The sequence below is a fragment of the Schistocerca piceifrons genome, chromosome X (assembly GCF_021461385.2).
Source record: "Schistocerca piceifrons isolate TAMUIC-IGC-003096 chromosome X, iqSchPice1.1, whole genome shotgun sequence".
Taxonomy (NCBI): domain Eukaryota; kingdom Metazoa; phylum Arthropoda; class Insecta; order Orthoptera; family Acrididae; genus Schistocerca; species Schistocerca piceifrons.
This window is the reverse complement of record NC_060149.1, coordinates 93644470-94200405: the sequence shown is the minus strand read 5'-3', so window position 1 is coordinate 94200405 and position 555936 is coordinate 93644470. Positions and strand designations below refer to the sequence as shown.

At 40.3% G+C, this 555936-nt stretch overlaps 2 protein-coding genes and 1 non-coding gene across 3 annotated transcripts; 2 read left to right on the top strand and 1 right to left on the bottom strand.

The window, feature by feature from the left end:
- Positions 1–68848: 68848 nt before the first annotated feature.
- Positions 68849–294648, bottom strand: LOC124721796 (RNA exonuclease 1 homolog). The gene is made up of 14 exons (XM_047246918.1): positions 294433–294648; positions 264379–266262; positions 221837–222003; positions 180103–180219; positions 162415–162517; positions 125755–125921; positions 116724–116858; positions 112653–112767; positions 103345–103479; positions 101322–101585; positions 84373–84679; positions 76086–76224; positions 70753–70873; positions 68849–70539 (listed from the first exon to the last, which is right to left on the bottom strand). Exons 1-14 carry the CDS (start codon positions 294530–294532, stop codon positions 70451–70453), a joined length of 3843 nt encoding a protein of 1280 aa, XP_047102874.1. The 5' UTR covers positions 294533–294648; the 3' UTR covers positions 68849–70450.
- A 101239-nt stretch (positions 294649–395887) lies between these two features.
- LOC124723138 (peptidyl-prolyl cis-trans isomerase NIMA-interacting 1-like) lies at positions 395888–403609 on the top strand. The gene is made up of 2 exons (XM_047248326.1): positions 395888–395904; positions 403123–403609. Exons 1-2 carry the CDS (start codon positions 395888–395890, stop codon positions 403607–403609), a joined length of 504 nt encoding a protein of 167 aa, XP_047104282.1.
- Positions 403610–458141: 54532 nt separating this feature from the next.
- Positions 458142–458248, top strand: LOC124723904. Its single transcript, XR_007006566.1, has one exon. It is a non-coding gene; the product is annotated as a U6 spliceosomal RNA (small nuclear RNA).
- The last annotated feature ends 97688 nt before the right edge of the window (positions 458249–555936 follow it).

Genomic DNA, 555936 nt, shown 5'->3' with positions numbered 1-555936 from the left:
TGGCCACGTCTCCCTGCCAGTAGTAGGGAGATGGCGGCACCACCCGAAATTTGATATCAAATTGATATGCAAATTAATTAAATTGATTAATTAATCACCCCCAACACCGACCACCGCGCCCCGACCACCCCCACCCCCACCTCCAGATGACGTCACATGTTTTTCTCAGCCTGCAAGTGGGTCAACGTCACCTCCCCTCCCCACCCACCCTCAACCCAACTTACCCTATTGGCGGGAATTTTGGTGGGAATTTCATTGGGGGGTTGGGTTGTTTTCGGGAAGGAGACCAGACAGCGAGGTCATCGGTCTCATCCGATTAGGGAAGGACGGGGAAGGAAGTCGGCCGTGCCCTTTGAAAGGAACCATCCCGGCATTTGCCTGGAGCGATTTAGGGAAATCACGGAAAACCTAAATCAGGACGGCCGGACGCAGGATTGAACCGTCGTCCTCCCGAAGGCGAGTCCAGTGTTTAACCACTGCGCCACCTCGCTCTGTGGGAATTTCATTGTCCCAGGGTTGTGCTGATGTGCCCCCCCCCCCCCCCCAAAAAAAAAAAAAAAAAAAAATTGGTGGGAAATTAAAATTGCCCGTGCCCTTTCTGGGACTTGAACGCTGGTCCCTCTGGATGGAAAGCCCAAGTGCAACACCACCCCCTAATACAATTATACCACCAGAGGCGCTTGGAATTGACGGGAAATAAAAAATGCCGGTGCCCTTTCCAGGACTCAAACACTGGTTTTTCTGGATGGAAAGCCCATTTGCATCCCCAACACACAGAACCGCTCCAGATGCAGGAGAGGAAGGTTAGGTTAGTGTTAATTATTTATTTTGGTCAGAAAAATGAAGTAAAAATACGTCCAAATTACGTAATTAGTCATAAAGCTCGTGCCTAATTACACAACAATATGTGTAGCGCTACACAAGGATGCTCTAAAATCACAATACAGCTCAGAAACTGATGATACCATGCAACTGGTGTTATCTTGCTGGGAAAAAAATTTCGCAAAACCACTCGAAACTAGTGACAGACACACTCAAACTTTACCCTTCACCTGCCGGCCGAGGTGGCCGAGCGGTTTTAGGCGCTACAGTCTGGAACCGCGCGACCGCTACGGTCGCAGGTTCGAATCCTGCCTCGGGCATGGATGCGTGTGATGTCCTTAGGTTCGTTAGGTTTAAGTAGTTCTAAGTTCTAGGGGACTGATGACCTCAGAAGTTAAGGCCCATAGTGCTCAGAGCCATTTGAACCATTTACCCTTCACCTACAAGCTGGAGGGAAAAAAAGGCAGGGGTGTAAGTTACTATCTTTATTCTTTTTGGCTGGAAATATGTTCAACTGATGAGCTGCTGGTGTTGGACAGAAAGGAGTTTAAAAAGTGTATTACCTGCAAGCATAGAGCTGAGGACAGTATCTATCGTTATTTGACATCAGAGAAGATCGAGGCCCTCTCACCTCCCCTCACGCCTCCGCCTCCCTCCATCCATCCATGTACAGGGAGGGCACAGGCTTTTTCAAACGGCCAACTGCTCCGCCTAGGGCCTCATAATTTTTCTGCGACCAACAGCCATCCCCCTATGGTTGTTGGCAGCACCCGGCCTTCCACTATACCCCCACAGATGCAGAACACCTTGAAGCGACGCTCCTTAGTCAACACAATAGCACGTATAGTCAACAAAAAAATAAGAGATAAAGGGATGGCCGCCTCAAATGCAACTTGTTCGTCTAAAATATAGCAACATAGTCACCACATGCCACCTCGCTGGTCAGGGGGTGATCACCCACAGACTAGGATCGCTCCCAATGCCTCCAATAGGCCTGTGGTTCTGCAATGGAGAATACTTTCTTTCATTTAATGTCAACGCAACTCCTTCTTGTAATCTATTAAACGTGTTTATCAGAAAGACTACACCACTCTGGGGCAATGACGAAATTCTGGAGAATGCTCCCAGATGGCTTTTACAAAAGTCAGCTGCCTGGAAAACAGGAAGCCTTCTGCCTAAAGCGACCACAGCCTCACACCACTGCGCTCCCGCAAGCACGCTGCTGGATGGTCAATTTTATTGACACCGACAAAAGCTACACATAAAACAGAGCACGGCGCAAAATCGCTATAGTTTTTTACGCTCGACTACAAGATACAATTCGTATCTCATTACTTTGAGACGTCCAACGAAGTGCACCGCCACCGATCAAAACTGATGAGCAGAGATATGTCCACCCTGCGTAATATCAGGAAAAAAAAGTTTCGACTATTTTGCTGCAAAAATTACCAATCACCACAGAATGTCCTCGTTATCTTGAAACCGTCATCATAGTAAAGAAAAAGCGAGAATTTAAACTGCAAAGAAAAAAGATCTGTATCAAGCAATTCGTTTCATCTCGACGGACAAATTACATGACCTGAGAACGTCTCTGACAGTCAGTGTCTGTAAATAAACTGCCATACACAGGTATATTGCAAACATTTCCAATGTGTGAAATAGCATTAGAGAATACAATCTTTCACGCAATTGGCTCACATATCGGAAAAAAAAACAAATTCATTTTACGTTCGACAACAAGAAGCGATAATTCAAGAGCACATAGCTGCTTTGCACACTATGGCAGGTCCCGTCTTACCAATGCGATGCTATATCATACTAACATTTACGAAACAAATCGTGAGAGCCTGTCTTGCCTTGTGTAGGTAGGAGGCAGAAATTTCGTTGAAAGATATCGCCGCACCGAAAACAAAGAAAACAGAAACGCCTGTCAAGAATCATTCCATGCTGCCCTAGCCATCTCCTCCACCCACCAGGCACGTTCAAATGGTTCAAAAGGCTCTGAGCACTATGGGACTCAACTGCTGAGGTCATTAGTCCCCTAGAACTTAGAACTAGTTAAACCTAACTAACCTAAGGACATCACAAACATCCATGTCCGAGGCAGGATTCGAACCTGCGACCGTAGCGGTCTTGCGGTTCCAGACTGAAGCGCCTTTAACCGCACGACCACTTCGGCCGGCACCAGGCACGTCATTGATATCAGTTTGAAAGGCTAAGTAATTAAACTGATCATGAGAGTCAGTTTGCATGCTGCGTAATTTAATTTTTCAGTAGTCGGATTACACTTACCAGTTAGGTCAAATGGGAAATCGTAGAGGGAAGACGATGTTCTTTTCGAGGAACAGTACTGAGTACGACATTTGAAGCTGACCACAGAGGGATTCTACAGCCCGCACCATACATTTCGCGTAAGGACCGCACTATTAAAAACATAATCGTAGCGACTAAGTTACTGTCACCCTGCATAAAAAGCGGTCTTGAGTCTAAGGCACACACGAAACGCTGATAGCATTACGCTTTCTGGTACAAATGCTGTCTGCGATTTGGAATCAAGTCTAACCATTCTACCACATACTTACATTGGATCCTATAGATACGCTTTGAATGATTACAACCACTGGTGAATCATATTTCTACCGCTCTAATATCTCGAAACGAGTCACCTTTTTCGAACCTATCTGCTAAGGATCCAATACAGCAAAAACTCCAGTGCTGTTTTTTAGACAGTCCCTCTGCAGCTTGCAACTGCTCCTCAGTCTTTGCCCCGACATCCCTGCAGCTTCATCCGTGTGATCATCCCAATTTAAGTCAGACCTGAACAGAAGTCGAAGAGCGCTATATCTAAGACCTGCATCTCATGGAGAAACAAGACAAGCTGAGTTAATGCGACAGGAGCGCGTTTTGACCACACGGTGGAAAGGGAACATGTCGTAGCACTGCCAACCGTGCACAATGTGCAGTCCGTAAGGCCAGGGCCATACGAAGCTTACCTCTGCAACACGAGGTAGTAGAAAAGATAGTACAAGCAGTTACGGTGGTGTTTCACGTTGGGAAAATTAGAAAGACTCTACGTCATACAGGGCATGGAGGAAGGACGAGAATTTTGCTACCGCATTGTGACACATCTCCAAACTACATACAGGTACTTCAGTCTGGAGGAGATCTGCATCTCTCAGGGTGCATTCATGTCTATCACCCAAACATTCTCTCCCACCTCGGTATTTTGCACCATCCAACAGAGAAAACCTAAGAACTATAATAACTCTGCTAACGTCACCCCTTAGAGAACTCAATAAGATATTACCACGTTCCTGTCTTCTGATATATCAGAAACAAATACAGTTTGCTTTCCGGCATTGACTACATGTGGCGATCCTATTAAATATACAATGTCGGTTAGACTGTCAGTGAGAGAGCACGTGAGTTCCTGCTGCTAATAAGGCGAATACACCGATTGTTTGTTTATTACATATCTTTACGAACTTCAAATAGGAGTGGCTTCTTTCCAGTTACCTTTGTAGTTACTAGTATATTCTTGTAGTTTCTTGGGTGTTTGAGTGCTTACTAAAGGCAGCCTTTCATTTCATTTTAAAAACAGTGTAGCGTACAGTACCGCCGTTGCTATCGACCATTGTAACGGCCCTCATATCATACAGGCTTTCATTTGTTTTGTTTAGAACAGCTCAGTGTCAGTTAGACCATCAGTGAGAGAGCATCGTGAGTTCCTGCTGCTAATAAGGCGAGTACACCATTTTTTTATTACATATCTTTACGAGTTTCAACAGGAGCGAGTTCAGAAATGGATAGGCACTGTGATTGCTCACTTGGTGACCCTTCGCTCACAGCTCCAGGCTGTGTTGGCTTCTGTCACACAGTTTGAGGCTGCTGCCAAGGGGCATCACTGTGGGGGGTCAGACGCGGGGATGCGAGGGACATCGAACACGACCCTGTGTCCCCCGATCGATCCACTGCTGTGGCCGCCCCAGGTACTACCTGCACTGAGGTTGATCCCTCACCTGTGGTCGAGTGGGAGATCACTTCAAAGTCTGGCAGGCAGCGAAAGACTTTCTGTGGGGCCGATCGTAAGGCCTCCCTGGTTCGTTTGGCGAACAGGTTTACGGTGTTATCTGTGGCTGATGAAGTCTCTGAGCCGGATGCAGTCGTCCACCCTGTTCCAGAGGAAGCTTCTCGCACCACAAGGTCTGGGCATTCACAGAGGGTGGGTTTGCTGGTAATTGGGAGCTCCAACGCTAGGCGCGTAATGGAGCCCCTTAGGAACATGGCTGGATGCCATGAAGAGTACAGGGTGCAGCCAACTGTAAGTGGTAACCCATGTCGGTACCAATGACGTGTGTCGCTTTGGATCGAGGAGATTCTCTCTGGTTTAGGACGGCTAGCGGAAATGGTAAAGACTGCCAGTCTTGCTTCCGAGATTAAGGCGGAGCTTACCATCCGCAGCATCGTCAACAGAACCTACTGTGGTCCTTTGCTGCAGAGCCGAGTGGAGGGTCTGAGTCAGAGACTCAGGCGGTTCTGTGACTGTGTAGGCTGCAGATTCCTTGACTTGCCCCATCGGGTGGTGGGTTTCCGGGTTCCGCTTAATAGGTCAGAAGTTCACTACACTCAGGAAGCGGCTACACGGGTAGCGGGGGCGATGAGGAAGGGGCTGGGCGGTTTTTTCGGTTAGAGGGTCTCCGGAAAACACAGAAAGGGCGTCCATCTAAAAGGGGACAAGTAAAACACAGTAAGGTGGTTGTAGAAACGATCGGTATTGTAGTTGTAAATTGTCGTAACTGTGTTGGGAGAGAACCGGAGCTCCAAGCCCCATAAGAAAGCACTGAAGTTCAAGTAGCTGTAGGTACAGAAAGCTTGCTAAAGCCGGAAATAAGTTCAGCTGAAATTTTTTTCAAATGATCTCACAGTGTTCAGAAAGGATAGATTAAATACAGTTGGTGGTAGAGGACTTATTGCTGTCAGAAGTAGTTTGCTTATAGTGAAATTTAAGTAGATAGTTCTTATGAAATAGTATGGGTAGAGGTTATGGTTCAAATGGCTCTGAGCACTATGGGACTTAACATCTAAGGTCATCAGTCCCCCAGAACTTAGAACTACTTAAACCTAACTAACCTAAGGACATCACACACACCCACGCCCGAGGCAGGATTCGAACCTGCGACCGTAGCAGTCTCGCGGTTCCAGACTGTAGCGCCTAGAACCGCTCGGCCACCACGGCCGGCTGGTAGAGGTTATACCTGACTTAACTATTAATAGGATCGTTTTACTGACCCCCCCGACTCAGAATATATAGTTGCTGAAAACTCGAGTATCATTTCGAATAGGTACTCCACTCACACAATTATAGTTAGGGCGACTTCAATCTACCCTCGATATGCTGGAAAAATTATACGTTTAAAGGCGGCGGCAGACATGAAACGCAATCCGAAATTGTACTGAATGCTTTCTCATAAAATTATTTTGAACAATTAGTTCATGAGCCTACTCGAAGCATAAATGTCTGCTAAAGAATACTTGACCTCTTAGAAACAAATAATCCTGGACAAATAGGGAGTATCATGACGAATACAGGGATTAGCGACCACAAGCCAGTTCCTGCTGGGCTGGATACCGTAACACCCACAACCATCAAAAAGGAAGGCAAAGTACATCTATTTAAAAAAAGCTGATAAAAATCCTCTTAACGCCTTGTGAAGAGACAGAATCCACTCCTTCCGATCTGATCACGTAAGGGTAGAAAAGATGTGGTATGATTTCAAAGAGATAGTATCGATGGCATTTGAGAGATATATACCATATAAATTAATAAGTGATGGTAATGATCCCCCATGGTACACAAAACGGGTCAGATCGCTGTTGCAGAAGCAACGAAAAAAGCATGCCAAATTTAAAAGAAGGCAAAATCCCGAAGACTGGCAGAGTTTTGCAGAAGTTCGAAATATAGCGCGTGCTTCAATGCGAGATGCTTTTAATAATTTTCATAACGAAACTCTGTCTCGGAATCTGGCAGAAGCCCCAAAGAGATTCTGGTTATATATAAAGCACACCAGTAGCAAGACGCAATCAATATCTTCACTGTGCGATAACAACGGTGAAGTCACCGATGACAGTGCTACTAGAGCAGTGTTATTAAACACGGTTTTCCGAAACTCCTTCACCAAAGAAGACGAAGTAAATATTCCCGAATTCCAATCAAGATTAACTGCTAAGATGAGAAACATTGAAGTAGATATCCTCGGTGTAGCAAAGCAGCTTAAATCACTTAATAAAGGCAAGGCTTCTGGTCCAGATGGTACACCAGTCAGGTTCCTATCAGAGTATGCAGATGCAATAGCTCCATATTTAGCAATTATATGCAACCGCTCGCTCACAGAAAGATCCGTACCTAAAGACTGGAACGTTGCTCAAGACACACCAATACCCAAAAAGGGAAATAGGAGTAATCCGCTGAATTACAGGCCCATATCACTAACGTCGATTTGCAGTAGTGTTTTGGAACATATACTGTACTCGAACATTACGAAGTACCTCGAAGAAAACGATTTACTGACACATAGTCAGCACGGCTTCAGAAAATATCGTTCTTGCGGAACACAACTAGCTCTTTATACTCATGAAGTAATGAGTGCAATCGACAGGGGATGTCAAATTGACTCCATACTTTTAGATTTTCAGAAGGCTTTCGACACCGTTCCTCACAAGTGTCTTCTAACCAAACTGTGTGTCTATGGAATATCGCCTCAGCTGTGCGACTGGATTCGTGATTTCCTGTCAGAAACATCACAGTTCGTAGTTATAGACTGAAAGTCATCGAGTAAAACAGAAGTAATATCCGGCGTTCCCCAAGGAAGTGTAATAGGCCCTCTGCTGTTTCTGATCTATATTAACGACAAAGGAGGCAATCTGAGTAGCTCTCTTATATTATTTGCAAATGATGTCATTTACCGTCTTGTAAAGTCATCATATGACCAAAATGAATTGCAAAATGATTTAGGTAAGATATGTGTGTGGTGCGAAAAGTGACATTTGACCCTGAATAAAGAAAAGTGTGAAGTTATTCACAAGTACTAAAAAAACCGCTAAATTTACGCGATAAGTCACACGAATCTGTAGGCTGTAAATTCAACTAAATACTTAGGGATTACAATTACAAATAACCTAAATTGGAACGATCACATAGATAATGTTGTGGGTAGAGCAAACCAAAGACTGCGATTCATTGGCAGAACACTTAGAAGGTGCAACAGATCTACTAAAGAGACTGCTTACACTACACTTGTGCGCCCTATTCTGGAGTATTGCTGTGCGGTGTGGCATCCGTATCAGGTGGGACTGACGGATGACATCAAAAAGAAGGGCGGCTCGTTTTGTATTATCGCGAAATAGGGGTGATAGTACCACAGACATTATACATGAATTAGAGTAGTAATCATTAAAACAAAGGCGTTTTTCGTTGCGACGGGATCTTCTCATGAAACTTTAATCACCAGTTTTAGCCTCCGATTGCGAAAACATTCTGTTGGCACTCACCCACACAGGGAGAAATGATCATCACAATAAAATAAGAGAAATTAGGGTTCGCACAGAAAAATTTAAGTGCTCATTATTCCCGCGCGCCGTTCGAGAGTGGAACGTTAGAGAGTCAGCTTGAGGGTGGTTCATTGAACCCTCTGACAGGCACTTAACTGTGAATAGCAGAGTAACCACGTAGACGTAGACGTAGACGTATTGGTTCATTGGAGCAGGTGGCTCACGATCGAAGTCGCCTCCACAGACGAGTGTAAAGTTTCGGCATCTGTACTAGAGGAGGACCATATCCAACAGCCTATGAATCACACACGAGAGTTCCTGTCTTGTTCCTTCATAAGCAGATTAATACATTGTTTTTTCGGTTGTAACACACCAAGTCAGTGTTCACTGCCATACACTTTGTTTTTTCTACCATGACTTAGAGGTCTGTGTCAGCTGCTGCTAAACCGACATTAACACGTTTCAATCCTTTGGCTCTGACAGGAAGCTGAACATCGCATGGCGTAAACTATACAGCTACCACAACACAGACTGGTAGAAATAAAGCACAGAGGCGCTGTTTCTCATTGACAAAAATGTGGAAGACATTGTAACGTACGGAAACGAAGAGTTTGCGGTATTGTAGAGCGCTTCCAACAGCCATTCGAAGGAGGACCTGTACAGTTAATCTCATCTTCCCCATCGACAGCGTAGTGGATGTCTCAGTGTTCCACTTCGAAAAGCATTGTTCCTTCATTTTGTAGTCATGTACATCATCATTATTCCGGTGTTGACCATCACCGGAAGCTGCAGCTCACAACACGTATGAGGTAGTACAAATAAAAAGACGTACTGTTATCTTATTGGTGAAAAAAATAAAACATGAAAATAAAAACATTTGAAAGGCTTCGCAGCATATGGAAATAGGACGACTCTGCATCATGGAGGAACGCTTCTAAACAACTGTATGAAGGTAATGGCTTCTACATTTAATCCCATGCTAAACAGCGACAAGTAGCAGGTATGCAGTGTTCCACCAAGGCTCCTTCCATCTCATCGGAGTGGTGTCAGGCAATCATTATGCGGTAATCAACAGTGTACCCAGAGGACGGTCGGAATGGTAAAGGCACCGTTGATATGGGACGATGTACAGTAATACACACCACAGCTGATAGCGAGATCATTTTTTGCAGTTTTACCTCTTGGTCCGTAGTTTCAATGCCAGTCAATGACATGGTACAACATTTCCCAATTTCTGTATCATCGCTAAATCACCCCTCCACTACTTACAAGAAACACATACTAGATTGCGAATGCAGCTAGATGACTGGTCAGTACATTCAGTCGACCTTATAGACCAAAGTATACCAGACAGCGTCCTATACCGATGCAAAGAGGTTATCTACATATTTCCATCATATCGACCATAGTGGAGAATTTACAATTACGACTGGCTATCTTTCCCTTTGTGGATTGGCACCACAGAGTATTGTCGCATTCGTAGGATAAAGTCGGATATTGACAGATCCCTCCCACATTCTTCTTGACCAATCCTTCCTGCAACACTAATCTCATCCACGGCACCTCTCCAAAACCACAAGATCTCCCCAGATGTGTGCGTGTCAAGGAGAGTCGCAACTCTTATCGGCGTATAGTTGACATGAAAGTGTTTCGTTGCTGTAACAGATGGTTTATACATGATGGAGGTCAAGACGAATGGAGTTTGAAACATTTCACGCAAATCAACCGTGCAATCAATTCTGAAGCATTATTCCACTGTCTGATGTCAGTACCAGGAAGGTACCGCCATGAGAGAAATGTCATAGAGCATAAACGCACTGTCCAATGATTACACGGTTCTGCACCTAAAAATGCTATACTTTTAAAGCCATACGGTTTCTGAAGTATTAGTCGTACAGAATGATACTCTTAATACTCTAATAGAGAATATATTTGTACAACATCAGACACACAACCACACCGCAATTATGTTACGCCATTCGCTATGGTGACAAATTTTAAAACTATAAAACTATTTCCTTCTACACTATTCCAGTATCCCAGGAAGGCATCGTCAGTGTGTATCCACAGCTCGAGCTGCTTTTAAGCAACTAGAACGACGTCTGGAGACTTGTTCTGTCTCTTAGGAAATTAGTGGGTTTTATACGTCTTTTTAAGTCGGAAATGCACGTACCTTCAATTACACTTCCCCTGTCAGTCGTGCATATCATTAGTAATAGAAGTAATATCGGTTCTGATGGATGCAACTATATCTCACTACGAAATAAGGCGAAGAAAAACCGACTTCAATATTTTCGATAGCTAATACATTGAGGTACCACGTACATGCTTGATCCTTTTACGGGCCTCACAACTCAGATGAAACAGTTGCTGAAAGGTTCTAAGAAAATTTGAGTTTAATTTCAAACACGTACCCGACTCATACAATTATATAGCTGGTGGTGCCTTTAGTTTATCCTCGATACGTTGGCGAAAATACATGTTCAAATTTGAAGACACACACAAAACATCATCGGAAATTGTGCTAAATGCATTCTCTGAAAATTATTTCGAGCAGTTAGTTCATGAGCCCACTCGAATAGTAAACCGTTGTGAAAACACACTTGAACTCTTAGCAACAAATAATCTTGAGCTAACCACGAGCATCAAAACGGGTACAGGGATTAGTGAACACAGGGTTGCCGTAGCGAGATTGAATATTCTGACCCCCAAGTCGTATGCCTACTCAAAAAAGCAGAAAAAAAATCACTTAACGCCTTCCTGAGAGAAAATCTCTATTCCATCCAAAGTAACAACGTACGTATAGACCAGATGTGGCATGAATTCAAAGAAATAGTATCGACAGCAATTGAGAGATTTATACCAAATAAATTAACAAAAGACGGAGCTGATCCCCTTGATACACAAAACGTGTCAGAACACTGTTGCAGAAACAACGAAAAAAGCATGCAAAATTTAAACGAACGCAAAATCTCCGGGACTGGCGATCTTTTACAGAAGCTCGAAATTTACCGCGGACATCAATGTGGGATGCTTATAATAGTTTCCACAACAAAACTTTGTCTCGAAATCTGGCAGAAAATCGAAAGAGATTCTGGTTGTATGTAAAGTATGCTAGCGGCAAAACGCAGTCAATGCCTTCTGTGCGCGATAGCAATGGAAATACCATCGGCGAAAGTGCTGCGTAAGCAGAGTTACTAAACGCAGTCTTTCGGAATTCCTTCACGAAAGAAGACGAAGTAAATACTCTAGAATTCGAATCAAGAACAACTGCTAACATGAGTAACTTAGAAGTAGATATCCCCGGAGTAATGAAGCAACTTAAATCACTCAAGAAAAGCAGGTCTTCCGGTCCAGACTATACCAATTGCGTTCCTTTCAGAGTATGTTGATGCAATAGCTCCATACTTAACAATCACATACAACCTCTCGTTCGACGAAAGATCCGTACCCACAGACTGGAAAGTTGCACAGGTCACACCAATATTCAAGAGAGCTAATATGAGTAACCGACTAAATCATAGGCCAATTTCATTAACGTCGATATGCAGCAGGATTTTGGAACGTATATTATGTTCGAACTTTATGAATTGCCTCAAAGAGAACGGTCTGTTGTCACACAACTAACTCTTTACACATACGAAGTGTTGAGTGTTATTGACGAGGGATTTCAAATTGAATTTGTATTTCTAGATTTCCAAAAGGGGTTTGACACTGTACCACACAAGCGACATGTAGTGAAATTGCGTGCTTATGGAATATCGTCTTACCTATGTGACTGGATTCGTGATTTCCTGTCAGACAGTTGACAGTTCGTAGTAATGGACGGAAAGTCATCGATTAATACAGAAGTGATTCCTGGCGTTTCCAAAGATAGTGTTATAGGGCCTCTGCTATTCTTTATCTATATAAACGATTTAGGAGTCAATCTGAGCAGCCGTCTTAGGTTGTTTGTAGATGATGCTGTCATTTATCGTCTAGTAAACTCATCTGAAGATCAAAAAAATTGCTAAAAAATTTAGAAAAGATATCTGTATGGTGCTAAAATCTGTAATTGATCCTAAAAAATGAAAACTGTGGGTCATTCATGTGAGTGCTAAAAGGGATCCTTTAAACTTCAGTTATACAATAAATCAGTCAACTCTTAAGACCGTAAATTCAACTTAACACCTAGGAATTACACTTACGGACAATTTAACTTGGAAAGAACACATAGAAAATGTTGTGAGGAAGACAAACCAAAGCCTGCGTTTTACTGGAAGAACACTTAGGAAATGTAACAGATCTACTAAAGAGACTGCCTACACTATGCTTGTCCGTCATTTTTTGAAGTACTGCTGCGCGATGTGGAGGCTTTACCACATCGGATTAACGTAGTACATCGATAAAGTTCAAAGAAGATCAGCACGTTTTGTATTATCGCGAAATAGCGGAGAGAGTGTCACGGACATGATACAGGACTTGGCGTGGACACCATTAAAACAACGGTGTTTCTCATTGCGGCGAGATCTTCTCACAAAATTTCAATCACCAACTTTCTCCTTCGAATGTGAAAATATTCTCTTGACGCCGACCTACATAGGAAGAAACGATCATCATAATAAAATAAGAGAAATCAGAGCTCGCTGGGAAAGATACAAGAGTTCGTTTTTCCGGTGCGCTCTTCGAGATTGGAGTAATAGAGAATTATTTATGAAGGTAGTTCAATGAACCCTCTGCCAGGCACTTAAGTATGATTTGCACAGTATCCATGTAGATGTAGACCTTGACGATGCGGCCCACCATGAAGTCCTCTCCTGTGCCAGCCTCTTCATCTCAGAGAAGCACTTGCAACCTAGTTCTCAATTGTTTGCCGGATTCAAATCTCTTGTCTCCCTCTACAATTTTTGCCGTCTGCAGCTCCCTATAGCACCATGGAAGTCATTCCCTGATGCCTTAATACATGTTCTACCATTCTCTCCCTTTTCCTTGTCAGTGTTTCCACATATTCCTTTCCTCTCCGATTCTGCACAGAACCTCCACATTCCTTATTTATCAGTCTACCTAATTTTCAACATTCGTCTGTAGCACCACATCTCAAATGCTTCGATTCTCTTCTGTTGCAGTTTTCCCACAGTCCATATTTCACTACCATACAATATTGTGCTCCAAACGTGCGTACTTAGAAATTTCTTCCCCAAATTAAGGCCCATGTTTGATACTAGTAGACTTCTCTTGGCCCAAAATGCCCTTTTTGCCAGTGCTCGACTGCTTTTGATGTCCTTGTTCCGTCCTTCATTGGTTATTTTGCTGCCTAGGTAGCAGAATTCCTTAACTTCATCTACTTCGCAGCCATCAATCCTGACGTTAAGCTTCTCACTGTTCTCATTTCTGCTACTTCTCATTACTTTCGTCTTTCTTCGATTTACTCTCAATCCATATTCTGTAATCATTAAACAGTTCATTCCATTCCGCAGATCATGTAATTCTTCTTCCCTTTTACTCAGGATAGCAATGTCATCAGCGAATCGTATCATTGATATCCTTTCTCTTTGAGTTTTAGTCCCACTCCTGAACCTTTCTTTCATTTCCATCATTGTTTCTTTGATGTACAGATTGAAAAGTAGGGGCGAAATACTACATTCCTCTCTCACGCCCTTTTTAATCCGTGCACTTCGTTCTTGACCGTACTCTTACTATTCCCTCTTGGCTCCCCTATAGCTTTGCCCCATTTTTCTGAGAATTTCGAACATCTTGCATCATTTTACACTGTGGAATGCATTTTCCAGGTCGACAAATCCTATTAACGTGTCTTGATATTTCTTTTGTCTTGCTTCCATTATCAACTGCAACTTCAGATTTGCCTCTCTTGTGTCTTGACCTTTCCTAAAGCCAAACTGATCGTCATCAAACACATACGTAACATTTCTTCTTTCATTCTTCTGTATATTATTCTAGTCAGCAAACTTGGATGCATGAACTGTTATGCATATTGTGTGACAATTCTCGCACTTGTCAGCTCTCGCAGTCTTCGAAATTATGTGAATGATATTTTTCCGAAAATCAGATGGTATGTTGCCAGACTCATACATCCTATGCACCAACCTGAATAGTCGTTTTGTTGCCACTTCCCCCAATGATTTTAGAAATCCTGATGAAATGTTATTATCCCTTCTGCTTTATTGTGTCTTTAAGTCCTCCAAAATTCATTTAAATTCTGAATCTAATACTGGGTCCTCTATCTCTTCTAAATCGATTCCTTTTTCTTCTCTTACTGGCAACAAATCTGCAGCCCGCCTATGAGTTGCTTCGTTATCTTTCTTTAATCTGACCTGATGCAGGTCCCAACCACTCGAACAGTACTAGACAATGGGTCACACTAGTGTCCTAATTGCGGTCTCATTTACAGATGAACAGCAATTTCCTATAATTCTCCCAATAAACCACAGTTGACTATTCGCCTTCCGTACTACAGCTGTTATATGTTCATTCCACTGCATAGTGCTTTGCACTGTAAAGTACAGATAGTGGTTAACTTACATGTATACTATGTGGAAATTGATTACACAGGTTTCACCACCATTTATGATTCTAAAGCCAATGAATTTATAAAGTGCCTGACTAACAAAGGAGATGGCAAGCAGTATATGTACACCAGGTCTTACGCAAAGAGCATATTGTTTCTTAGTTTCTCGATTTATAACCAAGATTTTACTTCTCTTGTTCCCCTATTTAAAAATTTATCGATATGAAACCAAGACTTTAGTTTTGTGGTTGTTCCCATTTAAAATTTATACACTCACAAAAGTAATTTTCATTTAATTAAAGAATAACATTATTCAATGAAAATTTAATATTCAAAAAACTAAATTCAAAGAACAAAAATTCTAAATTTGATGCAGATTCAACAACATGAATTGAACACTCTTTATTTTCTCTTTCACCTCGATAGATAAATTTTAATCCAACAATTTTTTTCTAATTTATAATGATCTTCTAAAAAGATTTTAGTATAACGATATGTAAGAGTAATTTTAAATCTGTTATCTAAAAGTAATAAGAGATTTTGTCCATACTTAACTATCGAAATTTCTGCTTTTGAAATATTGTAATATTTAGTTTTTATCAGCTCTGATAATTTAGTGAACACTCCCAACATCCATTACAGTAACTGTTAAGTTCATTTGATAGATTATTGGCAAAGTATTTCATGCTGATTTTGTTGTGCTTTTATTTTTATAGAAAAAAATTTGGATTTCAAATTTTTAAAATAAAATATTTAAATTTTTGTAATTGAAAATTTTAAAAATTTAAAAATGTAGGTTATCAAAAATTAAAATGTTTGACCAAACACTTTAATTTTTTAAAAACCTAAATTTGCTACTTTTTTATACAATTATACAATTAAAAATTTCCAGTTAAAATTCTGTATTGTGAATCATAAGTTAAATTCTTTTTTCGATACATAATTATATATGCAATTGTATCATTTGGTATATTTTCATTAAAAAGTGCACATGATTTCATTATTGTTTTATATGTAGTGGCAAAATTCATTCTTCGAGGCGAATTTATGACACTGATAGGATAATTTTGAATACACTTGAATGGATTTACATTTACATCCTTATTTTATTGCGTTATTATTTAAAATCCCTATAAGCATCATAAGGCTTTAAAAAGTTATTTGGGGATCAAGATTCCATAATTTTTTAAATAAATATTTTGTAATTTAGCATGAACAAATAAAGAAGAAACATTTAACTGACTATTTTTTCGATTCGTTTGGAAAACAACGAAAATAAAGTAAGGAATATCAGATTTAGCAGAATTATAACAACTAGTAATATTTACTTCAAAATTTTTCCATTTAATCCAGCAAATTCAATTCTTTGACATTCAATGGAAGAAATTAGAAATTTTGAATTTTTCATTCTTTCTTGTTCTACTTTAAGCTAATATTCTGGTTCATGTGTAACAACAGGAGCACGAATTTCCACACTTTTTATAATAATTTTACCTTCTTTTGGAAATGTACTATTATCATTATTAGTAGTCCATCAAAGAACAGACTCTTCATCATCTTTTCTTGACTCAATGTAAAAATTACAGTTAAATCTAATTCCCAAAGTATTTCTTTAAAATCATTAGAAAATCGACCAGATAATTCTAATGGATAAAGTACTTCATATTATTTGTTTTTAATTTGATCATTGCTAAGAATACGTCCTTCCATAGTTAATTCATTTGATAGCGATGAAGTTAATTGAATAAGACTTGATGAAGAAATTAGTGGATGGTTTATTCTATATATAATATAGTTTCCTTTTTTAATTGTAATGACACTGAATAATTGTAACACATATTATCAATTAGTTTATTATTCGATTTACCATTGTATGCTGAAAAATCCGTTCCATCTGTGTGAATAACACCAAATGTCATACACAGTTGAGAATAATTAGGATGAATCCAAGCACCACCAATATTAATATTAATATCTGTTTCCTTGTTAGGAAGATGCAAATTATTTTTTGGTTGCTCATTAACAGGAAATGAGTAAAATTGATAACTCTCAATACTTCTCAGGATTTATGAAGGAAAATACTTATTAATTTATTTTTAAAATTACTGTTACATAATGCAATTAAAGTCAATCAAATTATCATTTTCATCAGTGATAGTCATTACTAAATTCTGAATATCATAAAATATTGGAATATTTATAGAATATTTTGGTTCAGATATTATTGGCACCCCAAATTCAGCATTTGGTTTAAATGAAGAAATAATAATAGTTTGACTGTTAAAACGATCATTATTTTTAACAGATATTCCATCAGCTAGGTTAAAACTAATATTTATTAATTCAAATTGAATAATTTTAAGAACACTATTAACAATTGCTTTTTCATTACCTACAATATTTTGATTATAAAATCCTAAGGTTTCACCAATACAGTCTTCTTTATCCATAAATAATTTAATATCATTAGCAATAACAACTCTATTTAATATATAACCCTCTTTAATGTATATATTAGGTTTTTATGGTTGAACAAATTTTTCTAAGTTTTTCAATCTATATTGACAACAGGAATCTCTATCGTTTCTTCATTAGTATATAATTTATTATTTCTCATTGTAATATAGGAGTTAAAAAACTTCAGTAAAACCAACTAGTGAAATATTTTTATAAGTATTATTTATTGGAACAGCAATCTTTGTTTCAGAACAGATGAATTATCACTCAATTGATATATTCTGCACTATAAATTAACAAAATTTGTAAATAAAAGACAGATTCAGAACAAAACTTAGAATTCCTGAAAAAAAAAATATGGTAAACTTTTAGCAAATCTTATTCGATGTCTAGTAACAGGACCAGTGGTTGCACAAAAACAACATTAATGAGTCATGATTATTTTCTAGCTCCAAGATGGTTAAATCGGAAAAAATTCATCATTTGTGCATTTATTCTAAAAGTTCAGAGCAAGAAAGATATCAAGAATCTATAAAAATATGTGACAAAATTGAAGATAAGATTAATGAAAGAGTTGCTACACAACATTGACAATAATGATGAAATTATTTTGTTAAATGAATTCAGTTGTAGTTTTTGATGACTTCATTCTTAAGAATTAAGATATAGTTTGCAATTATTTTAGTAGAGGTAGACATAAAGGAACAGATTGTTTTTAATAGCTCAAATTTATTCAAAAGTGCCAAAACAATTAGTTAGGGATGTCTCATTTTTTTAAACATTTTCAGACAAGATGATACAAATTTAAATCCCATTTATCATGAATTCATTGGTGCAGATATAAAATTTGACGATTTAAGAGAATTGTGTGGTAGATGTTGGAATAAAGATGAAATTGATTTTATAACATTACATAAGACAAGAAAAATTAATAATGGCAAATATGGAGAAAAGATTAAGAATTTTTTAAACATTAATCATAAAAACGTGAAACACAATCGTGAGACATAAAAACGTTCAATGTAAATGTTAAACGTAATAGCACTGAATGTAAAATAAAAATTATTGTATTTTATCCTTAATAAATATTTTTAAAATATGATCCAGAAGTGGTTAAAAAAGCTAAAGGAAAGGGAAGACAAAAGCAAAATTAAAAGAAAAGTTTAAAAAATGGAAAAACAACCAAGAACAGAAGACGAAAAATTTGAAAAACAAGATCAGCCTGTTATTGATGCAATTCGATAAGTTAAACAAGAAATCGAAGGATAAGGTAATAATCTATTAAAGACTATTGAAGAAAACGGAGAGGATGAAAAACAAATAATTCCCTATTGTCATTATACAGAAAATTTTGGAGGTACACCAGAAATTAAATCTCATGAACGTCCACAATGCGATTATGCATTAAGTAAATCAGAAACACAGAAGGTATTGGAGAAGTATGAAGAAGAGATTAAAAGTAAAAAGAAGATAGGTATTGTTAAAAAATAATGGATAGGGATGATAAAAAACATATGTTAGTGAAAGAATGTTGAAGTATATTAATCAACGTGAAAGTAAAGTTTTCATTTTAAGTCCTAAAGGCTTACCGAAATATGTTCATAAATTACCATTTGGATTCAATTAGATTAATTAATTATCGCTGGAAATGAGTATGAAGGACTATACGAATTAATGGATCTCTGAACTGAGAAACAGATTATATTCACTGATATGAAAAAAATTTGATGTTGTTAATTTAGCTAATTATGCAGATATATTATACCAATCAGGAGTGTGCTCCCTGCCACCGTTGGATAAGCAGCTGCCAGCAGCAAGTTGTATACTCCTAGCTCACTTATTTGTTACATAGTTTAACTCTTAATTTCTTTGCGTGTTTTTGGTACTTGCATTGCTTAATTCATAAATTTCTGGCGTATTATAGTATTTGAGAGTTTTAGCATCGCGTTTGAGTACCTGAATAGTGTAAAATCGCGTAGTCGTCTGTCTTCTGTTTTTGTTTTGAACGGCCAGTGTCGGTTGGTCACAGCCAGTGTGCTCCCTGCCGCCGTTGGATAAGCAGCTGCCAGCAGCAAGTCGTATACTCCTAGCTCACTTATTTGCCACATAGTTTAATTTTTAATTTCTTTGCGTGTTTTTGGTACTTGCACTGTTTAATTCATAAATTTCGGGCGTATTATAGTATTTGAGAGTGAAGCATCGCGTTCTAGTACCTGAATAGTGTAAAATCGCGTAGTCTCCTTCCGCCGCAGAGCAGCAGTAGCAGCATTACTACATCTACTAGGCAATCTTGTATTTTAATAACCGTTTAAATTTTGTGTCGAATTGTTTGTGCTCTCTGTAGATTAGTTCAGCCGTTCTTTGCACAACAGTTTTTAGCATGGATAGGGACTGCAACTGCTGTGTTCGGATGCAGGCTGAGTTGGCATCCCTTCGCTCCCAGTTTCAGGCATTGTTGGCTTCAGTCACACAGCTTGAGGCTGTTGCCAATGGGCATCACTGTGGGGGTCCGGATGGGGGTTTGTCAGGGACGGCCAGCTCGTCCCACGCATCCCCCGATCGGACTACGACTGTGGCTGCCCAGGATACTGCCCACATTGACGCTGATCCCTCACATGTGGTAGAGTGGGAGGTCGTCTCGAAGTGTGGCAGGGGGCGAAAGACATTCCGGAGGGCTGAACGGAAGGCCTCTCCAGTTTGTCTGACGAACTGGTTTCAGGCTCTGTCTCAGGCTGATACTGATCTTCAGCCGGACATGGCTGCTTGTCCTGTTCCAGAGGTTGCCCCTCAGTCTGCAAGATCCGGGTGGTCGCAGAGGGTGGGCTTACTGGTAGTTGGGAGCTCCAACGTCAGGCGCGTAATGGGGCCCCTTAGGGATATGGCAGCAAGAGAGGGGAAGAAAATCAATGGCACTCCGTGTGCATACCGGGGGGAGTCATTCCAGATGTGGAAAGGGTCCTTCCGGATGCCATGAAGGGTACAGGGTGCACCCATCTGCAGGTGGTCGCTCTTGTCGGCACCAAAGATGTGTGTCGCTATGGATCGGAGGGAATCCTCTCTGGCTTCCGGCGGCTGTCTGATTTGGTGAAGACTGCCAGTCTCGCTTGCGGGATGAAAGCAGAGCTCACCATCTGCAACATCGCCGACAGGACTGAGTGCGGACCTTTGGTACAGAGCCGAGTGGAGGGTGTGACTCAGAGGCTAAGACGGTTCTGCAACCGTGTGGGCTGCACATTCCTCGAGTTGCGCCATAGGGTGGTGGGGTTTCGGGTTCCGCTGGATAGGTCAGGAGTCCACTACACGCAGCAAGCGGCTACACGGGTAGCAGGGGTTGTGTGGCGTGGGCTGGGCGGTTTTTTAGGTTAGATGGCCTCGGGCAAGTACAGAAAGGGCAACAGCCTCAAAAGGTGCGTGGCAAAGTCAGGACATGCGGGGACCAAGCAGCAATCGGTATTGTAACTGTAAACTGTCGAAGCTGCATTGGTAAAGTACCGGAACTTCGAGAGCTGATAGAAAGCACCGAAGCTGAAATCGTTATAGGTACAGAAAGCTGGCTGAAGCCAGAGATAAATTCTGCCAAAATTTTTACAAAGGCACAGATGGTGTTTAGAAAGGATAGATTGCATGCAATCGGTGGTGGCGTGTTTGTCGCTGTTAGTAGTAGTTTATCCTGTAATGAAGTAGAAGTGGATAGTTCCTGTGAATTATTATGGGTGGAGGTTACACTCAACAACCGAGCTAGGTTAATAGTTGGCTCGTTTTACCGACCTCCCGACTCAGCAGCATTAGTGGCAGAACAACTGAGAGAAAATTTGGAATACATTTCACATAAATTTTCTCAGCATGTTATAGTCTTAGGTGGAGATTTCAAATTACCAGATATAGACTGGGACACTCAGATGTTTAGGACGGGAGGTAGAGACAGAGCATCGAGTGGCATTATACTGAGAGCACTATTCGAAAATTACCTCGAGCAATTAAACAAAGAACCGACTCGTGGAGACAACATCTTGGACCTACTGATGACAAACAGACCCGAACTTTTAGACTCTGTAAGTGCAGAACAGGGAATCAGTGATCATAAGGCCGTTGCAGCATCCCTGAATATGCAAGTTAATAGGAATATTAAAAAAAGGGGAAGGTTTATCTGTTTAGCAAGAGCAATAGAAGGCAGATTTCAGACTACCTAACAGATTAAAACGAAAATTTCTGTTCCGACACTGACAATGTTCAGTGCTTATGGAAAAAGTTCAAGGCAATCGTAAAATGCGTTTTAGACAGGTACGTGCCGAGTAAAACTGTGAACCCACCGTGGTTCAACAACAAAGTTAGGAAACTACTGCAAAAGCAAAGAGAGCTTCACTCCAAGTTTAAACGCAGCCAAAATCTCTCAGACAAACAGAAGCTAAACTATGTCAAAATTAGCGTAAGGAGGGCTATGCTTGAAGCGTTCAGTGAATTCGAAAGTAAAATTCTATGTACCGACTTGACAGAAAATCCTAGGAAGTTCTGGTCTTACGTTAAATCAACAAGAGGCTCGAAAGAGCTTATCCAGACACTTCGGGATGATGATGGCATTGAAACAGAGGATGACACGCGTAAAGCTGAAATACTAAACACCTTTTTCCAAAGCTGTTTCACAGAGGAAGACCGCACTGCAGTTCCTACTCTAAATCCTCGCACAAACGAAAAAATGGCTGACATCGAAAGAAGTGCCCAAGGAATAGAAAAGTAACTGGAGTCACTCAACAGAGGAAAGTCCACTAGACCTGACGGGATACCAATTCGATTCTACACAGAGTACGCGAAAGAACTTGCCCCTCTTCTAACAGCCTTGTACCGCAAATCTCTAGAGGAACGGAAGGTTCCAAATGATTGGAAAAGAGCCCAGGTAGTCCCAGTCTTCAAGAAGGGTCGTCGAGCAGATGCGCAAAACTATAGACCTATATCTCTGACGTCGATCTGTTGTAGAATTTTAGAACATGTTTTTTGCTCACGTATCATACTGTTTTTGGAAACCCAGAATCCACTCCGTAGGAATCAGCATGGATTCCGGAAACCGAGATCGTGTGAGACCCAACTCGCTTTATTTGTTCATGAGACCCAGAAAATATTAGATACAGGCTCCCAGGTAGATGCTATTTTCCTTTACTTCCGGAAGGCGTTCGATACAGTTCCGCACTGTCGCCTGATAAACAAAGTAAGAGGCTACGGAATATCAGACCAGCTGTGTGGCTGGATTGAAGAGTTTTTAGCAAACAGAACACAGCATGTTGTTATCAATGGAGAGACGTCTACAGACGTTAAGGTAACCTCTGGCGTGCTACAGGGGAGTGCTATGGGACCATTGCTTTTCACAATATATATAAATGACCTAGTAGATAGTGTCGGAAGTTCCATGCGGAATTTCGCGGATGATGCTGTAGTATACAGAGAAGTTGCAGCACTAGAAAATTGTAGCGAAATGCAGGAAGATCTGCAGCGGATAGGCACTTGGTGCAGGGAGTGGCAACTGACCCTTAACATTGATAAATGTGATGTTTTGCGAATACATAGAAAGAAGGATCCTTTATTGTACGATTATATGATTGTGGAACAAACACTGGTAGCAGTTACTTCTGTAAAATATCTGGGAGTATGCGTACGGAACGATTTGAAGTGGATTATCATATAAAATTAATTGTTGGTAAGGCGGGTGCCAGGTTGAGATTCATTGGGAGAGTCCTTAGGAAATGTAGTCCATCAACAAAGGAGGTGGCTTACAAAACACTCGTTCGACCTATACTTGAGTAATGCTCATCAATGTGGGATCCGTACCAGATCAGGTTGACGGAGGTGGTAGAGAAGATTCAAAGAAGAGCGGCGCGTTTCGTCACAGGATTATTTGGTAAGCGTGATAGCATTATGGAAATGTTTAGCAAACTCAAGTGGCAGACTCTGTAAGAGTATCGCGGTGTAGCTTGCTCGCCAGGTTTCGAGAGGGTGTGTTTCTGTTGAGGTATCGAATATATTGTTTCCCCCTACTTATACCTCCCGAGGAGATCACGAATGTAAAATTAGAGAGATTCGAGCGCGCACGGAGGCTTTCAGACAGTCGTTCTTCCCGCAAACCATACGCGACTAGAACAGAAAAGGGAGGTAATGACAGTGGGACGCAAAGTGCCCTCCGCCACACACCGTTGGGTGGCTTGCGGGGTATAAATGTAGACGTAGATGTAGATGTAGCATTGTATTCTGATAAAACTTCAATTTACATAAAATAAAGTGCAGATAAAAAATGTAATCATTTGATAAAAAAATTGTTGATGACAAATTCCCAAACTTAAGAATACCAGCTATATATTCTTCTGATTATTGAGATTATCAAAAATAAGTTCACCTGAGAAAAAGGCTAAATGCCTAATAAAGAAATATACAGAAAAACAAATCAAATATATTTGGATGGATGATGTATGTCAATTTACTGACAGATTATTATTTATCCACATTGAACAATTAAGAGGAAATGAAAAGTATTACAATGAAAAACTTGGAGTAAAAATTGTTTGCTAATTAATTTATTGATTTTGTAATTAACAATCGAATATAAAGTTCATATTTTATTACAATTTGAACAATATACCAGATACATTCTGGGAAAGTGAATAAGTAAAAGGCTTTTTTCACCATTTGAAATGCTTTTAGCTGTTTATAATTTGTATGGCCTTGGAACCAATGTAAATGAAAGACTAGCATGTGATGATCCAGGAATAAGTAAATTAAATGAATTATGCAAACAACATGACATTTTCTATTGTATCCTAAGGATTTACAACATACTCTTCAAGTTGATAAAGAACTTCAATTAGCTGCAAAAGAAAGAGTGTATGATTCAGATGCTTCAATTGGTGAAAAGTTAGCTACAACTGCAGTTAGAGGAATAATGTATAGAAACCGAAAATTAGTACTTTGATTAATTGTACCTGTATACGAATAGTGATTATAAAAAAATTCTTTATTAATTTTTAATCTATATAAATGAATAACCTTAGAACTAATTATACTAAACTTCCAAACCATAAAATAGAACGAAAAGGTGAAAGGGTACAGTACCACCTGACATTGAAAATAGGTACAACATTCTTCATTATTCTTGTCAGTACAACATATTTTTTCTAATAATAACTAAATTTCAATTAATACAGCGAAGCCGGATACTAGTGTGGGAAAGAATGACAACTTATTTATTTAATTGATCACATGTGCACTCCCACAAAATAAATCCCTACATCCAGTTTGGTGAGATCTGTGAAATGAATGAATGTATGGTCGTCTGCTAACCGTAGATAGTGAATGTGAATATATGATCATCTTTGAGACGATCTTTTGGTCACCTTTGGCGGAACCAAAGAGATGAAATTTACCGGAGCTTTGAGCGCCTGAAATGTGGCTGACCAATGGGTAGCATGGTCTTCGCCTACCTCGACGGAGGTGCGAGATGACTTGAAGAATGGCCATGTTTCAGCACTCTGCTGCTGGATCTTGTGTTGGTAAGACCTGTCTGAGGTGTGCTCCATAAAGACAAAAGAGTGGAGACATGGTATGCATGTGAAATACTTAAGAGTAGTTTGGAATAATAATTTCTCTATTTCAGGAACTTTTGTGGGGAGAATTAAATGTCAGGCAGGTAATATTAAATGGATCGTAGTTATCTTCGGAAGTGACCAATGGTCACAATGAAACCATGCGTAGCAAGAAGTTGAAATACTTCCGAGTGCTTAAGTTAAGCTGAATTACTAGCGTGTGTACTATAAGTTGGAAATATTTAAGAAATGGAGTGTGCAGGACTTGAAATTAGAGACGAGTACTTCCACGTGGTGAGTACTGTGTCTCAATCTGTGTATGAGACAAAGGATAAAGAGAAGTACTCGTCCATGGTATCAGTTGAGGACTCGCGTGTGTGATGAATATGTTCTTAATATTACTTTGCGTGTTATGTTTCCGTGTGACGCTTGATTCAAACTATAATACTCTGAGAGTGAATCAAGGTGAGTCAGCCGTCTATCCAGCAACTCCACTTGGCTTGCATTGCACAGGAAGATGTGCATATATCCTCCAGAGTTCGTAGTAGGAAAGAAAAGTTACGAAGTTGGGCAGTGTCGTGTGGAACTGGGATGAATTTTAATTGAAGTGGGAAAGCTGAAAGTGATGTGATTATAACACTGTGACTATTCCTTGTTTTGTATTGTATGTTGCCAGTGTGATGTATTTCATGAAATTTATGTATGTGTGGTTGGCATGGGAGAGTAACAAGATAGTTTCAGAAGCAGTGGGTTATGCATGTTCCCTTTTGTACCACTCGGTCTGGAGAAAAGTTTCGTGATGATGGGTGTGAGAGTCGAAGTGTGAGATATAGCAAAAGATCCACCATCGTATCCAGAAAGTGCACTGTAGCGTTAAATAATTACGAGACCATAAGATAGAGAATCACCAATGTAAAACCATGCCCACTGGGCGGAATTTCTCGTGTGTTATTGTTGTAGGTTATAGAATTTATCGGAGTAAATAAGATAGTGAAATGAAAAAGATTGGTGGCCTTTTCCTTCGAATAGTATGTTGTCATGATACCCAGAATTTATAATGCGTGCACCATTCATATTCAGTGTGATGGCCACATGTTGATCAAAGCCATTGAATGAGATAGAAAATGTGGTATTGCCAGTGCGTAGTGAACAATCAGAGTTGTGTAAATTTTTAATAGTCAGATGTGTGTTATCCATTTCCGTTGGTTAATATTCAATTAAGAGAATAATTTGTAACTTAATTGTGAGTACTAGAGCTCATGTCACAAGATAAATAAAAAATGAATCCACTCGCCTGGCAGACCACTCATCTTGCAGGCCTGACTGCTTGATGCCACAGTATGAGCAAGGCATGTGGGTATCTCTCAAAGGAATTAAAGTTAAATTGAATAATGAAGAATAAAATAGCATTGATCAATTTTCACTGATTCACAAAAAAGGAAAACAGATAAAACATGGAGGAAATTTAATAATTACATTACATATTATTGTTGTAAAATTGTTTTTGAATATTTAATGAACAAAAAAGAGACAAAAGACAAAGGTGAAATGTTACTGTTATTATTAGCTGCATTAACATATCTAGCAACATCTTGGTCTGCTGGACGGTGTGGTCCAGGAGTTCTAGGTGCTTCAGTCTGGAACCACGCGACTGCTACAATCTTGGTTCGAATCCTGCCTCAGGCATGGATGTGTGTGATGTCCTTAGGTTAGTTAGGTTTCAGTAGTTCTAAGTTCTAGGGAACTGATGACCTCAGATGTTAAGTCCGATAGTGCTCAGAGCCATTTGAACTGTTGGAACAGTAGGTTCACTTTCGGTGGATCTGCAGCAATTGCAGCAAATGCAGTTATAAACAAGAAAAAAGCTGATAAAGAATTGGAAGAACAAAAAACACTTAATTTAGTAATGGAAAACAAGGAAGTGGACACAGTTCTAAGCCTGTTTGAGAGGGCAATGGATGTAGAAAAAGAATTTCAAAGAAATGAAATAAAAATTTAATAATCGTTCATCAAGTTTTGACATAGAAGAAATAGTGAAACAATTAAAAATTAAATATTTTCGTGGTGTTTTTATCATTGATGAATTAAATATTTGTTGCTCAAGCAGCATATGCAAATACTATAACGCAACTGAATAACTGTCAATAAAACGGATTTTAATCAGACGAATAAAACTAATCTAACTAATTACTTTACAAAAAATCAATATGTATGATTTTATTCCTAAAAATGCTGTTGTTTTTGGTAAAAATATAAACAGAGATTTAACAATTAATTATTTTCATCGTTCGCTGAGTGTTGTTGACAAATTTACAAAATAACTCCTGACATAGAATCAAAAAAATAGTGCAAAAAATCGAATTTTCTAACTATAAGGTTAAAAGTATCTGTTAAAACTGTTCCAGTTGATGCAAAGTTTAATATATTTGGTGAAATAATATTATTCTTTTTATTCTGTGTAAGTGCAGAATCATAATCACATCTACTGTTTGAAATGTAAGAAGCTTACAGAAACAGATAATCCTCATAGAGTAACTACTAAAAATAAAAAGCAAAGAATTGAAGGTCTTTGTGTAATTTTGAAAACTAAAAAAGCAAACTTGTTAAAATGCGAAGGTAATGGATTAATATTCGTGAAAAAACCTTAATAAATCACATAAATCAAAGAGAGAAATTTTTGAAAGGTAAAATGTAATTTCTTTTAGAATATACGATTTATGGCAAGCTGATTTAGTCGTGATGGAATCTGGAAAGTTAAAAGGAATTTCAAAAATTATGTAAATTGTTCTTTTGTAAGATTAGAAGATAATTTATCAATATGTAAGATCATAAGCTTAAACATATCTAAAAATCTTAATGTTAATCTATCTTCAACATTTTAACCAATAGCAATACATTTTTGTTCATTATTTGGAATAGCATCAGTATCTCGATTACCTATTGCTAATTCTTTAATAAACAAATGACATTGCAATTTGCTAAATTATGAATATAAAATGGAATAAAAGAAGGGTTTTGTGAGACTTCCTCGATGTCTTCCTGTTACATGACATGACCTCTTACTTTTTTCACCGACAGTAAATTCTTATTCACAAATTAAACAAGTATTTGAATTTTTAAAATTTATTTTATCTTCATTTGTCATTATCACTGGAATATTTCCTTTATATATTTTAGCAATTCCTCTAGGTTCTTTTTTCAACATTTCAACGAATTTTGTTGATGCATTTTTACCAGAATATGTAATAGGTTTTTTATAATACCTACAGAAAATTTATATGTAACTGAAATGAAATAAGTAAATAATTTTGATATTTATTAATATCATCTTTTTCTGGATTTGCTTGACAAGTGTTAATATCTTTTAATAAACGTTTGACATCTGCATAAATTACAAGAGGTATTCATAATGGATGATAATAATTACCAAATTCAATTTTTTACCTTCTATAGACATATATATTTTTACTTCCTTATATGCTCTACAATCGTCTTTGTGATTGTTTAATTTTTCTTTTAGAATAAAAATGGTGCAAAACCGCCTAGAGATAGGAGAGATAAAAATATTATGAATTTAATTTCAGTTTTTATATTTCTGGCTGAATAAATCTGGTTCATGAAGAATAAATTTAATTGGTTGAACAATAAAACCATGATTATTCTTAGTAGTGAATAAATAATAAAGTATAGTTCTCAGATGTTTTCTCTGACTGTTAGGAATCTAATTATTCACCCTAAATGTCTAACTGAAGAATATGCTACAACTTAGCGTAGAGATGTTTGATTTAAACCTCCTGTTGCGCCAATAATTATTCTTAAAATGATAATGGTTCAAATGAAAGTTCTTAGTTGAATACAATATTATAGTACCATTATTGGGGCAATTTTTGTCATGTTATTAATGTTAGACAGTTGTTTCATCTCAAAGCTCCTATTACTCCTGGAAATCAGAAATGAAAAGGTGCAGATCCAATCTTTAATAATAATCTAGATCTGATTATTGATGGGATAAATTCTATATCCCATCCTACTGGATACTTTATTTGAATCAACAAAATTGAAAATAATAGTATTGTCGATGCTATTGCTTGGACAATAAAATATTTAATTGATGATTCATTTATCATTATATTTTTATTTCTCGTTAGAAGCAGAATAAATGAAAGTAAGTTGATCTCAAGTCCTATTCAAACTCCAAATCAGGAATTTGATGAAATGTTAATAGGAAGAGAAGCTTTGTAGAGTTCTTGGTCATTAAAAAGGGCAGGATTGATACCTCTATAAATGGGGTATGAACCCATTAGCTTGTTTAGTTTACCTTTTTACATTAAGGTGTATGATGCACGTTAGTTTTTTATACTAAAGGAGGTAGTTTAATTCTATCTTATGTAATTCCTTTAACGAAGGTAATTTTTATTAACTTCATTTACCCTATCAAGGAAACCCTTTAATCAGAACTTCATTTATTTAATATACAAATTAAAATTCTTTTTAAAATTTAGGTTGTGTATTATTTTGGTTATTTTGAATTAATTGGTCTCTATTTAGTTTATTTTGGTTTTTTATATGTATATAATAAATAATTTATATTAAACTGTTACATTTAATTAAAATTAAATACTTATAAGTTTATTTTATTATTATTAAGTGATTATTTTAATACATATATTTACCAAGGATTATAGCTACTTATGATTTTAGCTTAAAATAGGTTATTATATTATAATATATATAATAATATGTAAATTAATGTTAAATATTATTATAATTGGTTATAATAAATAAAATTCATAACTTTAAGTATAAAATATTATAGTAATATAAATAATTATTTTAATAATAATAATATAATTGATAAATTATCTATAATTAGATTATTTAACTATTAGATATTTAAATTAACTTAATAGAAGGTTAATTTTATATTAATAACATATTACATTAATTTACATAATTGTATAAAACGTCTTTTGTTATATTATTTAATCTTTCATTAATATTAGTGAAAAGAAAGATTAAAAAAGAAAGAATATAATACATTTATTGGTATACATGTTCCATATTTATCTTTATTTATATATGATAGAAAAGTTGTTGTGGTCACACAGGGGTGCACTTTTTTATCTTAATATTTGTGAATTTTTCTTTCTTTTTCTTTAAATATTTGTATCCTTCGCTTTTTCTTGATTTGGTTAATTTTTAAATTTCTTATTTTTTGTTCCTAAAGTTTTATTCTTGCTTGTTAATTAACTTTTTCTTTCTATTATATGTAACTTTTGTTAAACTAAATGTTCTTTTTGCAGTAATTCGATTTAATTATCAAGTGATTTTAATTTGGCAATTGATGTAGTATCGGCAGAATCCGTGCCAGCAGCCGCGGTTATATGATTGATACAATTGAATATTATGCTTAAAACAGTTGTTTATATTACTAGCATTAAAATATAAGTTTGTAAGGTGAAATGTTAAAATTTATTTGTAGCTCTTTTTATGAATCTGTGAAATTTAAATAATAAACTAGCATTAGATTCCCTATAATTTTAAATGTTAATTATATTTACCAGGGTACTATTAGTTAAGGTCTTTAAACCCAAAGAATTTGGCAGTATCTAATTCCATTCAGAGGAACATACCCCATGATTGATAATACACGATTTAGTCTACTTAATGTATTTGTTTGTAAATCTCCATTACCAGAGAATCTTTTTAGAGTTATAATTATCAAGATTTATAATTGTAAAATATAACAGGTCAAGGTGCAACTTAGAGTTAAGAGGAGGTGGGTTACAATAGATTTTTGTTCATAACGGATTTGATGGTGAAATACTGTTAATGAAGGTGGATTTGATAGTAACTTAATTTATTTAATTTAACTGATGTTGGCTCTGAGGAGTGTACACATCCCCCATTGCTCTCATTATTGATTATTCTGATTCGATTATTTTAGAAAAACTTCAATTTAGGTGAGATAAGTCATAACATAGTAGATGTACTGGAAAGTGTATCTAGGAAGAGGTTCAAGATATAACTTATTAGTAAAGTGTTTCATTTACACTGAAAATTTTTCTGTGCAAATGAGGATATCTTGATTATTTAATTATATTTATTTTTTGTTTATTTATAATTTTCTTGGATTTTGTCTTAGTACATTTTATGGAATTGATTTTTCAAATTATAGTGTACTTGTAATGTAAATGTTTTATGAAATATTATTTTAAATTGTTTAAACTAGATTTTATTTATTGTACCTTTTGTATCAGGGTTTATCAAAATTTTAGTATTTATTTTACTTGTCTCGATTTGGGTTGATTTACAAATAATTTATAGTTGATGAATCATAATTATTATTAAATTATTTATAGAAATGAGATGTTAATCGTTTCCTAAGATATCTAGTTCTTAAGAAAAAATTTAATTTTTTAAAGTTAGTTGTTTTTATTTAATTTTTTAAGTATAAATATTAACTTATTTATTCTTTAAGGGATAAGCTTTGAAGTTAATAACCTATAATATGTTTTTAAAAATATAATAGTAAGCTTTAAACCAGCTATCTTCGAGATTACGTTTTAGTTCATTATTACATATTTTTATTTTATAAATATTTTAGGTTTTTATTAAGATTATTGAATTAATTTTAAAATTTTTGTAATAATGATAGAATTAGTATATTTATTTATATAAAATTTTTACCTTGTAAACTTATTATAAGGAACTAGGCAAAATTGATTTCTGCCTCTTTATCAAAAACATGTCCTCTTGAAAATATTTTGAGGTCTGGTATGCTCACTGAGCGGATTTTTAAAGAGCCGCGGGATTTTGACCGTGTAAAGGTAGCATAATCATTAGTCTCTTAATTAGTGGCTGGAATGAATGGCTTGACGAGAAATCAACTGTCTCTTAATAAATTTTTGAATTTAACTTTTCAGTCAAAGGCCTTAAATTCTTCTTTAGGATGAGAAGACCCTATAGAGCTCAACATTTTATTTTTTATAGTTTTTTGCTTGTCTTTCTATATTTAATGATGATGTTTCGTTGGGGTGACATGAAGAATACATAAACTATTCATTATTATATCATTGATTTATGTTTGAGTTTTGTTCCATAATTTATGATCATAAGGTTAAGTTACCTTAGTGATAACAGCGTAATTGTTTTTGAGAGCTCATATCGACAAAGCAGATTGCGACCTCGATGTTGTGTTATGAAAAATTTTGGGTGCAGGAGCCCAGTGATAACGTCTGTTCAACTTTTAAATTCTTACATGATCTGAGTTCAGACTGGCGTGAGCCAGGTCGGTTTCTATACTAATCCATATTGGTACGAAAGGATTATATGGTTAAAATATTTTTTATTATATCGACTAATATTAATTAATTTACTATTTTGACAGATTAATGAGTTGAATTTTATTTTCATTTATGTAGATTTTTACTACAAATAGTATTGATACTTTATGATTTATTTATGTTTATTTTAAATTTTCTTTTATTAATTATTTGTGTTACATTTAGTGTTGTTTTTCTAACTTTATTGGAGCATAAGGTTTTAGGTTATATTCAGATTCGTAAGGGTCCAAATAAAGTAGGATTTGTAGGAATCCCACAACCCTTTAGTGATGCTATTAAGTTGATTTGTAAGGAGCAGCCAGTTCCTATTATTTTATTTACTTTATTATTTTTCTCCTGCTTTTAATTTAATGATTTCTTTGGTTGTTTGAGCAATTTCCCTTACTTAACTTATAGATGTTTTTTTCTTATGGGTTTCTGTTTTTTTATGTTGCACTAGGTTAGGTGTTTATACCGTTATAATCTTCTAATTCAAATTATTCTTTATTAGGTTCCCTTCATTCTGTTGCTCAAACAATTTGGCTTTGATTTTATTATCTATAATTATTTTAATTGGTAGTTTTAACATGATTGATTTTATAAATTATCAGCTTTGATGTTGATTTGTTATTATTTCTTTTCCTTTAGCCCTAGCTTCTTTTGCTTCTTGTTTGGCCAAAACTAACCATACTCCTTTTGATTTTGCTTAAGGTGAATCTGAGTTAGTTTCAGGCTTTAATATTGAGAATGGTGCAGGTGGATCTACTTTAGTTTTTTTAGCTGACTATACTAGAATTGTTTTTATAAGAATAGTATTAACTTTAATTTTTTAGGTGGTGGTTTTTATTCTTTTATACTTTTTATTAAGCTTACTATTATATCCATTGGCTTTATTTGAGTTCAGGGTACTATACCATGTTTCCGTTATGATAAATTGATATACTTGGCTTGAAAAAGTTTTTTACCTTTATCTTTGATTTTTTTTAATTTTCTTTGTTGGTTTAAAGATTTTATTTATCTCATTTACTTGGTGAAATTTTTTAAGGAAAGTTAATAGAAGAGTTAAACTTCTAGTTTTATGTTTTAAAAACATATGCTTTCCCTAAGCTAATTAACTTATTATTCCTTAATTAGCTTATCTCATGTGTTTGCAACATGGACGTTAATTAAGAAGTATGTAAAGTAGATAATTGTTAAGATTTGCCCTGATATAATGTAAGACTCTTCAACTGGTCGTTTACCGATTCATGTTAATAAACATACAACAACTAGTATGATTCAGAATAAAACCTGATTAATAGGATAGAATTGGATACCTCGGAATGGTGTTTTATTATAAAATGGTAAAATTATTAAGATTCTAATTGGTAAGAATAGTGCAATAACACCTTCTAACTTGCTAGGAATTGACTGTAGAATTGCATATGCAAATAAGAAATATCATTCTGGTTGAATATGAACTGTTGTTACTAATTGATTAGCTGGTACAAAATTGTCTGGGTTTCCTAGGAGATAAGGATTAATTAAACATAGTATAACTAATAACGATGTTATTAATACAAATTTAATAGAATCCTTGAAAGTAAAGTATGGGTGAAATGGAATTTTTTCGATATCTCTGTTTAGCCCTAATGGGTTATTAGATCCTGTTTGATGAAGAAAGAATAAATGAATTGCTGCCATAGCTGCAATAATAAATGGTAACACAAAATGAAATGTAATAAATCGATTTAATGTTTCGTTATCAACAGCAAATCCTCCCCACACTCATTGAACTAAATCTATTCCTAAGTATGGATTTTCCGATAATAAATTAGTAATTACTGTCACACCTCAAAATGATATTTGACCTCAAGGTAAAATGTATCCTATAAATGCAGTTGCTATAATTAAGAATAGAAGTACTCTACCAATTATTCAGGTGTGTAAAGATCCATAGTAAATTCCTCATCCTACATGAAAATAAAAACAAATAAAGAATATAGATGCTCCATTTGCATGTAAAGTTCGAATAATTCAACCATTATTTACGTCTCGGCAGATGTGTACTACACTACTAAATGCTATTTCAATATCTGATGTATAATGTATAGCTAAAAATAGTCCAGTTACGATTTGAATTACCAAGCATAACCCTAGCAGCGACCCAAAATTTCATCAAAATGAAATATTTTTTGGTGCAGGTAAATCAACTAAAGAGTTGTTAATAATTTTAATTAAAGGATGTCTTAATTGTAAAGGTTTATTCATTAGTAAGTTACCTTATTTTATGAAGAGGCCCCTGGTTAATATTTGCGATTTTAACTTCTGCTAATAGTGCTAAAAATAAATAAATTGTTATTATTATTGTAATAATGAATGTTGGTCTGTTATATAATTTTTCTAAAGATATTGTTATTTCTTGGTAATTGATTGAATTAGCAATATTTAAAGTTTCAGTATTTTTGAAGAAGTCTATAAATATTGTTATGTCTAGGATAATTAATGTTGATATTATAAATACCCATATCGTTAAGGATATAATTATGGTAATTGATTTAGGTTGAAATATTTCGTTTGATGCAATTCTTGTAATATAAATAAATACAACTGAAATACCACCAAGAAACATTAAAAATAAAATATATGCTGATCAATATCTTTCCATTATTGTTCCTGGTATTAATCCAGCTAAAAAAGTTTGTAGGATTATGAAAAGCATTATTGATATTGGGTGTCTTAATTTAATAAAATTGATATTCATTACATTTCATAGTGATATTATTATTATTTTAATCATTTGAGGGGTTAGTTTATTTGAAATATCGGTTTTGGGGACCGATGATGGAAGCTTTTCCACCTCTGAAGTTTTAAAAGTGGGGGCTAGACTTAATTCCGGTTTACAAGACCGGTGTTCTTTTTAACTATTAAAACTAATGTTTATATTCTCTGTTTTTACTTCTTTGTTGGTTTATTCTGCTGGTGTTTACGTTTTTTCTTTTAAACGTAAACATTTATTAATGGTTCTTCTGAGACATGGAATATATTGTTCTTTCTTTATTTATATTAATTACTGTTTTTCTTATTGAGTTTGATTATGATTATTTCTTTATTGTTATTTTTTTTAGTCTTTTCTGTTCGTGCTGGTGCTTTAGGTCTTTCTGTTTTGGTTCCAATAATTCGGTCTCATGGTAATGATTTTTTTAATTCTTTTGGCTTGTCTTTATGCTAAAGTATTAATTTAGAACTATTTTTTATCCCTGTTTGTTTGCTAAATAATTGTTGGTGGTTGGTTCATTCCGTAAGGTTTCTGTTGAGTTTTAGTTTTTACGATTTGTGTTTATTCATATGCTCACTTGAATATAATAGGATATTATTTTGGTATTGATTATTTTGCTTAAATTTAATTTTGTTAAGGTTTTGAATTTGTTCTGTAATAATTAGTGCTAAAGGTTCAGTTTATTTGAGTTCTCATCATTCTATTTTTTTGTTTTTAATGATTATGCATTATTGTTCATTTGCGAGATTGATTTTTCTTTCTTTTTATATTTTTCTAGGCTAGATTAGTTCCTACTTTACTTTTGATTTTGGGTTGGGATTGCCAGCCTGAACGTTTACAGGCTGGTGTTTATTTAATTTTTTATACTTTCCTTGCTAGATTATCTTTATTGTTGGTTTTATTTAGGGTTTATGATTTTTCTAGCACTTTATATTTCCCTTTATTGGTATATTTTGGTTATTAGTATTTTATATTTTATGTATTTATAATTTGGGCTTTTTTAGTTAAGATGCCTATATTTTTGGTTCATTTATGACTTCCTAAGGCTCATGTAGAGGCCCCTATTTCAGGTAGAATAATTCTTGCTGGTGTTTTATTGAAGTTAGGTGGTTATGGTATTTTTCATGTTATAAAGGATGTTTCTTATTTGGGTTTAAAGTTTAATTATTTTCGATTATCTTTAGATTTATCTGGTGGGGTTACTGTTAGATTTACTTGTTTTTGTTAGGTTGATTTAAGGTCTTTAATTGCATATCCTTCTGTTGCTCATATAAGAATGGTTATTGGTGGATTGATAACCATAAATTGATGGGGTTATATGAGTTTTCTTTCTTTAATGGTTGGTCATGGTTTATGTTCTTCTGGATTGTTTTCTTTGTCTAATATTATTTATGAGCGTCTTGGTAGACGAAGATTATTAATTAACAAGGGTATAATTAATTTGATATCTAAAATGGCTTTATGGTAATTCCTTTTAAGATTATCAAAAATAGCTGCATCTCCATCATTAAATTTTGTAGGTGAACTTAGATTATTAAATAGAATTATATCTTGGTCTTCTTTTAGATATTTTGCTTTAATTTTTTTATCTTTTTTTAGAGGTGTTTATACTTTATAAATATATTCTTATTCTCAGCACGGGAATTATTACTCTGGGATTTATACTTGTTCTCTGGGTTATTTTCGTGAATATCATCTTTTACTTTTACATTGATTGCCTTTAAATATTCTTTGTTTAAAGGGCGAGTATTTCTTTGTTTAAATTGCTTAAGTATTTTAATTTAAAATATTGTTTTGTGGAATCACTGATATGAAGTTTCTCATTTTAGGCCATGTATTTATTTTCTATTTGTTCTTTGAGTTTTTTCCTTATTCTTTTCTAGAACTATAATTTTTATTTTAGGTATTTATTATTTAATAATTGATTACAGACTTTTTGTTGAATGAGAACTTTTTAATTTGAATGGTTCTATGGTTGTTATAACTTTAATTTTGGATTGAATGTCTCTTATTTTTGCTATATATATTTCTTCATTGGTGATTTATTATAGAGAGGATTATAGATCAGGAGAAAAGAATATAAATCGTTTTATTATTATTGTTTTAATATTTATACTGTCTACAGGTTTTTTAATTATTAGTCCTAATTTGATTAGAATTTGGTAGGATGAGATGGTTTGGGTTTGGTTTCTTATTGTTTAGTTATTTATTATCAAAATGTAAAATCTTATAGTGCTGGTATATTAACTGCACTTTCTAATCGTATTGGTGCTGTCGCTATTTTAATTTCTATTGCTTGAATGTTAAATTTTGGTGGCTGAAATTATAGTTATTATTATGATTTCATTTCTAATTTTTTTGAAATAAAGCTTAATACTATAATAATTGTTTTGGCACCTATAACTAAGAGAGCTCAAATTCCCTTTTCTTCTTGACTTCCTGCTGCTATGGCTGCTCCTACTCCTGTTCCTGCATTAGTTCATTCTTCTACTCTTGTTACTGCTGGGGTTTATTTATTAATACGTTACAGACCAATATTAGATACTTATAATTGTGGTTGTTTTTACTTTTAATTGGCTGTTAACTATAGTTATGGCTGGATTGGGCGCTAATTTTGAATTTGATTTTAAGAAGATTATTGCTCTTTCTACTTTAAAACAACTTGGTTTAATAAAAAGAATTTTGGCTATAGTTTATCAAAAGCTTGCATTTTTTCACTTATTAGCTCATGTTTTATTATGGCATTATTATTTATGTGTGCAGATTCAATATTTCAAAATTATAGGATCCTCAGGATATTCGTTTTATAGGCTCAATTGTTAATTTTATACCTTTAACTTCTGTTGGTTTTAATGTTTCTAGTTTATCTTTGTGTGGTATGACTTTTCTGACAGGGTTTTATTCAAAGGACTTGATTCTTGAAATGGTTTGTTTCAGATGGATTAATTCTTTAATTTTTTCTTATTTTTTTTTCTACTGGTTTAACTGCTTCTTATTCTTTTCGTTAATTTTATTATTCAATATATAGGGATAATAATTTTTTTTCTAGATTTTCTTTTGCTGATAGGGGTTATTATATTTCATTTGGTATGATTGGTTTATTATTTGTTGCTGTTTTTGGTGGTAGTTTTTTATCTTGGTTGATTTTTCCTATTCCTCATATGATTGCTTTACCTTATTATTTAAAGTTTTTGACTATTACAGTTGTGGTTTTAGGTGCTTATTTGGGTTATCTTAGTTCTAAGTTTGATTTTTCTCACAATTTGTTTTCTTTAAGTATGCTTTCTTTTGTTAGATTTGCTGGTTCTATATGATTTATACCTTTTCTTTTAACTAAGTTTGTTGGATATGCTCCTTTAAAATTAGGTCATTATTCATTAAAATCATTTGAATATGGTAGAGGTGAGTTATTTGGTGGCCAAAGTTTATATAGATTATTTATTTATTTAATTGGATATATTCATGGTTGATATGATTCTAATTTCAAGATTTATCTTTTAACTTTTATTTTTTGAATGTCTATTTTAGTAATGTTGATTTTCGTATACTTAAATATCTTATAGTTAGAGCGTGACACTGAAGATGTTAAGGAAGTATTTTTTCTTTTAGGTATTTATAAATATAGATATATTATTTTTACAGTGAAAACGTATTGTTTTATTTGAACTACATAAATTTTAGAAATGTTCACAGAGTTTAACTGCTAATATAAAAAGTTAGCAGCTTTCATATTGGCTTCACATTTCCTTAATTGGAACTTTATAGTTCAATTATATTATTAACAGTAATACGCTTCTTTTTGGCTTCAGTTAATAAGAATAAAGGTATTTATTTACCAATCTTCCAGGTGGAAACTGATTGCAATATTTCGCTTCTTATTCTATTTAAGGTTGATTGATTATATCAATACTTTTTGAATGCAACCCAAATGTTATAGTTAACTACAACCCTCTATTCTGCTCATTGTAAGGCTCCTTGATTTCATTCATGTTATAGTCCGCCTAATAGGACTAGAATAAAAAGTATTGTTGATACTGTCCAGATTATAATGTCTGAAGTTTTGAAAATAATTACAATTGGAAGAATTTGTGCAATTTCTACATCAGAGATTAGAAAAATTACAGCGATTAGAAAGAATCGTAGTGAGAATGATATTCGTACTGATCTTTTTGGATCAAACCCACACTCAAATGGGGATCTTTTTACCCGATCAGTGCTTAATTTCTTTTATTATGTTGTTGCAAGGATTATAGCAGTTATTGGAATAATAAATCTAATAAAATCTCTTGTAGATAGTATTAGGATTGTTTTTCTTGATTTATATCAAGCTTTCTGATTGGAAGTCAAATGTACTATTTATACCAGAAAAACAATTATCTACCTCATCAATAAATAGAAATGTATAAGAATAATCATACTACATCTACGAAGTTTCAGTATCATGTTGCTGCTTCAAATCCAAAGTGGTGTCTTGGTGAGAATTGATTTATTGAGTGTCGAAGTATACATGTTGTTAAGAAAATTGTTCCAATAATCACGTGGAGACCATGTAACCCTGTTGCAACAAAGAATGTTGATCCATATACTGTGTCTGCAATACTGAAAGGTGCTTCTCAATATTCATATGCTTGAAGTATGGTGAAATATAATCCTAATAATACTGTAAAAAATAATCCTTGTAATGCCTGAGTATGATTAGATTCTATTAAATTATGATGTTTCATGTTACAGTTACTCCTAAGGCTAAAAGAATAGCTGTATTAAGCAATGCAATTTGTATAGGATTAAAAGGTTGAATTCCTATTGGAAGTCATAATATTCCTAGCTCAATTGTTGGTGCTAATCTTCTTCTAAAGAAGGCCCAGAAGAATGAAACAAAGAATAGTACTTCTGATGCAATAAATAGGATTATTCCTCATTGTAATTCAATTGATACAAATCCTGTAGGTAGTCCATCATATGTTCCTTTTCATACTACATCTTGTCATCATTGAATTATAGTTAAATAGTTAATAAGGTAATTCCGAATCCAATTATAAATAAGTTAATGTTAAATAGGTGGAATCATTTTGCTAATCCTGATACTAGGACTATTGCTCCAATTGCTCCTGTTAGTGGTCAAGGTCTATAGTCTACTAAGTGGAATGGGTGATTTGAGTGAGTTGTTAACATGGGTTTAATATACTTATCTAGAATATAAAGTTCTTAAAATTGAGAAAACATAAGCTTGAATTATGGCCACTGCTGATTCTCGAATTAATAGAAGTATTTGTCCAATAATAGTAGTGAGATTAAGTTTATTGCTATAGATGGGCCTGTGTTTCCTAATAAGGTTAATAGTAAGTGTCCTGCAATTATATTTGCTGCTAGTTGTACTGATAGTGTACCTGGTCGAATGACATTTCTAATTGTTTCAATTAATACTATAAATGATATTAATGCAGGTGGTGTTCCTTGTGCAACAAGATGTGTAAATATATGATTAGTATAGTTAATTCATCCAAATAATATGAATCTTAATCATATAGGTAGGGCGATTGCAAATGTTAATGCTAAATGTCTTGTTCTAGTAAAAATGTAAGGGAAAAATCCTATAAAATTATTAAATAGTATTATAATAAAAATTGAGATAAAGATGAATGTTGTTGCATTAAATGAATTTGGTTCTAGTAGTGTCTCAAATTCGTTGTGTAACGTTAAGTTTAGTTTATTTCAGGTAATATTAATTCGTGATGGTGTAAGTCAGAACATTGATGGGATTAATAATAGTCCTAAGAATGTTTTAGTTCAATTTAATGATAAATTGAAGATGTTACTTGATGGATCAAATGTTGAGAATAAATTTGTTATCATTTTCAATTTAAGTTTTTTATCTCAATTGTTCTTTTTTCTGCTCTTTTAATAAGATTAGGTTTAAATGAGAAAAAATTTATTTGATTGAATAGGATTAAAGTAGCTGAAAATATAATGAATAGGGAGAATCATATGAGAGGAGATATTTGAGGGATGTAGATTTAATTTCCCCATCAGAAGTAGTCGTTAATTTACTATTGTTTGATTTAAGAGACCATTACTAGATGCCTATTTTTAGCTGATTGTAAACTAATAAATGCAGAAAGATTGTTTTTCAAAAATAATGAGAATTATTTTTATCTCAAATGAAAAGAAGATTAATATGTTTTTCTTGTTTATTTTTTGTATAGTAACGACGATATACAATAACTTTTTCATCATATGCATAAACATAAATTGAAATATTTGACTGCTTATCAAATTTTGGAATTTGTGTTAATTGAATAGCAATATTAATTTTTTCTGTTTCAAAAATTTCATCTAATTCTTTTCCAATATTTTTATGTTTACCAATTCTTTCTCCATCATGATCTGCTGAATATCAGTCTTTTTTTATTGAATAAAGGAAACATTGTTGATCTGTATTTTTTACATTAATTACAACTTTCTTATCTTTAATTTCTTTTGGTAAATCGACATAAGAAGACCCAAAAATTGGATTGTGATTATTAACATCTGATCCTCAACTATTTAAATATAATAAAGACCATATCTTTTCTTTGTATTTCTTCCATTTCAGTAAACAGTTTATTTGTTGATTTTTTATAATAATCCTGTAAATTAGTTCCTCATAGTAGAACTTCATTGTTTGTTTCAAAATTAAATTTTTGTGTTTCCTCTTTATTTTTGTAAATTATGATAAAATTACGTATTAACTTTAATTGCTCTTCTTTGTATTAAAATCTTTTTTCATTTGGTGATTACTTATTTTTTATTTTGACTAGGGGAAAATTCTTGTAGTTTAACAATATTATCATTATTATGAATTCCGTAAGTTATTATTCTCGATATAAAAGCAGCTTTTCTGTAAATCCGTTCACCATCATCTAGAAAACTGAAATCAGGTAGATTTTCCTGATTTTTTCTTTAATTTCTTTACATTTATCTACTAGAAGCATGTGTTAAAATAATTCTCGTTATCGATATTATTAATATTACCTTCATATCTACTGATAAGATCAACAATTGCTTATTAAACCTAGAATAATTGTTTAACCTTCTCGTTTTATATATTTTATGAAGTACATTCACAGATCTTTTATTCAATTCGTTTTTATTGTTAATACTGTTCTCAAATTTTTTGATGAAAGTGATTAATTGTTGTTTATTTTTTCATTATGCAGATTTCACAAAGTTTCTTCAATTTTTTTTTTCAATTCGTTTTCATTACTATATTGTCAACGAGATTTAGAATAAGACTGATTAATTTATATTAATTCATATTTAATTAAGTTTAGTATAATTTTTCGATTTTCTCAGTTTTACAAAATTGTTCGAAGTTCATTTATATTTTTATATCTTAGTTCTATCTTCTTCATTTCTTTCATATTAAAATAGTCAATAAATTCCCATAGATCTCGGCAATGTATATTTGCATAACCTTCTTCTTTACAATAATTTTCTAAATTTTTATAACTCAACATTTCACGATTTTGCTTACAGTAGTTTTCTAAGCTTTTAAATAGCTCACCTTAGGAATATTTTTTGTTTTTGTTTTTTTATTTATATAGAAAAATTTTGTTTTAATTATTAAAAATGTTTACAGCTGAAATCTGCATTTGAATATTTCAAGCAATGATATAGTTAGACGAGTTTTGACAGAGCTTATTTATAAAGAGAAAATTTACTATATTTTTATTTTTTAAAAGAGTGCTAATTTGTTCTGTGGATGTACATAAAAACAACGTTAGAGAGCTTCATTATGAAGAAAAAATTATTAGATATTAATTTTTTAAATAAAAATGTAAATTTGGTTTGTGGATATAGATAAACACAATCCTGGAGAACTTACTGATAAAGAAAAAGTTTAGTAGAGTTTTATTTTTTAATTAAATGAAAAATTAGTTTGCGGATATATACATTTTTAAATGTGGGAGACCACTAAACTAATGTCTTGGTTTCATGTCGAGAAATTTTTAACTGGGGGAACCAACAAAACTAAAATCTCGGTTTTAAATAGAGAACTTTTAAAACATATGCTTTGCGCCAGAAATGGCATACATAGACTACTATGGCACTAGGGTACAATTTAGTGCTACACTGTTTGCCTCTGCACACGCAAATATTAACAGAGTCATAAGAAATGATGAGTGACAGATACAAAACTACAACTGATTGATGAGGAATCAAATACCAAGACTTTCTGATTCATGGAGTGGTACATTCTAGCACAGTTGTTGTATGTTGGAGCTGTCTCCACTACTGTGGCCATGGAGGATGAGGGGTGGGGGTGAAGAAGGCTATTAATTGTCCCATATATGTGAAATAGGCTTTCCAACACTATAGGCTTATTGGGATGTGACCACAGTCTGCTTGCAAGGAAAGCCTTACGGGAAAAATTGTATCAAACTCCTGTATAGGATGAATGACCAGAGTTTTGTGTTCCCTGGATGCCTGAGTTTACTTTAACTTACGAACATAATGACTGCTGGATGGCGTTAAATAATCATCATCGACATATTCACGTCCACGAATCTGCATTCGCCATATATGTTGAATGTCCTAGGCACACATAAAACACTTCTAATTTTGGTGAGGTTCTGCCAGCTCTGTACACACGTTTCTCTAGCCTTTCGCTTAACAGTTATTGTATGTAGGAGAGAGAGATTGTAGTGATAGTGTTCCATTCTGCTCTTGTTCTCGACATGAGTCCAGTATACTGTAAGTTCGGATGTCAAACGGTAGTATCCTGAACACTTATATTTCTGTCATGGATTTCGCCTATAGCTTTTTTTGAAAGATAGTAACGGCACTGGACTGTGACTACACTACATGTTTCATTCAGTAGATGGTGCAAAAGTATCTGATGCAATGAATGATGTCTGCTGGTGCCTCGTGTACTAGAAGTTGGGGTGTAGCGAGCAGGGTTGTCACTCCAAGCTATCACACACACACTCACACACACACACACACACACACACACACACACACACACACACACATGACGAAACAGTTTTTGCTATGATACTGGGCTTTGTGGTTGTCGGCGTGCACAGCATAGCGATCTTCAATGTGGTGTTTGTTTAGTTGCATAAATGTTTCTGTCCTATTCTATCCTACAACATTAGATTTGTCACTAGTAGGCTTGAACAACATGCAGGTATTATGGAGGTGCTTCGCAAACTCAGGAAAAGCAATATTCTTGAGTAACACTATTGAGAAAATTTAGAGAACCGGCATTTGAAGCTGGCTCCAGAAGGATTATACTACCGCCAACATACAGGACCATGTAGATAAGACACAAGAAATTAGGCTCATGCAGAGGCATTTAGACACTCGTTCTTCCCTCGTCTATTTGCGAGTGGAACAGGAGTGGAAATGATTAGTAGTGGTACAGGGCATCCTCCTCCATGCACCATCGGTGGCTTGCAGAGCATGTATGTAGATGTAGGTATAAATGTACAACATACTGGCTGATGGTCTTGGGTCTCATAACTCCTCCAAGTCACTCGGTTTAACACAGCTGTGTCATTACACTTTGCGTAAAAACATGTCAAACCATCAAGAAAGGTGCTTTAGCAATGGAAAGGGTTGTATGCCTTCATACAAGCCATGATTTCTCCTATCTTCGAGGTTCTTACGTGAGATGTGATTCGTTCTGATGCCTGTCTAAACTTTGCCACCATTGCGTATGAAATGTGCTGGCTGAATATATTCTAAATAGGCACAGATTTCCTACTTTGGAATGTCAATGGCGCTGTATCCTAAACTACTAGTGTAGCACATCTGGGCGTCTTAGAGGAGGGGGGTGCCTACAGGAGAAGCAGACGGGAGGCTTAGATTTCTTGGAAACATTAACAAGCCGTTATATCACTAGCACCATTATTCGTCGAAAATGTGTGTGGAACTCTCGGTTTCCTAATTGTTGTTGTGGTTTTGGATCTGTAGCAGAAATGGAAATTGTGGCTGTTTCGGCTCTGTAGCTGATATGGGAATGGTGGACAAATCTTAAACTGTCCTTCGATTGTATTATCTACGTGTGTTGGAACTATGTGTATCGAAACTTCCAACTGGTGTTAAATGTAGTTCCAAGACGTCATCTGGACTGGGGGTTAACACTTCTGTTCAAAAATTGCGCCGTTGGCGTTGTGTTGGAACTTCCACCGGTGTTAAATATAGTTCCCAGACGTCATCTGGAATGGGGGTTAACACTTCTGTTCAAAAATTGCTCCGTTGGCGTTGTGTTGGAACTTCCAGCCGGTGTTAAATATAGTTCCCAGACGTCATCTGGAATGGGGGTTAACACTTCTGTTCAAAAATTGCGCCGCTCGTCAGAAATGTGTACGGAAGGTTCCGCTTCCAAATTTTTGTGGTTTCGGGTCTGCCATAGACATGCGAATACCTTAACGTTGCAATTCCATAGGTAGTACTCCTATATGTCAGAACAACACCTTTTGGGGGTCGGTTATAATAGAAATGTAAAATGTATTATGCGAAGTATCATCGAGTTACTGCACTCAACCAAAGGTCTATGTCGCTAGTCGGCTGCTCAGTTTTGGAAAACGGCCTATACCCTTTCTGGAGACTGAATAACAACAAAATGTATTGCATACCTTCCAGCCTATCAAGACCTTGTCGTATCCATGTAACACTGAATCATTTCACTGTATTGGGTACAAAATGGGTGGACCAAAACGTAAAATTCGATGTTCTCGGTGCAATGTTCGTAAGACTAAAAGCGTAAGACTACACCTGGAGATGGGGGTTAACACTAATTTACATAGAAACTTCATTGATTTCAATAAGTTATTCGTTGAAGTCACCATAAAACTGACGTGAAAAATCAGTGACTTGCTATATGTATGTGATCTGCTGGAATTTAGAAATCCTATGCAGACATCTTGTGTTACTCTGTCAATTCACGACCCTCGTTAGATACATCAGGCTACATTGATACATCTTTGATACAGTTCTGCACTGTCATCACATGAAGAGAATATGGAATATCCAACTAGACTGCTGATTGGGTTGGAGAGTTAAAAGCAAATAGCGTCTTTTTTTTAAAAAAAACTAGTTACATGCACACCTTTATCTAGTATTAATACAGCTTCTAAGATTCGTACAGTGTACGCAGCAGTGACAGCTCATGTTTCAACGCTTAGTTTGGACATCTGCCTACGCACTACTAAGCCCCAGTGCAGTTTCGAAACTGAGACCTGATTAAGACCTTAAGAAGGTCTCCATGAAACGCCTGCTAAGTGATGTCCTCTACTGGAGAATACTGCACGCCACAAAAAGACCAAGAGCTCAATACATAGTGACGCTACTATTCTTGGTGAATGTGAGCAGAGACGAGGACACAGAGGAATGAAGACAATCGCAGCCTGAAGCAGTCGTGAAGCAGTGGACTTTTCCAGCTATGTGATGTGATAACTGATGGTTAGTGTCTGGCTGCCTCCCTACCTATATGACGTGGCGCCGGCTAGTTCACATATCTACCTACTATAGTTGAGAGCAGCCTCTTTTTAGTGGTAAATTTGGGGTCCATGTGATATCATGCAGTGTGCTCTAAGCAATACTGGTGCTGAGTTACATGCAGTCTGTTAGCCTACGAGAATGCATCCAGCATGTGACCCGGTCCAGCACACCACAGCACAGTGACATGTGGCAGGGGTAGACGCTTGGCACAGCCTGCGAATCGACCACTTATCAGCGCAGTGCCGTATGGGAACAGTGGTGTTTAAAAAAAGATGTAAGCGAATGCCTCCTCTATATTTTCTCCCCACAGCTACATACGAGAGTGAGGAGTGTTTGATAATCAAACAGACTGCATCAGTGGGCTATTCAGTTTTTAAAGTTAGGACGAGTGCTCTATAGTTTGACAGCCAGCTTACTTCGCATTATTTCAAACTTGGACTAAGGCGATTTTCTCAGCATTTTGAAATAATGGTAACTGGTATGGAGGGGTTAATTGTTTAAACTCTAATGCCAGACGGCGTAACGGAGATGTTTTAGCGTAGCACAAGGGGATGACCCAAATTGGTGGGGACTAGTGTAGACACTCGTCAACAGAAGGGCGGGGACGGCGGTGCATGGCAGTGGGAGCGGCACAGAAGATCGTACAGGAAAGGTAAAGAGGTGGAGAGACCTTTCCGTTCCTTCCCCATTGTTTGTTTAAATAAAGACGCAAGTGCAGAGACTCAGAGTTAGCAGAAGCAGTGCACACACACATCCGAGTGAATCGTAGCTTGGATTGGGAAAAAATGCTAAGTAGGCCTGCAGACGGCCTGGACCTGCATGACCATCCTTTGTCTCTGATGTCACAGCACCAGTATTCCAGAACTTGGATCCTGACCTCATGGACCCTGACCCAGTATCTCAAGTCTGGGCCAGTATGACAGAATTATATGCTGTTGCAGAGCATAGCCCAAAAGGTCTGAACCATATTGCGATGTCATAGTTAAAGCGTCATCATATTCCAGCTCTGGAGTAGGATACCAGAACTCTAAACTGTTATATATAGCCCAACAGGTCTGAGTTAGATTGTGATGTCCTACAGCCAGTGCCATTGTCCAACTCTTCGATTCTGACATCACCTTGCATTTTTGGATTTCCCTCTAGTTTATACATAGGACAAAATCCTTGCTTCCTTAGGACACACACTGTCGCAACTGGACTAGTTTTGAATTTCCATCCAAAATCTGAATTTCTCACCGTTTGATACGTAGGGTAATTGTCTATTGTCAGAGAGGGGAAGGGGTGGGGATGGGGAAATCTCATGACCTGTCGATTGTATCATTGATGATGTCATGGCTGGCGTCAACATGCCAGAAAATCACGTCATAACCGGCCCAGAATACCTACTGACGGATAAGTGGAATTATACAAGGTGGTCAGAAACAGTCTGAAAAGCTTGTTAGAATGTTGCAGGGGAGGTTGTGCTGAGAAATAATTGTTAAGAGAAAATCGGTACATTGCGTCGTCAGTCGTAATATTCTTCTTGAAAACAGGAATAACACTTCACTCTTCCACCGACCTACAGTGCACTATTGCTAGAAGACGATCAAATTATTTTCAGAGGGCCTATGAAAGCATCTCATGACCATGTTTGACCCATCTTTAAGACTTATCGTCTCCCAAATTATTTTGCATTAGTAATTTGTATTAACCTAACTAGATCTAATAGAATTTGTTACAACTATAAAAACGGCTCTACCACTGGCACTGAACCTATGTTTGCTATATGCATGTTAATCGGAAATTAGGGTTTCATTGCTGTGAATACTTGATTACAGTCACGTGGGCATTGTTGCCATTAACAAGTGAGACTAGATCCGGAACTTTCATAGACACTCCTGCAGTTAACTAGTACTATATCAACGTTTTCTTTCTCCAATGATACTCTTTAATTAATGGGGATAGTATTCCTTCTTGTCTGAAAGTAGATCGAATCTTATCGGGCCTGTGCAGGGATTTCTCTAGCCTAAAAAACCCATATGTATACACCACTACTACCCTAATAGCCACTTTACTGCACACCTGGTCTATTCACGGAGTTCTGGTGGGAGGGGGGGGGGGGGGGGTGGCGGGGGTCCTGCAATTCTCCACCCGATAATGGACGACGAGATATCCACATCCAAGATCGTCACAGAATCGTCTGAACCTCGCAGCCAACGAGGCTAGCTGCATTCACGGAGGCAGACAGACGCCTATAGGAACTGCAGATGGCCTCTGAATCCACATAGCAGGCATTGCTTGTGCCAACATGATCCATGATTTGCATCTGGGTGCACCCAGTGCACCCAGTCGTTGATGGTAGAGTCTCCTCCACATCTCGGATGTGACCTCCTGGCAAGCAAACTACGAGTGGACACTAACCTTCTTTCCTAACCTGTCCACTATGTCCTTAAGAGGCTCTACCATCTGTCTAACAATGGAGTTCCCAATGACAAGTAATTCCAACCTCCGCACTTGCTACGACTGTTCATGAAGTTCAACCCCAGTCCCAAAAGATGAGGCATCCTGTTTTAGCTCAGATATACTTTCAGCAGGAGGCACTACCTCAGACTTGTTTTGAAGGTGTAGGGGGGCCACTGTGTGGCCAGTACCCACATTAACTTTCTGCCCAGACAGTCGCGACCCTGCCGCCATACGCCATTCACTGTCAGATAAGTGTCGATTGGCCAGGAAGAGCCAATCGGGAGGCACTGTGAGATCAGAAATCCTAGGCGACCCTTAGGCTCCCAAGGTGCCAAAGCATTCGTCTCAGGTGCTCCAACGCCACTGCAGCGCAGGGCAGCAGCCAGAAGCCTGTGGCCAACATAGCTTCCAGTTGTTTATGGACTGTAGCTAACTTCCTCAGCATCTGTACACAACAAGAGCAGCCATTATCCACCGTTAATCAGTTTTCGTCTATACCACAACAAACGAAACATTAACCCAAGCAATCACTGGGTGCAATCTCCGTTCTCCTGCTACGCAACTTCTGGTTTTTACTACAGGGCTATTACAAATGATTGAAGCGATTTCATAAATTCACTGTAGCTCCATTCATTGACATTTGGTCACGACACACTACAGATACGTAGAAAAACTCATAAAGTTTTGTTCGGCTGAAGCCGCACTTTAGGTTTCTGCCGCCAGAGCGCTCGAGAGCGCAGTGAGACAAAATGGCAACAGGAGCTTGAAATGCACTCACATCAGTCAGTCATAACAGTGAAACGACACTTCAGGACGAAGTTCAACAAAGATCCACCGACTGCTAACTCCATTCGGCGATGGTATGCGCAGTTTAAAGCTTCTGGATGTTTCTGACAGTTTTTTTTCAGTAGAAAAGTGGAAGCCATTGTCCGTACTCCACGGGTAAAGACGATCAAGACAACTTTCGAGTCGCTGCTTGAGTAAACAGGTCCGCCGAAAGCTGAGAAATCATCGACGAAGGGAGAGCCTGAGACGCCTCATCTGTGAACAGTAGCTTTGTTGTGAAAAGCGGGTTTCCTCCACATCTTTGTAACAGCCATTGACAGAACTGCATTGTAGCAGGCCGATTTTGTGGCTGAAGGGCTTGAACACAGTTTACATGATAAGGATATAGCAGTTGCTCAACCAGGATAGCCCAAGCCGTATGAATAATCCCGGTAGGTACAGAAATGCTATATACACTGGTTCCTGGATCTCATTCCATTCAATGCAGTACTCAAATTCAAATGGCTTTAAGCACTATGGGACTTTATATCTGAGGTCATCAGTCCCCTTGACTTAGAACTACTTAAACCCAAATAACCTAAGGATATCACACACATGCATGCCCGAGGCAGGATTCGAACTTGCGACCGTAGCAGCAGCGCGGTTCCGGACTGAAGCGCCTAGAACCGCTCAGCCACAACGGCCGGCATTGCAGTGCTCGCTCTCTACAACAGGAGTACAAGTGGACCTACGTCTGCCACGATTTACCGTTGTGGGAGCTAATGGTTGAATAATTGTGCAGATCATACCCTGTGTTCTGGATATTTTTCAGCGTACAGAACATGGGGTGAATGGTGCTTCAATTTGCCAGACCATAACAAATAATTATGAGTCTGCCATTTCCCGTGTGAAATAATAGGCTTCCATTATCCTGGTAAGTGCAAAGATAAAACAACAACTTAAAAGCATTTCACAAACTTATCAAAACACAGACTTGTTCTATTAGAACTGATGTATTTGTTGCACTTACCCAGAGCTGCACGATGTATTCGTACACAATAACAGAGTGATGTTCCTCATTTGTATGCTCCATTCTTTGGACTGGCAGAGGATATCGAAAACGTTCAAAGAAGGGAATCTCGTATTGTATTATCGCGAAATAGGGGATAAACAGCTACAGTAATGATAAGTGGATTCAGGTGGGAATTATTAAAACAAAGGCGTTTTTCGTTGTGGCAGGATCTTCTCGTGAAATTTCAATCGCCAACTTTCTCCTCCGATTGCGAAAATATTCTGTAGGCGCCCACCTACACAGGGTAAAATGATCATCATCATAAAACAAATCAAAAAACGCATCGAAAGATTTCAGTATTCATTTTTCCCACGCTCTGTTTGAGAGTGGATGGTAGGTAAATAACCTGAAGGTGGTTCAATGAACTCTCTGCCAGGCACTTAATTGTTTGCAGAGTAATCATGTGGATGTAGATGAGGAAATACAGAAGCCAATGGTGGTTACAAATCTTTCCCAACACTGCTTCTTGTATTGTTCAATTGGATAGCAGGCCCAGGCTTGGAGCCTTTTGAAGGTGATGAATATATCCCTCAATGGTTATCTTATGTTTCTGGAGTGCTTTTCTGCACTTTTAATGGCTGCACTTACTTCATGCTTTCACCATAGTGCATGTTTCTGGCAGTCAGTCCTGAGGAGAAAAGGACTGCTACTTGTACTATTACAGTATTGACCTGTCAGATGATAGCTTCACTTCCTCCCTGGAAAGGAAAAAGAAAAAGAGTGATTGGATACAGTTGTGCCACATAAATGACCTACCAGTAGATGGAGGGGAGAAAGTTGGGTTCGCAGATAGATCAATAGATAGAATGCATGCAGAATAATTTGATCGATAGATGCACAATCGGCAGGACACGCGTGGGGAAAGTGTTGGTCATTGGGGTTGTGGGCAGGCGCTGTAAGGGGAATGACAAGCAATGGAGGGGAAGTATCATTCTAAACCGAAATCTACATTTACATAGTTTGTAGATATTAAGCTGACTTGCTTCGTAACGATTCATAAAGTTCTACTGCCTCCTTTGCTTTGGTTGGTATCTAGAAAGAATTCCACTTTATCACTGGAGCACACGATCGAAAATCAGTGTGCTACATCAGATAACGTTTCTCGAGATTTGTGACCAATAGAGACCTCTACCCAAGCCAATATCTTAGCTAAATATCATATGCAACAACATATTATGTGTCTAAGGCGCGGAAGTCATGGACTGTGCGGCTGGTCCCGGAGGAGGTTCGAGTCCTCCCTCGGGCATGGGTGTGTGTGTTTGTCCTTAGGTTAATTTAGGTTAAGCAGTGTGTAAGCTTAGGGACTGATGACCTTAGCAGTTAAGTCCCATAAGATTTCACATACATTTGAACATATTATGTAAAACACACCAAACGCAAAATCATAATGACCCCTATTTTTCATTGCAAACTTTTTCGAATTTCACACAGTGTCTTACTTAATTGCAATATCATAATGACTATGACCATTAACGAAATGATGAGCATGTCATTTAAAGCTGACACATAAAGCTATAAGTAAAGCAATTTTTTTTACCGAATAGTTTCTGTAAAATCGTTTGAGAAAGATTGCGGGACGTGTGTCTCGATTCTGTCATTGCAGCGTGTTACCGACTGGCCTAAAGGGAGCAAACAGAGCCTGCCTTCCCTTCCGAACAAACAAATTAACTCGCCCAGTGCGTTGGACGAAACTTGGTCACTGTGCATCACCCACAGTATCCTGTGTGGATTCTAAAATGGTACCATACGCCGGGCTAAAATGAAGGGAAGCCCCAGAGATTAAAACTGAAAAATGCTTAGGCTAGTATATTGCCTTGCTGAGAGATGTTTAAATTGCCTCACAAAGTGTTGGGGGTATTCAAATCTCCAAAAATGAATAAGGGTGCAGGTTGTTACAAGATAAAATCAATGATCAGCTGGAAGTGCTCCCCATCTTCCAGGCTGATACATGTTACAGAGTGTAAGATCGATGTGTGGCCGTGTGTATCCAAATACATACTGCAATGAATTATTGAATAGAGTCTGTTCACTATACTCCAGTTAAAATTACTTTGTGATCGACAGATGGCAGTGGTGGGGAGCAGAGTTGCTGGCTGATACACAGCATACCCGATGCTCATGCAATCGATAGTTGCATGTGCATCGGAAAAGGAACAAGACGTCTACCTATAGACTAGTACCACTGTCCTAGCTGCCTTGGCCGACGTCTTTGTAAGTAGTGGCGAGGGCAATGGTATGGACCACTGCTGCTGTACATAAGGCAATGCGTTAAGATACCGTAATCACATTTTATGGGTGAATAAGAGCAATAAGACGAGCATTCAATCACACTCATGCTGCAAAGTAACAAATTATCTAAAGAAGCAGAGAAAATGATATTAGTTATATCTGGATCGTTTTTACTAGTGTCTGTGTGGTCAGTAGAACTGCTGTCAGAATTTAATGAAATAATAAGTTGTTCTATGTTACTTTCCAGTACACATTCATTCTCTCATGCTTCCATTATTTATTTATTCGTGTGTTTCACCACATTATGCCAATCAGACGGTGAAGGGTGGGTCATAAGTCGTTCGTCAGTCCTTTCACTTCTGACAGCGTACATCTTTTTATTGTTCCTTGCCGCATAACCCTTCTACATCTACATCCATACTCCGGAAGTCACCTGACGGTGTGTGGCGGAGGGTACTTTGAGTACCTCTTTCGGTTCTCCCTTCTATTCCAGTCTCGTATTGTTCGTGGAAAGAAAGATTGTCGGTATGCCTCTATGTGGGTTCTAATCTCTCTGATTTTATCCTCATGGTCTCTTCGCGAGATATACGTAGGAGAGAGCAATATACTGCTTGACTCCTCGGTGAACGTATGTTCTCGAAACTTCAAAAAAAGCCCGTACCGAGCTAATGAGCGTCTCTCCTGCAAAGTCTTCCACTGGAGTTTGTCTATAATCTCCGTAACACTTTCGCAATTACTAAATGATCCTGTAACGAAGCGCGCTGCTCTCCATTGGATCTTCTCTATCTCTTCTATTAACCCTATCTGGTACGAATCCCACACTGGTGAGCAATATTGAAGCAGTGGGCGAACTAGTGTACTGCAACCTACTTCCTTTGTTTTCGGATTGCATTTCCTTAGGATTCTTCCAATGAATCTCAGTCTGGCATCTGCTTTACCGACGATCAACTTTATATGATCATGCCATTTTGAGCCGGCCGCGGTGGTCTAGCGGTTCTAGGCGCTCAGTCCGGAACCGCGCGAATGCTACGGTCGCACGTTCGAATCCTGCCTCGGGCATGGATGTGTGTGATGTCCTTAGGTTAGTTAGGTTTAAGTAGTTCTAAGTTCTAGGGGAGTGATGACCACAGATGTTAAGTCCTATAGTGCTCAGAGCCATTTGAACCATTTCGAACCATTCCATTTTGAATCACTCCTAATGCCTACTCCCACGTAATTTATGGAATTAACTGCTTCCAGTTGCTGACGAGCTATACTGTAGCTAAATGATAAAGGATCTTTCTTTCTATCTATTCACAGCACATTACACTTGTCTACATTGAGATTCAACAGCCATTCCCTGCACCATGCGTCAATTCGTTGCAGATCCTCCTGCATTTCAGTACAGTTTTCCATTGTTACAACCTCTCGATATACCACAGCATCATCTGCAAAAAGCCTCAGTGAACTTCCGATGTCATCCAAAAGGTCATTTATGTATATTGTGAATAGCAACGGTCCCACGACACTCCCCTGCGGCACACCTGAAATCACTCTTACTTCGGAAGACTTGTCTCCATTGAGAATGATATGCTGCGTTCTGTTATCTATGAACTCTTCAATCCAATCACACAATTGGTCTGATAGTCCACATGCTCTTACTTTGTTCATTAAACGACTGTGGGGAACTGTATCAAACGCCTTGCGGAAGTCAAGAAACACGGCACCTGCCTGGGAACCCGTGTCTATGGCCCTCTGAGTCTCGTGGACGAATATCGCGAGCTGGGTTTCACACGATCGTCTTTTTCGAAATCCATGCTGATTCCTACAGAGTAGATTTCTAGTCTCCAGAAAAGTCATTATACTCGAACATAATACATGTTCCAAAATTCTACAACTGATCGACGTTAGAGATATAGGTCTATAGTTCTGCACATCTGTTCGACGTCCCTTCTTGAAAACGGGGATGACCTGTGCCCTTTTCCAATCCTTTGGAACGCTACGCTCTTCTAGAGACCTACGGTACACCGCTGCAAGAAGGGGGGCAAGTTCCTTCGCGTACTCTGTGTAAAATCGAACTAGTATCCCATCAGGTCCAGCGGACTTTCTTCTTTTGAGCGATTTTCATTGTTTCTCTATACCTCTGTCGTCTATTTCGGTATCTACCATTTTGTCATCTGTGCGACAATCTAGAGAGGGAACTACAGTGCAGTCTTCTTCTGTGAAACAACTTTGGAAAAAGACATTTAGTATTTCGGCCTTTAGTCTGTCATCCTCTGTTTCAGTACCATTTTAGTCACAGAGTGTCTGGGCATTTTGTTTTGATCCACCTACCGCTTTGACATAAGACCAAAATTTCTTAGGATTTTCTGCCAAGTCAGTACATAGAACTTTACTTTCGAATTCATTGAACGCCTCTCGCATAGCCCTCCTCACACTACATTTCGCTTCGCGTAATTTTTGTTTGTCTGCAAGGATTTGGCTATGTTTATGTTTGCTGTGAAGTTACCTTTGCTTCCGCAGCAGTTTTCTAACTCGGTTGTTGTACCACGGTGGCTCTTTTCCATCTCTTACGATCTTGCTTGGCACATACTCATCTAATGCATATTGTACGATGGTTTTGAACTTTGTCCACTGATCCTCAACACTATCTGTACTTGAGACAAAACTTTTGTGTTGAGCCGTCAAGTACCCTGAAATCTGCTTTTTGTCACTTTTGCTAATCGGAAAAATCTTCCTACCTTTTTTAATATTTCTATTTACGGCTGAAATCATCGATGCAGTAACCGCTTCATGATCGCTGATTCCCTGTTCTGCGTTAACTGTTTCAAATAGTTCGGGTCTGTTTGTCACCAGAAGGTCTAATATGTTATCGCCACGAGTCGGTTCTCTGTTTAACTGCTCGAGGAAGTTTACAGATAATGCACTTAAAAAAATTTCACTGGATTCTTTGTCCTTGCCACCCTTTGTAAACGTTTGAGTCTCCCAGACTATATCCGGAAAATTAAAATCTCTACCCAGAACTATAAAATGGTCGGGAAATCTACTCGAAATATTTTCCAGATTTTCTTTCAGGTGCTCAGCTACAACGGCTGCTGAGCCAAAGGGCCTATAGAGACATCCAGTTACCATGTTTGAGCCTGCTTTAACCGTGACCTTCACCCAAATTATTTCACATTTCGGATCTCCGTCAATTTCCTTCGATACCATTGTACTTTTTATCGCTATAAACACGCCTCCCCCTTCATTGTCCAGCCTGTCTCTGCGGTATACATTCCAATCTGAGTTTAGAATTTCATTACTGTTTACATCTGGTTTCAGCCAACTTTCTGTCCTTAGTACTATGTGGGCGTTGTGGCCGTTTATTAATGAGAGCAGTTCTGGGACCTTTCTATAGACACTCCTGCAGTTTACTATTAGCACATTAATACTGTTATTCTCTGTTGCGTTTTGCCTACTACTACCTTCTCGCGTCTCAGGAGGCGTCTTGTCGGGCCTAGGGAGGGAATCCTCTAACCTAAAAAACCCACATGTGCACTCCACACGTACTCCGCTACCCTTGTAGCCGCTTCCTGCGTGTAGTGCACGCCTGACCTATTCAAGGGGACCCTACATTTCTCCACCCGATAGCGAAGGCCGAGAAGTTTGCACCCCAGATCTCCGCAGAATCGTCTGAGCCTCTGGTTTAAGTCTTCCATTCGGCTCCAAACCAGAGGACCGCGATCGGTTCTGGGAACGATACTACAAATGGTTAGCTCAGATTCCACCCCGCGAGCGAGGCTTTCCGACTTCACCAACTCCGCCAACCGCCTGTATGAACTGAGGATGACCTCTGAACTCAGAGGGCAGGAGTCATTGGTGCCGACATAAGCAACAATTTGCAGTCGGGTGCACCCAGTGCTCTCTATCGCCGCCGGCAGTGGCTCCTCCACATCTCGGATGAGACCCCCCCGGCAAGCAGACAGAGAGAACACTGGCCTTCTTCCACGACCTTCCTGCTATCTCCCTAAGGGGCTCCATCACCCGCCTAACGTTGGAGCTCCCAACCACTAATAAACCCCTCCCTCCGTGTGCCTGCTCGGACCTTGCTGAAGGAGCAGCCTCATGTCCACTCACAGGCAGAGCGGGCGATGCCACGCGGCCAGCCTCCACATTGACCCTCCGCCTCGTGCGCCGCGAACGCCGCAGAACCCGCCACTCCCCTAGGGGAGAGGGTGGCCCATCCGCGCCTGGTACCCGCGATGTCTCGACAGAAGGGACCTTGGGCTAACCATGTAACCCCTGGGGTGTACCATGCGACGCACGAGACTCCCCACAGCCGCTACACTCCGAGACAGCAGCCTGAAGACGGCTGACCGCGGCCATCAACACGTTCAGCTGTTCACGAACAGTGGCCAGCTCCTCCTGCGTCCGTACACAGCAGTCACACATCCTATTCATCCTAAGAAATCAGTTTACTGTAGAGAGTTAATCAACTTTTAAGTAGGCTGCTAATTCACTAAAGGCGGCTGATAGCTGACTAAACTGTGGTTACTAGATACTTCTTGTTGAAAACAATGAAAATAAGCGCTACCTGTCTCTGGACTGTATTCAAAACAAACGCTAGCACTACTGGCACTACAGCTGACTAAAGGGACTCTCCCTGACCGTATTCAAAACAAACGCGAAATCTATGGAACACTATTACTAGTACTCGACAATTAAAGTTTCCTAAAAGCAAAAACACACGGAAGAAGAAGTGAAAAGTAAGAAAAATACAGTTAATACTTAAATTAACGTAGCTCGCTGCACAGCAGATGTGAAGCAGACGGCAGTTACGACGACCCTTAACTTGAAACCACATTAGTTCAAATGGTTCAAATGGCTCTGAGCACTATGGGACTTAACATCTATGGTCATCAGTCCCCTAGAACTTAGAACTACTTAAACCTAACTAACCTAAGGACATCACACAACACCCAGCCATCACGAGGCAGAGAAAATCCCTGACCCCGCCGGGAATCGAACCCGGGAACCCGGGCGTGGGAAGCGAGAACGCTACCGCACGACCACGAGATGCGGGCCCACATTATTTCAATGGAATTGAAATGGCATTGATATGATGGCTAGTTCACTTAAAACATATAGAGATAAATGTGCCTTATTCTGAGACACGAGATCCAGTGATTCGCCCTTTTTAGTCGTCTGATGTGCGAATGTTTTGCTGTTGTAACCAGTCGACGAAGTCTTGTTTTGTGGAAGTGATTGTAGGCGCCTAGTCGAATGATATCAGGCGTTGTCCATAACCATTACTGAAGGCTCAAATAATTTTTTGATGGCTCTTTGATATCAGCAAGAGCTACAGAACGATTCACACATTTCAATTCTGCATGCCTCTAGCCGAGTCAAATCCCCATTGCACTTTAATACATTGATCATCAATTAAAACCAAAGTAGAGCCAGTTATATAGATTCTCAAATTTTTACGTTCATAGACGTAGAAATAAAACAACAAAACAGGTTAAGTGTAACATTAACTAAAATGTGAGCTAATAATTTTATGACGGCATAACTACGTAAATATAGCTTCCTTAGAGAAAAATAATTGTAAGCTTTGAAAAAGGTTGATTATGTATTTGAACTCACATTTCCATTATAGTCCACTGCTTTGCATATACTGTGTCCGACAGATAATTCAGTTTCATTTTATATTGTTACAGTACGCTGAACTGTAATGCCAACTTAGACTGCTGATGTGATAAATTCTGATAGCCAGTAACACGAAACACGAATTCGGCATTGTCAACCGACATCAACTTTGGATGCGATGCACAGGGGCGCACAGCTTGTATGTACATTATACAGGGTGATTCAAAAAGAATACCACAACTTTAAAAATGTGTATTTAATGAAAGAAACATAATATAACTTTCTGTTATACATCATTACAAAGAGTATTTAAAAAGGTTTTTTTTCACTCAAAAACAAGTTCAGAGATGTTCAATATGGCCCCCTCCAGACACTCGAGCAATATCAACCCGATACTCCAACTCGTTCCACACTCTCTGTAGCATATCAGGCGTAACAGTTTGGATAGCTGCTGTTATTTCTCGTTTCAAATCATCAATGGTGGCTGGGAGAGGTGGCCGAAACACAATATATCCTTAACATACCCCCATAAGAAAAAATCTGGATGCGTGCTACATTTTCATCACTCGTTCTCGCCCGTCCAGAACTTTTCCCTTTGCACAAACACCTACTCTCTGTAAACTGTTTATACCAACGTTTAATACACCACCCATCAGGAGGTTTAACACCATACTTCGTTCGAAATGCACGCTGAACAACTGTCGTCGATTCACTTCTGCCGTACTCAATAACACAAAAAGCTTTCTGTTGAGCGGTCACCATCTTAGCATCAACTGACGCTGACGCCTAGTCAACAGCGCCTCAAGCAAACAAATGTAGAACTAAATGATACTTTATAGCTCCCTTAATTTGCCGACAGATAGTGCTTAGCTCTGCCTTTTGTCGTTGCAGAGTTTTAAATTCCTAAAGTTGTGGTATTCTTTTTGAATCACCCTGTATTTATACCACATTGCAGTGAGATATGGCTCTCCTTCCACCCTCAAAAATTATTTTGGCGTGATGGTCGCAGTTAAGTTACAGTAACGTATGACCTTTTCTTAAATTTCAAAATATCATAATAAGTACGACTACCAAAGGCAAGCCACAATGCGAGACAAAGCTGCGAAATGATAGACACTTTTAACAAAGTAGTTCATTTATTATTGTGTGATAATGGCTGAGAATTTTCTTTTCAATATTATTGTGCAGAAACCAAATCGTGCCCGCAGACAAGACAACACAGCGAACACGTGGAGCTCAAGAAACAGCTGCGATTGGCTGACGCTCAACCAACAGGAACGTCAGTTACAAAGTTATTTTAACTGGAATACAAAATTGGTCTCCCACGGTCAGCTAAACTTCAGCAGTACGGAATGCAATGTAATGTCTGAGAGTAGTCTCCTGGGAATGGGGTTCCCCATAGACTTTACCAACAACTGGGTGGTGTGCTAGAAACGGTTTAAGTTTAGTAGAGTGGTGGACGTTGCCATTGCAGTTCAATTGTGTTAGTTAGTTGGTTGCGTGTTCCATTGATCAATCGCACAGTACGTTAGCCGTTATGATGTGGAAGGTGTCAGGTGCACAAGAAACGCGCACACACACACACACACATATATATATATATATATATATATATATATATATATATATATTACAGCACAGTGTTAAACATTAATATTTCTATTATTTACCCCATTCCCTTAAATGGCACAACATGCATATACTATATTAATAGATTTATTTACTCCTGTTCAAGAATTCATCTGTGGTATAGAAGGAGTTGTCAAGAAGATATGATTTCAATTTATTTTTGATGCTATTACTGCTGTCTTTCAGGCATCTTATTTCATCTGGTAATTTCTCAAAAAATTTTATAGCAGCATATTTTATCCCTTTCTGTGCCAAGGATAGGTTGAGTAAATGATAGTGTAAGTCTTTCTTTCTTCTGGTATTATCATCATGAATGTCACTGTTGTTTTTAAACTGGTTCATATTGTTAAGAACAAATTTCATTAGTGAGTAAACGTACTGTGAGGCTGTTGAAACCATTTCCAATCTTTTAAAAAGATACCTACAAGACATGCGACTATGAAGCTCACGCATTATTCTAACCACTTTCTTTTGAGCAGTGAATACTTTTTGTCGAAGTGTTGAGTTGCCCCAACATATTATTCTGTATAGCATCAGAGAGTGAAAGTATGAAAAGTATATTAGATTACTAGTTTCTATATCCTCAAAATTGACAATTACCCTAATTGCAAAAGTTGCTGAAAAATAGTCGCTTTCGAAGATCCAAAATATGAATTTTCCAATTAAGATTCGTATCTATATGTACTCCCAAAAACTTTGTATGCTCTACCCTGTCTACTGACTTCTGTTGATGTGTTATATTTATTGAAGGAACTGTACTTTTTGCAGCAGAAAATTGGATGTACCGTACTGTGTTTTTCAAAGTTTAGAGCAAGCCCATTTGCAGAAAACCAATTAATGACTTTTCCAAAGACCTTATTTGTATCATTTTCAATTGGAGTTTCTTTTACTGGATTAATAATGATGCTTGTATCATCAGCAAGCAGTGTCAGTTCAGATTCTTGTTTCAGATAAGAAGGGAGGTCGTTCACATATATCAAGAACAGAAGGGGACCCATGATTGAACCCTGTGGAACACCTAATGTAATTTCACCCCAGTTAGATGAAGTGGCAAACTTATTTAAATCACTTGACCCCTATAAAGAAACATTTTGTTTCCTGTTCTGTAGGTATGACCACTCATATTTATACCATAGAATTGTAATTTCTGTAACATAATGTCATGTTTCACACAATCAAATGCTTTGGACAAGTCACAGAAAATTCTTATTGGTGACATTTTACTATTTAAAGACCCTGTTATGTTGGCAGTGAAATTGTATATTGCTGTCTCAGTGGAACAGCATTTTTGAAATCCGAACTGTGTTTTACTAAGTATCCCATTACTGTTGAGATGGCTAACCACTCTTGAGTACATTATTTTCTTGAAGATTTTTGAAAATGCTGTAAGCAAGCATACTGGCCAATAATTATTGACATCTGTGGTGTCCCCCTTTTTGTAGAGAGGCCTGACAATGGCATATTTTAACCTGTTTGGGAAAATACCTTGAGTTAGCGATGCATTACAAATGTGACTCAGAACATCAGCTGTAATTGCTCCACATTCTTTTAATATCTTATTAGAGATGTCATTTACTCCAACACAACATTTATTTTTCAAAGATTTAATAATTTTACTTACTTGAAAAGAGGTTGTTAGGTTAAACTTAATCTGACTTAAATTTTTCAAAGTTGACTCTTCCATATACTGCCTGTCCTTTTCTTTTGAACTAATCTCACCAGTTTCTTCTCTTACACTTAAGAAATGGTTGTTAAATACATTAGCTACTTGTGTACTGTTGGTTAGCACGGTCTTGTTCTCTTTAATAGTAATACTACCTACCCCTGAGGTTACTTTTCCTGTCTCCCTTCTAACAACATTCCATATTGATTTGATTTTATTGCCGGAGTTGGTAATTTCTTCTCTAACATACATATTTCTTAATTTTCTTACAACTTTTCTCAGTGTGTTACAATAATTTTTATAGTGTAAAACAACTTCTGGATCTTTACTAGTTCTTGCTGTCTCAAGCAGCTTTGTTTTTCTTTCTGAAGACACTTTAATACCTGTAGTAATCCAAGGTTTCTTTGAATAATTACAGCAGTGAAAATTTGTTTCAAATATCAGTGTGTGTTGGGGATCATTTGCAATCTGCATAATTGTTGTAGGTGGAATGAGGTTGTTAATGTTACCAGAGCGTGTTTTCTCTTCTTTTTCTTTTGGGTTTTTCGTTTCATCTTGGAAATGTCAGGGCAGGTTTCCGGAACTGAACATGAATAGCCCATCCTCCAATCCATTTCGTGCACCTCTTTCAGCCACTGACCATTGTGGTTCATAGGCCGATGCTAGGGGTGCCTTTGCGACGGTGTACTTATCAATAAGAATCACTGGTGACTAGTTTCCTACACCATTTAACTGAAGAACAGCAGACAGAAAATATTCTAGAAATTTTGATGAAACGACAACAAATTTTGGCAAACAACACCAGACTTTTTAGCTGGATGCTCCAACTCAAAATCTCAGCAATATGGATTGGAGAGCTTTATTTTTTTAAGTGTCCAAATAAAATATTTTCAGTACGTAAACTGTACACAGGAAACCCTTTCATGGGGTGTGGGGGATGTACTTCCCACTAAATGTATTTCTTTACAGCTTTTAAGGGAATGTGTTACCACTTCTGTACGCTCCTGGCATCTAGTGGCAGTCTGCTACACCAGCCTTCAGGACTGTGGGAAGTATATATCCCACCGAACAATGGTGTTTTAATGGTTCTTGGGAAGCATGGTTACCACCAAACTAGTTTCTGGAAGGGGCTTGGGAAATATACTTACCTCAAAATTAATCTGTCGTTTGTGATCCTTGGGAAGCATACTTACCCCCAACTTAGGGGTATCCCAAAGCTTTTGAGAATATGTCTTACCATCTCTGTCTATGTCTGGTATCTTGTGGTACTACACTGCACAAGGTGAACGAAAACTGCTACAACAATCAGTTTCTGTTTGTCATGGGAGCAGCTGTTGTTGGAACACATTGCTTTGCTTCTGCAATAAACATAATTGTGACCTGTATCAGCTCATACTTTTATTAAGTGATAAAGTTTCTAGGATTGTTTTCTCATTGTGATAAGTAAAATTTAATACTGGTAACAAATATTTTTTAACTAAAGTTAATAAAACATAAAATAAAAACAGAAAACACTGTTCATTACTTTTTTACGTATAATGGCAACATACAACAGCTCACAAAGGGGCATGGGAAATCCATTTAGCACCATAGTTTTAATAACTCACAAAGATGCCTTAGTGATATATGACATAAATCGCAAAAATAAAATTATCAAAAACTGCACTCATGCTCATAAATTAAGGATAATGCTGATACATGGTGAAACAACGTTCTGGTGGATGGTTTGCGGGTTTAAATCGCCTCGGGGTGTAACCATGCGGTGCATTTGACCTGCGGTCATCACATAGTGGCGCTGGCAGCAGTCCACATATGCAGAGGTGTACTGGTGCATGTTAGAGTACGGTGCAGCGAGTAAGTGTGCAGACGTTTTCAAACTTGCTAATGGTGACTGTGTGTTGAAAATGGCTCAAAGAACACATATTGATGACGTTATGAGGGGTAGACTACTAGTGTGACTGGAGGTTGGTCAAGCACAGGTCATAGCACGGGCCCTGCGTGTGCCACAAAGTATGATCTCAATATTATGGCAACGATTCCCGCAGACAGTAAACGTGTCCAGGCGCTACACTACGGGACGTCCAAAGTGTACAACACCACAAGACCAATATCTCACAATCAGTGACTGCAGACGGCCACGGAGTACCGCAGGTAGCCTTGCTCAGGACCTTACCGCAGCCACCGAACAGTTGTCTCCTGAAAAACAGTCTACAGACGACTGAACAGACATGGTTTATTCACCCGGAGACCTGCAAGGTGCATTCCACTGGAGAGCCCGTAAAGCCTGGTGTCAAGAACACAGTACATGGTCATTGGAACAGTAGTCCCAGGTTATGTTCACGGACGAGTCCAGGTATAGTCTGAACAGTGATTCTCGCTGGGTTTTCATGTGGCATGAACCAGGAACCAGATACCAACCCCTTAACGTCCTTGAAAGGGACCGTGGTTTAGTGGTGTGGGGTGGGATTATGATTGGTGCACGTACACCGCTGCATGTCTTTGACAGAGGAACTGTAACACGTCAGGTGTATCAGGATGTCATTTTGCACCAGTATGTCCACCTTTTCAGGGATGCAGTTGATCCCACCTTCCTCCTGATGGATAATAACGCACGGCCCCACCAGGCTGCCATCGTGGAGGAGTACCTTGGAACATAAGATATCAGACGAATGGAGTGGCCTGGCTGTTCTACAGACCTAAACCTTATCGTGCACATCTGGGATGCTCTCAGTTGACGTATCGCTGCACGTCTTCAAACCCTTACGACACTTCTGGAGCTCCGACAGGCACTGGTGCAAGAATGGGAGGCTATACCCCAGCAGCTGCTCGACCACCTAATCCAGTGTATGCCGACCCGTTGTGAAGCCTGTGTACGTGTGCATGGTGATCATATCCCGTATTGATTTCGGGGTACATGCGCAGGAAACAGTGGCATTTTGTATCACATGTGTTTCGGGACGGTTTTCTCAACTATCACCAATACCGTGGACTTGCAGATTTTTCTCATGAGTGTTCCCTATGTGCCTATGCTATTAGCGCCAGTATATATAGTCGGTTGATCACAATTCTGATAGGACAGCAAAAAAATTATCTTCACCAAGTTCCTGCAAAAAATGTGCTTGCGAAAGGGTTAAACATACAGTATATTATGCAAAACTTACTTGTATAATTACCAGGTCAATTTTTGAAGCTGCAGACACGGGGTTCTGTGAGCTAGGACAGAAAAAGTTTTGTAGCATGTCGGGTCTCATTGAGCCTTTTTTTAAAACAATTCTATGTGATTGTGTTAGGTATTAAACAGTTTTGTCTCTGAATACTATATACTTAATTCGTACTCAAGATGCTGTTGTAACGGCTACCCATAATATACTTTTCACGACATGTACTACTACTTAAAGCACATACATGCCAGAGGTAAGTTTTAATACTATTAAAAAGTTTTGCTTGATTTTCAGCAACTTGAATTTCACTTTTTTGTGTCCCAGAACGTTCTTGACGGGCATTTCCCTGGAAAATGATGCCATGCCTAAGGAAAGAAAGTACAGAGCCATAAATGGTTCAGCAAACTTTATTACAAAGGATTTTTACATCACAAGCCATTCATGAAAGTTTGGAGAAAAGCTGGTGTTGGTGCAGATAATGTAAATGGAACAGGTAATGAAGCAGCCTATGCAGTGAGCCACATTATGTTGTACAGCATGCACTGCAGCTATAAGACCCAGTTGGCCTTTGCACACTATATGGCAGTGGCCATTCATAAGAGTGCATAGTCCTATTGGGCTAGGATGTTACACAATAGTTGCAGTGTAGTTAATATGATACTACTTCCACAAGTAGCTTGTGTTTGGTGAAACAAGAAAAGCCAGTGTGAAGTGTGAAATAGAAGAATGTGAACAGATGTATAGTAAAAGTCTCCAACCTGGACCTTCCACAGAAAAGTGAATCATTGAGAAGGGACAGCTAAAATTGTTATTTTTCGACTAATTATGGTTTTTAGTGCTGACTTGTGTATATTTTCTGAGAGCTTATATTTCATGTGCCATATGTTCTTTTTTAATTTTTTTCAGAGATAGGTTCGAAATGAAAATGTACCCATGAGTTATATTTATTGCCATCACACAGCCTAATATGTTACTGAAAAAAGAAATATTTATTTTCACCCTGTTCAGTTTAATAATTTAAAGAAATAAGTCTGAAACTATAAACTGTTTGAAGGTTTTGAAAAGAAAACACTGTCATATTTTCAAAGTTTTCTTCAGAGACTTTATTCTGCCCAGCCATCAATATTTCACTGTAGTGCTAAAACAGCTGCTCAGAGTATATTTGAACACTGAAACCAAACTGCGTTTGGTGCAACAGCAGGCATTTGACAATGTCCAAATTTCTTGCTGGCTTGGGAAGTTAGTTTTCTATTAAGTTCCAAAGGGATTTTTATATCTTCAGAATATCTATACGGCTGAGACCTGCCTTTCCAGGTATACATACCAGACTCTTTGCACGTCAGTTTTAATCAATGAATGAAGCCATCTCCAATCTTTTAACTTGGAGCAGAGATAACAGTTTTATCAGCTGACATTTTATATGTTGATACTTCTGCGCAACAAATCATACCAAAAATGATATATTTTGGAGAGGGCTTTAATGCGATGTATTATTAATCATATTGTAGTTTCTTATGTTCGTTGTTGCTCTGTGACCTATTAACTGTTATGCTGTTGCTCCGTGATCTGATAAACTGTGGGCTTATTGTAACTGCGGTTTTCATTCTGAAAACCACCAAACACTTAGTTCCACAAAAATGTAAATCAGCGTGGCACCTGCTCAGTTTGCTTCTGCCAGAAATTCACAGCATGGGACATGATATGCAGACATGTTTCTGGTGGTGCCAACAATCACTGAGAATTACTTCTTTATATAGTTCTTTAGTATTATTTCTATTATTTTGTGAATGAAGTCAGTTGTGACAGACTGATCTGGTGTAGCTTGAGGCATACGACAGGCTGAAAAACAATAATTTGGTGGTGAGTTGATCAAGGCATTGAACATTATTTCATAAAAAGCTATCAAACTGCAGCATCATTCAAGTCCTTCTATGTCTGATATGACAAGAGAGATGTTTATGTGACATTGCATACTACAGAAATATGCCCTTTAACTGATGCATCACATTAAAGATCTCTCCTTGATATGTTGTTTTTGGTACAATTCTCTGTGCAAAAGTGTTAGAAAATGTGATGTCAGTGAATGAAACTGTTATGGGAACAGTATTCTTTGGGAGAAGTCTATTTTTGTTTTATGTTAAATCTAGAGCATCAGTCCACTATACCAAAAGTGAAAAGTCATCTTTTTTTAATTTTAAATTCTGCCTTCTGCAAAACACAATGTGCTTCGTTTTTCCATTTTCCCAAACATGTTTCAACACTGGTGCATCATCTTCTGTGGGTCTCAATTCATTTCTGCAAAAATATTGTACAAAGTTCACAGTTGTTTTCCTATGTCAAGCCTAAAAACTATAACGTGCATTTTGTTTTGCTTTGATTACTCACCTGAAATTACATTAGTTTTAAAAGTGGATTTGTACAGGCTGGTTCACATTTATGCCTTTTTATGGTTTTATGGCATGTCATCAACAAAGTAGTTGCAATAATTTTTTAAAAGTGTTATTGATTTTGAGAGACATTTCAAGAATAGCAGCAATGTATGTCCTATACCTACATGTTCTACCCTGTTGTGCATAAATGATGTGATTTGTTGTTTCAGTTATAATTACATACATTTTCCTCACACCTTTTACACTTCATTCACTCTCATGTGTGAAAAAAGTGTGTGTAAGTACACACAACTAGCAAAACACACAAATGATGAACAACAGGACAGAAAATGTTAAGTGTCACAATATTGTGTGCAGGGGTGGGGTGGGGGGCATAATACTGGTTACATGATAGTAAGAATTTCTCAGCCTGGCACAGATATCCATTTGAGATTTGTTTAAGTTATATTAATTACATAGCATGGAAGTGTAAGTCAAGTGTCTACCCAATATGTGGATCCTCAAGTGGTGTTTCAGGTGGATGAAATTAAATATGGAACCAATAAAAGATTCTTTGTTTTAGATGTTTTGGTTATGGTTAAAACTGGTGAAGATTTATGAGTCTGCTCCTACATCTTCAGATTATTAAATGAGTATCTAAATTCCAATAGGCCATATTTCTCTCAAAGATGAGATATGTGTAAGGCAATCCTAACTGCTACCATAAACATGTACATGATTAAAGAGCACAGTATGATACTGGAAGATCAATAATAAAACATTTACAAAACATTTGCATTGTACTAATGTAAGATGAATTTTTCTGACACATTTCACAAGACTGGTCATCTATGAGAAAACTTCGAGTGAAATTGAATGTTTGGACAGTTGTAAAGATTCCTAATAATGAGCTGCATCACTCAGTTACTTATTTGTATGTTCCACAGATTTTAATTGTGATCTCTCGCAATGATGTGAAACAAGTCAATCTTACAATTATGGTACACTTTCTCAGTGAAAAATGTGGTAACACGCTGCCAATTTACATGATTGTGTTAAGCTACTATTGCCCCTTTTTTTCAAGCCTGATTTATGATTAAATATGTTCAATACAGAGAGGGTGGGGGCGTGAAAAAGAATAAACATAGTTAAGGCCATAACAGGGCTATGCCAAATTATATGTGCTTTCTTTATCTAAAAAAAAAAAAAAAAAATCTTACCCTGACAGGCTGAATAATTTTTTCCTTGATTTCACATAGCTTTTCCTGAATGATTTGTGATACGTAACCGGTGAGCTTATTGTTTCATACCTGTGAGGATGTTCACTGACACTGTAAAATAAGCAGTACTTACAGTTTTAGATGCCATTTCCAAAATCTCTCTCTCTCTCAGAAGGAAAAGTCTTCACAAAGGTATTGAAATGACAGAATGAAAACTACACAAAAATTTTATGAAAAATTTAATACTGCTTTGAAAAGTAACAAAAAGGCAGTTATGCTTTTGATGATTAAGTGATTCGGATGAATTTTTGATAATTATGAATATGAAAAATGTGGTTTCAGCTATTTGACAGCTGTTATAAGGCAAAATTCCTTACAATCAGTGTTTTATAGTTGAGACAGACATTACCTAGATAGACTTTATGATATGCTTCAGCTCTCAGTTTTTCAGTCTTGTGAACATATACAGATCAGTTTTCTTCAAAGACCATAACTGAAAAGAAATGAAGTTCTTGTGGCCTGTGTCTGCCTGAGAAGTGCTGTTATTATCCTTAAACCTGCTCCCTTCTTACCAAGTGTCACATTCTGTTCCTATCTGGCACTATACGAGTGCACCTTTCAAGATGGCATGTTACGTAATTATTTAGACCTTCTTTCCTAACTCAAAAACATTCTTACATTTGTGGCTCTACATTTCTCTATAGAAAATTATTAATTTGGGAAAATCTGTACAATATCAAAAAGGTATTTTTTTTCTTAACTAGTCTTAAAACCATGGGCACTGCCCATGTTCTCAGTAAATTATAAATAAATGACAATGGAACTAACGCAGTACTTGCAAGTGATAAATAAATCAATCAAAAGTTTCATGTTCACCATATTTCATAATCAATGGGGAAATAACCATATTTCATAATCAATGGGGAAATAAGCAGCAAAAGAAATATAACTAATATAAGGTTTGATAACATCAGTGTCATACAAAAGGTGTGCATGATGAAGATGTGGATACTCAATCTGTCATGGTCAAAGATGCACTCACTGTTGCAAAGAGGAATAAGGAAATAATACTACTCTGTATTACAAAACATGAATCCTGGGACTAACAGACAAATATGGCACCTACATTCAAAACAAGTATCTCCAAAAACTAATTCCCAGGTAACACGGGGAAACTACCAGTTACTTTAAAACACCTGAAGTTGTTTTTTTGCAGTACACTGGAACAAACATAGGCCACATGCGGCATATCACTATGCAGTTAATTCATCAATAATATCAGTAAAGAAAGATACATGTCACTCATACTGATGATATATCATACCATCATCATATGTAGCGACTACCTGTTTATTCAGTACCATACCTGCTGGGAATTTTGTCTATGGCTACAACAAAAGCCAGAATTGAATAATGATATACAGTTAAGATAAAGCCAATAGAGAGCATTCAGCTCCTTGGTAAAACATGTCGACCTGAAACACTGACTGTTAGGAACTCTGGTAACAACGGCCAGATGTGTCTACACGATGTGATTAAATGTCCGTCAAATGAAGTGGGCACATACAGCTTCACAAATCACTGAATGTGGTAAAAGTCCAACTATATCATGGCTATTAGTCTGATGGCAGTTAACTATATGAAGACACTGAGGCATTGAAACACCACAATCAACAACTGCACGATCCATGATATGTTATCAGCTGAAAGTTTGGTGAGACACTAAAAACATAGTCACGGTGAAGTCTTCAAATGGCGTTGCACAGAACCAACCACTTGTGCTGCCATTTTCTAGTGGCTGGAGCCTGACTGTTCTGCAGCCCTAGCTATGTAGATGATGACCCTTCGTGTTTGATCTTCCACAGCATTAGTTCCATACAAGCTTTCGCATCTTCTGCACTGTCATGTCCAGATTCTAAGAGAAACAGCAAACAAATAAAATTAAATAGTTTCTTCATCTAGAAGCACTTAAGACTTATTTTGTTTTTATATATGTGCTTTATTTCAAGACAAAGACTTCAGAGACACCAGTCACAGTGTAACTGAATGGCACAATTAATTCACACTGTCATCTACTACGATGGAGTTTAAAGTAAAATTGTATATCAACTAAATTTTTAACACTTACCACTATTTTGAATATTCTTCGATAAGTATTCATTACAAAGAGTTTTCAAAGCTCTCTTGTATGGAGGGCCTTTCCTATGAGGAAACACAACACTCGTGTCCACTACTGTATCATGAATCAACTGCAACATGAAACCATATTTGTTAAAAGTGTTTCCAAATATATGTGAGCAGTAGTAGTATTTACATGCCATCCATTTTAAAGTAGAGAAATTTCTTTTAAGGTAGAGAAAAAAACTACCATTACCATAACAAATTGGAATATATCTGCTTAGACAGAAGCAAAATAACTATTTAATGAAATTACAAATTTATGTAAGCAACTACATTGTTGTTTTGTTAGCGACTGATGTTACAAGCATATTAATCAAGTGCCCCTACCCAACCAGAAGAGAGACATAGCACAAATCATACCTGAAGAGGCTCACACACTAAGGGAGAATGGGGGGGAGGGGGGAAACTGCAACAGCAAGGAGGAGTTTTGAAACAAACAAAAGTTGGCAGGCATGGTTGCTAGATGATGTCTATTAAAATGTTATGCCATTTGCACAAGATTGGCACTAGTAGTGCCACTATGGAGACACAAATCAGGTTTGCTGTAAATAAACACTGAAACGGTCGTGAGTGTTAGCTACCTCGAAGATTGGGCGTGGTGAGGTGATATCATTCAAGAATGTCATTATCAACACTTTACTGAGTTTGAACGAGGTCAAGTAATAGGGCTACGAGAACCTGAATGTTCCTTCTGCAATATTGCAGAAAGACTTAGCAGGAATGTAGCCACTGTACATGGATGTTGGCATGGTGGTCACAGAATGTACAGTTGCAAGAGGACTGGGCTTCAAATGGCTACATGACACTACCAAGAGAGAGAAGACCATCACGTTTGGCGTATAACTCTGGTGCATCATACACCATTTGCAGCAGCAATTTGACCAGCACTTGGCACCACAATGAAATGTTACAACTTGGTTATTTCAAAGACAGCTCCGAGCTAGACACCCTGTAGTGTGCATTCCACTGACCCGAAACCACCACACCATTTGTGACTTCAGTGGTGTCAAGCAAAAGCTCTTTGGAGCGCAGGGTGGAGGTCTGCCGTGTTTTCAGTTGAATGCTGGTTCTGCCTCCGTGCCAGTGATGGTTGTGTGTTGTTTTGAAGGAGGCCAGTTGAGAGCCTCCAACTGTACTGTGTGCTAAACACACTGGACCTACACATGTAGTTATGGCCTGGGGGGTGATTTTGTACCACAGCAGGAGCCCTCTCATGGTTATCCCACACACACTGACAGTAAATCTGTATATCAAGCTGGCGATTCGAGTAGTTGTGCTGCTATTCATGAACAGTATTCCAGGGGGTGTTTTCCAACAGTGTCGACGTGTTGATTTGGCCTGCTCCATCACCAAATCTGTCTCCAATCAAGCACATATGGGACATCATCGGATGGCAACTCCCACGTCATTCACAAACAGCATTAATCATCCCTACATTGATCGACCAAGTACAACAGACATGGAACTCCATCCCACAAACCGACATCTGGCACCTGTATAACACAATGCATGCACATATGCATGCTTGCTTTCCATTTCACATTTGCAATGGCTTATCTCACATTTAAATAAAGCTGTGATCTTGCAATATTAATCACTTAAATTTGTTACCTAGACAAATGTATTCCCAAAATTTCATTATTCTACATTAATTATTTTTTACTGTTTGATTTTTTCCCATCAGTCTGCAATTTCAAACCAGCAAAAGTAGTCTGATGGTAACAATAATACACATTAATCACAATACACTAAATGAAACTCGAAGTGTAAGATTCATTGAGGTACAGATTGATAACAAACTCAAATGAACTTAGGGCATAGATAAGTTAATGAATAAGCTCAGTTCAACATGTTTTGTGCTTGGCAGTATCTCCCAATATGTTTATTTGACCAATGTCTTACCTTGTTTTGTACCCTGTCACTGCCAGTTGTTTCATGGAATTATCTTCTGCACAATGCATCTAAAGTAAATATAATATTTATTCTGGAAGAACAAGCAGTTAGAATGCTGTGTAAAGTACAAGGGGAGCAGGGCATAAGTAACTACTATAAATACGTAATCACTTTAACAAATATTAATATATTTGTTTAAAACAACTGTTTTTTTTTCTTGCAGTGGTTGAAATTGAACTTTATGGATAGACTTCTTGCAGTGGTTGAAATTGATCTTTATGGATAGACATATGCCAGAGAATGAATGGGCTCAGGTGGACTGTCGATCTGAAGTGTGTCATTCTTCAATACTCGTTTGGGTTTGGCATTATTGACGGGAACTGTCTGCAGAAGATTGTGACCATCGGAGAACAGAGAAATCATGCTAGGCTGGTTCGCAGACATCCCCTTGTTGTTTCCAAACAAAATTTGGAGTAAGGGTGTGTTTCATGTGAGAGGATTTGTAAACCATCATAATTCCTATGACTGGATAAAGGTTTCTCCACATGCCACCAATGAGTAAATGCAATATCAGTCCCATGTAACAGCATGGTGTGGTATGACATCAAATCAACACATCAGTCTGTTCCTTCTTCAAAGAGCAGTTAACACGGACTAGCCATTTGGGAAACCAGGCTTGGCTTTATCCAAGATGGTGCCCTGCCACATTTTGTAATCAGTGTAAGCAAACGGCTGGATGATTATTTTCTGGGGCATTGATCAAGTTGCTGTGGGCCTCATCAACACAGGGTTCTATTCTGACACTTTACAACTTCTTGTGCCAAAGGGCAGAGGAGGAAGTTATCAGACCAGACCGTGTAGTATGCTGGATGATTTGGATGCTTGTATCACGCACGTTGCCAGCAGAGTACCAAAAAAGTTGCTGTTGAAGTTGGTTGAGAACATTCCCAAATGATTGAAGAAACTGGTCAAAAATGCTGGCAACTATGTGGTATTCACCTGTAAAAACAATCTGTACTGTTGTGCTGATCATGATAAAACTTGATTCAGTAAAATAAGAACAATTATTTTGATATATAGTTGCAGTTTCCTGTACGCACTCACTTTCTACCCACCCTGATAGGTAATACCACATTCTGAAGAAAATGATCTAGATCATGTTGAGCACTACAGCTCGTTGACATTAATATAATGAAAGCCACCACATACATACATACATACATTAATCCTGGTTCCATAGATCATGAATACAACATTTTGTAATGATGTGGAACATGTCACTTTAACATAGGTTTTCTTTACACAAAGTAATTATTATTATTATTATTATTATTATTATTATTATTCATTTACTACTTCATGTCTAAGAATTCATCTATTGAGTAGAAGGAGAGTTGTCATTCAGAAATTCTTTTAATTTGCTTTTAAATGTTGGTAGGCTATTTGCCAGACTTTTAATACTTTGGCAAATGACAAGACTTTTGTGGCAGCATAATTCACCCCTTTCTGTGCCAAAGTGAGGTTTAATCCAGAATAGCGAATATCATCCTTTCTTCTAGTGTTGTAGCTATGCACTTCGCTGTTATTTTTGAATTGGGATGGGTTATTAATGACAAATTTCATAAAGTGAATATATGTATTGTGAAGGTACTGTGAATATCCCAAGTTCCTTAAATAAATGTCTGCAAGGTGGTCTTAGGTGGGCTCCAGCTATTATTCTGATTACACGCTTTTGTGCAATGAATACTTCCTCTCTTAATGACGAATTGCCCCAAAATATGTCGTCATATGAAAGCAGCGAATAAAAATAGGCATAGTAGGCTAATTTACTGATATGTTTATCGCCAAAATTTGCAATAACCCCAATAGCATGAGTAGCTGAACCTAACCATTTCAGCAGATCATCGATGTGTTTCTTCCAATTCAATTTCTCATCAATGCACACACCCATAAATTTTGAGTCTTCTACCTTAGCAACAGACTTCCGTTCATAGTCTATATTTATCAATGGTGTTATGCCATTTACTGTACAGAATTGTATAAACTGTGCTTTCTCAAAATTTAGTGAGAGTCCATGTGCACAGAACCACTTAATAATTTTCTGAAAGACATTATTTGCAATTTCCTCTGCTGATTCTTGCTTCTTGGGTGTGATTACTATACTTGTATCATCAGCAAAAAGAACTAATTTTGCATCTTCATGAATATAGAGTGGCAAGTCGTTAATATATATTAAGAACAATAAGGGACCCAAGACTAAACCCTGTGGGACACCATTCTTGATACCTCCTCAGTTACAGGACTCTGCTGGTTTTTGTAGACTATCTGTACTTTTACTTTCAACTTTCTGCATTCTTCCAGTTAAGTATGAATTAAACCATTTGTGCACTGCCCCACTCATGCCACAATACTTAAGTTAAGCAGTTAGTTGACTCTGCACCACAAAAACTGTCTGCGAAGAAAGCTTAACATAGCAAAAAAAAAATGTTGACTGAGGTAATGTCTAAGGGGTTTACTATGTTTCAGAAAAAAATATGGACCTAAAAAAACCCACTGTATATAATATTTCAACATTTAAGGTTGGTTGCATAGACCTTAATGAAAATGAAAATATAAACTTAAGGCAAACATTTTCTTGATTCAGAATATGAGGAAAATGAAAAGAAAAAGAAGAATCTCACCATTACTGCCTGCACAGGAGACCAACACAGAAACAAACTGTGGATATGTCACTAATAATTTGATGCACATGAGTACAGCCTGAGTTTTGACAGGCATAATACAAAATATGAGCTAAAACATAATAAAACATAACCAGAAACTGACAAAGTAACTTACTGTGTTCTCTAAGGGAATGGAAGAATGAAAACAACAAACTGCAATAAAGCAGCAAATACTTCAACTACTGTCGTTATTGGTGGCCAAGATCAAGAGGAAACACATTTTTCACCTCCTTCACCATGCCCACTAGCATAGAGAAGGTAATACTCAGTATGGTTCTCCAAATCACTGCATGTGAATACTAGAATGATTATAAGCAAGGCCGATAGCACAACACTGCCCTTTTAATTCTCTAAGTGAAGTAGCAATATTTTGGCTCTAATTTCACTGACACTATGTCCTTTTCTTTCTATGTTCTCCAAACCTTCCTCCTTTCTATTCTCCGACTTTCAGTTATCTATCATTGTCAATGTGAGGCAAACTGCTTTGAAATTTCCTATGTATTGTTGTTCAAATTTTCATTATCTATGTTTTTCTTAGCACACTCTCAATATTTGAAACAACAAATGTATTAAATATTTAAGAGCTTAATTTATTTTTAGCTATGATGTTACCATTACTCTGGTACACGACAGAGAAAGTGATTTAATATGAAATACACAATACCTTCAGTGCCCTGAAGTCACTGTCCAGACTATGCCCAATTAAAATTGTCTGGGAGTTAATGAAACTCAATAATGCAGACTGTACATCATATATTGAAGTTGTAACATCCCGTAACTGCTCCTCTGTTATACCACTAAAGCTGAAATTAAAAACAAAAAAATGTATAAGAATCCTTTCTCCTCATGTAACAATGGCAATAATAAACAATTTGATTATTCTATCATTCTGTGGAGCTGCCACACAGGTTGCCAACTGAGAGATGTCAGCTCTCCTGCCTGTTGTGTTCTCTTCTTACTGTATTGCTATTGACACATTATCCACTATACATGTTACAGGAAGTGCTCACTGTTTTCACAGTTATCACTTGCATTGCACCTGCCATAGCATCATACCAGAACAACAATTACTACACATGTATCTACCATTGACATGACTTATGAGGCAACACTGCAGTTGTTCCAGATATCTGCTGTAACATGACTCATTCATGTTCTTCATAATCTTTTCCACTTTTTTTCCACAGATAATTTTATTTTGGAACCATAGCTGATTTTTTCCCCTTGAAATAACTCTCCCACAGCTACACAAGTACAATAGTGGAGGTATTGCTGCCAGTTGTCTACAGTATTGTTTGGTTGAAAAGATTTTACAGCAGGTGCTGAAACTTGAATGCTTCCACTTGATTTTCCCCCACTGACTGAAAACTAGGGCAAGTATGAAACAGTGGATAAAAGATGGAATGGATCCCTTTCTTACTTGCCAGTCAAAACATCACTTTTACTGCTCCCAAGTATAACAAAACATCCATTTTTTCTGATGATATAAGAAATTAAACACCTTTCTGACACTGGACACTGAAATGATTATAAATACCATAATAAATTACTCTATATGTAAAATGATTAGAAATATGAAGAAATTACTCTATATGCACCATGTGTACCCAAAGAAATGTTGCAAATAAAGCTTACTACTTTTTTTCTCAGTTACTAAGAGAATGGCTGACCGAACTTGCACACAGACTTTTCTCCGATCACAGAACTCCAACTTCTGGATAAACGGTGGTCCATCAATTTAAAGTAATACTTACAATCCACAGGATTTTCCACTGCAAATACTGTCTCTAGAAAAAATTATATTCTTAAAATTTACATAACATATGAGGTAATAATGAGTAGTTCGAGACGTCAGTCATAAAGCCATATGCCCATCATGAGCTTCTAATTGGAAAGCCAAAAAATAATTTAATTAATTTATCTCACATGTGTAACATCATGATGTGTGAAAAGGGTAAGACAACATAACAGACACAACACTAAAAAAACTGAAATGCAGAATCTACAACAGATATTTATGAAGGGGAAAAAAAACTACACTTAAGAACAAACAATCGTTTCACACATGTTACTTGAATACATCTCACAAAAAGTAAAAGTTAAATTAGTGACACACACATGACTCAAATAGATGAGGGGAGTGACATTGACAAAATAAACTGGTATCACACTCAAGAGTCCAAAATAATACCAATTTCTCAGTATATAAATCAGAACAATATCAACATTTTCCAGGGTTGGAATTACCTCATGCTACAAAAGTGTGAAATGTCTTATGGATTAAAAGGCTTTCCTGCTCAACAGTATTGTGTTTACCAAGACTGAATGTTAATAGAAATAGTGGTGTAAATCAGTTTACTTTAGATTTTGAGTACCACCTTGCATATACAATAGGAATCTACCCTCTTAAATGTGCAACAGTGGCATATGTCATATTGCTGGTGCTTACATGTAGATAGCAACAATAAACAGAGACATACAAGTTTCATTTAGAGACTGAGCAACACTGACACAAAGATCAGAAAGTGAATCCTCTGCCCAAATGTCTATATACTTGGACGAGAATACCAAAGTGATTGATAGCCAAACAGTTGCACACAGAAAAGAGTGATATTGGAAGTTCAGCATTAACATAATTTCACACTTCCTCTTAACATGCAGTGTTGAGCTCACTTAGAAGGATCAAACTAGTTTCATCACTTTTCTGTGCATTTTCATTGCTAGTTTCCACCAGTCCATTGCGTAAAATGAATACGCTGTACGGAGAAATAAAATATGCAATGAAACTGAATCAGAACAGTTACATATAGAGTCACGACTGCTATCTGCAGCTGATAGTTGTAACCAACACCTGAAATCCCAGAGTCATACGACAATGGTAAACACAACAGAAGTTGTAGCCAAGGGCATTCTCTAATTGCTTCTTGGTGTGTGTGTGTGTGTGTGTGTGTGTGTGTGTGTGTGTGTGCGCTGATGCAGGCTGTGGCTGAAAGCTATATGCGAGTGTAGTGTCTTTTAATCGTGAATGTCTGCAACTTGACATGTCTTCTTTCCAGTAAATAGCAGTCTACCTTCTTCTACATTGTTGATATTACTACCTGGAGTTTCCAATGTTTGGTACTAGTGTGATTTATAATAATGATAGTAACTATTCCAGTATCAAAAACTCTTCTGCAATATCTGATGCAACCTACAACAAAGGTGAATTGATGTATTTTACTCGTTAACACCAACTGTGGCCAATCCATCAAATTTCAAGAGTTCTTGTGCTTGTTCAGCTACCATGGATGCAGGAGTGCAAAGTAAGAGAGGTTATCAAGACAATTCAATTCTCCAACAATATGAACAGGTAGGATGGCTACAAGCTTGTTAATGTCCCTGCTGTCACAGATTCCAGTCCATGCATGTGTTTATCAGCCAGCATCTCCTGAAGACCCAGGTTCAACAGGTTAAACAAATGACCATAAAGAACTGCCATACAAAACTGACGTATTGCTGCAGGATAATGCTGCTAATTTACTGTTGCCTGACAAATACCTGCCGATGTAGTAAAGGAAACGGCCTTCTGTACGACCTTGTCTACAGTCATGTCCAATGATGTTCCAGAACAGGGACTTCGGTTGATGCATGACAATCATAATAGCATCATATATAGAGAAGACTGTCATCAGAATCCAGCAGTTTCATTACCCTGAAGAGGAACATTGGAAGGATGTATGTCGAATAAAACTGCTGCTCATCTTATAAATCCCTTGTTAACGGGACGACTGTTTCATAATTTTAATTTAGATCATCAGAAACAGACCATGAACAATATTACGCAAAGACCATATGACACACATAGAAAGCATCCAGAAAACCGAATACTTACATTATGCAGTCAGGCCACTTGTACAGTCCAATCCCAAGCCTCTTTTTAAAATTCGGAAAATTATGCAAAAAGCAATAGTTATGGATCGAAAAAAGGCGGGTGTGTGAAACTAGGACTTATGAATGAACAGGATGAGAGGAAAGACTATAAAACACCACCAGGAATGGGGAGGGACAAAGTATAGAATAAACAGTGCCTCGGCTGAAGCTGCACTGGCATGGAATGCTGCGACTGCCATACACAGACTGGACATCAAAACAAACTCCACAGGAAGTGGCGCATGCACAGAAGCATGAATAACCTCTGTTAACTTTAAGGAACTGGGTGTATGAAAATAAGCATACTAATAAAAGTAGCAACTGTCCAAGTGAATAACTTATAGACATAAAGATAAAAGCCTGGAACCTGTTGGTAGCCATTCACAAACATAACATTTAGAATTAAATAATCTTGAAAACTGTTACAATTTCCTTAAAACTTCCAAAAAAAATAATTTAAAAAGACGTTTAAAAAGGGCGAATAGCCATAGTAAAGGCACCAAGTAAGAGGAGGTGAGGGGGAGAGAACGAATGAACCAGGCTATTTATTTAAGTAATCAAAGCTGGCCAAATGGCTTTATGCCTTAACTCAGTTTGAGAATGTTGTGTTTAGTTTGAAGGTTTTCTTAATGTATGAAACAGCTTCAACTCTTCCAACATATTAAGAACATTATTCTTGCATTCTGTATGCAAAATTGTGAGACCAGATGTAATGCAAGAAACTGAGTGACCCATTTCAGATACATGTAAACTCAAGGCAGAAGTGGGACCCAAATCAGAAATATGTTCCCTGATCATAACTTCATAGGACCTTCCAGTTTGGCCTATGTACTTAGACTGGCAATCATCACAGGCAATGCTGCAAACACCTGACAACATGTAGAGCTCCCGTTTCATCCTCTCCCTGTGTTTAAACCACAGCCCATTATTCTTAGGAAAGAAATATGTTGGGAAGATATCTGAAACCCTCCATAGCATGGAATCCTATGATAAGAAACATTCCTAAGCCCCCTGTCCCACACAGGGAATAATGTTGATGAAATATCCTGTTGACCCTGAGTCAGAGCAATCATTTGACTCTTTTCCTTTCTATTTTTTAAAATGTTCTTGTTAATACTGCTAATACTAATGGGTACCAAATAGATTTTGTCCAGAATATTAACAAGAGCATATTAAAAAAGAAAAAGGAAACAAGCCACATGACTGCACTGACCCAGGGTCAACAGGATATTTTGTCTACATTATTCCTTCTGCAGGAGAATGGCCCTGGGAACATTTATCATAGGATGCTGTACTATGGAAGGGTTTCAGATAGAGTGGGTATACAGTTGGCTACAAAAGATATCGTTCCATCAGATTTCATTCCCAATAATAACAGGCTGTTGTTTAAACATAGGAAGAGTGTGAAACAGTAGTCCCACAAGTCGTCAGGTGTTTACATCATCACCGGTGAAGATTGCCAGTCTAAGTATATAGGCCAAAGTGGAAGATCTTTGCAATTAGGTTTAAAGAACATATTTCTGGTTCGGGTTCCAGTTCTGCCCTGCGTTTGCATTTATTTGAAATTGGTCACTCAATTTCTCGTATTACACCTGCTCTCTCAATTTTACATATGAAACGCAGTGATGGCGTTCTTAATGTCTTGGAAGGGTCGGAGATCTTTTGTGCATTAAGCCAACCTGCAAACCAAACAACGAATTCTAAAATGAATTAAAGCATAAAGCTGTTTTGGAAAACTTTGATTACTTATAGAGCCTTGTTCATAATCACCCTCTGTCCCTTTTCTTCTGTTCTTGGGTGCTTTACTAGGGCTATTCCCCCCTTTTTAAAGATTATTTAAGTGTAAATGTTATACATGTAAATGACCCTCATCAGGTTCTACGCTTTTATTCTTATGCTTATAAGTTATTCACTTGGCAATTGCTATTTTTATTGTATGTTTATTATTGTACGCCTGGTTCCCAACCACTTCCTTAAACTTATCAGAGCTTATTCATGCTTCCATGCATGCGGTGTTCCCTGTGGGGCCTATGCTTTGATATTCAATCAGCCAGTGTATGGCAGTTGCAGTGTTCCATGCTAGGACAGCTTCAGTTGAAGTACTGTTGCTCTATACTTTGTCCCCCCCATTTCTGGTGAATTTTATAGTCTTTTCTCTCATCCCATTTGTTCATAGGTTCCAGTGTCATGCCTGCCCCCCCCCCCCTCCACTCCCCTCCCCCCCCCCCTCTCCCTCTCTCTCTCTCTCTCTCTCTCTCTCTCTCTCTCTCTCTCTCTCTCTCTCTCTCTCAAATACATGACTACCACTTTTTGTGAAATTTTTCAAATTTGAAACAGAAGGTTAGGATCAGACTGTAAAAGTGGCCTGATCACATAATGTAAATATTTGGCCTCTATCTTCTTTTTATTCACATTTGCATCTGATGATGTAGTTTAAAATTACAGAAACCAGTCACATCTTTAACAAAGAATTTATAACAACTGCAGCTGTTTTTATTCAACATGCAGAAGTTTGGCTGTGGATGCCCATCCAGTAATTTGTTATGCTGTGTTACAAAATGGCATGACCAAATAAAAAAAAAAATTGAACTGACACTGGCCTTGCAAGCCTGAGCTGGTATCAAATGTAACAACACGATTTTCCTTCAGCAGCTATCCTGGCAGAATCCAGAACCTGTATGAGAGTGAAATCTGTTCAGTCATTCAGTAACCGTTCATTAGTAGGGCCATCTAGAATGGCTACAGCATGACCAAATGGATTTTACGTTCAGATTATAAAACATGCTTATACGTAAACTTAATTTCTTTGTTGTACATTGTAAGATCTTGATGTATTTTGAATGACAACTTCATTTCTTTGTTGGCTGTAAATTAACTGTTTCATAATATACAGGGTGTTACAAAAAGGTATGGTCAAACTTTCAGGAAACATTCCTCACACACAAAGAAAGAAAATATGTTACGTGGACATGTGTCCGGAAACACTTACTTTTCATGTTAGAGCTCATTTTACTACTTCTCTTCAAATCACATTAATCATGGAATGGAAACACACAGCAACAGAACGTACCAGCGTGACTTTCAAACACTTTGTTACATTACAGGAAATGTTCAAAATGCCCTCTGTTAGCGAGGATACATGCAGCCACCCTCCGTCGCATGGAATCCCTGATGCGCTGATGCAGCCCTGGAGAATGGCGTATTGTATCACAGCCATCCACAAAACGAGCACAAAGAGTCTCTACATTTGGTACCGGGGTTGGGTAGACAAGAGCTTTCAAATGCCCCCATAAATGAAAGTCAAGAGGGTTGAGGTCAGTAGAGCGTGGAGGCCATGGAATTGGTCCGCCTCTACCAATCCATCGGTCACTGAATCTGTTGTTGAGAAGCATACGAACACTTCGATTGAAATGTGCAGGAGCTCCATCGTGCATGAACCACATGTTGTGTCGTACTTGTAAAGGCACATGTTCTAGCAGCACAGGTAGAGTATCCCATATGAAATCATGATAACGTGCTCCATTGAGCGTAGGCGGAAGAACATGGGGACCAATCAAGACATCACCAACAATGCCTGCCCAAACATTCACAGAAAATTTGTGTTGATGACGTGATTGCACAATTGCGTGCGGATTCTCATCAGCCCACACATGTTGATTGTGAAAATTTACAATTTGATCATGTTGGAATGAAGCATCATCTGTAAAGAGAACATTTGCACTGAAATGAGGATTGACACATTGCTGGATGAACCATTCCCAGAAATGTACCCGTGGAGACCAATCAGCTGCTGATAGTGCCTGCACACGCTGTACATGGTACGGAAACAACTGGTTCTCCCATAGCACTCTCCATACAGTGACGTGGTCAATGTTACCTTGTACAGCAGCAACTTCTCTGATGCTGACATTAGGGTTATCGTCAACTGCACAAAGAATTGCCTCGTCCATTGCAGGTGTCCTTGTCGTTCTAGGTCTTCTCTTGTTGCAAGTCATAGGCTGGAATGTTCCGTCCTCCCTAAGACGCTGATCAATTGCTTCGAACGTCTTCCTGTTGGGACACCTTTGTTCTGGATATCTGTCTCGATACAAATGTACCGCGCCACGGCTATTGCCCCGCGCTAATCCATACATCAAATGGGCATCTGCCAACTCCGCATTTGTAAAAATTGCACTGACTGCAAAACCACGTTCGTGATGAACACTAACCTGTTGATGCTACGTACTGATGTGCTTGATGCTAGTACTGTAGAGCAATGAGTCGCATGTCAACACAAGCACTAAAGTCAACATTACCTTCCTTCAACTGGGTCAACTGGTGGTGAATCGAGGAAGTACAGTACATACTGATGAAACTAAAATGAGCTCTAACATGGAAATTAAGCGTTTCCGGACACATGTCCACATAACATCTTTTCTTTATTTGTGTGTGAGGAATGTTTCCTGAAAGTTTGGCCGTACCTTTTTGTAACACCCTGTAGATGTAATGTCTTTGAAGCAGAAACACTAGATAATGGGCTTGAAACCTGAAATGCAACACACATAAAATAAAATTTTGTGAAACATAGGCAACAAAGTGTGTTTTCTTGTGAAACTATTTACAAGGTTTCACCATGAATCCACAATCAAGCCACATAAAACTGGAGGTTATTCCTGTTACAGTTACTTCAACTGGCATCATCAATTGTGTGTGGTACATATTTAGGCATATAAATTACAATATATGCCACAAGACATCTTGTAACAAAATCATATTTATACACAAAAAGAAACATGAGTACCAAAATGTAAAACATTAAAGTAATGCTGGAAAAACATAGTACATTTTACTTTAGTTGTTATTTGTCAAACATTTTTGATGGAAAGACTATACAATAGGTTGACGACAGCGATTTGCATATATTAAAAATAAGTTTACATGTTTCACTTAAAAATTGATCAATATCGGAAAGATACGCTACAACATATGTCAAAACTCGTAAACTGTTTTTCAGTATACTAGCAAGTGCTAAAAAATGGAAAAAAAGACTAAGATTGATTTACCGTGTATTATAATCAATTATTGGATTTTTTGGTTTCACTAGAGTTTCATAAACAGTTTTGTACTTTCGATCAATGACAGTGACTCTGGTTAATTCCAGTCCCATTGTTGTGTAACACATCTCACAGTCCAGTGCATACACTCCATAGTCACCATCTGCAACCTCTGTTTCCCTTGGTAGAGTCCTCACAAATCCTCGGAGGTTACTTGGATTGAAATTTGATGACACATGGCAATCACTATGATTACATCCTGCTGCACCAATGCCTTCACTGCAACAGAGGTACCTCTCTTGCCACGAGCCATTAACTAGAAAAATAAAAGACAACTGGAACAATTATTGCAATTCTGGCCTTTTCTTTAATTTACTTGCAACTTAAGCCAAAAAAAGCATGAATCAGATACTGTTGTAAAGGACTGAAAATAGATTTACAGTTAAATTACACCACCTGAGGAAAAAAGGTTGCAGGAAACGAAATGGAACTTCATACGTTGAGAGTGTGTGTGTGTGTGTGTGTGTGTGTGTGTGTTATTGCAGTGATCACAAAATCGAGCCAAATCTATAAAAACCTTGGCAGTATGAGGCAAGTTATTGGGATAATTTCGCACCCCTTCTGGCCTGGCTGTACGCACTGAACCAGTTGGGAAGGGTGTATAAAGCCATTGTATCCTCTCCCAAGGAAATCTGTCCCACAACTGTTGTAACTGGTTCCTGGTATCCTGGATACAAGCATTAGCATGAATTTGAAGTTCGAGCTGGTTCTACATTTTCAACTGGGGACAGATCTGGGGATTGTGCTAGCCACAGAAGTACCTCAACATCATGCAGATAGTTTATAAAGGCACATGCCATGGGTGGACATGCACTGACCTGTTGAAAAGTGGCAGTACCATATTGCCACATGACACGTATCACATAAGGATGCCAGTGGCATACCGTTGTGCCATAAGAGATCACTACCAACCATTATTACCTGAAGTCATACCAACTGCCTCCCCTCATCAACATGCCAGGAATAACAAACACCACTGTGCCTCTTGAAAACATTGGAAGAATAGTACCTCTCACCAGGTCACAACCATAGTCACCGATGGTGAGAGTCAGAGGTAATGCAGAACTGCGATTGTTCACTGAACACTATGTGACGTCACATCAGCAGTCCAAGCTTCTCAGTCATGGTACCATCCCAAATGCAGTGGTTGTGCTGTGGTGTTAATGGCAGCCTACGCATGGGATCATAATTCCCTATTCCAGCTGCTGCTAGTCTCTGATCAACAATGCAGGATGACTCAGAATGTTGCATGGAGTCCATTGTCTATTATTGTTCTGGCATAGACATGAACGGGTTGTGATGTGGTCGGGGCACAATGCAGTGATCCTCCCTTGTGGCAGTCAGCCATGGTCAATGAGTATTCCTGCCCCAACATTCCCATGCCGTTCACCAGCAGGCCGCTGTCACATTTTTATGACCTGCAAATATGGATACTGCACGATTTGACCTGCAGGCCAAATGGAGACCTAAAATGAGTTCCCTTTCAAACCATGTCAGATGCTAATAACACAGCCTCACACAGCATATCCATGCCCTTCACAGTGATCACTGAACATCTGATGCTGTTGACACCCATTTTACATCCTGCCAGGCCTGGCAACAACACTAACCTCAAGCAGTACTAATGCACTCTAGTGGCTTGTCTACCTGTCACAGACAATTGCAAATCTGATCATTTACATACCCACTGATGGTGTGTACATGTACTAAGTTACGTTTCCATCTGACCATGTTTTCTGGGTGCTTCACTTTTTTCATCACATAGTGGGCAAGAAAAATTATGGACAGGCAAAATAGCAAAACAGTTGGACAAAAATTTCATGAAATGTATGAATATAAAAAACAATGTGCAGTGAAAGAAAATTGTGAGTCTATGTGCTGCATTCCTTGTTTGTCTGAATTTTACAGCACAGAGTAGTACAAAAATTTAACAAATTTGACAAACAGTATCCTATTGCCTGTACACCAATCACCACTTAGAGAAGATGAGAGGTAGGAGAACTGGTTCTTAATAACGTGGCATTAATAGGTCAACATGAGACTTCCAATGGTTGCATTAGAAGAGCCTTGAGTTTTATTTTAGTACTCAACTTCATTAAATACATCATGACTAGATACACTGGCCAGTCATTTCAGTAACATTGTTGTCTTATTCACATTTGAAAGTCAAGGTAATCATTTTACAATGGAAATGGCAGGATAGAAGTATTAGCCAATTTATTTCATTGTCACTTTTTAGTATATGCACTTATGCACTATGTGGTATTTTTGCGTGAATTATATTTTCTTTTTGTCTAAAATGAGATAGAGCACCTACAGGATTTTTGTGTCACCAACAGCTGGTTGCTGTCCCTCACTTTCATAACTTATCTTGCCTATGACACATGCCCCTGTACTTCAACAACAACGTCACAGTACATAAAGTAAGAACTATTTTGCTGTACTATGACCTATACAAGCCTCCATGACTGCTCTATCTTTGACACACTTTATCTGAGTTTCTGCATTCTCTGATACCTTGTAAATGACACCACATTCATTGCCTTTGAAGGTGTAAAAGGTAGTTTTATAAATAACGGACCTGTCTCACTTTAGGTTGTATAATTAATGGTGTATATGTTGCTCAGAGAATCAGCCAGAGGAATTTCAGTTCATGATCATATTTTGTCTGTTCCAGTGCTTAATTCTGAATCAAATAGAGCAAATATGTTCAGCAAAAGGATCTCTTAGATACAGAAAAGGAAAATTGTGGAGCAGCCAAGCCTGTTATCCTGCTTACCCCTTCCTGTCTATTGTTGAAAAATTACAGAGCTCATTAAAATAATAACAAAGATTAATTTTAAAAATACTGCTTTTTAGTTGCTAAATGTAATAGGAAACTGACAGTGAGGGGCGGAAGTGGACTCCAGGCATGATTAAAGACAGCCTCCTACTTTACACCAGGTGTCATTAAGTTACACTTTGCAAGGTTCACAGAAGGCCTCACAGCTTACTGACAATAAATAAATATCTATTTCAGTGATAAGTGAATAATTATATAACCTACCAGCAACTGTGGAACAGACAAGATCCTGTTTGCTTAAAACACTACAATGGCCAGAAAACTTTGTATGCTGCTACTCCTGTAGGCAGCTGTAACCATCTAAATCCTCTTCAAATATATGTATTTAAGTGGGTAGATCTCACTTATTGATATATTGCACACCAACAATCAAGATCATTTTGTAAAGAAAAGAGGCATGTTCTGCCTGGTTCTTGTGAAATGTGCCCTAAGACATTTAAAGGTGTCTAGTGTGTTAGCTGCTTGCTTCAGATATTTCAAGTGTAGTAACCAAAACATTTTATAAACAAATAATGGGTCCATTTACAGTACTGAATTTTTAAAACTCAGAAGAGTGTCCTTTGTAAATTAATCATATCAACTAAAACATAGCAGTGTGTTTGATCTTCTTCGATGTATGAATTCGGTAAAGGTGAATAAGGAATAAAAAATGAAAAATTATACAAAAACAGGAACAGTAAACACAGGTTTATACTGTGAACATTATAATGTTAATAACTACAGTAATATAGCTTCACTTCAGAGTATTAACTGTCATTGTTCTCTTGCTAATAATGGGAAGATAAAATACAACCAACACAGTATCTGAAATATCAATGAGAAAGAATAAGCCATATAAAAATGAGAAAATATACACAATATCAGTATTCAGGGAGCAGTTTGAGGCTATTGCACCTCTAACAAGCCAAGTACTCCAAGTCAAATGGCCTAATCAAGTAAAAATAATTTTAAAATACTGAGATGTGTGCATCATGTAGCCCATTAATGGCACTTACTTCAAAAACTCTGCATTTGGCTGAAATTGATATTTGATGATAATGAATTTGAAGACAGCAGAAGCAAATGTCACTGAAGAAACAATATCTTGTACAAGACAATTATGAACAGCAGATTCACAACAGTTGCAAATGAGGTATTATTTGGCCCAAAGTTAATATTTATTTGAAACAATGTACACTCCTGGAAATTGAAATAAGAACACCGTGAATTCATTGTCCCAGGAAGGGGAAACTTTATTGACACATTCCTGGGGTCAGATACATCACATGATCACACTGACAGAACCACAGGCACATAGGCACAGGCAACAGAGCATGCACAATGTCGGCACTAGTACAGTGTATATCCACCTTTCGCAGCAATGCAGGCTGCTATTCTCCCATGGAGACGATCGTAGAGATGCTGGATGTAGTCCTGTGGAACGGCTTGCCATGCCATTTCCACCTGGCGCCTCAGTTGGACCAGCATTCGTGCTGGACGTGCAGACTGCGTGAGACAACGCTTCATCCAGTCCCAAACATGCTCAATGGGGGACAGATCCGGAGATCTTGCTGGCCAGGGTAGTTGACTTACACCTTCTAGAGCACGTTGGTGGCATGGGATACATGCGGACGTGCATTGTCCTGTTGGAACAGCAAGTTCCCTTGCCGGTCTAGGAATGGTAGAACGATGGGTTCGATGACGGTTTGGATGTACCGTGCACTATTCAGTGTCCCCTCGACGATCACCAGTGGTGTACGGCCAGTGTAGGAGATCGCTCCCCACACCATGATGCCGGGTGTTGGCCCTGTGTGCCTCGGTCGTATGCAGTCCTGATTGTGGCGCTCACCTGCACGGTGCCAAACACGCATACGACCATCATTGGCACCAAGGCAGAAGCGACTCTCATCGCTGAAGATGATACGTCTCCATTCGTCCCTCCATTCACGCCTGTCGCGACACCACTGGAGGCGGGCTGCACGATGTTGGGGCGTGAGCGGAAGACGGCCTAACGGTGTGCGGGACCGTAGCCCAGCTTCATGGAGACGGTTGTGAATGGTCCTCGCCGATACCCCAGGAGCAACAGTGTCCCTAATTTGCTGGGAAGTGGCGGTGCGGTCCCCTACGGCACTGCGTAGGATCCTATGGTCTTGGCGTGCATCCGTGCGTCGCTGCGGTCCGGTCCCAGGTCAACGGGCACGTGCACCTTCCGCCGACCACTGGCGACAACATCGATGTACTGTGGAGACCTCACGCCCCACGTGTTGAGCAATTCGGCGGTACGTCCACCCGGCCTCCCGCATGCCCACTATACGCCCTCGCTCAAAGTCCGTCAACTGCACATACGGTTCACGTCCACGCTGTCGCGGCATGCTACCAGTGTTAAAGACTGCGATGGAGCTCCGTATGCCACGGCAAACTGGCTGACACTGACGGCGGCGGTGCACAAATGCTGCGCAGCTAGCGCCATTCGACGGCCAACACCGCGGTTCCTGGTGTGTCCGCTGTGCCGTGCGTGTGATCATTGCTTGTACAGCCCTCTCGCAGTTTCCGGAGCAAGTATGGTGGGTCTGACACACCGGTGTCAATGTGTTCTTTTTTCCATTTCCAGGAGTGTATGTTCACACATGCAGTACTTACAGAGACATATCTCCCAAAATTGAAGTTGTGACAACATTGTAAGTTCTTCTCTTATTTGTCATCAAAGTGTAAATGTGAAGTTTTAATGAAGTGATTAAAACACAGTGGAATGGAACACTACGCACACTTGACAAGGGAAACATGTAGACACATTAAATCTTTTTCGGTGAATCTGCAGTAGTCCAGTGCCAAAAGCAACAGTCATCACATTAGCAAATGCTGCAACAGTAATACCAACTTTTAACCAGATCTATGACACACATTTGTTAACAAATCTCTGTATCTTCATGAAGAAAGTTGGTTGTAGATAACAGAGTGAATGCGGATGACGAAATATGACTCACGTAATGTGACCTGTGGTTTGTCAGTTTGCAAGTATAATAATCAACAAGATGTATGGCACAGAGATTTTGTACTGACTGCACAAAGATAAAGCTTGTTCACTAATATACCATGTGTGGAAACAGCCATATTTATCGCGTAACAGTGTGTGGACCTATAAACAGACTGCACCACACCAGCTGTTTATTCATTTCTTATTTTCAATATTCTGGCTGCAGTCTAGGTAGAAAGTAAATGTAACAACACAGTTTGTAGCAACTGAAGATGACAACTGGGTTGGCTGTCAAAACATTGTACAGAAAAATGCAATCAACAATTCCTCTAGCCACCCAAAAGCACATCATTACTGTAGCTGCAATTATTCTCATAAAGGTTATTCAGTGTTCAGCCACCAGTACTCTGCAGCAGTATTATTTTTAGGAGTGAAGGTGTGCACTGACTTTGACTGACTTACAGTTCCTTCAGTTGCTGGATATGACAGTTCAGTGCTGTTGGAACTCTTAACATTCACATACTGTTTTGTCTCTGTCATCAGACACACAGTCAGAATTCCTCTCAATTGTGTTCACATGTGTTTCACCTATGTGCCCAGAAACTTTTTTCAATTATGATATCATATAACTTGCATGCAAACAGCATATCCTCCAATCCAATTAATATCAAAAATAAATTGTCTGTCCCTATCTTAGGGGAAGAATTTCATATGGCACACTCAGTGGACATGTCAGAATAGCTACGGGGTGATGCTTACTTTCCATTATCCAATATGTAAATTTCATGGGCCTTTTCACACAGCAACTTAATGTGGTTAACAGGATTAATTGGCTTCCACATACTCATGTTGTTCTATTCACTATCAAACACAGCAACAGCCTCACTTGTATGATGTGTACACCTACAATGCAGCAAGGCTAATACACTAACCTACAGATGGGTACTGCACAATGTGTAGTTTATAACTGTATGGCATCGACAGCTATTCATACTGGTACAATGTCAGGTCTTAACCACACTGCCAGTTGGTTTTAGCCATTCAAGTTAGGGTACTTCTCATGTGGGTTGTACTGTATGCAGCCATGAGCATAATTTAATAAAACTGGTTTTGGTTATCCACAGCTTTATCGGGAATACTTTCAGCGGGTTTATTACTTCTATTTGAGTCTCAGAGCAGTTTACCATTTATATTACGCATTGTGGTAATGTTTCAGGCACAAATTACTTTGGTAGGTGGATGCAAATGGGCATTTTGCTTGTCTGCCTTAGTGAAAGGCTATGTTTTTTTAGTAGCTTGCTTCTGTGTTTTTAACAGATTTGGTAGGGCAAATCCTTCTCTAAAAGGCAGGAGGGCTCATTTTTATCTACATTTTCCTATTCTTTCATTCGAATTTTAGTAATAGGCTGGAAAGAGTGTGCATGCTATGTGTGGTCACAGGAGGAGCTCATTGCAGTTCACAAATGGCTGAGGATGCTGTTGGCCAAGGTCTGCTACCTGCAGACTCATGCCTTAGACTGTAGCAGCATCAGAGAAACTGGCGTGTCACATAAGACACATCAAGGGGCACTTCTTTCACCCATGAGCTCTGCTACCAATGCACATTCCAGTGTATCTGTTGTGGGAAAACATGCTCACTGCAGAGTAAGTGCCAGGTTGTAAAATATTCACTTCACTCTAGGCAGAGGGCAAATGTGGGCACCGCCCATCTGGCCCTCCCCATTTGACCTGAGAGTGAACAAACTGCCACTCCTGCAGCAGGATCCATGCAGTCACATGAGGGAGGGGTTTGCTAGGTATCAGGAGCTCCATTTTAGGCTTGTTATAGAGCTCCTAAGGGAAGTACTGTCCAGGGTTGGAAAGAAGTCCAACATGCACTCAGTATGTCTGCCAGATGGCCTCATTCTAGATTTGGAGGCAGTCCTACCTGCCACTATCGGGAGAGCAAGTACAGTCACGTCTTCAAGTCGAGGCTTACGTAGGTGCCAGTGACGCATGTTGTTTCAGTTCTGAGGTCCAGAACTTTCAATTTACAGTATTGCACCTGGAATTGATCAGAGTCCTTTTGTTTGAGCCAAGTCGAGGGTCTCAACCAGAGGCTACATTGATTCTGTGATGAACTTGGTTGCAGATTTCTGGACCTGCGTTATGGGGTGGAGAATTGTAGGATGGCTCTTGATACATCATGGGTGCACTAAAAATACAAAGCAGCTACTAAGATGGCAGAGTGCTTGCGGAGTGCACATGGGAGTTTTTTAGCCTATGTAATAGTTCTAGGTTCTCTGATTAGTGGTTGTGAATCAATACACAGAGAGCAAAATCAGATCACATGCAAAGTACAGACGCTTCAAATGTCATAATGTTAACAATATAGTGCTGAAGCATTTCTAAGAAAGTCCCCAAATTTACTGCCCTTCAGGAAAGTTGGCACATTGAAATTATACTCAGAACTCAAGAGCTGCACGAAACACGAAGAAGAAAGCCCTGAAATATTTAATGAGGCATGGAACGTATACTGAAAAGGCAGGTTAGGTGCCATAGGGAGCGTGAGTCTTCAATGAAGTTGACAAAAATATTGTTGATCAAGGTTGAAATTGAATCTGACTGCTAAGTTATGTGGGTGTGACAACTCCAGTCTAGGTGAACTTAAGTTAATTTTCTGACGTTTCTACTGGCCACCCGATTCCTCCATAACAGTCATATAGTCATTCAAAGAAATTCTACAGTCAGTAGTGCAGAAGTATCCCAATCGTGCAATATTAATTGACGGTGGCTTTAACATAGCAAGTATAGACTGGGACATCTATGGATTCATTGCAGGTTGTTTTGTGAAGTAGTTCTGAACACATTTTTCGAAACTCAAACAGACTTGACCTTACTGACAGTGTCAGTACAGAGAAAGGGATCTGTGATCATCATCATGTAATCACAGCAATGATGGTCATTTAAATGAATGAAGTTATCCAGAAGTGTACGAAAGTTTTTGTGGTGGAAGAGAGGATTAGCAGTTGTTAGCATCCTACTTGCACAATGAATAGAAAATTGGGAATTTGTGGTAAGGTCTTATGGGACCAAACTGCAGAGGTCACTGGTCCCTAAGCTTACACACTATTTAATCTAACTTAAACTAACTTATGCCTGAGGACAAAAAACACACACACACACACACACACACACACACACACACACACACACACACACACACACACACACGCCCAAGGGAGGACTCTAACCACTGACGGGGGCAATGAATAGACATCAATAACTTTCAATATTGTGGATGAAGATGACTTATGGGCAACATTTTAACTGTTCCTAAATCATGCTCTGGAGAAGTATTTGCGGAGTAAGTAGATTGAGGATGTATGTACCAACCATTGTTTAAAAACAAAATTATGTACCGGGTGATCAAAAAATCAGTATAAATTTGAAAACTGAATAAATCATGGAATAATGTAGATAGAGAGGTACAAATTGACACACATGCTTAGAATGACATGGGGTTTTACTAGAACCAAAAAAATACAAAAGTTCAAAAAATGTCCGACAGATGGTGTTTCATCTGATCAGAATAGCAATAATTAGCATAACAAAGTAAGACAAAGCAAAGATGATGTTCTTTACAGGAAATGCTCAATATGTCCACCATCATTCCTCAACAATAGCTGTAGTCGAGAAATAATGTTGTGAACAGCACTGTAAAGCATGTCCGGAGTTATGGTGAGGCATTGGTGTCGGATGTTGTCTTTCAGCATCCCTAGAGATGTAGGTCAATCGCGATACACTTGCGACTTCAGATAACCCAAAAGCCAATAATCACACGGACTGAGGTCTGGGGACCTGGGAGGCCAAGCATGACGAAAGTGGTGGCTGAGCACACGATCATCACCAAACGACGCACGCAAGAGATCTTTCATGCATCTAGCAATATGGGGTGGAGCGCCATCCTGCATAAACATCGTACGTTCCAGCAGGTGTTTATCAGCCAGGCTGGGGATGATGCGATTCTGTAACATATCGGCGTACCTCTCACCCGTCACGGTAGCAGTTACAAAACCAGAATCACGCATTTCCTCAAAGAAAAAAGGTCCGATAACGGTAGATGTGGTAAATCCAATCCATACCGTGACTTTCTCGTCGTGCAATGGAGTTTCCATGACAGTTCTAGGATTTTCGGTAGGCCAAACTCTGCAGCTGTGGGCATTGACAGACCCTCGGAGCGTGAAATGAGCTTCGTCGGTCTACAACATGTTACTCAACCAATCGTCATCTTGCCATCTTTATGAAATGCCCACACCGCAAATGCCCTCTGCTTCACTAAATCGCCAGGTAACAGTTCATGATGCCGATGGATTTTGTACGGATAGCAACCAAACAGTAGTGTATGGAATGCCGGTGCGACGTGCGACTGCACGAGCGCTGACTTCCCCGTGCATAGACGAACCCGGTACAGTCTCCATTTCTTCCTGAACTGCCTCAGCAGTGTTACACCTTGTGCTTGGTTGGCCACTAGGGGGTCTAATTGTCTAAACAACCCGTGGCTTCAAACTTCGAAATCATTCTCGCCACAGCTGAGGTGCATTTGTCGATGGACCTTTACCCGTTTGAATCCCCTTCCTATGGCGATAGGATCGTAATGCTGATCTAGCACATTCCCCATTCTGATAATACAGCTTCACTAAAAGCACCTTTTCAGGTAACATCAACATGATGCGACTGCTGGCACATCTGTTTCTCTCTCATTACAGCTCCTTTTATACACGATTGTCATGCGCAGTCACTGACGTTTTGCTGTCCAGCGCCATCTGTCGGACATTTAATGAACTGTCCCCCCCCCCCCCCCCCCCACCCGTCCAATAAAACCCCATGTCATTCCAAGCATTCGTGTCAATTTTTACATCTCTATCTACATTATTCCGTGGTTTATTCAGTTTTCAAATTTATACTGACTTTTTGATCACCCGGTATATACTGAGGAAAGACTGTTGCACTCTCAGTTCAAAAAAGAACAGGCAAAAGTTATTAGAAATTCCTGCATCTCTAAATATATCGATGTACAAAGCATGCAAAAACCTTCACCATCATACATTACTGAAAGATCTTGCTGATCACTCAAGCAAATTCTCGTCTTATTTAAAATAATCAAGTGGGCTGAAAGCTTCTAGTCTGTCACTTGCCAACCTGTCTCAGGTGAATAGAAGACAACAAAAGGAAAGCTGAAGTTACAAATTTTGTGTTTCAGAAAATCATTCACGCAAGAGGATAGTACAGACATACAATAATTTGACCATCACACAGACTCCCCTATGGAGAACATAGAAATAGGCGACCCTGATGTTGATGAAAGAGTTGAAACCAAATGAAAGAGTTGGAACCAAATGAAAGAGTTGGAACCAAATGAAAGAGTTGGAACCAAATGAAAGAGTTGGAACCAAATGAAAGAGTTGGAACCAAATGAAAGAGTTGGAACCAAATAAAAGAGTTGGAACCAAATGGAAGAGTTGAAACCAAATAAATCGCCAGGTCCAGAGTACTCTTCAACATTTGTCCCTTACTTAGCTGGCATTTACAGCAAATCCCTCACTCAGCAAGAAGTCGCATGCAAATGGCAAAATGTGCAGGCGACTCCTGTTTATAAGAACAGTAAAAAATGGACCCACAAAATTACAGGTATCTGCAAAAGTCTTGAGCGTATGCTAAGTTTGAATATAATAAATTTCCAAAAGACAGAAAGGCTGCTGTCCACAAATTAATGCTGAGTTAGAAAGCACCACTCATGAGAAATTCAGATTGCTCTTTTTTTTGCATGATAACTTGTGAACCACAGATGGAGGGCAACAGGCAGATTCCATATTCCAAGATTTCTTAAAAGCATTTTACACAGTGCCTCACAACAAATTGTTGACAGAGGGATGATTATACAGAATAGGTTCACAGATACACGAGTGGCTCGCAGACTTCATAAGTAATAGAACCCAGTACGTTGTCCTGAATAGTGTAAGTTCACAAGAGAAAAGGGTATCACCAGGAGTGCTCAGGGGAAGTGTGATAGGACTGCTCTTGTTCTCTATATGCGTAAATGATCAAATGATCTGGCGGATAAAGTGAGCAGCAGTCTACGACGGTTTCTTGATGATACTGTAGTGTACGCAAAAGTGCTGTCATTGTATGACTGTAGGAGGATACAGGATGATTTAAACAGAATTTTTATTTGGTATGCTGAATGGCAGCTTTATCTAAACGTAGAAAAATGTAAATTAGTGCAGATGAGTAGGAAACACCCAGTAATGTTCAAAACAGTATTAGTGGTGTTTGACGCAGTGACACTGATTAAATAGTGAGATATAGTTTTGAAAAGTGATATGAAATGAAAGGAGCATGTTAGGTTGGTAGCAGGGAAGTCAAATGTTTGACTTTGAGGAAACTGTAGCTCACATATAACAGAGACCATACATAGAACACTTGTGTGACTCATTCTTGAGTACTGTTTGAGTGTTTGGGATCCCCATAAGGTTGGATTAAAGGAAGACATTGAAACAATTCAGAGCCATGCTGCTAGATTTGTTACTGGTAGGTTCAGTCAACATGCAAGTATCATGGAACTACCCCATGAAGACAAATGGGAATTAAAAATGAACATGAATGGTCACAACCGCAAGAAACTTCTTTTTTTATGAGCTTACCGGTTTTTGACTGTTTTAGACCATCTTCATACCTACCACCATGATGGTAGATGGTGACAGTGAATCGTGCAAGAGCTACAACTCTCCGAACACTAACTGCCAAACTGTAGTAGTTAGCGTTCAGGGAGTCGTAGTTCTTGTTCCATTCATAACCACTGTCTACCATCATGGTGGTAGATCTGAAGATGGTAATCTCATAAAAAAGAAGTTTCTTGTGGTTGTGACAGCTCATGTTCATTTTTAAGTAATAAAAAAAACATCTGTTCTCCAATTAAATATTCTCAAAAATTATCAAATGGAAGTACCTGCAGGGACTGTTGCGAACATATTTTGATTATGATCCACGAAAACAAGATAAAAGAAATCAGAGTCCATCCATATGGGCCATGATTTCTTTTGTAGATGTTTTCTTAGTTTTTGCTCACTGGGAAATACTGTAATAATGACCACTCAATGACTACATTTATGTATACACTCCACAGGCCACCTTACAGTGCATGACAGAAGGTACCTTGTACTACTATTAGTTATTCCCTTTCCTGTTCCTTTCGCAAATGGAGTGAAGGGAAAACCATTGTCTCTATTCCTCTGTATGAGCTCTAATTTCTCGTATCAGTCCTCATGTGAAATGTACATTGGCGGCAGTATAATCCTTCTGCAATCAGCCGCAAATACCAGTTCACGGAATTTTCTTAACACTGTTTCATGGAATGAATGTCATCTCCCCTCCGGGTTTCTCATCTGAAGGTTTAACAACCCACTGAGCACATAGTCATTAGAGATGGAGCATAAGCTCAGAGTGTGGAAGGATAGGGAATGAGACTGGCTTTCTCCTTTACAAAAGAACAACCAGAGTATTTGCATTAACTTATGTAGCGGAATCACTGAAAACATAAACCTGGAGGGCTGAACAAGAATTTGAACCACTGCCTTCCGGATGTGAGTAACTGCACCACCTCGTTTGGTAAGACTTGTAGCAGTGTTGACGTGCCCCTTATGGTTGGTATCAGGGTATAATGAGGTACTTGACAGATAATTTCTTACAAAACAGAAAGGGAGAGACTCACAGTGCAGTGAATGCATTAAATTACTCAAGTAGAACAAATGGATGAGAGAGCTATGTAACAAGGTGAGCAATACTCTCACTATTTAAAACTTCTTACAGTGGTAAATAATCGGAACATATTGTCCTCTTAAAACGGAAACACATACTGCAAGAGCTAGTGTTTTAATATCTGTTATAGACAGGATATGTATGACTTGTCATTTACAAATACAGGTTCTCTTACTTTACCAGTGCCTCCAGTGCAGTTCTGCTTGTACTCAAGGCTAGCACACCACAGAATAAAGTCATTATAATATTTAAAACAAGTTACAAAGAAATGCATATACTAAATGTGTAATCATCATAACACTCCATTAGAGTATGGGAATCCATTTAACAGTGAGATTTTCTCATTTTTCATTTCTTTATGCTGCAGTAATCCGACCAGCTACAAAAGGTTTGTAATGACATTATAAATATGAATGCAAGTCCACTGTGTCAATGAATTTCTTTATTGTAATAGGCTTATTTCAGCTACAATTACCACTGTCAAGCTATCTGCAAATAATACACAGAATTTTATCATTATTTGCCACATTATGGCTATATCAAGTGTGTGTGTGTGTGTGTGTGTGTGTGTGTGTGTGTGTGTGTGTGTGTGTGTGTGTGTGTGTACACACACACATAGGTACATACGTCTGATTATTCTTAACTTCCATTTCACATTGGTGGGTACTGCCACTTATTAAACTGCGGTCTATGAGTATGTTTGTATTTTAGCAAATTTGTGACAGCTTGCTGGTCCTTTGTCCCATCACTGGATGCTGTCCAAAGTATTTTAGTTTATATTTATCTGGTAACGAATTTCTGACTAAACATTTGACAGCTGCACCAACAGTGCAAATAATGATAAAATTCTATGTATTATTTGCAAATAGCTTTACAACAGCAATTATAGCCAAAATACGCCTATTGCAATAAAGAAATTCAATTTAAGTAGCAGACTTGGACTCACATTTAAAATATCATTGCAAGACTCACATCATGCTGCTGGCTCAGAACAACATAAATCAGGCAGACCTCAACATAACCGGATTTTGCAAGAGATTTATCACTGAACTCATCACAGAAGACTGGAGAAGGGGATACAACTTTAAATTTGACATCGATTTGCTTCTCTACTAAGATGACTTTGTTGGCTAACATATTCTGAGAGTACATGTTGCAATTCTACAGGCATCATTAGTTTTGTAACTGTGAGCCTTTGCAAGCATATGCAAAATTTCTGGTCCTGACGACTGTACTATTTCCGCGTGTCTGTAATGTGGGCTTGATTCTGTGGCGGCTTTTTGACTACTGATGAGAGTAAGGCCAAGAGATATAGTAGCTACAATACTTTTAGGTATTTCTGGATCAATGAGAGGACCTAAACTTCAACACCTTAATTTAATTTTTTCTACACTAAAAAAGTGGGCACTCCCAACTTCAAACAGCAGTACTACCATAGTGGTTATTAAGAATGTGGAGACGAATGTTTTTCCTGTTTCTTTGACAACTTTGACACATTTTCTGCCCTATATGACCAAAATGCTTGAATTTGCATAAGATCTCTGGTGTCTAGGGTAACATTATGAAATAAATGAACCCTGCCATAATATATAAGGGAAGTAACAGAATTGTGAATGGCAGCACAAAAGTTGCAGTCTTCTGTAGCTCACCATTGTGCCCTTCATGTTTTATGACATCTGATTTGCCATTTCTTCCTTAGTTACACTCCTTCTACACCTATAGAGCATTCCTCCTAAGAGTTGTCAGGCACATTTTCTCTGGTATTTTGGCATGTACTTGCAATTTCACATATTGAATGTGTAGCGAGAGTCAGCCCAAATAAATCCCACTGCTCACCACGTCAGTGTTGACTGAAAGCATCGGTTTGTTTCCCATTACAAACAAACGGATTTTTATGGAATTTTGTGTGCCAACTGTTCCCATTAATACACAATGCTTAAAAAATTTCTCATTAGACTAATCTGGGGCCACTAAGTTGTTGTTGTGGTCTTCAGTCCAATGACTGGTTTGGTGCAGCTCTCCAAAATTCAATCTTAAAAATAATTTTGTTTCTAATTGGAAACAAACCACTGCTTCCCATCCACAATGGGCATTGCATGAAAAACATGATGAGCAATATTTGTTTGGGCTGAATCCAGCTACATACTGCAAAAATGAAATTGCAAACTTCTGCTGAAACATCAGAGAAAATTCACCTAATGACTCTTATAAGGGACACCCATCATATACTTATGTCACGTTTTTACATTGTAGCACCTTTGGTCTAATTAAGCATATTGGCATTATTGTAACTGGATATCCTCACATATTTTTACACATCTACAAGAAAGCATTATCATAACAGGATACCGTCCCATATTTTTACACATCTACAAGAACAGTGGTATGACAGAAGTTAGTTATCAGTATTAGGAAAGTTCCATTTCATTACCTTTTTACTCACTAATGAGTACCACTAACTCGGTATAATGTTTCTGAATATAGCAACATAATACTTCTTTGACAGGTAATACTTTTTTTTTCAACATTGCCACCTTTATGCAATCAGACACACAATGGTAAACACATGCATTTCATTATGGGAAATCTGACTGATCTCAGAAAAATTATATCGAAGGAGAATGAAATCTTGAATTCTTTTGTTAGGTTAGATGTTAATGCTACTTAATGAATTATCTGGGGCACTGGGAGAATCACTGGTGGAATTTATACGTTCCATTTTCTTTCTTCAAGCAAAGCTTTGGATGCCTGAAGTGTTTACTGTGAAACTAAATTATCTAGTCTCTCTAACACACAATTTTCCATTTTTTGCCTACAACTTTTACTAATAAGTAGCTGACCTGTGCTTAACAGATATCACTGGAGGAATCTCAACATTTGTCAAGCTAGAGCCTTGACAGATGCAACAGAGTTTCATGAGGTATCTACTGTATAGTGCCATGCAGTGGAAATGTTAGTGTGGTTTCAGGAATTGTAAAGATTCGATGAACATCGCGCTCCACTCATCCTCAAAAACAAGTGAGAAATGCTGATACTTCAATGGTTACAATTTCTCATTTCATCTAGTCTTATTGATTATTATTATTACTCCTTTTACAGATAAAATGGATCTTATAATTTTTGCAAATTTAAATGTAGTTAAGCCATCAGTGTCAGCTGAGCTGGTAATTGCATTCATTGAGGTGTTGCCGGTGTATGAAGTTAAGTAAACCGCAGCAGCAGAGGTGACACTGTCAAAAATAATTATAGCAGCAGCAGCAGCAGCAGCAGCAGCACTGTCAGCAAATATTGATGATAAACACATACTCCTCATGTTGTACAGCCTCCCCGAGTGATTTATACATTCCTCAGCCTTTACAGGAAATCCCTGAGAATTTACAGAATATTCTTTGCCACAACGATCACATATCCTTTTTAAAGGATTGCTTGCCACAACAAATTGTTTATAAGATGAATAAACAATGGCTACACCCTTTTCTTCAGGATGTGGTCTTGGGAATCCATTGTTCCTCAGATCCTCTTCTGTCATAAGATGCCTCAAAAAGCAGCTGTAAGTATCTAATGGTACTTCTGAAATAAAAAAGATAATAATATATTAATGCTAAAGACTTTTATTACATTACTTTCATGCTTATAAAAACTACTTCTCAACTTTAATATTTCTAGTATTATCATTCAAGAGCAACAGGATGTACTTAAAAATAGTGGACCCCAAAGTATTGCAACATTTATGTTGAATTTTAAACTGAATACACACTACAACAAAAGCTTTCTCAGATGTAAGTTATTAAATTTGTTTTTAAAACAGAGAATTGCAGCTGAACATAAAAGCTGAAATTCACAATGCATCCATAATAGGAGAACAAAGAGGAAAAAGTACAACTGAAACCCACTCAATAAGATTGAAATTTCCTTCGGGAGGAAGATCTTTCCTGAAAGAATCAGTGGTGATTAAAATATATTTATCACATGGCTTTCTCTTGTGACAAATATTTCTGAGAGCAGCAGATACAGCTCTGCAAGTATTCTTTATAGCTATAAGCTTCAAAAACAACTAACAGTAGAACTGGAACTTCAAAAATAGCTAACAGTAGAATTGGCTCCGAGGTGCGATGAAAACAAATGAAATATGCGGTCAATCTGAAAAACAAACCGAATATCTCCAAAAGTGAATTCAGAATTATTACATCATCAGTTAATGATCTAGGACTGCTGCATTAAACACAGTGACAAGCAATGAATACCCAAAGCAAATAAAGAGGTAGACTATTGCTGCCTGTAACAATTATACGAAAATGTAATAAAACAGAAAAAAGCAAACAAACCACAACACAATTCAATCAAACTCATGGACTTTGTCATTGTCTGGATGATGTCTCCCAATGTTATTTAGAGACACGTGCTTCAGAGCAGCATTTCTTCACAATCTACCGTGTTTGTCACAAATCTCACAACCTACCATGTTTGTCACAAATCATCCTTATGACTTTCCATACCACTGCAGAGCTACATGAAAGATTTATTGAGCTCAGAAAAACTTGCTATAACACCTTCTGGTTCTTGCAACCCGAAAGTTTGTGAGATTCTCTCTGTACGGTTAGCAAAGAAAGAACTTAACTCCATACACCTCACCCAAATTGTAGACCAGCACTAGTAACTACACTACTCTATGCACAGCCTCTGAATTTTGACTCAGAAATTTCAGCTACAGCCATCAGTAGCAAGACAGATCATGCTCACAACAGATCCACTCCATGTAAGATGCTGTCAAAAATACTTATTTGAACATCCAACATGGTGGCTTTTTTTGGAAACTGTGGACCCAAGAGCTGGATTCGGACAAGGAAGAGATCACTTGAATGTAAGTCATCAACCATTTCCCACTGAGCACCATTTGAGAGGGCAGGAGAGCAGAAAGTGAGGTCAGTGGCAAACTGGTTTTTATGTCAATTAATAGAGTGCCCGAGTTTCTGGCACTTGAAACACCACACGGGATTTGAGATGTCATTTTCAGTCAGTTCCTACAATCCTATGCATAAAATAATAGGATCATTCCACATACTTCTCAAACATTCTATTAAGTAAATAAACATGACTCATATTTCAACAATACTCAAATGTTTCACAACAGAGTATGCTATTACTCTACATATTATAAAATTAGGTTCAATCAGTTCTCAGTGCAGGGGGGAAAAGTGGAAGGAAAAGAGGAAACATTAAGAAAGCAACACAGCTAAAGCCACAAACATTTGTATCTGGAAAATTACACAAATTTAACATTCAGGAGTGACAGTACAATAAACAATTAGTGTAGACAGATGTCTCTCACCTGGTTGCTTCTTTGGTTTTTCAATACTCCAGCTGACCTTGTTTCGATTTTTTCCAGCTAACACTGCATTGTGCGAGACCGTTCTGTTCCCAAATGGACGCATAGTGGGTTTTGCTGATGCAGCCTTACTGGTACCTGTCATTTAACCAGATAGTGAATAACGACAAAAACACAGAAAATCCTAAATACTAGGATAGTATGTATACAAAATTATAGAGATAAAGATTATATCAAAATACTCACAAAATAGTTGAGCAAAATGTTGTGGATTTTTACAGAATTAATGAAGACAGAGGTTTGAAACATTACATCACCACATAATTTCCTTCACTAAAAATTTCCTCAACTAAAAAGTAGCAAATATACCACAGAGCATGACATCTTGCATCGTAAAGATAGATCACCATTAACAATGATGCCCTCACTTCATAAGACACTATGGAGAAGCTTGGAATTTAATCAAACATACTGGCACACAATCTACTGAGTAACAGAATGTTACCCTCTGACCTTCATTTTTTTGGTCAAATTCTTGGGCAAATATTTCTTCAGCCATTGTCACAAGTGGCAGAATATCAATGTAAATTATCAGTCTCAGCCATGGAACTGGAATCTTTAAAACTATAGAAGTCATCAAATGCAAATGAGAATAACCATGAAAAAAAAATCATGAGAAAAATTCATTCGGAGGTAAAAGCTCTAGTCTTTGTGTATAAAGAAATTAAATTGAAATATTTTCGTAATGCCAATATATATATATAACTGTCAAATAAAAAAATATGTATTGATGTTAATTCATTTTTGTGGAATAAATGATCTTTCCCCCTTTTTGTTCCTTTTTTTCTGGCAAATAATTCATCATCATGTAACTTCCAACTTGTTAACTTCAGGCCAGAATCTGATTTAACAGTTATATTCAGTCAAATTATAAGTAAGTTTTGACACCATTACAGTGCCACAAATTCACATTTCCTGGATTATTTAAATGTATTTTCTACACACTTTCACCATGCACTTGTAAATATGGTGAACGAGTTGATCATTTCTTTATTCTTTGGCTCTCAGGCTTGCTTTAATTAACTAATGTACAGCAACATCTGCAGAATGGTGCCAAAAAATGTACAATGACTGTCTCCACTATTAGTATCTGAATCAGTAGCAAAAATGGCTGGCATGCTGCAAGTCACCAGTTCAAACCCGGCCACCAGCAATTATCTGTTATTGGGTAATTATCATTTCTGGAAGATTCTTGAAATATCTTATGTCTGCAATGTTCATATTTTCTGGAACATTTGACATTTGCATAAATAACTCCAACTTCCACCCAGAAGTTCAGTTCTGTTCTGGCATTCATAATAAACGTGCTTCTACATCTACATCTACATAAATACTCCACAAGCCACCATGGAGTTCGTGGTGGAGGGTGCCCTCTACCACTACTAGTCACTTCCTTTCCTGTTCCACTCGCAAATACAGCAAGGGAAAAATGACTGTGATATGCCTCCATATGAGCCCTAATCTCTCTAATCTTATCTTCATTATCCTTATGTGAAATGTACGTTGGTGGCAGTAGAATCGTTCTGCAGTCACCCTCAAATGGAAGTTCTCTAAATTATCTCAATAGTGCTCCTTGAAAAGAACATCACATTACCTCCAATGACTCCCATTTGCGTTCCCGAAGCATTTCCATAATACTTGTACATTGTTGGATCCTAGCGGTAACAATCCTAGCAGCCTAACTCTCAATTGCTTTGATGTCTTCCTTTAATCCTGATCTGGTGCAGAATCCAAACACTCTAACAGTACTCAACAAGGGGTCGAACCAGAATAATATATATGACCTCCTTTACAGATGAACCACACTTTCTTAATATTCTCTCAATAAATTGAAGTCAACCTTTCTCCTTCCCTATCACAATCCTCACATGGTCATTAAATTTCATACTGGTTTGCAACGTTACACCTAGATATTTAATTGACATGACTGTGCCAAACAGCACACTACTAATGCTGTACTCAAACATTATGGGTTTGTTTTTCCTACTCATCTGCATCAACTTACATTTTTCTACATTAAGAGCTAGCTGCCATTCATCACACCAACTAGAAATATTGTCCAAGTCATCTTGTATTCTCCTACAGTCACTTGAGAATGACACCTTCCTATACACCACATCATCAGCAAACAGCGGTAGACTGCTGCTTATCCTGTACACAAAATCATTTATGTATATAGAAAATAATTGCAGTCCTGTAACCCCTGGGAAACTCCTGATGATGCCCTTGTCTCTGATGAACACTCACTGTTGAGGACAACATACTGGGTACTGTTACGTTAGTAGTCTTTGAGCCACTCACTTATCTGGGAAACTATTCTGTATGCTTGTACCTTCATTAACAATCAGCAGTGTATCACCGTACCAAATGCTTTACAGAAAATTAAGAATATGGAACCCACTTGCTGCTCTTCATTCATCATTTATGGGATCTCAAGCAAAAAAAGGGAAAACCGAGTTTTGCAGGAGTGATGCTTTCTAAGACCATGTTGATTTCTGGACAGGAGCTTTTTCCCTCTCAAGGAAATTTATTATATTTGAACTGAGAATATGTTCAAAGATTCTGCAGCAAACCAATGTTACAGATATTTGTCTTTCATTTTGTGGGTTCGTTCTTTTACCCTTCTTATATACAGGAGTCACCCACACTTTTTTCCAGTTATCTGAGACTTGGCACAGGGTGAGAGATTCGCGATAAATGCAAGCTAAGTAAGATGAAATTGCTGTAAAGTACTCATTGAAAAACCAAATTTGGATTCCATTGAGGCCTGGTGACTTACTTGCCATCAACTCTTTCAGTTGTTTGTCTACACCAGAGATGCTTATTACTATGTCCTCCATAAGGCAGTCTGCGTGATGGTCAAATGATGGAATGTTTGTACAATTCTGCTAGATTAATGATCTCTCAAATGCAAAATTTAAAGTTTTGGCTTTACTTTTGCTATCTTCTACTGCACATCAGACTGGTCGGCAAGTGACTGGACAGAAGCCTTAGACCCACTTCACGATTTTAAGTAGGACCAGAATTTTCTCGAGTTCTCTGCAAGATCTATTGCTAAGGTATGATGGTGGTAGCTTTCCGTTCTAAGTGATGTATTGCACTCGTGACACTGCATCTGGATTTGGACTAGGGTGACATTATGATGAGACATTGTTTCGTTGAGACACTGGTTACTTCAAAACATCTATATCTCTGTCACTCCAATTAGACAATGTAATAGGCATCGTCTACATGGACACGAGCCAGAATACGAGCACTACAATTGCTCGCACAGTTCATATATTCAGGAGCCAATGGATTCCAGGCCAGCAGTGAGTCAGCTGCACATCAGGCACCCATCAATTTTCTCCGGAGATGCTGGTTAGTACCCAAAAAAATGACTGAAAGGATTCGACCAACTTCCAAATACAACATATGGCATGAAATGATGTGTTTTGCAAATGTGTAGAAGCTCAACATCTGGAATAAATTCTAGCTTGAACTGAAGGAAATGTTTGGCAAGAATCAGCATCAAGTCCACTAAGTGGAAGAATAACTGAAGAAGAGGGCCCAATGTCATGAGGACATGAACCAGTCCTAGATACAGCACGTTTTGGCCTATGCCCCATTGCTGATCCAAATATGAAAGCTGACAAAACTTCACATTTGGTGAAAGGAGTTGCAGGAGACATGTACCAAGCTCTTCTGATAAAAGATGTCACACAACCGAGGAATTCATCAAGTGGTGCCAGCACATCACGGAAATGTAACAGCAATGAATCAGGTGAAAGAAGTATGACGGACTCCCAAATGTGGTTGCTATGGCAATTTTGGAAGATCAGCATGACTTTCCCTCTCTCAAATGTTAAGTAGTGAAAAGAGATACAGCATTTTATGGCAACCAGAAATGTTTGACCAAGTAAGCAAGAGACAGCAGTTATGAATGTCAAAGCAATACATCAAGAAGTAACAGAGAATGCTGAAGAACAGGTCTGCCAATCCTTAGCACCTGTCTCTGCCACCAGCCAAACATGCCAGGAAGAATGGACTTGGCAAACTCAGACTTGGGCTGCAACCATCAAACGACAACCCAGCACTGACCAACACAGATATAACCTACTCCTACACCGACTATATCATCCCGTTGACGAACAGACACTGCTGGCCACTGTGGCCGAGTGGTTCAAGGCACTTCAATCTGGAACCGCACGACTGCTACGGTCGCAGGTTCAAATCCTGCCTCAGGCATGGATGTGTGTCATGTCCTTAGGTTAGTTAGGTTTAAGTAGTTCTAAGTTCTAGATGTTAAGTCCCATAGTGCTCAGAGCCATTTGAACAGACACTTGGAAGACAGACGACAGCCTACAAGTGTATTTCAACTGTGGACATCCCCTGTACATGTTGTATGCTACTGCAGAGAAGATGGCGGGTTTTCAACAATTACTATACTGCCAGATGTCAACCATCACAATAGTTCTATTCACGCCAGTCAACTGCAGACGACTGTAATCGGCCTACAGGACAAAGCCCACTGCCATAACCTGAATGAGGTTGCTTCTCAACATGCCATAGCCATTCCCCATCACCGTACAGAGGTGCCAGCTTCTCATCCAGCTGCTGACTTCCGTTGGATGCTTATCGCCGTCAGTTAAAGAAGACTATGTTCCGTGGTATGAAAGCAATAGTGCTGAAAGTTGAAAATGGGAAACATTCCAGCTGAAGGGAACACATATTGCAAGCATAACCACCAATGACAGAACACAGCCCCTCGAATTTGTCATTGTAACAGAATGTAGTCATAATGTTGTCAATCAAGATGCTAAGTTAAACTGTGAAGCTTTCCTTGACTGCAAAAAGCTACTCAGGCTCATGAAAGAAATCGACATGCCAGCGACAATAGTAAGCAATATGGGTGGTCAAGAAAGCTTGAGATCATTGTCACTAGCAGCCACAACTCATCCCTAAAGGCACGTGTGTAAGGACAGCCAAACCTATCCAGGGAGAGCAGCTTACTGGCATCAACGAAGAAGCATGCTCCGCTACTACTACAGACAACACAGAGCAGAAAGCTACTACTGAAATGCCAATAGGATCTGGCCTGACTGAGGAACAATTTTAGTCTATGATAGACATTCTGCATAGATTTTCAAATGCGTTCAAATCTGGAGTGGAAGCAGGACATGGTTAAATACAGCATCAACACTGGGGTCATCCACCAACTAGCCAGCATTTATATAGTGTGTTGCCAGTTGAATGATGAATAAGTGGAGGAGTTACTGCAAGAATATCATTGAACCTTCAGACAGTCTTTGATCATCTCCTGTCATCCTTGTCAAGAAGAAGACTGGCACATGGTGTTTCTGCATTGGCTACTGACAACTAAACAAAAACATGAAAAAAGACATCTACCCAATGTCACAGAATAATGACACCCTAGACCGCTTGAAACAAAGAAACAAAGTATTCCTCAACTATGGACATGCAAACAGGCTACTGACTACTGGCAAATCGAGGTTGATAAAGCTGATTGGGAAAAAAGACTCTCTTCAGAACTTCTGATGGTCTCTATGAGTTCAAAGTTACGCCACTTGGACTGTGTAATGCTCCAGCCACTTTTGAACATGTGATGCACAACCTGCTTGTCATTATCTCAAAGACATTTGAAGAACATCGAAGCTGTATGAGAACCATGCTGAAGTGTGTTTGGACATCAGGCCTCCAGCTGAATCCAAAACATGCCTCTTCACCACTCATGAAATAAAAATCTTAGGGCATCTAGTGAATTACAGCGGAGTCCATCCTGATCCACAGAAAATAAGAGCAGTCACAGAATTTCCAACTCCTCAGCACATTCGTGATGTGAGAAGTTTTCTCAGAATATGCTTGTACAACCAGCAATTTATAAAGGACTTGTCAATCAAAGCATGTCCTTTGCAAGAACTACTGCAGAGAGACCAAATTTTCTACCATCATCTCCAGTTCACGCATTGTGTGATGAGAATGCTGAGACAAAACTTCACATTGACATTACCGGTTGTGGGGTAGGTACAGTTCTAGCGCAAATTCAGGAAGGTGCTGAATGGTGATAGCTTAAACTTCCAGAGTGCTCTCCAAACCTGAGAGGATCTACACAACCGAGAAAGAATACCTCACTTAGCAAAACATTTACCGCTGTGCTGGATCAGCATTCCCTACACTGGCTGCCTAGCTTGAAGGATCCACTGGATTGAATGTCAAGATAGGCACTGATGCTTCAGGAATATGACATCACAGTGGTGTACAAAATCAGATGCAAACCCAAGGATGCTGCATACCTTTCAAGGAATCCTTCGGTGGAACACAGCTGCATGAATGAAATCTCAGTCATCGCTGCATTAAATGACATTGTTGCTAAACAGAGGGAAGCTAGAGCACTTCTGAAAACCATAGGAGTCTTGAAGGAAGAGGAACAAACCAAATGAGAATTCCAACAAATTAACAGACCACTTGTATAATAGGAACTATGATCCAGTGGGCAGAAATAGTTGCTCGTCATTCCAGCTCAACTATGGCCAGCTATCCAGAAGTACTTCTACAGTGCTCCAACATCTGATCACCAGCAATTCGTATAGACTCTAGACTGAATCAGATGCAGTTATCACTGGACACATCTCTACCGATCTGTTAGATACTGTGTAAGCCACTGTAAGGAATGACAATGACAGAAGCATGTGCTGCAATTACTTCCGGGGTATCTGATACCAATCTTGCCTGCAGCACCGCCACTCCACTGAACTGAAACTGTCCTCTTAGGGGTAGGTTCCTGAAGTCTACAAATGGGAATCAATGGATAATAATAGCCTGCACTGACTACATCACCCACTATGCTGTCACTAAAACCTGTGCTGACTGCTGAAGCTTCAGAAATTGGTAAGTTCCTTGCAGAAGACATCATTTTTAAGCAATGAGCACCCCATGTGAGATGACATGTGATCATGGAAAACTTTTCCAGTCAAGATTAATACCAGAGGTGTTTTAAATTGTGACATCACCCACAGGATCACAACTTCCTACAATCCACAGATGAATGGCATCAGAAAACACTTTAATAAAATGTTGGCAGATTACACTCTCAATGTACACTGATATCAAACATAGAGATCAATATACAATCCTGCCGCCAAGACATTCACATATAACACACTGAAGCAAGACACTATAGGCATCACACCATTCTTTCTGTCCACAGTCGTGAGGCTGAAAAGACATTGAGTACGCTGATACTGTTTCAACCAGACGATACTCAGCATTACTATGTGAAACACCTCATCACCAGCACAAACGAGGTGAGGCAGATGGCTTGCATATGGATCTTTGACACCCAGGAGGAAGACTGAGAGCACTATAATGCCAAGCACAAGAAGTGAGATACAGCCTAGGACACTTGGTAAGGATTTGTAAGCACGTGCGGAAAGGAGGACTACTACTACTACTACTACTACTACTACTACTACTACTAATAATAATAATAATAATAATAATAATAATAATGGCGTGTGACGAGGGCCTCCCGTCGGGTAGACCGCTCGCCTGGTGCAAGTCTTTCGATTTGACGCCACTTCGGCGACTTGCGTGTCGATGGGGATGAAATGATGATGATTAGGACAATACAACACCCAGTCCCTGAGCAGAGAAAATCTCCGACCCAGCCGGGAATCGAACACGGGCCCTTAGGATTGACAGTCTCTCGCGCTGACCACTCAGCTACCGGGGGCAGACAGGAGGACTACTGAAAATGTCACTAAAATGCTACTTTGGCCTGTATCATATCCTTCATTGCTTGTCAGATGTCATATATGAAACTGAGGATGGTGATCCTTATAATGAAAACAAAAGTGGAGAGACAGTCCACATCCTCCACATGAAGACCTACTAGAATCCAGATATACAGATCAACAACAGGAGGTTCGAGGAAACTGAAGACTCACTCGATGATGACCAGAATTCGAGGATATGCCACGAGTGCTATATAGAGGGCCACTGACAAGATCTAAATCCAAGGTGCTGTAGTTGGCTCAAGTGAGGAGTTCTGCAACAGTAGGTCACTGTTCCTCCAGGAAAGGGTGCATGTTGTGGTGCATGCAGTGTGGCATAGTGGCTAGTGCTTGCTGCAGACTGCCAGTTCAAACCCAGCCACCAGAAATCATTTGTGTTTATTAGTATTTATCATTTGTGGCATGTTCTTGAAATATCTTATGTTTATATATTTTGGAATACTGAATGTTTGTATAGGACCATAGGAACAGGGTGCAATAATTCATTTGTGAAGTATGAAACCAGATTATCAAATTAGTAAGACATGCAGTGATGATGTAATGGGTGTGACAGTTCAAAGGCGACTTAGTCTTGTGTGTAGACAAGCCAAACTAAAGCGTCCACAAACCAAGTGGACTGTGCAAGTGGGGCAAATTATTATGGAATTTGTTGGTGCAGATCATACTGCTTGAAGAAATGTAAATACTGAGTGCCGTCAAGGTGAGTACCTCAAATGCTAATTAACCAACACAAGCCTGCACAGGTGGCAGTTTACTGAGTGATGTTAACAAATGATTATGGTATGCATAAACTGTGTTTCCTTTCCACCATCTATCACAGTAGATGATACATGTTTGCAGTTTTTCAGTTCTCAAACAAAACTGCTCTTGGCAAAGGAAAAACAGATCTTGCCCACCACAGGTGAAATTTTAGGTTACTGTCAGTGTATAGCAAGTTATGGTGATTTTGTTTTGGGAAAGTGAAGATGTCCACCCAACTTAATTCTAAAGAGCACTCTCTTAATGGCTGCATCCTATGAACTTATTATGAGGATGAAGATTCTGCAAACATCAAACAAAAGCAATCAGAAAAGCTGCTCATCTATTTTTGTCATCAAGACAATGCTCCTGCTCGTCAGAGCTTCCTGACTCGGGAATTTCTTGTAACAATAATATTTACGTAGTGTCTCATGCTCCTTCATCGTCTCACGTAGCTCCCAGCAATGTTGTGCTTTCCAGTCAAACCAAAACTGCATAAGCAATTTGTCAGTGGTCAAAACAAACACCTATCAAAGCATTTGCAACTGCCATGGAGCCACAGTACCTACATTGTGAAAAAAATACATAAATGTGCAGTGAGTTTATATTGAAAAGGAGCAACATTTAAACTTTCTGATGTAAGCAGTTTGTCAGAAAAGATAAGGAGACTTTAGATCCTGAATCTCCTAAAATTGATAAACAGTAGATTCAAAGACTTACTCGGTGCATTTTGTGCTGCTTCACGGCGTATTTGTTGGATTCTATTCAACATTAGATTTGTGTACACCTGCCGTGATGAACTGCGATTGTATATATTTTTTTCTTCTTCCACTGCCTGAAATGATAAACTACATGAAATATTGAAGTAGTACAAAAATGGGATAATGGCATTATTATTATTATTATTATTATTATTATTATTATTATTATTATTATTATTTGACAAAAATAGGATACTATTATTATTATTATTATTATTATTATTATTATTATTATTGTTATTACTAATTACCTCAGGACACAGAAACATATTAATTTAAAAGAATTCCTGCTATCAATACAGTGACAAATTGTACTGTGATGTTCTTAAAATGCTGAGTGTATGCATTATACTGAAGTCTACAGAAAAACACATTAACATTTCAAGTTTGCCAAAGAGTACAAAAAATGGACACTATAGATTAGCTACAACTGGCTATTATCCTCACTAGCACACAGAAGTGGGTAAAACTTTCAAAAAATGCTGAAGCCAATGGGTAGCAAGAGTTCCAAAAATGTCACAGCTTCTCCCGTGCATCCAAAGCAGACAATTCAGATGCTGTAGATTCTGATGATGTTCTCTCCAAATGTACATAAACTACCAGGGAACAATATGATTCATTCACCGTAATCACCATAGATGAAACATGTTTTGTTCTCTGTAGAAATGAACCTTATACTTAAGTTTCATTGGATGAACTGCATATAATATACAACATTCTCATTACTACATGCAGAAATTTATTGTATGTTTCACCTTCCTCCTGTTAGGATTATACATCCCATAACAGATAGCCCAACAGTGATGAAATAGTATAATTAAACAGAAAACATATTGAGAGTTGTTTGTAATGTTGTTTATGCACAATCTGAGCCTGACGTAATATATCTGAATGGCCATGGAAGTAAAGTGAGAGAAATTAGGGCTCACACAAAGGATTATAGACAGTCATTTTCCCCTCACTCTATTTGCGAGCAGAACAGGGAAGAAAATTTGACCATGATTTATTTCCTGTGTTGTTTCATCTTTAATACATCTGTATTATTACAACAAACTGCTGCACAAAAACACTGGGCACATCAGCTGTCTGCTTCCAAATACTCTCTCTAACCTACAGTTATACCACATTACAAAACAAAATTGTTATTATAGGCTTTACATTTTTCTTATATATAAAATTAATGTTGTGCATTACTAATGAACCAAAAGAATGAAACTTCTTAGCAAGTGGATGAATGAGTGATTTGACAAAAATTGTGACAAATAAATTTTAGAAAGAACAAAAGCAGATAATGTAATAATGAAACATGAACTCTACTGAAAATGGATTTCTTTAAATCAAATTTTCTTAAAAGTATTCCTGTACTTTTTTCTTCAGGATATTAAGTAAACAGAACTATTGGGTTGGTGCATACATTTGCAGCATTTTTCCATAAGTTTAATATACACATAACAGAGACTTTAGTCATCAATAACATATTCTCCTTTACTGTTTACAACAGGCTGTCAACTTTGCGATTCCATCACTGTAGAAATCACATGGTTTTGAGATGAAGAACTCACTGAGCCATGTTCGGAGTGCCTTTTCATCTGGAAAGGAAGTTCCTTAAAGGTTGTTCAACAGAGTACCGAAAAGGTGAAAATCTGAGGGTGCAAGAACAGGTGAATAAGGTGGGTGCAGAATAACTTCCCAATCCAACTCCCATACAGTGTTTTTTGTCAGTCTACCAGAATGTGGACGAACATTATCGGGGAGTAGCATCACTTCACCCAGTCTTCCTGGTCATTGTTCTTGGACTGCACCTGCACGATGTCTCAGTTGATGACAACAAATGTCGACAGTGATGGTTACACCTCGTGGAAGCGATATGTAGTACACCACACTGTCACTGTTCCACCATGCACACAGGTCTTTGTATGAGGAGTTTCTGCTTTGTTTGGGCTCAACTCTTCCTTTCTTTCCCTTATGTTAGCATAAAGACATAATTTCTCACCACTAGTAATGATACAGAATAGGAATGGTCAGTGTTGCTCACGAGCTAATTGATTACAAGCAAGCAGAGATGCTCATATGGCCACCCGCTGATTTTTGTGATTTTGGCTTAGAGCATGTGGTACCCATACACCCAAATTTTGAATCTTCCCCATTGTATGCAAATGTCAGATGATTCTGGAATGATCACAGTACATCACATCTGTCAGTTCTCAAATACAACGACGTGGATCATTGTGGATTAACACATTTAAAGGATTTTCATCAAACCCCGAAGGTCTTCCTGAATGTGAAGTCATTAATGTCAAAACGATCCTATTTAACAGGAGAAAACAGTTTTCTTCCCATGCTCTGTCCAATGGTATTATCCCCATACATGACAAAAATATTTCTGAATGCCACCACTTTTGTCACCCCTCAATTGAACTCAAACAAAAGAATATGTTGGAAATGTTCCGATTTCTCCACTTGGCACTCCATTTTCTAGCATCCACTGCTCCACTCACTCTCTCAAAACAACAATATGTACACTCAAACAGCAACAGTGAGATACAAATAAAAAATGACAGTTGATAAATAAATCCATATAAAATGTAATACCAAAATGTAAAACAAAAATCCTACTAACTTATGCACCAACCTAATACTTGCTCAAAATAGCGCATACAAAATAAGATTCCTCTAAAACAAAAGTTTAATAAAAAAATTACACATTTTCTAAATCCACTGAAAGTATAGGCAGATAAATGTCAGTTTGAAATTTCTTGACAGTATTTAACAAGAAGCAACAAATGTTTTAAACATTTCAACACAAACATCAGTTTCCAGACAAAAAAATTAACTGCCACTGTAACTTCTACATAAATCAAGTAACACTAACTAGAGCAATTTGGGGTTTATAAAACCTTCTTCTAAAATTGTCATAATTTCTTTACTGAGTAAAGTGGCAGACATTTCAAACTTAGGTTAAATAAAAACCTTGCAGTTTTTCGTCTGCAACAGCCAAACAAATGTACAGGAGCTGACCTTTTGCTTGATATTGAGTACACCAATGACAATACTAAAAATGACAAACATTCTGCATGTACAATATAAAATAAAAAACTGGAAATTCAACAAAAAAAAACACAAATTTTAAGACAAAAACTGCATGGCCTAATTACATTCTAAATCAAATCAAAATTTTATGAAAATATTGTTTGAAGACATTTGTCTACTGTAATTCTGGTGTTTATCTCAATATCACCTTCCATTGTCTTCTGAAATAAGTTTGTCAACATTTCTGCAAAGTCATTAATTCAACAACTTACAGATAACCTTAACTCTTTTGATTCATTTTCAAGATACATTACTAATGATTTATGAGAACAGTAAATTCTTTAACAGCATTTCTTTCTCGTAAGATGATCCTCTCTCTCTCACTCTGTGTGTGTGTGTGTGTGTGTGTGTGTGTGTGTGTGTGTGTGTGTGTGTCGAATAAAATTAATTTAAATAAACATGTTTTGATGCAAATAGCTTATGTGGCCAATGTTTGTGTGTGTCAGTTTGTTGGAAGTGATTGTGTATTAAAAGATGAAACATAGTGGGAATTCATCATAGGCAAGAAGTGAAGCAGACTTTTCGTAAAACACAGATAGTCAATAGCGTTGTGGTCCATTTTACATTAATATTCACATATTCTTCCCATATATATATCATTCTAACCCCTCTCACTTGAAATAGATTCATCAGGCCAAATCAATTACCAATGTAAATTTGTGAACTGTAAGATGAAGATTTTCAATCTGAAATGCGTATGGGTTCAGTAAAAAAACGAAACTACTATAGTTACTAATACAATATGCATTTGAGGGTAATACTGAGATCCCAATTAATATAAAAACTACAAATGAAACACATTTTTCAACAGTTCTGTAAAATCCCTGCACTGTATTTCTTTGTATTAAAACATGATGATATTTTAACTGCATAAAAGTTTACATTTACACTGGTTCTGGGTTGATGCAAGAAAAGAACAAAGTAAGTTAAATAAAATTACCTTCTCTTGTGCTTCACCTTCACTGTGATAAAAGTTAACATATTCACTAGACAGCAAGTTGAAATAATTCTGTCGAATATGTGCTGGGATTTTACCACCAACTTCAGCTGTTATGGTGGCCCTTATTTTTACGTCCTGGAATCAGGAAATAATATAACAGAAACTGACATCATTAATAAAACCAACTGAAAACACCAAAAGATACAAAAGATCACATACATAATCCTGTTTCATAAATTGTTTAATTATTTACCTCATTATGATATGGAATATTTCAAACTGGTTTGTAAATTAAACATATTTTCTCAGTGAAACTATGGATAGATTTTGACCACTTACGTGACAGACTTCTACGTTAATCTTAATCTACATTTAAATATAGTAACTGGGCCAACCAGAAATTTATCTATGTAGTAGGAGTAGCTGACAAGCAGAAATAACTTTAGTTTGTTTGCAAAGCTGTTTTCATTGTCTATCACTACCTTTAATTTACAATGTACATAGTAAAATATTTTTATGGTTGCATAATTGCCATTAATGAATACTATTTTTCAGATATTAATTGGTTCTTAGTAACACACTTTATAAGAAAGTAAATGTACAGGGTGTTTAAAAAAAAATTCCATATATTCCTACAGGGGGTAGTATGGATCAAAACTAAAGGAAAGTTTGTATACTTATACGTCCAGGAACTTGTTGAGATAGGAGTTGTTTTACTTGTGATGAGTAATGTGTAGTATTTAGTGATGTAGGCCGCCTTATTATTCACGACAGATGGCACAGTAAACTACCACAACACATGTGTTAGCACACGTAAATCCTCATGCAATTGTGAATGTCAGGCATCGATATCACTTCAGTACCAATGTATGGGCAGGACTTTTTGGTAACAGATTAATAGGGCCATAAATTTCACCAAAAGATTAACAGGTGCTGTGTATCACCAGTTTCTGTGCAATGAATTGTCAGCTCTATTGAAGAAGGTCACCCTTGTAAAAAGGCAACTGTGGTTGAGGCATCGCGCAGCACCACACTATGCTACAGTGAATCATATGACAGCAAGGGCGATGGATTGGTCAAGGTAATGGGGTAGGACCACTTTCCCATTCACTGGACTTGAATTTGTTGGATTTCTGCCTGTGAGGACATTTAAATGCATTGGTGTATGCCTAAACCACTGACAATGTGCAGACTTTACATGAGCATGTTTTCAGTGCATGTGACATAATCCAAATGGAGCCGGGTGTATTTGAAAGAGTGCAAAGAAGGGTTGAAGGATGTGTTAGGTTGTGTGGTAATTACATACAGCAATAGCCAAAGCATTTACTACTATGTAATAGACAGATGGCAACGAGAGGACAGATTGACCCATATCTCAACAGGTATTGGTTTCCAGACATATCATAATATGAACTTTTCTTCTAGTTTTGACCAATTCTCCCTCCTTTAAGAATATGCGTTACTTGGTTTTAAACACCTTGTTTTGTAAGACAGTATTTAGTTTCCCCACATTCTTTTTAAAAGATGAGCAAACTTACACATTCAAGAAACAAAAAGTGTGTTCACATGCGAGGAAAAGTCATTTTAACAAAAAGGCCACCTGGAAATACAGGAACTGATTCAAAAGTTTAGGTCTCTTAATCTTTATATCTCTGTACATATGTAACACAACAATATTTATAACAAAATACCGTTCACAGCAGATAACAAATGCAAGTATTCACAACCACAATGTATGGAGGGAGAACCAGTTAAGAAGTGTATCCTACTAACTGGTTATCCTTGGGAAAGGAGCACTGTACTCGGTTATTATATCAAAGAGAAATTCGCCCCAAAACATAGATGGTAGAGTACATCACAATAACTTTTCAAAGAAACTCACATCTGCATATAATGATCCATGTGATCATTAATGTTAAAATGACTAACAACACTGTTGCTTTTTAAGAAGTATGTGATACTGAATGTTTAATATATTGGTGTGTCCTATATTACACACTCACTGTGTACAGTATAATCTTACATGACTACATGAAAATCAAATGCATATCATATCCCTCTAAAATTTCAGTTCAGCTCATTTGAAATGATACTTATCCTCCCGATTTATCTACTCTCTCTGTTCCAGTTATATTTCTGGAGAGCATGTAATTTTTTTATTATTCAGATAATGTGATTCCTTGTGTGTAATGCTAGATGATCATGCATATTACTACACTGATGTTATTCCATCCATACATTGTAAATATGAGACTCTGAAGATGACAGCTAGTTAGTGTCGAAACTGGTCATGAAATAAACTGTTTCACTTAAAGCGATCTTGGCTTCTAATATCACATATCTTGAAATTTCTTATTTATTCTTTTTGATGGGTGTTGCTCTCAGTTAAACTCATGGATAAATCATTCAACAAGATTTTCTCACAGAATATATTGTCAACTTAATGAGGTTACGGTATGAAACACAAATTTTCATTTAACTCTCTATTGCTTGCCACAAAGAAATTATAATCTAAATTACACTTTTCACTGAGCAGTTAGCCATTTTTCAGTTTACAGGAATAAACTTTAAAAAAGGTATTAGAAAAGAAAACTTATTTCTGATACTCCCTGTAATGAAAAACTGTCTTGCTGTGAAGATCTCCCACGATGAATGGTGATTGGATTCTATATTCAGAATCCTGTGCAGAAAGTGACTGCTGCTACCTTTCCCTACATGAATTGTGTCTACTATCAATTGAACTATAATGTTGTGTGATGTTCTGTTCTGAGAATAATCAGACATATTACACAGTATATGTCTGCCTCAAAAGTGAGACATGAGAACAGTATATGGAATTGACCCACATGCACTATGTACATCATTATTTAAATTCATGGAATTTCTTGACAACAGGTTGAATTTGCTAAGAAGAATTTTCAGTACACTCAGAGATATGAGACAAAGAATATGTATTTTACCTTTAAGACTATTTTTGGGAATCATCTGCATTGATAATTGGTCCCTTCCTTTTTATATGTTATGACTTTCCAAAGGTAGTAAAAATGATACCTTCATTACAATGAACGCAGATACACTTCAGGTTTTTGTTGGGAAAATTATATTCTTAATCTCGGCATAGAGGTAACAATATTTATAGATATTGTAAAGGAAAAGTTTGAAAATGACAATCTAAAAGTCAACTTACAAAAAACAAATAGAATACCCTTCAAAGTTGGTGATTTGCAAACTTGTATTGATTCTCTAGATAGTAATATTTTTGGGGAAATCTGCTGTGAGTGTAAATTCCTAGGTATATGCATAGATAGCAAACTATTATGGACACAACAAATTGACAATGTATGTCAGGGCTATCATCTAGCCTATATGTTTTAAGAAGAATAGCTCTATACATGAATACCCAAACAATGAGGATGATGTATTTTGGTTTAATACATCCATTTCAAGCATATGGTCTTGCATTGTGGGGTGGGGCTTCCAAAACTCATGTAGACTGAGTATTTAAACTCCAGAAAAGATCATTGAGAATATTAGGCAAAAAAGATGCTAGAACATCATGTAAGGGATTGTTTATAGAATTTAAAATTCTGACTATCTATTCTATGTATATGTTTGAAACAATAGTATTATCTGTAGAAGATAAGAAATATACATGTCGTAATGCAGAAATTCATGATCACAATACAAGACAAGTACACAATTACCATATGATACACAGAACACTGAAAAAACAAAACAAAACAGCAAACAGTCCATATATTAATGGAGCAAAATACTTCAATGCACTGCCAAATGAACTGAAGGTAATAACTGGAGAGACAATCAAAAAACATCTACAATCATGGCTCACTGAGCAGTGCTTCTATAGCCTACTGTAGAAACTAAAATCTAAAGTATTATTATGTCAAATAATTTGGACTGCATACATAAGTTCCTATTATAAAGTAAAATTAGATTGCATACTGTTGCTATGCATGTAATTAGATTTTCACACAAATAAATTACAAATTATTGTCTCCAAATTAGCTGACAACAGAAAAGTAAAATGTAATGACAATTTTATCACATACAGATTTACAATGAAAACATCATCTTCTTCAGGTGCAACTGGCTGTGTTATTACGCATACTTGCTGCTTCGACATCAACCAGACTGTGAACTATTGTTGGTGTTGTGCTGCTACTTATAGCACAGTTCAACTCCAGGCTCCCACTACATGCTTTAAGGCTCATTTGGTTTTCAGGGCTAACATTGTTATTCTGTGAAACAACTAAGCACTAAAGGATGTCATTCTCCTGTAGCTATGGGGAACTGAGTAAGGTACCAACTCGAGACATTTGAGCTGTTGCACATAAAAATCAGTAAGATAGCTCAGAGACCCCCAGCTGTGGAGCACATGAAGATGTCGGGCAATATTGTATGCCTTAGGCAAAAAGCCTGCCAATGCCAATTACTACCTGACAGGTGGTCAATTGCAGACGTACTCTCTCTGCTTCAACACAATTAATGGGTCACAATCCTTTCAATCAATTTGCACATCTCACTGGTGAGATTGACTGGTCCGTACCTATCAATGGAAGCTAGGTTTTTGTCTGATTTCAAAATTGGAATGATGGGACTTTCTCTCTACTGTGATGGGCAGTCACATCTATGCCAAACATCCATATCCAGATGTTGAATAATTCAGTTGTGTATGAAGTCAGAGCCTGGAGCTGTGTTGCATGACAAGTTGAGGGCTCTAAGCAATTCTCACTCATTAAAAGGCTTCTTATGTTGTTACGAGTGGAAAATGGTAAAAGAAATGCAACCATCTTCCACCCATCATTGGAAGGTAGGAGGGTAAAGAAGCAAATGCCGACACCATTACAAAGTGGACTACAATTAATTCAGCAAGGACAGATGGTTCAGTAGAGATACTAACCATTAAGGAGGAAACCTGGAACAGTTGTTGGGCACTAATGGCCTAGATGACCATGCAGCATTGTCCACATCTCGGAGAAAGATTACTGCATTCCCAATGAGAATTCACAGCACTGTCAGCGCTCTTTCTTTCTTTGAATTATTAAAAAGACAGCCTTGTATGCAGCCACTTAAAGGTTCTAAGGTCAACCATAAAGAGGTGTTGTTTATATTGTTGGATAAGTTCTTTGATGATCCTGGACTGTTGCTAAAATTTCATCACACCACCACACGACTGGCCATTGTTTGTGAGTGCCCTTGGAAAGGAGGACCAATGTTTCAGCAGTGTGGATTATAATACTACTGCTTCCCAAAATTTCAAGTCAGCATTACGATACCAGTCCAATATTATATACTGTCTGTATAGTTAAGTGGGTATTGTATAGTTCTATATGTCCTAAACTCTAAGCAAATATAACATTCCAGATTCATCACAAAGTACAGTCCTCATTGGTAATTGACTGACACCATTAATCAGAACCTGTGCCTAAGCCAAATTAGTCATCATTTTGTAAAATTTTAGTGATCATTTTGTAGCAGTAAATAATTAGAGACTGCAGAAATGTTAGCATGAAAAATCAATACTTCTAATTAATAAAATGGTAATTTAACAATCTGATAACAGAAAACTTCATTACCTTGTGAAATAGCTCAGAAGGAATTGCAAAGCAAGGTATTTGTATTCTTAATTAATTTTTATGTCCACTTTTGATGCTAATATTCTTTGTAATTAGGTTTCTAATTAACTTACCATTGTTTACACCACCCAACATTCCAATTTCTAGAATTTGAGGCCATATTTGTGAATTTTAATTATGTAATCAGATAAAGCACGAGTTCTGTACTGTCATTAAGTGTCAGTAACAAAATCCATACTGTAACTAGTTACAAAACTAAAATAATACAAAAGACATTATTGTAATTAAAGTTCAGATTGATTCCCATATTTAAAACTACAGATGATACTACAAAAATTATGTCATTTGATTTTGTATTTTATACCTTATTTGGCTATAATATCAGTTTATTTAAGTTTTGTAAATTTTAGTTGTAACATCGAAATTGTAACAAAATTAATAATGGATTATTTTGAAATTCATTGTTAAAATTCTATATAAAGGAATGCAGCAGGGCTGCTTTGTCTCAGCCTTTTGCCTCAGTTTCGGTGTTTATCTCAGTTTGTGTTTTGGACAGTCAGTCTTTTGGAACTGCAGTTTATATCATGTGGAGAGCAAATATACGACAATAAAACACATAATACACCTGAATCTTTTATTTACTTAGTTTCCACATACAAATCAAGATCCAGGCAAAATTCAAAAGAAGAATTCGACAAGGTGAAAGCAGCAACAAAAACAACAGGTTATGTATTATTTTAGTGTAACTTCCACTCATCTATTGTACCAGTTTGTCTTTTGGATAATTATTCTTAAAGAGAGGGTGGTACAGTTACAGGGTATCAGATCAGGGACGTCTTTAAGGACATCAACACTGAATCCGAATGAGAATGATGCAAAGGTGCCGAGTACTGCTCATCAAACTTGGAGGCTTACCAGGTAATACTGATAGAAGAGAGAGAGAAGATCCAATAAACAGTGGTGCGTTTCATGATGGGATCATTTAGCTGGAAAGAGAATGTTACAGAGATGCTCGAATAACTCCAGGAGCAGATGCCACAAGACAGGTGTTGTGCATCACAAAGAGGTTTATCATTGAAATTCTGAGAGAGCACTTCCTGGGAAGAGTTGTAAAACATTACTTCCTCACACATACATTTTGCCAAAGACCACAATGAGAAAATTTGAGGAATTAAAGCCAATCCAGAGGCTTACCAACAATAATTCTTCCCATGCAACATTTGCGTGGGGAACAGGGAAAGGACGGAGGGGAGGGGGGGGGGGGGGGGAAGAGAGATAATTTAGTGGTACCAGAAGTGCGCTCCACCACACACTGACAGTTGGCTTATGGAATATTGATGTAGATGTAAAGGAGAGACTGGAGGCATAGTTCCCATCAGTTTGTCTTCTGAAGTGTGTAGTATGGTGATCTGTCTAATGAACCATGACATGGAAGTAACAGTCACACTAGAAAGTGGTCATCATCACAAAATTTTGGTCACAGACCATTCCAACAAGGTAACAAGACAAAGAGCAAAGTGTGAGGTTAATGTCTGAGAATGAGCCATGAGCTACACTAAAAATGGGTTGGCATTAACCTCTCAATAATCAGAATAGTTACCAGCAGCTGCTGACCATACTAGTTGTACCCCAGCAATTGGCTCAGTATAAGAATGAACACACTGTGGATCATCCAGGTCCAATACCATCTTACAATTTCTTTTCTTTAAGATCCCTGTTTATATAGCTACTGACGAGCACATAGTGGTGACTCAGCAAATTTCTTCATTTTTGTTTGTTTGTTTTTTTTTCTCTTTTCTTTCTTATCTTTGAACTAGCAAGAAAAATTTCTTCATTAATTTTAGCTCCAATTTCAACTCATAAAATGGCAGTTAACGGCAAATACCTATACAGTCTTATGGCAATCATTTCTTAACACCTAACATTGTTGCTCTGTTGTGCTTATTATCTTTTTATATCTGGTGTGCTGCTTCCAGTGCACTTTCATTTTATGCTATGAATGTCATAAGTACATACATGAGAGCAGCAGGCATTTAAAAACTATAATTATTACTTTACCACATGCCTAAATATAGTGTAATACTTCTACTTTTATTACATTAACTCAAATTATATTTAATTAAGTAGAATTCTTCTATCCCTGTCAATGTTTTTGTTGTACACAACTGTAAACTGTGAAACCATGTAGAAACACCTAGTGACCAAGCCAGCTACAGCAACAGTATGATGATGTGACCCTACACTACTGATTATTTGTTTGTTTACCATATAGTCTTAATATGCTTTACATTTGACAGTGCCTATTTGGGCTACAAGTTTTTTGTGCTTTTTATACTAGTTTATCAAGACAAGTATGTTGCTGCAAGACCAATTTTAGCTGCTTCTCACATCACTTATGTAAATGCTACTTCCAATACTGTCTTATATTAATGTAATACTCCCAATGATAATTATGCATCTATTTTGTCTTTTCTAGACATATCTAATGATGATCACATAGACCCAAACCAGTTATAAAACTAAACAAAAAATAAACTCTTCTTCTTCTTTTTTTTTCATTTAAAGGTATAAACAAACTGATTCACTTCTTCAATGCTACCTTGAGATCTGCCCTTTCATCATCTCTGGATTCTTTCCTCATAGTTAATTTATCACTAGTTTTGTTTTACTTCACAATTTTCATCTTTTCCCATTACAAGCATTCTCTGTTTTTTCCTTAATGTTTTCTCCACTTCTTTCATCACTTTGTTTTCTTGCCTTAACTTTGATAATAGGAATTTTTCCAAGAAAAACTTTTTCTTATTTCTTCCATATTCCTAATCTGCAATGTGTCTTTACCTATTCTCATATTGTGCTTTCTCACAGACATACTTCACTAAACGCCTCAATAACTTTACATCATCATCTACGCATCTTCCGTATGTTTAGGCCATCCCTTAACTCATACATTTTCTAAAACTTTTTTCATACCTTACCATTAATCTTTACCTTTTGTTCCACAGTTCTCTCTCTCTCTCTCTCTCTCTCTCTCTCTCTCTCTCTCTCTCTCTCTCTCTCTTTTGCTTCCTTCCTGACATTTTCATATCTTTCGCCTATGTGAAGGACTTACTTGTAGCACACTACGAAAAGCCACTGAAAGTGCAGCCTTTATTATATTTGTTTCAAATTTTCATGAGAACTAATGATACATTCATACAAATTTGCATTTCAGCCTCATTAAAATTTATTTGGTTTACTATTATACCGTATAACACTGTGTAAATTCTCAGAAAGGGACTGAAAATAACTGCAGGTGCTTTTTTTGTGTGTGTTCATAAAATTAGTCTATTTCCATCTCCTTGTGTTCATATTTTTATGTATTTGTTTTCACAAATGTGATAACACAAGTAAACAGGCTACCACAAACATAGATAATATTGAACGTTAAGACATACTTGTGCTGCTGTATGAGCAATACGCTGACCACCTTTAGGCAGTGTGTGCACTACAGTTAATGATGTCACAGGTCTTTTATTCGGCTCATGTGTCTTCAATGCTTCCATTCTCTTTTTGGCATTTAGAAGCAACTGGACATTCTGAACATGGGCAACACGTACGCGACCTGTAACACATGCCAAATTATAGCTGATTTAGTTATTTTTACTTTTGAAGCTTATGTGCATTTCATAATGTTGAGAAAACACATTGATATGCAAGTGCCTTTCTTGTTAACCACCACATTAAACAGAGAAATGAAACTGTTTCTATGCATCTTATAAAAATCTCTTCTATATTTTAGACAACTGCATGTAACAAAATATAGTACCACTTAATCCATAGTAAAAATATGGTGATTAATATTTCTTTTCCATTTAGTACTTCAGCAATAGAAAAATTTGTAGTCAAAAGTAGCAGGGTAAAGGTAGGGTCAAAGTAAATTGGAAGGATATAATGACAATTAGATCAATTTATTATAAAACTCTGAAATAAATATGCATCCCCAACATATCAGCATGTCACTTCATTACACTGATCTTGAATGATGGTGTGTGGAAGGTAAATTATACGTGTTGCAACTAAGCAGATAGGTGAAAGGAATCTTCAAAACACAGCAGAAAGTGTTGTTGCTAATATAATGTGGAGTCCACAAGACTTCCTACATAACTAGATAGAACTGAAAGAAATTGGAGAATGCTTCAGAAGAACCGACATATGTATCAAAATGAGAGTCACGGGGTGGTGGTGACAATGGATCGAAAAGAAATTCAAGGGAGAAACTTCATATACTCCAAATTCTTAGGCAGGATGCTACATAAGACCAAGGTGCTAATTTATTGGGTTGGCAGTAGAAGACTTTTTCTTATCTATAAAATTCACTAATTTTTTAACATACACTATATTTTAGGTCAATGTGCTTTGGCCAAAGTTTTCCAGTGAGCAGATTCCATTCCTGAACTCCAATCCTGGAAGGTCTGTACAACAGCCATCTATGGCTGTTTTAACTCCCTCTTATGATTCAATATGTTTTGCTGACAAAACGTTCTTTACAGATAGGGTGACTGTTCCAACAATATATACCTCATTAAAATTTATTTGACTTCAGTACAGTAGTCAAGCCATAGTCAAAGTAAATTACAGAAAGTTTACTTGACTAGTTTTGGTGAAGCTCAGTCACCATTATCAAATGTAACAAGTATGAAATAAGTCTGCTGTTAATTATGAGAACATCCAACCACAACACCTTTCTCACAGGAAACAATACTGTGAGTTCATCATGTTAAATTAAACCTCGTTCTGCAGTAATGGCAATGAAGTGGCATCTGCACACAGAAAATTTAAATTGGAATGTCATAAATGTTGGATTAGGATTGGTGTTGTCTAACTACTTGCATAATGAACCTGACAAGTGAAAAATTTTGTCTTACTAATCTTAGCAATTCTGCTGTTATTTTGAAACATACATTGTGTCCAAACCAATAGGTCAACTCTAGAGACAAAAATCTCCACATCTCAATGTCTTAAAGTTGAAAATACATAGCTTGTAATCTTGAACACAGTACTCAATAGCACTGTGTCCAAGAAACAATTCTTTGCTTGCGTGATACATTTAAAGCCAAGGTTAACACATAATTGATCAACATGGTGGACACAGCTCTAGCTTCCAAAGAACCTTTGTTGGCACATTCGCTGTTCTGTAGAAACATCATTTTCTTTTATTTTTATAATTCATTCCATTTCTTGGGAATTTCTTTTTCCCCTGTTGGTCCCAAATACTTGCACAGTTATTGTTTTACCCTCTGAAAATTAATCAATAAGAATAATTCACTTTACAGCTGAGAAAACATTTGCCATTAAATATTTCCAACAATGAAATCAACTTCACCTGGTCCAGAACCACCAGCTTCCAAGCACTATTTTGACAATCATTCCATTTCTGGCATTAAGTGATGATTCACATCTCATCCCCAGAAACAAATTGGCGCAAAAAAAATTTTGATTCATTTATTCTTATTTCTCTTGTACCCATTACCTTCTGGCTAGTATTCAACAAATGCAGCACCACACTTGCAAAATACTCATATTTCTTAAAGTAAGTTGTACCATACACTTTCTTCTGATATGACTATGACATCAGTGATTTGAACTACCTTTGACTACTTATAGTCTCATGCAATATTCATATACTTGCTGTGGAAAATGGCCACACAGAAAAATTTGTAATATCAGTATTGTCAATGACACAGTGCTGGTTTTATACCACAGATGAAGAGGTTTTAGAGCTTCTTGCACCATTCAACTCTTTCCACAAAAATGTAAAATTCTTAGTACAGCATGAGGAAAATCAAGGCTTAAATTTCCTTGAACTTAAAATCATTAACATAAAAAATGCCTAAGTTCAACATACAACGAGGAACACACATATACTGACATAACAACAGACAGCTCATCATTTCATCCCACTATACAGAAGCATGCAGCATTTAGGACAGTGATACAGAAAGCACACTCACTAATTAGAACAACAGTCTTAGGCAAGAATTAGACACAATCGAATCATAGCTACAAACAATGACTACACTCTCAAAATAAATGATAACTTGACATATAAAATACACAAAAACAATAGAAAGGAGAAAATAATGTGTAACAAAGATAATGACAAGAAATATATGAGGTGTGTCTGGCAAGTACTGCAATTTTTCCCAACCAATAGATGTATTGCAGATATTGTTACAAGTGTTTAATATTCTCTGTAGTAGTTCTCTTGGACATCTACACACTTTTTCCAGCAGCTTTGCTACACATGGTACATGTCCTGGAAAGCTTCAACGGGACCCTAGCAAGAGCCCTCATCATGGCACCTTGGACAGCTTCAATCGACCCAAAACACATTCCTTTCAGTGTGGTCTTGATTCTCAGGAAGAGAAAGAAGTCAGCCAGAGCCATTACTGGTCTGTAGGGGGATTGCAGCAGCATTGCCAAGTTGTACTTCCCCAGTTACTCGTGGATGCCCAGCGCCATGTGGCTTGGAGATCTGTCATGGTGGAGCTCTCAGATAGTGGCACTCACCATTCTCACTGACATAATACTTTTTCACAGGTTTTCCAGCACGTCAAAATAGTAGACAGGATTCACAGTTTAGCCTTGAGGAACAATCTCTCTGTGGATCACACCTTTGGCACCGACAAAGACAATCAATAATGTTTTCACTCTCAACTTGCTCTTTTCAATTTTGGGGATTCCGGGGTGTTTTGTTTCTGCGACATACTCGAAACACAATGTTTCATCCCTGGTAATGACATTTTCAAGGGAAGAAGGTTTAGTCTCCATGCCTTCGAGAAGCTCAATCGTGACCATCACCTGCTGATTCTTCTGATGGTCCATCAAAATCTTGTTTTGGCACACACCTTCCTCATGTGCAATTTATCAGTTACCAGTTTGTGTACAATTGTTTTGGGAATGTTGAGAGGTTCTGCAATCATCTAGACATTCAACCGAGGTCAGAATTTAACAGATTGCACTCATGGGCCAACTTGTCGTCAGTTGTGCTGGTTGATGGGTGTCCAGCATGCGGTTCGTCAACCACCCCTTTCCAGTCTTTCTTAAACACTTTCAATCACTGCAAAACTTGCAAATATGGTAGAGCACTGTCCCAAAAAGCTTGCACAATCAATTTTTGGGTCTCTGCATGAGATTTGTTGAGTTTCAAACAAAACTGTGACGCATAACGTTGCTCAAGTGATGATTCAAGCGTGTTTCCATAACACAGGCACTAAACAGGCAGACACAATGATCCTGACACCCCAACTGCTTGAGCAGACTGGTGAAGGCATTGCTTTGAAGCTGAGAGCCTCCCCCCCCCCCCTCCACCTCAGCCCCACCTAACCCAACCAGCTGGATTGGAACACTCTGTGGCCACTTAAGCACTAGCACAACGAAAAATGGTATACTTTCCAGACACACCTCATATGCTGGCATTCCATACGAAGGGCCCATTTTACAAAGAAAAAAAATTGCTCAACTGATAACAAAAAAATGTAAAAATTGCATTCTTCACTCACTCATAAAAAGTTCGAGTACTTATCAGCCTGCAACATAAAAGCAAAAAACCAATTCATCAGCAACAGTGGAGTATATAAAATATCATGTCCTAGTTGTCCTTCTAACTATGACAGAAAGAGAGTCAAAGGCTTTATAACATCATTCCAAGAGAATATGAATGCCTTCAGATTAAATCTGTCACAACACAGCAGAAGCATGACACAAATACATTGTTTAAAGTTCACAAAAAATTTGACCATACTACAAATTCAACCCAATTTTAAGAACCTATATCTGCTGTACAAAATTGAAAGGCCTGAATCTATGCTAAAAAAGCAGGCAGGTTTTTGCTGCCGACAGATATTACCGCTTTTAAAAACTTGTAATACCTGTAATTTTATGCAATGATAGGATCTAATGAATCTGTAACATATATGTCAATATATGGTCTGTTAACTCTTTCCACATCATAATTGTGAATCGTTTTTTGTATACACAAACATTTCTGTCTTGAGCCAAGTGAGGTACTTTTCTGAAGTGCAGTAGTTCACATTAAACACTGATACAATGTCAAGTTATGTTCCTCCTAGCTTCTCTGGCAAGTTTCTCATTCTCTCCCAACTCATTCTCCTTCAGTGTTTTTCATTTTCTTTAACACACAATTTTCAAAATTTAACACATTAACCTCTCGCCACTATTACTCTCTATACACACAAATAATTTGGAGGCAGGGTGGGCAGAAATCTGTGGTTCTTTGCTGATGATGCTATGGTGTATGGTAAGGTGTCAAAATTTAGTGACTGTAGGAAGACATAAGATGGCTTGGACAAAATTCCCAGTTGGTGTGACGAGTGCCAGCTAGCTTTAATGTAGAAAAGTGTAAGTTAATGAGGATGAGTAGGAAAAACAAACCCATAATTTTCAGATACAGCATTAGTAATGTACTGCTTGGCACAGTCACGGCGTTTAAATATCTGTGCATATGGTAGCAATATAAAATGGAATAAGCATGTCAGGATTGTGGTAGGGAAGGCCGATTGTTGACTTCGGTTTACTGGGAGAATTTTAGGAAAATGTGGTTCACCTGTAAAGCAGACCATGTATAGGGTGCTAGTGCTGCAAACTGCTCTCGAGTTCTGCTTGACTGTTTGCAATCCACACCAGGTTGGCTTAAAGGAAAACATCGAAGCAATTCAGAGGCAAGCTGCTAGATTTGTTACTGGTAGGTCTGAACAACACACAAGTGTTACGCTTCAGGAACTCAAATGGGAATTCCTCGAGGGAAGGCGATTTTCTTTTCGAGGAACACTATTAAGAACATTTAGAGAATCAACATTTGAAGCTGACTGTAAAATGATTCTATTGCCTGCAACATACACTGCATGCATGGTCCACGAAGAAAAAAATATGAGGAATTAGGGCTCATACAGAGGTATATGAGCAATCATTTTTCCATCCTCCTATGTGTGAATGGAACAGAAAGGAAATGTCTAGCAGTGGTACACGCGCTGTACGGTGGCTTGCGGAGTATCTATGTAGACGTAGATGTAGATATAGATTTAGGAATACACGTTTATATTAATCTCACATCATCAAAAGTAAGGGTACTGAAGTAAGAAGCTTGGGAGGCTGACTAGTGGGATAAGGATATAGTGAAGTACAAAGTGGGAGTTATATCTAAATGTTAGAAGTAGTCACAATCTAGCTACAGTAGTCCATTACAAACAGTATTGTAGGGTGTTTAAAAATGTTATTAGGGAGGCAAAGAGGATGTGGTACACAAATAGAATAGCTAATTCACAGGATGAAATTAAAACTGTGTGGTCAGTCACAAAGGAAATGTCTGGTCAGCAGCACAAGGTCAACGATATAGTCAGAGCGTAGTAAAAATATTTCTGTTACTGATAAGTCAGATACATGTACAGTATTTAACAATCTCTTTCTGAGGATCACTGGTGAATTGAACAAAAACTTAGTTCCTACAAGGATTCATATAACTCTCTTGGAAAATGTCTTTCCGAGATTGATGTCTGAAATACTCCTCTGCGATACTGACAAGGGGGAAGATTGAGTCAATAATTAAATCACTGAAGACTTGAGGGCTCTCATTGATATGATGGAATGCCTAGCAGAATATTAAAGTACTGTGCTGCATATGTTAGCCCTGTACTTAACCATATTTGCAATTTCTCCTTTAAGAATGGTCAGTTTCCTGAACGATTAAAGTACTCACTCGTAAAACCACTTTATAAAAAGGGAGAAAGGGATAATGTAAGCAATTTTAGACCTATTTCTATGCCATCAGTGTTTGCTAGTTGTTGAAAGGGCTGTGTATGTAAAGATAATTGATCATTTTATTTCACATAATTTGCTATCAAATGTACTGTTAGGTTTTAGAAGTGGTTTAACAACTGAAAATGCTATATTCTCTTTTCTCTGTGAGGTACTGGATGGATTAAACAAAAGGTTTCGGATGCTAGTCATCTTTTCTGATTTAACTAAGGAATTTGATTGTGTTGATCATCAAGTATTGCTCTATAAGTTGGACCATTATGCAATACGGGGAGCAGCTCACAGTTAGCTCACCTCTTACTTTAACAATAGACAGGAAAAGGTCATCCACAGTGTTGAGAATGGCTATGACGTGGGGTCTGAGTGGGGCACGATCAAATTGGTGGTGCCTCAAGGATCAGTGCTGGGGCCACTTCTTTTCCTTATTTACATAAATAATATGCCCTCTAGTATTACATGTGATTCTAAAATATTTCTGTTTGCTGATGACACTCGCTTGGTAGTAAAGCACATTGTGTGAAACACTGGCACTGTTTCAAATAGCACAATTCATAACATAAGTTCATGGCTTATAGAAAATAAACTAATGCTTAATCATGGTAAGACTCAGTTTTTGCAGTCTCCAACACAAAATTCAACAAAACATTTTAATTTCACAGGATGGGCATATGATTAGTGCAATGGAACAGTTCAAATTTCTAGGTGTTCAGATAGATATTAAACTGTCGTGGAAAGCCTACGTACAGGATCTTGTTCAAAGACTTAATGCTGCCATTTTTACAATTTGAATGGTATCAGAAGTTAGTGATAGTTCGACACAAAAAGTAGTCTACCTTGTTTATTTTCATTCGCTTATGACATATGGTGGTACATTTTGGGGTAACTCTTCCCATTCTCAAAGGATCTTTTTGGCTCAGAAATGGGCAGTTCGGGCAATAAAGGGTGTAAGTTTACGAACCTCTTGACGACCTGTTGATCACCAATCTGGGTATTTTGATACTGGCCTCTCGATATGTATTACTGTCATTTCTTGCTAACTCTATCAGCCTATTCCCAAGAATTAGCAGCTTTCACTCAGTTAATACTAGACAGAAATCCAATCTGCATTTGGATCGCACTTCCTTGACTCTTGTGCAGAAAGGTGTGCAGTATACTGCTGCACCCATTTTCAATAAACTACCACAAGAATTGAAAGATTTTAGCAGTAATCCACATGCTTTTGAATTGAAACTGAAGAATGCCCTCATGTGTCACTCCTTCTATTCTGTTGAAGAGTTCATTGAAAAATTAGGCCGATTCCTGTGTTATATTGTTGATTGAGTTTACATGAACTTATGGTTTGTCTTTTTTTGGATTCATAAACATTTTATTTTATCTGTTATTACTTTACTGTTATAATTTCATGTATTGATACATTCCATGACCTTGGAGATTTGCTCATCAATTTGGTCCTACAGAACTAGACATGTAAAATAAAAATAAATAATCAAATGGCGTCTGACAATGGACCAACAGGGACCAAACTGCATTATGTGATATAACTGAGTATCAATACGAGGCATGTTTTTTTTTTTTTTGTTTTTTTTTATTTTTTTTTTAAGTAAGCACTATTTTGAAATAAAAATAAAACAAGTAGCCTTTTCTTAGCTTCTCTCTCTCTCTCTCTCTCTCTCTCTCTCTCTCTCTCTCTCTCTCTCTCTCTCTCTCTCTCTTCCCCCCCCCCCCTCCCTCCATTAGAAGTCTCTCGGGGATACAGCTGGACTGACTGACCTTTGTAGAACAAATTTTTGATGGTGCATCATCATCATCATCATCATCATCATCATCATCATCATCTTTCTCCTGCTGACTTACAGCCTGAACCAGTGGGTGCAATATATATACCTGTCGCCTCCCTCCTCCACTGATCCCCTGTAAGGACTGTGAGATGTGCCAGCTGTGGTGGTGGGGGTAGCTCACGCTTGGGAGTTGAAATACAGTCCTCAATCTGTGTTCTGCCTTCACTGGGCAGTGAATTCAATTTCTGCTGTGTATGGAGAATTTTCAGCACCAGAGCTCATGTGTCACTAAGTTGAAACACATTGTCCTTGTTTATGAGGTTCTCATGTACCCAGATTTCAATAGCCTCCTTGTATACATAAACCCATCAGTGGGGTGTGTTGTGCAAAATGTCCATATCTTCATATTTAATTCTGTGGTTGGTTACGACACAATGTTCACAAACTGCTGATTTTGTGTGTTGGTGGAGGTTGGTGTGCCATTTGTGTCCCGTGCAGCTTTCTTCAATTGTGCAAACATGTTGTTCCACATGCATTCCCACATCCACATGACATGTAATAGACTCCAGATTTCTGGAGTCCCAGGTCATCTCTTACTGTTCCTAAAAGGGACTTAGTCTTTGCCAATAGGCAGTACACACATCTGATTTTTTTGTTGTGAAATTTTACCTATTTTACCTGATATGTTCCCTTGTATGAAATGTAGGCTATCTTTTTCGGTTCGTCTCCATGAGATGTCAGCCGTGATGTGGTCTTTAGCTTGAAGGCATGTCAAATCTGTTGGTCGCTATAACCGATTTACTGAAACACATCCCTGAGGTGGTCCAGTTATGGTTTTTTAGGCTGTTTTCATTGGATATCACACAAGCTCTGTGGACCTGTGTGCTTAGCACTCTTTTCCTTTGTGATTGTTGATGACAGCTAGAGGCATGAAGGTACTGGTCCATGCAGGTTTTCTTCTTACAGACACAGTATCCCAGTGTTCCGTCCAGTTTTCTCCATACCAGAACATCCAAAAATGACTGCTGACTGTTTTGCTCCACCTCCATGATGAAATGAAATTGGTTGTGGATGGAGTTCAGTTGCTGCAAGAAAACTTTAAGCTCATTTTCCCCATGAAGACCAAAGATGAATTCATCTGTAAAAGACTGTCAGTTTTAATGGTGATGAGTCTACAGCCTTGTCCTCTGTGACTTCCGTGGACATACAGTGTTGGCCATCACAGGTTACAGAAGACAATCCATACACATACCACTGGACTGTTCCTAGAAATGTCCGTCAAAAAGAAAATATGTCGATGTAAGAACAAAATTGAAAATTTTGGTGAATGAGGGCCCAAATTTCCTTTCAATAAGTTCCAGCGACTTGAGTGGGACTCTGTTGAAATGTGAAACAATGTCAAAACTAACCGTGAGGTCAGACTGGTGTCATGTGTTTCACAAGTTGATACATTGGCGTTCCTACTGTACTCACTACTGGTCTCAGAGGTGTGCCCTCTTTGTACAGTTTTGGAACACCATAGAGCCTACATAGTTTGGCAAATGCGGCCAAAGTTTCTTCACTGTCTCTTCTGTAAAAGTACTCCAGAGAAGTTCAGTCATCTTGGGCTGCATATGGCTGGTTGGATCAATCGTAATAATCTTGCAAGCTGTGTGGTCTTGGAGTTTATACATTTACTCTTTGTATTCTGCAACTGTTAGTACGACGGTTATGTTCCCATTATTTGCTGGGAGGATGCAATGTCAGGTTTGTCGCACGGAGAATGTAGCACGGCTCTTTCCTCCTAGCAGCTGTTAGCCTCAGTGGTGCAGACCAGGCAACAGTACAGAATTTTCCCGCTGTATCTCCTGTGCCATATCGGATGGCAGAGTGGAGCCAACTTGTTCCACTTTTTTTATGATTTCTGGGACAGATAGTGCTGCTGGTGTTGGGGTAATGTTTAAGCATTTCTCAAGGACAGACAATGAAGTGTCATCGACGGTTTTCTCTCTAAGATTCATGATGGTTCATCTAGTCTCTTGTGTTGACTGTTTTAACGCTAGGTGCCTGAATTTTGAAGACTGCTTCATTAACGTATTTCGTTGTGGCCGCTCTGCTTATGCTCAGCATAAAATTCAACCCACTCCCAGGTATTGGGGGGTGGGCAAGGATGCCAGTTCCAGATGTAGGACAAAGAGTTAGTGTCCTATGGAGTTAAGCTGGTGGCGTATGTCTCTGATCTGTTCTTACACTAGAACCAGGCTGGCTGTTCTGGTAAATCAGTTTGCTGCTGGTGTCTGGATATGATGTACGATCTTGGCAAATGTTGGCACAATGCCGAAGTCTCGACACCTTTTCAAAAAGGCAAGTGCACTCAGAAGGTGATGTTTCTTGTTTTGGAGCTCATCGAGCTTCTTGACTTGCTGTAGCATTCCCTCTCCATAGAAGAAACTAATTTGTATTCGTAGATCTTTTCAGGCACTCATTTTACCTTTACGTGAAACGCTGTACTTTAATCTACTTTTCTGCATAATTCCCACCAATATTTAGCATGTTTACATTTGTTTGTTAGTATTTGAAATCTCTACTCCTATGGAGAATCCAGCTGGCTGTGAAATACACACTGTGATTAACTTCTTAGTGCTAAAGTTGTGAAAGTGGCTGAAATTTATCATCAGATCAGTGAAGTGTGTCAAGAAAACATTATGAGTGATTGGATAGTATGGAAATGGGTGACAGCTTTTGAAGATGGCCGTACAAACATGCATGATAATGAATGAAATGGGCGACCTTCAGACATAACTGATTATTTGGTGCAAAAAGTTGATGAAAAAGTGAGAGAGGACAGACGTTTCGTGATTTCGACATTATGTGACGAGTTTCCTCAAGTGCACAAAGTGTGCTCTATGCAATTGTTGCCTAGACAGGAAGCATATTTCTACGAGGATGGTATTCAAAAGTTGGTTGTATGATACAATAAGTGCAGCAGTATTCTGAATCGGAGGAGGCATTTAAAATATTCACAAACAAATGTAAACACGCCAAATATTGGTGGACATGATGTAGGAAAGTAGATTAAAGAACATGCTTCCACATAAAAATAAAATTCCTATGCAAAGTCTAGTTGTTTTATTTTCATTTCAAACCAGTACTTACTTATAAAACATGCCTTGTATTTGTTACTGAAGGGATTGGTTATTACACTTCGCATGCATTGTGCATAGTCATATCCACAACTACAACTTATGGATGGAAAGCATTTATCTCCTGCTTCTAGTAGCCCTCTTCAGTGTCCCCTTTTGTAAACAGTGCACTTTAAAATATACTACCGTTATAAGCTGGTTCAGGAACCAAAATAAGTTATAAATGCTGCAAAATGAATGCTCAAAGTTTGCTGTGTAATTTCATTTAATATTAAATTCAACAAGGAGCTGATAGAAGCAATACCCATAAGTTTTAATAAAATAAAAAAGTAAAGTAGTGTAATTAATTTTTTTGTTTGCACATATACACTCCTGGAAATTGAAATAAGAACACCGTGAATTCATTGTCCCAGGAAGGGGAAACTTTATTGACACATTCCTGGGGTCAGATACATCACATGATCACACTGACAGAACCACAGGCACATAGACACAGGCAACAGAGCATGCACAATGTCGGCACTAGTACAGTGTATATCCACCTTTCGCAGCAATGCAGGCTGCTATTCTCCCATGGAGACGATCGTAGAGATGCTGGATGTAGTCCTGTGGAACGGCTTGCCATGCCATTTCCACCTGGCGCCTCAGTTGGACCAGCGTTCGTGCTGGACGTGCAGACCGCGTGAGACGACGCTTCATCCAGTCCCAAACATGCTCAATGGGGGACAGATCCGGAAATCTTGCTGGCCAGGGTAGTTGACTTACACCTTCTAGAGCACATTGGGTGGCACGGGATACATGCGGACGTGCATTGTCCTGTTGGAACAGCAAGTTCCCTTGCCGGTCTAGGAATGGTAGAACAATGGGTTCGATGACGGTTTGGATGTACCGTGCACTATTCAGTGTCCCCTCGACGATCACCAGTGGTGTACGGCCAGTGTAGGAGATCGCTCCCCACACCATGATGCCAGGTGTTGGCCCTGTGTGCCTCGGTCGTATGCAGTCCTGATTGTGGCGCTCACCTGCACGGCGCCAAACACGCATACGACCATCATTGGCACCAAGGCAGAAGCGACTCTCATCGCTGAAGACGACACGTCTCCATTCGTCCCTCCATTCACGCCTGTCGCGACACCACTGGAGGCGGGCTGCACGATGTTGGGGCGTGAGCGGAAGACAGCCTAACGGTGTGCGGGACCGTAGCCCAGCTTCATGGAGACGGTTGCGAATGGTCCTCGCCGATACCCCAGGAGCAACAGTGTCCCTAATTTGCTGGGAAGTGGCGGTGCGGTCCCCTACGGCACTGCGTAGGATCCTACGGTCTTGGCGTGCATCCGTGCGTCGCTGCGGTCCGGTCCCAGGTCGACGGGCACGTGCACCTTCCGCCGACCACTGGCGACAACATCAATGTACTGTGGAGACCTCACGCCCCACGTGTTGAGCAATTCGGCGGTACGTCCACCCGGCCTCCCGCATGCCCACTATACGCCCTCGCTCAAAGTCCGTCAAATGCACATACGGTTCACGTCCACGCTGTCGCGGCATGCTACCAGTGTTAAAGACTGCGATGGAGCTCCGTATGCCACGGCAAACTGGCGGACACTGACGGCGGCGGTGCACAAATGCTGCGCAGCTAGCGCCATTCGACGGCCAACACCGCGGTTCCTGGTGTGTCCGCTGTGCCGTGCGTGTGATCATTGCTTGTACAGCCCTCTCGCAGTGTCCGGAGCAAGTATGGTGGGTCTGACACACCGGTGTCAATCTGTTCTTTTTTCCATTTCCAGGAGTGTATGTCTGCATTCCTGATACAGAAATTCTTGCGCAAACTATGAAAGAATGCTGTCCAAGAGGAGGGGGAGGGGAGAAGTGGGGTGCACTGTGGGGGTGGAGGGACATAGCATACACATAAAGCCGAGTATTGGGCAGTAACTGCTGTGTTTAAAGGGAAACGACATTGTAGCAATCTATGCTGGGTTTGTGGAAGAGTACATCAACAACAGTTCTTCCTGTGACAGTTAGTAAGTGACACAGATCCCCCAGTGTGGTCAAACAAGTCCGAATGAGGAAGACCAAAGTAGCAGGCCATCTCTCTGTGAAGGATCAAGGATCACAAGAGAAGTGGAGACCCTCTTGCTCGAAGTGGTGAGTGCAGAAAAAGTGAAAATCTGTCATGTCAGTTTTCATCATCTTCTACATTTTGAACTTGAGAAAGGTCGCCACCAGCTAAATTCCACAACAGCTTACATCCATTTATGAAAAACCATCAAACAGATGCAGCACTGGAAATGTTCCAGCTGTGTCAGCCCATTCGGACAACTTCTTTAACCATCTAATCCATCTGACTTTCATAGGTGCCTAATAAACATTGACAAATACTATAAGCCCGAGACAAAGGAGCAAAGGAAACGGTGGAAACGTGTGGATTTAGCACTGTCGAAAAAGGCGAGGAGCTGATCATCATCAACAGAGATGAAAATGTGTGCGTGTTGGGACTGACATAGTGTCATGTTAGCAGATTATGCTTGTAAGGGACAAATCCATCACAGAAGCTTATTATCAAAAATCACCTGATGTGGTTCTTGCAAGGCTGTCGAGACAAAGTGATGTGGAAAGCTATTTGAGGGGGCGTTTTTGCTCCACAATTATTCCCTGGCTTATTCTGCACAAGCTACAGTCATAAAAATGAAAATCAGTCATGGATCAGTTTTCAACATCTTGCATGACATTTTTAAAATGACAAAGGACGCCACACTCATTTAAAAAGTCTGCCAAACTGAGTCAGCAACTGCTTCTTTAGGCCATAAAATTCTGCCTCATCCCATATTCCCCCAACATGGCATCCAGTGCCTACTTCCTCTTTCCTTGGATGAAGAACTCATTGCATATTTCCAGACTGACAAGGTGATTTTTGAGGTGGAATATTCCCCAAGCAGACAAAATGTAGACTTATAAATCTAGGTCAGCACAAAGTCATCTATCATTGAGAAAATGTTTCGCACTGCATTATCAGTTTTTAAAGGACTAACACCATCACCAAGTTTGATAGCTGCAGCCGGATTTTTAAGGTGTTAATTAAAACTTTAAGAGTGCCCCTCATATTTATTTGTTCCTTATAGAGTGGATCATTCCAATGAGAAATACTGTAAGAAAATTAATATTTTATGTTGTGTAACACAATATCAACACACACACACACACACACACACACACACACACACACACACACACACACAAACTCCCTCAATGATCAACATTCCCACACTCTTACTGTAAAAGCTCTCATATTTATCGATTAGTAAAAAAAATGGTTCAAATGGCTCTGAGCACTATGCGACTTAACTTCTGAGGTCATCAGTCGCCTAGAACTTAGAACTAATTAAACCTAACTAACCTAAGGACAGCACACACATCCATGCCCGAGGCAGGATTCGAACCTGCAACCGTAGCGGGCGCTCGGCTCCAGACAGCAGCGCCCAGAACCGCACGGCCACTCCGGCCGGCTATCGATTAGTACCTTATAACCAATTTTGATTTAAGCTCGAAACACATTAAAATCTCTATCTTATGTCTATGACTGAAGTTTTTGAATATAAAGAAACCTGTGGTATTTGAAATAAAAGTAGCATGTCAAAAGCTATCAATGAAAGAAGTTTGTTTCTTACTGAATTTGGCTATGTATATGATGTCATACAGTTCCTGAGCATCCCACTGGGCACCAGTATCCAGGACTTAGTCCACACTTCTCTTCAGTATCTTGAGTGAGAGCTTAAGACATTGTTAATGGTAATTATTCATTGTACAGGGACATTATGTTCTTGGTGCATGCTCACTCCCTCCACCCCTCTCCCTTCCTCCCTCCCTCCCCCAAGGTAGAACCTGAACGAATTTTTAATGCCCACCGGGAATACTATCCTGGGACATAAAATCTTCCTTTTCCTTTTCCTTTTCAGAAAATTAGTCTTGAAATTTTCAATTTGGAGTATCCATAATAACATCATCCTATATATTTTGCACCAGTAGTTACACATTATACAACTTCAGTTATTCTTTCGTTACCATACAGCTAATTTACAAGATTTTCAATGGTTGATATATCGAAGTGATAATGTAAGTCTTTGCAGCTGTCATTTCTCACATCCTAACACAATTATTCATATACTTATAGGTTTATTTATAAGTTTACACATGATTCCCTTACTATGTCTGAGCTTTATTTACAAACCAGTCAATGGGTATTTGAAGCAAAGGTAAATCTGAGTGGTGTGCTGATTTTTGGTTAAAAGCAAAGTAGATTACACAAATCACAATCAGAACCATTACAGTGCTGGTAGATGTCACGTTTATAGTTGTGACACTGGTGGTGGTGGTTGTTGGGATGTTTAAGGGGGACTAAACAGCGAAGGTCATCAGTCCCCCATTCCAAACACAGGCGAGCCGAAAATCGGCGAAGCAGGTAAAAACCAAAGGGGGGAGGAGACGCCCCCCAGGCACTAAAAGAACACAAATGCAGCAATAAACACTACAGACAAGAAGAGTACAGAGGAACACCAGACAGAAAGGAACAGAAGAAAATAAGATGGCCGGAGACTGGTTGACTGACCACAAGAACAAAAAAAAGGGAAGGAGTCAACCATCCGACGACACACCAAAACAGCAACAAATATTGAGAGACGTGAGCACAAAAGACACAGAAAGGGAAAGGTGCAGGACCACCCTAAATGGAACCATAAAAAGGACTGCCACGGAAAAAATTTAAAACGTTGTCAGCCACAGAGGCATCGACACATAAAACCAAAGGCAAAGTGCCCGGGAGATTAAAAGACTGCCGGAGGGTGCGCAGTTGGGGACACTCCAGCAAAATGTGGGCGACCGTCAGCCGGAACCCACACCGACACAGGGGGGGGATCCTCCTGACGCAAAAGATGACCGTGCGTCACGTAGGTATGGCCTATGTGCAGCCGACACAGGATGACAGAGTCTCTGCGAGAAGCCCGCAGGGAGGAGCACCACACATCGGTCGTCGCCTTGACAGCCCGCAGTTTATTCGGGGATGTCATGCCACGCCACTCAGAAGTCCACATCCCAAGCACCTTACGACGCAACACCAGCTGCTGATCGCAAGCCGTGAGGTCGATTCCCAAAGCTGATGCGTCGATCACCCCTTTGGCCAGCCTGTCGACACGTTCGTTCCCCGAGATGCCAACGTGACCTGGCGTCCAAATAAAGACCACCGAACGACCAGAGCGGGTAATGGCGAAAACACTCCTGAATAGAGGACACCAGAGGAGAAGAGGTATATCAGCGGTCGATGGCCTGGAGGCTGCTCAGGAAGTCACTGCAGATGACGATGGACGTACCTGAGCAGGAATGCATATGCTCAAGAGCGCGCAATATGGCCACCAGCTCTGCAGTAAAAATACTGCAGCCAGCCGGCAAGGAGCGCTGTTCAACATGGGCAGCGTGAGCAAAAGCGTAGGCAGTGCGACAATCAACCAGGAAACCATCAGTGTAGATAGTCTCGCAGCCTGAAAAGGAGGCGAGGAGTGCAAGAAAATGGCGACGGAGGGCCACAGGCGGAACCGAGTCCTTGGGTCCCTGTGCCAAGTCCAGATGGACGGACGGCCGGGGCAAACACCTGCGAGGCGTAGGTGCACGGACCCAGAAGGGAGGCAGAAGAGGGAATGATCCCAGTTCCGACAGCAGGGACTGGACGCGGACAGCTACGGAAAGCCCAGACCTAGGTCACTGTTCGGGCAGATTGACGACCATGGCAGGGAAAAAGCAGGCGACGATTGGGATGGCCCGGCGAGCAATGCACGTGGACAGCATAGTCGGCGAGCAGTCGATGGCGGCGAATCCACAGTGGGGGAACCCCAGCCTCCACCAGTAGACTATCCACGGGGCTCGTACAAAAAGCGCCAGTTGCAAGCCGAACCCCACAGTGGTGTATGGGGTCTAACAACTTCAACACTGAGGGTGATGCAGACCCATAGGCCAGGCTCCCATAATCAAGCCTGGACTGCACAAGGGCTCTGTATAATCGCAACAGCGTGCAGCTATCCGCACCCCCAAGAGATGTGGCTCAGGCAGTGGAGTGCGTTGAGGTGCCGCCAGCACTTTTGCTTCAGCTGAGTAATATGAGGAACCCATGTGAGCCGGGCATCAAAGACGAGTCCTAAGAAGCGGCAAGTGTCCACCACGTCAAGCAGGTGGCCGTCGAGGTAAAGGTCAGGATGAGGGTGGACCGTCCGACGCCTGCAGAAGTGCATAACTCGAGTCTTGGCTGCAGAGAACTGAAACCCATAAGTCAGAGCCCATGATGCTGCCTTGCGAACGGCTACTTGCAGCCTGCGTTCGGCGACTCCCGTAGTCGTGGAGCTAAATGAGATGCAGAAGTCATCGGCATACAAAGAAGGAGACACCGACGACCCCACGGCTGCAGCCAGACCATTAATGGCCAGTAGAAATAAGGAGACGCTCAACACCGAGCCCTGCGGGACCCCATTTTCCTGTATATAAGATGAACTAGAGGCGGAACCCACTTGCACCCGGAAAGAGCGGCGCAATAAAAAGGTTTGAAGAAAAGCCGGGAGCTGACCACGAAGACCCCACTCATGCAACGTAGCAAGGATGTGATGCCTCCATGTGGTGTCATACGCCTTCCGCAGATCAAAAAAGACAGCAACGAGATGCTGACGTCGGGCAAAGGCCGTACGGATAGCAGATTCCAGCCGCACCAAATTGTCCGCAGCAGACCGGCCCCGACGGAAGCCACCCTGGGATGGAGAGAGGAGACCGTGCGACTCAAGGACCCAACACAAACGCCGCCCCACCATACGTTCGAGCAATTTGCACAAAACGTTGGTTAGGGTAATGGGACGATAGCTGTCCACCGCCAGTGGGTCCGCACCGGGCTTCAAGATGGGGACAATAACACCCTCTCGCCATTGCGACAGGAACACGCCCTCGCTCCAAATGCGGTTAAAGATGGTGTGGATGTGTCTCTGGCAGTCCCTGGAGAGATGCTTCAGCATCTGTGCGTGGACGCAGTCTGGTCCTGGTGCCGTATCAGGGCAGTCGGCGAGGGCAGCGAAGAATTCCCTCTCGCTGAAAGGAGCATTGTATTTTTCAGAATGACGCGTGTGGAATGATAACGGCGTCTGCTCGGCTCGCTCCTTTAGAGAGCGAAGGGCGGGGGGATAAGTTGCAGTCACAGAGCTCTGAGCAAAGTGCGCAGCAAGGTGTTCAGCAATGGCGCCAGCGTCTGTGCAGACAGCGCCGTCCAAGGAGATCCCAGGGATACCCATAGGGGTCTGGTATCCATAAATCCGCCGGATCCTGGACCACACGAGCGAGGGGGAGACACGAGAGTCCCAGGATGAGACATACCTCTCCCAGCACTCCTGCTTACGCCGTGCGATAAGGCGACGGGCCAAGGCACGGAGCCTCTTAAAGGCGATGAGGGTCTCTAGAGACGGGTGCCGCCTATGACGCTGGAGAGCCCACCTACGCTCGCGAATAGCCTCAGCAATCTCCGGCGGCCACCAGGGGACAGCCTTCCTCCAAGGGAGTCCAGAAGAGCGGGGGATGGCAGCCTCGGCTGCCGAAATGATTGACGTGGTTAAGACACGGACCACCTCGTACCACACAGGTCAGGATGCACTCTCCAGTGGAGGGATGGGACAAGTCCAGGGCTGCAAAGAGAGAGATCGATGGCCGAGAACGAGCCGTGGGCCACACTGAAATGCGTGGGAGCACCGGTGTTCAAGAGGCTAAGGTCGAACTGAGCCAACAAATGCTCCACGGTACGACCGCGGCCATCAGAGACAGTCCCACCCCATAGAGGATTGTGGGCATTGAAATCGCCCAGCAACAAGAAAGGTGGCGGCAATTGGGTTATCAGTGCAGCCAGGACAGGCAGCGCGACATCACCATCCGGTGGAAGGTAAAGACTGCAGACGGTAATAGCCCGCGGCGTCCACACCCTAACAGCGACAGCCTCTAAAGCTGTTTGTAGAGGGACAGACTCACTGTGAAGAGATTTAAGAACATAGATGCAGACGCCACCAGACACCCTTTCATAAGCTGCTCGGTTCCTATAATAACCCCGATAGCCACGGAGGGCGGGGGTTCGCATTGCTGGAAACCAAGTTTCCTGCGGAGAAATGCAAAGGAAAGGATGAAGGCTGATAAGTTGGCGGAGCTCAGCTAGATGGTGGAAGAAACTGCTGCAGTTCCACTGGAGGAAGGTATTGGCCATGGATGGGAAAGGCGTGAAGGGACTGGGGAGGCAGATTATGCCTCCAGGGCCCCTGCTGCTACTGAGTCACCACCTGTACAACAGCCATCCATTGCGTCCGAGGGACTGGCTAAATCCAGGTCCTCAGCGGACGCCAGAATCTCCACCTCATCTTCGGACGCAGAGTGAGAAGGTTGCGGTGGGACAGGTGCCACCGCAATGTCAGTATGCTTGGGAGCCTTTTTCTTGGTCTGCTTTGCGCGCTGTGCCTTAGGTGGTTCTGGCTGGGAGGGCCGCACCGGGTCAGTCTCAGGGACTGAAGACGACCGCGGCGCCCTACGACCAGCGACCGGTGGTTGTTTCAGATACTTGCGGGTGTCTGCTGTGCCGCTGGTCGGAACTTGCAATTGGAGGTCCCCAAGGGACCCCTTCCTTGCGAGAGTAGCCGAAGAAGTCTTACGCTTCTCCGGCTGGGAAGGGGGAACTGATGTCCCCGATTGTTGGGGGGGGTGTTGCTCCTGAAGTAGGTTGTGAAGTGCCCCCCACAAGCAAGGGGGCTGGTGGATGCTGACCGATCTTAGAGCCGAGTCGGGATGATGGAAGAACCGTCGTTGCAGCAGCGGCGTAGGTTGACGTCATTGCCAGAGGATGTAGCCGCTCGTATTTCCGTCTAGCCTCGGGGTAGGTCAGGTGGTCCAGGGTCTTATATTCCATTATCTTCCTTTCTTTCTGGAATATCCTACAGTCCAGCGAGCAGGGGGAATGGTGTTCTCCGCAGTTAACACAGATAGGAGGCGGGGCACATGGAGTATCAGGATGCGAAGGACGTCCACAATCCCGACACGTGATGCTGGAAGTACAGCGAGATGACATGTGCCCAAACTTCCAGCATTTAAAACACCGCATCGGAGGAGGGATATATGGCTTCACATCACAACGATAAACCATCACCTTAACCTTTTCGGGTAAGACATCACCCTCAAAGGCCAAGATGAAGGCTCCGGTGGCTACCTGATTATCCCTCGGACCCCGATGGACGCGCCGGACAAAGTGAACACCTCGTCGTTCGAGGTTGGTGCGTAATTCATCGTCGGACTGCAGAAGAAGATCCCTGTGGAATATAATACCCTGGACCATGTTGAGACTCTTATGCGGCGTGATGCTAACTGAAACATCCCCCAACTTGTCACAATTGAGCAACATCCGGGACTGGGCAGAGGATGCCGTTTTGATGAGCACAGAACCAGAGCGCATCTTGGACAAGCCCTCCACCTCCCCAAACTTGTCCTCTAAATGCTCCACAAAAAACTGGGGCTTGGTTGACATAAACGATTCCCCATCAACTAGCGTACACACAAGGAACCGGGGTGAATATTCTCCACTGCCTTCTTTTGCCATACGTTCCTCCCATGGAGTGGCCAGGGAGGGAAATGATCGTGGTTCATATTTCCTGCCGTTGAGGTTAGACCTCGATCACTTAGAGACTGCTGGTGGAGGCCCACCAGCGAGAGATGATGTACCACACTTCATTGCGGGTCATCCGCCCTGATGCCACCTACTCCGACCAAGGGCCCTCCCCACGGGCGCCACCCAGCCGCAGCAATAGCCACCTGGCAGGATGGCCATTGCCGGGAGTCCTGATGCCCCAGAGAGATGGGCATCTACTCCTTGGCATTCGTGGGGAGTTAACGGCGCAGGCATCAGAAGAGCGATCCCTGTGTTGTCAGGGGGCTACAACCAACAGGGTACATGGCAGCCCCACCACAACGGACTGGCTACCGTGCTGGATCTTAGGTGCAATGAAGTCCAAGGTCGTCGTCGCAGTTAAATGCAACACTGCAGAGTGCAGCGTGGTAATCGTACCCAAGAGATGGAAAACGAGCGGGACACCAATGCAACGACGAAAAAGCCGGCTAAAGGTCTCAATGCACGACGGATACAGTGCACCATGTAAGGCGCCCTTCCCCAATTGACTCGCTCTTCGGAATAATTTAGAAAGATGGAGGTCAAACCGAGAGGGGACCATCACATAAGGCCGAAACATTTGAGACTCCTTTTAGTCGCCTCTTACGACAGGCAGGAATACCGCGGGCCTATTCTTACCCCCGAACCCGCAGGGGGCAGTTGTGACACAATGATGTTATCTGTTGTGGTATTTATGTAGGTGCTGAACATCTGTTTGGCTGTAATTCTCCCTTTTGGCATTGCTACTAGTTCGGTTAGTGAGCATGTAATTTCTGGATTTAGGGTATTATTTAGGAAGGTTAAGTTTTGGGTAGACAGCACTTAAGTGTCATCATACTGGTGTTTGTAGCTGGTGGACAAAACATTGCACCTGCTAAGTCACTAGTCAAACCGTCTATTACTATTCCGCTATCCCATAAATCTACTCTACTCATACCTGTTGGTTTCCCATGTTTCCCCAGTTTACTATGACTACTTCTGGCGTAAAAGCTGAGTAGACCCAGGGGGTGTCCACTCTCTGGAAATGGGGATACAGCATTAACACTTCCCTTTGATATTCGCTTGATCCAGTTTTTCCCGGGAATTTATTTGAACTCATATAGCTGTAAGCCAGACTGTATTATCCTACTTGAACTGATTGTAACACATCAACATTATAGCATAGCCATCTCTTTGTTCTGAAATTATTAATACATATTTGGTCCACACCTGTATCCATTTTGGTATGCAATATGAGAGAAAGAAAATTTTATCATTGTCTCTCCCTCCCTTCAGATGCAAGATTACTTTGACAAAACTATACCCCCATAATACAAGGATAGCATTGTATCAATCCCTTGACTAAAAAGAAAACTAGAAGTAGAACAAAATAAAACTGGATGACTTCCTAATAATCTACACAAGAACACAAAGTGCAACATAAGCAAACAACAATCTTAAATCTCATCTATCGACATGGTCTAAGGACAAAGGCATTTTAGATGTACTCTGGTCGTCAGTCATCTGTTTCTTCTTTGTTCCATAAGACTCCACATTTTGTACTACAGATGCTGCTGGTATCTGTGGCAATGCATAGACAGCTCCCTTAAGAGGCTTAATATGTTCCACGTGAATAATCATAGTCTTCATTGGCATCTGTATTTTTAACATTGACAGGTGCCGTCATTTCCACTACCTGGTATGGCCCATAGTATCAGGTCAGGAATTTGTCTGCTTTGCCTTTTGGTGTCTGAGTTCATTACTATCACCCATTGGCCAATCCGGTATTGCAGTAACTTCCCGTTGTGTTGTACTATCTGCTCTTGTCATTTTAAATCTTTCGTATTTGTGCATTTTACTTGTCGTCAAATGTCACCCAACTTCTTACCAACCCTTTTACTGATTGAATGTCGGATCCAATCTTCGGCTTGTGGGCATGGGTACATATATCACTACTGACACCAGATACACGAGTTCACTCCCTGACTCCTACAGTGGTCTGGAGAGAACCGGATTGGGTGTGGTAGTGAGGACCTAGTTATGCTCGAGAGCACCAAGAAAACTTCACTGACAATAACACAGTTATTGGGTAGTAATACAGGTTTGTCTTCCAAAGCACTGCACAACAGCCGGGCTGGCACAGCAGTGCCTCATCAGCAGGGAGAGGCCAGCATGTACTCAATTTGCAGTACCACCGTGTCAGCAAAGTGTCATGTGGCGGCTGTTGCATCACGGGATGGCTATCAACCGGGGGACTTGGGCAGCCTATATCTCTATGTATCGCACTCCAAAGTGGACTCACTGATGTCGAATATTTGCAATCAGGAGGCAGGCCCCAGGTCCGCATGAAGTACTCGCTGGCTCGTAGGGGTCAACTTTCAGCCTCCATTTAGGAGACAGAAGTCAGCGGCATCAGTATCTGCCACAAGAACCAGATCAGCAGCAGCAGTGCATCCCCCCCCCCCCTCCCTCCGCCCTCTTCCAACCTCTCACAGACGGACAGCATCCAGGTGTCACAGGTCAAGCCTCCAGCAGGCCTGCAGCATGACGGTGACCTCCAAGCCCCGTAAGTGTTGCAGCTTACACAAGGGCTGTGACTACACACTGGGCAGTCAGCACTCTGTGGTCAGAAATTTGTTAAGAAGGGTGAGTATTTATGTTGGCACTTCCCATGTGCTCTGTGGCAGATGGGATGGCTATGACATCATGTGTCCTGGTTTTCCCTCACTATCAGCTCTCCTACTCACTTCAGACTTTCGCTACTGAGGCTCTTTTCTGCTGGCTCAACACCTAAATACTTATTGTTGCATTTTACTTAGCCTTCTTTATGAAACCTTTTGCTACTACCAATTTAGAAATATTGGTAGTAGCTAGTAGCTCTGTTACTAGCAGTTTCAAATTATAGGTAACCTCATCACCAAGGCACCATGCCCAATTGCAACCTTAGTGCAGAAATAGGACCTCTCCATATTCCTTTAATGTGTCGATAATCGCAAAGGCAGCAGCACTATTGCCGTTATTTCGATGAAACAGCTTCACAAGTAAAGCTCTGCTCACCTTGTCCAGACCCATGTTGATTGTCTGCAACTGTAATGCACACTTATGCTTGTGTTTCAACCTTATGTCACTGTATCAGTACTGGCATTTGACAGCAAGTCATGAAACTAACACCACCTACAATACAAATTCTGCAGTTCATAGTCTGAACATCATTACTATAAAGTTGGGTACTCATATGGTAAACAGTTATCCATCTACACTGGCTCAAGTAGTGAAAGTTTAGTCATAACCACCCTGTACATTTTGCACTTTTCTAGGAGTAGAGGAATCAGTGGAAGTCAGATAACCAATGGGCTCGTACAGATTGTTTCCACCTGTTGCCAGATTTAACTATGAAACAAGGCAGCATGCAGCATGCACCAGTCAGCGTAGGTCTGGACAAGGTCAGCAACGCTTTACTCGTAAAGCTGTTTTATCGAAACAACAGCAACAGTGCTGCTGACCTTTGTGAGTATCGACACATGTCAGGTGGAATCAAATTTGTGACTAAAACTGGCTTTCACAAATGCCTTTTTAGTGGAACAGACCCAGATTTTTAATGCAGTTGGTGCTCCGATACTGGAAGGATTAGCTTACACTGTCATTTCCGCGGGATGTTCCTGAAGAATCTGAAATAAAGTCTGCAAGGAGGCTCCTCCCTAATCCCCCCGATTCATACTAGCAGCACGCTTCTGTATTGCTATGATGCCTTCCTTCAATCTGACCTGTTATGGATCCCAAACACTCGAGCAGTACTCAAGAATAGGTCACACCAGCACCCTATATGCGGTCTCCTTTATGGATGACCCACAGTTTCCAAAAATTCTCCCAATAAACTGAAGTTCACCATCTGGCTTGCTCCCAGGAGCAATTTCCAAATTGCCAATTAATTCAAGCTTTCAAATCATGTTTTTCAATCCCAGCATAGAAAGAGGACCTCTCCATATTCCTTTTGTGTGTCGATACCCACAAAGAAAGAAGGTGTACGACATAAATATTAGGCTAGTGTCTGGCTTGTGTTGCATAGAAAAGGGCAGTGCTGCAGGAACAATGTTATGTGGAATTATGAACTTGCCAGAAATGCCAACCAAGTTTGGATTTTATAATGAATTGGTGGGATCTTCTGCTGAAGATTTTGCACAAGCAACAATGAAGAAAGCAGTTGAAGAGGGCTGTGACTGATAATGGAAATCGTAGAGATTTAACTGTTGCTTTAAATGGATCATGGCAACGTAGAGGTCATAAATCTCTAAATGGAGTCGTGACAGCTACCAGTGGAGACAGTTGCAAAGTTACTGATGATGCTATTCTCTCCAAACATTGTGGATGTAAGGCCAATACCAAGGAGGAACATAATGAAGGTTGTGAAGCAAATTTTCATGGCACAAGTGGAGCAATGGAAGTAGAGGGAGTGAAAAGAATTTTTCCAGATCAGAAGAGTGGTATAATGTACGATATACGAACTATCTAGGGATGGTGATCCTAAGGGATATAAAATTGTAGAGCAACACAAATCTTATGGCAATGAAATTCACATAAAAAAACAGGAATGCATTGGACATATGCAGAAGCGCATGTGGGCTCGCTTGCACAAACTGAAACAGACATTAGGATCCCAGGAATTTGATGGTAACACTCTTGGAATAAGAGGGAGACTGACAGATTAATAATTGACAGGTTGCAGAGGTGTTATGGTTGTGAAATTAGGCAAAATACAGGAAGCACTGAGCATATGAGGAAAGAAGTATGGACATTATTTTTTCATACTGCATCAACAAATGAGCACCCACAACATGCACTATGTCCCACAGATGAAGACTCATGATGTAAGTACCAATTAGGAAAGGAATATGACCATAAAAACAGTTTGCCAAATGCTGCATTTGATGTAATTAAGCCCATATTCAGAGACTTGTCACAACCAAATTTATTGGGAAAGTGTCTACATGGGAAAACATAAAATCCCAATGAAAGCGTGAACAATTTAATTTGGATCAGAATTCCAAAAAAAGTTTTTGTACAGATAAAAACAGCGCACTTTGGAGTGTATGATGCAGTTGCAACATACAATACTGGAAACATTATAAAATGTGATGTGCTGAAAGGTTTAGGTTTCCAACCAGGGCACAACACCATTTCCACAATGCCCATAATTGATGAAGAAAGACTAAGAGGTGCAGCAAGAAGAGACAAAGTCTACAACATGCAGCAAAAGGGAAGAAGAAACCTGTGAAAAGGAAACGAACACTAAAAAAAAGCAGAGGATACTGATTCTCCATCATATGGAGCGGGAATGTATTAAAAAACATTGGAAGCCACTTCCCGCAAGTTTCAAATTTTCGTATTTAAGGAACATTTTCTCAAAAACCACTGATGAATCAAAATTATACACAATATTATTTATTTAATTTCCTTCATTGTTATAACAAATTGTAAAAAAAATATTGTATAATTAAGGAGTTGTAGAAGAAACGATGAAAAATTTTAGAGGAAAAATTGACAACACTAAAAAAAATTGCAAAACAAAAAACAATAAATATTTCTGAACATGGCATTGTAACTTCGTGGAGAAATACTCATTGAAAATATTCTCCAAATTTCAGAGCCATATGTTTAATAGTCTAAGAAAAAATGTTCCTTATATTTGCCAAAATTAACATGGAGCAGATAGAATGTTCCAACTCCCCTTAAGAGAGAAGTATGATGTGCAAGGATTAATATCACCTGAAAACTCATTAGCATGAAATGGAGAGCTCAACCTCAGATTCTGAGAACACTGACTCTCGCACTACATTTCTCTGCACCACAATATGCAGCACCTGCCTGGTACAACTCTGCACATGCCAAATATGTTGATGCAAGAATTAATGAGACAGAGTGCATAACATTTGGCTGCCTAAAACCAACAGCAGCACAACAAATTTAACCCACTGTTGTCATAATTCCACTCACAATCAGAAGACAAGTTGCAACTGAGTCCGAAAGGAGAAGCAGTCTGATGCTCACAGGCACCTGTTACATGATGACCAAATACGGCACAGCTGACTAAATTCCCAGCAAAGTTTTTATGTAAATGAGCAACACTTAAGACGAGCTGCTTGAAATATGGAAAGAAAATTTATGGCAAAAGTGTATTAATCAAATGCTGATAAAGCTTAAAGAAGAACAGGCTGATGAGAATAATTTACCATTTCCACCATGGAGGACACTCAACCATTTAAGAACTTGCATTACACACCGAATTATCAACACAAAAATATGGGGATATAAAGAGAGCAACTCCTGTGACTGAGGAGCAACACAAGATCATCAGCATCTAATGATATGTCCAAAAATAGGCGAAACTTGCACAATGGCAGTCCTCATCACAGTAAATGACAAAGCCATCCATGTAGCTAATTATTAGAAATGTGCAACATACTTGGTGACCCAGATATGTAAAAGGAAGTAAGTATGTGCTAGGTGGCAATTGCACACACTGCTCCCAGCACCACCCACAAAAAGTGAAAAGTAGTTGTAACTGCAATGCCTGCTGAATATGAAGAACATAAGCTACAATTATCAATTTCTTGTTAACACACTAAGTGCCAAACCTGTAGGATTCACCGGCCTGGAGTTGTGAAAAAAATCAGGGCCCCTACATTTAAGTTTGCGCAAAACACTACAACATTACTTTACCATGTTTGGTCAGCATTAACCATTTTACACATGTTTAGTAACAATTGTCCATAGACGGCACAGCAGCATTGTTTATAGTGTCATGATTTGTGTTAAAACTTATCTTTACGTTCTCAGTATTCCTTACAGATTAGATCATATTAGATTAGATTAGATTAATACTAGTTCCATGGATCCTGAATACGATATTTCGTAATGATGTGGAACGAGTCAAATTTTCCAATACATGACATAATTAAGTTAATTTAACAACACACTTAAGTTAATATAACAACTTTTTTATTTTTTTGTGTTTTTCTTTATTTTTTTTATATAATTTCTTTGTTCGTTTTTTTTCTTTTTTTCTTAATTTATATCTAGAAGTTCCTCTATGGAGTAGAAGGTGTTGTCATTCAGAAATTCATTTAATTTCTTCTTAAATACTTGTTGGTTATCTGTCAGACTTTTGATACTATTTGGTAAGTGATCAAAGACTTTAGTGGCAGTATAATTCACCCCTTTCTGTGCCAAAGTTAGATTTAATCTTGAATAGTGAAGATCATCCTTTCTCCTAGTATTGTAGTTATGCACACTGCTATTACTTTTGAATGGGGTTTGGTTGTTAATAACAAATTTCATAAGAGAGTATATATACTGAGAAGCTACTGTGAATATCCCTAGATCCTTAAATAAATGTCTGCAGGATGATCTTGGGTGGACTCCAGCTATTATTCTGATTACACGCTTTTGTGTAATAAATACTTTATCCATCAGTGATGAATTACCCCAAAATATGATGCCATATGAAAGCAATGAGTGAAAATAGGCGTAGTAAGCTAATTTACTAAGATGTTTATCACCAAAATTTGCAATGACCCTTATTGCATAAGTAGCTGAACTCAAACGTTTCAGCAGATCATCAATGTGTTTCTTCCAATATAATCTCTCATCAATGGACACACCTAAAAATTTGGAATATTCTACCTTAGCTATATGCTTCTGATTAAGGTCTATATTTATTAATGGCATCATACCATTCACTGTACGGAACTGTATGTACTGTGTCTTATAAAAATTCAGTGAGAGTCCGTTTACAAGGAACCACTTAGCAATTTTCTGAAAGACAGTATTGACAATTTCATCAGTTAATTCTTGTTTGTCAGGTGTGATTACTATACTTGTATCATCAGCAATGAGAACTAACTTTGCCTCTTCAAGAATATAGAATGGCAAGTCATTAATATACGAGGGCTATCCACAAACTACATTACGTTTTGGAATTAAAAATAAATAAAGTATTGGAAAATTTTTTTATTATATAGAGATGAAAGCCACACTTAAATGCTACTTTTCTACATAGTTGCCATTTAAATTAAGGCACTTATCGTAGCGATGGATGAGCTTGGAAATTCCTTCGTCGTAAAATTTGGCCGCCTGCGCCTTCAACCACGTGGTTACCTCTTCTTGAAGCTGTGCGTCGTCATCAAAACGCTGCATAGCCAACCACTTCTTCATTGCTGAGAATAAGTGTAAGTCGCTCGGTGCCAGGTCGGGACTGTACGGTGGATGAGGAAACAACTCCCACTTAAAAGATTCAAGAACTTCACGAGTGGCATTTGCCGTGTGGGCCCGGGCGTTGTCGTGAATCAGCAAGATCTTTGAGCCCAACTTTCCCCTGCGCTTGTTTCGTATTGCTCTTCTGAGGTTGTGCAGAGTTTGGCAATACCTTTGAGAGTTTATTGTAGTCCCTCTTTCCAGGAAATCCACAAAAATCACATCTTTTCTGTCCCAAAAGGAGAGGTAACCACGTGGTTGAAGGCGCAGGCGGCCGAATTTTACGACAAAGGAATTTCCAAGCTCGTCCATCGCTACGATAAGTGCCTTAATTTAAATGGCAACTATGTAGAAAAGTAGTATTTAAGTGTGGCTTTCATCTGTATATAATAAAAAAAATTCCCAATACTTTATTTATTTTTAATTCCAAAATGTAATGTACTTTGTGGATAGCCCTCGTATATTAAGAACAACAAAGGACCCAAGACTGACCCTTGTGGAACCCCATTCTTGATAGTTCCCCAGTTTGAGGAATGTGCTGATCTTTGAATATTATGAGAGCTCCTTATTTCAACTTTCTGCACTCTTCCAGTTAGGTACGAATTAAACCATTTGTGCACTGTCCCACTCATGCCACAATACTTGAGCTTGTCTAGCAGAATTTCATGATTTACATAATCAAAAGCCTTTCAGAGATCACAAAAAATCCCAATGGGTGGTGTTCGGTTATTCAGATCATTCAAAATTTGATTGGTGAAAGCATATATGGCATTTTCTGTTGAAAAACCTTTCTGGAAACCAAACTGACATTTTGTTAGTACTTCATTTTTACAGATATTTGAAGCTACTCTTGAATACATTACTTTCTCAAAAATTTTGTTGTTTCATTTGCAACCATGTTTCAGCAAGATTTGTCAGATGCAGAAATCGTGGATTTGATTAAAATAGCAACACTCCACACAACATACAGAGGGATTCAGGGGATTCTGAATACAGTGATGTGTTTGAAGATAAGTACTCACTAATTTGCAACAATATATCACTCCATTACATACATTTCTGCTGAACATGTTTGTTCAGTAAGTGATGTACGTAGTATCATATAATGTGGTACTCTTTTTAGTTAATGAGATCGATGACAGTTTGTCTTCAGGTGCAGTTGAGAATGATGTCGAAGGTGTTGGGTCAAATCCAATGGCTGTGTCTTACCCAAAAGTCAGAGAGTGGACTGAATTTGACACTTACTGACCTCTGCCAGTGAATCCAACACCCAGGCAGATACTGATGACTTTTCTAAATTCTTAAAACACCTAAGTGATTTCTATAACTGTAACTCAAAGCTGTGCATTTCAAGAATGTTTCTTTCACACCATATTGAGACAGAAAAGTGCAGATCCAAAATCGTACTAAATTTGTCACAATCCAATCAGCAGATTTGATGGAGTTATTTTTTAAATACTGGAAAAATTGCCTGGTTTCTATGGATGGGTACATAAAATAGACCTGGTACTGGCAGTGTTAACATGCCTATACACTGCCTAGCACCATTGCTACATACTGAGAAGCTACCTTAAGCCAATTCATTCTTTTCATTGCTGTTTTTTAGTTTAGCACAGTAAAATTGGTCAAAGTCTATCTATTCCTCTCATTTAAAGCTACCTATTTTATGCAATTATTTTAGGGAAATATTTCACAACCTCATATGAACTATATACAGAGTGATTCACGAAGATATGCAAATATTTTAATATGTTATTCTACAAGTAAAACTAAAGAAAAAATTTCATATAAACATAGGTCCACAAATGTTTAGTTACAGAGTTATGGCTAATAAAAGATTTTGCCTGAAATTTAGCAACTTCACAACTATGAAACCACCACAAAACTGTATGAGGTTAAAGTAAAGCACAATTTCCATTTATTTTATTGTTACTGATCTGGTGAATCAAATAAAACGTGTCCCAGACGTGTATCTGCAGTAGTTTTCCAGAACATCCAGAGAAGCAAAGAAGTAATTTCATAAAATTTATAATTCATAAATTACTTGGCCCAATTTGTTTTTTAAATTCCAGACAATTGCATAAAGTTTTCAACAGAAGTTGTTGAGAGTGTAATTTTGGAAAAATGATGGTAATAACGTTAACTGAAACTGTATGAATGTGCCAGATAATCTACTTTTATTAATGCCATAGCACACGTGAATTCATGTTAAACCAGAAAAAAACCAAGCACAGTATTAAGGAAGTTGTACAGTGTACATACAATTTCACAATACATTCACAATAAATGTTCAAAAATGTCTCCACTGAGTTCAATGCATTTAGCTGCACGTGTATTGACAGATTTTGTTGCTCGTTTCAGTTTCACAGGGTTGTTCTTAATTTTGTCTATTGCATTAATAATGTGAGCAAGTAATGCCTCATGTGTATTACTTTGTCCTCATAAACTATGCCTTTCATCCATCCATCCCATACACAAAAATCCATTAACATTAAATCGGGTGATCTGAGTGGCCACAGACGGGTAGCATCACGACCAATCCATTTCTGGGGAAAATGTTCATTTAAATGTGTGGTAATGGCATTGGTGAAATGTGGAGGCATGCTGTCATGTTGAAAATACATTTGCAATTGTGTGGCAAACAGAACATCTTTGAACAAGCAGGGCATTTCTTCTTGAAGGAATTATGTCTCACCAGTTAGACATCCTGGGTAAATGAATGGTCCAATAAAGTGTGTGTTGATTATGCCACACCACACATTTATGCTAAATTGCTGCTGGAAATTGCACTGCACTGTTGCATGTGGGTTTGCTTCAGACCATATGTGCTCATTATGTAAATTGTTTATATCAGCTCGAGTAAATGTGCCTCATCGGTAAATAAAATGTATTTGTGTAACTGCTGATTAGTATTTAACCAGTTGCACAACTCCAAGCAAAAGACAGGACCTCCCGGATGTAAATGATACATTTTTTGTTCATGGTAACGATACAGATTATTGTACTTCAGTGTACGCCATACCCTGGATCGTGAAATGCCTAATCGTCGAGAGATACATCGTGTACTGGTACCCAGGCTACGTTGAACAGCATCCATAATATCCTCATCATCGTCTTCACATATTGAGCGCTTGTACTGATTATGAACACTAGGTAGAGAAACTGTCTCCCATAAAATTCGAAATACTCCACTAATGGTTTATACATTTGGAATCCTCCAAGTTGGATAACATACATGATATTCATTAACTGCAGCCACAGCATTACTATCACATTTTCCATAAATAAACACCATATCGGCATCTTCCTCTGTCATAAATTTGATGGCATCCCTATTTCACAAATAATCTACAAACAACAACAGTTACTATGTAGTTTCACTTAAATACATTGTTGTTGTTATATTCTTTCACTAAACAACACAGAAAACTAACTTGTTTCAAGGTTAGGAAATGACAAACAACTCACTCATGGTTGCCAACAATGACATAAGCGTTTCTTCATTCTTAATGGAAAGTAAACAAATTTACTTGTATAATAATCTTTGCTTCTCTGGATGTTCTGGAAAACTATTGTAAATACATGTCTGAGACATATTTTATTAGATTCACCAGACCAGTAACAACAAAATACACTCCTGGAAATTGAAATAAGAACACCGTGAATTCATTGTCCCAGGAAGGGGAAACTTTATTGACACATTCCTGGGGTCAAATACATCACATGATCACACTGACAGAACCACAGGCACATAGACACAGGCAACAGAGCATGCACAATGTCGGCACTAGTACAGTGTATATCCACCTTTTGCAGCAATGCAGGCTGCTATTCTCCCATGGAGACGATCGTAGAGATGCTGGATGTAGTCCTGTGGAAAGGCTTGCCATGCCATTTCCACCTGGCGCCTCAGTTGGACCAGCGTTCGTGCTGGACGTGCAGACCGCGTGAGACGACGCTTCATCCAGTCCCAAACATGCTCAATGGGGGACAGATTCGGAGATCTTGCTGGCCAGGGTAGTTGACTTACACCTTCTAGAGCACATAGGGTGGCACGGGATACATGCGGACGTGCATTGTCCTGTTGGAACAGCAAGTTCCCTTGCCGGTCTAGGAATGGTAGAACAATGGGTTCGATGACGGTTTGGATGTACCGTGCACTATTCAGTGTCCCCTCGACGATCACCAGTGGTGTACGGCCAGTGTAGGAGATCGCTCCCCACACCATGATGCCGGGTGTTGGCCCTGTGTGCCTCGGTCGTATGCAGTCCTGATTGTGGCGCTCACCTGCACGGCGCCAAACACGCATACGACCATCATTGGCACCAAGGCAGAAGCGACTCTCATCGCTGAAGACGACACGTCTCCATTCGTCCCTCCATTCACGCCTGTCGCAACACCACTGGAGGCGGGCTGCACGATGTTGGGGCGTGAGCGGAAGACGGCCTAACGGTGTGCGAGACCGTAGCCCAGCTTCATGGAGACGGTTGCGAATGGTCCTCGTCAATACCCCAGGAGCAACAGTGTCCCTAATTTGCTGGGAAGTGGCGGTGCGGTCCCCTACGGCACTGCGTAGGACCCTACGGTCTTGGCGTGCATCCGTGCGTGGCTGCGGTCCGGTCCCAGGTCGACGGGCACGTGCACCTTCCGCCGACCACTGGCGACAACATCGATGTACTGTGGAGACCTCACGCCCCACGTGTTGAGCAATTCGGCGGTACGTCCACCCGGCCTCCCGCATGCCCACTATACGCCCTCGCTCAGAATCCGTCAACTGCACATACGGTTCACGTCCACACTGTCGCGGCATGCTACCAGTGTTAAAGACTGCGATGGAGCTCCGTATGCCACGGCAAACTGGCTGACACTGACGGCGGCGGTGCACAAATGCTGCGCAGCTAGCACCATTCGACGGCCAACACCGCGGTTCCTGGTGTGTCCGCTGTGCCGTGCGTGTGATCATTGCTTGTACAGCCCTCTCACAGTGTCCGGAGCAAGTATGGTGGGTCTGACACACGGGTTCAATGTGTTCTTTTTTCCATTTCCAGGAGTGTATATGGAAATAGTGCTTTGCATTATGCTCATACAGTTTTGCAATGGCTTTATATTAGTGATGTTGCTAAATTTCAAGCAAAATCTTTTTATTAACCGTAACTCCATAACTAAACATTTGTGGACTTATGTTTACATGAACTTTTTTCTTTAGTTTTACTAGTAGAATAACATATTAAAATATTTGCATATCTTCGTGAATCACCCAGTATAATAGTATCAAGCTGAATGTACAAAATCAGGCCCGGAATTTACTGTTTGTTTAGACTGAGCACCCAGTACTAACACACAACACTCATATCATATCAACATTGTAACCGATATTTTTGTCGCAAGAACTGGAATACCATTTTATCTGATGACCTGCTACTACTGGTTAAATTGTTCCTGTCTCGTACTATTTTTGGTACCATTGTCGAACCACAAAATAATTTGTTGCTGCACACAATGTGGTAAGTGTAATCATTATGTGCAACACACCAAATGTTCTTGTAATGAGCAAAACACACACAAAAGCATCTGAATAAATGAAGGAAACAAAGTTAACATTTGTGAGTGGATGGGCAAAAGGATAATCAACATAAGGGATTGACGGACAGTGAGTGCCATTATATGTTGAGAAGAAATGGTCAAACTCTTGAAAAACTTCCACCTGGTGGTGTGAGTGGAACAACATTGTAATTGCTATTTGAAATGAGAAAAGTCATCCATAACTTGCATAGGCAAAAAGTAGTGTGTGTTGAATATTTGCAGGGTTCTAATACAGCAGTGCAAATGTCAAAACTGGAATATTTTGAACATTATTTCGATTTTTTGTGCGATTTTTCATTCAGGTGTAAGCCTAAATGTCACATATTTTGTTAAACATTAGGAATATAACTTTGTTCTTTTCAAGGAAAGTTTTTCCACTGTCAGTTCTCACATGAAAATTTAACAGCAAACGATAAGGTGCAACTCTTTCAGAGATTTTGGGTACTTCATTATGACATATAGATACAACTGTTGGCTTTCTAGTGCACTGAGATGGGTGATGTGAAGAGACAAAGAAGGAAGTGCATCCCGTTGCCATCGTTCACTTGAATATCGATTGTCTTTAGAGATTGTTAAGGTATGCGTTTGTTGAAAGAGTGTAATGTTTAGCATATTACACATCAGACATGCAAAATTTGGATCAACAGATTAATGAGTAATTCATCCCACAAACGTAAAAGAGGAAAGCACTCCAAAAGAACCTGCCGACTGCCAGATCATGACAGACTTAATGCTATTAAAATTCAGATATGAATGTGCACAAAATGTCTGCTCTTCTCCAGGAGAGGTACCTCGAACTACATATCAGTGAAAATATATAGAGTGATATTTTCAGAACTTATTTTAATATAAAATTTGGTGTTCCACAGTTAGATGCGTTGGTAGCCTTGGGAGACAGAAATTGGATCTTGATGAATTGAAATTCTTCAGGGTGGTGGTCTTTCAGGCCTGGAGAATGAGCAGTAGTGCTGTCCATAACAAGCATTACATGGATTGGCAGATTCATCTCAAGCCAATATTTTTTCACCGAAGGACCAAACAGTTCACTGAACCAATCACAAAAAAGATCATGTGTCACGGGCCTCCACATCACATTTAACCCACTCTTCTAGACTTTACACTTCTTGAAGGCTTGTGGAGTTCCTGAATGGTAAACAAGCAGCCGTTTAATTTACAAATCACCACTTGCAATGGCACAGAACAGCAATGCGAGACAGTCTTTCATTGGCTTCTGACCAGGCAATGCACTCTCCTCTTCTATTATTAAGGTACGCTTTGGCATATTTTTCCATAGACCCATCTCATCACAATTAAAAACCTGCTGTGGTACAAAACCCTCAGAATCAATGAGCAACTTGAAGTTGCTGGTAAAGTTCTCTGCTGCCTTCATGTCGGAGCTGGCTGCTTCGCCATGCCTCACAATGCTGTGGCTGCCGGGTCTTCTCTTAAACTTCTCAAACCAACCAGAACCTCCCTTAAACTCTTCTTCATCTGCTGATTATCCTAGTGTCTTCTTAACAAAGCCAACAAAAATTACTCTCACTTTCTCACAAATGAAGTTCTTGTTAATACTGTTGCCTTTCAATCACTTCTCATTTATCCTTGTAAGCAGCAACTTCTCAACATCATACAGAATACGAAGGCATTCTTTAGTGTGCAAGCATGTCATTTCCATTTAGTTAAGGACACCTGTGGCGAGAGGTTTGCTTCCTGCTACCTTTGTGTTGGACACCTATCTTTCATGAACAAACAGCAATGATGTGGAATTTTTATAAGTAGAAGTACTTGCCATGTCATGTATTATTTGCATAACAAAAGCACACCATGAATAATTTACAAATTAAAAGAATATGATGATGCACATACCACCCGTATTTGCAGATGACTGAAGTGCAGATGGTGTGCAAGTTGTAGACGAGTTATCTGAGAGAGGTGTTGCACGAACCTTCATATACCGTTCAGCCAGTACCTAAGAAAGAAGAGAACTACAATATACATATTCTGAATGACAATTTGTTTTTTAATACAAGTACCATTAAAGAACATTGATAAATATTAGGCTCCATAAATATTAATCACAATGGAAAATGGTTCTACAGCTATGTCAGTACAAACACCAAACTGGCAGCGACCAAGAGTTTTCTTTATTTCTAGCCATCAGTTTTGTTGGTGGCATGAGTGCCGAGAAGTCAGTTTCAGTGGAGATAGCTACCCAAATAATTTTTCTAGCCTGATTATCACACAATAACACAAGCACTGTCAGTGGCAACTACGCAGTATACAGTGTGCCAAGGCTCCTGCAAATCAGGAAGTGTTATAATTATGAACCAACCCAAATTGATAGGTACTATCTGATTTGTCTTCCTTGAAATATCTGCACTAGACAAGGTCACAATTGCATGTCGTCAATCGAATGTGCAGCAGAGTCCCAACAGTAACGGAGGTGAATTTTGTTGGTCAAGAAACTCTAATCTCTATTTTTACTACCGCAACCCCTCTGTCTCCATTTCCTTCGTCATCAGCTTTTTTCATTCATATCTGTCACATTTCCTTTACCATAACTTCTATTTGTCATTTACACTTCTTAATCCCTGTCTTCATTTTCTAATTTATTACATTTTCTGTTTAACACATCATCAAAATCTGAATTTATCTGTCACATTGTTATACCTACTACACTCATTACTTTGCACATCATCTCTTACGAGCTTCATATTACATTTGCCTCATCCTTTCTACAAAAATAGTACAACTTTTTGTAAGATGTACATTTGACTGGTTTCAAAAACTATTTCAATAGATTTCAGATTTGGTGTACCTGCAGGCACCATTCCATGAGGTTTTGCCGAATACCCAGGCACTATTCATTACTGCACTAAACTTCATTGCAGTTCGAAGAACAACAGTCACTTGCCATTATCTGATCAAACATATTGCAGCATACTTTCAGAGAGAGAGAAAGAGAGAGAGAGAGAGGAAATAATTGCTTATAAATTGTTGCCTGTAAAAAAGAAGTATTTTATGGTAACCATATAAATAGTCGGCATGATGCCATATTTTTTGCTGAGAAACTGTACTGAAATACAAAACTGACTTGTTCCACATCAGAGTGAGACATCACAATTATGATCCAGTGAATGTTACGATAAGTAACTAACTAACTTGTTATTTACAGCATGCTAATCAGACATCTCTGCTTGTTTTACACTGTGAAAAGTCATATCTATTTACACCATTACATAGTTCCTCGTGGATTGTAAGCTCACTATTTTACATTTTGAAAAATAAATAAACTATCTCAAAAATAATGTATAGCTCCTGATATATGAAAATTATGAAAATACACTCCTGGAAATTGAAATAAGAACACCGTGAATCCATTGTCCCAGGAAGGGGAAACTTTATTGACACATTCCTGGGGTCAGATACATCACATGATCACACTGACAGAACCACAGGCACATAGACACAGGCAACAGAGCATGCACAATATCGGCACTAGTACAGTTTATATCCGCCTTTCGCAGCAATGCAGGCTGCTATTCTCCCATGGAGACGATCGTAGAGATGCTGGATGTAGTCCTGTGGAACGGCTTGCCATGCCATTTCCACCTGGCGCCTCAGTTGGACCAGCGTTCGTGCTGGACGTGCAGACCGCGTGAGACGACGCTTCATCCAGTCCCAAACATGCTCAATGGGGGACAGATCCGGAGATCTTGCTGGCCAGGGTAGTTGACTTACACCTTCTAGAGCACGTTGGGTGGCACGGGATACATGCGGACGTGCATTGTCCGGTTGGAACAGCAAGTTCCCTTGCCGGTCTAGAAATGGTAGAACGATGGGTTCGATGACGGTTTGGATGTACCGTGCACTATTCAGTGTCCCCTCGACGATCACCAGTGGTGTACGGCCAGTGTAGGAGATCGCTCCCCACACCATGATGCCGGGTGTTGGCCCTGTGTGCCTCGGTCGTATGCAGTCCTGATTGTGGCGCTCACCTGCACGGCGCCAAACACGCATACGACCATCATTGGCACCAAGGCAGAAGCGACTCTCGTCGCTGAAGACGACACGTCTCCATTCGTCCCTCCATTCACGCCTGTCGCGACACCACTGGAGGCGGGTTGCACGATGTTGGGGCGTGAGCGGAAGACGGCCTAACGGTGTGCGGGACCGTAGCCCAGCTTCATGGAGACGGTTGCGAATGGTCCTCGCCGATACCCCAGGAGCAACAGTGTCCCTAATTTGCTGGGAAGTGGCGGTGCGGTCCCCTACGGCACTGCGTAGGATCCTACGGTCTTGGCGTGCATCCGTGCGTCGCTGCGGTCCGGTCCCAGGTCGACGGGCACGTGCACCTTCCGCCGACCACTGGCGACAACATCGATGTACTGTGGAGACCTCACGCCCCACGTGTTGAGCAATTCGGCGGTACGTCCACCCGGCCTCCCGCATGCCCACTATACGCCCTCGCTCAAAGTCCGATAACTGCACATACGGTTCACGTCCACGCTGTCACGGCATGCTACCAGTGTTAAAGGCTGCGATGGAGCTCCGTATGCCACGGCAAACTGGCTGACACTGACGGCGGCGGTGCACAAATGCTGCGCAGCTAGCGCCATTCGACGGCCAACACCGCGGTTCCTGGTGTGTCCGCTGTGCCGTGTGTGTGATCATTGCTTGTACAGCCCTCTCGCAGTGTCCGGAGCAAGTATGGTGGGTCTGACACACCGGTGTCAATGTGTTCTATTTTCCATTTCCAGGAGTGTAGTTCGCTTAGCTTTTTGCATGTACCATGGGTCACATTTGTGATGACTTGCCATATTTTAGAATGTCTCGGTAGTTTCACAAATAAGATACAACTTCTCTGTGAAAACAGGATTATATGCTCCCTGTTTACATTGTTGATTATTTTTGTTTTCCACAACAAAATTTGATAAATGTAGTAACAACCACATACATACTACCTACTCAGAAATTCACCACTGGAGTAGAATGAGTTGTCAAGAGGCAATGTTTTCAATGTATTTATAAAACTTTCATTATATGCCAGCAACTTTTAATTTGCAAGAGTTGCTGTCAAATATTTTTATGGCTACATACTTTCCCCTTTTTGTGCAACAGTAAGGTTAAGAGTGTGTGTGTGTGTGTGTGTGTGTGTGTGTGTGTGTGTGTGTGTGTGTGTTAAAGCAAGCACAGTCTGCCAAAATGTGGCACACAGTGATATGTACACCACAAGCACCACACACTGGAGATGTCTCTTGTCAGAGCAAGAAGCCGTGCATCATAGGGTTGTGGCCTATTTGAAGAGGAGTATGGAGAGCCTCATCCCACCTGTGTGGTTGGAAGGAGATATGTAACAGCAGTATTGTGGACTTTACTAGACGCAGTTTGACCCATGGTAAAAATTGCTGTTTTGAAGAGCGTGCCACAGCGCGTAGTGTGAAGCAGTCGCCCTCCGTTTCTGGCAGTGGTGCCGCTGTGACAATTGCAGCTTTGGTGTCTCCCTCTGGTGGGAAAGGGGAAAGGTTGCCCGTTCACGTGCATTTAAGGGGCGCTATGAGCTCGCCAGTCAGTCAGTCGCGAACGCAGCAGCGGGCAGTCGGTCGGTTGGTGCGGACCCGGAAAGACGGGAGATCGGCGCGCCTTCCTACATCCATTGAAGCGGCTGACAGCGGACGGTTTGGGAGATTGATTTGGAGGTGCTGCGCCAGGTCTTCTCGAGAAATCACAGTTTATTAGAAGTTAAGTGATTGGTGATATGTTGTGTGATTTACTCCTGTTAAATTCTACTTGTTTTCTTGGTCAGTCTCTCGTCCGCAGCTTGCTCATCTGTCTCTCATCCGCATTTGTTAGGCTGTTATTGTCTGTCTGTCGTTCAGAGCTGCCTCTGTCATGTTTGTCGGATTCGGCATGTTAACGAATTTATTGCTTTGAGTGTAATGGCCCAATACCTGAAATATGTTTTGATTTTGCCTATGATCTTGAGAGGCGGTTTCTGTGTACTGTAGAGCATCTAAACTTGTTTGGCCAGCCTTGTAGGATTTTATATACGACTGCATTTCATTGGCTTTTATTTAAATGGTCGTTTTGGTATATAAAGTTGCTACCCTTTCACCGTAAGACTTTTCTTAGAAGTTAAAATCAAGTTGCACCTTCGGTGGCAAGGTCAATATTTTAGTTCTTAGTGTTTTTGTACCATTTCCATCCCTCCTACGGGGTTGCGTAGTTGGTGTGCTTGTGTAAATTGTTAAAACTTTTAGTTTAAAGTAATCTGGTGTGTTGCAGATTTGCACCAGTGTAGTCTTTCAGAGCTGTTGCGAGCAGTCGTAACTACGGCCGTGTCAAAAGGGAGCGGCAGGGTTCTCTGCCAGAAAGCTCATACAGTTAAAACTTATTTCCTTCTGCTGGTTGTTCGGGGGAGGAGACCAGACAGCGAGGTCATCGGTCTCATCGGATTAGGGAAGGACGGGGAAGGAAGTCGGCCATGCCCTTTCAAAGGAACCATCCCGGCATTTGCCTGGAGTGATTTAGGGAAATCACGGAAAACCTAAATCAGGACGGCCGGACGCGGGATTGAACCGTCGTGCTCCCGAATGCGAGTCCAGTGTGCTATATTTCCTTCTGCCTCTGAATAAATTGTAACTTGATAACTAGAGGGTGCTTTTGCTTATAATTTTAAATCTGTTTCTTTATATTTAAAAAAAAAAGCTTTTAGGAATAAAATTCCCATTTCTTAAACACAATTTGGTTATGATTTCATCAATTACTACCTGGCAACTACTTCCACGCCCATATAGTGTGATTAAATGTGTTAATGTTCTTGATGAATCACTAGTAAATAAAATAAATGTTTGAGAATATTCTTTGAATTTAAATCCATGGTTCACAGTTTATTATCCGCTACGCCCAGCCACTCTTCTCCCCATCAACACATGACTCTGTACCTCAACAGTGAGGTGATAGCATGCAGGAGGATGGCACATTGAACTAACTGAGGATCACTACACGCCTCTTTGGCTGCTACATCTTGCCTTTCATTTCTCGCAATACCCAGCCTTTGTAAGTGGAGAAGGGAGTCCTCGATATCCTCGACTACTGTATCACCTGGGTACATGCATTGCAGAGACTGAAGGCTCTCAGGGAGTTGAACAGACAAGGGATTTAACAGGTACAGCATATCTCATCTGCTCCAGCACCCTCAAGATTGCAGATATTAAGTATCAATGACTGTGACGTCTGTAGGCAATTGACTCTTTAAGATACAATTAATGTTAAAACACTGGAAAACATAGTATTAAAAGTATAAGCAGGAGTGCAATCTCTCCTGCACTGTGCTAAATCTAATGTCACTGTGGGTCTCTGCAGTAACCAGTGAGGCAGTTGGTGAAAACCCCGGATTTGAACCTGTACAAGCCACACACCAAAGGACTCCAGCATGCACTTTGCACAGATCCCAAACACCCTCATTGCTCGTGGATAATTAGTAAAGAGGCATTCCATAGCTGAACAAGCAGTCTACAGCTACTTACATCGATACTTCGCAATACACCTTACGGTGTGTGGCGGAGGGTACCCCATACCACTACTAGTCATTTCCTTTCCTGTTCCTCTCACAAATACAGCAACGGAAAAACGACTGTCTATATGCCTCCATAAGAGCCGTAATTCCTCATATCGTATCTTCATGGTCCTTATGCGCAATTTATGTTGGAGGAAACAGAATCATTCTACACTCGGCTTCAAATACTGGTTCGCTAAATATTCTTAATGGTGTTCCTCAAAAAGAATGTTGCCTTCCCTCCAGAGATTCACATTTGAGTTCTTGAAGCATCCCAGTAACACTTGCATGTTGTTCAGACCTACCAGTAACAAATCTAGCAGCCCGCCTCTTAATTGCTTCGATATCTTTCTTTAATCCGACCTGGTACGGATCCCAAACACTCAAGCAGTACTCAAGAACAGGTCACACTAGCATCCCACATGTGGTCTCCTTTCCAGATAAACCACATTTTCCTAAAATTCTCCCAATAAACCGAAGTCCACCATTGCCCTTCCCTACCACAGACTTCACAAGCTCGTTCTATTTTATACCGCTTTGTACTACTATGCCCAGATATTTAAACGACATCACTGTGCCAAGTAGTAAACTACTAATTCTGAATCTGAACATTACCGGTTTGTTTTTCCTACTCATCCTCATTAACTTACATTTTTCTACATTTCGACATGGCTGCCACTCATCACACCAACTACAAAGTTTGTCGAAGTCACCTGACTTCGACACCTTACCATACACCACAGCATCATGAGCAAACAACCACAGATTGCTGCTCACCCTGTCCACCACATCATTTATGTAAACAGAGAATAACAGCAGTCCTATCACACTTCCCTGGGGCACTCCAGACAATACCCTTGTCTCTGATGAACACACACGGCCAATTGATAACTTACTGGGTTCTATAACTTAAGAAGTCTTCGAGCCACTCACATATCTATTAACCTATTCCACATGCTTGTACCTTCCGTAACAGCCTGCAGTGGGGGCACCACTGCAAATGCTTTCTGGAAATCTGGAAATATGAAATCTGCCTGATGTCCTTCATCAATAGTTCGCAGTATATCATGCGAGAAAAGGCAAGCCGAGTTTCACACAAGCAATGCTTTCTAAAACCGTGCCGATTCATGGACATAAGCTTCTCAGTCTCAAGAAAATCTTTTATATTTGAACAGAGGATACGTACAAGGATTCTGCAGCAAACCAATGTTAGGGATATTGGCCTATTATTTTGCAGAGTCTGTTCTTTTGTCCTTATTTCACATAGAAGTCATCACAAACTTTTTCCAATCACTTGGGACTTGGCACTGGGCAAGAGATTAGTGATAAAAGCAAGCTAAGTAAGAGGGCCAAGGCCATAGACCACTCTTTGAAAAAATGAATTGGGATTCCATCCAGACCTAATAACTTATTTGTTTTCAACCCCCTTTAACTGTTTCTCTACACCAGGGATGCTTATTACTATGTCATCCATACAGGCGTCTGTTCAATGGTCAAATGATGATATGTCTGTACAATTCTCCTGCATGAATGATTTCTTGAACGTGACATTTAAAACTTCGGCTTCCGTTTTGCTACCTTCAGCAGCCATACCAGACTGGTCAACAAGTGACTGGATGGAAGTCTTAGACCCACTTATCGATTTTACATAGGACCAGAATTTTCTCGGGTTCCCTTCCAGATCTTTGCTAAGGTATGATGGTGGTATTAGTTGTATGCTTCACACATAGATCTTTTCACAAATGCAGGAATCTCTACTAACCTTTGCTTGTCATAATTTGCATGTTCTTTGAACCAAAAACACAACAGCCTCCACTTCCTCAGCACTGTCCAAATCTCATTACTAAACCATAGTGAGTCTTTTCTGTATCCACTTACTAGACACACAATTCTCCAGACCACGACTTACAATCTGCTTAAACTTTGTCCATAATTCTTCTATGTCCATGTTTTCACATGACTGTCTGTCGGTAACCCTAAAATATATCCATAGACATTCCAGTCTATACTACAGCGTAAACTCGTCTCCAATTAGTAATGCATGATCTGGGTATTTTTGAACTACTGACCAAAGACATTCTTTGAATGACTCTAGAATTGCCACAGCAGAATCAGAAGGCCAGTAAAAACATCCAACAATTAACTTGGTTTCACCCTGACCAGGTAACTAACTTCAATGTCTCACTCAACTTCGACCTCAACAGAGAGAATATTTTTGTCAACTAAAATGAACACTGCCCCTCCTATGGCCTCTAATCTGTCTTTCTGATATATATTCCATGACTCGCTAAATACCTCAGAGCTCTCTACTTTGGGTTTCAGCCTGCTCTCCTGAGAATAATTTGAGTGCGCAAACTTTCCTGGATGGCACTAAATTCAGGAAATTTGTCACAAATACTTCAACAATTCACTGATAAAACTTTGACAGTCAAAGTGTCTTTACTCTGAATGTGGACTGACTTCCCATGCTGTGTACTGACTGGCAAGTGTTCAACAGAATACCTCAAACTACTGCCTAACCTGAAAACCCTTTATGTGTCCTCCACAAGTACTCTGCTACCCAAGGAGCTGCTTCCCTTCTGTAGTGCACCCTGATCTAAGTTAAGTCCTACAAATCCCCAACCGATAACACAGGTCTAGAAATCTCCAGCCAAGACCATCACAGAGTCGACAAATCTTTTGGTTGAGAACCTCCACTCGGCTCCAAGCCAAAGGACCCCAATCAGCTCTGCAAACAATGCTGCAAATTAAGAGTTCCACTTGCATCCTACACGTGAGGCCAACAGCCTTCACCACTTCCGGCAACTGCCTGTATAAACTAAAGATGGCCTCAGAACCCATGTGATAGGCAGCAGCGGTGCCATCGTCAGTTGCAACTCCACCCTGCACACTTGATATGAGCAGGCAAGACTGCCTCCATAAAACCCTCCCTCCCATATGCCTGCTCAGACCCTGCTGAAGGAGTGACCTCCTGGGCACCCACAGAGTGAATGGGCGAAGCCAGACAACCAGTCTGTGCCTTGAGAAGTGCAAATGTGTTACCATCTGCCACGTACTCCACTGTGAGAGCGACTTCTCTGTGTCGATTACACTAGGAGATGCCTCAGTACCAGAGCCCTTGGGTGAAACAAGGAACATCTAAATGTCACTTGCGACATGCTAGATTCTCCACCACCACTACACCTAAAAGCAGCAGCCTGAATGTGACCAACTGTAGCCAAAAGCACAGTCAGCTGTTCAAGAACTGTGGGCATTGACAAACACTGCTACCAGTGCTAACACTAGCAACCTCTGTTTTTGTAGGAGCATCAGCTTTTTGAACTGGCTGTTTAAGAACTTCAGCAAAGGAGGTAGCAAATGTATGTGTGTGTGGGAGGGGGGGCTGCATGGTCTTATAGATTTTTTTGGCCTCACTATATGGCATCCACTTCATTGTTTTAACTCTCCTGTATCTTCCTTTCTTCAAGGAAGACACTGCAGTCCCTGCTCCAGTCAGGGTGATCTCCAGAGCAATTTACACACTTTGAAGAAGATGAACTACTGACTCCTTTGTGGGCAGCCTTACCAAATTTGCCCCAAGTGGCTTCCGCCTTGCACCTTAGATTGGTGTGCCCAAAGCGCCAACTCTTAAAACATCACACTGTGTTAAGAACATATAGCTGCATGCTTAGGTGAAAGAACATGCCCATATGTGCTCTGGAAGTTTCGTGCTGTTGAAAATAAGTATACACGAGTCTGATTTAATCAGATTGTCATCAACCCTTTTCATTATAGTTTGTACGTTAGCAATGCCTTCTTGGGGCCCGTCAGCTTTCAGTTCCTCTTTGGGAGCATTTACCAGATCTCTGCATGGCCCAACAACTTTGCTGTAGTTCAAGGTGATGTGTAGCTAAGTTTCAATTGCATATTCCCTGAGGCATTTAGCTTTCTGGAGGTTCTTTATAGTTGTTGGGAACTAGAGCTTTCTACCAACAGTGTAACATTGCAGAATCGCTTGACAGATTTGAAAGTGCCATCAGTGTCTCTAAACCCTTTTGAATACAGAACCGGGAAGCTTTCTCAAAGCTGCCCTCTTTCTTTTTAACTATTAAAAACACATTCTGGCTGGCACTACGCATTCTGTTGCTACTAACGCAAGAACTCTGAAAAATCCCCAAGTCAGAAGGACTGGCTAAATGAGCCCTCTTGTGAGGCTGGGTGTTAGTATCTTTCAGTGCCCCATCCATTCCGCTGGGAGGAAGAGGAGAAAACTTGGAGCATTCCATCCACATCCCACAAGCAGCTAGGAAAATAATGGTCCACTCAGACAGAGCCCTGCCTGCTTGTGTAAGCCTTATACAACTGAGATGCAGCAGTTTCCCCAGAAGTTGTCTGCTAATGACTGTTCCACCTCAATAGCCATGCATCTCATCAGTGCGCATCACACCTAAAGACTGAGTGGTTTTTTTATAGATTTTTTACCCTCCTCACAATTCAGGCTGTCCCCATTCCCTGTGCCACACAATATTCCACCGCTGTACCACACAGCAGTTGTTGAAGCATGCCCAGCGTTTACGGTGACAGAGGACTGGTGGCACTTACAGTCCTTAGCTCCGGAAGCCCCGGGTCCCCAAGCAAATACCCAGCAAACAAATGCTGACCTGCTTAGGGCATTATATTGTGGATAGTAAAGGCTTTTGTACCTAGTGTTATTTTTATGAATGCAATTACTGTTTTCAAATAATGACTGATTCTTCGCAAAAAAATTCATCAGAGAGTAAAATGTATTGTGAGGTTGCTGTTAGTATGCCTGATTTATTAAACAGGTGCCAACATGAAGTTCAAGGCTGGACACCAGATTTTAACCCTACAGTATGTTTATGTGCAATAAATAACTCTGTGTATGGGTGGAATTGTCCCAGGATATTATTCTATATGAAATCAAAAAAAAGTAGAAGTCTGATGTTTCCATCACCAAAATCAGCAATTACATGCAGAGCAAATGTTGCTGAACTCAGGTGTTTGAGAAGAGCTGTAATTAAAAGAAAGTGTTGTCCATTAAGGTGCTGCTGCCCTGCACAATTATGACGAGCAAAATTTACAACTGAAGATACACTGTAAAAGTTAAGTAAAATTTTTCCATCCTTTCTTTGCTCAGACTCCAAAAAATATTGAAATCGCCACAAATTATTATTTGTCTCCATTTTTCAAACAAATGACATAATAAGGTTTCAAATTTTTGTAAAAACCTCTGAAAACTTCCAAGAGGGGATTCGTAAAGTGTACTAATTATAATTGTGGTGTTTGTCACTACAACTTCACATGCACAGGCTTCCTAGTCTTATTCTGGTGGAAACTACTTGTATCTACAGTTTTGATTTTGTAAATACATGGCAGCTAATTCTTTAGCCTTACTGCTTCTGCAATAGGTACACTATGTGATCAAAAGTATCTGGACACCTGGCAGAATATGACATACAAGTTCATGGCGCCCTCCATTGGTAATGCTGGAATTCAATATGGTGTTGGCCCACCCTTAACCTTGATGACAGCTTCCACTTTTGCAGGCAAACTTTCAATCAGGTGCTAGAAGGTCTCTTTGGGAAAGCCCATTCTTCACGGTGTGCTGCATTGAGGAGAGGTATCAATGTCATTCAGTAAGGCCTGGCATGAAGTCGGCGTTCCCAAAGGTGTCCTATAGGATTCAGGTTAGGACTGGACTCTGTGCAGGACTGCCCATTACACAATGTTATTGTCATGTAACCACTCTGCTACAGGCCGTGCATTATGACATTATGATCAGGTGCTTGATCATGTTGAAACATGCAATTGCCATACCCGAATTGCTCTTCAACAGTGGGAAGCAAGAAGGTGCTTAAAACATCAATGTAGGCTGTGCTGTATTAGCGCCACGCAAAACAACAAGGGGTGCAAGCCGCCTCCATGAAACAGAAAACCACACCATAACACCACCGCCTTCAAATTTTACTGTTGGCACTACACACACTGTAGATGATGTTCACCGGACATTCGCCATATCAACACCCCACCATCGGAACGCCACATTGTGTACCATGATTCGTCACTCCACACAACTTTTTCCACTGTTCAATCGTCCAATGTTTATGCTCCTTACACCAAGCAAGATGATGTGTGGCTTATGAGCAGCCGCTTGACCATGAAATCCAGTTTCTCACCTCCCGCCTGTCACAGTACTTGCAATGGACCCTGATGCAGTTTGGAATTCCTGTGTGTTGGTCTGGATAGATGTCTGCATATTAAACATTATGACCCTCTTCAACTGTTGGTGGTCTCTGTCAGTCAACAGATGAGGTTGGCCTGTATGCTTTTGTGCTGTACGTGTCCCTTCACTTTTCCACTTCACTATCACATCAGAATCAGTGGTCCTAGGGGTGCCTTAGGAGTGTGGAAATTTCGCATACTGACATATGATACAAGTGACACCCAATCACCTGATCACGTTCAAAGTCCGTGAGTTCCGCGGGGCGCCCCATTCTGCTCTCTCACAATGTCTAATGACTACTGGGGTTGCTGATATGGAGTACCTGGCAGTACAATGCACCTAATATGAAAAATGCGTGTTTTTGTGGGTGTCCAGATACTTACTTCTGATCACATAGTGTAGCTGCTAATTTATAATCTTCAATATCCAACATTTTTATTCTTATATTTACATGGTGCCCAGACAGGCAAAGACCGTCATCTAAATTTCCAGTTCTTTTTTCATCCAAGGAACCACAGATTCTGCTGAGGTGGGATGGTTTGCATGCCTCAGTGATACAGATAGCAACCACAATTGAAGAAACCTGACAAACATGTCGCTCATGAAAAGGGGCTACAGATTTTTAGTAGTTGCATGAGCAGCAGTCTGGGGGACTGTTTGATCTGGCCTTGTAACACCCAAAATGGCCTTGCTGTGCTTGTATTGTTATTGGCTGAAAGCAAGGGGAGGCTACAATTGCTACTTTTCCCAATGACATGCAAGCTTTACTGTGTGGTTAAATGATGATGGCTTCCTATTGGGTAAAATATTCTGGAGGTGAAATAGTGCCCATTCTGATCTCCAGCTAGGGACTCCTCAACAGGGTGCCATAATCAGAAAAAAACTGAAGTGGAATTCTACAGATCAGAGCATTAAAGTTTAAATTATTTAATTGGGTAGGCAGGTTGGAAAAATTGAAAAGGGAAATGGATAGGTTGAAGTTACATAAAGTTGGGATTAGCGATGTTCAGTGTCCCCCCACCCCTGACTGCCATGCGACGGGCAAGTGTCAGATTCCCAACTGCTTGGAGATTTTTTCCACTTAGAGACTGGGTCATTTTGACTATTTTTCGACCTTGACTGTCTCAATAAATATGTAAAGGTTTTTTTTACTGCCACTACCTGTCACAAACTTTGTCAACTATTGTATTACTTATGTATTTAGTGACATGTTTCGAGGGAATACCTCATCTTCAGGCTAAATGGCATTACAAAAACAACTTTACAATAAGGTCATACTGATGTTACATAATCTTTTCATAAATGCTGTGGTCGTCATCCTGAGGAAGATGTCACTTTGGAAGCTGGACTGATGTTTGCACAAAAATGTTTTGTAACGGTCACTCACTTTGTTGTTCTGGCGTGGCAGTCTCGTTGTGATGTGCTGAGGTGTTTCCCTTTCTGTGGCTCTCTTGGTCACCTTATTGTAAAGTTGTTTTTGTAATGCCATTTAGCCTGAAGATGAGGTATTACCTCAAAAAATGTCGCTAAATAAATAGGTAATACAATAGTTGACAAAGTTTGTGACTGGTAGTGGTAATTTAAAAAAAAAAAAAAAAAAAAAAAAAACCTTTACAGAGACTGGATGTTGTGTTATCCTCATTATCATTTCATCATCATCATTATTGACAAATAAGTCACCCAACCCCCAAAAACATGCATTTTTCATATTAGGTGCATTGTGTTGCCACCTACCGCCAGGTACTCCATATCAGCAACCTCAGTAGTCATTAGACATCATGAGAGAGCAGAATGGGGTGCTCTGCGGAACTCACGGACTTCGAACGTGATCAGGTGATTGGGTGTCACTTGTTTCATATGTCAGTATGCGAGATTTCCACACTCCTAAACATCCTTAGGTCCACTGATTCTGATGTGATAGTGAAATGGAAATGTGAAGGGACACATACAACACAAAATCATACACACCAACCTCGTCTGTTGACAGGCAGAGACCGCCGACAGTTGAAGAGGGTCATAATGTTTAATAGGCAGACATCAATCCAGACTGTCATACAGGAATTCCAAACTGCATCAGGAGCCATTGCAAGTACTGTGACAGTTAGGGAGGAGGTGAGAAACTTGCCATATGATAATTTCATTTTCAGTGGAATTCAGTGGCAGGATGAACAGGGCTTCTGGTATGGTGAGTTCAGGGTTATAAATTGAAAATCAAATAGAAATAAAGCAGTATTAGATCTAATAATGAGTAAGGAGACAGAAATGTGGATAAGATACTATGAGCACCACAATGAAAACACTTTCATAGCCAAGATAGGCCCAAAGCCAATACCCACCACTGTAGAACAACTTTTGTATGCCGCATAGCTCCGCATATGATGAGATTTTTTTATATATATATATATATATATATATATATATATATATATATATATATATATATGATGAGATAAAAGAAATTATTTAGATAGTTTAGTGGGAAGGAAACTTAACTGTGATGGGTTACTGGAACTCGAGAAGAGGAAGAGAATGAAAAATAGCAAGAAATAGGCTGGGGGAAAGGGATGAAAGAGGAAACCACCCAGTAGAATTCTGCACAGAGTACAATTTACTCATCACTAACACTTCACCAAGCGAGGTGGCGCAATAGTTAGCACACTGGACTCGCATCCAGGAGAACAATGATTCAAACCTGTGTCTGCCCATCCTGATTTAGGCTTTTCATGATTTCCCTAAATTGATTCAGGCAAATGCTGGGATGGTTCCTTTGAAACGGCATGGCACGGCCAACTTTCTTCCCCATCCTTCCCTAATCCAATGGGACTGATGACCTCACTGTTTGGTCCCCTCCACCAAAACAACCAACCAACCAAGCTAACACTCTGTTTAAGTGCCATGAAAGAAAGTTGTATATGTGGCAGGGACATGGAGACACTGGAAGATTTCAGAATGATTATACAATGGTGAGAGAAAGGTTTTGGAGCCAGATTTTAAACTGGAATACATTTCCAGGGACAGATATGGAGCCTGGCCACAATTTATTGGTTATCAATTGTAGGTTATAGCTGAAGAATTTGCAAAAAGGTGGGAAATTAAGGAGATGTGTCCTGGATAAATTAAAGTTACCAGAGGTTACAGAGTGTTTCGAAGGGAATATTAGGCAGTGATTGACTGAAACAGGAGAAAGGAATATGGTAGAAGACAAATAGGCAGCTTTGAGAGATGAAATAGTGAAGGTAGTAGAGGATCAAATATGCAAAAAGACAAGGCCTTGTAGAAATCCTTGGGTAACACATGAGAGATTGAATTTAATCGGTAAAACAAGAATATATAAAAATGCAGCAAATGAAGCACACAAAAGGGAATGCAAAATTCTAAAAAAATGAGATTGACAGGAAAAGCAAAATGGCTAAGCAGTAGTGGCTAAAGGACAAATGTTAGTTTATAGAAGCATGTACAACTAGGGGGAAGATAGATTCCACCTACAGAAAAATTAAAGAGGCCTTGGGAGAAATGTGAAGCAGTTGTATTAATATCAAGAGCTCAGATGGAAAACCAGAACTAAGTGAAAAAGGGTAACCTGAAACACTGAAGAATTATATAAAGGTGCTATACAAGGGTAATGATCTTGATGGCAATATTATAGAAAGGGAAGAGGAAGAAGATGAATATGATATGTGAGATATTACACTGTAAGAAGAATTTGACAGAGCATTGAAATACCCAAGTCAAAACAAGGTTGCTGGAGTAGACGACATTCCTTCAGAACTGCTGATATCCTTGGCAGAGCCACACAATACAAACCAACTCCAATTGGTGTGAAATACATACGAGACAGAGGAAATATCCTCAGATTTCAAGAAGAATGTAACAGTTTCCATTCCAAACAAAGCAAGTGATGAAAGGTGTGAATATTACCTAACAAGTTACAGTGGCAAAATACTGACACAAATTATTTACAGAAGAATGGAAAAATTGGTAGAAGCTGACCCCAGGGAAGATCAGTTTGAGTTCCAGAGAGATGCTGAAACCACGAGGCAGTACTGACCCTATGGCTTATCTTAGAAGATAGGTTTAAGAAAGGCAAACCTACATTGATAGCATTTGTAGATTTAAAGAAAGTTTTTGACAATGTTGACTGGAATACACTCTTTAAATTTCTGAAAATAGCGGGTATAAAACACTGACAGTGAAAGGTTATTTATAGCTCGTATAGAAATAAATGGCAGTTAAAAGAGTTGAAGGGCATGAAAAGTAAGCAGCAGTTGAGAAGGAAGTGAGGCAGTGTGGTAACTTCTCAGTGTTATTCAGTCTGTACATTAAGCAAGTTGTGAACAAAAACAATCGGAAATTTGGAGATGCAATTTAAGCTCAGGCAGAAGAAACAAAGACTTTGAGGTTTGCTGATGACACTGTAATTCTCACAGAGATGGTCACTTGGAAGTGCAGTTGAATGGAATCAACAGTATTTTGAAACGAGGATATAGAATGAACATTAACAAAAGCAAAATGAAGGTAATGGAATGTCAAATTAAGTGAGGTGATGCTAGGCAATTTGTATTAAGAAATGAAACACAAAGTTGCATTTTGCTATTTGGACAGTGGAATAACTTATAATGGGCAAAGTAGAGAGGATGTAAAATGCAGAATGGCAATGTCAAGAAAAAAAATTTCTGAAGAAGCCACTGAACATAAATTTAAGCGTTTCTCTATTTCTCTCCAATTTCTCTATTTTGTGATATCTGAAACTTCAGTTATTTTGATCTTTCAGCACTACCTGTCTGGATGAAGCCATTAATAAAAAAAAAAAAATTTAATTAGCTCCTCTCACATCACTAATTACAGGAATTTCATGTGTGATTATAACCTCCCATTCCTGCTACTCTCACAGCTAAAAAATTGGCTAACCTGTATGTCCCCCACCTATCACACTGTAGATCATATTTTGTGTATTACCACTTCCCACTAGCATCAACTGGTGCAGCTATAATGAAAGTTCCCTCTAAAGTGTGCAACAAGCCTCTCTGTTCGCAGTTAGCTCACTGTACAACTTTGTCAAGCCATGACTGATAATGCCACCGAAGAACATCAATAAGACCCACATTAGTGTGCATAGTTGCTCCTCCTAAAATGTCCAGGTCTCTCCTGATGTGACACATTACATTCCTAGCAAGGCTGTTACCTGCTTCTACCCTGCCAACCCCCTTCCTCCACCACTACACCCACTGCCTCCACCTCCCCCCCCCCCCCCCCAAACAACTGTTAGTACCTGCTCCTCCTCATTTAAATATCCACATATTACTTTAATATCCTCTATGACCTGGTCAAGTCTCATACTTGGCATCACAAAATTTGGGACCAGGAGTCCTGATCCTAATTTGTCCTCAAACTGTTGACCGACACCCTTCTCATGACTGCCACCTAGCAGGAAGTTAGCTTGTTTGTTTGTTTACTTATTCTCCCCCCCCCCCCCCCCCCCCCCTATCTGGTTTCATTTCTGATCTCGCTGAAATCTTCTTCCTATCAGTCTGCTATTCCCCGTTTCCATCTATTGCTGCAATCTATGAAAACAGTATATTAAGCCTATATTGGAACATATCATACCACATACCACATTTACTGCAATAATAGTCGACTCAAGGCCACAACAAAAAGCAACTGAAACAAAGTCTACTAAACTGTTCAAGTGAAATCAGGAGAACTCAGTAAAATGAATTTGCACATTATGAAATTCTTAATAAAACCAAGTGTCACGTTTGTGTATCACACATACCTTTCCAGGATTTGGTACAACCTTTTTAGGAATAATGAACTTTTTGGTAACACACTGGGCAGCTTCATGAGCAACCCGTTTCTTTCCAATTACTGGTTTATCATCCTCTTTTTCTTCCTGTAACATAACAAGCACAACATCAGATAACATGTACAACAGTTCTGTTATTTAAAAGCGAGAATGATAAATTACATTTTACACAAAGCACATATTGAATGAGCTATAAAAAATGAGGAAATGCAGGAGCACAGCATTAACATAAGTGTCTTTCATAAACTTTTTACAATAAACCATAAGTCCACATGAACTGGGGAGTACTAAATCCACCTTTTTTTTTAATTTTCAGATTCTGAAAGTCAAGTTAACATCAATAAAAACAAAAGTAAAGCATTCCAAGCAACAGATTAATTAATTTTTTCAACAAACAGTGTGAATAAGATACAACATAAACCATCGATACATTAGCGCAGAGGGAACCTTAAAGGATAAATCACCTCAGTTGTTAAATCAAATTAGCAGTCTCAAGCATTCAATTATTTCCATACACATATTTTATGCGGAGAGCGGATAGCTTCTGAAATGTTGCAAATGTGAACTTGGTAATTTTAACACTTACGGAAACTAGTCACTGGAAAACAATACTACACTTACCATCAGAACTAAAAACACGACCCCCCCCCCCCCCCCCGGTCCCGCCACCCCCCAACGCATCACCGTTTATGCATTTAATGCCACTCTTTACTGATCAAACTTGCTCCATCATCTCCTACACCCATTTTCACACTCTGCCCAGTACACAACTTCATTTTCTGTTTACAATGTCATCACTAAAATCCATCTTCCCTGCTTCTTTTACTATGGAACCCAATATGAAGTGGTGTGGACCATGATCTTCATTTCTTGGAGCCCAATTTTCTGACTTTTCAAAGTTTCTTCGTATCCACACAGCATTCAACCTTTGCTCAAATTGTCTGGTCAATATAGTTAATAGCACCTTCACAGGGGATTTTACAATTATCCATGTGTCCCAAAAATGAGGCTGTCTTTCACAGGTTGTAGCATATGTTTGATGTTCATCAGCTGTTCCATGTTCGGAAGGGACTGCAGGTGGTTTCTCAGCTGGCTCTCTCCCCCATCCCATCCCCAACCCCCAAATTGTCTGTTCCTTAAATTTTGGTAAGTACATGCTGATTTTTTTATTACAGCTATTTTTCTCGAACACTTTTTTAAGATGTTTTATTTCAGACTCTAATGCCTACAATTGGTATATATTGTGAATTCAAAACAAAGTTTAAGTATTAATTTGACACGGAAACAAGATCATTGTCTATCTCCTTCGCTGAAAGATTAATAACAAACTGGGAAACAACAATGGTGTATTCAGAATGAGATTTTCACTCTGCAGTGGAGTGTGTGCTGATATGAAACTTTCTGGCAGGTTAAAACTGTGTGCCGGACTGACTGAGACTCGAACTCGGGACCTTTGCCTTTTGCAGGCAAGTGCTCTACCAACTGAGCTCTGTTGGTAGAGCACTTGCCCGCGAAAGGCAAAGGTCCCAAGTTCGAGTCTTGGTCCGGCACACAGTTTTAATCTGCCAGGAAGTATCATATCAGCACACACTCCACTGCAGAGTGAAAATCTCATTCTGGAAACATCCCCCAGGCTGTGGCTAAGCCATGTCTCCACAATTTCTTTCAGGAGTGCTAGTTCTGCAAGGTCTGCAGGAGAGCTTCTGTAAAGTTTGAAAGGTAGGAGACGAGATACTGGCAGAAGTAAAGCTGTGAGGACGGGGTGTGAGTCGTGCTTGGGTAGCTCAGTTGATAGAGCACATGCCTGCGAAAGACAAAGGTCCCGAGTTCGAGTCTCGGTCCAGCACACAGTTTTAATCTGCCAAGAAGTTTCACAATGGTGTAGTTGTGATGCTAGTTTGACAACCAATCATTCAAATTTACATGTTTGCTTTGCTACAAATTTTTATCTGTGCGTTCCCTGATAGGCTGTAGCTATACATCTGGCTGTTACTTAGGAAACAAGGAACAATCTTAAGAGAAAAATAGGCAAGAATCAATGGATTTAATACTTTTTTTACTGCATTTCTTTCTGTCTTATGGTGGCGAGGTTTGTCCTCCACAGTCTGTGAATCGATAAAAGCATGCAATAATCTCTTTGTCCAGGCAGTATTTTATGAATTTTCTATGAACTTAGCAAATGCATTCTTCCAAGCCACTGTTTCTGTTACTGACAATACTATAGTAATGTGGTGAATTTTCAGAGATATGCATCTAATTTTTAACGTATATAGCAGCCGAATTATTTTAAATGTACCTATATGTATCTTTTGCGACATTGGAAACAGTCTCTGAAGAGGACTTCAATGATGTAACGTGTGGAATTTGATCAAATAATAACAAGGTAACAGCGCTGCAAACCACTGTCCTGCTGTTAGGCGAATATATCCCCAAAATGTCTATCCCACTGTATCAAACCTTGCAAACAAGTAACCCTAGTGGAGTTTGTGTATTTCCTTGTGCACTCGAAGCCCATGAGTCTGTGCTCTGCTGTTGTACTGACCAGACTACTACTCGTGAAGCTATTCAGCCTTTCACAATGTATATGACAGTCAAGAAGAGGATACGATTTTCATTTATGGCAAATATTGTGAAACTATTACAGCAGTGGCTGCTGCATGCTGAAAGATATCCTTATCATATCAAGCCCTCAAACTCTGTCTTTGTAAAATTAAAAAAAAAAAAAAAATCAAGAAATAGGAAGTTCAATGAATAAAATATGCTAGTGAAAAAGAACTACAATTGATGAGAAAAATGCAAGTAACATACCAGCAGCGGTAAAACAACCCATATGTTATTGCAACACACCTTTAATGTGCCAGTGGGATAAGCCAAATGGGTGTTCTGCAAATATTACATTCCAATGCACTTAATCCTTTCCACGTTTTGCTCCATCAACAGTGTCATGGCGGTGACTTTCAGACTTGGTTACATCTCTCTGAATGGTATCTACAAAAAATTTAAAGTGATGTGGAGCTCCTATACAAGATATTGATTCTGGATGAAGCATCATTTACAGACCATCAGCAACTCAATCATAGCAATATGCACTACTCGTCAGTTGAATATCTGCTTTGGCTAAAGGAAGTGGGTAAACACCAACCTCTGTCTATCAATATGTGCAGCAAACATCTACTGCCCATACAGATATGCTGCCACAGTTACTGGAAGACTTTCCACTCACTATAAGGCAATCCATGTGGTAACACCATTACGGATGTCCCATACATTCAGTGTGCTATCTGATGCTGGGGGAGAAACTGAGCCAGATCAGACTGCACCTTCTGCCAGGATAGTGGCTGCTCCTTCAGCAAGGTCTGGACAGGCGCGTGGGGGTAGGGGTTTGTTAGTTATTGGGAGCTCCAATGTTAACATAGCGGCTAGAGCGGGGAAGAAGTCCAACGTTCACTCGGTGTGCTTGCTGGGGGGGGCTTGTCCAGGATGTGGAAGAGGCTCTTCCAGCAGCTATCGAGTGTGCAGGGTGCAGCCAGCTGCAGTGTCATTAATGAATATCTTCATAGTCAGCTCCAAGCATTCACCGCGGGACACAAAGATATTGAGCATCTTTGGTTGCTAGAGAAGTATGTGCCTAGCAAAAGTATAGGGGATAGGGGAGAGAAAGGATCCACCTTGGTACAACAAACATATTAGGAAGTTGCTGAGAAGCAGAGAATTTTGCACAGGCGTTTTAAACGTAGTCACTGCACCGCTGACAAACAGAAATTATGCGAAATGAAAGCAGCTGTCAGAAGGACAATGAGAGACTCTTAACGAATTTGAAAGCAATACTTTACCAGCAGATTCTAAAAATAACCCCAAAAAATTTCGGTCGTACGTAAAATCAATGAATGTTACAAATAATTCCATAACTTCTCTTGCTGACAGTACGGGTAATGTAACTGATGATGATAAACAGAAGGCCGAAATTCTAAACCTAGCTTTCAAAAACTCGTTTACAATAGAGGACTGCAGCACCATTCCCCCTTTCAATTATCGAACAAATGAAACGATGGCTGACATAGTGTTTAGTGTATCTGGATTGTAAAACAGCTAAGATCCTTAGACGCCAGAAAGGCATCTGGCCCAGACGGTATCCTCGTAAGATTTTATGTTGACTATGCTACAAATATAGCTCCATTCTTATCCATTACCTATCAGAGATCACTGGAACAGCGGAAAGTTCCACAGGACTGGAGGAAGGCCCAGGTCATAGGAATCTATAAAAAGGGTAGAAAATCGGATGCATATAATTACCGGCCAATTTCACTGACATCGATTTGTCGTAGAATCATGGAACATATTTTGTGTTCAGACATAATGACCTTTCTAGATTCTGAGAAGCTCATCTGCAGAAGCCAGCACGGTTTTAGGAAACAGCGGTCATGCGAGACACAACTCGCCCTCTTTGTGCATGATATACAACAGGCTCTAGATACCGGCTCCCAGGTTGATGCCATATTTCTCGACTTTCGAAAGGCGTTCGGCTCAGTTCCGCACTGTCGCCTACTACAAAAAGTGCGCGCTTATGGTCTATCCAATGACATATGCAGTTGGATAGTAAGTTTTCTAACAGACAGGGATTAGTATGTTGTCCAGAATGGGGTAACTTCAACAGAAACAAGAGTAACTTCAGGTGTGCCCCAGAGCAGCGTAATAGGTCCTCTGCTTTTCACGATTTACATAAACGATCTGATTGATGATATTGACAGTGGCCTTAGACTGTTTGTCGGTGATGCTGTAGTCTACAGGAAAGAAGTATCACATGAAAGTTGATGAGGATTTGCAGAAAATAAATGTGTGGTGTAACGACTCGCAGTTATCTCTCAATATTAGTAAGTGTAACCTACTGCGTATAACAAGGCAAAAATCCCCATTAATGTATGAGTACAAAATAAATGATCAGTCTTTGGAAGCAGTAACATCCATCAAGTATCTGGGTGTGACTATTCAAAATGATCTCAAATGGAATGATCAGATTACACAAGTAACGGGTAAGGCGAACTCTAGATTGCAGTTTATTGGTAGAATCCTGAAGTGATGCAGTCCTTCAACAAAGGAAATAGCTTACAATACGTTAGTTCGTCCACCCTTACCATTTGGGTCTGATTCAAGAAATTGAGAAGGTCCAAAGAAGAGCAGCAAGATTCGTGACTGGTACATTTAGCCATAGCGAGAGCATTACAACTCTCATAGAAAGTTTGAAGTGGAACACACTTGCAGATAGACGACGCGCTAAACAGAAGGGGCTGCCCACTAAATTCCGAAATCCAATCTTCACCTAGGATGTAGAGCATATATTACTACCACCAACTTTCAAATTGCGTAATGATCATCATTCAAAGATAAGGGAAATAAGAGCTTGTACTGAGGCGTTCAGACAGTCGTTTCTCCCTTGCACAATCCGAGAGTGGAACAGAGGGGGAGGGGGGGGGGGGGGGGGGGGGATATGACTCAGGCGCAAATTGTGCCCTCCATCACACACCGCTTAGTGGCTAGCAGAGTATATATGTAGATACATTCCGCAGAGATAATTATAGACCATCTCAACAAAACATCTGGATTGGTCATTCAGGAAACACAACAATATGGCCTGCACACTCACCAGACTTAACACTTCTAGACTTTTATCGGTGGGTTTAGATAAAATTCAACATGCAGTATTGTCTGTCCAGAAATCCTTTACAGCACGTATCAATACTCAGTATCAACATCTTGAGCACTTGATATCACAGTCAAAATAAGAAACACACAATTCATACCTGTGTTAACATGTTTGCTTACATTTGGTACAGTGGGGCAGATGTTTTTGAGACCTCTTCTTCTGATGAAGGGAGAGTGATTTGTCGCACTGTTTGTTTTCTTGTTACTATTTGATCAAGTTCCATACGTGTTTTATCACTGAAGTCCTGTTCGAAGGTTCTTCTCATACCATAGAAAAAATATACACTTCCATAAAAAAACTAAAAAAGAATGTTTCACAATTCAGCAGCTATAAACGTTAAAAATTACTTGTGTATGTCACAAAATTCTCCATAAGTCTGCTATAAATTCTCAAAAACTGCACCTCAACATATTTACTCATTCTGGATATATATTAGGTGGCCTGTATTAGCTGTCTCACTCTGTAAAGAGGCAGAGGCTGAGAAGCTTCTCAAATGTTTAACATACATAGGCTTGGTAGTTTTAATATCTATGGAAACTAGCAGCCATAAAAGAGAGCCGCACCTACAGCTGGACCAATGAAATAAAAGCAAAGGTAACATGGCCAGTGAGCTTCACACAATCATTTCTGCAGCTACTTTCACTTTTTATGGCCAGTCTTACTTGCTTTTCTATGTCCAGTGCCCAATTCCACATTGTGACTTAAATAATCTTAATCTTCAGTAAAGTGGTTGTCATGGAGGTGCATTATAGAATCCAAATATGGGGTGGCTAAGGACGGGATCCTCATTTCATGAAACTAGATTTTATGGTCACTTTCAAAACTGTGCTCAATCATTGATGATTATTTCAATCACAGATTTAAGTAAAATTCACATTCTGCACACCATTCAGCCAACTTTTGAATGGATGATATACTGAACACCATTTCATACTGTCTGAACTTATGACAAAGTAATACAAGTACACGCTGAAAAGGAATGCCCTCGAATTTTTTAAATGAAAATTCTTAATGCTTTTTAAATAAGATAAATGTTATTAACATTCTCCAGCTTTATTCTCCATGTCTGCATATTTATTCCTCAACATAGGCACCCAGGCGACGAACACATTTCCCCCAACTAGAGACCTCTCCCAACTAGCGACCAGTTTGGTGATGCCATCACTGTAGAATATTTTACTTTATTGGCGGAGCCACAACCTCACCTCTGCTTTCACCACTTCATCACTAACAAAATGAAGTTTTTGAAGGTGGTCTTTCAAGTTCTGGAAATGGATGAATACTGGATTGTACCAAGTAGGAAGAGTATGAAAGATGATCCATGACAGTGAACCAAAGGCATCAGATCATTGTATATGTCGCAGTGCTCATGTGTGGACGAACGCTCTGAATTCAAAACTTGATTACAGCATGCTGTTTCTCATGCACCAACCTAGTTAAGTAACAAAAAATGGTTCAAATGGCTCTGAGCACTATGGGACTTAACATCTGAGGTAATCAGTCCCCTAGAACTTAGAACTACTTAAACCTAACTAACCTAAGGACATCACACACATCCATGCCCGAGGCAGGATTCGAACCTGCGACCGTAGTGGTCGCGTGGTTCCAGACTGAAGCGCCTAGAACCACTCGGCCACACCGGCCGGCAGTTAAGTAAAACACTACCATGTTACACACTACAATTCAGAGTCCTCTAATGGCAGAGGTCAGCGAATATGTATACATGAAGGATCAAGATGTAGAACATTTATAACATTTATTTTATTCAAAAAACTTTACAAGTTTTCACATACAAAATTCGGAGGCCTTACATTTCAGCATGCCTTCATATACCTGTATGGCAGGGAATGTTATGAGATGACAATTGGTACAGAAATGTGTTCCCACTGTTGTCTATGGTGCAATCCAGTTCCTTTTATACAATTTTTCTGGTAGAACGATGACACTTTCTTAATATAACCCCATGACGAAATAGCACTGCAGTGGTTTCTGGGTTGAAACTGGAGTTCTTGCTACCAATTAAAATCAAGCTTATTGATCTGACACTAGGTATAGCTGTTTCTCGCCACTAGTTTCCATACATGTTCACAATGCTGCTCTAAGTCTCCCTGTAAATCTCTTCTATAAAAAAATGAAAAAGAAATTATCTACTTGATTTACATATTTCACTATTATGTTCTTGTGGGACTGCAAGGGATTTCAAGTATAGAGAAACATTCATCCTGCTACTTTGCATTAATCACATTATGTGCAGTTTTCTGTTATCCATTACATAAAACTATGCTGTGTATATAAAAAAAGTATCCTTCTACATATGATTTCCTGCCTAATAGGTTGGCATGAATAGCTCTTAAAATTTATAAGTACATATTATATTTCATCTATCATTTTCAACACTAACTTTTATTACGGACAAGTATGTAACTAATGACAATGATGAAATGATGATGTAAAGTAGTGCTACTACAGTTACACCATCTATTGATAGACTGTTTACCTAACAGACACAAAAGGCGATTCCTATCATTACACTGTAAGTTTTCTCCATGTTAGGTCATTGTATCTAGTTGGTTTCTTGGTTGGTTTGGGGTATTGGGAGAGGAGGAGGGGGGGGGGGGGGGGGGAACAAACACTAAAACCGTTATCAGACCCATCGGATTAGAGAAGGATGGGGGAAGGAAGTGGGCTGTTCCTTTTCAAAGGAACCATCTCGGCAATTGCCTGAACTGATGTAAGGAAATCATGGAAAACCTAAATCAGGATGGCTGGATGCGGGTTTGAACCATCATTCTCCCGAATTTGAATCCAGCATGCTAACTACTGTGCCACCTCACTCGGTCGTATCTTGTTGCTGTTGCTATTTTGTTTAACTTCATGGTTTTCCTGACTATTTTAGACATACATGTCAATGTTATATTTAACACTTACGTAAAATGGTACGTATTCTTCTATTAAAAATAACTGTTGTGCAAATATGTTGCAACTACACTGTTTATTTACGACACGTATTTTTTGTGTACACTATTTACTGTATTTTCATCAGGTCATTTGAAGAAGTGCAGAGCCCGAAACACGTAATGAGGAATAAAACAAACAGATCTAAAAAACATGTTGTACCTGCTTTTTCTGTGATCATCCAGTGTTTTCAAATTCCCTACAGTTTTTGTAATTTTAATAGACACATACATCCACCAAGACTTCCAGTCAAATTTATGATCTCTGAATTAGTCCAGATGTGGATCGTCCATCTCTAGTACGTACAGTCATGAGGATGAGTCACTAGTCATTGCTTGGGCAGCTCAGTCAGTAGAGCACTTGTCCGCTAAAGGCAAAAGTCCTGTGTTGGGATCTCAGTCCAGCACACGCAGCTTTCATCTGCCAGCAAATACCATTTGCAAAAAGAAGAAAGGGAAAACTTTTTTTATAGAAATCATTTTTTCTCATAATATTCACCTTTAATGTATACATACTTACTCACAAATTTGAACCAATAATTATGGAAACTTTTTTTCCACTCTGGTATTGGTGCCTAAAATCTACCATTTTGCAACAGTTCAAAAGCTTCTTGAGTTGATGAAAATCACTGTCCTTGCATTTTTGTTAGACATAATGAAATGAAAAAAAGTCACCAGGCACTCAATCAGGTGAATACAAGCAATCAGACATTACTTCAGTTTTTTTCCTCCATCTTATAATCAACTGTTTAACGTGCTGTGTGGCGACTGGCATTGTCATGATGATGAACAATCCAATATTTACAGTCCATCTTCTCAATTTTGTTGATGACTTGTGTCAAACAAATTGTCATATGCCATTCATCACTGACAGTTTGCTCATCTCCTAAAGTGACGACCACAACTCGTCATGCATTAACCACAGAAATAAGCAATCATTTTCTAGTAAGTGCTTTGCAAATAAACCACATTTGTCAGTTTCGCTTCATCTCAGAATAGCGAGAACCCGATTGTTGCTCATTTTCCGGCACATATAAATATATCCAAATTATATCCTGTTACAATATCGCATCCCAATTTTGCATTTATATGGTCAAATTTTATAAGCATTTCCTCACACTGTTTTTGAGCTCCAGTCAAATTGTGCAGAATCCTTTAGGAACTAATCTTTTTCACTGATAAATGTTTGTGTGAAATCAAATTTATAGCAGTCTTTGATATGCTTACAGATACCTCTATCCTGAACTTGCCAATCTTCTTCCGTTGTGTCGTGCACAGCGTCTATGTTATTTTGTAATGGGAATCAAATTTGATTAACCTTCACGGAAGTGCGGCTGTAACAAAATTCTGCAAACTGCTTGTAAACAGTGTTTTCTGAAAATTATTGATTGCCTAAAGATGAAGGAAGCAGTTTGAGGCATTGTTATTGAGTTAGGCATTCATAAAAATCATCTAACGTAAACCTTTGTGATAAATTTCCATTTTTTCACAACAGTTTCTTTAAATTCTCATAGTAAACAATCTACATGGCCAATTTCTCAGCTGCTATTGTTTTAACAACAAATGACAATTTGTAAACTAGTAGTAGTGTCGCATCTCAATTGTGCTACGTAGTGGACATTGGTAAAAACTTACAAGGCAACCCTGATACAATCATACATAGATCTTCACAGAAACTTTATTGTCTCACAAAATCATTTACTAATAGGACCCGGTATGGCATACTGGGTAGTGAATATTACAGAAACAAAAGTAACAACAAGTGTTCCCCAAAGATGACGATGGGACCACAATATACACAAATAATTAATCAGATAGGGTCAGTGGCACTATTAGATTGTTCGTTGACAGTGCTGTTAGCTACATGAAAGTGCTGTCACTGGATAATCATATAGAAGTTCAAAAATCTTGGACAAAATATGCACTTGATACAATGAATGACAACGCTCTTGAAATATACATCAATCGAAAATAATGTCCATAATGAAAAGAGAGAACCCAATAGTATCTAATTGCAAGTTCAGTGGTGAACGTATGGGGGGAAAACCCACTCACAATGGAAATATTTCAGATCTTGTAGCTACAGGCTGGCCTGACCTTAGAGAAACCTAGGTATAGAAACAGAGATTAGTGATCCAGAGGTCATCACAGTCATAATAGTTACTCAAGTTAGTAAATCCACGATAAAGGCTAACGAGCTTTTCCCCACAGTAAAGAAAAGATTGGCAGTTGTTTGCATTCTTTTTAGACAATGAATGATCATAATTTAGTTCCAATACGATTGGCATAAAGGAATTATGGGTAATGTTTAATCCAATTGTAAAATGCACTCTGGAGTACTATGTACCAAATAATCAGATGGAAAAGACCATTGTGGTGCATTACCAAAATTTGGAAAATGCCGAGGAAACAGAGACTCTGGCTCTCTTCTTTCAAAAAGAACATGGAAATCTTTACAGACAAACACTGATAGGCATTTGTGTGTTTATAAAAAGACTGGTACCTGAAGCACACAATAATATCACCATCATACATTAATGACAGATCTTGGTGAAAATCCTAGAAAATCCTTGTCCTACATAAAACTGCTTAGTTAGTTGAAGGCTTCTATTCAAGTACTCACTGGCTGTGCTGCTGTGGCAACAGAAACTAGCAAAAGGAAAGATGCAGACCTAAGTTTCATATTTAAAAAAAAATCGTTCATGCAGGAGGGTTGTACAAACATATCACCTTTCAGCCACCACACAGAATCCCGTACAAATCACACAGATAGGCATCACTGACACTGAAAAGCAACTGACAGAGATCAAAACAAATAATTCGCCATATACGGACAGAATTCCGATTCGGCACTAGCCCAGGTAATAGTCCTAAACAACAGGAAAAATGAATAGGTGCCTCACATATATTAGAAGGGCAAAAGAAGAGAGCCGCAAAATTACTGACGAATTTCATAAACAGCAGTTCATTGCAGAATTCTTTACCACATTTTAAATTCAAATATAATCAGTTTCTTTGAAGCAGAAAATCTTCTGCCCACAAATTAGCATAGATTTAGACCTGAACAAAACTCAGCTTGCCCCTTTCTCACGTTATCCTGTGAAACGGCGATGAAGGACAACAGGCAGATTCCATATTCCTAGACTTCTGGAAAACATTCAACACAGTGCCACTTGAACACTGTTAACATTAACAAAGGTATGAGCAGAAGAATAGGTTCTCAGATATGTGAGTGGCTCAAAGACTTCATACGTAATAGAACCCAGTACACTGTCCTGGACAGTGAGTATTCATCACAGACAAGGGTATTGTCAGAAGTGCCCCAGGGGAGTGTGATAGTATCATTCTTGTTCACTATGTACATAAAAAAATCTGACACACAGGGTGAGCAGCAATCTGCAACTGCTGATGACTATATAACATATGGGAGTGTTATCATTGAGTGACTGCAGGATACAGGATGACTTAGATAAAATTTCTGTTTGGTGTGATGAATGGCAGCTTGCTCTTAATGTGGAAAACTGTAAGTGAATGCAGATGAGTAGGAAAAATAATCCTGCAACTTTCGAATACTGTATTAGTGATATTCTACTTGGCACAGTCACATCAATTAAATATCTGAGCATAATGTTGCAAAGTGACAAGTAAAGAAAAGAGCATGTAATGTTGGTTGTAGGGAAGGTGAATGATAGACTTCAGTTTATTGGTAGAATTCTGGGGAAGTGTGGCTCATCTATGAATGAGAGTTCATACAGAACACTTGCATCAGCCATTCTTGAGTATTATTCAAGAGTTTGGAATTCTCACCAGGTTGGGTCATATGCAGCCAGATTTGTTACTGGTAGGTTTGATCAGCACATATTATGGAGATGCTTTGTGAACTCAAATTGGAATCCCTGAAGGGAAGAAGGTGTTATTTTTGCAAAATGCTAATGAGAAAGTTTAGTATTTGCAACATACTGCACATCAATTCTATAAGCACCAATGTAGATATTGTGCAAGAACCACGAAAACAAGATACGAGAAACCGGAACTCATACAGTAGCTATACTGTGAGTGGAATAGGAAAAGGGGTGGCTGGCTGTGATACAAGGTAACCTCCACTACACACTGTATGGCGGCTTACAGTGTATGTAAGTAGTTGGGGACATAGGTATAGAATGTCACATTATTTGAAAAATTTAGGGCAATAGCAACAAATATATAAAATGGTAATCAAAAGGCAATGGGAAACTTAGACTTGTTGTAAGCATTCTGGAAAACTAAAGGATATCTGTAGAGAAAATAGCACATGTGATGCTGGAGCAATCAATTCTAGGGTACTACTACATTGTTTGGAGACCTTACCAAGTTGTCATGACCACAGATGCACTGCTGAATTGTAACAGGTCTGACAGATCCAGTCCATTAAATGCACATGGTGATAAAGTATTTGAGATTACCGCTCAGCTGCAGATCATAGAAACCATTTGACCCAACTAGCTGGATGACTAATGATGTCAATACAGTCATGTCAGTTATGCCAATCTTTATGACAATACTTTCCAATTTTTGGCAAACTCATTCACTATGAATTATTTTTGACCTACAATTACTCTACACAGATGTCTTCCCATGATGTATCTAGGCCTTCATAACCCTAGATACACCCTCTCTCAATACATCTAATATGACAGCAGTATTTGACCCAGATGCTCCAACATCCATAATTCATTAAAAGTAAGGGAAGTCCCCTCGTTTTGTCTAACCCATGTTGCATCAGAACGAAAAGGAAAATACTTAACACTTTGGAGACCGAGCCTGAGCATAGCTTGGCCACAACTTTGTGTTAAAAAGACTGCACATGAGTATCTGTTGGGCCACAATTTTCTCAACATGCAAGCCACCTATTGATCAAAAACTGGACTTGTTTCACATGAGAACAAGTACGGAAGTCTCATGACCTGTCCCTTGACTGGTTCTGCCTTCTGTTATCAATTTCTAGAATTATTTTGAAAGAAACATTAGAGAAAGTAACAGCTGTTGTCATGAATGGCTGAGCTAAGATGATTGAATTGAATAATGTGATGTATCTATGCATTAGATTTTGCAGTTTTCTGTAATCCTGCTACAAATATGTCACATTTGTTGAGAGAGAGCAAAAAATTTGGACCTCAATACAGATAAATTTCTCAATAACACATCGTCCACTTTTTTGTCCAGGGGATAATTATATTTTCTGTCAATGTTGTTTTTAATTTGTAATCCATCAAAGAGCTACAGTAAACATGAAAAATAGATCTTGAAGCTTGGCCCTTTTTTGGTATGTGTTACTCCTGAAAATCCATCAAACGCATACATGCCAGTAATGCTTTAAATAACAACATAAATAGCCAGTTTCCTTGGTCTAATATTCATCTACATGGCCAGTCTCAAAAGTGTTAACATATGCCTGTAGTACTACAGACTAGACTGTTTCACCTCAGTCACAAATGCCTCAAAGGGTATGTATGATAAAAGCGTAAACTGGCGAAAATGTGTTCACAATATGACTGCTGTTGTCATTTAATAAATGTCTGTCTAGGAGATATTTAGGGTGGAAAGCAAGGGATGAAGTAGTACTTGGTATGAATCATAGTAAAGACAGGTTATGAGAAAGACTTTACAATTAAATTGCAGTATTTTCAAAATGGCCAAACTGACAAAACAGACCTGCACATTACGAGTGGTTAGTAATGCTTATACAAACACTCCCCTCTGTCTTTCAGAGTTTAAAAGTTCCTCATCAACCTTCCTTAAAAATGTCAAGTTTGTTTCCAATCAGCTTCTTCATTGAGCAAATTTTGTAGCCACAGAGCACAACTAGATGATGATGGTGCTGTAAATGTTTATCTCTGTTCTATATGACTGTGCTCTGGAATAGATAAATCACTAATGCTGTCAAATGTACTCTGAAGTACTTTCTATCAAATGAAATTATAAATTATCAATACAGTAATCGTTCCAGATTTTAAGTCACAGTTTAAACATTTCTCAATTCATCAGCAGAAAAATCACCAAAGCCAGTATTCCATATGTTTCCAAAGTGACTGGCAATTTGATGCACACCTGCCTTCCTTTCCTGCCAAGATAACATCCAGATGCATTTAAATGTGGCAATTACACATTAATAGTGGGATTAGCTGAGGTTTCTGATTATTTACACAACATAAATATTGATAACAGCAGCACCTAGTAATTGGATGATGATACTTCTCATCTTCTCCCATTTCCCTCGTGGTAGTATTGTTGTACTGTATTTATTTTCCCGATTATTGATTTTTTCCCCGACTACCACATCCTGATTTCTAGATTATATATAATTTTATATTATCACTTTTTATTATATAAATTTAACTGAGAATCTTCTCTGCCACACTTACTTGAATGTTTACAAACATAATTTAGTTCCTCAACCAAGTTATTTTTCCACATTTCCATTCACACATCTCCAATCATCCTCATTCATAGAGTTCTAAATGGCACATAGGATAACTGCTGTGGCAGATGCATTTGCCATGACATCGAATAATATGGCCGTAGCCTATGATTACACAATTAAATGCACAATTTTTTTCAGGTGTTTTTGGTCTGTAATCTAAGTCAGGCCATTTTGGTGGGCTCCATTTATCCATACATATGCAAATGGCTTCACAGCTGCGACTATACAGTAAAGGAAACAAAATAAAGAGAAGTTTTATTTCATCATATAACAGCAAAGTTGGTAAAGTGTTATCATGCCGACAGAAATACTATATTTTCCTTCTAATATTACATGCCTGCTTTCACGCAAATATGAGTTTCATTTCTGCATAATTCCCTGGTCTACTTAATGACTATTTTCACTGACATGGGAGCAGCTAGTGGAAACAACAGTAGTAACTGTTCTGCATACAGAGTTTGCTTTAATATTTTTCTTACATACTTCTGTGGTGAAGTGAATAGTATCTGTGTTGAGTAGCATTTTTTAAACTTTTTTATATGTTTGTACAGTTTGAGAGAGCTGTCTGCCTGTGTGCTGAGCAGCTGTATTCAGTAAGTACATATATAACAGCTTGTAAGTACATATATAACAGCTTCTGGTCTCTCACTGTTTGTGATTTTCTTTTTTGTAGTATCACCTTTCTAATGTTACGCTTACATAGGAGAGTTATTCGGTCGCCTAGAATTGGAATAAGGTAAGGTGACTACGTTTGTGTGAGTGAGCACTGGACAGCCAGCCTAGAGTCCAGGGCCTAGGGCACAGCGCGGCCAGCCCCAGCTGAAGCAACCAGTACTGGTCACCCCAGGTACAACGGAGGTCAGCACGGCCAGATGTTGGTAAATCCAAGAGCAGGGAGCCCGTGTAGGGCCGTTGCTCACATGCACCAGAAATGGTGCAGAATGAGGCAAATCGCAGAATATAGGGCAGTCTTAAATGTGGCCATTTACAACTCTTAGAAATTCAGTAATAAATCACAGTTTCATAACAAATAAAATCTGGCTATATCTGCCACATAAGAAAAATGATGGCACAGCCCATGACACAATGGTTTCAATACGTAAAAAACTATGAAAGTTAACATTTTACTGTGACTAAATATTTCCACAATGAACCTTAAAATTAACAACTTTTAAACATTTCATCCAATTAAAACAAATAATGCCTCGAATGAAGCATGGCACTATAGCTTACATCTCTGGAAGCTACACATCTGTATCTATCTTATTAATTGACTTACTACTTCTTTATATCTTTTTCATTATGCAAATGTTCATCCACAATAATATAACAACTGAATGCAGCATGAATATCCCATATCTTGTCATTCTTGTGTAACCACTTAAAGAGTATTTTACTATTTCTGCCAGTAACTTTACTTAAAAGTTGGCAATCACATGTGTTACTTGACATCACCACTGAAAAAAGTGCCAAAAGATGCTTCTAACAAACCCAAGTAATTGTTTGAACACTATTTTACTGTCATTTATTGTTATCACATATGCATGAGAATGCTGACTTATTTATTAATGAACAAACTATGATTTATTGTAAATGGTCTGAGTGTGGCAGAATGTTTAACATTTCTTTATTAAACATTGTACAGTATGTTGGTTTATTGATGAAAGTGGTCAAGTTGAGCCAATTCATGTCTGAAGAACATAAGAATGATGTATTTTTGGTGGGGATTGGAGTGAAACAGTGGTGGAACACTACTGGAGTCATATGGAGATAGACTTTTTTTGAGTGGAGAGCTCAAGGAAGTGATTCTGGACACTTTTATGACAGGGCTACAAGGAGGCAGATCTGCCAGAAGTAACAAGGTTGACTGGTTGGAAGAAAGGTGGGAGGGAAGACGGTAAGGGAGCAAACAACAATGTCAGCAGTCCCTCGATCCAAAAGTGGTGTATCCAGAAGTAGAGACACCAACTGAAAATGATTTCTGATCTAGTGTGTGTGTGTGTGGGCGTGCGCGCACACGCACTGTCTAATCCTGATGAAGGCCGACAAAAAGCTTACTTGTTGGACAGTCTCTCTGTTGTGCCTATCTGCGCCTCAGCATCTCTGCTATACGAGTAGTAATCTAATTCTTTTCATAATACTGCCATTATTCCATCCTGGATTTTCTATTATTTCAACTGGGTAAGTTGATGCATACAAATCGATCACTGGGAGTTTTAACGAAAATCATCATGCTCAAGAGATGCTTACCAGAACTTTTACAATGGGATCTTATAAATAGTCCAACAAATTCCATTGATGAATTATTAGATTTTATTGAAAACTAGTTAGGCATTCAAGGTGGGATTCCATTGCTTCTGTTGAGTGGGCAGCCCATAGAGTTACTGTCCTTACAGGACTAGTTAGTCTCTGTAAAACTATGACAGGAAAGCATTTTTTAATGTATTTTGTTAAGTTTGTGCATTTCTGTCTTTGCATTAAAGCTTGTGTCCCTACACACACTGTGTTTTAAATGAGTGGATACCTAGCAACTTAAAAAAAACCGGAAGCTTTTAGGTCGTTGTCAACATTCTTTTTCTTCGTTTGGGGTCACTTGGAAATCTAAACATGCAAAAACCATTTTTGCAATGGTTAGTGCAGTTTACAGCTGAGCAACCAGCCATATTTATGATGAATTCTTCAATACAGTTACTTAGAGATCTCTACTTGCATCATGACTCACATGTAAATTAGTACAAATATTCTATACACTTTGGGAAACACGGCGGACAGTTCAGCTCATGTTGTAGGAGTCTTACACTTCTCCTTGATGTCACTATGTCATGTTCCCAGGCTCCAGGAGAAATACAGGGATAGCCTACAGCACACTTCATGCAAATGTTACATCATTTACACATCACATGCTTTACTGAAAACTGAAAGAGAGGTCTATCGGCTTTCGCGATTGTTTGGTTCATAACACGCTATGCAAAAATGACGTTAAAAACAGTAAAATTGACCTCAAGTAGAGAGAAGTGGAGGTTATACCTTTCTTTACTTCAGGATACGTTGACCCCGAAGTTACATCGCTTATAAATTTGTAAAGCTCTGTTTTTATGTGGGCTGGGCTGTGAATAGGGGAGAGATTAAAGTGTTGGCAATATTTAATTCCGAAACTTACACAAAAAGTTGTACTCCCTATTCTTCCTAACACGCCTTAATCAACCCTGTAAGTGAAATGACTTAGTGATTAACAAAAGCTGAAGCCATCCAGCCCTCAATTATTCAATGACATATGTATTCAACAGTATTCGTTAAGGTATCTTAGCAAAATAAGCTTATTTTTAGAACCTCTGAAAACTAGTTTCAGGAGTTGTTCTGTAATTAAAAAGGGTGGGGCATCTTATGCCCAACGAATAAATGCTGTGCCAAAACACCAACACATTGAGGGTCACTAGAAAAAGCGTCGCTGTTGGCAAAATGTGTTGTAATAAAATGACGAAAAGCGTAATATTGGTGGTTAAAGATGTACTTGAATTGAAGACGTTTGTTAGGAAAAGAAGTGTCCTAAAAGAATGCGTTCGTTTATTGCATTTTAAACACTTTACAGATGGCTGAGACTAAGTTATCTTTTCATACTGTTGCAAATGTGTTAGTCTTTTCTATGCTTATTATACTGAATGATAGTTTGCCTTACTGGGTGATCGACGTAAGAAGAAGATATATAGTGTTCATCAAGCACCCAGCATCGAATGTTGAAGAAAGGAGTTCCTGCGGTCAACGATAAGTGCGTGTAACGTCAAAATGACGTCAGGTTTGCACAAAGTCTAGTGAACTGTAGGTTACTCGAAAGACAGCCGCCCCCCCCCCCCCAAAAAAAAGTAACTTATGACGTCACACTAGTCCACTTATCGCGGAACGCTCGACTCCTTGGGTCAACGGAAATCATATGTACTAGAAAAGGTATCCACCAAAGGTCTTAACTTTGTCGTGTGCTATCGAGAGCTTGCATGCATTTAAACAGGCAGTCAAGAATTATTAAACTCGTCTCAAACAGATACTCGCGTTTATCGTTAGGGGCAGCTCGGTCCGAAACGATAATAACCAATAGCAATGGCATTTCACGGCAATCGGGATGGGTCACGTGCTGTTGCTTGCTCGCCATTTTAGATATTCTGCACTGGACTTACCATATTCTGTTGTTCCCTTATATGACAGTATACCGTTTCAAGCCAATGGCGCATTGAAAATTTATCACAAACGTCATTCTCGGTAGATTTATTATAATTAAATGTCGGTTAACGACACATCAGCGATAAAAACCCTTTAGGAGATCCAAAGATGAACAATGTTGAGGACTGGATTTGCATGTGACAGGCGTTCGTCCACATGATGCCTCTTTCCTCGTGTGCACTCGCTGACGCACGAGATAAATTACTACACAAAAATATTTGGAAAGAAGGGATGAACGCACAGCGGTTCTCGTGTCACAAGTTCTGTCACTGCGAAAGCAGTCTGTCATGAACCCCCTTTTTTGCTTGGAAGCTTGCATTGCGTTTAGTGCATTGAAAAGCCGACATAAAAACAAAACGCAAAAGCGATTGTAGGTAAAGAAACATATAAACAACAGACGTACATGAAATACAAAGTGATGATAACATTTTGTCTGCAAATTTCAGGCGAAGGTTACGAGATTTTAGATTTTCTACTTGGGAAACTGCAACGATAAGGCTGGCAGTAAAATTTTGTTCGCTAGTAATTGGCGACTTAGAAACGCATTTGAATTATTTATTTCTCATTTCAAAACAAAGCATTTCAGTTCTATAGAATTCGTAACTCTTAATGTGGAATAACTGTAATGTATTATTTGGGTGTCTTATACCTCTGTTCACTGTAGGAAATGGGTAAGCTCGTAATTATTAGCATATTTTATTCCTACGATCATATTACAATTTGTATCTAGTAGCATCTATAAGTACTGCTCTCTCTTTCCATACCCATTGTGTTTTTCAGTTTCATATTTTTTGCGTCATCAGTGTGCTTCATTTCTATTTTTAGTAGTTTGTTGAGGACTAACATACCTCATCAGTTCTTTCGTTCAGATGTCAGGCTCCACAGATGATGTACTTTACGTCGCCATTGCATGAATATTCGTCCACCGTTTCCGTATACACTTCCTTAAATTTTTGGCTTATTCTTCTCGGTTTTACTACTAGGAAAACTACGGAACCTTATTCTTTAAAGAAATATGATCAGCGTCTTTTTATCTAATACTGGACGCTCAGTGCAACACATCTCTAATTTTTATTCAAATAATCTTCGGAAGAGGTATCATCTATAAACTTATGCGTGCTTCTTTGAAGTCAACAAACATTAATGCACATAATTCGCTTCACAGCATAACCTCAACACACTACGTAATCAAACACATATGGGCCCAAGCTGCCTGTCGTCTGCTAAAAAGCAGAAAGAATGCGCATTAGGCGTATACACGGCCTCCATTTCCAGGTTATTACGCATCCCTTGGAAATTTCTGCCCAAAGCTGAACTCAAACAAGGCATCGTGTAGACGCACCTTCAGAGATGTGTGGTTCTGATGTTAAAGGAAGTAGTTCACATTCTGCTACGTGGAACCTTTTTTTCCTTTTTCTGGTTTGTAAAAGATTCTGGTTCTTTATTATTCATGTAATTGAAATATGCTCTGCAATATACGATGTGATTACATATAAGAGCATGGTCTCCCAGGAACAAGTTTCTTCGATTTTGTGACTTCAGTGTGATTACAGAACGAAAGATGAAACTCCTGAAAGGGAAAAAACCAGAAATACTATTTGTATTCTAGCTTCTTACGAATACTCCGCTGTTTATTCTGAATATGTTGCGATTCCGGAGGGTGTGGTTGGCAGGAACTTAAGAGCACAGCTTAAATTGTTGCGACTGAAACTAGCAGCAATGACATTTACATTCTTGCTAGTGGCAAATACTCTGCTGTGATCGTATATTTACTTCAGCGGTCAAGACAAAGATCACACCACGCAACGAGTGATAACGAACGTTGTACAAAATACAGAATGGACACTGATACTATGGTGTCCGACTGTGATTTGTACCATATTTTCCGTTTTACGCCTCGCTAAATTATCATTTAAAGACAAAATACACACTTAATTGTAGCAAGCAACACAATTCGCCAAAGATAATTATTCAGTACAAATTGTGCTGCAAATTACAAGAAAAGCATTGAGTGAATCTTTACAATACGTCATGTTCCAGAATCAGTAGCCAGCAACACGAACACTCACTTACTGAAAATATGGGAAAAGTTTTATTTCTCTCCCCTGCAGTAACAAAATACACTATTACATGGATCATTTGCTAACAAACTGTTCCCGCAATGATTCACATGTAAACTCTCAGCTCTCGTTGTTCGCCACAGCGCCCATACAACACTGAACATATAAATGTCCCCACCGATAAATTCATGCTGATCCGAAACGAAGCCATCCTATTGGCTCCCGCTACGCTGAAATGCTATTGGTTATTCAGGTTTCGGGCCGAGCTGTCTATAAAGATAAGTGTTAGGGTGCTGGCACTAATAAGAACTGCGTTGTCACATGCTGTGTTTCTCTCGTGGGCTGCTGACTAGTGAAGTGTCCAGTTACGACCGTCCGGGAAGTCTATCGACTTTCGTGGTCATGTAGATTACTGAGTTGTGGGCGAAGCCATATTTGATAGGTTTTTAAAATACTATGATGTCCTATGAATATAGGATGCTTCAAATATTGAGGATCTTTCGAAAACGCGTCGCTGTTGGTAAAAAATTGTTATAATTAAATGTAAGGTAAAAAGCAGTTAACGTCTTCACGGTGCTTAAATTTAAAACGAAGTAATAAACTGCAAGGTGGCTAGTGGTTAGAGTGGTTATGAAAATGAAACAAGTTGGTTCGTCGGTTCGCATCCCGCGACATGTACATTATTTCCCTGCGATTTTTAACGAATTTTAGGACCTTATTAACTTAATGAAAGTGTGGTCTGTAATATCTGATGTTATATACATACACGTGCTCTCTCCCAGGTGTGATTTATAATTGCCAATAATTTACAAATGAAGCATGAAACACGCAAATACCGGTGACTGTTCGAAATACGCTGCTCATCTGGCAAAACATTGTAAATATCAGTCAAAATAAAATAAAAACAGAAAGGACTGATACATCTGAAAAGGAATTAAAATATAATTTAGTCTCAACCGTCTACGAAGTATAAAAGAAAATTTACAAGGTAGTTTTCTTCGGAGACCTCTTTTCCAAACAAGGGACTCTTACAGGAATCTACCTGCAGCTGGTTTTTCTGGTTGTTTCAGTTACTTTCAAAAGTGTGAAGGAAGAAGTTAATTTTTCTCGCAGTGAATTGTAATTCTTCGCACAAATTAGTACATCCTTCACATAACCACCACACTTCAACCTTGGAGAAACTTCTTGATAGGTACTTTTCGTAATACATAATTACGGTATGTAAATAAAGAGTATGAAGTTGGCAGGTTCTCACTTTCAAATAAAGAAAAGGTACGAATAGTTTCCAAAACTGCAACAAGTGTACCTATTGATGATATGATTGCTGCTTTTATTTGTGAGCACTAATGGCTACTACAGTCACAACGATACTCTTTATTTACAATTTTTTACGAGTTCATAAGAGTTTTATGGTAATAATACAGTCATTATTCTAGTGAGCAAAGCACGTATAAATCTGTATATGTACCTACACAAATTTAAGTTACGTTTATGGTCTTCAAATGAGTAAACAGATCAATTAAAACGAAGTGAATAAACGTGTCAAATCTACTAAGATGAGGAAATGTGTGACTTTATCCACTGGTATGCAGCCAATTAAACCGTTTCAATTTTTTAACATCAATGAGAGAGACACGGTGATTGGGTATTTGTAGACTATTTCTGAAAAGAACTTAATTTTGTCATTACTTTCATTCTTGGAAAGAACTACGTACTGAAAACAGCAAGCAGTCACGCTGTTTCTGATCGGTAAACTGCTTACTAAAAAACGTTCGCTAGGTGGTAGCATGTATCGACACGATGATGGTGCCAACTCCCAGGTGAAATCGTGAGGCTGTAGGCACAAGATGGACGGCCTTTAACCGGAGCCTCACAGCGCTCAGACTCGATACGACCAGGAAAGTCGATTGACGTCACGACGGTCGAAATTACGCTTGGCGCGTCAGAGTGACGCCACGGAGAAGTGTAGCCGAAGAGAATCTAGCGTTATCCTTTCTGTGCTGAAGATCATAACGAGACCTCATAAAATTACGGTAATCAACTTATCAGGCTGTCCATTATTTCTTTAAGAGTGATACTAAGCTTTCCGCACAAGCATGCCTGTAGAATTAGCCATTATTAAGATAGCAGCCCACAATTCTTATCCTTGATTCTCTTTACTAGTCCCTTTCAGTTGTCGATCAGTTGACAGGGAACATGTTATCATTGACTGCAGTTTGATTTTGTCCTGATGTCATCAAAAGTCTTGAATAAATCTTCTCCGCGAGTCTTGCCTTTAGATTGCTAGCAATTCTTCCCTACATGTTTTGCTTTCAATACCCAAAAATCATGCGAAAAGTTGATATTTGTTCTTCATCAATAATGTCACATAATTCATCAAGAGCGACGGCATAGTAAGGCGCTTTCTGCATAAGTTCGAGAAAACTACCTTTACCGTCAACAACCAAATTTTTAGTTCTTCTTGTATTGCTTCCTGCAGTCAATGTAATACCTTGAATTGTGGTACCAACTTCCTTTTTCTCCTCAGAATGTGCTGCGGTCACTTCCAGCATACTTTTTTTTTTTGTTTTTTACTGTCTCAGGGTCTGAAAATGGCTTCTGGTGTTTATCAGGCGTCCAAAACACGCGTAATGCTGCTTCTGCAGATTTTTCTTGGCCGCTCATATAGCACTTTAGTAAGAAGCCGCCTGTAATTTTTCTTAATGGTGCAAATGGTTCTGAGCACTATGGGACTTAGCTGCTGTGGTCATCAGTCCCCTAGAACTTAGAACTACTTAAACCTAACTAACCTAAGGACATCACACACATCCATGCCCGAGGCAGGATTCGAACCTGCGACCGTAGCGGTCACGAGGTTCCAGACTGTAGCGCCTAGAAACGCACGGCCACTCCGGCCGGCAATTTTTCTTTATGAACTTCACTACCCACAGGAAAATTGTTAATGGAACTGCTGGTGAATTGTTTCGTAGTGTCACTTTAAATTGGCTCCTTTAACAAGAGCGAAAATTTTGTTACATAGAGGCAAACTGGAATTCCAGGCCTATTGGGCAACGCAAAACAATTTTGTTCAGTTCACCCAATCAAAAAGTATTCATCTTTTCATGTGATATATGTCAAAGAAAATTCGCATTTTTTCTAGACACAATCCCACATCACGAAACTTCCATAAACTCATAATGCCCAACACAAACTATAGTCGAAATGTATTCACAGTTGCGAATATGGGCAACCATCAGCTGTATAATGGAATGAAGACAATAAGAATTTGTGCCAGACTGGTACTCACCCTAACTTCCATATGTCATCAACCACGTGTCTACAACCTGTACTCATACCTCCATTATGTATATTCCTGTACATGGGAGACATTTTACTCAAAAGTCACTTGCCTGGTGTTAGCATATAAATATGATGTGTTATTCCAAATTAGGATGCAGAGTTCCTTCAGACATACATGCATGTCTGAAGGAACAGGCACTGTGGTGACTACGGCCATTAGGAAACACAAGGTGGAATCCAAAATTTTTGGGACTGGTGCTGCCATCTGGAAAGTAGGAGTAGTAGACTTTTGCACCACTAGGTGGCAAGAGCTGCATATCTGATGAGTCAATGTGCGGAGTGGCATTCAGTTGGGAGGATGTGTTGCGTGTCCACAGTGATTTCCGTAATACTCTGTGTTTGATGTGTGGTGATGTTACGATGGATCCGCTAACAGAACAGTGCGTGTGTATCAAATTCTGTGCAAATCTCGGGAAAAGTGCTACGGAGACCCTTGCAATGATTCAACAAGTGTTTGGGAGCACAGAGCATTATCCATACGCGTGAGCTTGAGTGTCACACTCAGTTCAGGGCCGGCCGTACAGGCGTCAAAGATGATGCTCACACTGGAAGGCCCGTTAGCCGCACAACGCCAGACATTGATGCCAAACTTCAACAATTGGTTCGTCCGGATATCAACATTGAACCATTCAAGAACTTGCAGATGAAGTGGGTATTGATTATGGGACATGTCAACATATGTTGACTGATGAATTGGGCATGCATCGTGTCGCCGCAAAATTTGTGCCAAGGATCTTGACTGCCAATCAGAAGGCACAGCGTGTTGAAATGTGCACAGACCTTCGTCAGACTGCACCTGGTGATTCAACCTCCTTGTCACAGGCTATCACTGGCGACGAGAGCTGGATTTACGGTTATGACCCAGAGACAAAGCAACAACAGTCCCAATGTAAGAGCCTCCAAGACCCAAAAAAGCGAGACAGGTGAAGAGCAAAGTGAAGAGCATGATCATCGTTTTCTTTGATACCAAGGGAATTGTGCACAAAGAATTAGTCCCACCCAACCAAACAGTGAATTCCGCATACTACTGTGATGTTTTGCGACGGCTCTGTGAAAACATGCGGCGACGATGGCCCTAAACTTTGGTGTCAAGGGAACTGGCAGCTGCATCACAACAACGTGCCCTGTCACACGTCCTTGCTCACCAGGACCTTTTTGGTAAAAAACAACATGGCGTTTGTACCCCACCCACCGAACTCGCCAGCTTTGGCACCTTATGATTTCGTGCTATTCCCAAAACTGAAACTCTAGTTGAAAGGCCGTTGGTTCAACACTCTAGAGAGGATTCAAGAAGCATCGCTGGCGGTGATAAACACCCTCAAAGAACAGGGCTTCTAGAAAACATTTGACCAGTGGCAGAAGCGATGTGACCGGTGTGTATGTGCGGATGGGAACTACTTCGAGAGTGATTGTGACCATTAGCCCAAAGGTAAGGTTTTTAACAGATGGCAGCACCAGTCCCGAAAATTTTGGATAGCACCTCGTACATGAAATGTATTCAAAGTTGCAGGCAGTGTAATATTATTTTTATCCATCGACACAGGGCAAGTAACTTTCAAGTAAAATGTCTGCCATCACTTGTCTACTGAAATGCGCAGGGCCTCCGTTGTGCTGAAATTGAATGGGATGATGAATAGACATGGAAACATTGTTCAGTATGTCTGACCGAACTTCTCACAGGAGTACCAGATATGTGCAACAATCAAGTTGCTCTGGGAGAATGTACAACCCTATTATACAGTCTCTGAGGTTGCCAACCCTCTCGTGAGCGTAACATTCTCTCATAGTGTTTGTGACTGCCAGTTCCTATGTGATCACTGATCCTTGTTGTACATCCAACATGCCATGTCATTTTGTAAACTTTTTTTTTTAATCACCCTGTATAAAATGTAGATAGCTTTAGTCCTATCTACTTTTTGCGCTGGTGCCTTCATGGTGTTGCAATTTTAATATCCATCAGTGTACTTCAAGCAGTTAGAGAACTGAATTGTGGGGGTTCAATCTTGCACCTCTTAGTAATACAACCAAATGTTTCTGAAAAGTTGACACAGAGGAAGAACTTAGTCACTCCAAAGCACTGCTTAGCAAGAGTAATATAAAGCAAAGTGGGGAGTATCCATGCAGTGAACAGCAAATATTCAACTCTAAAGACAAAAGTGTGGAGGAGAAATTGATAAAATTCAAAAGCATTATAAAATATGTCTTAGACTTGTACGTGGTGAGGAAGGTTATGAGGGAAAGGAAAGACCCAATGTGACATAAAACCACGTTAGAATGTTGCTAAGAAAGCAAAGAGAGATTCATCACAGAAAAGTGAAAGCTGGATAAAGCCAGAATGAGTATAAGGAGTGCAATACAAGAATCGTTCAGTGAATTCGAAAGTGAAATTTTGGCATCTCATCTGACGAAAATTACAAAGACATTTCAATATTATGTAAAATCAGTAAGCAAATCAAACTCAGTTCGGTTGCCCAGTGTCCATACTGGAAGATGGCAGAGTGAATGCCAAAGTACTGAATTTAGTCTTCTAAAATTGTTTCTCTGTGGAAGAATGTAATGCAGTTCCTCCTTTCAATTGTCACACAAATGCCAAAATGGCAGTTATTGAGAGAAGTGACTGCACAATACAACGTCAACTGAAATACATCATGAATGGAAATGCATCTGGACGAGATGAGATTCTAAAGAGATTATGTGAAGGAACTTGGTCTCCTTCTAACATCAGTTCATTGTAGGTTGTCAGAGCAACAATGGGTACCAATTGACAGATAAAGTGAGATCATTACCATTTTCACAAAGGATCACCAGATAAATGTATACATCAGTCCAGATTTGTGACTGGATTATGGACTTATTTGCAGATAGAACTCATCATTGTGTTTTTAACAGGGTGAAATCAACACACACAAGGTAATTTTGGGGACACTCCATTTGAGTGTTACTGGGCCATTATCAATTGGACAACATCAGAAGCTCCACAAGGCTGTTCACAGATCATGCTGTCATCTATAGGAAGGCAGAAATGTCAAAATACTGTAGTGAAGTGAAGGAAGACCCACAGAGGATCAACAATCGGTGCTGGGATTAGATGTCGAACTTAATTGATAATAAATGTTAATGTACTGCACATAAACAAATGAAGAGATTCATTAGTGTTTGAATATACCATTGACAATAAATCACTGGAGATGGAAACCGTAAAATGATTACGAGTGCAGATCCCAAACAACACAAAAATAAGAGAAACTAGGCCTCATACAGAGGCTTGGCTACAGTTATTTTTCCTGGGAATGAAATGATACTGGCAGCAACGATACCCTCTGCCACATATTGTGAAGTGGCTCGTGGAGTATAGATGTACATTTGAAAATCCTTACTTGTGATCTTGTTACTTTGTGCAACTGCTTCCACCTGGTGCTAACAAATTTATAGGCAAGAATGTGTGTAAATGGGTATGGCCTGTCTGTTTTATTTCAGTCTGGCCAGATATAAGGAAGACATGTTGAAAGGAATTGACAGCACACTTAGCATGGGATAAATAAAGGAATGACAAAAGGGTAAAGAATAGTAGAAAGGAGAATAACATCTTGCATACCAAAATTGTGAACAATGTGGAAGTAATTTGATAGAAGTGAAAAAGCTTTCACCAATAAAAGAGCTCTATTGGTATCAGGTATGTATATGTAAATAAAGAAGTAGTTCTTGAAACAATACATCTGGAGCACAGCATTGTACAAGAGAGGAATGTGGGCTGTAGGAGATCCAGAGATGAAGAAAGCAACAGCATTTGGAATGTAGAGGTACTGAGGCATGTTAAAAATTTGGCAGACAGATAAAGTACAAAGTGTAAGATTGGAATAGGGATTGGTGGGAAAGTAAATTAAGTGTGATCATAAGTAAGGAACTCTCCGACATGTGCCACAACCTGTTTAGCCAAAACATTCTGTACGGCATGATGGAAATTTGAAGCCTGGTCTTCCCAAATGAGAGTCCAATGTCTAGTTCTTCAAATCTGATTCTTGTCAATAACTGAAATTTTAGTTTGGCAATTTACACACAGCAGAAGATTTCAATTCAATGACAGACTTTTTTTCCTTCACTTTGAAATATAATGCATTTTTAAAGGGGAGGAAAAGAGCTGTGGCCCTATTCTGCTGCACCAAAAATACATTCAGTCTATAATGGAATGTTAACCAACACAGACATCATTTACTATATAAAAGACTGCTACAGATGAAAGTTCACGGCAACAAATTTAACTTAACACCTTTGAAATACTTCCACTGCACTCAAACACATTTGCAAGCAGATTATGTTTCATGTGGTAGTTAAACAACATCCTTAACATGAATAATAATAATAATAATAACCATCATCATCTATTTAATGATAGAATAATAGAAGCAGTGCATGCTGTTAGCAAATCAGTACTGTCCAAATGCCAATGAGGAAGAATATTTATATGCAATCTGAAGAAAATAGGTAATACAAACAATTTACAATAAAATGATTTTAGCAAGATTAAAATGGATTACCAGAAAGCAAAACATGCATACCGGATCATTCATTCATACACAAGGAATTACCACAAGGGGAAATGTGAGATACTGTTCCATCATTAAACTGGTGTGATTTAACGCTGATATGTCTAAAATGAGAAATATTGTATGTTTTGTTGCTACTCTGCTTTAGTTTTCCCAGTACCTTAGTAATAACTGGATCATGTATAGAAAGAAGTAAGGTACAATTTCCTGAGCACCATGCCTTGCCGTCAACAGATATTTCTTGGATGACATCCTCTTTATCAATGAGTTGCAGATAGGTATGTGTATGTGCGACTCACCATCTCCGCTATATGGTGAATAGCAATCTATCCTTTTCACAATTTTGTCCTGGATTCTCCACTGTTTGACTTATTATTAACAATCAGATATAAAAGTCTGTTGATTGAAAGAAGGATAATTAAGATTAGGCTTCACTGTACCACCAACAAGGAGGTCATTAGAGATGGATCACAAGCTAGGTTGGGGAAGGAAATCAGCTGTGCCTTTTGCCTTTTGATGAAATCATTACAAAATTTACCTTAAGCAATTTAGGGAAATCATAGCAATCCTAAATTTGAATGACCAGATTGGGATTTCAGTTGTCATTCTTACAAACAAGAGCCCACTGTCCTACGATTTCGCCACCTCATTTGATATGTGCTTATCAGCATGTGGTTGACATTCAACTGACTTCATAAGATTTTAGTTTACTTCTCTTACAGTATGAATTATTGAACATGTGTTTGTTCTTAAGTACATGAAAAAGTGTCTGCTTTTTCACTGTACAACAGTTAACTAGTACTTGTGCCATAACATCTGTATGTAAATAATATCAATTCCTTCTGTATTCATACCCAACAGTTGATGATGAATTCGTCCCAAAATATATCCAAATGTTGATGAATAAGATATTGGTAAAGCTATAATGTGTTTGCGAAAATGTCGTTCATCAAAGGGAATAAGGAACCTAATTTATCAGAATGCCACGCCAGCTGCTCCATTTCAGGATTCTTGTAATAAACAACATCATGAACAATGAACACTCAGTCTTTTATTCTTATGTGTCCACTATTGTACAGCACTGAGACGTGGTGATTCAAGAGATCAACATCAGACCAATTACACAAAATGTTCCCAGCTCAGTTCAATTCCATTTGACCCTATGATTTTCCCCCTGGTACTTGGCACAGTTTTCACTTCTGGTTATACTTTGTGTCTGCAATTTGTACAAGGTTAATATTTCATGTTAATTATAGGTCCTTTATAAGTTAGATCAGCAGGTTCATATGTCTAGGTAGGTACTTTACATTTAGCACACAAATTGGAGGAAATCACATACTAAGGCATTATCAGTTTCATTCTACTTGTCAAATGATGTTCCATTTTGGACTGTAAATGTCTACACTGTGATGACTGTACCTCAATGCCCAAGTTGTATCCATACACTACACTCTTTTCTAAGTTACAAAGCTGTTTAAAACACAATAAAAACTTGAAATGTATTATTTCCTGTATGTCCTGCATATCTCTGGTCAAATTTGATGCTATTTGCTAACCAAATCTCAGCATAAATTTCCCTAGTACTCTAAAAATGTCTAAGGTTTCTCTCTCAATTTGATACATCTGCTTAACTTGTGCTCGTTACAACACAGCAGTTACCATTCCCAGGAGAGGGGCAGGGAGGGAGAGAGGGAGAGTAGAGGGGGGAGAGGGTGAGGGAGAGAGATGGGGGGAGAGGGAAGGAGAGAGAGAACTTTTTGTTAGTAAATGTGTGATATGTATATTTGTATGTATGAATATTAAAGTAAAGCCTCATGGTTGCTCAACTGAACAGTGGCAGAGAAGACATCTATGTCATTATTTACTGAACTGATCAACAGGGAACACAGTACCAGTAACTCAGTTTGTAACAGCAGTATACTGTTCTGCTCTCTGGCACTTCAGATAAAAGCTCAATGCAAACTGCAAAATCTGTGATCCCTTTTAGGAATAAAATCTATTAATGTTTTGCTCCTTCCGTCAACTGTGTGAATGTATTTCACAAAGTCAGTGTGTTAATTTACAAATATCCAATGATATTCATTTTAAAAAAGTTTTTTTTACTCTTGTTTTTCAGACATAGGTATACATACTGTGAGGCATGTTAAAAAAAGTATGGGTACTTGACCAACAAGCTGCTTTTTTGTTTTTTGAGGTGGGGGCGGGGGGGGGGGGGGGGGGGGGGAGGAGATGCCCTGACTGGAGTGAGCATCACAGGAACATGTTAGTATGTAAACTCATGTTTTAGTGTACAGTGGCGTGAAAGATGCTGGTAAGAAATCCTGCCAAGTGAAGACATGTGCTGTGATCCCCATCCTACTCCCGAGATCTATCTTATACAAGACACTCATAGAAATGCTGGGATGCCGGAAACTGTGTGCAAGTGGGTCCCAAAACAGTTGACAGCGCAGCAGAAGAAAATTTTGGTCAATAGCACCCGCAAATTTCTTGAGCGACTTGAATTGGAAGGTGAGGATTTTCTGTGCTCTATTGTGACTGGAAATGAAACATGAGTGGCTCACTACATGCCTTAGTTAAAAAGTCAGTCATCACAGTGGTGTCACACCAATTCCTCATCTGCCAAAGAAATCAAAACCACAATTTAGGGGGAAAAAAATCATGCCTTGGTGTTTTGGGAACAAAAACACATCATTTTGGTTGAATTTCTTCCTCGTGAGGAGACCATCAATGCATAACAACATTGCACAACCCTATAAACCTTAAAAGGAGCATTCAGAATGGTGCTGATGAGAGAAGTCTGCTTGTTGCAAGACAATGCCTGTCCTCAGACAGCCTTAACCACCAAGGTGCTCTTAGACTCATTTGGCTGGGATGTTTTGAACCATCTACCATATTCCCCCGACTTGGTGTCTTCAGATTATAATCTTTTTATCTCCCTAAAGGCACACATGAACTGAATTAAATTTTCCACTGAAAAACAGGTGCAGAAAGAGGTTCTGAAATGGGAAAAGAAGCTGGTTGCAGAGTTCTTCAAGGAGGGCATAAAGAAGCTTGTGCCACAGCTCACCACATGCACTGAATTCGATGGCAATTATGTAAAAATATAGTCAACAAGTTATCAGCAATAACCTGTAATTTTTTTTCAAACATACATCCCCCCCCCCTCCAAAAAAAAAAAAATTAAAGTCTAGTACACTTACTTTCTGAACATGCCTTGTAACATAATAAATCAACTTTTAAAATACAATAGGGAAATTGTACTTGGTCTATTACTGTAGGGTTGTTCTTCCAATAAAATCATTGTAAATTTGAATAATTTCTACACAAAAAACACAATTTAGTCCAAAATATCTAATAATACAATGGATTCCCCTCTGATGTATTTATGGGATACGCAGAATGCATGTATTTGTAAATCTGTGTATTTCAATTTTTGTTCCAGCTTCATATAACATATCTTGCCTCCAAATAATGCTGCCAACTTAGAAGATTCTGTAAAGTAGTCTAGTACGATATTTAAGTAGAGTAACAAATCAGTCTTTGCCTTAAGTGACAGCAGCTGGAATCTCTTCCTGTGCACTTTGAGAAATTCAAACCGATCATTAAAGCTCAATATTTATTTATTTAATTTTTACTTATACCGCTTTTGATTATGATGTATTAAGGTATCTTGAAATGTTTCCTTAGTGGTGGTGAAAGTATCCCCATCCTCCATACTTTTCTCCTAGTTTTAATACAAATGCATTGCCCTTTTCTTCTTATTAAGAATACTTCAGAAAATTGTTACAGGTCTATGGAGTTTTCAAGTTAGTTCATTGTGCCCCAATTACAATTTCTCAGTAATGGCTCAATGTAACAGCAGCAAAATGGGATGTGTAAATGAAAAACTTCTCTTACTGGTACAAAATTTAGTGCAGTCTCAGTTAGTACTTACTTACGTTTATTCAGCTTTCTCTCCACAGTTGTTCCCTTTTCCTCCAGAGGCCTAATTTCTCTATATCAAGTGTTTTGAGTCACTCTATGTCTGCTCTGAAATGGAAGGGCAGAACTGAGAACTGTGAAATAAAGACGGAGTAGGCAGCACTGAAAGAAAATGGGCAGTTATAAAAGAACTTTAAGGAATTATACGGAATATGACTGCGAATTTTTTTCCTTTTGTAGTAGAAAATTTGATTACGGATACTACCAAGCAGTAATAAAGGTTTATGGGCTTAAGTGCACAGGAAGACATATTCCAATGCTAGTTTTGTTCATCGAGAAAGTCACTGTAGACAAAAGATTTACACAGTTTTGACCAACATAAGACAAGAATCAGATGCTGCTTTCATTAAGGAATCATTCCAGCAATCACTATCACAGTTGCAATAGTACATCAAACTTACAATTTCATTTGTTTTAATTTATCAACACAACTCTCATTCACATGATGTAGATTACACACCAAGATTTCAGTCAATCTTAATTCGACAAAACAAATAAAGTATGTTGGCAAGACAGTGCAACAGAATAAAGAGTGAAGCCCGACGACAAGAAGGAGTAACATAGGGCTAAAAAAATTGAAAGACTAGATTACAATAGGAAATTTCTACTGATATATCTCGTCAGATGGGAAATTTTTGGCCAAACAAAATGCCTTTGGAGCCTCATTAGGATCATGGGTCGGAAATTGCTTTATATGATTTCTTTCTACATCCATTACAGAGAACCAAAAGCTTTAGCTCGAAGACTATACACAAATAACACACTGAGCTGAAAGATTTGTTTAGCAGCTACATGGAGACAGTTTCAAAGTGTGGCATTTCTAGCAGACTCAACATTTAACTTTAAAGATAACTGTGCTGAAGAAGCTAGATGGCTATATCGTGTAACACTGACCTACTTCTTTCGATAGTAAATCAGGAACTTATTGATTACTATTTGTGTGTAAACAGCTAACTAATAATGTAATACTTCACTTTCGCTCTAATCCCAACTTCAACTGTCCACCTAAGTAGATTCTTTTCCTCCCGTAGGCTACAGTATTTGGCATTATTGAAGACACAACTAAACCTGAAAAACCACTGAACCACTTTAGAAATTCATTAACTGAATCATTCCTACCGAATGCTGTATCTAGTTGGCAAACTGAAATGTGTTCGTAAGTCAGCATTAACTTAAGTATGATGAGCTCAATATTCAACAGTACAGTGATACAAAATGACACATGCCTTATTAAATTAAGCTGTCTCTGTTGAAAGTTCTCAGTGTTTCCATAAAGCATTACACATTTAAGTCTTCTCCATCAACTTTCTGTCAATGTACTAACCTATTATTTTTTCTCATCTATTGTACAGTACTGATAATAGGAGGACATTCTTACACGGTTCCTCAAAACAAGGTCATGCAGAGGTACAGCTGATTAATTCTTTATTGAAATGACACAGACAATCCACAAATGTCTATGTTGACAGATGGCTCCTGTAAGTGCAGTGTTCTGGACAGTACAGGAACAAGTGCTTTTGTTAACAGTGTAAATATATTTTGGGACCCAAGGCGAGATGCAGCCACCAGATACATACCATATTGACTTAAGCAAGTCCTATTCATTAGATGTTAGTGCCCCACATGAAGTCCTCATAAGTGTCTAACATGGATGAAACTGTGTGGAAGTTGCCAGCTTCACATCTAAGAAGCCAAAAGAAATCGATATCATGTTCTAGTTGTTAATTAAAAGTGGCACAACCCACTGCATGGTGTCTCCTAAGAAAGAGTATACTAGGTTAATTGCAACAACAGATTAAGAAAAAGTATTGCCTGCCTTCTGATCTAAATGTTAAACATATTACTACTGCCATAATCTTCAGATATGGGGCAGACAAAATATGCATGAACTGTAGGTCATGAGCAAGATACCAAAGATGAATGTGTTTTATGTGATACACAGATGCTAAGTGTAGTGGCCCTTTTATTTTACTTCAGATTTTCAAAGTATATTGACTCTTCTGTGCCTTAGATGCTACTGTCACTGGTCTCATCTGCCTGTACATAACAGAATAACTTATTCACCAGCAGGAGAAGGTTTTTTTTTCCAATTTTGTCTTACTACATGACTATACTCTTCCTCATTGGCACCAATGTGTTCATGAACCCCCGATTTTACTCTGACATCCACAATCTCCTATTTTAACATCCGATTTCTTTTTGTGGTATTACATCAGGTATACTGTGTGCATGGCCCAGCTTGACCACAACAGTTAGGCGATTCAAATAAATGCACCTCTTACACTGTAGAGTGAATAACTGATGATATGTTGGGATGAGCTTAGGACGAAATGGACTACTGTCCAGACATTTCGCATGCCACAAAGCACTCTCATATGCACACCTGCAACAGACAGATGTCAGCACTTGTGGTGTCAAATTTGTAAACTGCTCAGAGATACATGAATCCTATGGGTTGAAAACTTATTAAAATGGTCATCACTAGAGACTACTGTGGATTGTGTGCATCATTTAAATGAAGAACGAATTCATATTACTGTTGCATCATCATCTTTGATAATCTTCTGTTTTGGAGAAAATTACAGTGAGTCCAAAAAATCACACATTTTCATCAAAAAAATTACAATGACGCTGAACAGCCCTAATTCTTTGACTCAACTGATGCTGAAACAACTGTTACTGCCTGCCAAGGTACAAGTCTCAGGACAACAACAAATCTATGTCTTGAAATATCAATTTACTCACCTCATACTACTTCTGCAACACTTATACAGTTAGTTTGATTTGACTGTCATCTGTTAAATAGCTCTCTGCCATTATTCCTCAAATTTTCACTTCATGAACTGGTACCTATATTTCTGGAGCAATTAGATATCAACCTTCAATAATAGCTGTTTTGTAGGAACAGTTTCTTAAGCTGCTTCTTTATTACAATAGAATTTAATTTACTTTTCCACACAGTTGTTAGATCCCCAGGTTTCTTTACTTTCAAACAATTTCGACACACCTAGACTTTTATAGATACAAGACCTCTCATCACATAAATTGTCTTTGTCTCTTTCTGTGAATGTCATATTTTTACAGCAAATAAAGTTTCTTATACAACAACAAAGTGAACACTTGTCAGCTCGGCAGAAAAACTCTATATATATACACACACAGCAAAAATAAACATTTTCAACAAATTATTCTTTAGTTCATAACACTATGTTTAGTGCTTTTCCTGTAAGAACATTCTTTCTCAATTCACTATTCAAGAATTTCTTCAAAATATGCTGTCACAACCTCTTCACTAGGCCCAAAATGTTTTCCAGTGACAAATATCTTTATATGTGGCTATAAGTTAGAGGCTGCCGAATCTGGTGAAAATGGTGTAGGTTCCAACAACTTGTTCTTCCACTTCCAATTCCCCTCCCCCTCTCCCCCATTCCAAGCCAAAGAATGTTTTTCAGGAGGCACATCATTCTGATAAATATTCCCCCTCCTTCCCCTTCTGCAATCCAGTCTCTTTTAACATTGTTTTCCATCCAATTGGTCTACGAGACTTACACAGTATTTACCATTATGTTTGCAGGGTAATCCATCAAAAGAATTACTTTTGAGCATCAAATAATATTTCACCATACAACATTTCAGAAAAATGAAAAATTGACTCTCCTTTTTTGGTTCCACGGGCTTCCACCTCAAAATTTCTAACAATTCTAATTGTTATTTTGTTTCGGACATGAAGTGATGGTTCCACACCTCATCCCCCATAACAAATTAATGCATAAAATCATTTTTCTAATGTTTAAACGTTGCTGATAAATTCCTTTTATTCATAGATAGTCTGCCTTTGCAAATAAATGAGAGACAGTTTGTTTATTAATTTACTTTCTATCATCATTCAATAAATGTTGCACCCATATCACACAAAGCTTCCTCTAATTAATGTTCCAAGTAAAATGTGGCACAGTCTTCACTGTGATATGCATATGGCATCAGCTATTTCACACACACTTCATTGCTTATCTTGCAACACCATATTGAGAACTTCCTCATTTTCTGCAGCACATTTTTGATGCACTTCACATGCACCATCTTCATGACAGTTACAGGCATATTTGAATTCAACTGCCTATTTCTTAACTGGTGGAAATGAAGAAGCACACTTAGGGCTTTGTCAGCTTTGGATAAATTTACACTGGTGGCAAAATGTTCAAAACACAAAATTTTATTTGAAAAAATGGACACAACATACCTTATTAAAAAAACCATATAAGCAAAATTATTTGGCAGCTCAAGTTGACACTTGATTCACAACAGTACTTTCCACAACATGTACCCAAAAAAAAAAAAACTTCTAAATTTCGTTGGTATTCTATGTCATCTCTGTGCCAGTCCAAAAACTTTTACCTTGTTCTCGTGTGCATGTTCTCTGAAATATGTTTCTAGCTTCTTAATCAGTGTACCTTTCATGTAATAAGACTTTTGTCTTCAAAGTTAACAATAGCTGACACTATGTCAAATTACGACCCAAAACATTAAAATACCTTTGTGCGCATATACATTTTGTACTTTCCACAGCCTTAAGAAAGTTAAAAAAAAGTCCTTATCCAAAAACTACCTTGAGCAGTTAATAGTGATCTGACTCATGAAGGTAACATCTTAGATCTGCTGGCAACAAACATACCCAAACTACTCTACTCATGAGAACACAGCAAGTACCACAGCCCGATTTCCCAGAAACTTCGCTGAGTGGAAAAGGAGTCAAAATAAGTGAACACATGTCTTAGCTTATCCGTAGATCTTCAACCGTTTCAGAAAAATTGACAGTCAAAGTTTTCAAGGTCCTGTGCATGCCTTTCACCGGGTGATATCCTCAGACAAAATGGTGGCCCAATAGTTAGGGTCACGACTTCTTAATTTATGCGTCCCACGTTCGAAATGCGGTTATCCCCTTTATTTTTATTTTTGTTGTTCATTTATACACCTGTGTCTGTAGAAAGTTACTACAAAACATTTTCCAGTGTATACTGATGAAACATTGTCCCTATTCGTCTACAAATTGCTTATCAGATGAATAAAAAGAAAATTATTTGAAATTGTTTTCAGAGAAATTCCAGCAGCTTATCTTGATTCATAATCAACTGCAAGCGCCAGTTTGCAGAAAAGTGATCAGTTCTGCATGGTCTGCTACAAAATTATTGCCAACATGTGGAATATTCACCAGTGTTAATGATGTTTCTTTCTTCAGTGTGAATTATACGAAAACTGTCACTGTGGCAAACCTGCCTTTGTGCAGTATTCATGGTGTTATGAATGTCTGTTTCAAATGTTTCCATGATTGGTATTGTCCAAGGGAACACATAAATTTTCCTGAAGAATAAATATATGAATAAAATGTAAGAATTAATATGAAAATGAAATATCAGAATATGAGATTTAAAAAGCACCATATACATATACATTCTATAACAAATATGTGGCACTTACTGTGAAGCCCAGTTGTAATTTCACATTTAATATAACACCCTTGTACCCACTAATTTGACAAGAAACATTCATGTAGTAATCTTCTACGGACATAGAAAATAAGTGAAAACAATAAAAATAAAATAAATAAAAACAATAATCAGGCTTCAAACAAAGGGTGCAAAATTAATAGGCCACAATGCTAATCATTGGGCCACCACTGCATCTGACGATATCGCGCCACAAAAGACACATGCAGTACCTCGAAATCTTGGAATCTTTGACCGTCATTTTTTCAGAAATGGTCAAGTACATACAGATAAGTGAGACATGTGTTCACTAATTTTCACTCCTCTTACGCTGAAAGAAGTCTGTGGAAATCGGGGTACGGCACTTGCCACATCCTCCTCATCAGTAAGTGTAGAACAGGCATTCAGTGATCATAAAACCATTACAGCATCCCTGAATACAGATGTAAATAAGAATACAAAGACAGGTAGGAAGATCTTTCTGCTTAAGAGTGAAAAGAAACAGATTTCAGATTACCTGAGCAGTCAGCATGAAAGTTTCATCTTCAGCACTAACAAGGTTGAGTATCAATGGACACAGTTCAAAATCCATTGTACAATACACTTTAGATATGTACATCCGAAGCACAGTTGTGAGGATGGAAAAGACCCACTGAAGTTCAACAGCCATGTTAGAAAGATGCTATGAAAGCAAAGAGAGGTTCATCAATGAGAGGAAGCCTAACAGACAAACAAACAAATGAATGTAGTCAAAATTAGCTAAGCAGGGTCATGAATGAGGTGTTCAATGAATTCAAAAGTAAAAATCTGTCTACTGACTTGACAGAAAATCCTGAGAAGTTTTGGTCTCATGTTATATCATTACACGGATGGAAGCCATCTTTACAGACACTCTGGGACAACAATCCCCCTGAACAGACAATGACACCGAAAAGTCCAAAATACTAAACATCTTTTTCTACAACTGTTTCAGAGTGGAAGATCACACTGTAGTACCTCTTCAGAGGCAATGGTGGCCCAATGCATCTGAAGAGATGGTTAGCATTGTGGCTTATTAAATCATTGCACGAATGACGAAATGGCTGATACCAAAGTGACCATAGTATAGAAAAGCAAATGAAATCACCCAACAGAAGGACATGACAGGATACCAATAAAATTCTACAGATAGTATGCAAAAGAACTTGACCCTCTTCTAGCAGCAGTATACTGTAGGTCTCTGGAGAAGAGTAGTGTTCCTGATGGAAAAGGGCACAGGTCGTTTGCATTTTCAAGAAAGGTCGTCAAATAGTTGCAAAACCTATAGTCTGTATGTCTGACATTGGTTAGTTGTAGAATTTTGGAACACATTTTATGTTCACATATTGACATTTCTGGAGACCAAAACTCTCCTCTTTAGAAATCAACATGGGTTCTAAAAACAATGATCATGTGAAACCCAGCTTGATCTGTTTGTCCATGATACCCAGAAGGTGGTACATACTGGTGTCCAGGTAGATGCTGTGTTCCTTGACTTCTGTAAGGCATTCGATAAAATTTCACACTTCCACCTAACTAACAAAATGTGAGCATACAGAACATCAGGCAAACTGTGTGATTGGCTTGAAGAGCTTCTAGCAAACAGAACACATCATGTTATTCTCAATAGAGAGAAGCCTTCAGATGTAAAACTGACTTCAGGCATACCCCAAGGGAGTGTTATAGATCCATTACCTTTTTAAACCTGCAGAGGATCGGCCCTTTGTCAGGGAGTGGCAATTAACCCTCAAGAGCAAGAAATGTAATGTATTGCATGTACTCAAATGGAAAGACCCATTACTATATGATTACACAATTGCAGAAAAATCACTGGGTGCAGTTACTTGCACAAAATATCTAGGAGTATGCATATGGAATGATTTAAAGTGGAATGGCCTCATAAAACTAACTGCAGCAAAGGAAGATTCCAGACAGATTCATTGGAAGGATCCTCAGGAAATATAGTCCGTTAACAAGGAGGTAGCTAACAAAACCCTTGTTTGACTACTGGAAATGAAATGAGCATACGGCATAGCTGGCCGGGAGGCCCCATCCGGGAAAGTTTGGCCGCCAAGTGCAAGTCTTATTTCAGTTGACACCACATTGGACGACCTGCACGCCGGTGATGAGGATGGAATGATGATGAGGACAACGCAACACCCAGTCCTCGGGTGGAGAAAATCTCCAAACTGGCCAGGAATCAATACTGGTCCCACTTGCATGGGAGGCGAGCACGTTACCATCCAGCTAAGCAGACAGACTGTTTGACTAGTATTTGAATACTGCTCATCAGTGTGGGATCCATACCAGACAGGATAGATAGAGGAAATGCAAAAGATCCAACGAAGAGCAGCACATTTCATTACAGGTTCATTTAGTAAGCACAAAAGCATCATGGAGATGATCAACCAATCCCAGCGGCAGATACTACAAGAGAGGCGTCCTGCATCATTGTGTGATTTACTGTTAAAGTTTGGACCCCGTACATTCCTGGAAGAATCAACAAATAGATTTCTTCCTCCTGCATAAATACAACAAGACCGTGAAGATAAATTTAAAAGAGATCTGATTCCACACTGAGGCTTACCAGCAATTGTTCTTCCCATGAACCATTCGTGATGAACAGGAAAGGGGGGGAAATGACAGTGGTACACGAAGTACCCTCTGCCACACACTGCAAGGTGGCTTGTGGAATGTAGATGTAGATAAAGTAGTGTTATTAATATGAAGCTACACTTATATTATGAAAAATAAGTACAATTTTCAACATTACAGTAAAAAATACATTATTGTGTTCTGTTTAACCTCATGTTTTCTAAAATCTATTTTGTTTTGAAGTAAAGGAAACAGTAAATCAATCATTAAGTGATATAATTAGCAACTAAGAACTTTTCATCTCATTTCACTCCCAATCTCCTCTTTTCATGTAGCCTTAACCAATAAAAAACTTACCTTGTTCTGTACTGGCTCAGGGACACATGTCACTTGTCTTGGTTCATATTCTTGAAATATACGTAAGCATTCCTTAGTTACATCATCTTCATCTGTGCTTGAACTGTCTTCATCACTAGCAACAGAATCTACACCAGTTTCAAAATTTTGTTCTTCAGATATTCTCCCTAAAACAAAAACAATAATTTTATTATAGAATAAATTTACTGTACAGCAATAGCACAGGATCCCAATAAGTCATAGAATATCATTTTCTGGATGAAAATGATGAGAAATGCAGAGAGAGAGAGAGAGAGAGAGAAACATATTAGTCACAGTCTTACAATGAAGCAATGCATCACAAACCTCCATGAATTCTCTGTCAGTGTCTCCTGAGCCCATCAAATAATCTCAATTATATACACCTTTTCTGTATCTGCAGCAGCACTTTCGAATTTAAACAAATCTATGCTACAACTGGTTCAATACTGGGTGCCATAAATTTATGACTTAAACAAATGTATCCAAATGAAGGGACTACAACATAAGTTGTAAGTCAACAACTCATGTTCAGTTAGAAGCAATCTCAAAATACAGCCGTAACACACACACACACACACACACACACACACACACACACACACACACACACACAGAGAGAGAGAGAGAGAGAGAGAGAGAGAGAGAGAGAGAGAGAGAGAGGGGGGGGGGGGGAGGGAGGGGGAGGGGGAGGGAGGGGGAGGGGGAGAGAGAGAGAGAGAGAGAGAGAGAGAGAGAGAGAGAGAGAGAGAGAGAGAGAGAGATGAGGAAAAATATTCCAAGGACCGCAATCTGCTACGCACAATGGCCTTTTATAACTTGAAGTTAGAGCTGTTAGCAAGATAAGCAGCCAACATAGACCATGACAACATGTCCAAGCAGATGTGCCCCTCTTTCCTCGTGTGTTATGCAGGCCCACTAGAAAATTCACAAGCTGTCTTTAGATTTCTCTATTTTATGTAATTCAGTTGCATTGCCATTTTTTGACATATGAGCATGGGAAAAACCATCTTCTGTTTTTAGCTCAATGTGTGAGAAAACTTTTTCTTTGTTCTTGAGTCCCCTTTGTATATCTATATTTTACATTCAAAGTACATGTTCTTTCTCACATTCCACATTTATGGTAGTGTGTCCCTTTTCCTCTTTCAGTCAGAAAATAGTCATTCTGATGACCCTAGTTTACTTTCATGACACACTATCCAGCAATTGTTTTCTACACAACAAAAGCTTCTGTTTTAGGTTCTTATGACTCCATACTATGTATATATTTGTCAGTTATGATGACAAAGTACCTTTTTCTTTATTTATTTAAAGGCTTATCAGTGCTGCTTTGTGTTTCAATTGCTCTAGTTGGGCCAGCTTTTAAAGAAAACTTTTATATTTGCCTTTTCAGAATAGTTCAACATGTATGCATGCCAACTATCCTTTACTCCATTCCTTAGAGTGCTGCACAAACACGTTTCTCTATTCTACATGACACTATTGTTTGCGTTCATAATTCAATAGCATTCTGTCATTAACCACACCATACAGTAGTAATGTATGCAACATTTGTCAACATATAAGTTAACCAACCAAGAAACGAAACTGGTGTAAAATAAAGCAGACAGTACCAAAAGTTGTGAAACTTATGAGAAGTACAAGCCATTTTCAAAACAACAAAGTACCTAAGTCTGGATCCCACTGATATTAATGTATTAAATTAGTGTTCTTTTCTTAGATTCTTTTAATGGTCAGACCTCTTAATTAATTTCACATTATTCCACTTAATGGGGTAAGAGTTAAAAAATTTTAGGGCTGCAAATCTCACCCATTTCTGTGTCATATTAAGACTGAGTGATCAATAATGTAAGTCATTTCTCCTCCTAGTATTATATACATGAATGTTGTTCTTATTCTTAAACTGTGATTAATTATCAGTAACTTCCTAAGGGAGCAAATAAACTGAGAGGCAGATGCTGGTGTACCAAATTGCATAACAAGGATCTACATTGGACATCATTACACACTTCTGTGCAGCAACACTTTCTTCTTCAATGAAGACAACAGTGAATGAGAATATAAAAAGTAAACCACAAATTTTGAGATTTTCGTTTCCCAGATATACTTCTGTTATACAAAAGTTGCAAAGCTCTGATGTTTAAGACGACAATCTATAACATGTTATATCCAGTTCAGATTCTTATCAATGTAAACATGTGGGAAATTACAATATTTTGCTATAGTGATTAGTTTCCAATGTTGCGCGATCAGGTCTTGAGCAGTACAGAATTGCATGTATTGTGTCTTATGTAAGTTAAAAACTAAACCTTTAAAAATTTCCACACCACATCTGGTGAACAAACATAAAAGAAATGTAAATTTCTTTGTTGTAATAATGTATATTAATCCTCAAGCAGGCACACCACATTTTCATTAGTCGAGTAGGCGTATGAGATTTTTCATACCCCACAAATTAATTAACATAACACGGTCTCAAACTCTGCAAAAATGGTGTTTATTTTGCGAATACTGTTACTGAGCATTTTAATTTTTTTTTTTTTTTTGTGAACCTGTTTGATTATTTGAAATTATTTAGATAACAATTTAAATATATAATAAAAAGTTAATACAAAATGTTTCACTTGAGGTTTACTTTATTTTTCAGTTTAGTGCGTGGCCCCTACATTTTAAGCCTCATGAACATAAGTCACAGTCAAACTAAGGACTTAGTCATTACAGTTATTGCAACTGTAAGCAATTGTCAAATGTTTCTTACAAACTTTTTGCATATATTACATATAATGGTTGTTGATACATCTTTTTCTCGGCCACAAATTACATACCTCCCACATTTCTTGCTTGTTGATCCTTGAAAAGTAGATGGACATATGTCATTCTTTTCCAAGAGTTTTTGATATTTAATCAAGAATGAAAAAATGCCATCAGGAAGACACATTAGTTTGTATCTTTGAGTTAGATGAGGCTTCATCAACACCATTACTAAATTCTTCGAAAAATTCTTCTTGCATAATAAGGGTTTTGTTAATTTCAGGTACACAAAACTTACGCACTGATTCCTGCGACATTCATGAAAGAGTGAAAGATGCACATTGGACATATGCTTGTTATGCACAAGACATTGTATGCATTACATGATTGATCCACGGTGTCAAAGTCTCCTTTTCTCATGTCATAGTCCATTATTATTTCAAGCTTTTTTTATTTTATCATCCAGTATTGGTAGTTCATGCATCATGGATAGCAATATCATCGATCTGTTTCTCTCATGTATTTATGAAGTGAGAGTGACATCTTTTTGAAATTCTAAAATTGAAGACCCAACTTATCAATTTTTGCTTCCCTCAAATTCAACAAGAGTTTCTCTTTTTGTTCTCCTTCAGTGTCCCCATAAAAATGAGCTGCTTCTTTAGGGGATATGTCACCAAAGGATGACAGTTATCAAATCTGATGTCAATGTTAGGAACCAGGTGCATTACTATATCACTTGGCTTGTTTTAGGTCTGATACTGGCCATCCTCTTGCTTTCCACAGTATAGTTCTAAATTACTTGTAAAAAATGCTTTTGAGTCACACATAGCAAAGACCTTATTCCATATTTTGCAGGCTTATTGCGAATATACTGCGTAAAACTGCTGCACCCTTGGAAAGCCTCCAATTTTCTATCAATAGTCACATAGGACCCCAGTTTGTGCAAATTCCTGTATCTGAAACTGCAAGAAAGGATGAATGACAGCTAGTTTGTCTATTTTTCTTCTTTCAGCTTATGTGTTCTTGTCATCAAATTGCATACATTGGACTAAAAACAAAAATCTCTTGTAACTTAGAACTTGCATTCCTGTACTGTCAGAGTTCCATACTTGAGTGCGTTAGTGTGATGTCCTTTCTTTGTTCCAACCAGATATAAACACCCTAGCACAGGAAGTATTTCAGTTTTGATGTCTCCTTTACACCTCTATCGCAAAAGCACTCTGATGATTCACTTTTCTTCTGTATACACAGATTTCTATGAGTGACAATTATCTATTATACTGTTATTTCTTATTTAATGAAAAGCAGAAAATTCATTACTTAGGTCATCTGCACTGCTTCTAGGACCAGGAAACACTTCTACTACATTCTTATTTCTAACTTTACTCTGGTAGAAATCTTCACAGTTACTAAAACAGGATCTCAATTAATATTTCTTTACATCCTTTTTACAAGTGCATCAGTTAACAAGGACAAACCATGTAACTGCAAAATAAACTTAAAGGAAATTGGTAGGAATTACGATGATGTAACTCATTAACGAACTTGTTAGTATCAAATGGCCGAAAATTGTGAACTGTGATTGTGCTCATCATTTTTTAATTAATTCTATAGTTATTTTTCACGTTAACATTGCCATGATCAAAATGAACATACTGCTCCCAGATGCCACGTTCAGTGGCTCATACAGTTTGATTCATTATCTTACTTGTAGTCCAACTGTATCATCAAAAGCAGTGGCTTATTTGCAATTTGAATGACAAAAGGAAAGTTTTTACAATTTCTAACAAGCTCCATGCTTAAACTTTTGAAGTTGCTAAATGAAATGGCAATACTTCTTTGAAACCTTGTATAGTCAGAAACCACAATAATGTCACATCAGACACTGATTAATACGGTCATATGCTCCTCTATTACTAAGTTCTGCAAAAGATTAATTTTACATTCAAGCTCTTCACCTGTCAGTCAGAGGAAAAAGATATTCAAGTATTTAAAGTGTATAATATGCCAGTCACCCAGATGAAACCACAAACAAAAGGCATCTTACATTATTTACGGACATACCCTCCACTGATAAGAAAGCATGACAAATAAAGCTGTGCAGAGCAGTGCCATACTGAAAGGGGGGGGGGGTTAAGATCGGCCCCCACAAAGCTCAGTGACACAAAAGGGGTGCAAAAACTGGCCAGAAAAGAAAATAAGAAGAAAGACAGTTTAAGAATTAATAGGGAGACGTATGTGACTTCTTCTCCCCTTATGTTCCTGTCCTTTGCCTACAAGAAGAAACCTTTCTTTCCATCTGCAACTGTAAACTCACACTTTTGTAACAGTGTCATTTCTACGGTATCATTTTATCCAATTATCATCATAAAGTGAGAGAGTACTGAAGCAAATATGCTACTTACCCAGAGACTTCCAATTTTTGCAGACAGACTGGATAAGATGCAATGGTGGAGAATGTGAGCAAAAAAAGTGGAGGGAATATGTAATTTACTTGCACCCCCCCCCCCCCCCTCCCCCAAAGCCAGTTTTTCTGCTTCTAAGCTTTGGCTGCTACGATCTGCTGTGTAAATCTAAAAAGAATTAAATAATAAGTCCCCTGCGTCATATGAATAATGTTACAGAATTTGTTTGTTATTCATTATGCTTAGAGACAGATATATTCTGTTAATCTCAAGTTGAACCCTAGTTTAAACAAATGTTTATTACACCATTTGTCGTCAGCTGCACTGCTCAAGCAGTTAAACTTGACTTGATGACATTCAATGAATTTGCTAGGCTAAAAGCAAGGAAAGGCAAAGTAAAATTGCAACAACTACACAATTCCTGGAAAGAAATAATTTCTCAACTCATTATTACAGCTCTGTCTTTTAATTCTAATTAATAATTTATGAATAGTAATTTATGAGGAGCAAACAATTTCTTATTCAATGTATACCATACTTGTATTATCAATTACAGCAGCAGCCATAAACAATAATATAAATTTTTTTTTTATACTTTCAGTATTTTAAAGTGTACATAATTTGTAATTTATTTGTTACAGTGGTATCTTTAACGTGTTATGTGCAATATTTTTCATCAATATAGTTCATGTAAGTAATATTTTTAAATAATTCTATGTTATTATTGAACTAATTAAGAACTTCTAAAATTTTCTAAATCTGCATGGAAAAAAAATTGCAGAAAGGTATGTTTACACGCTAAAGGGCTCAAGGCGGGGGTGGTGTGGTGTGGTGTGGTGTGAGCTTTGACAGTTCTGCCAGGGGTGTGGCATCACCTCAGTATACATATGGTGCAGAGTGAGAACTAGACAGAAAAAACATCATGAACTACAATGGCTCGGTTTCTCAAGATGAGCTACCTCTTTGTATAAAATAATGCTTCCAGACTTATCACCAATAAAAATAATTTTTACTGCCTTTTATAATACAATGTACACATTTTACACCTAAAACTATATTATTCACATGAGCCTCTGTAAGCACTTTGAAGTTACTGTTTCCCAGTGTAAAAATAAAGGGTCTGCCCCACCACACCCAGTCAACTTTTAATACACATATATTATGCCTGAAACCTGCTAACTTGAATTTTTATGACACTTTTTGTGGTGTCATCCAAAGAGTGAGGTCCCAATTTACATGTGGTATCTCACAACAACACCACAAGCTAATGACAGCCACTGTCAGGTGCAGCAATGAATGAGAGATGTCGGCACAGACATGCCCTCAAGAGTTTCCATATGCAGCCACTGCTGGAAGCTTGCTTACATCAGAGCGCAGCACTGCTCAGCCCACTCTGTAATCATTGCCCATGATATCATCATTTTAGCCCAGATCTGGCTGTGACCTATCATACCTGTAAGTCAGAATAGTGTATCAAGTTTATAAGGCAATTGTACACTGAGATGCAACTATCATTCTGTATTGTATCAAGTGGTAACAGTTACAGCATTCAGTGATAGTAACAAATACATAAGAACATTCATGTGGCCATGGACTGTTTCCAAGTTAAGTTTTTAGATTTTTCAAATTTTAATAAATATAATTTGTATGTACTGTAGTATCTTCTCGACTTCCTCCAGACGTAAATCTAGGCTTGCTAACTCACACTACAATTGCAACAATGATGGTGGCTTTTGTACTCCAGCATATTGTCCTGTTCGCCATATACAATAAGCTCCCGTACTTCTCACGAGTGCTTGGTGTATCCCTAGGAACGGTGACAACAATACTTGCATATTTTTGTGTATCCTATAAAGTGTTTAACCATGTCCGAGTCCCCATGAGAAATGTCTCTAAATGAAGTTGTTCAGTTTCAGATGCGGCAGACTCGAATGACTGCTGCTCAGTCTATAGCAGGTGACAACCTCACTTTCGCAACAAGCAGCTCCACAACCGGTTACTGATCCCAAGTTTTGTCAGTTTAACAGTAAAGAAAAGGAATGGTTGGAATAATGCACCAAACTCAAAGCACACTTAACGGCATACAACATTGCAGGTATGGTGCATATTGCTTTCTTTCTGTCCACTGTCAAAACTGATGTGTACTGTCCATGCATAAAGTTATTCCCCGACTCTCATCCAGTAGATAATTTTTATGAAAAACTCGTTCGTAAAACTGATGAGCATTACAAAGCACATTGCTGTGGCGAGATTCAATTTTTTTTGTCTAAAGAAGTAGCCTGAACAGTCGTTCATACAGTGTAATGCTGACAAAGGGCTAACCAGTTACTGTAGGTTCAACTGGTCTTGTTATAGTGATGTCATTTTACATGATGCAATCATGGAAAATGTGTCAGGTGCATGCATATGCTTTACTATCCTACACAGTTTTGTCTATTGTAGAGTCTTAAAGTACTGTAGACACACACTGAAGTTTATTTTGCTGCTCCATCTATTTCTCTTGTTCATAATGCACACGGCACTCACTCTCAGTCTAAGATTATTGTTAAAGTGAATAAAAGCAAGGCTCAGATTAACAGTAAATGTAAAGGAAAAAACCTTTTAGTCATGTGGTACATGAGGCATATTTCAGAATAACATGTCGAATTTTTGTCCACAGCATTCTTCAGATGATGATAGAAATGCTTGTCCTTGTCACGACGTAAAGTGTTTCACGTGTGGTAAATACCGTTATGTCCACATAATCTGTGCACAACACAGCCGGGGCAGGCACCAGTCTACTGCATGGCTTCAGCGTAGCTTCTAGAAAGCGAATTTCTGGTCAGCACAAGCATTACAGCTGGTGCCAATGGAGACTTGCTTTTCTGCTTTGCAGAATTCTTCCGCTATAGTCCACAGACAGAGGAACAAACTTTTAGTCCAATTAAGAATGTCTCAAAAGACAAATTCCAATTAGACAAAGGAGCATCTCTGTCCTTCATCAGTAAATATACCTATGAAATGACAGGTAGCCCATGGCTACGGAAGGCTACTTCTGTTCATCTGCATGTAATAGGTACGAAATACCAATACTTGGCATTTGCAGCTTGCCAGAAACTTTTCACGATGTTACAAAGTGAATTTCATTTCATATACTGTGTTCTAGAAACAGTACAAACCTTTTTGCTTTAGACTTGTTTGATTTGCTCAACCTGTGTCTTACAATGCGTTACAAATCAGTGTTTCAGTGCCTAATACCAATGTTTCTCACTTGTGCGATAAGTACAGTCAACTATTGGAACCAGGATTAGGAAAGGCTAAAGATTTTGAGGTGCACATTACTGTTAAAGACAATGTGCAACCACGATTTTATCAGAATAGACCTGTCCCCTAGGCTAAACATGAGCAGCTTGCTGAGGAACTGCAACAACACACTTATGCAAGGCAGTGGGCATCCCTCTCGGTCATAATTAAGAAGCCACCAGGAAGTTTACATTTGTGTGTGAATTCAAAGTCATGGTAAACCCACAATCTGTCGTGAATTCACTTCCTCTCTCATGACAGGCGGAACTATTGGACAGACTGGGACAGGGCAGATTCTGTTCCAAGACTGATTTATGTAAGACATACTTACAGTTGTCACTGGATGAGCAGTCCAAGCAATATTTTGCGATCAACACTCACCTGGTATTGTTCTAGTTTTGAGGACTACCATTTCGAAATGCTTCTGCTCCTGCCATTTTTCAACATTTCCTGGAACATTAACAGTCACGGTCCCTTCATCTACAAACTATTCTGATGATTTTGTTGTCATGGGTTGTATGCCCACTGGACATGTAGCAAATTTGGAATGTTTGTTGAATGTGTTCATCGTGGTTCACTTAAAGTTTAACAAGGAAAAGTGTTCTTTCTTCCATGAAGAATTTGAATATTTAGGACATGTTATAAATCCACAAGCTCTTCACCCTGCTCGTTCACATTTGTACAAATTGAAGATCTGTCAGCACCCCATAACATCAAGGAGTTAAGGGCCATACTGGGCAAATTAACAAATTACATTAAGTTTATTGCAAGTGCTGCACAAATTGCTGCTCCACTGAAACAACTGTGCCAGAAACGCATTCCTTTTGTGTGGTCCCAAGAATGTCGGAATGCATTTCGGCAGTTAAAGGACACATTGTTGTCATTGTCTGATTCATTTTGATCCAGCTAACCCAGTTGTGTTATCTGTGGATGTATCTTCTTATGCTTTCGCCCTGAAAACTCTGAACAAAGTGCTATGCAATTACAGTCAACTTGAAAAAGAGGTGGTCACCATTGTCTATGGTGTTACTGAGTTTCACCAATATTTGTACAGTCAGAAGTTCTACTTGATTACATATCATTGGCCTTAAAGAGCTTCGATCAATCCTTCCAAACCTGTCCTACCGCGGACAGCACAAAAATTACAATGTTGGGCTCTTTTACTGTCTAATTATCTACTACACGCAAAACGAGGATAATGGAATGTAGCTGAATTAAATCAGGTGATGCTAAGGGAAAGGGAAATTTGTTAATATCGAATATAGAGTTAAGTGCCAGGAAGTCTTTTCTGAAAGTATTTGTATGGAGTGTAGCCATGTATGGAAGTGAAACATAGCCAATAAACAGTTTAGACAAGAAGAGAATAGAAGCTTTTGAAATGTGGTGCTACAGAAGAATGCTGAAGATTAGATGGTTAGATCACATGACTGATGAGGAGGTACTGAATAGAATTGGGGAGAAGAGGAATTTATGACACAACTTGACTAGAGGAAGGGTTCGGTGGGTAGGACACATTCTGAGGCATCAAGAGATCACCAATTTAGTACTGGAGGGAAGCATGGAGGGCAAAAATCGTACAGGGAGACCAAGAGATGAATACACTAAGCAGATTCAGGAAGATGTCGGTTGCAGTAATTACTCAGAGATGAAGAGGCTTGCATGGGATAGAGTAGCTCAGATAGCTGCATCAAACCAGTCTTTGGACTGAAGACTACAGCAGCAACAAGCACTAGACACAGTTTGAGTCATCTGAGAAACCATATTATCAAATTGGTACTAAAGACTTTCAGATTCCTCAAAACTTTCCTCTTGATTTGCGGCATATGGTTGGAGCAATTGCTTCTGACCTACCTTTTCAGGTAGTTTTGCAATATGTACCCTGCTGGTGGCCATGTAGTTTGAAAGAGCACGAGTCTGCTCCACTGTAACAGTTTTTTCAGTGGTCATGTCCTTCCAGACCGTCACAAAACACACACACACACACACACACACACACACACACACACACACACACACACACACACAGATTTTGCAGGTCCATTCTGGAACACACAATGGCTGTTGGTCATAGGCGTGGACAGTTAATTTCCTTTTGTAGCCCCCATGACATCCACCACAACAACTCATACTATATCAGCTTTGTCTTCTATTTTCTGCCTTGAGGGTCTTCCTGTTGTCCTTGTCTTGAACAACAGCCAATTTTCAAGTTTTGTGCCAACAACTGCATACACCACGTAACTACTGCTCCTTTCCACCTTTATCTTAAAAGTGAAGCTGAATAGTTTGTTCAAATGTTCAAAAGTCACATGGAGAAAGTCCATTCCCCCCACACACAGGAGCAAGTCTTAAAGACTTTTCTTTTCTCCCACTGCTCCTTTCCAAGTGATGAGAAGCTGCCAGGAGAATTATTTCATCGTTGTCATCACTGTACCTTGTTGAGTCTTCTGCAGCCACCATGGAAACAGATTGTTCCACCTGGTCAGACATAGTTCCAGTAGCAGGACAGTGTTTTCTTTAAAGTTTTCGGCAAGAACCAGTGTTGGGAGCACAGTGTCATCACCAAAGTTTTGAGTTCTTCATTTTAAATTGTTCAAGGTTCCTCTGAGCTGCATCAGAATCAGAAGGACCTGCTGCAGAACTTTTAAATCAGTGACCATGATGCAGAATTTTAGCCCATAAATCCACCACATCACTGGGGTCTGAAACAGCAATCAGCTCCGACTCTCCACCCATTGTGGTTGGTACTGTCCAGAGTGGTGCCAATGGTGTCTACACCACCATCAATGTTGCTGACATCCATGGAAGTGCTGACGTCCACAGAAGTCTACCCTCAGATGGCCAGCATGAGGCTCCCACAGTCATCAGGTGTCTCCTGGCATGAGGCTCCCATCGTCGTCAGGTGTCTCAGCACTACACGATGACGGTGCAGATGTTTGGGTGGGTGGTGGAAACGGAGGGGGGAAGGGGGGAGGGCGAATATGGTGTTATCCACAGCATGTCGTCTCAGGTGACAGTTTTTACCTCACAATGGCACCACAAGCTATAAAGACAGTAAAAAATACATAGTGACATTCCTGTTGACATGGATTGTTTCCAAGTTAAGTATTTGAGAATGTTCAACTCTTATAAAGTGATTTAATACTTTGTGTGTGTTGCTGTATCCACTCGACCTGCTCCAGAATAAATCTAGGCTTGGTACTATACTTTTCATAGGTGACTAATATATACAGTGATAACCACAACTCTATGACTACTGTCCATTGTGATGTTGGATGCTACCTGGTAGCATTGCGGGCACATGACATGATAACAAAAGTCTGTAAGCAGAACATACATGGATGGTGGACCACCTTAGTGAAGATAGGGGCTGCAAATGGGGAAATCCATTGAGATAAGCAATTTTGACAAAGGGCAGATTATTATTACACAGAGCCTGTGAAACAATATCTCTAAAACTGCAAAACTGGTCGAATGTTCATGTGCTACTGTCGTAAGCATCTACGGAAAGAGGCAGGAGAACAGTGAAACAACCACTAGGTGCTAAATGGTTGGATGTCCATGCCTCTTCACAGAATGTGGGCTTGATAGGTTTATGCTCTGTAAAGTACAATAGGTGGTGATCTGTGGCATCTCAGCCAAAAGAGCACAATTCTGGCGCACGTCCAAGTGTTTCAGAGCTCACCATTCATCGTACATTGTGGAGCTCTGCAGCAGACCACCCTTACATCATCACATGTTGACCCAGCGACACTATCAATTATCATTGCAATGAGCATGGGACCATTGGGATTCGACCACTGATTAATGGAAACATGTTAGCTCTTTGAATTAATCACATTTTTGCTGCACTAGGTCGATGATTGTCTCCAAAAATGCTGGCTTGAAATGCGTAATGCACCATGGATGCAGGCTGTTGGAAGCAGTATTATGCTATGGGAGACATTCTCCCGACAGCCTCGAACCACCTGAACCCCATCATACTTGATGTCTTCCCTGACAGCAATGTCATCTTTCAGCAGTATAATTGTCCGTGTCTCACAGTCAGAACCATGCTACAATGGTTTTAGAAGCATTAAAGTGAACTCACATTGATGTTCTGGTGACCAAATTCACCTGTTGCAAATCCTATGGCACCCATCTGTGTCACTTTTGGGTACCATTGCCATGTACACAAATCAGCAGACAGTTATTTATGTGAATTGCATGAACTGTGTGTAGATATCTACCTGCCACGTACTTCTACAAAACTACCAACAAACTGTTGGCTCCCTGACAACCAGAATCAGTGATGTACTTTGTTCCAAAGACAGATAAACAAGCTATTAAGCAGTTGATCATAATATTTTGGCTCATCAGTGTAAACTTCTTTTGTAAGACTTAATTTGTAATTGGCAACAGTAGCCAGACTGTCAGGGTTAAGGTAACTTATGGTTTGCAGTCACTGTGTTAATTATTCCAGAAAACACTTTCCCACACAAGGTCATGACAAATCGCCATTACTTCTAATATTTCCCTCGGTAAAGCAGAATGACCACTAAATACAGTAGTCCAAAACATCACAATATTTTCTTCCTTGAACTGTTGTTTTACAACTTAGCCTGTAAATATGCTATGAAACTCTCCTGTTCAGTGCAAGTCTATACTTGCAATTCACTTACATTATTGGTGATGGTGGGAAGTGACCAAGAAGGTCTTTCCTTCTAAATAGCATTACTGTGGTGAGCTGCCAAGGAAATAAGTAGGCCTATTTTTTTGACAATTTGTGATAATGTCAATTTAGGAAAGTGTGAAACACTGTTCCCCTGCCCCCCATGGCCAAGACCTGTGGAAAGACTAGACACCAACCAACGCCAACAAACCCCACTCAACACTTTCAGGCTAAAAATTATATTCAATGAATGCATGAAAGGTTAATTTTTAGATAACTAAAATTATTTATAATTTAAGGCAGTAAGTGTAGTGTCATCTGTAATGCGGATTGTGGTTCCAAGATTGGCACCACCAGAGGAAGTATTAGATGCCAGCCGGAGTGGCCAACCACAGCAAGTCCTCAACACCCGCAGGAATCTTCGCAGATCCACTGCCACCGGCTGCTATTTATGTACACTTGGCAGTTCCAGAGTTGTTGTGGCAGTTTATGTTCAGTGGTGTGAGTTGCAATCCACATAACCTTCATGTTAAGTGTGTCACAATATGTACCGGACAAGGACTGTTACCACCTTGGACTCAATGTACTGTGTTTGGTGTTCTGTTATCTTCAATTACTGTACCATCCAGACACTGGTTACCTTCTCCACTTCAAGTTATGTGTTTATTAATGAAGTATTAACCAAAAGTTGTGTCATGGCTGTTTCTTGTTTACCTATTCCAGAAGACGTGACACAACCGTTAAGTACAGGATGATTCAAAAAGAAAGAATATATTTCAGTTGTTTATTCCAGACAAACTTTGAAGGATAGAAATACACATGTCACTGGACTGAGGAAGGGTCAAAGTTTTCGCTCGTACAGACTCTGTACTATACCCTCAATATGAACACCAAGTATTGCATGACAACATACGAAATGGTAGTTCATTTCATTCCACATGGTATTTCATTTCATTACAAACACAAATCAACAGGTCCCTGTTAACTGAACTGACAAGTACAACAATTCGATTTCTCAGCTCTTGAAGAGTAGTTAACTTACGTGGGGCAAAGACTCTTTCTTTATGTACCCCCACAGAAAAAAATCACTAAGTGTGAGATCTGGTGACATGGGAGGCCAAGAGCAATGAACTAGAGCTTGTCGTCCACCTGTTCCAGTCCAACATTGTGGGATGGGTTGTGTTAAAATAACGCGCACCTCACTGTGAAAGTGAGCCGGGGCATCATCATGTATAAAAATGAAATCATTGGAATCTGTGAAGTTGAGGAAACAACCAATGTCGCAGCATGTCGAGGTATGATATTACTGTCACAGTGCCCTTTGCAAGAAAGAAAGGTCCATACACTTTATGAACAGAAACACTTCCAGTTTCACTGAGTCTCTTTCCTGTTCAACAACAATTCCAGAATTTTGTGACCCCCAAATTCTTGCATTATGGTGATCTACTTTTCCTGATAAATGAAACATCCAACAGTCTGAAAAGATGATACATTTGGAAAAAATCCTGGAGAGCTGAAACGCAAAATTTGTACCTTCTGTTAAGACCACAGGGATGCAATTGCTGCAGTAACTGCAACTTTTAAGGCTTCACACGGAGGCATTGTTTCAGAGCACACCACATTGTTGTTTGAAGAAGTTGAAGTTCCTGGTCTGGCCACTTTGTGAACTTCCAAGTGCTCCATGTGAATGCATTTCACATATGCTCAACATTTTTATCAGACGTGTGTGGCCAACAAGTGCTCTTCCCTTTGCATATGCAATCAATCTCCAAGAATTTTGTATGCGAGTCATAAATCTGCTTGTGCAAAGATGGCTTGTTGTTGAATCGACAGTGAAATGCACATCGAACATGAACAATGGATTGACTTTGCACACATTACAACACACAAAATGATTTTTCTTGTGGTGCCGTCGCCATGTTGCTACAAACAAACAACAGTGCAGCTCTATCAAAATGTTGAACCTTATAACCACTCTTTTAATTGAGAACAAGATTATCAGGCTTACTCTCATACAGGAGAGAGGTTATTGATAATATCAGAAATAATCACTGAAAATGTTTTAATTAAAATTATCAATACACAATTCCTCATCAGAATAATGCCCACAGCAAAGTAGCACCTCAGGGAAATTATTTGGAAAAATTGTCCCCTGCTATATCCTGGAGAGCTGAAATGCAAAATTTGTACCTTCTGTTAAGGTCACAGGGACGCAATCTGTTTCTAAATTCTACTATATAAACCACGCACAGGTATTGTTAGTTCTCGTCTTGTTTCCTCAGCTCTGAATAAGTCCACGTAGCTGCGGCGTGCAATGCATTTCCATGTGACATGCTACAGAAGGTATCAGGGCACTTCTCTTAAACTGCAAGGAAAGTGACTATAGTTAATTTATACAGGACAGACTTACATTTAAACTTATACTGCGGTCTAAGTAGATCTTTGCTGTAAGGTCATGGACTAAGAATATCTGAGGAATTGTGTGCGCAAGAGAAAGTTGTGCTCAGTATTTAACTATTACATGCCGAATAACCAATAATAGGATCAGTAGACTACATGAAGGAACGTTACATTGAATATAAGAATGGAATTGGAAATTTAGCTTTGAGAAAGTTAAAGCATACGAAGTTTGAATAACTGTATCGAAGTATAGTAATGGACCATAGTCCTTGCTATAATATCTTTGAGTGACGAACATAAAAATTACGGACATTTTAGTTTCCGTAATTGTTGAGAGTAGTTGTAGGATCAACTCTCCTATTCTCTATACACAAAACACAATCATTTATGATAATTTAATTATTATTAAATGTCGTTAACAAAAATCTTAAGTGATTTCCACAATAGTGTGTGAATTAGTCAATGATAATCATAGGCAAGCTGCAAACTGTATGTCTGGGTGACGGAAGGTTCGATTATGAAATATTACAAAGCATATATTGTGACTTAAAAGTTATTTACCATTTCATTTCCAACTGGACAGAAATAATACAAAATCAGAAACAGTGCAGATAAGTAGTAACACCGAAAATAGAACGTTGAAGTAAAAAGTCAAGATTATTCATTAGCATGAAAACCCTGAAATTTAGTCACCATTACAGTGAAGATGGTTGTGGCTGCTCCTTCTGATGCGTAGATATAACAAAAAGTCGGGCACATACAGTAGGTAACAAAATCAATATCTTACAAAAAAGTAGTATGAAAACAATTATTGCATAATCAACACTGGTGAAATATAATTGTTGAGATTGTGTAATGAACAGTGACTGAAAACTTCCAATTATATGTTTTATATTCTCCACTACAACAACCCACGATGCACGCGCAACAACACGAGCTGAATGCAGACAAGAAGATCGCATCTGCGAGTGCAGCCGGCAATGGGGCACCTCCCTCCGGGAACTACAAGACATCAGAAGCTGTACAGAAGGTAGCAAATAACTGACTTGTGTTAGTGCGACGCAGACTTGTATGTGTAAAGACATTTTATTACTGGCTGAACAGTACCTCATTGTGCTCCCTTTTAAATTTCAATTGTGTGGGTAAATGAGGTAAGTCCGTGACGCAAAAACTGTGTAAGTAGTTAGAGTTATTTTTTATTTATTGTGTCTTATTAATTTGGTGTTGTTATGAGGGTGTATATTGATAACAATGAAACAGGGATACCATTTAAGATCAAACCTAGATACAAGTCTAGGGACCTTGGGGAGAGAAGATACGACCGAGGATGAAAACCGTGTGGAAAATTTAGATGTTAAAAGGACAGAGAATTTGTTGGAACCTGAAATGTCAAATACGAGTAGAACTATAGCCCGCGTCACCTAGCATGGCACTTCTGCACGTAGAGGCAGAGCGGAAAGGAAGCGTGGGGAGATGAGAACTGCGCATGCGCGGCAGCAGAGAGTGGGCAAACGAAGTCTATGTTGCCGAACTGCATTTGCTGCGGACAACAGACAGGCCCATTTGCCTATGGTACATTGTATTATACATTCAAATCTATGAGGGTAATAATAAGTATTAAAACCAATTTCTATCACTCGTCATGAGAGAAATATTAATTCACATCTTGACGACGTTGCATCCACTGCTCCACAGACGTGGTATCGGGAGACGAGAACAGCTGACACAGCTTTGTGAAGACGTGAAGTCCAATTTTTCTCAAAACGACAATTGTCTAACGACAAGGTAATTGACACTGCTTGCAACAATTACCATTTATTGTGATTTGAACTGCATTATAAGCAAAAACTTAATACTCAACTAAATTAACTTCAAGCACAAACCAAAATCATTATATTTGCTTGACAACTGCTTCTGCTCAATAGAATTTTTAAAAATGTGTAAGAGGTGTGTGTGTGTGGGTGTGTGGGTGTGTGGGTGTGGGCGCGCGCGCGCGTTCTGTAGTCCAATAGTTAAGTGTATAGTTAAGTGCAATCACTGCACGTAAAAAGAAATTTTGGTAGAAAAGATTAATGTAAAAGACTATCATAAAAATAGTCAGTAAGTTGTCATATTTTTCGTTGTTAACAGGCATTATGAGTGCAAACTAACACATTTGATATTACAGTGAGCGACCACATTCATAATCCACTGAGCAACAAACCAATTAACTATCATCTGCAAATAACTCCAGGGAATCTGTCTGATAACATCAAAAACCACCAATAACTTGACAAGTAGCAGTTACTGTCATTTTAGGGCCTTATGCAGTTCGTGCCTTGAAAATGACAGAGGTTTACAACATGGTGGGAGAAGCTTAACTTCTCCTTGGGCAATATGTTGAACATTATCGTAGGCATAATTAAAAGGATACGAAGGCCTAATCAAAAAGGATAGGAAGTTCTCATTATTATGTATGCAACCAATATGCTGACAAAGACATTTTTTAAACCATGAGTCTTTAACTCTAAGAAATATTATTACTTTTTTTGAAAGTCTACATCATAATGCCATCATCACTTCTATTTGAGTCTGTTTCCGAACAATCTGATTGTAAATTTATGATGATAGGTTCAAGGCTTTTATCCATAATCACTTCCCTGTCAAATTCTTCTTTCTGAAGCTTTTCAGCATGCCACACAGACTGTGCCCACACTACAGGTGGGATGTTGTCTGTTACCTCATTGTGTATCGCCTCATGCACAAGCGATTCACTGTATGTTATCTTGAATGTTTTGCTTTTTTCTCCCACATTGCCTTAAAACAATTTGCCCAAATTAATTCCATGGGGCTACAATGACAGTGAAACAAGGGTAAACGCAAAACTGTGTCATTCCACTCACGTGCAAGGAAGTAAAGTTTGTACATTCTGTCACGTGACTTGCATAAATTAACAAGCTGCAGGAGATTGGCACGAGTCTGGTTTATACAGTGCTTAATATTTTTATTTTTAAGCCGGGGAAAAATATCTACATTTCTGGTGTTTGTACTTGACGTTTTCTCCATAACAGTTGAATTATAACTGGCAATAACCAACTTCAAAGCAACGTGTGATAAGAATTGTGAATCATGTCATGAAACTGACAGTGTTCATTTACATGTAATCACTGCTGTTTTTCTTACATGTAAATACAAGTTTATTCTCAGAAATAAAACCAGAAGAAGAGTCAGCATGCAGAATAATTATCCGAGAACCTATTCCTATGAGAACTTTAAAACTGCCAGTACCATCACTCATTTTCCAGCAGATCATCTTGGAATGATTCTAATTGACCCATATTTCATCAATGTAATACACTGTTGAACTACCTCCTCCTCTTGTATCATGAATCTTTATATGGGATATAGTTCGTGCTGCATCTATGTAACTTCTGTGAACTAAAAACTCTCTTCTTCACATGTCTGGAACCAACGTCTTTTAAAATTCTTTACCTTGACAAAGCGCTTACCATTCAAGCCTGCATAACTGTAAAATGTTTTTGTTATGTCGGGAATTCATCATTCAATGGAGCACTTTAAAACATCGTCATTAAAACCATCTATTTGTGTTACAGGTTCCTTGCGATTTCAATTCTTTCCAGGCGATACGAAACCAACTGTTTCTACGCTTCCTACAACTCTGACACTTCCATTTACAATTCTCTTTACAGTTCTCTTGCTGACACCGCACAGTTCTGGAGTCCATTCTTGTGTTTTCCAATGTCAACAGTAGGAGACCTGCTTTTAAATTCACGTTTGAAACAGTTATAAATGTGGTAAATAATCCGCCTCGCCTGCTTGTGAAGCAATTCACATTTATTGCCATCACCTGACACTTCTTTTAGTCACCCTTAAACATTTACAAGAGACACATCCACAGCTATACTGCTGCAAGAAAAAAAGGAAACAAGAAAACTGACAGCTGAATGAATAATTCGGTTGTCGCAAATTACGGCAACAGTGCAGCATGTAGGAGCGAGATTCTCACTCTCTAGCTGTAACTCTCTGCTAACTGTTCGGACAGAGAATGAGTATTATTGGCCACCAGTGGCTAGTGGAGGGGGATGCACAGAACGGCTGAAAATTGGGCCATCTTCTTACATGAGACAAACTTTAGTTTGGTAAGGAGTAATGACCTTATCAAAAGTGGCAAGTTTGAAACTGTAGGTACTTGTGAGGAAAGTAATCCTACCAGTGTGGTCAATATGCCATCTGGAGATAACAGTATCAATAAGCTGTTTGAATTTCTAGTGAAATCAAATCAGGAACTATTAGAGCAAAACAAACTACGTGAACTCAGAGAAACAGAGCTAAATAAACAACATGATCTAAGAGATAAAGCCTTTAGAGAGGAATTTTTAGAGCAAAACAAACAACAAGAGCTTAGAGAAAGGGAACAAGAGAAACAATGCAATCTTAGCAAACTTAGAGAAAGGCAACAAGAGAAACGACACAAACCTGCGGAAAAAGCTTTTCGGGAGAAGAGGTTAGAATTACAGAAACAATGAGATCATCAAGACCATGAATTTAAGAAAGAGGTATTGAAGATTGTTAATGATCTAGAATCACGTACTAAGAAAAGGGATGAATACTTATCTGCAGAGATAGATAAAATAACATTAAGTGTAAAATCTTCTAATGAAATGAATGAAACATTGCAAACCTCGTCTCCAAATCATAGGAAAATGTGGATTCAATAAATAAAGAACAGATTAAAGTAGCTGAACAGATCGATAAAGTAACTAAACAAGTAGAAGATTTAAAAATCACAGGGCAGCAGTTTATTGACGACTATCTTAGTAAACAGACGGCTAAGATAGAGGAGGATTTGTCAGAATTGTTAAAAGCAAAGGTGGGAGAAATTCACACACAAGTTCAGATTGCTATCAGGAACGAAACACAACCGGATATACCAAATGCACCATGATGCGAGGAGGTAGACAGCGTGGAACAAATGAAAGCAGAATTCAGTCTTGTTAAGGAGAAAGTTTTATTCGAGATGCCTATGTGGTAGGATTATGTAGCTAACCATTTGTCAAAAGGTGAAAGTAGTCCTAAAAGACAAAACAAATTTGAAAGATATCCAGCATCATATTCTAGAAATCAATCGCCCGTTAGAAAGAGAAAGTGGCAAGAGAGCGATCATAGTAACGGTAGAAGTAGCAATGAGTCAGATCTTGAAGATCAATATTATGATCACAAGGGGACTGTTTCATCCTCTAAGATTGGATACAGTATTTTCAAAGCTAGGGAATACCAAATTTTTTCAATGACAAAAATTCTATACACCCCATAGTGTTTATAAAAAGTTTCAGAAAGGTATTTCCCTGATCTTGGGAGGAACAAGATAAAGTACAGTTTATAGTGTCAAAGACCAGTGGAGAAGTCTCATTGTAGGCACCAGAAGCAGCTGATAGTTGCAGAACACAGAGATTTTGAAAAATTATTCATCACAAAATATTGGTTGTAAAGCAAACAAAATCGACTAAGGAACAACATTTGTAGTCCGGAATTTTACAGTCCTAAAAAAGGGAATTTACAAAAATACTTTCAAAAGTACATCAATAAAACTCAATACTGGGATAATCCCATTAGTCACAGAAAGGTTATTAGAATTCTCAAGGGAAAATCATTTATCTGTTTATGCGATAAATTAATAAACATACTGGATGACAATGTTGACCAATTTTTGTCAGTTATTGATTTCCTGGAAGTAATTCAGGAAGATGCTAACAGCATGAGGAATCAATTTCACTGTACTTATTGTAATAACTCTCACCAAATAACGGTTGTAGTGGCAATAACAGTAATAGTAAAACCAAAGACAAAGGAAAGGGTCACTATGTTAATCAAAATCAGAACGTTATGTATAACAATCACAATAATGGTAATCAGTCTGGAGATAAAAATTATAAATAGAATAATTCTAATAACAATTACAGAAGTAATGGACAAAATCGTAGTAATAACGCCGAATATACCAATAGAAATCAGGATAATCAGAATGGACACAATTCAAACAGTTTTAATAAAAAAAAGAAAGTACAAAGAGCAGTCGGGACAGCAAGGACAAGCACGGGACAGGCATTTTCAGTGGGGTACTGGACCGAATATTCAGTGGGGGCTCCCACTAATGTTATTACTGCTCAGACAATTTGTACCAACACCCTTATGTCTATGCCTGAGAATCTCTCTACTAACAGTAACAATGAATGGAATGATCAAAATTCTGCAATTTGAGTGGTGGTACTCGATTAAATGGGTAACCACCAAAACAGATGTGACAAACTAAAACCAGCTGCCCTGAAGCCTTTCCAGTGTAGGTGGCGAAGAGACGGGAGGCTATTAAATCTTAAAGGCGGGTGTACTGAGATATAATGATGTTATGGATATTAGATAACTCTTAAATAATCCAGGAAAATTAGATAATAATACTATTGAAGTGGTGCAAGCTGTCGTTAACGTTAAAATCCTAGATGAAGATATTAGCATCCCTCTGGACACTGACACAACTTTTAGCGTGATGAATATGGAAGTTTACAAATATTTGAATAGCAAAGAGAAGTTGCCAGTATTACCAATAGCCAACTGTACTTTGTCTGGAGCATTAGGAACCCATTCTGTACCCATAAAGGCCCAATTACAGGCAGAAATAGTAGTGCAAGGGGAATTAGTTATTAAAATCTTCTTGTTAGCTCCTACTTTAACTTACCCATGTATTTGGGGATGGGATTTTATGCATGAATGAGATTTAATGCTCGACACGAAATGTACCAGTAATGGTTGGTTGGTTGGTTGGTTTGGGGTAGGAGACCAGACAGCGTGGTCATCGTCTCATCGGATTAGGGAAGGATTGGGAAGGAACTCGGCCGTGCCCTTTCAGAGGAACCATCCCGGCATTTGCCTGGAGTGATTTAGGGAAATCACGGAAAACCTAAATCAGGATGGCCGGACGCGGGATTGAACCGTCATCCTCCTGAATGCGAGTCCAGTGTCTAACCACTGCGCCACCCCGCTCGGTGTACCAGTAATGCTCAACAGTGTTAAGTGTGTGTGTTCCTTAAACAATCAGGTATAAGTTGTTGAGTTACCATTAGTACGGAAACTGGAATTTCAAAACAAAATATGTAATCAAATTAAAATAAGAAGCAATGAAGCTAAAATACTCTACTTCAAAAATAAGTTTGCAATATATTCCTTAACTGATTCAAGGAGCATCAGACATCACTGACCTTTTAAAAGTTAAAATGCTAGAATTTGAATATAACGGGTGTTATAAAGGATTATGAGTATGAGATAGGTATATAACCTCATCAGACATTCTGTATACCATCATACTCAATACCTTGGGCAAAAAAGGAAAAGGTGGTGAAGGAAATTTGAAGTATGTTGGAATGGGGCTTTATTCAGCCTTCCACTTCTCTGTACAGCAATCTCTTAGTAGCTGTGGGTAAATCGGATGGTAGTTTGCATTTGGTTTTGGACACCCAAGATATTAATAAAATCATCAAACCTGTACGTACCAGACTGGAAAATTTAGAGGAATTAGTGCAGAGTTGTCATGGGGCAAACTATTTAATTTTTCTGGACTTATAATAATCTTATTGGCAAACTAAACGAGCTAAAAATTCTAGAAAAAACACCGCTTTTATATTTGCCGGAAGGAGCTATCAATTTAGAGTGATGCCCTTCAGGTTATTAAGTGGAGGTGTTCTTATCATTGCGCTCGACACATTGTTGGGTTACAATTTACGAGAGAAAGTAACCACTTATGTTGATGTTATTCCAAGTCAAACAGCCTGACAATTTGGAGGATATTAAGGTCATCTCATTTGCAAGCCACACACTATCCAACTGCGCGAGAGCATACACTATGACCAAGTGGGAGAAATTAGCCGTGGTGTGGGCTCTCAAGAAGTTTAGATATTTTGTATATGCAAAGTGACTCACACTGGAATAAGGTAATCTATAATCTATGGAATAAAATTAGTAATCCACATATGTTAAATAAACTATTTCGTAAGATTATGGATGGGGAAGGAAGATGGAGAGTGTGTATTCCAACAGTAATGTTTCCACAGCATGTACGGTATACCCATTATTCATTATGACACTCTAATGCTAATAAGTGTTCAGAGAAACTGAAACAGTACTGTTTTGTTCTCAACATGAATAGGAAAGTATTTTAAGTCTTACGTAAATTCCTACATTTGTGTGATTTCGTGTAAATATAAAAAAACTGTCTTAGTGTATGTTTTATGTATGGTTATTTGCAATGTTAGTGAACTTATGTTCTAGTATTAAGTTGAATAAATGCCTCAGATGTAAAGTCAGTTTCATCAGGCCAGTATATGAAAAAACGCGATGAGTATTGAAGCAGTAATGCAGTACGTAGTGTGAGGACAATTGTCTTAAAAGTTAACAATCACTTATTTCCTATTTAATGGGGGTTGATCCTAATTCAATAGAACAACCTGTGTGAGTTTTTGCAATATATGATCACCGACTGTGACTGACCTGTTATCAAGAACTGGAAAGAAGACAGAATCTTGGTACTATACTTAGTGATTTGATGACATGTGACCGCATGTTTAAAGATAAACGTAACTGAATTATAACGCATGAGGCAGAAGCTCAGTCAGTAGCGTCATGCATGTCACATGTTCGGAACTGAATAAAACATATAATTTGGGCTCATGACACGCAGCAAGTGGTTAATTAAGCATCATGTCATTACGTGTTTGGAACTGAATAGACAGAATCTGAGCTTGTGATGGGGGACATTGATTGATCATGTGTTGTGACTGTACATGGATAGAACTGAAAGGACAGAATCTGTTCATGTAACTAGTTGCACAATTATTAAATTAGTTAATGTGAGTGTTAGTATAGACTGAACCTGATGAGATTATGTATTTAACAGATGATGACCTCGAATCTGTGTTAAAGACAGTGTCGAGTGATTTGGTGAAAAATAACTCTGATTAAGTTTATTTTGTGAATCTCATGAGCACTTAAGGAGACCACTATTTTAAATGTGATTAATTATCATTATTTTGTCTCTAAGCAATGAAGTTGTTGCTACTGTATATATGCACAAATTTTATGTTCCATATGCACACTATCTATGAGACTGAGTTGTCCATAACCACTACCTTTGAGAGTCAGCTCGGTGGATTGTGCTGACGCTGCACAACCTACCTGATGGGGCAAGAATACACACTGATGCTGCCTGCGACATCTTATGGGGCGAGATAACATGCTGAGACTGCCACAACTATCTGATGGTCGAGATGACGTGTTGTCGCTACACGAATTCTCTAATGAGACAAGAGCACGTTAAGCTGCGGCACAGTATTTCTAGACAAAACGAGATTCGAGATGCTGTACCATATCCTGTTGGGCGAAACTGCACACAGCTAGGGACCAAGACATTACGAAGACTGCAACAACAACATCCTAATAATCAGATGGTTGTCTAAAGCTTCTTATGTCAAGATTGACAATGATGCAAGAAAGAAACCATAGCAGGGGGCAACATCTGCAAAATAAAACCCCACGCAAGAAAGCCATGATGCATTAAAATGCAATAGAAGATAAGAAGATATCAATAAGTACTTCGCCAATAAGCAACAAGAAATCAGCTGTACCAATTATCAAGATATAACGTCTACTGCTGATTAATAATTATAAGAACAGACATATCAGTAAACAGTCAGTTGAACTAACATATTCTGCAAGTCGTAAGAAAAGGCGGGTACATGAGTTGGCAAAAATCTCGCAGACGCACTGACATAACAAACAAATAATTGAATTCGGCATTCAGACAACGCTAATAACCACCTGTCGAGTCAATAGCATATTCAAGAGACAGCTCGAAAAGATGTGTTCCATCTCAAATATTTGCTGCATTTCCTGTGCAATCGCATAGAGAACCTCAAGTAAACTGGTTCTACTCTCCCCTGTGCAACCGCATGGAGGTTCTCAAGAGAAGGGCGACACAGAGTTGATAAGCTGACGTCCCCTGAAATCTCCATCAAGCTCAAGACCAAAGATTGTTCTTTTAGACAACCTTTAAACAACTCTCAAATACTTGAACTTACTTATTTATGATAGGTAGACTTATTCTGCATAATTTAGTGATAAAGTTTTCAAATGAACTGTATCTAAAATGCAGACACTTATTTATGGTATGCAGACTTATTCTGCACAATATAGTCATGAAGTATTTAAATGACTTATATGTACAAATCTATGATGATGATATGTAAACATGTTATTTCTAAGAACCATTGTACAAACTGATGTAAACAGAACAATATAACATAACCATCAACCTTCCCCCTTTCCCCATCACCAGCACTTCGATGCTGCAAAACCTCACACTCCACATTAAAATCCCCAAATTTATCAGCAAATATAAGTTCATTCCCCCTTTTAGGAGAAGTAAAGACTGTTTACTAACTTAGTGGAAATACAAAGATCGTGGTTAAGGGTGAGAATGACAACATTGTGCAGCAGAGTGCAAACTTTTGTCATTCTGGGGAGCTTTTATAACCACTCTTTTAATTGAGAACAATATTATCAGGCTTATTCTCATATAGTGGAGAGGTGATCAAAAATATTGGAAATAATTAATAGCACTGAAAATATTTTAAATAAAATTATCGATATATAACCCCTCATCATAATGAGGCCAGCAGCAAAGTAGTGCCTCAGGGAAATCAAGGAGGGTTCAACGTGGATACTTTTGTTTCTAAATTCTACTGTATAAACCATGCGGGGGTACTGTTAGTTCTCGTCTTGTTTTCTGAGCTCTGAATAAGAAAGACTGGTTTAAAAGAGGGGGGGACCAAACTGCATGGTCATCGATCCCTTGTTCCAAATAAAACAATGCCTCAAGCAGGAGAATCAAACATACGATATGTATAACACAGAACAGAAAGAAAGGAAAAAATCACAAGAAAGGAGGAAAGGCAATGAACACCAGGAGGAACAAAAGAGGACACGAAAACAACAGAGAGACGCAAGAAACAGTTAGAAGAGAGTAAAACAAGAAAGCAGATTACAGTGGCTGGCCGACCATGAAAATAAAAAGGAGAAGCCAGCCACTTTGCAACACATTAAATCTCCACCCTAAAAGCACTAGGGTGGAGGACACAAAGGGACAAAGTACATGCGCTAAAACTCAGATCGAATGATAAAACCCACTCTCACAGACAAAATGTTTAACCAAATCAGCTGAAGAGGCGTTGTCTGCTAAAATCAATGATAACGAGTCCGGCAACCAAAGATGAAGTCACAGGGCAGCCAAAGGAGGACAGAGCAGAAGAGTATGGGCCACTGTCAACCAGGCACTGCTCCAACACTGTGGCGGATCTTCACGGCGCAGGAGGTAGCCGTGCGTTGCCCAGGCATGGCCAATGGGGAGCCAGCAGAGAACCATGGAGTCCCTATGAGAGGCCCTCATGGAGAACTTCCACACATTCGTGGTCCCCTTAATGCCTCGCAGTTTGTTGTGCGTAGTGAAATTTTGCCATTCCATCTGCCAAAGCTGAATAACCTTGTGGCATAATAACAAATGCAGGTCAGTTGTTGGGAGGCCGATCTCCAGAAGTGGTTTCCGTGTACCTGTTTGGCCACTCTGTCAGCAAGTTCATTTCCAGGAATTCCAACATGACCTGGGGTCCAGACGAACACCACTGAACGACTGGACCATTCCAGGGCACAGATGGACTCCTGGATGAATGCTACCAAAGGATGATGAGGGTTGCACTGGTTGATAGCTTTCAGTCTGCTCAAGGAGTCAATACATAAAAGAAAGGACTCCCCAGGGCATGAACGGATATACTGAAGTGCACGAGATATGGCCACCAGCTCTGCAGTGAATACACTGCAGCCACCAGGTAAGGAATGCTGTTCAACATGGCCGCTGTGAACGTAGGCGAAGCCAATGCGAGCATCAGCCATCGATCCATCAGTGTAAACCACTTCAGAGCCTCAGAACACACCGAGAATTGAGCGGAAGTGACAGAGGAGAGCCGCAGAGTTAATGGAGTCCTTAGGGCCATGTGAAAGGTCCAGGGGAAGCTTCAGCGTAGGGCTACACCATGGAGATGTACATGAATCAACCTCGAGGAGAGGTGGTAAAGGCTAGGACTCCAGTTCAGACAGAAGCAATTTCACGTGAACCGCAATCGTTAGCCCTGACCTGAGCCGCCTATGCGGGAGGTGAACCGCAGTGGTTGGGAAAAGAAGACGGTAATTAGGATGTTCAGGAGAGCTATGAATGTGTGCAATGTAACTGGTGAGCAGATGTGCACATCTGATCTTCAATGGAGGGACTCAAGCCTCCACCAGTATGCTGGTCACCGGTCTCATCCTAAAAGCTCCTGTTGCTAGTCAAACTCTGCAACGCTGAGGGTGCCGCCGAACCATAAATCACACTCCCATAGTCAAGGCGGGATTGAACAAGGGCTCTGTAGAGCTGCAGCAGCATGGAGCGATCTGCACCCCAGATGGCGTTGCTCAGGCAGCGAAGGGCACCGAGATATTGCCAACAGTTACGTTTAAGCTGACAAAGATGAGGACGCCAAGTCAAACAAGGATGAGGACGCCAAGTCAAACAAGCATCAAAAACCAGACCTAAGAATCGATGTGTCTCCACGACAGTGGGTGGATTGTCATTAAAGTAAAGTGCTGGTTCTGGATGAATGGTACGACGCAGACAGAAATGCATGAGACACATCTTCACAGCTGAAAACTGGAAGCCATGGGCAGCTGTTTAAAGGCTATGAGGTGCTGAGGCGTAGTGCCGTATACCGATCCTGCCTTGGAGGCGGTTAAGTGGGAGATGTGTCTCAGAGCTGGATAGTGACGATGGTGACGAGGGACTGGACACGCACGTAGTTTGTGTATCAGCCGATAGAGGACAATATTGGATAGGGGACTGATTTAGTTTCGATTGTGTCCACTAGAGTGCACTAAAGTAATAGAATGTTTTTCATAAACTGTTCTACTATTTTCATAAAGTGTTGTTATGTCTTTTTGTGTATGTAAAATGTAATAAATGTGTTTTAACAGTATGAATGATGTGCGAATGTGGTTTAAGGTTAATATGAAGATAATTGTTTAACGAGTTATGTAGTGGGATTTAGTGTGGGATCATTTCGAAGAAGTATGGATGTGGAAAAAGGGGATTTTTGTAGAATAGATCTGTAAAGTAAGTTTATGGTAAAAGGAAGTTAATTCATGTATAAATAACAATAGTAAATAACTTTATGCATAGACAGCATATTAGATAATTACATCGGTAAAAAGTGCAGTCGTTAGGTTTACTATTTTGCGATTGGTTATTGATGAAAAGTGCAGACTGATGCGGGAGAGAGTTATTTTGCTATTGGCTGTTGAGTAAGCTGACCAGTGGTAAAGCAGTATTCTTCGCGCGCCTTTCTCTGCTGGTAGAGAAGACTTAGAGTATTCTAGAAGAGAGTCAGAGCCTAGCCATGAAACAGTTCGGACGTGTATAGTAGTAGCTCTGATGGAAATCATAAGTTGCCAGATCTAGCAGTGTTTCATACATCAAAAGTGTTGTAAAGTGACGGCATAATTACTCTGATGGGTGTGTAGAAATTTCGGAATTTTTTAGTGAATTTTGTGACAAGAAAAGACATAAATTCTGCGTGGCAGATTGAGCAGGTCAGTGGCTAAAAACTGTGACTGCATTAGGTACCAACAGACTTAATATTTGGCGAGCATTCTCAACCAAAAACAATATGTATTTTTGTAGCTATTACGTTTTCGGTAAATGCAACACCATAAACTTACTAACGTGAGTGAAAGGGACAGTGAGTGACTGCGTTAAGACTAGTACGGGCTTAGCAGTGATACTTGTTCACCTAAGTTTCAGAATATATTAATCATGGAAAAAATTTCCAACCTTTCATTTCATGTGAAAATTTTCTCCCGAAACGTAGATTTAGTGTCTTTAATTGCAGCCTGGTTCACATCGAAGTACAGTAGGTTCCGCTCGGCTTCCCTAGTGATGATCTGCCCGAGACAATGTTCACAGGTTGGTGAAGGTTCATTGTAAAGGGACGGAAAGAACCGCGCTGCTGCAGTGCTCCAGGGAAGAGTGAGGCTGTAGAGCCCACCGATGCTCCTTAATTGCCACAGTGACTTCCGATGACCACCAAAGGACCGCGCTTTCCGCCGCAGTAACGATTGTTGTGATCACCCGCTCAACCAACACATTGATGTTACTGTGTGGGGGAGAATCAACGGTGACTGCAGAGGTGAAAGCTTCCCAGTCTGCCTTGGTTAAAGCCCACCTGGGCAGGCATCCATGGGCCTGACGCCGGGGCAGTGACAGGAAGATGGGGAAGTGGTCACTACCACACAGGTCATCATGCACTCTCCAATGGATAGATGGGAAAAGTCCTGGGCAGCAAATGGATAAATCAATGGCCAAGGAACTACTGCGAGCCACACTGAAATGTGTCATGGCCCCAGTATTTAAGAGGCAGAGGTCAAACTGAGACAGTAAAGTTTTGACATCTCTGCCACGGCCAGTAAGCACAGTGCCACCCCACAAGAGGTTATGGACGTTAAAATCTCCCAAAAGGAGGAAAGGTTTAGGGAGTTGATCAATCAGTGCAGCTAATACATGCAGGGGTACTGCACCATCTGGAGGAAGATATACATTGCAGACAGCTATTTCCTACGCCATCCTTATTCTGACAACCACAGTTTCCAGAGGAGTTTGAAGGGGCACAGGTTCACTACAGACTGAGCTTAGGACATAAATGCAAACTCCACCTGACACCTTATTATAGTCACTACAGTTCCTGTAATATCCCTTATAGCCGCGGAGTGCAGGGGTCTGCATTGTCGGGAACCAGGTCTCCTGGAGGGCAACGCAGAAAGAAGGTGTAAAGCTTAACAGTTGCCACAGCTTAGCCAGGCGGTGGAAAAAAAAAACTGCAGTTCCACTGGATGATGACATCATTGTGAGACTGGGAGGGCATGGAACATTCAGTGAGGCAGTTTATGCCTCAGGGTCACCTGGTGCCACCGACTTATTGCCTAAGCAGTCAATATTCATTCTGTCTGAGGGTCCGGTAAGATCTATATCCTCAGCAGATGCCAGAATCTCCACCTCATACTCAGATGCAGAGCTTGTAGGTAGCAGTGGTGTTGGTGACTTGGCTCTTGGAGGTCTTTTGCTTTTTTGGTTTCTCTCGCAGTCCCTTAGGTTTGTCTCGCTGGGAGGGCTTCACTGATTCAGTCTCAGGGTCAGAGGAGGACCGTGAAGCCCTGTGGTTGCTTCAGTCACTGGCGGGTGTCAACTATGCCACTGATAAGAACCTGCGAAGAGAGTGACACAAGGGACCCCTTCCCAGTGAGAAGAGCTGAAGAAGTTGTACACTTCTCTGGCTTAGAAGAGGGGACAGACATCCCCGATGTTTAAGGGGGTGTTGCTCCCGAAGTAGGTGATGCAGGAGCAACAGGGATGGTAGTGCCCCCCATGGCCAAGAGGGGCAGGTGTAGTCTTACGGCTCTGAGAGCTGACTGGAATTCATTGCATTGATGGGGCTATCACTGTTGTCGTAGCAGCGGCTTAAGAGGAAGTCATTTCCTCTTAGCCTCAGTGTAGGTCAGTTGGTCCAGGGTCTTGCACTCCATGATTTTTCTGTCTTTCTGTAAGATCCTGCAGTCTGGCGAGCAAGGGGAATGATGCTCTCTGCAGTTAACACAGATAGGAGGTGGGGAACATGGAGTATTGCGATATGCGAAGGACGTCCACAATCTCGACACGTAACGCTGGAAGTATACCAGGAAGATGTATGGCCACACTTCCAGCATTCAAAAAAACCCCATCAGGAGAGGGATATACAGCTTGACATCACAGCGGTAGACCATCATCTTGACGTTTTCTGGTAACGTGTAACCCTCGAAGGCCAAGATGAAGGCGCCAGTGGCAACCTGATTATCCCTTAGACCCCGACGGATGCGCCAGATGAAGTGAACACCTCGTTGTTCTAAATTGGCGCGCAGCTCATCGTCAGTCTGCAAAAGGTCCCTGTGGAATATGAGAGCCTGATCCATATTCAGGCTCTTATGGGGCATGATGGAAACATAAACATCCCCAAGCTTGTCGCAGGCGAGTAATGCCCGTGACTGGGCAGAGGATGCTGTTTTGATCAAGATTGACCCAGAGCGCATTTTGGACAAGCCCTCCACCTCCCCAAACTTGTCCTCTAAATGCTCAACAAAAAACTGAGGCTTCATCAACATGAAGGATTCCCCATCAGCTCTCGAATAGACAAGGTACCAGGGCTAATATGCTTCACTGCCATCCTTAGCCTGGTGTTCCTCCCACGGTGTGGCCAGGAAGGGGAACGATTCAGGGTCATACTCCTGCGCATTGAATTGAGCCCTGGAACGTTTAGAGACTACTGGTGGTTGGCCACCAGTAAGAGATGATATACCACGCTTCATTGCATGACATCCGCCCTGATGCCACCCACTCCGACCAAGGGCCCTCCCCACGGGCGCCACCCAGCCTCAGCAAGGGCCACCTGGCAGGGTAGCCATTGCCAGGAATCCCAATGCCCCAGGGTGACGGGCATCTACTCCTTGAGGAGTTAATGGCAAAGGCATCAGGAGAGTGATCCCGGTGTTGTCAGGGGGCTAGAACCAACAGGGTACATGGCGGCCCCACCACAACGGACTGGCTACAGTGCTGGATATCAGGTGCAAAGAAGTCCATGACAACATCGGCACAGACGGCGACACTGCATAGTGCATGGTAGAAAATGCACCTAGGAATGTACCCTCACCAAAGAGATGGAGAATGAGTGGGACTGCAATGTGATGACAAAAAAGAGGGCTAAGATCTCAATGCATGATGGACCATGTAGGCGCCCTTCCACAATTGGTTCGCTCTCCGGAAAAATTTTGAAATATGGAGGTCAAACCCTACAGGGGGCCATCATATAAATGCCGAAACTTGCGAGACTCCTTTTAGTTGCCTCTTACGACAGGCAGGAATACCTTGGGCCTATTCTAACCCTCAGCCCCGCAGAAGCGTTCTGAATAAGTCTAGGTAGCTGCAGTGTGCAATATAGCTAGCATTTCCGTGTGATATGCTATGGAACGAATCAAGGCACTTCTCTTAAACTGCAATAAAAGTGACTATAGTTAATTTATACAGGACAGACTTACGTTTAAACTTATACTGCAGTCTAGGTAGATCTTTGTTGTAAGGTCATGGACTAAGAATATCTGAGCAATTGTGTGCGCAAGAGAAAGTAGTGCTTAGTATTTAACTATTACATACTGAATAACCAATAATAGGATCTGTGGACTACATGAAGGGACATTAAATTGAATGTAAGATCGGAATTGGGCATTTAGCTTTGTGAAAGTAGAAGCATACGAAGTTTGAATGACTCTTATCGAAGTATAGTAATGGACCATAGTCCTTGCTGTAATATCTCTGAGTGACGAACTATAAATAATTGTTGAGAGTAATTGTAGGATCAACCTCCTATTCTCTATATACAAAATGCAGTCATTTATGATCATTTAATTATCATTAAATGTTGTTAATAAAAAGCTAAAGTGATTTCCACAATAGTGTGTGTATTAATCAATGATAATCATAGGCAAGCTGCAAACTGTATCTCTGGATGACGGACGGTTCGATTATGAAATATTACAAAGCATAAATTGTGACTTAAAAGCTATTTCCAATTTCATTCCCAATTGGACAGAAATAACACAAAATCAGAAACAGTTCCAATAAGTAGTTACGTCAGAAATAGAAAGTTGAAATACTAACATACAAAGATGTTATTAACTATCTTGTCTTCGGTAACGCAGCAACAAATGAAGGGTGATCAACTGTGCAAAAAGTCGACATCTATTATTATTATCTTCTTTCCTTTCTCAGACCTTAGGTCTGGTTAAAAATAGAAAGTGACGCAGACCTTGATCAAGTGTGACTTCCTTTTAACAGTACGGTATATGTTACATTGCATTTAGGAACTTTCAGGTAATTGAACATGTATCAATAATTACAGATTTTTGTAGTTGTATATATAAGTTTGGATGTATCTGTATTGCGTTGATGTACTGGTGGATATTGTGTGGCATGACTCCTGTAGTTGATAGTATAATTGGTATAATGTCAACTTTATCCTGATGCCACATGTCCTTGACTTCCTCAGCCAGTTGGATGTATTTTTCAATTTTTTCTCCTGTTTTCTTTTGTATATTTGTTGTATTGGGTATGGATATTTCGATTAGTTGTGTTAATTTCTTCTTTTTATTGGTGAGTATGATGTCAGGTTTGTTATGTGGTGTTGTTTTATCTGTTACAATCTGTATCCAGTTGCGGTGGTTCCTAAGTTAGTTGCCTGGTAATAACAGAACATGAGGTGTCGGTTAACTTCATCAGACCATCTCATCCTCTGTCTTTGTTTTCCTTCTAGGGTGGTTGCAGGAAGCATGTCCAGCAAAACACTTCTATTTGGATTTAAATCGTTTTCCGTGTGGCTAGCAGTACCGTTACCATTGTGGACGGGCATAGGGTTCAAGCGTTGTCCCCAACCATGACAGCGCTTGTCCGAGGATTCATTAGTTCTGTCCTGAACCAACTAATCACACTAAAAGGGGGGTTAGCCCTATTAGTGGTTTGTTCTTTTCGTCGCCTTTTACGACTGGCAGAACATACCGGAGGCCTACTCTTTTCCCGGGCATATTATTATTATTATTATTATTATTATTATTATTATTATTATTATTATTATTATTATTTCTTTCCTTTCTCAGACGTTATGTCTGGTTAAAAATGGAAAGTTACGTGCACCTTGATCAAGTGTGACTTCCTTTTAACTGTATGGTATATGTTACATTGCATTTAGAAACTTTCAGGTAATTGAACATGTATCGATAATTACAGATATCTGTAGTTGTATATATACGTTTGGATGTAGCTGTATTGCGTTGATGTACTGGTGGATATTGTGTGGTATGACTCCTGTAGTTGATAGTATAATTGGTATAATGTCAACTTTATCCTGATGCCACATGTCCTTGACTTCCTCAGCCAGTTGGATATATTTTTCAATTTTTTCTCCTGTTTTCTTCTGTATATTTGTTGTATTGAGTATGGATATTTCGATTAGTTGTGTTAATTTCTTCTTTTTAGAGGTGAGTATGATGTCAGGTTGGTTATGTGGTGTGGTTCTGTTCCAGTATAATTTGTATTCATCATTCTCCAGTACATTTTGTGGTGCATACTTGTATGTGGGAACGTGTTGTTTTATTAGTTTACGTTGTATGGCAAGTTGTTGATGTATTATTTTTGCTACATTGCCATATCTTCTGGGGTATTCTGTATTTGCTAGTATTGTACATCCGCTTGTTATGTGATCTACTGTTTCTGTTTGTTGTTTGCAAAGTCTGCATTTATCTGTTGTGGTATTGGGATCTTTAATAATATGCTTGCTGTAATATCTTGTGTTTATTGTTTGATGCTGTATTGCAATCACGAATCCTTCCATCTCACTGTATATATTGCCTTTTCTTAGCCATGTGTTGGATGCGTCTTGATCGATGTGTGGCTGTGTTAGATGATGCGGGTGCTTGCCATGTAATGTTTTCTTTTTTCAATTTACTTTTTTTCGTATCTGTTGATCTTATGTGATCTAAAGGGTTGTAGAAGTGGTTATGAAATTGCAGTGGTGTAGCCGATGTATTTATATGAGTGATTGCTTTGCGTATTTTGCTAGTTTCTGCTTGTTCTATAAAGAATTTTCTTAAATTGTCTACCTGTCCATAATGTAGGTTTTTTATGTCGATAAATCCCCTTCCTCCTTGCTTTCTGCTTAATGTGAATCTCTCTGTTGCTGAATGTATGTGATGTATTCTATATTTGTGGCATTGTGATCGTGTAAGTGTATTGAGTGCTTCTAGGTCTGTGTTACTCCATTTCACTACTTCAAATGAGTAGGTCAATATTGGTATAGCATAAGTATTTATGGCTTTTGTCTTGTTTCTTGCTGTCAATTCTGTTTTCAGTATTTTTGTTAGTCTTTGTCTATATTTTTCTATTAGTTCTTCTTTAATATTTGTATTATCTATTCATATTTTTTGTCTGTATCCTAGATATTTATAGGCATCTGTTTTTTCCATCGCTTCTATGCAGTCGCTGTGGTTATCCAATATGTAATCTTCTTGTTTAGTGTGTTTTCCCTTGGCTATGCTATTTTTCTTACATTTGTCTGTTCCAAAAGCCATATTTATATCATTCCTGAATACTTTTGTTATCTTTAGTAAATGGTTGAGTTGTTGATTTGTTGCTGCCAGTAGTTTTAGATCATCCATGTATAGCAAATGTGTGATTTTGTGTTGGTATGTTCCAGTAATATTATATCCATAATTTGTATTATTTAGCATGTTGGATAGTGGGTTCAAAGCAAGGCAGAACCAGAAAGGACTTAATGAGTCTCCTTGGTATATTCCACGCTTAATCTGTATTGGCTGTGATGTGATATTATTTGAATTTTTTTGGATATTAAGTGTGGTTTTCCAATTTTTCATTACTATGTATAGGAACTGTATCAATTTAGGATCTACTTTGTACATTTCCAATATTTGTAGTAACCATGAGTGGGGTACACTATTAAAAGCTTTTTGGTAATTAATGTATGCATAGTGTAGCGACCTTTGTTTAGTTTTAGCTTGATAAGTCACCTCTGCATCTATTATTAGTTGCTCTTTACATCCTCATGCTCCTTTGCAGCAGCCTTTTGGTTCTTCATTTATAATTTTGTTTCGTGTTGTATGTGTCATTAATGTCTGTGTAATGACTGAAGTTAATATTTTGTATATTGCTGGTACGCATCTTATGGGGTGATATTTTGCTGGGTTTGCTGTGTCTGCTTGATCTTTAGGTTTCAGATAAGTTATTCCTTGTGTAAGTGTATCAGGGAATGTGTATGGGTCTGCAATGTAGCTGTTAAATAATTTAGTTAGATATGTTGCTCCAGAAGTGTTCCATGTCTGTTATGTTTGGTGGATTGTCTATTTTAATGTGTGTGTTATCTATTGTCTGGTAAAATTTCTTCTGGTTTGTGTTGAATGTTTGGTTTTGTTTCCTTCTATTTTCACTTTTTTTGTATCTTCTAAGTCATTTGGCCAATGCTTGTAATTTCTGCTTCTTTTCATCTAATTGCTCTATCGCTTCTTGTTGTGAGATTTTACCTAACCTTTTTCGTTTTTTGTCTGATATTTCATTTCTTATAAATTGTGTTAGCTGTCCGATGTCTTTTCTCAGTTTTTCTATTCTGATCTGTAGCCTGTGTTGCCATGCTGGTTTTGTGGGTTTATTCTGTGTGCTGGTTGGTTTTGATCTCTGCATAGTGTGTATATTTAGTGTAGTGAGTGCTCCTATACAAACCAGTAGTTGTAACTCTTCCATAGTTGTATTTTCATTTATTTTGTTGTGTATGATTGTGTTGATAGTTGTTGTTGTTGTTGTTGTTGTTGTTGTTGTTTCGACTTGTGGGTTATTTGGTGGTCTATGCAAGAATGGTCTAATGTCTGTATTTGTGTCTTTGTATTCTATATATGTCAGCTGACATTTTTCTTCTATATCTAACATGTGTGTCACTTCGTGTTCTATTTGTGCTTGTTCTGGTGGCTGTCTTAAGATTTCATTTTCCTCTGATTGTTTAATTGATGCGTGTTGTTCTTTGTTTGTTTGCTCTGGGATGTTTGAGTCCATTACTGTATTTTCTTCTTCTTCTTCTGATAGCACATTATTTTGTTCCAGTATTTGTTGTACTTGTTGTTTGATGTTTTCTAGTTCTGACTGGAGTATCCTGTTATTTTTGATTATTACACAGATCTGATCAGCTAGTCATTGTTCTGTTAAAAATTCTAATTCTGGGTATCTGGTAATAAATGTTGTGTGTACTTGTGATCTGTATCCAGTTGTGTTGGTTCCAAAGTTTGTTGCTTGGTAATAACAGAACATGAGGTGTCGGTTAACTTCATCTGACCATCTCATCCTCTGTCTTTGTTTTCCTTCTAGAGTGGTTGCAGGAAGCATATCCTGAAAAACACCTCTATTTGGATTTAAATCATTTCCCGTGTGGCTAGCAGTGTCGTTACCATTGTGGACGGGCATAGGGTTCAAGCGTCGTCCCCGACCATGACAGCGCTTGTCCGAGGCTTCATTAGTTCTGTCCTGAACCAACTAATCACACTAAAAGGGGGGTTAGCCCTATTAGTGGTTTGTTCTTGCCGTCGCCTTTTATGACTGGCAGAACATACCGGAGGCCTATTCTTTTTCCGGGCCTCCACGGCAATTATTATTATTATTATGAAAACCAGAAATTTAGTCACCATTACAGTGAAGATGTTTGTGGCTGCTCCATCTGATGTGTAGATATAACGGAAAGTCGGGCATGTACAGTAGATAACAACATCAATATCTTACATCAGAGAAGTTGACGACAGCAGATCGATGGAGCACGGCTACAACCTTCTTCAATCCAATGACATGCACTGTGTGTTTCCATCTTTTATAGGTAGTCTGTAATAGACAACTGAAATCTGTTCTTTCTATCTGAATCACTGCACTGGTCACTGGTATGTAAGATGGATATCAAACAGGCATAGAATTTATATATAATGATTCAAGCACATGTCCTGACACTTGAAGAAAAGTTGTGCCACTCAAAATCATTAAAATCAGCTCCCCTTGAGATTAATCTAGATCTATATCAATACCCCCACAAGCCATTTTACGGTGTGGTGATTTTATGACTGTCACTTCCCCCATTCCATCTCCAGGCACAAATGATCAGCGGGAATTACAACCATTGGTACGCCTCTGTGTGAGCTTGAATCGCTCCAATTCTTGTTAATTTTTCATAAAACTCAAAAACCAATCCACATTTTTCCAATTGTCACTTAAAAGTATCTGCACATACTGAACCCTCTGATCAGCATACATGCAACATTCAGTTAAATTATGGTATACTGCTATTGTGACCGAGTTTGTGCTCCAACATGTGTGTTCAGAGCCACTTTGCCCTCCATTGAAAACTTGCAGCAATCTTTCAGTGAGGTTTTTCTTTCCCCATTTCTCTCTGACATGGTGACATGCAGATGTAAAGGAAAAAAATTTAGGCCATTTTATTCCTGTATGGGGACATCAATGTCTGCAACTCTGCATTTGCCATTGGAAAATGACAGTGCTTGGTGATCTGATGATTTTAATATGATTTTCTTGGACTTTGGCCAGTTTTTTGCTGAACATTTTTCTTTACTTGAAAGTGTTGGCATTTTCAAGGACAAGGATGTTGGTGTTTTATCTTCTAGATGGTGAATACTATTGCTTGTAAGACCCACTAGTTACAGTGCATTTGAGAGTTCAGAGGAGGTGTATTTCTCTAACTCAGATGTTTGTGTTTGTGTTGAGATGTCACACTTACTTACTGGTTTTAATGCTGGCAGTTGCTTTCCTAGGCTCACCATATACATGGTGTATACGGGGACAAGGAAAAAAAATTCCCGGATTATTCCCGGATTTCTCCCGGATATCCCGTTTAAAAATTATGCTTTTTCCTGGGCAAAAATACACTTTTTCTGTGCTAAGTGACAGTAGATTTTCCCTCAGAACTGTAAAACTTATCAATTCTTTGAATGGGTACCGTTTTATACAATCGCGTAGAACTTCCCGGGGGGAAAAAAAAAAAAAAAAAAAAAAAAAAATATATATGGGCAGAGAAGTTTTGGAGAGACTTTTAATAAAAAAAATAAAAATAAAAGGAGAGAAGTGTTGGAAAGACCTTTGATTTGCAGCAACATATAAGTTGCATATTTTCGTATTACGAAAGTATAAACTCGAATTGCACCAAACACAGCGCGTTAGTTTGCGGAGCGTTGAAACCGAGGTTGCGATGTCCTTTTGTAAGCGAGTCATATCTCAAGCCACGAGATCTCGTCAGCCGATGACAGCAGCTATTCAGAGCATAGGACACGTGTTATAGTCAGCCAATAGCAAGATCACTGGTTAAATAGCATGAACACGCAAGAGGAAAAGTTAATGGTTTACATTAATGTACACAGTACCGTATATCTACAATAAAAGCTAAGCTTTCACATATAATATTAGTCTCTAAGATTAACACGCTACAACAGAAGCTTAGCTTTCACATGTAATATTTATGTTTTTTGAGTATGTTATACTTTAAGATACATCACACAAATGTGCCAGTAAATTTAATATTATGACATAAATGTCTCGGCTCAAAATTCTTGTAAGTGGCTGGTCCTCAAACTGTTCAGTTTCGAACGCTCTGTGATTTAGACATCCATCCCACTTTCTCACACGTAACATAATTCATCTTGCGTAAAAAGAAATTTACTTTGAAAGTAACGCTTTTCTAACCACCGTTCACAATACTATCCGAAGACTGTTAGAAATAGGTTCGATTTACCAGTTTCCAGAGAGCGCCAGAAAACAGGCATTATTGTGCGTGTGCAACTGCAGTGGTGTAGGAAGCCCGTATGTTCATGTGTATAAAGCACTAAACGAGCTTACATTACACCATAAAAGAAACAGGGCATCAGGGCAAAGAGCATCGGAATTTCGTAAACCATACTAAAATGCATAATTCAGCTTGAAGTGCGAATTGGCTTTTTCCAGATTCACAATGAAGTATGTCCCATCTGATATTAAGCTTTTCAGTGTGGTTTTTGGGATGTAAATTTTCTTGGAGTACCAGTACTCTACGATCTCGTTTTTGGTTCTTTATTATGGCATAGTGCCATATATGGCAGAAGATGATAACGTGCACTTGAAATTCAGCGAAAAGTTGGAACTAGCCAATACTGTAGAATGAAACACTTCGTTTCAAATAAAATGATTGCCTCAGCGGAAAGATTTATAAAGCCAAATTTCTTTAGCAAACTTGTAAAAATAACTTAACTGTTCTGCAAGGCGATTAATGCTTGACTGCTACTAACTTGGAAATAAAATAAAATCAGAAAACTGAAATTAATAACATATTTTTGCCCTCCATAATTATGTGAATGTATTTTAATTCACTTGATAGCTCCCCGGCCACAGAAATCTATTTTGTTTTCATTTGACTTGGGAGCTGTACACGAAGAGAAGCAGCGAAATCACTTAACGTAAACACGCATCACGTGGAGGTTAACCCCCTCCCCACTACAACTCAGGCAACTCTGTGCAAGCGTGAATCTGGCAGCTAGGGCGCGCGAGAAAAATTTTTCTCGTTTGCATCTGGCTGCTTGCTACTGCTACCGACACAGCTAACAGCCAAACTTCAAGTAGCGGGAGAAGGTACTGCTTATACGCGAGTCAAATGCGCATGCGCAACAGACCGCTGGCAATTGGTCAAACGAACCTAATGTGAACAGTTGTGACGTCATGCTCATAGCAAGTAGTTTATTGTTAGGAAGAATTACAGTCTGCGCCCTACGGCCTTTGACATATTTTTGCTATTTGCAAACGCTTGTGCGTGCAAGGTTTTTTGTTGTTGTAAATTGCACATTTCCTTTGTCACTAAAGTTTTATTTTTTTCCCTCTCGTTTATATTTTATTGCTGCAGTTTCATTCTCCAGTAGCAGGATACAATAACATTCTTTGCTAGAGAATCAATTCTGCAGCCAAAATTTAAAAAAAAAATTAACTGAAAGCTAAAACAATGAAAAATTCCCGGAATTCCAAAAAATTCCCGGGTTTTTCCCGGTTTTCTCCCGGATGAAAAAATTCCCGGGTTTTTCCTGGATTTCCCGGTTGTCCCAGGTCGCATACACCCTGATATAGGATTCTCCTTGTCACATTTTATTTAAGGAAGTTCATTATTTCATCTTTCAGTCACAAGAGACCTCTTAACACTTACGTAAGAAAATGAAACACGCACAACCTTCCTTACGATGTCATTTATTGTATAGCTACCAGCTTCGGTGCTTCAGTGCACAATCTTCAGGCCTTAGTTGATGCTGAGGGGGCTAACACCATCTGTATACATGATGTATCAGTAGCCAACTGGTTTTCACAGACTTCCTGTAACTGTGATGTTGTCTCTCTGACCATCAACTATTAACTATATGCTCAGGCCTGAAGATGCTGCACAGAAGCACTGAAACTGGTAGCCATACAATAAATGACATCGTAAGGATGGCTGCAGGTGTTTCATTTTCTTACATAAGTGAACGGCCAAAGTCCCCCAGACCTCCAAGCACAAACATAGACATACAACAACTCTTAGCACTTGGTTTTTTGATAACTAATGACCTTTAGAATGTAAAAATAAATGTCTGTGTGCACACACTGCCCATACACAGCTGTTCAAATGATTAAAAGACTTAATAAAATTTACCATTGTAATAATTTCTTTTATTGTTTTTCTTAATTTTTCTGGTATACTTGTAGCTGTGAGAGCTAATCTCTGTATAAAACGGGGATGACAAAACAATAAAGGCACTTCCCAAACATCTGTTTGATGAGACCTGTTCACAGAACTGGCAATACGTACACCACCTTGAGGAATGGCGAAGGCAGACAAGAAATATTTCCTCTGCAAATTATTAGGAGTTACACAGAGCATTAGCTAGCATAAATATGAACAAAACATTTTAAAATACTTTCTCAGAAACTTGATGTAAACTTCACTTAAGAGGAACACACAACTATTTCTAGATGCACATGCAAACCCTTTACAAAACTCTCATAGGCCCTTGAGAGTCCCTCAAGTTAAGTGTCACTGCTTTAACTTAATATAAATAAACCACAATATACAAAAATCTACACTTTAATTTTTTTTCAGAACTGAAAGCACTACTGGTACACTAAATGAGAAGTAAGCAACACTGTATAACTGATATGGCAGAATTTAATAATAAATTTTACAGACTGAACTTAATTACCACACTAATGTGAACTATTGATGTACAAATAAGTAACTTACCAAGAGGTATGCTGGATTCCGTACCAGGGCTGATCCTTTTCTCAGCAGTTTCTTGCTTCAGCCCACTACTTTCACAGCTAGACTTGTGATGCAAGTTTGACTTGCCACTTTTACTATCGAAATGAGTTTTAGGGTGCTTTGCTTTGGATGTTTCTCTAGGTCTATGATTACTAGAAGAACTGCTCCTTGTAGAAGAATCCTGTTTTTTCTTTTTGTTCTCACTAGTATCTTTGTCGTATGTTTCATTGGATTTAGGTTTATGTTTAGAGCTCTTTCTTGAGTCTGCATATTTAGAGCGACTGTCCTCAGGAGCACTACTGCCTCTGCTATTACTACTATGTTTTTTATTATTGCTTGTTGCACTCTTTTGGTTTTTATGTTCTTCATTCTCATGCTTTGTCACAGATTTTTCTACATGAATTTTCTTCTCTGGATGAGTATCTGTATCAGTTTTCTTACCTGATGATTTTTCCTTTGTATGTTCATGTCTTCTTTCGGTTTTCTTCTCTCTACTTGTTTCTTTTGTATGTTTAATATCATTTACTTTCTTTTCAGGTTCAGCCTTGTTTCTAATTTCGTGAGAACTTTTTGAGTTCCCACTATGTTTCCTGTCACCTTCAACAGCCTTTTTATGTTTATCCTTATTTCTTTCAGAACTGAACTCATTTTTCTCACTCTTCTTGCTTTTCTTTGGCCTGGTTTCTGGTTTTTCACTTTTACTATCCACTTTTTCACTTTTGGTGCTTAAGTTATTTGTACTAGATGTGGCCTCATTCAACTTAACTTTCTGTTGATGTGTATCTTCTTGCTTGTGAGGTTCGGCTGTATCTGTCTCTTCACCAATTACACATGGTTCTTTGTCTCCACAGGTTTTTGCTACTTCACTCTCAAGATTTTCATTTTCACATAATAGCTGATCTTTAAGATCATTTTCTAGTATTTCTCCTAATAAATTGATTTCATTAGTTATATCTATATCTTCACATATTCTACTGCTAAGTTCTGACTTAGATGTTGGATGATACTCATCTATTGCTTCAGGAATGCATTGTGGTCGGTACTCGGGCTCTATATTGCTCACTGTACTTGGCTCATATATAGAACTTTCTGTGCTATTACTCCTATGAGGTACATACATAGGTTCAAAGTGTGATCCACTTTTATTAGTAGGTTTGTAGTCTATGCTACACATTGCACTGTCATTACTAGGTGCTTCATAATCACTGCTGTCTAATGATTTAAGTGTGGTGGGAACATAAAGATCAGTCTGTTTTTCGTGGCTTGTACTTAAGAATGGCCTATGAACACTTAATTCTGAATCATCATCTTTTTCTACACCTCCAGTATCTGACTCATCACTACTGAATTTTGCATCCAATTCTTCACCTGATGATCCCTGTGAGGGCGACTTCATTGGAGTTGGAATGTATGTATGACTCCATGGTGGAGGTTCAATAGCTGAACTGAACCCAGCACTTCTGTCAGGTTCTATTTTGAGTTTCTTGGCAGGGAAAATCTCTGTTGATGGGCGTTTTGCTAGGACTTTTGTTGATTTCATTAATGATGGTGAGTACGGGATTGGTATATGCCTCTTCTTAAGTTCAGATATTGGGGTTGGTTTATATGACACTTGTGTTGTTGGAACATAACGATTGACAGGAACTGGAACAGTTTCCAGTGGTGGAACAAATTCTTCAATAACATGACTTACTGCTGATTGTGATAAATTACATGATTCAATATCATTAACATTTAAGGCACTTGGGTTAATATCTGAATGCTGTAAAACTTTCTTCACAGCATCGGAGATCAGTTTTTGTAACATGTTTCCTGTCTCTGCTGGTGCTTCAGAAGTGCTTTTTGAGGAAGGTGGCTCGGCTGAATCTGTAACATGATTTGAAACAACTGTTGCAGGATAGTTTGCAAAATACCTTCATACAAAACAAATTTATTTTGGAAAAACCTATCCAAAAATAACACAAATAAATGCTGTTATCCCACATAGTTATCAATGCCACCTATTATCCAAGAGAGCCAATCTAAATAACAAGCATGACACTTCAACATATGTTATAATTTGACAATTTATTCTCCCTTCAAATGACTATGAAACTGATGTTTATAGATGTGACCAGTAATTCTGGCAAGCACAATACCACTACCAAATATTTCAGCATTACAGTAACATGCACTAACAATTATAATTTTTCCATAACACGAATTTCAGATACAGCTCACAATTTGAGCAGCAAACTGCTAAAAGCATTTTTAAACTATTCTATGTTAAAACATTTGATACTATGAACATGGGCATTATTGTAATCTGTTGTGTTGTATTTTATTCCTCTCATAATGAACATTTTATACATCATCTGCTCGAATTTTTGTCCTTTTTTTTAATTCTCATGTCAGAAACATACATGTACATACATTTTACACAGTTAATTTTTGTCTTGTGATGTACATAGTTACTTAATTCTCGATCACTATTTTTCTGAGTAAAGTTTTATGTTGAACACAATAATATTATTAAATTCAATGGTTGGGAATGGAAACCTCATAACTCCATCTGTCTCCGAAAGCTCCTAATTCCAGTAACTCCATAATCAAAGAGATATCTGAAAGTGCATGGGTTTCTCTAATCCATCAATAACTAGGCTCCAACTGTACAGTTACACATGTAGCAACTTTATTTATTACTTTATATTATTTTTTAAGAAACTGATTTTGAGTCACCTGTAAAATTTAACAAAAGGAATTATGAGGTTTTCATTGCCTGCCATCAAATTGGTTTTCTTTTGAGTGTGCAAATTCCCCAAACTTTATTTTATAAATACAATATGATACACAACATGATGATATTAAATAATCACACAATTCAGATGATCATTTCATCTTTCATAAATTCCTCCACTGAGTAGTAGCATTTTTTCACAAGCAGACCATGTGGTTTTCTCTATGGTAAACCTACCTCTATGCTCAGTAAATCACTACCCATGAGTTTATTGCCAACTTTCATTCCAATGTACTAAGGTGTCTGCTGGCAGGGTTTTGAGCAGTGTTTTGGAATCATGATATTTTATTTGTGTCTAGTGTTGTGCATATGTCTGAAACAGTTTTCTTCAGTTACCTCAGGATTAATGGGTAAAAAAATGATAATGTAAAATTTGTACAATACAGGGGCAGGTAATATTTTGAGGTTCTTGGGTAAAAGGCAATAGGATGTTCTTGGAGGTTCACCACACATTTTTCTAATGATTCTTATTTGGAGTAGCAGGATTTGTGACTTGTGGTTTGAATTCTGCCAGAAAATTAAACTACACAGCAGCCATAATTAAAGTTCCAGTTTAAAAATGCTGTAGAACAAGAAACACTTATCAAAATGATGTAAAATTTGAACAGCACATTATTGATGCAGGGGGAAACTTCCTGCAACAAAATAAAATTTATCATCAGATGGGAAAAACTGGTTTGTAATTGACATCTGTTTCTAATTCTTGGGACACTGGTACAAGACATTTTCAATATGCTGTCCACCATTTTCTACCACATCGTGAAATCAAGAAACACCATGTTCCACAACAGATTGGAGTGTCTCGAAAGTCATGTTCAGAATGCACAGCACAATGTATGCCTTAATTTCAGCTATGTTTATAATTGAAGCACTGAACAAATCTTTCAGATAATCCCACAGCCAGAAGTCACAAGGATTAAAAATCAGGCTGTTGGTAAATGACGGATGATAATTCTAGCATTTCCAAAATGCCTCTGCAGAAGTCACTTCACTGGTTGTGCAATGTGCAGAACAGGAAGGGTTGAAATGATGATGGTGCGCATAAGATTCTCATAGTGTTTACCAGTGATGGTACAGGTAACTGGATCCGCAGGACTCATCTCCTTACTGATGACCTCAGCAGTTTGTTCCCGTAGGTACTTACCAGTCCATCAACCCGCACCACAAAGTCACCTTTGCAGAATGAAGTGTTACCAGCTGATGTGCATGAAGATTTTCTATTGCCCGTATTCCGCAATTCTGCATATTGACATGTCTTTGGAAATGGAAATGCACTTTGTCTGTCCACAGAACGTTCCATGGCCATTCACTGTCCACCTCCATGTGAGCAAGAAATTACAGAGCGAATGTTGTCTTGTTGGGAGATCAACAGGAAGCAACTACTGAACATGGCTGGTTTTGTATGGACAACAATGCAGGATATTTCATAGGATTTTATGGACCATGTGCACAGGCACGTCCAATGTTCGGACAATACCCCTTGCGCTGTATGTTTGCACACTATCGCACAATCCCCCCAACTACGCTGTGGCCACATCTTTGAAGGATGTTGCATGAACTGCTTTCCTCCCTCTGCCACACTGCACTTCACTTCAAAAGAACCTGTCTTTTCGAATTTTGTAATCATTTTCTCCAGAGCCTTAGCAGACATAGAACCAATGCCTTTTTTCGTGCCACTGAGAGTCCAGAACATCAACAGGGCTACTGGCACACAGTCACGATCACCGTTCTAGTAAAAGATCTTTACCAGCAGCATGCGATCCTTCATGGAGACAGCCATGTTTGGCATCTCAGCCACAAACCATAAAACAGCTTTTTTTTTTTTTTTTTTTTTTGGTTCTACAGTGTTTCCCCCTGCATCAATAATATGCTGTTCAAATCTGATGTTATTTTGCATGTGGTTCTCTTTCTATTGTGAAGCTGTAACTTTAATTATGGATACCCAGTATGTCTAATTATGGATCAAAGTAACTGCAGTACATCACTTCCCTGCTGTTTATGTCTGTTATATGAGGCAATATGTCCATTGGAAAAGAAAGGCTGTTTGATTTAGTAGCTAAATAATCTGTGTGTGCTTGCCAGCTTAGATTTTTGTCCAAGTTTAATCCCAAGAATTTGATGGTCTGAGCTTCTTCCGTAACTTTATTATTATTTATGATACCAATGTCATGGATTTTTTTTTTTGTTTGTTTGTTTGTTTGGTTTTGAACTGCATAACCAGTGTCTTTGAAATTTAAGTTTAAAACCATTTTATTAAAACCATGTATCTACATTGTTAAGTGTGTTCATGACACCATCCAGAATTTCTCTCGCATTTTCTTTGTCTACAGAAATTTCACAGTCCACAGCATATACCATAGGCTCCACATTAAGTGACAAATCTAAACAATGTCTGACTGCATATACAAAATGGACCTCCAGCACTTAAAAGTAACACATTAAACGTTAACTGTAGTAGCAAAACTCATGGGAATAGATGGAAGTTGAGTAAAACAGTGTGCTGTTGTGCGAAACACTAATCAAAAAGGATTTAGCAAGAGCTGCCACATTCATGAAAATCTGAAAGGAAGCAAATGTGTGTCATTCCAAAAATACAATCAAAACATTTTTAAAAAAGTAGTACCAAGTTGGCAAGAAATCTGACAAGCTTAGGAGTGCCTCTCCCCCATTTTTGTTACATAGCCACATGTTGTTTTAAATAGTTTCCAGTTTTGTTGATTATTAAGGTCTTAACTACCATATTTTCATTATTCCCACAATCAGTGAAATATGTCTGCTGGTTTTAAAGAAGAAATCCTGATCACAGCTTCATGGATTTATCACCACCTCCCTCACCCATATACTAAGGTTAGACGTGGTCTGAGGCCTCGTCGTCATCCATTGCACCCATTTCCCATTACATGTAACTAATCTGTTACAAGAAGAAATTTTATATTATGGAAGAGAAGAGAAAGAAATACTTTCTAGAGCCAAATCGTGTTGGTCAATGACATCAGAGTAAACCAGTTCCTGCAATTTCTTCACTTTCTCTAAGAGCTTGTATCATACAGGAAATTAAGGGAAAAGAGCATACAATGTCACTACCATATAACTTTGCAGTGTTTACAGTTTCTCACTGCCAATGATACACACAGTGTCTCCCATTACTGCAGACCAACTGGGGTGGCAGCAATCTTGGTCATTTGACCAGGTTGGGTGGTAAGGAGATGGAAAGAGGCACTGGGTGGGAATCAGGTGGAACAGCAGAGCAGGTGGTTGGCAAAGAATGCTCCTATGTAGAAGTGTACAGGGGAGGGGTGTGGTACCGACAGAGGGAGGAGCCACACAGATAAAAACCTTTATATGTTCATCAGCTAATTATATTGCAATATAAAAATGCACTACTATTTTATGCTTTTGAGTTTCCAGGCATCATAAATTTCTTAATGACTTTGGATCATTGGAAGAGGTTGCTAGTTAACAGAAGAGTTAATGTCAATCAATTTTATTGTGTGAAGAAGAAAACAGCATATGAAACAAAGTTACTGCACACCAGGAAGCATAATGTATATGCCACTGCAATCCAAATCCTTTGGTCTTAGAAGTGTGAAACTGATATAAATACTGAACCACACAAGGTTCTCAAATTTTTACATCACTACTCAAGTGTCATCTCAATACACACTTGGTAACACTTATCCACAAATACATGAATACATTTTGCACATAATGCCTGAAAATATTTTGTATCGATAATGGTTTCTATCATATTACTATCTACCAAACAGACAACACAAGTGCGTGCCTAAAGTATGTTCCATGATTTAAAAACAACAAAATCCACCTGATGATTGCATGATTATTAAAAAACCCAACAGACTTAAATACAAAAATTGATTTCAAAGAGAAAATCAATGAATTTTTTGTGTACTAAAATGGTTACCATACTAAAAACATTTGACAGAGAAGCTTGAGTGTTTATATGTTCCAAGATCATACAAGACGTTTTCACACCTCACATGCAACAAGGACTAACCATACGATTACAGGATGGAACACAGAGAAGAGTTAGTCATGTTAAGACTTATTAAGCAAATTATGTATATTCAGTAGTTAGTGCACACACAACACAAGACAATTAAGAAAAATCATGGACAGATGGAACTACTCAAAAATGTACACGTCTATTTAATAAAATAGGGTCATCATACTACATCAAACCATTTAATCATTTGTAGTTGAGAACTTTAATGTATTTGAAATGAACATCGGCCCACATTCTGTGAATATACGGTTGAGGACTGGTCTTTACATTATGAGCAAATGATTAAATACTGTTATGAAATTCTCCTTTTTTTTTTATAGGTTTCTACATGAATTTTATGTCTATTAGCAATAAAACAGAGGAGATTTCTCTTCTGTGGGCTGCACATCTACTTAATTGTGTTATGAGGATGGGAAGTCACTAAAATGAATGATGTAGTAGATCATACTGTTTGCCTATGAATACTATAGGTACACTTGATTGTGTTATGGTAAATACAAACCACTAAAAGGAATTGAAAAATACAGAAAACTGTTCAGATAAGAGTCTTCAGGCTGATCACCAAATTTAGTTTTTATAATGGGTGAATGTTGGTGACTGCGTAATATGAGGAGGGACTTCTTAAATTAATGTAGATGAGCAGCAACAAATCTATAAAATGTACAGAGCAATTACGTGGAGGAGGAGTTGGAAAAACATGGCAAATTATGGATTTTCTCCAAGATGGATCTTTCACTTGCAGTAAAGTGTTGCACTGCTCCAAAACTGCTTGGCAGACTAAAACTGTGTGCCACTTGTGGACTTTAATCTGGAATATTACGTTTTCTATATTTCCTGTCTCTGTAATACTCTGAAGAGCCAAAGAAACTGGTACAGCTGCCTAATATCGAGTATGGCCCCCGTGAGCACACAGAAGTGCTGTAACACAATGTAGCATGGATTCAACTAATGGCTGAAGTACTACTGAAGGGAATTGACACCATGAATCCTGTCCATAAATCTGTAAGAGTACGAGGAGGTGGAGATCTCTTCTGAACAGCATGTCGCAAGGCATTCCAGATGTGCTCAATAACGTTCATGTCTGGGGAGTTTGGTGGCCAGCAGAAGTGTGTAAACTCAGAAGAGTGTTCCTGAAGCCCCTCTGTAGCAATTCTGGACGTGTGGGGTGTTGCATTGTCCTGCTACAATTGCCCATGTCTGTCAGAATGCACAATGGACATGAATGGATGCAGGTGATCAGACAGGATGCTTACATACGTGTCACCTGTCAGAGTTGTATCTAGACGTATCAGGGTCCCATATCACTCCAACTGCACCAGCCCCACATCATCACATAGCATCCACTAGCTTGAACAGTCCCCTGCTGACATGCTGGGTCCATGGAGTCATGAGTTTGTCTCCATACCTGTACACGTCCATCCACTTGATACAATTTGAAATGAGGCTCATCTGACCAGGCAACATGTTTCCAGTCATCAACAGTCCAATGTTGGTGTTGACGGGCCCAGGCGAGGCGTAAAGCTTTGTGTCATGCAGTCATCAAGGGTACACGAGAGGCCCTTCAGTTCCAAAAGCCCATATCAATGATATTTTGTTGAGTGGTTCACATGCTGACACTTTTTGATGGCCCAGTACTGAAATCTGCAGCAATCGGGGTTGCAGTTCTGTTACATTGAATGATTCTCTTCAGTCATCGTCGGTCCCATTCTTGTAGGATCTTTTTCTGGTTGCAGCGATGTCAGAGATTTGATGTTTTACCGGGTTCCTGATTTTCACAGTGCACTTGTGAAATGGTCATATGGGAAAACCCCTCTTCATCACTACCTTGTGTGCTGACTATAACACCACGTTCAGACTTACTTAAATCTTGATAACCTGCCATTGTAGTAGCAGTAGCCGATCTGACAACTGTCCGCCCCCGATAGCTGAGTGGACAGCGCGACAGACTGTCAATCCTAAGGGCCCGGGTTCGATTCCCGGCTGGGTCGGAGATTTTCTCCACTCAGGGACAGGGTGTTGTGTTGTCCTAATCATCATCATTTCATTTACATCGACGCGCAAGTCACTGAAGTGGCGTCAAATCGAAAGACTTGCACCAGGCGTGCGGTCTACCCGACGGGAGGCTCTTGTCACACGCCATTATTATATTATCTGACAACTGTGACACTTGTTATCTTATATAGGCGTTGCCAATCACAGCACCGTATTCTGCCTGTTTACATGTCCATCTCTATTTGAATACGCATGCCAATACCAGTTTCTTTGGTGTTTCAGTGTAAATCTCCCTGTAGCCTGAAATTTTCTTTACACCCCCATGAAGTCTTGTGAGTGAGCGTGCCAAGTTTCAATCGCTTCAGACAGATAGCTTAGCTGCAGGACAGTTTCAAAATGGCATCTGTAGGTGATGTATGTTATGAATAATGTGCTGTCATTGAATTTCTCACTGCAGAGAAAGAAACTGCGGGGAATATTCATAAGCACTTGTGCAAAGTCTATGAAGCATCTGCTGTCAACAGAAGTACAGTTAGTCGCTGGGCACAAACGGTGAGGTCATAAGGAGGCAGTTCAGCGGAGATGCACGATTTGCAGCAGTTGGGGAGACTATCCATGGCTGTCACATCTGACATGTTGCAGTGAGCTGATGTCATTCTTGAGGACAGATGCATTATGACTCGGCAGTTGGCGCGCTGCATCTGTCAATCAGCAAAGGAAGCATAGATGCAATTATCAGCACGCTTGGATATTCAAAAGTGTGTGCAAGATGGGTCCCGCAGTGTCTAACAGTGGATTACAAATCGCACAGAAAAAACATTTGTCTTGATTTGATGTAACACTCTGAAGCTGAGGGGGAGGCCTTCCTGTCCCTGATTGTGACAAGTGATGAAACATGGGTTCACCATGCCCTAAACAAAATGACATTCAATGGAATGGCGCCATTCCCACTCCCCACAGAAGAAAAACTTCAAAGCAACTGCTTCCATCGATAAGGTCATGATCACCGTGTTCTGGGACTGTGAAGGTGTGATTCTCATTGATTGATGCCAAGAGGCGGTACCATTAATTCAGAAGTGTATGTCAACACATTAACAAAACTCAAGACACACTTCTGGCGACTTTGGTGTCACAGTAAACCAGGAGATATTTTGCTGCAACACGATAACGTTCAGCCCCACACAAGTCTGAGGACTACTAAACACATCGCAAAAGAGGGTTGGACAGTGTTACCCCATCCACCCTACAGCCCTGACCTAGCCCCCTTGGACTTCCACTTGTTTGGGCCATTCGTGGAAGACATTTTGAGGATGATGAGGAGGTGATTCACACAGTGAAGCACTGGCTCTGCCACCAGGACAAGGATTGGTACTGACAGGGCATACACGCCCTTGTTTTGTGCTCGAGGTAGGCCATGGAACGGGATGGAGATTACGTGGAAAAATAGGGTGTGTAGATAAAACACCTTTCTTTCATGTGTGTAATTTTCATTATGTTCAATAAAGAATTGTTGAAGACGAAAAATGCCATGCATTACTTTCTGGGCGACACTCATACATGGTTCAATCTAAATGACAGTAATGTTGACTGTACAGTGTAACTTTAGAAATTGCTTAGTACAGCTATACTGCAGAGTTTGTCTCTCATTCAGCCTCTTCTGTGTAATGGCATATTTACTGCCATTGCTAATATCACAAACAGAAGCACATCATTTAAAGAGAAAACTTTCATCTTTCACAGGAAACAGATGAGACTACATTTCATTTGACAACATAGTGCAAAGCAGCAGAATCACGCAGAAGATTTCAAGGTACCAATTAACAGCTGCTGTGGGTGCAAGATGCTATGAGATGCAAATTATGACATGTTCTACCACTGACAACTGCTAGCTGGGTTCCGAAGACACCATAAGTTTCTTTCCGAAATTGACGGAAATGATGAAGACTTCTAATCTAACACATACATTAAAAACAAATAACTATAATTTGTAGCAGAATATTCAGGATTACTATGTGTCGTATCAGCCGCCGCACTGCAGCCGTCAACTCGGCGTGGCATGCTACAACACGCGCGGCACACAGCAAGTACCGCTGGCGCCACACACTATGTCAACAACTGGCGCAAGTAAACGCGTCGTCGCAGGGTTAGCGGCAGCCTACACACCACTATTGATACGGATTACCCTGGCGGCACTGCCCTTGCCAACAGAGTGAGCAACCGTATAAGGGCGCCATCTATCAACACTCTGATTGGCCGGACCGGTGGATTTAAGCGAGCTCCCTGAGCCCTTTTAACCAGTTCAATCTTCACCGATGACTGTGTTGCTGCCCGGCTGCTGGATTCACGACAACCGAACCGTACTATGGCCTCCCTGGCTGCAAACTTGCAACACGTCGGTATCGACCGGTTGGCAGTGGTTTGGACTTGTATTCTCTACTAGTGACTCTGATTTCTCCTTGGCGCTACAGCCATGCGAAGTGTTGTGTAGTCGAACTTAAGTTTTGTTTTGAGTGACATGAAGGTCAAATAAATTTGGTTATCATGGAATATTTGTTGTGTTATAGTGCGGACATAACACTAAGCTGTCTCTGGATTGAATCCAGGTGCTTGAGACAAATTAAAGATCTCCAATAATGGTCTTCACTGGAGATTTCTTCATCTGCACTTTACATGAGGAGCCATAAGAAAATATACAGAAAGAATACGTATGGCATGCACATAGAAACTGTTTTTGGCGAGCTAAACATCTACGGAAATCTAATCTGCAATATGGATTAGTCAATATTCAGCAGAGAAGAAAAAGGATGCTTTGCATCATGTAAATGGATCAACATTTCTATTATTGTATTTTCATGAATAAATTGTCCACCCCCCGGTAGCTGAATGGCCAGCGTGATGGATTGTCTATCCTCTGGGCCCGGGTTCGATTTCCAGCTGGGTTGGGGAATTCTCTCCACCCAGGGACTGGGTGTTGTGCTATCGCTATCATCATCATCATCATCATCATCATCATCATAATAATATCATCGACTGCAAGTCGCCAAAGTGGTGTCAAACTGAAAGACCGGCACCCTGCGAACGGTCTGCCTGACGGGGGGCCCTAGCCATATGATTAAATAAATAATGAATAAATTATTACAGAGCTTTAAAACTTTGAAGTTTACTCCAATCTGACCCAATGTTAGATTCACTTCTAGTGATCTACAAATCACACAGTTATTAATGAATAACATGCTACTTTCATAATATTCTTGCTATCAAAGTTTGTAATTACTTCTATAGTGAAATTTGCTGTAACTACTACTTATCAATTTTTGTGTGCAGACCATCTTAGTTCAATTTCACATAAATACTCTGGTTCTGCCAATGAGAGTCCAGTGTCTTCTTGCAGAGGCCTTGCATTCAGGATGACAGGGATTCAAATCGCTGTTCAAACAACTAACTTTTGGCTGTTCTCGTTTCCCCTAACGCATTAGTTAAACATGACTTCTGGAATGGTTCCTCTGAAAATGCTGTGACCAGTTTGCTGCCTCATCCTTGTAAAATCCAATCCAATCTTTCTCTGCTTTCATATATCTCTCTGTCACTTAACATGTCCTACTGTGTGAAATGGCCAAAGAATAAACAAAATATATAAAATCACAACAGTCACAAGTTGCTTGATACCAGTAAGTGTCATTAGAGACCACACATAAGCTCAGTTAAGGATGGGGAAGATAACTATCCAGTTATCAGTAACTCTAACTGGAAATAAACAGTGAAAAATTGTCCTTGCAATATTCAGAAGTAGCATGATGGCATACATCTAATCTGACACAAAAACTTAAAACTTAAAATGTTTTATGGGGGATTCAAACCCTACTTTTCCCAAATGTAACTTCAGTAGCTACTGTTCCACATTGTTATTTCCACTTAAAACAGGTTACTTTGTGAAATGGAAGAAGGTTGAAGTTTGGTGTACTCATTAGAAGTTAAATGGAAGCTAATTTGGCAACATCAGAAATGGAAATTCAGTAGCCCCTGAACAAGATTCTAATGACAACCTGTGTGTCACTTCACCCATACTTTCAAAAATCACGGCAAGACGAAATACTGAAGGTTGCAGAGGATTAGATACGCTAAAACTAAAATTCCAGTAGAAATCTTTGGATAAGACACAAAATATTGAATTTAAGTGGTAAAAGGAGGAAATATAAAAATGTGGCAAATGAAGCAGGCAAAATTGAACACGTCTAAAAAATGAAACTGACTGGAAGTGCAAAGTGGCAACGCAGGAATGGCAGGGGTATAAATGCAAAGCTGTACAGAGAGGCCACTTACAGGGAAACTGTGACACATTTGGAGAAATTAGAAGCACCTGTATTAATATTAAGAGATCATCTGACAAGAAAGTACTAAACAAAAGAAGGGATGGCTGAGAGGTGGAAGAAATACGTAGAAGGTCTAGAGGAACTAAGTGAAGCCAAGGTGGGAGATACGATACTGCATGAATTCAACAGTGCACTTGAAGATCTAAGTAAACACACAGCTCCAGTAGTAGACACCATTTCCTCAGAATTATTGAGATCCTTGGGAGACCTATCCATGACAAAACTATTCCAGCTGGTATGCAAGATATATGAGACAAATGAAATACACTCAGACTTGAATGGTTGGCTGGTGGGTTGGGGAAAGATCAGACAGCGAGATCATTGGTTCCATGATCTAAGGTGACAAAAATTAAAGGAGGAATAGCACAGCACAGTTCAGTCCAGTCAGTGGGAAAGGAAAACAAGCAAACAATAAGGCTAAACGAATGCTGGGGCAGCAGGAAGAGGAAGGAGCAGGAGGGAGGGGGGGGGGGGGGGGGGGGGGGTGACAGCAGGGGTTGCCCCAAAGACACTATGCACGACAGGGTGTCGGCACTGCCGCTAACCCATCCCAATCCCCACACTGTTTTATGATCACAACACTACTTGGACATCATCAGAGGAATAAGATACAAGAAAAGGGGAAACAAAACAGTACAAAGGACCAGAGAAAACATACGGAAAAAAGAGGGAAAACCAGGCCAACATGGATGCAAGGCCAAAGGCCTCCCAAACTAATGCCAACATTAAGCTAGGGACACCAATTCCGGAAGGAAATTCAGATACTTAAATCTGAGAGGATAAACCACATTCATGAAGAAAACCGAGGACAGATGTAACCAAGCTAACATTTAAGACAAGAAAGCTGGTAGGGCATATTTAGCGCAAAGGGCCAAAAGATGGGAACAGTCCAGCAAAATATGGATCACCATGAGGAGGAACTCCGCAGCAATAAAGAGGGATGGGGGAAGGAGGAGGGTGCTCATTATGGAGTACAAATCCATGGGTCAACCTGATATGGCCAATACAAAGATGACAGTGCAAGGAAGATTCCCAGCAGCAGATGATACAGAGGGAAGAACACCACATGGTAGAACCCCTTGATCACACAAAGTTTATTAGAGAGGATGGTGGCTCCCCAAGCTGAGCTAAAAGGAATTTTATGTGAAGCTGCAAATCTGCCACTGGAGGGGTCTCTGAGAATGGAGGCTAGGTTGCTGCCCACCAGCCAGGCAAAGCAAGTTCATTAACCAGGATACCCATGTGGCCAGGAACCCAAAGGAAATCAACCGAATGAGCAGCATGGTCAAGATCAGCGAAAAGGTTATGGATAGCAGAGGCCAAGGGATGGCAGGAAAAACACTGGGTGATAGCCCGAAGGCCACTCATTGAGTCCTTACATAACAAAACTTGAGTGAGGGAGAACTGTTTAATACAAAAGAGGGCCTGATAGATGGCTAACAGTTCTGCACTAGACATCCCACACGTGGCAAGCAAGAGAGACAGTGTTCCCTGCCAATGGAAGAAGTGAAGGCATATCCTATATGATTTGTGGATTTAGAGCCATCAGTGTAAGAAGCAAAATCATCTCTAAACTCCCATAAGAGTGGACAGAACAAACAACGGAACACCATCAGAGCAATGGAGGCTTTTGCACCCCACAAGAAATCCATCCGAGTCCAGGGCTGAGGGACTAACCAAGGAGTGGGGAGCAGGGGGGGGGGGGGGGGAGGATGTGGGGAACAGGACAACCAACAAACAAAGAGGGAAGATGGAAATCATGGCATAGAGAAGTGGGGCGGAGCCGAACCAGTAAACCCACTCACGGGCAGGCAGTGGGTGGGTGATGCCATGAAGCCACAAAAAGATCAGAATGGGAGGAGTAAGCACAGAAAGAGCAGACAGCAAAGGCATAGGGAACCAGGAGCTGGGACCACTGAACTGAAAGGGGAACGGGGACGGGGGTGAGGGCGGGAGCCCACCATTAGCCAGAAGACCATCAACAGAGCTAATGCAAAAGGCACCGATGGCCAAACGGATACCACAATCATGGACCGGGTCCAAGGGAGCAGTGTGGAATGGGAAGCTGAGCCATAAACTTGACAACCATAGTCCACATGGGACAGAACTAAGGCCTGATAAAGACAGGGAGGAGTCGAATGATCTGTGCCCCAGGAGGTGTAGGCAAGTAAGCAAAGGACACTGAGTTTACAGAAACAATCTCGAGAAGGCAGATTTGGGGCAACCAAGTAAGCTTGTAGTAAAAAAGATGAGCCAAGAAACTAAACTAGGGGACCACAGCCAGACCTGGGTGTCGATATAGAGCTCCAGATCAGGATGGTCTGTAGAACAGTGACAGAATTGCACCACTCATGATTTAAGGCGGTAGAACTGAAAACCATGTGAGATTGTCCACACGGAAGCACACCAGATGGCACACTGGAACTGTCCCTCCACAGTGGCCACTGAGAGGGAACTAGCTTGGATACACAAATGGTCCACACATACAGCAGGGGTGACTAACGGTCCAATGGGGGCCATAAGTCCATTAATAGCAATTAGAGTAAGGACACTTAATACAGAACACTGTGGAATGCCATTCTCCTTGGCCTGTGAAGAGTTGAGAATGTTGCCACCCTGAACTCTGATTACAGATTGGACAGGGACTGGCGAATAAAAATCAGAAGGGGCCCCGAACACCCCAACTCATGGAGTGTAAGAAAGATGTCATGGCACCAAGCCTTGTCGTAGGTCTTACAAAGATCAAAGAAAACTGTGACAAGATGGTGGCCCTGAGTACAGGCCTGTCGAACTGCGGTTTCCAGCTGAAGAAGATGATCAATCATGATCAATCAGAAACCATCCCTCCAGAAAGCTGCACTGGTAAAGAGACAAGAGGTCCCGAGATTCGAGGACCCTATTCAGCCAATGAGCCATTATACATTCACATCACTTGCTGGGGATATCAGTCAGACTGATTAGCCAATAACTATTGAGGGACAACGGATCTTACCGGGCTTGAGGACAGGACCCACAATACTGCAACACCACTGAGAGAGGAATCACCTTGGAGCCGCATACGGTTAAACATCTGGAGGAAATATTATCATCGTGGAGGATTGAGGTACTGAAGCAATTGGTTATGGATGGAATTGGGGCCATGGGCTGAATCACAGGAAGAGGAGAGGGCCAGATGTTCCCATTCAGTAAAAGGTTGATTGTAGGATTCAGCCTGACAAGGGATAAAATGTAAGTGGGAAGCTTCAGCCTGTTGTTTCCGGAGGAGGAAGGCAGTTGGATAAGAGGCTGACGCCAATGCCATCACAAAATGGGTTGCAAGGTGTTCCGTGAGAACTGATGAATGTGATAATTTGTGAGTCATGATGGTGAAATCTGAACTATTTTGAGCTGGTGAACCTTATGTGTACTGTGATCATGAAAAGGACTTCGTTTTTGCAAGTCTTTGATGACCATCTAGTTTAGGATTTTGCTACCATTCTCATATTGTTCTCAATGTAATTTTACAAACATTTAATAAGGGCATTTTCTGTTTACATTTTAACTGAATATTGTAGGACCACTTCCTGTTTATTTGAAATGTCTTTTTTTGAATAAATATTATTGAACATAATTCTCTGTCGTCTACATCTATTACAGATGTCAGAATAAGACCCTTTTTATTAACTTATTCATTTATCTTTATTTTGTATTTCTGCGTATTTTATTTTCTGTGTATTTTATTAATTCACAATTCTAGCCAGTGCATAGACTGTTTGACTGCAGGATCACAGCTACAGGTTATTATGTGCAGCTAATTAGCTGCAGAGCATAAAAGCAGATGTGCGTGGCTTGACCCTATGACTACATCGAGCTATTCTTTTTAAACAGAGTCGTGCATAGTCCCAGTGCCTAAACTGCAAATAACCACAAGTAGGTATGCAACTGGTTTCCTCGTATGGACTGTTGTTTGGAAGAGCAACCACACTCAGCGCAGTAATGTTAGGTGCCTTGGAGCCAAATACAATTAAACACTCAGAGGAGATATTATTGTTGTGAAGGATTGGGGTACTGAAGCAACTGCTTATGGATGAAATTGGGGGCAGGGGTTGAATTATGGGAAGAGGAGATGGCCAGAAGTTCCCATTCAGTAAAAGGTTGATTGTAGGATTCTGCCTGACATGGGGTAAAACATAAGTGGGAAGCTTCATCCCGCTGTTTCCAGAGGAGGAAGGCAGTTGGATAAGAGGCTGACGCCAATGCCATCCCAAAATGGGTTGCAAGGTGTTCCGTGAGAACCGATGAATCTACACTCTGGCCACCTTTATGGCAAGGCCCAGGATGGAGCACATTGGAGGATGCGGAGCATAGCCCAAACCCATGATGAAGGGACTGAGGAACTCAGGGTGGAGGCAAAGCATTCCCAACACACCTGCTTTCTCTGTTTCATTAAGTAACGTTTAAAGGTAATAAGACAATAGGAGAAAGGGTCCTGTTTAAGGCATTGCAAGGCCAACAGCTATCACAGGTGGTGATGGAAATGGCCATGCTTCATCATGGGACCAGTCGGAAGTGAATGGGGCCCATCAAGTGTGGGTCAGCAATGCAGGCAGTGTGAATAATTGTATTTTACACGTCACAGGTACTTCATCAATACAAAGTGGCAAAGAAGGCGTAAACACTATTTGTGAGGTATATAGACGCCAATGAGCACAATGCAATGCCCAGTGGAGAGTGAGGGTCACAATTAACACATACAGGTGGCAGAATACAAGGGCTCCCCTCATGGATTGGGTGACCACATCCACCGCATAGAGGGCTCGCAGTACAGCAAGTAGACATGAGCCCAAAATGCAAAAACCGAAACACCTCATGGGTGACAGGATGTTCAGCTTCACATCACACATAACACATAACCTTGACCACCTCCAGGAAAGTACCCCTCAAATGCCAGAATAAAGGCGCCGGAATCACTGAGATTATCCTTACGGCCTTTCTGAACACCCCACCATTCCAGACTGGCGTGAGGACGAGGCCCCTATAAAACTCCCTGAACCACATTCCACGACTGGCGAGGAGTAAAGGACACATGGAGGTTGCCAAGATGATCACCGACACCATGGGCAGCAGACTGAGTGGCTCGAGAGGTTTTGATTAACAGTGGACCCGACTTAAGTCAACTTAACTAAACTTGTCTTCAATAGTACCCACAAAAAATAACAGTTGTCCCCGTCAGTCCTGGTACAGATCAGGTAGCAGGAAAGGGTTTCATCCCAAGCCAGCAAGCCTGGCCCTCCTCCCAGAATGTTGCCAGGGAAGGGAAGGTCGCAGGGTTATAAGAAACAGCATTAAAAGATCCATTTCCAACTAAAGAGACTGTCGCAGAGGACTGGCCATCTTGAATCTTAATGCATTTCACATCCAAAGTGTCTGCCTTGATACTACCTACCCCCAACTGGGGCTCTCCACAGCCAGCCACAGTGAGGGCAGTGTGGCATGGCGGCCATTGCGAGGAGTCCCAATGCTCCAGAATGAAAAGCAGCCACTCCTAGGCATACTTTAGAAGGTACCAGTTTGGGTACGAGAAGTGTGATCCCTGTATTGCCAAGGAACTCAACCAAAAGGGTGGCATAATGACCCCACCACACTTCTTTCCCAGTTGGATTATGCTATGGAGAGAAAATTTAGAAAGGGAGGTCAAACCCCAAAGGGAATGTGAAAACGAAAAAGCAAGAGGAACCAAAACTGCAAGGAATCCATACCAGGAGAATAGTCAGGATGACGTAAGCAAGGCCACGGAGAGAGGTTAAGGACGGGACAGTGGGGAAGGAGTGAGGAAAGTGGGGGATGGAGGGACACGGGGAAGGGAATGAAACCCTGGAAGCAAGAAAGGGCTGCAACATCTCGAGGCCCCATGTGCACCACACACAAACTCACGAAAGAGTCGTGAGCCCCTCAGGGGAGATTTCACAAAGAATATAATAATTCCCACTCCACAGAAAACAAGTAATGACAACTGCGAATATTCCTTAACTATAAGTTTAAAAAGTCATGGCTGCAAAATATTAAGTTTTACAGAAGAATGGAAAAAGTACTAGAAGCCTACCTTGGGATGTGTCAGTTTGGGTTCTGGAGATGTCTAGGAACACACAAGGCAATATTTACCCTAAGACTTACCTTAAAAGGTAGGCTGAAGAAAGGCCAACCTATATTTATAGCATTTGTAGCCTCTTTTACTGCATGACACAATGTATAATACACTGACATATTTTATACCACTTCGTGATGTTCAAAGTGCATTTTCATATATCATGATGAAGCTGTTAGTGGATTAATCACATCTGAAGATATCAATAAATTTCCACCATAGGTAATGTGAACATTGTAATTATTAAGTGATCCCGATGAAACAAATTATTAGATAAAAATTTTGAGTAAATTTTAGACAGTGTAGAGTGGTACACGCTCCTTGATATTCTGAATGTAGCAAGGATAACATAGAGGGACCAAATATAATATACAACTTTTACAGAAACCAGACTGCAGTTATACAAGTCAAAGGACATGTAATGGAAGCAGTAGTTGAAAAGGGAGTCAGACAGGGTTGTAGCTTATCCTCAATGTTGTTTAAAACTGTACACTGCGCAAACTGTAAAGAAACTCAAGGAGAAAATTGGACAGGGAATTAAAGTTCAAGGAGAAGTTAAATCTTTGATGTTTGCTGATGCATGTGCAAACATGAAGAGAACAGAACACTGAAAATATTTATTTGTGTCTATATTACTATTTAGAATGTACATCATCATGACCAAATAATCTGCAGTGCAGTCTAAGATATGTGTTAGGTTGAAAGGTGACAATTTGGAAGCCAAGAAATGTGAATCCAAAATCTCAGTTGTGGTTAAGTACTGAATTGCAACATCGTCAGAGGCCTAGTTTAAGTTGAAAGATGACATGACGAAGTGGTATTAAAGGTGCAGTTAATCCCTTGGAAGACAAGTTGAATGAAATAGAAAGTGCACTGAAAGGAGGTTATATGACAAATAATCAAAGGGACTAACATTCAAAGGTGTCCCCACTGAACCAACTCCAAATATAATGAAATTTTCTGTGAATGTTCTATATGGTATTTGATGGTTAGATACCACGTTTCAGTCCATTATCTTCAGTGGTTGAATTTTTAGGGGCTTTTAAAGACAGGCTACCCATCCTCACATCACATACGAATGTCCAAATGTGGCAAGTTTGCTACGCTTTTTTACAAGTTCTAGCATACATTTGGTCATTTGCTTTAATATACGCAGACAAATGTCTACGATGAATCCCACCATGGCAAAAATTAGGGATTTACCCACACCTAAATATAGATACAAGCCTCTAAAGTGGCTAAAAAATTCGTTGCACCATTCTGAGAGCCATGGTTTGACTGAACACTATCACGTTTCATGTGCATCAATCACACCAAAACTTGAGAGAGTTATTACTACCTATGATGTCTATATAGAGATCAAATTTAATTAACATTGGATGCCTAGATGAAAAGATATGCATCTGCAAAGTTGGCCAAAATTTTCTACATGCATATTTTACGGTATTTTTGGGGGACAATACTCCAACTATGTCTTGTTCAATCCTTCTTTTCTTGCCACAGCTGGAAAGAGCAAGCTTTAAGACTTCAAATCTGCATTGTTCAATTTCTGGATTTTGTGTATTGACAATTAAGGATACTTATCAAAAGTAGGGGAAATGGGTTATCAATACACACAAAAAATTCATATAATTTGAAGTTGTAAAACAAAAAATGTGTAACTGTTGTGTCTTTTAATAATATAAAATTTGACTGTGGCTTGGGGAATGTAACGATGCTGTTAAGAAGTGTTTTTGCATTATTTTGCTGCACATAATATAAATATAATAAAACTTCAGAAAATGCTCTTAAGATCATAAAATCTAGAAGATCATACTGGAATGCTATGTTGCTTTAGAACTTTTAACCCTACAATGCATAGTGATACATATGTGAATTGTCACTCAGTTTCCAGCAACAGTTTTTTAAGGCTCTGTCTTCGCAGCAGCAATACATGGCTGATATCTGCACTTTCAATCATTGTTTTCATTATTGCCAGTGTCAGTCTTCTGTGGAGTGTAATCTTTAGTGTTGACTTTGTGCAATCTTGGTGTTAGGTAATGAGTGAGTGAATAATGAATAATCATTGTTGCAGCTGAAGGTAAGCACCAAAACAGTATGTTTTGATAGGGTAATTTGTATATTTTACATACAAACAAGTATGAATCTGCTATTCTTCAAACCAGGATATTCATGAGCTTTCAAACTTGATTCAAAAACGGTTCAAATGGCTCTGAGCACTATGGGACTCAACTACTGAGGTCATTAGTCCCCTAGAACTTAGAACTAGTTAAACCTAACTAATCTAAGGACATCACAAACAACCATGCCCGAGGCAGGATTCGAACCTGCGACCGTAGCAGTCTTGCGGTTCCAGACTGCAGCGCCTTTAACCGCACGGCCACTTCGGCCGGCTCAAACTTGATTTTTATATGTTAATAATCTAGTGTTTAAAAGACCCAATAGACCCTTGGACTCTGCTACTTTGGTGGATCAAATGCAGTTGATTGTCATTAGTCCACCATTCTATTATGGCAAAAGTCAACTACAATCATTTAAGGAAATGTCACTACACAACAAGGAGCTTTTCCAGTGGACAAGGAGCTTTTACAATGTAGGTCTGGGCTGGATTTTACTGAAAATGCCCAATTTGTTAGTACCAAAATGCCTTGTTGATGACAAAATTTCAATTCCTGCAGAAGACTTGCTGCAGCCCATCTGATAAAGAAAAACACCTAATCAAGAAGGCTTTAAAATCAGTAACCATTGAAATGTCTGCCAGGTTGAAGTTACTGACTAATGAAGATTTTAAACCTGGTCAGAAAATTTGTTCTGTATGTAGACATGAAGTGGCCCAAAAGAATTATCCCACCAGGGTAAGCAAGAGTCACCATCCAGAAAAGACACGGATGTTGTTGATGCTTGCTTTACTGCTAATACTTCATTATGATCACTTGGAGAGTCACCATGGAAGCTTCAACAGATCAGTAAAAGGTGTTCAATGAGATACATAAATCACAAAATTCTGAAAGCCCAAGGCAGCATTACTAAGATAATTGCCACAGCTGCTGGGTGAGTCAAGTTGATATCACTCAAATGCAAACAGATGAGTGCCAAAAATGCAAGATCTCACTTGAAGATCCTAATCTTCAGCATCAGGCTTCAAGAAACTGCAGTATAGTTCACACTGTGATCCTGGCCCAAAATAGCTGGACTATTGAAATAAAAGACTGAAGAATTTGCTGTTTCAACTAAAATGGTGAAGAAGGCTAGGAAACTAAAGATGGATGGTGGGGTTTTGGTAACACCTGCAGATCGAAAAGGTAAAAAGCTGAATGATGAAGTAAAACATAATGTCCTCACTCCTTTTTTAAGATGATGATTTTTCTCCTTTATGTCCACACAAAAATGATTGTGCTGCTGTAAATGAGGAAAAGATTCACAAGCAGAAATGCCTGCTCCTTTGTAACCTGAAAGAAATGTTAATTGCTTATGTTAAGCAATATGGAAATCAACTGAGCTGCTCAAAATTTTGTTAGCTCAGGCCGAAATGGTGTACTACAGTTGGCATTTATGGATCACATTCAGTATTCGTATGTGCAATTCATCAAAATGTCTAATTAATATTGGCTTCAGCAACATCCATCCAAGATAACTGCAAGGATTTGATGAAAAAAAAGAAACTATGCAGTTCTGAATCAAAAGATTGTATGCTGCAATGTTATGAGATACATACAGGAAAAATGCAACTAGAGGCTTTTCCTGAAGATGCTTTGAAAGACTGTGATACTGATGAAACAATGGAATAGAAGCAATGGATCTATGTGAACAGACACACATTAGAGACGCGTCAGAGAACTGTTGACGATTTCATGGAGGCACTGATTTTTAAAATTACCTGTTTAAGAAGCCATCGCTTTGTGTCAAAACACCAGAGTTTATACTCACAGCAGCTAAAAAGAAACCTTGCAGAAAACGAATTAATTATGTTGATCGATTTTGCTCAGAATTATTCATTTTTGTTCAAGATGCTGTGCAAGGATTTCATTGGGAGAACAGCCAGGTCACAATACATCCACCTGTGGCAAAAATGTCAGAGTATTAGCATTTGTATGATTAGTGACGCTGTCCATCATTATACCACTGGTGTCCATGCCTTTCATATAAAGTGAAAATCATATTTAAAGACAAAATTGAAAACATTAAGAACATTTATTACTTTAGTGGTGGTTCAGATGCTCAATAGAAAAATTTCAAAAAATTCATCAATTTATGTCTGCACAAAAAGAATTTTGGCATCACTGCCAAATGGAGTTTTTTTGGAACAAGCTACAGTAAATCGCCTTGTGACAGCATTGAGGAAACTGCAAAAAGACTAGCAGCCCTTATTCATCTGCACAGGCCCTTGGATAATCAAATATTGACTCCATATGATTTGTTCAAATTCTGTGATGAGAGTATTCCAGGCATAAGGTTTTTTTTAATGTACCACAAGATAAAGTTGAAAAAATTCAGCCTGGTCAAGAAGCGAGGTTTGCCATGGGACATACAATATCTGGAACAAGAGAAAATAAGCAATTTAAGTCAATTAATTGTTAACAGCTGACAGTAAGCAGAGTTTCCAATGATGCTACAGCAATCACAGTTAATGCCTTCAGAGCAGATGAAGAAATTCCAACAATCTCAATTGCAAGTTTACAATCAGGAAAGTATGTTGCATGTACGTATGACAGTTTTTGGTGGGTTAGAAACGTGTGTAAAGTATCACATGAACAACAAGATGTCCTCATCAGTTATATCCACCCACACAGTTCTGCTCATTCCTTCCACTGGACAACTGCTAGACACCTGCTGAGTTCCTAAGTAACATATTTTCATGACTTTAGAAGACCATCAGCAGCAGCATCAGGAAGACAATGCAGTTTTCCACAACCTGTCCTTGACAGAATTATAGAACTGTTTAACCAAAAATGGAACCAACTTGAATTTTTGTTTTGCAAATTTGTTGTCCTGAGTATTATACTTGTTTTTATGGCATGTATTAAATCAATGTTTTAATCTGATTTATATACTAAAAAAAATTAATTATGGGATTTAATGAGCAAAATATTTCACTTTTCAATCATCTCAAAATGCTAAAATAATAACTTTTGAAACATATCCTTACTCATCAAAATGCAAGATCTAGAAATTAAACAGTGTAGTTATGAAACCTTAAAGCATGATCTTTCCAGCTGTGGCAAGAAAAAAAAGGATTGAACAAGACATAGTTAGGATATAGTCCCCCCAAAAATACCATAAAATTTGCATGTAGAATATTTTGGCCAATTTCGCAGATGCGTATCTTTTCATCTAGACATCCAATGATAATTAAATTTGATCCATATACAGACATCATAGATAGGAATAGCCCTCTGAAGTTTTGGTGTGATTTATGCACATAAAAGTAGCAGTGGTCAGTCAAACCATGGCTCTCAGAATGGTGCAACGGATTTTTTAGCCACTTCAGAGGCTTGTATCTATATTTAGGCGTGGCTAAATCCCTAATTTTTGCCATGGTGTGAATGTGAACAATAAACAGCTCAGACAAGAAGATGGTGGGACCTTTCCAAATGTCGTGCTCCATCAGAATGCTGAAGATTACATGGGTACATCAGATAACTAATGACAAAATACTGAATCAAACTGGGAGGAAAAAAGAAATTTATGGTAGAACTTACCTAAAAGAATGGATCTGTGGACAGGACACATCCTGAGGAATCAAGGAATCGTCAATTTAGTGATTGAGATAAATGTGAGAATCAAAAAGGCTTCACTACAACAATCAGGTTCAAATGGATATATGCTGCAATAGTTATGCAGAGATGAAGAGGATGTACCAGACAGACTCGCACAGAGAGCTGTACCAAATCAGACTTCAGACCAACAATGACAACAACCACCACCACCACCACCACCACCACTACTAATAACAACAACAATTTCCATCTGTCAAAGGAAACAAAGCAAATTTTGAATCCATACATAATAGAAAAAAGTGGAAGTATGTACGTTCATTCCATATCTCCTCCTAGACCACTTGATATCAATCAACCTTAGTATAAAAATCACTTACTGTCTGGAAAGAACCACTGCGGGAGTAAGGACTCTCTCAAAGGGATGGAGGGGAGGGGTGAAAAAGACGTGTAACTCACAATGCACAAATAGACAGACTATATTCATCCATTGAGAATGAGAGCATGTAGTGACTTGCAACAAACTTTAAACATAATTTCAAATCTTTAAGAGACTTTTTATCATTCGCCTCCCTCCCCTCCCCCCCTCCCACAAAATTATGAAAGGAAAAAACTTTACTGTTTACTACTTTTCCACTGTTCACATAGTAAAACAGTTAAATTGAGCATTATTAATTTTAAACTCATTACCTCTTTACTACCAACTTTATTTGCAACACATTTTGCAGACAGTATCCACATATACAACTAGATTTTATCGCAAAATTATATTATTTTACAGCACATAGCTGAAGAGATGAGCATCATAAACACTGAGCTGTGTGAATACAAAACTGCACAGCAAAATTCACTATGGATACAGGTGAAATATGTTCAATATATGAGATATCTGCGTATGTGGGCAAAGCTATGGGTAAAAAGCGCCTCCTAAATCCCTGGATCAGTTTCAACCAAACTTGGTACGTACACACACACACACACACACACACACACACACACACACACACACACACACACGTTATATATATGGAAAGAAAGTGTGTGGATATAAGAACCAGAAACCCCTAATTTGGTGGGAGTAATAACATTGACAGAGAAAGAGGCAGGAGGAGATGAAAAGACAGAGAGGGGGAAAGATTGGAATTAATACATACCTAGCTAACACGGGTACTCAGCTAGTACGTATTATTGGAATGTATGTTGGATTCAACAAACACAAAGGTAAAGAATATTTAACATACACATAACTGACAGTAACATAACTGCTTAAATCCAGCAGTTTGTGTCACAATCTCAAGTCTCCCCAAACTCTCAATGTTTTTGTCATAGAAACACTGACAAAATGCATCACTTACATAAATTAGTTTATACATTATGAATATAACATTTCTATATGTACGACGAAAGGAACATACAACTACCTATAACCAAGTACCATTGCCGACTGAATCACTACTTATGCCTATGAATTAAAGCAGCAGGGTTGGAGAAATGATTTGTTTTTCACAAAACAGGCAGGCAACAAGGGGAGGAGAGTAAATGAATCAAGATATAATTTCAGACTAATTAAATATATTTTACGATGATGCAGAGTAAACACTTTTTCCGCACAAGTTATGCAAGACTTACATTGCTAAAACAGCAATTATCTATTTTGGATCAACTGAAACTGCCAATACCGAATTTCATCTTTCTTCCACAACACAGTAATAATGTGGGACCATATGTGCCCAAACAGAAAGAGAACGAAACACTGACAATATTTCTTTTGTGTCTAGGTAAGTTTTTGTGATGTAGATATTGGTGATAGACTCATCTGCAGCACAGTCCAAGTCTAAGGTAGGTTGAATATGACAGTTTGGTCTGCATTGGCAATACAGTAGGTACGGTTGATCCTGTATTTTGTTTCAAAACCTCAAGATCACCTTCACTATTTTTCAGGGTAAAATATAAATGGATATGATGGACACTAGGCTTTTCTGAGTGTCAGTTGCATGAGAAACAGGAAGTTTTATGTGCAATTATCCGCAGTACAAATCCTTGTGGAGTTGATGCCTACATTAACATGGCTTATAAATACCATTATCCACATAGATTTTAACTCCATAACAAAATGCCTTGGTCTTGGAGCTATCAAGTTACAGGGACTTGAGGTTAAGAGTGTTGCCCCTGAAACCTTTAGTGTCATGACAGACTAGTCTGCACCTTCCCTAACATCTAGTTTAGACTGTGTCAATGTACTTGTGAATTAGTAAAGTCAATGAAAGCTCCATATTTAACACTTTTTATTATAAATAACTAGATGTTTATCATAAATTCAGAAAAGTTTTAATACATAATAGACAAATCGATCAATATTTTGATCGTATTATGTAAATATATAATACATCAATTATGAGGTGTAGGATGGGGGCAGCAAAGAGCACTAAGTAACTGTCATTTCTTAGTAGATCTAAACTAACAAATAATGAATGTCAATAACATTAAAAATCCTTGATGGAGTACAAACACTTATCAATTAACAGTTGGTTTAATTTCGTCTTAGTATGTTTCCTTTAAACAATTTTATATTATTTGGTAATCTGTTATAAAAATGTCTTCCAGCAGGAAATGGACTATGATATGTTACTCTTTCATTGCTAAATTTTGTGTGTTTATGCTCTCTTTTTTTCTTGTATTATAATTACAGATTTCACTATGCTCCATATTTTCTTTTGGAAACAGTACAGTACTGAGAACATACAATGAATACACTGTTAGTATGTTATACTTAACAAAATATTCTCTACAGGACTGATGCTTACTAATATTACCTATTATCCTAATGGCTCTTTTCTGAGCTCTGAAAGCCCTATCGATATATACCATTAGTGCCCCATCCCAAATCTCGATATCATATAGCAGGTGAGTGTATAATTCCAAAATAGATTTGTCTTAAAACAGGTTGCACTACTGTGGTAGAAAGGCGTTTTAGCCGGTACGTGTCACAGGGGATTTTTTTTACACACACAGCTGATGTGCTCCTTCCATGTAAGATGTTCATCTACTATAATACCAAGGAATTTATATTTATCAATTGTTTCAACTAATAGCTCTGGTTCTTCTGTATCCACTTGTGTTGATTTATAATTTAGCAGAAACTCCATCAGAATTGTCTTGTCCTTATTTAGTGCCAGTTTGTTTTTGGCGAGATTCTGTTTGGGGCTAATGGTCTCTGCATTATTTTGCGCTGCTAACTGTTTTGTAGAGCCCCAACTTACGAAGGAGGCCTCATCAGCATAGTTTACTAGGTTCGAATTTTGTGGAATTATTATATTATTGATGTACACAATAAATGAAAAAGGTCGGATGATGCTTCCCTGAGGGACTCCACAGTTAAGAATTTTGTAAGACAATTTTATTGTTTGTGTATGTCTCCCAGGTGTATAATACAGCTTTGCACATTGTCTCCTGTCAGTAAGGTAGCATCTTAACAAATCTAATGCTGCTACTCTGACTCCAGAAGTTTCTAATTTATGTAGAAGAACAGAATGATTTACAGAGTCAAAAGCCTCGGATAGGTCTTAAATGGTGCCAATAACTTTGTTTCCATCATTAAGTACATTCAATATCACTTTCAAAAATGTAGCTACAGCTGTTATTGTAGACTGGCCCTTTCTGAAATCATGCTGACAGTTTTTTAATACATAGTACTTACAAAAAAATGATTCAAGTTGATCAAGAAGTAGCTTTTCCAACAGCTTACTAAGTACTGATGTCAATGAAATAGGCCTATAATTTTGTATATCTGTAGTTACTCCCTTTTTATGCACTGGTCTTATTTCAGTGACTTTTAACAAGTAAAGAAATGACCCCTGACTGAAAGAGCTGTTTATTAAATGTTGTAGTGGCTTCATTAATTCATTCCTGCATTCTTTCAGGAATTTTGCTGAGATGTCAAATACAGCCACTGGCTGTATTTGCTTTTAAGTTGGAAATAAAGACAGTTTTGTTTAGTTTAATATTTGTACATTCTGTGGATCATAATTGCGCCCTATCACTATGGTGTGGAACAAGTCAGTTTTATACTGGTAACTCTGGCAGCATCCTACAAACCAATGTAAAATTTAGAAAAGTATGATTACACAGCAAATACTTAAGTACATGAGGCATGGAAGGGGGGCCAGTGTGTACAGAAAGATCTGGAATTATTTCTGATTGTAAAAGAACTAATGCTGAGTGAAATAAAAGGCTACAGAATGCAGAGAAGTGTAGCCACACGTGAGTTGTTATAAATAAGTGACATCTTCGCCCTACAACAACTAAATATACGAATAATTACTCGGATATTTTATTCCAAAATAAAATTAATAAAAAGAAGGGAGGGGCAAATAGAAAAATAAAATAACTAACTTCTGAAGCTGTATAAATATTGAAATGCAACCTTAAGTAAACGAACAAAAACATACCACTTAAGAATAATTATGCCGGTAAGATACCCGTACAACAGTGGCTTCCTAACCACGGTTCTGAGCAGACTGAATGAAAGATTTAAGCTGCAGACGGGAGTGCACAAGTTGTCGCAACAGTACGCAACAGCCGCGAGACGAAGTAAAAAGCTCGCACATACTATGACAACATTCCTGGAGTGTAATTGTCTCGGCCGGATGCATGAGATGCAAATGACAACATAAAAGTGAGTTTTAATGCACGTGCAACCTCTGTCATCTTTGAAATGGGATCAAACTTTATCAACAATTGTTAGAACAAGCCGCGGTACCGACAACAAATCAGACAGTGGAACAAAGCGCACAGATATTCATCTTTATTGGCAGAATGAAAGAAGGAAGGAATAAGTTACGTTTTACACGCGCCACATTCGATATTACAGTAGAGGGATTCGATATACAGAGTGTGAAATGGTGACTAGCTATTGCTATCATTTTTTTCCCTCCCCATACAACAGTAGCATTGTGAGTCATGCAGCAAAATGACTGGCACTTTGGATTCTAAGAGTTTGCAAGAACTTTGTTAAAATGCATGTAACCCGGGCTTACCTTTCTTTACATGCTTGAAATGACAGTACGGCCTCTCGCAAAGACCGCTATCGTAAAAGGGACAACTAATCCCTTTAAAACAACCAGTGCATGGTAACATTATGAGTGTAAGGAATTTAACGTGACATGTCACGAAAATAAACTTAAAATCAACATCCTATTACACCTCCACTCTTCTCCGTCAACAACAACACATGATACCAAACAAACCTAACTTCTGTGACATCCTGTGTAAAGATGCTACGTTCTTACGATATTGTCAAACGACCTTAACCATAGCGTATATTATTCTATGACTTTAACCATGGTGGTATGATAAGATACCTCCATGACTTTAACCATAGAGTGGGAATATAGGCATTTCTACTTTATGACTTTAACCGAAGATCTTCCTCGAAAATGGAAACATTCTGTGCATTCTATGAATACCATATCTTTAGTCAGCTGACTAAATGGAAACGTTTCTACAACGTTCACTTCTACATCATTATTCTCGATGGATTATCTGCCTTTTACGGAAATAGTTAAACGATTTAACGGATTAAATGTTACTTTAAATCCGTCTTGATTGCAAATTTTTTTTTTTATTTTTTTTTATTATTCATATGACCGGTTTCGGTTCATTCAGAACCATCTTCAGATCTGATATTTAAGTTACAGGAGTAACCCGTCCAATTCAGCAACTTTCACATGCTACGTAGCATGTGAAAGTTGCTGAATTGGACGGGTTACTCCTGTAACTTAAATATCAGATCTGAAGATGGTTCTGAATGAACCGAAACCGGTCATATGAATAATAAAAAAAAAAAATTTGCAATCAAGACGGATTTAAAGTAACATAAAATCACTGATTGCTGTTATCCCAATAGACATTATGTCTGTTTTTGTAACGGATTAAACTCTTAAAATTAATGTATCGCCTTTTTCGTCAACAGAACGAGTGTCCAAAGGGACAAGGTCCCACTTTCGTTAAGAAAATGACACTGTAAATATGCAGTGAACTTTACTGCAAGCTTTACTGAAGCATTTGATCGGGATTTCTATGATCGATTCCTATTGAAATTTTATTTCTGTGGTGTTTAAGGCCGATGAATCAAGATGGAGTCTTGTTCAGTTGTGTATAGTGATCAAACGAGCATAAGTTTTAAGTTCTGTCAAAAAATTTATTTTTCGGAATTGTAATAGTGAAATAGTGGAACTGAAAGAACGCTACAAGTTTACATTTCATTTAGTTACTCATTTATTCATCCATCACCAACCATTCGCATCCAATCGATGTCATCATGAGTAATGCGATAGAGTTTTTATTGAGTACGATTGACATGTTTAGAAATGTAACTATGTTGTCACACATAACTTAAGTAAACATTGTAAAGAACATACCTAATAAAACAATACAGTTCATACATAAAGATTTATTCACATGATTAGCAGTTAAATATGGAGCTAAATATTGTTAAGTCGCTTACTAAGTTTTACATAATTAAATAACAGAGACCATATACAAAAAAATTCTCTGTGCAGTTAATAATAAAATATGATCTGAATATTATTTAGTACATGCATATTAGTCACATATGTAGAACAAGATACCAGAAGAGACATAAATTGACGAAATATTTGAAATTCTTCCATTGAGCATCTCAACCATCACTAAAGTAATAAATGTTCTTAATGTTTTCAGTCTTTGTCTTTAAACATGCTATTAAATTTATATGAAAGGCATGGACACCAATGGTATAATGATCTAGACCGTCACTGATCATACAAATGCTAATACTCTGACATTCCTTCCCACAAAAATAGACAGCATATGGATATAATGTGGCCTGACTATCCTCCTAATGAAACAACAAGTGAATAATTTTCAGCAAAATCCATTAATATAATTAATTCGTTTTCTGCAATATTTCTTTTTTATCTGTTTAAGGTAAAACTTGTGTTTTGTCACAAAGTGATCTCTTCTAAAATGGCTAATTTTCAAAGTCAGTGCCTTCATGAAATCTTCAACAGTTTTCTGATATGTCTCCAATGTATTTCTGTCGGTATGGACCCACTGCTTGTATTACATTGTTTCTTCAGGGTCATAGTCTTTAAAAGCATCTTCAAGAAATGCCTCTAGTTTATTTTTCCTGGACATTCCCACATTGTTGCAGAATACAATCTCTTAATTCCCTACTCCACACGGATTTTGACTCAAAACCTTATAGTCATCTTGGATGGATGTTTCTGAAGCCAACATTAATTAGACATTTTGATGAATTGACATACACATACTGAATGTGATACAGAAGGACCAACTGTATTACACCATTCTGGCCTGAGCTGACAAAAGTTTGAGAAGCTCAGTTGATTTCCATGTCGCTTACAATCAGCAATGAACATATCTTTCAAGTTACAAAGGTGCAGATGTTTTTGCTTGTGAACCTTTTTCCCATTTACTCTTACTGTAACACAATGCTTTTAGCCTGGGCATAAATGAGAAAACTCATCACCGTCAAGATAAAAAGAGGAATTTTTTTACTTCATCATTGAGCTTTTTCCATTTTTGGTTTGCAGGTGTTGCCTAAAACCCATCTTCCATGTTTAGTTTTCTTCACTTCTTCACGATTTTTGTCGAAACAGCAATTTTTTTTTTTTTAGTCCAGCTATTAGGGGACAGGGTTAAAATGTGAACTTTACTGCAAATTCCTGAAGCTTGAAGCTTAAGTTCTTCAAGTAAGATATCTTTACATTTTTGGCACTCTTCCGTTCGTATTTGAGCAATACCTACTTGGCTCACACCAGCAGATGTGGCAATTATCTTAGTAATGCTGCCTTGGGCGTTCAGAACTTTGTGTTTTATGTGTCTCTTTGAATCCCTTTTGCTGATCCGTTGAAGCTTCAATGGTGACTCTCCAAGTGATCATAATTAAGTATTAGCAATAAAACAAGCATCAACAACATCCATGCCTTTTCTGGATGGTGACTCTTGCTTATCCTGGTGGGATGATTCTTTTGGGCCACTTCATGTCTACATTCAGTTCAAATTTTCTGACCAGGTTTAAAATCATCATTAATCAGTAACTTCAACCTGGCAGACATTTCAATGGTTACTGATTTTAAAGCCTTCTTGATTAGGTGTTTTTCTTTACCAGATGGGCTGCAGCAAGTGTTCTGCGGGAATTGAAATTTTGTCATCAACAAGGCATTTTGGTACCAACAAATTTGGGCATCTTCAGTAAAATCTAGCCCAGACCTACATTGTAAAAGTTCCTTGTCCACTGGTGACATTTTTTAAATGATTGTAGTTGACTTTTGCCATAATAGAATGGTGATGACTTATGACAATCAGCTGCATTTGATCCACCAAAGAGCAGGGTGCAAGGGTCTATTTTGTTCATTTAATCACTAGATTACTAACGGATAACAAGCAAGTCTGAAGGCTCATCAATGTCCTGGTTTGAAGCATAGGTAGATTCACACTTGTTTGTATATAAAACATACAAATTACTCTATCAAAACATATTGTTTTGGTGCTTACCTTCAGCTGATTATTGATTATTCACTCACTCATTACCCATCCACAAAAATTGTACAATGTCAACACCAAAGATTACACTACTCAGAAATCTGACACTGCACAAATGAAAGCAACAACTGAATGTGCAGATTCAGCAATGTATCACTGCTGCAAGGATAGAGCCTTAAAAAACTATTGCTGCTTTATAATGCCGAAGCAAACCGAGTGGCAATTCATATATGTATCACTATGCATTGTAGGATTAAAAGTTCTAAGGCAACATAGCATTTCAGTATGATCTTCTAGATTTTATAATCTTAAAATCATTTTCTGAGGTTTTTTAATATTTATATTCTGTACAGCAAAATAATGTGATAACATTTCTTAACAGCATAGTTACATCCCCTAAACCACAGGAAAATCTTATATTAATAAAAGACACTACAGTTACACATTTTTTGTTTTACAACTTCAAATTATATTAATTTTTTGTGTGTATCGATAATCCATTTTCCCTACTTTTGATAGGTATTCTTATTCATCAATATGCAAGATCCAAAAATTAAACAATATAATTTTGAAAGCTTAAAGCATGCTCTTTCCAGCTGTGGCAAGAAAAAAAAGGGTGAACAAGATACAATTGAGCTACTGTCCTCAAAAATACCCCAAAATTTACACATACAAAGTTTTGGCCAACTTCGCACATGCATGTCTTTTCATCTAGGCATCCAATTTTAATTCAATTTGATACATATATAGACACCATAGGTAGGATTAACCCTCTGAAGTTTTGGTGTGATTGGTTTGTATGAAAAGTGGGCGTGGTCGGTCAAACCTTGGCTCTCGGCATAATGCAACCAATTTTTTAGCCATTTTAGAGGGTTGTATATATATTTATTTGTGGCTAAATCCCAAATTTTTGTCATGGAGTGGTTCAGCATAAAACTTCGTCTTTGTATATTAAAGGAAATGACCAATTGTCTGCTGTAACTTTTAAAAAAAGCCGAACAAACTTGGCTCATTTGCACCTTCGTACGTGATGCGAATGTGAGTAGCCTCTCTTTAAAAGCCCTTAAGAATTCAACCACTGAAGATAGGGGATTGAAATTTAGTATATAACCATCAAAGACCATATGGAACCCTCACACCAAATTTCATTAGATTTGGAGATGGTTGAGTGGGGACGGTTTCTAATATTGTTCCCTTTGACATGGAATGACCCAATATCATAAGTTATGTGGAAACGAAAGGAGACATAACAGGAAATAATGAGCAGTTTTTCAGTAACAGAGGTGCATATTTTTTTCAATAGATAGATAACTCATGAAAACTTTCGTTGTATATAGTTTATGTGACTTTCCCAGGTTAATTTTGTATCTAGATATATACCAAGAAGTTTAGTAGAAGTGGACTCAGCACCAACATTTGATAATCTAAAAGAAAAATTTGCAGTCTTTTCATAGTTATCAGCTAACTCATTAGCTTCAGACTACATACTGGACAATCTGACGAAATCTTTACTTCGCTCCTTCAGTTGATTTATGTCCTCTCCTGAATTGATGAAAGTTTTATCATGTGTTTAAAGCTCAGATTTGCATGGCATATTGCTGGGCAGATCATTTATAAATCTTATAGACACTAGTGGCCCAAGCTCTGATGCTTGGGGAGCATCTCTAGTGACATTGAGTAACTACCACTTTTGACCATTGTAGCTTGCAATTTGTTTTCTGTTACTGAGATATGATTTAATGACAGAGAGTTCCAAATCCATAATGCTATAACACCACAGTTTTTCCAGCAATAATGTGGGGTTTACCTAATACTCAAGTCTACTAGCGTGGCTTCAGCAGATAATTTGGATTCAAAGCGGACTGCGCAATGGAAATAACATTTTCAACAGCTTTAATTGTTGGCAACTGGAAAGTAATGCTGTGTTGAGATTTAGGCAGTATATTGTTTCTTGACAAATCCATGCAAATTTAGTATTGTATAGAATATTCTATTACTTTTGAGAGAAGAAGTATCAGAGAAATTAGACAATAATTATTAGAGCATTATTTATCACTCATTTTGTGCAATGGAATGACTACTGTCCATTTTTAGATATTTGGGAAAAATACCACTGACAGACATCCAGTTTACGAGGGTACAGAGAGGGAATGATACCAAGTCGATTATTTATTTTAATCACAAAATCTAAAAGGCTATAAATATCCTTTGATCTGGACGCACTTAATTTTGCTACTGATTTAATGACATCATATGCTTCCACTTTTCCCCACTTACAAGCTGGCACAGTATCAGCAAAGTTTTATAAAAACTGGTTTATATAAACAAATTGTGAATTAGATTTCTAACTCTTCTTACGAACAGATAAGGAATTCGGATTAGCAGCACTGATAAAAAAGAGGTTAATTTCATCTGGAGTGACATTAACATCATTGGCAACTTTTCTACACAATGACTATCTGTACCTAATTCTGGATTAATGATCCCCCATGTAGCCTTACATTTACCAGTGTCATTTGCCCTACATTTGGCTAAAATGATTTGTGATCTGTAGTGTCTCTTGTGGCTAATGTACGCTGGTTTGTCAACATTACAGTTGTTTACCTTATCATGGCAGATCAAAACCATCAACCATAGCTTCTTTAAATGTGGTGTGAACTAATTATGTAGAGTTGTTTGCCCATGCTTGCTTGCTTTAGTTTTTTTTTTGTTTCATAACCATTGAACAGGAGGTTTTCAAAATTTCAGGCGGTGGTGGTGGTGGTTAGTGTTTAACGTCCCATCGACAACAAGGTCATTAGAGATGCAGCGCAAGCTCGGGTTAGGGAAGGACTGGGAAGGAAATCGGCCGTGCCCTTTCAAAGGAACCATCTCGGCATTTGCCTGAAACGATTTAGGGAAATCACGGAAAATCTAAATCAGGATGGCCGGAGACGGGATTGAACCGTCGTCCTCCCGAATGCGAGGTCAGTGTGCTAACCACTGCGCCACCTCGCTCGGTAAAATTTCAGATAGAGTACTAACAAATCTGATACAAGCCTCCTCAACATCAGTGGAAGCATATTTTACAATATTCCAGTTTATTACCTTCAGCTTATCCCCAAAGCTATCTATAATTTTATAATTTAATAGCCTGCCATACTGAGATGGTTCACAGTCCCACTTTCGATCATTAATTGCAAGTTTTACCCATATACCTTTGTGAACTGTCAGATAGTCGACATTAATTAGTCCCAATTAAGAATCATTTTATGTACTTTTGTAATAAAATTGTCGAGATGAGAAAATTGTTATGTGGAGCTGCAATTTGCACAGACGAGATTATGAGACCTTAGCACGTTTAGCAAATTAGTATTTCTGGGTGTCTTTTCCTTACATCTAAATTTAAATCTCCTATAATTACTGTCTTGTGTTTGGTATATTTTTCTGTACAGAGAAGAAGTTTATCGAAGCACTCTGCAAATTCTTCAGCATCACAATCAGAAAAATGTTATATAGAAATAACTGTGAGTTTTAATGTTGGTAGTAGCATGACAGCTGCTTCAAGAACACCTTTAACAAATAAGTCCCTAACATCAAGCAGGGTCTGCAGTACCTTTAATTAATTTACAACATGGTAGTACATACACTTTTATCCCTTCTTCTCATTACGAGTGTCCATTAATATATAATACCATTCTTTTGTTCCCATTCAATATAACACCAAGTTCATCAGCTTTACATTTCAGAGACCTGATATTTATATGCACAAATAAAATTGATTTTTCACTGCAAGAGGAAAGATGTATAGTGTCCTGGGCCCAACTGGATGCAAACATGGTGGCTTATCCTTCTCTGGTCCTCATGTTTGGTGTGGTGGTGTCGTTATGTTTCTGTATCAGATGGAATTTCTTGAGGCAGGCCATAAAAAAATCATCAGTTAGCTGTGGCATTTTTTGTCTTGTTTGAGGCTTGAATGGAAGCCTTTTTTCATTTCCTCCAAAATTTATCTAGCAGGCGTGATTTCACATACTTGATAACACATTATAAAAAATAGTGTGGGATGGCTGATTTTTATGCGGTACACTATACTTCACAATGGGATGGAGATGATATAGTACTTACTGAGGTTGCTGTCTTCTTATCTGCTAATAGAAGTGACATTTTTGTTGTCTGTTTCTCAAGGTTCTTGTCTGTTTCAAATGCTACATAATTTATGAGGGCATGCTGATTGGAGGCACTTGATAACACTTTGACATAGGATGGAGGTGATGATTCAGTACTGACTGTGGTTTCCCTCCTGTTTCTGTTGCTTGTGCTGCAACGGTTATTGGTATTGTTGTTTGTGTTGGTTCAGATGCTACTGCTGGTGGCGCACTTATTGTTGAATTTGATCTTGATGCTGTAGCTATTTGTGGTTCTGCAGCTGCTGTAGTTGTTGCCGCTAAGACAGATTCACTTCTTGTGTGATTGCTTTCATTACAATGGCTGGTACTGACCCAAAGATACTCTGTTTTTCGTATGTTTCTAACGTTTCATAAATTGCTTTGCAAGGCAATGACTTGCCTTTTCTATTCAAGTTCATGCCATATTTTGTAAAGCTGTGTCTCTCCAGGAAATCGACACAAAGAAATGTTATATTTGGGTACGCTTTGAATATTGTTTATATCTGCTTATTTGCTTCCATAATTTCGGCGTTCCCACGTGGAGCACATATAAAGTCATACCTATGTTGTATACCAACAGGAATTACTTTCTGGTTCTCTACCAAACCCAGGGCACATTTTAGGTTGAGAATGATGTTCGCTAACTCGTTACAGTACACGTCGTTCGTTCCTCCCGTTAATACAACATGATGATTTTTGTTTTTTGGTTTGCCACATTAGTGCCCCTGGTTTCACATGACTGTATACTTACAGATCGTAATCGTTTCGTAGTACATCCACAAGTCAGTTTCCATGGCTCTCTGAGTAGATATTTAGCTCAGTGTAATTTCCTGAACTTTTCTTATTTTTTCTTGGAAACAAATAATTCAATTGGGTGAAGATTTTCGCTTTCTTAGATTCGTCGCTATGTATTTTCTGTTGTAACTCTTCAATTTCGGTGTGTTTTCTGTTTGTGTCCTGTTAAAGTAAATTCTTTTTATTGACGTATTTAAAAAGAAGTTTTGGGTTAAATTATTAATCAATATCATATATGAGCATAATGTTTCATTTATCTCTGTTTTTTATTTTGAGTCACAACACTCGCACTTTTATTCATAGGTGCTTGTAGAAGCTCTTTGGTCAAGTGACTTCTTGTGTAAACAGTGCCTCCAGACACAGAAATAAATCTAAGTATTTGAAAACCAAATTCACCGCTTTTTGTTAGCACCTGATCTTTTTGAGAATAAAAAAGTTTTTTTTCCTCAACAAATATACGATAAGTTATGTGTCCCAGTTACGTGTGTAAAAACGTGTGCTAAAAGTGACAGATACAGTTTTCTTTTAACTCGTATTTGAGAGTGTGTTTTTGGTTTTAGAGTTAAAATGAATTTGGTAAAACATATCAAGCCGTTGAATAGTGAAACTGATTGGCCAACGTGGAAGAGAAAAATACGAGATATAATTGATTACCATGAAGGAGCTTTAGACGTAATTGATGGCAAGTCAGTAAAACCTGAGTCACTGTCAGAAGATGCTAATGATGCAACAATAAAGGATCATAAAGTCAAGTCAGATTTTTATCGTAAAGCGAACAGTTACGCCAAGTCTATGATTACAAGTGCAGTTACAGACACTGTATATCATAAGATCATGGACAAAGAAACGGCTCAGGAAGCATGGGAGGCATTGAAGCAGAATTTCGAAGCATTATAAAAGGACCAGCCGTTCAAGATTTGTTCACATTTCTTCGCATTTAATTGGACTCAGTTAAAAGATACCTCCAAACGCATAGCGAAGTTAACACGTCTGTGGAAAAAACTGAACAACGAGCGTAAAGCAAAGGGAGAAACTGTTCTACCTGATCTGATATTGGTATGTAAAGTTTTACATATTCTACCTGCAAGCTTTGGTTCCTTTAAGTCGAGTTGGATGTTATTAACGAAAGATGATAAGAAAACGTTTGATGAATTAAAGGAACAATTGTGCATGTTTGAGAGAAATTTCACAAAGAGTAGTGACAAAATCGAACAAGAGGCATTAGTACATTAGGTGTAGAAAACAGAGTAAAAACTAACAAATTCAAAGTTAAAGGAAAATGTAACTATTGGAAAGAACTGGGCCACTGGATCAAATATTGCAAGAAGTGGATTGCTGATGGAAGACCAGCTAAAAATACAACTGTGGAGCAAAACATGGACAAAACTGTAGTAACAAATGTATCATTGTTTACTGTTTGTGGCGAGGCTTGTTCATTAGAAGTGGTTGTATACAACTAGTGGATTGACAATGGTATAACGAAACATATGACAAATAGTCCTGATTACTTTGTCAGCTTTGAAGCATTCAACAGTCCCTGCTGTATAAAGGCCACTGGACAGGAGTCTCTAGAAGCAACAGAAAGAGGATCAATTCGGATTCTGTCAACAGTTGTCAGCAGATGTGAAGAGCTGACCCTGACTGATGTCTGGTATGTACCAAAAATTTCCTAAAACCTTATTTCTGTTTCAGTTGCCCAAGATCGTAAAAGAAATAGTATATTTCAGTCAAGTACTACATATTGCTCTTTGACAATTGATGGTAGAGTGAGACTGTGTGGAAATCGTAAAGTTGGTATCACTTTATACAAAGCAGAAATTAAGCCCTTAGTGCCAGAGAAGTGTGCAACTGTGAATCTTTCAGTGGAAGATAGATTTGATGTACTTCAACTGTATCATGAGAGATGGGGCCATCAAGGCAAGCATCATGTTAAAACAAAACTCAAAAAGGAATTAACATTGATGTTAAGGAAGGGGCAGAGATTTGTAAACCATGCAAATTTGGGAAAGTGCATCGTCTACCATTGGGAACTAGAGAAAAGTCGACAAGGCCTGCTAAGTTGATATCAGCTGATCTGTGTGGACCTTTTCATGAGTCATTCTAGATGAAACGTCACCTCGTTTTGTTCAGTGACAATTACACCAAGTTTCGCTATGGTTATTTTTCTGCAGAAAAATCAGAGTTGTGTAAAATTCTCAAAGATTTTCTCTCACGTACAAAGGCATTGGATTACTCTGTTAAAGAGATGCTAAGTGACAATGGCAAAGACTTTGATAACAAAGAGGTTAGATCCATCTTAAGTTCAAATGGTATAACAGCAATTGACTGCTCCCTATACCTGAGCAAAACGGTATTTGTGAGTGGGATAACAGGACAGTTGTTGAGATGGCCAGGACACTTAAGTATTCAAATCCAGATGTCACTTATCCAGAACAGATATAGGCTGAACTGGTTAACACAGCAATTTACATCTTGAATAGGACAGAGAAGTCATCTGTAGAATGTGTCAGTCCTTATGAGTTGTGGGAACGCAAAAAGCCTCAAACTAAACATTTTAGCATTATACACACAACTCACCGCTTTTTGCCAGCACCTGATCTTTATTGAGAATAAATAAGTTTTTTTTTTCTCAACAAAAATACAATATGTCCTGTCTTTGTAGTTCATTAGTTAACCTACTTATTACTGTTTTTGCATCCTGCATTTCTTTTTTATATTTTACGACAGGCTGCAGGTTTTCTTGTGTTAAGGCGACATATTTACGTTTTAAAATACGGACATCATTTAGATACATTCACTACGTTTACGTGCGACAGATCTTCCGAAAGACGAAAACCGAATTTCCGAAACCTTTTTTCGCTGTCGTGTTTACATGTTAAAGTCTGAAGTGGATTTGCTAGTCTATTTAAATTTGGCGCTTGGAAAACAGATGTTACGGTTTATGATTTAGTCAGCACAGTCACAATTTCTCATCAAGTAGACGAGATGTAAACAGCTTCAATCTAATATTTCTACTTATCTTTCACTATACAAAAAGCCACTCCATCCACATTAGCCGATAATTTTTGATAACAAGACGAAACCCCAACGGGCCAAGCGCGTTTCAAAACCGGTTGCGTTTACATGGCAGCGAAAATCGATTGTGGGATTGGAAAACTGGCAACCACAAGCGGATTTCCAAAATCGATTTTGGAGTATTTACATGACCACACAGAACCGGTATTGGGAAATCGGTTTACGATATTCGGTTTTCGGAGCCCCATGTAAATCGAAACTTTTTGTTCCGGATTAGCACTTACACAACTGTAATGGTGCGAGTTTTGCATTTAATTTACAAAATACCTTTCGCTGGTCACTTGTTGCAGTATCAATTGTGTGAGTACATATGATAATGTTCAGCACGAGGTTGATCAGAAGACGATGTGGACACTGTACTAGCAATTGTGTTAACGAAATTTGTCGAGATTCCCGTTCTTTCCTCTGATATTTTTACTGTCACATGAAATGTAACACATTTCATTTCACTACAGATATTCAGTTTTTCACATTATGTGTACTTTTTAGCACTGTGTTTATTAATATTTGTGGAGCTACGACATTCTAGATCTACACATTCCGCCGTGCACTCACGAAAAATTTGGGCGTTCTAAGACATTACTTTTCGCATTTAAGAAATAAAAATTCTGAGCTGCAGAAAGTCCCTCTCAGCTTGAAGTAAAGCGCAAATGAACAATCAGTCGAATTGCTCGACAGACAAAAGTAAAGTATGCATAATGCATGTTGCATGTGCGAACAATTCAACATATTTATGACAGAATGTGTTTAGCTTGCACTATAATATCAAAAGTTACGAAAAAGAGAAATTTAGAATCGAAGAAGTCCGGTAGTGTACGAAACGACATCTTACGAACATAATGTATCGTTAAGCCGAAAAGTTTCCGGTTTTTGCTACAGTGGCAATCGTATCTTCAATGGAATTGTGTGCATCAGACATTAAACACTGTTTCATTTCTCTTGTGCAAATATGAAGTCGAAACGGAAGTTATGATTGGACATGGACGACGAGCTAGGACTGAATTTGAAAAGAAAGAGGGTACTTACGATGTAATCAATAATGTAATCAAACGTAGAAATTAAGGACTTAAAGAGTAAATTCGATGAACTCTCACGACAGAGGTTACAAAATGATGGTGAAATAGACAGACAAAAAATTTGGTGCTAAATCATGTCAAAGCCAATTCTATGCAAATAAAACCTTTGCGGGGGCTAAACAGTAAAATAAGCCTAAAAAAGAATTTAAAGCTGTAAAAAGAATTGTGAACAGTTTTTTGTTAATTATTACGACAAGCAACAGGTTTGAAGCGCTTCAAAAAAGAGAAATTCACGAACAACAAAGTACTGGGGAAAGTCGTCTCACAAGTGAAGCAAATAAAATAAATAGCAAAAAATATTGCCACAATAGAAACGGCAATGGCGTAAGCAGCTTATTTCAACACAGGAAAAGAATAGTAGTGTTTTCAGACAGCCATGGTTGCTCAATAACAGCTAATTCAATGCATCAAAGTCATAATATTATGTAATTCAAGGAAATGTTATACCAGGTGCACCATTAAGTGCAGTACTAGAATGCTACAACAACTTACACAACCTCTCACTGAATTATACAGCTGTCATCAGGGATGCCACAAATGATGTAGCCAAACACGAAGCTGATAAACGTTTAAAAGGTATAACATCAACATTAGTGAGCCTTCAACACACAAATGTAGTCATAGTTGTAATGCCTACAGATATGATCTTGAAAACTGGTCTTGTGTGAATGATGAAACCAGATGAACAAATAGGAAAATTGCTTAAACAGTAAATCATTCCAAAACACTCAGTTTGTTAGAGTAGCTCAGAATAGAAACGGGTGTACTTCTCATGGACTGCACCTCAGTGCTAAAGGAAAAGAAGAAATGGCTAGAAATTTACTTGCAGCCACCTCTGCAAAGACCTGAATAGAGCCTGCAATATCACTCAAATGGAAGCATCCAGATGAAACTGGCCAAGTGGTACCACAAGAACAACAACAACCAACAACAGTACCTGTAATTAACCACAAGGATGTAAAGGGCAGTAATGAGCAATGGAGTGGGAAGATCAGTTTGTGGCAACAGCAGGCCTATACGCAAAAGGCAGACAAAAGTAGTGCCCTTAGAAAATTCCTCAAGACCAATGAAACCCAGAACTCAAAATGACTTTTGTTATGGCAATGTCAAGCAATTCACAAATTCCAAGTGGACAGCTTGCCAAGTCAGTCAGTGGGAACAACAGACATTGTGGCATGAACAAGTGCAGACTCTTCAGCATTACTTACTCAGTCAAATGTTGTAGGATTCACAGCTCCAATTGCTGCAATACCAAGCACTTCTGCAACTTTTCGGCCTATATAGAGAAGACAAGTGCTAAAGCTACAGAGCAAGAATTAACTCGTTTGCCAACTTTGTTTTTATTATGGAACTACAATAAACCACCAAAAGTAACACACTCTTCAAAAGCAAAGAAACAGTAAGGATCGCTTCTGCAGGTCAAGCAAATAACAACTAATGCCTATAATCAGCATTTCCTTCGAGTCTCTACCCATAGAACTGTTCCACATCGAAGTTGTTTGTTAGCTGCTGGTAGGTAGCCCAACACGATGGAAGCGATGCCACACGGGGATAGCCACTCGGTCTGAGGCGTCATGTCACAGTCCGTATGGCTTCCCCTGCCTGAGATTCGAGTCCTCCCTTGGGCATGGGTGTGTGTGTTGTCCATAGGGTAAGTTGGATTAAGTAGTGTTAGGCTTATGGACCAATGACCTCAGCAGTTTCGTCCCATAAGACCTTACCACAAATTTCCAATTTCCGGAATGACGTATCACAATTGTTGCAGAAGAGAGGATGGCCAAGGTGGCACACTGCTGGACTGGCTGATCTTCTCCACACTTGGAGAGTCATGAACTGTCTCCTAAACGGTCGGGTGCTGGTTTATCTGGCCCAGGCTATAGGATATTTCGGGGCTGTTTGCACACATGTGATCCGAAGGAAATAGTTTGTTGACCATCGCGCCCCCTTCCTCTGCTGCTGGTTGATGCCCTCTGATGGGTATTGGCCACACATATGTGTTTGTTGTGCATTGCAGTACTTGCTTGTAAACACTCCTGAATCGACCAGACTTCGCGGCGGAATCGGCAACATTCATCACTGGTCTGTCTGTGGTGTTGCTGCTGCAGTAGGTGTCTGTGGTGACTGCAACAGTCCTCCCCCCACCCCCCACCCCTCCCCAGAGTGGGGCGAAGGCACATGTCATCAGTCCCTGGGTCTGCTGGTGGAATGTGACCACAAGGGCCGGCGGAGGTGCTGGTAGAGCCTCATCAACATCCATAGGCGAGGGACCTACCCGCAGGGACTCTGCGAAAGCCGGTGTCGCCAGCGTCGGCGATGGCTGCAACGCCGGCAGCTGCAACGGTGGAAGCTGCAATGGTTGTGGCTGTGGCAGCGGCAGCTGCAACAGTTGCAGCTGTGACACGGCAGCTGCAACAGTTGCAGCTGTGACAGCGGTGACTACAAAGAGTAGTCCAATGAGCCCCTGGTCTCCTAGAAGGCCTCAGACCAAAGGCGCGGTACCAGAGACAATAACAGTGCTGGGCCCGCCCCACGACATTGCCATAGCTCATCAAAGTGCTTCCGACATAGGGAACCATCATCAAAGACGACAGTAGCCATGGTGTGGCCAAGAAGCGTGGAGACCTTGGTGGGAAGCCAGCAGGGGTGGCCCTCGGGAAACACCAACACCCAGACTGGATCCTGTGGAGAGTACCACAGCTGCACTGCAACCAGAGAAGCTGGACGAGGGGAAGCAGGAATCAGGAGTAATAAGGGCATCCAATGAAGGCGGCCGTGCAGCTTCTCCACCGGAGAGGACCCCTCGCGACCAAAAGAACAGTAAGTAGGCAGGAAGAGGTCAAGGGTGGCTGCCTGGGAGTATTACTGACACCGTTTGGCCATCTGCAATTTAAACATGTGGACAAACCTTTCAGCCAACTCATTGGACGGAGGATGTAATGGTGCCATAAAGAGCAGCCGTATGCCCAATGTATCACAGAAGGAAGTAAACTTAGCCGATGTGAACTGTGGTTGTTGTGCATCACAATCGCCTCTGGTAGACCCTCAATGGCAAAAACATGAGAGAGGGCTCGAATGGTGTGAGTGGCAGTCGCTGAGGACATACATGTTATGTACTGAAAACTACTGCAAGTGTTCACCAAAATGAGCCAGTAGGACCCTAGGAATTGACCCAAAAAATCCAGACGGAGCTGGGACTATGGGGCAGTGGTCTGAGGTCACAGAAGCAGGCATCGTGGCCCTGCTGACGCTGACAGGAGGAGCAGGAACCCACCATGTGGGTGATGTCACTGTCCATTCCCCGCCAATAGACATGTTGGCGGGCGAGGCGCTTCATGAGGATGATCCACCAGTGTCCGACATGTAGGAGCATGAGGACCTACTGCTGGAGGGAGGACAGTATCACGAAACAACAATGATCAGTGTCTGTTACGGATGGAAAAGTCATTGCGGCGACGCTAGTAAGCCTGAACCTCTGGGTCCAACAGTTGATGACGATTGGAGGGCCACCTGAATTGAACGTGGTGCAGAATCGTCTGGAGAACCAGGTCTGAGGCTGTGTGCTGTGCTATGAGCCGGGCGTTCAATGGCAACACGGCGATGGTGGAGGAGGCCACATCATCCATATGAAAATAAGCAACCACATCTGCATAGAAGTCAGTATCCACCCCCACAGGAAGTCGAGAGACAAAATTGGCATTGGCATGGAAGGCAGTGGCCCGGTAATGGATGTCAAATGGTTCAAATGGCTCTGAGAACTATGGTAATCAACTTCTGAGGTCATCAGTCCCCTAGACCTTAGAACTACTTAAACCTAACTAATCTAAGGACATCACACACTTCCATGCCCGAGGCAGGATTCGAACCTGCGACCGTAGCGGTCGCACTGTTCCAGTCTGTAGTGCCTAGAACCGCTCGACCACCCCGGCCAGCTAATGGATGTCGTAGGTGGACCCAGCAAGGAACAATGCCCAGCACTGCAGGCGGCAAGTGGTCTGGGTAGGGATGGTGGATGTGGCCCTGAACTCGGAGACCAAGGGGTTGCGGTGCATGCGGAACGTGAACCAGTAGGCATAGAGGAGCCGTTGAATGTCCTCGAGGTATTGCGACATTGGGTGAATGCCCACAGCGCTCAAGACATAGCTGAGATAGATCACTTGTGGCACAAAAAATTGACATTTGGTCCTGTTGCACTGCAACCCCACAGCCTGCAGTACCTCGAAAAGTCGCTGAAGATTCCGCACTAAATACCAGGCCCAGATCCCTGCAACTAAGATGTCTTCTCAGTAATTGGTGGTGGCGGGGACCTCCCAAGTCACAGACTCCGAGAAAGTGTTGAAAGATGACTGGAGTGCTGGCGATCCCAAAGGGCAGGCAGTTGTACCAGAAGAGTCCAAAAGGAGTATTGATGACAAAGACCACTTGAGAGGGAGTTTCGACTGGCAGCTGGAGGTATGTTCCCCTGAGATCAAACTTTGTGAAGGTCTTTCCACCCGCCATCTTTGAGAGAATATCATCGACCTTTGGGATAGGGTAAGAGTCAATGACAGACTGGGCATTGACAGTGGCCTTAAAATCGCCACATACCTGGAGGAACTCATTCAGTTTTTCGAGGATGACAATGGATGAAGCTCAGCGACTGTGGTGAACCTATGTTAGAACTCCCGCCTCCTCGAGGCGACCCAGTTCCTTGCATAAGGCATTCTGCAGGGCAAAAGGTATTGGACTAGCCTTGTGAAACTTCGGAACCGCTGAGAGAAGTAGTTGGACATACACTTCAAAACCAGACACCCCTGGAGAAGAATCAGAGAAGAAGTCAGAGAAAGAATCGAAAAGCTCCTGTAAAAGAGCCTCAGGGGACACAGTTTCGATCTCTTGGGCTGAATAATGGATCTCAAGGCCAAGAGAATGAAAGAGATCCATCTCCAAAAGGTAAGTGGCTGTGGGAATGGCGAGGACCAAAACTCAGACAGTGACATCATGAGAGCAATACCACTCCTGCGCCAGGAACCATCCCTGCATGCAGATAATGTCATTACTATAGCTCTTCAAGGGGGTCAGGAATGGGCGAAGCATAGGAGCACCCACGTGGCGTGGAGAGTCGCCCTCGATAATAATAGCCAAGGACCCTGTGTCCAACTGGAAATGGAGAGGAGTCCCATTGATCAGGACTGTCAGAGCAATGGACCCTGCCCCATGTGGGAGGACCACTTGGACAAAGGAGACGCCCGGCAGCTGGCTCGAATCCTCTAAGACCGAGCCAGAGGGTCCAATGCCGTGAGGTCCACCACCATTGATGAAGGGGAGTAGCAAACATCAGCTTGATGAATCTTTATTCTGCAGGCAGAAGAGACCACCTGCCGGAAACTACAATAACGGTGCTGGTGCATAAAAAAGCATTGGCGACAGGAGGGCAACCTCTGACGTTACTGAGCCCGAGAACCCATAACCTGGGCTGGAGGAGGAGGTGGGGTTGGGAAGCTCCCCACGAGCTATCAGTGTGTCTGCTGCTCCAGCAACTGTGGCTCCGGGTGACAGAGGGGCCGCCATGTGGCTACGAGCTGCGGTGAGGCAAGAAGTGCTGCAGATGAACAGGAAGACTGTTAACAGGCATGAATGACCGACAGACACGTGTCCAAGGAGGGATCCGTTAGCTTCAACACATCTGTTCACAGGGCATTGTTAGGAGGATAGACCAGAATCATGTCGTGAATGAGGGCCGAACCATATGACTGCTTACACCCTGGGTTCACACAAGACAACCAGCAGTCTTCAGAGAACCCTTGAAGGCAGGCGATCCATTCCCAGTAAGACTGCGAGGAAAGCTTCTGACAGCTGAAGAACTTGTGACAAGCTGCCAAGACGTGGACCTGGGCATCAAAACACTCAGCTTAAGTGGCGGTTAGCTGTTCGTAAGGAAGGGCATGGGGTTCTACCTCGGGTGCAACTGCTGCGCTAAGCAATAAATGGCAGGACCCAAATAGGCAAGAAAAAACACATGATGCTGGCCAGTGTCGATGATTCCATGGGCAAGGAAATGTTGTTCCAAGCGAGCTGCATAATTATTCCACAGTTCAATAGACTTGTCAAATGGCAGGAATGTGGCAGGAGCGGCCGACACCAGAACTCCTGGAGAAACACTAGTCAAAGCCTGCAGATGCTGAACCAGAACGATCTAACAGCTCAAGCACGCGAGCTGCCGGCGTATCTAAATCCGGAATACCTTCAGCCACGTCAACAAGCAATGGAGCAAAGCAGGAATTCGAACAAATTCTTCGCCACTGCTAAATCTACAGAGCGAGAAATAAATCTTTGGCCAACTTTGTTTTGTTTTTTTAAGGAACTACAATAAACCACCAACAGTAACACACTCATCAAAACCAAAGAAACAATAAGGATACCTTCTGTGGATCAAGCAAATAACAACTAATGCCTTTAATCAGCGTTCCCTTTGACTCTATACCTGTACAACTGTTCCATGTCGAAGTCGGTTGTTAGCAGCTGGTAGATAGCCTAACATGACAGAAACGACATATCACAATCGTTGCAGAAGAAAGGATGATCGAGGTAGCACATTGCTGGACCAGCCAATCTTCACTGCACTTGGCGAGTCAAGAACTGCCTCATGGACGGCTGGGCGCTGGCTTATCTAGCCCTGGGCCGAAGGATATTTCCAGGATTATTTCCACACATGTGATTGCCAGGAAATAGTTCGTTAATATTCCTCTGCTGTTGGTTGATGCCCTCTGATGGACATTGGTCGCACCTACATGCTCGTTGTCAACTGTGGTACTTGCTGTAAACACTCTTACATCGCCGGCCGCTGTGGCCGAGCGGTTCTAGGCCCTTCAGTCTGGAACCGCGCTGCTGCTACGGTCGCAGCTTCGAATCCTGCCTCGGGCTTGGATGTGTGTGATGTCCTTAGGTTAGTTAGGTTTAAGTAGTTCTAAGTCTGGGGGCTGATGACCTCAGATGTTAAGTCCCATAGTGCTTAGAGCCATTTGAGCCACTCGTGCACGGGCCAGACATCGCGGCGGAGTCGGCAACTCGCTTTGCTGGTCTGTCTGTGGTGTTGCTGCTGCAGGAAATGACTATGTCCAGTCGTAAAGAAGGTATGGGTTTGACGTGGAGTACTGTGATAGCAAAGGGAAGGGTATGTCAAGTCATAAGAATAGTGCCGATATTTCTATTTCCAGAGCCACAGCCGTCAGCAGGTTGTTCAAATGGTTCAAATGGCTCTGAGCACTATGCGACTTAACTTCTGAGGTCCTCAGTCGCCTAGAACTTAGAACTAATTAAGCCTAACTAACCAAAGGACATCACACACATCCATGCCCAAGGCAGGATTCGAACCTGCGACCGGAGCGGTCGCTCGGCTCCAGACTGTAGCGCCTAGAACCGCACGGCCACTCCGGCCGGCTCAGCAGGTTGTATTTCCGATACTTCGCTCATTGCCGAATGTCATTCAACTGAGACCACCATCATAACATTTAGTTGTAAGTACTGGGATGAAACATATAAGAGCCCATTTTTTTCCTAGGTCGATTCTGTTTAGGCTTGCTTAGCGTGCAGCGCCAGTGACTTGTGGCAGGAATGGTTCACGTTTCCTGTTAACTGTAGGAGCCATCCGAATGCAGAGGCCTGTTGGAGTGTTGGAATGCAGCTGACTTAACTGTTGTCCTCCAGACGGCTGAAGAGGGAACTAATATCTAGTATTTGTTGGATAGATTTCGTGTGGAAATTTGAGAAGATTCAGTATGGACATGTGCTTGTGCTGGACTGTTATTCCCTCCCATGTAAATTTTCCGGTTGACTACTTCTGCACGTAAATTCAAAAAGAGCCAATCATATTGCCCAATTCATTCACAAGACATCCTTTGTGCTGGGATATAGGAGTCTCTACATAGCGATGAGAACGTTTGCATATGTTGAAAGCAGGAAGGGTAACACATTATGGACGGGCTGCCATGTTAGGACCGCAAGGAAGAAGGCATCCAACGCTATTCTGCGCTATTTTCGTAAACAGGCTCTGTTAGGGCAAGAATTTCCGTGCATACAAGCCGAGACATCACGAAAACTCCTACAAAAGCATATGTTAAGTATTTCTGGGACACTATGCAATTTTCGAGACTTCGATATAGATACTGAGATTCGTTCGAGGACCACAGCCATCAAGAGGAGACATTACCCCTACATCGATCGGTGTCAGACTGTAGCAGCAATCGTAATATCTAATTGCAGTTACACTGGTAAATATGTTCCTGGCTTCCAATATTCTTGTGAGTCTTGTGTGTATTTGATAATCTGTAGACAACATTTTAGGGGTTTGACTGTCAGTGCAATTTAGCGATCTGTGCAAAATAATTTTACTGCTGAAAGTCTCGTCTGCAGAAAACAATGGCGAAAGGATTGCTGGGAACAATGCACCCTGTGCTATTCTGGAACATCTCTCTCGATGCTGGACCGTATCGCAGCTATGCATCATCGCGTGTGGGGCGAGTGTGAGCGCGCCTTGGAGTTCTGTGACGTCAATATAACACTTGAAGAATTCTAACTGTATACATGAAAATAGACCACAAGTTTCACCTGCTTGCTGTAGGTAGCAGCGGCGTGGTGTTAGCAGTACAGTAGTTAATGGGAGGGTGTGCGTGAGTAGGTGACATGGAGAAGAACTGCAGGTTATGTGCAGAACACTACGTTAATTTGCATACTTTTATGTAAAATGCAGTACAATAGTCTAAGGGAGTGGGTGACAGGGAAGAATGCGCCAGAAATGGCGTTGAAAAGCATGTGAAATTCGAAACGTGTACCAGAAAATGGTGGGAGGACATAACTGTTTACTTAATTTGGTATCAAAGGCGGTACAAGAATTTAAGGAAAAGGGGGGTGGCATAGAAAACCAGTTAATGGAACAATAGGTTGAGTGCTGAAAAAGGCCGAAATGTTAGGTTAAGACACCAAGGGTACAGCGCCAAACATTAGTTTACGCAGTATGTTTGGCCCATGTGATTGCCTCTTGCAAGACCTACACGTTTCCAAACAGCAAAGAATGATGAGCAAGAGAAATCCAGCCCCCCAAAAGTGATTTTTTTAATAAATAAACAATATACCCTTGAATTTCCTGTAATGAGATCCTTCTTCTCCACCAGTTTCCATGTATTCCATACACTGCCTTGAATTGCCTAAATTCTTTAAATAAACTATATTACACACAATGTCTAAATTGTTTAAACAATATCCCATGCACTAAAATCGGATTCCCTCCAAATAATCAATCAACTGAGTCTTTTCCCAGCCAATTCCTAGAAAGAGGTGGTGGCCGGATGACGTAGCTTAGTGGAGGTAGCCAGAGTTCCCTTTCTGTCCCGCCATTTTCTTAGGTTAGTAGAGATAGTCAAATTGACCTATCTTCCCTCCAAAATTCAAACTCGTGCCAGTCCCTAGGAAGAGGTGGCGGTCGGATGTCTTAGGTTAGTGGAGGTAGCCCATTTTAACAGGTTAGTAGAGGCAGGGAGACGTGGCATTTCCCACCAGAGAGGTTAATTAATTGATCAATTTAATTAAGTAGTCAAACTGATAAGAGTGAGAGGGGGGCTGGTTCCAATAACTCAGACCTGAAAGTGTACCTGTAGCATTGAGGGGGCTATCAACGTGTAAGTCGCCGAAGTGGCATCAAATCGAAAGACTTGCACCTGGCGAACGGTCTACCCAGTGGGAGGTCCTAGTCACACGACATTTACATTTTTTCAGTTAGGTGGCTGCGGGTTGTGGGAGGGGGAGGGGGTGGGGGGGGGGCGATAGGCTAAGTGTCTGTCAATCAAATTGAAATGGGATTGACATGGAAAAGCACTTAACAGAACCATAGGTTAACTCAGACCTGAAAGTGTACCTGTAGCAACGAGGGGTGGGGAGTTTCCTGACGGTGGAGGGGACGGGGTGGGCAAAATAGGTTAAGTGCAGTGACATGGAAAACCACTTAACAGAACAATAGGTTAAGGACCTGTCAATCAAAGGAGAACAACAGCTTAAGTACCTGTCAATCAAAGGATAACAATAGGTTTGCCCCTGAGTGCATACCTGCCCCTGATGTAGGCAACCCGCACTAACAAAATGTGCTCGTACGAAGGTATCTCTACTATCTCTACTACTTTCTGTGTTCTTTGGCTTCCAACTCTCTGCATTGGAGGATTAAATGTTGCCCAATTTTACGCCCCTCACCAAATAGTCTGCACCCAGGGACTTCTTTTTCTATACCCATCTTGTGCAGGTGTTAATTAAAGTTCCTGTGGACAGTCATAAATCCTACCATGAGTTTAATCTGCCTCCTGTTTAACCCAAGGTTTACAGAACTTTTCTTGAAGCACAGGTTTGTCGTCATTAGGCTGCCATGTTTTTGTTATTGGATCTCAGTTAATATTCTTCATGCTGCCTCATAAACCAGCCATGCCAGCCTATCAGATAATTCATTGCCATTGGTTCCTGAGTGACCAGGGCGCCACAGCAGGTTTACCCTGTTACTTTACCTTAGCCTCACAAGGACTTGACGACATTCGGCAATGATCTATGATCTTGTTGTGGGGGCTAATAGAGATTTCACAGCTGCTTGGCTGTCTGAATGAATGTAGATGCCATGATCCATGTAACACCTACTCATATCCTCGTCCACATGCACTCTGACAGCGGTTATTTCGGCCTGGAATATCGTGATCAGCTTCCCTCACGAGACTGCTCACTCTACTCTAGGCTGTGCCCCATATCCGGTGGCCCCAGGACCTTGGTCTGTTTTCGATTTGTCAGTAAACCAGACTATGTCCCATCATCATACTGAGACTTGTTCTTCCACTGCTCCATACCTCCAATTATTACCTTGAAGGTTTACATAAGCAGCTGGAAGTTGCTGTACAGCCAGGTGGCATTTCCCTGACCGTTCCTATATTTACCAAATGTTCTATACAAGTATTGATATGGGAATCTGGTCACCCTAAAGGTATCCTATTATTTCTGGTTTTCAACCTGTGTGTCCCTGCTACTACCCCTGTTGTGACCCAAAGATATAATGGGGGCACACCCAGTGTGGTCACCATCTCAGCTGGGGATTTGCTGCTAATTCCACCATACTGTATCCACATAACTTATTATATGTCATATTACAGTTGTGTATATCCAGCTGATGCTCCTGGGGCTTACAAGTCAGACCTCAGCTTTTTACCAAAGGCCTGTCCAGGACCCAAGAGCAGCTTTCGTTTTGGAACATATATTCTCTATGTGTGGGGATCCAAGATATTTTTGCATACAAGATTATCCATAAATACTTCACTGCGTCCTCTAGTGATAGAGTTCTATCAGAAAACTTGAGATTCGTGTATGTATCCTGGATAAACTACCTTGTGAAGGGTGCTACAACAGTTTTCTTGACACCAACCCTTAGACCCTGTTTCCTGTACCTGTCTTGCACAATGTTCAATGTGCATTGCGCCACAGTGACACACTTGGACGACTTATACTCAAGGCCATCCTCTCCCTCTCCTTCCGTGGAACCACCAGGACTTGATCAAGGTCACCCAGGGGAACCCCCAGGCAATAATGCGAGTTATATTCAAGACCATAGAATAGATTTACACAAATCAATCAGTCAGAACATTATGACAACGGACCTACTATCGATATAAGCCCATCATGGCAATAGCAGCATCACCTGGTGAGGAAAGACTGCTAATCAAACACACAGACAGTGCATGTAGTACTATTGAGTTAGCTGTCCATGTGTAGAATAGGGAAGGCACATGGTCAATCTGTGTTTGACTGAGGGCAGATTGTGATGGCCAAAGGCTTGGCATGAGCATTTAAGAAAGTTCACAGCTTGGTGGGTGTTCAAGTAGTAGTGTGGTGAGTGCCTTCAACACGTGGCGAAACCAAGGTAAAACCGCATCCAGACATCATGGGGTTGGGCGCCCACCCCTCATTACAGATGCTGGACATCATAGGCTGGGCAGACTGGTAAAACAAGTCAGGCAGTGAACTGTGTCTGAACACATAGTGTCTGAAAACACCTAATGATAGGCCTCCGCAGCCAACTAACTATGCATGTGCCAATGTTATCACCAGAAAATCACCAACTGCAGCTGAAATGGGTAAATGACCATCAACACTGGACGATGGCACAATGACAGAGTGCTGCATGATCTGATGAATCCTGATACCTTATTCAGTTTTCCAGTGGAAGAACGTGAACCATCATCTTCCAGAGGGATAGCTCCTTGACACTTGCACTGTGGTACGGGGCGAACTTGGTGGTGGCTTCATTAGGCACTGGGGAACATTCAAATGGGAATCCATGGGTCCAGTGAAGCTCGTGCAAAGCAACACGACAGCCATGGAGTATCATACATTGATTGCAGACCACGTACACCCCTTCATGACGATCATGTTTCCCAATGGTAGCGGCATTTTTCAACAAAGGCGCCATGTCAGAAGGCCAAGAGTGTGATGGATTGGTTAGAGGAACACAGTGGCGAATTCCAGTTGATGTTCAGCCCACAACTGGACAGATCTGAACCCGGTTGAACTCATCTGGGGTGTGATTGAATGTGGCGTCAGAGCTCATTGTGCACCTCCCAGGAATTTTCAGGAATTAGGTGACTTGGATGTGCAGATGTGGTGCCAACTCCCTCAGGCCTCATTGCTTCAATGCCATGACACTTTGTTGCCATTATCCATGCCAAAGAAGGACTTTCCAGCTGTTAGCTAGGTGCTCATGGTGTTCTGGCTGATCAGTGTATGTGTCAACGTCGTGCCACTACAGTGTCATGTAGCAGCATGATGTCAAGACTTGGTGCAGCATTGCATCATGTCTTGACATCATATCAACATAACATCACATCGTGTCGATGTCATGATGCTCCCAGGCAACCACACTGCAGCATAAGTCCCAATTTATTTATCATTGCTAGGCCACCACTCCATTACTAGTGTGTGTGTGTGTGTCTGTGTGTGCATGTGTGTGTTACATCATAGTGTATTTGTTGGAAACAGACATATTGGTAGAAATAATGATGTCATACCATTTAATTGATTACATAGCAAATTCAATAAGCACTACCAGTTTCTAACCAAAGATATTGTACATGTGCTAAATACCATAACGCAGAAGATAAACACCTGCCAAATGACCACTACATTACTAGCCTGTGTGACACCATACTAAAATCAAATCTCGTATTTTGTCGTAACACATGACGAGAATCCTTAATACTTTATTTATGTGATAAATGATTACTGTTTCGAAGACCAGTCATAGTTATTTACTTACTACACCAATGTGGCAATAGCATTACATAGTGGAATTGTGGCAGATCTGGAGAGACAATGTTACTGCCAACAATAACTACGAGTGCATAATAATAAATTTTGTTTCTCAGTCTTGGTTCCATGGGAAGTAATGTGGGCAGGTGGGAATATTTTAGTTATTTGGGGGAGTAGCTGTCAATTCCAACATCAGATTGGCTGCAAAAGAGCGGGCAATATCGCTGTTTTTGTCTGATCGATTTCCACATCAAAACTATAGGCATGCAACACTTGGTTTAATAAACCATTACAGATCTTGATCGTCTTTTGCCAAGTGTAGTATCGAAGTATTACATGCTGTGTTTACCAAATAATCCATTAAAACTACAGTCTTCCACAACATGTACACACCCAGCTAAAAATATAACACATATGTATTCCAATTTTTGGAGTCATATCAGTAAAAGGATGTCACGGTCAGCAGTATCTAATGTAGTATTACTCCCTCAATAGTATGAGAATTGTCTTGTGTCTTAAGAAAGCACCATAGTTCCACTATTAGGGCATATGTTGTATCACTCCCTTTCTTATATCTACTCATTAAAACTCCTACCAACAGATTAACCCATCTGTATGATGATTTTTTTTTACTAAGTATATGTGAGATGTCATGTCTATCCCTCCCTCTGTATAAACAACAAAATTCATTTATTTTTTTCCGAGCCGTCTATGACGATCTCGCCCTCTTACCGCAGAACATCCTCAATTTGAAGGCATATGATGCTGTGATTATAATAGACCGCTCATCCCTGTAGCTTTCTAGGAAAGTGTCAATAGAGTCTCTCTAGACAGTTTGATCTAATGTCCATATCACATTTGGACTACACTCTGCATTCTGCATGACCATATTGTATCTGGATTCTTTACCGAATTTTTACGTTTTCCGCGTTTCTCGATATCTATCCATTTTTTCCATATTCGTTATATGTATCCAAGTACGGCTTGCTGTTTTTTTAGACCATCCAGCTTTGATACAGAGAACCAACCCAGCCAATGTATGTACTTATTATTACAATGTCAACACTAAGTGCCAAAACCAATGCTAAAAGACATAAATCCACATATATGGATTGCTGTGGGGGTAAAGTGTTGATGTTATTCAACTGTAAACATTCATAGCACAGCTATGATGTTTCATGTGTTGCTTCCAGCAGGCGTCCCCATTCCCTCCCTCCACCGATGCAGGGGCATCATTGGAGGCGGTCGCAGTGGTTGGCGTGGCGTGTGGTAGGGGCAGTGGCACCACAGGGGCTACAGCAGCGGTGGACCCAGCGGCGGCGGCGGCACCATCGAATCTAACATCGAAGGATTCACCTTTCGGATACTATTCCGAATCATATGAGGATGGGTCCATACCAAACATTAACCAATATTTTTTGTGCATAGGTGGATCCACCCCAAGCAGTACACTTGGCTTTGTTCAGCTGGATCTACCCTGAACAGTATTCCTGGATGTACCAGATGCTGGATTAGGCCTGAACAATATCCCTAGACATAGCGCTGTTGGATCACGCTTTTGGACGATTCCTCGGATCATACATTGGTGGATCCATACAGAAGATTACCTGGGATGATTTTTAGCGTAGATGAATCCACCCAAACGTCATCCCAGTTTTTCTGCAGGTGGATCGGCTCCAAACAGTACTGCTGGATGTACGACATGCTATTTCCACACCTAATAGTATTCCTGGGTGTATTGTGTTGTGGACCCAACATTAGTAATATTCTGCACGTAAAGCAAGTGGATCAACTATTCAGATGCAATTCCAAACCCATTCTGGGATGCTGCAGCAGCTGCTGCCACCACCACCCTCCAATGTGGTCCCCACTGCCACATCGCCTGCCATCCCTGCCACTACTGCCCATGCCCAGGGAAGGGAATGGGGCCCCTGCTGGAAGTCAACACACTGAAAGAATAGAGCCTGTCCCCTTCCACTTTTGTTCAGTTGGGATAGATCTGTCATATTTTGTGCCTGTAATAGTCATCATTCTTTGGAATGTTTGTACCAGTGAGAAATGGGGGAGAGATGGACATACTGTATTATGCTGTTTTTCATTGCACATCCCTTCTTTTTTTTTGAACTGTCATCATTGTATCAGTGATTTTATTTACATGATTCGTTTTTGTCTGCTTCTGGCGGCTGGGTTGAAAGTTTGAATGGCATTGAGTGTGTCATCTGCTCAGATGTTAGAGGAAGCTTTCATAGATACTGCATGTGTAGTCTCAAGATGCTGCCGACTCGAATTTGTTTTCCTGGGCACTTTAGCAGGCATGAGAGGAAAATATGAGTGGAGATCTGCAGGTTTGGGAGGCTGTGGCTGGTAGATAGTCCTTTCCCAAACCACTTTCTGGAAGAATGGTCTGGTCTTTTGTGTCGTGATGCCAAGCACTTGGACATGAATGCAGGAGATGGATGGTTGACCTTTTTATGTGCTTAATGAATTATGTCCTTGACAATGGTATTGTATGTGAAACATTTAGTGTGAAGTACGCACTTACCTATTCCTTTTCATATCTTACCTGTTATTACACAAAAGAGAGATTTTTCCATTCATTTAATTGATTAAATCAGATACATCACTTGATTACACTATGGCCCTTTGACTTAAACAATGGGAACGCTTTGCAATCATGGCTGGATAAGATTTCTGAGTGAGATAGCTTAAGTTGAAATATTCTCGTATGTGCTAGATTAAGTTGAGATTAGATGCCTTTGAAGTAGGCAACTAAGTTTCGATTACATTCATTGTCGAACCATCATATCCAGTGGACCTTGTGGTTGCTGGCTAAACAGGGAATGAGAGAGATGATGCTTGATCTGATGTCAGTCGAGGCCAGCGTGTATAGAATAGGTTAATAATACATGCATGTGATTTCTTTTGTACGAAGAAGTATGTGCAAAGGTTGAGTACATTGTTTAACCATTTTCTCCCGTGGACCTCATGTTCGCCGGCTGCACAGACAATAAGGAGAGAACGTTCTCGATCAGATTTCAGTCGAGGCTAATGTGTGTAGAATAAGTTGAGTATACATGCATGTGCAGTGTAGAATAAGTTCCGAATGCCAGCCTTAGAATTCTTGTGTACAGACAAGCACTCAAAAAAGGTGATTACAGTGAATAACAATTGTCTCCCTTAGAGCTTGTGGTTGTTGGCTGTATAGACAATGAGCAGAACCTGTGCTTGATCCGCTTTCAGTCCAGATTATCGTGTGAACAGTTATGTTAACCTATGTCTACATCTACAGCTACATAGATGCTCCACAAGCCACCTTACGGTGCGTGACGGAGGATAACCGTACCACTACTAGTCATTTTCTTTCCTGATCCACTCGCAAATAAAGCGAGGGAAAAACGAATTCTATAAACCTCCATCTGAGCCCTAATTTCTCTTATCTTCGTGGTCCTTATGCGCAATGAATGTTGGCGGCAGTAGAATCTTTCGGCATTCAGCTTCAAATGTTGGTTCTCTAAATTTTCTCATCAGTCTTTCTCGAAAAGAACGTCCCTCCAGAGTTTCCCATTTGAGTTCCTGAAGCATCTTCATAACACTTACGTGTTGCTCGAAGCTACCAGCAACAAATCTAGCAGCCTGCCTCTGAATTAGTTCGATGTCTTCCTTCAATCCCACAAGCTATGGATCCCAAACACTCGAGCAGTACTCAAAATAGGTCGCACCAACGTCCTATATGCCGTCTCGTTTACAGGTGAACCTCTCTGTCCTAAAATTCTCCCAATTAACTGAAGTTGACCATTCCCCATGCGTTCCACAGTTCTCACATGCTAGTTCCATCTCATATCACTTTGCAGCTTTACTCCCAGGTATTTAAACGACCTGACTGTGTCAATCAGGACACTAGTAATACTGTATTCGAGCATTATAGGTTCGATCTTCCTATTCATCCGCATTAACTTACATGTTTACACATTTAGGGCTAGCTGGTATTCATCACACCAACTGGAAAATTTACCTATGTATCGTCCTACAGTCACTTGACTTCGATACCTTATTGCACACCACAGCATCACCAGCAAACAACCGCAGATTGCTACCCACCCTGTCCGCCAAATCATTTATGTATATAAAGAACAACAGCGGTCCTATCACTCTTCCGTGGGGCACTCTGGCGATATCCTTGTCTCTGGCGAACACTCGCCGTCGAGGACAACATACTGGTTTCTATTACTTAAGAAGTCTGGGCAAGCTGAGTTTCACATGCGCCATGCTTTCTAAAACAATAATGATTCGTGGATTTAAGCTTCTCAGTCTCAAGAAAATTTATTATATTTTAACTGAGTATATTTTCAAGGACTCTGCAACAAACAAAAGTTAAGGATATTGATCTGTAATTTTGCGGGTCCGTTCTTTCACTCTTATTATATACTGGAGTCACCTGTGCTTTTTCCAGTCACTTGGGACTTTGTGCTGGGCGAAAGATTCACGATAAATGTAAGCTATGTAACGTGCCAGTGCCGTAGAACACTCTTTGTGAAATCGAACTGGGATTCCATCTGGATCTGGTGAATTATTTGCTTTCAAATTTTTTGGTTGTTTCTCTGTGACAGGGATGCTTATTACTATGTCGTCCATAGTGGAGTCTGTCCGATGGTCATGTTAATATGTATAGTGTGTGTCTTGTCGCAATTGTTTGTAGATCTTATTTTGGATGGGAGATGTTTTACTGAACTTCAGCTAAGTATGTGCATATGAAAGTGCTAAAACTGGAGGGAACTGTGTCCGAGTTAAGGAAATTACCTTAGATGTATTAATGGTCTGTCTGAACTGCTTTATGTGGGGCTAACATGTTCATGTGATCTGGGAGCGTACTAACTTCTGTTCTACTATTTCAATCAGTATGGGGTATATTACAGTCAGTGAGATAGAAATTGTCTGTGTGCGAATGATTAATGAAGGCACCTCCTAACCCCAAACCATGTGCTAATTAACAGAGCATTCTGTAAATATATTGTATTGTAAATAAAGTTCGGAAAGTTAACTGTGTCCAGCAAGAATGAGTTTTTGAAATAATAAGAGCCTAGAGAGATAATAAATAAATGTCGTGTGACTAGGGCCTCCCGTCGGGTAGACCGTTCGCCTGGTGCAAGTCTTTCGATTTGAGGCCACTTAGGTGACCTGCGTGTCGATTGGGATGAAATGATAATGACAACACAACACCCAGTCCCTGAGCGGAGAAAATCTCCGACCCAGCCGGGAATCGAACCTGGGCCCTTAGGATTGACATTCTGTCGCGCTGACCACTCAGCTACCAGGGGCGGACGTCTAGAGAGATTACTGTTCGTTAGATACCATTTTGTTTTAGGAGAAATTTATGTTGAATTTGTTAGTCTAGAGAAATTAATATTCATAAAAGGCCAGCATGTTTAGTAGAAATTGTTGAGAGAGTTAATTATTCCCCATCAAATGTGGATTTTAGAATGAATAATGTTCATAACAATATAATAATTAATAGGGGCATCCATGTCGTTTCACACCCAGTACCAACTATCCATTCCCGCCACACTTTCCCTGTATGACTGCTGTTATTATTGTTGCACATCTAGAACATATTATGTGTGGCATAAGAGGAATGTGGACAATCATTCATACAGTGGCTCACCATGCATAAACTATGCTGATTTTAAGATTATTTTAACGTTATTTGTTGCACAATTAATCTCTGATCATCATAAAAACGTTATGTTATAATTATTGAGGGCCGTTATTCATCTGCAGTACAGTTCTATCTGAGATTTGGGAAGGGTATGCAATGGTGGGTAGACATACATGTATGAATGGGGCCATGACCTTACGTCTGGCCCCCTTGCAACTATCTATGAAAGGTGGTGTGTGCGCCTTATCTCACTAATAGCGTGGGTATGATGTGTCATAATAATTGATATTTAGTGTGAGTATCAGTGCAATAACAGAAAAGATTAGTAGAAAATAATAATAATAATAATAATAATAATAATAATAATAATAATAATAAAACAGATGCATCCATCTTAACATGAAATAGTGTAGCTATGTATATTTACAGCTGAATAACGTCACTACTCTACACCCACAGTAATCATGTATGTGTTTTAGCGTTGGTTTTGGCACTTAGTGTTATCACTTGAATATATAAGTAGATACCCTGTTTGGGTTGACAGTTGTGTCAAAGTTGTGTGGAATTTTAAAAAAAAGCAAGCCACACCTGGTTAAGTAAGCAATAAGAGCACATAAAAATTATGTACTTGTACATTTACATATGGACTATGGAAAAATGCACAACTACCTAAAAACGCAGAAAATCTCAAAAATTCAATAAAAATTCAGATATGATAAGGTCACGTAGGATATCTGCATTTAAACTTAAAGTGTAGTCGAAATGTGACATGTGGTACTAGATCAAAGTGTCTGGAGAGATCTCTTAGATGCTTTCCTAGAAAGCTACAAGGGTGAGTGATCTATTATAATTATAGCACCATATGTCTCTGATATCATGGAGACCTGCGCTAAAGATTGAGAGAGAGAACTCGTTATACACCCCTTGAAAAAAAAATGGATTTTGTTATTTACACAGAGGGATAGATAGACATGACGTCACAGATATACTTAGAGAAATAAAATCAATTCCGGAGTCTGTGCATGACCATATATTCCATGGATCCCATTCTTTATTACACAGCACCTAGGATGTCTTGGGACACTATGCTCAAGAAAACGAAATGCAGCATTGAATTGTTGACCGATGCTGACATGCTTCTTTTCTCTGAGTGCGGGATCCATGGGGGACTTTGACAATGTGTCCATGGGCATGCCAATACAAATAACTCACTGATGGGAGACGGGTTCACTGTCACTCTTGATTTGAGTTACATTGTGTATGTGAATTTGAGGAACTTATATGGGCACGCCATGTAATGATCACTGCCGATTGGTTAGTTTTGATGGGTACCTGAAGACGAATGGAAGGAATTAGGTGGAAAAACCACGAATATGGCGGCTGATTCTGATGTGGGGTATGTGGTGGAACAACAACTCTGGTACCCTATTAGTTGGTACGACGCTCACGCCGATTTGCCACTGTGAGGACGCTCCACTCCACTGTTGACACTGCTGTGGAACAAAGAAAGATATTCATTATCGTAATCTCTAGCAGTGTCTCAGCTTGGGGATGGAGCTAGTTAGAATCACTCATGCTATCTTCTTCAAGCAGTTTGCCTGGTTGATGGAGTATCTTGATCTGAATACGAGACAGAGAGCTTCCGCGATGTGTGCCTTTGAGAAAGATTTTTATAAATTAATGAATAATTCAATTTTCGGAAAAAATGGAGAATTCCAGGGAATGGAGTGACATTTTGATTAGAACTGAATGGGATGGGCGTTGGGCACAAGAAACTGCATCGCCAGACCAAATTTTAAGCAGTTCACCATATTCAATAAGAACTTTGTGGCTGTGGATATGGCAAAGACTGCAGTAGAGTTTACAAAACCTATTTATGTGAAAATCTGCGCACTAGACCTATCCAAACTCCATGTGTACTGCTTTCATTATAAGTTTGCGAAAACTCATTTTGCATATCCTAAATTACCATGCATGGAGACAAGTAGCTTCATCTATTAAGGTGCCACCCAGAGGTGGGCTAAGGGTATGAGTCATATGACATGGAGGCCCCTCTCTATTGAATACTATTTGCTATGCAGGTACAGCAGTGTTTGCAGGACTCCACACCAGCTGCTGCATGCGGTGCAGCAAACTAGCATTCGATCTAGAGGACACGAAATGTACACTATGCATCAGTCTAAAATTGGCCTGTCACAGTATTGGGGCAAAGAGATTCTACATCACTCTTCATTGTTGCCAGATGTAACCAAGATGGCGGCGATGATGTCATCCAAGATGGCGTCATGTAGATTTGGCAACAGAGCATTACATCATCCAAGATGGCGGCGATGACAACATTCAAGATCGCGGATTTTGGTGGGAAGTTTGAATTTAAGCAGGAAAGTGCCACACCCCCCTCCCCAGAAAAATGGCGGGAAGTTCAAATTCTAAGAGGATAATGCACCAAACCACAGTTATCTCTACTAAGCAAAGAAAATTGTGGAAAGATAGCTCACTTGGGCTACCTCCACTAACCTAAGCCACCTGACCACCGCTTCCTCTTATGAAATGGCGCCAAGTTTGAATTTTTGCGGTATCAAATGTCACTTGGGGTTTTGCTACCAACCTAAGAAAATTGTGGGAAGATAGGTCACTTGTACTAACCTAAGTCATCCAACCGCCACCTCTCCTACAATCTGGCACCAAGTTAGACTTCCAAAAGGATAATGCATCACAACACTGTTATTTCTATTAAGCTAAGAAAATCGTGGGAAGATAGGCCACTTGTGCTACCTCCACTAACCTAAGTCACCCAATCGCCACTTCTTCCTATGAACTGGCGCCAAGTTTTAATTTCGGCAGTAAACAAAGGACAATTCGCAAATCTCTACTAAGCTAAGAAAATGGCGCTAAAGAAAACACAGTTCCACTAACCTCAGTCACCCAGCCACCACCTCCTCCTAAGGATTTGTGGGAAAAGCATTTCAACAAAAGTCATTATTTAATCATTTTCATGCAGTACGGACATCCAGTGTGTTCACCACGAGTTCCGGACTCCAAATGACTTAGTACACAGCGCTACCACCAGAGGAAGCTCTCATCTGTGTCGTAATCCAAGATGACAGCATGCATTGTGTTCACCAAGAGCTCCAGACTCCAACTGACTTCGTACTCAGTACCGGCACCAGAGGGCACTGTCGTCCATGACATCATCTGATGACGCAACTACCGTTATTCAAGATGGCGTCATGCATTGTGTTCACCACTAGGCGTAGTGCATATTGACACCACCAGACAGCGCTACTGTGGACTTGGAATGAATTTTTGCAAATGCCTCACCCACCTGGACTTGGAGGGAAGTAGCTAAAGTCTCCACCACAATCCTCAACCGACTGCCACGTCCCCTTACCAACCCATGTTGGTGGGCTCATGTGTACTAAAGTGTACTATTGTGCGCTAACGTGCACTAACGTGTACTAATGTGCACAGCACATGACATCATCCAAGATGGTGTGGCTAAATGGGGGGGGGGGGGGGGGGGAACGTCTCTTCCTATGCTAAACATAAGTCTTTATTATTTTGCAAGCAATGTCTCCACCATGAGATCTAGACTCCAACTGACCTAGTACACATTACTGCCACCAGAGGGTACTGTCATCCCTCCTGTGACCTAATCCCAGATGGTGGTCTGTAGGGGGAAAATGGCGCGAAAATGACTCAGGCTGCGCTGGGCTGCTGGGGACAGTAATAAAAGGGTGCACTCTATTTAGTTTGGAATATTTTATTTATGGATGGAGTATATTTATCACACTGACGCGAAACACTAGCCCTGATGTGCTTGGGGTCACAATACACAGTCTGCAGACACGCAAGCAACTGCTAATTTTCCGAAATAATTTCAGCACAGACCTGCAAACTCCTCCTAAATAATGCAGCACAATCATGTGTAGACAGTACTCGTAAACTGTCCAAATAATGCATGGCACAGCCTACAGGCCCACTCTCAAAATAATGCATTCAACGTGCTCAAGCACTGGCCCCCACACCCTATCCACCAGACCATGAAATGACGGGATCGTCAGTTGTCAAACCACGCAGAAATGCCCACACCCATGAGGTGGGGACATCACTTTCATACTTGATTTCTCAGAATTTCCTATCCAAATACGTGTTCACCTAGACACACGTGCTGACGTGAACAGGTGGGAGCACAGTTGTGGGATGCCGCCGAACATAGGTAAAGTTGCACCTAGGCGCACCTGATGACGAGGTCAGATGGGAGTGATGACTTATTTACAGAAAGCAGACGCTCCAAGCAGGGCCACGAGAAAGTGTGGTCGATGCTACTGACGTGAACCCTCCCCCTATGTGCTGTCCAGCGAAGAGCTACTTGCCGAGCGTCGCTGCAGAAATCCATTCCAGAATACCACAAGCTGCTTTCTCCCAAGCGTTTGTAACGGAACATGAGTGATGTGCTCAGCAGTGACAGCACACCAAGCTGCGAAACGTCCATGTGGCGACTCGCCATCTAAAATAGTTCTCAATGTTAATCTTATGTCATATGGCTTTGTAAAAAATAACAGCCAAGTCGACCTCTCGGGAACTGTATAGTCTCCCAGGAATAGTTAACGCTCGCTTTCTTGATGTCTCAGTTGTATGCATGGAAATTCTTGCCCTAACAGAACCTGTTTACGAAAATAACACCGAATGCAGTCTTCCTCGCGGACCTAACATGATAGCCTCCCTGCCCTCAACATACGCAAATGTCCTCACCGCTATGTAGAGGCTCCTATATGCCAGCACAAAGGATGTGAAGGAATCGAGCATTATGATTGGCTCTTATCGAATTTACCCACCGAATTACTGATGCCGTCAGTATCGAAGCACCATCCACCTCTTCTTTCTGGGACTTTCAGCGATAAAATTATTTTGCACAGATCGCTAAGTTGCATTGACAATTAAACCTGGAATGTTGTTTACAGATCATCAAATACATATGAGACTCACAAGAACATTGGAAGCCAAGAATATATTTACCAGTGTAACTACAATTAAATATTACAATTGCTGCTACAGTCTGACACCAATCTATGTACAGGTAATGTCTCCTTTTGACGGTTGTGCTTCTAGAACCAATCTCATTATCTATAGCGCACATAATTTTCCACATAAAAAATCTCTCGCCATTATCGATGTGCTGAATCTATACGTGGCTCACGATAGGACACACAGTCATCCTCTCTAGTCCTGCCACAACATAAACGACAGTAACGTTATGATGCAATATATACACATTTTACACAACATAAGCCACAGTAACTTTATAATGCAATATATACACTTTCTCACAAATAGTTCACTTATCTTTTATATCTGTACAGCACCCGAAAAATTTATCGTATGCCTGCACTTACACCAACTTTGTGTCACGATGCCCCTCAGTCCTAGGGAATCACTATCAGCCTTTTCTGTACGTGTACTAAGGTGCACCCGTGTCCCCTCGGCACAAACGAGTTACTGTTTCTGCTCCTCGCTTGCTCGCTTTTCTACTCACATCTCCAGACTCGGGGATTACAAGAACACGCGTATTTTCGCCATAAAATTATACCATTTTCGCGGTACTTCTCGATATCGATCACTATGTGGCATCCTACCAATCGCTAGTGCAACATGATTCCCAATATACAGACAGGAAATTATTTCTCTACAAACTCCAAACTTTAGCGAGGTGCAGCGTGCTGTAAACCACTGAGTAAATAGAAAGAAATAGAGGAAACTGATATTTCCACTCGAGAATACCGAAGTAGGTGATGTAACAGATTCCAAATCATCCCTATAATTTACAAGACAACTAAAGTTTTTCCAATGTCTAGAGAACAGGCAAAAGTGTCTTCCACACACCACAATCGATCTTCTCTCAACTAAATAAAGGCACGAAATGTGCAGAAGCAGTCAACAGAACAATTTACGTGGGAGGAATAACGGTCCAGCGCAAACGCATCTCCGTACACAATCTTCTCAAATTTCCACTTGATCACGAAAGCCGCCCAACACATACTAAGTATTAAATCGCTATTCAGTCGTCTAAATGAGGGCAAAGTTAACTCAGATACATTCCTACAGTCCAACAGGCCTGTTCAAATGGCTCTAAGCACTATGGGACTTAACATCTGAGGTCATCAGTCCCCCAGACTTAGAACTACTTAAACCTAACTAACCTAAGGACGTCACACACATCCATGCCAGAGACAGGATTCGAACCTGCCACACCAGCAGCAGCGTGGTTCCAGAATGAAGCGCCTAGAACCGCTCGGCCACAGCGGCCGGCGTCTCGTGTTTGTTGGAGTAGCTTATTATACTTTTATTTAGATAGAATACAGTCAATGGTCTATCTATATGTCACTGGTCATACGATGAAATATAATGAAATAAAAATTTTGGCCCACGCAGCAAGCTTTTGGAGCTCAATCATCAACGAATCAGTGGAAATACGACTGTCTAAATCACTTATGAATTGAGATGGCAGTTTCCTATTAAATTCTGCATGGGGCCGATTATGGAAAAAACTTCATGCTGTATGTAGTCGGCGTCGTCCTGCTATCTTACTGTGGAGAGACAATCGCTTTAATACCGAAGAGGTGAGCTTTCACCATGGAGGACGCACAGAGCACTGCACATACTTACAGCAGAAGCGCATGCACTCAAGCACTGCATGCGCAAATCCAGCTAGGACACCACCACGTGCTGGTGGAATCTTAAATAGCGTAGCTCAGTGCGTCGCTTGTCTACATCTACATCTATGTCTACATACATACTCGGCAAGCCATTGTATCGAGCCTGGTGGAGTGTACCATTTACCACAATTAGTTGTTTCCTTTCCTGTTCCATTTGCAGATATAGCAAGGGAAAAACGATTGCCTGTTTGCCTCCATATGAGCCCTAATTTCTCGTATCTCATCTTCGTGACCCCTATGGGAAATGTATTCTGGAAGCAGTAGGATCGTTCTGCAGTCAGCTTCAAATGACGGTTCTCTAAACATTCTCAGTAGTGTTCTTTGAAATGACTGTCTTCTTCCCTCCAGGGATTCCCTCTTGAGCACCCAGTGCTATACGTAATACTTGCATGCAGATTGAACCTACTGGTAACAAATCTAGCAGCTCGCCTCTGAATTGCTTCGATGTCTTCTTTCAATCCGACCTGGTGCTGCTCCCAAACACTCAAGCAGTAATCAAGAATAGGTCGCACTAGCGTCCTATTTTCAGTTTCCTTTACAGATGAGCCACACTTTCCTAAACTGCTCCAAATAAACTGAAGTCGACCATTCGCCTTCCCTATCACAATCGTCATGCACTTGTTCCATTTCACATAGCTTCGCAGTGTTAACGCCCAGATATTTAAACAACATGACTGTGTCACTACTAATGTTGTATCCGAACATTACAGGTTTGTTTTTCTTACTCACACGGATTAACTTACATTTTTCTACATTAAAAGCCAGCTGCCACTCAAGATACCAACTAGAAATTTTGTATAGGTCATCTTGCATCTTCCTACAGCCACTCAACGTCGACACATATCTGTACACCACAGCATCATCAGCAAAAAACTGCAGACTGCTGCCCACCCTATCTGCCACATCATTTATGTATATAGAAAATAGTAACGGCCCTATCACACTTCCCTGGGGCACCCCTGATGTTACCCTTCTCTTCAATGAACACTCGCCGCCGACGACAACAGACTGGGTTCTCCTACTTAAGAACTCTTCGAGCCAGTCACATATCTGCGAGCCTATTCCGTGAGCACACACCTTCGTTAACAGTCTGCAGTGGGCTGTTGTGTCGAATGCTTTTCGGAAATGTATAAATATGGAATCTGCCTGTTGCCCGTCATCGGTAGTTCGCAAAATATCGTCTGAGAAAAGAGCAAGCTGTGCCTCGCACGAGCGATGCTTTCTAAAGCCTTGCTGAATCTTGGACATGACCTTTTCGGTCTCTACGAAATTTATTGTATTCGAACTCAGGATATGCTCTCGAATTCAGGAGAAAACTGATGTTAAGGACATTGCTCCGTAATTTTTCGACTCAATTCTTTTAGCCTTCTTTTATAAAGAAGTCACCTATGTTTTTTTCCAGTCGCTTGGCGCTGGTCCAGAGATTTGTAATAGATGCAAACTAAGTAAGGGGCCAAAGACATTTTGTACAACCGAACTGGGATTCCATCCGAACCTGGCGCCTTTTTTGTTTTCAACTTTTTCAATTGTTTCTCCACGTCAGGGATGCTTATTACTACTCAGTGCGATGGTCAAATGATAGTACATTTGTATGTTTGTCCTGCATGAATGGTTTCTTAAACTTGGAATTTAAAAAATTTTGCCTTCCTTTTGCTATCTTCTACTTTCATACCAGACTGGTCAATGAGTGACTAGATGGAAGTCTTACACCCACTTAGAGATTTTACATAGGACCAGAACTTTTTTTGGGTTCTTTGTCAGATGTTTAGGCGAGATATGATGGTGGTAGTTGTATGCTTCACACATAGATCTTTTCACAGACCCACAAATCTCTAATAATCTTTGCCAGTCGTCATTTGTGCATGCTTAAATAACGAACAAGTAGCCTAGTGCTATATGTTAACACTAATCACCAATAACATGCTCTAAAACCAGTAGCTCAGCACACTAAATAACTTTAACATTAAAACCTTAATACACAGGGGGATGCCTTGCTGAACGCTAAATAATATATGTAATAATACAACACTTATACTGAATGCCTGTGTACTGAGGCAAAAAGAGAGCGGGTGCATTTTGTTTATACAGATTGCATACATCCAGGGGCAAGCATACATTCACAGGCAAATTATCCCCCTCCCCCTCCCCTTAACCTATTGTTAAGTTAATTGATTTATGACCCCTTGGAGGTTGATTTATGACCCCTGGAGATTATCTGTCCTTCTGAGGAACCCCCCCCCCCCAGCCCTTCCAACCCCCTCATCCCTCCACCCCTTTGGGAAAAGGGATACTGATCCTGGGACACTTTTTTTGTCACCCCTCCCCAGTTCAGTTTTGAGCCACTTTCTCCACTCCTGGGAAATCCCCCAGCTCTTCCCTCATCCTCCATTTCCCTTCCTGTCCCCCACATCCACCCCTCCCCTACTTGTGAACTGCTGGGAAAAAAGATTAAGTCTGTACTGAGTTGATGGAGAGAAAGGATCTTACAGTATGAAATTCAAATCAATGTCAATTACATTGCAGATGGAATATTGTTTATTTATAAAATTAAATTTTCATATTCTTTATTTAATCAGTTTGCGGGAGACAGGGCTCTTCCCTTCCGCTCCCCACCTGTGAATTGGTGGCAGAAAACTAATCTCTGCTGAGCTGCAGGAAAGAAAGGACGCAAGGTACTGTCTTTAGTTATTTATATGTGGATTGTCCTACATCCTACAGGTGCTCTGATCCTCCACTTGTGAATTGGCAGGAAAAGCTCAGTCTGTATTGAGCTGCCGGACTGTGAGGATCTCATGACACAAAATGGGCGGCAAATTTGAGAAATACATTGTTTATTTATTTAAACATTAATTAAACTAATTAATTAAATTAGAGAAACGCTGGGCTGTGGTTCTCTTTAGTTGGGTGGTAAAAACACCCCACACTTATGATGTCACAAGACAAAGGGGGAGCAGACACAATTAGATATCAAAATAGTGGGACTATCCTATCAAATTCATTGTTTAACAATTTACAGGAGACTAGGTAGCGACAAAAGCTCTAGAAGATGTAAGTCGCCACCACCTTATGATATTTCTTCTTCATAATAATACATATATGAAGTCTTCAATGTTTGGGAATCACACACATACATTTTGCAAATCAAGTAATTAAAATACCACCCCAAATAGATCTTAGTGCTAAATGTACCCGAGCTCTTGTATTCAGTGATACTTGAGAAAACAAGCACCATCCTCCACCACAACACTTCCACTAAACATATCTGGCTGAAAAGAAAACCTTTCTGGTCGCACACAATCAAGATCATGAAGTGCCCACTGTCTGCTGACTGCAGGACTGCTGGAAAACTGCAGAAGTGCCGAGCATGCTGGCAGTTGCACACCCATCTCCTGGTATCCATGCACTGGCTGTAACAGACTCTCAGAGGCCAGAGAGACTGTCGCCATGAGCATCAACTGATAAATTCTCAAATTTCCCCTTATAAACTGGAGAATACAGACAACACCCACGTCTGTTTCTGCCGCCACTCAACTAACATATTGGTTAATTCGCTATTCAGCGACCCAGAGGGCGCTGTGAGAGCTGTCACTGAAAGTTGTCCCCACAACAGTAGACACAAGCTAAATTTCTTGTGACCGCCCAGTTAGCTGGCAGCCATGGGGTGATGGCTCCCTTTGATCTCCTAGTCCAATGACTGTGATGCCCTTTGATATTCGATACTGAAGACATTCCCACCTCCACTCTCACTCAAGTGGTTACTTCCTATTGTTACACCTGCACCTCAAACTCATAGACCAAGGTGTTCTCCTGCCTCCTCTTCCCCAGTTACCCTCCCAACCACCACTTGTGAGTTGTTGGGGAAAACACTCAATCTGTGCTGAGCTGATGGAGAGGAATGATATAAGGTATTTATTTACTTTGTATATTTTTGAGGATATTATCCTGCTGGGTTGTCTTACTGTTGCCTCCACACTCCGCCACCTCCCACCTCCACTTTCTGACGCGCTACCAACCCCCGCTTTTTCCGATTGCGTGTGTGACTACATGTTCACCTTGGTTTGTGCACTAGTCCACAACACCACTCGAAATTGGTGGGAAACTATCCAACAGCCGCACCTCACTTATTCCAATGCTCAATCCTGCAGCTGTGGCTGTTTTTGTACAGGTGAGAACGATTTTAGGTCATACTTTAAGCTCCAAAAGATCTATGTTATAAGCTGTTGTGTGATGGAATCTTTCAGTGGAATAATCGTTTCTAACGTCAACTTACCTCTCATAAGCGACCAGCTATTAAATAACACAATTGCAATGATAATAAAAGAGTAATGGTTCCATGAGAACAGGTACTGCCTATTTCTTTCAGTTTGATGGACTAATTGGTATAGTTTGAAAGCATTCCTCACATTCAGAATTAGTGTCAGTGGAAGTCTTGTAAATAAATTATCATGCACGTGGGTGTTAAATGCATTTCAGAATCATTAAATGTCAATAGTGAACAGTGTCTTTCATGCGTTAAAGAAAGGGCAGTCATTTTTATGTTTGACAGCAAGCTGTGATTCACATTTATCTCTCTCCTATTTTGTGACATTCAACGGAGTAAAACTACAAATTACACTAGCAGCACTCTGCTCTCTATTTCGAAACGAGCTGCTCCTTTATTGAACCTGTGAGCTAAGGATCCTGAGCAAAACTCTAGACGATCTCTCTCTTTCTATGCAGCTTGTAACTCTTCCTCTGTCTTAGGCCAACCCTCAACGCAACATTGTTTCCGATTTAGTTTGGAACTGGCCAGAAGTAGAAGGCCACTATACTCACTACATTCGACATCTCATGATGGAACATACCAAGCTGAGTTCAGTATAATCAATACACTTCGATATTTTGCTTTCAGAAAGAGCATAACACATGTTTCAATCTTGCACAACTGACCATTTACTATAACTTCCATTCTGTGGAGATTGTTCTGTACCAATCTTACTAATGGCACTTATCCAAGTACACACAGTCTCTCTAGGTGCATGCATGCTAAGGAGGTTAGCATTCCTTATTGTTGTATAGTAGATATGAGCCTGAAACATTTGAGAATGTTGTGGTGATATAACAGATAGTTAAGAAGAAGAAGAAAAGAGAATGCATAATGGAGCTCAAGGCAGTAGGAGTTTGAAATATTTTACGTAAATCACTTGTGATATCAATTCTGGTGTACTGTTCCAGTGTTTGGAGTCCATACTACGAAGGTTTTGGAAAGAGAGAAATGATTATAGACCATAAACACACAGTCCTAAGGCTACACAGTTCTGCTATAATGTTAAAGCTGTGTAGTTTTCTGTGCTATTAGTCATGTGGAATGCAACATTGTTAATACTCCAATGCAGAAGTACTTTTCCAACACCCAGTATACATTCACCCAGCAAGTTTGTATCTCACTCATTATGGAGAGAAACTTTAATATGATAAAACGACTACTTTCTACACAAAAGGAAAAAAAAAGATTCTTTGTAATGCATTCACTACATAGCTTTCTGGAGATATATAGCGTGCATGGTCATATTGGATTACAGTTAAGGAATTATGCTATGCTCACATAAGTTCTATAAAATGATCTCCAGCAATGGAAAATGCATTAAACAACAACAAGGAAAGAGACAAATGCACAGCAGCAGTGTTTGACCATGCTGCACTAACTCAATGAAGAGAACACAGTCTCTTCAACACACACACAACAACAGTCAAGAAAATGGGTACACAGTGTTTGCAGTACCTCACAAACCCTTGTCACTAACTTAGAATCACAGCACTTATGAAACTGAAAACTCAATTTATGGAAAGAGCACTTTGTAAATCATTCCATTCTGTACTGGTCATGGTTGAATCACGGACACTGCAAAAATCGTGGAAACACATTCATAGGCCGACAGGACTCTCGCACCCCAGATGACCGTTTCAGTGAGGCTCAGTGGTGGCCTGTGCATTATTCAGGAAGTAAGTATCTATTCAATCATCTCGCATCCAAGACCTTCGGCTGTGATACACAAAGCTACACTGCATATCGTAACTGATAAGCCTGTCAATTTACCTCACTATATCGACTCATCTTGATCTCTGTCATATTAATGCATCACTACATATTGACTGAGATTCAACCACTCAGATGTCACGCTTTAAACAATTGTTCAGATCTCATATTATTATTACAGTTCCAAATTCTCAATGATGTTCGATGCTATCAATATGTCTTATGACATCAGTCATTGATTCTAGTCGTGAGACCAAACAAAATCCTGATGAACAGTATTACATTTCCCATTGTCCAGCTGGCAGTAATATGCACCAGTTCTCTTAATAATTATGTCCCCTCAACATAGGAGTAAGTGTGTCACAAACACAGAAACACAACAGTGCTGCCTCTAGTGTCATGAAGGGTTCTTGTTTTGTAGTTCTATAAGCAGTTTGATACAATATTTCTTTTTTTGTTGTTGTTGTAACATAGCTTTGTACACCACCACACATTCTCTTTTCATACCACGACTTTGAGGTCTATGTCAGCTGCTAAAGTGACATTAACATTTTTCAATCCATTGGGTCTCACAGAAAGCTGGAGATCTCATGGTGGAGGGAGTGCTGCTTCCATAACACAAGAGGGTGGTGGAAATCAAAGACAGAGGCAGTGTTTCTTATTGATGAAAATGTTGAAGACATTGCAACATATGGAAACTGGAAGAGTTTGCTGCACTGCAGAGCGATTCCAAACAGCTGCCCAAAGATAATAATGTTCCACAGTGATGGGCTTGCACATGTACAATGTTCCATTTTCAGATCAAGAGCATTGATTCCTCATATAGCACCCAGACACATCATTACTGTTTCGGTGTCCTAGGTGCTGGTCATACTGACTTCAAAATCTTTGGACACTGCGTATTTCATTTTTATGACTCACAATACCCAACTGCACGTGGAACAGGGTATACTGTGCAGGATTTAAGCCCATAGAGCATGGATAGTATGCACTATCAGTTGCCAGTTGCACTGGTGGATTTCTTTGTCTGGGGACTGGGTGTTTGTGTTGTCCCCATAATTTCATCATCATCATCATCATTTGGGACAGTGGCTAGATTGGACTGCAAAAAAAAAAAATCAACTGTGCAAAAATTGGAAATTTGTACAAGTGCTGATGACCACACAGTTGAGCACCCCCAAACTAAACATCATCATCATCATCATCATCACACTGATGGAGGAATGGAATGATTTTCATATGCCCATGCTGCCATGTAAGTATCCTCATTATTGTTGTATTTTCCTCATTTTTACGTATTTACATGGCAGCCTGGGCATATGAAAATCATTCCATTCCTCCATCAGTGTGATGGCTAAGCAGCCACCGACCTACTATCAATATAAACCCGTCCAGGCGATAGCAGTATCGCCTGGCAAGGAATGACTGCTAGTCAGACACGCATATGGGGCATGTAGTATCAGTAAGAGTGCTGTCCCTGTTTAAAATGGGGAAGGTTTGATTGAAGTCAGGTTATGATGGTCCAGAGGCTTGGAATGAACATTTCCGAAATTGCACTACTTGTCAGGTGTTCAAGGAATGCAGTGCTAAATGTCTTCAACATATGGTGAAACCAAGGCGAAATCGCATGTAGATGTTGTGGAATTGGTTGGCCACCCCTCATTACAGATGTTGGACGTCAGAAGCTGGACAGCCTGGTAAAACAGGACAGGCAGCGAACGGTGACGGAACTAATACCAAACTTTAATGCTGGGCAGAGTAAAAGTGTGTCTGGAAACACAGTGCACCAAACACTCCTAACGATGGGCCTCCACTGGCGACAACCCATGCATGTGCCAGTGTTAGCACCATGACATCAGCAACTACAACTGAAATGGGCACATGCCCATTGGCACTGGATGTTGATGCAGTGGCAGAGTGTTGCATGGTCTGATGAATCCCGATACCTTCTTCATCATGCTGATAGGAGTTCGCGAATCCGTTGTCCTCCAGGAGAACAGCTCCTTGACACCTGTATTGCAGGATGGAGACAAGCTGGCAGCAGCTCCATTATGCTCCAGAGAACATTCAAGTAGGTATCCATGGGTCAAGTGGAGCTCATACAAAGTGCTATGATGGCCAAGGAGTGTAGTACATTGGTTGTAGACCATGTAGACCCATTCACGACAATCATGTTTCCTGACAGAAGTAGCATTGTTCAAGCAGATAATATGATGTGCCACGTCGGAAGGTCAGGAGTGTGATGGAGTGGTTCGAGGAACACAGTGGCGAGTTCCAGTTGATGTGCTGGCCCTCCAACTCACCAGATCTGAACCTGATCGAACACCTCTCACATGTAATTGAACAAGGCGTCAGAGCTCATCGACCCCCCCCCCCCCCCTCACCGGAATTTTCTGGAATTTGACTTTTGTGTGCAGATAGGGTGCCAGCACGCTCCAGCGACCTACCAATGACTCATTGCTTCCACGTCATGACGCGTCGCTGCTGTTATCTGCGCCAAAGGTGACATACTGGCTATTAGGTAGGTAGGTGGTCATAATGTTCTGGCTGATCAGTGTATATTTATGTGTCAAATGTGTATTACATGTTAGGCATAAATGATGCCTCATTGTGCTTGCTAGCTGTGCAAAATCATACTTATATTACATCTTCAGTTTTGCAGGAATTTTCGTAGAGGACTTGCTTATATAACGAGAAGCATGCGTTTTAATGTTTTATACAGACAGTTTAGATGTGGCTATATTTAATTTTTGGACCTTCATTGTGCTTGCAAAGGTTGAGACATCTTACAGTAAATGTTACCATAACTAGTTTTAGGTGTTTCTAAGATATCTGCTCTGACTTTGTGTTTGGAAATGTCACATATCTCACTATTAATGCCTTTGCTGACATGTTAATAAGCAGTTCCTTTCGTTCTGCGGTTTAAGTGATAACTCGTAATAAAGCACCTTATTCCCTCCTTCCCTAAGAAGACAATCATGTGTGTGTGTGTGTGTGTGTGTGTAGGTTTTATTACTGTCGTGAGCCATAGTTTCCCAAAGTGCAGCTACACAGATTGAATACACAGTTTATGTATCTAGATACTGCTACAACTTAAACATAACCTTTCCCAATGCGTTGTAGAATATTGTGCCTTAGCTGATGTTGGTTTGAACCTGACAGCTTCAGCTTTTTTTTTTTTTTTTTTTTTTTTTTTTTTTTACTTAACCTCAACTAGGCCCTAGATACTCAAGGTAAAGACCACTATTTTCGCGTTTCCAACGTATTTTACAGACATTTTTGGAATATTGTGAGGTCATCTACAGGGTGTTACAAAAAGGTTCGGCCAAACCTTCAGGAAACATTCCTCACACACAAAGAAAGAAAATATGTTATGTGGACATGTGTCCGGAAATGCTTATTTTCCATGTTAGAGCTCATTTTATTACTTCTCCTCAGATCACATTAGTCATGGAATGGAAACACACAGCAACAGAATGTACCAGCATGACTTCAAACACTTTGTTACAGGAAATGTTCAAAATGTCCTCCGTTAGCGAGGATACATATATCCATCCTCCATCGCATGGAATCCCTGATGTGCTGATGCAGCCCTGGAGAATGGCGTATTGTATCACAGCCGTCCACAATACGAGCACGAAGAGTCTTTACATTTGGTACCGGGGTTGCGTAGACAAGAGCTTTCAAATGCCCCCATATATGAAAGTCAAGACTCAAGAGGGTTGAGGTCAGGAGAGCGTGGAGGTCATGGAATTGGTCCGCCTCTACCAATCCATCGGTCACCGAATCTGTTGTTGAGAAGCATACGAACACTTCGACTGAAATGTGCAGGAGCTCCATCGTGCATGAACCACATGTTGTGTTGTAATTGTAAAGGTACATGTTCTAGCAGCACAGGTAGAGTATCCCGTATGAAATCATGATAACGTGCTCCATTGCGCGTAGGTGGAAGAACATGGGGCCCAATCAAGACATCATCAACAATACCTGCACAAACGTTCACAGAAAACCTGTGTTGATGTCGTGATTGCACAATTGCGTGCGGATTCTCGTCAGCCCACACATGTTGATTGTGAAAATTTACAATTTGATCACGTTGGAATGAAGCCTCATCCGTAAAGAGAACATTTGCACTGAAATGAGGATTGACACATTGTTGGATGAACCATTCGCAGAAGTGTACCCGTGGAGGCCAATCAGCTGCTGATAGTGCCTGCACACTCTGTACATGGTACGGAAACAACTGGTTCTCCCGTAGAACTGTCCATACAGTGACGTGGTCAACGCTACCTTGTACAGCAGCAACTTCTCTGACGCTGACATTAGGGTTATCGTCAACTGCATGATGAATTGCCTCGTCCATTGCAGGTGTCCTCGTCGTTCTAGGTCTTTCCCAGTCCCGAGTCATAGGCTGGAATGTTCCGTGCTCCCTAAGACGCCGATCAATTGCTTCGAACGTCTTCCTGTTGGGACACCTTCGTTCTGGAAATCTGTCTCGATACATACGTATCGCACCACGGCTATTGCCCCGTGCTAATCCATACCTCAAATGGGTATCTGCCAACTCCGCATTTGTAAACATTGCACTGACTGCAAAACCACGTTCGTGATGAACACTAACCTGTTGATGCTACGTACAGATGTGCTTGATGCTAGTACTGTAGAGCAATGAGTCGCATGTCAACACAAGCACCGAAGTCAACATTACCTTCCTTCAATTGGGCCAACTGGCGGTGAATCGAGGAAGTACAGTACATACTGACGAAACTAAAATGAGCTCTAACATGGAAATGAAGCGTTTCCGGACACATGTCCACATAACACCTTTTCTTTATTTGTGTGTGAGGAATGTTTCCTGAAAGTTTGGCCGTACCTTTTTGTAACACCCTGTATAAGGCTTTTAGAGAGCCTTTTCATCAGAGTTACAATTACAAACTGCTGTTATTGTAGTATTCAGTAGGATTATGTCATTTGTAATAATTGTGGCAATGAATGGCATCGATTGTATTTTTTCTAGTGAATAACACTGTTGTATGATACAACCACATAAGAAGATTTTACTCGTCGCCACCCTCAATTATTTATATTGACGATGCAGTGCAAGGAACACCAGTGGAAAGCAGTCTTATCGGTAGTCGAGCTCACTTGGAACTGCCCGCTCTGCTGTGGTGCCAGCGTATATCACCACTGCAACTCCTTGCTGGGGTAATCGCAGGGCTATAGGCCATCTCTGGAGTGGGTTGTCGAGCTGTTGACGCTTGTGATGCTGCCTAGTGTTGTGTGCTGTACTTATGACACCACAAACATGGTGAATTTTCTTTGTCACTCCTACAATGGTGCCTGGGATCAATTTAAGTGTCGAAATATATATTTTGAGGGTGTATTGTGACCTACAGGTAGAGTACGCCTAATTAGCTACATTCAGACTGTCAGTTTTATTGTGTGCTTGCCTGTTTATCATGTCAGGTTAGTTGGCCAACTTCAAATACTTAGGCCTACCTTCTAATTTGCCATCTGTTATTAGGTATGGAACAGTAGCACTGGAGTATACAGTTTAAACATCACAGTTTATCCTTTTCCTATGTATTTAGCAGTCATTTTAGAATTTTGCTACATCTTAGCTGTGGAAAATAATTAATTTATGACTCTGTACTGTTTTTTTTAACAGTGGGGCCATTTGTTGGTGATGGTAAGAACTACTCACAGTACAAAGAATGAACTATCCACTTTTCTACAGTGCAGCCTCACTGCTGGTGGCGGTAATAACTTCAAAGAAAATCGTGGTATGAAGAAGCAACTTTGCTTGTTTTCTATAGTACAGCCATCAGCTGGTGACAAGAGCACTCGTTTTCTACAGTGACAGGAGAAACTGAGATATGAATCAGGACTTGATTTCCTTTCGTGTCTTCAGGGTTTGTGGGTGAGGTACAAATCATTTCTGACAAATACGAATTCTTAATTCGTTAGTTATATTTTATAACCAAACATTGGTTTTTAATTATTTATAGAGAAATGTGCTATCCAATTGTTTCAATATCCCATGATGAATGGTATATAGCTTCAAATGAAATTTAGCACTGAGACTGGTGAGCCAGTCCTTAAACGATTTTTTTGAGAGTCGGTAATGAAAACACAGTTGATAAAATTTTCGGTAGTTTTGGCAACTTCGGAAATTGTATCGTATTTGGCTGCCAAGCAGGGGTGTGGGGATGTGGGATGTGTGTGAGATGCAAATTGCGCAGGTGGTGTGGGGGTGGGGAGAACATGGGAGTCATATGATGTCCTTCCCTTCCCTCACCTCCCTCTCCCTCTCCCCCTCCCCAAAAATGGTTCAAATGGCTCTGAGCACTATGGGACTCAACTGCTGAGGTCATTAGTCCCCTAGAACTTAGAACTAGTTAAACCTAACTAACCTAAGGACATCACAAACATCCATGCCCGAGGCAGGATTCGAACCTGCGATCGTAGCGGTCTTGCAGTTCCAGACTGCAGCGCCTTTAACCGCACGCCCACTTCGGCCGGCTCCCCCTCCCCTTCTACCTCCTTGGACTTGGTATGTGACTGGATGTGATGACACTGGTGTTATGGTTAATGGCATGGTAGTGAAGGTAAAGTAGTGCCGATGTTGCCATCTGCGAAATATAACAAGTACAATTAAATGAGCATGGTAGGATTTGTGAAATGTCCTTGGAGATAAGAAAACGCTGATGTTGATTTCAGCGAATTCCTGACTGTAGTGCTTAATTGCCCACTAGTCTTATTTTGTTCTTAAAATTGATTTTGTTTTATTAAATTGCTCATTTTTTGTTGTAGTGCTCTCCTGCACAATTTGCCTAGGGGAAAGAAGAAGAGATAGGCTTTCAGTACATCAAATCTCAATTATGCATGTCGGGTTGTGTATATATATATATATATATATATATATATATATATATATATATCTGTGTGTGTGTGTGTGAACACTGAGAGCGTCAAAGATGTTTGAAGTACCCACATGAAGGATTCGAGAATGCATTGAAAGATGTGGCAAAGGAGAACATGAATAGGAAATTGCGGTTGTAAGACGGACACTTGGAAGGAAAACTATGTTGATGCCTGATGTATAGAAAGAGATGATCAAGTACTTTGTGGAGAGGAAAAGAATTTCTTTGGTTTGGCTCAACATGACATAAAGCAGACGTCATTCCAACTAGCCTTAAGGAACAATCTGCTCCATCCCTTTTCCAAACCAGCAAACATGGCAGTTGAAAGTGGTTGAACTTGTTTCTGAAAATAATTTGCGCCTAATTGATAACAACAACATCACAAAAACTGAAAAGAGCTAGAACCTTAGTCTTAACTCAAGACAATGTGAGGTCATTTTTCTGTAGTTTCAGAGCAACACAAAATAAAATCAAGTTTAAACCCGCCAGAACATTTATGTAGATGAAACTGGAATCACAGCTGGCCAAAGCAAAAATGTGAAAGCATTCTTACAAAAGGAAACATCCCCATCTACAAAATGTCATCGGCAGAGAGTGCGAAACTGAACACCATCGTAACCTGTATGTCAGTTGCCCTTTGACAATAGTTAACCCAAGACAAAAGCGTTACTAGAAGTTAATAAAGGGAGCTCTTTCTCGAAATATTCCAGGATATCACACATCAGGCTGAATTCAATGCGACCTGTTTTGTAATCAGATGAAGCATATTCATTTAGTTTGGAGTGTGATTCGACAAACCAGGAGGTTGACAAACAGAGAAATAACTATAGTAGGCGAAATTTGGTGCCCTTACCCTATCTTATCTTCAAAAGAATTAGAGCTAATTTTGATGCCAAATATAGCAGACAATATATACTGTGTAGCTAGCTGGTGACTAAGCCGCTTACAAGTTCCAAGTTAAAGAGCCGATGAAGACAGTCCAATCTGGATATTCTGAAGGTTATTTCGAAGTGTGGCTTAAGAGGTAATTATCGAGACATCGAAACAGCTTTGAGGAGATTTATGACAGCGTCGGTGACGGCGACACTTTGTGAACATTGGTGTAGAAAAATTAAAGATAATGAAAGTTGAAAAGCTACTTAGGGCCGAATATGGGTGAAAGCAGTCAGTGAAATTTAGCTGTCTTGTGGATCCAGTACGATAGTGCTGCAAAAATTGACTTCAGTAACATAATCACCACCATCACTTCATTCAAAACAGGGAAATGGAAACAAAATTTATGATAAACACTACTTTTGGGAAGGGATATTTTTTCAACTCTTAATTATAGCCCTGTAGCAACAACTGAAATGACTACTTAATAATTGACCCAAACATGAACGATTTATGTTTCCCACGCAACCATACAGCTTTTGTTCTTCACAGATTGTGGGCTTAATAGTGTCTGCTAGATGATGTGAACGAAGGTCGTATGTTGCGTGATGTAGTTGTAATGAATAAAAATAGTTCTCAGGAGTTAAACAATGTGTTGTATTTACTACCACTTACACAAGCTACAACCAAGAAACTACATTCGTGACCCTGACGAGGACAGACAATGGAATTACGAATTCGGTATTGTGAGCAATCCACGTGTATATTCACCAGTTTCTATTGACATTCCGCAGAGGCACAACATGGATCTCAAATATCAGAATAATGAGACAACGTATGAACATCACAACATTTGAATTCCAACAGTAAGAAGAAAGTGAAGGTAGCAATCATAGCGTAATGAACACACAACATTCCGCCTACGCTAGTGTGTGCCATAACTATGATTCTACCAGTCTCGAGATGTGCCACAAGGTGTGCCACTTTCTGTACAATCGCCAGTTGCATGCGTTTTAAGCTCAAATATATACACAGAACAAGTACATATACAAAGGTGCCATCCTGCATTCTCAGAAGCACCGTGAGTGTTGCAAGAGATTTTGCCGATATCTCACGATAACATGTACTACAGGCAACATACGGGCGAGCAAATGCCACAGGCAGTGAGGAATATAACTAAACTACCATCCTTTCAACTGGCAGTCACGCAAACGTGGTTTCGCATTGTCGAATTAATTCTATACTTAGAGACATAATAGCTGCCCCCATCGTCAAAGAAGTTTTCTGCGCTTAACAAGAGCTTATTATCTCGATTTTCAAAGTCACCAGAACTACAGATGCATCAGATTCTTAACAAAGATACACTGGACAATAAGATAAGATACCGTCCCAATTATGGGAGCAACTATTTCTCTTTATGGGAAGTGGCATCTTGTCAGAAGCAGCGTTGTGGAGGATCTGGATTCTGAAGTTACCTCCTACATTGCAAACAGCTTTAGTGACCAGTGACGAGGATTCTATCGACAATAAGCTTGTTTTGGCAGGCAGTATTTTTGCTGTGCAACAGAGACAAGAAAGACCAAGGTGACTGTGTTATTACATACAACTTTAACGCAGTGCAAGCCGTGAGGCTTGTGCAAAGAAATGGGTGAGGTCTGGGAGTTCACCGACCACTTCCGTGCACACTTGACAATGATGCAATGATCCACTTCACAAGTGCCGCCGAAGACAGCAGAAACCTTACGAACACAAGACCTGGAATACAGGTTGTTAGCTGCACGTACCACGCCCTCCTCTACGCAAGAACGCCAGTTGGAACGCTTCTGCTTTTTCCATGCAATATCTGGCGCATCGGCACATCAATGCAACACGCTCTGCAGGTTTGCACATCGGTCCCAGCTGCCACACGTCAGTGCACTGGACAGCATGACTTCTCATGACTCCAAGTTGACAGGATATCAAGTCACAAGTATCCTAAATATTTCACCACCAAGGGATCTGTGAATATTTTTTTGGGGCAAAGTATCACGAAGACACTACCTTATTGACTATGGTTCACCAATAAGAACCGTTCCTTTGCATTATTCAAGTGGAGAGAACAAGTGTAGAATGTTATCATTACAGGCTGTTAATGTTAAACCAATGCAGCATTTTGCCTACAAACTATGCTACTGGCCATTAAAATTGCTACACCACGAAGATGACGAGCTACAGACGCGAAATTTAACCGACACAAAGAAGACGCTGTGATATGCAAATGATTAGCTTTTCAGAGCATTCACACAAGGTTGACGCCGGTGGGCGACACCTATAACGTGCTGACATGGGGAAAGTTTCCAACCGATTTCTCATACCCAAACAGCAGTTGACCGGCGTTGCCTGGTGAAACGTTGTTGTGATGCCTCGTGTAAAGAGGAGAAATGCGTACCACACGTTTCCGACTTTGATAAAGGTCGGCTTGTAGCCTATCGCGATTGCGGTTTATCGTATAGCGACATTGTTGCTCACGTTGGTCGAGATCCAATGACTGTTAGCAGAATATGGAATCGGTGGGTTCAGGAGGAACGGCGTGCTGGATCCCAAGGGCCTCGCATCACTAGCAGTCGAGATGACAGTCATCTTATCCGCATAGATGTAATGGATCGTGCAGCCACGTCTCTATCCCTGAGTCAACAGATGGGGACGTTTGCAAGACACAACCATCTGCACGAACACTTCGACGACGTTTCCAGCAGCATGGACTATCAGCTCGCAGACCATGGCTGCGGTTACCCTTGACGCTGCATCACAGACAGGGGCGCCTGCGATGGCGTATTCAACGACGAACCTGGGTGCACGAATGGCAAAACGTCATTTTTTCGGATGAATCCAGGTTCGTTAACAGCATCATGATGGTCGCATCCGTATTTGGCGATATCACGGTGAACGCACATTGGAAGCGTGTATTCGTCATCGCCATACTGGTATGACCTGCGTGATGGTATGGGGTGTCATTGGTTACGCATCTCGGTCACCTCTTGTTCGCATTGGCGGCACTTTGATCAGTGGACGTTACATTTCAGATGAGTTACGACCCGTGGCTCTACCCTTCATTCGATCCCTGCGAAACACTACATTTCAGCATGATAATGCACGACCGCATGTTGCAGGTCCTGTTCAGGCCTTTCTGGATACAGAAAATGTTCGACTGCTGCCCTGGCTAGCACATTCTCCAGATCTCTCACCAATTGAAAACGTCTGGTCAATGTTGGCCGAGCAACTGGTTCGTCACTACTCTTGATGAACTGTGGTATCATATTGAAGCTGCATGGGCAGCTGTACCTGTACACGCCATTCAAGCTCCGTTTGACTCAATGCCCAGGCGTATCAAGGCCGTTATTACGGCCAGAGGTGGTTTTTCTGGGTACTGATTTCTCAGGATCTATGCACCCAAATTGCGTGAAAATTTAATCACATGTCACTTCTAGTATAATATATTTGTCCAATAAATACCCGTTTATCATCTGCATTTCTTTTTGGTGTACCAATTTTAATGGCCAGTAGTGTATTAACATTGGATTTACAACTGAAACACACTTTTGGGTGGAATTTTTGTATCACTGAAGTGCCAGTCGCGATTATATGGGTAGACTTCCTAAGTCACTATAAACTCTCAATAAACCTTGCTACAAAGAAAATCAAACAATATGTGTACAAATTGTTCAGTGCATTCAAGAAAACCAGCAGATCTCACTGATACACTATCAAACATGATAGAAGGAGCAACTTTATGGACTCCATAGTTCAACTAGAAAGTGACATTGTTGTTAAGAGCTCACGGTTAATGGAGGCTAGTCAGGGAGTCGCAGCCTTACATAATTCTAATGCATCATTGCGAGTATCACTGTTAGAACGAGAACCACATCTGCAAGAAGTGAATAAGAGTCTTATCTGCACTAAAACGAGACCAACATCAAGAGGGACAACGACAGTCATCCCAACCTTTTCTAGGAGAGGGTAAAGCCATCCAGCAGTAACGTAGCTAATGTTCACAATGGAGACATCTACCTTCACAACCTGAGATTGGGAAATTGCTGTCACAGCGACACCTACGAATACATCACTAGAAAACCCAGCGAAGCCAAGCCCCACATCATTTCACAGCAGCTACGTCACTACAGTAGCAGCAGCCTGTTCCGCCGTGCCAGTGTCAATCACAACCACATCATTGGAGAAGACAATGGCTAAGAGAGACGGTGGAACCTGACGTCATTTCTACACGTTGCAAAGGACAACACAAGGTCAGTGGTGTGCAGACTGCACTCACAGAAAGTAGGCAAAATAGTTTAAATATTCAAGACTCACACAGGGTACAATTTATATAATATGAGGCGCCACATTCATACTGCGGACATGCCTCCAGTATTCGCCAAGGCACCATCTAGCGCCAGGTAGACTTTGAAAGGCTAAAAAGCTGTCGAAGACGTATTAACCCCAGTAGAACACACCTCTGAAGTTGTCACACGAAGTGTACTCTACGGTCACAATGACCCTCAATTATTTTCGAGAGAAATCACCTGAAAGTAGAATATTTTATAATGAAATCAGACTCTCATGTACTAAACTAATTTTATTTCACCTCTCATTCTTTTTCAATCAGCACTAGTATCAATGCATCCAAAATTCGAGACTAAGTAAAAGCTCTTCTGGAAATTTTTTAAAGAAGAAACTTGAAAGTGATCTGGATCTACAGACTTTATTTGAAGTTTAATTAAATGAATAAGCTATTCATTTAATGAGTTCATTTAATGAAGTAGACATATTACACAAATATTTTGAGGTGTTCTCAATTACTCATAAATCCACTCATTCATTATTTCCACACTCTTGGAGTAAACACTACAATGTTACTGGCAACCGGCCGACCTCTTCAATTAGGGACAGCTGTGTTCCAACAATGATCATTCTTACTGTGGATGACTGTAATTTCTTCATCATTGTCTTAAGATTCGCCAATTCGCCAATGTCTATAACTGCTGCAGGAGCAACAGCTTCAGAATCACTTTCGTCACGAAAGTCACTTACATCACTTTCACGATTGAGTTCTACTAACAATGGTTCCTGTATAACATCTTCTGTTAGTAAAATGTCATTTCTGCTTGACATTTTCACGTAAACGAACTTCACACTCAGTGACAGAACAATTACACAGTGTGTTCTCCAAGGTGACAATTGCCCCTCAAAATTATTTCAGTCAAATTAAGCAAACAACAGTCTCTCACAACTTTCAAGATCCTCCTCTGCTAGGTATCACTCAATGCTGAATTTACATTGGTGGTGGCGGGCTGTGTATGTGCAGTGGTGCAAATACTGTAATAAAGAAGAAAATTTCAGGGTCAGAAAGACCCTGGTGTACTCTTCCACAGTTAAATTTAGGAATTTTAGACCTTCCTCTTGTGCTTGATCCTCGACAATCCAAAGAAAGATGGATCGTCTGATATAGATGACAAGAAACTTAATTCTCATATTCTCGCATAAGACACTAAGCAGTGCAGACACCGTAGTGTGGAGGTTATGATACTATAGTGTTGCCTGGAGGGTTGTGAGTTCAAAACTCACCTGAAGCGTAAGATTTTAATTTCTTTATTCGGTTCGCGTACGTTCTAGAAGTATCCACAAATGGCAAGAATCATTGTACTGGAATGTTCTGTAGCTGTATATATACCGTATGTGTTCTGGCCGGAGGCAGCTCGCTCCGCGCTCTTGTAGTGCAGGTGCTGAATATACCTTCGTTAAGTGAAGTTAGTGTTCGTCATTCACCTGCTTACACCTTCCTTTACGTGACATTATTCTGGTGCAGACGCTGGGTATTGGAACTTGTACTAACGCACATTATCGACGACACAGTGGCTCCTATCAGGCCACGGCAGAGCCGCCGTTTACGTGTCGAGGAACCCGAGTTCGAGCCATATTCAACAGATCGGAATCTATCGGAGACGGAAGAAGAAGAAGAGGACGTCACGATGACAGCAACTGTGTACCACCACGTCAGACTTCCTTCCTGGTTCTCTGGTCACAATGGCCAAGATCCAAACAAGTGGCTGAAGATATATGAGCGTATAGCCAAATTTAACAAATGGGATGACACCGTGTGTTTGTCTAACGTATTTTTCTACGCGGAGGGCACTGCCAAGTAATGGTATGAGAACAACGAGGAGAAGTTCACAAGCTGGGAAGCATTCCAGGCGGAACTGCGCAAGTATTTCGGAGACACGCAACGACAGAAGTGCAAGGCTGAAGATAAATTAAAGTGCAAGGCACAGCGTCCAGGAGAAACGACAGCATCCTACATTCAAGACGTCTTGGAGCTGTGTAAAATAGTGGATCCTCGAATGAAGGAGGAAGATAAGGTTGCACATCTCATGAAGGGTGTTGCTGAGGACATGCATCAAGCCGTATTCCAGAAGGAGGTTACGACAGCAGACGACTTCATAAAATGGTGCCAGTATATCGAGACAATGCATCAAAAAAGAATTACACGCAAGAAGATTGAACGGCTTCCAAACACCGTATCGATGTCTGTGATGGAGAAAGAAACTGATTTCACAAGTGTTCTTTGTCAGATAGTGAGAGAGGAAGTTCAGAAGGCACTTGGATTGCACGGTGAGCAAAAAATCGAGACGCTTCAAGGCGTCATAAGGGAGGAAGTGAAACAGACATTGAACGCAATCTCTCGTCCTTCATTTCCCCTTAAAACGATAAAAAAGTCGAGATCCAGGCAAAGTTACGTTCCTACAATGCCGCGTGAGGAACCTGTTTGGGCACCAAGGAAGACTGATGTCTGGAGGACCCAGGATAACCAACCATTATGTTTCCACTGCAGACGAGCAGGTCATATGGTGCGCTATTGTCGAGAAGGGCGGCGGATATTTGATGACGCCCGCGCCAGAAGACAGCAGCCCGATCTCAGCCGACGCCAATTCCGGGACGATGAAGATGAACAAGAAGATGTGGGTGCAGGACGACGTAGGTCACCATCGCCGCAAGCTGGCCACTGGAGAGGACGCTCCCCAAGACGCCGATGAAGGTCTCCATCGCCGTTTAGAAGCTGCAGCCGATCACCTAGCCGCCGCAACTTGGAAAACTAGAGGTTACGACCTTCCTTGGAGGTGAGGCCGCCGAAGAGAAAAATCCTCTACCGTTGATCACTATAAAAATGACAGGAAACTACGTCGACATCCTCATGGATGGCCGACCAGATCAAGCTCTTGTGGACTCTGGAGTATCATATTCAGTCGTTTCATAGAAGTACAGCCACCCGTTGCAGAAAACCGTAATCGTTGACGATAAAACATCTCTGCTGAATATGGCTAATGGTAAAATCTACAGGGACATGTGTCATTCATATGGGTATAAGTGGCCATACACAGCCCTTAGAATTCATCGTCTTACAAGAGTGTAGTCATGACGATATTCTCGGATGGGACCTTTTGATAGCTTCTCAAGCAATTATAGATTGTGGTCGCTCAAAGATTATGCTAGACGAGATGAGATACTGTGGACAGGAAGATGCTCATCTGAGTGTGTGGAGACCATGTGTGCTGGATGAGGTGATCATTCCTGCAGTCAGCGCTAGAGAGGTAGCTGTCGTGTGTCATGCCAGTTATCTACCTGTGGATCTTGTAGTGGAATGTAAGAGAAGCATACCACTGAAGAATAACTTGGTCATCCCAGCTTCTGTCGTCTCGTTTGAAAACCGATTCGGTGAATTGTGGATAGTTAACTGTCGCAGAGAACTGCAGATCCTTCCTAGACGCGTGTGCGTAGTAAATGCAGAGCCGTTAAATGAAGAATAGTTGAGTGTCATAGAAACCTCCCATGCCGAGTCTGTGCGCGAAATTAGCGCTACCACTACGAGACAAGATCTTCTAGCTCGACTATCACCAGATCTCACTAAGGAACAACAGAAAGAGCTACCATTCTTCAAGAGTTCTCTGAATGCTTCAATCCACAGGTGAAAAGCAAATTAGACAAATCGACGGTGAAGCACCAGATTAGCACTGGAGACCATCAATCAATAAGCCAGGGAGCATACAATGTGTCAGCAACGGAACGCCGAATAATTCGCGACGAGGTAGAGAAAATGATGAAGAATGACATCATTCAGCCTTCACAGAGCCCATAGTCGTCACCAGTGGTCCTCGTCAGGAAGAATGATGGCAGTTGGCGTCTTTGTGTTGATTGCAGGAAGCTTAATAAGATTGCTAAAATGGACGTTTACCCTCTTCCACGAATTGACGATACACTAGATTGTTTCAAGGGGGCTAAGTTTTTCTCAACCATGGTCGTGTACTCGAGATACTGGCAAATCGAAGTAGATGAGGCTGATCGTGAGAAAAGTGCATTCATCACCCCTGAGGGCCTGTATGTGTTTAAGGTAATGCTGTTTGGTTTGTGTAATGCACCAGCAACTTTTGAACGAATGATGGATAATCTTCTAAGGCACCTGAAGTGGACAATGTGTCTTTCTTATTTAGATGACATTATAATGTTCTCAGAGACATTTGATGAACACATAAAAAGACTGAGGGTTGTTCTTAAGTGTCTCCAACAAGCCAGACTGAAACTTAAGCCAAGAAAGTGTCTCTCTGGAGCAAAAGAAATCAAAATACTTGGGCACCTTGTTTCAAACGAAGGTGTGTCGCCAGATCCAGAAAAGATGAGGGCTATAACGGAATTTCCTATTCCTATAAGTATTAGAGATGTGAGAAGCTTCCTCGGGTTGTGTTCTTATTACCATCGTTTTATCAAAGACTTTGGTATCAAAGCCAGGCCACTCCAAGAGTTTTTAAAAGCTGATGCTAAATTTATCTGGGGTGGTGTTCAACAAGATTCTTTTGATGTGCTGCGAAAAGCTCTGACGACTGACCCTGTATTTGGTCTGTATGATGAGAGAGCACCTACAGAACTACAAAAATGGTTCAAATGGCTCTGAGCACTATGGGACTCAACTGCTGAGGTCATTAGTCCCCTAGAACTTAGAACTAGTTAAACCTAACTAACCTAAGGACATCACAAACATCCATGCCCGAGGCAGGATTCGAACCTGCGACCATAGCGGTCTTGCGGTTCCAGACTGCAGCGCCTTTAACCGCACGGCCACTTCGGCCGGCTACAGAACTACACAAAGATGACAGAGGGTATGGGATCGGTGCTGTTCTGGTGCAGATTTCGGATGGAAAAGAAAAGGTTATAGCCTATGCTTCTAGGACACTTGCAAAAGCCGAGAGAAACTACTCAACAACAGAAAGAGAATGTCTTGCTGTGATCTGGGCCATGTGCAAATTTCGACAGTGTGGAAGTCCATTCACAGTTGTTACAGACCATCATTCACTTTGTTGGTTGACAGGTCTTAAGGGTCCAACAGGACGACTCGCCAGGTGGGCACTACATCTTCAAGAGTATGACATTACCATAGTGTACAAAGATGGAAGAAAACACCAAGATGCCGACTGTCTCTCAAGAGACCCTGTGCAAGACCATCAAGACTTTGATGAAGATAGTGACTGTCTCGCTGCACTCCAGAATCTTTCTGCTGAGCAATTTAAGGTAGTTAATGGATTACTTTGCAAGAAAAACTTTGATGTGTTTGTTAAGAGGTGGCTACCACTGATTCCTAAACACATGTGCTTAGATATTCTGCAGAAATTCCACGAAACACCTGACTCTGGACATTTAGGATTTATTAAGACATACGATAGGATCCACAAGAGATTTTTCTAGCCAGGCTTATTTAGGAGTGTCCGTCACTATGTATCGCACTGTCGAGAGCGCCAGAGGAGAAAGGCAGTTCCTCAGGCAGTTCCACCAGGCCGACTCATACCAATTTCACCAGCCGAAACGCCTTTCCAGCGTGTTAGGATTGACCTCCTCGGACGATTTCCAACGTCTGCTAGTGGCAATAGATGGATTATTGTTTGCACTGATTATCTGACGCGCTATGCCATTACAAAAGCCGTGAACACAGCCGAAGCATTCGAGGTAGTCAAATTCATCATAGAGGACATTGTATTAAAACACGGTGCCCCAAGTTCGTTAATTACGGATCGAGGGAAAGTTTTTGAATCGAATCTTGTGACAGAGATAAACCGTCAATGCAACATTACTCATCACATGACGACGACCTACCATCTACAAACTAATGAGCTTACTGAACGCCTTAATAAGACCTTGGTCGACATGCTATCAATGTTCGTCAATGTTGAGTAGAGCAACTGGGATGAGGTGCAACCTTTTGTGACGTTTGCCTATAACACCGCCAAACAAGACACCACAGGATTTACGCCAGTTTTCATGGGCGTGAGGCGACGACGACGATGGACACTGTGTTTCCGTTACATCCTGATGACGTGGACGACGACTACATCGGCCAGGTATTAACCAGAGCTGAGGAAGCTCGGCAGTTAGCTCGACTCCGCACGCTACAGGCTCAAGAAAATGATCACCAAAGATATGACACGAGCCACCTCCCAGTTGCCCACCAGCCTGGTGACCTCATCTGGATCTTCACTCCTGTTCGGAAGGTTAGCCTCTCTGAGAAGCTCCTCAGGCGCTACATTGGACCTTATAAGGTTGTAAGACAGTTGTCTGATGTTATTTACGAAGTTGAAGATTTTGACCCCAACACAAGACGACTAGAGATCAGAGATATGGTCCACGTCCTTTGAATGAAGCCCTATAAGGATCCTGCAACCCAGGGTAAATTCGAAGCTCCAGCGACGGAAAGGTAACGAAGAACATAGCAGCAAGAGAAGTTCTAAGAAGGTCACCGCCAGGGCAGACATCAGTCATCGGGAGTTGGAGTATGCAGGTTTGATGACTCGTTCCCGGACTAGGACGACGTACCGCCGAGACGCTGTTGTCTTAAGGAGAAGCAATGTCGCAGAAGAAACCAAGTAACGCACTCACCGTAGTGTAGTGGTTATGATCCTAGATTGTTGCATGGAGGGTAGTGAGTTCAAAACTCACCTTAACTGTAAAATTTTAATCTAGGTTCGGTTCGAGTACGTTCTAGAATCATCCACAAATGGCAAGAGTCATTGTACTGGAATGTTCTGTAGCTGTATATATAACTTATGTGTTCTGGCTAGAGGCAGTTCACTCTGCGCTCTTGTACGTGCAAGTGCTGAATAGACCTTAGTTAAGTGAAGTTAGTGTTCGTCATTCATCTACTTACACCTTCCTCTACGTGGCAATATGGCACCTGGGAGGTATCCAATACTTAATCTACTTAACTTGCCTCATTTCTTGGCAGGTGCAAAATATTTCAGTGCAATAGGTTGCACCAAGGCATGTCATCAGATTCCTAAGTTTCTACTTTATATAGCTAGGACGGCAATTATTAAGCTCTTTCGACAGTCTGAATTTGTTAGTATGCCATATGGACTTAAAAATGCTGTCCAAACATGGCAGAATTTTATAGAATCTATGTTTACAAACATGGCTTTCTGTTTCTGTTATTTAGACGACATAATGGTCTTCTCGAAGGCTGCAGAACAACATGAGGGACACTTAAATTCTATCTTCCATTTACTACATTCACGTGGCGTTATAGTAATCGAAGGGAAATATCGATTATGTAAGGAGCATGTAACATTTTTAGGCCACTCAGTTAGTAGCGAGGGAATCAGACCAACTACAGAGTGCACAGAGATTATCCACAATATGCCATACCGCTAGAGTTTGAAGGCGTTACGCCATTTTGTTGGTGCTAAAATTTTTTACAGGAAACACTTATCCCTCGCTCCACACATATGAGCACCGCTCGCAGATGCATTGACTGGTAAGGATTTAATTAAGTGTTTTGCAAGCCTGTACATAGGAGAGCCAATAGCGCTAACAATCGGTCTCAAAGGGACGTTCTCCTTATGAACCTTTGGCAAATCTTGGTGGCCTAGGTGCTAAACTAAATTGTTGACGCCTATAGTTGGTCACTGCCCACATCATATTAAGAATTCAAAAATGTTTGTTGGTACCATAAAACAGATGAAGATAGGCCCAAATGATATCATGGTCAGCCTCGACGTGGTTTCTCTGTTCACCAAAGTACCTGTGGATGACACATTACAACTGTTGGCTGCTCATTTTTCCTCAGAAATTTTGAACTTGTTCCGGCATACCTTGACGACCACTTACTTTTTATACAGTGGAAGTTATTATGAAATGACGGATGGAACAGCCATGGGTTCGCCACTATCACCAGCAATAGCGAATTTTTTCATGGAGGATTTTGAAGAACGATCGTTGAGCAGTGCTCACCTCTGCCCATCATGCTTCTACAGATACGTCGACGACACTTTTTTAATCTGGCCACATGGCAGTGACACGCTGCAGCAGTTCATCGAACATTTGAATGGTGTACATCCAAACATAAAATTTACAATGGAGGTAGAGAAGGAAGGGACGTTACCTTTTTTAGATGTGTTGGTGGAGCGAAAACCGGATGGATGACTGGGCCATTCTGCGTACAGGAAGCCAACGCATACAGACTTATCTCTGCATAGCCACAGCTTCCATCATCCGTCTCAGAAGAGAGCTATGCTGACTACTTTAGTTCACAGAGCCAGGACTATTTCCGACAAGGACCACCTCGGTCCCGAGATTAACCATTTGACTACTGTTTTCAAGAGGAATGGTTATTCTGCCGGTGAAATTAAATCAGTATTGTCCAAGAAAGTAAGACACGATGCCGTCCATAAGCAAGAAGAGGACCAACACATAGCGCCGCTTCCATTTTGCGGTGCTACAACAAGCAAGATAGGCAGAGTTCTAAAGAGGCAAGGAATAAAACCAGTTTTCCGACCACCTAGGAAAATTAAGGGAATGTTGAGACCAGTCAAAGATAGCCTCGGCTTAAGGGTGCCGGAAATATATAGTATTCCTTGCGAATATGGCAAGAATTAAGTGGGCCAGTCTGTAAAAACCGTTGCCGACCGTTGTATGGAGCACCAGCGCCTCTAGAAATACAGGTATTTGGAAAAATCAGCGGTGGCTGAGCATAGCCTGCTTAACAAGCATAAGATTTTATTTAAAGAAACGAGAGTAATAGCCCACGCATCGAATTACTGGGACTCTGTGATCCGGGAAGCAGTCGAAATTAGACTTAGCTATAATAACTTTAACAGAGGTAACGGCTATGCACTTAGCAACACCTGGAAGAGTGCACTGGATAAAGAAAAATCGCAGAGGAAAACTTCCCGCACTTTACCTCCTGACAAGGGATGGAGTTTCAAGCAATGCGGGATAGAAATTACATCTATGGAAGTAGAGAGCACCACTTCACTATGCGCCATATCGCTGTTTCTATGACGTATTCCAGCCAATCAGAAGCCGTCCTTTGCATATAGAAGTGGGAGCCTCGCTAGTTTACGACACCTTCTCACCATAACGTCTGCTCACCGCACCCCCTCCGGCTCCCCACCCTGCACCCCCTCCCAAGGTTGTCCATGACTATCACGGTGCCAACTGGGATGCCTACTGGGAATCCATCACCACCCAGGTCGAAAGCCACCCTCTTACCTATCGCCACCCTGACGACATCATCCACGCCTCGTCCTTCCTTCAGAAGATAATTACTGCCGCTGTGGAGGCCCATGTTCCTACTAAAACTATCCACCCGCACCATCCCACTCTCCCTCCGCGGGCTGTCCTCCTCCTCCATGAATCCTGCCGCCTCTATCGCTCCTTCCTGCGCACTCGTGACAGGGACACACTCCAACGTCACCAGCAAATAAAGCGACACGTACGGAGCCTTATTACAGCAACAAAACGCCGAGACTGGCGCCAGACCTGCACACAACGCCACCCTCCCTATCAACTCCTCCAAGTACTGGTCCGCCTTCCATCGCCTTACTGGTTCCCTTTCCGCTCCCCACTAACCCCTTTTCCATAACGGTCGCCCCATTCCTGACAACCTCAGTAAGGCCAATCACTTCGCTTCCCACCTTTCTGAGGTCTTCTCAATCACAGATGATCCCCACTTTGGCTATTCTTTTTTCCCCGTGCAGATACCTAGGTCGCTCCACTTGCTCCTAGTCCCCAGTACTTGGGACAGTTGCCTCCCTCTGACATAAACACAAGCACAAGACATTAAACTTATCCTCCAGCCCAAACGCAACATGGCCCCTGGTCACGACTGTGTCACCTACCGCCACCTTCAAGAAAGCCCCTATTCCTTCCTGACTGTCCTCGCCCATCTCTGTAACTTCATCCTCTCTACCAGTTTCTACCCTGACCTGTGGAAGACCTCCCGCATCCTCTTATTCCTCAAACCCAACTAACCCCCTTCTGCCGACTCTTCCTATCATCCCATCTGCCTTACCTCCGTCTACAGTAAGGTCTTCGAATCCATCCTGTCCCACCATATCCATCAGCACCTTACTCAACACTACCTCCCCACACCTTACCCAGTGTGGCATCCGACCCTTCTTCTCCGCTGAAGATCAACTCCTTAACCTCGTTCACCTTCTGTATTCACCTACCTTCCCCCACACGGCTTCTGTATGAACTCATCCCCTTCCCCCACCTCCTCCTGTTCCTCCAACATCTCCGCATCCTTTACATTGTTCGCAGGCTTGATCCCCCCCACCCTCTGGTTTCTTTCTTCATCTCCACCCCCCACCCGTTGCCGCGCCTCTATCGCTGTATCCCTCCCTCTCTCCACCTCCATACCCTCCATCTCCTTCATCAGGGCAATTTCCAGTGCCTCCCCCTCCCGGATGATGAACTTCGCCATGATATCTGCCATTCCTTCCAAATATAACCTGGCCTTGTTCCCCCCTCCCGCTCCCCAGGGCCCCCTTTTTCCCCTCCCCTCCTTCCCCCAGAGTGGATTTTCCTCCTTCCCCCCCTGAGACCCTGCACCCCATCCTTGCATCTTTCCTTCCCACATCCCTCCCTACCTAGCCCTCTTCGGCGCGCTCCCCGCCCATCTCCCCTCCTCTGTTCCCCTCCCTCCCTCCCTTCTTCCGGTCTCCCTCATCTCCTTGCACCTGGCAGATCCCCATTTTGATCATCGTCTGTGTGCCACGGCAGTGTTGTGTTTAGTGCTGTTTCTCCTGTGCGTCGAGAGGTGTGATTTTAATTATGTGCTGGCCTTGTACTTAGTGTCACTGTCAGTGTTTGTCATGTGCTACGCCATCTGTCGATACTTTTATGCTCCGGTCATACTGTGCCTTGTGTTCTTTTAATTGTCCCAATGTGTGGTTTTTTTGTGTGCGCCCCTTTTTACGGTTTTTATTTCCATTTTACAGTCGCCCCTTTTTTTGTCTATTGTCTTCCATGATGTTCCCCCCATTTTTATATCTATGTTCACGATGTTTTCTCCTTTGTATATATTTAAATGTCTTCTATTGTTTGTTCTATGTCTTTCGGCTGAAGAGCAGCGCATATGCTGCTGCCAGCCCGCCCCGATGGGGAATTGAAATACACTAAAGGAAAAAGAATAGTTTATGAAAGATCTAGAGGGTTGGATTCCCTCCTTCATTGACACAGGATTGCAGAGCCTGGGCTACCCTCAGGGTGTAATCTACGTCTTCGAACCGCTCGTTGCTATTGCTGTTACGTTTGGTGTCTGTCTGTCTGTTGCCTGCTGCTGCTGTTGCTGTCTGTCCATCCGCCTGCCTGCCTGCCTACCTGCCTACTCGCCGTCCATCGTCGTCACTGCTGCCTGCTGTCCATCCATCTGTTCGTCGACGTCCATCGCTGCTGCTGCCTGCTATCTGTATGTCGCCGTTCGACCACCATTGTCCATCGCCGCAGCTGCCTGCTGTCCGTCCGTCTCCGTCCAACCCCCATCGTCCATCGCCACCGCCCCCTGCTGTCTGGCCGTCCGTCGCCATTTGTCCACTCCCACCTCCACTGTCATCTACACCTCCCTTTCCCCCTCTTCCACAGTCACTTCCTGGAGTGCTGCCTGTGGCCTTCCTCCTTACACCTCACCTCCCCTTCCCCCACTTACCCATTCCCCTATCTCCTTCCCTGCTGTATACCCACACCTCTACACCCTTCCCCCAGCCTCCACACCCTCAACAGCTCCCACTACTACCCACACCCTGACATACACCTCTGTTGCCACCTCTGCTGCCGCCCCTCTCTCACCCACCCCGTCACTTCATCTGCATCCCCCGCATGCATCACGTCTCGCCGAGCCACCATCGCCACCACTGAACCGGCTGCTTCTCCCGGCACCTTCACTACGCCACAGGGATCTGCCACCTGCCACCTCCCTCTCCTCCCCGTCCCTCTCCCTCCTCCAAGCCTCCAGTCTCCAAAAAACCCCAAAAGCGCGTCATTACTGACTCTGCTCCCACCACTTCCAACAAAAAGTCAATACCACCTCCCTCTCCTCCTGTCGTCTCCATGGACACCGCCCCTCCTCCAGCCACCCATACCCCGCCCTCCACCCTCCACACCTTTGTCCTGTCATCTCTTGATCCTAAGTTCCTCAGTGCTCGTACCCTCACCATAGAGATACGAAAGTACTTACCTGATGCCCCCATCTCCCAACTCATTCCCTGCAGGGACTCAGTCCTTATCAAGTCCCCATCCCCATCGTTTCACACAGACCTCCTTCATAAACTCCCATGAGTTATATTTGGCCCCCACGCCTCTCTGACACCCTTCCTTTCCACTTCCACTCCTCATCAGCCCCAGCCTCCCCATCGCACTCCCACCTACACCGCTGTGATCACCAAGCTCAGCCCGGTGATCACAGAGGATGAAGTGTTGGCAGAACTGAACTCCCACCCAGACTTCGAAATCCACTCTGCCCGCCGCATCCACAATGCCTCTGGTCCCACCTACGTCATGCGGGTCTTCTCTGAGTCTGCCCCCTCCATTGACCATCTCCTCACTCCTCACCCAGGGTGCCCTGATATACCACCGTCGCCACCCTGTTGAATCCTCCAAACCCCCCCCCCCTCAATTCTACCGTTGCAAATGGTGCCTGATGTACAATGACCACCTGACTCCCAACTGCAAAAACCCCCCACCTGTCCCCATTGCAAGGCCTCCCACTTTCTTAAGAACTGCCCCAACCTCGCTGTTCCTCCTTCCTGTAACACATGCAATGGGCCCCATCCCACAAGTGTAATGCCAAACTCACTCCAGCCACCCCTGAGCTTACAATCCCTGTCCATCCTGTTGATCCCCCTGTGCATCCCAAGAATTTCCTCCATCCACCCCCTACGGCCGTGGACATCATCCGGTTCCTTACCACTGTACTCCAAATCATTCACCCTTTTCAGTGCCCCCACACCTTCCAACAAATCTCCCTTGCCGCTCGCCCCGTTTTCCACCTGAACACATTTGCCACTTACTCCCACAAACAAGCCCACTTCACCTTCACCCACCTCGACACCCTAGCTTAAGCCTCTTCCCTTCCCTCTCTCCCCCCCCCCCTTCTTCCCGCCATGGCGCAGCACGACTATCACATCCGCTTCCAGAACATTCGCTTCTTCTGCTCCAACAAATACCTACTCATGCACACCATCTCCCACCACCAGGTCGACACCTTCCTCTTGAACGAAACCATTCTCCAGCCCCACCATTCTATCCACACCTCTCCCTATATCCTCCACCGCACTGACGCTCCTGGTCCTTGTGCGCAGGGTGGAGTTGTGAGTGGCCACCTGAAGCATATCCCCATCCGGCCACAACCTCTCCTCAATGACCCCACTGAACACCTTATCCTCACCGCCTTCTTCCCCTCCTTCACTATTACCTGTGCGACCATCTATGTCCACTCCACTGTTCCTCTTCATTATGACTTCATCTTGCACATAGACCGCACCTTCTCCACCTATGTGATTGCCGCTGATCTCAACATCCATAGCCGCACTCCTGCTGCCCTTTGGCAGTGGCATCAGTTCGTCTCCACGATCCAAGATGACCTTGTTTCCTTTCCCCAAGACACCCGACCCAAAAGTGACACCACCCCACATGTTGTCATTGCCTCTGCCAACATCCTGGGGTGTATCGCCGTCACCATCCTTGACCCCACAGGTAGCGATCACCTACCTGTCCTTCTCACCATAACGTCTGCTCACCGCCACCCTCCGGCTCCCCACCCTGCACCCCCTCCCAAGGTTGTCCATGACTACCACTGTGCCAACTGGGATGCCTACTGGGAATCCATCGCCACCCAGGTCGAAAGCCATCCTCTTTCCTATCGCCACCCTGACGACATCATCCACGCCTCGTCCTTCCTTCAGAAGGTAATTACAGACATCATGGAGGCACATGTTCCTACTAAAACCATCCACCCCCACCCTCCCAATCTCCCTCCGCGGGCTGTCCTCCTCCTCCTTCATGAATCCCGCCGCCTCTATCGCTCCTTCCTGCGCACTTGTGACAGGGATACACTCCAACGCCACTGGCAAATACAGTGACACGTACGGAACCTTATTACAGCAACGAAACGCCGAGACTGGCGCCAGACCCGCACATGACTCAACGCCACCCTCCCTATCAACTCCTCCAAGTACTGGTCCGCCTTCCATCACCTCTCCCCACTAACCCCTTCTCTGTAACGATCGCCCCATTCCTGACAACCTCAGTAAGGCCAACCACTTCGCTTCCCACCTTCCTGAGGTCTTCTCAATCACAGATGATCCCCACTTTGACTATTCTTTTTTCCCCGTGCAGATACCTAGGTCGCTCCACTTGCTCCTAGTCTCCAGTACTTGGAGCAGTTGCCCCCCTCCGACATAAACACTCCCATCACAGCAAAATACATAATTTATCCTCCAGCCCAAACGCAACATGGCCCCTGGTCACGACTGTGTCACCTACTGCCACCTTCGAGAAAGCCCCTATTCCTTCCTGACTGTCCTCGCCCATCTCTATAACGTCATCCTCTCTACCAGCTTCTACCCTGACCTGTGGAAGACCTCCCGCATCCTCTTATTCCTCAAACCCAACTAACCGCCTTCTGCCGACTCTTCCTATCATCCCATCTGCCTCACCTCCATCCAGCTCAACTCCCGTCGCCCCGCCATTTTTGTTTCCCTTTACCTCCAAAATGCCTGTGACCGTTTGTGGCATCTCAGTCTTCTCTTTAAACTCCAAACCTACGCCCTGCCTATCAGTTTTGTCCGTCTAGCCACTTCCTTCCTCTCACAACGTCCTTCCTATGTCACCCTCCACAACACCAACTCCCGTATATCTTATCCCATAGCTGGCGTCCCCCAGGGCTCTGTCCTCTCCCCTCTACTTTATCTCTTGTATACAGCTGATATGCCCAAGCCACCCCACCTGTACACCTTCTCCAGTATGCTGATGACACCGCCTTCCTGGCTCTCTATCCTACCCTTCAATGGTCCCAACGTACCCTCCAAACCCACCTTAACCAGTTCACACTTGGTGTAACCAGTGGTTCCTCCATCTCAACCCCTCCAAAACCCAGGCAATCATCATAGGCCGCACCACCTGCTCCTTTCGTCTCCATGATTTCTACCTCACCCTTTACGGTCATCCCATCCAGCTCACCCCCACCCTGACATACCTTGGCCTCACCCTCGGCCGTCACCTCACCTGGACCCCTCACCTCCAGACCATCCAGCATAAAGCCCATTCCCGCCTCCGCTTCCTGAAACTCCTGTCTGGCGGGACATGGGGACTGCATCTTTCTACCATCCTCCACACCTACAAATCCCTCATCTGTCCTATCCTCTGTTATGCCAGCGTTGCCTGGATCTCCACACCCACCCGCTCTTACAAGGCCCTCCAAATCATCGAACGCCATGCGCTCCGCCTTACCCTCCATATTCACCTACCTTCCCCCACACGGCTTCTGTATGAACTCATCCCCTTCCCCCACTTCCCCCACCTCCTCCTGTTCATCCAACATCTCCACATCCTTTACATTGTCCGCAGGTTTGACCCCCCCCCACCCTCTGGTTTCTTCCTTCCAACTATAACGTGGCCTTGTTCCCCCCCCCTGCTCCCCAGGGCCCCCTTTTTCCCCTCCCCTCCTTCCCACAGAGTGGATTTTCCTCCTTCCCCCCCTGAGACCCTGCACCCCATCCTTGCATCTTTCCTTCCCACATCCCTCCTCACCTGGCCCTCTTTGGCGCGTTCCCCGCTCATCTCCCCCCCTCTCTTCCCCTCCCTCCCTCCCTTCTTCCGGTCTCCCTCATCTCCTTGCACCTGGCAGATCCTCCGTTTTGATCATCATCAGTGTTCCACGTCAGTATTGCGTTTAGTGCAGTTTCTCTTGTGCGTCGAGAGGTGTGATTTTAATTATGTGCTGGCATTGTACTTAGTGTCACTGTCAGTGTTTGTTATGTGCTAAGCCATCTGTCGATACTTTTATGCTCTGGTAATAGTGTGCCATTGCCATGTGTTCTTTTAACTGTCCCAGTGTGTGGTTTTTTTGTGTGCACCCCTTTTTTACGGTTTTTATCTCCATTTTACAGTCGCCCCTTTTTTTGTCTATTGTCTTCCATGATGTTCCCCCCTTTTTTATATCTATGTTCGTCATGTTTTCTCTTTAGTATATTTTTAAATGTCTTATATTGTTTGTTCTATGTCTTTCGGCTGAAGTGCAGCGCATATGCTGCTGCCAGCTTGCCCCGATGGTGAATTGAAATACAATAAAGGAAAAAAACAGAAGAAATACTTTATGACAGTCAGTTTTAGCCCTGACGACGACCTTGGAGGTAGTGGTCAAAAGCTTGGAGTTTTACCCTGAATTGACGCGGCATGTATGCAGACAGATTTTTATTCAAGAAATACGTCGCGAAAGACTTCATAGACATTGCATAATCTATCGTGGTAGAACTAGAATGTGGAACACTGGTATCCATGGTAACAATATTTCTAAGATAGAATGAAATTAATACATTTACAAGTTTCATATTAGCTTTGTTGTTGGACTTTGCATCAAAGTTAAGGTCTCCAAGTATAGTAAGTCATTTGGTCTAGTTTACCTAATTATGGTATTGAAGCTGTTGAGAAAATGAATTACATTTGCACAAGATAGTCTGTATATTCTTATTACTTTACATGTTACTACATTGACTCCATGCTCTTTTAGTTAAATTGCAATACCACTTAATTGTAATATCCACTCTTCAATATATTTCTCAATAAATGTAAGTTTTTTAGACTGAATATTTCTCTCACGAAGATTGCCACACCTCCACCCTTATGCAGTTTTCTACAATAACTGTTTCCCAGTACATAAGCATCTAGTTTATAATAGTTAATTTCATTAACTAGACCATATTCAGTTAATACTAACAACTGTGGCAAATGCTCATTTACAAATACCTGAATTATATTGAATTTCTGTCTAAGGTACTGCACATTCAGATGTATCATGCTAAGTGATACCTGGGTTTCTTCTCAGTTTATTCGTCTGTGGAGGTTGTAGCGTTCTGTGAGACCAGAACCAAAATTGTCTTTGCTGTTGTACTTATCTTCTACGTGTGTGATTACACTGAGTGCCCATGGTTTACATACCGGTACATATACTTTGCCTGGTTGATCACTGCTGTAATGGTTCTTTTCTCTAAAACAGCTCAGTATTAATACCTAGTACTATTCGTTCCTTCTTGTTGGTGAATGGGGCACAGAGAACTTTTATTTCATCCAATAACCTTAATTTTCTTTTCCTTTTCATGTCTAGTCCATGCTGGGTGTGTTCATCTCTGCTCATTTTGCTGACAATTAATAAATTTTACCTTGCTGAATTTTTTACCTAATTTTTGTAACACTGAACTTTAATTCCCTATTTCTCTATTAATGCAAGAACACTCTAGAATGTAATATAGTACTGGTGCATTTTTTTACAGTAACATTGGTGTGGGGTAATTGTGCAATAACTTTCTGTAACTTCTCAGTGCTGACTTGCTTTCGTTTCTGTATACATCATTGGCGCCACCTATACTCACAATGCAGTCGTCTTTGTTATGTTCGTTTGTTTCTACACTTAAGTTTTTTACCACAGAATTGAATGTATCTCTAGGTTTGGGCTTATCAAACACCGAATAATCTAAGTTCAATTTTCACGAAAGAAACAGAGATGCTTTTTCCATGGCTATCAGTGTAAATTTGGCGAAAAATTCCTTTGTCTTGAGGTGGTGTGGAATTTCCCAATTATATGATCTAGCAGCTATCGTAGCAACTTTTTTAAATAATCTACGACTAACTTTAAATAGATTTTCTAAATAGTTCCAGACGCACATCTATTAATCAACTTACATACCAACTTGCATACCATCTATATCCAATGGCTAACATTCTACTACCATTCTATTAGACAACAAATGAAGCCACATTCACACATACAACTAAAGTGGTGTCTCCGCTCGTGGTAAATTGCAAAGACACGACAGTTGCATGTGTTAACATATAGTTTTCGTTGGCGTCACTACAGTGGTGCCACTTTTTGCTGTGTAATTGAATTCGACTATGCTTAGTGGCACAACAAGCATTACCCCAACAATGAATAGCATCATTCACTTTCTCACTAACGGTTTTTTGTGGTATTGGTATTAAAATGTTGTTGGCGAAAGCTCATTGATTCCAATTTTCTGAAATGCATAATGCTAGCTGATGACTAAGTTCACAACTGTTCTCGAACGATGTGCAACAAAGTATCTGAAAAAATTTGCTTACGAAAGAAAAAGAACGAAAATTATGTTGCCAGAATATTATTATTACACAGGCATAAGTAAAATCACTTGCCCTACACATGTTATAAGGAAAGTGAAGCATCTCGCAACTAAAATGGGCACGAGAAAAACATTTCTGAACTCACCCGGAATACGTGAACTGTGCCATTGCGTAGTGGCTGCCGCAAATATTCTTAACAGTTCTAGAAATTACATCGCGTGAATAGGATTGGAAAATATTTTTTAATTAACCTATCTGTTGTACGAATAGAGGTTAGTTCATCTACGATCAACTTAGAAAGCACTTCTTGTAGGGCAACGATGATTTCAGATAGCAGCAACATTCCATTATTTTTGTAGCGGAGCTGCTAGACATATTAATTGTGTAGGCTAACGCCTGATTTACGAGTGTTGGGAGTTATATACAATTAATATCATCGTTATCCGTTTTTTAACGGACTAGCAGCCGTTGAGTTATATCAGTGAGTATTTTTTACAGACATATTTAATAATCTTGTAGGGCAACGATGATTTCAGACAGCAGCAACATTCCATTATTTTTGTAGCGGAGCTGCTAGACATATTAATTGTGTAGGCTAACGCCTAATTTACGAGTGTTGGGAGTTATATACAATTAATATCATCGTTATCCGTTTTTTAACGGACTAGCAGCCGTTGAGTTATATCAGTGAGTATTTTTTACAGACAGATTTAATAAATACTTGTTGTAGTTAAGTGTTCTTAGTTTCAGTGGTATTTGTCTTGTGGCCTCATCTAATGTCATACAAAATACTGCCGTAAGGCATTTTATATATTTTTCCTGTCAGGATTTGCTTGCTCTCTGAGTATTACTTAAGTGATATGTGACACTTTCATTATTTTCATCGGATGGGTGTCTATGTCACTTTATGTGTCTTGTGTGCAGCATAATTATATCGGAATACAACAAATAAAAAGGTCATTCGTTGTACAGAACGTGTTGCTAGGATGGCCCCACCCGTAATTTTGATTGCATATGCCATCAATGTTGCCGTAGCGTTCTTCCAGTCGTTGTCGGCTTTCTTGGCCTTGGAGTCGCAACTTATGACTCAAATAGTTCAGCAATTAGCACAACGAGACCGACTGCACCCCATTTCAGTCCACCCTCCAAGGAACCTGGGCATAGCAGTGAGACACGGAGACCACTGAGCTATGGAGGTGGTCAATGGAAACGTAAACATCGTACTCTACCCAGAGCAGCCAGAGTGGTAAAATGTTATCATTTATGTCATTTAGCATTATATTGTGGTCCAATATGTAAAAACTATTGGTAAACTCGTTTTACCACTTTACCGTTGCCCAAAAAATCATTGTTTGTCCCCAGAAACATTAAGTTGTTCTGAGACCTCTCCATGAAGGTTTTTCATTACTTTGGAAAAAGGTGAGAGTAATGAAGTCGACCTTTATTTTTCTTGAACACCATTTTCTGTAAAGAGCCATTACTTTAGTACATTTTAAGAAACATGATTTTATGTCATATTAACCTAAGCAGCAATATTTGGCTCTTTCACCCAGACTTTCTTGCAAACTGAGAATGATTTGCAAAAAAATGAAAATTAGTAGTGTGCTAGTCTGAGTACTGCAGTTAATTCCTGCAGCTTCCTTGCTGGATGCTGGATAGACTGCTCATTAGACAGGCATAGGAAAGTAGTTTCCTCAGCTTCTGTCTGGCAATAGACTAATAATTGGTTTCAGCTGACTCAGGTATTCCAAACGAGAAACAGCTGGCACACTTTGTGCCCACGTGTTGTTGTTCTAGTTTCATTCTTCTGTGTGAATATTTATAATAGGCATACTTCAGAAGCAGTACTGTCTTTTCATTCTGAATTCTCTCCAGATATTCACTTTTAATTGTCTTTGTATACTAGCTCTTCTGAAGTAAGCCTGGAAAGCCCGCCCGGTTGGCCGTGCGGTCTAACGCACAGCTTTCTGGGCGGGAAGGAGCACCTAGTCCCTGGCACGAATCCGCACGGCGGATTTGTGTCGAGGTCCGGTGAACCGGCCAGTCTGTGGATGGTTTTCAGGCGGTTTTCCATCTGCCTCGGCAAATGCGGGCTGGTTCCCCTTATTCCACCTCAGTTACACTATGTCGGTGATTGCTGCGCAAACAAGTTGTCCACTTATGGGTACACCACCATTACTCTACCACGCTGGTAGAGTAGGGGTTACACTCGTCTGGTGTGAGACGTTCCCTGGGGGGGGGGTCCACCGGGTGCCGAACCGCACAGTAACCCTGGGTTCGGTGTGGGGTGGCGGAGGGGTGAAGTGGACTGTAGTAGTCATCGTGGGGTTGTGGACCACTGCGGCTGCGGCGGGAACAGAGCCTCTCCGTCGTTTCTAGGTCCCCGGTTAACATACAATACACAGATACAATACAAGCCTGGAAAAGCTCCTCTGCTGGGTATATGGTTGTGCTCAGCATATTTGAGAATACTTGACACACCTTAGGGTGTAGCATCGCCAGTCACTTTAGTCTTGATGTGTTGGAACAGCACATAGGAGCTCCTCTGCTGGGTATATGGTTGTGCTCAGCATATTTGAGAATACTTGACACACCTTAGGGTGTAGCATCGCCAGTCACTTTTGTCTTGATGTGCTGGAACAGCACATAGGAGTGAGGAAGTTTAGAGTTGATGGGGTACTGCAGAGGAGTGAGTCAGAATGCATAGACAGGGGCTTCTGTGGGTGTTAGTGAGGACAGAGTGTGTGTGTGTGTGTGTGTGTGTGTGTGTGTGTGTGTGTGTGTGTGTGTGTGTGTGTGTGTGATGGCAATCATCAAGAAAACTCTGTCCAAGAAAGGTAGATATACCACAGGAAGAGAAAGAGTGAAGTGATACTAAAAACCACTAAAGAAAGAGCCAAGGGTAAATATGAAGCTACTAAGAACTGTGGGAAGATGAGAGATGTAAATAAGAGAAGGGATTCAGAATGAGAAAAGGACTAGCTCGGCAAAAGGACTAGTGGAGACTGCCATCATTGTGTTGCGACATGATATAAGATTTTAGACTGATAATTAATGCCACGAGAATTAGTATTGTAGGAGACATGGAAGGTAGTATGTTGGAACATGGATTTTGTCATATTTGTTTGAGTGTTTGACGTTATACTGAGCAAAATGACCTTTACTGGGATGGTTGACCTAGTTCTACTCATAATGCATTAGTCACTCATATGAGTGTACAGTTGGTTCATGCTAACTTCAAAGCTGTACAATGGTAGCAATAAAGTTTGTAGTACACGGAGAATGGATACATCATTATGTGGGAAGTAGAGTATTACTTTGAGAAGTGTGGGGAAAGTTTTGGGGAATATAGCACCTACTCATTTATTCAAAGCCACAGTAAGTGCTTTACAGATATTTCAGTTTGAATTGATAGAGTGTAATAAAATTTAAAGGTCTTTGTGAATGGATAGTGTGTGTTTGTGTGTGGCAGTAATGGGAATGTTTAGGGAGTGAAAGAGATTTGTATTTTTGGGCTGGATGTGAAGGAAAGTGACTGTAAGTGAATATTGTGAAAATACCATCATCATATTGTTAATATGGTTATAAAAGTTGAAGATCACAAAAGGGAGCAGTGATTGAGAAGAGAGAGATACAGGGTTGTAGACTTTCTCTGATGCTATTCAATCTGTGCTTTGAGTGGTAAAAATAGGAAACCAAGGAGAATGTTGGAAAGGGAAATTAAGTTGAGGGAGAAGAAATAACTTTGTAGTTTGCTAATGAGATTATAATTCTGTCAGAGATGGCAAAGGACTTGGAAGAGCATTTGATCAGAATGGATAGTGTGTTATGAGATGAATACAAAAAAGAGGGGTAGTGGAATGTAGTAAAATTAGATCAAGTGATGCTGACAGAATTAGATTAGGAAATGAGACACTAAACGTAGTTGACGAGTTGTGCTGTTTGGGCAGAAAAATAATGGAGAATAGCCAAACAAGAGAGGGTATAAAACGTACACTGACAATAACAAGAAGAATTGTATGAAAAAAGAGAAATTTTTTAACATTATATATAAATTTAAGCGTTAAAAATCCCTTTCTGACCATATTTTTATGGAGTGTTACATTGTATGGAAACAGATGTGAAATGTGGGTGATGAACAGTTTGGAAAAGCAGAAAGTAGAAGCTTTTGAAATGTGGTGCTACAAAAGAACGTTGAAAATCGGATGGTAGATTGAATAACTGATGAGGAGGTACTGAATTGAAATGGGGAAGAAGAAATATGTGACAGAACTCTACTAAAATGAGTAATAAATTGGTAAGATACATACTGAGGCATCAAGAATACTCAATGTGGTAATGGAAGGAATTATGGAGGTGGAAATTGCAGAGGGAGACCCTGGCTTCACTATGGTAAGTCGGTTAAAACTGATGTAGTTTGCAGTAGTTATTCAGAGATTAAGAGGCTTGTGCAAGACAGACTACAATGAGAGCTCCATCAAACCAGTCTTGGGATTGAAGACCACAACAACAACAATAACACACCAACACACTGTTAATAAGTTTTGAAGACTATTGTCAAACAACAATGCCAGACAATACTTGATTTTTGTAAGAGCTGAGTTTCATTTTATGTTCAGTTCTCCCCTCTTACTGTAAAAGGAGAACATTGGACTAAAGTGTAGAAATGATCAGAGACAGTTTAAAATTCATAAAGACAAGCAACGCAGATCATTTTATTTTAATTAAGGAGTGATTACCTTCTTCATTTTATTCTAGTGACAAAATTTTTCAAGAAAATAGTTTCCTTTCTACTGCCATCATATCATCTAGATCTAAATCCTATTTTTTGAGAAAATAGTATTCTTTCTACTGTCATTATATCATCTAGATCTAAATCCTATAGAATTGTTCAGAAACCTTGGAAAGAATGGGATATGTAGTCATAATACATCAGGCATCTCACTTTCTAACCTGAAAAATAATGGCTGATGCTTTTGCTGCTAATAAATTAACATCATGTGCCACCTAGCCTTTCAATGTAACACAACTCTGGTGACATGTGCATCAGTTTCATAGCTTTATTTTCAATCAGCTTTTGAGTTGGTGTCACAGAGCTGAGTAGATCACCTTTGAGATCTCTCCACTAGAGAAAAATTCATTGTGGGTTTTCATGTGACTGCTGGTCAAATCATGCAAGATCCTCATTTGTGGAGCACTTTGATGTTGGACTGCATGGGAACACTGGGCAGGCATACTCCTCTTCAGGCTTCTGGTTGACCATGTCTGACCCCAGAAGGGAGGATCAACATGTTGAGCAACAAGCATATCATGACCCCGTCACATCTCCATTTGCCATAAAGGAAGAAATTGTGAACTCCCTACAACATTATGAGCCATCCCACACCATTGGTCAGAGGCTAGCACCTTTCTATATGTAGGCTGCTGTGAACACTACTACATAAACTGCTCCACTTGGAATGGTGTCATCACTGGGAAACATTGACTGGTAATTGAGGGCATCCCACTGTGATTAGCAACAAATTTCAGTTGTGCACTACCCCGAATGACCATAGTCGATGAGTGTGGCAGTGATCAGGGAGAGGCCCAATCCAAAGTTTTCGAGAGGCACAGCCTTGTTATTCCTGGAATCATGGTGTGGGAGCTGTCATATATGACTTCCAGCCATGGCTGGAAGTGATTGAGGGAACTCCAATGCTACAGTGGTTCATCACAGACATCCTGCACCCTCATGTGTTACCTATCAAATGACAGTATTGTGGTGCCAGTTTTCAACAGGATAATGCTCATCCACACATGGTGAGGGTGTCTATGAACTTTCTACATGATGCTGACGTACTCCTGTGCCCAGAGAGTTCCCCTGATCTGTCAATGGTAGAACTAGTGTGGGACCAGTTCAGACATCAACTACATCCTACTGCCAGTATCCAGGATATCAAGCACTAGTTACAACAGATGTGAGCTAATTTCTTTCAGGAGAAATCCAGGCCAAAGGGAGAGCAACTTCATACTTATAAGCAGGCTCATATTGCCAGGTTCTTTGTAAATTTGACTCAATTTTGTAATAGCTGAAATAACACCATGTACCATCTCAACCTGTAAATTTTCATTTTTTTCTTCTCTACTTCTGGGTGCTTCACTTTTTTTTTTTTTTTTTTTTTTTTTTTGTCAGAAGTGAATTTACAACAAATTTCGCTGAGAAATAAATATGCTGAGAGGCAGTAGGTGGTATGCTTAATTGGCTCTGAGCACTATGGGACGCAACATCTGAGGTCATCAGTCCCCTAGACTTAGAACTACTTAAACCTAACTAACCTAAAGACAGCACACATATCCATGCCCGAGGCAGGATTCGAACCTGCGACCGTAGCAGCAGCGCGGTTCCGGACAGTATGCTTAATTCTTTGAACAGTTTTCTGCAGGACATTATGGAATTTACACCACAAATAATTTGTCATTATCTCACTTTTAAACTTGATAAACCTTAGTTTGATTTCAGAATTTACTCCAAAATATGATATAGTATGGCAATTTGTAATGACAGTGAGCAATATATGCCAGAATATTTATTTTTATGTTACCAATGTCTGACATCTGCTTTGCAGATGATGATTCTCTTGGTAATTTCAGTAGTTCTATGCCGTTTGCCTCCTAGGTGGGTTTATTGTTGAACGGTAACCCCCCAAAATTTAATGGTGTGAACCTCTTCTATCTTAATGGTCTCATGTTTGATATATATGCTACATGGAGCTCTCTCATAAGTTTGGAAATGTTTCAAAATTTAATGAGTGTCGACTACAAACTGTTTATAAATGTTATTAAGTATTTCATTCACAGTTCTTTCTAAAACATCACTTTACTTGTTATTTATCACAACATTTGTATCATCTGTCAGCAAAACAAACTTAGTATCTGGCCAATTAATTGATGGAAGAGCATTAGAAATGCCTAAATGTCCCAGTTACAGCTGGTAATACAGGAAATGGATTTGCAGTTGCAAAAATGAACCACTTTTGGCTTTATGTTGGAATGATAACAATGATAATTTGTGCCAGACTAGGACTTGAACCCTGATTTCCCACTTATGCGAGTGGTCACCTAAATCACTTTGGCTGTTCACCCAAGAGTCACTGCTACCAAGCCCTCTATAAGTCATCCATGTGTCAAACCTGCACTTGTACATTACGTATATTCCCATTCAGGAACAACAGGTTTTTGTGAGTTGAGCATCTGGCATTGGGAAATAAGTATGAAATACCAGTGCCTGTGTTATTAAGAAGTACAATGCAATGTTCCTTCAGACATGCATGCGTGTCCAAAAGGTACAGTGCCTTGTGCTGCTAAATATCACAGGCACTACTGTTTCATATTTTTTACACCTGCTAATGTTAGTGGCTCACTTATTTCACCGCACTTTTTTGTCACACACGATCTACATCAGGATATTATATGAGTGCAAGTTGACAATCGATGATCTTATAGCTGAAGTCGTGTGCCACAAGTAAGAAATAGACATTTTTGTGTTCATTATACTTTACCCCATGCTTTTCCATTGATTCCATCCCATTCTTGGAGCATGACACTGGAAGGTCTGCTTAATATTCATCTACAGCACCCATAACATTTTTATTTGGTCCTAAACATTTTCCAGCTTAAAAGTTCTATATATTAGGCATAGGGGAGGTACACACTCCAGATATACTTTCACTTACCCATCACCATAAATCAGAAAGCTCGAAACGTGGTAAATGGGTCAGATCCTCAGACAATACATACTTAAAAATACCCTGTTTTTCCCATTTCTAAAGATATTTTGTGAACATGTACATTGTGCTCTTCTTCAATACTTTTCAGTCCAGCTGATTTAGAAGATTTGTATACTATTTACCAGTTATTATTTTATTATTAACAATTTAATATATGTGAGGAATACCTTTCACACTCCATAAAACACTGACATATGCTTAAAAAAACTATTTTTATCTTCAAATGTGTAATTTTGTGGCTATATACGCTGATAAAATTCTCACAGTCTCCCAGCCACATTAAGTGGTTTAAGATCCATGAGCATTTGAGCAAGTGCTCTTTCTCGGCCATTATCAAGTGGCAACTCACGGTGTTGCTGCTGCCATTCTTTATAGTGGTGCTACCACCTATGATGTCACTGATATGCAGTCCAGACTCTGTTAGGTAATGTTTTACTGCACATAATTCAGCCTTTCAATCTCCAGGTTCCAATCTGTGCCTAAGACTAATGTCTTTATTGAGAGTATTTTCAGAATTTTTAAACTCATGAGGCCTTTGGAAAATGATGCAGGCTTCAGAATGACAGAAATATGTAGAATACTGTGTGTATGTGGACAGTTTTATGTTGGACAGACTGTACACACTACTGAACAGCATCATCTGGAATGTGGGAGATGGTTCCGCCTTAGAATCCTGATAAATCAGCTGTTGCAGAACTTGCTCTGGAAAATGGGCACTGAATTGCATTCAGTGGAATGTCTATTACTAAAAGGACAAATGGTTTCTAAACTAGTGTCATAAAAGGAGCAATCAGAATCAAAGTATCTGAAAATATCTCACGAAAAGGAGGTGGTCTGCAGTCAAGCACAGCTTAGGACCCAGTTATTAGAAAGCTGAAATGGGCATGGCACTCGTGTGACTGAAAAAGTACCTTATATAGTGCTGGACTCAGCACTGGGGGCATTACAGATGGTAAGGGCTGCTATATAAGGACAGCATGAGCAAACACGTCAGTCACCACTTTACAATGCCTGAGCGGTGCTTGGACAAAAACTTGTGCATTTTAAACCACATGATGCCACTGTTAGTGTGAGGGAATTTTATTAATTGTTATCTACATCACTTTTGGTGCTGGACCACTGGCTTCTGCAGACTGCTGTGCATGATATTCCATTTCTCACATTGAAAGATATTTTGGTACCTCTCCCTAATAATAGCCACCAAACAAAATTAGTTGGATTGTTTTTAAATGATTCAAATATTGCTGAACAATTTTTGTATGCATTCAGGTAACATAAAACAAATACAGTACATGCAAAATCCAGGATGGAATAAGAATAATGTAATGAAAAGACTAGATTGTTACTCATCAAGGAGATGTTGGGTCGCAGACAGGCACAACAAAAAGACCACTATACATTTTAGCTTTTGGTCAAAAGGCCTTCTTCTGAAGTAGAAAACACTCACACACACACACACACACACACACACACACACACACACACACACACGGCCATTGTGTCTGGTCACTGTGGCCAGAATAAATCTCACACAAAGCTTTTTCACAGGTAATCTTTTGTTTATTGAATTTAGTGTTCCTGTGAATCTAGAACTGCACAGTGTACAAAATATATGCCAGCATTTCTTAATGTTGTATGCGTTTCCTGAACTTTTGCACACATCGTCTTTAATAAAATATATTATTAAGTTGTACACTTTACAAATACAGTCTTAATTGATGCTACGGTTTTATTTTTCTAGATACTTCCTCACTGTACAGAAGTAGCGCTTGACCAAGTAATCTTTCACAATTGATTTGAAGTTGTTTTAGTCCATAATTATTTTTGTGGATTTGGGCAATGTATTATACAGTCTGATATAAGGATGAAGTATGTCTCACTATAATAGTGCTGTAATTATGTGTTATACATCATTTGTCTGCCTTGTGTGGTAGCTGTCTATGGATTAATTTTGATTTGATTTGATTTATTCCGTGTTCCATAGGTTCAACTGTGTTGGATACACAAGGACGTGGAACAAGTCAGTTTTTTACAAATACAATATGATAATCTTATTGCATATACAGAAATTAGAGTACATAATTATATAAAAATGTATACAGTAAATTCTTTGGGCAGCAATACAGAAAAAGAAAATACATATTTTCTTAGAAATATTAAAACACTACAGAAAACAGATACAGAGCACACACAGATACAGAGCTCAGGTTAAATAACATTCTTAGTGGCATTATGTCAACTTGTATAATATAATATTAAAATATTACAATTTATTTAGTTAGAAATTCATCTAGACTGTAAAAAGCTTTTTCTAGCAGAAATATTTTTAGTGCTTTCTTAAACTTACTCTTGTTATGAATCTCTGTCTTTATTTCAGGAGGAAGAGCATTGAAGAGTTTTGCTCCAGTGTAGTGGACACCCTTTTGTGCCAAGCTCAAATTTCTGAGCTCACTGTGTATGTCATTCTTCCTCCTTGTGTTATGCTCTTGATAATTACTGTTTAGTTGAAATATCTCTATATTTTTACAAACAAAACACATGAGAGAAAAAATATATTGGCATGTAGTTGTGTATATTTTAAGTTTACGAAAACTATTTCTACAAGAGTCTCTTGGGCGCAATCCACATATAACTCTTAAAGCTCGCTTCTGTGCAATGAACACTTCCCATGCTAATGGCTGGTTGCCCCAAAAAATAATTCTGTACTCAATGAGAGACTGAAAATAGCCATTGTATGCCACTTTTGCAGTGTTAGGTTCAACACATGTAGTGACTACCCGTAAAGCGTAGGTAGCAGAGCTAAGCCTCTTACAGAGATCAATAATATGTGAAGACCAGTTCATTTTCTTGTCAATGTGCACTCCTAGAAATTTTGTTGTTTCCATTCTTACTATTGGTTGATTACCACATGTCACACCTCTCTCTCTCTCTTTTTCTGTTTTTGTACAGAATTGAATAAAGCTGGTCATACTGGAATTTAATGAGAGACCATTCACCTTGAACCAATTAACCACATCTGAGAGAATGTGATTAATGAGTTCCTCAAGATTGTTGTCTGTTCTACTGCTCATAAAAATTGTGGTATCATCAGCAAATAATTTAAATTTACACGGCAGGCTTGTACATGATGGTAGATCATTTATAAAAATCAGGAATAATAGTGGCCCAAGAATTGAGCCCTGAGGCACTCCACATGTAATGGGACTCCATTCAGGATAAATTACTAGATAAGTTTCAGAACTGGGGTATTAGGGGAGCAGCACATAACTGGATTAAATCATACCTCCATGAAAGAAAAGAGCTCATAGACGTAACACATGAAGTAAATGGGACAATCAAAACTCATCAGTCAAATTTATTAGTGGTCAAACATGGAGTTCCCCAAGGTTCCATATTGGGTCCAATTCTGTTCTTACTATATGTAAACGATTTACATATAAACTGTAAAAACAGTGAGCTATATCAATTTGCAGATGACACATGCATCTGAATTACAGGAAGTAGCAAACAAAAACTTTGGAAATGACATTAAGACCATCACAGAGAAGATAGTACAGTACTTTGATGCAAACAGTTTGATAATAAATCTGGAAAAAACTGTTGCAGTGGATGTTTTCACCACTCAGAATGGGGCACCAGCTAATCCTCTTGTAGAAATAAGTGGACAAAAAGTGAAAAAAAACAGGGAGCACAAAATTTCTCAGTATATCGATTCAACAAAACATAAAATGGTATACACTCTTGGACTATATGAACAAAAACTGCACTATATATATATATAGTAACTGATCTCGAAAGAACAGATACCATTGATGACCATGCAGCTTCTCTAGAATAACTGATAATAAATTGAAACCCTCAGCTGACGACAGACATTGTTGATATACCTTGATGGGGACAGCTGAAAATGTGTGCTCCGACCAGGACTCGAACCTGGGTTACTTTCACTGTTCACAACCCCCCAATATTACACAATTATGTGGCCAGTTCACTATTGGTAAATGTTGATAAGCCTCATTAATAGGTTGCAAGTGAACATCAGCATACTACTACAATAGTTTGCTGTTGAACATCTATGAGTAGTAAAAACCTAACCACATAGTTCACAGTTCTTGCAGAATGATACGGTACGTGTGACACTATTTCTCAAATAAATTGAACAGAAATTGTCATTAACTGTTTTAACACACATCCTATTTGTGTTACACTTAATCCACTGTTAAATTGATTTATTGTTAATTTAACCAATCCATAATTCCCATCTGAAACTTGACTCTGGAATAACCGTCTTGAGACCAAAAATTGGTCCATTATATATCCTCACAATAATAGGCACTGAAACTATAGATTGTTCCATGTTTAAGTTTCAGAAATTACAATTATAACTCATTCAAGTAACTGAATACATCGAAAAATTCCTCCTTTTTAACAGTTCCTTCTATCACAAATGTTAGACCTAAATATTTGTGTAAATAATGAAATTAACAGACATAGTTATACCATCAATACTTTTGACAAACCTGGTAAATTTTTTGGAATTGATTAAGGGCGGGCTTTGCTAATATGTTTTTGAATAGAGGAAATAAATACTTTAAGAAACCTAGTAGTTCTTCTTCCAAATGTTTATAATTAGTGCAGAATTGATATTTGTTTATATGTCAACAATTGAATCTAAGTCACAAAACAATTACTGATTTCACCCTGTAACAAAAAATATTAACTAGGAATGGTCAAAATAAATTAGAAAATTAATTACAAACACAAAAATAAGTACAAAATTAGATCTGGTGCTATACTTCACAAGACTGAGGGTCAAACTTTTTCTTTTATGTAAATGCAGATTATACTCATGTATGTTAATGGTAATTAGGCAAAAATGAAAATAAAATGAATTTATGGAGGGAGATGTCAAAACAAGAGAGGAAGTAAAGAGATCCCAGCTTCCTTCATCACACCATCTAACATCATAATGGGTCTTAAAACATAAGTATCAGTACCACCATGACTATCTGGTCTTCCTAAGATACACAAGAAAGAAATTCCTTGAAGAGCGATACTTAGTAATTTAGGCACACCTACTTACCAACTAGGAAGTTACCTGAAATCCACTCTCAGCAAATACGTGGGGCTGCATGAACACCACATCTACAAATCCACTGTGTTTGCATACCACGTCAGTCAATTGTGGCTCTGGAATACAGATATTGTGGTCAATTTTGATGTATTTTCCACATTATGTGGCTTCAACTTTCTGGTTCCTTGGAACTAATCACCGAGAGGTTCAACAGTTGCTTCACAGAGCTTTTAGTCACGTTCTGTTATCTACTTATTTGCTGTTTGATGGAAAATATTATAAGAAAACTGATGGTGTGGCAATGGGTTGTCTGTTATCACTACACGTGGTGGCTACATGAAGTGGAAGAGTTTCCAAGAGTTCCTGGAAATTTAAACTACATTCATCACAATATAAAATTCATCATCAAACTTAAAAAAGAGGACCAACCATATTTCCTCAACATGTTAGTCAACCATAGAAGTATACAACAGGGTCACTCTGACTCTGGAGTTTTTTGTTTGTTACTCTGCATGTACCACTGCACACACACTATGTGATCAAAAGTATCTGGACACCCCCAAAAACATATGTTTATCATATTAGGTGCATTGTGTTGCCACATACTGCCAGGTACTCCATATCAGCAACCTCAGTAGTCATTGTGAGACAGCAGAATGGGGCGTTCCGTGGAACTCACGGGTTTCAAACGTCATCAGGTGATTGGGTGTCACTTGTGTCATACGTCTGTACATGAAATTTCCACACTCCTAAACATCCCTAGGTCCACTGTTTCCAGTGTGATAGTGAAATGGAAATGTGAAAGGACATGTATAGCACAAAAGCGTACAGGCCGACCTCATGTGTTGACTGACAGAGACCACTGACAGTTGAAGAGGATCGTATTGTGTAATAGGCAGACTTCTATCCAGACATTCACACAGGAATTGCAAACTGCATCAGGATCCATTACAAGTACTATGACAGTACAGGTGAGAAAAGTTGCATTTCATGGTCGATCAGCTGCTCATAAGCCACACATCACGCTGGTAAATACCAAATGACGCATCGCTTGGTGTAAGGAGCATAAACATTGAATGATTAAACAGTGGAACAATTTTGTGTGGGGTGATGAATGCTGATACTTCTGCAGCAGTTATGGACAATGGCAATCTGATGGCAGGGTGTGGGTATGGCGAATGTCTGGTGAATGTCATCTTCCCACTGTTGAAGAACAATTCGGGGCAGGCAATTGCATCTATCAACACGATTGAGCAACTGTTCATAATGCACGGCCTGTGGTGGAGTGGTTATATGACAATAAAATCCCTGTAATGGACTAGCCTGCACAGAGTCCTGAGCTGAATCCTGTAGAACACCTTTTGGATGTTTTGGAGCGCCGACTTCGTGACAGGCCTCACCGACCGACATCGTTACCTCTCCTGAATGCAGCACTCTGTGAAGAATGGGCTACCATTCCCTAAGAAACCGTCCAGCACCTCATTGAACATATGCCTGTGACAGTGGAAGCTGTCATCAAAGCTAAGGGTAGGCCAACACCGTATTGAATTCCAGCATTACCAATGGAGGGCACCACTAACTTGTTAGTCATTTTCATCCAGGTGTCCGGATACTTTTGATCACTTAGTATACACAGTCTGCTGCCACCATTTTAAGTTCAACATTGAGTAAGACCGAGCAGAGGATTTACGTTTGAAGTTATGAGACATTGTCATCTAATTTAACAGAAATATTTTTTGATGGGTCATTGTGAACTGGGAGTACACATTGTGTACCTCTTCTGTCACTTAGCACAAAGTTCATTTATGTGAAAATGGCACACAGGAATGCCATTTTACTAATGGAAAGTGCTATATGGGAAGCATTGTGAGTAGAACTCAGGTATGAAAGTGACGTAAGTGACTATGGTGATGAAACTGATTCTGAAGCAAAATTGATCAGTCTCCTAAATCTTCAAACAGCAATGAAGAAGTTAGAGTCATCCACAGTAAAAATGGTCATTGTTGAAACACAACTGTCCTTAAAAGAAGAGGCTGGCCAGTTGCCAGTAACATTATAGTGTTTATTCCAAGAGTGCAGAAATAATGAACGAATGGATCTATGAACAATTGAAGACAACTCAAAATATTTGTGTAATGTGTATTTCATTAAATGAATAGCTTATTAATTTATTTAAAGTGCAAATAAGGTCTTTAGATCAGAATCACTTTTAAGTTTCCTCACTGAAAAGTTTCCAGAACAATTTTTATTTAGTCTTGAATTTTGAATGCGTTAATACTAATATTGATTGAAAAAGTGCATGAGAGAGGTGAAATGAAATGAGTTTAGTGCATGAGGGTCCAATTTCATTATAAAATATTCTATTTTCAGATAATTGCTCCAGCAAATAATTGAGAGTCACTGTGACCACAGTGCACACCTCATATGACCATTTCAGAGGTGTACACTCCTAGAAGAATGGAGGAATCACTAGGTCACAGTGTATACAGGAAACCAACACACTGATCTCTGTTGCCACACCTCAAGCCATCACCATCTGTCACAGGGAAATTTGGTGATAAAGACTCTAGTTAATAGACTCAAACACTTCCAGACTATGAGATACTTGCCAAAGAATTACAGCATCCACGTATAGTGTTCCAAAGGAGTGGGTACTCAGACCATCAAACTGAACAGGTGATACATTCAAAATCAAGAATGTGTGGGGCAGAGGTTGTGACTGAGATCAATGAAGAGAACCAAAAATTACTTTCATAACTTATACTGGCCTGATATTGAAAAAGATTGGTAGACTTCTATGGAAACATGGTATCTAGTGTATTTCAGTCTCCTTCGTGATGTACACTTACCAGTTGTTTGACGTTGGACTTAGTTTTGACAGATTTTGAAGTCCATTATCTAATACTGAAATGATACCCTGGAAATTAATGCTAATAGAGATAATACCAAATGAGTAGACCAAAGAAGAAATCCATTTTAAAAATGGTTCATCCCACATTAATCGAACTTTATCATCATTGATTGCTAGTTAACAGTTTCACAATTCAAATTTTATACGGGTAAAAGAATGTGCATCTCTTCCATTGCAAATAATAAGGAAGAAGAATCACCTGATCATGGCACACTGTTGTAGTATTGGTAAAAGTTCATAGGGGCATGATGTACAGTGGCAGACACATGAAAGTAACAGTGCACAAAATAAAGTTTATAGTATTGTCACCAGAATTTATAACACCATCCTCTAACTGGAGTTATAAGGTCATTAGCAATTTTAAGTTTAATATTTACTAGTTCACCTGAGATTTTAAGACTGAAACATATTACACAGTTTCAGATTCTCCACAAACACACTTGCTGTGTGTATTAATTTGAGACACAGAATATAACTTTAAGAAACACAGATTTGTGAACATCATGCTCTCAATATGCAGACTTTAACACAAACCAACATATATGTAATGTCCCGGTGTTGGTCATTTGCAGGCTGTAATGTGATCCAAATTAGAGATGACAGTTGTATGAATTTTGGGTGCAGACTGCAATTTTGGGAGAGGGGTGAGTGTTTAAGGACTAGTGTAAGAACATGATGTGAATTCTGAAACTATGTAACATTTTGAAATTTGGCTTGCATAGATTTTAATATTCTGCACAGATTCTAAGAATTTGCTATTGTTTGGTATATTAAAAAATGTTTCATGTTATTAATTCACAAAAACAAATGGAACATTATTATTACAGGTCATCTGAAATCCCCTACTTATGAGTATAGTATCCATCTTGAAATAAATATTTTATGGTCCGAATTTATTCAAATTCTTAATTGTTGACTGAATTAGATAGTGAGAGGTGCTGTCTGATTCAGAAAAATTATTGGAATAAAAATATATTCTCAAAGTTCAGAATCTTGCAGTCATTAAACCAAAGTAGGTTGGTTGGTTGGTTTGTGGGAGTGGAAAGACCAGACTACAATGGTCATCGGTCCCTAAACCAAAGTAGGCAGCTGGTGGTTAATGAGTGGTAACAATATCTCCTATATGAGATTTTCACTCTGCAGCGGAGTGTGCGCTGATATGAAACTTCCTGGCAGATTAAAACTGTGTGCCCGACACAGCACTTGCCCGCGAAAGGCAAAGGTCCCGAGTTCGAGTCTCGGTCAGGCACACAGTTTTAATCTGCCAGGAAGTTTAATATCTCCTATGCTCTTGGTTTGTTCAAAATGTTTTTCAGTTATGTGCCACTGTCATAATTTTAAATGTCTTTAAGTTTAAATTACTCATGTTTCTGTAAATACAAAGAATTGAAATATAAGTCTAAATGAGAGTTTGCATAAATAACAATTTGACATATTCTCCATCTTTATCCATACTCTGCAAACGCAGAGGGTTTGTCCCATCGTACCAGCTATTAGGTTTTCTTCCCATTCCATTTATGTATGGAGCATGGGAAGAATGATTCTTTGAATGCCTCTGTGCATGCTGTAATTATTCTAATCTTGTCCTCACCATCTATCTTCAAGAGTCTGCCAGTGCAGTTTCATCACCATCTCTGTCACACTTTCCCGTGGGTCAGACAAGCCTTTAACCATTCATGCTGCCCTTCTCTGTGTACGTCCAATATCCCCTGTTAATTCTATTTGGTACAGCTTCCACACACTTGAGCAATATTCTAGAATGGGTCACATGAGTGATTTGTAAGTAATCTACTTTGTAAACTGAGTGTGGTTCCCCATTATTCTACTAATAAACTGAAGAATACCATCTGCTTTACCCACAATTGAGTTTATGTGATCATTCCATTTCATGTTCTTACGATGTGTTACATCCAGGTATTTGTATGAGTTGACCAATTCCAACTGTGACTTGATGATTTTATGGTCACAGCATACTATGTATTTTTGTTTTGTGAAGTGCACAATATTACCTATTACATATGCAACTGCACTGGATATATACTGTAAATGTGTAAACACAATTTTAGTTATTCTTGGGAGTAAGAAACATAACAGACAGATTAGATTTCAACTTACTATGTCTCTTCACCCCCTCATTAAATAGACAGCCAGTCATTAACAAACAGCTGACTGGATAATTCAATGACCTATAAGAGTCTTCTGCATTTGTTCAGAAACCCTGAAAAAAGTAGTATCCTCACAATACTTTTAAGTTCACCTTAAAATGTGGTACCTAAAATAATTTTTTACCTAACAACTTCACTGGTCATCCTTTTCATGTCATCATTTCACAAAACTTAAAAAAAAAAAAAAAAAAATACAACAGCATATCATCATAATAGATAGTACAAAAAGTATTTACAATACTTGATTGTTTCACTCACTGCTAGCACAAATTTTCTCACTGCCTACTGTAGGTACATGCTGTGAATCCTCCTCTACATATTGATCTGAGTCCATGGACAAGGTGGTGCTCATCATTTGTAAAAATGGAAAAACAAACAAATTTTTAACATTATTCCATTAGGAGTTCTTATATTTCTACCTGTAATAAAGTTGTTTTCTCATCATTTGCATTTGTTCTTCATAATTTGCATTTACAGTTAGCAGTATAGTATAACCGCCAACGGCCTTGCCACAGTGGTAACACCGGTTCCTGTCAGATCATCGAAGTTAAGCGCTGTCGGGCTGCGCTAGCACTTTGATGGGTGACCATCCGGTCTGCCGAGCACTGTTGGCAAGCGGGGTGCACTCAACCCTTGTGAGGCAAACTGAGGAGCTACTTGATTGAGAAGTAGTGGCTCCGGTCTCGGAAACTGACATATGGCTGGGAGAGCGGTGTGCTGACCACATGGCTCTCCATACCGCATCCAGTGACGCCTATGGGCTGAGGATGACACAGCGGCCTGTCGGTACTGTTGGGCCTTCATGGCCTGTTCGGGAGAAGTTTAATTTAGTTTTTATAGTATAATATAACCATGAAAATTTATAATCTAATACGTAGGGAAATTACATGAAAATGGAAGCTACTTTATTTACTCAGTTGGTCTCTTCTGAAATATGACCACTCAACCTTTTTGAACATACCAATCGAGTTAGTGAAAGTCATAGCAATTTTTAATTTATGTCAGAAACATGTATTGCAGGCCACTGAAAATGTTTCCCAAATAAAGAAGGTGGAATGTGTATGGCAATAAAGAAACTGCCTTTAGTTTGTTGGATAGATGGAACATACCTCCAAAAAAGAAAAACAATAACATCAGATAGGATATAAAAATTATAGAGTCACTGAAAAAAATTTTGCAGCAGCTTATATGCAGCAAGTCATCATACCAATTAATAATTCAGTTAGCCTTTTCAAATTATTCCTTAGAAGATTTCTATTATTACCATTATTTCTCATGGAGAATGTTACTGCATAAAATGTCATACTTTTAAGTAGGATCTCAACAAGTTGCCTCTTAATATTTAGAGGTGTCATTACAACAAAACAGTGCACTCTTGTGCTTTGTCATTCTTTACCAATTGTCAGTGCCAGTTATTTCATTTATTTCTCTACTTATGTACCTGTTGACTGAAGAAGTGCATTCAGAAAAGAAATTTCTACAAAGCCAGGGTCCCTCCACATCACTGTTTCACATATATCTCACAATATTGCATTATTTTCTCAATTCATATATCTCATATCTCATCAATTCATTACAATAAACTTCTCCATTACTTAATACATCACAGCTCCATAAAGCTCATTACTTAATTATATCAATAATTAAACATCAGAATCCCTGCTTTGCTTATTTACAAACAATAACTGTAATGAGTAGCAGCAGCAAACCATATTGAAGGAGTAACACATTGATATTGCCATTTACATGTTAGTCCTGCAATGAGCCAACTTTTTGTCACACCAACACACTTCTTTCAGAATGAAGGCTGCAGTGACATTGTTGACGTGTAAGTTGATCATGACCCACGAACTGCTCAGTGCACTCAACAACGGGAAGTCACTCTGCCATTTGAAGTCCTCCAGCCACACCTCGTTGACAAATCAACACAGTAAACATCTGTGGGTATAAGTGCAGGCCAAAGAGCAACTTGGTGATGTCAGAACACCTCTGTTATTTTATGCCATTCCAAACAATGTGCAATTTGTGAACACTTTATTTTGTTGCCTTTTATTATCAGTGTTCTTCAAGGCAATGTGTTTCCATGTGACTCACAACCTCGAGTCCAGCCACATGTTACAACAAACTGTTCACATCCAGTGGGCCTGCTGCTGCTGTCACTAGCCAGCTGTGTGAGGCCACGGCATGCTGCTCCTGGCTGGACCTGCACGCTGACATTAAGTGCCACTGCCCAGTCACCACTGACAGGCCCACCACCATCGCGCTCACAGTAACTTCATTATAAAGCATGTGAAGCCCACATATCTGTCACACAAGCCAACCACAGGCCAGATGCCCGCCATTTTTCTCAGCTCCCAAGCTCTGCTCTCAAAGAGAAGATCTGTGTGGCAGCCGTGCTGCAGAAATGCGTGAATGGACCAGAGCTGCTCATAGTTGGCACAAGTTAGTGGTGTCAGGTAGCCACTGGTGGGCAGAGTTACTGACAGGTGAAATTCTGGCAACATGTGTGGCACACACAGGTGTGGTCAGCAAAACCTACAGTAGTGTCAGCTGAACCACTGTATGGGCAGACATGTTTCTCCAGGGAGTATTTCTCCAACCCGATGACCACAAGGGTTGAGACCAATGTAAACTCCCCACCAACATATATGGAAGTTTATTTTGGCTGTCTGTTCATTTTTGCTTTCATTTTGTCATGTTCATGAAGTACATAGTGCTGCGTAGTTGTGAAGAAAGTTTACTTCATTCTGGACATGCATACATTGTTCTCCTGCAGTCACATGATCTGTTGACAAGCTCATCACTGGGGAGTCTATACGTTCCAGGACGGTGTTCAAGTGGGACCATTGTGAAAACACCATGTACTACAATCACCAGTTAACAGAACTTACCAATATATTTCTTTTTGTCAGTTGTTATTTACCCATTTGTGCTGAATAAATACATTTATGACAAGCATGTATGTCATGAATTACTGTCACCACACTGTTACAATAGTCTCTTCCCTGAGCACAGTGCATGTGTGCAGCAGTAAAGCCTGCCCACGTCACAAGTGATACATAAGCAGCGATACCAATATGTTCCCAGTTCAATATTTTTGAGAAGAGATTACTTCCTAGCACACTACACACAAAAGCAGAGAGCCAGAAAACTCATTGTACTCTACTTTCCTAACACCTGAAGGGCTTTTTCAAGACACACTGTTCTTAATTAACTTCACTGAAGGCAGCATTATTTATTTTTACTGACATATTCTTAATCTTAGTCTGAAGGCTTATAACAAGGCACATACTGAAAACTTGAGCTTTCATATATACAAATGAAATCAATTTCACTTTAAACTGTGTTAATAACTTTCTCAGTTTCATATATTTCCAGATGTATTACTGAAACACATACTTTAAAGATCTTTTTCTGCTGCTAATATAAATTTTTCATTAAGTTTATATTTGTAGTTTCTCCATATTTTCTGTCAATTAGTATTTTATTATACAGTGGCTTACCTCGTATATTGCATTGTGTTTCCAGATGAAATAAATTTATCATTTTTGACACATAATTTTTCATCATTACAGCCCTCAGAAACATAAGCTGTTTCATTATAAACTTCTGTAAACATTGTATGCTTTTCCATTCTCTTACTTACTATCAATACGTGAACTTACAAAACCTTTAACCCAAAAATATTCATATAAAATTTGAGCACTGACATGCTATATCTTTATTTACGTTTTTGGATAGTAAGAGAGAACTGTCCAGTTCTTCTTATAAACTAAGGATAGGATAGTCAGAGAATAGCCTGATTCTGGAGAGAAAGGATAGAATTATGCAGATTGGTGATGACTTTGCAGTAGTGTGCTCATTAAAGTGTAATGCACCTGCTACCAATTAGTGGATTCACTATGAATATGTCTCCCTTCTCCAACACCTCTTTTTGCAAATGGGGGTGTAGTTCCACCTTTATATTTTATAATGTTTGCTCAACCTGTGCCACATACCACAAAATTTCTATACTTCCTACACCCAGTAAACATAAATGCTCTGACCACTTTGTATTCAATGAACATACAAGCAAAGAACATTACTAACATATAAAAATTACTTTTTATACATTTATATTAAACACCACTCTTTTCCAATCACTAGCTTTAAAATGAAGACAAAGAGCTCTTACTCTCCCCATCACATTATTTGCCTCATCTTTAAACTTTAATAATTTAACAACAGCTGCTGTTGGCAACTTATCGGCAATCTATTTTGATTTTCCCTTCCTTTCAACATACACACTGTTCATTACAACCTTATCTACATCTGCTTTTACTGTTTATCTTTCACTCACTTCAGTGCCAACTACAAATTTTTCGTGTTTTTCTTACTAACAAGCTCCTTATCTTTGACAACTATTTTAATTACTGCTTGTACACAGTCTTTTAACATCACTTGCACTATATTTCATTAATGGTAAATAATTTACATTATTACTAATCATCAAAATACTACAGTCTCTCTCAACCTGGCCTTCATTCACACTATCATGTATTCTATTCAGAAGCTCTTTATTTATTTATTTATTTGGTCCTGTTGATTACATATTATACAGCCAGTGTACAAGTAATAAAAGTCAGTATAAATTTGAAAACTTAATAAACCACAGAATAATGTAGATTGAGAGGTAAAAATTGACACACATGCTTGGAATGACATGGGGTTTTATTAGGGGAAAAAAAAAAAAAAAAAACACACAATGTCCAACATATGGTGCTGGACAGCAAAACGTCAGTGACTATGCATGACAATCATGTATAAAAGGAGCTGTAATGAGAGAGAGAATCAGATGCACCAGCAGTCACAGCATGTTGATGTTACCTGGGAAGGCGCTTTTAGTGAAGCTGTATTATCAGAATGGGGAATGTGCTAGTTCAACATTATGATCCTGTCGCCATAGGAAGGGGATTCGAATGGGTAAAGGACCGTTGACAAATGCAGCTGTGGCGGGAATCATTTCGAAGTTCGAAGCCATGGGTTGTTTCGACGATAGACCCCATGTGGCCGACCGAGCACAAGGCGTAATGCTGCGGAGACAGTTCAGGAAGAAATGGAGACTGCAGCGGGTTCGTCTATGCACAGGGAAGGCAGTGCTCATGCAGTTGCACATTGCACCGGCATTCCATACACTACTGTTTGGTTGGCACTTAGGCGTACCCTCTGATGCTATCTGTACAAAATCCATCGCATCATGAACTGTTACCTGGCAATTTAGTGAAGCGGAGGGCATTTGCGGTGTGGGCGTATCAAAAGATGGCGGAACATGATGATTGGTTCAGTAACATGTTGTGGACCGACGAAGCTCATTTCGTGCTCCGAGGGTCTGTCAATGCCCACAACTGCAGAATTTTGGCTACCGAAAATCCTATAACTGTTTTGGTATGGGTTGGATTTACCACATCTACCATTATTGGACCTTTCTTCTTTGAGGAAATGCGTGATTCTGGTTTTGTAACTGCTACCGTAACGGGTGAGAGGTACGCCAATATGTTACAGAGTCGCATCATCCCCAGCCTGGCTGTTAAACACCTGCAGGAACGTACGATGTTTATACAGGATGGCGCTCCACCCCATGTTGCTAGATGCGTGAAATATCTCGTGCGCACATCGTTTGGTGATGATCGTGTGCTCAGCCGCCAATTTTGTCACGCTTGGACTCCCGGGTCGCCAGACCTCAGTCTGTGCGATTATTGGCTTTGGGGTTTCCTGAAATCGCAAGTGTATCATGATTGACCGACATCTCTAGGGATGCTGAAAGACAACATCCAATGCCAATGCCTCACCATAACTCCGGACATGCTTTACAGTGCTGTTCACAACATTATTCCTCAACTACAGCTATTGTTGAGGAATGATGGTGGACATATTGAGCATTTCCTGTAAAGAACATCATCTTTGCTTTGTCTTACTTTGTTATGCTAGTTATTGCTATTCTGATCAGATGAAGCGCCATCTGTCAGACATTTTTTGAACTCTTGTATTTTTTGGTTCTAATAAAACCCCATGTCATTCCAAGCATGTGTGTCAATTTGTACCTCTCTATCTACATTATTCCATGATTTATTCAGTTTTCAAATTTATACTGACTTTTTGATCACTCGGTATATAAGCAAGTAAATTTTTTTCGTGGTCATGGTTTGAATTGAATACAAATTTTAACTGCATTCCTTAAGAACAGGTTTAAGTGAATGCTCAAGAGAGTGAGATACATGGGAGTTCACGTTTTCTCATAATGAAACAGATAAATTTACATTATATCGCCACAATTTCAATTAAACTGCAAGTAACAGCATCACACTTTATCTCTAGAGGAGTGCTTTTCTTAGGCAGTTTCACCCACTCTTATACTTTATAGCTCTAAGTATTCATTCATTTTATAGAAAGTTTGTTCGATGAGGAATAATTTTAGTTTCCTTTTGAAAACCTGTACATTATTTATTTCCTTTTTTTATATTGATGGGGAGCTTATTGAAGACCTTTATACCTGATTCAGTAACTCACCTATGTACTTTAGTGAGAGTTGCAGATCCTTGTTGAAAATTTTTCACCTGTCTTGTGTCATGGATGTGGATGTAACAATTTTTCTGAAACAATTCCCTGTTGTTGGCTACAAATAACATCAGTGAGTAATATACTGACCTGTGATGGTAAGCGTCCTGAGAGATTTGAAGAGACCTCTGCAGCATTTACCCAGAAGAGAACGGAAATATGCAAAATATGACACCAACATTATTTCTCTTTCTACAAACTGATGGAGAGCTCTTAGTGCAAAGCACAATGAGCTACGTTTCTTGACCAGCTGATCAATATGTTCTTTCCATCTTAGGTGACTGTCTATCTGGATACATAGGAATTTTGTATGTGTGGTTTCATTAATTTTGTGATTGTTAACATGTATTTCAGGAGCTTTATTTTTTTATCTTTTGTCAGAAACTGTATTATATTGGTTTTTGAAAGATTTAAGGTTAGGCTATTCGCAGTGAACCATTTGTACTTGAGTAGAGACTGTCATGGCTCTATCCTGCATTGTGGAGTTGGGTCCTTTTACGAGGATACTTGTGTCATCGGCAAACATTACTATTTCTGCTCTGTTGTTAATTGTGATTGGTAGATCATTAATGTAGAACAGGAAAATTAATGGCCCAAGAATTGAGCCCTGTGGGACTCCATACTTCATATTTCCCAAGTCTGATTTTAATGCTGTACCTGTCCCCCTTAAGACAACCCTTTGCTTCCTGTATGATTCTGACCAAGTCAAAGATTTGTCTTTAATGTCATAATGTGGAAGCTTTTTTAAGAGTGTGTTGTGATCTACACAATCAAATGCCTTGGCAAGGTCACAAAATATCCCCATCGGATACCTTTTGTAATTTAGTTCACCTAAACTTCATCTGTTAGGTTAAATATAGCTCTGTCTGTGGAGGAGCCCTTACAAAAGCCGAACTGTGTAGGAGCCAGGAAACTATTTTGTGTAGTGTGACTATAAATCCCATCATACACTATTCTCTCAAATACCTTCGAGAATATTGACAGCAGGGAGATGGGCTGATAGTTGGATATTTCATCCCTTGCTCCACTTTTGCGGATTGGCATCACTACTGTATGTTTTAATCTATCTAGGACCACACCAGTTTCCATAGATTGGTGACACAAATAGCACAATATATAACTGATTAAGTCTACACATTATTTTAAAATCCTACTTGATATGACATTGTATCCACGGGAATCTGAGTTTTTGAGTAATTTTATGGTTTTTTCAATTTCTTTAGGGGTTGTATTTCTGAAATGAAGTGCTACTTTAGATGTTATTTGCATGTGGTTAAGTGGTTCAATAGCTTCTGTGTGAGCCTGTTTATTATGGTTCACTGTTTTTTCAGCTCTAGAAAGAAAAAAATTGTTGAAATCTGAGGTTGCAACTTTGTGTTTATTATTATCAGGTTTTATGTTTCTATTTGTCTCACTTTTTATGATGTGCCATATGGTCTTTATTTTATTGTTTGAGTTGCTAATTTTTTGTGCATAGTGCAACTTTTTGGCACTCTTTATTACACTAGTTAGAATTTTACAGTATTTCTTGTAATGTAACTTTACTACTGAGTCTGTACTAGTCCTCTGTTGTACATACAGATCTCTCTTTTTGTTACATGATATTTTTATGCCAGTAGTTAGCCACTCTTTCCTTTTACTACGGGTTGGTTTGATTTTAATCTGTCTTTGCGGGAAAGAAACTGTTCAGGAAAGAGTTGAACTTCTCATTCTCTGTGTCAGCCTGGTATACTTCCTCCCATTGTTCATGGCATAAACTATTTCTGAACAAGCAAGTAGATTCAGCATTTATTGTTCTAACATGTTTAACTTTGTTACAATGGCCATGTGTTGTTTTTCTGCTGGCAATTTTAGGGTTGTCAATCAGGGTCTTACTGTGCCCATATACTCTTGTTGGGAATGAGATCATGGGGAGCAGATTGAAGGTTAACAATAGTGATTCTAATAATTTCTGGTTGCTATTTTTTGTGAGTAAGTTTATGTTAAAGTCACCACATACGATGACATTACTACTGTTTCTATAAAGTTTAGTAAGAACTGTTTCTAGCTGAGAGAGAGAATGTCTCCCATAGGTGACCTGTAAACTGTTACTATGTTCAGGAACTGTGTTTTAAGCTCTAATTTGACTGCACAACATTCAAACTGCTGTTCAATACAGTATTTAGATACACTACTGACCATTAAAACTGCTACACCAAGAAGAAATGCAGATGATAAACGGGTATTTGTTGGACAAATATATCATACTAGAATTGACATGTGATTACATTTTCACGCAATTTGGGTGCATAGATCCTGAGAAATTAGTACCCAGAACAACCACCTCTGGCCGTAATAACGGCCTTGATACGCCTGGGCATTGAGTCAAACAGAGCTTGGATGGCGTGTACAGGTACAGCTGCCCATGCAGCTTCAACACAATACCACTGTTGATCAAGAGTAGTGACTGGCATATTGTGACGAGCCAGTTGTTCAGTCACCATTGACCAGACGTTTTCAGTTGGCGAGAGATCTGGAGAATGTGCTGGCCAGGGCAGCAGTCAAACATTTTCTGTATCCAGAAAGACCCGTACAGGACCTGCAACATGTGGTCATGCATTATCCTCCTGAAATGTATGGTTTCGCAGGGATCGAATGAAGGGTAGAGCCACGGGTCGTGACACATCTGAATTGTAACGTCCACTGTTCAAAGTGCCGTCAATGCGAACAAGAGGTGACCGAGACATATAACCAATGGCACACCATACCATCACGTCAGGTGATACGCCAGTATGGCGATGACGAATACACCCTTCCAATGTGCATTCACCGTGATGTCGTCAAAAACGGATGCGACTATCATGATGCTGTGAACAGAACCTGGATTCATCCAAAAAAATGACATTTTGCCATTCATGCACCCAGGTTCATCATTGAGTACACCATTGCAGGCGCTCCTGTCTGTGATGCAGCATCAAGGGTAACTGCAACAATGGTCTCCGAGCTGATAGTCCATGCTGCTGGAAACGTTGTGGAACTGTTCGTGCAGATGGTTGTTGTCTTGCAAACGTCCCCATCTGTTGACTCAGGGATTGAGGCGTGGCTGCACGATGCGTTACAGCCATGCAGATAAGATGCCTGTCATCTCGACTGCTAGTGATACGAGGTCATTGGGATCCAACACGCTGATCCGTATTACCCTCCTGACCCCACCGATTCCATATTCTGCTAACAGTCATTGGATCTGACCAACGCGAGCAGCAATGTTGCGATATGATAAACCTCAATTGCGATAGGCTACAATCCAACCCTTATCAAAGTTGGAAACATGATAGTACGCATTTCACCTCCTTACATGAGGCATCACAACAATGTTTCACCAGGCAATGCCGGTCTACTGCTGTTTGTGTATGAGAAATCGGTTTGGAAACTTTCCTCATGTCAGCACGTTGTGGGTGTCGCCACCGGCACCAACCATGTGTGAATGCTCTGAAAAGCTAATCATTTCCACATCACAGCATCTTCTTCCTGTCAGTTAAATTTTGCGTCTGTAGCACGTCAGCTTCGTGGTGTAGCAATTTCAGTGGCCAGTAGTGTGCATCTATAACTTGTGACCTAATAGTATTGTATGTGTAAATTGCCACTCTGCCTTGTCTTAAGTTGCTCCGACAGTAGGAAGAATCAATTTTATAACTATTTAAATGTAGCTGATTAATTTCTGTGGCTTCCAAGTTTTGTTCAGTTAAGCAGAGCACATCAGGAATAATTCCGTCTGTGTCAGCTGTTTCTTGCAGTGAAAGCAGCAGCTCTTCTTTTTTATTCAAAAGACTTCTTATATTCTGATGAAATATTTTTAAACAATATAGCTTGTCAATTGTATTCTTAACTAGTTCCTTAATGTTAGTTTTCACACAAGTTATATTATCAAAAGGTATAACATTTACACTGTGCTCTCTTCTGTTCTTTAGCCTAAAAAAGACCTTATTGGAGTGTTGGCTATTACTGGAATGTGTTGCTGTGGAACAAAATCACTATTTTTCCTTTCTGTGGTTGGCAATGAAACAAATTTTGTCATTACTGTTGAATTTCTAGTAAAACTATTGCCTGTGCTTCTTTCAATTAGTTTTTTGTGCTAGGAACCTTTTCCCAAGTCTGTTCAAATGAAGCCCATGTGAGGTATGCTCATCTACTAAAAGCACACACCCTCTTTCAGTATCACCTAAAGCATTAATATTTATAGCAATAATTTTCTGATTGAACCTCCACATCCTGTACATGAATAATATTTTCTTACACTATGTCAAAAATTATTTAATTGCTATTAGTCTCTTATGTATCAGTATTTACATCAACAACTGCCTGTGCTAACACTAGATCAACATCAATAATACGTGCGTCGAGAATGTCACTCATTACTTCCACACACTCTGCTTGAATATACTTTCATGTGTTAAAATTTGTGTTAACAGTTCTTTCACTTATCCCATATCATCAGCCTCTACTTCATTGACTTCATTTGATCACCAAATACACTCCTGGAAATTGAAATAAGAACACCGTGAATTCATTGTCCCAGGAAGGGGAAACTTTATTGACGCATTCCTGGGGTCAGATACATCACATGATCACACTGACAGAACCACAGGCACATAGACACAGGCAACAGAGCATGCACAATGTTGGCACTAGTACAGTGTATATCCACCTTTCGCAGCAATGCAGGCTGCTATTCTCCCATGGAGACGATCGTAGAGATGCTGGATGTAGTCCTGTGGAACGGCTTGCCATGCCATTTCCACCTGGCGCCTCAGTTGGACCAGCGTTCGTGCTGGACGTGCGGACCGCGTGAGACGACGCTTCATCCAGTCCCAAACATGCTCAATGGGGGACAGATCCGGAGATCTTGCTGGCCAGGGTAGTTGACTTACACCTTCTAGAGCACGTTGGGTGGCACGGGATACATGCGGACGTGCACCCCACACCATGATGCCGGGTGTTGGCCCTGTGTGCCTCGGTCGTATGCAGTCCTGATTGTGGCGCTCACCTGCACGGCGCCAAACACGCATACGACCATCATTGGCACCAAGGCAGAAGTGACTCTCATCGCTGAAGACGACACGTCTCCATTTGTCCCTCCATTCACGCCTGTCGCGACACCACTGGAGGCGGGCTGCACGATGTTGGGGCGTCAGCGGAAGATGGCCTAACGGTGTGCGGGACCGTAGCCCAGCTTCATGGAGACGGTTGCGAATGGTCCTCGCCGATACCCCAGGAGCAACAGTGTCCCTAATTTGCTGGGAAGTGGCGGTGCGGTCCCCTATGGCACTGCGTAGGATCCTACGGTCTTGGCGTGCATCCGTGCGTCGCTGCGGTCCGGTCCCAGGTCGACGGGCACGTGCACCTTCCGCCGACCACTGGCGACAACATCGATGTACTGTGGAGGCCTCACGCCCCACGTGTTGAGCAATTCGGCGGTACGTCCACCCGGCCTCCCGCATGCCCACTATACGCCCTCGCTCAAAGTCCGTCAACTGCACATACGGTTCACGTCCACGCTGTCGCGGCATGCTACCAGTGTTAAAGACTGCGATGGAGCTCCGTGTGCCATGGCAAACTGGCTGACACTGACGGCGGCGGTGCACAAATGCTGCGCAGCTAGCGCCATTCGACGGCCAACACCGTGGTTCCTGGTGTGTCCGCTGTGCCGTGCGTGTGATCATTGCTTGTACAGCCCTCTCGCAGTGTCCGGAGCAAGTATGGTGGGTCTGACACACCGGTGTCAATGTGTTCTTTTTTCCATTTCCAGGAGTGTAACTCAAATTTCGTATTAAAATTTTCTATTATATTTTCCTTTTTCTCTAATAAACAGTTTTGCACTGAATCCACTTCATTACTTACACTTTCCGTACTATTGTTCTATTCTGATTACATACTGTCAAAACACTCTCTGATACTACTTATCTCACTATAATATTAGTTTATTTTAGTACACGTGTTCTTTTCCTGTATTTTGATTCTGGCTTTCAACTGTCCCTTAAACTTTTTTATTACCAGCTCTAAATTTTCCTTTACTGACATACCTAGTGTTATACCCAACACACTGTCTTTTACTTTTAACCCTTGCAACACCAAAGGGGTGGAAGGGGAGGTATTTTGGCCCACTTCTTGAAAATATTGTTATCTATTCAGTTACTTTATATTTTAGAATTCTGGAAACTTTTTATTGCTTTTAATGGATTCTTTTATCAGATTATATAAATGTTTTAAATTTTTCAGTTAAACTTAGCGCATAAATTTAAGCCTTTGTAGTAGATGTCACTTTCCCCAGTGAGTGTCATAATTAAAATTATCAGGTTCAGAACATTACTTATACATCAATATCTCTTTAAAAGGTATGTTTGTGTAAAACTTAACAACAATTAATGAATTTTACATTTTAATTTTTTTTACCTTGGGCATAAAGTACAGTCCTGTAGGTAGCACACATTACTGATACTGCTGAGAGTGCGCTAAAAGATATTTTCTGATTTTGCACCCTACTTACACATGAGTATCTCTTTGAAAAGTATGATTTAATGTGAGTCAACAAAAATTAACGAATTTATTTTCAATTTTTTTATAGTGGGCATAAAGTACCCGCTTGGCCCCCCTCCCACTGGTTATGCACATTATGGAAAATGTGTTGGTATTGCTAGGATTTAGTTGTTCATTCTGACTAAAATGGTTGATCACAGTGAATAAACAGGAACATGTTACCTAGTGTTGTCTTTATATTGGATGCTACTGTCAACTGTTATTCCCTCCCCCCTCTTCACATCATCTGCTGGGCACATTGTATACTGCCACATTGTCTCAACTTGCTGTGTTGTTTATATCTGTGCTGATCCATGCTGGTTGGCTGCTGTGCCCCAGGACATATTGTTGGTCGAGCTCATGCATCCAGTGGCAGTTTCAGAATTCACAGTTTATACAGATAGAGGGATGTGATTCCCTCATTTTGCAAATCTTATCACAGTAGCGATGAAACTTCATTGCAGCATGATGTACAGTGACAGACAATGAAAGTAGTAGTGCACAAAACACAACTGATAATATTGTCACCAGAATTTATAACACAGTCCCATAACTGGAGTTTGCAGATCATTAGCAATTTCAAGTTTAATATTTACTAGTTCATCCAAGATTTTAAGACAGAAACATATTACACAGTTTCATATTCTTCATTTGTTGCGTGTATTAATTCAGGGTACAGAATATAACCTTAACCGACACAGAATTATGAAATGCAGACTTTAACAAAGACTAACATATAGATGATATTCATGTACTGGTCAGTCACAAGCTTAATGTGATCCGACAAAGAGATGTTACCTGTATGATTTCCAGGTGCAGACTGCCAGTTTTGGTGGAGGGGTAACTATTTAGACTAGTGTGGGAACACAACGTGAATTCTGAAACTACATAATGCTTTGAAATTTGGCTGGTTTAGATGTTCCTATTCTGCATGGATTCTAAGACTTTACTATTCTTTGGTTTATAAAAATGTTTCATGTTATTAATTTTCAAAAGCATATGGAACATTTTTATTACAGGTCGTCTGAAATCCCCTAATTACGAGTATGGCAACAACCTTAAAATAAATATATTATGATCCAAAATTATTCATATTCTTAATTATTAACTAAATTAGATAGTGAGAGTGTTGTCTGAATCAGAAAAGATACAGCAATAAAATTATATTGTCAAAATTCAGAATCTTGCTGTTATCAAAGCATAATAAGTGATCGACATTTTGAGGGTCCAAACCTTCTATGTCAATTATTTTGTAAGTTAATTGATTACAGGTAATTACAGAACATGTTCTGGAAAGTGGGAGTATCTGCATTTGAATGAGTGGCAAAAATACCTCCTGCACTGCTGATGAGCTCAAAATGTTTTTCAATCATATGCCATTATCATAAATTCATTTATCCATAAGTTTTAGTTCCTCATGTTTATATTAAAGCCAAGTTATCATTGTGATCAGGAATATAAACAATTGAAATATATGTTTGGATGAGGTTTTGCATAAATAACATTTTGACATATTCCCATACATATAACCTGTTATGTGTGCAACTGCATTAGATACACATTGAATATCTGAAAAAAAAATTTAATTATTCTTGAGAGTAGATACGTAAAAGTGTGGTTAGATTCCAACTTGATACGTCTCACCTTCAACTAAGATAAGCAGTACTCTTTGTAATGTTAGAGATGAGCTAGGTCTCTGAAAGCCAGGAGTGTATCACATCCTGTGTGAATGTGGCAAGTCTTACGTTGGGGAGATCATCAGAGCAATTGAGGAAAGATTGAAGGAACATCAGTGACATACCCAAATAAGACAACCAAGTAAATCAACAGTACTGTTTTGAATATAATCATAAAACAAAATATGATCAGACCACTATTGTTTTGAAAACACCAAGTTTCTATGACAGTATAATTAAGGAGTGTATCAAAACTAAGATAGCGAAGAACCCAATAACCATGCATTAATTAACGGTTGGGGTCCTGGTCCCAATTTGTTAAAATCTTGCTGGCAATCACATCCACTGCAGCTGGAAAATGCTGAGAGAATTCGTGTTTCACCAAATATTGTGAGTTCTGAAAAACAAAACAGCATGAAAGGGCACACTGCACATCAAGGATTGAACTTTGCTATAAATAGCAGCCTGAGGTCAACTATAGTTCAGAGTTTGGTTGGAGTCCACATACCTGAAGAGGAAGGCTGAGTTGATCATAGGGGTATTGTCAATATAATGGAAGCAAGTCAGCAACCTTTAAGTACGTAAATGTCTGTATACAGTTTCTGATTGTGTAAAATCCATGCATGTATAAATGCAACTACTATGACTACTATTATTACTACTACTATTACTATTACTACTAAATGACCTAAACAGATGTTAAGCAGAATTGGTGAAAGGCCATAACTTTGCCTACCATCCCTTCAACTTTAATTTCTTCTGTCATCTCATCTCCTATCCTTACTTTTAGTTGTTGTATCATACACAGTATGCTTATCAGTCTCCTTTCTTTCCAGTTAACTTCAAACTGCTTCACAATACCTAAATACAATCAAACTCTATTAAAGGTTTCTTCCAAGTCAACAAAAACGTCTATCTTCCTCAGTTATTCGTAACAGTCCAATTGCATCTTTTGTACCTTTATCCCTTCTGAAGCTGAACTGTTTTTTCATCTTATTTGCTCTCAATGATATGTTGCAATCATCTATTCTTTATTCTTAGTAGAATTTTTCCTGAACTAGGTATCAAATATATTGTCCTATATTCCACACTTTTGTTAATTTCTGACCTCATATGTAACTGTTTGTGAGTGTTGTGGTTATTCACCATGCTATTGTTCTCTGTGTTTCAGATTTACAACTAATTCCACAAGGGATTTATTTGCCTCTAAGATTCATTATGAAACAGGAAGAACTACCACCAGGATGGGGAAAACGTTTGAGCAAGAAATATGGACAGTATTACTACTACAATAAATATACTAATGAGAGCCAGTGGAATCCTCCAAGCAGACCTGCTGCCCCAGTACCAAGCAGTGGCCCAGAAGAAGTTGAATGCAGTCATTTGCTTGTGAAGCACAACAACTCAAGGAGGCCGTCTTCTTGGAGAAAGAAAAACATTACACGCTCCAAAAAGCATGCACTACGTCTCATCAGGTTATTTATTGAGTTTATAGTAACAGGAGTGGCATCATTTGCAGAACTGGCCCAAAAGTATTCAGACTGCAGTTCAGCAAAGAGGGGTGGATACTTGGGCACATTTGGTCGAGGTGTTATGCAGGAACCATTTGAAGAGGCTGCATTTGCTCTTAGAGTGAGCGAGCTTAGTGGACCAGTCTACACTGAATCAGGGATTCACATTATCTTACGTACGGCATAGGAAGAGCAGCTGTACATTGTGCACAGAAACATAATTTTAATCAGAATATATTACAATTGTAATCCTGCTGGACTATCATGTAAGCTATGAATGAAATGTAATAGTTTATAAGAGTGACCTCAATTTTACTTGTGTAATTCGTTAATTCAAGAATATCATAACAATATTTTGTAATTTGGGGGACACCATAATGATTTTGAAAGGTAAATGTCGCTTTGATGTGGTTCCAAGGCGATACTTCAAGGGCATGATTCCAAAAATATTGAAGCTCACATTGGGTTTGGGCTTAAAAGCATTTTTGTAACAACATTTTCTTGCAAAATTTGCATCACTATTGCTGTTAAATTCAAAACAGTACACTCTACTTACCTGAAGTATTTATTATATTCAAATGAAAAATACAGAATTGTGAGCAAGATGAAAAGAGATTGCATTTATAAATAATAAAATATGATGGTATATTTTAAAGATTTATTGGCAGTTTTCATTTATTTAGCACATATATAGTACCATAAATACAGTATTTAATGAAAATATATATTACAGTTACGTACAACTTGAAACTTCATTGTGTAGCCCACTGTTTCCAAAGAGAATATTGCTGTGGGTCTGAAGCTGATTATTTTCCCTGGAAATTACTCTTCTACAGCTACAGTACTTCTTCATTTATTTATCTGACCTTTGGTCAGTGATGATGCTGGGTAGTATGAAACTATTTGTATTGTACAGTCCTATGATAATTACATATGGTAGGCCACATTTACTCAGCTCTGATGCACTTGAAAACACAACAGATTGTTAACAACTGGAGAACCAAATAAATCAATGATCTGTAATGCTAGCATGATACTTTGCAAATTACCTATAGTAAAAAGTATTAAGTTTAGCCAAAAAGGAAAGAAAAGCTTCTATGTTCCACTGTCATTTTAATCTCCCTCATATTAATCTTATACTAGTTTTACATTTGGCCGTATACCTTAGAAACTGGTTCTCAAAAGTTACTCAGTCGTTCTTCCAGACAAGAGTTTTATTGGAGATCTGCAACAGAAACCTGTAAATTTGCAATAATTTAAACTGCAGTGAGTAAATTGTATGTTTTCTAAAATTTATAGCCAGTGCAAATACAGACCAAGTAATGTTTTTAGCACATTCTTATGTGTGACAAGGCAGAGCCTTCTGCTCATCATAGATGTTTGTCTTCATGGTTTTTTACAATCTTATCCACTTTCTTTTCAATCACTCATTATATCTGAGTGATACACCTCACATATCTCATGATTAATATAATGTGTAATCATATTTATTATTGTCAAAAATCACTTAATGATATTACTTCAGATTTCAGGTTGATTTTCAAGACTTTTAAATTTTCTCATCATGACTATAAATATACAATTGATGTGGCAAAAAATATGCATAAATTCACATGCATGCACACTATATCTGACACATCTGCCTTAAAAATATATTCTAAAATGAATCCTGATGAAATAATAGTACTATGCTGCCTGGGTTGGCACCTCTGCTGTTTTCAGTAAGACAGAGCATGGAGTGTGGAGGAGCAGACAAGTTGGAACGCTGGGCACTAATGACACAACATTAGTGGAACAAGAATTTATTCATTAAAGCTTACAGTCGTACTTTTTCCTCTACATTGTAGATCAGGTGACGTGTGGCGCACATAGTCCTGGTGTCATGCAGGTGCTAGCCCTTGAGGGCGAATGGCGTAGCCCGTATGACAGGCAAGGCTGACTAGGATGAAGACTGCCAGTTATCAGAGGATGCTCATTAACATCTAAGATATTGAGATAATTTTCTGTCACCTATATGAATTACAGGTGATCGAATGGAACCCTTGTTATTTAAGTATACCCACATCAGGCTGATAGCTGTCACCATCTGGCTCAGCATGAAGGGGTACTTCATACCTTGGTACACAGGGCACATGTCATTTCCAACACTGAGACTTTGCCAGCTGAGCTGAGCCATCTTGAAGCTACATTTCATCAGAAAGACAGATGAATGAGCGTTGCACTATCGACCAACTGTGCATTGGGTGACTGATGATAATACCGAATCGACATCTGAGTCTAGTGCCTTTTTGCCTTACACAGAAAGCACTCCCAACAAAATCAGTCAGATTTTACAGAAATATGATGTGGAATGTGTTTTCTGACCTCCATCTAAAATTAGGGTACTTTTGGATTCTGTTAAGGATGATCTCGGTTTGCGTAAGGCGGGCGTATATCACATTCCTTGTAGCTGTGGCACGGCATAGATTGGTCAGACTATCAGGACTGTGCAGGACCGATGTATTAAGCATAAACAGCACACGTGATTACAGCAGCCAGGTAGATCTGCTACTGTCTAACATTGTTTGGATACTAGTCATTCTATGTTATATGGCAATACCAAGATATTGGCAGGCATGTCCAGCTTTTGGGACTGTGTTATTAAGGAAGCTGTTCAGATTAAATTAGCAAGCAACCTTATAACAGGAATGGAGATTTTTGTTTAAACTCTGACTGGACTCCTGCTCTCTCTCTCTCTCTCTCTCTCTCTCTCTCTCTCTCTCTCTCTCTCTTTCTCTCTTGTAAAAAAAACAGAGGGACAGAATCAATGTTATCTCACCTGCTAGTTCGTAGTTTTTCACTATCAATATCTCTGACTTTGGTCATCTTTGGTGGCACTAGTGTTCAGTGTGTTTGTGTTATCTTTCCTGAATTACTCCAAGAACCAAGGTTTTAAATTTGTTTGTACATCACCTGTCCGTTGCAGTATTTGCCTTGAAAATGGCAGGGTGTACTCCCATCGAAGTATCGACGGTCGCTGTAGATATTAACTGGCTCAATTCCTGTAAGTTGTTTGGAAATTGTATACACCAGGAGAAACTCAGGTCTCACGTTTGAGGAAGTGACCACTACATTGGTTAACAATTTGTGACATAGAGTTGTAAAATGTGGAAAGGAGGTGCATAAAAATAGAGAACATTTTCAGTCGGGATTAAATAAAGAAGCTGTGCAGAGTGAACAGGGGATTAAAGATGTATGGGCAGAATTAAATTCTTTAGCAGTGAATCGTCCTACTTCTGGGTTAGTTCAAGAATGGCAAAGTGTTTTGCAACCAATGGAAAATACCATCCAGTAGATTTTCCTGGTGCATGTAGAGAGTTTTGTGAGAGGAATGGAAATGGCAAAAATTAAGTTCGCAAGAAGGCAGCTTGAGGGCAACGCACAATAATGGGGTTTGTACATCACCTGTCCGTTGCAGTATTTGCCTTGAAAATGGCAGGGTGTACTCCCATCGAAGTATCGACGGTCGCTATAGATATTAACTGGCTCAATTCCTGTAAGTTGTTTGGAAATTGTATACACCAGGAGAAACTCAGGTCTCACGTTTGAGGAAGTGACCACTACATTGGTTAACAATTTGTGACATAGAGTTGTAAAATGTGGAAAGGAGGTGCATAAAAATAGAGAACATTTTCGGTCGGGATTAAATAAAGAAGCTGTGCAGAGTGAACAGGGTATTAAAGATGTACGGGCAGAATTAAATTCTTTAGCAGTGAATCGTCCTACTACTGGGTTAGTTCAAGAATGCCAAAGTGTTTTACAACCAATGGAAAATACCATCCAGCAGATTTTCTTGGTGCATGTAGAGAGTTTTGTGAGAGGAATGGAAATGGCAAAAATTAAGTTCGCAAGACGTCAGCTTGAGGGCAACGCACAATAATGGGTAGATTTAAAGAGTGCTTCATTTACTGCATATGAACTGTTTGATAGTTGTTTTTTGAACAACTTCTGGATGAAATGAAGCAAACCCAACTACAGAATGAGTTCCTAAATGGGCCAAGTTTCAAACACAGTTGTGGGTCAATGCAGAGTATTTCTTTACTTGAACTAGCTAAGCTGATGCATATAAATCATCCACTGGGAATACTGATGGAGTTCACAACATTCAAGAGATGATTACCAAAATTTTTACAATGGGATCTTGTTCATAGTCCAACAGATTCCCTTTTAGATTTTATTGAGAAACTTGAACAGGCACTGAAATTCAAGCCACATAATGAGAACAGTAGACAGGGAAATGAGTACCAGAATGGGAATTACAATAATCACCAAAATAATTATCACCACAATGGTAACTATAATTTTCAAATGGGAATTCTCACAATGGAAAGAAACCAGGAAAGAAGATCTGAGGGGCAGAAGCCTTACGAAATGCAATGTCAGTTTAAGAGATTGTTAAAAGAGATCGCCGCATCTCAGGTCTGGATATTGTGAAATTAACTGGCATTGAAAAGGACATGTTACTTTAAAAATTCTGTGGCTGTTTATATTTCGGCAAAGAAGCCACAAATATTGGAGATGGAGGTTATAAGAAATAAAAATAAAGAAGGGAATAATTTTAAGCTGCGCAACAACAAAGAAGGAGCAAGAAATATAGTAAAATACATTAAAAGCTATGATAATGATGATATGTGACTGGAGAATTCATTTAGTGAAAAGAAAGTAAGTGATGGAATGAATGTATGTATGAGAGAAAATTCTGTAATCAGAGGTAAATCTGAATTTGGTGGAGCTGGAATGTATGATGAATTCTGATGAGGCTCTAGTCAGTAGCAACAATGATAATAACTCAGGTGAAAGTAATGAAGATGATTTTGTATCGGAGAAAGTAGGTGAAGAGATCTATGAAGTCGGCGTATCAATAGTCTCATTAGCTGGTGATGAATTTTATTATGTATCGGCAGAAGTGAGTGATTTATTGTTAAAGGTGCTGAAGTTGCGAGAGTTGAAACTACTGATTTGGATATCTTGAAGGATGGAACTTGTGCACTTATTTATGTTAATGAAAATGGACCGATGGCTCAATATGAAAGCATGAATTAAGAGTCGATGTAGAAGATTGAATGTGAAAGTAATGTAGCGATTTGGCAGAAATAAGTGAGGATTCCTGTACGGGAGATGAAGTTGAGTGATTAGTTGCGAGAATATTGCAGCTAGTGAAATCATTAATTCAGAAGATGAAGAAAGTATTTTTGATTCTGAAGATGATGATGAAATGACAAATTTGACAAAAGATCTATATGCTACAGATGATTTAGAGGCAGACTGGAAGAACTGGAAATGGGTAGTAGGGTAATATTTGTTTAGGAGATGATGTTAGTACAAGGATGGTATGGTAAGGAGGAAAGTGAATATTCTCTTAATGACTAGATATGATATGGAAAAATACTGAAGTCATTATTGCATCACTGATGGGCATGGGAGAAATTTAAAGTAGCAAGAAATCTTGAAGGGGGGAAAGATGAAATCGAGGTAAAGCAATTATTTAATGACTTGTTTGAGGATGATGATGAAATTGACAGTTGGGAAAGAAAATGTGTGCCTCTCTAAACTAAAAATGGTGTTCCAGTGTTGTCACAAATTTTGCTTCTAAATGTAAGATTCTGTTGACAAACGAGGAAAAGAAGCCTCAAGTTTCATCAGTTCGAAAAACGCAAAAAGGTGAGATTTAAAAGGTACTCCACTGGCAAGAAAAATACTGTAAGAGGCAAGGTGGCAGAGTTGCATCTTGTGAACCAAGGAAGGGATTGTGCATAAATGCAAGTATGTATATAAGTATTTTTTCATGTGTAGTATGTAAGAAATTTTGGGGGCTACTTGTGTTCGATGTAAAAGATAGAACTTGGGAAAATGAAGTTGTACGTAAAACATATGGAGGCACAACTTAGTGCAAGGAAAGTGTCCACATTGGCCACACTACTTTTGGTGCATGCAGGTTGGCAGACAGTAATTAGTTTGTGTAAGTGATGAATGTAATTTGTATTGTACATAAGAATCTGGGTGAAATTTCAAGGGGTTAGTTAAATGTATTATTGTATTATTTTGGATAGGTTTCTCATGTACTAGATGTAGTTTGCTTGAATTTGTACAAAATTTGGTACATGGAGGTCATCTGACCTCATAAAAATTTTAATTGCTTGTCAGAGTAGAACACGGGGTTATGTGCATAGTATAAGCTAAGTTTCTAGGGGCTATTATGCAGTTTAATTATGTAGCACATGTTTTTTAGAAGAGTTTTGAATAGATTTATACATGCTAAATTACAGAGATAAGTTCGCAATAAGTTTATCAGAATAAAGTCTTCAGGTAAATACTATTTTAGTGCAAATAAGACTGAAAATTTTCTGAATTTATGATTGATCTATCTGCCTAGTTATAAATGAGATTTAAGTGGTAGAATTCTGCACAAAGTTGTTTCAGTTTTCTTTGAGAGTCCGATCAGATACAGTAAAAGAGTGAAATGTATGACAAAATGTTAGTTGATTTATAGTGTCAAACAAATTTCATAGCATTATATATAAAAACAAAGATGAGGTGACTTACCGAACAAAAGCGCTGGCAGGTCGATAGACACACAAACAAACACAAACATACACACAAAATTCAAGCTTTCGCAACAAACTGTTGCCTCATCAGGAAAGAGGGAAGGAGAGGGGAAGACGAAAGGAAGTGGGTTTTAAGGGAGAGGGTAAGGAGTCATTCCAATCCCGGGAGCGGAAAGACTTACCTTAGGGGGAAAAAAGGACAGGTATACACTCGCACACACGCACATATCCATCCACACATACAGACTGTGTGGATGGATATGTGCGTGTGTGCGAGTGTATACCTGTCCTTTTTTCCCCCTAAGGTAAGTCTTTCCGCTCCCGGGATTGGAATGACTCCTTACCCTCTCCCTTAAAACCCACTTCCTTTCGTCTTCCCCTCTCCTTCCCTCTTTCCTGATGAGGCAACAGTTTGTTGCGAAAGCTTGAATTTTGTGTGTATGTTTGTGTTTGTTTGTGTGTCTATCGACCTGCCAGCGCTTTTGTTCGGTAAGTCACCTCATCTTTGTTTTTATATATAATTTTTCCCACGTGGAATGTTTCCTTCCATTATATAAATTTCATAGCATGAAAGACATGTTTTCTAAACATTATTCAATGTAAATCTCTATCGTCTACATCAATTAGAGACGTAAGAGTAGAACCCTTGTTATTAAATTACTCATTTAAATTTTATTTTGTATTTCTGTGTATTTAATTAATTCACAATTATAACCAATGTACAGGTAGATTATTTAACTGCAGTGTCACAGCTGTAGGTTATTATCTGTAGCGAATTAGCTGTTGGGCATGAAAGCAGACGCAAGCGGCTCCACGCTATGGCTATATTGAGCTATTCTTTTTAAGCAGAGCCATGCACAGCCCAAGTATCTAAAATGTAACTGCAGGTAAAGAAGCAACTCGTTTGATCGTATGGGATGCTGTTTAGAAGAGTGCAACTACACTAGCAGTAACCGTAAGGTACCATCGTATGTTGGTAGTGTGAATTTCACTAATAACAAGAAGCACACAGTTTTGAATTTGTTATAGAAGCTACTGGTATTCTGTTCATTTAAGCTGTGAATGCATGTCTTCTTATGTCATAAAGAGAAATGGAATTAGAATTATAGATGTATATATGTGTAACATAGTAAAAACAGCGAGAGTGAAGCAAACTCTTTATGTAGACAAAAGTAACAGAGAAGTGCATCCACCAAATTGTAATGTTTGTTGTAAGTAAGTTTTATATGTATCGTGTTAGTTAATTATTAATGATACATGATTTAATTGTAAATGATTGTTAACTTACTCTAACTTTTTGTTTCTAATGTTGGAATTGTTCTACATCTACATCTACATGGATACTCTGCAAATCACATTTAAGTGCCTGGCAGAGAGTTCATCGAACCACCTTCACAATTCTCTATTAATCCAATCTCATGTAGTTCATGGAAAGAACGAACACCTACACTACTGACCATTAAAATGCTACACCGAGAAGAAATGCAGATGATAAACGGGTATTCATTGGACAAATATATTATACTAGAACTGACATGTGATTACATTTTCACGCAATTTGGGTGCATAGATCCTAAGAAATCAGTACCCAGGACAACCACCTCTGGCCGTAATAACGGCCTTGATATGCCTAGGCATTGAGACAAACAGAGCTTGGATGGCATACACAGGTACAGCTGCCCATGCAGCTTCAACACAATACCACAGTTCGTCAAGAGTAGTGACTGGCGTATTGTGACGAGCCAGTTGCTCGGCCACCATTGACCAGACATTTTCAATTGGTGAGAGATCTGGAGAATGTGCTGGCCAGAGCAGCAGTCGAACATTTTCTGTATCCAGAAAGGCCCGAACAGGACCTGCAACATGCAGTCGTGCATTATCCTGCTGAAATGTCGGGTTTCATAGGGATCGAATGAAGGGTAGAGCCATGGGAATGTAACGTACACTGTTTAAAGTGCTGTCAATGCAAACAAGAGGTGACCGAGACGCGTAACCAATGGCACACCATACCATCACACCGGGTGATACGCCAGTATGGCGATGACGAAACCATGCTTCCAATGTGTGTTCACCGCGATGTCATCAAACACAGATGCGACTATCATGATGCTGTGAACAGAACCTGGATTCATCCGAAATAATGAAGTTTTGCCATTCGTGCACCCAGGTTCGTCTTTGAGTACACCATCGCAGGCACTCCTGTCTGTGATGCAGCGTCAAGGGTAACCGCAGCAATGGTCTCTGAGCTGATAGTCCATGCTGCTGCAAACGTTGTCGAACTGTTCGTGCAGATGGTTGTTGTCTTGCAAACGTCCCCATCTGTTGACTCAGGGATCATGATGTGGCTGCACAATCCGTTACAGTCATGCGGATAAGATGCCTGTCATCTTGACTGCTAGTGATACGAGGCTGTTGGGATGCAGCACGGCGTTCCGTATTACCCTCCTGAACCCACCGATTCCATATTCTGCTAACAGTTGTTGGATTCAACCAACGCGAGCAGCAATGTTGCGATACGATAAACGGCAATCGTGATAGGCTACAATCCGACCTTTATCAAAGTGGGAAACGTGATGGTAGGCATTTCTCCTCCTTACACGAGGCATCACAACAATGTTTCACCAGGCAACGCTGGTCAGCTACTGTTTGTGTATGAGAAATCGGTTGGAAACTTTCCTCATGTCAGCATGTTGTAGGTGTCACCACTGGCGCCAACCTTGTGTGAATGCTCTGAAAAGCTAATCATTTCCGATTTATTTATTATTTATTTATTTATTTATTTAGCATCCAACAGATCACACATATGATATAGGGTTTGTCATTTGATTACACGTAACACATAACAATACATACACATAATGACTGGACAAACATATACAAACAACAAAACAAATTACTTATACATAGTACATAAGTAGTGTACAAGAACTTATTACACAAAAACAAATGTACGTGCTTATGATAAACAATTATATATAATGAACTACGCCTTATACACAAAACGTATTACGGATATTTAACAGATTTTTCACAAGTACCATAATTAAGAAGTTGAAAACATAATTAAATTAGTTTGAATTTTTAAATAATGAGTACAGGTTTCAATCCACAGTCTGAGACAGGTATTCATTTACACTGTAGTAGCATTTTTCCATCAAGTATTTTTTTACTTCACGCTTGAAATTATTTTTGCCTTTCAATTCTTTAATTTGAGATGGAAGTGCATTTAAAAGCTTTATTCCTAAGTGGCTAACATGTTTCTGACTTCTAGTTTTTGCTACATAGGGAATGTGGAAGTCCTTACAATGCCTTGTATCGTGATCATGGTAGCTTGAGTTGGTTAGGAGATTGCAGTTATTTTTACTGATCATTTCCAGGCATTTAAAAATATATATCGATGGTATTGTCAGTATCTTTAGTTGTCTGAATAAGGGTCTACAGTGAGTTTGTGGTGGGCTGTGTGTCATGATACAAATAGCTCTTTTTTGCATAATAAAAATATCATTTAGTCTTGACCTGGTTTTTCCCCAAAAACTTATGCCATAGCTTGCAACTGATTGCAAATAACTAAAGTACACCGCTCTAATACACTCTTTGCTACATGCATTGGATATTATTCTTAAGGCAAAAAATGCTGAGCTAAGTTTCTGTTCATTCCAGTTTAAATCTTGGTCAATTCGCATTCCCAGAAACTTTGTGGTGCACACTTTTTCTATTTGTTTGCTATCCAGCATAAGGCACATATTTTCCCCTTGACACTTGCTTCCATACTATATAAAGTTTGTTTTCTTTGTATTTCATGTCAGCTTATTTGAATAAAACCATGACTGTATGTATGAGAGCATTTTTTCTGCTGTAGTACACAATGATTCTTTTATATGACTAATTATGATACTCGTGTCATCTGCAAATAGTAGAATTTTGGCTGAGGTGTCTGGAGCCTGTATACCATTGATATAAATTACAAAAAACAATGGGCCCAGAATGCTGCCCTGTGGAACATCTATGTCAATTTGTTTTGATTCAGATATGAGTTTAAAATTGTGAAGATTGTTGGATGACCTCAGCTCAACAACTTGTGACCTGTTTTGTAGATAACATTCAAACCATTTTTTAACAGTACCCCTGATGCCTATTGCTTCAAGTTTCCCTAGTAATATTACATGGTTCACAGTATCGAAGGCTTTGGATAAATCCAGATTAATTCCAACAACCTGTTTATTTGACTCCACATTTCTTACTACTTCTGTTGTGTAGTCCAATATGGCTGTTTCTGCACTGTGCCCTATTCGAAAACCATGTTGTCCATTATTTATTAGTTTACGTTTTTCTAGATATTTTGTAACCCTGATTTTCATTAATTCCTCAAGTATTTTGGAGAAGGCTGGGAGGAGAGATATAGGTATGTAATTTTCTATTTTATGTCTGTCACCATTTTTTTTATAGAGGTATTACTTTAGAGATTTTAAGTTTATCCGGAAATATTCCTTCACTAAGGGACAAGTTTGCTATGTGCACTATAGGTTTGACAACACATGGAGCAATTTTCTTAATTATTGATACAGGTACATCATCCAACCCAGAGGACATTTTGGATTTCAAGCATTTAATGACTTTGAAAAATTCATGCCCATCTGTTGGGATTGCCATCATGCTGGTATTTACCATTGGAGTCATCACTGTTCGTTGTTGCTTAAATTTACTACATCAAGTAAGGGGAATATTTACAAAATAATTGTTTACATAGTTTGCCATGGCATCTTTTTCTATGGGGATATTTCCTTATTTTTAAGATTGATTGCCTGTTCTTTAGTTTGACCCCCAGTTTCTTTTTTTATCATTTTCCACATCATTCTGGACTTGTTACTAGCCTGCCTTATTACTCTATCATTACTTAATAATTTTGCTTTTGCTATTACTTTGCGGTAAGTCTTTTTGTATGTCCTCACATACTCAACAAACTGCTGATCATGACATGTTTTTAACTTTAAACTTAGTAATTTCATGGTTTCACTTGACTTTTTAAGTCCGGGTGTAATCCAGGTCGCTTTGGATCCAGATGATCTATAACTCAAAAGCTTGTTTGGGAAACACATTTCAAAGTATGTCATAAAAGTCGAAGCAAATATATTGTAAGCACCATTTGTGTTTGTTTGTGCCAAGACCTCTGACCAAACCACATTTTTTTAATTATTTTTGAACTGATTACAATTTTCAGTAGAGAAAAATTGTTTGTACTCCTTTTTATTTTCCTCCTCCTTGGGAGTTGCAGTGAGATTAAAAGTTAGTGCATTATGATCTGATAACCCTGTATTCACATTTGTAACTGCAACTTCATGTGTGACCACATTTGGGAAGATGTTATCTATTAGGCTTTCACTGGAGTCTGTTGTTCTAGTGGGAGCTGATATGAGGGGGAACATGTTGAAGCTTTTTATTATGTCTAAAAACTTGTTTTTTACTGAACTCTGGACCAATAGATTAATATTAAAGTCACCACAAAGAATTATGGTAGAGTTCTCATTTGAGAAAATGTTGAGCATTTCTTCCAAATTCCTAAGAAAGACTTCAGTATCTCCAGATGGTGATCTGTAAATTGCTGCAACAATTATTTTCTTCCTTAAACTATATAACTGAATGGCTACTGCTTCAAAATCCTTTTCTATGATTAATAGTTTAGCCTCGTATCTTAACTTAAATTTAAGCTTGGGATTTAGATAAATGCATACACCGCCACCTTTGGCATTTTGCCTACAGTACTGACTGGCAAGTTTATATTGGCTTAAGTTTATGCTGTTTAGTTCACTGTCCCTGCACCAATGTTCCATAACACATAAACAACCAATATGGTCACTATTTGCTGCTACCTCAAGTTCAAGGTACTTGTTTTTAAGACAGTGAATGTTCAGACTCATAGTTCTTAGCTGATTTGAACAATCCGACTGACCTGCGACTTTACACTCTGTTGATGCATTTTTTCTTACACTGTTACAAGATTTCATACCTTGTTGTAGATTCCTCTGCTTGCAAACATTTACCTGTTTTCCTGTTATGTGCTGTTGTTCACTGTTTTGTCCCAGCAAAACTCCTGGCATCTCAAGGGAGGCTGCCTTCTTCTGGTGTGATGGATGACTGCTCCTATTACCTCTGCTGCTGCTGTGTGCTGTTGCAGTGAAGGCCAGTGATTCTGGTTGCTTGATTATTGATGTTGGAACTATTGCTTCTGATGTTAGTTCTGCTGCTGCTAATGTTGGTTCAGTAGTAGGTTCCTCTGTTGCTACTGTTTTTTGGATGGTCCATTTGCGTGCTGCTGCTGTTTGTGCTGGTGTTTCTGCTACTGGAGATTCATACCATCCCATTTCAGTGGCTGTCACTTTGGAATTGCATTTAATTGCTTCCCTTATTAAGTTTCATAACCTGGCCTTCCCTCTTCTTCCTGTCGGTTAAATTCCGCGCCTGTAGCACGTCACCTACGTGGTGTAGCAATTTTAATGGCCAGTAGTGTACGAACTGTGACCCCCTCTGACAGGAAATCAAAAATCCAGTCACATAATGCGACGATATTCCGTAAGCACGCAATTTCATTTCAAGTCACTTACTTGAAAGATAATCTGTTGCAATCCAGTATAACGTATGCTGTACGTATTTGTTCTTAATACTAGGTGATAGGAAATGTGATGGGTATTCACATTGATGGAGTATATGTTACTGGCTACTAATGCATCCAGGAGCAGTAGATTCATACTCAGTGTTGTAGATGGCCATGATATTGTCTGCGTCCTAAGGTGAGAAAGTAAGACAGCATAAGGCGCGGGATTTGCCGGGCGGTTATAGGCGCTGCAGTCATGGACTGTACGGCTGGTCGCGGCGGAGGTTCGAGTTCTCCATCGGGCATGTGTGTGTGTGTGTTTGTCCTTAGGATAATTTAGGTTAAGTAGTGTGTAAGCTTAGGGACTGATGTCCTTAGCAGTTAAGTCCCATAAGATTTCACACACATTTGAACATTTTTTAAGACAGCGTATCCATTTAGCTTACTTGAAGGATAATTTTGATTTAGTCAGGGCTAGACAAAGTATTAATGGCCTTGTGCATCACATATTCAGACATCTAAACTGTGATCCCAGCAACACTGCGATGCCACAAAAAACAGCATACTCCCGTAATTTTCCAACTGACATAAAGCATCCTAGAAATCTAAAGGGATACTAGCCTAATGAGGAGTACCGTAAGTTAAAAGTTGTTGGAATACTATACAGCTCACGTTCTAAACAGGGTGATTATAATGACAGTTCCAGTTTCAAAATGCTGTAAAACAAGAACAGCTGCTCAGAATGATGCCAAACGCCACTGGAATATTATCGAATAAGGGGGAAATGTATGGAAAGAAAAATATTAAAGAAAATTTTCCCATTATATAGCGTTGAAAACGTCTTAATGTAAATGGGCTCTGCTACAGTTCTGTATATTGGCTTTCCTTGGAGATGAAATGGGCTTCGCCTTCCCACAAAATGTTACATGGCTGTTCTTTGTCCACTTCCATTGGAGCAAGAAATTCTAGAGCAAATGTTTGTCTTACAAATGGTTGTCCTGTTGGCAGGTCAGCGTGAAGTAATTCCAGGACATGGGAAATTTCGTATGGACAGAATTGCAGAATGTTTCGTAGAATTTTATGCAGAGTGCTCACAGGCTCGTCCATAGTACAGGCGATTCTCCGTGAACTGCGAATTTACAAACCTCTATTAGACCGCTCCTCCAAAGTTGTGGCCACATCTTCTATGCAATCGGTTCAACTGTTTTCGTCTCTCTGCTACACTTCACTTCAAAGAAGCTATCTTTTCGAATTTCTTAACAACTTTCTCCAGAGCCTTGGCCGACATCTGAAAAACGCCTTTATTCATACCTTGTACCATATTTGGAACTTCTGCAGAGCCACTGGCGTGGGGTCACCATTGTAGTAATAGACCTATTGCAGCAGTGTGTGAGCCTTCATTGAGACAGCCATGCCGAGCATCTCCCACGAGAACTGAGGAGTAGGCATGTACCTAACATCCTTTGTTTTGCATATTCTACCACATACAGCACCACATTTTGGTAAAATTTTCGTTGTTCTTTTTTATTTTGTTTCCACAACGAGTCCCCCAGCTGATCTTCTTTTACAGAGTTTTGAAACTGGAACCTTAATTATAATCACCCTGTTTATAACATTAGTACCACTAACAAGGAATGAATTGGGATTTTTATTTTTATTTTAATTTTAATTCAAGAAGCAAGTCGGAAGTATCACTATGTATTAAAATATTTATCTTGTGAAAATAGGGCGCAGTTTATTGGCACTGTAAATATTTCTTACTTTTCTGTATTCAAATAAATTAGATACGCAGATCATTAGCTCATGTGAGTATGAATTGTTTCTTCTTTAGAACAATAATTGGATTGAAGAGTTCCTAGATAACAGAACGCAGCATGTCATTCTCAATGGAGAGATGTCTTCTGAAGTAAGAGTGATTTCAGGTGTGCCGCAGGGAAGTGTCGTAGGACCGTTGCTATTCACAATATACATAAATGACCTTGTGGATCACATCGGAAGTTCACTGAGGCTTTTTGCGGATGATGCTGTGGTACATCGAGAGGTTGTTACAATGGAAAATTGTACTGAAATGCAGGAGGATCTGCAGCGAATTGACGCATGGTGCAGGGAATGGCAATTGAATCTCAATGTAGACAAGTGTAATGTGCTGCGAATACATAGAAAGAAAGATCCCTTATCATTTAGCTACAATATAGCAGGTCAGCAACTGGAAGCAGTTAATTCCATAAATTATCTGGGAGTACCCATTACGAGTGATTTAAAATGGAATGATCATATAAAGTTGATCGTCTATAAAGCAGATGCCAGACTGAGATTCATTGGAAGAATCCTAAGGAAATGCAATCCGAAAACAAAGGAAGTAGGTTACAGTACACTTGTTCGCCCACTGCTTGAATACTGCTCACCAGTGTGGGATCCGTACCAGATAGGGTTGATAGATGAGATAGAGAAGATCCAACGGAGAGCAGCGCGCTTCGTTACAGGATCATTTAGTGATCGCGAAAGCGTTACGGAGATGATAGATAAAATCTAGTGGAAGACTCTGCAGGAGAGACGCTCAGTAGCTCGGTACGGGCTTCTGTTGAAGTTTCGAGAACATACCTTCAGCGAGGAGTCAAGCAGTATATTGCTCCCTCCTACGTATATCTCGCGAAGAGACCATGAGGATGAAATCAGAGAGATTAGAGCCCACACAAGAGGCATACCCACAATCCTTCTTTCCACGAACAATACGGGACTGGAATAGAAGGGAGAACCGATAGAAGTACTCAAGGTACCCTCTTCCACACACCGTCAGGTGGCTTGCGGAGTGTGACTAGATGTAGATAATAAAATGTTGTTCGTTTAGTTTTAAAATTGTGTAAGGTATAGAGCTTTAAGTTATCTATTGGGAAGTATAATAAGTAATTAAATTTCATATCATATTTGCATGATGTCGATCCCCAAGTATTAATCCTCAGAGGCAAAACTGTTTATTAATAGTTTCTAGTTTATTAAGCAATTAGATTTTTCTGTATTCTCACAAGTTTGCATTACGTGACTTGTGGTGTTTTAAAAATAACCAGTTGAATTAAGAGATGAATGGCAGTGTCATGTTTGAAAAGGCTTCTGTCATCATTGATTTCCTGTTTAATGAATGTGGACAAGCTACATAAAATGGTTACTTCAGTGTGGTTGGTAAACAAACATAAGTGCCAAAGGAGACCGGATGAGCATAGAAGTTGTTAGGAAAGTGTGTTACGTGTAAAAGGAACAACAAACAATGTAATTTGTAATACTGTTAATTCAGAGTGACTTTTCATTCTTTGGTTGAAGAAAGTATAAGACACGTATTCCTATTTGTCACATGGTCAGGTTATTTTCGTAACGAAGCATGATCTCCATGTAAACCTCCAATACATGAGTCAGATACTCTAATAGCTGCAAAAATAAATAAGAAAAGACAGTAACGAGGGAAGTTAAAAGCTTTCAAAGATATGTCGTATGCTAATGTCAGCAACTGCTGGGATGGGTTATGGCATATATTTGCAGCAGTGGGCGCTGGCATCAGCAGTCTGCCAAAGGCTGACACAACTGCTTGCCGTCATCAATGCGTGACAGGCGCAGTTCCTGTCAGCCTGCCTGCTGTTTATTTGCAAAGTAAAATATCAGGAAGTATAGTATATAACCTGTGATACCCAACATGTCCGAAGACGAATACCGGTACATATGCCTGCACTGGACAGAGATCAGCAAAGATGAAGGCCCACAGCGACAGAGAGACTGGGTAGCCTGTAACACAAGTTCGAACATATGACCCACCGGATAAGAGGTCGCCAGCACAGGATAGTCACACGGCAAGTTGTACCGTCGCAAGTTGTTCCGAGCGAACTTTCGTAACTTCGGGGGCTGACATCTAGCGGCCTAACCGGGAGACACACAAGCGTCTGTCACTGCCTGCCGAGGGAAAGCTATTCAATGTCTCTTACTGGACGCGTATATTCATGCCACCTATTAACCTAAATAAATGATATTAAATATTATTCAATCATTTTTAAAATCGGTACACTACCTTTTGTTATTCAGGAGAAGATTCTATAAAAGTTTCAACATTGTAACTATCATAGTTTCGGAGGTACAAAAATTGCTAGAAAAGTCAAAAACCGACACTTAGGAAACTAAATTCAGTTAGGAAATATAATAGTTTATCTTTTGGTACAATTGGAAAACATAAACAGAACTCTCAGTGTGCAGAATTAATTAACTGAGATTTTCATATTATAATTTTCATTATTTTTCCTTTTTCATAATGTAAAAATCAGACAAAACTATTATTTGTGTCTAATATTTTTGTGGGAATAAATGTGAGTAAATGAGAGTGTGTACGTGGGACATTCGTCAGATTTAAATGTATTATATACCATCTTAAGTAACCTGTCGTGGGAAAATGATCCTAGGGAATTTACCCACTTTGCTGATGACGTATGTCTAGGTGTGATTGCTCTTGTAACAGAGCAGCCAGAAAGTCAGCTGGAGTAAAAACAACATCTAAAGAATATTTCCAGAATCATCGCCATTTCGTTTTCGTTTATTAAACATTACTTTCATATTTTAATGTCAGAATGGCGTAAACGCGTCTGTGTATAAGGATTGGTGTAGGCCAGTATGATCATGAGCGAGTATACTGACTGGCAGGGAGTATTGTTAGCCAATCAGAATTGAGACGGTTCCCGCTCCTTACCTGATAGTTATAGTGGGAAACTGACATACGGCCGGAAGAGCGGTGTGCTGACCACATGCCCTCCGTACCCGCATCCAGTGACGCCTATGGGCTGAGGATGACACGGCGGCCGGTCGGTACCGTTGGGCCTTCATGGCCTATTCGGGAGGAGTATAGCTTAGAGACTGCAAAAAGGGAGTGCCTCGCTAGCTTTGAACGCAGAAGGTCATGTTACTAGTGCGAGTCAAAATAATGTGAAAAATGAAGAAATATTTGGCTTCTCGCGTCCAGTTTGTGTGGTCGTAGTAGCAGTTGCATTTACAGACAGTTTTGTGAAGTTTGGAGGTTTTAGAATTGTTTTGTTGGAAAGATATTCGCGTATGAAAATTTGGCCTTCATAGTATCCGCGTGGCATGTTTCAGTATTCAACCACTGAGCATTTTTGGCGAGCAATTTCTTTTTTAGAAATCCACAAGAAGGACCGAATGCAATAACTCAAATTAGTGGTAAAATTAATGACTGAGAAAATGTTGTTTAATTCAGGTTGGGTTTGGACAGGTCTCTGGCTGTTGTACATGTGAAATGTATGTATGAGTTGTGAACTGGAAGAAAATAGTCAATAGTTCAAATGTTGACTGAATAGTACCTTTTTTGGCTATCAATGACAAAATAAACATTTTTGTGTGGAAATTTCGGACATTATTTTCCAGGAGCTAATCCATTTTCTTACTGCCCGATAAAATTGAATGACAGTTTTTCTACAGATCTTTCTTTCATTACTAGAGTTGCGCAGCCTCAGTAATTGTAGATAATAGACGGTGTTTTTTTTTTTATTTATCAACGCTGCTTTTACATCATCTTTTAAGTATCCACGTTGCCGAGTGAAGGGACATCGAGCAGAGGCCGTTCTCAGGTAGGTGAATTTTAATGTGCAGCCTGCACAGAGAACAAAACCCCGCCCCGCCGCAATTGGTTTTTTATCGGCCGGGAAAAACAATAGTGAAGTTCGGATGTGTAGGAACTTTATAAAAGCAGCAGTGTCCATTGAACTCGTGAAGTTTTTACACGCGAGTGTAAAAGGAACTATATTAGGACGATAGACACGTGTGCAAATGAAGTTTCATGAAGAATTGGCAGCCAGTGGAACGAGGTGGCAGACTACATTGGTGACCACGGAACTTCGAGAGACGGCGTTGCAGCTGCAGTGGAGCTCGGAGGATGGTCCCGCTGTTTCATCTCGCCGCGCAGTCAACCGGACGAGGCCAAAGGTAAGTAGTGTTCTAATTAAAGTTTTGTGTGCGTGTGCCAAGAAACTTTACAGAATGGCCGAAAAGAATCAGGAAATTGTAGATGAGAAACTGAAGGTAGCTTTAGGTAATGTAAATTATGAAGATGGTTCAATGATAGGTAATTGCAGTTTTGATGTATCACGAACAGAGGACTGGTTTACCTGAGTCAACATTGTCTAACTAAGCGCGCTGGAAGCCTGTCACTGTTAAAGAAATGAAACAAGAACCAATGTCAGGGGCTTGTGATTCAAAAGATAGTGTTTCAGGTATGTTTGCGAATATTCTCAAACATATGAAGGAGATGGGTTCAGATATTCAATCTTCAGTAAGTTCTGATATTGACACAAAAATTAATAAAATGGGTAATGACATTGATACCAAAATGGATAAATTAGGTACGGATATGGATACCAAAATGAATAAAATAGGTTTGGAAATAAATGAGTTACACACTGAATTTGATCAGGAGTTTACTAACTTGTCAGTAGAAATGGAAGCTAAAATGGAGGATAAAATCTCGAATTTGAGAGATTCTTGGAAAAATGACCTGACTTTGTTCAGTAACAACGTTAAAAGTGACTTTAATCAGGTCAAACAACAATGTACACTACTGGCCATTAAAATTGCTACACCAAGAAGAAGCGCAGATGATAAGCGGGTATTCATTGGACAAATATATTATACTAGAACTGACATGTGATTACATTTTCACGCAATTTGGATGCATAGATCCTGAGATCATTAAAAAATGACGATCATTCCACTTGGGACCTGTGGAATGGTACATTAGCTTATTTGTTTTAGTTGTAAATATTTGTCATGTATTGTTGTTTTTCTGACATGTTCCACATCCTGGAGGACCTCCTCACTACGGATCAATTGGAATGAAAGTAAATCTAATCTAATCTAATGAGAAATCAGTACCCAGAACAACCACTTCTGGCCGTAATAACGGCCTTGATACGCCTGGGCATTGAGTCAAACAGAGCTTGGATGGCGTGTACAGGTACAGCTGCTCATGCAGCTTCAACACGATACCACAGTTCATCAAGAGAAGCAATTGGCGTATTGTGAGGAGCCAGTTTCTCGGCCACCATTGACCAGATGTTTTCAGTTGGTGAGAGATCTGGAGAATGTGCTGGTCAGGGCAGCAGTCGAACATTTTCTGTATCCAGAAAGGCCCGTACAGGACTTGCAACATGCGGTCGTGCATTATCCTGCTGAAATGTACAGTTTCGCAGGGATCGATTGAAGGGTAGAGACACAGGTCGTAACACATCTGAAATGTAACGTCTGCTGTTCAAAGTGCCGTCATACCATCATGCCGGGTGATACTGCAGTATGGCAATGACGAATACACGCTTCCAATGTGCGTTCACCACGATGACGCCAAACACGGATGTGATCATCGTGATGCTGTAAACAGAACCTGGATTCATCCGAAAAAATGACGTTTTGGCATTCTTGCACCCAGGTTCGTCTTTGAGTACACCATCGCAGGCGCTCCTATCTGTGGTGCAGCGTCAAGGGTAACCGCAGCCATGGTCTCCGAGCTGATAGTCCATGCTGCTGGAAACGTCGTCGAACTGTTCGTGCAGATGGTTGTTGTCTTGCAAAAGTCCCCATCTGTTGACTCAGGGATCGAGACGCGGCTGCACGAGCCGTTACAGCCATGCAGATATGATATTTGGTCTTTTTGGATTTTATCGAAAATTTGTACCTGGTCAGTTATTTAATGCACCTTGTCTGAGGGAGCTCTTAAAGAAAAATGTACCCTATAAATGGATTGATGAGTGTCAAAGGGCATTTGAAGAACTCAAAGAGGCACTGGTGAATAGTCAGATTTTTCCAAGCACTTTTGTCTTGGATCCGATGCCTGTGGTTATGGTCTGGGGGTAGAATTATTTCAAATTGAAACAGTAGGAGAAAATCAGGTACATAAAACAATAGCTTTTGCTAGTCGATCATTGCAACAAGCTGAAAATAATTCATTTCAGAGTTAGAAGCATTAGCAATCATTTTTGGTTTACAGAAATTTGAACAATACTTGTTGGGCCATAAAGTTTTAGTTTTCAGTGACCTTAAGTGCATTAACTTACCTACAGACGTGTCAATTTAAACACAGCAGACTTCGGAGGTGGGCCATGTATATCCAGCAGTTTGATCTTCGCATAGAACACATAAGAGGCTCTGAAAACATTGTGGCGGATGCATTACCTCGATATGTAGAGGAGAACGAGCAGGATGGAGATTTAGTAGCAACACGGGATTGTGATGAAGTTTTGCTGGCGGTCACTCATAATAATAATTCAGTTACAGGAAGAAGGACCAATAAAACGTATTTGTAAAAAACTCAGGCGGGAAAAAACCAAGACGGCAATCTTAATTTGGTAAAAAGCAGGTTAGGTCGTCCTGACTTTCCTAAGTTAACAGAGTATTACCAGATACACAAGGACATACTTTTTAGGCGAAAGAAGAACACTGGTGAAAATTGGCGTATTTGTTTCCAGAACAACACGTGGGCTTTCTTATTGATTATGTACATAGGAAATATGGACATTATGGAGCCCGGAAATCTATTGCAAAGTTAAGTGAGGTAGTAATTTTCGATAATATGTGGCGAAGAGTACAGAAAAGACTAGTTTTAGGACAGCTTGCTGCATGTAACTTCGGGGGCTGACATCTAGCGGGCTAACCGGGAGACACACTGCCTGCCGTGGGAAAGCTATTCAATGTCTCTTACTGGACGCGTATATTCATGCCATTTATGAACCTAAATAAATGATATTAAATATTATTCAATCATTTTTAAAATTGGTACACTACCTTTTGTTATTCAGGAGAAGATTATATAAAAATTTTAACATTGTAACTATCACAGTTTCGGAGATAAAAAAACATAGCTAGAAAAGTCAAAAACCGACACTTAGGAAACTATATTCAGTTAGGAAATATAATAGATTATCTTTCGGTATAATTGGACAACATAAACCGAACTCTCAGTGTGTATAATTAATTAATTGAGATTTTCATATTATAACTTTAAGTATTTTTTCCTTTTCGTAATATAAGAATCAGACATAATTATTATTTGTGTCTAATATTTTTGTGGAATAACTAAGAGCTGGAATTATGTAGCCCAGTGATGAGCCATGATGTGAACCATACGTAAGCGTTGATTAAAAGTGATCCGTACTCATTTTATTCATCGGAGACAGTTATCAGGACCCCAACGTGTAGTCAGAGAAATGTTAGATAAAAAAAAAAAAAATACAACCCCCATATCGAAGTGAATATATTCTCTTAAGGTTCAGGAAAGGACACCCCACACAGTGCCAAAATTGTATTTTAGTAAATTATTGAATGCTGATAAGCGACGTAATAAAATAACTATTTTTGCTTGAAGTCGAAGTGAAAGATTAAGAACTTTCTTCAGAGACGGTTGTATTTTCAAGAAAAGTTAAGTGTAAATATTTTACTAATTTATTTTTGAGAAAAATGTGATTTTGGAGAAAGATGGAAATTTTCTATAAATTAATAAGGTTGTATGCTATTCAGTCCTAGCCTTTGGTATTCGATATAATTGTATACAACACTGTCATGAAGTTTAGATATTTGGTTAATTGAGGAAAACAACGTTTGATTAACAGTGTCGTGGTAGTTAAACATTCAACTTTTGGACGCAGTAAGAACCATAAAATGTAATTAAAAGAAGTTTTAGGTTCTTAGGGGTGTGTAGCGTTGCAAGTTGTTCCGGGCGAACGTTTGTTTTAGGATAGCTTGCTGCATGTAACTTCGGGGGCTGACATCTAGCGGGCTAACCGGGAGACACACTGCCTGCCGTGGGAAAGCTATTCAATGTCTCTTACTGGACGCGTATATTCATGCCATTTATGAACCTAAATAAATGATATTAAATATTATTCAATCATTTTTAAAGTCGGTACACTACCTTTTGTTATTCGGGAGAAGATTGTATAAAAATTTCAACATTGTAACTATCATAGTTTCGGAGATAAAACACATTGCTAGAAAAGTCGAAAACCGATACTTAGGAAACCAAATTCAGTTGGGAAATATAATAGTTTATCTTTTGGTATAATTGGAAAACATAAACAGAACTCTCAGTGTGCAGAATTAATTAATTGTGATTTTCATATTATCACTTTAATTATTTTTCGTTTTCGTTATATAAGAATCAGACAAAATTATTATTTGTGTCTAATATTTTTGTGGGAATAAATGTAAGTAAATGAGAGTGTGTACATGAGACATTTGTCAGATTTAAATGTTGCATGATATACCGTCTTAAGTAACCTGTATGAGTTACATAAGCCTGTTGTGGGAAATTGATCCTAGGGAATTTACCCACTTTGTTGATGACGTATGTCTAGATGCGATTGCTATTGTAACAGAACAGACAGAAAGTCAGCTGGAGTAAAAACAGCATCTACAGAATATTTCCAGAATCACCTTTTTTGTTTTCGTTAATTAAACATTACTTTAATATCTGTATGTCAGCATGACGTAAATGTGTCTGTGTATACGGATTGGTGTAGGCGAGTTTTGGGGCAAGTATGATCATGAGCGAGCATTCTGACTGGCAGCGAGTATGGTCAACCAGTCAGAATTACCTGATAGTTATATTGGGAGTGAGGTTGCCAGAAGGTCGTCGCACGCTAGCTTTGAACGCCGAAGGTCATGTTACTAGTGCGAGTCAAAATAATGCGTAAAATGAAGGAATATTTGGCTTCTCGCGTCCAGATTGCATGGCCATAATAGCAGTTGCATTTACGGACAGTTTTGTGAAGTTTGGAAGTTTTCGAATTGTTTTCTTGGAAAGATATTCGCGTGTGAAAATTTGGCCTTCATAGTATCCGCGTGGCATGTTTCAGTATTCAACCACTGAGCATGCATGAGCTGTGAACTGGGAGAAAATAGCCAATAGTTTAAATGTGGACTGAATAGTACCCTTTTTTTGGCCATCAAGGACAAAATAAACATTTTTGTGCGGAAATTTCGGACATTATTTTCCAGGAGCTAATCCATTTTCTTACTGCCTGATAAAACTGAATGACAGCTTTTCTACAGATCTTTCTTTCATTATTAGAGTTGTGCAGCCTCAGTAATTGTTGATATTAGGTGGTGCTTCTTATCTACGCTGCTTTTAAGTCATCTTGTAAGTATCTACGTTGCCGAGTGAAGGGACATCGAGCAGACGCTTGTCTGAGGTAGGTGAATTTTAATGTGCAGCCTGCACAGAGAACAAAACCCCGCCCCGCCGCAAAGTGACCCAGCGAAGCGAAGGTACCAAATTATCTTAGCGCGAAGTTAACAGTTGTTGAAGATGCTGGTGTTCGATATCAAATACACACCCCAATGCGGTCATGCACAGAGAATATCGACGAGTATCTGGGAGCATCTGAGAATGAGACTTTGATTTAGGGGTACAGCTGTGAGAGCCTGCTGGTCATTATTTCTCCATGAGGAGCACCCTCACCGTGGAAGGAATAACAAACTGTAGCAGTTGGGTATCACTATTTGGTGTTGATGACTTCATTTGTTCTGATTTTCTTGTTTAATCACCTCGTGTAGGAGCCTAGCCACAACTGTAATATGGGCCAACTTCACCCTTCAGAGGTGCTGGCTTGCTTCTTTAGCTTCCTGAATAAGCGCCCTTTCATTTAAATACAACTTTTTGAGAACCGGTGTCTGTTACTTGCCTCCCTCTGTATGATATTGTTTTGCATAGTACTACAGGAACAATTTATCGCGCCCGATGATGTCGAGGAACATTGCAGTTAACAAGTGTGCAAATAACTTATAAATTTCTAGTTTTTTTTTTTAATAGCAATTGTTTCGCAGTGGTGTATATCGGTGTCTAGACTTCAGTTGATAGGGCAAAAATTGTGTATTCACGTTCCTCCAAGATACGTTTATCTAAACACGACGGTAGCTACCGTATTATTGTGAAAGACGTGGAACCTAATATCAGTGATGCAGCTAATAGGGTTGTCAGTAACATTAAAGCATATGGCTTTCTCGGAACGGATTGAGGTTCAGTTTGTAATGAAACACAATGTATGCAGTTTCAGACACGTCACTCGTGTAAAAGCGAATTTTTGTTGCCTGAAGGTGGTCAAACAGTCTATGAATTCGACCATTTTAAATTCCTAGCACTTAGGGTAGATGAAGCTACCTTGGAAGTACCACGTTTAAGGTCTTGTGCAGAAACTGAATGCAGCGATATTCACTTCAAAGACAATCTCAACTGTATCTCACACTTAAACACGAATGCTTGCTCCCTTTTTATTACTTTCACTCTATTATCTCATATAGTATCATATTTTCGGTGAAGTCTGTGCACTGAACAAGAAGATTCTCAGACCTGAAAATGGTGGGCTAATTAACTTCAGTTTTGGTGGGCGAACTCTGCATAGGCCGTAGATCAGATTACTCAGATTGTAGCTCAGCCGTTCCTGTACATACATTCCATGCTGGGAAATGTTGACAGTATTGACTCTTTCATAAGAAACTGCAACCTCCATTCCGTTAACACTAAATGAAAAAACGATGTGCCCTTGCGTAACACTTCCTTAATCAACTAATTAACGATATGCCCTTCCATAACACTCCCATAGTCATTGTACGGAAAGGTGTGCACTATGCAGCAGTTCTCATTTTCACCAGGCTTCCAGCAGGGCTAAAAACTGTGTGATTAAATCTCAAGTATTCATATAGAACTTGAAGATTTCCATGAGGCAAGGTCGTTTTATTCTGTACAGAAGATCCTCACAGCGGCTAAGAACTTTTCTATGTAGTGTGTTATTTGTTTGTATACTCTCTCTTTTTCGTGTCTTATTAATTCCTTAATTCTTTGTTTATAAATTTTCTAATCATCATTCTGTAAACTATGTACTATATATATATATATATATATATATATATATATATATATATATATATATATAATGTTCAACCTCTCTAAATAATGCACTGCATTGTCATTAAATGTCATCTCATGCGTGTGTCTGCAAAATACTTCCTGTCTCTGCGTCTCTCTTTCCACCTCTGCCTCGTCATAAATTTCATCTCATATGTGACCACACTACGTTAAAAACAAATATTTGCACATCCACTTCATCATCATCTACATTTAAGTCTACATACGTACTCCGCAAGTCATCATATGGCGCGTGGCAAAGAGTACTTTGTACGACTACTAGTCATTGCCTTTCCTGTTCCACTCGCAAACAGAGCGAGGGAAAAACGACTATATGATTCCAGCTCTAATTTCTCTTATCTTCGTGGTCTTTACGCGAAATGTACGTCGGTGGAATTAGAAAACCTCTGCAGACGACTGCAAATGCTGGTTTTATGAATTTTCTCAATAGCGTTTCTCGGAAAGGGCATCACCTTTGCTCCAGGGATACCCGTTTGACTTCCCAAAGGACCTCTGTGAACACTCGCACGCATGTTGACCGAACCTACCGGTAACAAATCTAACAGCCTACCTCTGACTTGCTCAAGAATGGATCGCACTAAAATGATCTATAGGCTGTCTGCTTTACACATTAACCACGCTTTTCTACAATTCTCCCAATAAACCGTATTCGACCACTGGCCTTCCCTACTACAATCCTTTCATGCTCCTTCCATCTCATACCGCTTTGCAACGTTACGCTCAGACAGGAACACGACTGTGTTTGAGCATTTCAGGACTGTTTTTCCTACTCCTTTGCATTAACTTACATTTCTATATTGTACATGGTAATGGGTAATAATGGTAAAAGATTATGTTGTATTCTGCTCCCATCATTTTAACTTAGCCTCAGGCAGTGGCGTGAACAGTTACGTTAACTACCCTGCAGTACTTGTGGCCGACTCACACGCTATTATGCTGATCTAGGGACACCACGACGGTATTGCTGAGCGAGAGACCCCAACTTTCTGCCACCAACCCGCTAATGCGAGGACCGGTTGCCGTCATGTGAAGTAAGCAAGAGGATCGGCGAGGTAGCGGCCGAAGAGCGGGTCGCTCTCTGGCCTACTAGCTTCCTTAAGCCGTCGGCACACGGACCGTGCTGTCGAATGTTAACGTTGAGCGTGCCAAGTTCAACGCGCTGCTGAACGCTCAGGAACGATGCGACTTGTGCATACGGTGCGTGGGCCCCCAACGTGGAATATGCGAACGCAACGCGCTCCAGCGGCAGTTGAGGGGTGTTTCTAGTTCGTAAATCACACTGTTTACTCAATGGGTACGTGCAAAATTCCCACGTTAGCTCTATTAAAACGCACGTTTTCTCCATCGTCCACGAAAAGGAAAGTACCATGTCCAATCAATAAGGGCACAGGCTTATGAAAGTTCCATTACAAACAGTACGGCACAAATTTGGAATCCTTCTCTGCATAAGATAAACATTATTTCATCATTCCCACATTTTAGTACAACCCCAAGGTCAGACTTACTTAATCACTCTTCCTACCCAGAATCTTTGCAACATGTGAATTACGAAGCGTAAAAGAAAAAGGAGCAAAATATCTTTATACAAGTAGCGCAAGCTGTCTTGTTGATTAAGCCAATCGAACAAAGTCACCCATCAAAAAAAGGTGAACTTATATTTACATTACATCAAATATTATAGTATATACTTATAGTAAACTAATAATAAAGTATCAGAACCTAATAAAAACGCGAATGTTAGGAAATAAAACTTAGTAGTGTCAAGAGGCAAACCACTGCCCCAACCAACAAACAATACTAGACAATGACGCTACGCGTTACGCTAAACCAACAATAGACGCATAGCCAGCAATCATTGTATGTTACCCATTGCAGAAATCCTTATCGTAGATATGTTACAAATTAAAATTTAATTATAGTAAATTGTAGTAAGAATAATGCGTTCTGGGTGGATCTTCAGTGTGTCGCTGCCTTCAAATAGCCTACTGTCATAATACGCAAGTTACAATAATTCTTTTGCCATGAATATGATGTTTCTCATTATTTTATTGGAACGAATCACACAGTCAACAACGGTTTTCCAGTGATTCTCAATTTGCTAGTACTCAGAAACAGCATATATACATATAAGCTTGTAATGAATGCCAATATGGCACCTCACAATTGTGTACCGAAGGGAGACGGCGTGTGTTGACGTAGGTGGCGTTGTGCCATCTCATTGGTCAACGCTCAGACGCACGCTCAGAATATCTGACATGCCAGATATTGCTCTGCACGTTCGGAAAGACTCCCGAACGTGCTATTCCACGTTATGACGTCAGAAATTCGGCATGCTCAACGCTCAACGTTCGGATGCATGGTCCATGTGCCAACGGCTTTAAAGCTGTCGAACGTCATCGTTGAGGGTGCTGAGTACAACGTACTGCTGAACGCTCAGGAACGATGCGACTTGTGCACACGGTACGTGGGCCCCAACGTGGTAATGCGATCCCGACGCACTCCAGCGGTAGTTGTGGGATGTTTCTATTAGTATATCACACTGTTTACTCAACGGGTGCGCGTAAAATTCTCACATTACCTCTATTAAAACGCACGTTTCCTCCATTGTCCATATCCTAGTAACGTTGTTCTATATGTAATATACACAAAAACTTCAGTATCGATGTACACGTTTTTAAGACAAAAAGGAAAGTACCATGTCCAATCAATAAGGACACAGGCTTATAAAAGTTCCATTACAAACAGTGCGACACAAATTTGCAATAGGTCTCCACATAAGATAAACATTATTTTATCTTTCCCACATTTTAGTAAAACCCTTTGATCATTCTTACTTGATATCTGTTCCTATCCAGTAGCAGAATATTTAAAAGACGTGAATTACGAAAGTCAAAAGAAAAAGGAACAAAATATCTTTATACAAGTAGCACAAGCTGTCTTGTAGATTAAGCCAATCGAACAAACTCACTCCTCAAAAGGTGAACTTATATTTACGTAACATCAAATATGTAGAACATACTTACATTAAACTACTAATAAAGCATCAAAACATATTAAATATGCGAATGTTAGGGAAAAAAAACATTTAAGCTTCGCGAGACACAAACCATCGTTCTACCACCAATCGGGTAATGTATCATTGACGCTATTCGCTATGCTAAAGTGACATTAATGCATCTACAGACAATTCTGACATGTTACACATGCTAAATGCTTTAATCATCGCTATGTTACTACCTGAAATTTAATTATAAGAAATTGTACCAAGAGCAATGGATTTTTTGTGGATCCTCAGTGTGTTGCTACCTTAAAATGACATACTCTCATAATACGCAAGTCAAAGTAATGCTTTTGCCACGAATAAGACGGTTCTCATTATTTTATTGCACGAATCACAGTTAATCAAGGGGTTTTCAAGTGATTCTCAATTTTCTGGGGCTCAGAAACGGCATATATACGTATAAGCGTGAACGGAATGCCAATATGGCGCCTCACAGCTCTGTGCTGAAGGGAGATGGCTTGCTTGTGACGTGGGTGGCGTTGTGCCATCTGATTGGTCAACGCTCAGACGCACGCTGAGAATATCTGACATGATAGATATTGCTCTGCATGTTCGGAAAGACTCCCGAACGTGCTGTTCTACGCTATGACGTCAGAAACTCAGCACGCTGAATGCTCAACATTCGGATGCATAGTCCGTGTGCCGACGGCTTAAGCCGTCGGCACACAGACCGTGCTGTCGAACGTTAACGTTGAGCGTGCCAAGTTCAACGTGCTGCTGAGCGCTCAGGAACGATGCGACTTGTGCATACGGTACGTGGGCCCCCAACATGGAATATGCGATCGCAACGCACTCCAGCGGCAGTTGAGGGATGTTTCTAGTTCGTAAATCACACTGTTTACTCAATGGATGCGCGTAAAATTCTCTCCGTCTCTAATGACCTCGTTGTCGACGGGACGTTAAACACTAATCTCCTCCTCCTCCTCCTCCCGTAAAATTCTCACGTTAGCTCTATTAGAACGCACATTTCCTCCATCGTCCACGAAAAGGAAAGTATCATGTCCAATCAATAAGGGCACAGGCTTATAAAAGTTCCATTACCAACAGTGCATTACAAATTTGGAATACTTCTCCACATGAGATAAACATTATTTCATCATTCCCACATTTTAGTAAAGCCCCAAGGTCAGTCTTACTTGATCACTGTTCCTACCCAGTAGCAGAATCTTTGAAACTTGTAAATTACAAGGCGTAAAAGAAAAAGAAGCAAAATATCTTTATACAAGTAGTGCAAGCTGTCCTGTAGAAAACTCACCTCTCAAAGAAAGGTGAACTTATATTTACATAACATCAAATATTATATTATATATTTATATTAAACTAATAATAAAGTATCGGAACCTAATAAAAGCGCGAATGTTAGGAAAAAAATTCTGGCAGTGTCACAACGTGAAACACCGCCCCAATAATCAACAATTTACAGGACAGAGACGCTACTCATTGCACTAAACCAGCATCACGTCCCGCACAGTAAATCGTATTATGTTACCCTGTGCTGAACACCTTAGTCCTAGATATGTTACTAATTGAAATTTAATTATAACAAATTGTACCAAGAACAATACGTTTTGGGTGGATCTTCAGTGTGTCGCTGCCTTCAAATAGCCTACTCTCATAATACGCTAGTTGCAAAAATTCTTTTGCCACGAATATGATGTTTCTCATTATTTTATTGGAACGAATAACACAGTTAACAACAGGTTTTCCAGTGATTCTCAATATGCTGGTACTCAGAAACGGCATATATACATATAGGCTTGAAATTAATGCCAATGTGGCGCCTCACAACTCTGTACTGAAGGGAGACGGCGTGCTTGTGAGGTAGGTGGCGTTGTGCCATCTCATTGGTCAATGCTCAGACGCGCGCTCAGAATATCTAACATGCCAGATATTGCTCTGCACGTTCGGAAAGACTCCCGAGCGTGTTATTCCACGCTATGACGTCAGAAACTCGGCACGCTCAATGCTCAACGTTCGGATGCACTGTCCGTGTGCCGACGGCTTTACCCTCTGGACGTGTCCACCAATTCTTCCTATTGAGGGCGAAATGGTTGCTCCGTACCAGGTGCGGTTCACTCTGCAGCTGTAGCCAGTTTTCGTGAATATTGTACCCCTTAGCGGAAGTTGTTTGGGATAAAACCCATTTTTCTCCTGAATCCTGGCATTTCGCATTTTACGTGTAGGAAAAACACCCTGGATGCCCACCTGAGCAAACGTTAAAACCTGCGAAGATCCCAGCGAGGATCCCCATACTCTACCACCCTGCGCCACTCACCTCGCCCTCACCTATCCCCTATAGCTCACTCACAACAGGTCCTCATCTCACCCCCATAGCTCGCTCACGAACGGGTCTTCACCCCACCCCCTATAGTGCGCTCGCAGCGGAAGACCGGAAACAGTACCTGCATTTGCGGTTTGGAGCCCGTGTGATGTTAAAGTTCCGTTTATTTACAGTAGTTGTTTTCGTTACATCTACATTTATACTCTGCAAGCCACCCAACAGTGTGTAGTAGAGGGCACTTTACGTGCTACTGTCATTACCTCCCTTTCCTGTTCTAGTCGTGTATGGTTCGCGGGAAGAAAACTGCTGGAAAGCCTCCGCGCGCGCTCGAATCTCTCTAATTTTACATTTGTGATCTCCTCGGGAGGTATAAGTAGGGGGAAGCAATATATTCGATACCTCATCCAGAAACGCACCCTCTCGAAACCTGGACAGCAAGCTACACTGTGATGCAGAGCGCCTCTCTTGCAGAGTCTGCCACTTGAGTTTGCTAAACATCTCCATAACGCTTACCAAATAACCTTGTGATGAAACGCGCTGCTCTTCTTTGGATCTTCTCTATCTCCTCCGTCAACCCGACCTGGTATGGATCCTACACTGATGAGCAATACTGAAGTATAGGTTGAACGAGGGTTTTGTAAGCCACCTCCTTTGTTGATGGACTACAGTTTCTAAGGACTCTCCCAGTAAATCTGAACCTGGCACCAGCCTTACCAACAATTAATTTTATATGATCATTCCACACTTACTGCATTCCACATTTAGTGCGGAGTGCACATGGTATTTTCGTTTTGTGCGTCACTTGTTTTTAAATCATTGTAGGTTCATATGAGCAGTTGCCAGTGGGCTCGTGCGCATGCGCAGAGCTCAATTCGCGTATGAGCAGTGCCTTCCTCCCGCTTCTGGCTACTTGAAGTGTGGCTGTTTCCCGTATGAGCAGTAGTGGCAAGTAGCCAGATGCTACCCGGAAAAATTTTTCCGGCGCACCCAAGCTGCCAGTTTGACGCATGCGCAGAACAAGCTGAATTATACAGAATGAGATTTTCACTCTGCAGTGGAGTGTGTGCTGATATGAAACTTCCTGGCAGATTAAAACTATGTGCAGGACCGAGACTTGAACTCAGGACCTTTGCCTTTCGCAGGCAAGTGCTCTACCACTGGGCTACCCAAGCACGACTCATGCCCCATCCTCACAGCTTTACTTCTGCCAGTAGCTCGTCTCCTACCTTTCAAACTTTACAGAAGCTCTCCTGCGAACCTTGCACAACTAGCATTCCTGAAAGCAAGGATATTGCGGAGAAATGGCTTAGCCACAGCCTGGGGGATATTTCCAGAATGAGATTTTCACTCTACAGCGGAGTGTGCGCTGATATGAAACTTCCTGGCAGATTAAAACTATAGCATTAATGTGCCAGGAAGTTTCAAACTGAGTTATAGTGGGGGTGGGGGGGGGGGTCCTTCCTCACATGACCCGTGTATATGTTTCGTGTTTTCGTAATATTGCTGGTCTCTTCATTTACAGCTCCTAACCCAAATGAAATCAAAACAGATTTCTGGAGCCATCAAATGAATTAATATACATTCTCATAATCATCAAAGACCAAAATAAGTTAGTAGTTTCAATTTCCTGATTTTTTATTATTTCCCCATTATTAGCAATCAACCATTAATGTCTTAATGAAGCTACTTCTGTCTATTTTACAGAGAAATCTGCTTCTATTATTTTTTTCCCACTGAGGCAGTTAGTTTTCTGGGACGAATGACATTATACCATAATAAAGAACCAAACATGAGAATGCAGTACTGGACCAAGAAAATTAGTATCACGAAAACCACATGAAAAGCTGAATATCATGTGCTTCATAGTGCATCTGGACATAGAAATGTGCAATTACAGCGGAATGAAGCAGTTTAGTATGGTTTATGAAATTCCGATGCTGCTGGAGTAGTCTCTGATGTCCTGTTCCTTTTATGACACTGAAAGATCTCTTAATGCTATATACGTGTGAACATACGTAAACATTTACTTGAAGCTGACTGAGTAGGCTAATTTGGTCAGTAGTTTTGAACTAAATATTTTGTTTCAAATATGACAGCTGTAGCAGAATTTTACGAATCTGCTTTCTGTGAAAGTGTTTTTCGACCACAAGGCACTTGTCTAGTAATTCCTCTAGGCCTGAAGTTATTTCTTAATTTGTGTTTACGTCTTAAATCTATAGAATGCCATTCTATGCTAAATTGTAGACTGGCAGCATACCATGTTTTATCGTTTTAACTCCCCAAATGGCTTTATTCCTAGAGTAGAATATAAACTGTCAGTTGTACAGTTTCTTTGCCTCACAGACAACCTTGTTAATTTTTTACACATTTTGAAATAGTCATGAAATTTATTGTCCTTTATTCCGGTGTAAGATACACAAGAAACTGTTTCATACTTTTTTTTTTGTTGCAAGAAATATGTATTCCATAGTACTAGCTTTTTGCAGTGCTGCGTAGATGTAAACCTGTTGGAAATGTTACATAACAATATTCCAGAGTACGAATTAGAAAAAAATAAAAATCTGTCAAAGTCACCCCATAGCAAAATGTAATGGTACTTCGAGCTGTGGAGTCTAATTTTGAAATCATATTTTGCCAAGAACTGCTTCCTTATTTGCATCCTTTATCTGGGTGGGATATGATACAATTACTATAAGCAAAACTCTGTATGACCTCTCAACATGGCGCAGGGCTACACATGGTCACGTGATGTCCCACCACGCCCGAAATTCCAACAGAAAAGGGACGAAAAGTATGAGCAGAGCAAGCACCAAATATGGGCTGCGAAAGTCATCGTAGATGCGCATGCGCAGTATAGCCTGTTGTAGGGCGCTGTCTGGTAACTGAACTGCTCAAAAGAACTGTGAGTGCGGAGGGCGCGTGGTATTTTCGTGCTTTCTTTGTTGGCAGTGGTTCCTTTGTGAGTGCGTGGTACTTTAGTTTTTTGCGTCTTTTTTTTCTACTGATTGAACCTACAGTGTTGCGTTTGTGCTGCGAAAATGAGTGCTTTTAAATGCGAAATGTGAGGGAACGAGTATAATTACAGAAAGAATCTCAGTCAGCATGTTTGCAAAAAACCATCAACAGGAGCTTGCTGTTGCCACTAAAGCGCCTATAGCTTCTTATCAGTGCTACGTGTGAGACAAAATTTTTTCTCTTAAAAGTAATTTGTATCGCCACCAACGAAATATTCATGGTTTTGCAGGAAGTGTACATCATGCCCATTTGAAAGTAGTTCAAAACGGAATTGGATAGATCATTTACAAACTGCTCATGAAATTCAAGTTAATTCCGAAGATTTGCAGTTCTCAAATGAAGATGAGTTTTTACAGTGGAATGAAGACACTGAACGCACGACACATTCAAAGTTTATTAAAACACATGGGTCTACTAGCTCTACACATTATTATGGTTGCCGTCGGTCAGATAACTTTATCTCCAAAGGTAAAGGCACAAGACATCTTAAATTAACAGGCAGCAACAAAATGAATGGAAAGTGCCCTGCAGAGATGAAAGTAACTGTACACAAAGGTGGAACATACAAAGTACATTTTGTGTCATCCCATGCTGGTCACAAAGAAGATCTGAGGCACCTGCCACAGAGTCAAAAAGAGCGGGAAACCTTAGCAACAGATATTGCAATGGAACTTCCGTATGAGAAACTTCTAGATAACGTACGGACAAGTTTGCAGGATTCAGAGTTGCAAAGAATCCATTTGACTACCAAGCAAGACTTACATAACATTGCAGCAAGCTATAACCTCTCCTACAAGTCGGTCATACATCAAAATGATGCAATCAGTGTCGAAGCTTGGGTAAAAGAAATAAACGAAAGTAAGAACCCGTGTGTGTTATTCTATAAACCATAAGACTTGTCTAGTGAACATCAAGAACTGAGGAGTGAAGATTTCGTATAGGGGAGAATGAATACAGAACAACGCGAAATGTTATCAAAATATGGAGAAGACTGTATCTGTATTGATGGAACCCATGGGCTTAACGGGTATAATTTCGAAGTGACCACTCTGTTGGTACTGGATAATCTCAGGCAAGGATTCCCATGTGCTTTTTTAATTTGTAACGGGAATAACATCAATGTTTTAAGTATATTTTTACAGTACGTAAAATCACAGGTTGGACCAATTTGCGCCAATGTATTCATGTCTGATTTGGCAGAGTCATACAGTAATGCATGGAACAGGACAATGGGTGCTCCTAAGATGAGGGTCTATTGTACCTGGCATGTGGACAGAGCATGGAAAACTAATATCAAGCGGAAAATAGCAGATCTGGATAAAAGAAATGAGGTGTACTGGGTCATTAAATCAGTGTCAATGTTGAGAAATGTAAGTATGTTTCAGGAATCACTGCAAAAAGCACTGCAGAAGCTCAGTAGTGACCCTGACACATCAGAATTTTCTTCATACATCAAGACACACTATGAGGGAAATGTGGAGTGCTGGGCCTACTGTCACAGAATGTATGCTGGTCTCAATACCAACATGCATGTGGAGAGTATGCATAGGACGTTAAAGGAGATACATGGTAATGCAAGGCAGAAAAACCACTGGACAAAGGCATATCTACACTAATGTCCCTAGTTACAGCCAAGATGTTTGACTGGCTTATAGCAAATGTAAAAGGGAAGATTACAAGCAAAGTTCAAGACATTTGTAATAATCACAAAACTAGTTTGTTAATGGACAAGGACCTCATCACTGAGGTAGATGGTGGTTGGGAAGTGCCATCCACATCATCTTCAGAGGTGTACATTGTTAAAGGTAACACAGACATCTGTGGGCACAAATTAAAATGTAGTGATTGCAATGTGTGCATACATCAGTATTACTGTACATGTATGGATTACAGTATTAGATGCAATATAGGTAAGCACGTTCACACTGTTTGCCATGATGACAGTGTCTGTGAAAATCCGTTGAAAAGTCCAGAGGTACTGGGTACTGAGGATGATGTTGAAGCCACCAGTGAGAGAGAAGCAATATTAGCCGAAGTAAGCACAATATCTGTTTGAAAAACACTGAAATCATTGTTAGAAGGGAGGCAGAAGCTTATTTCAGTGTTTTCCAATATTCTCAGCTGAATGATAGAGGCTGACTGCAGTTAGCTAAAAAAAAACTGTTATCCTTAAAGGCAAATGTAGGAGCTGTTCGAGCCCAAAATGGTTATTTCAGACAAACAGATAAGGGACACAAGAGAAAGCTTATGCCACAGAGGAGGCTGTTTCCTACCAACAAGAAAACAGCATGTAATATTTCTCTGACTGTTCCAAATGCTGAAGAAAGCTGTGAAATAGTAAAATCACTTCTGAATGAGGGTATGTATCAGTTTTCAACTTATTGAGTAGTTATGTTTATGTGTTGAACCTTGGTAGAGTAAAATGTAAGTCATGGTTAATATACGAATTTATGTTCAGTACCCGTCAGTTTTGTGTGAATTTATATATGTATATTGATACCTTTCTATTCTATTTTACTGTCCGCAATATATTATAAAATTAATTTACAGGCCTGGACATGAATCACATTGTTGCTGTGCAGCATGGTTATGCCATACGAAATGTGCAACAGAGCACAACAGGTAACACTTCAACAGACCCATTATTCCGAATGTATCTCATGCTGCTCTAATGTTCTCATATCAACTAAAGATGGCAGATTAAGTAATATTTACAATGTTGCCATTCAGTAGCAATGTAGTGTGTTTGGATTCTGATTTAAAAGTTACTGGCAGAGGAGTATATGCTACCTTTTAGACCTATCAATTTTGTCAGAATAATAACACAAAAATTATTTGCAGGGCTTGACACTCACAATGAGGTCCATGTTGTGGTACAACCACACACTATGTCATGGCAGTCAGCTGTTCATCATGGTGCATCAGATGTGTGTAAAATAAATCTAATGGAGATTACATAATCTGAGTATAATGAAATCTGAAGTTATATATGTGTACTGATACCTTTATATTCTATTTTACTATGTCTGCACTATAATATAAAATTTATTTACGGGATTGGACATGAACCACATTGTTGCTGTGCAGTGTGGTTACACCATATCAAATGTGCCTCACAGCACAGGTAACACCTGATGGGACCCATGATATCAAATGTCTGTGGTACTGCTCCAATGACCTTATATTCATCATCAATGACAGATTATGTTATAGTTAGAATGTTGCTATCAAGTAGCAGTGTAGTGTGGCTATATTCTGATTTAAAGTTTTCTTACAGTCCAGGTTACACCCCCTCAACGGCAGAATGGGAGACGGTCTCAGTTTGCAATATGTGCAACACGAGGAAAAAGAAACTCCATCCCTTGAAGCTGAGTGAGCAGTACATCAGGTATTTAACATTGTGTGTGTGTGTGTGTGTGTGTGTGTGTGTGTGTGTGTGTGTGTGTGTGTGTTTTAATTAAGTAATCCTATTTGTTAAAGTAATAGTGTTTCATCTGATGACTGCCTGTCTCATATGTGAAGATACCCTAATGCAAACTTTCTAATTTACTCACATTAGGCCTACACAGTTTCTAAAGTGGTAGTTGTGGAGCTGGCAGAATAGTAGTTGTAATTATATTATTTCTAAACTGTAGAACTTCAATGCAGTGTTTACTTGCAGTCTGGATTATGCCATCTCAGGGACCAGTAAGGGAGCTCCCAAACATTTGGAGCTTGGCACTGATGTCAAGTCAGGCCCCTTAGGCTGCCTCAAGAGCAGAGGACCTGAGATCCCCAACATCTAGAGTTCAGAAGATGAGGACTGGGATCCACTCAGCCCTACCTGGCCGCCAGAAGGAGAGTGGAAAGAACCTTGGAATTCCATCACTTCAGAGGAGGCGATCCGGATCCATTCAGCTTCATCAAGCTTAGTGAATGGCAAGTCAGGTATGTAATGGTATTTCAGTTAATAGGGCACAATATCAAGATGTTTTGATACTGGTTTTCAGTACAGTATGTCATTAACTATTATGTAAATTGTTGTTATTTGAGAGCAATGTGACATATCTGAATTCTGATTAAATGCTTACTTACAGTCCGGACTATGCCATCTTGAGGACTAATGAGGGAAGTCCCAAGCATTTGGAGCTCGGCACTGATGACGAGTCAGGCCCCTCAGACTGTCTCAAGAGTGGAGGACTTTATATCCCAAACATCTGGACTTCAGGAGGTCAGGATTGTGATCCACTCAGCCTCATCAGGCCTAGTGAATGGCAAGTCAGGTGTGTAACGGTATTTCAGTTAATACGGCACAATATAAGTATTTTTTGATACTGGCTTTCAACCCAGTATAACATTAATCGTTATTCACACTTTTGTTATTTGATAGCAAAATGGCATGCCTGAATTCTAATTATATCTTTATTTACAGTCCAGAGTGTGATGCTCTGAAAGCAGATGGGAAGGACTTGAGATGTCTCCACCATTTGGAGTTCAGGATAGCATTCCACCCTGTCCTCTACAGCTGCCTCAGGATCAGATTTGAGAGGAACTGCTATATCTGATCCCAGAACTAAAGGCCACTCAGCATCTTCAGGATGACTCGAGTGTGCGGCGGTCAAGGCATCTATAATAAGTAGAATTAGAGACTGAAATGCTGTTGGCATGGCCGGGTCACCACAGTAACGCTTGAAGTAAGTAACAATAATTCATGTAGTAATACGCCAGATGACAGTGCTTTTATCAAATTCCTGTAATTTCCTCTATAAAACACAAAAAGTCATAACAAGTAAACATTTGTTAAACTGATACATTCCACATAATTATAGCATCATATTCATGATCTGTGGAACAAATATTAATATAATATATAATCTGATCCGATGTGAATTTTATTTGCAGGTCCTGTCATCAAGAACTGGATTTCTACATCATCAGTAACACCCAGAGAAATACTACATGCTGATTTCTTCTTGGTAGAAAACAGCCTCCTCTGTGGCATAAGCTTTCTTTTATGGCCCTTATCTGTTTGTCTGAAATAACCATTTTGGGCTCGAACAGCTCCTACATTTGCCTTTAAGGATAACACAGTTTTTTTAGCTTACTGCAGTTCAGCCTCTATCATTCAGCTGAGAATATTGGAAAACACTGAAATAAGCTTCTGCCTCCCTTCTAACAATGATTTCAGTGTTTTTCAAACAGATATTGTGCTTACTTCGGCTAATATTGCTTCTCTCTCACTAGTGGCTTCACCATCATCATCAGTACCCAGTACCTCTCTACTTTGCAAGGGATTTTCACCGACACTGTCATCGTGGCAAACAGTGTGAACGTGCTTACATATATTGAATCTAATACTGTAATCCATACAAGTACAGTAATACTTATGTATGCACACATTGCAATCACTACATTTTAATTTGTGCTCACAAATGTCTGTGTTATCTTTAACAATGTACACCTCTGAAGATGATGTGGATGGCACTTCCCAACCACCATCTACCTCAGTGATGAGGTCCTTGTCCGTTAACAAACTAGTTTTGTGATTATTACAAATGTCTTGAACTTTGCTTGTAATCTTCCCTTTTACATTTGCTATAAGCCAGTCAAACATCTTGGCTGTAACTAGGGACATTAGTGTAGATATGCCTTTGTCCAGTGGTTTTTCTGCCTTGCATTACCATGTATCTCCTTTAACGTCCTATGCATACTCTCCACATGCATGTTGGTATTGAGACCAGCATACATTCTGTGACAGTAGGCCCAGCACTCCACATTTCCCTCATAGTGTGTCTTGATGTATGAAGAAAATTCTGATGTGTCAGGGTCACTACTGAGCTTCTGCAGTGCTTTTTGCAGTGATTCCTGAAACATACTTACATTTCTCAACATTGACACTGATTTAATGACCCAGTACACCTCATTTCTTTTATCCAGATCTGCAATTTTCCGCTTGATATTAGTTTTCCATGCTCTGTCCACATGCCAGGTACAATAGACCCTCATCTTAGGAGCACCCATTGTCCTGTTCCATGCATTACTGTATGACTCTGCCAAATCAGACATGAATACATTGGCGCAAATTGGTCCAACCTGTGATTTTACGTACTGTAAAAATATACTTAAAACATTGATGTTATTCCCGTTACAAATTAAAAAATCACATGGGAATCCTTGCCTGAGATCATCCAGTACTAACAGAGTGGTCACTTCGAAATTATACCCGTTAAGCCCATGGGTTCCATCAATACAGATACAGTCTTCTCCATATTTTGATAACATTTCGCGTTGTTCTGTATTCATTCTCCCCTATACGAAATCTTCACTCCTCAGTTCTTGATGTTCACTAGACACGTCTTATGGTTTATAGAATAACACACACGGGTTCTTACTTTCGTTTATTTCTTTTACCCAAGCTTCGACACTGATTGCATCATTTTGATGTATGACCGACTTGTAGGAGAGGTTATAGCTTGCTGCAATGTTATGTAAGTCTTGCTTGGTAGTCAAATGGATTCTTTGCAACTCTGAATCCTGCAAACTTGTCCGTACGTTATCTAGAAGTTTCTCATACGGAAGTTCCATTGCAATATCTGTTGCTAAGGTTTCCCGCTCTTTTTGACTCTGTGGCAGGTGCCTCAGATCTTCTTTGTGACCAGCATGGGATGACACAAAATGTACTTTGTATGTTCCACCTTTGTGTACAGTTACTTTCATCTCTGCAGGGCACTTTCCATTCATTTTGTTGCTGCCTGTTAATTTAAGATGTCTTGTGCCTTTACCTTTGGAGATAAAGTTATCTGACCGACGGCAACCATAATAATGTGTAGAGCTAGTAGACCCATGTGTTTTAATAAACTTTGAATGTGTCGTGCGTTCAGTGTCTTCATTCCACTGTAAAAACTCATCTTCATTTGAGAACTGCAAATCTTCGGAATTAACTTGAATTTCATGAGCAGTTTGTAAATGATCTATCCAATTCCGTTTTGAACTACTTTCAAATGGGCATGATGTACACTTCCTGCAAAACCATGAATATTTCGTTGGTGGCGATACAAATTACTTTTAAGAGAAAAAATTTTGTCTCACACGTAGCACTGATAAGAAGCTATAGGCGCTTTAGTGGCAACAGCAAGCTCCTGTTGATGGTTTTTTGCAAACATGCTGACTGAGATTCTTTCTGTAATTATACTCGTTCCCACACACTTTGCATTTAAAAGCACTTGTTTGACTTACCACCATTGATTGCTGGTTTAATTCAAATACATGGAGAAAATAATTGTAGACATATGTGTAAGTGGTACTCTGAGATGAGCAGATGGGAATTTGTGTCTGCCTTTCTGACAATTTCAACTCAGATGGTGGTAACATCATCATTGTGCAAGATTTCTTGTAGCATAATTCACACAATGAATGTGTCCTCTGAATCATTTTGATGTAATATAACACAGCTTTTTGAAATAGTTTGGTATTTGCCCTATCACTGCAGAAGTTGTGTTCTAATGCATGACTATTGACATAAACATAAGAATGTCCCAATTGGACACTGCTGATAGATTCTCAGGATGTTTTCCATATGCTTACTATTGCTCTTGTGACCTACACAAGCATGTTTTTAAATGTTTGAAAGAAAATATCAAAATTGCTGGAGATGAAGACAAGTAGGTACTTTCAACTCTTTAAGATTTATGTCTGTTATTTATAGTAATGTAAGACTGTTCATTCACTGTCATCATGGTTGAAGCAGGATTTCTTAAGTGCCCAATGTAATTATACTTTTTGTATGTCTACTTGTAATATGTTTCTGTAATGCTTTATTATTCATGGCATTTCATTTTGTACTAATATATCTGCAATTAAATGATTGGTTGTATATTGTCAGAGCACTCAGTAAACTTTTATTTTATACAAGGTACAATGTATGTATCATGTTATAATTTCATTGTACTGTTGGTACTGTATGTATGGAATTATTTCATAAAGTTCTAAAGTGTGCAACTTTTAAATGTTAATATGGTGTACTATCCAAATAAACAGTTGAAATTGTGGCATGTAGTATAGCACAGATTGTGTATTCAAATATAGTTATCTGAATATTCAAATATAGTTTGCTACATCATTTGTATGACCAGTGAGAGAATTTTCACATTTGCGAAGGGAAAGGAATTCATTTTTGACCTTTCCAATTTATTTAATGAATAACTGTTGACATTACTGCACTCTCAAAGATAATGGTATCCCCTTGGAACATCAGATTTTGAGTCCCAGGCTAAATGCAGCTTGTTCCCCACATTTGGTTTACTCTGTTGTGTTAGTAATTTGTAGAAAGTTAATGATTCAACAAAATTATATCACTGAACAATTTTCATTTTCATTATTGCATTGCATGTCCTACATAATTAAATGCTATTCACTGTGCTGTGGTGTCAATAAAATCTAGCCATCCTAAATATGTTATGTAACGTAAATGTGTTATGTAACGTAAATGTACTGAAGGTGAAAACAAACTGAGCCTCTGAAGCAAACATCACAGGTGGTTTACAATTTTATCCCCAACACCTCACTCCATATCTTTCTACATTTAACAGAAAATCAGGCCCTAGGCTGTGAGTAAGAATTCTTCACTATCATATCAATCAATAAAGGTCTTCCTGGAAGGTCTTGGAGAGAGCCACTGGTTTGTTTGGAAAGAATAAGGGTCTTCCTGGAAGGTCTTGGAGAGAGCCACTGGTTTGTTTGGAAAGATATGGAAAGAGGTAGTAGATTATAAAAGTTTGATGACTGGCTCAATTGGCAAGAGAGCTACTCTACAAAAGCTGGTGTGGTATCTGGATTCAGGTTCAGGCTGGTTCACAAATTTCATGTTTCATTAATAAGACACCATTAATCTCATTATCTTCCAGTTCCTTGGAATATATTTCTGATCAGTTTCTTGTTTTTTTTCAATGAAATCAAAGTGCTGCCACCATGTGCCACAGTACTGCTGCTTGCTTGAGTTGAGAACTGGTAACACCTAATATCATGCCAAACACATGCCGTATTGAAAAAGTTGGATATTTTAATAACATGGGACATTGAGCCAGAATGGAGTCTGGTCCCTTTTTTCTCGCCAGGGTATATCACCTGTACAAGAATCTTTTCTATGATCTGTGTGTTTACACATAATGCCTGGGGTTCTTGTTAAGATCTCTATGTCCAATAGCCAAGATGGTAACTGCATAAAGATGCAATTAATGAAACTTGTACTTCTGTGCAGAACACTTTTAAAATAAAAATAATAGGTCTCACACTACAGATAATTGATAATATTTGAAGTCTCATGGTGATATGCAAAACTGGATGATTGACTGATCTGGCCTTGTAACACTAACCAAAACGGCCTTGCTGTGCTGGTATTCCAAACAGCTGAAAGCAAGAGGAAACTACAGCCATAATTTTTCCCGAGGGCAGCAGCTTTACTGTATGATTAAATGATGATGGCGTCCTCTTGGGTAAAATATTCCGGAGGTAAAATAGTCCCCCCATTCGGATCTCGAGGCGGGTTCTACTCAGGAGGACGTCATTATCAGGAGAAAGAAAACTGGTGTTCTACGGATCGGAGCGTGGGATGTCAGATCCCTTAATCGGGCAGGTAGGTTAGAAAATTTAAAAAGGGAAATGGATTGGTTAAAGTTAGATATAATGGGAATTAGTGAAGTTCGGTGGCAGGAGCAACAAGACTTTTGGCTAGGTGAATACAGGGTTACAAATACAAAATCAAATAGGGGTAACGCAGGAGTAGGTTTAATAATGAATAAAAAAATAGGAGTGCGGATAAGCTACTACAAACAGCATAGTGAACGCATTACTGTGGCCAAGATAGACATGAAGCCCACGCCTACTAAAGTAGTACAAGTTTATATGCCAACTAGCTCTGCAGATGATGAAGAAATTGATGAAATGTATGATGAGATAAAACGAATTATTCAGGTAGTGAAGGGAGACAAAAATTTAATAGTCATGGGTGACTGGAATTTGACAGTAGGAAAAGGAAGAGAAGGAAACATAGTAGGTGAATATGGATTGGGGCTAAGAAATGAAAGAGGAAGCTGCCTGGTAGAATTTTGCACAGAGCATAACTTAATCAAGCTAACACTTGCTTCAAGAATCATGAAAGAAGGTTGTATACATGGAAGAACCCTGGAGATACTAAAAGGTTTCAGATAGATTATATAATGGTAGGACAGAGATTTAGGAACCAGGTTTTAAATTGTAAGACATTTCCAGGGGCAGATGTGGACTCTGACCACAATCTACTGATTATGAACTGTAGATTAAAACTGAAGAAACTGCAAAAAGGTGGGAATTTAAGGAGATGGGACTTGGATAAACTGAAAGAACCAGAGGTTGTACAGAGTTTCAGGGAGAGCATAAGGGAACAATTGACAGGAATGGGCGAAAGAAATACAGTAGAAGAAGAATGGTTAGCTTTGAGGAATGAAATAGTGAAGGCAGGAGAGGACCTAGTAGATAAAAAGATGAGGGCTTTTAGAAATCCTTGGGTAACAGAAGAGATATTTAATTTAATTGATGAAAGGAGAAAATATAAAAATGCAGTAAATGAAGAAGGCAAAAAGGAATACAAACGTCTCAAAAATGAGATCGACAGGAAGTGCAAAATGGCTAAGCAGGGATGGCTGGAGGACAAATGTAAGGATGTAGAGGCTTATCTCACTAGGGGTAAGATAGATTCTGCCTACAGGAAAATTAAAGAGACCGTTGGAGAAAACAGAACCACTTGCATGAATATCAAGAGCTCAGACTGAAACCCAGTTCTAAGCAAAGAAGGGAAAGCAGATAGGTGGAGGGAGTATATAGAGGGTCTGTACAGGGGTGATGTTCTTGAGGACAATATCATGGAAATGGAAGAGGATGTGGATGAAGATGAAATGGGAGACACGATACTGTGTGAAGAGTTTGACAGAGCACTGAAAGACCTAAGTCGAAACAAGGCCCTGGGAGTAGACAACATTCCATTAGAACTACAGACAGCCTTGGGAGATCCAGTACTGACAAAAAACTACCATCTGGTGAGCAAGATGTATGAGACAGGCGAAATTCCCTCAGACTTCAAGAAGAATATAATAATTCCTATCCCAAAGAAAGAAGGTGTTGACAGATGTGAAAATTACTGAACTATCAGTTTAATAAGTCACAGCTGCAAAATACTAACACGAATTCTTTAGAGACGAATGAAAAAACTGGTAGAAGCCGACCCTGGGGAAGATCAGTTTGGATTCCATAGAGAAGTTGGAAGACGTGAGGCAATACTGACCCTACGACTTATCGTAGAAGAAAGATTAAGGAAAGGCAAACCTACGTTTCCTGCATTTGTAGACTTAGAGAAAGCTTTTGACAATGTTGACTGGAGTACTCTCTTTCAAATTCTGAAGGTGGCAGGGGTAAAATACAGGGAGCGAAAGGCTATTTACAATTTGTACAGAAACCAGATGGCAGTTATAAGAGTTGAGGGACATTAAAGGGAAGCAGTGGTTGGGAAGGGAGTGAGACAGGGTTGTAGCCTCTCCCTGATGCTATTTAATCCGTATATTGAGCAAGCAGTAAAGGAAACAAAAGAAAAGTTCGGAGTAGGTATTAAAATCCGTGGAGAAGAAATAAAAACTTTGAGGCTCGCTGATGATATTGTAATTCTGTCAGAAACAGCAAAGAACTTGGAAGAGCAGTTGAACGGAATGGACAGTGTCTTGAAAGGAGGGTATAAGATGAACATCAACAAAAGCAAAACAAGGATAATGGAATGTAGTCGAATTAAGTCGGGTGATGCTGAGGGAATTAGATTAGGAAATGAGACACTGAAAGTAGTAAAGGAGTTTTGCTATTTGGGGAGCAAAATAACTGATGATGGTTGAAGTAGAGAGGATATAAAATGTAGACTGGCAATGGCAAGGAAAGCATTTCTGAAGAAGAGAAATTTGTTAACATCGAGTATTGATTTAAGTGTTAGGAAGTCGTTTCTGAAAGTATTTGTATGGAGTGTAGCCATGTATGGAAGTGAAACGTGGATGATAAATAGTTTAGACAAGAAGAGAATAGAATCTTTCAAAATGTGGTGCTACAGAAGACTGCTGAAGATTAGATGGGTAGATCACATAACTAATGAGGAAGTATTGAATAGGATTGGGGAAAAGAGAAGTTTGTGGCACAACTTGACCAGAAGAAGGGATCGGTTGGTAGGACATGTTCTGAGGCATCAAGGAATCACCAATTTAGTACTGGAGGGCAGCGTGGAGGGTAAAAATCGTAGAGGGAGACCAAGAGATGAATACACTAAGCAGATTCAGAAGGATGTAGGCTGCAGTAGGTACTGGGAGATGAAGAAGCTTGCACAGGATAGAGTAGCATGGAGAGCTGCATCAAACCAGTCTCAGGACTAAAGACCACAACAACAACAACATCCTACATCATTACAAAATGTCATATTCGTAATCTATGGAACAAGTTTTTATGTATGTAAGTATAATAGAGATGATATAGTAATACTATTTTACAAAATAAAACAGTAATATGTAATACTTATGTATGGTTAGTTTTCACCCACCCTAACACGCGGTTGGGGGATTTGGATGAAAAAAAAAAAAGGTCAGAGAAATGAAATTTAAACAACAACATTGAGTCATTAGACAAACTCTTGTTAAAAAGGGGAAAATAATTAAAAATATAATAGAATGATTTTGCTGCTTAGTAAATGTGAAACATATTTGGCCAACCCCAGCCACCCTCTGAACACACCAAAATCTCCCATGAAAGAAAATGACAGAGGGTCTTTAAGACAAACTTAATGAGATAATCAGACACAAACAAGAGTAGTGTCACTGAGTAATCACCAGACTAAAGTGGATTATCCACCACCTTTAGAAAATCACTAAAGCAATTCTGTTAATCATTTTAAAAGTTATAAAACAACAATCAAAATTTAGTAACAAATATTTGCAAAAGTTGACGTGTTGAAGGAACTCATAAATTCTACTTAATCTCTCTAATTATTTTCCTCACATGAGTGTGTGCATAGACAGCCTACTGCTCCTGGTTACGGAATGGCAGATATCATTCCTCCAAGTCAGTAGACGTTTCTTTGCTAATCCAAGTTCGTGGGGATGAATGTGTGAGTAGCTTTGTGGAACATGGAAACAATGAAACGCTTTCATAATGCTGAAAGACAGCCAACTGGCTGGATACTGCCCAGTTAGCCTTTTGGGCATTCCCTCTGTCAGGTCTACTTTATCTGATGTGTGGGTTCAGTTGGGGAAGAAGTCACATACACAAAGGTTGTTAGCCACTTCCTAATGTGCAGTTTCTGTCAGGATGAGCAAGCAGGGTGAGAATAGATCTATGGTAGTAGTGCTGAAGCAGGTAGCATACGATAGAATGATATCTTCAGTCTGTGTGAGACCCTCATTTTCTCAAACCCTCAGCCAGGTGCCACTCCACTCAAACTACACTGTATGCATAAAAATCTTCTAGCAGGAGAATTATCTGTGAGGGTCTCACTGTCAAGGATCATGTGGTGGAAGACACTGCGACATTAAATAGGCATGAACCATGACAGCAACTGCCTATGCTGATGTGATTAAAGATGCAGTAAAGGCTGATACGTGTCATTGACAAAAACAGTCAGCCCACATTTTGCTCTGTGATTGGTAATGTTTTCTCTTCAGTGGAGGCTATTGTCTCCCATCACAGGAGTGTCAATGGGTTCAAAAATGTTTCTTGCAAACAGAGACACAATGGTCTTTCCAGCACTATGAGCTTCATTTCCTCTATGTGAATGCTGTAACCCATTACATGGGTGCAATTTTACACTCCTGGAAATGGAAAAAAGAACACATTGACACCGGTGTGTCAGACCCACCACACTTGCTCCGGACACTGCGAGAGGGCTGTACAAGCAATGATCACACGCACGGCACAGCGGACACACCAGGAACCGCGGTGTTGGCCGTCGAATGGCGCTAGCTGCGCAGCATTTGTGCACCGCCGCCGTCAGTGTCAGCCAGTTTGCCGTGGCATACGGAGCTCCATCGCAGTCTTTAACACTGGTAGCATGCCGCGACAGCGTGGACGTGAACCGTATGTGCAGTTGACGGACTTTGAGCGAGGGCGTATAGTGGGCATGCGGGAGGCCGGGTGGACGTACCGCCGAATTGCTCAACACGTGGGGCGTGAGGTCTCCACAGTACATCGATGTTGTCGCCAGTGGTCGGCGGAAGGTGCACGTGCCCGTCGACCTGGGACCGGACCGCAGCGACGCACGGATGCACGCCAAGACCGTAGGATCCTACGCAGTGCCGTAGGGGACCGCACCGCCACTTCCCAGCAAATTAGGGACACTGTTGCTCCTGGGGTATCGGCGAGGACCATTCGCAACCGTCTCCATGAAGCTGGGCTACGGTCCCGCACACCGTTAGGCCGTCTTCCGCTCACGCCCCAACATCGTGCAGCCCGCCTCCAGTGGTGTCGCGACAGGCGTGAACGGAGGGACGAATGGAGACGTGTCGTCTTCAGCGATGAGAGGATGAGAGTCGCTTCTGCCTTGGTGCCAATGATGGTCGTATGCATGTTTGGCGCCGTGCAGGTGAGCGCCACAATCAGGACTGCATACGACCGAGGCACACAGGGCCAACACCCGGCATCATGGTGTGGGGAGCGATCTCCTACACTGGCCGTACACCACTGGTGATCGTCGAGGGGACACTGAATAGTGCACGGTACATCCAAACCGTCATCGAACCCATCGTTCTACCATTCCTAGACCGGCAAGGGAACTTGCTGTTCCAACAGGACAATGCACGTCCGCATGTATCCCGTGCCACCCAACGTGCTCTAGAAGGTGTAAGTCAACTACCCTGGCCAGCAAGATCTCCGGATCTGTCCCCCACTGAGCATGTTTGGGACTGGATGAAGCGTCGTCTCACGCGGTCTGCACGTCCAGCACGAACGCTGGTCCAACTGAGGCGCCAGGTGGAAATGGCATGGCAAGCCGTTCCACAGGACTACATCCAGCATCTCTACGATCGTCTCCATGGGAGAATAGCAGCCTGCATTGCTGCGAAAGGTGGATATACACTGTACTAGTGCCGACATTGTGCATGCTCTGTTGCCTGTGTCTATGTGCCTGTGGTTCTGTCAGTGTGATCATATGATGTATCTGACCCCAGGAATGTGTCAATAAAGTTTCCCCTTCCTGGGACAATGAATTCACGGTGTTCTAATTTCAATTTCCAGGAGTGTATCTACTTTGTTTCTTCTACCCTCCTATTGTGACAGTGGGCAACTGATCAGTGGGGTAGGACAAGCAGGACTTGCAGACACGGATGTGGAAGCATTGGTGTTGTGTGGTTTGAGGAGTATTTGGCTTTTGGGTAGCAAGCCTACCACTAGAATTTGACATTGAAACATTTTCTTCCATAGTCTTCCAGTTGCCATGACCACTACTCTTATGTCCTTATGACAAGATCACCTGCAGGTGCAGAATTTTGATCGTTTTTTGTGAGTTGGCTAGTGCATATGTTTCTGTTGATAATGTAGGCAGTGGGGAGCTGGCGTGGTAATTACGATGATAAATAATCACTCGCACTCTCAGCACTTGCTATGAATACTTTTATTCTCGGAGCATATACACAATGGATGTAGCATAGACCGCGAACTAAGAAGAATTGATCTGGCAAAGATACAGTTCCTCTCGCTGCAGTACAGGGCAGTGATATTATTGAGGGGTAGAGTCAGTGGTTCTAAATCCCCACACTGTCTTCACCACTGTAACAGCACAGGCCACAAATGCTGTGATTTGGTGGACTACAATTACTCTCTGAATCCATTGAATGTGATTCCTTTCATTATTTTTACTTATTACATTCTTTCTCTGCTTGGAAAATAGGGTAATCATTTCTCCAATCTGAGAGTTATCTGAAGTAGTCGATGTACACCAATGGGGTACATGCTGCCTGCTTCATGTGTGCCTCAACATATTTGCTGTAAGATGTCTTACCCTTGTAGGTCATTACCATAAGATCCAACTAGCGATATTTAAAACATCACATGGTACTGGTGATGAATGCCCTAACCACTGGACACATTACTACCTGTGTTTACATACTGTGGTAGAATGCTAAATCATAATAAATGTAACAGTTTTTCCAGGTCTTTATTGTTCCTACTAGTGACTTGTTCTGCATCCATGATCCATTGATAAGCTGCTTCATATTTTAAAATCATGTCCGTGAGGTCTCTACATGTTACCCTTTCTACTATTTGGAGAATAGAAGCCAGCCTCACTGTTTCCTTTTCTATAAGTAGTATGTCATTAAACAGGCCCATTATTAACTTATATTGTCAAAATTCAAACAACGGAAACTCCAGGTAAGAATATTAACAATGTAGGAAAAGACACATTGCTACTTACCATAAAGTTTACATGTTAAGTTGCAATTAAAAGACACTTAAACATAAACTTTCAGCCAAAGCCTTCATCAGAAAAAGAGAAACACATCATTCATTCACACAAGCAAGCACACCTCACGCACACATGACTGCCACTTCCAGCAGCTCGGCCAAAATGGGGGAGTTGGGGAAACCTTCTCAGAAGATCCCTCCCTTCTCCCATCATCAAAACGATATCATTAGATACTTGAACCCTGATAGTTTCATCACAGCTTTCAGGATAGTTATTTAAGAACTTTGACTCATTATGACTCTTTTTCATGGAACTGAGGTACTTAATGGCTCAGGAGGACTTTTCAATATCTGCCGTTATCCATTTGTTTTGTGAGACTTTGATATGATGTAGGTACCTCTGGAAATGTCTTTTCAAAATTCAATTTAAAAATGTTGAGAATTTAGAGATTTTCACATTTACACCAGTTTCTCCATATAATTCATCTCAACTTTGGTTTGCTTGTTATTTTGAAATATCTTCTATTTTTATTTCTGATAGATGTCTTTTGCAAGCTTGCAGTTTCGGGATTTTCCCATGGCAGATTTTACTGTTGTTGTTTGCCAGAAATGGTCTGACAGCCAAAGATATTTTTCAGCTACATCACACTTTTCCCTGTCCATGTTTGTGGCCACATTGTCAATCACCAATGGAGCCACTGCAGTAATATTTATTACACTATTGACCAACAGGGACATGCCAAAACTTTGAAGAATATTGATGAGGGTTCTACTTGTTTTGTTTTGATATTTATGTTTATGTCTCCACAGAGAGGTTTGTTTACTTTTCTGTCTGAGACTTTTAGAACTTCTGTTAATTTATTGAAAAAAGTTCCCACACTACTACTAGGAATTTGATACACAAACAATATGATTAATTTTTTATTTGTATCAAGCCCTGTTAATTCAGTAGCTGATATTTCAAAGTGTTAGTCTTCACTTATTGTAGCAAGGACACACCTTGATTTGAGCCACATTCCTTCTCTCGTATAAATGCACAATCCTCAATCCTTTTGAAGTAGCCCTGCAGTAAGGGTCTGTCCTTTTATACAATGCTAATAATACATGTTGGATTTCTGTGTTTTTACACTGGTGCTCAGTGACAGAAACTACTGTGCAGTACAAAGACTGGATCTCAACTTCAGACTGTTGTATTTTATGTTTTATTGATTGTATGACTTGATGAAGAGTTGTTAAGTATCTGGAATGTCCCATGATACTATTTCTGATGGGTTCTTGTTTTCTTATGACATGTAAAAATATCCATATTGTAAACGATTTTATCAGATTTTTTTATCTGCTTCAGATACTCTTTAGTTGGGGGAATCTGTTATCTGGATTTATCATAAAAAGAATCTACTTCTCCTATGTATGACAGCAAATATTTCACCATGCTTGGTCAAAGGTACACCCCATATAATACGATGAATCTACTGTACCAATCTTCTCTTCCTCTTCCTGCTTAGGACTAGGCTACATCTAGTGACTCACCATCTATTGATGGTACCAACTGGCATGACAGCAACATGTGTGAACTTGACTGCCATCAGTGCCTTCTGTAACCCCACATTAATCTGCCTCAAAGCTCCATATAGGTGTGGCCAATCATGGCACTGGAACAGCTCATCAAAGTGTGCATTTATGCCATGAGTCAGGGAAAGTGTCTTGTCCAGGTCACCACCTATGTCTTATCCCCCATTCCTGTCCCAACTGTTTCTCATCCCTACCCACCATCACCACATGGTCATCTTTTGAGAAATCCTTAGCTAAAGACCCCAAGTCCTCCATCACTTGACATAGCCCTGAATTTAGTTTGAATATACTCGTGACCTTGTATGCTACCCTAATTTTTTCTGTAACTGAGGCCTACATCTTGCCCATGACTACTACCTAGCAGCACCACATTTTTTCTTCCCAACTCCTTGTATACTCCTAGGCTTCCTGACATTGGTTGAAAGGTGTTGTACATTTCCTGCTCCTAGTCCTACCTGAGGCTATTCTCCACTTGACTCTGGCAGTAGTAGATACCTGTTTTTGGCGTTGATAATAAAACTATCAGATCACATTCTCTTTCTTCCTACCAGCTGCCAGTTCCCAACCGCTGTCCTCCCCTTTTACCTCTCTTGATCCTGATCAATTCCTCACTGCTTCCTTTTCTGTTCTTCAGACAAAATGTTCCAACTGCATACTCTGCATTTCCAGGAGTGAGCCTCTTCTGTTTTCCCAATGTTCTCCCCACTGCATCCCCCCCTCCCCCATCCAACCCCAGTGAGAATATTTTCTACAAGACTGGCAACAAATCACCGTACTCACTATTCTATAACAGCTCATGTATTTCTCACTCGTGATTGAATTCGATAGAAGAATTAAGTTCAACAGTAAATAATGTTTCAAATTTGTCAAGGACGTGATATTGGCTGTAAGTACACAAACACGATGATATATTGTTTTGTCTTGTTGTCGCTGTTTACATACTGACTTAGAGATACAGAACAATTAATTACTAATTACTTTGGTTTTAGAGAAATCACTTTATAAAGATTGTTTCGATATGTTTTTAAACGTTAGCAACTCAGAAATTGTATGCCTACATCACGTCTGTCTAACCAGTAAACAATACGAACTGCGTTGATAAAAATGAGTTAAAACGTTTAATTACACTTTTCTGTTAAGAACAGACAGAATAGACACTATTGAATCTAACAGCTGCTTTGTTTTAACGAAATTTAAATTATTAAGAAAACTTAAGCAGATATTTTAGTGTCTATGTAACACAAAATTTCGGCCTACGTCGCGAGTATTGGGATTTCTAATAAACGAATTGCTTTTAAGAAAAATGATTACTTAAAACGCTAAATATTCATTTTCGTAACAGGAACGGACACTACAGCAGGTATACAAAATAAGAGCTCCTACTTCTCACGGCACTCCTACACCCACACAACATTTAAGTCACTACAGGTAAACTGAAAGTAGATCAATAAATAGTACGTAATTTTGAAGCGAATTAGTCGTTCCATTGAAGTATTTGGTAATTATAACAATAATTCATAGGTTGCAATACGCCTACTTCGAACTTTACATACAGACGCAAATACTATACCCGTAATAATGAAATACCTCATGTGTCATGTATGGAAAATACGACTGGCTTCATAACGCTTTTGTCATCAATATGATTTTTATATTCTTCATTTCTTTAGGTCCAATGAGTGAAGCTACATTTTATAAACATAAAGATTTTGAGTCAACTTAGGACATTGTAAACAAGTAGGCCTGTCTATTCTTACTAGATTATTGCTTCTATTCCGTAGCAGAATTTTTTGGAAGTTTGAGATACAGAGACTAGAAACAAGACAGTGAAGCTACCGCAAATAGTGCAAGCTGTTTGGTGGATAACGCTTACATTTATGTCTCTACTGGCATATTACAGTATTTTTACTGTGCTGTGTTACCGTTTTGATTTGTTTGTTCTGTGTCTCATAATCTGGAAAAATTTTTTTTTTTTTGGATGAATAAAAGAAATAAACTCTGTTGCCGTCTGCGGCATCATAAGCTTTTAATATCGATATACGTAACATTTCCAAGCACATTATTTGCGAAGTGTAGTGTATTTTATATTAGCCGGCATGGTAGCTCAGCGTGTTCGGTCAGAGAGCCGGTTGGCCTCTGTAATAAAAAACTGAGTTAATGGATCAACAACGAACTTAAACGGATGTCTTACGACGTCCGCCCCGAGCAGATGCAACGAACAGAAGTGAACAAACTGAGTACTCGCTTCGGCGGTACATATACTAAAATTGGAACGATACAGAGAAGATTAGCATGGCCCCTGCGCTAGGATGACACGCAAAATCGCGAAGCGTAGCACATTTTATATTTTTTGAACAGCCGGCACGGTAGCTCAGCGTGTTCGGTCAGAGAGCCGGTTAGCCTCTGTAATAAAAAACTGAGTGGAAGGATCAACCATCGAACTTGAACAGGATGTCTTGCGACGTCCGCAACGACCAACCACAACGAAAAAAAAAAAAACCTGTTCTAGGCGCTACAGTCTAGAACCGCGCGACCGCTACGGTCGCAAGTTCGAATCCTGCCTCGGGCATGGATGTGTGTGATGTCCTTACGGTAGTGAGGTTCAAGTTGTTCCAAGTTCTAGGGGACTGATGACCTCAGAAGTTAAGTCCCGTAGTGCTCAGAGCCATTTTGATTAATTTGATGGTAATTGGCCCACATTATAATTAACAGATAACACGTTTGTACTTCGCTTTCATTTATTATTTTAAATCATTCGTGATTTTTTATTCCGCTTGATGTAAATACCATTAGGTACCGGTAATCCATTTTAAGTTATAGACACTTCTACTTCATCAATCACACACAGTTATAATCGTAGTCGTGTCTGTAAACGTTTACATCACGTTCTAACAGTCGCGACTACTTCGCCTCGATTTTGTTCCCTACCACGCCAGCAGCGCCCCAGGCGGCCAGTAACTTAAACTGTGAGTTCGGCGCGATGGTGAAAGCGAATAGTGGTTGTTTATTTTGATTTCTACATTGGTTTTTACAAGCGGTAGCGTTTGTAGCGCAATAAATTGCAGTAACAACAGGAAGAAGGCACTACAGCTGTCTTTTTTAGGTTTCCTAAGCATCCTGAGAGGTATGTACCATCATGTTACTAAACTTTATTGTCATGATTCACTTGCAAACTACGTGTGTATTAATGATTAATGTTTCGTTTTAGGAGCAGAAAATGGTTAGGTAATAGCAGACGAGAAGACCTTATGAAATAATATTACGTTTTGTTCGCTACATTTCGAACAAAACCAGTTCATGAACGCAGACAATAATAAACTCGTGTGGAATGCAGTACCCACACTGTTTTGCATCCCAAATAAGCCACTTCAACTGGCAATGAAGAGGAAACTGCCACAAAGCTTCGACAATCCATCTAAAGCTGTAAAACAGTCCTATGACGCAGAAGCAGCCAATTCAACTCGCCATGTATCAGTGCCAGATTCGTGCTTTGATAATGAAGTGGTTAGATTAAGAGAAGTTATTTGTGTCTTACAAAAGCGTAATGTTTGGTATTTATTTCATTCACTTCTGTTAGTCACTTAATTTTCCTTGCTTCCTTCGCGTGATGACATTATTTTGTTAGCAACTTGTTCACTGACAGATTGTTTGAAAATTATTCAAGTATTTGGTTTTGCGTGAAATGTAATGTAATCAGCTCATTATAATGTTTTCAACATGTTTCACCCACTATCTGGCAGTTGCTTGTCCCACTTAGAATAATGTAAAGATGAAGGTTGTACTTGTGGCAACAGGTTCAAATGGCCCTGAGCACTATGGGACTTCAGTCCCCTAGAACTTAGAACTACTTAAACCTAACTAACCTAAGGACATCACACACATCCATGCCCGAGGCAGGATTCGAACCTGCGACCGTAGCGATCGCGTGATTCCAGACTGTAGCGCCCAGAACCGCTCGGCCACACCGGCCGGCGTGGCAACAGGAGACAATGACAAACAGTAGGCCTACAGAACGATAAATGAGCTGTCGATCGCTTTTGCATGTAGAGGTACATGTCTGTGCTTCTTACATGTGAATCTGTGTGTTTATATTCTTTTGATATCCATGAGGTAAGCTGCAATTCTATCCAACGTCACAAGTGTTTCTTCACGAATGTGTTGTAGCTTGCCACTCGATTCATGGTTTCTGTCCATACTTGCACTTATTTTAGAATCATTTTTAGAAACATATATGCCATCTGATACTACACAAACCCTTGGAGGCAAGAAAATAACTCAAATATTTCGTAAATTACGTAGGCAATGGATGCAAATCAAACATGCTTACGAAGCGTCTGATGTTCACCTTACTCGCCGCTTGGAGCGCTAATGTCTCTCCAGCTGTCAAACGGCAACGACTTTTACTGCGGTGAGTGTCGCGACTGTTATGTTAGACTGTGGTTTACATTAATACCTGAAACTTAAAATCTTTGCATTATACGTGTTGGAAACTTCTTTTTCTCGTTCTAGGAGCAACATATCTGCGACGATGTGTATCGTTTTGCTCGGTTGGGCGGAGCATCTTGCTGATCAGGGGTGGAGCTTAAGTGGGGTGGGCGGGGACTATGTGTCGGGATCTTCGCAAGCTTTAAGCTCATGTCACGATACCATCCTGACATGTACAAACTTGTGTCAGGAGTGGGATCTTTCCCACCGTTCTATCTGAAACGATATTTTCCTGCCGATCCTATGTGTTGGCAACCATAGCAACGCCTAGCGGTTTGCTGCCGCGGGCCGCTAAGCGCTGTTTCCGCTAGATGCGCCTTCGGGCGCCCCCGACAACGTGTTAGGCCGTGACGGTCCTACCAAGCATGCAAGCGCACTATATGGCCACGCGCAGCTACACTCCTGGAAATTGAAATAAGAACACCGTGAATTCATTGTCCCAGGAAGGGGAAACTTTATTGACACATTCCTGGGGTCAGATACATCACACGATCACACTGACAGAACCACAGGCACATAGACACAGGCAACAGAGCATGCACAATGTCGGCACTAGTACAGTGTATATCCACCTTTCGCAGCAATGCAGGCTGCTATTCTCCCATGGAGACGATCGTAGAGATGCTGGATGTAGTCCTGTGGAACGGCTTGCCATGCCATTTCCACCTGGCGCCTCAGTTGGACCAGCGTTCGTGCTGGACGTGCAGACCGCGTGAGACGACGCTTCATCCAGTCCCAAACATGCTCAATGGGGGACAGATCCGGAGATCTTGCTGGCCAGGGTAGTTGACTTACACCTTCTAGAGCACGTTGGGTGGCACGGGATACATGCGGACGTGCATTGTCCTGTTGGAACAGCAAGTTCCCTTGCCGGTCTAGGAATGGTAGAACGATGGGTTCGATGACGGTTTGGATGTACCGTGCACTATTCAGTGTCCCCTCGACGATCACCAGTGGTGTACGGCCAGTGTAGGAGATCGCTCCCCACACCATGATGCCGGGTGTAGGCCCTGTGTGCCTCGGTCGTATGCAGTCCTGATTGTGGCGCTCACCTGCACGGCGCCAAACACGCATACGACCATCATTGGCACCAAGGCAGAAGCGACTCTCATCGCTGAAGACGACACGTCTCCATTCGTCCCTCCATTCACGCCTGTCGCGACACCACTGGAGGCGGGCTGCACGATGTTGGGGCGTGAGCGGAAGACGGCCTAACGGTGTGCGGGACCGTAGCCCAGCTTCATGGAGACGGTTGCGAATGGTCCTCGCCGATACCCCAGGAGCAACAGTGTCCCTAATTTGCTGGGAAGTGGCGGTGCGGTCCCCTACGGCACTGCGTAGGATCCTACGGTCTTGGCGTGCATCCGTGCGTCGCTGCGGTCCGGTCCCAGGTCGACGGGCACGTGCACCTTCCGCCGACCACTGGCGACAACATCGATGTACTGTGGAGACCTCACGCCCCACGTGTTGAGCAATTCGGCGGTACGTCCACCCGGCCTCCCTCATGCCCACTATACGCCCTCGCTCAAAGTCTGTCAACTGCACATACGGTTCACGTCCACGCTGTCGCGGCATGCTACCAGTGTTAAAGACTGCGATGGAGCTCCGTATGCCACGGCAAACTGGCTGACACTGACGGCGGCGGTGCACAAATGCTGCGCAGCTAGCGCGATTCGACGGCCAACACCGCGGTTCCTAGTGTGTCCGCTGTGCCGTGCGTGTGATCATTGCTTGTACAGCCCTCTCGCAGTGTCCGGAGCAAGTATGGTGGGTCTGACACACCGGTGTCAATGTGTTCTTTTTTCCATTTCCAGGAGTGTATATTGCGTCTCACGCCGGGGCGAGCCGCCGGCAGTAGAAGCATCGCCGCGGGCTGCGCCGCACCGTCCTTCGCCTCTGGGTGCTGTAACTGGACAGCCGCCAACGTCACCTCCGTGTGATTTAAGTGTCACTGCAATGCATTCTGCTAGGTAACAACTCTGGCGAACTTCCGCCGAGGGGACTTTTCATCGTCTAGAATAGAGTGAGACCTTTTTATTTTGTGCATCTGTTCGGTCTCAGTCCCAGTTTTGTAACTATGCCTGAGTTACGTCCTCGCCAACCAGCAGAGAGGAACGAATCGGCTCCCGATGCTGCAACTGCGGCCCAGAACGAGCCTGATCGCACTGCTTTACTGCAACAGCATATAAACCCACTGTCACTTGAAAAAATAGAGCTACAGGAACGGCTTAACACGATAATTCGCGAACGTGAAGCCAGAGTTGCCGAAAACAAGGTAACTTCTGGCTGTTCAAGAACCCAAAAAGTTGAAACAGAAAACATAGTACCAGATGTACACAGTACGCAAATCCGCCAGGGTAGCCAAGAGCGCTAATGCGCTGCTTCCTAGACTCAGATAGGCGCACCAGCCCCGGATGGAATCCGCCCGGCGGATTAACAACGAGGGCCGGTGTGCCAGCCAGCCTGGATGTGGTTTTTGGCGGTTTTCCACATCCCGCTAGGTGAATACCGGGCTGGTCCCCACGTTCCGCCTCAGTTACATGTGTCGCAGACATTTGAAACACGTCCGCACTATTTCACGATTTACACTCGACGCAGACAGTTGGGGTACACCGATTTCGTCCTGGGGGGGTACGGGGTGGCGGCAGGAAGGGCATCCGACCATGGCTAACACTAACATTGCCAAATCCGTTGTAATCACGCCGACCCTGCGATCGCTGCGGGACTATGTCGTAAGCGAAAGAAAGAAAGAAATGTAACCAGTACGCTCACAGCCGTAACTTTGTATCTTCTTTTGCCGGAAAGCCAGGCGAAAATGTAACAACATTTTTGCAAAACGTTAGGGACGTGGGACTTACAGGCGCATGGCCAGACAACTTTTTATTAAATGTCACCACCATAAGACTTTCAGGCGATGCATGAATTTATTTTGAATCAGTAGACGCATTGCGGGAACACCCACATTTGATTTCTTGGCAAAGGGATTAGCAGAGCGCTACTCCGACAAGAGTGGGGTTAGCTATTAGCGTGATCGGTATATTAAGGTATATACAGACTTGGTATCTACATCTACATCATACTCCGCAAGCCTCCTAATGCTGTGTAGCGGAGGGTAGCTTCGGTACCACTATCTGATCCCTACAACACTGTTCCACTCGCGAATAGTGCGTGGGAAGAATGATCGTCGGTAAGCCTCTGTATTGGGTCTAATTTCTCGAATTTTCTCATCGTGGTCAATACGCGAGATGTATGTGAGGGGAAGTAATATGTTGTCCCACTCATCCTAAAAACTGCTGTCCCGAAATTTCAATAGTAAATTTCTCCATGGTTCATAACACCTCTCCTGTAACGTCTGCCAGTGGAGTTTGTTTAGCATCTCTGTAATGCTCTCTCCCCAGCTAAACGATCCGGTGACGAAGCGCGCCGCTCCTCGTTGGATCTTCTCTATCTCCTACCAGTCCTACCTGATAGGGATCCCAGATAAATGAACAGTACTCAAGGATAGAGCGAACAAGCGCCTTATCAGCCACTTCTTTCATGGTTGAGTTACATTTCCCTAAGATTCTTCCGATGAACTATGAGTCTGGCATCTACTTTCCCCACTATCTGTTTTATGTGGTCGTTCAACTTAAGGTCGCTCTGGATAGTTACGCCTAGATATTTTACGGCAGACGCTGTCACTAGCTGTTTGTCATCAATAGTGTAGCTGTACAGTAGTGGATTTCTTTTCCTATGTATGCGCAGTATGTTACATTTATTTTCGTTCAGGGTCAACTGCCAGAGCCTGCACCATTCATCAATTCTCTGCAGGTCGTGCTGCAAATTCTTTCTATCTTCTAGTGTTGCTACTTTGGTACAGACAACTGCAGCATCTGCGAATAGCCTTAAAGAGCATCCGACGCTTTCTACTAGATGATTTATATATTGTAAACAGCAACGGTCCTATCATACTTCCCTGTGGTACTCCGGATATTACCTTTACATCTTTCGATTTTGTTCCGTTAAGGGCAACGTGTTGAGTTATATCTGCAAGAAAGTCTTGAATCTAATTGCAAGTCTGCTTCGATTCTCCGTAGGCTCAAATGTTTTTCATTAAACGGCAATGCAGGACGGTGCCAAATGCCTTACTGAAATCAGTGAACACAGCGCCAACCTGAACGTCATTGTCCACTGCGCTGGGACTCTCAGGGAAGCTAGCTGAGTTTCGCAGGAATCCATGTTTGCGAAATCCATGTTGATTTTTATAGAGGAGATGTTCATTTCTCAAAAACGTCATAATTCTTGAGCGTAAAACATGTTCCATAATTCTAAAACAGATTGACGTCAACGATATAGGTCTATAATTGTGTATCTGTCTTACTACCTTTCTTAAAAACGGGAATGACCTGCGCTTTTTTTCCAGTCGTTAGGTATCTTTCGTTGCTCAAGCGATCTACGATAAATTACTGCTAGAAGGGGAGCAAGTTCTTTCGCATAATCTGTGTAGAATCTTATAGGCATCTCATTTGGTCCTGATGCCTTTCCACTATTAAGCGATTGTAGCTGCTTTTCAATTCCGCTATCGGTTATCTCGATATCTGCCATTTCGACGTTCGTACGACGATTGAAAAAGGAGGGACAGTGTTACGATCTTCCGCGGTGAAGCAGCTTCGGAAGACCGAATTCAGTATTTCGGCCTTCTCTCTGTTATCTTCCGTTTCGGTGAAGGTGTGGTTGCTGAGAGAATGAATAGATGATTTTGACCCACTTACTGATTTTACATACGACCAAAATCTCTTAGGGATTTTTCTTAGGTCGGCTGACAACGTCTTACTTTCAGAATCATTGAATGCTTCTCCTATTTCTCTCCTTCCGCTCATTTCCACTTCGTTCAGCTTTTGTTTGTCAGGTAGGTTTTTACAATCTGAGATGATGTGCTCTTTGTTTACGTAGCGCTTTTCTAGCACGGCTATTAAACCATGCTGGATCTTTCCCATCCCTTAAAACCTCACTCGGAACATACTTGTCTAGGGCATTGAATTTTTTCCTTTTTTTTTCTCTACATCTTCGATCTCATAACCGAATATTTGATGCTGACTGCTGGGATATTCTGAGATTTGTATCCTGTCACTCTTGCTGAGCAAATATATCTTCCTACCTTTCTTAACATTCGTTGTAGGACCCCTCGTCATAGATGCTGTCAAAGCCTTATGATCACTGATACCTTCCACTACGTTAATTGATTCGATAAGTTCAGGTCTGTCTGTTGCTATGAGGTCCAAGACGTTACCCTCACGAGTTAGTTCCCTAACTATCTGCTCAAGATAAATTTCAGACAAGACATTAAGAACAAGACCACATCTCTGGCACCAGTTTTGATGGCATAACACTCCCAGTCTATACCTGGTAAGTTGAAGTCACCCTCTATTACAACGGTTCAAATGGCTCTGAGCACTATGCGACTTAACTTCTGAGGTCATCAGTTGCCTAGAACCTAGAACTAATTAAACCTAACTAACCTAAGGACATCACACACATCCATGCCCGAGGCAGGATTCGAACCTGCGACCGTAGTGGTTGATCGGTTCCAGACAGTAGCGCCTAGAACCGCACGGCCACTCCGGCTGTCTCTATTACAACGGCATGATCAGGAAAATCACTAACGATATTCTGCAAGTCCTGTCTGAAGCGCTCTACAACTACAGATCCTGGCCCAGATGGTCTATAAAAGCATCCAATCACCCTAATACTCAGTTTTACCCAGATTAATTCACATTCGGAATCCGTGATAACCTCGCTAGATTTTATCGAATTTTTTTACTGCAATAAACACGCCGCCACCATTGGCGACTAACCTATCCTTACGATAGACATTTCAATCTGAACTTAGGATTTCGTTGTCATTGATACCTGGTTTCAACCAGCTTTCTGTTCCCAATACTATCTGTGCATTATAATCTTCAGTATATTACGTGAGGAAGCGGGCAGATTTGTATCCGCCCCCACACGCGCCAGCGAAGCGCAACATGTGTTCATTAATGACACGAATTGCCAAAGATGAGGGAAGCCTAACCATACGGCCAAGCGCTGCTGAGCTTCCTGTTGTAAGAAATGCCATACCGTCGCATCCGAACAGGATCGTTGTCCGCAAAGTAAATGGCTGAATTCCGCCTAGAGGAAGGTGCCAGTAGGCAACAATAGAAATGATCAGCCAAACACGAGTACTACTCCACGAGAACTAACGTGGGTGGGCCAGGATCTACCACCCACCATCGTCCCCAATGAAATATGAGCCCTATAAAAAGGCAAGACCCACCTGAGGCGGCAAATTTACTTTTAGAGGGGAATTTCAGTGGGAAGTGTGTCAAAATTCTTGTGGATGCCGGAGCTCAGATTAGTGTTCTTTTTGTTTCTAATGATGACAAGCATGTGATAAACTACGTTATAACTGGACTTGGAGAAGAGATGATAATTCCTGCAAGCTCCTGTACAATAGACGTGCACACTTGAGCGGAAAAGTATGCCTTTGATATGGACGGGATTTTGATATCATCCTGGGGAACGATTTCCTAACATGCTATCAGACTGTGATAGATTATAGGATACACACCACTGTCCGACAGTGAGCCTGCATTTCATTCGCGAGGAACCTGTGAAGGGAGCCCTACCTCACAAGTTCCAGCTGAACTGTGTACATGGATGTTAAAAACTATCACTCCTGTAACTATTAGCGGTGGAACGGGAAAAGTTCTCTGGACTGAAGTCAAAGCCCAGGTACCGCCGAGATCCGACTATGTGTTCGACCCGCTCGCCCAGAAGGACTTTCTCAACAGGCTGCAAATTCATGTTAAGAGAAGTCTAAGTACACCCGAAGTAAAAGCTAACATGTTTCTAATACCTGTGTGTTTTGACGGTCAGTGGGACGTAGAAATCCTATGTGGTAAAATACTAGCCAGTGGCGAGAAAGTTATGCAAATAGAAGTTTCGAACCAGAAACAATATCAAGAGAAAAAACGTAAGCAGTTACCTGTGAGGAATGATTGTTCACTAGCGCCTTCGATAAGAAATTAGTTGAAAGAGAAGTTGATACATTTGACAGAGTCTGAGTAAAACCTTTCGTATGCAGTTTTAGAGGAATATGCGTGGTTATTCAAGGAGAGGCAATATTTGCCAGCAACTGACCTTGTACAACACGAAATTCCTACGGGAGACGTTACACCAATTGCGCATAAGTTGCATCGTTTACCTCATCATTTACAGTCTATTGTTGAAGACACGATTCAATAGCAATTGACTGAAGGGATAATTCAACACTCTGCAAGCCCATGGGCCAATCCAATTGCATTCTACTAAAGAAATCAATCAGTGGGGAGGAAAGCTATCGTCTTACAAGTTGATATGAGCGGTAAACAAGGTTACCACATCGGATACTTACCCTCTGCCACATATCGACGAGGCTTTAGACAGGTTAGGAAATTGCAGATACTTTACCACTCTGGACATGTGTTTCGGATATCATCAGATAACGATTGCACCGCAAGATACACCTAAACTGCTTTTGTGGTCCAATATTGAGTGTATGAATTCTTACGTACGCCTTTTGGTCTAAGAAGTGCTCCTGCCACTTTTCAAAGATTTGTGGACATGTTACTGAGAGGTTTAAAGCCTTGTGTATCTCGGCGACATTATAATTTTTGCAAAAACGAAGGAATAGCATACTGAAAGATTAAGAAATGCGAAGTGCACACTTGAGTTTAAAACAAGAAAAATGTTGTTTTACACATTCACAGGTTCAGTACGAGGGGTTCATCATTAGTTCAGATGGAGTTAAGACAGATCCTAGGCTAAATGCAGCAGTGGATTATTTTCCAACCCCAAGAAATGTTAAAGGGTTAACAACTTTTCCTAAGTTTAGCCGATTATTGCAGGCATTTTGTGCAGGATTATGCTCCAATAGTAAAGCCATTAACAAAACTACTAAAGACAGATTCATCGTTTTGATGGAAAGATGAGTGAGAACCAGCAGTGAAGAAAATTAAAGAAATTTTGACTAGTCCACCTTGACTAATATATCTAGATTTTGAAAAACCTTTTACTCTTTTGACAGGCGCATCAGATTACGCTGTTGGAGCTGTTGTAAGTCAGGAATATAATCACGAGGAAAGACCAACTGGTTATGCCTCCAGACAAATGAACTCAGCAGAAATTAATTACAGTACTACTGAGAAGGAGCTGCTAGCTCTCATGTTTGGGTAAATTACTTTAAGAATTATTTGTATGCACGTCAGTTCACTGTGGTCACAGACCAGGCGTTAAGCGTAAAAGACGTCAGCAGTCGCTTGACTAGATGATCATTAAATTATCAGGCTATGATTACACAGTTCGGCATAAGCCTAGCCACCTGCATAGCAATGCTGACTGCCTAAGCAGAAACGTTAGAGTTGGGCAGACAGATGATGTATCCTTAGAAGAATTGAAAGAATCACAAGAGAGAGAGATGTAGAATGAGAATGCCACCAGTATACATCACTCTCTGATTTTGTTGCAAAAGATAGTATACTATATCGAAAGACCCCATTGGGTAACAGAGTAGTAATATCTGAAGAACTGCAATAAAGAATAATAGCACCTTGTCATGCTGCCAGAATGGCCGATGAGCCAAGAATGCAAGAATAGCTTCAAATTACTGCTGGAGACGTCGACAAATGGACTTTAAGAACTGTATAGAAAACTATCTGCCTTGTGCACAGAGAGCGCCTCCTCCAAGGACTAATGTTCCTATACAAAAATTACCACAAGCATGGAAACCGTTTCAAATTGTGGCCTTGCACATCTGCAGCCCATTCCCAAATAACACCAAGAATAATAAATATATATTGTCAGTTATTTGTAGCAGGTCTGGGTTTTGTGACACTAGATATAGAGCGTCAGTGACAGAGGGGAGCAAAGATCATTATTTTGTCAGGAATGGCGGGACGGAAAGTGACACTTTGTGGGTGGTGGAATGGGTTCTTCACTTGGCTCAGTGGGTGAGATTTGAGTGAAACATTGGTGGCTCCACTAACATTCATTTATTGACACATAAGATCCTTTGAACAAGAAGAGTAATACAATGTGTTTTAACCCGCTCAATTCCTCGTGGTACCAGAGTGGTGTGGGGTCATAGTTTGCAGATCCCAGTGACCGCTGATAGGGCAATGGCTCGTGTTGCAGCAGAGCCCTGTATTTTTCCCTTCAATACTGTACCCATCACTTGTTGCGTATTAACAAGTGGCTAACACGTGGTGCGGTGTGTTCCGTCCCAGAATCGATCCAGCATCTCTCAGGTTCGGCGCCTTCTGGTGGAGTTCATCAACTTCCAGGTTCACTGGTGATCCATTTGGTGTGGCCACAGTCCCTTTGTCCTCACCAGCCACCTGGGTAAGTACCATGCAAACTTCTTCCCGGTAACATCTAGGATGGCATCTTCTGCATTGACCTATTGGCGCAGTACCATCATCATCTTACGTCGAACAGCATAGTGGCTAAGTAGTTGCAGTGAAGTATGACGTCTGCTGACTAACCATTAGTTCGTCTGTCCACGTGACGTTTCGTCTCTTCTTTCTCCCCTCAAAGGACCACCTCATGCCCCTTTGTCAGAGGTATTTATTCGGTGTTTTTGTCAATGTCAAGAAGTTTCTAGGCAGTGACTGACTCTTTGGCCATTGATCTATGCTTCTCAGGTTTGGCAGAAATGTGACCAATGTCGACACACGTCCCGGCTTTCCTTGTTTTACCTCTATGCTGGCATGGTGGGGTATTGCCCTGTCATCTTCCTCTGCATCGCCAGATACGTCACACACCTGAGTTCAGTATGCTGACAGTTCCTGAACATTGATCGCTGATGTGCGAACTGCGCTGGTTGTTGTTCTCCTTGGGAGCATTGTCCATCTGCCTGGTCACTGATCTGTCGAAGTGCTGACTGCTGCTGTGTAAACTCCACTGGTCATCGGCTTCCTTGTTCGACTACTACCACTTCCGAATATTGTAGGTTAACGCGTCAAAGTCTCTAAATTTTTCACATAACTTATAATAATTCTTTACCTATTTTTCTGCTGGATCTCTGCTTTGAACAACCATTAATAAAACAAAATTATTATACACAACCATAAATAACACATAATTATTATACACCCTACATACTGAACACTTTATCAAGGTACTTAATTTTGATTAATTTTGATACTTGTGAATATGACCACCGAAACTGTTGCTTGCGCCTTTATCAATCACTTGGTACTGCCATTCGGAAGTCTCGACGCAATACTCACTGACCAACCCTCAAATTTTATGTCGGCGCAAGTTTTCAAAATGTTATGACTAAAAAAATGGCGAACTACGCCCTTTCAGCCTGAAGCTAATCGGCGTCTAGAGCGAGTGTACATAACTTTTGTTGTAGAACCAAGTTGAACACAGTAATCTCAAAGCCACACAAATACAGCTAGAACACAGCAACAAAGGCACTACAGTGCCTCAATATAAATCCAGTGATTTCATATTGCTCTGAAATCCCACAGTAAAAAACGGACAAACAAAGGTGTTCACTCCTTGGTACAAGGGAGCCTGCCCTCTATTGCGCATCACCTCCTCGGTAGTAGTAGGGCAATGGGGGCACCACCCCACTCTGCATTGTCATCAAATTTATTCAAGATGGCGGGTCCAAGATAGCAACCATTGATGTGGCAATGTCACGATGATGTCATGATGGGAAGTACAAATTTTGGCAGGAAAAGGGTCACTTGGGCTACCTCCACTAACCTAAGAAAATGGAGGGAATATTTTGGCGAGAAAGAAGGTCAGTTGGGCTACCTCCACTAACCTAAGTCATCTGACCACCACCTCTTCCTTGGAATTGATGGGAAAAGAACTCAGCCTGTGCTGGGCTGCTGGATAGGATGGACATAAGTCTTTATTTTGCATGCAGGCTTTAGTTAAACGATTTGAGCTATCATAGGCAGTAACTCCATTCAGTGTGTTCACCATGAGGCTGGATTCCAGGTGACGTAGTACACAGTACTGCCACCAGAGAGCACTGTCGTCTCATGGCGGTCTGGGGAAAAATGGTGGGAAAAGGACTCAGTTTGTGTCTAGTTGCTGGAGAGAGGAAGGAGTGTACTTTTTTCAGTGGGTAGTTGGAACAGTTTACTTAGGGATGGATTTCACATAGGTATTTATTATGCTGATACAAAACACTTGTACTGGCGTGCTTGGGGTCACAGTAAATAGCCTACACACGTGAAAACTACTCATAAATTACCAAAATAATACAGCACACTGATGTGCAGACACAAAATCAACTCATAAATAGTCAAAATAATGCATGTATACCGCTCTGCAATTAATTGCAAACTGTCGAAATAATGCATTGCAAAGCCCACAGACCTGCAAACTATTCGTAAATCACCGAAATAATGCAGTACACTGATGTATAGACACGTTCACCATGCGTAAAACTGGCGAAATATTGCATGTATTACACTATGCAAACACACTCACAACGCTTACACAGCCAAAATAATGCAGTACACCGACACTCAATGCATGTAAAAATGCTTTTGGACTATCGTTAAGAAATTCGACTGCAACATATCTGCAAACTGTTCCCTACAGAGTTCCAAGGCACAATGATGACTGTGTGCATTCTTCCTAGCGATTGTAATGGGACAGCCTGCCCCACATGGGAGATGCATCTGGCCGCACATGTGGTTACGTTGGGTCCAATGCCGAGTAAGACTTTGCATAGCAGCTCACCCTCGCAGGTGCACCAAAAATGTTGTCAGTGTTATACTGATGTCACATGTCTATGTGAATAAGAGCCAAGTCTCCCACTCCGAAATTGTAAAGTGTCACAGAAATAGTTAACGGTCACTTTTGTTGTCGTTTGAGATTTCGTTAAGTCTCAGCTTTGTCTGCATGAAAATTCTTGCCCTAACAGGACCTGTTTACGAAAATAGTCCAGAATAACACCGAATGCATTCTTCCTGATGGTCCTAAAGAGGCATTCTGTGCTACCCTCCCTGGAAATCGTGACATCCTGCTTTCAACATACGTCTCAGAAACGGTAAACGTACTCACGACTAAAAGCCTTCATCGTGTATGTGCATGCTTGCAAAAACACCGTTAATCATAAAACCATTCTTGTTGTTTGGGAAGAGAGCGCTGTCTAAGCACAGACGGGAAAATCAGAACAATTACGCAAACAGAATTCGAAGCACTGTCCTACAGAAGAGAACAATGGCCGGAATTTTCCATCTCCTACAGCTGCTGGTCTGGATATGTCCTAATGCCACAATGGCAAATGAGGGACAGAATCCCGCCAGAGATGGATGGTCTGCTTCAATTTGTCTTTGAACACTTGAACATGTAGATACCTTGCCCCCATCTTGTTTGAACCAGTCTGTAGAGGCTCCAATGTCCCTGCACAAAGGATGTCTTGTGAATGAATGGAGCATACTGATTGGCTCTTACTGAATTTACCTGCCAAATTACTGATGCTGCCAGTTTGGAAGAACTGTCTGCTTTTTTATGTTTTTTTTCGTTTTACAGACAAGACTTTCAGCAGCAAAAGTATTTTGTACAGATCGCCATATTTCACTGATAGTTAAACACTGCGATAGCAGTCTACAGATCATCAAATACGAAAAGACACTTCCTCAATTACACTGCTCTGCCACTGACGACGGAAGCTTGAATATTTCAGCATGAAACCGATCTCCAACCCAGCTACATATTACCACATACTGGTATTGATGTAATAAACACACAATTCGTATCATGCACCATACAAAATCACCTCTTCTGCATCCTGCATAGCTATCGATCATCAGACACCCATATATATATTGCGAAGACAGACAGCATAAACACATGGACCGTATATAGTCTTCGCAGCACTAGATATTCCCCCGAGCTCGGTAGGTCATCCACTGCAGCCGATGGTCACAAGTCATCTGCCTCCACACACATGCTGGCCCGACACATGACCAGGGCACCCTCAGCAGATCGAGGTCACTCTCCAAACTGTTGTACAAAGACTGGGTCGGTTCCCCTCAGCACAAAGGCATTACTGTTTCTGGCCGCAAACTGCTGGCTTGATTGCTTTCTACACCCATCTCCAAACTCTGGGATTACAAGAACATATGTATTCTCACATGGTTTACCAGAATATCATACCATTTTTGCGATACTTCTCGATATCAAGCACATGGCAGTGTCGCTTGCAAAGCTGTATCGCATGCACAGTATTATTCCAAAGATATAGACTGGAAATTATTTCTCTAGAAACCCGAAAAATTAGCGAGCTGGAGCATACTGTAAGCCACTGAGTAACAAGAAACTTATCTCGTCTGTGAAGACCTTTACGTGAAAACTGGAAAAGATAGGGGAAACTGATGTTTCCACTCGCGAATACCGATGTCGGTGATATAACAGATTCCAAATCATCCTAACAATTTACAAAGTCAACTAAAGTGTTTCTCATGTCTAGAGAACCAACAAACGTAGCTTCCACCCGTCTTTCACCTGATAGATGCACACAACACACACCACAATCGATGTTCTTTCAACCAAATAAAGACGGGAAATGTGCAGAAGCAGTCAACCAGACAGTTTACGCGTGAGAGAATGATGGTCCAGCGCAAACACACGTCCATATTTAATCTTCTCAAATTTCCACGGGCAACACACACAATCACGAAGACTGTCCAACAAATACTGAGTATTAGTTCGCTATTTAGCAATCTTCGGGACGACATGGTTAGGTCAGCTACATTCCTGTACCCCAACAGTCTTTACCAATCAGACAGCTCCTGCCATTAGCTGGAAACGTGAATCATTCCCACCACAGGCCACGACCACCTCGCGCCATGCACCCACAAGCAGAATTGTTCTAGGAAACTGGCTATATATATATATATATATATATATATATATATATGATCGCTGTACTTACAGTTAAATATTATGATTGCGGTCTCAGCTGGACGACATTCGACAATGAGCGAAGTATCGGAAATACCCCCTGCTGACGGCTGTGGCCCTAGAAATAGAAATATCTGTACCATTCGCATGACTTGACATATGTTACCAAGTGAAAAAAACTTCCCTTCCCTTTGCTATTGCAGTATTTCACGTGAAATCCATACCTTCCTTAGGACTGGACATAGTCACTTTCTTTGCACATGTCGGTACACACACATATACTTTAGAAGCCTGGTAATCAAGGCGAACCTATCACACATCCGCTACTAGTAAGTATAACACTTCGCCAATAATTCATTGCTGGTGATAAGAAACAATACTGAACGAAAATCGGTGATGAGTGTACATGTCTCATAAGTTTTTCCTGTGAGTGGTACCATGGTGTCTTAGAAAGGGAACAGTAATCGTCTGACAAGCCCTCAGATGTTAAAAGCACGATCGCTACGACCATGTTACTATCACAATAGGTCTTGGTTCTACAGGTGCAACAAGTATCGGTAATTGAATATAGACGGTGATCGCCGGAGTGCATATTATCAGACCAACAGTGCGGTTACACGTCGCCAACAGTGCAAGCCTGTAATAAAAGCACCAAATTTAGAAAGTGACTTGGCTAAGAAATGTGGTATGAAACCAGTATTTGCAACTCCCTCATGCCATTCTCTCTTGATGCCACATCAGAGGTTCTGCAGTATATCCACTGGGCTATAGGCCATGGTTGATTGAGAATGATCACAAACAGTACATGGTTTGCTGATTGAGGTCTAAGAAATGTACACAGGCTTTTCAGATCTCTAGTGCCATGCTTTCCAGTAGAAATGGCTCAAAATGGTTCAAATGGCTCTGAGCACTATGGGACGCAACTGCTGTGGTCATAAGTCCCCTAGAACCTAGAACTACTTAAACCTAACTAACCTAAGGACATCACACACATCCATGCCCGAGGCAGGATTCGAACCTGCGACCGTAGCGGTCGTGCGGTTCCAGACTGTAGCGCCGTTAACCGCTAGGCCACTCCGGCCGGCAGTAGAAATGCTGTCTGTGATTTGGAATCAAGTCTTTCCATTCAACCACATACCAGCATTGGATCCTATGGAGAAGTCTTTTAATGATTACAGCCACCAATGAATCATATTTCTGGCACTCTCATATCTTGAAAGTAGTCGCCTTTTTCGAAACTATCTGCTACAGTAAAATTTTGGACAGTCCCTATGCATCTTGCAACTGCTCGTCACACTCTGCTCTGCCATATCTGCAGCTTTGCACATATGATCGTTCCAATTCAAGTCGGAACTGAGCAGAAGTCGGAGAGAGCTATATCAACCACACTCAGAGGTCCGTGTAGAAGGAGCCTAAGTTGAGTTAGTGTGATAGGACTGTGTTTTGACCATTTGATGGAAATGGGAACATGTTGCCGTAGCTCCACCAACCATGTATGATGTGTAAGGTCAGCGCCAGAAAAAGTCCGCTTCTGCAGCAGGAGGTAGTATGAAGACAGTACGAACAGTTACGGTGGTGTTACTAATCAGGAAAATTAGGAAGACTCAACATCATACAGATACTGATGTCTGAAGCAGATCCGCATCCCTCAGGATCCATTCATGTCTATTACTCCAACACTCTATCATCGTTATTCAGTACCATCCAATAGAGAAAAATTACGAACTCTAAAAGATCCGCTAACTTCATCTGATAGAGAATTCGATTAGATTTTTACCTCACCTCTCTCTCTTTCTTCTGATATATCGAAAACAAATACCGTCTGCGTGTCGGGATCGAGCGCATTCGACGATCCAATTAAATATGCAGGTATTGATTCATTGGAGCAGGCGGCAAGCGATCGACGTCGCTTGCACAGACCAGTGTAAAGTGTCAATGCCTGTACTGTAGGACGAGGAGAGTGACCGAATCCCACAGACTATACTGTCAGTCGCAAGAGAGGCTCCCTGTGTCGTTGTTTGAAACACTGTTTTTTTTTTTCCTGCTGTAACACGCTTTCTACACTGCCATACGTTCTGCTTTAACCAACAGCGTGCCAGTGGACAGACACCGTCGATGTACTGAAATACACTACTGGCCATTAAAATTGATACACCACGAAGATGACGTGCTACAGACGAGAAATTTAACCGACAGGAAGAAGATGCTGTGATATGCAAATGATTAGCTTTTCAGAGCATTCACACGAGGTTGGCACCGGTGGCGACACCTACAACGTGCTGACACGAGGAAAGTTTCCAACCGATTTCTCATACCCAAACAGCAGTTGACCGGCGTTACCTAGTGAACCGCGCGACCGCGACGGTCGCAGGTTCGAATCCTGTCTCAGGCATGGATGTGTGTGATGTTCTTAGGTTAGTAAGGTTTAAGTAGTTCTAAGTTCTAGGGGACTGATGACCCCAGATGTTGAGTCCCATAGTGCGCAGAGCCATTTGAACCATTTTTGAACTTCCGGATGCCATTTCCGCGTCTGGTTCCGAGAAACATTAGATTGGTGGCCCACACCACTAGTCGCACTCCTTCCAGCAGGAGCCCCTTTCTCCACACCAGGAACCACCACCCCACTCCTCACACGAGTGCGGCAATGTGCGTGTTTTGAGTGATTCATTGTGTGATGTTAGTGTATGAAGGATGTTATGGTCAACCTTTTTTTTTCGCTCAGACAACTGCGTCAACACAGTAAAATTCGTGTCCGTAGTGAAAACATTGTTTTCTTTTTGCCCCCCCCCCCCCAAACTTTATTTCAGTGACTAGAAACTGGAAATACAATGTCAACTACATGTATATTGTTTTGTTTTATAGCTTCCAGTTTTCTTTTTTATATTAATTTTCATGTTCAAGATATCCTGGTTCCCTATCGCCATGTTAGTTTGGAACAACTTCTTCTTTGTGACGCACACTATGTTACATAGTCTTCGATCACACATGTATACTTATAAAATTTATGTCTTTTTTGTGTACACTATATCTCTATATCTCACTTCTGTTGCTTGTCAATTGTCACTATGTGTACAAATTTCTTGTGCATGTGCCAATAGTTACAAAATGTTATACACAATAATATGCCACAGTTACACGAGAGTGTTTTTGTTTGTGTATGTGAGCGGGATATCTGCAGTTAAAATTCTAGTTAGTGGTGATTGGACCATCAGTCAATCAATCACTGTGAAAAATTATCATCCTTTCTGTTCAGGGAAATGGCATGAGTGTGGTTAAATGTTTCAACCATATAGCATAGAAATATTGTTTGTCTTTTCGGCTTCGTTCAGAAGTATGTGTGTGTTTTAGTTGGGCACCAGTAGCTAATCCTTAAATGTTACCTTAATGAGAAGCTTGCAGATCCAATAGGTCAACATTTTATTGCAGTTTCGAACTTGGCCTTCTGGCATGTGTTCGACATTTGTATGACTATGAGTATGTCCATGAATGACTGTGGGTTCCCTGAGGGTGAATCTGTGTTGCGTGTGACTTATTCGTCAATGTGAGTAAGATGTTGGCGAAGTCATACGAAAAATTCCACCTTTCATTTTATCATCAATTTCCAATTAAATCTGCCAATTTCTTGAGGCATTTTGGAAACTGTCTAGACCGATTCTTTTTGAGTGATTGACACACTACCGCCCGCATCTCGTGGTCGTGCGGTCGCGTTCTCGCTTCCCACGCCCGGGTTCCCGGGTTCGATTCCCGGCGGGGTCAGGGATTTTCTCTGCCTCGTGATGGCTGGGTGTTGTGTGTTGTCCTTAGGTTAGTTAGGTTTAAGTAGTTCTAAGTTCTAGGGGACTTATGACCACAGCAGTTGAGTCCCATAGTGCTCAGAGCCATTTGAACCATTTTGACACACTACCTCTGTCAAGTGGGTCAACCACTTTCAAAAATAATCTAAACTGACTGGGGTGTAATGAGAGGTTCCATGCCCTCTTTCGCATGTCACCTCTCATTTTCATCAATTTAATTAATGTTTTATGTCAATGCACAGTGGTAACAGGCCGAATAAGGTTATTGTAATGAGAGTATTTGTACTGGGAGCTCAAAATACTTTTCACTTGATTCCTATGCATGTTGGGTTACTTTCCTGGGTGGCGTGTGCGAGGCGAGCACCGGATGACGCGCGCACTGCGTTTCCGGTTGGGGACTGCACTTCTGCGAATACTGAGACGGTCCTACATCGATGGGCTAAAGCGCCTGGCGGAACGATTGATGTCGGTCGAGTTTCGCCCATTTGTATGCAGGGCGAAACGACTTGTGAGACGTCTGAGTGTCGCCGCAGTTTATGTGTTTACTGTTCCGGCGAGTCCGGGACGAAGACTGCTGGCACTGACTGACTGCATTGTCCTCATGATTCTGAGAATACTTGCAGACCGTGCCCTGCTGGGGGTGACTGTCTGGCGCCGGATGGCCGGTGGTCTAGGTATGTTGTTTTCATAGCTGAACACCAAAACTTTCAACCACTCTATTGACAGCTATTGCATTCACATTCAACTTTCTATAACTCACACCGACTATAGTTGAATTCTTTTATCTTGGCGGCTCGTGCATGCCCGCCCAGACGCTGGAGATTGCTGCTTTGCCAGTTGCACACGACGCACGCGCCAATAGAAGCAGCGCCATAGTATATCATAGTTCGCAAGCTTACGTGTAGGGGGGAGCGCGCAGTTCATGAAGTAAAGCCACCACGGCCGCATTAACCCTTTCGCTGCTACAAAGACGTGCTCCCTGCATTCCGCGCTGTGGGCGATTTTGTCACTGCACTGCTCGCCTGTGCAGACACATTGTGTTCCGACTGCTTTGACACTCTATATCACTCGATTCCACAAAAACTATTTGGCTCAAAAATTAGATTTTTACCTATCTTCTTGACTGATACCTTCCCCCCATAAATGACTTGAATTTTGTTTCGCTGTTCAACGCAGTTATTATGCAGCATTAAATATAGTAAACCTTTGCACGAAATTTTGAAGAGTTTGCAGAGGTAAAAGTCCATAGAGTATACTTTCCGTATGGTCGATTTTAGTTGCCACGATGTTGAGAATGAAATGTGGGCAAGATACCTATATATTTCATTTAATTTAAGTACCACATAAGTGTCGTATGTAATATTGAGAAATATTCCACCTTTCGCGACTGTAACAAAAGTTTTACTTACACTGGGCACGTTTGGCTTTATTTTAAAGCACTTCAATCAATCAAAAGGAAGTAGACAAAATACATTAAACAAAACTGTGGACTTACAAAAACATTAGGACCTGAATATACCGTCTGTCAGTGAAGTGCTCAGAGCTATGTCAAATATAATTTTGTGTGTGGCACACACAAACAGCATTTATTTGCTAAAACACTGATGAGCCAACACAAACGTTGAATATTGTGCTACCGCAGCACAAAACTACGAAAGGTGACTTGGCAATGGAGGACACAAAATGCAGTCCTCTTATGATGCTTCAAAAGAGAGAAACGCGTCTGGTCTAAATAAGTCGCTTATTACAGTTGCAGAAGAGGGACATATTTCAATACCATTGGTAAAACTGCGACTGTGGACCAAAAACAAGAAATAGAACATGAATACCATCGTGTATGTGCCATACCTTTCACCGATGGAAGTGCTTTAAAATAAAGCCAAACGCGCCGTGTGTATATAAAACTTTTATTACAGTCGCGAAAGACGGAATATTCTGAATATTACATACGACACCTATGTGGTACTTAAATTAAATGAGATATTGTTATACACTAAATATTATATGATATTTAGGTATCTTGTCCACATTTCATTCTCAATATTGTGGCAACTAAAATCGACCATACGGAAAGTATACGCTATGGACTTTTACCTCTGCAAACTCTTCAAAATTTCGTGCAATGGTTTACTACATTTAATGCTGCACATCAAAACAAAATTAAGTCATTTATGGGGGGAAGGTATCAGGCAAGAAGACGTGTAAAAATCAAATTTTTTGGCCAAATAGTTTTTGTGAAATCGAATGATAAGTGTGTCAAAGCAGTGGGAACACCATGTGTCTGCACAGGCGAGAAGTGCAGTGATGACGAAATTGCGCACAGCGCGGAATGCGGGGAGCACGTGTCTGCAGCAGCGAAAAAGTTAATGAAGAGGCAAAGCACTAGAAATTTCATTCAAACGAATAAAATTCGTGACATAAGGCACTCCAATATTGTTTTTAAATAAAGAAAATATTAAGCACTGCACAAGGTTTGAACTCATAATTTTTCACTAGGCAGCCCAACACCTTAACCGTTCCGCTACCTCTGCTTATCGAACAGTGTAACTCCATAAGGACTCTAACACCTCACACAACTACTTATAAACACTGTTGGTATGACTATGAATTACTCACGCTTCGTCGAAGTACAATAGGAAATAAACAATTACCGCTGTTCTTTATTGCGAAAAAGCAGTTTGTGAGATTTAAACAAACACCTTTCCTTGCTATCGCCTGAATTAGGAGTCTTATTGCTTGTTTGGTTTAATTAATTAATAGAATATGAAGCAATTGGTATAAAGAATGCGTTTTCCAAACTTTCTGTAAAAGAAAGTCTGCTATCAAGACATTGCTTTTGTTCTATTACTTTATTTATGACTGAACGTTTCTAAAACTGAAGACACTCGTCCGTGCTCTGCACTGCTGTCGAGATCTGGCAACGTCGTCCTCTGTTCATTGGCTGACTGTGTTTTGTGACGTCAGATGCGCAGAACGAACCTAAACTCGGCCGCCAAGATATATGACGCGCACTTTTTTAGCCACACACACATACGGGTATAAGGAGAACAGAAATCAACAGACGTTAATTTTCAGCACATAATTCGTTAGGTTGGCAACATGTATACAAACAAACCAAATTGGAAGAGCCAAAAGTGAAAGCATTGTAGTTATGACTTTAAATCAGTTTTCGGCAAAATGTCTACAGCTAGTGACAGAAGAATAATAGGGCTCAACACAATTAGCGCAAAGTACATGAAAATCGCGAACCTGAAAATGTGCTTATGTTCCGTAAGTTTAGCTTTAGTGCGACCTCCAGCATGTGACCAGATGAGAGGAAACGCTCCTGTCAGCGAAAAACTTGATTAACTGTAAATGATCACTTATTTTTGTAAAAAAAAAAAAAAAAGGATATGAACAGTTTCATAACCTACAAATATCGCATATCAAAACAAAACTGAATTATTCTAGACTCCACTGAAGATGCCTTAAAGTAACAGGTGAAACGAATCTGGAACAAGTGACATTCATTGCAGCAAGAAAAAAGCGTTTGTTACTTTCAAACCGAAATAATCAACAGTTGTAGATACTTGGCACTTTACATCTTATGACATACGCCCTACCAACAAATTAGTTTCGGTTTAACTTCTGTTGTTCTATATACAATATTGTAAATATTTATGTGTTCCTTATTACTGTAATTCTCATTTCACATGCCAGTAAATGCCGTTTAAAAAGTTCATCGATTGTGATAAAATCAATATGCTATATTGATATGCAAAAGATGGATTGTGGCTGCATTCCAAAGTTTTCTAACTGCGTTACGTAAAGGCGCTGAATGCTGCAGCTAAGCTAAGCTCAGCGCAGTCGCTGTGGCGTGATATCAGTGGAATGTGCTTTACTCAGCAGGATACGTCGTTAGCGAGTGAACCTCGGACGCGGGAGCGGCTCGTCCCGTACCTTTATAACGAAACAATATCCACGCAGCTGAGAAACGTTGCGAAATGTGTCCGACTCGCTGGTGATGCGGTACAAATCAAAAGCGATTTTAACACTCGATAGTTTTTTGTTATCATTACATATGAAAATCACGTAATTTACTTCAGTTAAGTTTTATGACTTAAGGATACGGCTGCAGATTCATAAGCTGGTTACGCATAGTCACTTTTAGATGCTCCGGTCCTCATACCGTGATTGCAGCTACAAAATAAATGGCTGTTCTCGTCCTAATATGAGTGAAACGTAACTGAACGTGATCAGTAATGGGCATTACTTACATCGTATCTCGTGTAGAACTTCGTGGTATTTGTATCTTAGTGTGTGATTTTTGCTTAGTTTGAGATATCTGTTAGGAGTAAGTTTGTTCGGGCAAGATTTGCCTATACTGGCATACTGTATTGTCTATCCCTCACGTAGCAAAGATTTCCACGAAAATGCATATCGTAGCTGGTCCTTGCTAAAATATGAATCTCCGTTAATCACTCCTGTTGCAGTGACAGATAGGACTGGTATCCTTGTTTTTACTCAAAACTACGTCCATTATGGTTCTGCTTCTTCAGTCACACAACGGAGTCAGGTCGTGTGAAATACTGGCAATAAATCCCTTTATCTACTGAAAGCTACTAGCATTAGCTTGCATGCTATGATTAATATGGTAGGTTGTGCAGAATGGTTTCAGATGAGCTCTGACCAGTTTAACATTGGTCTTATTCAAGCCATGAGACAAGGTTGTATCCGTTTATTTGATAATGGATCTAATGTGCACGTTCCCATGAACTACTCAGTTTGTATATTTTGCTTATTTTTTCACAGTTCCACACAACTTCTTCCTGTTTTCTCAATTGATCTGTGTTCAGTTTATCAAGGCCTATCCACTGTGCCAACTTATAACTAAATCTGAGGGGGGTGCGATGGGGAGGTTCCCTTGTAAGAGTCGCAAGTAGCAACGTAAAAGCGCAGTTAGCAGTGCCATCTGTTGAGCAAAGTTCATACTACGCTATTCGCTACCTAGTCAAACTGCGATTTCTGTGACAAATCGCAACTAAGAGTCGCAAGTAGCAACTGAAAAGCGCAGTTAACATTCTTTTCCCAGTGCCATCTGTTGACCGACGTACGTACTTCGTTATGAGAGCCTTGTGCCTCACGAGATCGATGTGCTGTGTGTGCATATGAAGGGCTTATTTCAATAGTGGTACAAGTCCATTTTTGTTCATTTTGAGATACAGAGTCGTAAAGTTAAATGAGCGCTGAAAAATCTGCAGTTGAGATACCAGAAATATTCAAACATTGGCTTCTTGCTAGAGATGAACCTTTATTTATGTTTGGAGCATTAATTTCAGAAGCATTATAGACGGAAAAGTGTAGGTAATGGACTTGTACCACTATTGAAATAAGCCCTTCATATTATATGACGACATGCACATTCAGCATCAGTTATGGTTGGTCAAACACAGCTGTGACTCTGAATGTATTATATTAATAAGAAGCAACATTGCCTTTTTCTCCTGAAAATATCAAGTCAAGTAACAAATGTGTTTGATTCTGCTTCCAATATGACAGTTTTGGTTAATACTCCACATGCCTTTGCAATGTTAACACAGCAGAACTCAGACATCTGTATAAGTGTAGTGAAATGAAAACAGTATTATTGAGTCATATGAATGCCTCACTTTCGTTCCGACACAGTTCAAGACTCGGGAGAAAAGTTTTACACCTGGTGTTCTACATGGCAACTTCACACACAAGAACTTTTTGCCGATACTACTACCACCTACATAAGTAAGCTTTTCCTGTGTTACTTTCAAGTAATGCACTTAAGCTATTCCTGATTTTACTGGAAGATCTATACTCCCACTTTCATATCAACAGCCTCAAAATGCATATTGTAGACTTCGGGATATGTTACAGGTCAGTGTCACACCAAGATTGTGGAGAAAGGGAGGGGGGGGGGGGGCGGCATGTCAGTCTCGAACAAGTGTTTACCAATAAATAAGTGGCGGAAAATTACGTGTATAGGACGGCTTAACATGTGGAAAATGAGATTTTCATTATTGACTCACTGTATTTAACATTTATTATCCCTTTAAAATCGCACAACAACTTCAATAAAACACTCACTCATCTGCACACTTATTTCACAATTATGTCACTTTTAAACTGCAAATCCTCTAAGAGCTGTCTTGAATCTTCACGAGTCTCTCTCAACAGCCTTGATGTGGATAGATACGTACAGCAACCAGGAATCAAAGTCAGAACTGTGTCTGCAAAATCACAAGGATTATTAAACAATTTTTGCTGTCACTAATTACATGCAATATAATTGACAGTGTAGATTGCTAATATTTGCTGTTATGAAAGCCACTCAATGGGGTATGTTTCACATTTGCAAGAACGATCTCACTGAAGTAATTAACCCCATCGAAACACTTAGAAACTAACCGCTCGTCTGACGAAAACGGTCTAAAGAGCAGTGGCAATTTCTGCAGATCTGTTGACAATGATATTTTGAGTTATCACTTTACTGAGTGACTGAAATGTAGTTCGGGTACCTGTGAACATGACAATATGTTAGAATTCATTTTCTAAACACGAACTATTACGGTACTGTATGGCTACTTACATATTAATTACACTATTAATATTTTCACAGTTGTTTCCTTAATACATAATTAAAGCCAACGGAAGAACAAACGTAAAACATAACTTACTAATGACAGGTTTGTTGAGATGCAGTTTTCTGTGTGGACAGATGTAACTTTTTCATACGGTGGTAAGTCGCAGAAATCGCAGGAGTCACAGAAATCGCAGAAGTAGCTGGAGTCACAGAAATCGCAGAAGTCGCAGAAATCGCGGAAGTAGCAGAAATCGCAGAAATAGCAGTGGCGGAGGGATACACGACCTAGGTTCCTTAACTGCGACTCTTAACTGCGACAAATCACAGTTAAGAATAACAGATACTGAAAAGTAGCATTCACAGAAATCACTGATATCGGAAAATCGCAGTTTAGCCCATCACTAGGTAGGCGGCACGCACCTCTGAGCCCTTGGGTGGAGGGAGGGGGATGTGTCGTGACTGACAGCTGCCTCCCTCAGGCTTCTCCCTGCAGCTTGGGCCCATTTACTCCACACTGTCCACTTTGTAGCCTCAATTCTCGTCCAGCAGTCACTCGCTGTTCCCAGTACCTGCACAACACTTAAATCCTTTTATGAAGTGTGCTTCCCCAAAACTTTTTACAAATACAGCATTACAATCATCTCAGATAGTATTTTGTACATTCAATAAAAAATTAATAGAAATGAATATTTACATGAATAGAACTGTAACACTAATTAAATATAAAATGTCTTATACTCTGCTGACAATATTTTGCATAGTATTACATAAAAAGAATAGTGACTTAACCTATGGGCCCATTGTTAATACTAGTGTGTGTGTGATTATTGACTCATTAAGATAAAGAAAAGATGAAGTACGCTACCCATAACCCTAAACTACTATATGTAATCCCAACTATGGCCTACCCGTCACTGGAGCATGCTCACAACTACTGGTGACTATTTAACTTCAATAACTACGCTAAGTACGCTCTACAGGCGCCATTGCCCATCCCTCGCTGTCTCTGATCCCAGAGGCCTTGATGGTTTCCTGAAACTGCTGAAGACATGACGGCCACACACAAATACACAATGAACACATATTAGACGAGATAAAATTAGCTGCAATTGCCTTAGTAATGGAAATTAATAAAAATACTATATGTAACTTATCGGCTACACCCGTTTACCATACATACGCCCCGTCCTGCCCCACTGACACAACTTGATGGATGTTGCTGTCTCTGACGTGGCTGGTACGCTGAGTCCGTCGCTGCTCATCTGAGATGGAACTGGATATACTGAAACTTACGGTGGAAAGTTTACACACATTAAAAAAAAAAAAAAAAAAAAAAACGGCAGACTTCGCAAGTTACAATACAAATACTCCACATCTGTAAACAAGTTCTTCTAAACTTCATCCTTTCGTACTTCACTTGTGTGCTAGTTGTGGCACCAAGACACCAATTACAGGACTTGTTGAGGAATTCCATACCATCTGCGTTACTCCGCTCATACGATAAATCCCGACGACCGCACACGTTCAGAGACGTGACGTACCATCGTACGAGAAACTCGCCACACTCCAGAAAGGTTACGTCCAGCAGCAGTGGCATGAGCGGGCACAATGGCCACCTTTGTTATCCGCCTCCAAATCCTAAGAGTATGGTACAACGCGCTGAGGGGTGCCCAACACGCCAACGAAAAAAATCCTCACTGGAAATAGGTGCAACACTGCAACTGTGTGCCAATAATGCCAGTGACAAATACCGCGAAAACAAACAAATGGTGCAACTATCAAAGGCGTGCCCAGAACACTGTCGATATGCATCCAGTAGCTCTTCTTCAACAAAGACACAATAATAGGTATAGTGTAAAGACAAAACACACATGAAGATCGAGTCCGTGTTACCATTGACTCGGAAGAGTGGTGACTCCACCATATGCAACGGAAAGACAGGAAGAGTGAGTTAGACCGACACTTCGCTTTCAGAGTTAACCAAGATCGCGCAAGATCATATGTCGCTTCGTAGCCCCTACAAGTTACACATGTACATGGTAAAGAACATCAATAAAAAATTACCACACTTAATGTCTAATGTGTACACAACAGAAAGATGTTTTCTAACCCCGTTTATTTTACAAATTTTTCCCTTTTGTTTCATACACAAGACTTATTCCACTAACGGCTTGATGTTGGGTAAGTGGTGAATACCAATGGATTTCTTGACCTTCAGTGTCTGCAGTTGGTACGTGTTCTGGTGGACGATTCTTCTAACTCTGTAGGGCCCGTTGTACATTGAGAAAAACCTTTGGAAATTCTGTTTTTGTTTATTCGAAAGCCAAAAAGATTTCACCAACACTTTTTGCCCTATACAAAAACTACGTCTCGCCCTCCTTATATTTCAACATATGTACACGACTCTGTCCGGGTATTTGTGCGGATTTTCCGCGAGCCGAATCTGCACGGTCCTGGTTTCAATCTCGCCCTTCTTTTTCTGTTTCGGTGATAGGAACTCGGGTTAGGACCAGGTATTTCGATTGGCTCATCCCGCTGCTTATCTGAATCTCTGCGCCTCAAGCTCGTGTCGTACTGGCGGGTATCGTTTTGTCTCTGCAAGTTACTCTGACGTCCTTAATTTTGTCTCCCATAGTCCTGCCTCCCGGATGTACCATCACGCACATTCTTCTTGTCATTGTTGTTATTGCGCGGTGCTCCATGAAAGTCGCCATTGTCATGGTTATATTGCCCTTTCCTTCCATCATGCGCTGCTTCTTTTTCAAAAATTAACCCCAACTCGTGCAGAAGGCTTTTGAATGTTTTAATATTCGATCCGTACTTTCCTACAAGTGCTTGCTGGTAGTTGCTTGGCAGTTTCGCGAAACAGAGCTTAATTATTTCACCATCACTATGTGGCACATCAAGAAACTGATTCCTTTTAATTAAAGCCTCAAAGAGCTTCGTGGGGCTCTTGTATCCTCACGCCTCCAGATATGGACTCAAAATGATTTCTTGTTTTATTCGGTCTTGCATTTCGTGCGACCAATACGCTCCGAGAAACGCGTCGGTGAATTCTTGATACGTTCGGCATGTACCGGCAACACCGCGCATTTTCTCAGCTGCCGTGCCCTCGGTATGCCCGCAGATAAATTCTAATTTTGCTGTCAATGGCCAAGATATTGGTAGCGTGTTAGAAAATCGTGACAGCCAATTTTTGGGTGAAGTGGGTGTCCATTTTCCCGGAAATTTTGGAATTTGAGGACCGATAAAAAGTGTTTGTAATCAAACTCTGGACCCTCTTGCACATTTCTATTGGTTCTAGTATCAAACGCCCGCGTCTGTTCGAAGCGAGATGACATCGCCTGGCCGGCCGCGGTGGTCTCGCGGCTCTAGGCGCGCAGTCCGGAACCGTGCGACTGCTACGGTCGCAGGTTCGAATCCTGCCTCGGGCATGGATGTGTGTGATGTCCTTAGGTTAGTTAGGTTTAAGTAGTTCTAAGTTCTAGGGGACTGATGACCACAGCAGTTGAGTCCCATAGTGCTCAGAGCCAATTTGACATCGCCTGGTGCGTGCTGTGACCACGTTGTCCTGCCCCATAATGATACTGGAACTGAGAATTAGTTGTACCAATTTTGCGTCCGTTCGCTCCCTGGGTTGCAGTGCGCTCTTGGAAGTCCACTACCTTGGGCCGAGCCGGTGTACGGTGGGCCGCCGTCCGGTGCCACACTTCCATGTCCGCCAGTCGTCGCGATGTACCAATTTGTACTTGGCGCTACAGGCGTGCTACACGTGTTTCTACGCTTTCGCACCTTTGGATGGTACCCGCAACGCGTTCTTCAACGCTTTCCATTCTTTGCGTTGTACTCGTAAGTGCTGCCTTTCCCTGAGCTTTTATTGCAGCAATTCCTACAGCATTGACGTGTACAGATCGCCTAGCGATTCTTGTACAATTATTAGCGATTTTTGCCAATTTTTTGGCGCCAGCTGCCTCTACCCTTGCTAACTCTGTATCCCTCTTGTCTTCGACGGCCCTTTTCTACGCCTCGACACTCGTCTTACGGACCACCGCTATTTCACTCTTGCCCGCAGCTCGTGGTCGTGCGGTAGCGTTCTCGCTTCCCACGCCCGGGTTCCCGGGTTCGATTCCCGGCGGGGTCAGGGATTTTCTCTGCCTCGTGATGACTGGGTGTTGTGTGATGTCCTTAGGTTAGTTAGGTTTAAGTAGTTCTAAGTTCTAGGGGACTGATGACCATAGATGTTAAGTCCCATAGTGCTCAGAGCCATTTCACTTTTGACTTCGTTCGCAATCACAAGTACCATAATCTCTGCCTCATCCATTCTCTTTTCTAGGTTCTGCTTTATGTCCATTACCAAACCCAAAATCTCTAATAATAAATCCTTCGGCTGACTACGCACGTCTTCACTGATTGATGTTACTCTAGACACTTGAGCGCTGTTATACTGTCGTGACCGAATTTTCCTCGGTGTGTTCTCATCTGTGGTCTTATTTATATAAACAAGAGCCTCCGCATGCCTATTCACTTCTACCTCCGATTCCTTCTCACTGATTTCCCGCTCATATCCTCCTGCTCTCGGTCTGCCTAAGATTCGCGTCTATCGTCTGTGTTCCACACCTCCCGTCCCGTGGGAAAACTCAATACTTCTTCATCTGGCTCAATCCTGTTACTACCCTGTTCCTGCGCAATCGTGTGCAGTCTATTTATTTGAGATACGTTCGACAACAGTCGCGCCCTGCTACGAGTGAACATTCATTCACGAAACATCAATAAAAAACAAAAAAACAAAAATATAACAGCGAAAACCCCATATAAAATTAATCCAAAAATTGCACTAGTCCACTCCAATTACTAAAAAAAAAAAAAGAATTTAACCGACAAAAGTCAATAAGACAACCCCTCCAAAATAATTTCAACGCTGAAGCAACGCTGTCAGTTTCAACGGAATGTGATGTGGTACAGAACCCAGCCACGCAGCATTAGCCGAGCGACCTAGGGCGCTGCAGTCATGGACTGGGCGGCTGGTCCCGGCGGAGGTTCGAGTCCTCCCTCGGGCATGGGTGTGTGTGTGTGTGTGTTTGTTCTTAGGTTAAGTAGTGTGTAAGCTTAGGGACTGATGACCTTAGCAGTTAAGTCCCATAAGATTTCACACACATTTGAACATTTGAATTTTGTACAGAACCAACACACACAAAACAAAACAAAATGAAATTAGTTAATAAGTGAACAAAATCAATGTCAATTACATGCGCACCGCAGAATATTTTTACCGCGAAATCTAATTACATCAAAGAAAATTAATTGTGGTGTTTTCTTTAATCAAGAAATGTTATCAATCAAGTCCTGACAGCATCTCAGCAGTCACAGGAAAGAACCGAGGCAAGGGTCCCCATATTATGCGAGGTGCCGAGATGGAGAAGAGTTTGTACCTCTTTAATTCTGACGAATTTTGCATGACAACGAGACATGCACTCGACACCCTCCTTACCTACCATTAATTAATTATGAGCACACCGGTAACGAAAGGAAATGATGGTTGACCCTGCTAGATGGTAAAATAAGGAGTGCACACTCACAATAATTTAATAAAAATCGTAATCTACTCACAAGGGAACCTTCCCATCGCACCCCCCTCAGATTTAGTTATAAGTTGGCACAGTGGATAGGCCTTGAAAAACTGAACACAGATCAATCGAGAAAACAGGAAGAAGTTGCGTGGAACTATGAAAAAAGTAAGCAAAATATACAAACTGAGTAGTCAATGTGCAAGATATGCAACATAAAGCACAATGAGAGATAAGGAGCGTCGTGGTCCCGTGGTTAGCGTGAGGAGCTGCAGAACATGAGGTCCTTGGTTCAAGTCTCCCTTCCAGTGAAAAGTTTAATTTTTTTTATTTTCAGACAATTATTATCTGTCCGTCCGATGCGAGGTAACTGCGCCGTAGTATGGGGACGTTGTATGAAAACGTTAAAAACATATGTTATGACAGAGCACAGGGAAAACTGTGCGACTGTGAAACTGTTGCATTCATTTCTTGCAGTTTATGTGACACACTGAGCGAGGTGGCGCAGTGGTTAGCACACTGGACTCGCATTAGGGAGGACGACGGTTCAATCCCGCGTCCGGCCATCCTGATTTAGGTTTGCCATGATTTCCCTAAATCGCTCCAGGCAAATGCCGGGATGGTTCCTTCGAGAGGGCACGGCCGACTTCCTTCCCCATCCTTTCCTAATCCGATGAGACCGATGACCTCGCTGTCTGGTCTCCTCCCCCAAAAACAGCCAACAGCCAGTTTATGTGACAAACTCTTATGTTTTCATCACTTTTTTGGGAGTGATTATCACATCCACAAGAAAACCTAAATCGGGCAAGGCAGAAGAATTTTTTTACCCATTCGCCAAGTGTGCAAGTTAGGTAGGTCGACAACATATTCCTGTCATGTGACGTACATGCCGTCACCAGTGTCGTATAGAATATATCAGACGTGTTTTCCTGTGGAGGAATCGGTTGGAATCGGTTGACCTATGACCTTGCGATCAAATGTTTTCGGTTCCCATTGGAGAGGCACGTCTTTTCGCCTACTAATCGCACGGTTTTGCGGTGCGGTCGCAAAACACAGACACGAAAGTTATTACAGTGAACAGAGACGTCAATGAACGAAAGGTCAGATCATAACTTTGCGAAAATAAAATACGGGAATTTTTCACCCGAGGGGAGACTTGAACCAAGGACCTCTCGTTCCGGAGCTCCTCACGCTAACCACGAGACCACGGCGTCCCTGAGCTGACATGATCCTTGCTGTTACCTATCTTGCGCATGGACTACTCAGTTTGTATAGTTTGCTTATTTTTTTCATAGTTCCACACAACTTCTTCCTGTTTTCTCGATTGATCTGTGTTCAGCTTTTCAAGTCTTATCCACTGTGCCAACTTATAACTAAATCTGAGGGGGGTGCGATGGGGAGGTTCCCTTGTCAGAAAAAAGAGAACTTTATCATAATAAACAACAGGAAATGGGATTCTGCATATATCTACGAAATGATATGCGGATAGAATGATATATTAATATTTATTATACATCAGAACATAAAGGCAGACGATTATCGACACTAACAGTAGGTTAAAGGATAGGGTGTACTGAACTATTACGAGAATAAGAGTTGGCTCGAGAACAAGGGGCTCCTACTCTCTGTGATGCAATAGATTGACGATAATGACGGGAGGTCCTAATGAATCAAATATTGTTCTCCCGACTATAGTGCCGTATCGCGATTAGTAGTGAGAGCTCAAATGTGATCACATGGAGAAACAGGCAAGATGGACTTGTAGCAAAGCGAGCGCGCGTGCTGTTGAGGACTTCAGTATAAAACTGATAGGTCCTACAATGCTGGAGCCGCAAAATACTTTACCAATCCTGAAAGCTGTAGCAGGTCGTCGGTAGGCAGCGTTCTGATGATGTAGGCACCGACTTCTGCTGTGCAGCAACTCTGTTTCAACCCCTTGCCTCGAAGGCTGTCCGAGAACTCTAAGTTCTGCTGAAAAAGTGCGACTAAGTCGCAAGACCGTCAAACTCAGACGAAGATCAGATCCCGAATGCCCTGCGCCCGCGCAACACAAAAGCGAAGCCAACATTGCTCCGCTCCCTATCCTCGAAAACCGCGAATCAGCATACAATGCTGAGTCCAAAGTTACCCCACACGGTCTCAGAACATCGTTCGCGCCAACAGCGACCATTCCCTCCAATTTCGAGCAGGACTTTATGATGCCAACTAGCCTCAATTTAAGTTGACCAATCATGCCTCTGCTAATCAGCTGAGGGCACTGAACTTGCCGTTTGACTGGCTATGAAAACAACATACCTAGAGCACTGGCCATCCGGCACCAGACAGTCGCGCCCAGCAGGGCACGGTCTGCAAGTATTCTCAGAATCATGAGGACAATGCAGTCAGTCAGTGCCAGCAGCCTTCGTTCCGGACGCGCTGGAACGGTAAATACATAAACTGTGGCGACACTCAGACGTCTCGCAGGTCGTTTCGCCCTGCATTCAATAGGCGAAACTCAGCCAACGTAAGTTGTTCCGCCAGGCGCTTAAGCCCATTGATGTACAACCCTCTCAGTATTCACAGAAGTGCCGCCCCCAACCGGAAACGCAGTGTGCCGCGTCCTCCGATGCTCGCCTCGCACAGGCCACCCAGGGAAGTAACCCAACATGCATAGGAATCAAGTGAAAAGTATTTTGAGCTCACTGTACAAATACTCTCATTACAATAACCTTATTCGGCCTGTTACCTCCGTGCAATGGACATAAAACATTAATAAAATTGATGAAAATGAGAGGCGACATGTAGTAGAGGGCATGGAACCTCTCATGCTTCCAGCAGTAACTTTTGAACCTTCTTTTGCTGCAAAGCCAAGCGAAAATGTAACAAAATTTTTGCAAAACGCCAGGCACATGGGATGTAAATGCACATGGCCAAACCACTTTTTGTTAAATGTCACCACGATGAGGCTTTCGGGCGATGCGTGAAGTTATGATGAATCACTAGACGCGCTGCAAGAAGTTTCCACTTTTGATTTCTTGTAAAAAGGTTAGCAGAGCGCTACTCCGACAAGTGTGGGGTTAGCTATAGCCGTGATCGGTTGTCCACCCTAAAATAGAAAGGATGAGAGGACTTTGAAGCATTCGCAGACAGAATTAGAGCAGTATATTGTCGCACATACACCCTAGGAAAGGACAATACATGTAGTGAAGTATTAATTGAAGAAGCTGCAGTGAGAGCAATCAATGTATTCATACAGGAAATCAATCCAAAAATAGAGTGTGAAGTAAAGGCAGCCTCTCCCACCTTCTTGCAGGAAGCACTTACACTGGCCCTAATACGAGAAAGCAGTAACATTTGTCTCCACCTTCGCACGCACCAGCGAAGCATGATATGTGTTCATTAATGGCACGAATTGCCAAAGATGCAGGAACCCCATCCGTACGGCCGAGCGCTGCTGGATTCCCTGTTGTAAGAAATTCCATACCTTCGGACATGAACAGGGTTGGTGTCCACAAAATAAGTGGTCGAATTCCCCCTAGAGGAAGGTGCCAGTAGGCAACAAAATAAACAATCAGCCAAACAGGGGTATCATTCCACGGGGAAACAAGCATGGGTGGGGCAGGTTCTGCCACCCACCCTAGCCCCCAGTGAAGTATATGACCCTATAAAAGGGGAGAACCTACTGAGGTGGCAAATTTAATTTTAGAGGGGAAGTTCAGAGGGAAGTGTGTCAAAATTCTTGTAGATGCCGGAGCTCAGATTGGGGTTCTATTTGTTTCTAATAATGACAAGCGTATGCTAAAAACGCCAAGCAACAATATAACTGGACTTGGAGATGGGATGATCATTTTTGCATGCACCTGTACAATAGACCTGCTCACTGAAGGCAAAAAGTATGCCTTTGATATGGATGGGATTTTGATATCATCCTCGGGAACAATTTCCTAAGATGCTATCTGGCTGTGATAGATTATAGGAAGCAAACATTTCAGTTCAGTGATACACACCACTGTCCAACAATTTCCTAAGATGCTATCTGGCTGTGATAGATTATAGGAAGCAAACATTTCAGTTCAGTGATATACACCACTGTCCAAAAATTTCCTAAGATGCTATCTGGCTGTGATAGATTATAGGAAGCAAACATTTCAGTTCAGTGATACACACCACTGTCCAACAGTGAGCCTGCGTTTCATTCGTGAGGAATCTGTGAAGGAAGTCCTACATCACAAGCTCCAGCTGAACTTGGTACATGGGTGTTAAAAACTACCACACCTGTGACTATTAGCGGTGGAAAGGGAAAAGTTCTCTGGACTGAAGTCAAAGACCAGGTACCGCCGAGATCGGACTTCCTGTTCGACCCGCTCGCCCAGAATGACTTTCTTGAAAGGCTGCAAATCCATGTTAAGAGAGGTGGAAGTAGACCTGAAGTGAAAGGGAGCAGGTTTCAGATACCTGTGTGTGGTGACAGTTTTGGTCAACGGGATGTAGAATTCTCACATGGCACAATAATAGCCACTGGAGAAGAAGATGCGCAAATAGATGTTTCAAACGAGAAACAAAGTCAAGAGAAAAGATGTAAGCAGTTACCTGTAAGGAAGGTTTGCTCCATAGCACCTTTGGTAAGAAATCAGTTGAAAGAGTAGTTGGTACATTTGTCAGAGTCAGAGCAAAATCCTTTGTATTCAGTTTTAGAGGAATATGCGCGGCTATTCGAGGAAAGGCAATATTTGCCAGCAACTGACCTCGCAGAACACGAATTTCCTATGGGAGACGCTAGACCATTGGTGCAGAAGCTGTATCGTTTACCTCATTATTTACAATCTTTTGGTGAAGGCACTATTCAACAGTAATTGACTGCATTGATAATTCAATACTTTATAAGCCCGTGGGCCCATCCAGTTGTTATTGTGCCAAAGCAATCGATCAGTGTGGAGAAAAGCTGTCGTCTATGTGTCGATATGAGAGCAGTAAACAAGGTCACCATATCGGATACTTACCCTCTGCCACATACCCACGAGACCTTAGACAGGTTAGGACATTGCAAGTACTTTACCACCCTGGACATGAGTAGGGGGACAACAGGGGTGCTGGTCCATTTTGTCTTCGCGGGTTACCTATATCTCGGGCAGGTATCCACTCAGGAGCAAACCTATTGTTCTCCTTCGATTGACAGGTACTTAACCTATTGTTCACCTTTGATTTACAGGTACTTAACCTATTGTTCTGTTAAAAGCATCCATCCTTTTGATTGACAGGCACTTAACCTATTGTTCCCCAGCCCCCTCGCCCACACCCTCAGGAAAGCTCCCCCCTCGCTGCTACAGGTACACTTTCACGTCTGAGTTATTGGAATAGCAACTCCCACTCTTACCAGTTTGATTTATTCCTTAATTAAATTCATCAATTAATTAACCTTTTGACTTTAATAAAGGTGTGAACCAAGGTGATAATCTCTCTACTGTCCTATTGAATGTAGCCCTGCATAGTGTAGTAAATAAAATCAACAAAAGAGCCATCATATATATGAAAACTGGCCACATATGTGCATACGCTGATGACATTGCTGTAGTAATAAACTCCTAGAAACATACTGGAAAGTGGAAACAGAAGCCTTAAAAATTGGCCTCATAGCAAATGAAAACAAAACAAAATATATCCTAATGTCACAATCTGAGGCTAGAAGAACCCTTAAAAACCTAAACATCAATTGGAAATGCTTCAAAGGAGTGTCCTCTTTTAACCACTTGGGAGCCCTAATAACAAATGATAACAGTATTGGAATGGTTATAAGAGAAAGAATACAAGCAGGAAACAGAGCTTACTTTGCAAATAAGCAGCTTTTCAAAAATAGCCTTGTTACAAGAAAAACTAAACTGCTAATACATAATTCCCTAGTCTGCCCAGTTATCACATAAGGGTCAGAGATATGGACGTTGACAGAACACGATAAAAATGCACAAAGAACCATTGAGCAGTAAATACTATGCAAAATCTATAGGCCAATAAGGGAGGAAGAAGGCTGGACAATAAGCTACAATGCCGAATTACAAGAGTTAATACAAGCCAGGGACATAGTAAAATTTGTGAAATCACATGGAATACGATGGCTAGGACACTTGTAGAGAATGGCAGAGGATAGAATTCCAAAGAAAATGATGAAACGTGTGATCCATTCAGTTAGGCGAAAAGGGAGATCTAGAAGAAGTGGCATAAACACATCTCCAGACTAGTTGCTGTAGAATACCGAAAATTCCCGCCATTTTTCTCTTCTGTAAGGCAATGCTTCGAATTCTGTTTGCGCAATTGTTCTTATTGCCCCCTGTGTGTGTTTAGACAGTGCTCTCTTTCCAAACATAAGAATGCTTTTATGATTAATGGTGTTTTCACGAGCGTGCACAGACATGATGAAGGCTTTTAGTGGTGTGAGCATTAAATGTTTCCGAGACATATGTTGACAGCAGGACGAATATTTCATGGTGATGCATCAGCCATACTGGGCACGTAAGCAAGTGTGCACAGTTGAATGCAGCTCACATGTCCTGTGAGTATCGCTAGGAACAATGTGCCCTGTGCTATTCTGGGAAGCATTGGAATAGATTTCTATAGTGCTGGACTCGCAACTCTCTGTCATCGTGCCAGCAATGGTGTGTAGTTGAACTAGTATTTCAACAAGGATTTCTCGGGTGTCAAGTATGAAAGGGATGCTGCCGCCTCATCCTTGCGGGGCCTGAACTGACACCTGCGCTTGGTTTGGCAACTGACAGCCATGTCATCACTTCATGGGGCCTGCTTGTGCATCCTGACTCCTGAGAGCATCTGCAGTAGCGTCCTGTGCCGTCCAGTGGATAAGGGATGGCAGGATGTGTCTTTACTAGCGCTCTTTTGTTTCAACTATATTCCATTGATTTCATCAACCAATAAAATGCTGCGAATTAAATGAAAACTACCCCATACATGTGAAGAATATCGATTTAATTAATTTGCATAAATTTTTTATATAAGCGTGGTGTTAGCAGTACAATAGTTAAGAGGAGGGTGTACGTGAGTGGGTGGCATGGAGCAGAACAGCAGGTTAAGTGCAGAACACTTGAATACTTTGCTTAATTTTCATGTAAAACGCAGTACAATACATTAATGGTGTAGGTGACAAAGAAGAATGGCCCAGAAATGGGGTTCAAAAGCATGTGAAATTCGAAAAGTGTACCACAAAATGGTGGGAGGACATAACTAATTACTTAATTTGGTATCAAAGGCGGTACAATAGTTAAAGGAAATGGGGGTGATATGGAAAGCCACTTAACAGAACAATAGGTTAAGTGTTGACAAAGCACTGAACATTAGGTTAAGACACCCAGAGTACAGTGCAGAACGTTAGGCTATGCAACATGTTTGCTCCAGAGTTGTTTGCGTCTCTGCACATCAGTGTACTGCATTATTTACGAGTAGTTTGTAGGTCTGTGTACTATTTACCTCAAGCATGCCAGGGTGAGTGTTTTGTATCGGTGTAATAGATATACTATGTCAAATCCATCCTTAAATAAATTGTTCCAAAATAAATAAAGTACATTCCTTACCTCTTCAGCAGCCCAGAACAGGCTAAGTCCTTTTCCTGTCTTTTTCCTCCTCCAAACCGCCATCTTGGATTATGTCACAGGAGGGATGACGGCGCCCTTCGGTGGCAGTACTGTGTACTAGGTCAGTTGGACTCCGGACCTCATGGTGAACACACTTGATAGTGGTACTGCCTCAAATTGTTTAAATAAAGACTGATAATAATGACTTCCATTTATCCTATCCAGCACAGGCTGAGTCATTTTCCCACCAATTCCTGGGAGGAAGTGGCGGTCAGATGACTTAGGTTAGTGGAGATAGCCCAAGTGACCTATTTTCCCGTCAATTTCTTAGGTCAGTGGAGGTAGTCGTGGTGTGTTGCATTGTATTGCTGGAATTTGAACTTCCTGCCATTTTCTGGGGGAGGGGTCCGAAGGGGGAAGGCGGTTAGGTTAATTAATTGATCAATTTAATTAAGGAGTCAATCAAATTGATAAGAGTGAGAGTTGCTACTCCAATAACTCAGACCTGAAAGTATACGTGTAGCAGCGAGGGCGGAGGTTCCTCAATGGTGAGGGGGAGGGGGCTGGGGAACAGTAGGCTAAGTGCCTGTCAATCAAAAGGATGGATCCTTTTAGCAGAACAATAGCTTAAGTACATGTCAGTCAAATGAGGACAATAGTTTAAGTACCTGTCAATCAAAGGAGAACATCAGGTTTACCCCTGAGTGCATACCTGCACTTGATGTAGGCAACCCGCGAAACAAAATGGACCAGCACTCTTGTTGCCACCCTACTGACATGCGTTCTGAATATCTTCAGATTCTGACTGCACCACAAGATTCATCTAAATTGCTTTTGTAGTCCAATTTTGACTGTAAGAATTCTTACGTACATCTTTTGGTGTAAGAAATGCTCCTGCCACTTTCAATGATTTTCTGACATGTTATTGAGAGGTTTAAAGCCTACTATGTTCCTTGTGTATCTCGACAACATCATAATGTTAGCAAAAACAATGGAACAGCATGCTGAAAGATGAAGAAATGTGATGTGGCGTAGCAAGACAGCCACTCCACGGAAGTAGCCGGAAGGCACGCGTTTAGCTCACACAGGCAAGAGATAGGTCTGTAACAGGATACGTAATGAATGCTATAAAGAAAAGTACGTAGCTGCTGGAATACTTAACTTTAATCCATCCTTGTGGTACATCGCTATTGACGATATAAGTGAGACTCCTTAGATACAAGCTATGTAAGGCTAATGGCGTCTTGCTAGGTCATAGCCATTGACTTAGCTGAAGGCTATTCTAACTATCTGCTCTGCCAATGAGCGAGGCTTCGTCAGTGTGCATCGCTAGCTACATCGTCCGTACAACTGGGGCGATTGCTAGTACGTCTCTCTAGACCTGCCGTGTGGTGGCGCTCGGTCTGCTATCACTGAAAGTGGCGACTCGCGGGTCCGACATGTACTAATGGACCGCGGCCGATTTAAAGCTACCACCTAGCAAGTGTGGTGTCTGGCGGTGACACCACATTCCTCCCCCGCAAATCGGTGAACGGTCGTGTTATAAGGCTTCCGCCCGCCGTGGGGAGGACCCCATGTTGACGTATGCGATGAGGTGGGGAGCCTAATAACAGGCGAGGCTGTGCCACCCGCACCCTGCCATTCGGTCCGAGGGGAGCTAGGAAACGCCTGAAAACCTAGTCCAGGATGCACGTCAACATGCGGTGTATGCGCCCTTAGAGATATAGGAGGGGCCGAAGGGTCGACCTCCATTTGGTCAGGGCACCCGACGGGCGAAGACGACATCTGATCTGGAGCGGGCAAAAGTTCCATGGCGGAGGACATCTGGTCACGGGAAGCGATCGGCGGCGCGTGACCCAGGGAGGCGCCAGGCGGTTGCAGCGACGCGTCCACTGCAGGCGGCGCCGGCGGGAGAACAGGCGGCGGCGGCGGCGCTTCTCCATAGGGCAAAATGGAAGGCAGCGTCGGTAACACCTGGGGATGAGGCGAGCCAGTAGATGGGTCCCCAGGGCGCTGACCGGACGGCACCGTCGCTGAAAGCAGACGGAGAGCGGCAGAAACCGAGCGACGACAGAGGCGCAGCTGATTGAGATGCCGACGCAACTCACCAGAGGCCCCCAAAACCAAATACATCGCGCGGCCGAGGCAGTGAAGAATGCACCCTGCGAGCCAACGCCGTGAACCTCGATAGTTGCGATAGAGTACAACGTCGCCTGGAGCAAAAGCAGGTGGCTGCCGCTGCACAGGAACCTGATGCGGCGGATGCAGCAAAGACATCAAGGTTCGATGAGGACGACCGTGGAGCAACTCAGCCGGCGAGCGACCATCTCGGGGCTGAGAGCGATACGAAGACAAAAAGAGCAACAACGCGTCCTCCCGAGAATGCGACTCTTTCAACTTCAACATCTGTGACTTGAAAGTCCGGACCAATCGTCCAGCGGCACCGTTTGACTGAGGCGTAAGCGGTGCGGATGTCAGATGTTGAATACCATTGGCCTTGCAGAATGACTGAAATTCTGCGGACATTGTCGGAAACTATAGTCTCAATTTTCCGGAAGGTTTTGGCAAAATTACGAAGGGTGATGCCCAGAGAGAAGCTTGCACACGTTCAATTACACCATGTGATTCTAATTCGTTTAATGTTCTTGCGACCTCATCACGCAATGCATGGGGAACATTGCGCGCTCTGAAAAATTTCGGTTGCGCGTTGTCTTTCGGTTCCAAATGTGCTTCATAGTTCTTAGTGCAACCAGGGCCCGGTGCAAAAATGTCTGCAAATTCGTCACATAGACGAGAAACACTGGCTGAAGGCACAGTCTCGTTCACTGATAGTACCTGATTGACTATAGACATGTTAAACAATTGAAATAAATCTAAACCAAACAAGTTCACTGCAGAAGAAGAATGAAGAACGTAAAATGACAAGTTTTGTTTGTCCCTTGTATGTTGCAAGAAGAGTGCACTGTCCTAACACAGGGATATGCTGTCCTGAATAACTAGCGAGCTGAACATTTGTGGCACGCAACGGAGGTTTGCCCAGTTGTTTGTACGTGTTGTGATTGATCAAGGAAACTGCAGCTCCCGTATCGAGCTGGAATGGGATCACTTTGCCTTCAAAATCCAAGTCTACAAAAAGTTTATTGTCCTGCTGACGACAAGAGCGACTTTCACGCGCAATTTGAACCGATACTGGTACAGAAGCACTTGCGACCGGAAGAGATGTCCGGCGACGTCGGCGCACACTTTTTGTGGGACGAACACAGTCACTGTTAGAGAAAGTGGCACTGGACGGAGTGACATTAACTACATGAATGTCCATGGGTGAAGGTTCACGAGCCGGAGTATTCGTGGTTCGATTCCGGCGCGAAGCAAAGGGCCTGGAATGGTTGTGATTGTCTGTTCGAAGCTTTTTCTGGCAAACACTTTGAACATGTCCTTTCTTATTACAGTAAAAGCAAATAGCTTGGCGTGACGGGCAATGTTCACGCGAATGTCTAGTCGCACACCGCGGGCATGATTTCACTGCATTTGCTCGCTTACGCAGCACACGTGGAGAGCTAGGCGGCAGCTGCGCGGACGAGCGCGAGGGCTGTTCATCGTTCCGTGCAGCGCGCCCGGTGGGCCGGTTAATGTGACACATGGCTGGCGAAGGTTCAAATGATTCCTGTGCAAAGTCAAGTGTGTCTTGCCTATCTAATATGTCTATCACTTGTTGAAGGGAGGGATTAACTAGTTTCAAAATCTGTTCCCGTATACGAACATCAGAAACGTTCTGTGCTATTGCATCACGTACCATTGTATCTGAATAAGGGAGTCCACCTTCACACTCAAAAGCACAATCCCTAGTAAGGCCTTGCAATGTTGCAACCCACTCCCTATTAGACTGACCGGCCGTACGTTTTATACGAAAGAATGTATACCTTTTTGCAACGACATTTACTGTTCCTTTGAAATAGGTATCTAACGCCGACAAAATTTCTTCGTAGGACAGAGTCGCTACGTCGCGGCGGGGAAACAATTTCACTATCACACAGTAGGTGGACACACCTACACAGGCCAATAAAAAAGGCTGCCGCTCGTTACCTTGAATTCTGTAGGTGGCGAGATGGAATCCAAATTGGCGTGACCACTCTGTCCATGTTTCCACGTCCGCTTGAAAATTACGGAATGGCGGTGCAACTGTGTGTTTTGGCTGCGGCAGCGATGAAGCGGCGGCGGCCGCATCGTTTTGCAGTGCACGTTGACCCTGGACGAGCTGTCCAAGGGCATTCAATAACGCCTGCGTCTGCTGATTCTGCAAGCGATAAAATTCGGACAGTACATCTGGTGATTGTGGCGAAGCCATGACAAGTAAATTAGAGCAATACGAACGCGAAATCCTCTTTTAAGCCTCGTCGCCATATGATGTGGCGTAGCAAGACAGCCACGCCACGGAAGTAGCCGGAAGGCACGCGTTTAGCTCACACAGGCAAGAGATAGGTCTGTAACAGGATACGTAATGAATGCTATAAAGAAAAGTACGTAGTTGCTGGAATACTTAACTTTAATCCATCCTTGTGGTACACGCTATTGACGATATAAGTGAGACTCCTTAGATACAAGCTATGTAAGGCTAATGGCGCCTTGCTAGGTCGTAGCCATTGACTTAGCTGAAGGCTATTCTAACTATCTGCTCTGCCAATGAGCGAGGCTTCGTCAGTGTGCATCGCTAGCTACGTCGTCCGTACAACTGGGGCGATTGCTAGTACGTCTCTCTAGACCTGCCGTGTGGTGGCGCTCGGTCTGCTATCACTGAAAGTGGCGACACGTGGGTCCGACATGTACTAATGAACCGCGGCCGATTTAAAGCTACCACCTAGCAAGTGTGGTGTCTGGCGGTGACACCACAAAATGTACTGTCCAGATATCATAGTTCAAACTTGAGTTTAATACTAGAAAAATGTTGTTTTGCAGTCACTGGCTCAGTACCTGGGGCCCATCATTAGTTCAAATGGAGATAAGCCAGATCTTAGGCTAACTGAAGAAATGGACAATTTTCCAACCCCAAGAAATACGAGGGTTGACTGAAAAGTAATACCTCCACCTTCGTAACTCTTCAACAGTTAGCAGCATTGGTATGTGGCAGGTACTTGCTTGTTCTGTAGCCTCTTCTCCACAGCTCCAGTTGGCGGTAAGCCTTAGTATTGTACGGTTGTGTTGTTACAGTGTAAAGTATGGAACCCTGCGCAGACGGTCGGTCAATGCGATTTAAGCAACGTGCAGTCATTGAATTCTCGACAGCAGAAGGTGTCACCCCAAAGGAGATTCGTTAGAGAATGAAAGCAGTTTATGGTGATTGGATTGATGTGTCTACTGTTGGTCGTTGGGCGAGGTGTGTACTGTGCGTCGCTGGGTGAGTAAGTTTTAAGATGTTGAGGTGGGAATATCTGACCTGCGTGACAAACAAAGAGTTGGACGCCCTGTGAGAGCAACCACCGAGTTTCACAAGCAAAAAGTTGGCAGATTGATTCAGGACCATCGTCGTATCACTCAGAGAGAAATTCCAAGCACAATCGGCATTTCACAAGAAAATGTGTCACATTATTGCTTTGCTTGGCTATCAGAAGATCTGTGCACGATGGGTACCCCGGATGCTGACTCCTGAAATGAAAATGCACAGGCTTTATATTTGCTAGGAACTCCTTTCGCGTTACAAGAATGAAGGTGACGCCTTTCTCCATTCAATTCTGACAGGAGACGAAACGTGGGTGCTCTATTATGACTTGGAGAGGACACGTTTGCCTCTGGAATATCGGCACAAAGACTCGTCCCAGAAAAAGAAATTCAAGACGCAGCCCTCAGCTGGAAAAATCATGGCCACAGTGTTCTGGGACGCACATAGTGCTATCCATGTTGATTTCCTTGATCATGGAACAACAATAAATTCAGAGTGTTACATCACAACACTGCAAACTCTGAAACGACAGCTAACAAGGGTTAGAAAGGGAAAGGGAAATGTTTTTTTGCAGCATGACAGTTCCAAACCACACACTTCACGTGCCACCGCAGCAGAACTTCAGAGACTGAATCTCACCACAGTACGGCATTCTCCATACAGTCCAGATTTAGCACCATCTGACTTCCATATGTTCCCGATAATGAAAGGCGACCTGTGGGGATATCATTATGCTTGTGATGAAGGCTGAGAGAATTATGAGACTATGGTTGCGGAAACAGTGTGTCGACTTCTTCCGTGACAGCTTCAGAAAACTTGTTCATCATTGGCAGAAATGTATCCAATTGGCTAGTGATTATGTGGAAAAGTGAATATTGGTAAATTATGATCACATTCAAAGTATTATTTCTGCTTGTGATTTATTAAAATATTCTCATCCAAACCCAGTTATCGAAGGTGGAGACATTACTTTTCATTCAACCCTCATATTAAAGAGTTACAATCTTTCCTAAGTTTAGCGAACTATTACATGCGTTTTCTCCAGGATTATGTTACAATAGCAAAGCCATTAATAATATTACTAAAGAAAGACGCAGTGTTTGAATGGGCACATGAGTGTGAACCAGCAATGAGGAAAATTAAAGAAATTTTGACTAGTTAACATTCACTAATATATCTAGATTTTGAAAAATATTTTATTCTTTCCATGGAAGCATTAGATTACACTGTCAGAGCTCTTTTAAGTCAGGAATATAATGGTGAGGAAAGACCAATTGGTTACACCTCCAGACAAACGAACTCAGCAGAAATTAATTCCAGTACTACTGAGAAGGAGCTGCTAGCTCCCATGTTTGCAGTAAATTACTTTAAGTGTTAATTGTAATGACGTCAGTTCACTGTGGCCACAGACCATGCTGATGTAGTATGGGTGTTAAACTTAAAGACCTCAGTAGTCACTTGACTAGATGGGCATTAAAATTATCAGAATATGATTACACAGGTCGGCATAAGCCTTGCCTCCTGCAGAGCAATTCCAACAGCCTAAGCAGAAACATTAGAGTTGTGCAAACAGATGATGTTTCCATAGCAGAGTTGAAAGAGTCACAAGAGAGAAAGGGATGTAGAATTAGAATGCCACAGGTATATGTCACACTCTGATTTTCTTACAGAAGATGTTATACTATGTTGCAAGATCCTGTTGGGTAACAGAGTAGTAATACCTAAAGAATTTCAACAACGATTAATAGCACAGTGACATGACAATTTATAAGCCTGTCATAATGGTCGACGAGCCAAGAATGTAAGAATAAAAATGGTGGAGAGGTCGATAAACCGACTTTAGGAAGTATAAACATAATTGTCTGCTTTGAGTGCAAAGTGCGCCTCCTCCAAGGACTAAAGTTCCTTTACAGACTCTACCAGAAGCATCAAAACCATTTCAAATTGTGGCCTTGGATATCTGTGGCCCATTTCAACAAAGCACCAAGAATAATAAATATATATCGTCTATTATTGATCACTTTTCAAGGTACTTAATTTTGATACCACTTGTGAATATGATTGCTGAAAATGTTGCTTGCTCTTTTGTCAATCACTTGGTGCTACCGTTCAGAAGTCTCGATGTAATACTCATCAAGCAAGGCTCAAATTTAATGTTGGCGCTGTTTGCGCAAGTTTGCAAAATGTTACAGACAAAAAAAAAACGTGAACTACGCCCTTTCGCACTGAAGCTAATAGGCGCCTGCAGCCAGTGTACTAAACTATTGTGCGAATACTATCATATTATAAGCAGCCGTATGAAGCAGTCTATGGGCAATACAGGCTAGGTGAAAAGGCTAGCCCGCCGCCTCAAAGCCATATGGAATCAAATTAAACGCAGTAATTTCAAAGCCACACAAAAACAGCTAGAACGCAGTAACTAAATTACTACGGTCCCTCAAAATAAACCTGATGATTTGATCCTGCTCCGAAATCCCATGGTAAGAAAGGGACGAACTAAGGAGTTCACTCCTCGGTATGAGGGCCCCCTTCTCTCGATTGCGCACCAACTCCCTGCTGAATGCCGAAATTTAATTACCTGATCGTACTACAATGGTACATTCTGATCGGCTAAAGTTGTATCACGGCCCGTTTCTACCGCCTCAAGCAGCACTGCCTGCTTCTAGCCCTAAAGTCGCACTGATGGGTAAAGGTGTCACCACAACATAGCAGAAAAAGAAGAAAGGTTGGGTGTTACCAGTACGTCCTCACTATGCTTTAAGAAACAAGCAACCCTATGCCCTGAGGTCCAGGGACTAAATGACAAAAATGTAGCGATAAGAATGTCACAGCAAGGCAAGAAAGATACAAATCATTGAACTATTTGTTTGGATCTATAAAATGTACTAGCCGGACACAACTAAGTGGAACAGTGATGCATGCTGTTCCGCTGAAACAAAACAAAAAAAATTGCAAGGGTTGCTTGTGTCCTTTTATGCTTTAGCTGTATCATGTTATAAGTCATAGCATCCATTATCAAAAAAATCTTTTACACACTTGCCTAATTACTTAAATAAGACCAGTGTTAGACTCCTCTAAGCTCACCTGAAACCATTCTGCACAATCAACCATATCAATCATAGGATGGAAGATAATGCTGATAGCTTTCAGTAGATAAAGGAAAATATTGCTAGTATTTCACACAACCTGACTCCCTTGTGTGACTGAAGAACCAGAACCATAATGGACGTAGTTTTGAGTAAACAAAAGTACACCAGTCCCATTAGGAATTTCAGTCAACACTTACCAGCAAATCTGGCCGTCCTATCTGTCACTGCAACAGGAGTGATTAACGGAGATTCATATTTTAGCAAGGGCCCTCTACGATATGCATTTTCGTGGAAATCTTTGCTACGTGAGAGATAAACAATACAGTATGCCAGTACAGTCAAATCTTGCCCGAACAAACTTACTCCTAGCAGAGATCTCAAACTAAGCAAAATCGCACACTAAGATACAAATACCGCGAAATTCTACACAAGATACAGTGTAAGTAATGCCCATTAATGATCACGTTTAGTTACGTTTCACTCATATTAGGACGAGAACTGCCATTTATTTTGTAGCTACAATCACAGTATGAGGACCTGAGCATCTAAAAAGGCTATGCGTAACCAGCTTATGAATCTTCAGTCGTATCCTTACGTCATAAAACGTAACTCAAGTTAATTACGTGATTTTCATATGTAACGATAACAAAAACCTGTCGAGTGTTACAAATCGATATTGATTGTACCACATCACCAACGAGTCGGACACATTTCGTAACGTTTCACAGCCGCGTGGATATTGTTTCGTCATAAAGGTACCGGACGAGCCGCTCCCACATCGGAGGTATACTCGCTAGCTACGCAACCTCGGATCCTGCTGAGTACAGCACATGCCACTGATATCACGCCACAGCGACGCCGCTGAGCTTCACGTAGCTACGGCATCCAGCACCTTTAGATAGCTCAGTTAGAAAACTTTGGAATGCAGCCACAGTTTCCCTTTTGCATATCAATATAGCGTATTGATTTTATCGCACACAGTTATTCGTGTCCTCGCAAAATAAATATAAAAAAGAAACGCACTTCAAGCTACTTTCTATGATTTACCATGCTGACTTACGGTTTTCAGATTTCAAGGTATGTTCGTCGCTGGAAAATCAACTATCGCCATCTGCGGGAATCTCAATGATATCAATGATAACTTACAGTAATAACGAGTACAGGTACAAAGAAACAAAACACGTTATACTACCGCCGTCTGCATTTCTGATGCATCGTAACAGTTCATAGCATACTGATGATAGGCTGAGTAAATCCCTGTAAAGGCCATCAATGCTGACTAACGAAAATAACGAGTACAGGCACAAACAAACAAAACGCTTAGTGATACAAAATCATCATTGAATATATAACCAGTATTAAAGCATTTGAGAGAGCCAAAAGTGCTAGCAAGATCATGTCTTAGTAACAAGTAAAACTAATATTGGAATTTACGATGCACAGTAAGGTACAGGGAGAACCGTTAGGTGCACATTGTCCAATACTTTCAGGTGGAACATGTCAACCTACAAACAGAAGTACATGAGAACGGAGATAACGAGAGAAAAGTTATCGCATTAGCCCCTGCTCTTGCTACTAAAAAAAATATGTGAAAATGTTTATTGCGTTTAGCGTAAGATATTGGCTCTCCGCCTGCATGCCTTTGTATTTTATTATGTATTTATGCATTTTATCTGACAGTCTATCCCCTCTCTGCGAGCTTGCCCCCTCCCGCCCCGCCCCACTTTGAAGTGTATTTTCGTTTTCATTTTATTTTGTCATATATGAAAATGTTCAGTACGATTAAGAGGACGCTCAAACTGAGCTTTTGGGAAATAGCAGATATAGATACCTAATATTATTGCAGCTTTATTCATTTGAAAATAATAATCGAGGGAAACATTCCAATTAAGAGGACATACCTCCCTATCTAAATATTGTAACTAATTATTTGCTCTCACTGAGAGACGTGAATGCGGTGCACTTTACGCAGCAACTCTGATAATCTCGCCGTTTACGCCCGTGATCACCAAACACTAAACACACCATACCAGACACAACAAACAGTTTTCGTGCTGAATCCAAGCACAGTGTGCGCGCCATGACGCATGTCACCCTAATAATTTAGGTTTAGTAGCAATCACACAGAGTATTAGGGAACGATTGACAAGAACAGAGGAAAGAAATACAGTAGAAGAAGAATGGGTCGTTTTGCGAAATGAAATAGTGAAGGCAGCAGAGGACAAGTAGGTAAAAAAACGAGGGCTAGTAGAAATCCTTGGGTAACAGAAGAGATATTGGCTTTAATTGATGAAAGGAGAAAATATTAAAATACAGTAAATGAAGCAGGCAAAAAGGGATACAAATGTCTCAAAAACGAGATCGACAGGAAGTACAAAATCGCTAAGCAGGGATGGCTAGAGGACAAATGTAAGGATGTAGAGGCGTATATCACTAGAGGTAAGATAGACACTGCCTACAGGAAAATTAAAGAGACCTTTGGATAAAAGAAAACCACTTGTATGAATATCAAGAGCTCAAATGGAAAACCAGTTCTAAGCAACAAATGGAAAGCAGAAAGGTGGAAGGAGTATGTAGAGCGTATATACAAGGGCGATGTACTTGAGGGCAATATTATGGAAATGAAAGAGGACGTAGATGAAGATGAAATGGGAGAGATGATATTACGTGAAGAATTCGACAGAAGGCTGGAAGACCTAAGTCGAAACAAGGAACCGGGAGAAGACAACATTCCATTACAACTACTGATAGCGTTGGGAGAGCCAGCCCTGAAAAAACTCTACCATGTGGTGAGCAAGATGTATCAGACAGGTGAGATACCCTCAGAGTTCAAGATGAATATGATAATTCCAATCCCAAATATAGCAGGTGTTGACAGGTGTGATAATTACCGAACTATCAATTTATTAAGTCACGGCTGCTAAATACTAACACTAATTCTATACAGGCGAATGGAAAAACTGGTAGAAGACGACTTCAGGGAAGATCAGTTTGGATTCCATAGAAAGGTTGGAACAGGTGAGGCAATACTGACCCTACGAATTATCTTAGAAGATAGATTAAGGAAAGGCAAATCTACATTTCTAGCATTTGTAGACTTAGAGAAAGCTATTGACAGTGTTGAGTGGAATACTCTCTTTCAAATTCTGAAGGTGGCAGGGGTAAAACCACGGAGTAAATAAATGTCGTGTGTCTAGGGCCTGCCGTCGGGTAGACCGTTCGCAAGGTGTAAGTCTTTCGATTTGACGCCACTCCGGCGACTTGCGCGTCGATGGGGATGAAATGATGATGGTTAGGACAACACAATACCGAGTCCCTGAGCGCATAAAATCTCTGACCCATCCGGGAATCGAACCCGGGTGCTTAGGATTGAGCCGGCCGGTGTGGCCGAGCGGTTCTAGGCGCTTCAGTCTGGAACCGCGCGACCGCTACGTCGCAGGTTCGAATTCTGCCTCGAGCATGGATGTGTGTGATGTCCTTAGGTTAGTTAGGTTTAAGAAGTTCTAAGTTCTGGGGGACTGATGACCTCAGTTGTTAAGTCCCATAGTGCTCAGAGCCATTTGAACCTTAGGATTGACAGTCTATCGCACTGACCACGCAGCTACCGGGGACGGACAATATGGGAAGTGAAAGGCTATGTACAATTTGTACAGAAACCATATGTCAGTTATAAGAGGCGAGGGGCATGAAAGGGAAGCAGTGGTTGGGAAGGGGGTGAGACAGGGTTGTAGCCTCTCCCCGATGTTATTCACTCTGCATATTGAGCAAGCAGTAAAGGAAACAAAAGAAAAATTTAGAGTAGGAATTAAAATCCATGGAGAAGACATAAAAACTTTGAAGTTTGCCGATAACATTGTAATTCTGTCGGAGACAGCAAAGAATCTGGAAGAGTAGTTGATCGGAATGGGCAGTGTCTTGAAAGGAGGATATAAGTTGAACACCAACAAAAGCAAAACGAGGGTAATGGAATGTAGTCAAATTAAATCTGGTGATGCTGAGGGCATTAGATTAGAAAATGAGACACTAAAGTAGTGAATGAGTTTTGCTATTTGGGAAGCAAAATAACTGATGATGGTCGAAGTTGATAGGATATAAAATGTAGATTGGCAATAGCAATGAAAACGTTTCTGAAGACGAGAAATTCGTTAACATTGAGTATAAATTTAAGGGTAAGGGAGTCTTTTCTGAAAGTATTTGCATGGAGTGTAGCCATGTATGGATGTGAAACATAGACGATTAATAGTTTAGACAAGAAGGGAATAGGATCTTTTGTAATGCGGTGCTACAGAAGGATGCTGTAAGTCCGATGGGTAGATCACGTAACTAATGAGGAGGTACTGAACAGACTTGGGGAGAAGAGGAATTTGTGGCACAATTTGACTAGAAGAAGGGAACGGGTGGTAGTATATGTTCTGGGGCATCAAAGGATCACCAATTTAGTATCGGAGGGCGGTGCTGAGGGTAAAAATCGTAGAGGGAGACCATGAGATGAATAGACTAAGCAGATTCAGAAGGATGTAGGCTGCAGTAGTAACTTGGAGATGAAGAAGCATGCACAGGATAGAGTAGCATGGAGAGCTGCACCAAACCAGTCTCTGGGCTCAAGACCACAACAACAGCAATCCCTAGTAGAACGGAAGGTAGGAAAAGATTAGTGCATGAGAACTGGTAGTAGTTACCTGCACTAACATACATTCAGAATCATTGCCACTAACAGCGACTCCACAAGCTTTATCAAATGGTTCAAATGGCTCTGAGCACTATGGGACTTAACATCTGAAGTCATCAGTCCCCTAGAACTTAGAACTACTTAAACCTAACTACCCTAAGGACATCACACACATCCATGCCCGAGGCAGGATTCGAACCTGCGACCGTAGCGTTCGCGCGGTTCGGGACTGAAGCGCCTAGAGCCGCTCGGCCACACTGGCCGGCCCACAAGATCTACCGCGTATGCCAAAATGAGGCACACCAACTTGCAATGATCTCGGTTAGTGGCCACTCCGCTACGCCCTTGGGCAAATGGATCTGCCGGAAAGCGTAATCTGTCGATTTACGCGAGACTAGACACTTGTCGATTTCTACGGTTGACCGAGTAAGCATTGATCGATTCTGACAACGCGGTTATTTAACTACTGAGGGGATACGGTGTATGTGCATCCGTTCTGCTGGAATTGCCAGTGGGTGCTCGTGACCACATGCTGCTGCAGTTAAGTTTTTGACCCTTCCGCTTTTATCACTTACCCTATTGCCGTGTTGTCAGCTCTGTTCTGTATGTGGAGCTAGCCGGATTAATTGGGACTAAGTCATTCGGCAGTATCAGTACTATGACATTCTTTTCCAGCCACATTATACCGAGGTATCTCTCCTCTCTTGTTGCAGTGACCCATCTCGCTTTACTCGGATCTTGCCGTAAGGCATGAACGGTCTCCTAATTAAAGCAAAGTCTTAAAAAGATGCCGGATGCTTCACACTTCGGTAACACATGCCTATCCTTAAGGGATAGAAATACAACGTTGCTGCTTGTCAGTTGTCGCGAAACTGTATTGCATTGTCACTCCGTCTGCTTCCGCGCACATTGCTGAATGGCACACTCAGAATTATTCCAGTCGTGTGACCGTTTCAAGAGTTAAGTCTGTGCTTGTAGCTCTACTGGTTATTGACATCTTAGTATGGTTCAAATGGCTCTGAGCACTATGGGACTTAACATCTGAGGTCATCAGTCCCCTAGAACTTAGAACTACTTAAACCTAACTAACCTAAGGACATCACACACATCCATGCCCGAGGCAGGATTCGAACCTGCGACCGTAGCAGTCGCGCGGTTCCGGACTGAAGCGCCTAGAACCGCTTGGCACCAAGGCCGGCTCTTAGTATGGATTTTTTATAAATATGGCTACTGTAAATCCCGCGAGCCACCACCACAGTTTGTACCAGATTCCCAGCCAGAACGTGGATACCGTGAGTAATGCCCCATGAGTTACATTAGTTCGGCATGGCCCTTCCAGTAGGTTGAGCTATAGAGTTTTCTAGAACTGTCTACTCAACTTTTATGCAAGTTTGTTAAAAACAATTTTATGGAAAAGTAGTTTTCATATACCAGGAGTAAAAACAATTTGTAATGAAAAAGTTTGATAGTTGTTTTCTACAATTGCCAATTACGCCTCTTACAGATTCCTTCTGTATTCGTATCCATCACTTATTATTAGTTCACCCCCTGTTTATTTTCAGTCACTTGAGTATCCATTGACGCAATTCCCGCCTGCGATGTTGCAGTCGCCTGTGCTCGACACGCTCTCATTCGGCCAGCCGTCCTCTAACCACCTCGACTCCGGGTTCGTGGCGCCCGGGTGATCATGCACTTCGGCTCAGCTGCAGACCAGCTGGTCGCCTCCACTATGCCCACCACTGCCTTGGCCTCACGCACGTAGTCGACTACCGGCTGCTGCACTGACTACGACGGCTTCGCAAAGTGTGTAAAAAAAGATATTATATTAACTGAGAGTTCAATTATGGACGATTCAAGTGACACCAATCGATAATGATATTGTAAAGTAAAAACGCAAACTTTGTATCCTCTCCCTTATTTCATAGCGAGTGGTTCTAGGCGCTACAGTCTGGAACCGCGTGACCGCTACGGTCGCAGGTTCGAATCCTGCCTCGGGCATGAATGTATGTGATGTCCTTAGGTTAGTTAGGTTTAAGTAGTTCTAAGTTCTAGGGGACTGATGACCTTAGAAGTTAAGTCCCATTGTGCTGAGAGCCATTTGAACCCTATTTCATATATCATAATCAATTATTTAAAATGAAAATTCAGCCCTGCATTAGTTTTAAGACCGCTCTTTTAAATTAAAAACATTGAATCTCTTCGCCTTCATTGTGCGTCAAAAGAACTTTTTGTGTTTTGAATTGGTCATTAAGAATAATTCGTGTAGGCCGTTGTAACAATCACAAGCCCGTAACTGGCTCTCGTGAAAGGCGGAAGGAACTGCACGTTGTAATGGGTAATAACGGTAAACTTTTTTATGGTATTCTGCTTCCATCATGTTAACTTCAGCCTCAGCAGTGGCGTGAACAGTTACGTAAACTACCCCTCAATACTTGTGACTGGCTCTCATGCTATTGCGCTGATCTAGGGACGCCACCTCCGTTACTGCTGAGTGAGAGACGCCAACTTTCTGCCACAAACCCGCCAATAGGAGCCGGGAGCCGTCACGTGAGGCATGCAAGAGGCTCGGCAAGGTAGCGGCCGCAACAGCGGGCCACTCTCTTGCCTGCCAGCTTCCTTATCCTCAGGACGTCTCCACCAGTTCTTGCTACTGAGGGCGAAATGCTCTCTCCTTACCATGTACGGTTCACTCCGCGCCTGTAGCCAGTTTTCGTGAATATTGTACCCCTGAGTGGAACTTCTTGGGAATAAAGACAGTTTTTCTCTGAATCCTGGGATTTCTCATTTTACGTGTAGGAATGCCCACCTGAGATCCTGATACTAGAATGATACATTCACTACATTTACAGTTAGCTGCCAATTCGACTAAATACCTAGGAATTACAATTACGAGCAACTTTAATTGGAAAGACCACATAGGTAATATTGTGGGGTAGGCGAAACAAAGACTGCGTTTTGTTGGCAGAACACTTAGAAGATGTGACAAACCCACTAAAAAGACAGCCTACATTACAGTTGTCCGTCCTCTGCTGCAGTATTGCTGCGCGGTATGGGATCCTTACCAGGTAGGATTGACGGAGGACATCGAAAAAGTGCAAAGAAGGGCGGCTCGTTTCGTGTTATCGCGCAATAGGGGAGAGAGTATCACTGACATGATACGCGAGTTGGGGCGGCAGTCACTGAAACAAAGGTGATTCTCTTTGCGGCGAGATCTATTTACGAAATTTCAGTCACCAACTTTCTCTTCCGAATGCGAAAATATTTTGTTGACACCCACATACGTAGGAAGAAATGATCATCGTAATAAAATAAGAGAAATCAGAGCTCGAACGGAAAGATTTAGGTGTTCCTTTTTCCCACGCGCCATTCGAGAGTGGAATGGTAGAGAAGTGGTATGAAAATGGTTCGATGAAGCCTCTGATAGGCACTCAAGTGTGAATTGCAGAGTAACCATGTAGATGTAGATTCATCACACCAACTAGAATTTTTGTCTAAGTCATCTTGTATCCTTCTACAGTAATTCAATGATGACATTTTGCCATACACCACAGCACCATCTGCAAACAGCCGCAGTTTGCTATTCAATGTGCCCATGGGATCATTTATGTATTTGGAGGATAAAGCGTCCTGTCACACTTCTCTGAAGCGTTTCTGATGATTCGCCTGTCTCTGATGATCACTCGCCATCGAGGACAACGTACTGGTTTCTGTTACTTAAGAAGTCTTCGAGCCACTCACATACATAGGAACCTGTTCTATATTCTCGTATTGTCATTAACAGTCTGCAATGTTTCACCGTGTCGATCGTTTTCTGGAAATTTGTGAATATGAAATCTGCTTGTACCCCATCATCCATGCTTCGCAGGATGTTGTGTGGCAAAAGTTTTCATGTAAGCAATGCTTTCGAAATACATGCTGATCTGTGGACAGAAGCATTTCCGTCTCAAGGAAATATATTATATTCCAGCAGGGGATATATTCAAGAAATCTGGGCAAATTGAGGTAAAGGATATAGATCTGTAATTTTGTGGGTTTGTTCTTTTACCCTTCTTGTATACAGGAGTCACCTATGCTTTATTCAAGTCTCTTGGAACTTTGCGTTGGAAGAGAGATTTGCGATAAGTGCAAACTAAGTAACGGGCTAAAGCGATACAGTTCAATATGTAAAGCCGAATTGGGATCCCACGCAGACCTGAAAACATATTTGTTTTCAACTCTCTCAGTTGCTTGTGTACACAAAGGATGCCTGTTATTGTGTCCTCGTTACAGGAGTCTGTGCAATGGTCAAATGATGGTGCTTTGCACACTCCTTCTGCACGAAATATTTCTTAAATGCGAAATTTAAAACATCAGCATTCCTTTCGCTGTCTTCCGTTGCCACACCAGACTGATCAATGAGTGATTGAGGGATTGATAGGGTCATAAAAAACAAAAAAATACTATAGATATAAATTTTATTATCAGAGTGTTTCATACAGTAAATCACAGTGAACTTTGACTTATAGCAAAAAATGTTTAAAATTTTGTACACATGGTGGAAACGTATTAAGTTAATGTAATTGCACTTCATTTTCAACATTTTTTAGAATATCATCTATTGAAAATTGTAGGTTTTTCAGGCAGGAGCTCATATTTGAGTCATCTCCATTAGACAGCCAATTTTTGACTGCTTTATTTGCCTGAATAAAATCAAAATGGCTCTGAACTGCATTTTGTGGGCAACTTGTATACAGTTTAAATAGTATATTCTTAATGTAACAGTCGACCAGTTTGTTATACGGAAACACCCACTGCCCAGGGTAATAAATACATTCATACCCATTGCACTCGTTAAAAACAACTGTGTTCAGAATCAGCACAGCACTCTCTCATTAGCAAGTGTATTACCTTCGCAAGCACTTCTGAAAAAGCATTTAGATCACAACCAAAACTAATTACTTTATATATGTTAACTAAACACTCTTACAAATTAAACAAAGAGCCATACCTGCATGACTCTTTAGGTACAGGAAGAGACATAGAGTTATACAGTTTTTTTCTACTAGTCACATACGAAAAAAACACATATAACTATTTTCGAAACTGACTTCGTCATGTGGTTCACTCTTCCACGATAAATCGTAGACGTGGTCCCATTGTTGAAAAGGTAAAATTTACTAGCACTTCTTTCAGATGAACCAGCACCATCACTCCAAATTTGGTGTTGACACATCTCACACTCAATATTAGATAGCACCGTCCCTTCTCCAACACAGATTGTATGTTGATACATTATCTCGCTTCTAGAGACGCCCAGATGCTTCAAGTTCTGTAACATTCAATCCGAACAATCCATGCTTTTTTGTATTACAGCAAGTAACTGACAAGCAAAATGTGTTGATTCTATTAGTAGTATGTGGTACATACTGTACCAGATTCTATTATTAGTGTGTGGTACATATTGTACTTTCATACTTCGAAGAAAGCAATAAATGATGATGTTGGCTACAATGATGATTATGTTGCTTATGATCCAGCAATAACTAGTCACAGCGAGTCTTCTAGCTTTTATACACACTATCACACTGAGTCAGTAACGTCAGATAGGCAAAAAATGTGGTTAGACAGCATTAGTCAGCAAGTCATGTTTTGTTAATGGAAGTACCACATTTCAGGTTTCTCTCAGTCACAACGAATATGACCTAGGAAGAATGCAAGCTCCGAGATAACCACATAATCAAGGAAGCACAGTCTCCGATGTGCGTGTTGAATACCTGTAATGGGGAAGAGATATGCATATTGAAGGAATTCCGATTCTCTGTCAGTGGTTGTGGTGAAAAAGTATTTTTTCGTTCTTTAATGCCGCATGTAATAATCCAAAATGCCGCTTGTCCTTTGTTCTACAGCACTTGTCAGCAGTTGCCCGTCTCCTTAAGGTTGACGTCCCAGCTGGACACTGCACACCGCAATCCGTTAAACATCCAGGTGGGGACATGTGATATTGACGTTAGAATTCAATTCTCCTGTGAGATCGAATATAATCCCTAGTTCTCATAACCCGAAACTAATACAAATATCACATAGACCGCGAAGTTCTCTCTGTAAATTGTCCTTGTGTGCAATCCATAATGTTCTGTATATACACGTATGTGCCACTTGCCTGGGATTAGTTATGGCAAATCGATGCAAGCAGTTGAAAACTCCAAGGATGTAGCTTTGATATATTTGATACGCACTGTGAATTAGGGGACTTTTTTTCCTTCTGTGCTACCGTCAGATTACTCTGAAATTAGAGCAGTACAGTCGTGCCCTTCTTTTATATTACCTGTCGAATCCAAGATCGATTAATTATTGAGGTTTCTTCACTGTTAGTATAGTTCTTTACATGACACACCAACTCAAATTCATCCTTTTTCGATACCTACATTAGTAATTCAACATAACAAAACTATGGACCTTTGTAAATCTTGTTCACTGTAATAGGTCTGCACCTTCTTGCTCCGTTCTGTAACAACCTCTTTTAGCCTTAATCGTAGCTTTAGATACAAGAGGCTGTAACACCATAGCATAAAGATTAGAGCAATTTCCAGTGGAGTGGAATTCAAACAGACGCAATCGGTATTCAGAGTATTTTAATATTTTCCTCCTAATCCACTCATAAATACTTTCGATTTATGCTGATTGGTAGTGCCTAAAGTTATTGCCTAAAGTGAACAATACTGACACAAAAGCACTCGCCCTCTATGGTTTATGGAGACTGATGACCGTTGTACTATATACAATCACTTCCTGCAAGAAGTTTTATCAACTGCATGATGCCATCTGGCTATATTACCTTCTGCTGGCAATGTGATTCTATGGCAGTGTGGAGAGCCCTAGGTATCTACATATAGACTCCACATGCCATAATACAATCAATGGCACAGTCTGTTTCATATAATTAGGCCTACTAGCGAACTCCTGTCCTACTGTATTCGTGAAAGGAAATGAGACCTAGTGACTGCAAGTATGTGGCGGTATGCACTACAATATCTCTTATCACATTGTCATGATGAACATTACAAGAGATACTAGACTGATTGTACAATCTTTCCCATATAACAGTATACTTAATTTATACAACAGAGATTCGCAAAAACATAGTCACCATTCTTTCAGACATTACCTTTTAAATTTCTTGAAAATTGTGGTTACACTTTTTATTGGCTGTACTGACTTCTCACGCTCGGACCTACATGTCTCTGAATTTACTCAAAGTCTACTGTCATGCATACTTGATATGAATTTCAAACACCAAATCAAAGCCGGCCGGTGTGGCCGAGCGGTTCTAGGCGCTTCAGTCTGGAACCGCGTGACCGCTACGGTCGTAGGTTCGAATCCTGCCTCGGGCATGGATGTGTGTGATGTCCTTAGGTTAGTTAGGTTTAAGTAGTTCTAAGTTCTAGGGGACTGATGACCTCGGATGTTAAGTCCCATAGTGCTCAGAGCCATTTGAACCATTTGAACCAAATCAAAACTGGTTTGTACTGATATCTTACATGAACCTTTCTTCAACATACTGTTTCACACCCTTGCAAATAAATCAGTCTTCCATTTGTTTCCCTACTACTAATTTCAAGTATTCAACCTGTTTCATATGTTTATATCGCTTCATAGCTTACCACTGACATTATAAGCTGATAATACTGGGCTGTTTATTTTGTTTTAATCATATGGCACCACTGCTCGACGAAATCGACATCCACTACCAATCGATAACAGAAACAGTTAACAAGTGTTTATCTTTACAGAAATTGTTATCTTTGCTTTTCTGTTTTCCTGTATGGCGTGCTGTATGCTTCAGGGTAAGGTACGTGCAATCACGTCAATAAAGTATTATAAGGGGGTTAGTCTATGTTGTTGCCCCGGATGATGATTACACGAATATTTTGTCAGGATTTGTAAGCGGTGGGTCCTTGAGGTACGGCAATACGCGAACACGAGAAGTAAGTTTAACAGTTTTATTAGCAAAGGCGGATTATAAAACACGCACGATACGCGCACTCATCATCACTGTGTCTGACATCCTAACACCGGCTAATTACGGTCGTATCGAAAGGCTCCATGGTGAGCTAAGAAAAGAGACATATTCGCGCTAGTTAATACTGCCGCTGGGGACGGCGGTCAGTCGCGGATTCCCCGTCGCAGTGCGGCCGGACGCGCGTCTACTGACCAAGCAAATCGTCAGCATTCCAGACAGGTCGGCTGGCGAGAGCGTGTTAATGCACCGTATGGCTGCGCGCAATCTGTAGACCCTTACATCACTCTTCCCAGAGAAAAAGAGCAACCATAGGTGGCTCAAAAAGACCTCCTGGGCGTTATGAATCTATTTCGCCATTTGTGGCATCAGAAGGCTTTGCAACATGTATTTCATTTGCAGACACAGTAACAATCGGTACAGAGAAGCGTGCCTTCAAGATGACAATTTCATACATGAAAAATGCTGTTGATAAAAGACAAATTAATAAAAGCAAGAAAAACACAATATTGACAATCAAGTATGCATTAACATTACTGGAGGAATTGAAGGACTTAATTCTATTTGCTGCTTCAATGAAATTTAACTCATTATTTGAAGAGATAACATTTTCATGGATGTCATTAATCAAATTATTGTCTTCAGAAAAACTTGACAAGGAATGCTTTCCATATGTTAATATGTATGTATCATTGTAATAAACAGATAACATCCTAGTTAATGGCAAATGTACAGTTGCATGAAATGTAGTTGGCAACACACTAGGCATATCAAATAGTTCACATGATTAATCACAATGTGTGGCATTCAAGATTAATCCACTATTGTTCAATTTTAGTGTAAAGGGTAGCTAAGGTGTATCATAGTTTTTGCATGTAAATGTGACATCAAGGGTGGACTTAAATGAGAAAATTATACCTTCAGAACATTGTTTAAGAAATGGATGATACAGATGCGTTAAAATTCTAGGGCAATCATCTCTTGGGGGATGATTCATAAACAACTCTTTCTCACAGCTGCACACTCTACTGTCTAAGAATATTTCCGATTAAGAGTAAATTAACTTATAACTACGTTTACACATATGCAAATCATTTTCATTTAGGGACACAAAATATCTTCGATCCTTGCTTATCGGCAGATAATCATTCAGTACATACTTTACATGAATACCTGCCTGTCTTCATTTCACAAGGTAAGTATAAATCTTATACATTTCAAAATTATGCTTTGCTCTACCAGTGGGAATAGAAACAATAACAGTTAATTCATTTTCAATCATTAAGGAGTGTGTGGTCGTTAACTTATAGTAAGCATATAAATTGTAAGAGTTATCAAGGTAAATCATGGTATATGTTGCATCTAGCTTTCGTTCCGTTGATAGTAGGATCCGTAAAAATTGTTCTGGATGTAGTAGTACACTTCTCAGACAATCATTTGAACTACTTACTAAGGCTGTTCTTAAGTTAAGGGCATAAATTCTAGCATTTGATGAACTATCAGTAATCCATAACAAAAGAGTGTTTAAATCTAAGTGTGCACTCACAGCATTTAATCCTTGGAATAGTTATTGGATATTTACGCTCGTTTCGTTACGAAGTACGTGGAAATGTGAGATAAATTGCTTTACAATCTGTTCAATGAAAACTGTGTGATTACTAATGGTTCCTTGCATATTCTTTAATACGATAATTTCATTAGAGAGGTTAGTTGAATCTGTACTGGACTGTTGTTCAAGAGGTAATATTTTGCCTTTAACTTCCAGTAGATCTCGACTAGTTAAAGTACCAAATACAGTACGAAGGATACATCCTCCAAAGTCAAACCAGCCTCGTTTATGCCTAATTAAAGTTTTATGTGGCAAAAGCTTTAAAAAACAGTAAATGTTTTGTTAATAATTAGCAAGTCTAGACTCTACCTGCATTTTGGCTGCGATCCAGTTATTATACCAAGATGTACCCATTTCCAAAATTGTATCATTACCCTTAACAGAACAAATTAGGTGAATTTGCTTCTTTACAGAATTGAACTGTTGCTGGATTTCACTCAGATTGTGCTTGAGGACAAGTTTTGTATTACTTGTTGAAACTACCATGTCTGATCGTGGTTCAAACAGAACAGCTGTTCTCTGTGGTACTATTACTACAGCATTAGTAGAATACACTATCATAGCAAGCATTAGAATAAAAATGAACATGGTTAATTAGTTCTAAATACTAGAGTTAACAGTGAACATAAAATAAATGAGTTTCTTGGGGTAGCCTGTGGAATAAAAGGTTTAGTTTCACTTGTGCACTCGTGCAATAGCTTCAGTACTAAATTTTCACAACACGTTCACTTAAGCACATGGCTGAAATAAACACACGCATTGCACTCTCACACGCTACGCACGTTTACGCAGATTGTTGGGGTGTCTGGAACAGGATCGCTCGGAACGTGACGATGCCTCGGCCTCGAAGTCTGGATTGCGGCCTCTCGATTCTCGCTTCCTGGGTTTGAGAATAGCAGGTCTGCCTCTTTGTCGGCCCTCGCCGTCTTACGATACTACAGGAAATCTACCCAGAAATGGCTTTACACGATTGACATGAACGATAATCGAACGAAAGGACAGTTGGAGCTTAAGAGTGACTGGCGACAACACCTCCAAGATTGGATATGTTCCTTTCCAAAACTTCTTAAACTTCTTGACTTGACTCTTCTTTAACACGAAGTTGCTCAGATACACAAGATCTCCAACTCCATACTTTGGCACTGCTGCTTGGCGGTCGTGTTATCTTGCTTGCTGAAGAAAGGATTGATGATTTCGCTGTTTCACTCCCCTCCCCTCCAAAATTATTACATCATCAAGGTAAAAAAGTGCTTGTGTTGAGGTGAGCCCTCGTAAAACCCGAATCCATCAGGCGATGAAATGTAGCTGGAGCATTACGAAGTCCAAACGGCATACGAAGATACTTGTGTACTCCTGTTGCTGTCACAAATGAAGTTTTTGCTTGATCATCTGGATGCGCGGTTAACTGGTGATAACCACTTGTTAAATCACATACTGAAAAAAATCGAGTAATCCAAGGGTTCCACTAAATTTGGTAAGGGATAAATGTCGGGTGTGGTCACAGCATTCAAAGATCGGTAATCAACACAAAAACGGAACTTTGGTTCTCCAGAAATTTATTTCTTCCTTACAATTACAACAGACGAACACCACGGTGTGTCTGAAGGATCTCTTGGTTTTATAAGTCCGGTTTCTAATTGTTCTTTAACCATGTCTTCTACCAACTCTCTTTGACTAAATGGTATTCGGTAAGGTTTGTGTGTGATTGGGGCAGCATTCCGTGTATGAGTACGATGCTGAACTAAATGAGTGACAGGTAAATTTGCACGTTCTCGGAATAAATCTGCATACTCCAACAAAACGGGCGCTAAAATCTTCTGTTCATCAACTGACAAATGTTCTATCTTTTCCCAAATCTTGCACTTCAGTTCATTATTAACTTCGTCCCCTCGTTGCAATTTTGCGGTACTGTTACAAAAATCTGTGTTTATAACTGCAGCATTTGTTACCTCATCTGGAATCAGTATTACGTCATTTTTACTTACGCTCGACACTTCAGCAACTTTCGTTCCTCGTGGCAAAACAACATCCTCATTGTTCATATTCGTTATTGTAACCGGGACTTTTGCTACATTCTGTCTCACCATTGTAGCGACACCTATACTTCTAGCAACATAACAATGCATTGTATCCAATAATTCACTTTCCTCGGATCGCTCAATTAATAACAAAGTTCCTTCCTTGCATCGGGGTGACTTTAACTTCAACGTAGATTGTCTTTCCCGCTCCCTTGGGAATTTGCTGAGGCTGATCAATTTGAACATCGACTCGGACGGTTTGAAATGATGCATCGTTTGGGCGGTCCATTCCCACGACGTCAGTTCAAATGGTTCAAATGGCTTTGAGCACTATGGGACTTAACATCTGAGGTCATCAGTCCCCTAGAACTTAAAACTACTTAAACCTAACTAACCTAAAGACATCACACACATACATGCCCGAGGCAGGATTCGAACCTGCGATCGTAGCGGTCACGCGGTTCCAGACTGAAGCGCCTAGAACCGCTCGGGCACACCGGCCGGCACGACGTCAGTATTGCTGCTCCTTTGACTACGATCTGAAGAACGATTTCCTAGGTTGTAGTTACTACGCCCTAGTCTGATCTTTCTTTCTGCGACAAATATCTCATCCTCGTTAGCGGACAAGAAATCAAATTCAAGTACACAGTCATAACGCGTTTCGTTATTTGAAACAACTTGCACCCTTACTGTGTATTTATCTTTATTTTCACCTTCATCTTGGCCTTGGCCAAGAATTAATTCTACGTCATCTTCTCTATAGTTACGTAGCTTTCCTCGGTTTAATCCTCGCACTTTTAATAGCGGCTATTTCAATTTATCCCGTTTATCTATGCAACACCACATTAATGAGGTCTGTGCTCCTGTGTCAATAAGTAGCTTGATGTTTCTCCCACGATATACAGCACCTATCATGAAGTCATTTTTGGTCTGATTTTCGCTGGAACTAACAGGAATTACTGTCTCTGGCAAGGGGCGGACGGAGTGGTGGGCCGTACGTCACCGTACTCGTTTAAAGCTCTGGCAGATTGTCTTTTCTTCGCATTACCTTTCTTCTCGTTGCGACAATCTCTCGAAACGTGACCCTGCATCCCGCAATGATAGCAGATTCGATTCTCTTTACGATCCTTACGCTTGTGGCCCAGCTTATCTGTAGCGTTGTGCTGTTGTGTTGAAAACTCTACGCTCTTGTTTGTGCATCTCATTCGGCTGTCTTAGTGCTTCAACGAAACCAACAGCTGATTCTACTGCTTCCTGAAACGTTTTACATCGCGCCAATCTAACAGCTTTGTTTACTTCCTCTCCGTGCAACCCATGAATGAATGTGTCCAAGGCTCTCTGGTTGGCTTCGAACATTTGAATTCGATTTTCATTTTCATCTTCTACTAACTCGTACGTTTGAGCGTTGATGTTTCGAATTCTGTCTGCAAACTGCATGATAGATTCGTCTCGTCGCATTCGCAAACTGTGAAGCTGCTTTCAGTAAAATCTGATCGCGTTTTTACGTTTAAATCTCTAAACAACAATCGTTCTAAACTCTGTTTTCACGCAAGTGGGCTCCGCGCTAGTGAAATCTTGTGCTGTTCCCTGAATTCTTAATTTGGTCACCACTAGCTTATCGGAATCTGTCCATGATCCTAACAGGGCGGCACCTTCAAGTTTACGAAAGAACACTTTCACATCATCTTCGGGTTTCCCACTAAGCACTGGTACTGATGGCAATAATGAAAAATTCTTTATTGTAGTTGTACTTGTACTGCATGAACTATAATTTGACAAGTCCCTCGGAATGTTACGCTCGCTTCTTTCTGCTTTTAACGGCCGAACCTCTTCTTGCAGTTCATTAATAACAGTTTGTAGATGGACAACGTTACTCAGTCTGGATTGCGACATTTCGTCTAATTTAACGCCAATGAGTCACTCAAATGTAAAATAAAAATCCATCACTGCCTTTCGTATTCTAGCTAAACTGGAGTAGACCAACGTGAATTCCAGCGTCGGATGTCCCCGCGTAGTCGGAAGATGTTCATGCTGCTGCTGCTGCTGCTGCTGCTCGAAGTTCACGTTGTACTGCACCTCTCAGGACTGTAGATTTTCCATAATAATCCCCATGCTGACACCACTTCTATACGGGAGTTAGTCTGTGTTGTTGACCCTTATGATGATTACACGAATATTTTGTCAGGATTTGCAAGCGGTGGGTCCTTGAGGTACGGCAATACGCGAACACCAGAAGTAAGTTTAACAGTTTTACTAACGAAGGCGGATTATAAAACACGCACGCTACGCGCACCCATCATCACTGTGTCTGACATCCTAACACAGGCTAATTACGGTCGTATCGAAAGGCTCCATGGTGAGCTAAGAACCGAGGCCGCGCTAGTTAATACTGCCGCTGAGGACGGCCGTCAGTCGCGTACTCCCCGTCTCAGTGAGGCCGGACGCGCGTCTACTGACCAAGCAAATTGTCAACACTCCAGAGAGGTCGGCTGGCGAGTGCGTGTTAACGCACCGTACGGCTGAGCGCAATCCGTAGAGCCTTACAGTATGTAATCTGTGGCAACGTTATCTGAATATCATTCTACTTACTTGTTGACACTGGGTATTGGTAGTGAGGTCAAGACACACATATGCTTTGCAATATGTGCGATTTATTCTTAAAATTGAGACCCTCATCTACACACATTGGAGCCAGAGAGCAGACTAAACAGTCAGCGATGGTGCTGCATTATGCCTTCACTCCAGAGGTGTTAGTGTTGCACTAGGGCAAAGTCGGTACAGAGCCCTGCCCCCTTCCCCCACCCCAGGAATGCAGAGCAAGTGGAGTGCTGGGCATAGGGTGCGCTAATACAATATATATAATAGTGTCATTCGATGAGGCTGAGTTGGCCTCCGGTGGTGTTGAGATGGAAGTAGTGTGGTGGTGTCTGAAAATGGAGGGAGTGTCATTGAGTTGGAGTAGTGAGGTGATGGATGGTTTGTCGACCTCAGGAGGGACCCTAACATCATCAAACGGATGAGTTAGCGGAAGGTTGTCAGATGGTGGTGCACTCACTATGACACAGCCTTTATCCAATGGCCGGCCGGTGTGACCGAGCGGTTCTAGGCGCTTCAGTCTGGAACCGCGCGACTGCTACGGTCGCAGGTTCGAATCCTGCCTTGGGCATGGATGTGTGTCATGTCCTTAGGTTAGTTAGGTTTAAGTAGTTCTAAGTTCTAGGGGACTGATGACCTCAGATGTTAAGTCCCATAGTGCTCCGAGCCATTTGAACCTTTATCCAATAAGACAGAGACTGACAGGGGCATGTGCCCTTCCGAGCTGAGAATGACGCTCTGTGGGGGAGTCAGCCTTTGAAGGTTCCTCACTTTTCTCTCCATCAGCCTCAGTGTGATCAAATATTCAGCTGGCATGTGGATGTTTTCACATTAGGTGAGATTGGCTAATGATGCATTTAGGTACTTCTTGAATGCCATATGGATGCCTAGTAAAACCCATAGGAGAGTGCAGCTTTCAGTGTATGATCCCAGCGTTCCGCTAAATCGTTGCTTTGTGGGTGGTAGGCAGTGTTGTGAAAACGCTGGACACCGCACATGTGGCACTACTCATTGAAGAAGCCAGCTTCGAACTGTTGCCTCTGGACTGTGGTGATGACAGTGTGGCAGCCAAAGTGCGCTATCGAAGTATCTAAGAAGGCTCAGCCATGGTTTCCATCATATCACTAATAGGCATGGCCTCCACCCATCTCATAACCCAGTCAGTGATGTACAATATCTAGCAAGATCCTTTGGAAGTGAGTAAGGGTCCTACCAAGTCCACATGCACGTGTAAAATGCGTCCCTTTCGAACATCAAACTTGTCTCAAGGTGGGGGGAGGTGGTGCAGAGGGGAGTGTAGTGTCTAATCTTGGCTTTTTGGCATGGCGTCCACGCCTTGGGTAATAGTTTACAGTCCCATTTTATCCCATGTCAGACAAAGCGCTCTATGCGAAGTTTGATGGTAGTGCATGCGGCTGGGTGTGCAAGGCCATGTAACTTGTTGAAGAGCAGTGTCACAAATTACATCATACCAGAGGGCATATCCCACCAGCAGAAACGTTGCAGAGACGATTTGGTGCCATGCAGTTGTTGACCCAAGGTATTAAGACTAAAAATCGCGTCCAAGATGAGGGTTTGCAGTTCTGTATTGGTGAGTTGCACCTGTGCCATCACAGCGAAGTCAAGTCAGATAATTTGCGACAAGGTTGTCAGTTCCAATCACATGGCGAATGTTGGTGGGGAATTGAGAAAAAAGCCTAAATGTCTGAACCTCTGTGGTGATAAGCAGTGGTGGAGGAGGGGATTCTGGCAGCCGACTCTGCCAGTGGATGATGATCGGTGAATAAGGTTAGTGGTCGTCCTTATACATCTTTTTGCAAGAACTGGATGTCCTCATAGGCCAACAGGTGCTCCCAGTCATATGCTGACCATTTCTGAGACTCCTGAATTTTTTTCAAGAAGAAACGGGGCGACGAAGAGCTCCATGAACTTGTTGCTAGAGAACGGCTCTAAGGGCAGTGTCGCTCACATCAGATATAATAATAAGGTGCACCTGAGGATCCGGTAATGTGAGAGAGACAGCTTGTTGGAATAACTGTTTCAAGCCATCTAAGGTGCACAGCATGTGGGGTGTCCATTTGACTGTCTTTTTCCAGATTTGTTTGTGCCTACCAGAGCCTGAATTAGCGGATGCTGAATGTCAGCTGCATGTGGGAAGGATCTGTGATAGAAATCTAACATCCACAAGAACCTACAGCGTTCTTGGTAAGTATGAGGAGATGGCAGCGAACTGACAAGGGCAGTGCAATCTTTAGTTTAGTTGTAACCGTCTGCACTGACGAAGTGTCCAAGGAAAGTCACTGTAGGTTTGTGTAACTGACACTTCTCTTTGTTAACATTTATTCCCGTTAAGTTCAAATCCTCAAAAACTAGTCTGAGGCTTAGTTCGTGTTCATCTGGGCAAGCTGAAAACACTAGTGTATCGTCCAAGTAGGCATAACACTGGTCATTGGTGTGAAGTACAATATCAATGAACCTCTGCCAGTTCTGAACAGCGTTTTATAAACTATAGGGCATTAATAAATATTCAAAAACGCTGAATGGTGTAGTTATAGAAGTCTTGGAGGTATCCTCAGGATGCATCAGTATTTGTAGGTATGTCATCCGGTAGTCCTTTACACTAAAAATGGTAGCACATGCCAAGAGATGCGCGAAGTCTTGGATAGTTAAAACCAGGTAAGAGTCAGGAATGGTCTGTACATTAATACACCTGTAATTCCCACACAGCTGGAAAGCATCATCCTTTTTAGATACCAGATGGATTGGAGATGCCCAGGGTCTGTCAGACTGGCGAATTACTTGAGGAGTTAACATTTTGTCCACTATATTTTTGGCGGCTCTACGGAAATCATGAGCCAAGCGGCGCACTTTCCGCTGAGCAGGAAGCCTGGTAGTTGTTATAAGACAGTGAAGTGCATTGTTATTAATAGTACTGTTATTAAAAGCGTTGTTAAGTGGTATGGATCCGAAGGAGATAGATTTTCACATGCAGCCAGTGCAGCGATATCCTCTATACTGAATACTGTAATAATTTCTGTCCAAGAAAGTGTGAGTGTGCGTGTAGCAGTGTCAGTGGAGAGGTAGCTTGCAATGACGTCAAGTGCAGCAGTGAGATAGGCTTCCATTGTAGCTACTTGATTACTCAGGGTGTTATTCTCCTGTTTCAAGCGAATGGTGTCAGCCAGGTTATCCATGCATAATTGTTCAAAGAATTGCAAGTGGAGTTACAAATCCACTGATTCTGTCAGCATATGTACACATGAAGAAAGTGAATCCACAGCAGGATTTGTGTGTGGCGAAATAGCAGGTGGTGTTTGAGCGCCCGTAGGAGGCAGAGTACCTGGATAATTAATGATAATTGACCTGGTGGTGATGTGCATGCCCATGCACTGGGTGAGGTCAGGAACCAACACATGGTGATCCATAAAGTGAGCTCCATCGAACGCTTCAGCGACTGTGACACACAGGAGGTCACAGTGCAGTTCTGCATTGACTACCAAGTCGATAGTGGCAGTTATAGATCTGTGAATCTCGATCATGGAATCATTAGCGTCTCATAGGGCAGTCATCAGTACGCCAGAAGATGGAGAAGCCAATGTATGAGGAAATACACTCACATCAGAACTGTGTCCATGAAATAAGGCTTTCCTGCTGTGTAGTCCTGCGTGAGGCAGGCAAGCGAGTCACATACAAGGTAGTGGCTCAAGCAACGGAGTTTGGGCATCTTTCTGCTTCACAACAGTCTGTGCATTCTCTTGAAGCTGGTATATCAGCGTAGGAACTGACACAGTTGCTTGCAATTACGAGCTTGTGCACTGAAACATGTGTGAAACCAGCAGTGGCACGCGGATGATGGAGTGCTTCTTGCACTGTCAGTTGGTCCAATTTGCACATCACTGCCGAACGTGGCAGTCTGCTGGTTGGATGCAGACTGAGAGACCTTCAGAGATAGTCGGCTGTGGTCAGCTGCATTTGGCAAAGGTGCTGGTAAGAATAGTTGATTGGCAGCTAGTGCCATGTGCAGCACTGCACTGTGTGTGCCTTGGCTGTGAACAATGGCGTCTTTGAAGAATGACATTTTGTTTATACTGTTGTTGTGTGTCCTGATTCTTTGAATCTTATCATGACAGTGACGCTTTCAGTCATGGGTATCTTCACAGACCTGGAGTGATGACTGGATGTGCAGTGGGAGCTTAAGTAGCCAGAAAGACCGTAAAACTTGGTTAGCAAGTACAGTATGGTTGACGATTTCTCGGAGGCTGTTTCACAATTGTGATGATGTCCATGAGCCTGGGCCTTCGTAACAGATTACCTAAGTCAGCTGCTGTTCTATTGAAAGAAACAGGCACTCTAAACGGAGCATTTCACTGTTGTCACAAGATGCAGGGTGGAGAATGATATCGTTGCTTCAGTCGCCATTGCAGCTTAGGTGTGCAGTCAGTGTCACAAAATCCACCTGATGATCAAGGTCCCCATTATGCTGCATTACTGGCTCTGCTGTGGTGAACCATGCCGCGACGTGGAAGGGGTAGAACACCAGTAGCTAGATTCTGTGGAGATGAAGAGGTGTACAGTAGCATTCGCATTGTAGAATTGTGGTACTCTGAGACGGTTCTGGGGTTTTGTTCATGTAAAGACATAGAAGCAGCTTCAGCGAGGTGAATCATAGTGCTATGTTCTTCATCAGAGGGCAGGTCATGCTTTGCTATAGGTCAGGCTTAGTTATAAGTTGGCACAGTGGATAGGCCTTGAAAAACTGAACACAGATCAACCGAGAAAACAGGAAGAAGTTGTGTGGAACTATGAAAAAAATAAGCAAAATATACAAACTGAGTAGTCCATGTGCAAGATAAGCAACATGAAGGACAGTTTGAGCTGAGGAGCGCCGTGGTCCCGTGGTTAGCGTTAGTAACTGCCGAGTGAAACGTCCTAGGTTCAAGTCTGCCCTCGCGCGGAAAGTTTAATTTTTTATTTTCAGACAATTATGAAAGTTCAGGCACTCACACATAATCAACTTCGCTCTCCAAAATTCCAGGACGTATTGAGATATGCTTGGACATATGCAGGATTTGATGGTCTACACACGGAAAAATTTGTAAACGTTAAAAACATATGTTTTGACAGAGCACAGAGAAAACTGTGCGACTGTGAAACTGTTGCATTCATTTGTTGCAGTTTATGTGACAAACTCTTATGCACTTTTTTGGGAGTGATTACCACATCCACAAGAAAACCTAAATCGGGCAAGGTAGAAGAATCTTTTTACCCATTCGCCAAGTGTACAAGTTAGGTGGGTCGACAACATATTCCTGTTATGTGACGCACATGCCGTCACCAGTGTCGTATAGAATATATCAGACGTGTTTTCCTGTGGAGGAATCGGTTGACCTATGACCTTGCGATCAAATGTTTTCGGTTCCCATTGGAGAGGCACGTCCTTTCGTCTACTAATTGCCAAAACACAGACACTCAACTTATTACAGTGAGCAGAGACGTCAATGAACGAACGGACAGATCATGACTTAGCGAAAATAAAGAAAGGAAACTTTTCACTCGAGGAAGACTTAAACCAAGGACCTCTCGTTCCGCAGCTGCTCACGGTAACCACGGGACCACGGCGCTCCTGAGCTCATTTTATCCTTGATGTTGCCTATCTTGCGCATGGACTACTCAGTTTGTATATTTTGCTTATTTTTTTCATAATTCCACACAACTTCTTCCTGTTTTCTCGTTTGATCTGTGTTCAGTTTTTCAAGGCCTATCAACTGAGCCAACTTATAACTAAATCTGAGGGGGGGGTGCGATGGGGAGGTTCCCTTGTTAGTTGCTGTTATTAGTTAACAGCATATATTTAAAAATCTTGTACATATCTCATCAGCTTGCTGTGGCATGGGTGCCTAGAGCGGTGGTTGTGGGGGCAGGCATCAAATACACACGCAACCGGTGTGCACTGCCATGCAAAACACCATTTGTGGCTACACAAGAGACAGCAGAAGTAACTGTGGCCGCTGCAGTGCCGGCTCCCACATCATAGTATACCCTATGGCGTCTGTGAGTGGTTCAGTCAGAGGACAAAGAAGAGCAACGATCTCCCGCCCCCCTCCCCCCAAAGCTGGCATGGTGAAGGCTCCAGCTTGCAGCAGCATCAACAGCGTCCTCTTCACAGGCTGGGTGCTCTCACAGGACATCATTGCCACCACCTCCTCCTACTCCGGCTCCGACTGTTTGTCCTCACTGGCAGCTAAAGGTATCTGTGCCTCGGCGCGTATCCCTCACCCCAGAAGGTGCCTCTTCCCCAACGCCGTCATCCACTCGGTGGACACAGTTGTAGGCTTCCCCTAGATATAGTTTCATTGATTTTGTTACTGATAATGAACCTGTGGCCAGCGATAATGCTCTCTACCATCCTGATAGTGAAGGACATCACATTAGCGGCGTCATGACCCCATGAGAATACTTGGTGGCTGCTAGGGTCCTTGATGGACATATCTCGTTCACTAGAATTGAGAATCTGGCCTGGGGGTGTCGCGACCCAGTCACGTTTCAAGAAGTATGCCTCCCGGTGCTGGAAGCAGAGCTCCTCAAAGCCCTAGATGCTCCAAGACGTAACAGCATTAAACGCAGTAGTCTGCTGCGAGTTGACTCACCCTCCCAAACAGCAGGATGCTGCTGAGGAGAAAAGCCTGCAATATACTTGGGCTGATAATGGTGTTATATCTCAGAGTAAATGAATTGCCGAGCGATATAATTAATCCAGTTTTCCGAGATGGAAGTAACAGGATCAGCTAAAACACTGGGTCAAATACAACGCCTTGACATCCATATTCATGTCTATGAACTATTAAATGGAGGGTCCAGTTATATCAAACTCCCTGAGGATATTAGGAACAAGCGGGTCTGTATTAATGTCCAAAATAAAAAGATAATGCTTGTTTTGCAGGGTTAATCCTGGCTTACGAAAGAAAAACTAAACAGAATCCAGAGTGCACATCTCGACAAGGAACAGGCCTTAACAGTCGTGGATGCTATAACTCCGACAGTGTCGAGTGCCCCATAAAGATTCAGGACATACCTAAATTTGAGACACAAAATTCCGTAATATCGGTTCACGTTAATGGCCTGAACAAGCAGAAAAGCAACCCAGATGAGCAGGACAAGAAAACTGTACTGTCCCGCCTCTTTTGCTGCCAATTGTTATACGGATAGAATTCTGAATTCAAGTAGATTCTAGCATTGGTGAAATTAAAGTTGTCAAATACGGTGAACTCATTTGCTAAATTCCCCCTTCTATTGGTCTGAAACGCAAGTATGATGAATCACGGTGTTTAACGCCACGTGGAGATTTTAATAGCCCATGTTTATCTGCTCTCTGTCGGTAACACTGGATACTCAAAAACCTCCCATGAGCAGAAAGTTAATAGTAGATATGTACCGGTATTTAGAACTTTTAAAAGCTTCAAACGCTCCTCATCTGCCACACTGACGTGTGGCATTTTCCTTATATTTTTATTTATTATGATCTACGTCTCCTCTTAAGCTCCCTGAATGTATGAGTAGCTATCCACTGCACACCATACCATAGCATTCATAATAATTCGCTTCATGTCGTCAAACTACCCCATAAACATTTTTAGAGCTATACATGCAGTAAATCACTGGTACTCTTCTGCAGTTCTGCCCACAGGCTCGTCTATGAACCATCCTCCATTTTCTAAACCATTCAGATCTGAGGATGATGACGAGACATATGTTTTAAGGGGTGATGCTATGCCTACATTACGAATACGACAATCTCTACCCCATTAAATTCATATCGTATTTCCTGATCCCACTGTATGACTACCATCCTTTTTTCTTAAATGATCCAGCCACATAAATGAAAATCATGCATGCAAGAGTTAAAGCGTCTTGGTGCTGGATTACAATCCTAATTTCATCATTCGTGTTAAATGTCGTTGAAGCATATGGTTTATGTGAGAAGTATTCGTGGCGTATGACTCGCTCATTATATTCCACTGCGTGAGATTTATTGAGCGATAACGTCATTGTGAGGTTTCAAGCCTACTCATATAAGAAACTCCTAGTTTGCACGTGTTATCACCTTGCGGTTGTGCTTAGAAGTGCTGTGAATTGTGTTGTGTGCGCTGGTTTTATTCCTTACGTCCATCCTTTCTTAGATGTAGTCGTACAATGATATCCTGACCACGAAAGTCAACAGGTTGGCTATTCTGGTCCAAAATACGCAGCTCCAGGTAGTCCAATGTCTAGACTGTAGCTGGAAGGTATATAGCATTGATACAAGTCTCAACAATCTTATGCCCTGTTCCAACTGATGAGAAGAATCCGTAAATTGAATGAATCAATCTATCGTTGAGATATGAGTTCGTTGTAATGTTACACTCAACACGGATTGTACTGACAGGGAAAATATCCACTGTCTCATCAAATTTGTAGAATTTACTCGGATCCGTCTTCAAAACCTGTCCCTTTGTAAAACCCATAACCTTTCTGTTTAATGTCAATCGATGCATTCACCGTCCTTATTACAGATTTAAGCGTACCGATGTTTGCACGGAGCTCAATCCCTTTGCCAGAGTGTTTTAAAACTTCGTTTAAATCGTCAGTATAGTATGCACCATTTTCAATTTTCACAATTTCGCTTTTACCTTTAATTTCCGGCTACAGTTTATTGTTAGCGTCTGTGATTTTTGGGATGGTGTTGTATGTCTCCAGTCCAATCAGCGCGATACGCCAATCTCCAATGCTTAAATCAATTGATGAGAAGTAATTCGCACGTAATACAGACGGTCGTTCTTTTAAAGTTGTACGACATTCTATCTAAAAATCAACTGGTGAATGGATGCTTAATGCCCGTCCTCATATATCATTCGTGAACTTCAGGAGGAACATGATGCATAGATGACCACACATGAAAGTATTAAAGTCTTGGTAGCGTCGAAAATTGTAGGATACATGACTTCTGCTGTTGAAGTACCCTTGTAATTCTTCTGGACGTTGCAGGTCACCGAATGAGTCGAAATAGTAGACGTTATTTGTATTTCTTTTTTTAACATGTGCTACCCAGTGCGTTCCAAGTCCTACTGCTGCATCTAGATTCACAATTCCGCATTCACCTCATTTCCACATAGGCTTCGGTAATGTATCCCACATAAACACACCTCGGAATATTGAATTTCTTCTTAACAAACTTAAGCAGATCTGTGTTTGTGAGCGCCATGTCTGGTAGGACTGCTAGGTCGCTTTTTTTTCCTTATGAAGAGACCTAGTCCTTTCTTGTATGGTTTCAACTGTAGTCCTTTACTGATGGCTGCTGTCTCCATTATGCGGTTATGTCTTAGTTCCTCTTACAGTTGCTCCTGAGAGTCTTGTGCATTCTTGACTATCCTGGCAATAGTCACAGCACCCCAAGACAGTGAACCCACAGCCGACATACCGGCTAATACAGGAATGCGGAGGGGAATGATTCCACCCTAGGTGGTTTAATAGATCTTCTTTTTCTCGCTTCTTTCTGCCTCAGGGCGCTTTTAGCTGCACACTTCGCTGTAAAAATGCGTTTTTCATGTGCTCTTTGGTTGTCTTCTTATTTCTTAGAGCCCAACGTGCAGTTGGATGAACTTCTTCACACCCAAGCCCAACTTAATTTTACAACGCACGGTTTTTTCACCTTCATATGAACTATACCAGTATTCCTTCTCGCTCGTATTGCCTTATCTTTATCAGCTAAAATTCGATCGCCGGTGTGACGATCTTTATTTGCTGCGTATGCGATGTCGTGTTCCATGCACGCTTCATCGAGCATTTTTATCCCCTTATCAGAGCGTGCCAATCGTTTCTGAAGTTTTCTTCCAGGTCCACAGCAGTTATATCCTGGAATGTGCGATTCGGCTGGTAGTTTGTCTAGAATACCACCTCCTCTTCTAATGCGTCTCCTGTCATGCATGTTGTATTGCTGAGGTGGTTGTGACCTGCGCACCCCATTATATAGCAAGTCACCAGCGTCGATCCAGCTGTTATGTGATACAGGAAAACCAAGCCATTTTACTAAAGCTCTGTTCCCTCGACCCCGTATAACCCTCTCTATGAGATGTACATCTGGTTCTCTTCAGTGTAAAAGCATACTGCAGTTTCAATACCACTCCTGTCCTTTAAGAGGTGGGTTCTAGGATTCGTACTCAGCACTTTGGAAACTGTGAATATCTCAGTTGACCAATTAGACATGTATGACTTCTCAAATGCCGCCTGGTGTTTTGAAATGCGTGCTAAATCATTTACATAAAATTGATGTTTGCGTGGATCTAGCATTTGAATACGATTGTATACTGTATCTAGAAGTATGTTATCACGAACTTCGATTGGTCTCATTTTTATTGTGCGTTGTTTGGCTCGATTATACTGAGCAATTATTTCTGAAACGATATCTATCGATCTGCATCAGCCACAAACATTAATACGCATCCACATTTGACCTTTTATTGTTACGTTTTGCGTACTGGTTTGTGCAGTTCTCGAATTACTGTCTCCATACTTATTCGATGATAACTCTCTCTCTAAGGCCAAAAATTATTGTAACAACGTCATTCGAATGATCTGTATTAGCAGCGGCAGCTGATACCATGATCAGTCATAGGCGCTCAATTAGCTCATTGGCGTCGTCATAATATATACACTACTGGCCATTAAAATTTCTACGCCAAGAAGAAATGCAGATGACAAACGGGTATTCATTGGACAAACATATTATACTACAACTGACATGTGATTACATTTTCACGCAATTTTGGTGCATAGATCCTGAGAAATCAGTACCCAGAACAATCACCTCTGGCCGTAATAACGGCCTTGATACGCCTGGGCATTGAGTCAAACATAGCTTGGATGGTGTGTACAGGTACAGCTGCCCATGCAGCTTCAACACGATACCACACTTCATCAAGAGTAGTAACTGGCATTTTGTGACGAGCCAGTTGCTCGGTCACCATTGACCAGACGTTTTCAATTGGTGACAGATCTGGAGAATGTGCTGGCCAGGGCAGCAGTCGAACATTTTCAGTGTCCAGAAAGGCCCATACAGGACCTGCAACATGCGGTCGTGCATTATCCTGCTGAAATGTAATGTTTCGCAGGGATCGAATGAAGTGTAGAGCCATGGGTCGCAACACATCTGAAATGTAACGTCCACTGTTCAAAGTGTCGCCAATGCGAACAAGAGGTGACCGAGACGTGTAACCAATGGCACCCCATACCATCACGCCGGGTGATACGCCAGTATGGCGATGACGAATACACGCTTCCAATGTGCGTTCACCGCGATGTCGCCAAACACGGATGCGACCATCATGATGCTGTAAATAGAACCGGGATTCATCCGAAAAAATGACGTTTTGCCGTTCGTGCACCCAGGTTCGTCGTTGAGTACACCATCGCAGGCGCTCCTGTCTGTGATGCAGCGTCAAGGGTAACCGCAGTCATGGTCTTCGAGCTGATAGTCCATGCTGCTGCAAACGTCGTCGAACTGTTCGTGTAGATGGTTGTTGTCTTGCAAACGTCCCCATCTGTTGACTTAGGGATCGAGACGTGGCTGCACGATCCGTTACAGCCATGCGGATAAGATGCTTTTCATCTCGACTGTTAATGATACGAGGCCGTTGGGATCCAGCACGGCGTTCCGTATTACCCCCCCCCCCCCCCTCCCGAACCCACCGATTCCATATTCTGCTAACAGTCATTGAATCTCGACGACCGCGAGCAGCAATGTCGCGATACGATAAGCCGCAATCGGGATAGGCTACAATCCGACCTTTATCAAAGTCGGAAACGTGATGGTACGCATTTCTCCTCCTTACACGAGGCATCACAACAACGTTTCACCAGGCAACGCCGGTCAACTGTTATTTGTGTATGAGAAATCGGTTGGAAACTTTGCTCATGTCAGCACGTTGTAGGTGTCGCCACCGGCGCCAGCCTTGTGTAAATGCTCTGAAAAGCTAATCATTTGCATATCACAGCATCTTCTTCCTGTCGGTTAAATGTTGCATCTGTAGCACGTTATACTTATACTTATAGGCTGTGTACCGAGCATGTATGATTTTACTCTGGTGACATCGAATACTTTGTCTATCCTAGCATCACTGTGATGCTTAATGAAATCGACAATGACATCGTCGTCATCGCGTAATTCTGCTAGATAGTGACTGAGATATTCTGTAACCAGCTTAAAGGTTTCTCTTAGTGTTTGCTCCCACTTCAAATGCCCTATCCTTAGCGGCCATAATTTCTCTCAAATGGCCTTCCGTGCCTCGATGACTTTATGCTTAGTCGACATCTCGTGTTATACTAATCGGACTTCCGTGCAGCGTGAGGTTTTACTCATCCGTTCTTCTTCTTCTTATGCTGCTACGCCTTCTCGATAACAGCTGTTTTCCCTTCAGTTAAGTCGTCTACTTTCTTTTCAATTGCATTAACCCGTTCATACAATGTCGCCTTCTCAATAATAACCATTTCCCCTTCAGTTAAGTCGTTTACTTCCTTTTCGATTGCATTAACCTGATCGTTCAATGTATTGTTCAGTCTCAGAAGAGTATGACAAAACATCTCTAGTTCCTTGCGTACACGTCCAACTTTATGTTTGAGAGTTTGAATTTTCGCGTCCATGTGCAAGATGTTTCGTCTATACATACCCATCCTAGCAGACTGAGCTCGCAGCATGCATGCGAATTTATCCATGGTGATGCGTATACTGATGCACCCACCTCTTTCCATGGCTGTATATATAGGAATTCCTGGAAGTTCCGTCTATACCTGCCATCATTCAGTTTTCTTGTTTTATCAATAACGAGAAACCCATACTGTGAGTTATTCCAGCAATTTACACATACCTTTACAAAATCATTGAACGACATATCGATCTACATCAGAGTGGTAAATTTGTTTTAAATTCAGATTGTTCTGTTTGAATGCTATAATTAGGTTTTGCTTTGTCCATCACCAACTGTTTCGGGATTCTGGGGTATGTCTGACTCAGATAAAATACAGCCATATGGCGACCAAAACAGAAATATCGTCGCGTTTGATCGTGGTTTTCCACAGCAACATCGTCAAATATGAAAACCATGTTTGGCTTTACTTTTTCCAGTGGAGGGATATCACTACTCTCACTGACTGTCGTGTATGTCACACCATCTACACCCTGCAATATCTGCTGTAATAATTGGTATTTGGGCTGAAACAGTGTTGTTGAAAATACATATATGTGCTCAAAGTCGTGGGAACATTTGTGCTGCCACAGTTGGACTGACCTACAATTATTGCACGTTTGTTGTCGAGAAGGAGTACACCATTCTTCTTCCAGTCTTCTTGCATGCCGTCACGGATCCAGTCGCTTACAAGTCTTGATACTTCACCCACCCTGCCATGATATCTACTACGTCACTTACTGGCTTGCAATGAGTTTTTATAGAAAATAATGAACACTATACCCTGCCATGGCACCGACTGTGTCAGGTACTGGCGTGCAGTGGGTTTTTACAGAGAATTTAGTTAAATGCTATTATTTTCTGCTGTAGTATGATTCCAGTGAAAATACTGGTGGCAATAGCCTTAGTACTTGCAATATAATGAGAGGTAAGAAATAAAACACATACATGGTTATATACATTTTTATTCAGTAATCATTCACGGGATGCACCACATCAATAGGTTCTTTCTTTATCTTAACATCAATACGGAATATAGAAAATAAAACTTTGATGAAAACATAGAAGTCAGCGTTTATTTCCCTCAAACTTATTGGCAGTACATTAGTTTCCGTTGGAACCATATTGACCCACTGTTCAAAGTCATCTAAGTACACATTGTTCATATGGAGATACTCTGCAATGTCCCTATACACAGCTTTGACACAAGGCAGCCATCTGTTCAGTCTTTCCAATACAATGGATAGCACCATCTGTAGACCAAATAAGTTTGTAACGGTGGAGTTCTGTAGATAAATGGATGTGACACTCGTTTCCACACGGAGTGCAGTGTCATTGTACGCTGTTGTAATGGATACAGCTAGAGCAGCACAGTAAATGTCCAGAGGAGGGTGGCTCAGATGATACTCGGCAATCAACTGCTGCTTGATGAAGGCTTTTGCACGATACAGTTCATCCCATTCCACCTCCGTAAACTCCGCTTTAACGCTTTTAGCTGCATTCTCAATCTCTATCACAATACGCCAGTCTCTGTCTGCGGATACCTGTATACCAATATGTAAACACTGAGAACCCACTATCGGTTAAATTATATACTGAAGTGAACAGTAGTGGGGCAAAGGGCGTAACTGGTATCTTATCATCCATTATATCCTCACTTTGTCCATGCAGTATCACTGCAATATTCTGCAATGGCGCATATGATGAGGTCCAGTACTGACCTGCGTCGTCCTGATGAGGACCATCAGTGCACTTCTTTGAGTCAGAGGTTGGCTGGGTCTCTTCAACCGACAATAACAGCTCATTGTCCTCCTGTGACAAGTTGACCAGAGCGCGACAGGATCCAAGGATGCTGCCATTGTTGCAAGTCCTGACAGGCTGGAACACGTCGCTGCTGCAAACCCCGACAGGCTGAAGGACGTTGCAACCACCGATGAGCAAAGAAAAAAACCGTTTCAAGCGATAATAGCAGCACAAAGACTTCATCTTTCTCACATATCAGTAAACACAGGCATTAAGCAAGAGGTACTCACTCTCCCACGGCTTCTTCCTGTTATGCTGCTGCTGTGACTGGGCAGCACTGGACAGTCTCGGCCGGTGCTTCATGCTGACTGGCTGACTGACTGCAGCTGAGGCTGCAGAGTTGCTGGGCCCACCTAATATCCTCGACATGATCGAATGCTGCGTTCCTATTGGCTACTGTCAGTTTCCTCAAGTGCCTATGGTGGCATAATTGTGAACTAGACCAGCTGCTTGTCCCTCTGAATCGGTGACAGACATCCTTAGTGATGTGGAAAAGTGACTATGAATTTCAAGAAGGGCAAGCAGTTGCAACAACAGCGCCGGTTTGCTTGACTTGCAGACTGCATCTTGGTACCATTCTGCTGCATAGCCAATATCTGATGGATGCTATTCCTCCTCTTCTTCAGGCACTCATTCAGCACAACGTCTTTCCATTCTGCATGTGGGAGGCTATGAGTGCAGTCCTCGGATGTGTGCTTACAGGCAACATGGGAGTTAAACTCCTCCCAGTGAGAGAAAAGGAACCCTTCAATAGAACAAATTCTGCACAGCAGTGAGGATGGAGAGTGACTGATGATGAGATGAGGGGATGGGCAGGTGGAGGGGGAAGTGGAAGGGGGTTGAGCAGGTGAAGCTCTTCAATGGTATATATTCATATACGAATGTGCTTCCACTGAAGTGAATTACCATCAACTGCCCGCCCATTCCATTTTGGAAGAGTGAATGCTTCATGTGGAGCATCTTGGCACTTTGAGCATGTACCTGAGCATGTATTGGTTGCAATATGCATCTTGGCTCCATCCCTCAGTAGTGCCACAATCTGCTGAACAGAATTGTTCTGCTTCTTTCTCCTACAGTCTTCCATTATCATAGTCCTCCATCCCCCTATAGTGAACTGTGGCTGCAGACCTCCCTCAAACAAGTACATGTAATACAGCAATTGAAAGCCACTGTATCCTTCACATTCAACCCGTTTGATCGAACGCATCACAATGCTTTCAGAATGACAGGTCAGCATAGACTGAACCTCTTCCACCAATTCTGGTCACATGAGCAGAGAAAAAAAAGGAATTCCCACCCATATTTGAATTTCCTGCCAGTTTCTGTGGGAGGGGGTGGGGGTGGGGTGTCAGCACGGCTCTGGGACAAAGAAATTCCCGTCATTTTTTAATTTCCCGCCAAAATTCGAAATTCCCACCAAAAAGGTAGGTGGGGAGGGGGAGGGGTGGGGAGAGGGTGGGGTGGAGACTCACTTGCCGGATGAGGGAAACATGTGACGTCAGCTGGAGATGGTGTGGAGCGAATGGGGGTCATTAATTGATCAATTTAATTAATTTGCATAACAATTTGATATCAAAAGTGCACCCATGCCGCCATCACCTTATTACTGCCATTGGCCCAAGCTGCAGTTCCTAGTGGAAGCAGTATGTCTGACGTTGCATTCTGGCTGAAGCAAATGGATCTTGACATGGAACGAAAGTAATGTTCGATGTGAACCAGATTTAACATAGTCCGATAATGGAGGTTGACGTCGGTTTTATTAAGATGTACACTGCGCAAGATTCATCACGATAAACACTTGCAAGTAGCTAACGTTTGCACACTCACTGAAGAAGAAATTTTCCATTGTGTTTGCAACGTTTTGCTAGTAATTTTCCGCATCGATACTGCTGTGATACAATAACCAGTCCCAACCAGGTGGCATTGTTGGGTAGAATCAGAAACACATAAAATGCATTGAAGTTCTGTGGTCGTGAAAACTTGTTAGGGAAGCAAAGTCTTGGTCACTAAATCAAGCCGGCCGCGGTGGTCTAGTGGTTCTAGGCGCGCAGTCCGGAACCGCGGGGCTGCTACGGTCGCAGGTTCGAATCCTGCCTCGGGCATGGATGTGTGTGATGTCCTTAGGTTAGTTAGGTTTAAGTAGTTCTAAGTTCTAGGGGACTGATGACCACAGAAGTTAAGTCCCATAGTGCTCAGAGCCATTTGAGCCACTAAATCAAGGGACAGGTCCTTTGCGTACAATACAACGATTTGGAAACAGTCAATAAAGACATGCTGTAGTACTTCCCATTCACTATGAACTGGACAGCCATCGTTTTGGTACCATAGGTTCCTCATAGTTTGTAGATGAACGTCTTCCAGCGTCTGTGCTAAATAGTCTGTTAGGGGGCTGAGATACGTTTGTGCGTTCAGTGTTCTGTCTATGAAAAACGGGGCTATGAGTTGATGGTTCACTATCTCACGCAACATCTTTACACTCCATGGATGCTGATATTCCACCTGATGTAGCAAGTGGGGATTGTCAGTTGATCACTAGTGTACGTTTCAGTAGGTTACCTGGCCTTGATTTGTAAATGCGGCTTCATCTCTAAACAAGATACATGAAACATCTGGAATATTCTGTCTTAATGTCCATGTATGGGAGCTAACATGATTCTCGTAATAGTTTCCATGCAGCTCTTGATGGAGAGAGATGTGACAGGGATGGAACCTCTGTCGACGGAGAATGTGTAAGACACTGTATGTACATGGGCAGGGAAGGGGGAAAGATTGTTGGATTCTGCTTACGACAATGTACAAGAATTCGAGCGGTCAAGATATGTAAGTGGACATCCAGGGCTGCTGTTAAATGAGAGAACAGGAAATTAGGTGAAATTAAGAGAATATATTTCAGTGTGCAGAATACAAAGGGCACACCTAGAGTCGGAAATTACGAGGTTTTGGCCAGTCTAGGAGGTAGAACAAATAATTAAGTGGGCAACAGAAGGGGAGGCGGTTCATGTTAGTTGGTTGGTGGCCGGTCATGGAATGCAGAACCAGAGGCTCTGCCTTCCAAAAAAACGTCTGTTCTGCTCACGGTCTAGATCATAAGAGAGAGGCCACTGCGTTCCGCACTGCGGAATCCTCCAGAGTCCACACACGTGACCAGTATCCCACGCTCACTATTGGTTAAAACCAATGCCGTGAATTCGCTAGCGATCTCAGCAGAGGGCTGAGAGCGTCTCTTGTCAGCAGTTTTAACTGGACAGAGCTGCCTCGGTTCTGACAGACAGTCAACTTATGTCATGTAGGCACAGAGGAAGTTGCGCTGAGAGAAAACTTTTAAAGATTTCATGGGGCCTTTGAAATAAAATGTTTTAAACCAATTCCCTAAAATATTCCTTGACTGTCTGCCACCATGTACAGACACCTGCCTGACTCATTCCACTTCCTCATGTGATTGCGCAGGAGCTAACATATGGATCAAATACAGCAGCAGCAAGAACATTAATTTCCCTCTCTTCTGTCGTCGCTTGTTTCGTTCTGTTACGTTGTATAGGTGTTACACTATCACTTTCACATAAATGTTTGAAGCGGTTGATAAATAATTGTCAAGTGGTTGACTTCTGTTGGGATATCTTGTTACATACACCATACAAGAACGAACTACATTCTTCCTAAACTCTCTATACACCATGAGCAAGTCGGCTTCTTCTGCATTGCTAAATCTCATTGTCCACTCACGACCTACTGCTTAGACTGTCACACAGCAAGTGACTAGTAAGTCGCTGTGCACTCAAGGAACACACAAAAATGCTGTCAACAAACATAACAACATCGTACCTAGCAACTACGCAGATTGAATGACACAAACAGGTGTCAGTGTAGAAACGTTTCAAAATATGATATATCGTCAATATCTCGAACTAGAATCCCACAACAAACACCACTGCACTGACATTCTAATTTACCCTACTTTCAGTCTGTTAATGTCAGTAGGCATTGTTGCATTTAAAAAAATACATGATTGCACAAAAACACTTTCTAAGTATTATTACAATCTGTTTATAGGCTAACAATACGAGACCATGACTACCAGTCCATTCTGTGAAAATTGCACATCAATAGCACTTTATATTCCCGCAATATTTGCGGTGCAAATTATAGGTGATCCACTCTAGATATGCTGTTCTGAATAGTCTTTACAGTTGGGTGATGTTACAGTGTCTACTACTAACTACTACAGCTCTGTCCAAACAGGTCTCGGAAGACCCAACATACTGACCGACCATGGTGTCATCCTCAGCCTATAGGCATCACTGGATGGGGATATAGAGGAGCATGTGGTCAGCACACCTCTCTCCCGGCCATTGTCAGTTTTCGTAACCAGAGTCACAGTATCTACTGGTATCCAATTTTTAGAGAGTGTTGAAACCTATGATGTGAAAAAATACAAGGCGTTGTCAACACAGGGTACATTTTAGATGTTGATGTCGAACAGTCTGGGAGTATTCACAACTTCCAGGCGGATTTGTCCTCATGTCCAGAAAAAAAGTCATAACCATATAATAGTAAGAAGCCAAAGAGATTATATTCGATGTTGTACAATACGAAAAACTATTTTAATCATTGTAGGTATCTGAAACAATGTTTGTAACATAAATTGATTTAAAAAAAGATTCATCACGTTTTATCATTTAGGTAAGCTCTCTGTATGAAGTCGTGTATTGAGATTAACACATGAAAACACGTGAGTTGGAGCAATGATTTCCAAAAGAGCTTTTTCAATCTGATGAATAATAATGAATTTGGAAAAACCAGCAATTTGTGTTACAAATGGGAAACATAAGACTATCGGAGTTCTGGGAAGGCTGACATGGAGCAGCTGCATTAATTGCAAAACCAGTTTTAAAAGGAGTATCATTTTTAACGAAGATTTAATCGCCACTGAACTGAATAGACTTAATATATTCTTTGATAAAGGCACTGCAGTAGGAATGGTCATTTTAGATATTTCGAAAACTCTTCCTACCGACTTCCATTATAGATACAAATTTTAAAAAAATAACAGCAATCATGTAAAACTGTGCTGCACAGCACCAGCAGTTTAATCTACTATATTCCAACTCCAAATCTGTACAAGGATGTCCATACAAGCTTTGATATCGTACTTCATGTTTAGGAAAAAATTTAAATGGTAGTGACAGTGGCTGTTAGGAAAGAACAGAATTTAAATAGAGATCTCTGAAAATGCGCGGGAGGTAAAAGTTGTGGTGAAGGGGGCTGCACTAGTATATGGAAGATATGGCTATTGTGACAGAAGGTGGGTCAGTAGCTGTCTTTTGAAATCTGAAAGGAATTTAATTTCGCTAATATTTTTAGGAAGATTGTTCTAAAGTCGGGTTCCTGGTAAGGAAATGATTTAGAGAACATGGCAGTGTAACGTAATGGCACAGAGAGGATTGTTGAGAATCGATATTGCTGCCATGTTGTTCACTTGATAGCGTAAGAGTTGAAGATAACTATGAAGAAGTGCAATGACTGAGAAGACGATAGAAGAAGTATACAGTATTATAGTGTCTACTCTTATTGGCTGGTAGCCTTGAAATCGTTCATAGGCCAGAGCGATATGGTGGAAGTAGTATACATCAGAAATGTATCGCACGCAAACACTCCTGACCAGTTCCAGCAATGTGACCTTTCCTATAAAAGTCCTAAGAGAATAGCATCACCATAACGAAGTGTAGGATGAATGAGTGACTCTACGAGTGTCGTATTAAAGTCTAGAGGAAATACTCTTTTCATATTTCGTTAATGAATGACATGACGTTGAACCCTCTTACAGGCTGCAGTTGTGTGTTCACTTCAGTTTATTTGATGGTCCAGTATTATCGTCAAGTTCTTTAAAGAAGAAGAAAAGATTGTTTCTGTGCCATTTACAATTAAATGTAGAAAAGGTTCTTTGAACTGATGGCTAATAAGTCTTTCATGAGCGACAAAGACTGGTTATGCTTTAGATGGTTCAAGTTTCATTACTGTTCTGCAGCCATTTTGGTAAGGAAAGTAAATCAGAATTCACCTGCCAGATACCTGTGCACGGGTTTGTTTGACCTGCGCTGAGATATAACCGAAGATCATCAGTGTGCCACTAATGTTTTCAGTGGGAGAAAATAGCTGACACGTCATTAACATGCAATGAGAAAAATAATGGCCCCAATATCGATCCTTGTAGGACCGCTGAAAATATGTCCTTCCACTCGGTCAAAAAGTTCCTTCTTGGGTATGGTTTTAGGAGCCTTTGCTTCCAGGCTGCTGAGAAGATGCTGGCGGTCTGAGAAAGGATAAAAATGTCTGTCATTTTGGCCATTAGGGATTGATAAAAAATGCATCATTCACACTGTAATTTTACCGTGCATTGCAGCTGCTGAATGATTTCGTCCACTTTATTTGATGATTATGTTAGGCAAAGACTAGTACATTCAGCTTGAGGCCATTACCACATGAAAAATGACGATGATCGATGTTGGGGTGTCCATGAGATCGACCGATGGACTAAGATCCGTCCTAAGTGTTGTGTGAATTGATATCTTTCTCTGAGTTCACTTTTACTTGTGGTCTTGCAAAGTCATATGTTACTAGCAATCTATTCGAAGTGTATAACCGTTCAGTAAATTATTATTAAGTTGTAACATACATAATTTTCTCATTTGTAATTAGGTTAACAGTAAAGCATTAGCCATACAAGTAGTATATGAGTGCTAAGGAGAAAAGGACTGCAGGGCGTGACACATCACGACGTCACTGACGTCATGATCAGTGATATCATCGATGATTCATGGAATTTCCCTGTCCCCACCCCTCCTCGCACAGACAAATGACAATTACCCTATGTATAAAATGGCAAGAAATTCAAATTTCGGCGGGAATTCCAAATTTTGCCAGGAAATTCCAAAATAGCCTAATTTTGCTAGTGTGTTTCCTGGGGAACTTGATCTGTTGCCCTAAGTATAAATTGGAAGGATATTCTGGCTGACTTGAAATACTGGCCCTAGCTCTATGACGTCACAATTTGAGACTTGGAGAACGGGCACAGCCATAGTATAACATTAGAATCCAAGATGGCTGATCTAGATTGCAATATGGCGCTCAAACACAGCGACAAAGGCATGCTGGCACAGCTCTATCATGCCACAGTCCAATTCACACAAGTTGGGCTGTTTATAACAGTGTGGAATTCCGGCATACTGGCATACAATGGAGATACTGGGGCATACTGGTGCAGAGCAAGAATACAGGCCCTGGCTCAGTGACATCACAATCCAGCTCAGACCTGTTGGACTATTCTTATAAAAATGTAGAATTCTGGTCTAGGCTTGAAACACTGGTTCAGCCCCAATATAAGCTACTGTTCACTCATAGATGTATGGTACTTGCGCACTCAAAGTTTGGACGCATCTTTGTTTAAACGAACACTGGTGAGGGCTCTCCACCCCTGCCACACACACCATCCTTGCCGCAGCCGTACCACCGGGCACGCCAGTGTTACTGGTGCCACCCTGTGGTCAATGTGCACCATGCCAGTTGGCATCTCATCTGCTAGTCGCTCTGCAGAGCTAGTGCTAAGTCCACTCCTCTGTCTATCCGTCTGTCTGATGTTTAGGCATTAGTGTTCATATTTCAGCAGTTTTAATGCGTCCTTCCTTAAAGAAAGGATATGTGGAATAAAAATGTCACTGCCTGTTGTAAAAGAATTGAAGTGTAAATGTGTCCATTCCCAGAGAAAAGACATGTATGATGCAGATGTAATTGCACATTGTAAACAATTATATACACAGAAGGCAGGGTAGACTGCGAAAAAAGGAATGAGTAGGGTTGAACAAGTAGATTTATTTGCTTGACAGAATAAATACCATGTGATGCTTTGTTTTCTTGCAAAAGAAGTTCAAATGGCTCAGAGCACTATGGGACTTAAATGGTTGAAATGGCTCTGAGCACTATGGGACTTAACATCTGAGGTCAGACTGAAGCACCTAGAACCGCTCGGCCACATCAGCCGGCTATGGGACTTAACATCTGAGTTCATCAGTCCCCTAGAACTTACAACTACTTAAACCTAACTAACCTAAGGACATCACACACATCCATGCCCAAGGTAGGATTCGAACCTGCAATCGTAGCAATCGCGCGGTTCCATACTGAAGCACCTAGGACTGCTCAGCCACAACGGCTGGCGCAAAAGAAGTATGACCCACACATTGGGCTATTTCATTTGATTCACATAATTATATGTTTGTTTTGAGCAAAGAAATGTGATCAAAATAAACTGAGAATTCTATCCTTTCTCAGAAAACTATTGAAATTTTCCACTAATTTTCAGCATAGATAAATGATATGCCTCGCATTTATATAATATGCAGGAAACAACGTGAAAAACTGTATACAGTATTTGGAATAGCAATTTAACAATTAATAGGAATATATATATATATATATATATATATATATATATATATATATATCTCAGAACATATCTTTTGTGTATATATATATATATATATATATATATATATATATATATATATATATATATATATATATACAAAAGATATGTCTGACAGATTACGTTTTCAGATAGCTTCCACAGTTACAAACAATCAATGGACTTTTACTCTTTGAGCAGCTTGGAATACTCATTACACACAGACTTATACCTGACATAATAGAAATACTCGTGGCACTATTGACAGACTTGTACATTTTTAGCTGGGCTTAAGTATGGAATATTTATTTACAGCTCTCCTCTGTGGGACACAACACTAAATAAAAATGCATTTTCTTTTGGTATGGCCAGCAGCAGTGAACCTTACCCTACTATAGAGATAATACAGATACAGTGTGCAGAAAACATAATTTGCACATAAATGATGGTGTGCAGAAAACTATGTCTCCTACAAGTGAAGTTCAAAAAGCTGATTAACTCATTACCAAACTATTTAGCATTTGAGATGCCCTGTGTTATTTCGCCACTGTTACCTTACATATGGTCGAAATGTTCTTTTTGTGCTGTCTATGTCATTCTTAAAATTATAACTTTTTTCAGGTTGCCATGGATTCAATAAAATCTTATACTTTAGGCAATTGTCAATATCCTTTTTTTCAATGTAATTTCCGACATCGGGAATACTGACCAGGATACTACTACCCTTTTCATCAACGCACTTGAAGCCAGCAGAGGTACTGGCTTCGTCTTTATTTTCTCCATCAGCACAGCTACTGGAATTTTTAATAGTGATGGTTGCATTTGACTCACCCTTTTACTGTGATACCTCATCATAGACAGTATCTTCTTCGACACCTCCACTTTCATTTGTAGTTTTCATTCGCTTGTGAGGTACAAAAAACTTACGTATATTGGTCATTTTGCCACTGTATACACTGCGCTTTTACATTCACTTCGCACAAACTTCTATGCAAACCACAATCATGCACCACTGTCCACTTACAACTGACAATGAATTTACACTACCCTTAACGCGATGCGATGCCCAACCGAGCTGAGCGATGACTAAAGTACAGAAGCTGAAATCGTATCACAGTGGTGGGACGGAGGGAGGGGCTTTGGTTCAACAATGAAACAGCGCGGTGTCCATTAGACCGCAAGCCAGCGACTTTGAGTTTCGCGCGATCGTTTGGAGCGGCTTCTTGCGATGGATATGGAAATATTTATACGATATGTTCCTATTAGAACATAGCAAGACTCATCTAGAACGTTCCGGAAATGAAGGTAGCTCACGCCACACCCTGCTAGATCACGTTCGTTGACAGTAGTTGCAATGACGAACATTGCCTACTTCTACAGACAAGTAGCGATATTAGTGGCCACACAGTACCCTCGAACACTTCTTCAGCAAACGAAAAGGAACATAATACAATACGCTAATTTAAATTAGCGTCTGACAATTGTTAACCATTATTTGAAATTTGAAAGAATAAAATTTTGCCGATTGTGTTTTGTTGTGCTACTCTATTGTGTTGCCAGTTCAGATTTATGAAGAGGTTTGTACCTAGTGAGGTGGGAACAGAGAGGGTGACATTTTAGTACCCTATAAGTCAACATTTTCGAGATGGAACTCTCACCATGGGTACCATTCTTAATGGGACCACGTACACATTTAGTAGTTTGTCGATCGGCAGATTCGCTTTATTTTATTATAGCTTATTAGTAATGCCCAGAGTTTGTTAACATGTAAACGGTCTTTCCTTATCAGATATGCATTGTTTACAGTTACTAAAATCTCGAATATTCCGGCTATAGATATCTATCTTTAATTTTGTATTTTTCGTCATATAGATAGTGTATCGTAGATTATTTTTCAAGGAAGGTCTCAACAGTTTATGATTGGTCCATTTCCAAATGCCCTAACTTCAGCAATCGAAGTTTCTCTTAAACAGCCTGATGTCCTTCAATGACTTTAGTTCTTGTAACATGTTTTTATAAACTAAGCAGACTTTGAAATGCTTTGAAACTTACATACATTCCAATTTGCCTTCTTTTCAATTACATCAAGCAGTGCAGTTAACTCGTCTTCTTTTCAGTTACATCAGCACTTGGAGTTAGTTCATCGATCAACCTAAGAATGGTGCGAGAATGATTACTTAACTCCTTTATACTTTTGTATAGTGCTTCAAGTCTAGTAGAATTGAGCATCTCAGTTTTCATGTCAACATACAGATGTATGTTCTTCCTACCCCTCTCAGACTAATTACAGGTCATGATCTCGCAAAATTATCCGTGTTGTAAAGGGTAATGATGCAATTACCCTGTTGTAACACAATGTATACGCACACACTCCCTCACCTTTCAAAAACATCATCAAAATTCCGGCAGTTTTGGCCTTCAGACAACTGTTTCGTTTTATCGATTACTATAAAGCAGTGCTGCAAATGATCCCAACGATCCGCACATGAATTTGTAAATTAACTAAATGTCCTTTCATTTCCTACATGTTCCCAGTAAATGTGTTTTAAATTCGTATTATCCTGTTTGAATGCAATAATAGGGTTTGCATCATCCCTTGTCAGTTGCTTTGAAACCCTTGACTATGTCTGGCCCAGGTAAAGACATAAAGACCTCTATGATGACCAAAACAGGAGTATGTGCGCATTTGATCCTGATTTTTCACTATAGAGTCGTCGAACATGAATACAGTCTTAGGTTTTACTTCTTCAGGTGGTGGGACCTCATCACTTTGTGTGAAAGTCTTATATGTAATACGATCAACACCTGAAAATATTTCCTCAAGTAGCTGGTACTCGGGTTGAAAGACTTTTTCTGAATATATATATATACATTATCATACTGCACACCATCTGGATACTTTACCAGGGACATTAAGACGTTTGTTTTCCCACATTACAATGGGCCAGCAAAAAATGGTTCAAATGGCTCTAAGCACTATGGGACTTAACATCTGAGGTTATCATTTCCCTGGACTTTGAACTACTTAAACCTAACTAACCTAAGGACATCACACAAATCCATGCCCGAGGCAGGATTCGAACCTGGCGCGCGGTTCCGGACTGAAGCGTCTAGAACCGCTCGGTCGCAGCAGCCGGCGATGGGCCAGCAACAACCGACCTAATGCTACTAGGCAGTAGTGTCCCACTCTTGTTATTCTGTTTTTCTAAAGTATTCTCAGACCAATCAGTCACAATGAATCCTTGTGGAGAAGATGCTTCCTCCAGCTTTATATGCAGAATACTACATGACATCATTAGCATACACCCAGGTTTTATGGAGTACAATAAGAACATAGATATCATGAACACGCATCATTTATTTCTATAGATAACTGGGCACATATATACCTACTCAAATACGATCGCAGCTCTATGACTACATCAAGTGCTGTAAATTCATATACATTTCCGCATACTGAAATGCAAAGTGCGTCGAAATAATGAGCTACGTCTTCTTTCATGGGACTCAGAGTTTCCCGCAAAAGTTTCTGTAAATTGATCCATAGTTTTTCGTAGAAACTGTAAACATAAGGCTCTCAGCTTACCGGCATTGATCTAGTGATCACCCAGTAGCACTGTAGGTGTTGTTTGAGTATTTCGAGTAAACATGGCTGCAATGGCTATGGAGTTGCCCCACAATTTGCATCACTCTGTAGGGTTTAATATTACTTTTGTACCACGATAACGTGGACTTTTAAAACTAACTAAGGTGTTGAATTCGCGATCAGAGAATATTCCAATGCTAACATGTTTACATCCACTTGAATTTAGCATGAAAGACGTATAAAAAATGGATATCTACTCTTAATTAGACGTTTTCGCTGGAGTATACTCCACAACACCATATGGAAACGGGAAAATAAAACGAGTTAAACCACAGACCACAGTGCACTACACCTGTACATATACGCAAGACCATTGACGATGCTTACATAATATTGACTGTTTAGATGGAGCCTGATAGTGGTGTTACCTTGCCTGTTGCGCATTGAAAACTAAAATCATTACGTATGGACTTTATATACATTTATTTCGCAATGCAATAATGGTAACTTCTTTTAAAAAAGTGTGTGATCACTGTGTAGCAGCTGTATACATGGGGGAGAAACCTAATATTAGAATGACAGAAGTTTGTGTGCGTGTTGAATGGACATTTTACCGTAATTCTATGTGGAATCAATGACTAAACCAGTTATGCTACACTAATCACATGACCTGAACTACTATTCATGTGGGTGATGTTCTAACAGAAATGCTATTATTGTACGATTATCATCTTCAGGCTTCTTTATCCACTGATTGAGTTCTATCAGCTTAGCTTTGAATCAATGTGGATATAAGCTCTCTGCACATGTAATGAGAGAAAATATGGAGAAAGGAGGAGTTGCCATATATGTCAAAAGTTATCATTGTGCAAAAAGTATAGAAACCAAAAAGTTTTGTGTAGAGAAACATATAGAAGCATGTGCCTGTGAGCTTAAATTAAATAAAGGCACATTTATAATTGTAACTGTATATAGGTCCCCATCAGGAAATTTTCATTTATTTCTGAAAAATTTGGACTCCTTGTTGTGCTATCTGTCAGACAGGGGGAAGCAAATTATTATTTGTGGGGACTTCAATGTAGATTCTCTGAAAGAGAGTAATAGGAAAAATGACCTTGAAGTATTACTCGGTTCTTTCAGTTTGACACCCGTTATTGATTTTCCTACTCGGGTGGTAAAGGATAGCAGCTCACTGATAGATAACTTCTTTATAGACCAAGATAAGTGTAACCAGATAAATGCTCAGCCTGTTGAGAATGGTCTTTCTGATCATGGTGCACAGCTAGTTACAATATATGACATAGCTCCATTCAGCAATACTAAAAAGTCCTCCAAAGTAGTACGTTCAGTCAACGATTTAACAATTGCAAATTTCAGGGAAAGCCTACAGCAGTTAGACTGGGATGAGGTGTACCGTGAACCTGTTGCCAATTTAAAATATAATTTATTTCATGACATTTTTGTAAATGCATTTGAAAACTGCTTCCCCAAGAAAATAGTTAAATATACTCATAAGAAACCTTGTAACAAACCATGGCTTACTAAGGGTATAAAAATATCTTGTAACCAGAAAAGGGAAATGTATCTGACAGCAAGAAAGAGTAGTGACCCAGAAACTATCAAAAATTATAAAAACTACTGTGTTATATTAAGAAAAGTTATTAAAAAATCCAGGAGTATGTGTATCTATTCTGAAATCAGCAACTCTGATAATAAAATTAAAACAATTTGGAATATTATTAAAAGAGAAACAGGTCAACCAAGAGCAGAGGAAGACAGTGTTACCATCAAATTGAATGAAAACTTTACGAACAAAAAGTCAGAAGTTGAAAATATTTTTAATAATCATTTTCTAAATGTTGTGGATATAGTAGGATCCAGGTGTTCATTAGAAGATGCTAGGCTGTTAATGGAAGAGGCCATACCTATGCAATTTGATACAATTGAAATCTCACCCACTTCTCCCTCTGAAATTAGGAAAATAATATACTTGCTTAAAAGCAAAAACTCACATGGAATTGATGGCATTTCCAGCAAAATACTAAAAGCTTGTTCTCAACAGATAAGTAAGATTCTCAGCCACCTGTGTAATAGCTCTCTGGAACAGGGCATTTTCCCTGATAGACAGAAATATGCTATTGTTATACCTTTGCATAAAAAGGGGGATAGATCAGATGTCAACAATTACCTTCCAATCTCCCTTCTAACAGCTTTATCCAAAATTTTTGAGAAAGTAATGTATTCAAGAGTAGCTTCACATACCTGTAAAAATGAAGTACTAACAAAATGTCAGTTTGGTTTCCAGAAAGGTTTTTCAACAGAAAATGATATATATGCTTTCACCAGTCAAATTGTGAATGATCTGAATAACCAAACACCACCCATTGGGATTTTTTGTGATCTCTCAAAGGCTTTTGATTGTGTAAATCATGAAATTCTGCTAGACAAGCTCAAGTATTGTGGCATGAGTGGGACAGTGCACAAATGGTTTAATTCGTACCTAACTGGAAGAGTGCAGAAAGTTGAAATAAGTAGTTCTCGTAACATGCAAAGATCAGCACATTCCTCAAACTGGGGAACTATGAAGCATGGGGTTCCACAAGGGTCAGTCTTGGGTCCTTTGTTGTTCTTATTATATATTAATGACTTGCCATTCTATATTCATGAAGAGGCAAAGTTAGTTCTCTTTGCTGATGATACAAGTATAGTAATCACACCTGACAAACAAGAATTAACTGATGAAATTGTCAATACTGTCTTTCAGAAAATTACTAAGTGGTTCCTTGTAAACGGACTCTCACTGAATTTTGATAAGACACAGTACATACAGTTCCGTACAGGGAATGGTATGACGCCATTATAAATATATACCTTAATCAGAAGCATATAGCTAAGGTAGAATATTCCAAATTTTTAGGTGTGTCCATTGATGAGAGATTAAATTGGAAGAAACATTAATGATCTGCTGAAACGTTTGAGTTCAGTTACTTATGCAATAGGGGTCATTGCAAATTTGGGTAATAAACATCTTAGTAAATTAGCTTACTACGCCTATTTTCACTCATTGCTTTCATATGGCATCATATTTTGGGGGAATTCATCAGTGAGGAATAAAGTATTTATTGCACAAAAGCGTGTAATCAGAATAATAGCTGGAGTCCACCCAAGATCATCCTGCAGACATTTATTTAAGGATCTAGGGATATTCACAGTAGCTTCTCAGTATATATACTCTCTTATGAAATTTGTTATTAACAACCAAACCCAATTCAAAAGTAATAGCAGTGTGCATAACTACAATATTAGGAGAAAGGATGATCTTCACTATTCAAGATTAAATCTAACTTTGGCACAGAAAGGGGTGAATTATACTGGCACTAAAGTCTTTGGTCACTTACCAAATAGTATCAAAAGTCTGACAGATAACCAACAAGTATTTAAGAAGAAATTAAAAGAATTTCTGAATGACAACTCCTTCTACTCCATAGAGGAATTTTTAGATATAAATTAAGAAAAAAAAGAAAAAAAATATTTAAAAAATAAAAAAAATAAAAATAAAAAATAAAGAAAAACAAAAAACACAAAAAAGTTGTTATATTAACTTAAGTATGTTGTTAAATTAACCTAATCATGTCATGTATTAGAAAATTCGACTCGTTCCACATCATTATGAAATATCGTATTCATGATCCATGGAACTAGTATTAATCTAATCTAATCTAATCTTCGATCAGCACATTTGAATATTCAGGACGAATTATCATCATGCTCTGATACCCCCAGAATTTATCAATCATGTGGAATATTTGTTTGGATTCCAAAGAAGTGATATTTTTGGAGGATCTGCTCAGATGGCGCTGAAATCCCTGTCGAGTGAATAATATGCGAGGGAAAAGCACATCAAGTACACACACACACACACACACACACACACACACACACACACACACACACACAGTGTGATCATTGTATTGCAGCTGTATACACACAGACAGGAATATACTGTCTAATGTTAGAATGTTTAATGTTTGCCATGATAGCAGTTTGTGTGTACGTTGAATGGACATTTTACCATAATTCTGTGTGGAATCGATGACTAAACCCATTACACTACACCAGTCACACGACTTGAA

Coding starts and splice junctions, on each gene's coding strand:
- LOC124721796 (XM_047246918.1), bottom strand. CDS start 294,532: ATGTTACCATGCACTGGTTGTTTTAAAGGGATTAGTTGTCCCTTTTAC. Junction 180,220..221,836: donor CTGAGCCAGTACAGAACAAG/GTAAGTTTTTTA, acceptor GTTATGTTACAG/GAAGAAAAAGAGGATGATAA. Junction 70,540..70,752: donor GAAGAATATTCAAAATAGTG/GTAAGTGTTAAA, acceptor TGTTTCTCTTAG/AATCTGGACATGACAGTGCA.